The following is a 576,716-nucleotide window of genomic DNA, read 5'->3' as shown; positions in this document are numbered from 1 at the left end:
ATATGTACATACATATGTATGTATGTATGCTTGTATGTAGTGGAATAATATTGTGGAGTAATAACGCTGAAAGGGTCTCATTCAGAATGCACAAACGCTTTATGAAAGGAAACTTTAAACTCCAAACTCCTTTAGAAGAGTATTTTCAAGTAATAGATTTACTTGCGAACTTTTAGGCGAAATGTCTGCTTTCGTATGTCTTCGTTTTCTTCTTCCGTAAAAGTATTCGAGAAATGTATGCACAGGTACAAAAAATTGGTACGGCTATTAAAAATATTAAATTTGTGTTTCTCAAGTTGAATACTTTATTAAAATGCAATACAAACTTAGATTCTGCGTAAAACTTTTGGACCTTTGCACGTTGGTGACGGCGAGTACCGCAGGCGATGGAATGATGAGCTGTATGAGCTTTACGGCGACATAGACATGGTACAGTGGATAAAGATCCAGTGGCTCAGTTGGCTAGTCATGTCGCCCGAATGGATACGAACGCTCCGGCTCTGAAAGTTTTCGATGCGGTACCAGCTGGTGGAAGCAGAGGAAAAGGAATGCCTCCTCTGTATTGGAAAAATCTGGTTAAGAAGGATACAAGAAAGAAACGACTGGCGCGCTTTGTTAAACTCGGCCAAATCGCGTAAGTAGTTATCATGCTAATCAAGAAGAAGAAGAAGAAGAAGAAAAACTTAGGGGGGAAGTAAAATAGCATTCAGAGTATCTCCCGATTTACACGCAGGTACGTCTGGAAGGGAGATACTGAAACAGTCTCTTATGATGCTTCATTTGCTGCCTCCAAGAGATGCTACTAACTAAACATAGCAACGATCCGCGCCAGTGCACAGTGGGGATTTTTTGACAAATTTTGTTCAAAAATGAACAAACACATCCTTTAATAGGGGTATTTTTGTGAAAAATTCGGAAACACTTTAAAAACAAAAAATTCTAGGTATTCACATTCGGCCTGACATGTTTTTATTGTAGTTCTAATCAACGGTAATATATACCGTCAATTACGCAAATTTTCGGCCGCCCTTATGTACATATAATTGGCGCGTACACCCTTTTTGGGTTTTTGGCCGAAGCTCCTCCTCCTATTTGTGGTGTGCGTCTTGATGTTGTTCCACAAATGGAGGGACCTACTGTTTCAATCCGACTCCGAACTGCAGATATTTTTATAAGGGCTTTTTCATGGCAGAAATACACTCGGAGGTTTGCCATTGCCTGCCGAGGGGCGACCGCTATTAGAAAAATGTTTTTTTTTTTTCTTAATTTTGGTGTTTCACCGAGACTCGAAACTACGTTCTCTCCGTGAATTCCGAATGATAGTCACTCATCAACCCATTCGGCTACGGCTGCTGCCTTAAGACGTGAAATTATGCCTCAACTACCTAAAACCTTAAAAACTATTTTTTTTCAAGGACAAGCCAAGAATATTGACCGGAAAATTTTCAAAAAATTGATATACACGTTTTTGGAGTTACTGAGCCGAATTCGTTATCCATTTGTCCTCGTGGGGTCAAATTGAAGATCAGTTGAAGGTCAAACGCAGAATATTCACGCAAAACTGCTGCATATTTTGCTAAAAATAGGATATGCTTGCTTCAACTTATGCCAACTTTTGCGACGCTATGCTAGTGATTTTAGAGATCCGTACAGATGTACTTGTACAAATAAGTTTCAATGTTCCTAATAGACTACTTCGGTCTTATAATCCATTTTATGTCAGACCTAATTAGGCTAATTTCGCCTCTCTTACAAGGGACTTGAAGAGTTGAATCGGCTTCCTAGAAGTTTTGATCTTGATTTTGCGATGCCAAGGCCTCTATGTAAAACACTTACTGAGTCCTTTTATTTTTCACAATAAATTATCTAATTAATTTTAGTTCTTAAATTTTTTTATTTTTACCCTGTAAATATAGTCAGTAAGGTTGTTAAGTCAATGAAATAAAGAAAAAAAAATGAAGAAACAAAGAAATTTTAACAGTTATTACTTCTTGTTCGTCTTCCACTTCGAACACTCGCCAGCTTACCCCTAACGCAAGCAATATGTCTTCAGCTTTGCTTGCAATTTGTTTGCAACCTTAGAGTAGTGGGCTCGAATTTAATGCACGAAAAGTAACATCAGATAACTAGAACTTTGATGAAATCTGAACGCAAAGATTTACTATAAATCATTTCAATATCTGCTTATATGATCAGTACTCAGAAAAAGTGTGTGTAATATTCATTAGAATTTCTAACTGGCGAGTCAATAACACTAAATTGGATATACAAAACTGTATCGCGTAAGTCTGTAAACACCCCCACCAACTCTCAATTCATTCTCTTTATTCTCTACATACACCTAAAAGTATTCACATGCACACATACAGTAGTAAAAAAACTCGGTGTCTTCAGCATCGGCATCTCCTTCGTAGGCACTACCTGCTCCAAATCGGATGGTTTCATTGAACTCATTTTTTACGGTTACGAGTGCTGCGTTTCTGGAGGTCATCCATGCCTTGTTGTGTCTGGCAATGCCCGCATTGGAACTCAGTCGGCATTTTTAATGTTTCGTTTTGATTATTTGCTTTTCTTGCAGTGTCTCTTGTCTTCTGTGCTTTGCTGTTCCATTGTTATGGCTTTTGTGGCTTGTTGTTGTGTTCTGTCTGTCTGCACCAGCGCCAGTGTTTGCCCAACACAGTCAAGAATAAATACCGAGACGTCTGATACGATCATGAATTGACTTTCGTCGATCGTGTGCGAAATGACTTCATTGGCGCAGCAGACTGAGTTGTGATGTGTGAACTGTGGCGGTCTATTTTTGTAAATGTGCCTAAATATCGAATGCGTAGTTAGCATTCCTCTGCAGCCATTGGCGCGGAGGAGCGACATTGGAATTAAGTCAGCAGACGACAAAGCGTCGGGGTGTGCGGGAAGACGTCGCAAAGCGGTGGCAGGTTAGTATTCTCATTAATGCAACGGGTGTAAAGGAGATGTGTGCACACAGGCAAAATTAAAAGTTGTCAGACAAACCAACAAGCAGGCAGACAGCAAACATCCTGTTTACTTTCGACGCAAAAGCGATTACCAAGGATTGAATAAAAACGAAATTCAGATTAGAAATGCAAAAGTTTATTTCTGAAAGACAAACTGCCTACAGGGGGGAAAAAACTTCATACGCAAATTGAAAAAAAAAATAAATTAATGGACATGCATACACATACAAACACATGTAAATATATTATAGGTATGTATGATACATAAGCACCGCCGTAGCCAAATGGGTTCGTGCGTGACTACCAGAGAGAACGTAGGTTCGAATCTCGGTGAAACACCAAAATGAAGAAAACGTTTTTTCTAAACCTTCAAACGTCCGACTGTATTTCTGCCATGAAGAGGCTACTCATAAAAAATATCTGCCGCTCGGAGTTGGCTTGAAACTGTAGGCCCCTCCATTTGTGCAACAACATCAAGACGCACACCACAAATAGGAGGAGGAGCCAAACACCCATAAAGGGTGCATGCGCCAATTATATATAGGGTCCGCCATATAACTTTACGGAATTAAAAATGCTATAAAAAAGGAACTACTCAATATTCTTCCAAACTGTTTTTTTATTTTGAACTAATATACAATCCTTCCGGTTAATGATGGAACACAACTTCATTCATATGGCTGCCTCGGCTAGCCATGCACCATCCCTTTACGCAAAATTCGTCTCAATGATGTCTCCGAAATGTCCAATTGTTGAGAACGACGGTGAACTGATGTTCCTGGTGATTCACGAACACTCTCGGTCACAGCAGCAATATTTTCGGGTGTACGCACGGTTTTTGGTCGGTCACGCGTTGGTTTGTCAATAAGCAACCCAGTTTCTCTTACTTTTTTCACAAAGTAACGCACATACGCTTCATTCGGTGCTTTTCTTCTTCCTATTGCCGTACGTAATTTTCGTACACATTCTGCAACATTACCATGATTTTCAAAGTAATGTCGCAATATTTCCCAGCGTTCTTTTCTGTCAAATCAGATGACAGCTAAGTGTTACCATTCTTCAAATAATACCTAGTTTAAATCCGTAACGATAGATGGCGGGCCCTGTATATATGTATGTACATAAGAACTCATACGTACCAGTACATATAGCCCTGGCCAAAAGTGTTAGGCGTCCCACTAAAATACAAATAATTTGAAATGTGGCTACCAAGTGGCCGGTGCTCTTTGGAAAGTGCCCCTAGTGTGTTTAGCCTTTGAAAACAACAATAAATTGTATTATGGTAAAATCCATGGCACACTTGGAGCGTAAGGTCTAAAAAGTTGTATTTTTGAAGGCATACTTAAAATATTTTGGCATTTTAATATTGGTAGTCACTGTGTGAATAATCTTTAGTGTAAAATTATCAAGCAGATACAAACAATTTCTTTTTGTCGAAATGCATAAAAAGGTGAACTTTGTTACGACAAAACAGTGAGAATTCAAATTTTCAGTGAGGAAGGGAAGGCTCACGTTGAGATTGCCAATTTGGTGGAACGTTCGCTGTGCGCAATCAAATGTGCGAATTGCGGGGAAAAATCGCACCATAATAAATCAGAAAGTGGAATAAAACGCCTCGCTACTGTACGGGAGGATCGAAAACTTATACGCGATGCTGTTAAAGATCGTAAAAAATCTTTTCGTCCTCTTGCAGCTGTCCTGTCGGAAGAAATTTGAAAATCCGTTAGTGCTAGAATGGCTGAAAGAAGGCTTCTGGAAGCAGGTTTAAAAGGATGTAAAGTCTGAAAGTAGCCGTGGCTTTCAGAAAAAAATCGGACAAAGCTTTTCGCAGGGGTTCTCTACTATCAACAATTCACGGCGGAAGATAGGTCGAATGTTCTGAGGTCCGATGGATCGAGCTTTGAGGAAGGCTTAGCTCACATAATTTTAAAATATCAACAACCATAGCTTTTTACCCTAGTCCCAAACGTTTTTTGTTTCCTTTCCTACAGGTATTTGGGGCACCTGGTGTGGCGTTCGTGAGGCGACGGGTTGCCGAGGAATACCATCCAGGTTGCGTGGTACCCACTTTAAGCATGGGGGAGGCAGTATTATGATCGGGGGCTGTATGGCTGCGGATGGTGTCGGAGAAATAATCAATTACATTCGGACGTTTTTATCACTAATTCCTTTTCTTTGTGCGTATTTATTAATGAAAGATTATTACTTCAACTTTTAAAACGAAAAATTCAGTAATTAATAGGGAAAATAATTCTTTCGGCCGAGGTTGTAAATATATATACATACATATACAAGTGTACTCCTACCTACTTAGCTGGCATATTTTTTACCCCTATTTCTTTGCCTTTCTAGCATCTTTGCTTTAGGTGTTGGATAAATTCACCAGGCTAACAATTAGTCTCTCTTTCTCTATGCATATATGTATGTATGTGTATGTTTATGTATTTTCTTGAATTCTTGGACACAACTTTCGCTTTATTGTCCTTGATAATTTAAGCAGAAACTCGAAGATTTCATTGAACCCGTCTATCTCGACCCACACAAAGAACGGCTGCGGCAACCACAGCATACTGAAACCGCCGAAAAATCATACCGTTCAGTTTATTGCCTTGTTGTGGTCGTTAGCAATAACATTATTAGTAACCTAATCATAACCATCATCAAACAAAACAAAACCAAAAAATAAACAAACAAAAAATGGCAAGATTTCCAACAACAATATTTATAATTGCACTGAGTGTGACTGTGGCGATGGCGGTGACGGCGTCTGCGATAGCGGCCAAGATAAAAGAATCCACACAGTTGCAGTCGGGCACAGCGACGGTCAGGCAATCGGGCAGGCAGTCAGGCGTTGTTGAGAAGCAAAAAAGCTCAGGCGTTGCATATTTCGGTCCGTGAGTTTGCTTGCTTTGTTAAATTTATTTAGAATGTCATTGACCGACTGTGAATATCGCATTTAATAAACTGTTGTGAAACAAGTCGATATGTTGCAGTTGTCCCAGGGAAGGCAATAGAGAGGACAATTAAAAATAAATAAACGTCAATGTTAAAATTACTTAAATCAATTTAAACAAATATGTAAAATTGCATTCGATGCTCAAATAGCTTTGATTTTTGTGCAGTTTACTATATTTGTGGCACATTAAAAAAAAATACAATTCATTTGAAAGCATATTAAACTTTATTTATTTGAAATCAATATAATGAAGTGATTACTGTTTCATACCAACCTATCCTAGTTGGGAACGAAGTAGCGGAAGCATTATTAACAGAATCGGAGTCCTGCAGGCCATTGAAGATTCCGCATCTCTGGCACTAAATTGGAATCCGCAAAGGAGTAGAGGTCGCGGTCGGCCAAAGATTACTTGTAGAACGTCGATGTGGCGCGAGCTAGCAAATGCTGACTTCACGGCGTACAAACAACAGCTCAGAACCGTTACGACGGAAGAGCCTTGCCTTTGCTCCCGAGCAGTGTAAGTAAGGATATAAAAATGCGTACACTTATAAATTGGGTTTCATCAAAGCAGCAAGTAACAGATGGGCCAAAAGACCTACATTTTTGATAGTTTACCCATCAGTTTAGTAGACGAAATAATAAGGAAGTACTTTCTGGCAGGGTATGAAGTGGTATAGGTGTTCACACTACATCTCTTACGAAGCTTAGCTTACTTTTTCGAATGCTTAGCGGGCCCACTGATTGAATAAATTTTGTCTTCATCGAGCCTGGCTACGATGGCTAGGAGTATTTACAAAGGAGCAATACACGATTACTTTAATCCTGTATAATGGACGGTGTTGTGATTAAACTCTTACCATTTCTCTGTTCCTCTCATTTCCACTATTAAACCAAATTTAGGTGTCTGACTCTTCCTATATACATATAAGTCTTATTTTTATTATTACTATTTTCTAAATTATTTTTTAAATTGTTAGTTTCAAGTTCACATTAGCCGAGCATTACTTGAATTTGAATTTTGTAACTTCCAGCCAGTTGATGTATTAGAAAATACCAAAAAGGCTTACAAATGCAGCCTCAAATCTTAAACAAATAAAAAAGTTAACTGCAGCGCACTAAGTATTTATTTATTCATGTAGATTTGGGTGTTTATGCATACATCTGTAAGCATGTATTTATTCACTTATTTATAAGTACGTGTGTGTGCATGTAAATCCAACGGCCAAACAAGCACGCAATAAAACTAATAAAAGGCTAAAACGAGTGCTCGTACATTATCAAATGCGCGTAAGCCACACGTTTCCAAAGCCATAAATATGTGAGGAAAAAACGTCTAAACATATGTATATGTGCATATGTATGCATGTACATACTTAAGTATATGAGCACTTCTACATATTAATATGCATGTGTGTATGTATTTCATAAATATCAATACTTGTAAATTATTTGCCTGGCCGAAGTGTAGGGCCAACAAGCCACTGTTAAGTTGTTGATGTGGAATTTCTAAGTCAAATACCGGGTGTTTTTAAGAGTCTGAAAACTTAAAATGATAATAAAAACAGAAATATTGTTCGAATGATTCTTTTATTAGATGCGCAAGTAAGTTCTCGCTGTTTTCTTGATGAAAATACAACTTTATTCTGAAAAAATTGTTACAAGTGAATCATTGAAAGTATTGTCCATCGCCGGCTACTACTTTTTCCCATCTTTCTGGTAGATCTCGTACACCGTAGCAGGAAAACTGTTCACCTTTTGAGGCTATCCACGGATCAAGCCATTTTTTGATGTCTTCAGCTAGACCATGTGCCATCGAGCGGAACAGGTGATAATCGGACGGCACAATATCTGGAGAATATTGCGGGTGGGGTAGAATTTCCCATTTCAGTGTTTCCAGGTAGGTTTTAACGGGTTTGGCACCGTGAGGCCGAGCGTTGTCATACTGTAGAATCACTTTTCCATGCCTCTCCGCGTATTGCGGCCGCTTCTCCCGCAGTGCTCGGCTCAATCGCATCAATTGAAGTCGATACCGATCCCCAGTGATGGTTTCGTTTGGTTTTAACAGTTCATAATAAATAACACCAAGTTGGTTCCAACAAATACATAGCATAGCCTTCACAGCGTGAATATTCGGTCGAGGCGACGACGTAGAAGCATGACCGGGCAGTCTTTTCTTTGGATTGATGTAATGAATCCATTTTTCATCACCCGTCTCGATGCGATGAAGAAAACCCTTCTTTTTTTTGCCGCTGGAGCAGTTGTTCACAGGCGAAAAAACGACGTTCAACATCCCTTGATTTTAACTCATGAGGAACCCAAGTCTCCTGTTTCTGAATCATTCCCAAATCATGCAATCGCTTGGAAATTGATTGCCGGGTAACTCCTAATACTGAAGCAAGCTCTTCTTGCGTTTGACACTGATCCTCATTGAGCAATGCCTCCAATTCAGCGTCTTCGAAGATTTTTGGACTTCCTTCACGCGGACGGTCGTCAACATTAAAATCACCGTCTTTGATTCGACGGAACCAATCTCGGCACGTTGTTTCACTTAAAGCAGCATCTCCATAAACTTTTTGTAGCCCTCGATGCGCTTCAGCCGCCGTTTTTTTTTTCGAATGAAAGAGGAAAATCAACACTTCCTGCAAATGACGATTATTCGTCACAAAATCAGACATTTTCACAAAACCAAAAGTTTATGATATCAAAACAAAATCACTTAAGTGTCGAAGCAGTTTGTTTACCATATATCTAAGTTTGGTTTATGACGTTTAGGTTATGTTCGAATTGACTAGCACACACTGCTGGCGGCATCTACTGACGAGAACTTAGTTGCGCACCTAATATATTTTTTTTGTTATAATCTGGTAGATAACTTCGTAGCATTTTTTTAATCTGATATCCCGCATATGTCCGGCTATGAGTTCCATCATTTCGAAAGAAAGAAAGACCGATGCTGTCACTATCGCTCTGAACTGATATTTATTTTATTTATTTTTTAATTTTCAAAATAAATTTGCACAATTTGGAAAAGTTGTTCTTGGTTTAAACGATTCATGATGACTGGCCAAGCAAACAGACAAGAAATGTCATCACAGTTTACCATTCTCAGCTGTCAAAACATAGTTATCGACAGCGACAGTTCTCATGCAGCTAAAAATTATTAGACAATACTTCACTATAGGATATTTGTAAAGGCATAAATATCTGCTTATGTTGAATGTTTGTTGCAGTAAAAAATAGAATTGCTGCTGCTTCAGCCTCCAAAAATCATAGCAGTCAATAGTTAATAGTATTTTTTTTTGTACATTTCAAAAACGCTTTCACATTAGTTTCATTTCTTGCAGGGTACTTGCCTGTGTATCCGATGATGTCCATATTTGTAGATTTGATGCGCACATGTATTGGTATGCAAACGCACGCACAGCTGCAGTAAAAGTCCAATAAAATACACAAGTGAAGGAAAAATATAAATTACCGATAGTTATTCAATGGCCAGTTGTGGAAAAATTAATCATTTTTTATCCAGCAAAGCATGCGTGCCTCCATATGCACATACATACGTGCATTTGTATGCTTGAATGCTTGTCATTGGGTTTTTATGTACAAACAAACATGCATACGTACTTAAAAGCTATTGAGCATATTTTATGTGCACATATACGCATATGAGTATGTACATACATACATACAAATGTCATATCTGAAGTGAAATACGACAAATATGAACATACATACAGACACATCTATGTTTGTACAATAAATCATAAATTCATTCATAAAGTCATTGAATTAATTTCAAAAGCTTGTTTAGTCGCAGTTCGTATTAGCTCGAGGCATGGCACGTACATCACAATAACAATGCAATTATCTCTGAATTGAACTGACTAGTCGAAGGAGGAGTACTTTATTCCTTCCAATAAAAGGGTACTTACTTCTGTATTAAAGAGCTTTTCAAAAAGAGAGAAAATTAATGCGAGCATTGAAGATCGAAGTGGAAGCTAAGCCTAAGTCAGTATTCTTCATTTGTTTATTTAGCCAAATGAGCAAAAGATTCGTACTGATTAAATGTAGGACAAAACTAATTACTTGCTACTTACAAATAATCCTATAATAAGGTAAGGGCGGCTCTACAACTCAGATAGAGCTCTAGTCAAAAGAGCAAATTTAAGAATAATTGTATCTACTTTGGAATTCCTTCATAAAATATTGAGACCCGAAGCAGATTACGTATGGAAATTGTGAAAGTGAATATTTCCAAAAGTATAGGAAGGAATATTAATTGAAATATTCAGAAGGCGTACTAGAAAATACCTGCCAAGAAAGACAAATCTACTATGCGGGGGCTTTAAATTTAATGACAACGCGATTCATAAGATTGTAAAGGTTCTCAAAGCTCAACGAACGGAGAGAAAAAGTAATGAATATGTTTTGAATTCGTCTCTAAATGAAGGCGGCGTAGTTATATTAGAAAACAGATATTGATATACATAGATACAATTTTCTGATAGACTGTAACGTCGGACAAAAGCTAGCAGTGCATAAGATTTCGAAAGAAAGTAATTGATAAACGCGATGAAGCTGTCTCGTATAAAAATGTACTCCTAAATATTTAACTTCAGCGACGCTAATTAGAAAAAATCCCGAAATATGATAACTCGTAGGTAAGGTAATAAACTTGATAGTAAAAATAGCATTTGGACACTTATTCAGATTCAGAAACGGTTGCTTCAGACTACGCAAAGTCTTTAGCTCAGCTTGAAGAACAATGGAATCATGCAAATCTCTAGTTGCAGAATATATGTTGACGCCGTCTGCATGTAGAAGATATTTGGATGATGAGAAAGAGTCTACTGGCTGTTCGCAGACCTAAAGAAATTCTCGCCGGTAAGAAATTTCGCTCGAATGAAGAGGTTACCGGTGAAACTAAGACCTATTTTGAGGCAAAAGATCAATTGTTCTACAAAAATGGTATTGAATTGTTAGAGCGGCGCTGGAATGATTGCGTTGTTTTTGATGGAAATTCTCTCTTCTTAATTGGCGCGATGGAAATTACGTTGATGAATAAACCTAATTTTGAACAAAAAAAAAAACGTTTTTTCTTTGTTAAGCTCTGAACTTTTCAGCCCATGTGTTATATATGTGCAAAAATATATCGCTGAGATAATATTTAGAGGCTCTATTGAAAGCTTTCAAAAAGTCGGGATAAATTGTGTTGCAAAACAAGAGATAAAAAGAAAAAGCCACACGATAGGAAACTATTGAGCTCCCTTTGACACCACCTGTAGTTAGGTTAGGTTAGTTTGAAGTGGACACTCTGGGCTATGGGACACACTCAACCTCATAGCCCATTGTGATGACGCGTTTCGAACTAGTCCTTATCTCTCCTAAAACCAGTGTGTACTTTAAAAAAAATATTAGAAGATCTCTGATTTTCACAGTACTGAGACCTTCCAACTCATTGAAAAATTGTCTTCCTAAAACGGTAAATCTATATCTGGATAGAGCAGGACAATGTCACGGTAGCTGCGAGATTGTACATATGTAGTCCACCATTCTGTGGAGCTCCGAAACCAAGAAAGAATTTGTTGAAAGAGAGATATGAGCCAAACTACGCTAACCCTTACGTGTACGGAATTGAATTTAATCAATTTTTTTCTACATACATATGCATGTATATGTACATATGTGTAGATTTATAAGAATTAGAACTGGTATGAAGGTAGGCATAGCACATAAACACATATAAACATAAATATTGGCCTTAGTAAATTTATGATGAATGAGCTTGAAATTCTAAAACAGCTATAAACAGTGTTTGACTACGTTTGCTGCTGAGTCTACTACTGTGTATGTGTGTGTGTGCGTAATATATGTATGTTAAATATTTACAGAGGTCGCGCGCCTTATCATATGTTTCTGCCAAAATGCAGGCCCGGTGTTTGTTTGAGAGAATTGCCAGCTGTTTCCACTGACTAGTGTTGTGAGGGTAAGCAACCTAGGATCAAGAGAGGTAGATTTATAAGGTTTGCTCTTTAACTAAGAAAATTGTGAGGAAACTTCGGCTGCCTAATCATTTCACATTGTAGGGTTTTCCAATAACAGGTGTTACGAATGAATGGATTGCGCTATCGAGAGATGATTAACGATTTTTTATGGCAGGAATTGGATGAGGTGTTCACAATTGGCCACCGAGATCTTGTGATTTAACACCTTGTAACTTTTTTCTTTGGGGCCACGTGAAAGAGAAGGTCTACGCGAACCGCCCAAGGTCGATTCAAGACCTCAAAAATGGAATTCGTAAGGCTATCGAGGACATAGGGCAGCCACTTTACAATTCGGTTATGGAAAATTTCATGAAAAGGATATTGTCCTGTAAGCGTGGTTGTGGTGGTCATTTGCCTGATGTTATTTTCCACTATTAACGGCATACCTTCCTCTTAACAATGAAATAAACCTCCGATCATTTATATTAAAAAATAATATTTTTCTTTGAACATCAAAATAACACCTCTTATACGGAAACCCTTAATTCACACCTGTCCATTCAGTCGTTGTTCAGATGGCAATGAAGTAACATTGTGGGAACTGTGTAGATTTTTTCGTATATCACCAACACAATCGCGGTTTTTTTGTAAACGCATCCCAAGTAACGTCAGTCCATCAGTTGATTCTGTCAAATCCGCTCAGAGCCGTATAATGGTCGGTTATGGAGCACACCTTCTCAATTCTTTTCAGCATGACTTAGGTTAAATTTATTGGGCCTTTAGTTCGGGTATACTTGGAAATAGTCGCTGTTATGGGAAAAAGCTTCTTGATGTGAGATGAATTGCATGAAGTGCATTATTGTGCCTGGTGGCTTTGAGAAATGCAGCGATCAGTTCGGCAAATAAATTGATAAACTTTTAACAATTAGGTTGCGCTCGTTGTCTCTTTTAAGGCTGATAAAACTATTCGGCAGCAAATAAGAATGTAAATGGTAAGCATCCCGGATCTATTTATATATTTGAATTAGGCCAAAGGTGTGTTGGTTGGTTGGTTAGAGTGGTGATTCATCCAGAATCCAACTAGCGCTTCCGCACCATTTTGTTGCCACATCCTCGTTACCAAATTGTTTAACAGTTATTTGCAGCAGGACTATATCCAGTCTGTGCGGTTTAGGAACCTTATTAGGTTGTTGACGTCTACGCCAGACAGTTGCTCGAGACTCTCGAACAGCGGTTTGCCCAGGGTTAACATTCTGTCCTTCCATAGGGCAGGGCATTCACAGAGGAAATGGAAGATTGTTTCTTTTTCCTCCGGTTGTTTACAACTATGACAGTATGTGTTGTGAGGGATGCCCATTTTGGCGGCTTGTTCTCCGATAGACCAGAAGCCAGTTATGACTGCCGTAAGTCTGCAGGTGTCCCGTCGTTTCATGTTTATTAATGTCAACGATTGCTTGAGGTTGTAGGTGGGCCATAACGTTCTGCTGATTTTGCATGTCGTCTGGTCTCTCCATCTACAATCTGCAATTCGAAGGTATTTTAGAGAAATTGCATTCTTGACCGCACCTAGTGGAGTGAATACTGGTACTGCAAGAGCGCTATTCATGGCAGATCCCCCTCTTGCCAGTTCATCAGCTTTTTCGTTACCTTCTATGTTCCGGTGTCCCGGGACCCAAATCAAGGTTACTCTATGGTTTTCACTCAAGTTGGTGAGGCTATTCCTACTTTGCTCCACCACTTTAGAGGTTGTTATAGTCGCGTCCAGCGCCTGGATTGCGGCTTGGCTATCCGAAAGAATAGCGATATTGCCCTTAAAAGAGAAATCTGCGATTAGTAACCTACAGGCTTCCCCAATTGCTAGTACTTCCGCTTGGAAGACGCTGCTGGTATTGGGGAGACGCACAGATTTTTCAATTCCAAGTCTATGAGAATATATACCAGCTCCAACACCACAGTCCATTTTACTGCCGTCTGTATAGACTGTGGTATCGAAGTTGTTTAGAGAGAATCCCTTATTCCATTCTTTTTTAGATGGAAAGAGTGTGGCAAAATTCCTATTGAACGTTACCATCGGGACGATGTAGTCAGTCCTCACCGAGGTTAACTGAGTTTGTCTCAATAATAGACTAGCGTGACCATAAGTTTTTCTTTTCCAGCGACCCGCTTCATTTAACCTAAATGCACTCATGGTTGCCGTCTTCTTTATATGTAGGTCTATTGGAATAACGTGTGTCAGTGCATTGAGAGCCTCTCTAGGACATGATCTGATTGCACCGACCGTTATTCTGCCGAGTAATTTGGTATTGTACTCTCTCCCTAGAGCTTTCCACCAAACTACCGAACCATACGATAAAATGAGTCGTATAACCGCCTTATACAGCCATAATGTATGCTTAGGTTGAAGACCCCAACTTCTTCCAAGCATACGTTTGCAGGCAATTTCTGCTTCCCTTACCCGTTCTTTGACGTTTAACTTCCAGCTAAGTTTGGAGTCCAAAATTACCCCTAAGTACTTTGCACTGGTTGATAAAGCCAGAGTTTGTCCGTTGATATTTGGTAGGGTAAAAGTTGGTACCTTGTATCTGGTGGTAAAAAGCATAAGTTCTGTTTTACGCGGGTTTAAACTTAGCCCACATCCTGTGGCCCAAGAGTTAAGCTCGCCTAACGCCCTTTGGATGATCCCACTGATCGTATTTGGGCACAGTCCTGACACCATTAACACCACATCATCAGCGTACGCCACCACTTTTACCCCACCTCCGTCAAGTTTTGTTAAGATTTTGCTGATCACACATAGCCAAAGAAGTGGAGATAATACTCCCCCTTGTGGAGTGCCCCCGTGGACCTTCTTGGTTATGTTGATATTACCCATATTAGCTTTGATGATCCTCGTTTCTAGCATGGAGATGACCCAGTTACTAATGCAACTGTTCACCTCCAGGTCTATCAACGCCCGTTGGATGGCATCTGTGCTAACATTGTTAAAGGCGCCTAGAGAGCCCTCTATTGTTCCGATAACCTCGTGAAGCGCCGTCTCCGTAGATTTGCCTTTAAGGTATGCGTGTTGTGCAGTTGATATACCAGAGCTCTCCAAAGAGCTTCTGAGGTGCGTATCCAAAAGTCTTTCAAAAGTTTTTAACAGGAAAGACGAAAGACTGATTGGCCTGAAGTCTTTCGCTGATTCATGTCCTCTTCTACCTACTTTTGGTATGAAGACGACCTTGACTAGTTTCCAGCTTTCTGGAATATGGCCTAAGTTTAAACACGCTTTAAAAATTTCCTCTAGCCATGGTAGGATGCAGTCCAAGGTTTCCTGTAACATCTTTGGAATGATCCCATCTGGCCCCGGAGATTTAAAGGGCGAGAAAGATTTGATTGCCCATGCAACTTTTTCTTTGGTAATAATTTCATTTGCAAGATGCTGTGGATTATATTGGCTCCGCCTAATGTTTCCCCTCTCACTTTCGTAAGCGCTGCATCCCGGAAAATGCGTGTTTAGCAGAAGCTCTAGCGATTTTTCTGCTGTAGCAGTCCAAGTTCCATCAGGTTTCTTGACCCAAGAAGCCATAGAGTGGTCTTTGGAAAGAACCCGGCTAAGCCTAGCGGAATCCCTAGTGGATTCGATTGACGAACAAAATTCCCTCCAGCTCTCTTTTTTGGCGGCCCTGATTGCCTTCTTGTACTGTCTCCGACTTTCTCTGTACAATTCCCAATTTCCCGTCGAGTAGCTGAGGTTAAACGTTGATCTAGATTTTTCCCTTAGTTTTAAGAGCTCACTACTCCACCAAGGAGGGTGAGTTTTTTGCTAAATTTTATGGGGCAGGACGTTTTGTAGGCCCTACTAAATGCCTTTTCCAGTGTTATGACCCTACTCTCAAGGCTTTCTGTGAGAGTGATTTGAGGGATAGGAGTCCCTCCTATCCTCTTGTTTACTGCATTTTTGAACCTCTTCCAATTGGTTCTTAAAGGATTTCGATACGGTAGGGGTGGATCTACCTTAAGATCCAAATCGTAGAGGATCCAGCTATGATCAGAAAAGGACCTTTTATTGGATACCCTCCAATTATCTACCCTTACTAAGCTGTTTTCAGACAGTAGAGTAACATCAATCACTTCCTCCCATCCTCTGAAGTACTCCGTACTAGGAAAGGTGAAAGTGGGAGTGTTACCCCTGTTACATACCGATAAGTTAGTATTAATAATAAAGGTATGTACCAAATATTAAATTCATCCAAGCTTCAACAAAGGAATGATTGGAAAGCAAAAGGGGATTACAGAGGGTGATTATTGGTCGTCGAGAAGAATTTGTTAAGAAGTGTGATTCTCCGTTAGCCATTGGTATCAGTAACTACGCTTGGTCCCACTTTCTAAAAGGTTCAGTTCGGTTTGACTCTGGTCTCAAAATATCAATCCTTCATCTATGATAGCTCCTGGTGCCGCTCAAGCATGTATGTCCTGCAACTTACATGTGTGCGTGTCGGGTGACACACGAACTTGCTTCGTGTCACACATACTTGTTGTCGGCTTTTGCATGATGAAAATCAAAACTTTTAGATATTAGCTTCATACACCCGACACGCACACATATAAGCTGCAGAACATGCATGCTTGAGCGTCTCCAGGAGCTATTACAGGGAAGAGTAAACATTGGCTCTCCTTTCATGAGCAATTAACCAAATAGTTGGCATTTTTCATCAAAGCTTTAATTTTTCACTGCAGGTACTGTTACTTACTGTTACTTTGAAGATTTGAGAGTTGCGTCAATTCTCAAGTCAGCCTCAAACTTGAGCACAAACCCGAATTTTTTAGTTACATACACATAAACCAACAATAGGTATGTTTATGTTTACCTTCTTTCTTTTGCTTGTGGCATTCATGTTCCGTTCACCTTTTATACGTACATATTTACGTATGTAATTGCATGTGTATAGGTAGGGGTTCTAAATGGGGCCGTCAATTAGTTTTAGGTGCGATTAGAAAAACGCTGCTAAGAGTGCAATTACAAACAATTAAGACAAACAAAACTTTGCTGTTATTTGAACTCCCAATTCGATAGAAAGAAATCAATGAAATACGGAAAGAAACTCGAACAAAGCGAAATACACACGCAACAGGCAAAGCAAATGTAACGATAAATTTAATAACCTGTTCGTAATCAAAACAATGTTAAGTACTTACACGCGCATTCATTCAGTCATTCAAGCATCCACGCATTCACACATTCCAATATTCAATGTTTGATGACGAGACGCAAGGCCGGCGGCGACTACTCAAGTAGCTGCTGCCACTGATAAATATAGAGCAACCGCTACAATGTTTGTTTACTTGGGCGCTTGGAGCGGTGAAATGACCCTGCAGGGAAAATCCATACTGGTACGAGTATGAAGACATTTTAGTTCAGGTACTGATATTTATTTACTTATTTCAGTCTGCAGAGAGACGTCTTACAGGCATGCATACATACACTTAGTTAAATTTCACAAAAAGATTAAACTTAAATTTCGTAATACTAACATTAGTAGAGGAGCCCATACCAGTTCGCCATTGACTAGAATAATCCAGTAGTAAATTAATCTACGCCCACGGCAGCGATGAATGTCATGTTACACTTATTACCGATTGAGGCCTACAGCAAACAGCTGACGGCGAAATCGGCACTTAGGTTAAGAGAGTCTTCTAACCTACCCACCAACAGGAGGGGTCACGGGTAGACGAATACCCCTTCTTATATCAAACGACAGACTTTTGCAACTCAGTACAGCTGCATGTAAACACATTCTTTCCCACAACTTTCCCAACGAGAGAAGATGGAGAGAATGGGGTAATGGACAATAGAGGTGGAATCAGTATCTGTACTGATGGTTGCAAGCTAAATGAACAAATAGGCGAAGGCCTTCACTCTGAGGAAATGAATGCCAACATCTCATTCCGGCTACCTGATTACTGTAGTTTATTCAAGCTGAAATTCTGGCTGTCAGGGAAGGCCTGTTAGCGCTAAATAAAAGAGTTCTCACCACAAGAGATATAAATATATATTCAGATAGCCAATCGGCCCGGAAAGCTTTACAATCGCCTAATATTAACACGAAGGCAGTAAAAGAATGTATCGACGTTTTGACAGAACTATCACAGTACTGTGTAATAAACCTGCTCTGGGTGCCAGGTCACAGAGACATTGAAGGTAACTGCAAAGTAGATGAGCTAGTGAGATTGGGGACCACATTACCGATCCAACCAGACAAAGCGAACATATATATATACCTATACCCTTAGCTACTTGTAAGATGCTTATAGACAAGCACACTATAAGAGCTGCCAACAGGCTATGGACTCAGTCCCTGACCTGTGCAACAAGTAGAATGGCGTGGCCAGACTGGAACATGGGCCACACAAACCGACTGTTGAAACTGCACAGGAAGAATGTGAGAAATCTTCGTGAGGTCCTAACAGGGCATTGTCTGATTGGCAGCCATGCCAGTATACTGGAAGCACCTTATAACTTATATTGCAGAAGCTGTAACGACATTGAAGAAGAAGATACTATAGAACACTTTCTATGCGGGTGCATGGCTTTGTATAGAAGAAGGTTCAATATTTTAAGAAAAAGTTCCCTGAATAACTTGCCAGAAGTAGCCAATATCAAAATAACAAACCTTGTTAGATATATTAAAGCGACAGGTTGGTTCAATGAGGATAATGTGGAGTGAGGAGAGGGGGCAGCCCTGGTGGTATCACAATGGGCCTACAGCAGGCCTAGATGTGTCAACTGGCAACCACTATACTTACCTACCTAATCAATTTGTCTGCAAAGTTGTTGATGTTTTTTGGATAAGAAAATTTGAGACTTGTCAATCGATTGTCCAAAAAGGGCCATCGCAGAAAAATCTTCGCAGCAACCAAACACATAAAATATGAATTCGATGTGTAATTTGCGTTCATTTTATTTATTTTTAGCATTAATTTTATATTTGTTTTATAAATTAAATTCTATCTCCTAATTTTTTTTTAAATAATTGGCTTTAATTTCTTAGGATCTACTTTTAGTGTAATTTTGATCAATTTTTTAGTATCTAACCAATTACTGGTCTTGAAAGAAGTTTAATTTAATTAAAGACACAAAAAATATTCTGTATTTCTTTAAATATAAAATAGATATTATAAAATGTCGGAGCGAATGTTGTTTTATACAATTTTTTAACTCGTCTAAAACTGTTTTTTTAGAAACATATTGGGCTAGAATTTTTGTTTTAGCTGACTCGTATTTGGTGCATAGGACTTATGAGCTGATATTTTAACTGGTATTTTGCTTCACTTTCATAACCTTCTGTACATAGGTAGTTGCCAATAGAATGATTGTAATATTTACTATATCAAGCATCCCACGCTTTTAACTCTAATTTGAATTACTCTATTTGTATCTTAATTTTTGTTATAATTCTGTTCTGATGTAGTTGACTATGACTCATCGTTCGATTTGCTATTACTTCATTAAAGGTCCCTTTGTCATTAAAATTTATTTTCTACTTTTTAGTTCGATTAGCAATAAAAGCGTGTTTTTTAGTTTTTTTAAACTATTTTTTATTTTCTACTTTTTAGTTCGATTAGCAAAAAAGTGTGTTTTTTAGTTTTTTTTTAACTATTTTTTATTATGAATGAAAATTATTGTTATCATTGCAGTCAGTGAATAAATGATTCGATATATTCGTGTTATATTTAATTCCTTTCTTATCGACTGTGAGTCTAAAGCTATGCAGTTATCGGCCGTGATAAAGAAGTAATCGGGATTAAGAACTTATTCGTGGAGGGAGCCTGAGAAACTGATTTACAAGAATAAATAAAGATTTATCATTTTACAACTAAATTCACCTTGCTTTTTGCCCACAGTAAAAAAAATAAAATATTAATCCTGGCAATCCTAATAAGGATAATGGAAAACTTTTATCAAATTATTGCATTGTCATCGGTCCTTGATAGGTATGCAAAATTTCAAGTCGATCAGATTTTTAGAAGTCAGTGAAAATTAAGCTCAAAGATTCCGTTACATACATACATACATACAACCCGACCTAATAAAAGTGTGTTAAAAATATGGGGCACGAGCTGGTTGAGCTGAAAAGTTGTCAGCTGGTAGTATTCCAATTCACAACTAGTGGCAGAGTGGCAGAACGCTTATGGTAGTAGTTGTAAGTAGAGTTTTTACTCTATTATTCCTGTCACAATGGATCCGTTGCGGCAATGGATTTGACTGAGAGCAAAATAGATTGAAATTGTAAAAAGGTCGATTAATGATTCCAATTGTGGTGGGTCTATGCTGACTCCATGGATTGTGTCCTGTAATAATACCGACCATCAACGGAACATTTTAGTAGAAAGTTTGATAGTTTTCTGTTCGGACTTGTCACAAAACACTTTGCAGTTCTGCAGCGTTCTAGACCAGACCATCAGTCTTTATGTGAATTGCATACATAATCGCTGATCAAATTCATGATTTCTGCGGAACTGATTCCGATTATTGGCTGTGGTCCCTATGGGGAACCCCTGATCCACGATTGGCCAATTCATCGGCGATTTCGTTTCCTTTAACACCGGAGTTTCCTGGCTCTAGACTCTATTTCATTTTTAGACCCATCGGTAAAGAAAATATCCATCAAACCTCCCTGAATGCATTCTGGATTGCTCCATTGCTTACGCAATCTGAAATCAAATTTCCTTCCAAATGAAACGGTGGGTATCAGGCCGCCTTTAGCCGCCAGAAACAGTGGATACAGCTCAGATAGCAACTTAAAGAATTGTCTGTGTCCCGAAGTTCCGTCTTTGCGCTAGAAACCATTGCTCTTATTGCTTTCTGTTGTATCTTAAGATCCAAGAGGAGCAAATCAAGCAAAGCATTTAGAGCATCGCCGGAGGTTGTACTCATGGCACCCGTCAGCTTCTTATCCAAGATTACTCCTAGATATTTAACTTCATCGGAAAGACCAAGTGTCACACCTTTCAGTCTTGGAAGACTAAGTCCATACAATTTCCGTTTTCTCGTAAACAGGACTAGGGTGGTTTTGTTCGGTTGACGGAAAGACCTTGTCTCGTGCACCAGTCATCGATGTTGTCCAGAATCCTCTGGATTTTCGTGCAAAGCCTTCTTAGGGATTTATCTGATGTTAGCCCACAGACATCGTCCGCATACGCTTGGACTCTTGATATGGAGATCTACCGGAGTAATATGTGTCGGTGCATTAAAAGATTCCCTAGGACATGATCTGGATGCTCCGACCGCATTTGCACAGGCTGGTCTTTGTATTATGCCAAGTAATTTGATGGTGTTAACTCTCTCCGCATATAACCACATTATATATTACAACCACAAAGCATACTGAGATTGAAGACCCCATCTTCGCCCAAGCTGCATTTGCAATGTCGCATTTATGTACTATACGATTATTATTTTTGACATGAATTCTCCGAAACTTTTTAGTTTTATTTCTAAAAATAAAAATGTTGAATGTAAATATCATTTTTTTATATGTGATTAAATTGAGAAGGTGCACTAAGAATAAATGAAAACCAAGCTTTTTCCAAAGAAAATTTATTAATTGTTTTGAAAATATGTTCTAAAATTGAACGCCGTGTATGTACGAGGAAGCGTTTGATCCTCTGTATATCGAGAATGGCATACATTTTACATGCATTTTCTTAGTCACCTTTTTAGACTATTTTTCATACATACATATAATATAATATATTACAATTTTCAGGAACTTGGCACAAATGTTTATAAATTTCAAGCATTTGAAGCTCAGTTGAAATTTTTCCAAACATTTTCATAAAACAGACAATAAGTCTCGGCGCTCGCATCCACATAATGATGCTGGAAAGCAAAAGTTGCATGGGCCCTTGGACGCTCGGGAGACAATAACCCATTTCGAGCAATGGCAGCTACAGTAAATTCAGTAAATAAAGGCGTTCATTTTGCGATTTGCACAAAAAAAGAAAAACTGATTGTCGTGCACTTTTACAGAAAAACTCTATCTGGTGAACCGCTACGCTCACTTTCCTAGTTTTTGCTTCCGTACAAAAACGTATTTACATATTTCTGTATAGTACTCGCAAATGCCCTGTACACATGCATGCATACCTAAGACACTGATGTGTGTGTGTGTGTGTGTGTTTGCTTGCGCTCGTGCGTTAGTATACTTATTTACCATTAAAATAAGGACAAAAATAGCGCCAAACATGTCCTACCTCGCGTATATTTCCAGTGCGCATATCATGCACCCCGCCGAGCCCACTGCGTTGCATCATTTAGATACTTGCATGCAGTTATTGCGCATGTAGTAAATATACATATGTATGTAGGTGTACATACTGCTTTATATGGCAGCGTACATAATGCATTGCAAGTAGCGCATTGCGCGTGCCGTTCGTATTCCACGAACTTGCCAGTTCCAACTTCCAGTTTCCATTACTACGAGTGTTCACATTTTTACTACGCTTTATTGATTTTTGTGCAGTATATAGCGCGCAGTGCACATGCTCGTGTATGTACCTGTGTGCAATGCATTTGTGTGCGAGCGCCAGAAAGCAGGCAGCAGCCCGCCAAAAGGCACAGCAGGCATCAAAGACTGGGCGCGCTCACTACGACCAGTCAACTCGTGCAGCACTCATTCGACGCGGTGCACTAGAAAAGTTTTGCTTTTGTTTACATACAGCACTTTCGTGTTTTTGTGAGTGTGAGTGTGAGTGTGTGAGTGTTGCTGATGTATATGCATACTGTAGTAGTTGTGTGCACATAATGAGCTTGCGTATGCTGGCAAGTGCATATAGGGAAGTGTATATGAAGGTACATATTTCTATTTATTTAGGTACTTAAGCATATGCACACATTTTTATATGATGAATGAGTGTTAGAATGCACACATGCACATATTTATGTAAATGCCTGATGTGTGTACTATATAAACTGTAAAAGAGTTGCCGTAATGCTATGTATTTGATTTTTTATTGCAACTACATGCACATGCACACACGCAATTATATACTCATTTATGTACAATCACATATGTATCTGCATATATATATATATATATATATATATATTCGGCGCATTGCTTATATGTATGTATTAGTGCAGATTTTCTGTACTTGTAAATGCCTATGCGCTTACTGCTATCTGCTGCATACCTAGCAGCTTGGACGCTATGTAAAATGGCGCCTCAGCTTCGCAGTGCAGTTTTATTTCTAATCAAATGAACTGTACTTGAGGAAAGCCATTAAAAAATCAATTACAATTGCACAAATTTGATTACAGCCAATGCTAAGTCAAGTCAAGCGCCTCGTTGAAGATTCGGTGCAATATCTCAGTCCAATACTTTATTGTTAGTTCAAGAGCCTCGTTAGGCATCACATCGCTGCTTTTTTTTTCAAAACAAGTGCTGCACTTCTTTAAATTTTTAGAAATCTTCTTTGTATTTTAACCTCCGCGAGTCTTTGATTCAGTTTGACCCAAATTTGAATTTGAGTAACTTCCAATTCAGACAAAATGTGATCAAATCAACCTGAGATTTTAACTCCATCTGGTAAATTCTATACGAAGGTCGTTCGAAGAGCCCGTGCAAAGTCAGAGAGGTTGCACTACTGGCGCGTATCGAGGTTATGCTTAGTTCATGGCATCTCTTGGAAGAACACACACCAAGCTTCAATCAGATCGGTTTAGTTCTTTGTGTTTGGCATTCGTTTGAATCGAGGTAGTCGAGTGATTTTCTGTTTGCATCACGGCAACGCACCAGTTCATGCCTTAGCAACTGTGGTCGCAAAATTGATAGAAATAGGGTTCCAACTCGTTTCACACGCTTTCGATTTTAAAAACTTCGCTCTCTCGGATCCCACAGACTACTATTTGTTTCCGAACTTGAAGAAATGGCTGGCTGGCAAAGATTTTATTCTAACGAGGAGGTGATTGTAGAACTGAATGGCTGGTTTTTAGGATTGGACAAATACATTTACACGGAAGGGATCAACAAACTAGAACAGCGTTGGACGAAGTGTATAAGCCTAAAAGCAGACTATATATTATAGAAAAATAAAAAGGTAAACTTCAAATAATTAGGTATTTTTTTATTTTTGCACGCACTTTTCCAACGATCTTCGTACGAATTATTGATTTCTTTTTTAAATTAGTGCCGAAACATAAGTCAGTAAAGCTGTACAAAAAAAATATTAGATCTGTTCCGGTGTGTCATTTTGGCCCTGTGTATTTTTATTTGTGTTGAATGCGTTCGCGGAGTTGTTGCGTTGGTTTTGGTTTCTTCCCTTCAGTAAAATGGAATGTACGATTGAAAATACGTACTTCATGTGTCCGCAAGTTTCATAACTGTTGATGAAATGCTTTTACCAACCAGAGGTCGTTGTACTTTCCACCAAAAGCAGCTAAATACGGCATCTAAATTTGGGTCGTAAATGATGCAGCCACATTTTATGTTAATGCTCCTAATTTACAAGTTTATGTTGGCCATGACAAGGATTGTTATCGTGAAATAAATCAAGGCAAATTAAGTTACTTTTTAATAATTTTATTCACTTAACGGTTACATATAATATAACAGCACAAAGCAACCGAGATAGATATAGACACATACATAACTAAAAGTTCTGCATTATGAGACCAGTCTATATAGCTATGTCTGTCCGACCTTCCAGCTATCCGTCCGTCCTTCCGTGCGCACGATAACACCAGCAAAAATGTATGTATTTCAATGAAACTTGGTAAATATTTTACTTTGGGTTGGTAAGAAAATTATCGAAATTATCCAATAACCACGCCCACCTGATATGTAAACATAATTTTCAAATTAGGTACATTCTCCTGAGTTTGGTTCCGCTAAAGTTAAATCAAATGTTTTGGCGCTCCATTATATAGCTGGTAACACCGAAAAGAACTTTGAGTTTTAGAATAGGAATAGGAATGAATTAAGATTGCAAGATTCCATGAATGTTCAACTTTGGCTGAATAATTGTTTATAGATATTTTGACCCTAAGTTCTCATAATAGTCAATATTTGATAATATCGTAAGGTGCAAAAAAGCGCGACAGTCATCACAATACGATTAGATTAGAGATATGAGAAAAAAGGCAAAGAAGGCAAAGAAGGAGAGATAAGGTAAAGTAACGGAAAATACACTGTCACATAGTCACTGTGCAAAATTACAAGCAAAACACCCGCTTCTTTCTATTTTTTTGGTAGGCACCTAGGTGTGTGATGGTGTGAGTGCTTGGTATTTTTGCTTGAGCGTATTGGCGGGGTTGTTATGCCAAATTAAACTTTGTATGGTAACATTAAAAACAATATAATATCGACCAAAAAAAAAAAAAAAATCAATACAAAATAATATCTTTGACTTGGAAAACAAATATATTTTTAATATATTTGTTAGCTATACAAATACTTCTTACTTGAGAAATATCTAACTTTGTAGGACATTTTTTTACTATACGATTTTTGATACGATTTTCTATGAAATGCAATCTTTTTTTCATTTACATAAAAGAGCGTTTAAAAACCAGGTTATCTCAGATGTGGATTTTTTTGACGCCCAGCTAAGAGTGTTTTTACGTGCGGATCTGTACAATGAACAAAGTAAAAGGTTGTTTAGAGAATTACTGCACATTGGCAAATAAAACTCCAGGTATAACTAATATTCACCCTGAAAAATCTCAGAAGAATTGGTAGAATGGACATCAAAATTATTTACCCTAGATGTCTTTCAGGGCAGTTGAAGTTGCCTCCGTTCCATGAACCATGCAGTCTCAGGTAAAATCTTTGTGATTGGATCAGTGTGACCGAGTAGAAAGTCAGGTGTTCCCCTACTAATGGTGCCCATGAACCGAGGACCATGATGGGTAATCGTCAGGATGATGAGAGTTTCTGATAATATATTCCAATTTGAACCTCTCCATCCAACTTCAACTTGTCAAGTTAAGATAAGAAACGTTTTAGGGAATACGACTTACTACGATTACATACGTTTCGCCAGTCTATACGCCTCCAAATCCATTAGACTCTACAGCTTGGCTTTACAATAAAATTTCACTTCCCGTGAAGTAAAACACCAGGAAATCGTACATTTTTTGTATTTAATTCCTGTGTGTGAAAATACGAAGTGATAAATTACACACCTAAACAGGTTTTACACATCGTGTTTGGTATCCCAGCAAGCACACAATAAAAATTCATTGGCTTTTAGAGAAATATTTAAGCATTTAAATTTTCCAAAGCTTTCTTAGCGTTTTCTAACCTGCTTCATCTCTCAAGCCACGGGAAAATGTATGGTTTGGTCTTCAAACTTTCTCATAATCAGAATCCGCTTTTGCTCGGTTGAATGAAAAACTACTTTTTCTGTTGACGATGCTACTTGCCGAAATCAACGATTAAGATTTGAGGCCTCCATAGAACTTGAAATCAAATCCAAACATTTGTTGGGAAGTGATATGAATATTTACGTTTACCACACACTTCAATGTATTAGTGCTTTGTGGAGTTGCGGTGGCATTTCCACGTGTAGATGCAAAAAAGGTTCTACCCTTCGTCTTGCCCCCGCTAATATAAACTTACCTATACTCTGCAATCCACGTATACATAAGACGGTGTATGAGAGTCAACGGGCATTCCACGCCCTAATCACTACACCGAGATGCCCACCTCCATCCGCTTCAGCAGTGAAATGGTGAAATGGAAATAAGTAAGTAAAATTTGTTGTACAAATCGGAAGAGTGGTTAACAACGTTACATTGCGCTGGCGAACAGCAGTCGCTGGTGCAGTCGTTTATGGTGTAGTGTTTTGTAGAGCGCCAGGTTCAATTCCTGTTGACTTTTTTGCATTTGTGGCAGGTTCAAAATGCGCGCTCTCGCAATAGTGTCTTTAGATGACTGCGTTGAAATTCTTGGCATTCCACCACTCTGGAAGTGTACAGATATTTACATATGTATGTGTTTGTATATACGTAAACATACATACACACAAATGCCCTTACATGTATTTGTAATAGAAAGAATAACACGAACAAGTGTTGGTACGTAGAGTAAATGAGTGAGCTCGCAGCTAGCATGTCGTTGAGTGAGTAATAAGGTGAACGGAGATGCAGCCAATCGAATGGCAGAAAGCAGAAGCCAGCAGGCAGTGAGGGCAATGACCTCTGATATCAAATAAATTCACCTCATACACACATAAACACATGCATATATACGCATATGTACATAAACACTTGTTGTACGATTGCTGAAGTTAAGTTTGAGTTTGCGCGCACACATCAAAGATTTCTCAATCAAACTGTCACTGCCTTCAGTGCAGTGCTCGGCATAAACGACGCTATCGCATAGCATATTTGCATAGTATTAGTGCGCTCTACTGCAGCTTCTGCAAATGATGCCATTGATGATGCTTTGATTTGAAATTATGCCTGTCGTTGATGCTGTGATGCTGGCTGCTTGGCTGGGACAGTTGGTGGTTGTATTCAAATGCATTAGACGATTTGGGGTGTGGACTTAAACTTTAAATTTAAATGTTTAATTGCATATGTATGTATTTATATGTGGGCAAGTAAGTATACTGAGTGATCTGTACTACTTGTGTTTGCAGGCAACTAACAGTGAAATTTCGCCGGATTTCGAATGACAAAAATCAAGAAAGAGTGTTGCCTTGATGACCTCAATATATTATTATATAACGCATATTATATTTAAATTTAGCCGTCTCCTTGCTCTATGAAAGTGTGGTCTACGCTTTTATATGAAGCCCACCTCTCCAATGACACACAATTTTGTAGCAACGAGCTTTTCAATTTTTATCAAGCAGCTCTTCCCTTAGGTCGGCAAACAATACTGGTGTCACTTCAATAAAAAGTTCTTTATTTAAAAATTTTAAATGGCAATTATTTAGCAAAAAAGAAAAAAGGTATACACAAATTTAAAATTAAATTTAAATTAAATAAATTTTTAGTTTTCTCTTTAGTGAAATTTGCATACATGTATGCATATGATGTCGATGAAAAATGTGTTACCTTCAACGAATTTTAAGCACTGGGAACAGATTTCTTCGCCGCTCTGGCGCCCTCTCCTGGCAACTTGTGAATGTTTTCTATGGTTTGCGTCTTTACTAAACAACGAAGATACACACACATCTACGTATATGTATAAATTGCAATGTGTACAACATCTTACAAGAACACTAAAAAACTGTTATTGTAAAAACGTTTCACCAGTACCGTCAACTTATAATATTCAAAAAGCGCCAAAACTTGGAAAAAAAATAATTTTACCAAATTTTTTTAACAACTTTTTGTATTTAAGAAAACGTTTTTCGAATAGTGGTTGCCTCTCGGCAGACAATGGCAAAGTTCCAAGTATATTTCTGGCATGAAAAAGCTCCTCACAAAAAACCATTTGATTTTCGTAGCGGCATAAAACTGTAGGCCCTTCCATTTGTGAAACAACATCAGGACGCACGCCACAATAAGGAGGAGAGCTCGGCCGAACAAAATAAAGGGTGTCAGCGCTAATTATATATGTATTGTTGTACTAAAAATGCATCGAGCTGAGTGAAAAACAGCTATATGCTTAGAAGCGAGAGATACTGCATTCGAAAGAGAAAGCTTCTCGCTGCTCTTCTGTGAACTCCCAGTTAGTACGCTTATCTAGCATCAATAGCCGCTCTATGTATATTACTATTATTTTTATTATATTTACATATAAACTTATACAGACTACAATAAAGCATTTCGTATCTATTTTTCTCACAAAACTTATGAAAATATATTTACACTCTATAGGGTTTTGGCTTTTCCTGTACTTAGGCTGAAGATGAAATACAGTGATTAGAAGCCGGACATGTGCACCGCGCTCTCGTCATCACTGCTGCTGTAAGTATACAATTGAACATTTAAACCTAAGTTATAGGCTTAAAAATACTTTGTTTTGCAGTTGCTAACTTACACGTCGTCCTCGATGCGTCGTAGGAAATTTTGAATTTGCCGATTTTGACCGATCAGTGCATACAAGCCGCCGAAGCCATGAAAAGCGATGAATAAACAGACCGCATAATTAATGTGCGTCCCCTCCTTGCGATAGTAGTTGATTACAAACGAAGTGACGCAGACTAGAAACACCACGAAAGTGTAGGTGAAGAACTTCCAGAAAGATTTAAAGCTGCGCATAATAGAAAAAGTTTCGAATATTAATAAAAACGAAAAACTTTCGAATATTCTACGCACCAATTCTCCTCGAGTGACTCCGTGGGCTTGCGCATATTGTAGTCGCGCCACTCACTGATATGGATCAATGTGAGAATATAGAAAAAAATGGTCAGAACGCACGCAATGAAAATCGGCGCATAAAAATATACCATAATGGACCAATTGCTTGCTGCAAAACAAGAGGAATTACATTAAAAAGAAGGCACAAAACCAGTTTTCCATTTTTTCGTGAACGTACGATCAAACCAACAGGTATCGCCGCCGAATACTTGTTTACCGTCATAGATGTTGTTGGCGGCGAAGATCGACCAGCCGACCGTCAGCAGGGCGATCGGAAAGAAAATCAACCAAAACATTAGACGTGACAGGATAATACCATGAAAATGCATATAAAAATTGAAGCTGATGAAGCTCAGAATGTAGAAGGATAACACCAAATATAGGATAACGCAAGCGGCTGCAACGAACGGGAGAAAACGAACCAATGAATGTGCGTGATTTTAAACAATCAAAGGTGCAACTTACGTATATTGATGCAGGACAGCGTGCTGAACTTCACCGGATCTGTGAGCGTGAGGTGGGCCATCAGCGAGTAACCAATGATTATGCATAGCGAGTAGACTTTGATGGCGACGCCATAGAATGTGTTGCGCATATCATTGCAGAAGAGGTAGACGAATAGGATAATACTCATACAGATGACGGCCAGAATTAAGCCTGCAGAACAAAACATGACATTTTATTAATACATAATAAACTCACGGAATTGCATACTTATATCCAAGTTTTATTGAAATAAGAAATTATTTATATAAAAAAATTAAGCTTCTTGACTCTTTCATTGACCACCTCAAACTAACTTACACAGAGGTATTTTTATATGCGGTAAATGCATTTCTCAGAAACAGGAGCCTTTTTGGCACTTTGAGAAACCCTGAAAAATCCCATAAAATCGCCTCGAAAATTCAGTAAGACAATATTGAGCAAAACAAAGCAGTAATTTCTTCACTTCAACACTTAACACATGGGCTGAAAAGTCCCGGGCCTTACAAAGAAAGCATTCATCAAACGCAACACTACTGGAGACGAGACATGGGTTTATGAGTACGACACGCAATGCAACCATCAGGCGAGTGAGTGAAGAGCTCCGAATAAGCCAAGACCAAAAAACTACGTCATTTTCAGTGAAAAATGAAAGCGATGCTCACGGTTTTTATGGTTTACAACGGAATTGTACACCGCAAGTTTTTGTACACCACCATCGTTTACGTGAAGCAATTCGCCAAAAAAGAAGGGTTTAGTGGAAAAACGAATCATGGATTTTGCACCATGATGACCCACCGTCACACAGTGCCATCATTATTCGTTAATTTTTGACCAAGAATGAACGAATAATATCCAACAGCCATCGAACTCATCTAATATGGCTCCCAGCGACTTTTTTCTGTTTTTCGAGTCAAAAACCACCACTGGTTACGGAAAACGCGTTATAACAGTCGAATGGAAGTAATGGAAAATTCGAAGACGGCTCTGATGGCTATACCGAAAATAGAGTTCCAGAAATGTTTCGAGAGCTGAATGAAACACTGGCATAAGTGCGTGGCGGTACTTTGGGGATGGGTAGTATCATACTTTGTTATCGATAAAATCACTTTTGAGAATAAAGAAATAATCTTAAATTTTGAATTTTTTGAGTATATTCCGCGAACTTTTTGATCAAAGTGGTATTCCATTGACCTCACGTGTCGGACAGTCGTGCCAGCGTTACTTGACAAATTAGCTAACGTTTATGAGAAAATCCTCGAACGTTCGCCCATTCATTCGTAAGTTTATAAATCTCCCTAAACGGTGAATCGGCACCTCTGTCCCAACACTGTAATTACTTGATACATTGAATTATTCATGAGAAAATTACCATGAATCGTTGTTGTTTACATTGGCATACACATTCATATTTTCTTCAAAAACAAAATCAATAAATTGTGTTTACACCTAATCAGTTGGATTTTGTGGTAAATAGATTTCACTTTTTTCTTTGGTTTTGCCACATGCAAATTTGTTAAATCAACAGCAAATTAAAAAATGAAAAAAGAAACAACTGGATGTGTTCTTTCATATACACATACACACAAACGTAGTAAAAATTGGCATTAATATTTATGTATAGGTATGTACGTGCGAATTTGCAGTATCTGTCTGCAACAAAAATATTCTATTATAAATTCAAATCAGTGAGAAAATACGGCCATACAAACATTCAAGCCAGAAACGACCTAGAAATTAATTATATTTATATTCTATACATTTCTTTGCATGTATTTAATAAATTATCAAGAAAAAATGTGAGGCTATAAATAAAGCAATCAAGATGAATGAAATCGCAAAGGAATTTTGGAATTACGTGATTGATTCCGAATAAGTTAAGTCCACTAAAACATGAATAGTCAATGGGCCTCACAAGTCGTAAGCAAGAGAGGGCAAGTTAGATGGTATCTTAAAATTTGCCTTTTGCTTAAGGAGCAATAAAAACTCCTATGATTACACCCTCAATTAATACAAAGACTCTCTACTGCACTCATCCTATTAAAGTAGCCTGCGCAGCCAGCAAGACACAACCTAGTCTCGTATAAGCGACAAAATAGGAAGAGTTTTTCATCATCATTCGTAACAAAAATTCAGGAAAATATCGTCGGAACAGAAATTTATGAATCGAGCTCAAGCTGTGCACATACACGCAAAAGAAGTGGAAACAGCTTAACGGTGTACATACTTATATATTATAGGCGGATGAAACTATTACAGCCCATACAAGCCCATGGATCTTTATTCGCTGCACTATGTTCCATCTTCTACGATACTTGCAGTCACCAACGTGCAAGGGTCCAAAAATCTACCGCAGAATCTCTCTCTGAAACACTCCCAGGTACGCCTCATGGAATGTTGTCATCGTCCCAGCTTCTGCGTCATACGATACGACTTTGCATGATGGGAACCTTAGTCTAAAGTAGCATTTGTGGGCAAGAGATTATCCGTTGGATTTCAAGACTGACATTGCTATTGGTGTTAATGCTCATTCCTAAATAAACGAAGTCTCTTACAACCCCGAGATCATAACTGTCAACAGTGATGCGGGTGCCGAAACGCGAGTCTGCCGACTATTTGTTTGATGACAGGCTGAATTAGTAGCGCGGTTGTTAAGCTCGACGATGTCAATATCATCGGCATATGCCAACAATTGTACGCCTTTAGAGAGAAATATGCCTGAGCTATTAAGTTCTGTCGGTCGCACGATCTTTTCCAACATCAGGTTAAAGAAGTCAAACGACAGCGAATCACTCTGTCTGAAACCTCATTTGATATCAAACGGCTCGGGGAGGTCCTCCCCAGTTCTGACGGCGCTGCAGATGGTCAGCAACACCATTGTCTATAGCCATATTCAGATATTGCAGCATGTAGAGAACTCCTTTTCGTGTTGTCGAATGCAGTTTTAAAATCGAAAAAGTTGGTGGGTGTCAATTCTCTTTTCATGGGTATTTTCAAAGAGTTAACGTATTGTGAATATCTGGTCGATGGTGGATTTTCCATGTGTAAAGCAACACTGATAAGGTTCAATCAATTGGTTGACGGTGGGCTTCAGCTTTTCACACAATACGCTCGCTTGAACCTTATATGCGATATTTAGAAGACCAGTACACCCTTCCTTTGGATTGGACAGAGCACAGTTTAATTCCGATCGGCAGACGAGCATTCATCCAACCATATTTTGCATAGGAACTGATGCATTCACTTCACCATCTCCTCGCCGCCGTGTTTGAATAGCTCAGCCGGTAGTCCGTTGGCTCCCGCGGCTTTATTGTACTTTAGCCTAGCTATCGCTATTCTCACCTCGTCATGGCCAGGTAGCGGAACAACAGTTCCGTCGTCAACGATTGGGGTATCAGGATGTTCACATTCTCTTTGACATGCGCAGCTATCACTGTTTAGCAGGTTCGAGAAGTGTTCCCTCCCTAATTTAAGATTGCTCTGGATGTCAGTCACCAATTCGCCGTCTTTGTTCTTACAGAAAAACGCGCCGGTCTTAAAACCTTCTGTAAGCCACCGAGCTCTCTGATAGAATTTTCGAGCGCTGTTCCTATTCTCTGGTATAGTATCTTAAGCGCCTCGCACTCACGTATTTCGGCCTCTCGTTTCCTCATTCTAATAATACGCCTCTCTTCCTTTTTTAGCTGCCGATAGGGATTCCCAGTAGGAATCTACTTCAACAAAATTTTGAAATGTTATCATGTTTCATTTTCTAAGTCTAAGCATTTAATTTTTACCTCATATTTTATAAAGAACTCGCGTCTAAATGCTCTTAATGGAATTACTGATTTTGCAATGGCCAAATCATATTCTACACTTGCCCTCGTTCGGAGTTTTGTTTCCGATTTTACGGATCCATTCACTTTAAAGTCATTATTGACTTCGCGCATACGAGTCTCAACTGTAGTATGACACCTCATCTATGCGTATTCAAAAGAAATTTCTTCGTATTGCATTCAGCTCTTTAAACTTCACTGATCCGATTCACCGGTGTGCATTACTAAATTTAAAATCGCTCCGGCTTTTTTTCAGACTGTTGACTCGCCTTTACTCTTAGAGCGTATTCACTTTCACATACCTCAAAAATATCTTCGAAGTAATGATTTATTCCTTATAAAGGGGGTTAGCACGGTTTATGTCAGGTGGTTTCGAGATTGATTTGATTAGAACTTTGAATGAGTTTAACCAGATTTCAAGTTCTTTGGCTTTCGATTTATCCCTATCGAAATATAATTTTAAATTATCACTCAATGAATTTTTTAAGTAATTGCGAAATATATACAAATAACTGCTACTGTTAGTTCTATGTAGTCTGTAAGAAACCTTCTATGTCTAGATGTACTAAATGAAGGAATGAATTTCTCACTTTCGCTTTCTTTTAAAAATTTGCGACTCCCTCTTCAGCCATAGCCATTTATAACTAATTGTTATTGCCCACCTATTGACTACTTACAAATTGCATAGGTCCACTCTTTTTTGCCCAAAACGAAAAGCAACTTGTTCGGTACACAGGCCAACGGCTGCCAACTCCATGTCACATTGTCCAACTGATGCGGCGTATAACAGTAATAGTTCGGGAATACGTAGTTCTGGTTTGCAATTGTGCCATTCTGTAAAGCAATTTGGATATAAAAAAATGTATATATTTATGTATGTACATCAGCACGCGTAACACGATATCTGATTGCCGCGTGCATAACCACTTGCAGCTGTCAATGAACTTTACCTCGAACAAAGTCCAATGCACCAACTCGCTGTTTCTATATACGAAACGCATCCGTTCGCAAGGAACACCAATATGTACATTAAAATGCTGCTCTGTGTTCGCCAATTGTATGCGGCCGTCCGTTCCCAACACCGGTACCTCGTGATGGTCCAAGCCAGTCAAAGCGATGCTCTGTCGACTGCCGTTGGATATGTCGGCATCGATGACGCTCAGAATGGGCATGCATGACTTGCTAGCCGTATCATAGTAGCGCCCCTCTGCACAGCAAAAGCGTATGCATGGCTTCAGTTTGCAAATGCAAGCGCGCAGGTGACGTTCCACTTTAACGCGCACCCCATCCTTGATGACAAACTGATATTCGGCAATCAATTCGCGCGGTATGGATGTAATGCCGAGACTGTGAAGAAAGTTTGTATTGTTGTTGTCGTCATGATGGTTATTACTAACAACAGTGCTGTTGATTTTTATATTGTTGATGTTGTTGGTGTTGTTGAGTTTAGTATCCGCAGCGAAGGTAACATTAGGTTGCTCATACGCCCAGGGAGTACCGGTTACGTTGATGGTATCAATAAAGGCGCATGGGTATCTCATCTCCGGCGGTGCGCTATTTGCTGCCATGACGTTGCAACAACAACAACATGTACTGATGATGATAAAAGCAGCTATTAGCGGCCAACGCTTTTTTGCCACATCATATCGTACAGATTTAATTGCTTTCACTAATGTTGGCGCGCACATTTGGCCGCCTTTGTTGGCTTTGTTGGCTTTGTTTTGTGTTTCGCTCGAAGACATTTTTAATTGTGTTCGCATTTATTTATTCAAAATGTTTATTTTCACAGTTTGCGTTTGTTAAAATGTATCAACACTGAGTCGAGCGAACATACATCTGTTCACATGCCGTTTATGCGCGTACCTACATAAATATTTATTATACGAAGCGTTGGTACCACCCCACAATTCAACGCGTGTGAAACAAATGATTCGATATTCTCCAGAGAAATTCGCAGAACCTGTGGGCGCAGGTTCAATGTTCACAAATTCTCAAATTTACGCCCGCACAATGCTGGCAAACGAGCTATGTAGTCAAAGATGTGTGTTGCACAGATCAGTGATTGACGATGCCACCTTTCACTGTGGATAATATCCTATTGTACTTTGAGTTTCAACGATGGGCTTAACTTAATCGTTTGCATCATAATACTTATGCCCTTTGGCGGAAGGATTAGAAAGGTTTGCACTCAAAGTTTGTTGCTGACGTAGTCGACTTGAAGAAGCTCACTGGCTCGAGGTGAGGATGTTATGTGCCGCTTTGGCTTTCCTTCCGGTGATTAGTGTGCCGATTCGTTGGCTCAACTGCGATGGCAATGACTACTCGATCCGCGTGCTCGCGCTTAACTGCTGTCGAACAGTAGTCTGATGGCATGACCGCTAGGCATCGCTGGCCCACACACCTTGCGCGTTTTTAAAATACCTACGTGACCCAGTTGGGAATGCCGATGGTAGATTGCGGGTGGTGAATTTTTTTAATGGGAATGCTGCATATAATTAAAATGTGAACAAATTAGAAATATTTATAAAGGTCAGTTAGACCGACACGGGAATACAGCTCGGTAGTCTGGAAATTGTTTTCTCTTTGCTCTAAGAGATCTTCAATGGGTTTTTTTTAAATAAACGCCGTTCTCGTCATAGTCGTGGAGAAATGCGAGAGTAAATATTTATGGTTAAACTACTTACAGGACTGATATTAAGTCCATTTCTTCTGACTGGGGTCAACCTTAATGTTCCCTAAAAGCACTTGAGACCTCGTTTGAAAGCTTTGTAAAACAAATTATAAATTAATTGAACCATTTTGATATTTATACCATTATTTGAAATAATTAAAAAATCTTTCACGATGTTAAATAAGTATTTACATAGCTCTAAATTTTTATTCAGCTGATGAATTTTTTCTGTAACTGAAGGTCTAAGACTCATGATGTTTGACAAACCTTTGCCATTCATCAGTCAGCGCCCAAGCTTAATATAATCCCTACTGCGTGCGAGTTCAACTTCTAGCTTCAGGTAGGTGGGAAGAGGATAATCGGGATGAGGTTCAGCGCACTAGACAGGTACTAGTGATTCGCAGTGGGCAAAGCTTTAGACCGGTCAAACTACTGCTATTAGGACAGCCGCGAGATGCTACCTGATGTCTCTCCTCCCATAATGAGGCTGCAGGCATTTGCTAGAGTCTGCGCCACCTCCTAGATGAGTCAGTAGACATTTCTTCGACTATACCGAGAAGATGCAGAACCAAACATAACTGCAACTACTGACACGCAGATTGTGAGACCTGTGTAACTTTGCCTCAATTATGGTCTGGATATTCCAGCAGGTTAAACTCCTAATTATCCAGTATTGACTTCGACATATTCAATATATGTTCACCATGTGAAGGCTCACTGCACGGTACTAACCATCTATGTATACACATGCCCTCTTAAACCCACTCACCTCTCCCTCTGGTCGCATTCTTCGAAACAGCACGTTTTATGGGTCCACCGTTTGATGAGTTAGACGTTAGATGAGGATCGGTGACTATACCGCACTGGCAGTGCCTAGTGAATTACTAGATTAGCTATTAGATTTGCCTCTTAACTAAAATCCCTTTTAGAAATGCACCTTAAACAGTCACAGCATTGATTTCGTTAAAAACTAAGTTTCGAAGGTCACCATAGCTAGCCCAACTGTCTAAAATCCTTGAAATATAAGTAAAGGCAAATATACATCCATATGTGGGTATAAAAATTGACATTTCGTCTTGAAGGTCGAGATATGTATGTTTTTATAGTCAAAACCTCATAACATAAAATATATTTTCAAAATCGTTTTCCAACTGACATTAGCACACCACTACTTATTTGCCAGCAAAATAGTTTCATTTACTGGAAGCTGGCACACATAACGAGAGAAGTTAAGCATAAGAAAGAAGTGTCAGAGGACCCATATCGCCCATTTCAGCCTCCCTGAGTTGTTTGCATTTTTTAGGTATTTTTGGACTGTGCTAAAGCTAATCTATTTTTAGAACTTTTACTTGTATATATTTTTAGGTGAAAGTGGACAGATGCAAAAAAAACACATTTTTATATATATATTAAAAACAAAAATTTTTATTGAGATGTCCAGTATCTTAAGTAATAAATTTTATGCCCAATCTAAAAGCTTTCGCTTTCATCTCAAAATATGTAAAATGTGTTTATATTAATAACGATTTTACGAACCCAATGCGAATTTGTGTTTGCTGCAGCAATGGAAAATATTCAGACCTGAAAGTAGTTGGTTGAACTTGGAATTAAAGAAAGCCATAGCGGTCCTCAGCGAACTTAGTACTAGTAAAGTAAATATATTTCCCATAAAAGAGGGACTTACTGTAATAAAAACGAGAGTATTATCCACAAATGAAGTCTTCATATACTCAGACAGTCGAGCAGCAATAAAAGCGCTAGAATCTAAAACGCACTCGCCAAAAACAGTGATAGAATGTTTCAAACTTCTAAAGGACGTATCAAAATACTACAAAATATACCTTATTTGGGTGCCAGGTCACAGCAATATAGCAGGGAACTGCAAGGTAGATGAACTTGCTCGAATTGGTACAACGCTCAACGCTGATACCCATGCCTTTAGCCACTTGTAAGCTACTGATAGATAGGGAAACCATCAATGCGGTAAATACGGATGGTGCATGGCTAGCCGAGGCAGCAATATGAATGAAGTTGTGTTCCATTATTAACCGGAAGGATTGTACTTCAAAATAAAAAAAACAGTTTGGAAAAATATTGAGTAGTTTCTTTTTTATAGCATTTTTAATTCCGTAAAGTTATATGGCGGACCCTTTACAAGTTGGCAAAACCTCTCAACATGCGAACTAAGCAGACAGATATGGCCGAAATGGTACAGCGGTCGCTCTAAAAGCTTGTTAAGATTTAACAGAGAAACTATAAAAAAAATAATGGGGGCATTAACTGGTCCCGTACCTCGATTTCTGTAGAAGCTGTCTAAATGTCTAAATACAGAGGAAGAGGAAACAGTGAGCCAACTTTTATGTGAATGTGAAAGCTTAGCGACAAGGAGGCTCCGCACTGTTGTCATGGCATTTATAACTGATGTAGTGGGCATAGCGCATCTGAAACTAACGAAGCTTTGCTCGTTTATTAAAGCCACCGGATGGTTTGAAAAGGAACCCATAGGGTAAGGATAAGTTCCAGTGGTATCAAAATGGACCTATGAAAGGTCTAAGTGTGTCATTGCGAAAGCCACCCCACTACCTACCTACCTACTTATTTTTTTAAGAACTTTTTATTTACTTATTTAATTATTTATTTATTTATTAGAAATTATTTTCTGAATAATTATATCACATTACGGTCTATAAGTATTATTTTAGGCCAATAGTCTTAGCTATTATTGCCTTTCGAAATGTAATATTTACAAGAATTTTAACTCAAAGAGACCACGAAATAGAAGGCAATATTTGCCATTGTGCCCCCGATTTCCTGCCGTGCACACAAATGCTTAAATGTATAATTGTGTCCAGTGCGTTAGCACATAAATATCTCTGTTCAGAATATTGTTTATATGAACAAACATATAAATGTACATATTTCTGATCTCTTCTGCTCCATTGCTGTCATTCCGTTGATAGCAAACGGCAGGTAAATGCGTATGCTACACACGAGCGGAAATACAATTATATGTATGCGTGACCCGTTGAGAAATCCAACGTGCGGCGCTGCTTCGAAATATTTATACTTTCGTTAGTTCGCTTTTGATGCGCTCTACTAAACATTCATACACGGAAGTATTTTTACGGCTCTTATTCTAAACTGACAAGTGCCCTATAATTCTGCCAGGATAAGTCAAGCACTAAAACTCTTTCCGAACTCCCTACAGGGCATTTATGTGTATGTAAAGCAAAAGGTGAATATATATGTATATTGTTGTACGTTGGACTGCGTGCAACTCATTTTATTTTTAATTTTCCATAGTGCAACGATTCACTAAAGCAATAAGAATTTTACTGCCACCTTCGAAGTTCACGTTCACAAACCCACCCATCGCAAGTAATACAAATTGGCTTCACCAATGCTGTCCTTTTGTCTCAAATGCCTCAAGTAATTGTCAGCGTGTGCCTTTTCTATTTCATTTATCCCTTCATATCCATTTATTTGTCTATTTGCTGCGCCAATCGGTACTTTGCAGGTCTAGGAGTTCCATTGTTTTCCTCACAGTACTCACGGGCTGTTAGTAGCTATTGACCATCTGTTCGATGAAAAAGTTTCACTAAAGGTTGCTATAGGAAACTGCACGAAACGTTGGGTCACAACACTAAACTGCGTGGGCAGTTCAAGGCAGGAGGTAATCAAGTCCGAAGCGGGTTGGTAGTAGTGCCACTACTTTTTGAACTTGTTTTGGTATCTAAGAAGTTGGCTGTTCCCAAAGAATTCTAGCAATGTTTTTAGGGCTTATGGAATAAATATAAACTCGAGCGGTCCCGTCTAATAAAGGAAAGTGGAAACAGACATTTGTTCCTATGTTTAGTAAATAGTTCGAAAATAGTATTTCCGTGCCAGATAGTTTTTTCTATTACGCGTTCTACAAATAGTTCTAAATGAGTTGTAAAAGTTAGACGCATCCAGCCAGTTGCCCCAATGAAAGTGCAGTGCTTCGCTCGCTTCTTCTCCGTATACTTTTGATCATTCGTAGTTACATAAATTTATTGCAGGGTTGTCCATGCGTTAATGTGGATATACGATTCGACATTAATTATATAAAGTAGTGATAGGACAACTGAATGCTCAGACGGTTGCACGGGCCCCTCATATCAATTCATAAACCTCTCCAGGCATATTTCACTAATAGTCCTTCAAAAGTTGTTGGTTCGCCCGCCACCTGGTTACAAAGAGCGCGAGAGTAAGTGCCTTTATTGACGGTTAGCAGACAGTTTGTATTTTCTAGGGCAACATCTTCAGGTCTTGTACCAGATTGCATAAATCGATACCTCGTTAATATTTGTGAACATTCTTGAAGGCTCTGACTAACTGCTTCCGTATTTGCTGCCAAACGCACAGTAGGGCATCAGCCATTTCTTGCAGCATATCTAAAGCACCCAGGTTAGTGCAGAACTAGCAGGAAAATCATGACGAAATTTATGATGCGTTAATCCAGCGAAGTTGATAAAATTAGCTAAAAAGAGGTTGTCTGTAAAGTCGGTTTACTGACGATAGTTTAACGTGATAACGTCATAAGAAAATACTGATTGAATGGTTGCATTTTTCAAAAGAAAATTTTAATTTTATTTGTTTGATAGATATTTTGTGTGGATATAGAGAATGAGTTAACATTAATATAACATAATATATTTTAACATAACATAACATAACATAACATAACACAACATAACACAACACAACACAACACAACATAACATAACACAACATAACATAACATAACATAACATAACATAACATAACATAACATAACATAACATAACATAACATAACATAACATAACATAACATAACATAACATAACATAACATAACATAACATAACATAACATAACATAACATAACATAACATAACATAACATAACATAACATAACATAACATAACATAACATAACATAACATAACATAACATAACATAACATAACATAACATAACATAACATAACATAACATAACATAACATAACATAACATAACATAACATAACATAACATAACATAACATAACATAACATAACATAACATAACATAACATAACATAACATAACATAACATAACATAACATAACATAACATAACATAACATAACATAACATAACATAACATAACATAACATAACATAACATAACATAACATAACATAACATAACATAACATAACATAACATAACATAACATAACATAACATAACATAACATAACATAACATAACATAACATAACATAACATAACATAACATAACATAACATAACATAACATAACATAACATAACATAACATAACATAACATAACATAACATAACATAACATAACATAACATAACATAACATAACATAATATATATTAACATAACATAACATAACATAACATAACATAACATAACATAAAATAAAGCATTCACCAACAGCTTTCATTTGATACCCATATTGTACATACACGTTCGAAGGTTACCCGGGTCCACGTTTTGACCTATATCTCGAGACCCTATCTACCAATAGGTATTCAAAGTATACGGAAATCATCTTCAATACCTACTTAACAATGTGTGTAAGTTTGGTTTAATTCGGTTCAAAGACACGGCGGGTCCACGTTTTGGCATATATTTCGAGACCCTAGTCATCAATAGGTATGAAAATTACCCCGTATTAAAGCACTTATCAACAGCTTTCATTTGATACCCATATTGTACATACACAACCAAAGTTACCCGGGTCCACGTTTTGACATATATCTCGAGACCCCAGTCACGGAGCGGCATGACAAATACTCTGTAATAAAGCATTCACCAACAGCTTTCATTTGATACCCATATTGTACATACACGTCCGAAGGTTACCCGGGTCCACGTTTTGACCTATATCTCGAGACCCTATCTACCAATAGGTATTCAAACTATACGGAAACCATCTTCAAGACCTACTTAACAATGTGTGTAAGTTTGGTTTAATTCGGTTCAAAGACACGGTTTTGGTATATATTTCGAGACCCCAGTCATCAATAGGTATGAAAATTACCCCGTATTAAAGCACTTATCAACAGCTTTCATTTGATATCCATATTGTACAAACACATTCTAGGGTCCACGTTTTGGTCTCTATCTCGAGACCCTAGTCACGGAGCGGATGGAAATACTCTGAACTAAAGCATTCACCAACAGCTTTCATTTGATACCCATATTGTACATACACATCCGAAGGTTACCCGGGTCCACGTTTTGACCTATATCTCGAGACCCTATCTACCAATAGGTATCCAAACTATACGGAAACCATCTTCAATACCTCCTTAACAATGTGTATAAGTTTGGTTTAATTCGGTGCAAAGACACGGCGGGTCCACGTTTTGGCATATATTTCGAGACCCCAGTCATCAATAGGTATGAAAATTACCCCGTATTAAAGCACTCATCAACAGCTTTCATTTGATACCCATATTGTACATACACAACCAAAGGTTACCCGGGTCCACGTTTTGACCTATATCTCGAGACCCCAGTCACGGAGCGGCATGAAAAATACTCTGTACTAAAGCATTCACCAACAGCTTCAATTTGATATCCATATTGTACAAACACATTCTAGGGTCCACGTTTTGGTCTCTATCTCGAGACCCTAGTCACGGAGCGGCATGAAAAGTACTCTGAACTAAAGCATTCACCAACAGCTTCCATTTGATACCCATATTGTACATACACATCCGAAGGTTACCCGGGTCCACGTTTTGACCTATATCTCGAGCCCTATTTCCAAAATAAAATATAATCCATGTTACTCGTGGATGATGTAGCTTTCGAATGGTGAAAGAATTTTTAAAATCGGTCCAGTAGTTTTGAGCCTATTCATTACAAACAAACAAAGTTTTCCTCTTTATGATATTAGTATAGACAACATATCTTATAAGGTATATGGTAAATATTACCATACATTTTTTCCTTCATATATAATAAAAAAATTAATAATAATAACATTAAAACAACAGGTATTATTAACAAACTTGGTTTTATTTTAAATTCTTCAAGTGAATCAAATTAATAATAATCAATAAGAAGGCATATGCAAATACAAATACATACGTGAATTTATATATGTACATATGCGCATATACATACATATATACACTCACTTAAGTAGGAGAGAGCAAGATGTCGAACGTTGCCGTTCGTTTGCTTTGTTTGCTTTGTCGTTCGTTCCGCGCTTTCGCTTGCAGTTCATTCAATGCAATGAGCAAGGTCACTACAAATGAGCAAGGTAACGACATATGAGCAAGGTAACACTAATGAGCAAGGTAACGACATATGATCAAGGTAACACTAATGAGCAAGGTAACGACACATTTTTTCGTGCGTGCAGCCTGTTAAATCGAATTATAAGACGTTATCTCGTCAAAACAAATCAATTTTTTCACATTTAAATCAAAATCTCCGTTGGACTTTCTTCGTCGAAATAGTTCTAATTTCACAGATCCCTACACTCTGAAATTACGCTAAACATCTTTTCTTCGTCCAAAGCTTGAATATACTGCTTTCGTCTAGAGACTTCATCACAAATTTGCTATTAGCAGAATTGAGCGTATTCAAAATGTTTTCCTTAAATATGCCCTTAATTTCCTCATTCCCGTGCCTCCGTACAATTCTCGCCACCTTTTGATTAGCTTAAGAGTCTTGAAAGCAGAACGACTATTCCTTCCTTGTATTCCGTGCATTGCTTGGTAAGTGGCGTTATCGATTGCCCCTGCTGGGTTTTTGTGGTTTATATCTTAATCCTGCAAAAACACTTCGTTTTAAATTTTCTTGTTACGTCAAGGCCCTCAGTACTAATTGCGCCAGAAATGCCCCATTATTGCGTTCACTTCGAGAACTCAACGAGGTTTCAAATTCGATTTGCTGGATTTTTCTTTGCCCAAGAAAGTGTTTTTTAAATTATTAAACTCAATCTGATTTCTTTACTTAGTTCTAAGTTATCGTTTTAGTCAGTATGAACCTTTGTAGAATAGTTGATTGACTTTTTTGAAAAAAAAAAATAAAAAACCAATAATTTTTCTGTGTAGCATAAAAGTCAAAGCACTAATTATTGCTTTTTAATGTTTTTTTGCTAAAAAGGTTTTAGTGATATAATACGAGTGGTATTTTATGAATCGCGGTTGGAGTTCTTTTTGTGCTGCATTAGCCTGCATAAAAATATATTGTTGCTGGTGTTTCTATACTAGATGGTGCTGTTGTTGTCATAGTGCAAACTGAAGTGACAGTCCTTGGCCGAATATAAATCTGGGTTTCTATTTAAATTTTTTCACCAAGAGCAAAGGATGTTCGATTACAAGGTTTGACAATCATTATCGAGTCGTCACACACTCGTCCAATCAGTCGTTGCTCAGAAGGCAACGAAGTAACATGAGCGAAGGCTGTGTTAATTTTTTTCGTAACACAATCTCAGTTTTCTCCTAAACCAACTTTCCTTGAAAAATAGCTTAGAGCGGATTAACGGCCTAATGTTGGCCACACCTCTGAATTTTTTCACCATTGTCGCACTGGCTGTCGTAAATGTTATCGTAAGCCTCACTTCAATTCTTTTATAGACTACAAATTAGAATTCGAATTGTACTTGAAGTAACACTTTGAGTGAGTCGCTAAAAATCGGAAATCGAAATAAAAATTTGAAATAATTTTCTCTTCACGTCATTTCAGGGAGCTAAGAGAGAGAAGTGAGAGGAAGCTGTCAAACTAACCAACTTTTGTAAGCAACTAAGAAGACTATATGTAACAGTCATTGCGTTCAATAACACAAACATTTGTTATAATTATTCCTAGTTATTGCAGCTAGACTTTCTTTAACGCCAATAAATTATCTATTCACACACAAATTTTTTTAATGAAAAGTGAGAGTTCGGTGCAAGAGCGACATTGATTTTGTGCCGAAAAAATTTTTGTCAGCAAAAATTACTCATTACTCAAAAATTAAGAGCGGAAAAGATATAAAGCTATGGGAGACGTCCTAAAGAAATTTTAGTCCGCAAAAATTATCCATCACCAAACCATATAACATGAAAGCATATGATTGAACTTTTTGTAAACAAAAAAATTTGTTTTTGTGGAATCTGTACTTCGGAGCACTTTTGCTCTCGCTCCAGTTTTTCAATTCGCAATTTATGGCCAGAAACTGAAAAAATGGAAAATATATAATTTGAGCACATGCTTTGCAATTGTCCAGCCCTAGCTAAAATTAGAGCAGGTTGTCTAGGTAAATACTTTTTAATTCTCTTACAGAGCTGTCTGGTGTGGGGTTGGGAACAATTCTACGTTTCATAAGAGCCAAAAAATGGTTCCCCGAAGGAAGGTAAATGGGGTTCCCGGGCAGCACAGTGGTATCTCAACGGACCTGTAAGGTCTATGTGATTTGGTCGTGCAGACCGACTACCACCATAACCTAACCTAACCCAATACAACAATAAACAGCACAAATATTTGTAAACATACTCAGTTAATATATCTTCGTCCACCTGTTTTTGGAGGTGATGTCAAATTTTCCGTTCGTTAACTTTTCTGATTGGTCTTCTCTTTGGAAGAGAATTTACGCTTACGCTCTTGATTTGGATTGATGACTTCTTCTTCTTCTTAATTGGCGCGATAACCGCTTACGCGATTTTGACCGAGTTTAACAAAGCGCACCAGTCGTTTCTTTCTCGTGCTAACCGGCGCCAATTGGACACATCAAAAAATCTTCTCCAATTCACTGAGAATCGACTAGCGTTTTATGCGCGTTTCGTATTCATCTTGACTTTTATGACCAATATGAACTTGAAACTAGTGCAAATTCTATAGTCTGTTCCAAAATTATTTATAAAAAGTTCGCCCCACACGTTGACAAGTTTTCACTATGTATTTATTTACTTAATTTTTCATTTTTTTAATTTAATTTTTTTTTTATAAAAATATACTCATTCATTGTTCATTCAATAACAAAGAATATATAATTCAAGTTTTAAACTTTGTAGAGGATTTATAAAAATTATCTCCTAGTTGCTTAGCCCATTACATTTTAGTATAATAAAGTGCAAATGGTAGTCCATCCAAAGCTTTTCCAATATAAAAACAGTTTTCATAAAAATCATTTTAACCCGACGTAAATATTTATCAAATTCAGCGTAAAATGGAAGTCTTCCTCAGTGCTCAAAATTAGCTCTATTTCGTATAGCCACCTTGCTGAAGTTAGAGCAACCTCACTACTTTAAGAACTACGTACAGACCCAAAATGCATGCAATTTATTTTCTCTAAAACTAGACAATTTAGCGTTAACTTTGATGGAATGGGCAGAAGGCACAGGGCTTGGTTTAGTGTTATTTTAGAAGAGTATCGCTAAAATCGTAGTTTCATAATGCCATTGCAGGTGTGGGGTTTTTGCTGGTTTGAAGAAGTTGATATATTGCAAAAGTATTTTGTAAAGCGAACTCTCAAGCTACCATCACATTTGCCTAAATACATACTTTTTGGACCCCGGCAGTCAAGAAAATCATTTGTTCACTTTAGATCTGTTCCTTAAGTATATGCACAGAATTTTGTTTATGTACTCAGAAAATCCACTGCCACATTATCAATCCAAAATTGTTATAAAGAAAGAAGTCTTCTGGATTAAAGAACTAGTTTAGTAAAAACGATGTCATTTGGCGAATAGATAACATACAACCAGAAAGCTGGATAGAAGATGCAAAATTGCTTTTAACAAACCACAACCAGGATAGGATGATTGTGTACAAATAAAAAGCCTTAAGCAATAGTAGGATATATAAGGAATTAGATTGGTTGTTGTTGTAGCTGCATAAACATTCCCCATATTTACATACGGAGAATGCTGCTGGAGTGGCAGTCCTTGGCCGGATATAAGTCCGGGTCGTTTGGTTTGTTTAAAAAAATATAATATAGAATCAAGCATGTTGATAATGAGGGCTAGAAGTGGTATGATAATTTTAAATAACAACATACTTGGCACAGCAAATAAAACTTGCTCAATGGCCAATTTAGGCGAGCTTGAAAACATAGCACATTTCTTGGCGCGCTGCCCAATATTAAGAGAATATAGAAAAGTCTTTTTCGGAAAATTTACCTTAAATGATTTAAAACTGATTGAGATTCTTAATTGTCGATAAATTAATATAAATATTTATTTTTTTCTTAGTAAATTTCAAATTTTGTATAATATTTTACTTTTATTTGCAATAAATACTACGACGACTAATGCCATTGAGGCTTTTAAAAATGCCCCATTTGTGCTGAAGAGCAACCCGAAGCCATTCAAAAACAGCCATTACATCCATTGAAAACATCCGTTTGGTGCGAATTGCTCAGCTGAAAATAAATTAACGACGAAATTGATTCTAATAACTGTTTCAAAAATAAAAGGCCAATACTTCTGTGAGCACATAATCTCTTTACCACGCGTGTTTGTTTTTTTTTTTGTTAAATTTACTTAACGGTACAATATTTATGCTTTCTGAGATACAAAATTTCTTTAGATAATTCCTACTAATTATAATTAATATAATATTAATATTAATATAAATAATTAAAAAATCAGCTACTTAAAGTTCATTTGAATAAAATTAAGCTTCAAATTCCGACACATAATAACACTGACATTCGAACGCTATTAGCTGCTGCTACTTTCCGTTAATATCTTCATTCCGATTTTTGTTTGATTCACACTCTCGCAATAGATTGGCGAAGTATTGCGAAGGTTCTCCTTTGGCGAGTCTTTAACTTCTCACACCTTTTCACGAATGCAACGGAATCTTATTTCAAAGCCATATCTTCCTCTCTAATCTCGTCCTTATAGCCGTCTGCAAGATAAGAAAATAACTCATTTTAAAACAGTGAAATTCACTGCTGCGAATAATTATAAGCTAGTTAGGGCTAGCTCTACTTCCTAAACCAATTTCAAGTTTCGAAAGTGCTACTAAGTGCCTAGTATACACTTTAGGAATTTCTTGGTCTATAATTATTCGCATACTTATTTATAATAGAAAACATATTTTAATGGTTTGAAGTTTATACCTTTGAGTTTATCAATCCGAGCTTTCTCCGGGCGGTAAATTTGTGTCAAGTAGACACCGTTCTCAGTTCTGTCATCCGTTCTGTAAGGCAAGTAAAATGTCCTGAATAGGAATTCTTGAAGAAATTTTCGTTTCCGCATATTTTCTTCCATATTATACTTACACATTTACGTGCCACCAGGCGCGTACCAATGGATTTTTATATAGGAGGAATATTAGTCCGCAAATAGAGAGAGCGAAGACGCAAACTCCAGTTACGAAATCAATAACAAAGTATCGACCATTGAAACGGAATGTCAGATAGACGATGAACTCGCGCAGCCACACACACGAAACGCCAAAAAGATATGCGAAAAATGCATAAAAACTGTAAGAGAAGAATTAAAATATTATAAATTACTAAAAGCTCTCAAATAATTCATGATTCTCATCTATTTCTCGCGTTTAGTATCGGCGTGTCGCAGTATTTTCTACAATGGAAAAATCAGCGATTGGATTTTTATTTGTGGAAGGTTTAAAAGCAAAGGAAATTCACGAACGAATGTTCAAAGTGTATAAGGACTTTTCGCCATCAATTATTACAGTAGAAAGATGGGTTACTGAGTTTAAACGTGGTCGTACAAGCCTTGAAAATGATCCAGGTCAAGGACGTCCAAAAACAGCAGCAACTCCAGAAATCGTAGAAAAAATACAAAATATCGTATGGAAAAATCATCGAGTAACTGAAAGAGATTTGGTAAAAGCGCTAGAATCTCATTGGCAGTGTAAGCAATATTTTGACTGAAGTTGTGGGCGGCCGCCGTAGCCGAATGGCTTGGTGCGTGACTACCATTCGGAATTCTGAGAGAACGTAGGTTCGAATCTCGGTGAAACACCAAAATTAAGAAAAACTTTCTTCTAATAGCGGTCGCCCCTCGGCAGGCAATGACAAACCGCCGAGTGTATTTCTGCCATGAAAACGCCCTTATAAAAATATCTGCACTTCGGAGTCGGGTTGAAACCGTAGGTCCCTCCCTTTGTGGAACAAAATCAAGACGCCCGCCACAAATAGGAGGAGGAGCTCGGCCAAAAACCCTAAAAGGGTGTACGCGCCAATTATATATTGTATATATATATATATATTTATATATATTGGGTTTCAGAAAGCTCAATGCGTGCCTCATTGTTAACAATGACACAAAAACTCATTCGAATATTCGAATGATAATTAAGAAACTCGACACCTACAAAACTCATATCAGAGAATGGCTATCGGAGGCGCATTTTCATAAGTGTCGTCTTCTGTAGAGATTCTCCACTCGTAGAAGGTTACTTTAATGTATACAATTCGAATTCACAGATAGCTATTGTTAGACCCTATATAGGGCGAAATTTTACACTCTCCCTAGTGAGTAGAAATTTTTATACAGACTCTAAGGCTATCAACTACATTTCCGAGAAAGAAGAGGTTCTGGACATCTATGAACTCCATCTGGCATCACTATGGACCAAACTGGTCTATGCATGACTGCAAGTCAACCAGTTCCGCCTAACCTAACCTCAGCTAAAGACAACGCGCACTCGTTGCTTTTCAAAGTAATTCGAAAGGACACTCACTGCGCTTTTATCAGCTTGATATCGTAGCCGGCTAAATTAATGGTGTCTTCTGGTAAATTCCAAAGGATTAAATATGTTTTCAAGTAGAGCGTCAAGCTGAGCCCCAAACAAATGACTATGGGTATGTAATAGTACAACAATATACCCCATAAACGAACTGCAAATAGAAGAAAAAGTCACTAATTGGTATTTTCGCAATTTTAATTTTAAAGTTCAGCAGTTTACTCACCATCAAACCAACAAAAAGCATCTCCTATGCCTGGCTTCAGCTGCTGGTAAATATTAGAGTCCTGTATGAATTTTAGCAAAAACCTCAGAGCCACAGCTAAGGCGAAGGCAACCATGTAGATTAACTTTCGCTTCCAGCTGCTCAAACGGTTCGACTTGAAATTGTACCAGAAATTCCAACTTATGATTGCCAGCAAAAAGAAAGAAAACATGAGGAAGACATAGGCAATGAAGCCTGAAATATGAAAATTTATTTAAAACAACACAAATATTTAAGTATTTAACCGTTAAGTTCTAGAATGAAATTCATACCAATATTGCGGCAAGCGGTTTCTGAAAGATCCAAGCGAGACCGCAATGCCAGATACATCAGCGCTGAGAGACCAATGATTTTAGAGGCCAGATAGAATATAATCGATTCGCCATAACCAAAATTGCGCACCGCCTTTATTGATACCAGGGTCAGCAATATGAATGCATAGATAAGTATCGCCAGAAATAAACCTATGGGAAAAACACGAAGGTATGTAGAGAATGGAAATTAAGGAAAAAAGATTAACTGCAGACATATCACATAAATCCAAAGGCGAAAGCCGTGCGCCGAACGTTCGCAGGTAAGTGGCACTAAGCTCCAGACTTTCTTGTGCTCTAATGGGGTGAAACAATATTCGTCGGTGTTCCAAATTCGGCCTAGGCTAGAAAGTGAGCCATTCTGAAAGAGTGTTGCACAGATGAGTAAAAGGCAGCCAATAGAGTGGTACACTACATAAAATTTATTTTTGCTATGCTTAACAGCCTTTCAAAACGTGGTTTTACTTAGTTGAAAATTCAATTTTTGTGTTGTTTTGAACTGTGCGTACAAATAAATGACATCATACGGAAATCAAATCGATATCACGTCACTACTTTATCGATTGGCATCACTCTGATGTGCATAATTCGTAATGGAAATTAGCAACTCCCAATTTCAAGTTCTTACCGCAAAGAGGTCCCACTTCCAGAAGAGCTCATTGTCTTTATCAACGTACTTTCGGCTACAGCCTGTCTCGTAGCTTATAATGAACATGTCGCGCACGTTGATCACATTGACGCTGCCATTGGCCGCAGTCACTTCGATATGAGCGCGCTGTGCGCTCCGCTGCTGAGCGCTCAGCGTCGGCGCTTGCAGCACACAACTGTGCCTTAACTCGTCGAACACTTGTTCCGGTGGGCAGCAGAACGTGATACAAGGCCGTTGGCGGCAGGCGCAGCCGCGCATATGTAACGGCGCAGTCGACAGAATGCCGTCGACCACTTGAAAATTGTAGAGGGCTGTCATGTTTGCCGGTATGAGTAGGCCCTCATATGAATAAGAGCCATCTTTTAGCCGGAGACCCTCGGTTATATTGACAGTTTGCGTATAGAGGCAGGGGTATGTGGGGCTTACTGCCAGTATCGGGCGTACACACACATATAAATGCAGCAAAAACACGGCAAAAAGGTGAAGTAATAATCGGATAGCGGTGGATGTCATAGCGATTAATAACCACGGAAATTTCAATAGACCTATAACGGCAAACACACGCACGCACAATCACGTTAGAAGGAAAGAATTTCAAAAAATATGTTCTCACGTATGCGCATACATAGATGATGTGTGATGTGATAATAGTTATGCGCGGGGAGATTAACTATAGAATTTTTATTTTGCTAATCACTTATTTTATTTTTATCGTCACGGTGACGTCACAATTCCACACACCTATGCACATAGGTATTTTTATAATTTTTTGTTATGTGTTCGCATATTTTATTTGCACATTATCGTAGCTTATTTTGCATGCGCGTTCTTTGGCACTCGTATTCGCGTTCAACGCCGTACCAGTCAATCTGCTTCGCCCGCCGCACTCTATCGCTCTTCCACCACACAGATATTCGTCAAGAGATAGGCACGTCTGAATCGCTCCAGAAATCAAAATAAACTGGCAGCAGATGCGCTGGCGACAGATCGTTAACGTTCACAAATGCTCCTTCTAATGCCTACACAGTTGAGTAACGCGCACACATACATATATTACCACACGACACGATCGGTAGACACCTTGACCTTCAGCAGCTAGCAAAAATTGGTTAATAAACAAAAATTTGTGTTCTGTGCAAATGTTTTGAAATTTAAGCAAGAAAAGCTCACCTACGACATAGCGGAAACTTCAACCAAAAGTTGCGCAAAGCTTCAGAAGTGATTACAGTGGTGGCGAATGGGCAAATGCATATAAATGAGCTAAAATGAATAGAGGCTTCGACGCGATATCGTTGGAGTTTTTTCCAGTGAAGTTGTGTTCAGCTTACTGGCAAATAGTCGATAAATTTAAGCACTTAAACGTAGTACTGTTCATTTAATTAACTATACAGGCTTTCAAACATTGGTACAAATTATCGAATTATCTACCGTTAGCTAGGAGTAGAACAGGGTTGCCAGGAAAATACTCTTTTGATTCTCTTAGACCCCGAAAGTGTCGGCTGTTGGGATAAAACCTATCGTGCGCTTCATAAGAGCATCTAAATGGTTCCATGAGGAATAAACACTGAGGTTCCCGCGTTACACAGTGGCACCACAACGGCCCTACATGGTCTAAATGAGTTGGCTACTCTAAGCCAACTGCCACATGCCGATCGTAGGATATGCTGATGATATTGCGCTGGTAGCTGTAGACAAGCGGTTAGATCAGCTGGAGACAAACTGTAACGATGCAGCAGCGAGAGTACAGTGATGGCTCGTTAATGCGGGCTTGGAACTAGCAGCCCAGAAAACAGAGGCCGTGCTTATAAGCGCGCGGAAGCAAAAGAAGATTATGAGGATCCCCGTTGGCGGACACGAAATATTCTCACAGGAGGCGATTAAGTATCTCGGAGTCATGCTCGACACGAGGCTAAACTTCAAGCATCATCTGGCAGCAGTTAATTGTAAAGCAGCGGCTGTCAATGGCGCACTCGCGAGAGAGAGGCCCGCAAGGAGAGAGGAGACGACTCATATGTGATGGACTCTATCGTATTACATGCGGCGCCGATATGGGCTGAGGTTAAACATAGCCATATGCGAGAGGTAGTTCGCACCCACAGACGCAGCGCACTACGTACTGCATGCGCTTATAGAACGGTATCAGACGACGCAATATGCTTTATTGCTAGAAAGATACCAGTGGATATTCATGCGATGGAGTTGTATCGCCTCTATGAAGTAAAACGAGTGAAACCGACGTTAGCAAAAAAGGCGGTAGAAAAGACGCGATCGATGATCGAATGGCAAAGCAGATGGGATGAGTCAACCAAAGTCCGGTAGACTTACAAACTCATACCAAACCTTGAAGGGTGGATGAATAGGAAGCATGACGATAGTGACTACTACCTAACTCAGATACTCACCGGACACGGCTGCTTCCTTGAATATCTACACCGTTTCCAGCTGGCCAACAGCCCTTTTTGGCCGAGTTGCTCGAATACAGTCGAGAGCGCAGAACGAGCAATGCTGGCGAAGGCATTCGAACACCCGCCATCCCACGCAAAATTTGTCCAGGATATGTGCTCGACCATCACTAAATGGGACGCCGGAAAAACGTTCGCGGCTACAGTCGAGACTCAACCGCATTGACTGGGAAAGGAAATCCCAGAAACGACGCAAAAAAAATAACGCCGACTGCCACAAAAACCTAGTCCTATAGACAATTATAATTCTTAAGGGTATTTTGAATAAAAATTGTGAAATGATCTTAATTTTTGGAAGTTTCATTTTAAAACAACATCTAGGTGCGTTCTTTGAAAGACGCTTTAGTTCTGGTTATGCTTCAATACGTAGGCTGCCCTCATGAAAAAAGTTAGTGTTTAAATGGTAAATACAAGTTCGACACTGAGTGACAACTTTTCACTGGAATCGTATTCCAAATAAGTGTCAATTAAATCAAATTTCATTTACGAACTAGATTTGATAAGTTCCCCGAAAAAGGCAACAAAAGTCATACTGGCTACACATACATTTCTGCTTCCGCAAGTTCACCAATGTTTTTGTTGACAAATATTATTATTATTTTTATTTTTTGCTTAAGCGCCGATTATGTGGCGCATAATGCCACTGTTGGCAAATATGCATTTCTACACCTGAGACATAAATATCTGATAACTGACAGTTTTTTTTTGGGTTTTTGGTGCGAATGCAGAGGTTTAAAATGCCTAATGCAACATCAAAGCTGTCGCCGCAGCAATAACAATTCCCTCATTTGGCACCGTCGCCCACCCTAAAACTCCTTTCGTATTACTTCAGACTGGTGTTCCAGCTCCCTCCCTCATTGCAAGGTCTATTCAAGTGTGCCTGTGTCCAGGTGACGGAGAAATTTTTACGCGAAACCACTGATGATTTCTCACATTTCAACGCTGCTTAGCAACTTGTTGATTACGTTTTCAGTGATTATGTGACCGGCTGCATTGTCCAGCGCTCGACGTTCTTGTTCCCAACTGGCAGTTATGTCTAACAATTCGGAGCCCATTAAATGATATTATCCGATTTCAGTGTTCCTTTGGCGAGCAATTTTGAGGCTATTTTATCGTCTAGACTTTGAATAAGGAGAACCTAGCGTGAATTTTAGTTTGTTATTTGCATTAGTGATTTTTATTTTAACAAAAACTCAATAAATTAACAGTTACACTTTGCTCTTTGGTGTTTTTATTTACACTTTTATTTAAATGCAAAACAATTAACAATTCATTCTTAATTCTAAAATACATTAATTGTAATTATAGTAGAAATAATAATAAAAAAGTAGTACATAAAAAACGAAAAAAATAAATTATGATTTCTTTATATAATATTATGCGTGTAAGTATGTATGTACTTTTTATATTGTATTAGAACTACAATTTTTCAATGCATACTGAACATGTTTCAACTGAGAGCAACTTTCATGACTCCGAGGGCGCTGCATGACAACAGCTTTTCTACCAAATGCTAATCATACGACTTGGATTTACCTTTTAATTCTACTATCCTATTTTATTTTTTTCTTTTTTTGTCGTCTTCTCTCGCACACACCATCTCACTTAATATGGCTCATATATTTTGCCCTTAGCTTAGCTACGCGGTACCTCTTGCCGCACTTAATTCAGCACACAAATCATAGTTTCTAGTTTTCTTATTTTAAATGGCCTTCAACTATGTTTTTCAAGATTTCACTTAATAATGTATGAAATCTCCGTATACTCTACGCGCACTCTAAAACCTAATCTTTGTCGTCCCAACTTCCCTATTACGACTAAGGTGAAATGGTTCAAGTACCAGACTGGCACTTTCCAAGTAGCACTAAAGCGCCATCTTGATACTAAGCCGTTTACTACTAAGCAAATACAAAAAAAAAACACATTCACTTTCCCACTTCAACCACTCGCGGGTGCACGGGGGTACTATTTTTTTTATTATATACCCATTTTGTCAAAAAAGAGACTATTTTGACCAAAAAATTTAGAATATATATGGTATGTATATATGTATTTATATAAGTGCTATAAAAAGTTAATGAACATAAATACGAAACGCGTGTTTTTGGTGAGTTATCCTGCATAAATGCGAAATTTAAGCTCCTGCCCGTACTTGCTTCGCCTCTTGGGTTTCTCCTACATGAGTTCTGTAATTTTCGCAAACCCATTCTTGGAATTGCTCTTTTGAGCAGGTAAGGTCCGCCTAATACTTCTGAGCCTTTATTCCGCTGCAAAACTTTGCACTGAAAAAAGTTTTTAGCACCCAAATTTTTCATGTTTAAAATAAACCAAATGGTAATACTAGTAGAATAACGAGTTTTTTTTTTGCAGAGTTAGCACCTTAATAGAATCGTTATTATTATATTATAAGTATTTACAATTGGTAACCTTTAATGAATATTTTAGCTCAGCTCCTTCTCCTTTTTGTGGTGTGGCGTCTTGATGTTATTCCATAAATGGAGAGATCTACAGTTTTATGCCAGGTCCGAACGGCAGTTGGTTTTTATGAGGATCATTTTCATGACAAAAATAACGTTGACTCGAAGGAGGAGGAGTGACCCCTATTAGAAAAAACTTTTTCTATCATTTGGTGTTTCATGCGCATTTTTTCGGAGCTGGATAATGCCGAATGGTAGTCACGCGCCACCCCATTCAGCTATGGCGGCCGCACGAACTTAATTTGTTGAAATAATTTCGTAGGCTACAAACATTTTTAAGCAGAAAAGTCAAAAGTGCGCAAGGTGCAGGAAATGGAGTTGACTAGAAACTAACGACTGTAGGATATAATAACAGGGCAATCTTTTCTAGTATAATTCAGTGTTAATTTCACACTTGGATCTTCCATAGGATATGTTAATAAAGCTGTGTTAATTCTTAGTTAGGTCATTTCTTAGTTTGCCAACTCAGCTTGGCAACTCAGCTTGACAAATTTTGCATTCGAACTCAACTGAGTTGCTGGTTGTCATTTGAAAATGTGAAAATTGCAAGTGCCCACATGAGAATGCGGCACAGAATAAAGGAAATGGCAGATGGGAAGACGCGAGTGATGGAAAGTGTATAGGTAGATCTGGCGTAATGCGAAAAAACTGCAGCCAGTACTTTCATGGCACTCCAAGGAGCAAGGTGCTAAATCACGCACATATACGAGTATATATAAGTATGTAGTTTGTATGTGTATGTGCATGTGTGTCTTTTAATGGGCGTTTTTCTTCAAAGTGATCAGCTTATCATCTACACACATAGAATATTACTAAAATCTACTTAGCTTAATTACTTAAATACAACGGAAATATGACACTCTCACAAAATATATTTCATATGTACTTGAATATGTATCAATGTATGTGGGTGCTCTATGCACAATTTCTCAAAACCTGATTCTTTCGTTGCGTTTATTTGATTTGATTTGATTTTGCGGCTGCCAAGGCATCGCTTACAATCCACGTGTTTGAACAGTTTAAGCAAATGCCATCCATTTCAATTGGTCTCAGTTAATCCTTCGCCTTATTCAATATTCCAGGTTTCTGCTGCTACAAGTACGAGTACTTATCTCATCTCGATTCAGTTCACTTGGACTTTGCTTCGTTCAGTTTCTCAAACTAGTTGTTCGTTCTGTTGGCACCATTAGCGGCCTCTCAGCAGGACCTGCGGCCGAGAGCGTTAAATTGCCAACGCTGCTGGACGTTGTCTTCGTTGAGTATTGACTCTGACGCTGGTTGCTGCTGTCCCGTGTGGACGAATAGCTTTCGTGAAAAATACAACAAAGCACAATTAATATGCGAGGGCACAAAATAAAGAAATATTCATTTAGGCGATTAACAAGGAGTCATAAGTGTCGTATTGTTTAATGCTCTAAAGTCTTGAATGCTACACAAAAACTATAACCAAATATTTTTTAATTGTGTGAAAATTCATATTTCTTCTTCTTTAAGGTTTAAGGCGTTTAAGGTTTACGACACACAACAAATCGACACTTACGACCCCCCTTGTGAATACCCCAATTGATGAAAGAAAGCGAAAAGCAATAATAAGCAACATAAATTCACAAGCAACGCATGCAACATAAATACGCATTATACCATTAATGACTTTGTGTGCGTGGGCGTATAAGTGACACCCAAATGAGTAGAAAGTGGAATGAACTAAATAATTTATTTTTGCTAATTGATTGCCCACCAACTATTTGAATTTTGTTAGTGACTAAATAGTCTGGCCTATTAATAAGCAAAAGTATGAGCATACGTATGCACATTAGGATGGCTCAAAAAACATATTTCTTCTTTATGATAATAAATAATTAGCTGCTGTAGCGTTGTCTGGTGGACGCATGGAGCCTTCACAAGTGTTTTGGAATCTCTTCGGTTTTCAGCCTTTGCCTCGACTTGAGACCACATCGTATTAAGTTCGGGGTGCCGATTTGATCACTAAGACTGCATCTTCATGAGCCTCGGCGTCGCTCACTTCTGCGCGTACCGCTTGGATTCCATTCTACTGATTTCAGAAGCAGGTTCCCGTAGTGTATGGCCTATCCATCTTCATTTGCGCTCTCGGATTTCCAAAATAATCCATTGTTGCTTACCGCGCCTGAGCAATTCCCGGCTTGGCACCCTAGTATCTGTCCACCATACACGGTGAGTGACTCTAAGACATCGCTTGACGAATGTTTGAAGTTTTCTGGTGCTTTCCGTTGGCATATTTCTCTCCCATAAAGCAAAACCAATTTGCACCGCCGTCTTGCTGGCTTCTTAGATATAGGTCTGGTTAGGTTAGGTTGAGTGGTTGTCATCCGACACACTTAGGACTCAATAGCCCCATTGTGATACCACTGGAGCTCGTTCCTAGATATAAGAACTCGTTTAATTTTTCTACTGGTTACTCAGATATGGCGAAGCTTGAATGGTTTAGAAACATTTATTTCTAACTCAGTACTCCTTGCACAGCACGTCAGCTGCGTCAGCACGTTCATCGAGCTGCTTCTACATGCTCCCCTTGTTTTTGGACAGCATAGTCTAGATCATTCATATATTCCATCTTTTTTTTTCTTTATACTACCCATACATTTTTTCTATTGCCAAAAATATTTGACACCATTGAATTTGCATGGGAAAAAATTGACTTTTCCGCAAAATTTGGTATGAAATATTTACCGTTCAGTATTAATTAATCTTTTCACTTTAATTTCGCTTCACAATTGAAAAATAAAACCTTATGATTTATTTGAAATAAATATAATTAAAATTTTCTTAACAGAGCCATCTTAATGTACATACATACGTCCCGTTAGTATGTGTGGATGACTCAGGCGTGCGAGAGCTTTCGGATTTACCTAAATATCTAAAAATATGAAATAATTTAGTAGGCTATAATTTTCATTCACCATACACTATTTTTTATTAGGGCAAACGTTTAGTGCCTCATAAAAGTATTCGGAAATGTCTTATATTTATGACGCCATATTTATAATGTCCTTCTCTATATAAGCCCTAGGAAGGAGCTTAATATCTGATGGTAGCACGAGTTCTATTACGATTCAAGATCTAAGAAAAGAACATAAGACTGAACTTAGACTATCCCCATCAGCAGGTCTCAAAAAAGAGGTACCCTGCCAGTCAAGATTGGGAAATTGCCCCAATATCTCATTTTTTGATCCTCTGTCCCTTAAAAAATTTATAATACTGATTTATAGACCGTAAATTTACACCTATTTATAATAATTAAAGCAATATTTTTACTTAAAATGAGTTTTTCTCAAAGCAACATTTTTCAAATTCGCTACAGTTCGGATATCGAACGAAACCATTAGCTCGGTACTCTCTGGAAACTCATTCACTGCCCAACTGCTCAAATGTTTGTTCGAAATTTTCGAGCTGCAGAACAACTTGAGCCGCTAATAAAAATTGTGAATGTTATTTCTCAAAATTTCCTTAGTTTCCCAACGACGTCAGCATTTTGCACAATTCAGTTATTAAAGACTTGCTCACTTGTGGTATCCGAGTTTTGACACTCCCTTACAAAAGGTTGCATTTAAGAAGAGTGCAGAAAGTGAAAAAAATTAAGACCCGTTTGGTAAAAATGGTAGCAAAAAAGTATTTGTTTACTTAAATGGAAGAATTATATTATGCAGCTTTCTCCTTACCTAAGCAAAATAGGGTCATAATGAATTATTTCTCAGAAGAACAGATCCATCATAAATTTCGTTGCTTGCCTGTGCTTTGCCTACGTAAGTTTGACTGTTTTTCTCTTCGTTATCAGCCGCTTAAGCGGTTTTAGCTGGAGGATGGTTACATATGCACAAGTCCACGCAAGCGAGAATTTGTTCGACTGCCACTCACTTCACTGGTAACGATTATTTTGCGTGCCGTTTAAGCAGTCACTGCTTCAGACTTCACTGCTTCTTTCCTCCGCCTACCAACGGTTAGCGAGTTAAAGTGATAAGGTGAACCATATTGAGGTCACCCCAACATACGCGGCTTAATGGTGCGCACACTGACCAACGTATCGTAGTCCCTTACCGCAGCCCGTAGAGAACACAAAACTAAGCAAAACTTATCCCGTAGAAAATCAAGTTTTTTTGGACCTCTTCTAAAAGTACTGTACATGCATTTATAAAAGACAAAGATTAATTCGAATGAGGAAGTGGGCGCAAAATTAATCACTCTGTCGGAAGATTTATAATTTGTGCAATTGTGCAATGTAATACTCAAAAATAAGAAGTTTAATTAGAAAACGCATTATACGAATAACTTCAAATGATTTTTTTTTCCTTGTTCACTCCACTCGGGAGCATAGGGCCTCGACAAGACTCAGTCTTGCGTTGGTTTCGTTAATCTCTTTGATTTCTGATAGGGTAGGTGATTAGCCTACCGCTACCAGTCCTCAGTAGTGGAAATACCCATATGTCGTTGCTTAGGAACAACGCCTTCTTATTGCTTGAAGCGCCATCTGCGTGTCACATTTTTCTGGCAGAAGGATCACACAGATGGTTGAGGACTTTGCTAAACTGGGTATGTCTGCGCTATTACCGTGATTGCCCGCTTGTTCTTGCTAGCACCACTGTCACAATGTGTAACTGTGTTATTTTCTTTTTTTTTTGTTTTTTGCTTGTTTTAACAGCCACAATGCAAATAATGCGCTGACATTTTTTTTTTCCGGGAGTAAGGATTGGAAGGATAAGGTTGTTGGGGTTGAGGAATGAAATTATTGTAATACTTTTTTTTATAGAGACTAGGAAAGTGTAAGTTTGGAAAAGTGCGAGAACCGTGCTTTATGTGGGATTCGAACCCACAACCTCTGGGATGGCAGGCTAGTGCACTTACGCTAGACTACCGAGGCCGCTTCGAAGGATTACGCTGTGTTAATTCCCCAAAACTCGGCACTTGCTGTGAACTTTCAAACAATTTCAATATATATTTTATTTATACATTCTTATAGTTCACTGCAAATATTCAATGGCAAGACTTCCTCATATAAATACTTTTATGAGTCACGCATAAGTGCTGATCGAAGTTATTGTAAATTTGTGATGGGCTATGGGTAGGTTAACCACGCAATAGAACTACTTCATTTCCCATGTAGTGACTACCCAATTCCTGCAAGCCAGTCATGCAGGGCAGCTAAAACATTTGTATTTACCTCTTCGCTAGAACCTCTCATCACCCCGCAGCGTCTGCGACATTTTCACTTTCATTGCGTACTTATTTGGCGTTTGCTTGTAATCGGAGTTTGTTGAGCTGGTGGAGTTTGTGTGGCTTGTACCCGGCGGCCGGCGCTTGAGTAGGCTTTCGAGAAATCAAGCATAAATTACATATACGTTTGGAACATCTACTTATATTCGCTTTTTGGCTGATGACAACGAATAGCGAGTAGCGATAGCGATACGGTTTCTAATGGCGTTTTATACACTGAGTGCTTGTCTACCAGTACTGATTACGTTTACAGTTATAACATTTGTACATATGTATTAGATTATTATTTATTGTTGTTTAGACAATTTCTTAGGCCAATTGTGTGAGTAGCCAACTTTGCAGACGGTGAGAAATGCATGGCGGGGTAGAAGTGGCGTGCAACAGGCAGCAGCTAGCAACATTTAGCATTTGTGGAAGCAGCTGGAATGTATTGAATAGCTAACGGCATTTGCAGATGCACCACAGCATTGCTAGTGAGACGCTATGTTGATCACTGCGACCTGCTTGCTGTCGCTCTTTGTATTAGTTACTACACTCATTCTAATGGAAAACATAAAAGAGAAATTTAGAATAGAACAATAAAAATAGTGAGGGAAAAACGGCGCAATCAGAAGATAATGAGGGGGTTGTTAGTAGCTATTTACGCGTATACATACATATGTATGTGTCAGTATATTTGTACATTAGCCATTTCAAAAAAAATTCAATAAATCGCGCTCTAAGACAAAGATTACAAGCCAATGCGAAATATTATTTTTGTTAAGTGACAAAGCAAATTTGTTAAAAAAATGTAATATATAAAATATTTACAATGCTTAAAGGTTATCGCTGGCGCTAGGGAAGAGTGTTTCAATTAACCTGAAATACAAGCTTCTTTAAGAGTTGTCATCACTGGATCAAAAATTGTTTGTACAAGCAACTATGTATGTGTGTGTTAATGTATGTGAATGGGCTTATGAATTGTATACCTACAGGTTGATGTGTTTGAAGTTTAATGAGAAAATATTTGTAATCTGCCTGTTAGAATGGCGAAAAGCCTTACATTTCAATTAGCACTAGCATCGAAGCAAGCGGATTCCACAAAAAGCTCACTAATATTTATTATATATTATGCAGCGTGGGATCCACTGCAAACACAATTTTTTAGAACCTAATTTTTTTATTAATGACTGAGTGAGATCCCATGCCGGGTATTAACAGCGCCGCAATAATATGCAATAATATTTAACGAGTTTCCTCTGGTTAACCAGCTCAGGATCACAAGAAGGCATACACAATTTTTCGACAACTAATCAATTCAAATGTTTATAATTTGCCGTTGTTGTTGTCGCAATAGCATAAACTACATAACTATATAAGTCCGTGCCATTCCAATATCGTCAAAATTCTCATTGAGCATAAAATGTATCTCTATATATTTACTAGGTTGTTCAATAAGTTTGCGGCTCGATAAGAGAGGGCGCTGCACAAGCCCACATTTTTTTTGGTATGTTAGTACACTCTTCATGTGAACGTGCGTCAAGTTTAATTTCAATCTGTCAATTCATTCTTTGTTTACAAGCCATTTAATATCGACGTGTCACAGAATTTTCTACAATGGAAAAATTAAGCATCGTGCAGTAATTGGATTTTTAGTTTTGCAAGGTATAAAATCAAAGAAAATTCATGAACGGATGCTGAATTTAAACGAGGTCGTACAAGCCTTGAAGACGACTTATGTCAAGGACGACCCAAAGCAGCAACAACAATACCAGAAATCGTTGAAAAAATACAGAATATATTGGAAAATCGTCGAGTGACTGAAAGAGATTTAGTAGAAACCCTAGACATCTCATTGGGCAGTGTAAGCAATATTTTTACTGAAGTTGGGGGTTTCAAAAAGCTCTATACATAATGGGTGCCGCATTCGCCAACAATGGAACAAAAACACATTCGAATGCGACTTTCTCAGCAACACTTAGAGCATTTTCGAAAGGATAAAGTGGTGTTTGTGCGTCGATTCATCACTATAGATGAGGCTTGGGGTTATCACCATGATCTTAAATCAAAACAAGAGGCTAAGGAGTGGTTTTCATCTGGTCCTTCAGCTCAGAAACGAGCTCGTGACCAGAAATCGGCCAAGAAGGTTTTATCATCACTTTTTTGGATATGAAAGGAATTTTTTTTGAGTATTTCTTGCAAACTGGTAAAAGAATAAATTCTGAATATTATTATAGCCTTTTAGACCAGCTGAAGGAGGCAATTCGTGAAAAGACCCAGTTTGTAAAACAAAAAAAAATATTTTTATTAGGACAATGCATGGTGTCACAAGAGCATTTCGACAGTGGCTAAAATCCACGAACTAATACTCAGTTGGACACCTTTTTAGAAATTCATTAAATCCATTTCCCAAGTCGAAAAGCCAGTCTGGCCAGACCCGGCTGCTTAACGGAGGGTTAAAGTTCGAAATTTTGGAGCATCCACCGTAATCAACAGATTTGGCCCCTAGTGACTCCCATTTGTTTCCAGACCGAAAAAATTCGTGCGTGGAAAACGTTTTTCATCAAATGATGAGGTCATAACAACTGTGGAAGCGTACTTTGCAGCACTTCCAGATCCTGACTTCAAGGATGGAATTCATAAATTAGAATCTCCTTGGAAAAAGTGTACTTATGTTCAGGGAGACTAAACTGAATAATAAAGATACACCATGTAAATCAAACCATAAAATTTCGTATCGAAATGCAAAACTTATTGAAGAACCTAGTATAGGTATACTTCATTCAACTTCAAGTTTCTCTATTGAAGATGAAACATTTAAATTATGAAGGGCCTGTAAAAAATACACATTTTGAACGACACAATATTTCAACTGTTAAAAATTAATTTAGAATTTAATTTTATTTGATTTGATATTTAAAAAATTTTAAAATTAATTTTAATTTAATTTAATTAAATTTTTTTTAATTTTAATTTAAATACCAAAATTTAGATTTTTTTTTTGTAAATAATTATTATTTTTAATGTAAGTAAAAAACTTAACAAATTTTTGCAAAATACCTCAGCAGAAATTAAAGTGTTTTATATTATATTTACTTCATATACCTTCCTATTTATGTATTCATTCACTTGTCAGTGCTGCCAATTTCAAACGGCTGTGCTACCAACCTAATACCGAAAAATCAAATTAAACCAGATCTCTTTCAGGATCACATGGTTGTTGTTGCAATTGCATGGGAAATTCCATAATGGTCCCGACTATTTACCATTGGTTCACAGCAATCCTGCGCCACCTAAGCTGTGCCCAATACTGGAAGACCTCATACAATTAATAGGTCTATGGATAAGTTCGTGCGGTTTTACAACAGATGGCGTAACTTGATTATTATTCCATCGATCCACATTTCCAAACATTCATTGGAGAGCTACTGTCAGCTACTACAGCACAAACGTCAGTATAAGTTTTTTATTTGAAGCGTAAACAACAATATTTTTACCACACTTGAAAATGTCGAATTTCGTGCCAAATAATGTGTTTTTGCGGGGAATTCTTCTTCATTATTTTAATATGAAGAAAAAAGCAGCCGAAAGTCATCGTATCTTGGTGGAAGTTTATGGTGAGCATGCTCTAGCTGAGCGAACGTGCCAGAAGTGGTTTGCACGCTTTAAAAGTGGTGATTTTGGCCGCGCCGCCAAAGTTCATGGATACCGAATTGGAGGAATTGCTCGATCAAGATCCGGCTCAAACGCAAGAAGAGGTTGCAAAAACTTTGGGAGTTGATCAATCAACCATTTCCAAACGTTTAAAAGCCATGGGAATGATCCGAAATTCAAATTTCGAAAAAAACCCGCACGAACTTATTCATAGTCCATTACAATGAGGCCCAATTAATAAATTTTTGCGTTTCATTTGAAGAAAGAATTATATACCTCAAAACAAACAGTTATAATTTATATAACAAAAATTTAAGTACTTTCCGTCTAACTCCTAATCACTCTAGAAATTGAAAGCGCATATGTAGCATTATTCATGTTAATACTTATATACGTACATATGTATTGTATGTATGTATAATACATACATAACGGGAATGCACAGCATGAGGCCAAAACATACAAGCGCACTTTTAGTTCAACATATTTTTCTTCACATAGACAACATAAATTTCCCACACACACACGCACACATTTATGAACACATGCAATAGGAAACCGCTTACTAAAAAAATTGAAATTTTGCACCCAGAGCATCTTCACAAAGGTTGGAATGCTATGTTGATTCAGAGTTGGGGAACGACTATTTCCCCTCTACACCGTATGCGAGTGATGTAAAACCCTATTATTCGTATTGTTTCTGAGAGGATTGAAAGCGCTTCGTATTACAATTAATTCTCGTATATGCAGTGACACATTTTGAAAGCGTTGGCGCATCGAAATGCTACCGGCGCCAAAAGTCGTCGATTCGGTCTGGCGGTAACTGCGTATGCGCACAGTACTTTTGTTTCATAGCATTTTCATTACCATTTTGTTTTTGTATTTTGATTTTTGATTTTTAATTTGTGTCGATTTGATGATTTGATTTGATGAGCAAATTATGAAGAATTACAAATTTACAGAACAAAACATTAGAAAATTAAATAAACATTGGTCAATATTTGCGATATCACAATTTTTGTAGTTTTACATATAAATTGGATCTGGAGGTAACTTACCGGTTGGTTATTAAATGTTTGACCTTCTTCTTCATTACGAACAACATGAATATGAGGAATCCTTGGATGGCATTGCAAATGTCCGAAATGTAAAAGATCTTTGCCCAGCCTTTGTCGGCGCCCACAAAGTAAGAGAAAATCTCCATAGACCAGGTCACGCCCATGACAATGAATAAGCGTAGAAAGAGTCCGAATCTGTAGAAATAAAATACAATAAAATATTTGTTTGTCTGCCTTCTTTCACTACTCTAAGGAGCATAGGGCCAAAAATGTGTATATATGAACGTACAAGTATTGGTAATGAGGAAGGAAAAGAACTGAAAGCAGTCGAAATACATTTATTATATACACATACGAGGTGTGGCTATTAAGTAGCAAGATTTCATTCATATTTACTTATTATCAACTTCAATATAACTCCTTAGAGGACAACACTCAGTACTGAGAACCCTTCCTAACCCACACTACACTTCGAAATTAGTCGGAGTTGGCTTACAAACTGGCTAATGAAGGCTCTGCAAGCATACCACTAGGTCCTGAACCCTTTCTAGGTGTCAATTCTGCATCAATTCACCTATGGATTGACGACTTCATGAGATCTACCCATAGAAGACGTTGGTCTGAGTTGGACTACTGCAGAGTAATCGAGTGCTTTGTGGAAGAAGCAAATAGGAAATTAGCGACCTTTCTCTTTAAACTTAGTAGGAAAAACCTGACAGTGCTGGTGGGTGTAAGCACAGAGCACTATGCCCTATCATTGCACGGGAATCATTGGCGACCCAATATAATAGGACTATGGTTAAGTTCGTGCGGTTTTTTTTCGAAATTTGAAACTTTATTGACGTAAAATGGTTACAAATTTAATATTCAAAGTATTGTCCATCGCTTGCTACTACTTTTTCCCATCTTTCTGGCAATTCACGGATTCCCTTTGTGAAAAATTCGGTCGGTTTTGCCGCAATCCACGAATCGATCCATTTTTTGACTTCATCGTAATTACGGAAGTGCTGGTCAGCCAGGCCATGTTGCATCGATCGGAAGAGATAGTAATCGGATGGCGCAAGGTCTGGACTATACGGCGGGTGGGGTAGGACATCCCATTTGAGCGTTTCTAAGTATGTTTTGACCACTTGTGCAACATGTGGCCGAGCATTGTCATGTTGCAAAATAACTTTGTCGTGTCTATCGGCGTATTGCGGCCGTTTTTCTCGCAGTGCTCGGCTCAAACGCATCAATTGTCGTCGGTAGACATCCCCCGTAATCGTTTCATTCGGTTTCAGTAGCTCATAATACACAACACCCAGCTGGTCCCACCAGATACACAGCATAACCTTCAGGCCATGAATATTCTGCGCCGACGTCGATGTTGAAGCATGGCCAGGGTATCCATACGTTGCCCGACGTTTTGGATTGTCGTAATGGACCCACTTTTCATCGCCAGTCACAATTCGATGCAAAAAACCCTTTCTTTTGTGCCGTTGAAGCAGTTGTTCGCATGCCATAAAACGGCGTTCAACGTCTCTTGGATTCAATTCATACGGCACCCAATGGCCTACCTTTCGGATCATTCCCATGGCTTTTAAACGTTTGGAAATGGTTGATTGATCAACTCCCAAAGTTTTTGCAACCTCTTCTTGCGTTTGAGCCGGATCTTGATCGAGCAATTCCTCCAATTCGGTATCCATGAACTTTGGCGGCGCACCCTCGCGTTCTTCGTCTTCCAAGCCAAAATCACCACTTTTAAAGCGTGCAAACCACTTCTGGCACGTTCGCTCAGCTAGAGCATGCTCACCATAAACTTCCACCAAGATACGATGACTTTCGGCTGCTTTTTTCTTCATATTAAAAAATTCCCCGCAAAAACACATTATTTGGCACGAAATTCGACATTTTCAAGTGTGGTAAAAATATTGTTGTTTACGCTTCAAATAAAAAACTTATACTGACGTTTGTGCCTTACGACAGTAGCTCTCCAATGAATGTTTGGAAATGTGGATCGATGGAATAATAATCAAGTTACGCCATCTGTTGTAAAACCGCACGAACTTATCGATAGACCTATTACCTATCCTGTTTTGAGAATGAGGACACTGCAGAGCATTTTCTCTGTAGCTGTGCGGCGTATTCTATAAGAGGAATCAGACTTAGGCTGTTGGGTTGCGATGTACTGGATGCGGACAAGGTTCATACTCTCCCCTTCCAGATATCTTAAGATTTATCAATGAATAAAAAAGATTTGTGAAAGAGTGACCTCGACCAATTTGTCCGTCTTACCATCCATACAGTATTTATCCTGTCTCTCTATTCTTTGTACAGTAATCTATCCGGGTGTAGTACAATGGTACTCCTGACTGAGGGCTTGGACTTGTTTAACCTCTTACAAATCTAATCTATTCTAATCCAGTCAATATAAGTTGTGAGGCAAGAGTTCTGCGACTAATTTAAACTTACTCTATTACAACAACTATTAATCCGCTAACAATTTTGAAATTTCTTTCCATGGTAGTTACTTTTATTCTAAAATTATAAGAGATCACTTTCACAGAATACTCAATGGACCATTACCATTTTCTTCAATTTTTTTGCAGTTTGAACCAAACCCTGCTTATCATCCACTGGCAGACAATTAGCGGCTTCTTTAAATTAGCTTGGTGCTTCCAATTAATAGTTGCTCGTTTTCGGCATTCTAGTAATTCTTATCCATGATACGCTTGATAATTGCGCAGAAATGTTTTATTGGACGAGTGTCCAATTCAGTGTCAGTATTATGGCTTTAACTCCAAATGATCGAATAACCGACTAACTGGAGTTGAAACAGCTTTAGATGAAATGCTGATCCACATCAATACCTTTGGCTCAAAATTAGCTTTACTGCCAAACTTGACATTCGCTTCTTCTTTTTCTCAATTTCTGTCCTCTCCAGTGGGGCATAGAACCTCTACAAAACGCTTCCAACCATTACGATCTTTCGCGATGACCTTGATTTATTTAAACGATCTGCAGCCTTCAGTTCTTCTTCGAATGTTCTTTTCCAAATGCACCTAGGGCGTCCTTTTTTCTACTGCCTTGCGGGTCCATTCGAGTGCTTGGCTGCATATTTTTGTAGAATCCTTTCGAAGACCTTGGCCATTCAGCCATCCATTGCAGTTGTAAATTTTTAAAGAATTTACCTTAGACCGAGGAGTGGGAGTACTGTAAGATCCGCCTTGTGCAGAATTCACAATTCTTTGTTACTTTCGGTTGCACATTATATATATATATATATATTTGGCGCGTACACCCTTTTTGGGCGTTTGGCCGAGCTCCTCCTCTTATTTGTGGCGTGCGTCTTGATGTTGTTCCACAAATGGAGGGATCTACAGTTTCAAGCCGACTCCGAACGGCAGATGTTTTTATGAGGAGCTTTTTCATGGCAGAAATACACTCGGAGGTTTGCCATTGCCTGCCGAGTAGCGGCCGCTATTAGAAAAATGTTTTTCTTAATTTTGGTGTTTTCACCGAGACTCGAACCGACGTTCTCTCTGTGCATATTAATGTTCGACTTTAGTCTTAAAACTTTTGCAACACATTTTATAGTCCTCCTCTATCACTACAACGTTCTACGCGCGTCTTCAATACTTTACAACACTGCTGGAAATCGTTCTGAATTCGCTTTTTCACGATAAGCGTCTCGTTTTCCTTTTAATACAGATTTCGTATCAGATAGAAGTCGTACGGCGTAGGATGATTCAAATCAATGAATTATATTATAATGGGATACCGCACTTGCCTCGAAGTCCCCTACAGTTAATGCGGAATGAGCTCATGCTTTACCTTTATATAGAGCTAATAACTTGTTTTTTCACAATTCGGGTAGTATTTTCCTTATTCTTCAACGATGCTCAATAAAAACGTGAAGATAGTAGTTAAGGTTAGGTTAGGTTGAAGCGGTTGTCCAGTGAGACGCACTCAGACTCATAGCCCATTGCGATGCCGCATGTGGAACTTATCCCTATCTCTCCTAGAACCAGTGTGTCAGAAGAATTTATCAGAAGTTTTAGAATCTCCCTGGTTTCTGCAGAGCCAAGATCTTCCAATCGTGCGAGATCGTCTCTTCCTCATCTGGACAACTTCTGCAGAAGACATGTGTTTGTACACCCATCCTCTGCGCATACCTACCTATTAGACAGTGCCTCGTAATAACTGAAATCCGTGTACTAAGCCTGTGCTTAATTTGGCTTAGCAGATATTACCTGCGTTTAGCATTAGGGGTCGGCCATAATTGGCGGGCGATTCTGCAGCTGATTTCATTACGCCATCTTTCGTTCGATTTCCTCAAGCTTATGTGTCTTACATAGTTCTGGTACTTTGTACCGAGTCTCGCTAGTTCATCGGCTCTGCAGTTACCCTCAATGTCGCAATGGCCAGAAACCCATGTTACCTTTAGGTGAAATCACTCAGCCATTGCGTTAAGAGATGCGCGTCAGGTTTTCGACTGCTTTGTGAGGGAACTTATCGCCATCTGGCTATTGGTGAAAATGAAGATATCATTTCCATATCCATTCTTGAAAATAAATTATTTCTTAGACGGCACAACTATATTCATTGTATTTGGATGTGTATATATAGATGCGCTGAACAGTCTCCCTTCCACCATAAAAAAAAAAAACAAATATGTACGAGTATACAGAACCTTTGTACAAACTTACTTGTCTTTCTCGGTACGCAAATTTTTTGTGCTATCCTCGCGCGCCATTATTCGTGCCATTTCACGTTGGACTCTGTGTATCTTCAAAGCGGTCAAAACGAACATTACACTGTTCGCCATAATTATCAGGACAATAGGGCCGAAGAAATATATCATCGTAGACCAGGTGCGCACTGCAAAAGAGCGGTCAAGTAAATCGCGTGATTTGAGCCAAAACGAGTTACTTACTGTCCAGCCAGCAAAACTCTCCTCCACCAATGCCTGGCTTGAGATATTCTGGTATATCGGCAATCTCTTGTGCATACCAAGTGAACATCAGAAACGGCACGGGTATGCCCCAAGCATACAGTGAATAAATGAGAAAACGCTTCTTCTCTTGAAAGCGGTTGATGCCACGAGTGCCGCGGAAATTATGCCACAAATCGAAACTGATAACACTTAGCCAGAAGAAGGCTGCCATAAAGAAGTAATAGGCCACATAGCCCAGTGCCTTGCAAAGCACTATACTGGTGTACATTTCCAAGCGCAAAGAGCTCATTGCAAGCAGTGAGTAACCAATGATCAGTCCAATCAAGTAGCAGACCAACGACTTGCCATGTTGATTACGCAGTTCCGGTATGCTCAGGTACACAACAATGGTGAGAATCATGAATGGTATGGAAAAGAGCATAGCTGGTGAATAGATTAAAAATAAAATATTTATATAAATACTTGTCTACTACGAAACTCTACATAAAATCACTTGCGGGAGGGTGTCATACCATATGCGTTAATAGTCTTAATGGTGCTGTAATCCGAATCATAATTGCAATTAGCCGGATTGATGATGTACATAGTGTCCGTGTAATTCGCCACCGTTGGATGGAAGCAGAACTCGTTCTTGCTGAGGTACACCATATCGTATATACGTAGTAGAGTTCCATTCTGCGATAGAGTAATGAAAAAATATAAGACTCATCCATTTCCTCATATCTTCATTCAGCCACTTACCTCGAATAGCTTCCAGTCGTCAAAGGAGCCGAGCTCTGGCTGCAATGAGAACATGAATTCGCATGGCCGGAAACTCTGCACCGCGAATTGCTTGAACATATCCACCGGCTTCAACGTATCATCCGGCAATGTCAAATTCAGCAGCGGTTTTGGCCACTCATATTCCGTGTTGTTTACGCAGGCGCTCTCGTTGGCGCTATAACTGGCGCCCCATGGACAGCAAATGTTTATGCAGGCCTTCAGCTTACAGATGCAGGCGCGTGCATGCGGTTCCACTTCCACGCGCCGCACCAGGTCAGTGTAAATGTAATCATACCAGCCGACCAGTTGCGATGGTATCAGCATGCCATCGTGCAGATAAGATCCGTTAGCGAAATGAGGGTCGCCAGTGACGTTGACGGTATCGAAAAAAGTGCAAGGCACATGTATGCCGTCTCGCTGATGGAGGTGTTCGTTGTATGCGCTAGTTAGCGGTGGAAAGCATATGAGTATGGCCAAGCTGATAAGGAGGTCCACCATTCGGGACGTATATGCGCGTGGATGTGTGTGTGTATGTGACATTTTGCAGAATTTATGAAGGTGGCTGAAAATAATGAATTTAAATGAATTTTAATTCTAGGAGAATATTAACCGTAAAAGAAACTGAAGTAGGAATAAAATATTTTGCAAAGAAATCACATCATGATTTGTTTTTAATAAGTTTTCTTTGAACGAATTTTTCGATTTATTTTTGTTAGTTTGGTAATGATCTTTCCCACCAGCTGGTTTACAGCAAATTCTTTACCCACAAAAATTTATACAATTAGTTTGAAATCAATTACTAACAAGCGCTGCGGGCAAGTTACTCTGATTGAAGGCTAAAAATTTCTATACTTTAATTAATTGTATATAATTTGCTCAACAGTGCATATTTGTTTATTGGATACCACATAATTTTGACTAAACAACTTTTAGATATTTTACAATCAAGCTTCGCGCCTGTTCATCAAATGCCAATTGTCAGACAGCTGATTGTTATTTTACCAGCTGCCGTTCAAATCGCCAAGCTTGCTACAGCGACGCCTACAGTTACTAGGCGCTTTCGTTGGATTTACAAAAATAAAATATATATAAAACTGCCAAGTAACAAAGCAGCGAGCTCGGTGTGAATACCCCTAATGTAAACATTTTATAAAGTTTTCATTTTTTTCCTGCTAGAATTAGAAGTAAACTTGGCTATATTCTCAAAAAAAAATATATTATTTTTTCATAAATAGCTTAATTGAAACCATAAATAAGAACAAAAACAAAATAATTTAAATTAGAGGGGAAAAAATATTTTTAATACTTTTGCGAACCAGTTTCTTATGGTTTACCATATTATTTATAATTAGCATATATTGGGTTGGGGAAAAAGTAATGCCGTATTTTGTCAATTGAGCGCGACATTTAAGGCCAGGTTACCCTTGATTTGTGTGCTTTTTTAAATAAACTTTATTCATAGTACAAAATATATTTATTACTCAATTTTTTTACATGTGAAAAAACAAATATTAAATTGCTTAAAAAAAATTTTTTTTTTTTTTTTTCAAATGGTGGCTTTCAAAATGGCTGCTAAATTTTAGCTGATTCGTAGTTGGATGCCATCATATCTCGAAAACGAATTATCTGAAAGTAAAAAATCAAACGGTTTCATCTTCTGTATTGAATTGGTTATAGCCGCAAGCAGAATCACAAACATTTATTGTTATTTAAAAAAGTTATAAACAATTAAAAGTGAAAAAATAGTGGCAAAAAATTCAAAAGTCCGCCATTTTGTTTTTTTTATTAAAAATATTTGATTCTGCTTGCGGTCATAACCAATTCAATACAGAAGATGAAACCGTTTGATTTTTTACTTTCAGATAATTCGTTTTCGAGATATGATGGCATCCAACTACGAATCAGCTAAAATTTAGCAGCCATTTTGAAAGCCACCATTTGAAAAAAAAAAAAAAAAAAATTTTTTTTAAGCAATTTAATATTTGTTTTTTCACATGTAAAAAAATTGATTAATAAATATATTTTGTACTGTGAATAAAGTTTATTTAAAAAAGCACACAAATCAAGGGTAACCTGGCCTTAAACATCTCTTGCGTTGTACTCGTACTTATTGCATCGGGTCACACTAAACGGCGATTTGAAGACGACAATCTGTACTACAAGTGTCTCTTTGACAGTGTTGTGATCGCACGTTTCAGCCTTACGTTATAGCGCGATAAAGATGGAGTCTACCAAGCAAGAAATTTGTCATATTTTACGTTTTTACTACCTTAGAGGTAAAAATGCAACGAAGGCGGCGGCAAAAATGTGTGAAGTTTACGGGCCTGATACTGTAACGATTCGCACAGCACAGCGTTGGTTCGATCGATTTCGTTCTGGTGTAGTAGATGTCGAAGATGCACCCCGTACTGGTAGGCCAATCGTCGTAGAGATTGATAAAATCGTTGAAATTATCCAAAGAATCCGGCATGTGAGCATTTGCTCGATTAGTCACGAACTAGGTGTAGACCACAAAACCGTTTAGAACCATTTGCAGAAGATTGGATTCCAAAAAAAGCTGGATGTTTGGGTGGCACACGTGTTGACGCAAAAAAATCTCTTGGACCGAATCAACGCTTGCGATTCTCTGCTAAAACGGAACGAACTTGAACCATTTTTGAAGCGGATGGTGACTGGCGAAGAAAAGTGGATCACGTACGACAACGCCAAGAAGCGTTCGTGGTCGAGAAGCGGCGAGCCGGCCCAAATTATCGCCAAGCCCGGATTGACCGCCAAGAAGGTTTTGCTGTGTGTTTGGTGGGATTGGAAGGGAATTATCTACTATGAGCTGCTCAACTATGGCCAGATCCTTAATTCGGTCCTCTACTGTGAGCAACTTGACCGTTTGACGCAAGCGATTGACCAGAAGCGGCCAGAATTGGTCAATAGGAATGGTATTGTGTTCCACCAGGACAACGTTCGTCATCGCTCGGAGCTTTTTTATGACAGAATAAGCGGCGACCACCATTAGAATCAACTTTTTCTATAATTTAGTTTTTCTAATTCACAGTCGGCATCGAATCCGAGTGACTGCCAGAAATTACTTGCTGTTTAAAAATGAAAAGTGCACCAAGTGAAGATTTTCGAAAAAATAAATAATTTAACAACCAGCACAAAATCACAAATTAAGGAGACTTGTTATTGTTTTAACAACATAAACATTACCAATAAATGTACGGGGAATGCTGCTGAAGTGGAAAAGTCCTTGGGCGGGTATAAACTCGGGTCGTTCCGGTAACACAGAGCCGATTGCCGTAGGAACGCCTCGGAACGCTACCAAGACGTCGTAACTAATGCTGCGTTTTTATAAATTTATGTGATAAAAAAAACGCCCTTGTTAGGTGTTTGGCCGACCTCCTAAGCCGACTCCGAACAGCAGATATTTTTTATGAAGAGCTTTTTCATGGCAAAAATATACTCGAAGGTTTGGCCGTCGCCTGCCGAAGGTGACCACTATTAGAAAAAAAACGTTTTCTATATTTTGTTTTGCTGTTTAATGCACGGAAATTCGAACTCACGCAGTTCCGAACCATTCGGCTACAGCGGCCGCCATTAATTTTATAAACAGATACCGTGGATCTCGCTTAACTGAACTGACTGAATTTGTCCGCTCAAGAGAAAAATCTTTAAGGATTTGTGGTATGTACTGAAAAAAGTCTCCGCTAAGAAAGGTGTTCCTTAGGAGAGAGTGCACTGTAAATAGATAAATAAATATACCAACGTACCCTGCAAAAAACCGCTGTTTATGATTTCGCCCACAATTCGTGCGTTAGAATACGCTTTTTAATTCGATTGCAAGATGACGAATTGCCAATTGATGTCATAATTCCTTCACGAAAACACAAACTACTTAAACGCAGCCATCAATGTCGGAGTGGCAAGTCCTAAACAAGCAGTTCCGTTCGTGTGAGTGTATGTGTGCTTATTATGGAATATGGTAAATAAATATTCTTTCTTATGCTTTGATAGCAAATATTTATGAATATGAGTAAACATTGCAGTCAAACCATCTCTCAAGCGATTATTGACGATATATTTGTCTTGTAGTCCATTAATTGTACTCGTAGTCCTCAACTGCCTGTCCTCGAGCGCCTGTCAATTTATCCATATCGAATGTCATGACGATAAGCAGCCCTAATTGATTAAGAGTGTGAAACAAAAGTGGAGGCACATTAAATAAATATGCAAATTAATTGTAGTACTTAACGCTGCAGCAACCCATTGATGGCCGTTAAGGCGTTTAAGTACACAACAAGCTCAACCTCAACTCCATAACCGTGAAGTAATGGTTATTAAATTATGACCAAACGTGAGTATGTGCTCTCCTAGTGATATACACTTGTTTGTATGTAGTTGAATGCAATTTACGTTCCTGTTGCTCATAATTTTATATATCTTTAAGTGGTCAGGATTGCGTCACCATTTTATTTACAATGGGAAGGAGAGCGCTCGTAAACTTATCTATTCCTATGGGTGGTCTTTGCTATTTAGTTGACTAAATAGACATTGTATGTATTGTACGTAGGCACAGACATATGTACACTTTCCCTCTCATAATATGTATGTACAGTGGCGAGCAGAACTGGCTAAATGATTGTCACATTCATGCCATCACATTTTCAGGTTAAATGATTCATTTATTAAGAAATAAATCGTATTAAATTCAAGTCAAGCCTTACAAGGTCCAAAAGACGCATGATCTCACACCAAAGCAGCAACAAGTCAGACTTGAGAGAGCGAAGGAGTTGTTTCGCTTGGTCGAAAGCGTTTAATTTCCGAACATTGTGTTTTCTGACGAGACAGTTTTTCAAATTGAGCAATTCGCACAGTCTCAGAAAGCTCGTGTGAACCAAGAATAGTTAAAAAAAACGTCCGAACTTCAATGGCTCGCAAATTCACCAGACGCGAGTCGGATGGATTATTCTCTTATATAAACTTAACTAAATGTATGGCCTTTTTAATTTATTACACTTCGTGTTCCGGACCCTGTAATACCGGTAGCTTTGCCGAAATTTTTCAGTTGTTAAAATGTACGGCTTTTTGACCCGCGATAAGAAAAAAAACTAAAAAATTTAGTTGAATTTAACCGCTTCGTCTGGAAATTTCGAATTAAAAAAATTGTCTCCATATAATAATCTAAATGAGGATGATTGATAAAAAGGTTAAGATGAAATTGTTTACTAAAAAAGGTCGGCAAATAGCTCAACGCTTGGAAATTTGTCATCAAACTGTACTTCATATTCTCAAAGGGTTACAAATTCTCCAAAGGTTACAAAATGGCACCCCAATCTCTTTTCGGACAGGGATGCACGACCAATGGAGCGATTATTGATTCCTCAAATAGCTAAAGCACCAAAAAAACCCGCACAAAATATTAAAAAACCCGTCAGTGAGAGGGCAGCACACAGAGCGCTGAAAACAATCGGGTTGAGGGCCGCCATCAAGCCACAAAAACCAGAAAGCGAGGTTGAGATTCCGCAAAAAGTGCAAACACTGGAGTGCTGACGACTGTAGAAGAGGGATCAGATGAGATCCGTAAGAACCGTTTTCAGTCGGATGGGAAGCAGTATTACTGACACACACCTCATGATAAGCTGCAAAACTATCAAGTAAAACAAACGATAAAGCATGGCGGTAAGTAAATAGCGTCATTAAGGCTGAAGGTCTGTGGACAAATTAATTATATGAAGTTTTATGTAATACAAGTTATCGCCGAGCAAAATTGTCTAAATAGAATGTTTGTTATATTTGTAATATCTTTTTTATTTTTAAATATTTTGTAAACTTGAACTTCTAGTAAATGAAGCATAAACCCTGCAAATTTGATACCAATATTTAGAAAGTGGCTATACAGTAATCAAAAAAGAATGAATGTGGCATGATTCTGCTCGTCACTGTATACAAATACGTTTTGCAGATTATCAGTATTAATGCGCGAACACAAAGTAGTGCCCATATGGCATTGTGTGCTTGCCCACACCTGAAGCATACTCGTATAAATTTATGTGAGCATTACCATAGCCTTTCTGCCATCACTTGATTATGAAGAATTGCATTTATTCTCAGAAGAGTTGTTGAAATTAATCTAAAGCAATTACACTTTCGAATTGGAGTGCGCAAATAAGAAAATAACGGTATATCTATTAACTAGAATATACAATAAAAATACTACAAATAATATGAAATATGGTAGTCCTCTCGGTTAGGATTAATTAATAAAATTGCTAGTAAAATATTTATAGACCATTTTTCAAAATCTTTCATTCTTTGAAATGGGTAATTTAAAAGTATTTACATTGCCTCATTCGCATTATGCCTTTTGGCTCAAATAAATGGAATACCACATTTCACATCCATGGGCCTTCGACAAAACAGCTTGTCTAACAGATATGGGGTTTGCAGGCATATACAAGTACACATTTTGTCAAAGAAGTGCTTTGATATCTACTAACCTATTGAAATCCAGATCCTGCTTAAGAAAATAAGTGATTTTTTATTTGAATATTTGGTTTTATTTGGTCAATACAAATAACTCATAAGTTAATGGCAGAAAATTAAAGAAGCAAAAACAATATACACTTCAAACTCAGCTGTCAAGAAAATCTTTTTACATTTTCAGTGAATAGCATAAAGTTATATATTTTGCAAAATTAAATGTGAATCAAGACTTTGTATGACTACCCCGAGCATCTATAACATAAAACTTTGTAGTCTGTTTCTAACAGAATGAACCAATTTTTGAATATCATAGTCCTGAGGTAAATTGTGTTATTCCTCGAAAATAACGTTTTTCAGCTATACTCGATCTTCTGAGTGTCTTTTGCTACTTTTTCTTTAAATATGGCACACATTTTATATTCGGTTAAAATCCCGGCTTAGTACTCGTATGAATATCCAATAACACTTTAAAAATAAAAATAAATAGTTGGCGCGTACACTTCTGTTAGCTGATTGGCCGAGCTCCTCCTCCTGTTTGTGATGTGCGCCTTGATGTTGTCCAACAAATGGGGAGACCTACAGTCTTAAAGCGACTCCGAACAGCAAATGGTTTATTATGGGAAGCTTTTTCATGGCAGAAATAAACTCGGAGGCTGGCCATTGCCTGCCGAGGAAAAACCGCTTATAGAAAAAAAGGTTTTCTATATATCTTTTTGCTTTTTCATGCACTGAGATTCAAACTTACGTACTCTCGAATGGTAGTTACGCATCAATCCATTCGGCTATGGCGGCCGCCAACGCTTTACTGCAATTAAATAGAGGTCACATTCTGACCATTTAAGTTTTATGTTTTGGTTCAATGAAGTCAAATTTTGTTTCACTATTTGTCAAGTGGCATTGCAATAGCTTTCAACTATTGTTGTCCAATAATCTTATCTTGTACCAAATCATCCTTTCCTTTGCTGGACATGTATCCCCAACCCTTGAATGAAAGTTTGTCAAATTTCACCATCGGTATAATATTGCTTTTGCCTCAACAATCTATTGGGTCCATCGTTGCAATAGAGTGTGGGGCGCGTACACTCTTTTTGGGTGTTTGGCCGGCCTCCTCCTCCTATTTGAGGCTCGCGTCTTGATGTTGTTCAAGAAATGGAAGGACCTGCAATTTCAAGTCGACTAAGTACGGCAGATATTTTTTTATGAGGAGCTTTTTCACGGCAGAAATACACTTGGAGGTTTGCCATTGCCTGCCGAGGGGCGACCGCTATTAGAAAAAACGTTTTCTTCATTTTTATCTTTCACCATCGTTGCAATGCGCATTATTTTAGTCTCATCGCAGATTACCAAATCAAGCCAGTACCTATCTGGCACCTAGCTCAGTGCGTTCTAGCGAACAATAACCGTTTCTAAATATGGTGTGGAGAGCGCAAAAGCTTCTTTCGAGGAACTCGTGAAGCATAATTGTGGTTTGCAAAACTTGGCGGACTTTTCAAATCTGAAAGTTTGTGGCTACTTTTCGCAACAAAATGCGTTCGATGCGGTCAGATATTTTCCGTGGTCTTCCACTTGCAGATTCTGGCTCCAGCCTATTTACATTTTTTGCAGGATTTATTATGTTAGGAATAGTTTATCGGGTCAAATAAAATATTTCTGATAACTGTTGCATTGTTTTTCCTCTTGTATAATTATAATAGACCGACTGACATAATTTTGAAATCCTCTCCAAAACATTTTCTTGACTGTAACTAAACTATCAATAATCTATCACTGAATTCTAATTTTATTGAAATTGATTCATAAGATAAGGCTTTGATTGGTGATGCCTAAGTGATTTTGGCCGTGTTCGACCAGTTGTGGTCACCCCAATAGGTATTGAAGCGTTGGTATCCAGTCATATGACATGTCCAACCAGCTGAGTCGCCCCATTTTTATGACGCTGTAAAGCTTACACTCATACAGCTCATGATTCCATCATCTGCAGTATTTGCCAGCGCCAACCTGAGAAAGTACAAAAATTGGTAGCAAAATCTTTCTCGTACTCGTACACTCAACAGGCCGCATCATCGGAAGTTATCAGCGTCCGTGGTTCTGCGCCATACAATAGCATGAGCCAAATTAGAGATTTGAAAAATGTAGTTTTTGTTCATAGAGAGAGGATTTTGGTGTCAAACTGTTTACTCACTGAGTTCAAAGCAAGGCTTATTCAGCAAGGTAGAATGATTTCGACATTTCTCTCTTTTTGGTAATTCGAAAAATTATGTTTTTCATTTGCATTTCAAATTGTGAGCAGCGTGACTGATTTTAAATAATAAAATGAAAAGGACAATCAACTTTTGCGTTATTTTAAGCCTCGTAATTGTCAAATCAAGCGACGACAAAAAGCCGCGGTTTTTCATTGGGAGACTCTTGGCGTGTGTGCGAAAGTCATTTTAATGGCAGTTATATTATTTATTCCCTATGGCAGCGGAGTATTTTTAAGAGAAGCCGTTAGTAACCAGGTGCAGTAGCTTTACCACGCGATTTTTCAGTGGCCGCAGTGCCCGATGTACCTAAAACGTCGGCGGGGACGAAGTGAGCTGCTGATGCACAAACCCAAACTGAGTAAGTCTGTCATTACATAGCAAGACCGGGTCCACGTTTACACTAGACTACGAGTATGTAAACAAACGCTCCGAAACACTATGATAAAATTTATCGCTTAGTATGAACAAGAAATTACCTAATTATTTTATCAATGAATGCTTAATTTTAGTTAGTATGAATTTTCACATACACATTCAAATGAAAAAATAATAGTTACTAAATTGAAGCTGATTTTAAGATCATTTTAATTAATTTCTTGTTTGCAAATACTTTCATATCAAATGATTTCGAGCTTTGACAAAAATGGTACTTCCCTCACAAAGGGCTTAACTTGTTTTTTTTGAACTAGTCAGGTACGAGCGAGTTCGCCTGTATTGCCACTTGTTTCTTGTTAAATTTGCCTAGGTTCGATGTAGCAATTATTGGCAAGAGAGATTCTGAGTAGGATTTCAAAGCTGCCGTTGTTATCGGTGTTTATCCCCAGTAACGGTGCTGATTCCCCAGTAAACGAAGTCCTCTAAAGCAGGGTTCGAATTGCTGACTGAACTTCAACTATGGCATTTTCAATGCATAGTCGTTTTTTGCGCAATAACCGTGACTATCGCTTTAGCTATGAAATAGCTGCATGTTAAATGGAAATGAAACATGCAAACACTCAAATGAACCGAACTGCTTAACTGACGACTATGAACGACGAACAAGTCTAAGCCGACAGCCACAGTTCTTCGTGTAGCAGTTAACTATAACTATAACTATAACTATAACTATAACTATAACTATAACTATAACTATAACTATAACTATAACTATAACTATAACTATAACTATAACAGTTAACTAAAAGAACTATAGTTGTTTGAATGCATCATTGTAATAACTGCGACAATAGCTTGGATAGCGATGATCGATACATATCCCATATTTAGTTAATATATGTACATATGCGTATACCTGAATGCTGGGTTTTTTAAGTATGTAAACTTTGTAAATATGCGTATACGAGAATACTGTGGTTTTTTAAATATGTATACATTGTACCTGAATTTTGCAATAATAAAAGAACTACTACATCTTGTGACAAATATCTAAACAACCAATAAGAAATAAATATTAATCGACTTGAAGCCTCGCTTTCTCAATATGCATACAGCAAAACTAAAGATAGTGTTTCCTCAGGACCAATCCGCTATTTTGGCTTCCTCAAGGAACTGCTCACTAATTTTAAAAGCAGCTCATACACAGGCGGGGACATCCTTGTATGTGAAAACAATTTATCAGGCTCCAATGTTTTCATTCGGCGGAACACTTGGATTTGATAACAACTTGTGCCCCAACTCCTATTTAATAGCCGAACTTTATACCTTCTGCACTTTTTTTGGTCCTTGTATTTTTTATATAAAATATACATATAGTTGAAATAAATTAAGAAATAAGTCGCAAATTTCGATGTCTTCTTCATCCATTTTGTCACCGATGTATTTTGTAAATATTTTTTGTATGTATGTAACCAACTAAAACAGCTGTTATCTACGGGAAATAGTTTTGCTCAGTTTTGTGCACGGTAAGGGCATGCGGTAAGGAAATTCCGTGCTGGCTTCCCTGTTTTCAGCATAAGCAATTGTCGCAGTTATTACAATGATGCATTCAAACAACTATAGTTCTTTTAGTTAACTGATATAGTTATAGTTATAGTTAACTGTTACACGAAGAACTGTGGCTGTCGGCTTACACTTATTCGTCGTTCATAGTCGTCAGTTAAGCAGTTCGGTTCATTTGAGTGTTTGCATGTTTCATTTCCATTTAACATGCAGCTATTTCATAGCTAAAGCGATAGTCACGGTTATTGCGCAAAAAACGACTATGCATTGAAAATGAAATAGTCAAATTACTATTGCTGTTGCTATTTGACAGTCAGCAATGCAAACCCTGCTCTAAAGTACATATGATTATGCAAACTACACACATTCATACCCATGCAAGGACAGTTGTGAAAAACTAAAATCACTAACTTACATTTCTTGCTAAATAATGAATGCATCTTTTTAAAAAATTGAATTTTTTTTTCAATTTTTATAGTAAAAAAAATGTAAAAGGTAAAAACCATTCATTAATTTTTTTTTTCTGGCAAAAAATAATTATGTAACTGTATTCGTGTGTATTTAATAATACACAAAATGATGGGTGAAACATGTGGTAACGTGCGCGTAGCACGATAATTGGTGGTTTTCACATATAATATTTCAAAAGACGCGCATAAATGTTGTATAAAATAAAATATGCAAAAATTTAGATCCTTTCAGGTTTCACTATTCTTATTAAAAAAAATGTTCTTAAAAATGATATTAAAAAATGGCAAAATTTTTAAGGACCCTCTCACACATTACGGCATTTAGTTCACCAAATATCGATCCGAATTTTGTGTTTCAGTTCTGAAATCGTTGTTGACTGATTCAAATAGGCTTTACTTTTCAAAATACGCACAAAAAGTAGTTTAGTGGAGTTAGGTCGTATCATCACGATGCATGGTTTATGTCACCATTACGTGAAATTAGTCGACCGAGAAATTCAGATCGCAATAATGCAATGTTTTCCCGTACTGTGAGACTTACGGCTCCATCCTGTTGAAAATAAAGATCGTCTATGTCTATTTCTTCCAGCTCAGGCCACAAAAAATACTCAATCAGTTGTTTATAGAGATGCCCATTGACACTAACCCACTGTTAGGTTAAATGGCTGTCCTAGTTTAGGGCACACTTGGACAAATATTGAAAATCCGTCCGTTGCGATGCCATACATGGGAGCGGAGAAAGGAGAAGGGAAAGAAGAAGGAGCCTTGGGATTAAAGACGATGATGACCATGCATTTTACGACGACGCCGACGGTGGCTGATTTGCATTCGTAGTTAGTCGCAACAAGCTACTGATGAACTTCACCAAATTTATGATATACTAGCAAACCAGGCCCCCTTCGCTGGGCACACTAAAATAGAATAGATATGGTTTAGAACAGAAAATATATGGTTTTCATATTATTTATTTCTTTATTCTTTATTCAAGCGCTTTGGCATAACAATATTTTTTGTTTTTCTATTTGTTTTTGAGTAAATATAAAATATAAATTGAATATCAGGAAAAAAGAAGGTTGTTTTTAAATTTCAAATCAACGCATATGAATAAACAATCGTCTTTTTTCCTGATCATCCATGAATTTTTCGTTTCAATTTATATGTTTTATTAAGCACTGGAGCTTTTTTAAACATTATCCATTTATATTTTTCAAAAAAAAAAACGAAAAAAGTTGTTTTTTCCACGAACACATAATTTCATTCGGATTTCACATTAAATTCTCAAATTTCGTAAGAAATTATTCACTGTTCCAAAAACCACTCCAAAAAAATTCACAAACAATTTTTACATGTTGCACTTACGTTTTTTTCTTATGGCATCCAAATCAGAAAGAAATATTGACACATTGTAACTTACACTGTCAATTTGACAGTTCAGTTCCGCCCCAAGCGTTAAAAAAGTAAGCGACATTATGGCTGGTTCAAAAGAACGCTGTACCCGTTGCCAGTGCTCCGAATTACAACCAAACTTTACGAAACCCATTTTCAATACTTACTTAACAATGTGCGTAAGTTTGGTTTAATTCGGCGCAAAGACACGGCGGGTCCTCGTTTTGGCATATATTTCGAGACCCTACTCATCAATAGGTATGAAAATTACCCCGTATTAAAGCACTTATCAACAGCTTTCATTTGATACCCATATTGTACATACACAACCAAAAGTTACCCGGGTCCACGTTTTGACCTATATCTCGAGACCCCAGTCACGTAGCGGCATGAAAAATACTCTGTACTAAGGCATTCACCAACAGCTTCAATTTGATATCCATATTGTACAAATACATTCTAGGCTCCACGTTTTGGTCTCTATCTCGAGACCCTAGTCACGGAGCGGCATGAAAAATACTCTGAACTAAAGCACTCACCAACAGCTTCCATTTGATACCCATATTGTACATACACATCCGAAGGTTACCCGGGTCCACGTTTTGACCTATATCTCGAGACCCTATCTACCAATAGGTATCCAAACTATACGGAAACCATCTTCAATACCTCCTTAACAATGTGTGTAAGTTTGGTTTAATTGGGTGCAAAGACACGGCGGGTCCACGTTTTGGCATATATTTCCAGACCCTAGTCATCAATAGGTATGAAAATTACCCCGTATTAAAGCACTTATCAACAGCTTTCATTTGACATCCATATTGTACAAACTCATTCTAGGGTCCACGTTTTGGTCTCTATCTCGAGACCCTAGTCACGGAGCGGATGGAAATACTCTGAACTAAAGCATTCACCAACAGCTTCCATTTGATACCCATATTGTACATACACATCCGAAGGTTACCCGGGTCCACGTTTTGACCTATATCTCGAGACCCTATCTACCAATAGGTATCCAAACTATACGGAAACCATCTTCAATACCTCCTTAACAATGTGTATAAGTTTGGTTTAATTGGGTGCAAAGACACGGCGGGTCCACGTTTTGGCATATATTTCCAGACCCTAGTCATCAATAGGTATGAAAATTACCCCGTATTAAAGCACTTATCAACAGCTTTCATTTGATACCCATATTGTACATACACAACCAAAGGTTACCCGGGTCCACGTTTTGACCTATATCTCGAGACCCCAGTCACGGAGCGGCATGAAAAATACTCTGTACTAAAGCATTCACCAACAGCTTCAATTTGATACCCATATTGATATATATATCCGAAGGTTACCCGGGTCCACGTTTTGACCTATATCTCGAGCCCTATCCACCAATAGGTATCCAAACTATACGGAAACTATCTTCAATACCTTCTTAACAATGTGTGTAAGTTTGGTTTAATTCGGTGCAGACACGGCCGGTTAGCGAACACACACAAAAAGTTGACTTTATTTTATGTATAAAATTTTTTTCAGTTTGTGTCCGAAAAATCCAAATATCTTACGGAACCCTATTTTTTTCCAAAATAAAATGTAATCCATGTTACTCGTGGATAATGTAGTTTTCGAATGGTGAAAGAAGTTTTAAAATCGGTCCAGTAGTTTTTGAGCCTATTCGTTACAAACAAACAAACAAACAAACAAACAAAGTTTTCCTCTTTATAATATTAGTATAGATAGACCCGCTATATTCGCAGCCGCAGCGAAAAAATGAGAGCCCAGATGTCTAAATCTTTACCAGACGAGAGCAGGGCAGCTGAGAAGAAAGTGATGAGATGATTCCACCTCGGCCTCAAGACAGCTTCTGCAGAACGGACTTGAGGCGATGCCAAGTCTCACCGCATGAACACCTAATAGACAGTGTCCGGTAAGCATACCCACCAAATTCGAGAGCTGGGTCTTTGTTAGCCTTAGGAGTTGCCTTGAGCGTCCCTGATCTACCCGTGGCCAGAAGGATCTCGCGACCTTGCACGTTTGCGCACTATCCCAGCGCTCGCTGAGTTTACTCGAGGCCCATCATTCCAGGAGCAGACCACAGGTTCTTAAGGGAACCTCAATTATCTCATTTCGCGACGAAACCGTATCCAAAGTTCCCTGTCTAGCCAGCTCACCAGCCCAGCAGTTTCCCTCTATGCCGCTGTGACAGGGAACACAAATGAGCCTGATCTCAAAGTATTCGGATGCAATCGAGAGAGAAGCCAGACACTCTCCGACCAATCTCGAACGCACAAACAACGAGCGCAAGACCCTAATTGCCGCTTGGCTATCGGAGTAAAAGTTTACTTCCTTAATGGTAATTACCGAGGTAAGCAACCAGTCCATTGCTTCCTTAATTGCGAATACCTCCGCTTGGAAAACGCTACAGTGGTCCGCAAGCCTGAATTTAAGTTTTATGAGAAGTTCCTTACAGAATACTCCCCCACCAACCCTTCCGTCCAACTTCGAGCCATCCGTGAACATGTTTGCCATGCCTTGCCGCCAAATGTTGCACCCCGCCCACTCATCCCTTGAGGAAATATGAGTAGAAAACGGGCGCTCGGAAATAGCGTGGGCGCACAGTGATCCAGCACCATGGGGATTGACAGTAACAGCTCTTTAATTTTCATCATCGAGGAAAAATTATTCCACCAGCCCAAAAACCCCACCAAACAGTACATTTTAATAGATATACTAATTTTTTAATTACTCGGGGGCTTTCTTCTACCCAGATTCGGCAATTTTGTTTGTTGGCAAATCCATCGACTCATTTGGACCATTATTTCAATAAGTTTTAATAATTTTAACGCGTTGTTCTATCGTGTACAATTTTTCTTCTTTCCCTTTATTCTTCTTTCCATGATATAAAATTAGTATTTTCTGGGTATTAAAATTCTGTATATTAATTTGTTAGGGGATATAAATCTATATTTTTTAAAGAACTGTAAGAAAATGCTTTTTATATTTTCGATAAAAAAATTAGCATTTTCTATATGCAAAAACAAGTGAGGCTCCTGTAATTGCCTTCATTATTATAAGTCAAAGTACTGTCACTTACGAGTATATTGCATTGCTGTGCCACGACTCTAAGACATGCCTATCGAGCTGGCAATGTTTCTACTTATAATTTCGAGTTTCGGGCTCGGGGTTTTGAACCTTAAAATGCAAGAGAAATTAATATGGAATTCAATGTTTAACAATTTGAATCATTTCGGCAGTAAGGACTCGTTATTATTATAAAATATAACTTTTCGTATTAAAAATTTCGAGAACCGTACGGATAATTCCGCACCGCACTTATTCTCATTATGCGCACGGTTGACAGAGTTTTTATTAGAGAAATTTGCATTGAAGAATTTTGAAAAATATCATTTGGAATAAGGAATTTTATCAAGTACATAGAATTTTACAATACAATGTTTTAAACGCCTGAATTTTGATTAAAAAATATTGCACCTTAAAAATGTATGCCTCACCCTCTACAAATCATATGGCATCATTTCGGAGCTCGATCATTTAACAGGAAACAAAAAAGTAGCAACTCACGGAATCCTCTATTTCTCTTCCTGCTCTTCAAAGTACCGATCCTTGTTTTCAAAAAAATGGCTGCCTAAGCCACGAGTCCACGCTCTGTATGTGTTTCACTTTATCATAAATTCGAAATAGTTTCGATATAAGTAGAAGGGAACTAGTGCTCTATGTAAGAGACTCTTCCATTTTGTATTCCAGCATACATACTTATACATTTGTACGTATGTATGTATGTATGTGCTTGAATTATACATATACGATACAAACAGAGCTGGCCCATCGCTTAGCTCACCGCTCGACCATAATTCATGTAATTTCTCTACAAAGCAAACGAATTCCCATCAACGCCATTTGACGTCCTCCTGCCAATCGAGATTAATTTGTTTATATTGATGTTCATAATTCATTCAATTAAGTGCGTTAATTGTGGATGCGTTTTCACATGTTCATATGTATAAATGTATGTATTTTGAAAGCATTATAGAATATCAGATTCTAATCAGAATAAACGCAAACTTTGATTTGTCGAATTTTTTATATCGAAAAAGGAAGTCAAAAGCCATACATGCCGCGGTGTTGCTAGATGTGTAAGCACACACGTACATATGTACATATATGTATGTACTGCGCTTTTCGCTTAAATTTATTTTATTTATTGATTAGACTTTACAAATACCCAAAATTTCTTTATTTTATTCCAAATTTTTTTCATACTTCTAAGTGTAGATTTGTTGTTGCTAAAATAGCATGCCTTTATAAATTTAATTTTATAGCGAAAAACTGTTTTTATTAAATAATGTTGTCGGCATTTCGGCGATTAAGCCAATCATTTGAGGAAAGTTATACAATTTGGTGTAAACAATTCTGTCCAAATAGCACAAATTACACAAAGTAGCGCAGATGCGAAGTATGGATGAGTGTCTAACTGTGGGATTACATACATACATACATACATATGTGCATGAACGCTCTCCAGTTCAAACCAAATTTTATTATTGTATTACTTAAAATAAACTTTTTGGTGCGCCTCGCCGCCCAACTATGAGAATTTATTTGTACGTTCACGCATACTTATTCTGGCTATAAACAAATAATTATTGGGTATGCTTGCGTTGATTACCGAGAAAACCACGAGAAAACTTTGCGTCTATTTTGCTGCGGTTTTTATTTGTACAGGGTTTTAAGTGTTTAACATTCTTAAATTGACGAGTTCACTGGCAACGTGATTTCGCTAATAATCATTCACAACCCCAATTGTTTTTTTTTCTTGTTGTTTTCTTTCCGCTTCAATGGAACGCTAATCCTGTACTTGTAAAGGGGTTTTAAAAAGAAGCGTCTAGATGTTGTTTAAAAAAAAATATGTAAAAATGTATATTCCTTCGTTATTTTTATTCAAAATATGGCTCCTAATAATTACATGTGAAAAATGGCGTCATTTAAATATCGACCACCAGGTAAAATCCGCCAAACAGTAGATTGATGATTGCCTAATTGTTGATGATATTCTCAAAAGAACTTCCAGTTTTTGGTCTGCCAGTATTTTTTCTATCCCCGACAGAACCAATTTCTTTAAGTTGTTCACCCAGCTTTGAATTGTTGACTCTTTCGGGCAATTATTTCCACCATAAACATTACGATTTTTGCGATTTGTTGTCCTTCGATCAACAACTTTCATAATAAGTTTCAATAATTCCCCTTAAAAAGCAGAAAATCCTGTCTATAGAAATAATATATCGACCAGAACCATGTCAAGACTAATTATAAATGATCTTCACATAAACGCCTTCCATCGCTTAACTGGTCATCTTTTGACAACGCGATTAAAGAAAATTAGACTAGACAGATGCAAGCAGCTTCTTCGGTAGCACGCAGTCAGCGGCCATGAAAATATTCTTTTCACAGATGAGAAAATTTTCACTCTTGAAGAAGTTTTTAATAAGCAAAACGACAAAATCTATACTAAAACGTCTAAACACTCAAAAAAATTTGTTCCAAAGGTTCAGCGTGGCCACGATCACGTCTCTGTAATGGTTTGGTGGGGAGTGTCTTGTAAAGACAAAAGTGCACCAGTAATGTCTTAGGCGTGGGGAAGCAGTTGAGCAGTGCACTCTTCAATGGAGAGCGTTGGATCTTTCATAGCCGCAGAAGATTGGCCGTCTGGAAGTCCAGATCTGAATCTATTGAACTACAGATTGTGAGCAGAATTTGAGAACATGGCCTGTCGAAGACCTTGCAAAAATTTGGAGAGTCTCAAACAATCTTTACTTCGAGCAGTGTCGTCAATACCCATGGAAGCCGTGCGTGCTGCAATTTTACATGATTTTTGAAAATATTCACTGAAAAATTAGGCGGAAGGTATATTAAAAAAAAATATTGTTTGACTGCCAAGCCTGTGTGCTGAAAAAGAATGTCATTGCTCCCGGGCACGCTTTGTATTTTCGCAGTATGATCATTAGACAAGTGTCATTTAAATGATAGTTGTTATAATCCATATGTACAGATGTATGTATGTATAGTATGTGGACCTTAAACTACCACTATGTAAATACCTATATATACTCCATGGAAAAGAGAACCACCGTGAACTAGTTATGGTTCCACATTCATATCAATGCCACCAGTTTGAAACTAGTAGCTTTTCTGCAGGGATATTCCAAATATATGAAAATATTTATAAATATCACTTCAGCTAAATTAAATTATAGATAAAGTGGAATCTAATCTAATAATTGTGCTCGCTGATAATTGAAGTTCGGAGGGGTTTCATAGTTTCCCAAAATCGAGTCAAGTGAAGGTATGGCAAAACATACTCGTACGGCTAATTTCGTATTCATCCCTATTACTGCTAAAATGTGCGCGAGTATATGAAGTTAGGTCCAAACCGAATTTAGCACTTATTATTTGCTTTCATTTGAGTTTCAGTTGGGTGTTCATTGTACCAAATTACAAAAATTTTCACACCATTTGGATCTGCCACTAGCCAATCAAAGAGCATTGAGAACCATTAAGTTAAACTAAACTTATCCTGCCATTTGGTCAACGTTCGTTATTTTTATTTCAGTATGATTCAAATTTAATAAATTTAAAAATTATTATTTTTATATTGTATAAAAGAGCTTGCTTTTACAAACCTGTTTTTTTAATGCAAAATTAACCTTTGATGCATAAAATTCTTTAATACATAACATTCATTCCTTTGATATATCAAATTATTTACATAACTAGCATTACCCAGTGGGCTTCGCACATCATACATAAAATATTTTTTTTTATATCGTAAGAAATTTTTCATATTAAGTTTTCTTTATAGAACTCGTAAAATGTTTAAACAGTTGAATTAGTTGATTTTTTTCAACATACTTTCTAAAGATGTCACAATAGCCTTTTCTGTACTTTTTTAAAATTTGATTGTGGTGGTCACCTATATACAGGTAAGGTGAAAGAGCCGATAAAAACTTGTAATTAAACTTTGATTCTTTAATTTCCATTTCAATTTTTTACGCTAAATAAATTATGCTAAAATAAATAAAGTTAAAAATGTTTTTCCAGTTTCTTCTGGAACATTCAATTTTTTATTACATTTTCGTCCAAAATGACTTGCAATTCGATATTGCAATGCATCATAACAGCGATGGAGTTGTGAAATACGTTGTAATTTCTCATTTCTACGATACAAAACAATATCTCGTGGCCGAAACTGTTCACCAACCACAACAATGGCTACTTCATTAATCGTTGGTACATTGAATCGTCTGGCGTGCTCCCCAATTGGTATTTTATCGGCTTTTATTATGATTTTGTGGCTATCGGTGGGTATCAGATCGAGTGCCACTTTGAACAATTTCACCAATTCATTGTGTTGATGGAACATTGTTTGCAATTCATTCACGATTGATCTTCTCGTATTCGTCGAAATTGCACAGCGCTGATCTAATTCACGATTATCATCACCAATAAAATATATTTGCAAAAATTGATGGTCACCATCTGGGAATGGTAGCAAAGACCCAGCTCTATGGTATATTTGACCTTGAATCTGTAAAGTTCGAGAAATATGTGTAGATAACGGATCTGAATTTAACATAATACACTTACAACCACAACAGTACAAAAGAAACGCTCAAAAGCGGCTGTGTATTTGTTGTTGTTTTCCCCATACAGGCATTTCGTATGAGAGGAAACCATTACTCATATAAAATGTCATAACTCAGGAACGGCTGCACCGATTTCAATCAAACTTCACACAAACCACCTCCTCAAAGATAGAAAAGAACTCTAAAATTTTTGTGTCAATCGGTTTGGCGGTTCTTGAGTTATAACATTACCAAGGAAATGTAACTTCTTTTTATATATATAGATTAAGCTAAATTTCCTCACACAATTTTGTTTTATTTGAATTCGACCACAGGGCTGGTTTTTGATTTATCTGCTATCTGAGGGTCGACATCTTGAAAGGATTTCTATTAGTATATATGTAATACTTAATAAAAGGTCATTGAAAGATAAATGCAAATATTGATTTAAAATAATGCAATGCACGATTTGCATCCGCGACGGTGAACGACTGCTGTGTATGATAACATTCTCTGGTGTAACGGCCACCACTGCCCCTACTCTTGACTACTGCTGTTAACTACTGATGGCTACTGTTAACTACCGCTGACTACTGTTAAGCCGCTACTCTTACATCACCCTTCCACAGCACTAGCATGACATAAACATAGATGAGGTTTTCTTTTAAACAGGTGGGATATATCGTCAGAGTCAAAGTAAAGTGTTCACCACATATTCATAAGTTTTGACTATTTATATTATATATTTTTTTTTATAAGTTCAATAATTTTTTTATAAGTTCAATAATTTTTTTAAATATACATATTACAACAAAAATCATATAAAACAAAATTTCAAACTTTTTACTCAGAATTTTTAGAAAATTTTCGGTTATGTAGGTAAAGACTACACTGTGCACACATGTAAGTGCTTATAATTTTCTTCGAAAAACCCATAACTTATTATCTATTTATAAATAATATTTCGCAACCAACTAATTCTACCTGCTAGCCGGTAATTAGCAAAATCAGACTTAAAGGTGCACCCACTGCTTATAGGAACTCGTTTGAAATTATTTTAAACACTGCTTTAACAAATATGTACGAGTACACAAAGGTGTACTTACATACATACATATGTTCATATGCATATGCATACGTAAATATTTAGAAATGTGCTTATAAGTGTAGACAAATTGAATGAAATGAAACGGGTATTGTGTGCGCAAGTATTAATTATTGGCAAAGCATTTGCCTCTCACTAATTCTGCGCTTCGATGTTAAAAGTCAACTTTAACCGGCAACCCGCATAACAACAAAATGCCAACAAAACAACTGTCAGTTGAGCCGCACAAATCGTTCGCAGCGTAATTAATATCATTGCCGCCTCAGCACGCTTGTTCATATGTATATGTATGTAAGCGCTTCATAACCCGATCGACTTGGCGAAGGACTCACATTGCGTTGGCAGTCGCTTCGTGCGCTAAAGGAATTTCAAAGTCTTCCATTTTAAAATATGCATATGTGTGCACGCGTCATGTCTGCAGCCGGCGGTACGTAAGGCTTTAGGAGTTGCTGGCGCATGCTTCCGCAAATGACGCACCTTTTTATATTCCACTCAAACCACCCAACACACGCTCCAAGTATTGAAAACATTAAATTATTTTTTATTTGATTTCGATCTGCATACGTATGTATGTATGTATGTATATGTGCTTGCGTAGTAAAAACTAACCATCAATGTCCGTAAATCACAGAGCGCCCACTTTCAGCGAAAACGAAACTAAAACAAGTAAAAAAAAAATTACTTGCAAATGCGCAAATTAATATTCGTCAGTCGCCATTGCAATTACATCTAAAACCAAAAAAGCCAAGTAATGACGAGAATATCGAAAACTATATTATTTCGAGTCAAAACGCTGGGTGGCATCAAATAATCATTAACTCAAAAACAAAAACAAAAGAAAACAAGTACATACAGTGACGATAATAATCGCAATTATAAGCGCGAAAAAAGCGCCACAGGGAACTAACGCAACAGCATTGCCTACATGTTAATGTAGATATGTATGTATGTGTGTATATGGAAAATAAGCATCACTTAATGTCAATAGTTAAATAATAATAGTATAATATTTTTATTGCTTTATTTCGTAATAATTACAATTTTATTAATGAGATAAGAATGAAATGACAGTTTCATCTTAATTATAGTTAGCGGCCGCCGTAACCAAATGAGTATTTACGTAACTACCATCCAGTAGTACTGAGTTCGGTGCAAACTGTGAACATGAAGAAACTTTTTTAACTCAGCAGTCAATGGCAAACAGTCGAATAAATGTTTGATACAGAAAAGCATCCCATAAAAACCATTTGCCATATGAGGACGGCGTAAATCTACAGGTCCCCCACTTGTAGCACAACACCAAAACGCACGCTGCAAACTGGAAGAAAAGTTGCGCCAAATATCTAATAAAGAATAAATGTACATATGCGCGAATTATACATATATATATGTTTATACTTCTATAATAGTAATCTGACACTAAACAGAAATATTCCTAGCATAGACAAGAAACCTACAAGACACAGTATTTGCCCGATTTTGTTGATGAAAATCTTATTCAGTACTTCAATACGTCTCCTAATATAATAAAATCTCCTTATAGTTATAACAAAATCTGACCAAAACTCCTGTAACTGGCAGACATTTAAGTTACATTTTACATAGGAAAACAAAACACATTATCAGCCGAAATAACCCTTTTGTCATATACGAGTATGTATGTACCCTATGTAACTGTATCGCTTACAGTCGTATCGGCTCACATGCAACTTTGCAAATTTTACATAGAAAAGCAAGCTCATAGATTTTGTAAAAAATATTTGATCTTAATCAACAATCTTCAGTCATGGTGTGAGATAAATCGCTTATCGTCTGTCGTAATAAATGCTGTAATATCAGCTATAGCAAACATTTCAAAATCTTATCATTTTTCCAACACCTAATATATCAAAATCTGTTAATTAGAAAAAAAAAGACTTAGAGGTAATATTTGATAGTACTTTGCACGGTATGCACATAGAATGTACGGCAATAAATTTAAAATTCTTTTAGATAAGGAGCGGTTCATCCGCTTTTGATATTATCCCCCTCCTTCCTTGAACGTAATTAGGTATTTTTGCCATTAAGATTTTTACGTCGCCATAAATCTTTACATTTGTGATCCGTAAAAACAGTTTAGGCCTTAAATGCCACAAGGGCTTTTACAGACTTTAATCGCATTCGCAACTTTAAGTACATTTTTGAATTTGCGTTTTTCTGCCGTAGATGAATTGTTTAAATTTCTTTATTAATCTGTAAGAATAGTTTATGTATTGATAAACTAAATTACACAAATAAACAAATCAAAAAGTATTTATACTTCTGTTTATATACGAAACCAATCATGCAGTTTGGTTTTTGAACAAATTTTTTACTAAATAAGAAAATAGTAAACCAGAAAAAAATGATGAGTTATGGAAATTTTTTTTTTTTGACCTTTGCGCGCTCCTTTGCTTGTTTGTCTGTATACTTCACAAGTATCAAAATTATAAATCTTTCAATAGGATGATTCATTTTGCGCCACCTTGTATTTACTTTTGGCGTACATATGACACGTTTAATTATTAAAAACGTAAGTAAAAATGTGTTCCTTTAAAAATTTTAATTTAACTGCTAATTACATATAAAGGGTGGTTAAATTTCAAGGGTCGATGTGGAATGTGAACCACACCTAAATGTCAAGTTTTTTTCTGCATTTCATTTGACATTTTTCAATTTCAGACTAACTCAATTTGAACTGTGGAAAGATACACAATCGAGCAACGCGTTAAAGTTATTCAGGCTTATTATGAAAACGGGCGTTCAAATCAAAATGCATATCGCGCACTTCGTGATTTTTTCGGTCAATTTAATCGTCCAAATGTGCGTACAATCGGAAAAATTGTGCAAAAGTTTAAGCAAACCGGGTCTATAGGAGATGTGCAAACACCAGTGCATGCTCGTACAGCTCGTACTGCAGAAAATATTGCTGCTTTTGCGCGAAAAATTTGATGGCCGAATAATTTTACGTCGCGGCGATGTCAATTGGCCGCCAAGATCATGTGATTTGACACCGTTGGACTTCTTTCTTTGAAGTTATTTGAAAGAAAAGGTGTACGTCGATAAGCCAGCAACAATTCAAGAGCTAAAGGGTGAGATAATTCGGCACATTAACGGCATAGAACCTCAATTATGCCTCAGCGTCATCGAAAATTTGGACCATCGGATGGAGGTGTGCAGCAGAGGCCGCAGAGGCCATTTGGCCAATATTTTGCTCTATACGTAATTGAACTATACCATTGTTATCATAATAAAAAGAAATGACAATAATTTCTTAAAAAAAATTGTATTTTATTCAAAATCAATACCGGCCCTTGAAACTTAACCACCCTTTATAAAAACTGTCAATTAAATTTGGAAGGTAGGAAAATAAAATATAATTATTAAGCTAGTAGTCTGCAAAGAAAATATTTATATTAATTAGAAGATAATAATTTATTTTAGCTTAACATTTTTTATAGAGAGTTCATTCACTTTATTATCAAAAACTAATTCAGATTCGACTACTTTCGAAGTGTTTCTAAAAATTTCAGTTTTGTTTAAAAGATAATTTAACATAAATCACTTTTATTAAATATTCTGTTTTACTGCATAATTTGCCATAAAAGGCTAGATTTGGTTAATGCAGGTTCAACACCCATTACGGACATGATACACCAAATAATAGTGAAAGCTGTTTCGAATAGTGGTCACCGGTAGTGTCTGTATTTCTGCCATAAAAATGGTTTCACAAAGGGTAGGCGATATAAAACTATACTCGTAGGTCTCTCAATTCCTTGCACAACATCAAGACACACACAACAAATTAGAGCAGAACTTCTACCTAGCAAAAGATGTGATACATGATTATATAATGAATTTCTATAAACTATTTATTTATTTATTTTTTTAAGTCTCTTTTAACAATAGTTCGATTACAGGCTATGGACGATTTTATGCTTAAAATACGGGAATGAATGTAGTACTAAAATTATTCTTCCGTAGTTTAAAAGGATAAATATTTTGAATGTATTGAAGGTATTTGATTCGAATTGAACTATACCATTGTTATCATAATAAAAAGAAATGACAATAATTTCTTAAAAAAAATTGTATTTTATTCAAAATCAATACCGGCCCTTGAAACTTAACCACCCTTTATAAAAACTGTCAATTAAATTTGGAAGGTAGGAAAATAAAATATAATTATTAAGCTAGTAGTCTGCAAAGAAAATATTTATATTAATTAGAAGATAATAATTTATTTTAGCTTAACATTTTTTATAGAGAGTTCATTCACTTTATTATCAAAAACTAATTCAGATTCGACTACTTTCGAAGTGTTTCTAAAAATTTCAGTTTTGTTTAAAAGATAATTTAACATAAATCACTTTTATTAAATATTCTGTTTTACTGCATAATTTGCCATAAAAGGCTAGATTTGGTTAATGCAGGTTCAACACCCATTACGGACATGATACACCAAATAATAGTGAAAGCTGTTTCGAATAGTGGTCACCGGTAGTGTCTGTATTTCTGCCATAAAAATGGTTTCACAAAGGGTAGGCGATATAAAACTATACTCGTAGGTCTCTCAATTCCTTGCACAACATCAAGACACACACAACAAATTAGAGCAGAACTTCTACCTAGCAAAAGATGTGATACATGATTATATAATGAATTTCTATAAACTATTTATTTATTTATTTTTTTAAGTCTCTTTTAACAATAGTTCGATTACAGGCTATGGACGATTTTATGCTTAAAATACGGGAATGAATGTAGTACTAAAATTATTCTTCCGTAGTTTAAAAGGATAAATATTTTGAATGTATTGAAGGTATTTGATTCGAATTGACTGTACAATTTGTTTAAAAATATTATAAATTTAGACTCTGATGAAAGTAAATCAAAGGCTAAACAGTTTGGGAAGGAATTTCGTTATTTTAAGAATCTATAAATTGGTGAACTTATGACGAAACTACTTCTAAATTTTTTCATGAGAAAAAGTTCAAAATGAAGAGGCAATAAATTAGCCCATTAATAATACCCAAGACAAATGAGAGGTTTTATGATTTTAATTTGGCACTATACAACGGGAAGGAGTCAGGAGAACTCGAAGATCATGGAAACATGTACTTATATTATATTAAGTTGTAGACAATTTTTTTGACAGCACACAGTAACGTTATTCATATCAGTTTGAAGCTTCATCGAATCGCACGGACTACGAATGATAGAATAAATTTTATAAGTCCTCCGCATATAAAAAATAATTTGATTACGTAGGCAATAATCACAAATGTCATTAATCACAAACATCAAATGCCCCAAAATACTACCTTGGGGAATACCAGACGAAGCAAGAAAAGAATATGAGAAAATAATAACGAAATCACCAGCACAGTTACGACGGGAGAGATACGTAATTAATTAATTTCTTGCAGCACTGGCTAACTTGCCACAAAGCGGATGCCAGCTACAAGGAATTCCCATACACTGAAAGTCCACGTTTTTAATTGTAGCCGAAAAAAACTGAAAAGAGTAAACGATTTACTTTTACGTAGTCGGTGAGCAATGAAAAATCTAGCAAAACAGAAATTATTTTGTTTGAATGACGAAGAGAAATTTATTGCTAAGTATTTTTCTATCACTTCCTAGTGGGTTTGAAACATTTTTAAACAAACTGCAGCAATTAAATGTTAAAGGAGGAAAATTTGAAATCTTTTGAACATTTTGACTATCTAAATTTAGTTAGCGAAAAAAATAGATAAACATGCCAATCTTAAATTATTGCACATATTTGCTTTATTTTTCTAATATAAAGGTTTTTCTTTATAGCGAACAATTTTTTGTATATACGAAAAAGTATCTTCTAAGTGGCGTCCATATCTGAAAACACACGCATTCGAATAGCAATTCACAATTCTAAAATTACCACCGATTATGTGTTTCAATTCCGGAAAGTGGAAGAGAATACGTGTAGAATACGCATTTTTTTCTCGACTTCGTATCAAACAAGGAAAGTACACCGGGCCAAGAAAAATTCAACAAAGTAGTAGTGATTTTGATATTTCTCTCATTTGAGCACCGACTATAATTTCAAATATGAATACATTTTATCTCTTTTCAAGTTGGCATTTTCTATTTTTCAATAAAACTTCTATTGCGTGATGGGTGATAGTTTTGAAATGCCATTTTTTTTTGGTTTTTTGGCCACATTCAGGCAAGAGGCAAGACGTTGAAGTGATGCGACATTTTGCGAAGTTTCATAAAAAATTCCCATATTTTATTAGGAGTGTAGTTTCTTAATTAATTTTTGAAATTTTTTTTTTTTTTGCATACGATGTTGAGGACTTTCTTCCGCACTTCAGAAGAAATTATATTCAAACATTAAACCCAAACCAGAAGAACGTAGACAAGTTTTTAAATTAAGCTGTTACTGCCAATATTAGTAGTACACAAAAAGAGGCGTCGTATTCTGTGTGCTGGGGCAATTTTATAAAAATTTAATATAAATTGTTTTTAAAATAGTTTTGTTGCTGTTAGGTTCGGTAAAGTTGTGCTATGTGTATTAGAAGTGAAATGCAGGGCGAATTTGGGCAAATAAAATGTACCTATATGCAAGAAGAGCCTGAAGCGCACAGAAGTTATACAATAAATGAAATAAATAGTCGATTTGAGAAACAGTCGCACTTGGAAAAACCAACACGAATAATGATAATGATAATAAAACAATGACGGCAGTTGCAGTGCGTTTAGAATCTGCGCTAACGGAGCAGTACTGCTCTGCTACCGCGTCGTTGTGTTTTTGCCTTTCATGCCGTACGATTATCAGTTAAATGAAACCAAATTCGCAGGTATTACAATTTTTTATGTTTTTTTTGCAATTTAAGCTGCTCCGACTCTCAAAAAGCTAACCTTACATATTTTCGACTGGGTGATTTGGATCCGTAACAGTTTCCGCTTTTTTTTAATTTATTTTTATTTTTTTATTTTATATCTTCATATTTTTTAATTAGCAAAAATAAAATCTGTGTTTATATAAATTTAACGATAGAGAATCCTTTTTTATATGACCTTTTTCGTGTGAAAAATTTCCCCATTTGGGTCTGTTCTGTTTATAGAAAATCTTTGCTTAAGGTTTTCTGTGAGAATAAAAAAAAACAACATGAATATTATTAACAATATTTAAAAAAAAATTATAAAAATAAAACAAATCAAGAGTGGAGTTTCCACATTGCCATTGGATTATTTAAACACGTCATTAATTAACATATCGAAAATAAATATACTCGTATAATTTATATTTGAATGTAATTCCAATGCCAAACAACAATTTATTATAAATTTATGTATATCACGGCCCGTAGCGGTGCGACTTACTGCAGCTCATTCCTACGTAGTCAACTCATAAGGCTGCTGTCACCACCTTGTGCCATCCGGGGATATATGTATGTATGTATTTGTGTGCGTGTGCACCACTTGCACCAAAAAACGTACGTGAAGTGCGTCGTACATTAATTGGCAACAAATGGACGCTGATAACGAATAGCTGTCTCATTAGACCGATTAGTTATTACTCGCTTGTGGCGTCATCACTTACGCATTTAGTTATGTACGTGGATGCATACATCCATTACCTCCATGTGTTGGTATGATTTTGTGCACAGGCGCCAATCCCAGGCGGCTAATATCACAAGTGATATCATTCCGCTTGTGCTACGTGTAGGTATGTGTGTATGTGTGTATAGCATATTTTACTAAGTGATTACTATACACTCGTATAAGTACGTATGGACGGGCACATACTTATACATACACGTTTGCTCCTATATTTGTTTGGGTATTTTATGTGTGAAAAGCTTCATTTGCAGTGCAAGAAATACAAAAAGCGGTTAATGAGCTCATCTTAAGACAAATGATGAATAATCCTCTGTAACGCAAATATTGTACATATGTATACTCATGGGCATATGTGTTGATGCAAAGGGTGTGGCAACGGATGTTTACTTTTTAACACAAATTTCACATGCTTATTTTTGTTGCAATTAAAATACTGCATTCTTGTAGCAGTTGGGCAAATTTGTGTTACAAGTAAACTTAATAAAGCAAACCGTATTCAAAAATCTTACAATCTTACAAAATTTGCAGATTAAACTTTCGCGCTCGGCTCCACCAACTAAAATATATTTATTACTATCATCGATATTATGTGATGCACATTTTAATCAGTACTGGAAAGAGTAAAATAAAAGTAGAACAATAAGCGCAAATTAACTATTAGGCCCTCATAGAGTTGGCAGAGGACTTGAACATTGCCTATGGATCCATTCAGAGTATTGTATTTAATAATTTTGAGTTTGCGCTGTATTGCTGCAAAGTTGGTCCCAAAAGACCTGAATTTCATGCAAAACAAGGACCGCGTTGAAAGGCATAATATTTTATTCGAAGGGAATAATCTTTCAATCCACTTTTCAGCTCCTTAATCATTTGAATTTGTCATTGCAAGCTCGCATTCTAAGCTTGCCTTCATTCGGCGTTTTGCATCCGATTTTACGGATCCATGCACATTAAAGTCACTATTTACTTCGATCATACGGTCAAAGCTAGAGTATATCGTCTTTAATTGAAAGTCATGTCATCAGTACCACATCCATAGACTTGAATGAATTTAAACTTCTCTGATCCAATTCACCGTTACAAAGTAGAAGAAGTACACTTTCACTCAACTTTGTTTTCATTTACTCTTAGAGGGCATTTATTTTCACATACCTCAAAAATATCTTCAGAGTAATAATTTATTCTTCCTAGTGAGGATTAGCACTGTATATGCCTTGAAAGCACCTTTTTTTAGAACATTGAATAAGTTTAACCAGATTTCAAGTTCTTGGCTTTTGATTTATCGCTTTCTAAATATAATTTCAAATTATCACTCAATGAATTTTTTAAATAGTTACGAAATATTTACTTATACATATAATTTTTAATGTTAGTTCATGTAGTCCGTAAGAAACCTTGTAAATACAATATTTCTAGATTTACATTTGAATAACTGAGTAAAAAGAAAATTGGATTTGTTAGGATCAGAATTGCAGTAAACAATCCGGGTTACCGGAGCTTTCCGTTAAAATGATTACTTTATACAATTAATCGAAAGATTTTCCCCTTTTATTCAAGCTGAAATCATTGGAAAAAATGTAGTATTTCTATAGAATTTTTAAAAATAAATCAGCCTGTAGCCCACGTATGTAGGATTTGTGTACGTTCCTATGTCGATCTCTTGTGCTGCATTAAAAGAAACTTCAACCAGCGAATTTTATAGTGGATACTATAGAATGTATGTATGTACGTACTATGTACGTAACGTACGTACGTATGTATGCAGGTACGTTCTGTTGAGCCTCACAGCCTCCTTCTTCCAATAATCAGAGAGTTTGCTTTGATTTGAGTTTGTATTGCTTGTTTACCAGTTTTATTCATTTAGTAAATCAAAGCATGCTAATTTTTTTTCAGACTACATAGAACTAACAGTAAGCCCCTTATAAATATATATTTCGCAATTACCCGGGGACCCGGTGGTTTAGAAATTTCAAAAAATCGATTTTTTGTTTTTCTATATTTTTCATGCGGAAATTCCCAATATTACAGCTGCTACAGCCAATTAACTAGATAGAGAGTCAAAATGGACAACACCGTCCAGATCCAATTTTTTGGAAAGGTCAACTTCAACGCCATTTTTGGAATTATTAAATTAAAAATTTGTTATTTAATTTTTTGAATGTAAAAGAAGTTAAAAAAATCCTACAAAATTTAAATATCGTTTTTCATTTTTTTAAAAATGCCTGAAAATACCCTAATTTTTCGAGCTCTAGACCACCGGCACACCTTAAAAGCATGCAAACAAATATCAAAAACCAAAGAACTTGAAATCTGGTTAAACTCGTTCAAAGTTCTAAACAAAGGTGCTTTCGAGGCATAAACAGTTCTAACCCACTTTATAAGGAATAAATCATTACTCCGAAGATAGTGAATACGCTCTAAGAGTTAAGATTTATAATATCGAAAACAATGTCGAGTGAAAGTACACTTCTTCAACTTTGTGATGATTTTAAATTTAGTAATGCACAGCTTGCATTGTAGGAAGGCATCGGATCGGTGAAGTTTAAAGATCTGAAGAAGAAAAATTTATCGAAATAGTTTTTTCTAATAGCGGTCGCCCCTCGGCAGGCAATGGCAAACCTCCGAGTGTATTCTGCCATGAAGAAGCTTCTCATAAAAAATATCTGCCGTTCGGACTCGGCTTAAAGCTGTGGGTCCCTCCATTTGTAAAACAACAGCAAGACGCATGGCACAAACAGGAGGAGGAGCTCGGTCAAAAACCTTTAAAGCGTGTAAGCACCAAGTTTATATACAGATATATGTATATATATAGAAATTGCAGCCAGAATGATAACCGACGAGAGTTGTCCATTGTCAGCAAGCGCCTCGTACAAATTATCTGGACTGGCCGGTGAATTAAGGTAGCACAGGCGTAAAAATTGGAGTTTCCATCTACCCAAACGCAAAACTGAGGCAGGAGTGAGTAAATGTATGATTCATCGATCATCAATACTGACGCCGAAAAGCTACTACAGCGCCACCTCCACTGGACACCTGTTTTCTGGTAATCTCGGTATTTCCGGTATACATTAAAAAGACACGAATCAAAAAACTAATTTTCGCCAAGTTCAGCATTTTACCAAGTCTCAATAAGTTTCAGATGTCTTAGTCCAAGTGAGCACTCAAGTCAAATGGAGACTTGGACTCACTTCTGAGTACGGAAATATTTTGGAAATAAGTCCTTAAAGATTTGGAAAGAGAAGGCTATTCGCAGAAATAGATGCTCTTGTTTTCTAATATGTATTTATACCATTTTTTAGTCTGCTATTTTGGAGAGTTGTTGTACATTAACGAAAATGAGGTAATTCAAAGCAAACAAGAAAATTGTTTCATTAATTCTACCATTTGGCCCAATCCTATCTTGTAAGTTCATACATTTGTGCCTATGTATGTACGAGTACACCAACGACTGCACTGGAATGTGTTTGTTTAATTTTCGACACACCGAAATACTTTCGAAAAAGTGTGTTAAGTGTAAACAAATCAATTATGGTATTCGCACAACGAAATTTTCAGTTTTGAGCTCTAGTATCTGCTACCTCATCTGAAGAGTCAAGCGTTCCGGCAGGCTGTCAAACTTCTGCGGCTTGTGCACCAAATGGCTGTATTAGTGAAACCAAATGGTCAGCTTCACAAAGCATAAGTGATGATCGATGATCGGTAATCATTGGCCACAGCCGCGTATGTGAATACAATCAATGGTGGCGTTGAAGTGTTCGGTGCAGGGCGATCACAGGTGGAACATTCCGTTTGGCCGTCGGCCACACTTACCGTCAAGCCAGCTCGTTGACCAGGCGTATTCGACTTCACTACCAGCACTTACGGATATGTAAAACGACTAATGAGACACTTCGCATATTCGTACAATTTGCAGATTCAAATGTTTTCTTTTACCATTTTTTGTGTGATAAACTGTCGGGTTTTTCATTTTTGCTTATTACTATTCAATGGTGCGGCGCAACGATACGAATGTGAATGTGTGTGTGTGTATGGAAGTACATTGTAAAGCAAATTAATGAAGCACAAGCGAGCATTTTGGGGGCGTTGCGTTGCCATTGCCTTTATTTGGTTAAATGGGCATTTGAAAAAAATAAAAGAAAATCTGGGTAGGAACGTCTTTGGCTGTGGTGAAGTTATGACTAAATAATTTAAAAAATTTAAAAACTCTTAAAGCAGTGTGTTTTAACTAATTAAGCAAAACAACAACTTATAGATGAGAGATAGGGAAAAAGTGATTAAAATAGGTGCGCTGCCTTTATCTATCGATTTCCTTGTGCTCGGAAAAAATTAAAGCTATTATTGAAAATTCGTTTTTTTACAAATGGCATCACTGCTTTGTTGTTAATTTAAAAGTATTATGTTGGTATAGCGGCCGCAGTAGCCGAATGGGTTGGTGCGTGACTACCAATCGGAGTTCAGAGAGAACTCTTGCCGGCATCGAGTGTACAACATGAATCTACCAGGCAGAATAGCTCGTAGAGTTCCTCTGTTGAAACAAGCAAATTGAAGGAAGAGGAAAGCCATGGTGTGGACTAGAAGATATAGAAAAATGGTATAACATAGTATTTTGTTATATTAATTTATTTGGCAGTGATACTGGGCGAAATGTCAGACGTCATAAAAGACAAGAGTTCTCGACACGATTCAAAACAATAATGATTTGGGGATGCTGTTCTTTGTATGGAGTAGGACCTATTTAGCTCATAACCAATAAAATTGTCAAATTTATTTACAAAGACATACTTCAAAAAGTGATGCTACCATTTGCTACGGACAAAATTTCACTACCGTTGCTTTTTATGCAACATAATGACCCAAAACACTCATCAATGTTAGTACGTGACAGGTTTTTACAAAATAATGTTAAAGTTATAGACAGAAAGTCAAACAGTTAATAACGAATAGCATTTGAGCCTTATGTAAAGCAATTCGCCATAAAGGATCGATTTGTCTGAAATAAACTCGTGAGTTTTGCAAAATGATAATGCACCCAGGCATATTGCCATCATTAACCGTGAATTTTTGACGAAGAATGAAAGCAATACCATCCACTACGGGCAACGCGTTATAACAGCCGAAAGGAAGAAATGGGAAAATCGAAGACGGAAGATATATTATATTATATATAAAAGAAGCCAACAGATATTATGAAAACAGAGTTCCAGAAATGTTTCGAGGCTAGATCAAAGGCTGGCAAAAGTACGTTCCAGTTGATGGGGATTACTTTGAAGGCGGTAATATCACTTTTAACCAGTTAACTGTGGCGCTCCCATTTAAAAGTGCGCACAGTTTTGTGTCGCCAGAATTGAGCTATGACGAGTATATTCGTCAATCACAGAGTAAGTTGCGCTGGTAAGATATTGGATAAAAAAGATGAGTTAATTTTATAAAATTAAAAATTTTATTTTCTTTGCTTCTTTGGTTAACATAAGCATATATTACATACATATTAAACTAAAAACGCAATAAATTCAATTATATATTATACATATAAAAGTAAGAATTCAAATTCTTGCTGTGGAGTGATACTCAGCGAAACAGGGTATTATACATAATGGGACTTTGCAACTCGGGATTCCTTCCTGATTTTTGACTTTTGCCTTGCCCCTTTTAGGTTAACATCTAAAAAACGTTATCATCGCACATAAATAAATTCATTATGCGAACTGGTGAACTTTTTCAACCAGTGCATACGGCGAAGCATAACATCATCTCAAACTGTTTATATTTTCTATTTGTTTTTTTTATTCCGGCATAGCCTCAAAATATTCTAAACATCTTGAAATTTGAGAATATGTGTTGTTTTTCTCAAAAATTGTAATTTAAATAGCCAATGGTCACTAATTTATACGCATGACGAGTATACTCGTCAATACACAAAATTTTGCCACTTATCCATGACGAGGAATAGAGTAGATTTCAATTTTCGAAATGTGTTCGGAACTTTCTGATCAAGGTGATATATAAGCATAGATAAATCAAAAAGAAGCTAAAATGCATTTCAATTTGGTTCAGTGATGCAACAGCAAGTGACTTGCAAAACCACAACCTTTTCATATTTAAGTGTTAGGGGTATACACAAATTCACACCCGTCTACACACTGCTATGCATATCCAACGCAATTGTAAGAAACCACAGCTGAATTAGTTTCCCAAAAAAAGCGCCAACTATTATTGCTGCTTATTTGTGCTTTCACCTTGAAATGTGTGATATGTATGCACATATGTGTATACAAATAAATGGATGTATGTGTGTATGTACAGGCTAATTGGTTATTGAAAGATTCATGGCAAAATCAACGATACACCGCAGATAAATACATAAGCGAACATGCTGGAAATTTAGCTTTTGACACTCTATTTAGGTGCAATTAAACAGAAGAGGTCTCATTTATAGGAATTCTATTTACTTAATAGAAACGCAACAACAATAAAGAATGCAACAACGGTGTAAGGGTAGTGTTAACTTTACAGCCGTGAAATTTCGCCAGCAACATTGATTGTCAGATGAGAAGAAACGTCAAATTTATGAGCGTCGCCCCAAAAGCAGTTGGCAAATTTTGATAACAAGTGTTTTTACATAAATTAACACATATTGCAAAGATGTTTCGCTTAAAAATGTCATGTCTTCGCAGTATTCGAACACAGGCACTTCACTCGCAAACGAGCTTTTCGCTCAATTTTAAATGACAGGTGCATTTGAAATGGATGTGAAAAAATGTTGCTGGCCTCACGTTGCGCGATGTTTTCACGGCGTGAACTGAGTACTACTTTGCCGTGAGATACGTACGATATTTCCCGCATATTTCATGGCAGCGCAATTTGTCGGATTTTGATAGTCATTTCACGTGAAGCGCGAACTGAACACTATGCTTTAGACAAATATTGCTTTCGATGAGAATTTAATTTTGGTGTTCAAATCGAAACTAATTCACACACTAGTCCGCAAGCCTAAATTTTCGTTCTAATTGGAAAAATAAAAGGTGTACCAACAAAAATTTTAGTGGGGAAGTTGAACAGAAAATAATTTAATTTAGTGACTTCTGCATATTTATTTTACTATATAATCCCATTAAGGGCAAAATTTTTCAAAGTAATGCATCAATGTGTTAAGTGGCAAAAAATGTTTCATGTTAAAAAACTTGCTATTATAGAAAAGCTACATTTTGAAGCATTTTGGGTAGGAAGGCTCTTGAACTGATTTGAAATCAAATAACTTAAAAATTATAACCTTCTAAGGGTGGAGTTTTCGCTTTTACAATGTAGGTGACCCCCTCTACTCGCCGCTATAACTCCTTCGCCCTGTTAACACTTCACTTGCATCGTGTCAAACTAACTGACAAACTGTCATGTTTCGAGAGGTGATTTATGCTTGCAAAAAGTGAAGAGCATTTCGGTAAAAGCTCAGCAAAAAAGTTCTCCTTTCCTAAATCCCCAAATTTGCCTGACCTACACCTCTATGTCTTCTGGCTATCTCCTTAGCTCAAGAGGTTGCTCCGGTATAATGTTTGCGGGAAAACCTAAAAACAACAATGCCCGAGTTGTAGTTTGAATTTCAGTTTAAATTTAAAAATTCACCTTACCTTATGGCCATTGTAATTAGTAGCAGTATTTTCTACTACTAAATATTGGAAAAGGAAGGAAAGGAAATTTATCAGGTGCATAATTTTCACTACTGGAAAATCGCCTTTGAAATGAATGCCATATGAAAATATATATATTAACTCGAGCAAAAACTGTTGAATTAACTTCGAAATTTTACTATTTTTAGTCAATAAGTATTTATGGAGAAAAACACTCACACATCAAACAAAAATCGCACTCCAACAGCCTTTCTTTACGCCCGTCGCTTAACTTATATGACGCGACTAATGCCAGGCATAGATAAGAAGGCATTCAAGAGAACAATTCTGCATAATATGGGTCTGCACGCGTAGGCGACTGGAACCTAAGAACAAGGAATGAAGAGCTGTACTGCGTTATAATGATATGCACATTTTGAAATGCAAGAAATACGACTCTATGGGTTTGCCATGCCGATATCACGATCGATAATATAATAGTAAAAATGTCCTGCTATTCAGCCGCGTTGGATGTGGCGAAAAACAAAGCCGCCTTTGAAGACAATGAACCGCGAACACAATTACATGATCATAAGGAGTTCTCGTTTCGCAAGGTATTAATAAAAGCACAACTTCTCAACGGCCGATGTTGCGCATTCTCTCTATATAACAAAAGCGGGGCATTTAGAAAAAATTACAAAAAATCAACTAGGTTTTTAGTAAGTTCAAGCTTGCACTTTATTAAACTAAAATTTGTTAAGCTACATACCAAAAAATTTTCCAGAGATTCTTATTAAAAACCATGAAATTATGATACAAAGTTTGTGAAATTTTTCGAATTGTTGTGGAAAATTTTAAAATGGTTTTTATAATTTTTTTTATATAAGGTGATAAATATGCTATATTTTTATAACAAAATTAGGAATGTTAAAAAACAAAAACAGAAAAATATACAAAACTGGGCAAATTATTAATGAGCGACTAAATTTTTTCTAATAAGAAAATTGTGTAAAAAATTATATATTACAACTCAAGTTCAAATATAATATAGAAAATTTTCTGTTAATTTCCGTTCAAATATATCCCGGGCCATTTTGGACAAATAGTAATTCTAAAATACCCTGTATGTAAAGGGTGGTTAAATTTTAAGGGCCGATGTTGAATGTGAACCACACCTAAACGTCAACGACACCGTTGGACTTCTTTCTTTGGGGTTATTTGAAAGAAAAGGTGTACGTCGATAAGCCAGCAACAATTGAAGAGCTAAAGGATGAGATAATTTGGCACATTAATGGCATAGAACCTCAATTATGTCTCAGCGTCATGGAAAATTTGGACCATCGGATGGAGGTGTGCCGCCGAGGCCCCGGCGGCCATTTGGCCGATATTTTGTTCCATACGTAATTGAGCCATACCAATATTATCATAATAAAGAGAAATTATAATAATTCCTAAAAAAATTGTATTTATCAACACCGGCCCTTGAAACTTAACCACCCTTTATTAGCGAAGAAATCATAAATTTTAACAATTTTTTTTTAGAGAGAGAAAGAGAGTTTAAGGTACTTGTGAATTCAAATTGTATTAATTTCTTCTAGAAGTCATTTTTTGAATACCGGTGGACGCAGTGTCGAAATTGGTCGAAAGTTGAAACATTTCAATTTTATAGGCTTTTGAAAATTGCAACGTATTTTTTGCTTGTGAATATTTAAAACGAACAAATGCATTTATTTTTTTAAGCAGCTGCTTTCCATTCACCAACAACCCAGCGAGTAGTGCATACAACAAACAAATTCTCTTGAATCCAACATGGCGTATGATATGGCAGCACTGCATTCTTTTACCAAACTTTTATGTAATTCAATTGCTTTCCAAAGCATGGCGCCTGCTTATGCTTGAAGGCACTGACCTAAGCATGTCGCCTGTGAGATAATCAGTTAAAAGCAAAGACGCTTGAACATCGCTAAACTGTTGTTGTTTTCATATAAATTTTCATTTCCATCCTTCGCTTAGTAAACAACTGAATTCGCTAGCAAACAGAGAACTTGTGAATCGAAAGCGCCTAGCATTTCTCGAAAAGCTGCAACTATTACCACAAATTTTTTTGTATATACAGACTGGCGGCCGAATGGAAATTATAATTCTTCATAGCAATGAATTTATTATAGAAAGTTTGAGATATTTATTTTTGAACTAAACGAATGCATTTGGGAAAGATGATGCTACACCCGTTTTCCAAAATTTGTATTTAAACGCTTTTTTATTATTTTCATTCACCATACAAATTTTGTGCATTTCTTATATGGGGAAAATGTGCAGCACTGCAAAGGAAAAAATATATAAAAAATCAACGAGATTTTTTAGCATCTTCAAACTTGCATTTTAACTTAATTTGCTATAAAACTGCATGCACAAATTTTTCTGGACATTCTATTTATTCTAATTCTAATTCTAAAGAGCGTGAAATGGTGATGAAAAGTGTGTGGAGTTTTTCTAATTTTTTTACAAAATTTAAAATATAAATTTGCAGGGGTTTTTTTTATATAAAATACCTATGTGTGTATGCGCTTACATCCGCTGTTGCTTGTTTGGCCGAGCTCTTCCTCCAAAAATAAAAAACAAGGATATCTCATAAAAACAACCTGTCCCTCTGAGAAGGCGAAAAACTGTAGATCGTGCCATTTGTGAAACCACACCAACATATTGGAGGAGGAGCTTGGCTATGCTTTTAGAAAAAAAATAAACATTCACAGAAAAAAAGGAAAAAAGCGGCTGGTCAAAATCTTGAGGTGCTACCTATTTGACGCGTACTGTATGTATGTACGCACTTACATACATATAAAAACCAATATGCAAACGAAATCATTGTAATAATACACCTCACCGGTTGAGTTCTCTCGGCTCACAGGTTCTAGGGAAAAACATTAATCAATTTGAATAAAAAATTATAACGAGATATAGTAGAGCTCGGATTTGCGTGACTATATTAAAAAAAATTAACACGAAGATCCATCAACCATGTATATGTGTGTGAGTATGTACTCATAGCTAAAAACGCAAACGCCAGAGTTCCCTATTGAAAGAATAGGAAAAATTTAGATGGAAAGCACGTCCGCCAACGTCTGTAGTAATTTTAATATTCAATGCATTATCAACAGCAACAACTTAAATAGTTGCGAATTCGAGTGCTGTGACAGAATAATAAAACAAAAACTTTGAAAGTGTAAACAAGAACTTTTTTAAATACATACATACGCGTATAAGTAGATATACATATACATATGTATGTACGTATACTAGGATGACCAAAAACCAGTTTTTTTTTAATTTTATTTTATTGGCCCCCTAAATTTGTTCTAAGGCCAAAAAAATGAGTCACATAATTAATTTTTGTAATTTAATTATTTTGGGGAAAAATAAATCCATTATTTTCTTGGTAGATGGCTGTAGTGGGCGATATCTCATAGTATCGATCAAACAATTTGAAGTTTGTGGTTGTTGTCGAGGTGACATTTCACTTTAAAAAAATATTTTGCTGTTTTTTTTTTTTGTTCCTTTCAGTTGTGAGTTACAGGGTGTTAACAATGGAAGTCAACAAAGAGAAAATTCGCAAGCCAGGCCGCTGAAATTGTGAATGGTGTTTATGGTGCCGATACTGTAACAGCTTATTACGTACAATTTTGGTTTCGTCGATTCTGTTGAAGCATTTTTGATGTTAAAGAAAATGCCGATAATGTCGAAAATGTCAATAAAATCACAAGAAATCGAAGGCGTGTCAGTACTCGTAGCATCGGCTAGGAGCTAAACTCGACTATAAAACTGTTTTAAGCTATTTCTATTATTCTTCTTCTTTTGTGGTATAATTTTAAAACATTTATGAAAAGAAATTAAAACAGGATTTTAAATCACCTCGATCTGTAAGCATTTTATAGCAAATTTGCGGAGAAGCGCATTTTTTCTAGGGGAATTTTCTATGGTAATTTTCAAAGGCGGTGTAGGCAAATATTAAATAAAAATAATAATAAAAGTATGGAAGACTATTTTTTGGGCTATAGAATAAATTTCGGGACTATCGAACAAAATCCGGCGGCTATTCGGAAGTGCCTTAGTTCCAGTATCCGTGCATGAAACACCAACCTGAAGAAAAAGTTTCCCCTCGGGAGGCATTGACAAACCTCCGAACCTTTCGGAGGCGTCGTACAATTGTCGGTTTTTTTCAATTGTGCAAATGCATCAAGGGGCAAACCACAAATTGGAGGAGGAGCTCGGCCAAATACCAAATAAAGGGTGTAAGCGCCAATTATAAATATATAAATACAATTTTTTTTTTGTACCATTCTAATATACATACATATGTGTATGCAAGAGTATCTACGAGTATACATACATACATATGTACATCTTCACGTAATTTTAATACGTTCTTAATTTTGATTCAAAAAGTTGTATTCGAATCAACTTCATTCTCAAGTTGAACAGTCAGTTGTTTGGTTAATTACTCATGATTTTTTAAGTAATTGATGAAAAAATTATTATTTCACAAAAGGTTATTTTATTTAATATTTTATTTTACTTGTGCAAATTCTGATGGGAGCTCGACGTTCTTTTTCTTTTTAAGCATTACTTTGTCTCTAAAGTAGAGACATTTTTTATACTTCTTTTTCATATAACATACCAACATACACCGGTCCTTTGAGGCTGCTTAAGTACATTTGTAAAACACTTTCTTAAATTTATTAAACGCATGCGAGTCTAATCTTATTATCAAAAGAAAATCCGAGCGTAAATATGTATGGTTCTGCGCTTTGAATATTTCATTCTTCAAATGCAGGTGCACATTTTTATTGCTGGCTTGGAAGTGCATACACACATACATATGTATCTCCTGTTACGTTTCGTTGGCTGAACGGTTCAAGGCCTCTGCGCGTGCGATAGATGCTGGAATAGATAGCTCAGAAAGGGCAATTACGAGTAAATTAAAAATAAAAACAAGCTTCCCTCTAATTCGTTACACCATGCACACATATTTTCGCTAGAAAAATTCAAATTCAAATGAATTCATAGAAATGTCAAAGTATTTTTAAAATTTCTAACTTTAGCAGTAAAACTGGTGAGTTTTCATATTTAAATATTTCAGCTGGTTGAAAAGGCTCAATTTATTTGCCTTTGTAAATTGTATGTATGTATGCACGTATGTATTTTATGTAAGAAATTTCTGAAAAATATGCTGAAAAGAAATAGAAAAAGGTTACACCAAAGCCAACCGAAGTGAGTTTATCAAAAATCTCCATTCATAGACGTTTGAAAACGTTGCCAATTTAGGGAACTTTCTTTATAGGGCGTAAATATGGTACTTTGGAAATTTGGTTGAAAAACTCAGCATTTTCCCAAAAACATTCTACACCTTATTAGGTGTATTGCTAAGTCTCTACAAAAAAGTCTGAGCTCCCGAAATAAATTTCTGCCTTTTTTTTTTTTTTTTGTCGGAACAACTAGCAAGTACAGCACTCATACATTATTTAAGTCCATTGTACTACACCTTGATTCCCATTTAATTTTCTTTAAATCTACCCGAACTCCGAAGAAATGTGAGAAGATCTTGTGGTGCCAAGGAGCCAAGATGATCGCTTCTTAACACATCAGTGCCAAAGACCTCAAACCTGAATCGAGCGAAGGCGGGGCAGACACGCAGGAAGTGGTCCGCCGTCTCACCCTCCTCTTCACCAGCTGAGCAGAGTACACTGTCTGAGATGCCCAACCATTCCATGTGCTTCGCCCACAGAAAGTGGCCCGTCATCAGTCCAACCAGCCGTCTGCACTCCCCTCTGTTTAATGACAGAAGGGTTTGCGACAGTCGATCGGACATGACAGGTAACATCAGTTTAGTCCATCTGCAGCCTCTCTCAGCCTACCAAGCTGGCTTGTGGGTGGTAGTTACCCATTTGCTAACCGTGGCTGTGATGGCCGCAGAAGGGAGTGGTAAAACGGGCTCTGGACCAAAGAAGTTAGCCTCAGAGCCCATCTTAGCTAAGGAGTCAGAGGTCTCGTTACCCGCGATACCCACGTGTCCCAGGACCCAAGTTAGCATCAGGCTATTATGTCTACCGACATAGTTCAGCCCGGATTTACAGGACTTGACTACCCCTGATGTGGTTTGGGGGCTGTCTAAGGCCATAAGCGCAGCTTGGCTGTCGCTGCAGACACATATAGATCTGCCTCTCCATCGGTTTTCCGCAACAAAGTTCATCGCTTCTTGAACTGCATACACCTCCGCTTGAAACACAGATGAATGCATTCCAAGAGCAAAGTGCAGTTTTGTCCCACTGGATTCCACGTAGACCCCAGAGCCGGAGCCATGCTCGGTCCTGGAGCCATCCGTAAAAATGCGAAAACAGTGTTTTCCGGGCTCATTTTCTGAGTCGTCCCACAACTGAGCCTCTGGTAGCACTACACTGTATCTCTGATTAATATTTACTGCGATTTACGTAAAACTGCACTTGTCCTTATCCATTGAAAATAAGCAAAAAAATAATAAATAAAACATTGAAATAATTCAAATTGAGACTAAAAATTAATATATGTACATAAACATACATAAATCACAAAGTTTCAAAGGGGCACAAAAAGACCCAAGAAGTTAAGAAAATAAAAATTAAATAAATTTATAAACGAAGCTTTTTTATTTGCTTACTAAAAATTAAAAATTAAATATAAAAAAATTATTTACTAAAAAAAATTTAAATAAATTCTTATAAATAAATAAATTTATTATTTATTAAAAAAATATATATATTATATATATAAATATTCATCTCTCCATCAAACTGGAAGATTGTGGAGAGAAAACTCCAGTTGGGATACCTGGACGTTCTGAAGCAGAACCCAGGGCCTCCTCCTTTCTGCTCTGACGCGGGATGGTTCCAGGCAAGGGTCAAGTTGATCGCGTGCTCGGATCAACGTTCGGTCAGCCTGTATGGCAAGGCCCTCGACCGACTCGGCGAGGTATGGCCCGGAGCGAATCTCCAACTTATCAAAAAGAGCGATATCCCCAACAAACCCCGCGGCAGAGCAAGAATTCCTGTAGAGCCATCCGATCCGGAAACCATCCTGGAGCTACTGAAGATCGGAAACCCGAACCTACCCACCGAAAACTGGAGGGTAGTTAAGGTGGAAGAGCCTTCAGGAAACTCCAGACATGTCACGCTGCTCCTGGACCAGGAAAGCGTTCAAGCACTGGACGACCGCAAGGGGATTGTGGCATTCGGGTTCACTACCATTACCATTTGGACCTATCAGCCGAAAAATCTCCTCGCACCCAGCGAAGAGAGTACGGCGGCCCCCGAGATGGATGTCGATAAGCCTCTCTCACAAGTTTCGACGATTGAGTCCGATTCGGAATCAAACAGCGAACTTGTGGGAAACTTATTCAACATTCAACTCGAGGACGAGGATAGTCTCTTAGATAGCGGTGATGACGCGAACGCCACAGTCATCAAATGCCCGTCTAAAAGTGCTGCAGATTAATCTGCACCACTCTAAGGCTGCCTCGGCAGCCCTCATTCTTCGTCTCTCTGACCTCAGAGAAGACATCATTCTCATCCAAGAACCTTGGATATCAAACAACAAGATATGCGGCCTGAAAGATAGGCACTACACCTTGTTTCAAGGTGAGGCTAACGTCAGATCGCGCTCTTGTATTCTCATTCGAAAACATATTAATGCTTTTCTTCTTCCCTTTAGCAATGCTGACACCACTGCCATAGAGGTTGAAGCAGTCCACGGCCCGATTTGGATTGTGGCGGCTTACATGCCTTACGACGCAGCGGAGGCGCCTCCTCCTGAAGCAGTGAGGAGGCTCGTCAATACGGCGCATCTGAACCAGAAACGCATCATCATTGGAGCAGACGCTAATGCACATCACATTGTTTGGGGCAGTACAAACAACAACACACGAGGTGAGCAACTTTTTGATTATATTCTAGCGAATAAGCTTGATATATGTAATAGAGGTGATGTCCCTACGTTTCTTAACTCGTCTAGAAGAGAGGTACTCGATATTACTCTTGCTAGCGAATCATGTACACAACTGGTGCAGGACTGGAGCGTTGATAAACAGCACTCTTTTTCCGACCACCAATATATAACATTCACCTTAAAAGCTGAAACGGCAAAACCCATGAAGTACCTTAACAAAAAACGTATGAATTGGATCAAATATAAAGAACATCTTGCCAATGGACTTCCTGATATCAGGCAGTTTGAAATGGCAAATAAAAACGATATCGAAAACGCTGTCAACATGATAACGAAGACGTGTCAAAGCGCAGCACGACAATCTTGTCCCCTGACAAAAACAGGAGGTAAGCATAAACCTTTTTGGTGGACTCCAGAAATCTCAGAACTTCGCAATCGAACTCGGAAACTCTTTAACCAATCTAAAATTACAGACGAATGGGAAGAATATCGACAATGTCTCAAAGACTTTAAGAAAGCTGTCAGAAGTGCAAAACGCACATCCTGGCGATCATACACTCAAGAATTAGAGAACACCTCAGAAGTAAGCAGACTACGCAAGATTCTTGCATCAAACCCAGTCTCTCCCAGTTTTATCATGACTCAAGATGGAACTTGGACTACTTCAACTGACCACACTCTTAGAATACTTCTAGAATCTCACTTTCCAGGCTGTGTTGCCAACCTACCTGCACTTCCCAGCACTCCTCAGAGTAATTATGGGAATAGATCAGATCTAATCAGCTCTAATAGTATCTCTACAGCAATACTAAGCTTTAAAAAATTTAAATCACCAGGTCCTGACAACATCATTCCAGCAGAACTTCAAGAAGGACTGGAAATTCTACTGCCTTGGTTAACAAGGATCTTTAACAAGTGTTTAAATCTCTCTTACCTTCCGACAACTTGGAAGAAATCGAAGGTAGTATTCATTCCGAAAACGGGGAAACCTTCACACTGCAAAGCAAACGACTTCAGGCCCATTAGCCTAACCTCTTTTTGCTTAAAGGCTTTTGAAAAAGTCTTAGATGAGCAAATCAAAACCCAACTTGATACTAAGTTGATCTCTGAGGCACAACATGCCTACACTAAAGGGAAATCGACTGAAACGGCACTTCATTCACTGGTGCAAACAGTGGAAACTTCCCTTCACAATAAGGAGTACTCTCTTGTCGCATTTATGGACATAGAAGGTGCTTTTAATAATATTGAACCCAACGCTATTTTATCTGAAATTGCCAAATTGGGTATTAATTACTCCATCCGAAAGATGATCGAACAAATGCTCCAAAATAGAATAATCACTTCAGAGCTTGGGCTAAGCCGCATGAGAATGTACGCCGTCAAAGGCACCCCTCAAGGCGGAGTACTTTCACCCCTTCTCTGGAATCTCGCTGTAAACAGTTTGCTTCGAAATCTCGAAAAAGCAGGCTGCAAGGTTGTAGCCTATGCAGATGATATTGCTCTCTGCGTGTCAGGCAAACACCTGAATACCCTCACTGAGCTCATGCAACGCTCAATCAATATTCTGTCAAAATGGTGCACCGAATGCGGACTAAATGCGAATCCAGCAAAGACAGATCTTGTTCTCTTCAATAGGAAACAACAATCTCCTCCACTGCAAACAATAACTTTAAAAGGGGAATCATTACTCCTATCTGACTCAGCTAAATATCTAGGAGTTATTCTAGATAGGAAGTTGAGTTGGAAATTGAACATCGAAAACAGATGTAAAAAAGCTTTCATAGCTCTCTATACTTGTAAGAAAGCTATAGGCAAAACCTGGGGTTTTTCACCTCGGATCATTTATTGGATATATACCTCGATCATCAAACCGATACTCTTCTACGGTGTGGTTGTATGGTGGACAGCACTCGAAAAACGGTGCAGAGTAGCCACAATTGATCGAGTTCAAAGAACAGCCTGCCTCCTGATAACAGGATGCTTAAGTACAACACCTACTAAGGCTTTAAATACGTTGCTTCACTTGTTCCCTATCGATCTGGCTGGCAAAGCGATTGCAGCGAAAGCAGCGACACGCATGAATGCTATATCGAAATGGAATAAGTATCTTGGCCATTCGGCCATACTGAACAGGAACACTGTTATCTCTTCCGACATAGACTATCATGTAAGTCTTCCATCACCACCCTTGCTATTCTCCTGTTCACTCCCAACTAGGGAAGAATGGAAGACAAATCTAACCGAAATCGATGGCCCACTGATTATATATACAGATGGTTCAAAACAAGACGGTAAAGTGGGATTTGGAATCTTTTCCAAATCCCCTCACATCAATCTATCATTTAGATTACCCGACTACTGTAGCGTATTCCAAGCGGAAGTATGCGCTATCTGGTATGCTGCGAAAACTCTCTTAGAAAATAGAATATCACTAGAGGATATCCGCTTTTTCACCGACAGTCAAGCGGCCGTTCGAGCACTCAGCTCCTCTTATACCCACTCAGATGTGGTTCGATCCTGTCTCTTATCTCTTAACGAGATAAGTGTTCAGAATTCTGTCCAAGTTATCTGGATACCGGGTCACAGTGGATTCGAAGGTAACTGCAAAGCTGATGAGCTCGCAAGAGCTGGAGCTGCGCAATCAAATGTTAGTAACTTACCCACAATCCACATTCCGCTCTCAACATGTAAATTACTCATTGATCGAGAATTTCACAGCATTGCTGATCGGAGGTGGCGAGTGGAAACTACTTGCGTTACGACCAGACAAATCTGGCCATCCTACAATCTGAAACAGACAAAAACCCTTATAAGTCTTTCGAAACACGAACTAAGGCATATAATATCTCTTATCACCGGCCACTGCCTGTTGGGCACTCACGCACGTCGGCTCGGGGTTCCTCAAAACGACCTGTGCAGATACTGTGAGGACGAAGATGAGGAAGTATCGAGCAGACATTTGCTGTGCAGTTGTCCCGGTCTAGCCAGAAGTCGCCTCGCTCTTCTTGGCTCTCCAACAATTGACAATCTTTCAGTACTCTCGAACCTGAAAATCGAATCTCTCATCAAATTCTCGAAACGAATTAATATCTTTGACCAAAATCCACAATAAAAATCTCGGTTAGGTGGGGAAATCATGTAACATAATGAGCTCCAGGGCAACACAACGGACCCAACTTGCGGTCTATGTGGCACTCCGATGCGGGGTCACCCTTAAACCAACCAACCAACCAACCATATATATAAATATATTTATATAAATTATGTTTAAAATGAAAGTTAAATAAATAAATTTATAAATGAACCTTTTTATTTTTGTATTAAAAATTAAATATATATTAAGAATTAAAATATGAAAATTATATTTAATATAAAAAGTAATAAATAAATTTGTAAACGAAACTTTTTTATTTTTTTAATAAACATTTAAAATAAAATATAAAATATACATTTAATAAAAGAATTTAATAAATAAATTTTTAAATGAACCTTTTTTCTTTGTTTATTAAGAATTAAAAATTAGATTTAAAATTATATTATATATAAAAATATAAAATATTTATGAATGAATTTTTTCATTAAAACTTAAATATTGAATTTAATAAATAAATAAAATAAATTTATAAATGAACCTTTTTTTCTTTGTTTATAAAATATAAAAAAAAAATATAAAAATTATCTTTAATATAAAAATTAAATAAATAAATTTATTAACGAACCTTTTTTATTTATTTAATGATCTTTTATGTGTATTTTAATATTTTTGCGTGGTTTCATTACTTTTTAAACTGCAACTAATAGGTTGACGGCAACTTGAAGCCGTTGCAAAAGGTGATTATAATCAGATAGAAGAAAACAAGCATTTGAACCCTTTCCCGTAATCAGGGAAGATACAATAAACCCGGTCATTCACGTAAATGCATACATACACACATATTTTTCTTTATCAGAACCACTTCTTTACTTCGCCAAAACATATTTCTGAACCTTCGCACTTACCTGTGCTAACCCTCAGTTGGGCTATGTGTTCCGGTCAAACGTTTTGAAGCTTAATTGTTTTTTGTTTTATTTAAACTTCTCCACTTCTCATTCTTTCTCTTTTTAACCACTTGATTGTTATCTTAAGTACGGGTATTTTCTTTATCTCTTCCTTTAGTTCTCTTTTTTGCCGTTTCTTATTGTGACACTTTAATTTTACTTATTTCAGCTTCAAACTGGCTGTCAAGTGCATTAACAACCGAAAGCACTAATATAACCAACAACAACAACAACAAGAGCAAAACAATCAAATCGAGTGTGTCATCCAGATATTTATATACAATAATATTACATAGGTATTTTATGTACACATATATATGTATATGTATGTATGTAGGTACATAAGCACATAAGTTTGTATTACAAAAACACCAAAACCAATTGTTGCCCAAGCAGGGTATGGAGAGTGGGAATCCACAATTAAAAGGTGTCAACCGCACACATGCATACACATGTACGTATGTATGTATTTAAGCATTTACGTATGTTCGTACATATGTCGACGATTATGATACGGATCAATTTCTTTTTATTTTTCCGACTCCACGGTTTCAGTTTTGTAAGAAGCAAAAGACATTGAATTTTGTCAACCCACAATCGTTTAAATTCGATTTGGCATACAAATTGCACAATTCACTTGAATACATACATATGTACCTACATATATGTACAAAATATATTTTTTTTATATTTATAAACACACTCCCGAGTAGTCATAAAAAATACTTAGCAAGTTGTTGTCATTACAAATGGATTTCCCCACTTCGACAGTTTTTGTTTTCTTTTTTTTTTTGAACCAACTTTAAACTCGCTTCCTTCTTTCTCGCGCGTCTTCACTAGTTTCACGAGGGTGTCAGAAAAGCCGGTATTTAAAACCAAAAAATGTACTGAATATCTTTCGTAATTAAATAATTAGTTTTGCTCGCGCGCGTATTCAACCGGTTCCTCGCGCAGATTAGTCGTCGTTTCACTATGATTATATTTGCATTCCTTTTTGTCAGCCGCGCCAACAACCCCAACAACCGCGCACAACTACGTATTATACTGAACTGAAACGTTAAGGAAAGTCACTAGCTAATGATGCCCCCTAAATATCCAGCACTGGATCCGTCGTGGTGGGGCTGCGATACGTTGCTGTAAGCGTCCACGCTCTACGTTTGCTTACTGTTTTGAATTTCTCGCTTAGCTTTTGCCCGTCGGTGGGTTAATTGTGTTATTGTAAATAAATCGCCACAACTATGGTGAGTTTTAGGCAATGGTGGAAAGCAACACATGCGAATTAGCTTCTACGATAATCTATCAGAAACCCGAAATTCAATGATAAGAAGCAGTTAAATAACAAAGATGACCACAGTTGTCGCCATACAAATATCTACACACATACACACGCATATACATATCGCGTATCATGCCACATAGCAGTGATAGCATATCATATTCAAAGATATAAGAGGGGTTATGGTTAAGTTCATTTTATAAGTTAAACAAAGAAACAGTGATAAAGAAATTTTAATTTTTTCGCAGTAGCGCTTCCTGTCAATTCAATTATTGAAGGCCTTGTTAGCAGTTTTTGAGTCTGTCCCATGTGCGGTTCTGACGATATAAATTTATATATAATTGAGGGTTTTCATCTTCATATATGTATTGTACATTGGTAAAAATGGGATCGACTATTTCGACAAAGGCCTTTGAAGATGAACCTCATCCGGATTACCCAGCGAGGGCAGTGCCAAATGAAAATGTCTAAAAAGTGAAAAAATTGGAATCAAGTTGTGGTCGATAGCAAAAGAAGAGCAGATTAGTAAATAATGAATTTTAGAGATTTTATACGAACATTTGCTCATGAGAACCAGTAAATGAGGCTGAATTCTATCTGGATCGAACATTATAAAACCGGGCAGATTTTAGAAAAAATTAATTTGGACTGACTGCCAATTTTTTTCTATTCAAACAAACTCATAGACAATGAGAATTATTGCTTGTAACATCGGACAGATGCACGGACGGAAATTTAGTCTTACCATATAAAAGGTGTGTAAAAGTATATCGAAATGAGGTAGAGAGAAATACGAGTACCTCGTTTTCGACATACGAGGTGTGTTCAAAAAGTATCGCAAATTTAGAATTTTCGCAGGTTACGTATTCGGAATTCGATTTTTTTGTGACGATATGTTGGTACTCATGTCTCTCACTCATACCGACGAGTTCGGCTATTTTGAATGTTCAGTTGATTGTTGACAGTTGCTTTGCTTACACGTGTTTCGGCTCGTCTTCGATTTTTACCTATTCAAACAGATGGATCAAAGAACCTGTATCAAATTTTGTGTGAAAAACGAAATTAAGTGCGCAGATACATTTCGAATGTTAACTGTGTCATACGGGGAAGCTACTTTCGACCAAAGCAACATTTATCGGTGGTACAAAATGTTCTCAGACAAAAGCGTGCCGGACGCCCGAGCACTTCAACGACAGACGAAAAAATGTATGAAGTGAAGAAAATTTTATTGGCCAATCATCGAATCACCGTTAGAGAAGTTGCTGAGGATTGATTAGCTCGTGCCATTCGATTTTTTTCAATGATTTGCCTAATACCGAAAAAAGCGCGCCAAGTTCGGCCGAATGTAAAAGTTTTGCTTACCGTTTTCTTCGCTTGCAGAGGCGTTGTGCATAATGAGTTCTTGCCACAGGGTAAAACGGTCAATAAGGAATATTACCTGCAAGTTATGCGCAATTTGCGTGAAGCAATCCGCCAGAAACGCCCGGATTTGTGGAAGAACAAAAAATGGCTCTTGCATCACCATAACGCCCCTGCTCACACATCGTTGCTTGTGCGCGACTTTTTGGCCAAAAGCAACTGCCTTCATTTCACGTGGGGTAGGCTCCCACAAACTTGACGACTTAAAGTTTCTTTCTTCTTTCAAATCGATGCACCCGATTATGCACCATGAAGAATCAGAACCTCGATTGCAATCAAAAGTAGACTCAGTATACTTACAGGCGACGATTAATAAAGGTAAGTAAAAAGAGAGAAATATTTTGTTTCAGTGCATACCGATGATTCTAACGGACTTATCATTGCAGAATAAACGACTTCAACTCTCCGCTTACTACGACCTTGAACAAATTACAAGATCAATGCTTGGAAGCTTTCGGGACTAACTTGGTGGTTCAGCGAACCATCATCTTTTTTTTGTTTTTATTTGCGAACTCGAGAACAGAACGAAAATCGAAATTTATCATAGAGCGTTGTTTTGCATTTTGACCGTATTCCCTTCCCTTCCCATATAAAAATTGAGTTGTAATTCAAAATTGAGTTGATATTAATTTATTGAGTTGTAAGATTTATTGGCATTTATACTCGCTTATGAAGACTTACATTCAAATAAAATTCAATAGGCTGCTAGTGGTCACATGAAATAAAAAGTTAACAACACATAGTGAGAAGCATAAAATAGCAAATTGGCTCTAATTGGTTGTCCACGACTGTATTATAATATATTATGATCATATTGTTTTTCTTCATGATTTACATAAATAATAAAAGGTTATGTAAATTTTGACAACTGGTTTCGGATGCAATTTGGAAGTAAGGGCAAAGGGGCCATAAGTTTATCCAACATCTGAAGCGGTACTAAAAAATTGCAAAAGACCGATGAGAACTACAGAATAATTTTATGCTACTTTATGAATGCTACTGAATTGTTTATATTATTTTTCGCTTAGCCATTTCCTTGGATTTGACACATAAATATTGCTTCATGGTTTTTCTTAATTATTTTACTTTGAATGAAAAAAAAACAGTTGTTTGAGCCTGTATTTAAAACTTTTTTTTTTGTAATATAACTTGAGCTAACTTAATAGTAATTCACTCTAAAACGCTAATCTTGCGCCTATACATAGATGAAGGAGAACTGTCCAAAGTTAAAGTGGTTTTTTTGAAATATTTTTCACAAAGTGTCAGTTGAAATATTTCATTCTATCTTTAAGAATTTAATTGTAAATAAACGAATGTTATGAACAGAAATATTCAAAGCGGGAAAATAGCTTGCGATCGAATAACACTTTAAGTAACTGGATACATTTTTATTCTATAAAAATTGGCTTATATGTAAATATCTAACCATTTGATTATTCCATTGAGTTATCCGGTTTATCGAGCTTCATCTTCAGCCATTGGATTTTTTTACGCAAATAGCAAAGTATTCTGTAATATAAGAAAGTTTTTTAAATGATATATCTTAAATAAGAATTTAATTAATTAAAGAAAAAGTCTAAATTTGAGTAGAAATTAACACGACAACAACAATTTAACTGGTGGTTTAAGATTCTAAGTTTAAGGGGACAGATACCTGTAAAATTTAAAAAAAAAATTTTTTCATAAAATGTTAATATAATCCTTTAAGAATAAGTCAAAAAAATTTTAGAACGTAAATTTAAGTATTTCTTATATTACAGATCGTCAAACGTGACGACTTTATTCTTTGCATTCAAGCGCTGCGAGAGGTATAGTTGCGTTGTATTCAAGCTTTAGACGCGTTTTTCTCAAAACTATATTTTTCGAAATGGCGTACACGATAACTCGAAAAGTTATTGACCGATCTCCCTGAAATTTTGCACACATCTTTTTTATGATATTACTTTCTATGTGAATTTACAATTCGAAAATTTTTCGAAAAAATAATTTTTTTGAAGCAAAAATAGTAGAAAAATTCCCCCCAAAATTCATTTTTTTTAAGCATTTTATTCCGCGAATTTTTTTTTTAATTCATATAGAAATTATGACATTAATAAACAAAAAAATTTTTGGGTTTTTGTATTCAGGCAACTGACGCCGATACTACAATGCCCGCCGATTGAGAAGCCCCACTACGACCTTCCTGGAAGAATTGAGTGTACACCCGCCATTTTAAAAGATTAAAATAAATAAAAAATTATATTATTTTAATGTATAAATAAACTGTATGCCAATTTTGAAAAAAAAAAACATATAGACTTTTTCATTTTAAATAATTTTAATGAAAATCAGGGAAAATATGGCCGTTTACAGGTATGTGTCCCCTTAAATGTATAGTTTAAGTATATTAAAATATAAGTATTTATTTTCCAGCTGGGTTGGCATATTCTGTCAAATAAGCCCCAGGAAATGATCATTTCAAATGAATATTTGTCAAAAATTAAAAAAAAACCAATGACGAAAACAATCACGAAAAAATCCGGACGTTATTCAGCGTTTGCAAGCCCAATTCATTTTAATGATTTGATTATTTGTTGACGTAAACTACAATAACTATTTCAGAGATTTTAACCAACAATAAATTCAAATACAGCATAAATATTTTTTGTTTTATTCATCGATTGCCGGTACTTTTTTGTCAGAATCTGAGTTTTTGGGTTTATTTGCATTTACCTGGTTTTTATTAGAACGATTACATTCTTCTTCACAACAAACAGTAAGAATATAATTAGTCCTTGCGATGCGTTGAAAATATCTGCTATTGCCAAAATAATATTGCATCTATTTCCAAAAAGATAGCCGATGATTTCCCATATCCAGCTGACACCCATAACGATGGACAAACGAAAGAATAGCCACGCACTAAAATTCTCATTAGATTTATTTTTCTATTTCAATTCATTTTCATAAATAAAGGTCTGATTAGGAATACGTCGCGCAACTTCGCACAACTTCACTCAACTTTAAATCTTTAACTTACGGCTTTTAAGCCTTGTCAATCTTTTGAAAACCTAATAGAGTGATTCACGGTTCGCGATGGGTTTCTAACACAAAAACAGCTGATCTTTGCTTTCGTTGGGTATGAAACAGATTTGTTAGCAGAAAACTATATTTTAATGTCCATGGATTTTAATGTTTAATGTAATATAATATTTTAAAAATTAAATAAAATAAACGTAGCACTGAAACTAATTTTTGACAAATATAATTGGCGTTGTTGATAAAAAAATTAGACAAATATGTGAAGCACATTTTGTACTGCAGATGAGGCTGTATAGTAGAAAGAAAGGGGCGTGACAGCTTCTGCTCATCGAAATTTAAAATTTGCAAATTACTCCTCTACATTACTTGCATACGAAGTATGTTCAAAAAGTAACATGACTTTTTGTGCTTCTCGAAACACATTTATTTATTCAGTAATTTCTATTTTGTCTCCTATAAAATAATCTGCTTCAGAAGCAATACAATTGTGCTAGCGCTTTTTCCATGCCTAAAAATACGTTTGTTCTAAGACAATCAAGAAACTACGAACGAGGTTTGCTTAAGAAATAAAGCGGCTTTTTATGCCTCACAAAAATATTTATTTATTAGCTAACCTCTATTTTTACTCCCCTTTTATCTCATGCGACGAAGTTTGTGAATCGATATTCTTTGATCCACTTTTTTCTATAGCAAAAATTCGACGTGTCTACACAGCGAAAAAATCAAAAATCGAAAGTACGTAGCTCGCGCTATTTGCCCCGAATCTTGCTACAAAATTGTAAACCCTGCTGTTTTAGCTTTTGCATTTTATTATTGCATGTATTACAGTTATTTTTCTTTTTCAGTTTTCCTAGGATACAATACATATTTACAATATTAGAATTGATCAGATTGCATAGAGAAAGTCGTGAATCCCTCTAAAATGCTTTCCATGCAAATCTGTACAAATATTGCTATTGGCGCCACTGCAATTGAAATATAACTTAGGAAAACATAAAGCAAAATCTAAATTTATTCTAAATTCTAAATTTAAGTTGCGCTAATTTCTGGGTAATCTGACGCATGTAGGTGAGTGAAATGGTTGAGGTACCACTAGTGCCTGAGTGCCCCAAGTGCTCCCACTTTGAGCAGCGATGGAAATAATGCAAAATGACAATCAGCGCAGCACTGTGAAAATTTCTACATGCATCGGTGATGCCAATGTACGCAGTCCTTTCCACGCTCCCCAGTTTAGTGATATAGCTGCCCGCCACACCAGGCATCCATATGTCAAAACTGGCAGAACCACTACGTTGTACATCCAAAGAACAACCTGCGGCTTGATTCCCCTTTTTTTTGCTTTGTCAGAGTTGACTCTGGTGGCTAAGTGCAGCTTTTTGACCTTTTCAAAATCTCAGCCATGACTGAGGGAAACATTCCTTATACGAATAGAACCAAGTCATCGACGTATACTACTACCTTAGGCCCGCCCTCATTTAACATTGTCTGAATTTCGTCAATAGAGAGTAAACAAAGGAGAGGCGAAGGGATACCACCCTTAGTCCCTCCTGCCACCGTATACAAAAGTATTTAGCAAATGTGTATCTGACAGTTTAAAATGTTTGCGAGGCTCTGCGATGTAATCAGACCTTATGGTTCACCTAGGTTTTTGCGAACGTAGATGTTGGGCGCTCTCTTCACCAGATGTAAACTCCTGCAGATCCTTCCGGACGCTGTAAATCTTTCTAACAGTCAGGTAGAATATGACAATGTTGAAAATAATTAGCAATAAACCGGGTCCATAGAAGTAAATCATGGCAGACCAGTCATCGTCTGTAAGCGAATTTAGTAATAAAATAATTAAGTCAGAAAAACTAATAAAAACAATAAACTTTCATTGAATATATATTTTCTATACGCGTATGCTCGATTTACTTGCCTTTCAACCAGCAATGTGATTTTCCTATGCCCGACTTCAGTTCATCTGGTAAATTGGAATGCTGCAACGCAATGGTCACGGTAGCCATAAGGGATGGCACTCCCCACCCGTAGAATAAGTAGAAGTAAGACATTTTTTGTGACATCAAATTAGGAACGTTAGAAGTCTTGCGCCAAATATCGTAGCAAATGACGTTGAGCCAGAAGAAAACGGCAATGAAGAAGAAATAGGCGACATAACCTATTTGTAGTACCAGACACATAAAATAATAATAATACTTACATAATACTTAGTAATAGAGTAGTTAAAAAAACTCACCTATGATCTCGCAGGTAACATTATCATAATCTGATGTTCGCAGGTTCACCGCAACTATCATTGTCGTGCCGATGGCCAAAGAGAACAGGTAGCACATGAAGCACTTGCCGTGGGTGTTGCACAGCTCCGGCAAACTCCAGTAAACCAAAATTGTTGCAAATAAGAAGGGGACAGAAATCAGCATTCCTAATAAAAACAAAGGGAAGGGAAGTCGTCCTTTGAAAAGCTGAATATAGATGTACACATAAATAAATATTGGATACTAAGATCCCGTTTTTTCAGGACCCGGAAATCCCTGCAAATTCCTCAATATCCGATTGAGCAAAGTAAAAACTTCTTTATTATCAAATGTGAAATAAATTTGTAAATTGTTTTAAATTGAAAACTGCATAATTTTTATAAATATTTTTTTCTTAATATTTACAAATAAATCAACTCATTCAGTCGTACTGGGAAAGCTTTTGTTGTTTGAAAATTTGTACAAATTAGGCCCAAGCAAAGCATTTATTAGCGCATAAGCCGTGAGTTTAACCATTTAAATTATTTATAACCATAAATTACTTTGGCAGTGCCTGTTCTTTTCTGCTGGAAGTCTTGGCAGAAAGTAGGTATCACATCTCCGCGGAAAGAAATGAATAATTTTATTCTGGGACAACGTTGGGAAATATTATTGGAAAGATGTCAAAATCATCTTGGAGGGATACTTGAGTCCAAATTCCATTGAAAATCGGGTAAAGTAAACCAGTACAGAGTTCTACTCCTGCAATTGTGTGTTCGGCAAAAAATGGGGGCCCTAGCGACAGATCGTTCTTTGGGCGCACGACGTAGTGGTTCTGCCAATTTTAACGTATGGATGCCGAGTTTGGTGAGAAAATCTTCGGAAGGGCAACAATATCACTAATATCACTGTTATTTTCATCGCAATTCAAAGTGCAATCAGGTTAAATGCGCTTGGACTCAGGAGGCAATCTCTGAAGACTCTATTGCAAGGTAACATTTTTAGGCAGTTAACGCCGTATTTCTCTGAACTTCGTACAGATCTCTCTTTACGCAAACTGGAGTTTGAGAGTCGTGCCAGAGCAATCTTTCTAAGTAGGCAGGATTAGAACGAGGAGGCAAGTTGTACCGAGGATTGTATCTCTGTCTCCACTGACGGCACCAAGATGGAATCGGGAGTCGGAGCAGTTTTCTCTATCAGCCAAATTATCTAGATCTTGCAGGCATGCAAAATGCTTAGGGAACGTAGGAGCGAGGGAGATACTATCATTTTTTTCCAATAGTCAAGCCGTCATCAAGGCTGATCTGGCTTTCAGGCCATAGAAATATATAGGGAAGAGGTAGACTAAATTGGTCCCAGAGATATCCCACCCGGTCATTGCCATCCCTCTGACTATTTTTGAAGGTGAGCTTTGAAGATATATATATTTCTTAAGGTGCTATTTCGAAAACCTTTTGGTCGCAGTACAATAGATGGAGGACTCAGAAAGTCCAGGGGACGCCACGCCATTCAAAAACCAAACTCCTAGCAGTGTTTACCGGTAATTGAACGATAGGCAGGCACGCAGAAAAGCTAGGTCTACCATTTAGTCCTAATTGCAGAAGCTGCGGAGACTTTTCAGAGAATGAAACTGTTCAATGCTTTCTCTGTAAATGTCTAAGCTTGAAAGATAGACGATCAAGGTCACTGGATGCTCCTTTCTTCCACAGCTCTGGGGCAGTACTCCAACTTAAATCCCACAAATCTTCTCCATTACATCAACAGCCCTGGCTGACTATACTTTAGATATCTGCCCGTTGAAGGTCTCATAACGGTATCAAACTGCACCTTAGTGCTACTTGGGGAGTGCCAGAGTGGTACTTCAAACAATTCACCTACTTACCTACCATCTTTTCTGGCGAAGTGCATCATTAGCACACTTTTCTTCGAAAATACTTCGGGAAACGCCATTTCGATCAACGGTGAGCGCTACAGATACAAGATAAACTATATTTGTGGCCGGAAATGGAAGGCGGGACTGGGAGAATATTTGGTTTCAACAGGATGGTGCGCCACGTCACACAAGCCATGCCACAATCGATCTTTATATATAATATCTACATATATATTTACATATCTAGTTATTGCATATTTTAGTCCACTTTTCAACCCAATGCGACCCCTGATTTACTGCTTCATTAGCCAAGATGCTAGGGAGTCTGTTTGCCGGTAGCCTAAGATAAAACTGCGGTAATAACCCTGTTTTTAGATGGAGCATATAGTTTAGCGTATTTAGAGGTAGAAACACTAACTTTTTTTTGAAAGAATCGGATAAGTTTCTCTACGGGCTCATATCTTTTCATATATGAATAGTACATATTTTTATAGTTACCTCACAAGCGTTAATGAATCGGCTTGCTTTGTTCCAAGGCTAATATTTACTCGAATATAAAATTCCCCTTTTTGCCCTGCCAAAACTACGAGTAGGCAGCATTGTCAGCTTAAGAACATAGGACATTTTTTTTAATATGGCTTCATGTAATTAGAGTAAATATGTTTCGGATTCTGTTTTTTTTTTTTTGTATATTTTTTTTAATTTTATTTAATCCTGTTTTTTAAATAATTATAACTCTCGTATTTGCATTTTTATTTACAACATATGGGTTCCTAAATCATATGATTTTTTAAATATTTACAATTTAAAAAAATGTATTGCTTTAAGATTTACGATGATACCATGATCAAAATTTCCCGTTATATTTGGCAACCCTAATACATGTATATGATTAATATATCTTACCGATAGTGTTTGCCATGAGTTTTGGGGGCTCCTTGTGATGAGTCAAGCAGTTCAGTGGATGCAGTTCATATCGACCATTTACCTCATAGGCATAAAGGCAATAATCCCGTCTCGAAAGGAACGTCTGATCAAACGTGCGTAATAGAGTACCATTCTGTAATATTAAATTTATATGTACGAGTAAACGATCTCCTTCGTAAATATATATATATATAATATATAAAAAAAAAAAAAAAAATATATATATATATATTAGATATAAATCCACACCGCTCCCTACCTTAAACAATTTCCATTTGTCCTTTTCGTTTACATGCGGCACAAGCATATACCCTTCATTGCATGGAAGCCCTTGCTGCAGCAAAAATTCATCCAGCACATTCGTCAAGACTTGGCTGCTGTCCGGCATAGTAATATTTACATATGGCAAGTAATTGAAGTCTTTACTTGGCGCGCTATCGCAATCTATTGAAGAAGTATCTCCAGTGCGATACATTTCCGCCCTTGGATGGCAGCAAAATTTGACGCATTGCTTGAGATGACAAACACAACCCCGAATATGTTTCGTCACCTGTTGGCGCTCTCCTTCGTACAGCTCAACATAATCGTAGTGGCCGGTCAATGCAGGAGGCACCAATACGCCCTCATAGAGGTAGGAGCCGTTGTTAAATTTTTTGCTGGAGGTTAGGTTAACGGTATCTTCAAAGGCACAATTCGGTATTTCCGACAAAGTGCAGCGGCAAGGAACAATCGCGTTCCAAAACCAAATCACGATGCACAAAACCAAAATGATGACGTTCATGGCGCTCAACTAAGTCCTTTACAGACACACAAACCTTAAAAAAGAATTGAATTGATCATATCCATATGAGTGAATGTACATGAATGCGAGTATTTGATATTCGAAAATCTATAACTTCACTTTCATATAAAGGGTAACCAGAAAGCGATGATAATTTTACAAATTGTTATGCTTCAGTAGCAAATGCCGTGCTTGCCGTACGATTGGAAACATTCTAAAGAAGTACCGTTCAAATTCTTGTTGCGTTGTTAATCCGGAGATCCAAAAACTCAAATATTTTATGGTGATGACTTCGAAGAAGACTCTGAGGAAGTCGACGTGGCCATTCAACTGTACCAAAAGAATTTATAAGTGACGCCTCGATGTCAGTAGTGAATTGAATGAATGAATGAATTCCTAGGTGGTACCCATTTTTATGTCATCTGATGTATAATTTTGCACGATAAAATAAGGCATTAAAATAACTGAAACTTATTAGAAAATGGTCGATTTTGAGAACAAAATATCGCGAAATTGGTGATTTTTTATGGAAATAATCATCCGAAAGAGTCGACAATTCAAAGGTTGGTGAAAAAATTTATAGAAACGGATTCTGACGTGAACCTTCAACATCGATATGTATGTAGCTGTGGGGCTGTGCTAAGCAAACAGATAATGGAAAAATTAAAGGATTTCAAAAAAAGTTTATAAAAAACACAATAAACTCGTCATGGCATGAGAGAAACAGTGACTTGCGTCGTGACCTCAAGACTACGTCGATACCTGAAGTTGTCAAACACAATGCTGCAGTTCATACCAAAAGGCTTGAAAAACATACCAACCAAAGGAGACTCAAACGGATAAAGCCTAATTATCAGTAAGAATTAATAGGAATATTTAAAGTTAAAAATGCTAAAAACGCAAAAAATTCCCGCTTATTTTACTGAAATATAAACACCGAAAATTAACTATTAATAATATAAAAGAAATTGAAGCACTTCAAGCGTTTTTACTAAATAATACTTCGCATTTTATTAAAATTGTATTATTGTAAATGCTATTTGATTTTAAAAACAAAGCGCCTTGCGTCCGTTTCTCCAGGCAATCAAGCTACATCTATACAAGTGATGAACCCAAAAAGTAAATACGATTACAAAGAAATTGTGTAAAAAGTCTAAATTTCCGTCCGTTCATCTACTGTTACGATCCATAACTCTCATTGCCTACGAGTTTGCTTTGAGTCCACAAACAACAGCCAGCCCAACTTGAGCCGAACTCAGCACATCCTTAATTGTTTTAATTTGATTTGTTATCGCTAAGATTTCCAGCCAAGATCTTGAATGAACTTTCGTTCAAATTACATATTTTTTACTTTCGCACAGAACATACTTTTATGTGAGTATTTGACACCCATCAATTGTGAACTTACTCTTAGTGGCGCACTTTGTTAAAACGTCCTCAGTTTCAGTAATTTGTAAGGAATAATAGTAGAAATAAATTTAATAAATAAAATATTTCTGCTTCACATAGAAAATAGTAAGGACGAAGCAAAACGGCGATGCTAACAATCACGAATATCAAAAATGACTGCGGCAAAACTTTTATCGCCAAAGTCTGAATCGCCAATCGGCTTTGGTTAGCACCGCAAAAGCTGAAGAATTTGTACATTCATACTTACAATCGCAACTTAAATTTCATTTTCATTTTATTAGTCATTTTAGCGATAAATTTTAGAATGCTGTTTTTTGGAAGAAACATCTCATTGAAATCACAAAACAGTCTGAAGCAATTTTTCATCCACTTCTCCGAATCGTCATACAAGGATTGCTATTTGCTGGTATATTTCTGGCTTTTGGCACTTCCAATGCAAAGAAATCATTGACTTTATATTTACTGCGCCTCACTTAAACATAGACATCGAGAGAGTTTTTTTTTTCATTATTTAAATTTAAAAAAAGAAATCGGTTGGGGCCACATACAGTCTGTGTCAGAAAAAAGAACCGTGATTATTCATGAAGTATAAAAGATATATATTTACAATTTTTTTACTTGAAAGTATGTACCTAACTACGAGTCGCAATTACTCAATAAGCCGTGTAGTCTTCATCGTTGTCTAGTGTTGCCTGGCATCTTCTGCATGCTTTGAACCAGCTTTTCTGCGTAGCTCGTCGACAAACAGGACTAGATTTCGCGAACTTGATGCACGAGTTGCTTTAATTCATGGACTGGCCTTCCGGCAAGAAGCGTTTTCATAGTTTCCCCACACATTTTCAATGGGTTTGGCGTCTAAGAACTGGGAAGGCCAGTCCAATACTGTGACATTTTCTTGTTTTGTTGTTTCTCAATATGTTTTTCTGAGAGTAGTGGTTTTGACGATGTGGGACGGTAGGATATGTTCACCTCCTTCGCCTTGACGTTCGATGGTGTTGATACTCACATCCATTCCCTTTTCAGTAAGAACTTATCGTGCTTGGCGTAGTCACAAAGAAGGGTCCCGCTTCAAAAGTTGGACGATCACTTTATTAGATATGTATGAACTGGATATTTTTTTTGTAGCCTATAAGAAATCTTGTATTTCTAGATTTAGTACGAATAAATACATAAAATTTAAACTACCACTGCACGTGTCGCAATCAGACTGGGAGGCTCGGGCAGCAGACTTGGCCTAACTTACGAGTATTCATGACCGAGCAGGACATTCTCCACTTACATTTCGCCAAGGGAAGAGTGGGCGGGATGCCGCATTTGGAGACTAGGCCTGCTCAACGTGTTCACAGATGGCTCGGGGTTGTATGGGAGGATTACCAGAGGGGTATTCTGCAAAAGGGGTATTCAGACCCAAGTACAGGCCACCGGATCACTGCACTGTATTTCAAGCAGAGGTAGCCGCAATTAAAAAATCAGCTTATTGGCTGCTCACTGCTCATGGAAATAAATATCTACTCCGACAGTAAAGCGGCACTGGTTTGGGAATACCTGGTTGTATTTTCAATCGCATTCGAATTCTTTGATATTAGGTTCATCTGGGTATTTGGCCACTGTGTCATTAACAACCATTGATTACCCGTGGTATGCTTCTGGAAAGGTGGGCTTTGTGTTAACTCACCTGTGTTTATACTCCCCTTGACAATTGCAAAGTGAATATTTGTAAAAAAGTGTGGAGACAGATTTACTTGCATTTGGGTATAAATTTATATTATATAAGTTTATTATGAGCATCAATCTGGAAGGGGAAATGTAGCCCAGCCCCTGCGGCTCACAACGGACCCATTTTGTAGTCTAAGTGGCATCGCTGTTCCTATGTGCAATGCGGCTGTCAAACCTACCTGTTATAAGCACCAGCCCTTTAGTAAAATACAATAGAAATAAAGATTTTGACCAACCTATTGTATGTAGTTTCTCTCTTTATTTATTAAATATTTCCGTATGTCATATTGAGAAATACTTCCATATCTTATATAAGAGACTGATATTCAATTTTCTCGATATGATACTCAAATTTCCTGATCCACAGCTTTGTGGTTATACATATTTATGTAGAACTGATTTCTCGATTTTTTTTTCATGTCATAATTACCCCGTAGGGGAAAGCCAAAGCTCAGCAAACAATCTGTTGTTCATGGACTGATATTTGGGGGAAGAAGTCGTATTACTTGTAGTTCGAAATACAACTCTAGTATCTACCTATATCAAAATGAAAAGCCCCAGGCCTAACAAAGAAAATATGTTTTTTTTTGTTCAAAATTATTTTTTTTTTGTTCAAAATTATTTTTTTTATCAACGTAATTTCCATCAAGAACAACGCAATCAGTCCAGCCCCACTCTAACATTCCAATACCGCTTTTGTAGAAAGACTTTTGCCTCAAAATAGGCCTTAGTTTCAGCGATAGCCTCTTCAATCGAGTGAAATTTTTTACCGGCGAGCATTTTTTTAGGTCTGCGAACAGCCGGTAGTCGCTTGGAGCCAAATCTGGCAAATACGGGGAGAGCAATTCGAAGTTCAATTCAAGTAGTTTTGGCATTGTTTTGATTAACTTGTGATTTACTTGTTTTTGATCAACAGCGAACAAAATTGGGTGTCGCGCTGCTTCGAACAGAGCTTTCTCATAGTCAAATGCTCATGCAATGTAAAGCCAACACGTTCTTTTGATATCTTTACGATGTCAGCTAACTCACGCAAATTCACTTTTCTAACATTCAAAACGACTTTGCAGATTTGATGTTTTCTGGGGTTACCTCCTTATTTGGACGTCCACTGCGTTGTGCATCATCGGTTGAAGTCAACAAACCATCGTTTTATTGTTGTTTCGGATAGAGCGGAGTCCCCCATAGCTTCGCTTGAACGGCATTTTTCCCCATCAGGAGGTAAAGTAAACTTAAAACACGAAATTCTTTTTGACGTGATAACGTCTTATAATTCGATTTAACAGGCTGCACGCACGAAAAAATGTGTCGTTACCTTGCTCATTGCCGTTACCTTGCTCATTTGTCGTTACCTTGCTCATTGCATTGAATGAACTGAAAGCGAAAGCACGGAACGAACGACAAAGCAAACAAAGCAAACGAACGGGAACGTTCGACATCTTGCTTTCTCCTACTTAAGTGAGCGTATTCAGCAAATTCACTTTTCTAACATTCAAAACGACTTTTAGTGGAGTGTCTGGAGCGTTAAAAACGTTAAAACCTAGGATGTCTCATTTAGACAGCTGTCGTCGTTGCACTGTAAGCATGCTACACTGCAGTATAATCCACTTTTTCGGCATCCGCATGCAGCTCCACATCCTTTTTTGCAATTGCAAAATAACATTTTTAATAAATTTTCCGGAGCAGGTAATTGATTCGTAAATATTGGATGATAGGTATTATTGGAATAGTTCCATCCCCAATTTTCGATGATTAAATCATTCCCTAACCACATCTGAATTTGTAGGTAAACCCGTTTAAAGTGTTCAAATGCTGCATCAGATGTGGGAAGTAACGAAGATAAAAGAACACTTGTGTCTTTGGCAGTTGCTTTGATGAAATAATTGAACCTGAATGTATTCAAATCTGTAATTTTTGCCGAACCACCATACAGTCCCAAAATACATGTAATACCAGCTTGAAATATATTATTTGCATCTTCATGTACATTTTTAAATACTGCTGCTGAGTCATGTAGATCATTCCGCTTCTCAAAATTTTTGATAAACTTAATTTTTCCTTTATTGTAAAACGCAGAAGTAGTATCACAGCCCGTGAAAGCATGTAAAAATAGAACATGTTCTTTAGATGCTGGTAGAGATTTTTCTAAACTTTTCAATGAAAATATTTGTTGGTTAACTTTGCCTCGGGATGGTTTTAAAAAATATATTTCACGATCAGTAGGCGCCAATAACGTTAACACAACCAAGACGTCAATGTCTTCAGAAATTACAACAATATTTTGAGATTCTAAACTAATTGCTGTATCAACATTTATTTTATCTGCATCGCTTTCCGCTTGGCATGTAAAAATATTGTTATCAGCTAATTTTATACTTAACATTTCGATTAAGCGAGATTTATGTTTTTTATTCGTTAGAAATTTATCTTGAGCGATTTTTAACGGCATATTTTCATCAAATTCAATATCTGTACTTATATTTTTTAGTGCGCGACGATTCCTTTCAGCAGATTTAATACCGTGCTTCTTATATCCATCAAATACTACGTATGCGTTATTATAATTATTCCTCAAATATCTTACGTAATGTTCGCATATCATTTTGAATGTTTCATTTAATTGCCATTTGCAACGATATAACAACATGCCTCCATCAATAACATAATGAACATTTTCTAAGCTTTTCAAATTAATCTGAATTTCTGGGAATAATTCGTAGAAAGTTGACTTTTTTGTTTTTCGCAGTTGGCCATCTTCAAACAGAGCAAGTGGATATGGTGCCAGTTCATAATTCATATAAGTTTTTAGTTCATAATCTGTTTTTTTCAACACACAAATACGTTGAAACAGCAACAATGGATCAACGGGAATAACATTGTCATGAATTTTTATTTTATTATTTTTAGCCAATAGAGAATTTATTTTATCTTTCCTTAATAACTTCAATTCGCGTACATTTTTCCCTTCGATTTTCTTCATAACTTTTAAACCTTCTTCAAAAGCATTGTAACAATTTATACTTTTATTACCGGTAATTCCAGTGGCAATTGACATAATTGCATCTGTATCAGGAAAAGGACTGTGTTCTTTGAAAAAGTCTACCAATCTTTTTACATCGATACCATCCCTTTCAATTCTAGCATCTGTAGAATCACTGCGTTGATGACTTTTATTGAAAGATATGTCACAAAAATTTTCTATGCTTTCAATAATATCTTTTCTATAAATAACTCCTCTGATCCATTTATAAACTACACTTTCAGTGGCACCTCGTTCAAAAGGACCCCCTTCGACGCTTATTCCTTTCATTAAAGTCTGATCACTTGCAATACCAGAAAAAAAATATCTGATCGCCTAGATGTGAAATATCCTGTTGTATATTTTTCGAACTCTGCTGGATCCATTTTACACTGTAATTCCTTCATATCTTGCAGATAAATTTGTGCAGCCTTCGCATAGGGAAAATGTCCTGATGCGTCGAATAGTGGAATCATCAGCTCAGTACTATGTAGGTGTAAATTCCAATCCCCCATAAGGTCGGCAGCAATGAAGTCTTTCAATATTGTTACCATTCGAAAATACGTAATACATAGTTTTGATGTTTTATCTTTATTTTCAAGCTCAACTAACTTATCTTCAAAAATTCTACTCAGCATTTGAAATCCTTGATTTTCTGTAATTTCATTGTAATTGAACATTTCAAAAATCATCGATATTTATTCGTCATTCAATACATTTAAAAAATCCGCATTATTTTCCTTAAGATCTTCAAAAATTAATTGTGATAAAGCCTGCTGCAATAAGGTATGAGCACGTATTGCTCTAGCATAGGCACGTCCTGACGTTATGTGATCAATCGTATTTTCTGCATAAATGGTAGAAAGAACTTCTTTTATCCCACTTCCAGCCATAATATAACCAATAATATATAACGTTGGGAAGATGTATTTCTTTATCTATTTAAGTAAAATTTAACGTAGAACTAAAAAAAATTATTTCCAACTAAATATTATATTATGCTCCAATATATTAATTTTTCATATTTTTTTGTTTAAACAATGAAAAAATTAATTGCACAATATAATATTGGTAGAAGTTACAATTTAGAGCATACAAAAGAAAATCCTGATGGTTACATGGCAATTCATTCAGTCCCTCAGAGATCCGAGGTCAAAACCCCCGGGCACTCCACTATTCTCATAAAACGAAATTTATGTATATGTTTGCAGTCAATTGTATAGTCGATGATTTTAGGTATCAAGATCAAAATTGTTTTCTTCCTTTCAAGTAATGCGTTGTCTACTTGCCTTATTTTAGGCCATTTGGCTTCATCCTCTTTCAAATATGATGGTCCTTCCTTCCATACTGTAGCTGCATCAAGTTCCTTGGGAGAGGCCCCTTTTGATAAGATATCTGCTGGATTGAGTTCGGTTGGCACATGCCTCCACGACATACCTTGAGTTAGTTCTTGAAAGTTGCTTATCCGATTGGCGACAAATACATTAAAATTAGCGGCAACACTACTTACCCACGATAGGGTAATAGTGGAGTCTGACCAGCAGAAGAATTCACCCTTAAAAGGACCTAAAGTTTGGATAGAATTTAGCAACTCGGCTAACAACATTGCAGCGCACAGCTCTAATTTTGGAATTGAGAGTGTTTTCAATGGTGCAACGCGAGATTTGGAGCAGAGCAAAGATGTGCGAACTTCGCCGCCAATTTGTGATCGAACGTAAGCGCAGGCTCCATAGGCTGCCATACTGGCGTCGCAAAATCCGTGTATTTGAATTTTGTCTGCATCCAGCCCAACGAAACGAGGGAAGCTCATTTTTTCCACAAAATTCAAATTCGCACAGAGTTGAATCCAAGCAAAGTGTAATGACTGAGGAATGCTTTCGTCCCAATCTAGCTTCTCTTTCCACAAACTTTGTAAAAAAATCTTAGCCTTTAGCACAGCGGGACCAATGAGGCCAAGTGGATCGTAAAATCTAGCAATTACTGATAAGACGTTTCGTTTCGTTGCTCGTGCCGGTTCAGGAAGTGGATCCCAGAGGAAAAGAAAATGATAGCGTTTAGGGTCCCATGCCAGCCCTAAGGCTTTAGTGATATCAATGCCATCCCCGAACTTTAAAAATTTCTCACGATGTGCTGGGTCAATTTTTCGCAAAATGTTTAGAGCACCATTTTCTTAGTATGAAGTTACCCCTTTTTAAAAGCTGCTCCGTCTGTGTCATTATTTGCAACACTTGTTTCTCAGACGCTCCGCCTGATATTAAATCATCGACATAGAAGTCGCGCAAGACGATTTCTGAACCAAGGGGATAGTTCCTTGCTTCCTCAATTGCGAGCTGCTGCATTGCCCGAATGGCCAGAAATGCAGCGGGCTTGGTACCATAAGTGACTGTATCTAGCTTATATATCTTGAACTCCTGGTTGGGTTTATCGCGCCATAATATGCACTGCAAAAAACTATCAGATTTGGATATCTTGACGGCCCGATACATTTTGCAAATGTCGGCTGTCAAAGCGAATTTGTGCGATCGAAATCTTAACAACGTGTCAATTAATCTGGATTGTATTGTTGGACCTGACATCAACAGGTCGGTCAACGAAAATCCAGAACTGGTGGGAGCGGACGCATCAAATACTACGCGCAATTTAGTGGTGGTGCTGTCTGCCTTTATCACGCAGTGATGAGGTAGGAAGTTTGTGTGAATACCCGTGGGAATGACTCCTACCGGTGACATATGTTTAAGTTGAGCATATTCAGTTATGAACTTAGAATATTGTTCCTTTAACTCGGAGTTGTGTGTGAATCTTTTCTCGAGATTTTGAAAACGACGTACTGCTTGCGAATAAGAATCGCCTAATTGCGAAATACTTGATTTAAAAGGCAAACTAACTAAGTATTCTCCTGAATTTAATCGACAATAATTGTTGATAAAGTGTTCTTCACAGGCCAAATCTTCCTTAGAACGCTTCACATTTTGCATAGTGTGTCCCTCTACCTCCCAAAATTTTTTGACTAACTCATTAAGGTCGCAATCCATTCGATCAGATGTGCATTCCCTAATAGCAACGGAGTGTACAAATTTAGTTGAGGAGCAATCGAAATTTCCTGACACGACCCAACCTAACTTTGTTTTTTGCAGTACCGGTAGGCCTTTGCTTATGCGAATTTGTCCTACGCATAGCAGCTCAAAAAACAGACTAGCTCCGATCAAAAGATCAATTTTCTGGGATTTGAAAAAAGATGGATCCGCTAACGAGATATTGGATGGAATCTTCCATTCGACGTTCGAGATGTTTGCTTCAGGTTGATATGTGGTTATTGTTGGCACAACAACGGCCGAAATAGGTGTTGAATATGTACGATCTACCGATTGTTATAGCGTAGTTGCATACTCGCTCGAGGTTATGTCTGATTGACCGATTCCCGAAATATGTGTAGTAGCCTTTGACTTCTTAATTTGCAACTGATTAGCCATATTTGCTGTTATGCAATGAAGTTGAGAAGCGGAATCAAGTAGGGCTCTGCATAATATGAAAGTACCTTGACGACTTTTTAGCATCACAATGGCAGTGGCTAGCATTACTACACCTTTAGGAGATGGGTGAAAGGTCTGCTCGGGATGCCCTACGACAAGGGATGTCTTGGCACTAGGAGGTGCACCTGTGTCTTGCGAAATTGTTTGCGGAGATTGCGAAAAATGAAGAAGTGTATTATGCTTAGCTGAGCAATGCTTGCAGCTGCTTGACTTACAATTTTTGACGACATGTCCCTTTTTTAGACAATTAATGCAAAGTTGATACTTTTTAACTTCTTGAAAGCGTAACGAAGGTGAAAGGTTTAAAAATAGAGAACAAGTGAAGATTGTATGTTGAGTTGCATTGCAAAATACACAATTTTTGATGGCGCTAGTGGTAACAAACGATTGACTACGATTATTTTTTCTACTTGTCGCCTGTTTTGTGGGGGCTGCAGTAATTGTATTGACGCTTTCCAATATGCGAACTCTCCTTTCCAAAAAATTGGCAACAAGATCCCACGAAGGCAAATTTTGAGTTGGTGCTTCTTCTTCCCATTTCGCTTGAGTACCAATGTCTGCCTTGCTGATGACTAAATGCGTGAGTAAACCATCCAGCAACTCCTCATTTGTGGCGATGGTTTGTAATGCACGCAGATGACTAGTGACCTTGTCGCTGAGCTCCCGTAAGCAAACTGCTGAACCATCGGGCACTTTATCCAGCCCGAAAATATCTTTGATGTGTGCCTGAAATTGAACTCTCTTAATGTCAAATCTTGCCTTTAATAATTTTACCGCTTTTTCGTAATTCGCATCATTTATTTCAAAGGAACGGACTACATCCAATGCGATGCCGCTTAGGCATGACCTCAAGTGCTGGAACTTTTCGATGTTGGTCAGTGTCGATTCTTGACCTACGATAACATGAAGCATGGCCCAAAAATCCGGCCATTCTGTAACCATTCCGTTAAATCGGGGCAGCTGTAAAGCCGGCAAACTCGATTTATTTGGACGCGATGATGTGTGCCCACCTAGTTCGTCCACCATAGAGTAGTTGCGCGTAGATGATGTAGCATATGATATTGAACGCGAGCTAAGTACCTTGGTAATGTTCGCTTTGAAGGACACATATGCCTCCGAAAATATCACCCTTGCTTCGCCTTCAATTTCCGCGATGTCTTCCCTCTCAAGTTGAGACTGCGTTTCTTCGAATTGAGTCTGTAGTCTGTCAAGTTGCTCCAACTTCACTGCCAGTGTTGAATCATCAAGGCCTTGAAAGTTATTCTCGTCCGCTTCGACCTTCAATGTGCGGATTTGTTTGAGGAACCATAAGCTCTTTCGTCTTAAGAACATATCGCTCGAGTTTCCTACTGGGACGCTTGTATCACGCTGTTCGTGTGTTTTTGGCATTTTACTGTATGCAGGCTTCAAGTTCCGCTGTCCACCGTTCGTATGTTTGTGCGCCGCAGCGTAAAGAAAATTTTACGAATAGATCCACCAACAAAAAAACTGTTCCCTGCGATATGCTTCGACTGCCTGGTGCCTAAAAGCGATATAGCGATGACAACAATCAAAGTACTCCTGTTAATTGTGCCGATGTAGAAACCTTCCTGCGCTTCCGAAAATACGATGAAATGTTAGCTATAATGATTGTGCTGCTGCCAAATGTGCAAATGCGCAGCCCGGTACGATATCCGAAGAAAAATACATTGTTGCTACTGACGCTTGCGCCTTCCATGTACAACGCACCAGCAAGATCTTCACAGCTTGGCTCACGATTTGAAGGTCAAGCGAGACTTCCAATGAACGCCCAATAATATAGCTGTGCCAGTTGCGCCTTCAAATGACGAAAAATGTTGATTTGATAGCGATAAATAAAATGCGATTCCAATAACGACAAATTAAATGGTTCGATATAACTGATGCTAATTTACTGTTCGAATAACAGGTAAATGATGCTTTATGCGACGATGTACTAAAACGTGAAATTAATCACGTCGGGGTCACCAAATGTTTGAAGATGGCAAGCTTTTTTGCCACCTGTTAATCTCGATGTATAATAAAAACGAAGCCGCGACTGCTCGCCTTTACTCTAATATTTCAAGTGCCGTATTTATTCAAGCATAACTGAATTTATACAATATGTGTACATACAATTCCAATAAACTCTCTTTAGTTCTTAGAACTTTACATGTTAGTTAGTTGTTGTTACATATTTGTCGCATATCGGTTTGCTTACACCCCATTTACACACGGAGACATCTGGAAGGGAGACACTGGAAATTCTCTTTTCATGTCTCATTCGCGGACACACGGGCAAAAATGTTTTCGGCAACAATCGTTAGCATATTTTGACGTTTCTCTCATTCGTATAGCCGTGATTTGTTTGAATTTTATATTGTGAAGAAATATATTAGTTTATTGCGCTTAAATATGGATTACGAAGAAAAATGTGAACTGATTAAAAGCATATGGCAATGCATTGGTGAGGCTGAGGAATTAGACTCTGACAGCGATAAAGAAGAAATACTTTTAGGTAAGCATCTACATGCTTGTAAAATGTGCGCATTAAATTGTTAAAGTATACTCCAATTAGGATTAGCAAATTTGGACGAAAAAGTTTCATTGTTGCCTATCAAGAGGTCCAAGCGGCAATGGATAAAAGAATGGCGAAAAAACAGATGCGATCACGGCTCATTCGCTTTTTTAAACAAAGAGTTGCTGGTGCACGATGAGCAGAGCTATAAGAATTATCTACGGATGTCAAATGGACAATTTCATTACTTGCTATCGCTAATTGCAGATGATATTCAACGTTCTGATACTTCAATGAGAAACGCGATTCCCGCAGCAGAAAAATTGGCAATGACGCTGCGGTTTCTCAGCACTGGTGAGTTAAAGAGATGGTGATATATGTAGTATTGTTATAAGAAGTTATTTATTTTCAGGGGAGTCTTACGCCAGTTTGGATTACCAGACGCGAATATCCAAATCCTCAATTTGCAAGATAGTTCCCGAGGTATGCAGTGCTTTGTTTAACAAATTAAAATCGTCATATTTAAAGGTATGGATACATTTTATAATATAATAAATATTTCGCAATTAATACCAAATTTTTTCGCAGTTTCCGAGCAGCAAATCCGAATGGGAGGCTATAGCAACAGAATTCGCGGTTAAGTGGCAATTCCCCAATTGCATTGGCGCATTAGATGGAAAACATATAACTTTCCGTCCCTCACGCGCTGACGGAGCTTTTTATTATAATTACAAAGGCACTAACAGCATAATTTTATTAGCCCTGGTGGATGCTAATTGTAAATTTATTTTCGTTGACGTGGGTTGCAACGGTCGCAGTAATGATGCTGGAGTTTTTCTACAAAGCAAATTAAGTACTGTTCTTCAAGATGAGAAAGAAATACCAAAAGCAGCTGTAATTGGAAACAATCGAAGCGTTCCGTATGTTGTAGTCGGAGACGATGCATTTCCTCTGCAGGTGCATTTAATGAAGCCATATCCTTACCACACGCAATGTCAAGAAAAACAAATGTTCAATCGAAGACTCTCCCGGGCAAGGCATGTAGTGGAACATGCATTTGGAATTTTGTCGAACCGATTTCGCGTTTTTCTTGCTCCTATAAATCTAAATGTGGCCACTGTAGAGAAAATTGTACTAACGTGCTGTACTTTACATAATTATCTAATTGAAAATGGCGAAACATACACTGATGGTAACGGAAATGTAGAAACTGTAAACAATAACTGCCCAACTGGATCGAATATATTATATAATCCGAGAAAAGGTGAAGCGGAGAATGTTCGTCAAAAATTTCTTAAATATTTCAATGAAGAAGGCAAACTGGATTGGTTAAATAATATAATAAATAATTTCTTTTATTTTTATTAACGTAAATGTATATAGGCAAACTGGATTGGTTAAATAATAAATAATTTCTTTTTTTTTTATTAACGTAAATGTATATAGGTATATAAGCTTTTGTACTTCATTAAAAAAAAAAATTAAATAAAATATACTTCATGTATAACTAATTTACTTAAACTACATAAGAATTATGGCTTATAACACAGTCTCATATTTTTTTTAAATTCATTTGGATTTTAAATTTTTTTAAATGTATATAAGTATATCAGATTTTGTACTTCATTAAAAAAAAAAATTAAATAAAATATACTCCATGTATAACTAATTTACTTAAACTACATAAGAATTATGGCTTATAACACAGTCTCATATTTTTTTTAAATTCATTTGGATTTTAAATTTTTTTAAATGTATATAAGTATATCAGATTTTGTACTTCATTATAAAAAAAATTAAATAAAATATACTCCATGTATAACTAATTTACTTAAACTACATAAGAATTATGGCTTATAACACGGTCTCATATTTTTTTTTAAATTCATTTGGATTTTAAAATTTTTTAAATGTATATAAGTATATCAGATTTTGTACTTCATTAAAAAAAATTAAATAAAATATACTTCATGTATAACTAATTTACTTAAACTAAATAAGAATTATGGCTTATAACACAGTCTCATATTTTTTTTTAAATTCATTTGGATTTTAAATTTTTTTAAATGTATATAAGTATATTAATATATATTATATCAGATTTTGTACTTCATTAAAAAAAAATTAAATAAAATATACTTCATGTATAACTAATTTACTTAAACTACATAAGAATTATGGCTTATAACACAGTCTCATATTTTTTTTAAATTCATTTGGATTTTAAATTTTTTTAAATGTATATAAGTATATCAGATTTTGTACTTCATTAAAAAAAAATTAAATAAAATATACTTCATGTATAACTAATTTACTTAAACTACATAAGAATTATGGCTTATAACACAGTCTCATATTTTTTTTTAAATTCATTTGGATTTTAAATTTTTTAAAATGTATATAAGTATATTATATCAGATTTTGTACTTCATTAAAAAAAAATTAAATAAAATATACTCCATGTATAACTAATTTACTTAAACTACATAAGAATTATGGCTTATAACACAGTCTCATATTTTTTTTTAAATTCATTTGGATTTTAAATTTTTTTAAATGTATATAAGTATATCAGATTTTGTACTTCATTAAAAAAAAATTAAATAAAATATACTTCATGTATAACTAAAATTACTTAAAATATTAATTAAATCCTTTCGTCTTAACTTAAATATATTACACAGTCTCTTATATACAAAAGGCACTTAGGTTTCCATATTTGGTGGCTTTTAATCCAGTATCAGTTTTTTGGCGTTCAAGTATCTAGAAACGGAAAAAAGTGGAAGTTAACATAAACATGTCTCATAGGTTTTATGAATTATACCTACTTTGCTAGCAAAAATCATCTTAGTCAAAAACTCCCTCCATAGACAGCTGCAACAAGTCCTTGCCTGATGATGATGCAGTTGGTAATGATGAATGAGTGCGCTGATTGGATTCATCAATATATCTTTTCAAAACTGTCTGGATTTCCCAAGCAGCGCTCTGTTGTTTGTCGTTGTCTATCTCCTCCATTTGACTTACAACCAAAGTGCCCAACCAGGCGTATTTTCGGGAGCTTTTCTTTTTATGCATCATCTCTTTAAATTGAGAGAACTCCTGATGCATTTGATTATACTGCTTACTTTTCTATTAAAAAAAAAAAAACAATTATATGATATATTTTTTTATTAATCGTAATGTTATGTACCTTTTTTGGTTTTTTCGATGGCTCGACGTTAACGCTCGAGCTACTATTTTCTGCACCCGTATACGTTGAGGTAGTCGAAGAAGAAGGCATCTGAAAAAAAAAAAAATTGTGACGTATGTTAATTATTCTTTCATATCAGTCATATAGTATACGTCTGACGATACCGCAATTTGTATTTTCTTAAAATTTGTAACACATTGCATTTTAATATTACCTCAATATTGTCTTGGCTCTGTCTAGTGGCTACATGGCCTTCTAAAAATGAGAGCTGATCGAAACACCAAAGCTTTGTTTGGTACACCTCATTGATGCCGCTTCCATTTTTCTTCGAGTTTTTTATCAACCGTAGCTCCCTCATATATTGGCTACGGAGGTTTTTCCATTTATTTTGGATGTCGTTTTGTGTAACTCCAACCATTTCTATTGCCATTTTTTATGGATTTCCGCAAATGCCATAGCTTTTTTGGCTCGGTTCATATAGTCAGTACATCTTATGCTGTATAAACAAGCATTTTCTTGTATAAGTTATATGTATTCAACTTCCCTCTGGAGCAGTATTGATGCCTTGGTCCAGCGGCGGGTGTTGCTGACACGTCTCAGCCACTTCTTAATTCAATTAGCTTTAGGATGTTTATGTTGGGAGACTTGACTTCGTCCCCTTGTTGGACTATTGGCCTTGTGGCTCAACAGTGTAAATTAATAGATCAAATATTAACGGCGGCGTGCCGGAGTAAAGCCAATCGTTCTTTATTGAACAATTGTCTGGACAAAACTGATTATAAGAAAGGAGTGAATAAAAGACTAAAGCTAAGTACATAAATGGAAACATGAATCTAAACCTAAATACATAATAAGTACATAAAGATCATGCCATGGGTTTGTGTGTGGTCTGTAAAACCGACTCAGCATATTTCGATCAGAATTCCAACGCTTGCGACATAACGGAAACGGCTGGCCGTTGCTCCGACTCACATTACTTTGTTTATGTTGCATATGTGGTCGGGTTCAACGACATTGTTTGCGCGCGAGTTACGGCCGCTACCGCAACCTCAACAACAACACCAACTCGACAACCACCAGAAAAGCCACCAAGGGCAAGAACCCAGCAGTCATCAACACCGGAAATGCGGACGTAGCAGTAATTGTTTAAAATTAAGAAATTTAATACGTATTGCAATAATATAGTTTATTAAGCAATTATTGCAATAAGATAGCTTATTAATCATTTATTGTAATAATATAGCTTATTAATCATTTATTGTAATAATATAGCTTATTAATCATTTACTGTAACAATATTTCTGTAGAATTTAGGTTATATGCAATAAATTGCGTATTAAGCAAATTTAACATTGTAATACTTATCAATAAGCATAAAATGTATAAATAGTAGTTAAGAATCAATTAATAAACACTTGTCATATTGCTGTCGAAGAATTAACTCGTTGTTTTTTTTAACACTATCGTGGGGTGATAACATAAATGGCGCAGTCGGCTGCCCAGTGAACGGTTCGGAAGTGCTAAAGAAAAGTTGAAAAATCCCTAAGTGACCTCTGAGAGCATATCAGAGCAGGCTGAAGGAAATCAACGTATTTAAAGTGGTTCCAGTTGAAAAATTCCGAAGGCATATCGGAAAGACCAACGAATCCAAAGTGGTTCCAGCTGCAAAAAATTCCGAGGGCATATCGGAAGAAAGCAACCCAGAAGCACAACCGGACTGGAGTAGTTTCAACTACCTAACACTGGAGAACCTGAAAATGCGATGCACACTCTTGCTGGCCTTATGGTAAGTCAAAAACTGATTATAATAAGAAAAATAATATAAATATAAATTAATTACCGCTTGCACATCTGTATGCACGCCAAACGTAAATTAAAATACTATATAATAACATATGAGGCTTGTACATCCTCTAAAAACATACAAAAATCGACTTTTATTCCTATCTTGGAGTAAAGTCATTATAATTTAACTCAAATCTGCGATTCCGTAGCCCATAAAGCCGGACCCTCCAGGTTATAAGAGCGATAACAAATAGTGGGAACAAGAATAAAAAAAAAAAAAAAAAAAAAAAAAAAAAAAAAAACACACACAAAAGTTTATATGAATATACATACAAGAATGAAGCATTAAGCAAAAACAAACAAAAAAGATTTTAAGATATGTAAAACGAAATAAAGAATTGTTGAATTATTAAAAAGAATATACAATATATATACAATATATCTGCCTGGCATATCCATCCTTCCTTCTGGACAGTGAGGGAATATCACTGATCTATAGAACAGGAGTGCCGAGTGAATATCGCCACAGAGATCCCTACAGGACAGATATAAAACAAAAAAAAAAAAAAAAGAACAATAAAAGAACAAAATTTTTTTTTTTTTCAAAAAACAAGCGAAATTATATATATCCTTCTTGTATATCCATCCACGTTTTTAACAGTGAGGGCATATCACTGACTCAAAAACAGGAGTGCCGAGGGAATATCGTCACAGTGATCCCTACAAGATTGATATAAAAAATTAAAATACTATATACTATTTAGCATTTACTATACTATCATATACCATTTATATCCAATACGTATATAAATAAACACTAACATTTAAAATATATTTTCCCATTGATGTAATACACCTTTCGCATTTAAAAGATTAGACAGTTTAAATTTCCCCTTGTCCATACAAATGTACAAAAAGAGTACAATAGGGAAACGTTTTCAATTCAAACCATATCCAAGCTCAATAGGAAAACTATTCAAGAGCAGAAGCTTAAGCTCAATCCCAGAGATCAACGAATTTGAAAGTACCTTACTACCAAACCAAATAAACAAAATGACAAACCCTAACGAAGAACAACCAAGTTTTTCCAGGAGTCTCCCTACAGGTTGCTTCTCTTTCGAAACTCTTCGAATTCCAGATGCAATAAAGGATTTACCTGCATATGATGGAAATCCTCGTCTGTTGCACGAATTTATTAATAATGTGGAAGAGATTCTACTCCACATTAGAAATTGTGACGCAACTCCACAGGGACAAATACTACTACGCGCGATTCGAAATAAAATTATTGGGCAGGCCAACGAAGTACTAAACATGTACGGAACTTCCCTCAATTGGGATGAAATAAAACAAAACCTGACTCTTCACTATTCAGATAAAAGATCTGAAACTTCTTTAATTAGAGACCTACATAGTCTCCGCCAGAAATTCAATAACGTTGAAAAATTCTATAGCGAGATAATAGAATTACAAGCATCTCTCCTCAGTAACGTACAGATTCACGAGCATGACGAAAAAATAATCAAAGCAAAGAAAGATTTGTATGCTGAAATGTGTCTTAACAGTTTTCTTATTGGGTTGAGAGAACCCCTAGGGTCAACAATAAGAGCATCTAAACCAGAATCTCTCGCAGAAGCATTCTCTTTATGCATAAAAGAGCAAAACATATTTTACATGAAATCAGAACCGAGCAGATTTCAGCATAATTGGCAACCAAAAACCAACAACTACTTTAGGAATAACAACAATTTCCATAGATACACACCTGCTCAACGTACATATTCTCAACACCGAAATCAAATTCCAAGCTACAATACCCAGCCATTATTCCAACGACAAAATAATTACCAAAATAGTTCCGTAAATCAAAACCCATACTTCCCAAACCAATACAATGCCCAAAATCCATTCCGAAATCACAACAATTATAATCAGTATAGCAAACCAGAACCCATGGACACAAGTTCCACGCACATAAAAACCCAAGCCCCTACCCAAAGATCCTTTAGAACAGACCAAACTATGCGAAGACCCGAGTTCCAAAAGAACGAACTATTTAACTTCCAACATTCCAATCCATTAGAACCCCTACCACCAAACAATGGCTATAAACAAAACCTGGACGAATACCAAGATCCACGTGGAATCTTAGTAAACATTGAAGATAACCAAAATTTTCGCCACCCAGCCTCGAACCACCAACAGGATACCTAGACATTAACAAACACGGTTCCGAACTAGGTTACATCAATATTTCATCTCCCTTCGGCAGACCGCTCAAGTTTTTAATCGACACAGGAGCATCCGCATCATTCATAAGTCCAAAATTTGTTAACCCTTCAGACCTTACTAACTGCAAACCAATAACTATAACAACAATTCTTAATAAATATAAATTAGACAGAGAAGTGACGCTTCCAAACTTTATTGAATTTAAACAACCAGGAAAACAAAGATTCTTAGTATTTGATTTCCACAACTATTTTGATGGTCTAATTGGCATCGATATCCTGACTCAGTTAGAAGCTAAAATAGATCTGCAAAAGCAACATGTCCAAACGAAAAACGCAGTAATTCCGTTAAATTTCAAACCAAACTTTTCCTCTGGCAAACATATCATTCCTCGCAACTCAAAAGTAATTCTAAAAATCCCTGTAGACATCCAAGATGGAAATATCTTCATAAATATGACTTATATCAACGAAACGCTTTACATACCAGAAGGAATATATTACGCGCAAAACTGGTATAGTCTCGTGGAAGTAATAAATATTTCAGACGATCAACAACTGCTACTCATCGAACAACCCATAAAAGTAGAAAAATATAATGACGACGAATTCATCGAAACTTTTAATTTTGATGCAAACCTATCAAATGGTGAAAATATCGACCTTCTCCCATTAATCCGAACAGAACATTTGAATATAGAAGAAAAACAAAAACTTCTAAAATTATGCCAAAACTACACCGACATATTTTTTAAAGAAAATGAAAATTTAACATTCACAAACAAAATTAAGCACAAGATAACTACGACAGACGATATTCCTATACATACGAAATCTTATCGCTACCCTCATGTACACAAAACAGAAGTCCAACGCCAAATCGCAGACATGCTTAAACAAGGAATCATCCGCCCAAGCTATTCCCCTTGGAGTGCTCCAGTATGGATTGTATCCAAAAAACCAGACGCAAGCGGCAATCAGAAATGGCGGTTAGTAATTGATTACAGAAAACTAAATGAAAAAACTGTTTCAGACAGGTATCCTCTTCCAAATATTAATGAGATTTTAGATAAATTAGGAAAATGCTTGTACTTTACCACGCTTGATTTAGCAAGTGGTTTCCACCAAATTGAAATGGATGAAAAGGATATTCCTAAAACTGCATTCACAGTAGAAGGTGGTCATTACGAATACGTACGAATGCCTTTCGGCTTAAAAAATGCATCTTCAACTTTCCAACGAGTAATGGACAATGTTCTAGGCGATCTTGTAGGCAAGATATGTCTTGTCTACCTTGATGACATTATCATATACTCCACTTCCCTTCAAGAACACATCCACAGCCTACAATTGGTATTCGACAAATTGCGATCCTCCAATTTTAAAATTCAGCCAGATAAATCGGAATTCCTCCACAAAGAAACCACTTTCCTCGGACATATTATTTCCACAGATGGCATTAAGCCAAATCCCGCAAAAATAAGCGCTATAAAAAACTTTCCAATACCCAAAACCCGAAAACAAATCCAAAGTTTTATAGGTCTTGTAGGATACTACTGGAAATTTATAAAGGATTTCTCAAAACTCACCAAACCCCTAACTGAATGCCTGAAAAAAGAAAAAATAATTGAACTAAATGACCGCTATGTAAACGCCTTCAATACATGTAAATATATTCTAACTAACGACCCCTTACTACAATATCCTGACTTTACAAAACCACTCATATTAACAACAGACGCTAGCAATTTTGCACTAGGCGCAGTTCTATCCCAAGGACACATAGGGAGCGACAAACCAATCTGTTATGCTAGTCGCACACTCAGTGATTCAGAATGCAATTATTCGACAATAGAGAAGGAACTATTAGCCATAGTATGGGCTACTAAATATTTCCGTCCTTACCTCTTTGGGCGCAAATTCTTCATTATAACAGATCACAGACCCCTAACACGGTTGATGAGTTTAAAAGAACCCAATTCAAAACTGGTCAGATGGCGACTCAAACTAGAAGAATTTGATTATGAAATAATCTACAAAAAAGGGAAATTAAACACAAACGCAGATGCACTTAGCCGAATCAAAATAGACCCACCAACCGAAGTAGACGTAAATATAAACGACACACTCTCCAATCAAGGCACCTCAGGTAGCACTGTACATTCAGCAGAAGAAAACCTCAATGACGGTATATATATTTCAGAAAAACCTTTAAATGATTTTAATCTTCAATATATATTCGAGAAAAATCCAAACGGTTCAGAAACATTAACACAAATGCCTTTCAAAAATAAACAACGGCGTATATTCAGAAAACCGGTATTCACTGAAGAAGTAATAACAGAAATTTTCAAAAAATTTCTTAATCCAAACCGAGTATCAGCTATATTTGCGGACGATGACACCTTCCGAATAATACAGACAGTGTATTCAAAATTTTTCTCGAACAGTAAGCTTTTCAAGCTATTGCGCTGCAAAGATTTACTAGATGACATAACAAACTCTGACGAGCAGGAAGAGGTAATAAGAGAGTATCATCAGAACAATAACCATCGGGGTATAAACGAAACCCATCTCCACCTTAAAAGAAAATTATATTTCCCATTTATGAAAAATAAAATTACTCAAACAATAAATAACTGCGACAAATGCCAAACTCTCAAATACGACAGAAATCCCCCGAAACCTGTTTACCAAAAACCAGAAACTCCCGAAAAACCCCTAGATATCCTTCACATGGACATTTATAGCGTAAATAACCAACAAATTCTTACAATAATTGACAAATTTTCAAAATTTGCCGCAGGATATACTCTACCATCCCGAAATAGTATTTGCATACTAAAATCTCTAAAAAACTTCATTAACCTATATGGCATACCACGAAAAATAGTTGCAGATCAAGGATCAGAATTTACTGCAAACATTTTTAAAGATTTTTGTCGTCAATTTCAAATTCTATTGCACATTACTTCATTTCAACAGAGCACAAGTAATGCTCCAGTTGAGAGACTTCACTCCACTCTTACTGAAATATATAGAATTGTGGCGACAACTAGAAAGGAAAACAATCTAAGTGAAAGCCATGATGACATATTAACTGAAACTTTCATAACATATAACAATTCAATACACTCCGCAACTAAATTAACTCCCTTCGAATTATTTTTTGGTAGAACCTTCAAATTTAATAATACAGTCAAATTTAATAACGAACATGAATACCTCAAAAAACTCAATGAATTTCTGAATACCCTATATCCTCTAATTAAAGAAAAAATGAAACGAGATACCAACCTAGTAATAGACAAATTGAACAAAGATCGATCTGAACCGGAAAATTTAGAAGACAAAATAATCTTCCGAAAAGAGTCAAGGCGTAACAAAATAACGCCAAGATTCTCAAAACATAAAGTAAAACACAATAATAGACTGACAATAATTACTACAAAAAACAAAAAATTTCATAAATCAAAACTTAAAAGAATACACAAACCACAAAAAACTAACAACTAAAATAATCCCTTTATCCTTAGGCTACCGCACATATTTCCCCAACAAATTGACATCCGAGACATAAACGCCCGACAGAAAATAGTGAAATTTGAGCTTGGACCTGCAAGAATAATTACTAACTATAATAATCTTATACACATTATTAACCTTGAAGAATACATAAACAACACAAACAAAATACACACTACCATAAACACCTTCAATAAACTTCACGGGACCACTACACTTACAACAGTAACCAAACTAAAACTCACCGAACTCGAAAACAAAATACACACACTATCACCACTCAACAGATCTAAACGTGGTCTTATTAATGGGTTAGGCACTGCAATCAAATTTATAACAGGCAATATGGATACTAACGATGCAATTTCCATTAACAAACAAATTGAAACCATCCAATCAAACACACACCAAATTGAAAGCACTCTAGAATATCAGCATAAATTTAACACAGCTTTGCAAAATAGACTACTCAATGTTACTAATCAGATTAACACAGAACAGGATAAAATTGAGCTATACCTTAACAAACTAATGAATAGTATATCAAAAGAAGATAATAGATTTTTAGAGCTCCAATATATTAACCAAATTAATTACAACATAGATCTTTTAAATAATCACTTAGCCAATATCGCTGAATCAATTATATTAGCAAAACTAAAAATAATACCGAAATTTATATTAAGTACTGAAGAAATAGACGAAATATATGAACAAATGAAAAATCAATCATTAAAAATCATATCAAAAGAACAAATATATGAGCTGCTTCAATTACAAGCTTACTACAACAATTCAAATATTATTTTCAATATTCAAATACCAAATATATCGAAAGAAACATATAAACTTTACCATATTGTTCCCCTACCCATAAATGAAACCAAACAAATTAAAATAAAACCATATATAATATATAATAAAAACAACATTCAGTTTTTTGACACAAATTGCCCAAAGATAGAAGGTCAGTACTACTGCAAGTCGTCGCAATACTCCCAACACACCACGAACTCAACATGTATCGCCCCACTAATAAACAACAGAGACGCAATATGTGACCTGGAAGATAACGGCGAGATAAGCTCCATCACCCAACCAGAGCCGAACTACATCCTATTCATCAACGTTAACAAAACCCTGATCAAATCAAGCTGCAATGAAGAGCCATACGATATAAACGGCACAGCTCTTCTACACTATATTAACTGCACAATTTACGTTAACGATGAAGTCTTCAAAGACACCCTTCTACAGTACAAGGAAGAAATTTTCATACCACCAGCTAATTATGCGAAAATAACACCGAGGGTCATAAAAGAAAAATTAAGTCTGAAAAAATTAAGGAAATACCAAATAGAGAACTACGAGGCATCATCAAAGAAGAACAAAGGGATTTTAATAGTAATATTCACCTTTGGGATTGCCGTCATCCTCATCATCGCATATACCACCAAAAAAACGAAGGTAAAATATTTGCCGAACCATATTTTCAACGCTCCTGCCCCAAAGACATCTTTGTGGCCTTCGCTTTACTTTATGGGGGGAGGAGTTACGGCCGCTACCGCAACCTCAACAACAACACCAACTCGACAACCACCAGAAAAGCCACCAAGGGCAAGAACCCAGCAGTCATCAACACCGGAAATGCGGACGTAGCAGTAATTGTTTAAAATTAAGAAATTTAATACGTATTGCAATAATATAGTTTATTAAGCAATTATTGCAATAAGATAGCTTATTAATCATTTATTGTAATAATATAGCTTATTAATCATTTATTGTAATAATATAGCTTATTAATCATTTACTGTAACAATATTTCTGTAGAATTTAGGTTATATGCAATAAATTGCGTATTAAGCAAATTTAACATTGTAATACTTATCAATAAGCATAAAATGTATAAATAGTAGTTAAGAATCAATTAATAAACACTTGTCATATTGCTGTCGAAGAATTAACTCGTTGTTTTTTTTAACACTATCGTGGGGTGATAACATAAATCGCGGGTTGCTCGGTGAATTCATTGCGAGGGAAGTTCGATGACTTGGCTGTTAACTAGCCCCCCTTTAAGATTGTTGCCGTCCTCGGTGACACTTAACTCCTTTACCAGTTCTTGCAATTTGATGGAAGATCTTCTCCGGTACCAACATTGATAGATGATGCCAATACAGCCAAAGGCAAGGCTGAGTGTTACACCAACCATGAACCAGACTCTGGGAGTCCCTCCGGAAAACATATCGTCTCTTAACTTCTGAATTATATGCAGATTGTGCTCATTCATCCTTTGTAACATTGGTAGGCTGAGCACTTGGTCGTGTCCTGTAATATTCAGCAATGGTGACGCCACGATGCCTGGACTCTTGTTTACAACACCATTGTAGTTAATGCATGTGGTCTCGTTTATAGTCGCAATACGTTCAAATGTGATGAGATGCGTGCCTTCAATTGTCATCACTGGGCCGTCATCTACTCTTACTCTTGCTGATAGTTTGTTGACAACGATTATTCCTTCGTCTAATAGGGTAATCGGTTCCAAGTGGCTTGGCTGTGTGTGGCATAACGCTGAGCCTCCAGAATGTAATCCGCTGGCGCATGTGTCGTAAGCAGATTTCTTCCAGAACGTCGCAAAGTTGGTTGTAGCGCATTCTGTCACAGCTAGGACTCCATCGTCGCATTCAGCTACTATGTCATCATGTACTTGCAGAATGGTGTTATTGTGGGCAACAGGATATATCATAACCTTCTTACAAATAGTCTTAACATTAGGATATTCAATTATTATGTGGATTACTCTATTTGATTGAAATATTTTTATATTTGATACTGCCATTAAACTAACTATTGAGACCTCTGCGAGCTGTTCGGTAAAAATTGATTTTAAATCTTCGTGGTCGAGAATTGCGGGGTTTATGATGTTAATATAGATTTGGCGAGCGTTATAGTGAGCATAAGGTTTTGGATTTCAGTGGTTAACATTCTTTTTCGTGCAAGTAAAGTTTCATACAAATGAGGAGAGTCTACGAACTCGCCTTTTTTTCTTTAATTAATTTATTTACTGCATCAGTTAAAAGTTTAATTTGTTTCTGTGCTTCAGTGATTACTATTACTTGTCTGTTGTTTGATTCTATGAGCTCGGCTTCGGTAAGTTTAATCTTTTCTAAGTCTGATGCATCAGGCGTACCTGCAACGATTTTTAAAGCTGTTCCTAGAAAGTCTAAACTTCTGGCCATTCTATGGTGTACCGTTAAGCTAGATAAAATATTCTGAATATGGTCGATATCTACATCTAACAATTTTCGCATGTGTGACTGAGGGAAAAGTTTTGATAATTTAATTGTATCATCTATAATGCTCACGAAATTAGATAAATTTGTAGAATGTCTCACGTAACTATGTTGTTCCCATACAAAAACGTTTCCGTCCAATATCGGAATGTAGCTTGCGTGCGAGAAATCGGTGATGCGTGCGGGAGTTGTGGATAAGAGTATGAGGGTCACTCCGATGAACCTGTATGAAATGATTAAACTGAATTGTAGTAATCTTATGCGTTAGAATCTGTAAGAATCTTATGCGTTATGACCTATGTTTACCTCACATTGTCCTTATGGACCACCCTCCCCTTAACAAGTATAGACGTTCCCAGGTCTGCTTGTACGGCGCCCTCTGTGCACAAGGGAGATAGTTTGTTACCTAATCTTTTGTTATTTTTGAGGTAAACTTTTTCTCCTACATCAAACATCCTGTTCTGTCTGTTCGGGTTGCATCTAGCTAATTGATCTTGCTGAGCTTTTATTAGCCGATCTTTGATTTTTTGCTTAATTTCGTCCGGTATAGAGTGAATTACATCAAGTGGTTTTTGTTCTGTTACTGAATGTATGGTTTTATTATATTCTATTGTTGCTCTCATGATAGCCTGAACTGTATCGCTAACTTTTTTATCCAACTTGAAACACCTTGCGATTTCTATTAATGTACTGTGGAAACGTTCCGCTTGCCCATTGGAACAGCTATGTAATGGGGGGGGCGTTTACAACGTCAATGTTAAACTGATTTTTTAACAATGAAGTGATCGTTTCGGAATTAAACGCTGGCTCATTGTCGCAATAAACGGTTTTTGTGTTTGGAAATGTATTAATTATAAGTAAAATGGGGTTAACAATATCGACTATTGATCTAGAAGGTAAGGGCTGGACGACGGTGAATTTGGAAAATTTATCGATGCAAGTCAGGAAAAGTTTCTGATCGGTAGAAAATATGTCAATGTGTAACATTTCTCCGACAAATGAGGGAATTGGCGTCTTCCCGAGTTCTTGTTTTTTGGGGTGTCGGTCGTACTTGGCGATAGCGCAAACTTTGCAATTTAGTACAACCTCGTTAGCCAATTTAGTCATTTTTGGGAAGTAGTAGTCCCGAAGTATCTGTTTTACGTTTTCTTGTGCCGCTCTGTGCGCACGATTATGTTCGGTGTTGACTATTTCTACCTGTTCGTCTTTGTTAGTGATGTCTGACACTATTCTTTTGCAATGCCAGAATTTGGTTGCAGGGAAAATTGAAACCAGCTCATGTTGAAATGCAGCTAAAGTTGTGAGTTCGCAATAAAACGCGTTTACAACATCGGGGTTCACAGCAAGTTTTAATGTTTCTATGAGATTAATTTTATCTGTAAATTGAATTAAGTGACGGGTTTTTTTGCTAAATAGAATAAGTCTTCGATGCAACGAATAACGTGATTCTTCCAAAGTTATCTGATTTCTATAACAATTTAGGGGATTATCAGTTGTTTGTATAGTGTATGTAAGGGATACCTCACTGTGAATAGTGGCTATGTCTGATCGCGTTTCGTCTTGGAGAGCGTTAGGCTCTTGCCTAGATAAGGCATCTGCGACAAAGTTTTCTTTCCCTGGCTTGTAATGCAATTGGGCGTTATGTTGTTCAATAAACGCCTTCCACCTCTTGATTTTCGCATTCGTATTTTTCTCAGACACTGCGAACGTGAGAGGTTGATGATCTGTAAATATATGTAGCTCTCTTGTACCGTAAAGGTAATTCTGCAGTTTGCCGAGGGCCCATACAATCGCCAACAACTCTCTTTCGTTGGTAGCATAGTGAGTTTCGCACGTTTTTAGCATTCGGGAGATCATGGTGATGGGTCTACCGCCTTGAGATAATACTGCTCCAATGCCATTTGCAGAAGCATCTGTAGTCAAGTCAAAAGGTCTTTTGAAATCAGGGTACATGAGCATAACATCTTCTGATGCTAGTATGTTTCTCAATCGGTTAAAAGCGTCGCGTTGAGATTCGTCAAATTGGACTGCTATTTTCCTAGACATGTGTTTGCTTACAGTGCCGTTTTCGCCTTTTAGTATATTAGTCAAGGGTCTTGCTATGGCTGCAAAGTCTTTGATAAACACCCTATAGTAGCTGGCTAGGCCTAGAAAAGATCTCAGAGAGTATAAATTTTTTGGTTCAATGTACTCTTGGATCGACTTGACTTTTTCTGGGTCTGTTTTTGCTCCCTCGCTAGTAACAATGAAGCCTAGATACTCGACACTTTCTTTAAAAAATTTCGACTTTTCCTTGGAGATTCTCATGTTAGCATCGCAAAGTTGCTGAAGTATTATATCGATATGGCGGACGTGGTCTGCGGCATTTTCAGAGAAGATAATTACGTCATCCACATAGACATAACATATCTTTCCGATCTGTTCTCGCAAGATATCGTCGATTGCTCTTTGAAAAATGCTTCCCGCATTTTTTAGACCAAAGGGCAAACGACAGAATTCGTATTTTCCGCCATTTATCGAGAAGGATGTCTTTCACGATCGTCCTCCGCTAGGTAAATCTGGTGGTATCCGGATTTAAGATCCAGTGTGGTAAAAAACTTAGCCTTTCCGAGGTTAGCTAAGATTACCTGGATACTCGGCATCGGATATCGGTCGGCGATGGTCTTCTCATTTAGTTTTCTAAAGTCAATGACCAGCCGTTTATTCTTATTTCCGTTGGAATCTATTCCTTTCTTATCAACAACCCAGACTGGGCTATTATACGCAGATCTTGATGGCCTTATGATGCCATCTTTCAACAACTGTGCGACTTCGTTGTTTACAAAATCTGACACACCTACTGGGTATGGATAGGGCTTTGAATATACCTCCTTATTGTCTACAGTCCGGATCCTGGCGACGACTGAAGTATTGTAAGGCAGTGCCTCGTTAGAGGTCGCGAATGCACTAATTCTCTTCAGTATCATTTTCTTGAATTCGCCTTTTACGGAATTTGGGACTACGATATCATCGACACGTGTAAAGTTCACGTTATCGCACGGATGGTGATTGAGTATTTCCGAAGTATTACCGTAGTTTATGCTGTTTTCCATCAGGTCAATAGTTACCCCCGCCTGCGTGAGCAGATCGAAGCCTATTATAGCATCAAAGGTGTCAAGGGTATCTAATATGAAAAACGTGGCAACTTTCCCAAAAATTACTATTGAACATTTCTTTTGAATTTTACTGGACCCGTGAATGGAGTTCACAGTAAAAGGGGTGTCGACCGGTGTTACGTTTTTTAACTCCTTTACGGGTTTAATGTAACTTTTTGCCGCCCCGGTGTCGATAAGGATCTTTAATGTTTTGCCAGCCAATTGACGCTCGACGAACAGCAATCGGGAACGATCTCTAAAAAATTCAATAAATCGTTGTCCTCGGGTTCGCCACTTTCGTCATCTATTTCAGCACGCGCAGTTTCGGCCATTTCTTCGTATTCTTTCTCGTCTTCGGTAGGCGCTCGTTGCGTAATATTGTTAATCTTTTGGCGCCTATAGCCTGACGTGCGTTCTGAAGTGTTATGCCTTTTGCGAGCCCCGTCTTGTGTAGAATAGCCCTGTGGCTTTCCCCAATTGGTCTGTTGTCTTAACTTGGACATCGAAGGATCAACGTCCATGGGTTGAGCCTGATACTTTGATTGTGGCTCTTTGTCATTCGCTAGCGTTTTAGGGTCAGCTTGCTGTGCCCTGCTTTGGCCTTGATTTCCCACAAAATGTGGATTTCTTTCCTGGCCCCTGCCTTGTCTAGCTTGGTTACCATTGCCAAATCTAGTATTATCGCCGCTATGGTTTCTTTCTTCAATTACTTTAGCATAAGATGCAGCAAATGCGCTTCTTTCGATGCTATTTTCAGCCTCACGGGCCACTGCTAATGCAGATGGCAAATCCTTGGGCTTCGCTGGGATTACTAAAGATTTTAGGGGCCTCCTAAGTCCTGCCATGAAAGCGTGTAGTGCATCGTCATCAAAGAATGGACGCAGCTTGCTCGTCATGAGTCATTACTATTTTATTTGTGACCAGAGTGAGCTTCTTTTCTACCTCATCGTAATATTCCATTAAGTTTAGGTCACCCTGCCTAACCAGTTCTGGTGCTGCCTAAGTACGCGCAAGGATGTTTTGTCTGCGTACGAGCAGTCGAACCTAGCGATAATGGCGTCAAAATTAAGCACTGTACTGTGCGACGTAAGGATGGCACGAGCTGGACCAGTTACTTTGTTTTTTAAAATGGCCACAGCCTCGTAATGCGCCTCGCTGCCTACGTACCTTTTGAAAATCTCATATGCGTCTATAGCCGCCTGTCGCCACGACACGTATTCCTCATGATTTCCATTGAAGTTAGGCACTGATTTTACAATGTCTAACTTCACCTCACATCCCACACTAGGGTCAATTGTTACTCTCTGGTATGTTTCAACTTGTGGGGTCTCTATTTTTAACGCATTAACCTGACCTCTAACTGTTTCAAGTTCCGCTCGGAACTCGTCTTTTAGTCTCCTCTCTTGTTCGAGGAGTGCACTGTTTACCGCACCTTCTATTAACACTTTTAGTAATGCCGGCTCCATTCCTAATTGACCGTTTCTTCCTGGCCTAAATCCTATTTCTTGCTCTTCGTCACTGTCGTACTCTATCTTTATATTTCTATAAGCCCAAGTCATGAGCAGCCAATGAAGCGAAAATATCAACTTGTTTCTCTTTTTTTTTTTTTGTTTTTTTTTAACAAAAAAAACTGCACTTGCACGTCAATAATTTCGCGACTATACCGTAATGCTCACTTTCGCATTGCCAATTTATTCACAATTCTTTTTTATTTAAAATAGTTTTTCGTAAATACTTTTTCTAATTTTTACCGAACATTCACTTACATGTTCTTGTTTAGGGCCATGGTGTTCCTAACTTAATAGATATCGTAAGATTATCTAATTCCAGTTTTAACTCTGTTGGGCGCCTGTTATATGTATTCAACTTCCCTCTGGAGCAGTATTCATGCCTTGGTCCAGCGGCGGGTGTTGCTGACACGTCTCAAGTTATATGTATTCAACTTCCCTCTGGAGCAGTATTGATGCCTTGGTCCAGCGGCGGGTGTTGCTGACACGTCTCAGCCACTTCTTAATTCAATTAGCTTTAGGATGTTTATGTTGGGAGACTTGACTTCGTCCCCTTGTTGGACTATTGGCCTTGTGGCTCAACAGTGTAAATTAATAGACCAAATATTAACGGCGGCGTGCCGGAGTAAAGCCAATCGTTCTTTATTGAACAATTGTCTGGACAAAACTGATTATAAGAAAGGAGTGAATAAAAGACTAAAGCTAAGTACATAAATGGAAACATGAATCTAAACCTAAATACATAATAAGTACATAAAGATCATGCCATGGGTTTGTGTGTGGTCTGTAAAACCGACTCAGCATATTTCGATCAGAATTCCAACGCTTGCGACATAACGGAAACGGCTGGCCGTTGCTCCGACTCACATTACTTTGTTTATGTTGCATATGTGGTCGGGTTCAACGACATTGTTTGCGCGCGGGTTGCTCGGTGAATTCATTGCGAGGGAAGTTCGATGACTTGGCTGTTAACTTATATACACTATTAACTTTTCTATGTTTACACGGTTCCACTTGCACTCCATTTTCAAAATAGGTTTATATTAAAGTACTTTCTACCACAAAACAAGAAAACGAATGAAGCAACTGTCAAAAATTGTTTTGCAGCCAACTTCACAATTGGAAATACGAATAAGAAGCACAAAGCGTGTCGCCAGTACAGGAGACAAATTCCCTTCTCTCTTCCGCGGCCGTCCTTCACCCCCGAACAAAATGTTTCCCTTCCAGTGGAGACATCGTGTAAATGGGCACTTAGTAAGTAGGTAAAACTAATTTCAATACATGAGTGAGCGAGAAAAGTAATGGGAAAAAATTGAGCGAAATGAGTAAATTTGCAAGAACGTTATGCAAAGGCAAATTCCAATGTGCAGACATAGACCCGATTTACACGAGGAGACATCTGGAAGGGAAACATTTTGTTCGGTGGCGAAGGACGGTCGGGGAAGAGAGAAGGGATTTTGTCTCCTGCACTCGGCGACACGCTTTGCTCTTCTTATTCGTATTTCCAATCTTTCCAATTTTTGACAGTTGCTTCATTCGTATTCTTCTTTTTTGGGAGAAGGTTCTGAGTTATGTGTTGGTTTTCAATCAAACGGAAGATAACAACGATGACAAACATCCGAACGCTGCTTGGGAAATGCACGATTATTTTTGCTAGTAAAGTAGGTATAATTTAAAATATATTATGGGGCATGTTTATGTTGAATTCTAATTTTCCTCGCATTTCTAGTTACTCAAGTTAATTTTAAGTTAATTATTTACATATGAAGTGTTTTTAATTTAATTTTTTTTATTCAAGTATAAGAATTTATAAATATATTTCAATAAAAAAACAACAAATTATTTATTACTAGCAAACCCGGCCCGCTTCGCTGGGCAAAGACATGGTGGGTCCACGTTTTGGCATATATTTCGAGACCCTAGTCATCAATAGGTATGAAAATTACCCCACATTAAAGCACTTATCGACAGCTTTCATTTGATGCCCATATTGCACATCCACAACCAAAGGTTACCCGGGCCCACGTTTTGACCTATATCTCGAGACCCCAGTCACGGAGCGGCATGAGAAATACTCTGTACTAAAGCATTCACCAACAGCTTTCAATTGATATCCATATTGTACAAACACATTCTAGGGTCCACGTGTTGGTCTCTATCTCGGGACCCTAGTCACGGAGCGGCATGAAAAATACTCTGAACTAAAGCATTCACCAACAGCTTTCATTTGATACCCATATTGTACAAACACATTCTAGGGTCCACGTGTTGGTCTCTATCTCGGGACCCTAGTCACGGAGCGGCATGAAAAATACTCTGAACTAAAGCATTCACCAACAGCTTCCATTTGATACCCATATTGTACAAACACATTCTAGGGTCCACGTGTTGGTCTCTATCTCGGGACCCTAGTCACGGAGCCGCATGAAAAATACTCTGAACTAAAGCATCCCCCAACAGCTTCCATTTGATACCCATATTGTATATACACATCCGAAGGTTACCCGGGTCCACATTTTGACCTATATCTCGAGACCCCAGTCACGGAGCGGCATGAGAAATACTCTGTACTAAAGCATTCACCAACAGCTTCCAATTGATATCCATATTGTACAAACACATTCTAGGGTCCACGTGTTGGTCTCTATCTCGGGACCCTAGTCACGGAGCGGAGCATTCACCAACAGCTTCCATTTGATACCCATATTGTATATACACATCCGAAGGTTACCCGGGCCCACGTTTTGACCTATATCTCGAGACCCCAGTCTCGGAGCGGCATGAAAAATACTCTGTACTAAAGCATTCACCAACAGCTTCAACTTGATATTCATATTGTACAAACACATTCTAGGATCCACGTTTTGGTCTCTATCTCGAGACCCTAGTCACGGAGCGGCATGAAAAATACTCTGAACTAAAGCATTCACCAACAGCTTTCATTTGATACCCATATTGTATATACACATCCGAAGGTTACCCGGGTCCACGTTTTGACCATTTTCCCGGCAATTATTCGAATTTTTCTTACCTTTAAAACCTTCCCTAGACCTCCACGAATAATTCAAGACCAAGATAAGATAAATCCGTTCAGCCATTCTCGAGTTATAAGCGAACATAGGGACAGATTTTCACATTTATATATATAGATAGATTTAACCAGTTTGCATTTTTCATTCATATATTTAAGAAACTGTTGTCGAACGCTCTCTGCTTTACATGTAAGCGCGTGCTAGAATACATCCGAACCAGACGATGCTAAAGTGTTAAATGTCAAAATGTCGCGGAAACATTTTTGCCCGTGTGAACGCGAATGAAACTTCAAAAGAGAATTTCCAGTGTCTCCCTTCCAGATGTCTCCTCGTGTAAATCGGGTCATAGCGGTCACCTTCAACCTTTATGTGAACGTATGCGTTAACCCTTGGACAGTAAGTAAAAAGAGAGAAATATTTTGTTTCAGTGCATACCGATGATTCTAACGGACTTATCATTGCAGAATAAACGACTTCAACTCTCCGCTTACTACGACCTTGAACAAATTACAAGATCAATGGTTGGAAGCTTTCGGGACTAACTTGGTGGTTCAGCGAACCATCATCTTTTTTTGTTTTTATTTGCGAACTCGAAAACAGAACGAAAATCGAAATTTATCATAGAGCGTTGTTTTGCATTTTGACCGTATTCCCTTCCCTTCCCATATAAAAATTGAGTTGATATTATAATAATTTATTGAGTTGTAAGATTTATTGGCATTTATACTCGCTTATGAAGACTTACATTCAAATAAAATTCAATAGGCTGCTAGTGGTCACATGAAATAAAAAGTTAACAACACATAGTGAGAAGCATAAAATAGCAAATTGGCTCTAATTGGTTGTCCACGACTGTATATAATCATATTGATTTTCTTCATGATTTACATAAATAATAAAAGGTTATGTAAATTTTGACAACTGGTTTCGGATGCAATTTGGAAGTAAGGGCAAAGGGGCCATAAGTTTATCCAACATCTGAAGCGGTACTAAAAAATTGCAAAAGACCGATGAGAACTACAGAATAATTTTATGCTACTTTATGAATGCTACTGAATTGTTTATATTATTTTTCGCTTAGCCATTTCCTTGGATTTGACACATAAATATTGCTTCATGGTTTTTCTTAATTATTTTACTTTGAATGAAAAAAACAGTTGTTTGAGCCTGTATTTAAAACTTTTTTTTTTGTAACTTGAGCTAACTTAATAGTAATTCACTCTAAAACGCTAATCTTGCGCCTATACATAGATGAAGGAGAACTGTCCAAAGTTAAAGTGGTTTTTTTGAAATATTTTTCACAAAGTGTCAGTTGAAATATTTCATTCTATCTTTAAGAATTTAATAGTAAATAAACGAATGTTATGAACAGAAATATTCAAAGCGGGAAAATAGCTTGCGATCGAATGACACTTTAAGTAACTGGATACATTTTTATTCTATAAAAATTGGCTTATATGTAAATATCTAACGATTTGATTATTCCATTGAGTTATCCGGTTTATCGAGCTTCATCTTCAGCCATTGGATTTTTTTACGCAAATAGCAAAGTATTCTGTAATATAAGAAAGTTTTTTAAATGATATATCTTAAATAAGAATTTAATTAATTAAAGAAAAAGTCTAAATTTGAGTAGAAATTAACACGACAACAACAATTTAACTGGTGGTTTAAGATTCTAAGTTTAAGGGGACAGATACCTGTAAAATTAAAAAAAAAAATTTTTTTTCATAAAATGTTAATATAATCCTTTAAGAATAAGTCAAAAAAATTTTAGAACGTAAATTTAAGTATTTCTTATATTACAGATTCTCAAACGTGACGACTTTATTCTTTGCGTTCAAGCGCTGCGAGAGGTATAGTTGCCTTGTATTCAAGCTTTAGACGCGTTTTTCTCAAAACTATATTTTTCGAAATGGCGTACACGATAACTCGAAAAGTTATTGACCGATCTCCCTGAAATTTTGCACACATCTTTTTATGATATTACTTTCTATGTGAATTTACAATTCGAAAATTTTTCGAAAAAATAATTTTTTCGAAGCAAAAATAGTAGAAAAATTCGCCCCAATTCGCCATTTTAAAAGATTAAAATAAATAAAAAATTATATTATTTTAATGTATAAATAAACTGTATGCCAATTTTGAAAAAAAAAACATATAGACTTTTTCATTTTAAATAATTTTAATGAAAATCAGGGAAAATATGGCCGTTTACAGGTATGTGTCCCCTTAAATGTATAGTTTAAGTATATTAAAATATAAATATTTATTTTCCAGCTGGGTTGGCATATTCTGTCAAATAAGCCCCAGGAAATGATCATTTCAAATGAATATTTGTCGAAAATTAAAAAAGAACCAATGACGAAAACAATCACGAAAAAATCCGGACGTTATTCGGCGTTTGCAAGCCCAATTCATTTTAATGATTTGATTATTTGTTGACGTAAACTAATTATTTCAGAGATTTTAACCAACAATAAATTCAAATACAGCATAAATATTTTTTGTTTTATTCATCGATTGCCGGTACTTTTTTGTCAGAATCTGAGTTTTTGGGTTTATTTGCATTTACCTGGTTTTTATTAGAACGATTACATTCTTCTTCACAACAAACAGTAAGAATATAATTAGTCCTTGCGATGCGTTGAAAATATCTGCTATTGCCAAAATAATATTGCTTGTATTTCCAAAAAGATAGCCGATGATTTCCAATATCCAGCTGACACCCATAATGATGGACAAACGAAAGAATAGCCACGCACTAAAATTCTCATTACATTTATTTTTCTATTTCAATTCATTTTCAGAAATAAAGGTCTGATTAGGAATACGTCGCGCAACTTCGCACAACTTCACTCAACTTTAAATCTTTAACTTACGGCTTTTAAGCCTTGTCAATCTTTTGAAAACCTAATAGAGTGATTCACGGTTCGCGATGGGTTTCTAACACAAAAACAGCTGATCTTTGCTTTCGTTGGGTATGAAACAGATTTGTTAGCAGAAAACTATATTTTAATGTCCATGGATTTTAATGTTTAATGTAATATAATATTTTAAAAATTAAATAAAATAAACGTAGCACTGAAACTAATTTTTGACAAATATAATTGGCGTTGTTGATAAAAAAATTAGACAAATATGTGAAGCACATTTTGTACTGCAGATGAGGCTGTATAGTAGAAAGAAAGGGGCGTGACAGCTTCTGCTCATCGAAATTTAAAATTTGCAAATTACTCCTCTACATTACTTGCATACGAAGTATGTTCAAAAAGTAACATGACCTTTTGTGCTTCTCGAAACACATTTATTTATTCAGTAATTTCTATTTTGTCTCCTATAAAATAATCTGCTTCAGAAGCAATACAATTGTGCTAGCGCTTTTTCCATGCCTAAAAATACGTTTGTTCTAAGACAATCAAGAAACTACGAACGAGGTTTGCTTAAGAAATAAAGCGGCTTTTTATGCCTCACAAAAATATTTATTTATTAGCTAACCTCTATTTTTACTCCCCTTTTATCTCATGCGACGAAGTTTGTGAATCGATATTCTTTGATCCACTTTTTTCTATAGCAAAAGTTCGACGTGTCTACACAGCGAAAAAATCAAAAATCGAAAGTACGTAGCTCGCGCTATTTGCCCCGAATCTTGCTACAAAATTGTAAACCCTGCTGTTTTAGCTTTTGCATTTTATTATTGCATGTATTACAGTTATTTTTCTTTTTCAGTTTTCCTAGGATACAATACATATTTACAATATTAGAATTGATCAGATTGCATAGAGAAAGTCGTGAATCACTCTAAAATGCTTTCCATGCAAATCTGTACAAATATTGCGATTGGCGCCACTGCAATTGAAATATGACTTAGGAAAACATAAAGCAAAATCTAAATTTAATACGCCACTAATTTTTATAAGTTGCGCTAATTTCTGGGTAATCTGACGCATGTAGGTGAGTGAAATGGTTGAGGTACCATTAGTGCCTGAGTGCCCCAAGTGCTCCCACTTTGAGCAGCGATGGAAATAATGCAAAATGACAATCAGCGCAGCACTGTGAAAATTTCTACAATGCACACAGTCCTTTCCACGCTCCCCAGTTTAGTGATATAGCTGCCCACCACACCAGGCATCCATATGTTAAAACTGGCAGAACCACTACGTTGTACATCCAAAGAACAACCTGCGGCTTGATTCCCCCTTTTTTTGCTTTGTCAAAGTTGACTCTGGCGGCTAAGTGCAGCTTTTTGACCTTTTCAAAATCTCAGCCATGACTGAGGGAAACATTCCTTATACGAATAGAACCAAGTCATCGACGTATACTACTACCTTATGCCCGCCCTCATTTAACATTGTCTGAATTTCGTCAATAGAGAGTAAACAAAGGAGAGGCGAAGGGATACCACCCTTAGTCCCTCCTGCCACCGTATACAAAAGTATTAAGCAAATGTATATCTGACAGTTTAAAATGTTTGCGAGGCTCTGCGATGTAATCAGACCTTAAGGTTCACCTAGTTTTTTGCGAACGTAGATTTTGGGCGCTCTCTTCACCAGATGTAAACACCTGCAGATCCTTCCGGACGCTGTAGATCTTTCTAACAGTCAGGTAGAATATGACAATGTTGAAAATAATTAGCAATAAACCGGGTCCATAGAAGTAAATCATGGCAGACCAGTCATCGTCTGTAAGGGAATTTAGTATTAAAATAATTAAGTCAGAAAAACTAATAAAAACAATAAACTTTCATTGAATATATATTTTCTATACGCGTATGCTCGATTTACTTGCCTTTCAACCAGCAATGTGATTTTCCTATGCCCGACTTCAGTTCATCTGGTAAATTGGAATGCTGCAACGCAATGGTCACGGTAGCCATAAGCGATGGCACTCCCCACCCGTAGAATAAGTAGAAGTAAGACATTTTTTGTGACATCAAATTGTGAACGTTAGAAGTCTTGCGCCAAATATCGTAGCAAATGACGTTGAGCCAGAAGAAAGCGGCAATGAAGAAGAGATAGGCGACATAACCTATTTGTAGTACCAGACACATAAAATAATAATAATACTTACATAATACTTAGTAATAGAGTAGTTAAAAAAACTCACCTATGATCTCGCAGGTAACATTATCATAATCTGATGTTCGCAGGTTCACCGCAACTATCATTGTCGTGCCGATGGCCAAAGAGAACAGGTAGCACATGAAGCACTTGCCGTGGGTGTTGCGCAGCTCCGGCAAACACCAGTAAACCAAAATTGTTGCAAATAAGAAGGGGGCAGAAATCAGCATTACTAATAAAAACAAAGGGAAGGGAAGTCGTCCTTTGAATAGCGGAATATAGATGTACACATAAATAAATATTGGATACTAAGATCCCGTTTTTTCAGGACCCGGAAATCCCTGCAAATTCCTCAATATCCGATTGAGCAAAGTAAAAACTTCTTTATTATCAAATGTGAAATAAATTTGTAAATTGTTTTAAATTGAAAACTGCATAATTTTTATAAATATTTTTTTCTTAATATTTACAAATAAATCAACTCATTCAGTCGTACTGGGAAAGCTTTTGTTGTTTGAAAATTTGTACAAATTAGGCCCAAGCAAAGCATTTATTAGCGCATAAGCCGTGAGTTTCTCTTCTTCTTAATTGGCGCGATAACCGCTTTCGCGATTTTGGCCGAGCTTAACAAAGCGCGCCAGTCGTTTCTTTCTCGTGCTAACCGGCGCCAATTGGACACACCAAGTGAAGCCAAGTCCTTCTCCACCTGATCTTTCCAACGCAGAGGAGGCCTTCCTCTTCCTCTGCTACCACCAGCTGGTACCGCATCGAATACTTTCAAAGCCGGAGCGTTTGTATCCATTCGGACGACATGACCCAGCCAACGAAGCCGCTGGATCTTTATTCGCTGCGCTATGTCTATGTCGTCGTAAAGCTCATACAGCTCATCGTTCCATCGTCTGCGATATTCGCCGTTGCCAACGTGCAAAGGTCCAAAAATCTTACGCAGAATCTTTCTCTCGAACACTCCAAGCGTCGCTTCATCGGATGTTGTCATCGTCCAAGCTTCTGCGCCATACGTCAGGACGGGCATGATGAGAGTCTTGTAGAGTGTTAGTTTTGTTCGTCGAGAGAGGGCTTTACTGCTCAGTTGCCTACTTAGTCCAAAGTAGCACTTGTTGGCAAGAGAGATTCTACGTTGGATTTCAAGGCTGACATTGTTATAGGTGTTAATGCTGGTTCCCAAATACACGAAGTCTTTTACAACCTCAAAATTATAACTGTCTACAGTGACGTGGGTGCCGATACGCGAATGCGCCGACAGTTTGTTTGAAGACAGGAGGTACTTCGTTTTGTCCTCGTTCACCACCAGACCCATTCGCTTTGCCTCTTTATCCAGTTTGGAGAAGGCAGAACTAACAGCGCGGTTGTTAAGGCCGATGATATCGATATCATCGGCATACGCCAACAATTGTACGCTCTTATAAAATATTGTGCCTGAGCGATTAAGTTCTGCGGCTCGTACGATGCTCTCCAACATCAGGTTAAAGAAGTCACACGACAGTGAGTCACCCTGTCTGAAACCTCGTTTGGTATCAAACGGCTCGGAGAGGTCCTTCCCAATTCTGTCGGCGCTGCTGGTGTTGAGCAACGTCATCTTACATAGCCGTATTCGTTTTGCGGGGATACCAAATTCAGACATAGCGGCATACAGGTAACTCCTTTCTGTACTGTCGAATGCAGCTTTGAAGTCGACGAAAAGATGGTGTGTGTCGATTCTCCTTTCGTGGGTCTTTTCCAAGATTTGGCGTATTGTGAATATTTGGTCGATGGTAGACTTTCCAGGTCTGAAGCCACACTGATAAGGTCCAATCAGTTGGTTGACGGTGGGCTTCAGCCTTTCACACAATACGCTCGCTAGAACCTTATAGGCGATATTTAGAAGACTAATCCCGCGGTAATTGGCACAAATTGCAGGATCGCCTTTCTTATGGATTGGGCAGAGCACACTTAAATTCCAATCGGCAGGCATGCTTTCATCCGACCATATTTTGCATAGGAGCTGATGCATGCACCTTACCAGCTCCTCGCCGCCATGTTTGAATAGCTCAGCCGGCAGTCCGTCGGCGCCCGCGGCTTTGTTGTTCTTTAGGCGCGTTATCGCTATTCTCACCTCGTCATGATCGGGTAACGGAACTACAATTCCGTCGTCATCGATTGGGGTATCAGGATGTTCACATTCTCTTTGACATGCGCAGCTGTCACTGTTTAACAGGTTCGAGAAGTGTTCCCTCCATAATTTAAGATTGCTCTGTACGTCAGTCACCAGATCGCCGTCTTTGTTCTTACAGGAAAACGCTCGGTCTTAAAACCTTCTGTAAGCCGCCGAACTTTCTGGTAGAATTTTCGGGCGTTGTTCCTATTGGCCAGCATCTCAAGCTCCTCGCACTCACGTATTTCGGCCTCTCGTTTCTTCTGTCGGATAATACGTCTCTATTCCTTTTTCAGCTCTCTGTAGCGATCCCACATGGCTCGCGTTGCGCCCGATCGCAGCGTGGCTCTATAGGCGGCATCTTTTCTTTCTGCGGCAGCATGACATTCCTCGTCGTACCAATTGTTTTTTCGGGCTCGCCGGAATCCGATTTCTTCTTCGGCGGCGGTACGTAGGGAACGAGAAATGTTGCTCCATTGCTCGCGTATGCCGATTTGTTGGGCAGTGCTTTCGGAGAGCAGGAGTGAGAGTCGAGTGGCGAATCTTCGGGCTGTCTGTTGTGATTGCAGCTTTTCGATGTCGAACATTCTTTGCGTAGGTAGATGCACGTTTTTTGCTGCACAGAGGCGGGTGCGCAGTTTGGCTGCTACAAGGTAATGATCCGAGTCGATGTTGGGTCCTCGGATCGTACGTACATCTAATACACTAGAAGCGTGTCTTCCATCTATCACAACATGATCGATCTGGTTTCGCGTTTTTCGATCAGGAGACAGCCAGGTAGCTTGGTGTATTTTCTTATGCTGGAATCTGGTGCTGCAGACTACCATGTTTCGGGCCCCGGCGAAGTCGATCAGCCTCTGTCCGTTACCGGATGTTTCGTTGTGCAGGCTGAATTTTCCGACTGTGGGACCAAAAATTCCCTCCTTGCCCACCCTGGCGTTGAAGTCGCCAAGCACGATTTTTATGTCGTGGCGGGGGCAGCGCTCATAGGAACGTTCCAGGCGCTCATAGAAGGAATCTTTGGTCGCATCGTCCTTCTCTTCCGTCGGGGCGTGGGCGCAAATTAGCGATATGTTGAAAAATCTGGCTTTGATGCGGATTGTTGCGAGACGCTCGTCCACCGGAGTGAACGACAGTACTTGGCGACGAAGTCTCTCTCCCACAACAAATCCGACACCGAATTTGCGCTCCTTTACATGGCAGCTGTAGTAGACGTCGCAAGGTCCTATGGTTTTCTTTCCTTGCCCCGTCCATCGCATCTCTTGGATGGCAGTGATGTCAGCCTTTATTCTCACGAGGACATCAACCAGCCGGGCAGAGGCACCTTCCCCATTAAGGGACCGGACATTCCAGGTGCAAGCCCTCAAATCATATTCCTTATTTCGTTTGCAGGGGTCGTCATCAGTAAAGGCAGTTCTCATCCGAGGCTTTTTTAATCTTTTCATTGGGGGGATTTTTAAGTGGCGGGTCCCAAACCCAGCGCACAACCAGCTATCCTGGAATGTTTCGCCTTCTCACGTTAGCTCACTCCCGAACGGGTGTTCGGAAGCTAACCAGAGGATACGTGGGCTAATCCCGGACGTTGTGAGCTGCTTGAACCATACATAGAAGAATCGTCCTGGACACTCCCAAGTGAATGGCGATCAGTAACTTTCCCCACTTGCGTGGACTTCTACACATGGAACCATCCTCCAGCCGTGAGTTTAACCATTTAAATTATTTATAACCATAAATTACTTTGGCAGTGACTGTTCTTTTCTGCTGGAAGTCTTGGCAGAAAGTAGGTATCACATCTCCGCGGAAAGAAATGAATAATTTTATTCTGGGACAACGTTGGGAAATATTATTGGAAAGATGTCAAAATCATCTTGGAGGGATACTTGAGTCCAAATTCCATTGAAAATCGGGTAAAGTAAACCAGTACAGAGTTCTACTCCTGCAATTGTGTGTTCGGCAAAAAATGGGGGCCCTAGCGACAGATCGTTCTTTGGGCGCACGACGTAGTGGTTCTGCCAATTTTAACGTATGGATGCCGAGTTTGGTGAGAAAATCTTTGGAAGGGCAACAATATTACTAAAATGGGGAGGGTACAATCTGTAAAGCATGTAGAACTTGTCTCAGTGCTGAATGTCTTCTGGCACTTACTTTCCATCGAGCTTAATGTTATTTTCATCGCAATTCAAAGTGCAATCAGGTTAAATGCGCTTGGACTCAGGAGGCAATCTCTGAAGACTCTATTGCAAGGTAACATTTTTAGGCAGTTAACGCCGTATTTCTCTGAACTTCGTACAGATCTCTCTTTACGCAAACTGGAGTTTGAGAGTCGTGCCAGAGCAATCTTTCTAAGTAGGCAGGATTAGAACGAGGAGGCAAGTTGTACCGAGGATTGTATCTCTGTCTCCACTGACGGCTCCAAGATGGAATCGGGAGTCGGAGCAGTTTTCTCTATCAGCCAAATTATCTAGATCTTGCAGGCATGCAAAATGCTTAGGGAATGTAGGAGCGAGGGAGATACTATCATTTTTTTCCAATAGTCAAGCCGTCATCAAGGCTGATCTGGCTTTCAGGCCATAGAAATATATAGGGAAGAGGTAGACTAAATTGGTCCCAGAGATATCCCACCCGGTCATTGCCATCCCTCTGACTATTTTTGAAGGTGAGCTTTGAAGATATATATATTTCTTAAGGTGCTATTTCGAAAACCTTTTGGTCGCAGTACAATAGATGCAGGACTCAGAAAGTCCAGGGGACGCCACGCCATTCAAAAACCAAACTCCTAGCAGTGTTTACCGGTAATTGAACGATAGGCAGGCACGCAGAAAAGCTAGGTCTACCATTTAGTCCTAATTGCAGAAGCTGGGGAGACTTTTCAGAGAATGAAACTGTTCAATGCTTTCTCTGTAAATGTCTAAGCTTGAAAGATAGACGATCAAGGTCACTGGATGCTCCTTTCTTCCACAGCTCTGGGGCAGTACTCCAACTTAAGTCCCACAAATCTTCTCCATTACATCAACAGCCCTGGCTGACTATACTTTAGATATCTGCCCGTTGAAGGTCTCATAACGGTATCAAACTGCGCCTCAGTGCTACTTGGGGAGTGCCAGAGTGGTACTTCAACCAATTCACCTACTTACCTACCATCTTTTCTGGCGAAGTGCATCATTAGCACATTTTTCTTCGAAAATACTTCAGGAAACGCCATTTCGATCAACGGTGAGCGCTACAGATACAAGATAAACTATCTTTTAGTCCACTTTTCAACCCAATGCGACCCCTGATTTACTGCTTCATTAGCCAAGATGCTTGGGCGTCTGTTTGCCGGTAGCCTAAGATAAAACTGCGGTAATAACCCTGTTTCTAGATGGAGCATATAGTTTAGCGTATTTAGAGGTAGAAACACTAACTTTTTTTGAAAGAATCGGATAAGTTTCTCTACGGGCTCATATCTTTTCATATATGAATAGTACATATTTTTATAGTTACCTCACAAGCGTTAATGAATCGGCTTGCTTTGTTCCAAGGCTAATATTTACTCGAATATAAAATTCCCCTTTTTGCCCTGCCAAAAACTACGAGTAGGCAGCATTGTCAGCTTAAGAACATAGGACATTTTTTTTTAATATGGCTTCATGTAATTAGAGTAAATATGTTTCGGATTCTGGTTTTTTTTTTTTTTGTATATTTTTTTAAATTTTATTTAATCCTGTTTTTTAAATAATTATAACTCTCGTATTTGCATTTTTATTTACAATGTATGGGTTCCTAAATCATATGATTTTTTAAATATTTACAATTTAAAAAAATGTATTGCTTTAAGATTTACGATGATACCATGATCAAAATTTCCCGTTATATTTGGCAACCCTAATACATGTATATGATTAATATATCTTACCGATAGTGTTTGCCATGAGTGTTGGGGGCTCCTTGTGATGAGTCAAGCAGTTCAGTGGATGCAGTTCATATCGACCATTTACCTCATAGGCATAAAGGCAATAATCCCGTCTCGAAAGGAACGTCTGATACAACGTACGTAATAGAGTACCATTCTGTAATATTAAATTTATATGTACGAGTAAACGCTCTCCTTCGTAAATATATATATATATATATACAGTAGGTTCTGTTTTTATGCGGCTTTTTTTTATGCGGTTTTGAAATAGTGCGGTTTTTTTTTAAATTACAAAATGCATGTCGACCTATCGGGAATTGTACATATAAACAAGATTTTAAACCAGCTAAGCAAAAACTCATCACAGATTACATCAGAAATGCTAACCTCACAAGTATGGAACCGCCTGCATCACCATCCAGATCAGACGTGTACATTTCCTAAAGTGACGAAAGTGATTTTACGCCCAATCCTAAACGAACGCGCAACATGTGGGTATTGTCTGATTCTATTTCTGACTTAAATTTATTTTTCGATTCTGACGTTTCTTAAATAAAGATATAATTTTCAAAAATACAGTATTTTGTTTATGCGATTTTATTTAATTATTTCAGATTCACGCGGTCTATGGAACGTATCTATAGTTATAATATGGGACTAGTGCCCTTTTTTATGCGATTTTATTACATTATTTCAGATTTATGCGGTTTTAGCATTTGAAACGTATCTATAGTTTTACTATAGAACTGGTAGCTTTTTTTATGCTGTTTTTTTTTATGCTGTTTCTTGCGGAACGTATCTACCGCATAAAAACAGAACCTACTGTATATTAGATATAAATCCACACCGCTCCCTACCTTAAACAATTTCCATTTGTGCATTTCGTTTACATGCGGCACAAGCATATACCCATCATTGCATGGAAGCCCTTGCTGCAGCAAAAATTCATCCAGCACATTCGTCAAGACTTGGCTGCTGTCCGGCATAGTAATATTTACATATGGCAAGTAATTGAAGTCTTTACTTGGCGCGCTATCGCAATCTATTGAAGTAGTATTTTCAATGCGATACATTTCCGCCCTTGGATGGCAGCAAAATTTGACGCATTGCTTGAGATGACAAACACAACCCCGAATATGTTTCGTCACCTGTTGGCGCTCTCCTTCGTACAGCTCAACATAATCGTAGTGGCCGGTCAATGCAGGAGGCACCAATACGCCCTCATAGAGGTAGGAGCCGTTGTTAAATTTTTTGCTGGAGGTTAGGTTAACGGTATCTTCAAAGGCACAATTCGGTATTTCCGACAAAGTGCAGCGGCAGGGAACAATCGCGTTCCAAAACCAAATCACGATGCACAAAACCAAAATGATGACGTTCATGGCGCTCAACTAAGTCCTTTACAGACACACAAACCTTAAAAAAGAATTTAATTGATCATATCCATATGAGTGAATGTACATGAATGCGAGTATTTGATATTCGAAAATATATAACTTCACTTTCATATAAAGGGTAGCCAGAAAGCGATGATAATTTTACAAAATGTTATGCTTCAGTAGCAAATGCCGTGCTTGCCGTACGATTGGAAACATTCTAAAGAAGTACCGTTCAAATTCTTGTTGCGTTGTTAATCCGGAGATCCAAAAACTCAAATATTTTATGGTGATGACTTTGAAGAAGATTTTGAGGAAGTCGACGTGGCCATTCAACTGTACCAAAAGAATTTATAAGTGACGCCTCGATGTCAGTAGTGAATAATTCCTAGGTGGTACCCATTTTTATGTCATCTAATGTATAATTTTGCACGATAAAATAAGGCATTAAAATAACTGAAACTTATTAGAAAATGGTCGATTTTGAGAACAAAATATCGCGAAATTGGTGATTTTTTATGGAAATAATCATCCGAAAGAGTCGACAATTCAAAGGTTGGTGAAAAAATTTCAAGAAACGGATTCTGACGTGGATGGGAAAATGACTGGCAGACCAAAACGTTGCGCAAATGGTTGCTGAAGAACCTTCAACATCGATATGTATGTAGCTGTGGGGCTGTGCTAAGCAAACAGATAATGGAAAAATTAAAGGATTTCAAAAAAAGTTTATAAAAAACACAATGAACTCGTTATGGCATGAGAGAAACAGTGACTTGCGTCGTGACCTCAAGACTACGTCGATACCTGAAGTTGTCAAACACAATGCTGCAGTTCATACCAAAAGGCTTGAAAAACATACCAACCAAAGGAGACTCAAAAGGATAAAGCCTAATTATCAGTAAGAATTAATAGGAATATTTAACGTTAAAAATGCTAAAAATGCAAAAAATTCCCGCTTATTTTACTGAAATATAAACACCGAAAATTAACTATTAATAATAAAAGAAATTGAAGCACTTCAAGCGTTTTTACTAAATAATACTTCGCATTTTATTAAAATTGTATTATTGTTTCTCCAGGCAATCAAGCTACATCTATACAAGTGATGAACCCAAAAAGTAAATACGATTACAAAGAAATTGTGTAAAAAGTCTAAATTTCCGTCCGTTCATCTACTGTTACGATCCATAACTCTCATTGCCTACAAGTTTGCTTTGAGTCCACAAACAACAGCCAGCCCAACTTGAGCCGAACTCAGCACATCCTTAATTGTTTTAGTTTGATTTGTTATCCCTAAGATTTCCAGCCAAGATCTTGAATGAACTTTCGTTCAAATTACATATTTTTTACTTTCGCACAGAACATACTTTTATGTGAGTATTTGACACCCATCAATTGTGAACTTACTCTTAGTGGCGCACTTTGTTAAAACGTCCTGAGTTTCAGTAATTTGTAAGGAATAATAGTAGAAATAAATTTAATAAATAAAATATTTCTGCTTCACATAGAAAATAGTAAGGACGAACCAAAACGGCGATGCTAACAATCACGAATATCAAAAATGACTGCGGCAAAACTTTTATCGCCAAAGTCTGAATCGCCAATCGGCTTCGGTTAGCACCGCAAAAGCTGAAGAATTTGTACATTCATACTTACAATCGCAACTTAAATTTCATTTTCATTTTATTAGTCATTTTAGCGATAAATTTTAGAATGCTGTTTTTTTGGAAGAAATATCTCATTGAAATCACAAAACAGTCTGAAGCAATTTTTCATCCACTCCTCCGAATCGTCATACAAGGATTGCTATTTGCTGGTATATTTCTGGCTTTTGGCACTTCCAATGCAAAGAAATCATTGACTTTATATTTACTGCGCCTCACTTAAACATAGACATCGAGAGAGTTTTTTTTTCATTATTTAAATTTAAAAAAAGAAATCGGTTGGGGCCACATACAGTCTGTGTCAGAAAAAAGAACCGTGATTATTCATGAAGTATAAAATATATATATTTACAATTTTTTTACTTGAAAGTATGTCTGTAGTCTTCATCGTTGTCTAGTGTAGCCTGGCATCTTCTGCATGCTTTGAACCAGCTTTTCTGCGTAGCTCGTCGACAAACAGGACTAGATTTCGCGAACTTGATGCACGAGTTGCTTTAATTCATGGACTGGCCTTCCAGCAAGAAGCGTTTTCATAGTTTCCCACACATTTTCAATGGGTTTGGCGTCTAAGAACTGGGAAGGCCAGTCCAATACTGTGACGCCATTTTCTTGTTTTGTTGTTTCTCAATATGCTTTTCTGAGAGCAGTGGTTTTGACGATGTGGGACGGTAGGATATGTTCACCTCCTTCGCCTTGACGTTCGATGGTGTTGATACTCACATCCATTCCCTTTTCAGTAAGAACTTATCGTGCTTGGCGTAGTCACAAAGAAGGGTCCCGCTTCAAAAGTTGGACGATCACTTTATTAGATATGTATGAACTGGATATTTTTGTTGTAGCCTATAAGAAATCTTGTATTTCTAGATTTAGTACGAATAAATACATAAAATTTAAACTACCACTGCACGTGTCGCAATGAGACTGGGAGGCTCGGGCAGCAGACTTGGCCTAACTTACGAGTATTCATGTATCCTGAGAAACTTTGAGTTGATCCCCCTGGTGACAATGTACACCCTAGCTTAGACCGAGCGGGACATTCCCCACTTACATTTCGCCAAGGGAAGAGTGGGCGGGATGCCGCATTTGGAGACTAGGCCTGCTCAACGTGTTCACAGATGGCTCGGGGTTGTATGGGAGGATTAGCAGAGGGGTATTCTGCAAAAGGGGTATTCAGACCCAAGTACAGGCCACCGGATCACTGCACTGTATTTCAAGCAGAGGTAGCCGCAATCAAAAAATCACTGCTCATGGAAATAAATATCTACTCCTACACTGTGTCATTAACCACCATTGATTACCCGTGGTATGCTTCTGGAAAGGTGGGCTTTGTGTTAACTCACCTGTGTTTATACTCACCTTGACAATTGCAAAGTTAATATTTGTAAAAAAGTGTGGGGACAGATTTACTTGCATTTGGGTATAAATTTATATTATATAAGTTTATTATGAGCATCAATCTGGAAGGGGAAATGTAGCCCAGCCCCTGCGGCTCACAACGGACCCATTTTGTAGTCTAAGTGGCATCGCTGTTCCTATGTGCAATGCGGCTGTCAAACCTACCTGTTATAAGCACCAGCCCTTTAGTAAAATACAATAGAAATAAAGATTTTGACCAACCTATTGTATGTAGTTTCTCTCTTTATTTATTAAATATTTCCGTATGTCATATTGAGAAATACTTCCATATCTTATATAATACATATAAGAGACTGATATTCAATTTTCTCGATATGATACTCAAATTTCCTGATCCACAGCTTTGTGGTTATACATATTTATGTAGAACTGATTTCTCGATTTTTTTTTTCATGTCATAATTACCCCGTAGGGGAAAGCCAAAGCTCAGCAAACAATCTGTTGTTCATGGACTGGTATTTGGGGGAAGAAGTCGTATTACTTGTAGTTCGAAATACAACTCTAGTATCTACCTATATCAAAATGAAAAGCCCCAGGCCTAACAAAGAAAATATGTTTTTTTTTTGTTCAAAATTATTTTTTTTGTTCAAAATTATTTTTTTTATCAACGTAATTTCCATCAAGAACAACGCAATCAGTCCAGCCCCACTCTAACATTCCAATACCGCTTTTGTAGAAAGACTTTTGCCTCAAAATAGGCCTTAGTTTCAGCGATAGCCTCTTCAATCGAGTGAAATTTTTTACCGGCGAGCATTTTTTTGGTCCGCGAACAACCGGTAGTCGCTTGGAGCCAAATCTGGCAAATACGGGGAGAGCAATTCGAAGTTCAATTCAAGTAGTTTTGCCATTGTTTTGATTGACTTGTGATTTACTTGTTTTTGATCAACAGTGAACACAATTGGGTGCCGCTTCTTTGAACAGAACTTTCTCATAGTCAAATGCTCATGCAATGTAAAGCCAACACGTTCTTTTGATATCTTTACGATGTCAGCTAACTCACGCAAATTCACTTTTCTAACATTCAAAACGACTTTGCAGATTTGATGTTTTCTGGGGTTACTTCCTTATTTGGACGTCCACTGCGTTGTGCATCATCGGTTGAAGTCAACAAACCATCGTTTTATTGTTGTTTCGGATGGAGCGGAGTCCCCCATAGCTTCGCTTGAACGGCATCAAGAGGTAAAGTAAACTTAAAATACGAAATTCTTTTTTATCCATTGTTTTGAAAATAAGAAAAGTGGCGTCACTCTTACCAGAATAACTCACGAACTAATAAATAGAAGTTCATGAAATTTTAACAGCTGTCCTTTTAAGATTAGTACTAACTGAAAAAGAGGAGAATGCAATAAAACTAGTGCCACTCGTGTGTTAAGCCCGGAACTTTCCAGCCCATGTGTTAATATGCTCTGTTTAACAATTCTATCAATTTTCGCCCCTTTATTTATTTTTATTTTATTTTGTTTTCCATTCTTTCGCATCAAGTACATTTGGCCCATTTGAAGCTACCCAAAATAATATTTAATTTTTTTTTTGTTTTAATCGGTTTTAATAAAAATGGCCTGAACACTTTAATTTTCAATTCAAATAAGAGTTTTCACTCCACATTACTAATGTAAACAACGAAATATGTAAACAAAATACACATTTTTGACGTAAGTGCCCAAGGCGAATTAATCAGCTGCTTACACCTGGTCCTCGTGACGATACAGAACAGAAGCTAATTTCACTTAACATTTTTTAATATGTAGATACAGCAGTTTTAAAGTTTCATAATTTGTTCCTGTTGCTAGTAGCGTTACCACATTACCCATATTGCCACATATTAATAGTTAAAAATAAATTATGGTATTTCGAAATTTACGAAATTTTTTTCGAAACTGTATACTGACTTCCTTACATTGCTTTCTTCTATTTTGGCAGCTTTTAAATGCGCACATAATTTTTTTTTCTTTTTATTATTTTATAAATTTGAATTGAAGACAGTAAAAAAAAATTATTACAGTTCTCAGTCTGGCAACTATATTTCAATGAAGATGTCGTAGCACCAGCAAAAGGAAAATTTCTAACATGGCATTTTTATATTCTAATTCACGCTACTTAAAGCTGCTAAAAACGCAGAACTCAACTGTTTCGACGTTCGAAACTCCTACTCGCAATATTTTGGTAAACATTTTGTCGAAAAAAAATAAGTCCACGATAATACAACTCTCCGAAAACTGTTATGAATATGCTGATGATATATGTATAGGCAATGGGCGTCGGACCTAGAACTATTTTTTTTCAAAAATTTACCAACATTAAAAAAGCTGTATGATAGCTGATATATTTTATTAAAACTGGAAATTTTAGAATACATATATTCTTTCCATACACAGTTATATGTATCTACATTTGTATATGTGTATGTTATATTTATACTTATTTATTTGGTGTCGACATGCAAAGTGATTTTAAAAACTTAATCTCATATTTAGACATAAAATATTATAATATTTTATGAAAGTACAAATATTTTTGTTAGAATTTCTAATTTATCACAAAATAGAAGAAACGTACACAAATTTTCTTAACTTATGAGTATACAAGTGTTTCGAGGTTTATGTGTCCAAGGGTGTCGTTATTCAGTTTGGTCACTAGAAAATTTTTGTCTGTTTCATTATTAAAAATTAAGCCAGACATTATCGAAGTATGCAAGCAGTTCAGATCAAATTTTTGAACTGTTTTATATATTGCAATTTGCGCTAAATTTGTCCCGCTCTGACGTCATACGCAGCAAGAGAGGTAGTTTTTGTAATCCGCATTGCGAGGCCTTTTATATGGATTATGCATCTTACAGATGTAGAGAATGCAGCAGGTGACGAAAACCGAAAACCGAAAACTGCTACTTTATTTTTGGCAAATTTGACAACTGACGTCACAGTGCGTAAAATAAACAAACCTTTGTGTGCAAATTTAAGCATGTGAAGATTTTTATATGTGTATGATTTCTATACTCTGGTCTTTCCACTCACTTTCGCTTACTCTTCCTTTTCTTTTTCTTTGTTTATCTTATTTAGTCCTGAGCACATAAAAGCTTGCGTATTGAATAAATTCACTTGTGGGATAATGGTGAATATTTTTACTGTAAATACCCTGCAGAAAAATCCTGTTCTATTATTAATACTATTTCGGCAATTCCGAACCACTTTGCTTACAACACAAGTCCCAATTGTTTTCTACGAAAAGCAGAAAATGCCCTTCTCGCATATTACGATCTTGGGTAGTCCGAGTAGATGTGGAGAGAAGATAAGGTTTTTCGAATGTAATAAATATGCGCGAACACTTTTATTAAATGAAAAATGTTATGCTTTAAGTCATAAAACTATTCGAGACAAATTTTGTAAAAATGAAAATAACCCAAGTGATATCTTCTCATGGACCAAATGCATGCATAGTGTTACCAGCAACATTTAAAATCATCCTTAAAGGGGAGTAAAGATATTGCGGCCCCTTGGCGGACTGAAGTAGTATTTTCAGTCCTTTGCTGGTCACCTATGCCCAAGAAGCGAGGCGCCTATTTACATTCTTTTTTAGATTGGACAAGCTTCTCCCAAGGCGAATTGAGTACTGAAGGTGGCGTCTTCCCAAACAGCTACTTTATTTTTCGCGATGTTGGCAAGTCTGATGTTAGTTCCAAAAAGTTGGAACAAATTAAACAAAAGGAGGAAAAATTATATGAATGGCTTGGTAATATTGTGATTTTTGATATTTAAACTAATCAAACTAATGGAAACGAAGCGTGGTATGTTAAATTTTGAAAGCACAAATGAATATAAAGCCTCCAATAATTTCTTGTGTTTGGTTGTTTCCATTGCTTTCTCCTACTCTTTCTCTTCACAAACTCTTCATGGACTCTGGACCTGCAACCTTGTATTCTATCCTCCTTGAGCTTCTTCTTCAAAGGAAGATATCAACAGTTCAATGCCGTATTTGAACATAAGATGTAGTGCCGATAACCATATAATATAAGTTTATAAGGGCGTACACAAGATTTTTCTAACAGATACAAAGCCCAAGCTTTACTTTATCGACCGTTGAGCCAGCGACACCAGTGTTAGCTAGATCACTGTTTTATTTATTTTGTTTTGTGATGCTAAATATAACTTGCAGAATTTACCACTTATTTGTTGAATTTAGTACTATTTCCGCACTACTCCAGTTGGAAAAATACATGAAACGAGGGTATATTTGATTAGGATTCGCCAGCTTATTATGTGCGCCATGGTACTTAATTCACTAGAACTATACCAATTTCGAATTAGTAGATTTTTCTGCAGGGTTATTTATATGCATTAGATTTTTAAAAAATATTTATGGGAATTATTTATTGAATTTATTTCTCTTAACAGTGGCACGATTTACATCTGTCTGGACTGACATTTTTTTAAGTGCCCGTAAAATGGGGAGAAATTACCACCAGCTCATATTCGATTATTATTATTACTATATCGTATGGTCCAGGGTGGAAAGGCCACAGCTCTTATTTTATGGTGTATGAAAAAAGGATGGATTTTTTGTTCGTTTTTGGCTTATGACGTCCTTCCAGCAAATGCTCCTTATTTCTCGACATGGACAGCACCGCTCATATTCTTATTACATAAAACGCCTTTGAAGTTCAGATATAATAGAGGTTTCTTGAAACTTAAGCATTTGTATAATTTTGTTGGTGTGTTTAAAACTTTTTATTCCTCAGTTCTGCAGTTTCCATCGAGATTCAACATTCGCTAAAAATACAGTAAATAAAGAATAGAAACAAAAGAAAAATGAGTATGTATACATACACACACAAGTAAATGTAAATAAAAAGTAAGAAAGTAAGTGGCTAAGTTCGGTCCGGTCCGAACTTTATATACCCGCGTACATTTCAGTAAAAGTTAATTTCGCTGGCTGTTAATTTTGGAATATAACAAACTCAAAGACAATGAGAGTTGTAGCTACATAGCAGTGTCAAACTTATGCGAAGTTCGGTGATCGTGTCTAATGGCCTTCTCGGAGCTGCGGTTTGACGTCGTTATGCGAATAATCCATGAGCAATCCATAACGACGTCCACCGTAGCCAAATTTTTCGGTGCGTGACTACTATTCGGAAGTGCGTGGGTTAGAATTTCCATGCATGAAACACCTCATAAAAAAATATCTGCTGTTAGGAGTCGGCATAAAACTGTAAGTCCCTCCAGATGTTAAACAACGTCAAGACGTACACCACAAATATCCAAAAAGGGCGTAAACGTCAAATTCACATACATACTCAACCCATTAACGATTTATTCCGTTAAGACGACTACTAAGCAGGCCAGTCGCGAGATAGAGCCAGAAACCATCACCACCTACGTTTTGGATATTGTTGCAGGTTAAACTCCTACTTATCCAGAATCGACCCCGACATACTAAACATATGTCCAGCATGTGAAGGCACCCCGCTCGACCTAACCTAACCACCTTTTCAAATGCCCTATTAAACCCACTCATCTAACACCCCTCTAGCTAGTTTCCTGGGCCTTCCGTTAGATGAGCTAGACGAAGACGAGCAGTACAAAGGTACTGCTACAACAACAACAACAACAAACCATCACCAAAGTCACATCAATTTTGTTAAAGGGATGCGCTACTGTGAAGCCGAGGCAACTACATGAATGAAATCGTGGTCACTAAAAAACGGGAATATTTGCTCTTTTTAATAAACCAATAGAACAAAAATACTAATTTTAAAATTTTAATTCTTTTTTTTTTTTACTTTTAAAAAGAAACCACTGTATGAACCACCCAATGCACACATATAAGTATGTATTTATAGTATATATTTTTACAGTTGGGCTATTCCACGCTAAAATTTACTCGAACATAAAATTTCCCCATTTTCCCTTCTAAAAACTATGAACTTTAAGATTTGTTTGCATTAAAATTATGTGATTTTTAAAATCAGTTCATTTTAAATTTTAAATAGCTTTATTTCATAGTAGTCATGTCATAAGGTGAATCCTGGAACAAATCCCGATATCCCATGATAACTTTAAAAATATTCCGAAATACCGTGATCAAAATTTGCCGTTATATATGGCAACCCTAATACATGTATGTGATTAATACAGCTTACCGATAGTGTTTGCCATGAGTGTTGGGGGCTCCTTGCGATCAGTGAAGCAGTTCAGTGGATGCAGTTCATATCGACCATTTACCTCATAGGCATAAAGGCAATAATCCCGTCTCGAAAGGAATGTCTGATGCAACGTACGTAATAGAGTACCATTCTGTAATATTAAATTTATATGTACGAGTAAACGCTCTCCTTCGTAAATATATATATATATATATTAGATATAAATCCACACCGCTCCCTACCTTAAACAATTTCCATTTGTGCTTTTCGTTTACATGCGGCACAAGCATATACCCTTGATTGCATGGAAGCCCTTGCTGCAGCAAAAATTCATCCAGCACATTCGTCAAGACTTGGCTGCTGTCCGGCATAGTAATATTTACATATGGCAAGTAATTGAAGTCTTTACTTGGCGCGCTATCGCAATCTATTGAAGAAGTATTTCCAATGCGATACATTTCCGCCCTTGGATGGCAGCAAAATTTGACGCATTGCTTGAGATGACAAACACAACCCCGAATATGTTTCGTCACCTGTTGGCGCTCTCCTTCGTACAGCTCAACATAATCGTAGTGGCCGGTCAATGCAGGAGGCACCAATACGCCCTCATAGAGGTAGGAGCCGTTGTTAAATTTTTTGCTGGAGGTTAGGTTAACGGTATCTTCAAAGGCACAATTCGGTATTTCCGACAAAGTGCAGCGGCAAGGAACAATCGCGTTCCAAAACCAAATCACGATGCACAAAACCAAAATGATGACGTTCATGGCGCTCAACTAAGTCCTTTACAGACACACAAACCTTAAAAAAGAATTGAATTGATCATATCCATATGAGTGAATGTACATGAATGCGAGTATTTGATATTCGAAAATCTATAACTTCACTTTCATATAAAGGGTGACCCGAAAGCGATGATAATTTTACAAATTGTTCTGTTTCAGCAGCAATAGTATATTCCGCGCTTGCCGAACGTTTGCAAATATTCTAAAGAAATAACGTCGAAAAAACTTGTTGCGTTGTTAATCCGGAGATCCAAAAACTCAAATATTTTATGGTGATGACTTTGAAGAAGATTTTGAGGAAGTCGACGTGGCCATTCAACTGTACCAAAAGAATTTATAAGTGACGCCTCGATGTCAGTAGTGAATAATTCCTAGGCGGTACCCATTTTTATGTCATCTAATGTATAATTTTGCACGATAAAATAAGGCATTAAAATAACTGAAACTTATTAGAAAATGGTCGATTTTGAGAACAAAATATCGCGAAATTGGTGATTTTTTATGGAAATAATCATCCGAAAGAGTCGACAATTCAAAGGTTGGTGAAAAAATTTATAGAAACGGATTCTGACGTGGATGGGAAAATGACTGGCAGACCAAAACGTTGCGCAAATGGTTGCTGAAGAACCTTCAACATCGATATGTATGTAGCTGTGGGGCTGTGCTAAGCAAACAGATAATGGAAAAATTAAAGGATTTCAAAAAAAGTTTATAAAAAACACAATAAACTCGTCAAGGCATGAGAGAAACAGTGACTTGCGTCGTGACCTCAAGACTACGTCGATACCTGAAGTTGTCAAACACAATGCTGCAATTCATACCAAAAGGCTTGAAAAACATACCAACCAAAGGAGACTCAAACGGATAAAGCCAATTATCAGTAAGAATTAATAGGAATATTTAACGTTAAAAATGCTAAAAATGCAAAAAATTCCCGCTTATTTTACTGAAATATAAACACCGGCAAAGCGCCTTGCGTCCGTTTCTCCAGGCAATCAAGCTACATCTATACAAGTGATGAACCCAAAAAGTAAATACGATTACAAAGAAATTGTGTAAAAAGTCTAAATTCAGTCAATAAATCCGTTCATCTACTGTTACGATCCATAACTCTCATTGCCTACGAGTTTGCTTTGAGTCCACAAACAACAGCCAGCCCAACTTGAGCCGAACTCAGCACATCCTTAATTGTTTTAGTTTGATTTGTTATCCCTAATATTTCCAGCCAAGATCTTGAATGAACTTTCGTTCAAATTACATATTTTTTACTTTCGCACAGAACATACTTTTATGTGAGTATTTGACACTCATTCAATTGTGAACTTATTCTTAGTGGCGCACTTTGTTAAAACGTCCTCAGTTTCAGTAATTTGTAAGGAATAATAGTAGAAATAAATTTAATAAATAAAATATTTCTGCTTCACATAGAAAATAGTAAGGACGAACCAAAACGGCGATGCTAACAATCACGAATATCAAAAATGACTGCGGCAAAACTTTTATCGCCAAAGTCTGAATCGCCAATCGGCTTCGGTTAGCACCGCAAAAGCTGAAGAATTTGTACATTCATACTTACAATCGCAACTTAAATTTTATTTTCATTTTATTAGTCATTTTAGCGATAAATTTTAGAATGCTGTTTTGTGGGAAGAAACGTCTCATTGAAATCACAAAACAGTCTGAAGCAATTTTTCATCCACTTCTCCGAATCGTCATACAAAGATTGCTATTTACTGGTATATTTCTGGCTTTTGGCACTTCCAATGCAAAGAAATCATTGATTTTGTATTTACTTCGCCTCACTTAAACATAGACATCGAGAGAGTTTTTTTTTTTCATTATTTAAACGTAAAAAAAGAAATCGGTTGGGGCCACATACAGTCTGTGTCAGAAAAAAGAACCGTGATTATTCATGAAGTATAAAAGATATATATTTACAATTTTTTTACTTGAAAGTATGTACCTAACTACAAGTCGCAATTACTCAATAAGCCATGTAGTCTTCATCGTTGTCGAGTGTTGCCTGGCATCTTCTGCATGCTTTGAACCAGCTTTTCTGCGTAGCTCGTCGACAAACAGGACTAGATTTCGCGAACTTGATGCACGAGTTGCTTTAATTCATGGACTGGCCCTCCGGCAAGAAGCGTTTTCATAGTTTCCCACACATTTTCAATGGGTTTGACGTCTAAGAACTGGGAAGGCCAGTCCAATACTGTGACATTTTCTTGTTTTGTTGTTTCTCAATATGTTTTTCTGAGAGCAGTGGTTTTGACGATGTGGGACGGTAGGATATGTTCACCTCCTTCGCCTTGACGTTCGATGGTGTTGATACTCAAATCCATTCCCTTTTCAGCAAGAACTTATCGTGCTTGGCGTAGTCACAAAGAAGGGTCCCGCTTCAAAAGTTGGACGATCACTTTATTAGATATGTATGAAGTGGATATTTTTTTTGTAGCCTATAAGAAATCTTGTATTTCTAGATTTAAAAATAAAAGAAAGAGGTTGTCTGTAAAGTCGGTTTACTGACGATAGTTTAACGTGATAATTTCATAAGAAAATAATGATTAAATGGTTGCATTTTTCAAAAGAAAATTTTAATTTTATTTGTTTGATAGATATTTTGTATGGATATAGAGAATGAGTTAAAATTAACATAACATAACATAACATAACATAACATAACATAACATAACATAACATAACATAACATAACATAACATAACATAACATAACATAACATAACATAACATAACATAACATAACATAACATAACATAACATAACATAACATAACATAACATAACATAACATAACATAACATAACATAACATAACATAACATAACATAACATAACATAACATAACATAACATAACATAACATAACATAACATAACATAACATAACATAACATAACATAACATAACATAACATAACATAACATAACATAACATAACATAACATAACATAACATAACATAACATAACATAACATAACATAACATAACATAACATAACATAACATAACATAACATAACATAACATAACATAACATAACATAACATAACATAACATAACATAACATAACATAACATAACATAACATAACATAACATAACATAACATAACATAACATAACATAATATAACATAACATAACATAACATAACATAACATAACATAACATAACATAACATAACATAACATAACATAACATAACATCACATAACATAACATAACATAACATAACATAACATAACATAACATAACATAACATAACATAACATAACATAACATAACATAACATAACATAACATAACATAACATAACATAACATAACATAACATAACATAACATAACATAACATAACATAACATAACATAACATAACATAACATAACATCACATAACATAACATAACATAACATAACATAACATAACATAACATAACATAACATAACATAACATAACATAACATAACATAACATAACATAACATAACATAACATAACATAACATAACATAACATAACATAACATAACATATCATAAAGCATTCACCAACAGCTTTCATTTGATACCCATATTGTACATACACGTCCGAAGGTTACCCGGGTCCACGTTTTGACCTATATCTCGAGACCCTATCTACCAATAGGTGTTCAAACTATACGGAAATCATCTTCAATACCTACACCTACAATGTGTGTAAGTTTGGTTTAATTCGGTTCAAAGACACGGCGAGTCCACGTTTTGGCATATATTTCGAGACCCTAGTCATCAATAGGTATGAAAATTACCCCGTATTAAAGCACTTATCAACAGCTTTCATTTGATATACATATTGTACAAACACATCCGAAGGTTACCCGGGTCCACGTTTTGACCTATATCTTGAGACCATATCTACCAATAGGTACCCAAACTATAAGGAAATCATCTTCAATACCTACACCTACAATGTGTGTAAGTTTGGTTTAATTCGGTTCAAAGACACGGCGAGTCCACGTTTTGGCATATATTTCGAGACCCTAGTCATCAATAGGTATGAAAATTACCCCGTATTAAAGCACTTATCAACAGCTTTCATTTGATATACATATTGTACAAACACATTCTAGGGTCCACGTTTTGGTCTCTATCTCGAGACCCTAGTCACGGAGCGGATGGAAATACTCTGAACTAAAGCATTCACCAACAGCTTCCATTTGATACCCATATTGTACATACACATCCGAAGGTTACCCGGGTCCACGTTTTGACCTATATCTCGAGACCATATCTACCAATAGGTGTTCAAACTATACGGAAACCATCTTCAATACCTCCTTAACAATGTGTGTAAGTTTGGTTTAATTCGGTGCAAAGACGCGGCGGGTCCACGTTTTGGCATATATTTCCAGACCCTAGTCATCAATAGGTATGAAAATTACCCCATATTAAAGCACTTATCAACAGCTTTCATTTTATACCCATATCGTACATACACATCCGAAGGTTACCCGGGTCCACGTTTTGACCTATATCTTGAGACCATATCTACCAATAGGTACCCAAACTATAAGGAAACCATCTTCAATACCTCCTTAACAATGTGTGTAAGTTTGGTTTAATTCGGTGCAAAGACGCGGCGGGTCCACGTTTTGGCATATATTTCCAGACCCTAGTCATCAATAGGTATGAAAATTACCCCGTATTAAAGCACTTATCAACAGCTTTCATTTGATATACATATTGTACAAACACATTCTAGGGTCCACGTTTTGGTCTCTATCTCGAGACCCTAGTCACGGAGCGGATGGAAATACTCTGAACTAAAGCATTCACCAACAGCTTCCATTTGATACCCATATTGTACATACACATCCGAAGGTTACCCGGGTCCACGTTTTGACCTATATCTCGAGACCATATCTACCAATAGGTGTTCAAACTATACGGAAACCATCTTCAATACCTCCTTAACGATGTGTGTAAGTTTGGTTTAATTCGGTGCAAAGACGCGGCGGGTCCACGTTTTGGCATATATTTCGAGACCCTAGTCATCAATAGGTATGAAAATTACCCCGTATTAAAGCACTTATCAACAGCTTTCATTTGATATACATATTGTACAAACACATTCTAGGGTCCACGTTTTGGTCTCTATCTCGAGACCCTAGTCACGGAGCGGATGGAAATACTCTGAACTAAAGCATTCACCAACAACTTCCATTTGATACCCATATCGTACATACACATCCGAAGGTTACCCGGGTCCACGTTTTGACCTATATCTCGAGCCCTATTTCCAAAATAAAATATAATCCATGTTACTCGTGATGTAGCTTTCGAATGGTGAAAGAATTTTTAAAATCGGTCCAGTAGTTTATGAGCCTATTCATTACAACCAAACAAACAAAGTTTTCCTCTTTATAATATTAGTATAGACAACATATCTTATAAGGTATATGGTAAATATTACCATACATTTTTTCCTTCATATATAATAAAAAAATTAATAATAATAACATTAAAACAACAGGTATTATTAACAAACTTGGTTTTATTTTAAATTCTTCAAGTAAATCAAATTAATAATAATCAATAAGAAGGCATATGCCAATACAAATACGTGAATTTATATATGTACATTTGCGCATATACATACATATGTACGCTCAATTAATATAAATAGGAGAGAGCAAGATGTCGAACGTTGCCGTTCGTTTGCTTTGTCGTTCGTTCCGCGCTTTCGCTTGCAGTTCATTCAATGCAATGAGCAAGGTAACGACAAATGAGCAAGGTAACGGCATTGAGCAAGGTAACGACATATGAGCAAGGTAACACTAATGAGCAAGGTAACATAATGAGCAAGGTAACGACAAATTTTTTCGTGCGTGCAGCCTGTTAAATCGAATTATAAGACGTTATCACGTCAAAAATAAATAATTGGCGCGTACACTTCTGTTAGGTGTTTGGCCGAGCTCCTCCTCCTATTTGTGGTGTGCGTCTTGATGTTGTTCCACAAATGGAGGGACCTACAGTTTCAAGCCGATTCCGAACGGCAGATATTTTTATGAGGAGCTTTTTCATGGCAGAAATACACTCGGAGGTTTGCCATTGCCTGCCGAGGGGCGACCGCTATTAGAAAAATGTTTTTCTTTTTCTTTTAATTTTGGGTTTCACCGAGATTCGAACCAACGACCTCTATGTGAATTCCGAATGGTAATCACGCTACGGCGTACGAATAAATACATAAAATTTAAACTACCACTGCACGTGTCGTAATCAGACTGGGAGGCTCGGGCAGCAGACTTGGCCTCACTTACGAGTATTCATGACCGAGCAGGACATTCTCCACTTACATTTCGCCAAAGGAAGAGTGGGCGGGATGCCGCATTTGGAGACTAGGCCTGCTCAACGTGTTCACAGATGGCTCGGGGTTGTATGGGAGGATTAGCAGAGGGGTATTCTGCAAAAGGGGTATTCAGACCCAAGTACAGGCCACCGGATCACTGCACTGTATTTCAAGCAGAGGTAGCCGCAATCAAAAAATCAGCTTATTGGCTGCTCACTGCTCATGGAAATAAACATCTACTCCTACAGTAAAGCGGCACTGGTTTGGGAATACCTGGTTGTATTTTCAATCGCATTCGAATTCTTTGATATTAGGTTCATCTGGGTATTTGGTCACTGTGTCATTAACAACCATTGATTACCCGTGGTATGCTTCTGGAAAGGTGGGCTTTGTGTTAACTCACCTGTGTTTATACTCACCTTGACAATTGCAAAGTTAATATTTGTAAAAAAGTGTGGGGACAGATTTACTTGCATTTGGGTATAAATTTATATTATATAAGTTTATTATGAGCATCAATCTGGAAGGGGAAATGTAGCCCAGCCCCTGCGGCTCACAACGGACCCATTTTGTAGTCTAAGTGGCATCGCTGTTCCTATGTGCAATGCGGCTGTCAAACCTACCTGTTATAAGCACCAGCCCTTTAGTAAAATACAATAGAAATAAAGATTTTGACCAACCTATTGTATGTAGTTTCTCTCTTTATTTATTAAATATTTCCGTATGTCATATTGAGAAATACTTCCATATCTTATATAATACATATAAGAGACTGATATTCAATTTTCTCGATATGATACTCAAATTTCCTGATCCACAGCTTTGTGGTTATACATATTTATGTAGAACTGATTTCTCGATTTTTTTTTCATGTCATAATTACCCCGTAGGGGAAAGCCAAAGCTCAGCAAACAATCTGTTGTTCATGGACTGGTATTTGGGGGAAGAAGTCGTATTACTTGTAGTTCGAAATACAACTCTAGTATCTACCTATATCAAAATGAAAAGCTCCAGGCCTGACAAAGAAAATATGTTTTTTTTTTGTTCAAAATTATTTTTTTTTTGTTCAAAATTATTTTTTTTATCAATCGAGTGAAATTTTTTACCGGCGAGCATTTCTTTGGTCCGCGAACAGCCAGTAGTCGCCAGGAGCCAAATCTGGCAAATACGGTGAGAGCAATTCGAAGTTCAATTCATGTAGTTTTGCCATTGTTTTGATTGACTTGTGATTTACTTGTTTTTGATCAACAGTGAACACAATTGGGTGCCGCCTCTTTGAACAGAGCTTTCTCATAGTCAAATGCTCATGCAATGTAAAGCCAACACGTTCTTTTGATATCTTTACGATGTCAGCTAACTCACGCAACTTCACTTTTCTAACATTCAAAACGATTTTGCAGATTTGATGTTTTCTGGGGTTACTTCCTTATTTGGACGTCCACTGCGTTGTGCATCATCGGTTGAAGTCAACAAACCATCGTTTTATTGTTGTTTCGGATGGAGCGGAGTCCCCCATAGCTTCGCTTGAACGGCATCAAGAGGTAAAGTAAACTTAAAATACGAAATTCTTTTTTATCCATTGTTTTGAAAATAAGAAAAGTGGCGTCACTCTTACCAGAATAACTCACGAACTAATAAATAGAAGTTCATGAAATTTTAACAGCTGTCCTTTTAAGATTAGTACTAACTGAAAAAGAGGAGAATGCAATAAAACTAGTGCCACTCGTGTGTTAAGCCCGGAACTTTCCAGCCCATGTGTTAATATGCTCTGTTTAACAATTCTATCAATTTTCGCCCCTTTATTTATTTTTATTTTATTTTGTTTTCCATTCTTTCGCATCAAGTACATTTGGCCCATTTGAAGCTACCCAAAATAATATTTAATTTTTTTTTTGTTTTAATCGGTTTTAATAAAAATGGCCTGAACACTTTAATTTTCAATTCAAATAAGAGTTTTCACTCCACATTACTAATGTAAACAACGAAATATGTAAACAAAATACACATTTTTGACGTAAGTGCCCAAGGCGAATTAATCAGCTGCTTACACCTGGTCCTCGTGACGATACAGAACAGAAGCTAATTTCACTTAACATTTTTTAATATGTAGATACAGCAGTTTTAAAGTTTCATAATTTGTTCCTGTTGCTAGTAGCGTTACCACATTACCCATATTGCCACATATTAATAGTTAAAAATAAATTATGGTATTTCGAAATTTACGAAATTTTTTTCGAAACTGTATACTGACTTCCTTACATTGCTTTCTTCTATTTTGGCAGCTTTTAAATGCGCACATAATTTTTTTTTCTTTTTATTATTTTATAAATTTGAATTGAAGACAGTAAAAAAAAATTATTACAGTTCTCAGTCTGGCAACTATATTTCAATGAAGATGTCGTAGCACCAGCAAAAGGAAAATTTCTAACATGGCATTTTTATATTCTAATTCACGCTACTTAAAGCTGCTAAAAACGCAGAACTCAACTGTTTCGACGTTCGAAACTCCTACTCGCAATATTTTGGTAAACATTTTGTCGAAAAAAAATAAGTCCACGATAATACAACTCTCCGAAAACTGTTATGAATATGCTGATGATATATGTATAGGCAATGGGCGTCGGACCTAGAACTATTTTTTTTCAAAAATTTACCAACATTAAAAAAGCTGTATGATAGCTGATATATTTTATTAAAACTGGAAATTTTAGAATACATATATTCTTTCCATACACAGTTATATGTATCTACATTTGTATATGTGTATGTTATATTTATACTTATTTATTTGGTGTCGACATGCAAAGTGATTTTAAAAACTTAATCTCATATTTAGACATAAAATATTATAATATTTTATGAAAGTACAAATATTTTTGTTAGAATTTCTAATTTATCACAAAATAGAAGAAACGTACACAAATTTTCTTAACTTATGAGTATACAAGTGTTTCGAGGTTTATGTGTCCAAGGGTGTCGTTATTCAGTTTGGTCACTAGAAAATTTTTGTCTGTTTCATTATTAAAAATTAAGCCAGACATTATCGAAGTATGCAAGCAGTTCAGATCAAATTTTTGAACTGTTTTATATATTGCAATTTGCGCTAAATTTGTCCCGCTCTGACGTCATACGCAGCAAGAGAGGTAGTTTTTGTAATCCGCATTGCGAGGCCTTTTATATGGATTATGCATCTTACAGATGTAGAGAATGCAGCAGGTGACGAAAACCGAAAACCGAAAACTGCTACTTTATTTTTGGCAAATTTGACAACTGACGTCACAGTGCGTAAAATAAACAAACCTTTGTGTGCAAATTTAAGCATGTGAAGATTTTTATATGTGTATGATTTCTATACTCTGGTCTTTCCACTCACTTTCGCTTACTCTTCCTTTTCTTTTTCTTTGTTTATCTTATTTAGTCCTGAGCACATAAAAGCTTGCGTATTGAATAAATTCACTTGTGGGATAATGGTGAATATTTTTACTGTAAATACCCTGCAGAAAAATCCTGTTCTATTATTAATACTATTTCGGCAATTCCGAACCACTTTGCTTACAACACAAGTCCCAATTGTTTTCTACGAAAAGCAGAAAATGCCCTTCTCGCATATTACGATCTTGGGTAGTCCGAGTAGATGTGGAGAGAAGATAAGGTTTTTCGAATGTAATAAATATGCGCGAACACTTTTATTAAATGAAAAATGTTATGCTTTAAGTCATAAAACTATTCGAGACAAATTTTGTAAAAATGAAAATAACCCAAGTGATATCTTCTCATGGACCAATGCATGCATAGTGTTACCAGCAACATTTAAAATCATCCTTAAAGGGGAGTAAAGATATTGCGGCCCCTTGGCGGACTGAAGTAGTATTTTCAGTCCTTTGCTGGTCACCTATGCCCAAGAAGCGAGGCGCCTATTTACATTCTTTTTTAGATTGGACAAGCTTCTCCCAAGGCGAATTGAGTACTGAAGGTGGCGTCTTCCCAAACAGCTACTTTATTTTTCGCGATGTTGGCAAGTCTGATGTTAGTTCCAAAAAGTTGGAACAAATTAAACAAAAGGAGGAAAAATTATATGAATGGCTTGGTAATATTGTGATTTTTGATATTTAAACTAATCAAACTAATGGAAACGAAGCGTGGTATGTTAAATTTTGAAAGCACAAATGAATATAAAGCCTCCAATAATTTCTTGTGTTTGGTTGTTTCCATTGCTTTCTCCTACTCTTTCTCTTCACAAACTCTTCATGGACTCTGGACCTGCAACCTTGTATTCTATCCTCCTTGAGCTTCTTCTTCAAAGGAAGATATCAACAGTTCAATGCCGTATTTGAACATAAGATGTAGTGCCGATAACCATATAATATAAGTTTATAAGGGCGTACACAAGATTTTTCTAACAGATACAAAGCCCAAGCTTTACTTTATCGACCGTTGAGCCAGCGACACCAGTGTTAGCTAGATCACTGTTTTATTTATTTTGTTTTGTGATGCTAAATATAACTTGCAGAATTTACCACTTATTTGTTGAATTTAGTACTATTTCCGCACTACTCCAGTTGGAAAAATACATGAAACGAGGGTATATTTGATTAGGATTCGCCAGCTTATTATGTGCGCCATGGTACTTAATTCACTAGAACTATACCAATTTCGAATTAGTAGATTTTTCTGCAGGGTTATTTATATGCATTAGATTTTTAAAAAATATTTATGGGAATTATTTATTGAATTTATTTCTCTTAACAGTGGCACGATTTACATCTGTCTGGACTGACATTTTTTTAAGTGCCCGTAAAATGGGGAGAAATTACCACCAGCTCATATTCGATTATTATTATTACTATATCGTATGGTCCAGGGTGGAAAGGCCACAGCTCTTATTTTATGGTGTATGAAAAAAGGATGGATTTTTTGTTCGTTTTTGGCTTATGACGTCCTTCCAGCAAATGCTCCTTATTTCTCGACATGGACAGCACCGCTCATATTCTTATTACATAAAACGCCTTTGAAGTTCAGATATAATAGAGGTTTCTTGAAACTTAAGCATTTGTATAATTTTGTTGGTGTGTTTAAAACTTTTTATTCCTCAGTTCTGCAGTTTCCATCGAGATTCAACATTCGCTAAAAATACAGTAAATAAAGAATAGAAACAAAAGAAAAATGAGTATGTATACATACACACACAAGTAAATGTAAATAAAAAGTAAGAAAGTAAGTGGCTAAGTTCGGTCCGGTCCGAACTTTATATACCCGCGTACATTTCAGTAAAAGTTAATTTCGCTGGCTGTTAATTTTGGAATATAACAAACTCAAAGACAATGAGAGTTGTAGCTACATAGCAGTGTCAAACTTATGCGAAGTTCGGTGATCGTGTCTAATGGCCTTCTCGGAGCTGCGGTTTGACGTCGTTATGCGAATAATCCATGAGCAATCCATAACGACGTCCACCGTAGCCAAATTTTTCGGTGCGTGACTACTATTCGGAAGTGCGTGGGTTAGAATTTCCATGCATGAAACACCTCATAAAAAAATATCTGCTGTTAGGAGTCGGCATAAAACTGTAAGTCCCTCCAGATGTTAAACAACGTCAAGACGTACACCACAAATATCCAAAAAGGGCGTAAACGTCAAATTCACATACATACTCAACCCATTAACGATTTATTCCGTTAAGACGACTACTAAGCAGGCCAGTCGCGAGATAGAGCCAGAAACCATCACCACCTACGTTTTGGATATTGTTGCAGGTTAAACTCCTACTTATCCAGAATCGACCCCGACATACTAAACATATGTCCAGCATGTGAAGGCACCCCGCTCGACCTAACCTAACCACCTTTTCAAATGCCCTATTAAACCCACTCATCTAACACCCCTCTAGCTAGTTTCCTGGGCCTTCCGTTAGATGAGCTAGACGAAGACGAGCAGTAGGGGAGATCGGGGGGTCGTGAGACACGGGGGGTCATGAGACACGCTCACAGCCCTGAACTGAAGAGCGCGGCATCTGTCTGGTATCTGCGTAACTTCTTGCTAGCTTTCAATCATAATATTTACATGACAAATATTTTGTTCATGCAGGTTATTTGTGTGTCCTCATACCGCGACTCCACTTGTGTGATTGAAAGTTTTGCTGATAATCGTTTTTGTTGTTTCTTACACTTTGTTGAACAAGCTAATTATAAAAGTGCATGCATCAAAACCTTCCTTGGTGAGTAGCCTTTTGACCCACAACAAGAGTTTTGCGTAAATATTAAATGCATCCATAAAACAGTGGCCACATTGAAAATAAAGCAATTGGGGGGTCGTGAGACAGCGTATTCGGGGGGTCATGAGACATGCTATTTCCGTAATCTAGGAACATTTAATAGTATTCTACAGCCGTATCTCGCATTTCTGTATTATCTGCAAAGGTGTAATGCCCAAAAAATTAAACCGAAACAATTCGATTCACTGTAATACTTGCGATAGACCTGTTCACTTGAAATGTGCAAATTTAACAGCCGGCTATTACACCTGCATCCATTGTGAATCTGATTAATCTAATATTTTCTCTTTCGGATATTCATTGACTTGATTGATTAGGTATATTATTCATATTGTTCATATCAATTATATTGTAGAAGCCAATATATGCCTTTTTAACGATTGAAATAAAAAATTTTTATAAAATCAGGCCGTTTTCTTTCTGATGAAATTTGTGTCTCACAACCCCCCGAACATGCGAAAATCCGAAAAAAATGATTTTTGAGCAGGCAGGCAAAACTTAGAGATTTTTCTATAATTTTAAGAAATTAATCTTTTGTCAAAGTGTTGTTATACTTAATCACAATTAAAAAATTTTAATGTGCAGAAAAATGGATAGGTTATATTATGTTTATGGTCAAAAAACAAAACCCGTCTCATAACCCCCCGATCTCCCCTACAAAGGTACTGCTACAACAACAACAACAACAAACCATCACCAAAGTCACATCAATTTTGTTAAAGGGATGCGCTACTGTGAAGCCGAGGCAACTACATGAATGAAATCGTGGTCACTAAAAAACGGGAATATTTGCTCTTTTTAATAAACCAATAGAACAAAAATACTAATTTTAAAATTTTAATTCTTTTTTTTTTTTACTTTTAAAAAGAAACCACTGTATGAACCACCCAATGCACACATATAAGTATGTATTTATAGTATATATTTTTACAGTTGGGCTATTCCACGCTAAAATTTACTCGAACATAAAATTTCCCCATTTTCCCTTCTAAAAACTATGAACTTTAAGATTTGTTTGCATTAAAATTATGTGATTTTTAAAATCAGTTCATTTTAAATTTTAAATAGCTTTATTTCATAGTAGTCATGTCATAAGGTGAATCCTGGAACAAATCCCGATATCCCATGATAACTTTAAAAATATTCCGAAATACCGTGATCAAAATTTGCCGTTATATATGGCAACCCTAATACATGTATGTGATTAATACAGCTTACCGATAGTGTTTGCCATGAGTGTTGGGGGCTCCTTGCGATCAGTGAAGCAGTTCAGTGGATGCAGTTCATATCGACCATTTACCTCATAGGCATAAAGGCAATAATCCCGTCTCGAAAGGAATGTCTGATGCAACGTACGTAATAGAGTACCATTCTGTAATATTAAATTTATATGTACGAGTAAACGCTCTCCTTCGTAAATATATATATATATATATTAGATATAAATCCACACCGCTCCCTACCTTAAACAATTTCCATTTGTGCTTTTCGTTTACATGCGGCACAAGCATATACCCTTGATTGCATGGAAGCCCTTGCTGCAGCAAAAATTCATCCAGCACATTCGTCAACACTTGGCTGCTGTCCGGCATAGTAATATTTACATATGGCAAGTAATTGAAGTCTTTACTTGGCGCGCTATCGCAATCTATTGAAGAAGTATTTCCAATGCGATACATTTCCGCCCTTGGATGGCAGCAAAATTTGACGCATTGCTTGAGATGACAAACACAACCCCGAATATGTTTCGTCACCTGTTGGCGCTCTCCTTCGTACAGCTCAACATAATCGTAGTGGCCGGTCAATGCAGGAGGCACCAATACGCCCTCATAGAGGTAGGAGCCGTTGTTAAATTTTTTGCTGGAGGTTAGGTTAACGGTATCTTCAAAGGCACAATTCGGTATTTCCGACAAAGTGCAGCGGCAAGGAACAATCGCGTTCCAAAACCAAATCACGATGCACAAAACCAAAATGATGACGTTCATGGCGCTCAACTAAGTCCTTTACAGACACACAAACCTTAAAAAAGAATTGAATTGATCATATCCATATGAGTGAATGTACATGAATGCGAGTATTTGATATTCGAAAATCTATAACTTCACTTTCATATAAAGGGTGACCCGAAAGCGATGATAATTTTACAAATTGTTCTGTTTCAGCAGCAATAGTATATTCCGCGCTTGCCGAACGTTTGCAAATATTCTAAAGAAATAACGTCGAAAAAACTTGTTGCGTTGTTAATCCGGAGATCCAAAAACTCAAATATTTTATGGTGATGACTTTGAAGAAGATTTTGAGGAAGTCGACGTGGCCATTCAACTGTACCAAAAGAATTTATAAGTGACGCCTCGATGTCAGTAGTGAATAATTCCTAGGCGGTACCCATTTTTATGTCATCTAATGTATAATTTTGCACGATAAAATAAGGCATTAAAATAACTGAAACTTATTAGAAAATGGTCGATTTTGAGAACAAAATATCGCGAAATTGGTGATTTTTTATGGAAATAATCATCCGAAAGAGTCGACAATTCAAAGGTTGGTGAAAAAATTTATAGAAACGGATTCTGACGTGGATGGGAAAATGACTGGCAGACCAAAACGTTGCGCAAATGGTTGCTGAAGAACCTTCAACATCGATATGTATGTAGCTGTGGGGCTGTGCTAAGCAAACAGATAATGGAAAAATTAAAGGATTTCAAAAAAAGTTTATAAAAAACACAATAAACTCGTCAAGGCATGAGAGAAACAGTGACTTGCGTCGTGACCTCAAGACTACGTCGATACCTGAAGTTGTCAAACACAATGCTGCAATTCATACCAAAAGGCTTGAAAAACATACCAACCAAAGGAGACTCAAACGGATAAAGCCAATTATCAGTAAGAATTAATAGGAATATTTAACGTTAAAAATGCTAAAAATGCAAAAAATTCCCGCTTATTTTACTGAAATATAAACACCGGCAAAGCGCCTTGCGTCCGTTTCTCCAGGCAATCAAGCTACATCTATACAAGTGATGAACCCAAAAAGTAAATACGATTACAAAGAAATTGTGTAAAAAGTCTAAATTCAGTCAATAAATCCGTTCATCTACTGTTACGATCCATAACTCTCATTGCCTACGAGTTTGCTTTGAGTCCACAAACAACAGCCAGCCCAACTTGAGCCGAACTCAGCACATCCTTAATTGTTTTAGTTTGATTTGTTATCCCTAATATTTCCAGCCAAGATCTTGAATGAACTTTCGTTCAAATTACATATTTTTTACTTTCGCACAGAACATACTTTTATGTGAGTATTTGACACTCATTCAATTGTGAACTTATTCTTAGTGGCGCACTTTGTTAAAACGTCCTCAGTTTCAGTAATTTGTAAGGAATAATAGTAGAAATAAATTTAATAAATAAAATATTTCTGCTTCACATAGAAAATAGTAAGGACGAACCAAAACGGCGATGCTAACAATCACGAATATCAAAAATGACTGCGGCAAAACTTTTATCGCCAAAGTCTGAATCGCCAATCGGCTTCGGTTAGCACCGCAAAAGCTGAAGAATTTGTACATTCATACTTACAATCGCAACTTAAATTTTATTTTCATTTTATTAGTCATTTTAGCGATAAGAAGTCATTTTGTGGGAAGAAACGTCTCATTGAAATCACAAAACAGTCTGAAGCAATTTTTCATCCACTTCTCCGAATCGTCATACAAAGATTGCTATTTACTGGTATATTTCTGGCTTTTGGCACTTCCAATGCAAAGAAATCATTGATTTTGTATTTACTTCGCCTCACTTAAACATAGACATCGAGAGAGTTTTTTTTTTCATTATTTAAACGTAAAAAAAGAAATCGGTTGGGGCCACATACAGTCTGTGTCAGAAAAAAGAACCGTGATTATTCATGAAGTATAAAAGATATATATTTACAATTTTTTTACTTGAAAGTATGTACCTAACTACAAGTCGCAATTACTCAATAAGCCATGTAGTCTTCATCGTTGTCGAGTGTTGCCTGGCATCTTCTGCATGCTTTGAACCAGCTTTTCTGCGTAGCTCGTCGACAAACAGGACTAGATTTCGCGAACTTGATGCACGAGTTGCTTTAATTCATGGACTGGCCCTCCGGCAAGAAGCGTTTTCATAGTTTCCCACACATTTTCAATGGGTTTGACGTCTAAGAACTGGGAAGGCCAGTCCAATACTGTGACATTTTCTTGTTTTGTTGTTTCTCAATATGTTTTTCTGAGAGCAGTGGTTTTGACGATGTGGGACGGTAGGATATGTTCACCTCCTTCGCCTTGACGTTCGATGGTGTTGATACTCAAATCCATTCCCTTTTCAGCAAGAACTTATCGTGCTTGGCGTAGTCACAAAGAAGGGTCCCGCTTCAAAAGTTGGACGATCACTTTATTAGATATGTATGAAGTGGATATTTTTTTTGTAGCCTATAAGAAATCTTGTATTTCTAGATTTAAAAATAAAAGAAAGAGGTTGTCTGTAAAGTCGGTTTACTGACGATAGTTTAACGTGATAATTTCATAAGAAAATAATGATTAAATGGTTGCATTTTTCAAAAGAAAATTTTAATTTTATTTGTTTGATAGATATTTTGTATGGATATAGAGAATGAGTTAAAATTAACATAACATAACATAACATAACATAACATAACATAACATAACATAACATAACATAACATAACATAACATAACATAACATAACATAACATAACATAACATAACATAACATAACATAACATAACATAACATAACATAACATAACATAACATAACATAACATAACATAACATAACATAACATAACATAACATAACATAACATAACATAACATAACATAACATAACATAACATAACATAACATAACATAACATAACATAACATAACATAACATAACATAACATAACATAACATAACATAACATAACATAACATAACATAACATAACATAACATAACATAACATAACATAACATAACATAACATAACATAACATAACATAACATAACATAACATAACATAACATAACATAACATAACATAACATAACATAACATAACATAACATAACATAACATAACATAACATAACATAACATAACATAACATAACATAACATAACATAACATAACATAACATAACATAACATAACATAACATAACATAACATAACATAACATAACATAACATAATATAACATAACATAACATAACATAACATAACATAACATAACATAACATAACATAACATAACATCACATAACATAACATAACATAACATAACATAACATAACATAACATAACATAACATAACATAACATAACATAACATAACATAACATAACATAACATAACATAACATAACATAACATAACATAACATAACATAACATAACATAACATAACATAACATAACATAACATAACATAACATAACATAACATCACATAACATAACATAACATAACATAACATAACATAACATAACATAACATAACATAACATAACATAACATAACATAACATAACATAACATAACATAACATAACATAACATAACATAACATAACATAACATATCATAAAGCATTCACCAACAGCTTTCATTTGATACCCATATTGTACATACACGTCCGAAGGTTACCCGGGTCCACGTTTTGACCTATATCTCGAGACCCTATCTACCAATAGGTGTTCAAACTATACGGAAATCATCTTCAATACCTACACCTACAATGTGTGTAAGTTTGGTTTAATTCGGTTCAAAGACACGGCGAGTCCACGTTTTGGCATATATTTCGAGACCCTAGTCATCAATAGGTATGAAAATTACCCCGTATTAAAGCACTTATCAACAGCTTTCATTTGATATACATATTGTACAAACACATCCGAAGGTTACCCGGGTCCACGTTTTGACCTATATCTTGAGACCATATCTACCAATAGGTACCCAAACTATAAGGAAATCATCTTCAATACCTACACCTACAATGTGTGTAAGTTTGGTTTAATTCGGTTCAAAGACACGGCGAGTCCACGTTTTGGCATATATTTCGAGACCCTAGTCATCAATAGGTATGAAAATTACCCCGTATTAAAGCACTTATCAACAGCTTTCATTTGATATACATATTGTACAAACACATTCTAGGGTCCACGTTTTGGTCTCTATCTCGAGACCCTAGTCACGGAGCGGATGGAAATACTCTGAACTAAAGCATTCACCAACAGCTTCCATTTGATACCCATATTGTACATACACATCCGAAGGTTACCCGGGTCCACGTTTTGACCTATATCTCGAGACCATATCTACCAATAGGTGTTCAAACTATACGGAAACCATCTTCAATACCTCCTTAACAATGTGTGTAAGTTTGGTTTAATTCGGTGCAAAGACGCGGCGGGTCCACGTTTTGGCATATATTTCCAGACCCTAGTCATCAATAGGTATGAAAATTACCCCATATTAAAGCACTTATCAACAGCTTTCATTTTATACCCATATCGTACATACACATCCGAAGGTTACCCGGGTCCACGTTTTGACCTATATCTTGAGACCATATCTACCAATAGGTACCCAAACTATAAGGAAACCATCTTCAATACCTCCTTAACAATGTGTGTAAGTTTGGTTTAATTCGGTGCAAAGACGCGGCGGGTCCACGTTTTGGCATATATTTCCAGACCCTAGTCATCAATAGGTATGAAAATTACCCCGTATTAAAGCACTTATCAACAGCTTTCATTTGATATACATATTGTACAAACACATTCTAGGGTCCACGTTTTGGTCTCTATCTCGAGACCCTAGTCACGGAGCGGATGGAAATACTCTGAACTAAAGCATTCACCAACAGCTTCCATTTGATACCCATATTGTACATACACATCCGAAGGTTACCCGGGTCCACGTTTTGACCTATATCTCGAGACCATATCTACCAATAGGTGTTCAAACTATACGGAAACCATCTTCAATACCTCCTTAACGATGTGTGTAAGTTTGGTTTAATTCGGTGCAAAGACGCGGCGGGTCCACGTTTTGGCATATATTTCGAGACCCTAGTCATCAATAGGTATGAAAATTACCCCGTATTAAAGCACTTATCAACAGCTTTCATTTGATATACATATTGTACAAACACATTCTAGGGTCCACGTTTTGGTCTCTATCTCGAGACCCTAGTCACGGAGCGGATGGAAATACTCTGAACTAAAGCATTCACCAACAACTTCCATTTGATACCCATATCGTACATACACATCCGAAGGTTACCCGGGTCCACGTTTTGACCTATATCTCGAGCCCTATTTCCAAAATAAAATATAATCCATGTTACTCGTGATGTAGCTTTCGAATGGTGAAAGAATTTTTAAAATCGGTCCAGTAGTTTATGAGCCTATTCATTACAACCAAACAAACAAAGTTTTCCTCTTTATAATATTAGTATAGACAACATATCTTATAAGGTATATGGTAAATATTACCATACATTTTTTCCTTCATATATAATAAAAAAATTAATAATAATAACATTAAAACAACAGGTATTATTAACAAACTTGGTTTTATTTTAAATTCTTCAAGTAAATCAAATTAATAATAATCAATAAGAAGGCATATGCCAATACAAATACGTGAATTTATATATGTACATTTGCGCATATACATACATATGTACGCTCAATTAATATAAATAGGAGAGAGCAAGATGTCGAACGTTGCCGTTCGTTTGCTTTGTCGTTCGTTCCGCGCTTTCGCTTGCAGTTCATTCAATGCAATGAGCAAGGTAACGACAAATGAGCAATGTAACGGCATTGAGCAAGGTAACGACATATGAGCAAGGTAACACTAATGAGCAAGGTAACATAATGAGCAAGGTAACGACAAGCAAGGCGACCGCTATTAGAAAAATGTTTTTCTTTTTCTTTTAATTTTGGGTTTCACCGAGATTCGAACCAACGACCTCTATGTGAATTCCGAATGGTAATCACGCTACGGCGTACGAATAAATACATAAAATTTAAACTACCACTGCACGTGTCGTAATCAGACTGGGAGGCTCGGGCAGCAGACTTGGCCTCACTTACGAGTATTCATGACCGAGCAGGACATTCTCCACTTACATTTCGCCAAAGGAAGAGTGGGCGGGATGCCGCATTTGGAGACTAGGCCTGCTCAACGTGTTCACAGATGGCTCGGGGTTGTATGGGAGGATTAGCAGAGGGGTATTCTGCAAAAGGGGTATTCAGACCCAAGTACAGGCCACCGGATCACTGCACTGTATTTCAAGCAGAGGTAGCCGCAATCAAAAAATCAGCTTATTGGCTGCTCACTGCTCATGGAAATAAACATCTACTCCTACAGTAAAGCGGCACTGGTTTGGGAATACCTGGTTGTATTTTCAATCGCATTCGAATTCTTTGATATTAGGTTCATCTGGGTATTTGGTCACTGTGTCATTAACAACCATTGATTACCCGTGGTATGCTTCTGGAAAGGTGGGCTTTGTGTTAACTCACCTGTGTTTATACTCACCTTGACAATTGCAAAGTTAATATTTGTAAAAAAGTGTGGGGACAGATTTACTTGCATTTGGGTATAAATTTATATTATATAAGTTTATTATGAGCATCAATCTGGAAGGGGAAATGTAGCCCAGCCCCTGCGGCTCACAACGGACCCATTTTGTAGTCTAAGTGGCATCGCTGTTCCTATGTGCAATGCGGCTGTCAAACCTACCTGTTATAAGCACCAGCCCTTTAGTAAAATACAATAGAAATAAAGATTTTGACCAACCTATTGTATGTAGTTTCTCTCTTTATTTATTAAATATTTCCGTATGTCATATTGAGAAATACTTCCATATCTTATATAATACATATAAGAGACTGATATTCAATTTTCTCGATATGATACTCAAATTTCCTGATCCACAGCTTTGTGGTTATACATATTTATGTAGAACTGATTTCTCGATTTTTTTTTCATGTCATAATTACCCCGTAGGGGAAAGCCAAAGCTCAGCAAACAATCTGTTGTTCATGGACTGGTATTTGGGGGAAGAAGTCGTATTACTTGTAGTTCGAAATACAACTCTAGTATCTACCTATATCAAAATGAAAAGCTCCAGGCCTGACAAAGAAAATATGTTTTTTTTTTGTTCAAAATTATTTTTTTTTTGTTCAAAATTATTTTTTTTATCAATCGAGTGAAATTTTTTACCGGCGAGCATTTCTTTGGTCCGCGAACAGCCAGTAGTCGCCAGGAGCCAAATCTGGCAAATACGGTGAGAGCAATTCGAAGTTCAATTCATGTAGTTTTGCCATTGTTTTGATTGACTTGTGATTTACTTGTTTTTGATCAACAGTGAACACAATTGGGTGCCGCCTCTTTGAACAGAGCTTTCTCATAGTCAAATGCTCATGCAATGTAAAGCCAACACGTTCTTTTGATATCTTTACGATGTCAGCTAACTCACGCAACTTCACTTTTCTAACATTCAAAACGATTTTGCAGATTTGATGTTTTCTGGGGTTACTTCCTTATTTGGACGTCCACTGCGTTGTGCATCATCGGTTGAAGTCAACAAACCATCGTTTTATTGTTGTTTCGAATGGAGCGGAGTCCCCCATAGCTTCGCTTGAACGGCATTTTTCCCCATCAAGAGGTAAAGTAAACTTAAAATACGAAATTCTTTTTTATCCATTGTTTTGAAAATAAGAAAAGTGGCGTCACTCTTACCAGAATAACTCACGAACTAATAAATAGAAGTTCATGAAATTTTAAGAGCTGTCCTTTTAAGATTAGTACTAACTGAAAAAGAGGAGAATGCAATAAAACTAGTGCCACTCGTGTGTTAAGCCCGGATCTTTCCAGCCCATGTGTTAATATGCTCTGTTTAACAATTCTATCAATTTTCGCCCCTTTATTTATTTTTATTTTATTTTGTTTTCCATTCTTTCGCATCAAGTACATTTGGCCCATTTGAAGCTACCCAAAATAATATTTAAATTTTTTTTGTTTTAATCGGATTTAATAAAAATGGCCTGAACACTTTAATTTTCAATTCAAATAAGAGTTTTCACTTCACATTACTAATGTAAACAACGAAATATGTAAACAAAATACACATTTTTGACGTAAGTGCCCAAGGCGAATTAATCAGCTGCTTACACCTGGTCCTCGTGACGATACAGAACAGAAGCTAATTTCACTTAACATTTTTTAATATGTAGATACAGCGGTTTTAAAGTTTCATAATTTGTTCCTGTTGCTAGTAGCGTTACCACATTACCCATATTGCCACATATTAATAGTTAAAAATAAATTATGGTATTTCGAAATTTACGAAATTTTTTTCGAAACTGTATACTGACTTCCTTACATTGCTATCTTCTATTTTGGCAGCTTTTAAATGCGCACATAATTTTTTTTCTTTTTATTATTTTATAAATTTGAATTGAAGACAGTAAAAAAAATTATTACAGTTCTCAGTCTGGCAACTATATTCCAATGAAGATGTCGTAGCACCAGCAAAACGAGAATTTCTAAGATGGCATTTTTATATGCTAATTCACGCTACTTAAAGCTGCTAAAAACGCAGAACTCAACTGTTTCGACGTTCAAAACTCCTACTCGCAATATTTTGGTAAACATTTTGTCGAAAAAAAATAAGTCCACGATAATACAACTCTCCGAAAACTGTTATGAATATGCTGATGATATATAGGCAATGGGCGTCGGACCTAGAACTATTTTTTTTCAAAAATTTACCAACATTAAAAAAACTGTATGATAGCTGATATATTTTATTAAAACTGGAAATTTTAGAATACATATATTCTTTCCATACACAGTTATATGTATCTACATTTGTATATGTGTATGTTATATTTATACTTATTTATTTGGTGTCGGCATGCAAAGTGATTTTAAAAACTTAATCTTATATTTAGACATAAAATAATATTTTATGAAAGTACAAATATTTTTGTTAGAATTTCTAATTTATCACAAAATAGAAGAAACGTACACAAATTTTCTTAACTTATGAGTATACAAGTGTTTCGAGGTTTATGTGTCCAAGGGTGTCGTTATTCAGTTTGGTCACTAGTAGAATTTTTATCTGTTTCATTATTAAAAATGAAGTCAGACATTATCGAAGTATGCAAGCAGTTCAGATCAAATTTTTGAACTGTTTTATATATTGCAATTTGCTCTAAATTTGTCGCGCTGTGACGTCATACGCAGCAAGAGAGGTAGTTTTTGTAATCCGCATTGCGTGGCCTTTTATATGGATTATGGATCTTACAGATGTAGAGAATGCAGCAGGTGACCTTCCGAAAACTGCTACTTTATTTTTGGCAAATTTGACAACTGACGTCACAGTGCATAAAATAAACAAACCTTTGTGTGCAAATTTAAGCATGTGAAGATTTTTATATGTGTATGATTTCTATACTCTGGTCTTTCCACTCACTTTCGCTTACTCTTCCTTTTCTTTTTCTTTGTTTATCTTATTTAGTCCTGAGCACATAAAAGCTTGCGTATTGAATAAATTCACTTGTGGGATAATGGTGAATATTTTTACTGTAAATACCCTGCAGAAAAATCCTGTTCTATTATTAATACTATTTCGGCAATTCCGAACCACTTTGCTTACAACACAAGTCCCAATTGTTTTCTACGAAAAGCAGAAAATGCCCTTCTCGCATATTACGATCTTGGGTAGTCCGAGTAGATGTGGAGAGAAGATAAGGTTTTTCGAATGTAATAAATATGCGCGAACACTTTTATTAAATGAAAAATGTTATGCTTTAAGTCATAAAACTATTCGAGACAAATTTTGTAAAAATGAAAATAACCCAAGTGATATCTTCTCATGGACCAAATGCATGCATAGTGTTACCAGCAACATTTAAGATCATCCTTAAAGGGGAGTAAAGATATTGCGGCCCCTTGGCGGACTGAAGTAGTATTTTCAGTCCTTTGCTGGTCACCGATGCCCAAGAAGCGAGGCGCCTATTTACATTCTTTGTTAGATTGGACAAGCTTCTCCCAAGGCGAATTGAGTACTGAAGGTGGCGTCTTCCCAAACAGCTACTTTATTTTTCGCGATGTTGGCAAGTCTGACGTTAGTTCCAAAAAGTTGGAACAAATTAAACAAAAGGAGGAAAAATTATATGAATGCTTGGTAATATTGTGATTTTTGATATCTAAACTAATCAAACTAATGGAAACGAAGCGTCGTATGTTAAATTTTGAAAGCACAAATGAATATAAAGCCTCCAATAATTTCTTTCTTTCTCTTCATGGACTCTGGACTCGCAACCTCGTATTCTATCCTCCTTGAGCTTCTTCTTCAAAGGAAGATATCAACAGTTCAATGCCGTATTTGAACATAAGATGTAGTGCCGATAACCATATAATATAAGTTTATAAGGGCGTACACAAGATTTTTCTAACAGATACAAAGCCCAAGCTTTACTTTATCGACCGTTGAGCCAGCGACACCAGTGTTAGCTAGATCACTGTTTTATTTATTTTGTTTTGTGATGCTAAATATAACTTGCAGAATTTACCACTTATTTGTTAAATTTAGTACTATTTCCGCACTACTCCAGTTGGAAAAATACATGAAACGAGGGTATATGTGATTAGGATTCGCCAGCTTATTATGTGCGCCATGGTACTTAATTCACTAGAACTATACCAATTTCGAATTAGTAGATTTTTCTGCAGGGTTATTTATGTGCATTAGATTTTTAAAACATATTTATGGGAATTACTAATTGAATATATTTCTCTTAACAGTGGCACGATTTACATCTGTCTGGACTGACATTTTTTTAAGTGCCCATAAGATGGGGAGAAATTACCACCAGCTCATATTCGATTATTATTATTAGTATATCGTATGGTCCAGGGTGGAAGGGCCACAGCTCTTATTTTATGGTGTATGAAAAAAGGATGGATTTTTTGTTCGTTTTTGGCTTATGACGTCCTTCCAGCAAATGCTCCTTATTTCTCGACATGGACAGCACCGCTCATATTCTTATTACATAAAACGCCTTTGAAGTTCAGATATAATAGGGGTTTCTTGAAACTTAAGCATTTGTATAATTTTGTTGGTGTGTTTAAAACTTTTTATTCCTCAGTTCTGCAGTTTCCATCGAGATTCAACATTCGCTAAAAATACAGTAAATAAAGAATAGAAAGAAAAGAAAAAATAGTATGTATACATACACACACAAGTAAATGTAAATAAAAAGTAAGAAAGTAAGTGGCTAAGTTCGGTCCGGTCCGAACTTTATATACCCGCGCACATTTCAGTAAAAGTTAATTTCGCTGGCTGTTAATTTTGGAATATAACAAACTCAAAGGCAATAATGAGAGTTGTAGCTAGCAGTGTCAAACTTACGGACGAAAATGTAGTGTTAAGATGCTACCTTGATCAAAAAATTCCTGAAGCAACCGCCAGGTAACGCAGAGCTCCGAAAGAACCAGACCAAAAAACCACGTCGTTTTCAGTCAAAAAAGAAACCGAGTCACGATTTTTATAGGTTACAATGGTATTGTACACCACGAATTTTTATCAAAAGATCAAACCGTTGGTAAGACTATTATTTGGATATTATGAGTCGTTTTCGTGAAACAATTCGCACCGTTACACAGTGCCATCTTTATCGGTGAATTTTTGACCAAAGAATACCATTAACAGCCATCAAATTCACCTGATATGGTTCCGTGCGACTCTCTTCTGTTTGATTGAGTCAAAAAACGACTACGGGATACGGGGGATGCACGTTTATAGCTGAAATGAAATAATGGAAAAATCGAAGACAACTCCGATGGTTATACCGAAAATAAAGTTCCAGTTATTTCCAGTTATTCTGGTAAGAGTGACGCTACTTTTGTTATTTTCAAAACAATGGATAAAAAAGAATTTCGTGTTTTAATTTTACTCTGCTTCTTGATGGGGAAAAATACCGTTCAAATGAAGCAATGGCTTGACAATTGTTATGGGGTCGCCGCTCCATCCGAAACAACAATAAAACGATGGTTTGTTGACTTCAACCGATGATGAACAAAGCAGTGGACGTCCAAATAAGGAGGTAACCCCAGAAAACATCAAATCTGCAAAATCGTGTGAGTTAGCTGACATAGTAAGATATCAAAAGAATGAGTTGGCTTTATATTGCATGAGCATTTGACTATGAGAAAGCTCTATTCGAAGCAGCGCGACACCCAATTGTGTTCACTGTTGATCAAAAACAAGTAAATCACAAGTCAATCAAAACAATGGCAAAACTACATGAATTCAACTTCGAATTGCTCTCACCGTATTTGCCAGATTTGGCTCCCAGCGACTACCGGCTGTTCGCAGACTTAAAAAAATGCTCGCCGGTAAAAAATTTCACTCGATTGAAGAGGCTATCGCTGAAACTAAGGCCTATTTTGAGGCAAAAAATAAATCGTTCTACAAAATTGCGTTGTTCTTGATGGAGATTATGTTGATGAATAAAGTTAATTTTTAACAAAAAAAAGTATTTTCCCTGTTGGGCCCGGGACTTTTCAGCCCATGTGTTACATTGAATTTTCAGAATATATTCCGGAAACTTTTTGATCAAGGTGCTATAGTGTCTCTTACATCGACATTGAGAGACGTTTTAACACATTCGTATATACTTAAATATATTAATCATTTTCCAACTAAAATTTTTCTTCACTTACTCAATTCCATGGTTGAAGCGCTAGACTTGGGTGTTCGCCTAAATGACGAGTACAATGCATTATCCGATTTCGATATTCTAAAAAAAGTATCTGAGTTAGTTTACAGACATTGAAAAGCAAAATAAATTAAAAATATTAGGTACATAAGAAAAACATATGCCCACGTATGTATGTACTTATAGAATGAAACATGCTGTAATTATTGAATGTAAATATTGTATTAGTTTTCCTTTTTTCAGAACAAATGAACCCCATTGCAAATAAACAAGACAAAGTTAGTGTTATTGCCTAAGAGGATTGTTATTTCAAGCAAAACCAAGACCCACACGACGGGGAGCACCATTAGTAACACCATAACCAAAATACGGAACTCGAATTCCTTTTTTACCTATTCAATCACTTCAAAATCGGCGGAATTCCTTTTGTAATATTTTGTAACGCGATCTCTTCTTCAGAGCACTGCGATTCGGTTGAGTCTGTGGGTTCAGGCCCCTCAATGCACAAAATTCTTTACGAACCATTCATTATTTATTATTTGAAATTAATATTTGCAAGTAAAATTAATATGTATTTGTTAAATTGTACCTTCTCTTTATGAGCAGCAACACCTTCTTCTTCATAACCAATAGCACAAATATAATCAATCCCTGCGAGGCGTTGTATATGTCTGCGAGTGCGAATATAATGGCGTAATCACTCCTATCGCCAACTATGTAGCCGATTATCTCCAACAACCAGCCGATGCCCATTACAATGAACATCCGGAAGAACAGCCAGACACTGAAATAATTCATCAAATTGATTCTTAATTTTTATAAACATTTGCACATACCACGTTTATGTATGTATGTACTCATATCAAGCACAGTTTTAAACAGAAACTCACTCGTTTTGTTGCGAGCGCAAATGGCGTCTGCTCTCTTCGCCCTGAGCGAATTTCTGCAGTTCTTTTCGTATGCTGTAGATCTTCTTGGCGGTTACGAAGAAAATCGTAATATTGAAAATAATCAACAATAAGCAGGGTCCGTGAAAATATATCATGGCGGACCAATCGTCCACTTCATTTTAAATTGTTAAATTGTTTTTAGAATAAGCGTTAGTTATGTATGGAGAGTGTGTGTATGTATGTACATCAACTTACCTTTCAACCAACAGTGTGAATGTCCTATGCCGGACTTCAGTTTATTTGGCAGGTCCGAGTACTGCAGAGCGATTGTTAGAATAGTCATGAGCGCTGGCACGCCCCAAGCATAGAGTGCATAGTAGAGAAAACGTTTTCGCTGAGTCAGATTCTGAATGTTGCCCTTAGTGCCGCGGAAGTTGTGCCAAAGATCGAAACAGATAACGTTCAGCCAGAAAAAGGCAGCCGATAGGAAATAGTACGTCACAAACCCTATCGAAATCGAGAAAATATAAGATCGGATACGAAAATGCAAGCGAAATCGGGTGTTATTTGTAGTTACTAGGAAAAAAATTTTAGTCTAATAATTTTTTTTGCATATTATCTAAGGTTTAGAAACGCTTTTATATCGGGTGCTTCTTAAGACCTTGAGAACATAAAATGATAATACAAAACAGAAATATTGTTGCAATGAATTTTTTTTATTAATCTGGTAGATAGTTTTATGGACTAAGTAGGCATTTGAGTAGTAAAGTTCTCCCTCGACGAATAAAACTAACACTTTGTAAAGCTTTCATCATGTCCTTTCTATCGTATTCATGGACGTTGACAACATCCTATAAGGCCACCCTTTGACTGTTTGAGAGAAAGATTTTGCGGCAGATTTTTTAGACCTTGCACGTCGGCGATGCCGAGAGCTATTTGTGCTTTACGCTTCTCCGTTGCCTGGGTCATGTCGTTCGACTGGATACAAACGTTCTGGCTCTGAAAGTATTCGATGCGGTACCAGCTGGTGATAGCAGAGTAAGAGGAAGACCCAAGAAGGACTTGGCTTCACTTAGTGTGCCCAACTGGCGCCGGTTAGAACGAGAAAGAAACTCGGTAAAAACGGCTTAAGGGGCTATTGTACCCTTTAAGAAGAAGAAAATTTCATCGCATATATTTTAAGAAAATGATATCCGGCATATATCCGCCGTGGCTGCGAGTTGCATGGATCATTCGATCAATGCAATTTTTGACTACTTTTTCTAGTAAATCTGAATAATAAATCTAAATGAGCCCAATCAGCAAAAAAGTGACACAAACGATGATCCCTTGACTTCAATTCTTGCAAGAGATACATTTTATAGGCACTTAAGCCAAGATCCTTACGTAAAATGTTCCACGTATACGAAGGATAAAGGCCAACAAATTGAGAATGACAACGAACAGATATTTGGGCGTCTGCTCCAACACTTCACTCTATGAATTTCGCGAACAGAATTATTTTTTTTTTCTTTTCAAAGCAAATTTACACAATTTTCAAGCGTTGTCCTGGCGTTAAACGATTCATGATGACTTGCCAAGCCTTACAGATCAGAAAAGTCAACACAATTTGTACTCTCAACTGTCAACCCATAGTTATCGATATCGATAATTCTCAACAGTTAAAAAAACACCCGATATATGTGCATGTGGACACTTGTCAGATCTCCCTACACTTGGCATATCTCCTTTCACCTGTGAGTCAACCCACCTATAGTAGCGCAAATAACATTCACGTAGTCGGAATTCAATATGTTGATCATTGCTATCATCGTAGTACCAATAGCCAGCGACGAGAGATAGCAAATTAAGCATTTGGTGTGTAAGTTCCATAGTTCTGGGATAAGCGAGTAGATCAGGATAGTGGCATACAAAAAAGGCGCCGATATCATCATCACTGAAAAGTCACAAAAAAAAATTACTTAGTTTCCAACGATCATAAATAGTTTCTCTCTTACCGATTGTGTTCAGCATGAGGGTTGAAGGCTCATCATAGGTAACTGGACAGTTCATTGGATTCATGACATATTTTCCGTCCGCTTCATATGCTTGCAGGCAATAATCGCGTCTCGTGAAGACCATCTCATCGGCTAAACGCAGTAGTGTACCATTCTGTGAAATGAGTATATTTATTCATATTTATGAACATCTATATTTATTGCTTACCTCAAACAATTCCCATTGGTCTTCTTCATATTGATGCGGCATCAGCATATACCCTCCACCGCATGGAATGCCTTGCTGCACAACAAATTCGTCCAAGACATGCATCAAGACCTGACTGCTGTTACGCAAAGTCACATTTACATACGGCGAGTAGGTTAGTTCCTCACTTAGTTTCTCATCACATTGGGCGTCGGAGTTCTCGCTGGTTCGATACATTCCCGCCATTGGATGACAGCAAAATTTGACGCATTGCTTGAGATGACACACACAACCTCGAATGTGTTTCGTCACCTGTTGGCGTTCTCCTCCGTACAGCTCAATATAATCGTAGTGGCCGGTCAATGCAGGAGGCACCAATACGCCCTCATAGAGGTAAGAGCCATTGCTGAATTTTTTGCTGGAGGTTAAGTTAACGGTATCTTCAAAGGCACAATTCGGTATCTCCGCCAAGGCACCAATGCAACAGAAGAAAGAACTCACTCCGAAAAATAGTACGAAAATTTTAGCTTCCATTTCATTCACTTATGAGCTCGATAACGGTGGATAGTTCTAAAAATAAAAATAAATATGTATTAGAAAATGTAAATGAGAAACAAAATTGGGTGTTTTTATTGTATGGACGTTGTTTGAATATTAAAAAAGATTTCATCACCAACTATTTAACAAAATCAAAAATATGAATCAATAGAAAGTTGTAGAAGTCAAAAGGGTTTACGTTCCCATTTGTCCTCTTTATTGTTTAATTATACGCCCTCTTCCGCCAAAAAAAGAGCGTGAACCTGATCTATATGCGTTTACATAGGCAAAAAGAGGCGTGAGTGAATTTTTATATATTATATTGGATACCTAAAAATGAATTTTTTCTAAATATTTCGGCCTGCAGTGTCACCTAAAGGTGGCACAAAATTAATCATCTAATGTTTACTAAATAAAAAAAACTATTTTGAGTGATGGAAATCTTTATTGTGACCTTTACACGCTAGAGGGAAATGAAATGGCTGATAAGCTTGCCAGCAAAAGGCAGACTGAATTGGTCTCAGAGACTTCTTACTCGGACATCAGCATCCCCTGATTGTTGTTAAAGGGGAATTGCACAACTCTATTCCTCAGGAAACCACAGGAGAGATGGAGATATATTTTTTCATGTGCTATTTCATGTGCTTTTGGCCCCGGTACAATAGACGCAGGACTCAGAAAGTCCTGGGGAACTTCATGCCATTCAATTTCCAAACTCGCAGCAGTGCTTACCTGTAATTGGAAGATCGGCACGCACGCGGAAAAGCTAGGTTTACTATTTAATCCGAATTGCAGAAGCTATTGGAACCTTTCACAGAAAGGGACTGTCGAACACTTTCTTAGTAAATGTCCGGGTTTGGCAGCTAATCGATTGAGGTCACTGGGTGCTCCTTTCTTCGACTGCCTGGGGCAGTGCGTCAATCTAAATTTCATCAATCCTGTCCATTACACCAGAAGCTCTGACTGGTTGCAGATATCTGCCTGTTGCAGGTCTCGTAATGGTATCGAAACGGCACTTTAGTGTTTGCCTGTGTTTTTCAATGATCAGTTCATTAAACTCTAAGAGCATAGGAGATGCTGTGCGAGAAATGATTGAACAAGATCGTCAGGTCACACACCGTGATATAGTCCTGCTTATATAATGGATCTAACTTGTAAAAGAAATTATGGCAGGACTATGTATATATACAGCAAAAAGTTACAAGTCTAAGCAGAGATGGGTTGATGCTATAAATGTAATGATACAAAAAGAATATGGCCCAAATGGGACGCCCGGCCCTCAAAGACGTTTCTTAAACGATCAAGGAAAAACGTCTCTTTCTTGGTTGCTTTGATCACAGGCCACTGGCTCCTAGGCCGACTTGCTCAAAGATTGGACGTACCTCATTTCGACTATTGCAGAAGCTGTACGAATGAGGAGGAGGAAGAGTCTGTCAGACATCTTCTCCATCAGTGTCCTGTGTGACATGCCACTAGGTTTAGATACTTTGGTCCATCGTTCTGCTCATCCTTAGGGGTTTAAGTGTCAGCCAGATCAATGGGTTTGAACTTAAAACAAAATGGTTTAACGAGGAGTATCAGGTAAACCGGTACTGTAGTAACACAATGGATCGGAAACGGTCTAAGTCAATACAGGTATATGCCGACGAAGTAGATTCATTGGTTCATGAAGCACGAAAATGTGAAATGAGAGCGCAATTGTTGTACTTGAAATGTGGTCATGCAGTTCATTTGCGTTCATTTGTGGTGATGCATTATTTTTGTGTAAAATTTTTGCGTAAAATTTTTGCGCAAATAGTTTAAACCTGTCTTATGATCGATCTTTAGCTCCTCCGACTACTGACATTCCGATCAACTTCGATTATTTCTGTGATTTTATCGACATTTAGATGTTCTTTCTTTCAAAAGGACTCTACTCTAGAGGCGATGCAATAAATTTGAATGAACAATAAATATTTCGTGTTTTAATGATTCCGTTACATTTTTCACAGAATGTGAATACTAAAAAGCATTTTTTGAATTATTGTGTCATCTGTATATGGGAATTCGCATGAATGTTTTTTACTATAACGCGATGAGTCACCATCTCGGCTTCATAAAAGCTGGATTTTATCATCATGCAAGTATGTATGTATGTATGTGGGCAAATTTCCAATGTATACTCCTACGATATAAAAGCAAACATTGGTGGAATTCTTATCTAAAACTTTACTTCCAGCCGTCAACGCTCGAAGCCCGCTAATCAGTGTTTACTCACGTTTACTTGAGGGTTGTAGATGTGGATGTTTGCGTCGGATTTTTTATACTTTCCCCTCACACCATAAAATTAATTTATAAATGGAAGTGGAAAAGATTATGCTATGTTGCGCGTATGTGTGTACACGTATACGTACGTACAGACTGAATCACGACAGGCTGCAGATTTTGCAAAAAGAAAAATTGTTTAAAAAATGTCTTTTATTAAGCGAGTGTTAATTTTTATTGAGGTTGATAGCCTTTACTGATAGTTGACTATCTTTGGAAAATAATTATATGCAATGTATTTTATATATTGTACATATATTTAATATGTATACATCTTTTAATTTAATACATTAGTTGGTGTTAAGCCAGATTCTGGCAAACTAATAATATAATATAAATTAAATAATATTGAATTTAAAAATTGAAATTGTATTAAAGCCTAATATTAAGTTATTTTATATTGTTTAAAAATTGAAATTGTATTAAAGCTTAATATTAAGTTATTTATATTGTTTATTTATAAGTAGGTATGTAGTATACTTTACTGTTTCTCGCTGTCGCTATTTCTTTACCTGTTTCTATTTACTTCCGAGCATTGACTCTATTTTTCCAGCTATACCTACTTTCCGTTCTTCCTATTTCTATTTACTAACTGCAAACTCTCTCTAACTCTCCACTTACTGTTCTTCCATTTCCGCTATTTCTCGTATCTTAGTTTAGGGCCTAATATAAGGACAGTACATGTGTAATAAACTCCACTATTGAATTTGTAATCGGACGTGCACGGTGTTTTCTTTTTCAATTCGCGGCGTTACAGGCAAAATCATTTTAGTTCGCGCTTCTACCCTTATTAACCTTTTTTAAATAAGTTAAATATTTTCACAAAATAGTGAAGATTTTTCATGGCGCCCGAGCAGGGACAGTAGTGCTTGAAGAGGCTCGTGATTCCTACAAATCAGAGATTGTGTTTGAATTAAAAGGCGATACTAAGCTGGATGCTGAACAAAGTCTAAAAACGATTAAAAATTGGTACAAAGCTTGGAAGCGAAAGTAACAAACACAAAGTGATAGTGACAAAAGACCACAAGTTGGCAAGTTGTGCGCGCAAAATATTTAATAATTAAGAATTAAATTAAATAACCAACTAAATTAGTAAAAAAATATTGCCTGCGCGGTCCGTTGCAAAACAAAAGTCGTCTCGCAAACAAAAAACCAAAGAAAAATAACAAAACAGACAAACAGACAGCGAAACCAATATATGTACATACATATGTATATGCATGTTAACATGGCAAATGTTAACTTTTCACACGCCGATCAGCAACATGAGTACAGCGGATGCACAGCGCTTACATAGCGCTTCCCACAGTAATTCCAGACGCACCGTCAGCAGAAAAGCCAACGGCAGCAACACCCCAACTGAATTAGGCCGGATGTAATGCACGCGCAACCCAAGTCAGCGATTCCCCGAAATTGCGCACGCCACCACAGGTAGCTCGGTGCATTTTAAGTTTAGGTTTTAGATTAAGAAATTTTGTAATTTCTGTTTTAAGTTGTACTCAATAAAGAGCGGTCGTTCCGCTATCTTTTTTAAAAAGATATTTCAATTCGAAAATCTTTAACTGGCGCCCAACGTGGGGCCAATTCGTTAACATAACGCGGGTGTGAACAAAAAAAAAAAAAAGGAGCCGTCTCCAGTAATAGTGTCCTAAAAATAGAAGAAGCCGCCTCCAAGTGTTCCGTTCGCGAAGTGGTACCTGAATTGGCCCCCGAACCTGGTGGACATAAAGGGCTTTTCAAGCCGTGCCACCAACAGCTAAGAACGTGGACTATCAACAATCCGCCGCATCATAGCAACCAAGAGTGACGGAAAAGAGGCCCCCTAGTAGCGAAAGCAAACGGGAGACGCGAGCCGTCAGCCGCCGCACCGAATCAGCGCAAGACACGCAAGTAAACTTCATGGAAGGAAAAGGTCAACAGTAAAAATGTTCCTTCACACCTTTATGTAAGTTACATACAAGTCTATAAATTTAAGTTTAAATATGCATACATTTGTAAAATCTTAAAAATATTAAATATAAAAATATTAAGAAATACAAAATTGTGGATGTAAAATCATGAAAATATTAAATATAAAATTGTGAATGTAGAATCATGAAAATATTAAATACAAAATTGTGAAAAAAAAAAACAATTTTAAAATTAACCATTATTTTTATGTACATGGCCACATACTTAAAGTATAAATGCTTATATTTCTTGAAATCGCAAAAGTAATGCGAAAGTGTTAAAAAATAAATATATTGCGAAAGGAAAAATAATTAATTCATGATAAACTCTATAAATAAAGGCTTGTGCAGCCAATAATAAATTAAAAATAAAAAAACTCTATAATATTGCTTAACTCTGCGATTCCTAAGGGACCCTCCAGAGTAGGAAAGCCCTCCTTCCTAGAAGGAGTAAAACAAATATAAAGCTTGATAAAGGACGGCTCGTACAGCCAATAACTTAATAAAATTTAAACCTAATAACATAGCTTAATTCTGCGATTCCCAACACCAGGGACCCTCCAGGATAAGAAAGCTCTCCTTCCAAGAAGGAGTAAAACAAAAATAATAATTATAAAATTCATAAAGAACGGCTCGTACAGCCAGTAACTCAATAAATTGCAAATTAATAATATAGCTTAATTCTGCGATTCCCAACACCAGGGACCCTCCAGGATAAGAAAGCTCTCCTTCCAAGAAGGAGTAAAACAAATACAACAATTATAAATTCATAAAGAACGGCTCGTACAGCCAGTAACTCAATAAATTGCAAATTGTTAATATAGCTTAACTCTGCGATTCCCAACACCAGGGACCCTCCAGAGTACGAAAGCCCTCCTTCCAAGAAGGAGTAACCACATATTACACACAAAAGCTGCGATTCACCACCTTCGGGGGGACCCTCCAGCTTTATCAATAATAATAAAAAAATAAATAAAAATTAAAAAATCAAAAATTTAAATAAAAAAATAAATTATAAAAATCAAGGGAAAAAGAGGAAAACTATCATGTCTAATCCAAATAACTTGGTAAGACCTCCTGTGCTAAGCGCTCCTCCTCCACAATCTGTCCCTTCCTCCTCGAATGCAAATGCATTCAACATGGAGCAATTGACGAACGTTATAGCAGGAGTCGTAAGTAACATACTTAAACAAGAGGGACGAAACTTAGTTCAAGCTGCCCTCAACCCTAATGCGAACTTTACGGACATTTCGGACGTGACTATCGATTCTAGCCTACCGAACAATATTACAGAGTTAGACAAAATTCCAGATGTAGTGAGATGTTTGCGTGAATTTTCGGGAAACCCAGGGGAATTCAATTCCTGGAAAAAGAGCGTAGATCGCATTTTGCAGATCTACGAACCGCAAAAAGGAACGCCTAAATACTACGGAATCCTCAACGTCATACGTAACAAGATTGTGGGCAATGCCGACATTGCCCTGGAATCGTATAACACGCCTCTGGACTGGAAAGCGATTTCCAGATGCCTCACTTTACATTACGCGGACAAACGCGACATCGGTACCCTTGAGTACCAAATGACCTCCTTAGTGCAGGGCAACCTGACGGTCCAAGAGTTTTATCAGCGCGTCTATTCCCACCTGTCACTTATCCTTAACAAAATCGGAAGCATGGAAGTTAGTCAAGAAGCCATGCATCTAATCACGCGTACCTATCGGGATAAGGCCCTTGACACCTTTATTCGAGGACTTAGAGGCGATCTGCCAAGACTCCTCGGAATGAGAGAACCAGCGGATCTTCCACAGGCTCTTCATTTATGCCTGAAGCTGGAAAACCAGAGTTTTCGTTCTTACTACGCACTGAAAAGCACTGACCAGAACAGGAAACCTCACAACTTTCGTCCACCCCTTCCACCAAGAAGGTCCAACAATGAGTTCTATCCTGAATTGGCATATTTGCCCCAGTCGCGACCAAACCCGGCTATCCCCAATAGAGGACATAGGCCATATTTTCAACGGTATTATCAGCCCAACATATCCCAGCAACCAAACAACCTAACACCGCGTCCGCAACCGTTTCCGTTTCCGAAACCTCAACCACGACCGGAACCAATGGACATAGATCCATCATTACGTACACGCCATGTTAATTACATGAACAGACCACGCGCTAACGACTTTTTCAGTAAAAGACCTCCGATCGATAACCCGCCGGTTCCGAATAAAGTGCAAAGGAATTTCCATATAGATTCCGACCAAAATTATGGTCAAGAGCAATCTATAGCAGAACATACAAATGACTATATAGACCAGTACGATGAATTACAGGACAACCATCTGACTGACATAACAGATATACATTTTTTAGGTTAACTCACTCTTCACTGCCTTATTTTGAATGCAGACTGGAGAGTGGAAAAATAGTGAAATTTCTAATTGACACGGGATCAACGAAAAACTATATTCAACCTTCTATCGTCCCTAATCCAATTAAAAATGAATCAAACTTTTTCGCAAAATCAATAGCAGGGGACATAGAAATAAAGGAACATACTTTCCTAAAGCTTTTTAATACAGAGTCAAAATTAAAATTTTTCCTTCTCCCAACGCTACGTTCATTCCATGGTATCCTTGGAAACGATAGCCTTAAAATTCTCGAAGCTGTTATCCACATCAAAGACAATTTTATGTCAATCAAGGGTAACACCAAAATTAAAATAAAGCAACTCGAATCCAATTCAGCGAACGCAATTAACATTACAGAAGGTCATATGACATCTACCCAACGAAGCAGAATCAACAATTTAGTGAACAACTTTTCTAAACTCTTTGCAGAGCCTAACGACAAACTTACTTACACTACGAAAGTTATAGGCGAAATTAGGACAAATAAAGATACCCCAGTTTACACAAGATATTACCCCTACCCAATGGCATTAAAAGGTGAGGTAGAATCCCAAATTAAAACAATGTTAGACGACGGCATTATTCGACCGTCAAGGTCACCATATAATTCACCCGTTTGGGTTGTAGCAAAAAAACCGGACTCTCAAGGCAATAAACAGTACAGAATAGTAATCGACTATCGCAAACTCAATGCGATAACCATAGCGGATCGTTATCCAATACCCCAAATTAATGAGGTACTGTCCCAATTAGGGAAAAATCAATATTTCTCAGTCCTAGATTTAAAAAGCGGATTTCATCAAATCCCATTAAAAGAATCTGATATCGAGAAAACCGCTTTCTCAATTAATAACGGCAAATATGAGTTCACGAGGTTACCATTTGGACTCAAAAACGCTCCTTCAATTTTTCAGCGCGCGCTTGATGACATTCTTCGCCATCACATTGGCAAAATTTGTTACGTTTATATCGACGACATTGTCGTATTTAGTAAATCCGAATCAGAGCATTCCCTCCACTTACAACAAATTTTTAAGACGCTTGAAGATGCTAACATGAAAATACAGCTGGACAAATGTCATTTCTTTAGAGACTCAGTAGAATTCCTGGGATTCATAATTTCATCCAAAGGGATAACGAAAAACCCTGCAAAGGTGGAAGCAATAGCGAAGATACCATATCCAAAAACTATTAAACAACTCCGTTCATTTCTAGGCCTTTCAGGCTATTATCGCCGTTTCATAAAAGATTATGCTATGCTAACTAAACCTCTAACTTCACTCTTAAGAGGGGAAGAGGGACGTATTTCAAAAACTAAATCAGCCAAGATAAATATTGTATTGAACAGCGAAGCAAAAGATGCCTTCAACAAAGTCAAGAACTCTCTTATGTCCGATGACGTTATACTGGCATACCCCGATTTTAGTAAAGAATTTCATCTAACAACCGATGCTTCCAATTATGCCATCGGTGCAGTCCTCGCACAAGATAAGAAACCCATAGCTTTTATATCCAGAACACTTACTAAGACGGAAGAATCCTATGCGACAAACGAAAAAGAATTTCTCGCCATAATATGGGCACTAAACAATTTCAGAAACTACCTTTATGGCTCAGCCAAAGTCAATATATTTACGGACCACCAACCCTTGACCCAAGCACTAAGCAACAAAAACAATAATGCAAAAATGAAACGCTGGAAAGCTATCTTGGAGGAATACAATCATGAACTCCATTATAAACCAGGTACGACAAACGTTGTGGCCGATGCCCTTTCAAGAACGATAACCGAGCCAATAAACGCTCTGTCCACAACCCAACACAGTGACGAAAGTTCATCCGATAATCTAATCCCGCACGTAGAAACTCCGATAAACGTTTTCAAAAATCAAATATTTTTAAACACTGGGTTAACTTCAACATATCAATTTAAAATAATATTTCCCACTTATCACAGACACATTTTAGAGGAACCAGTTTACAATTCAGCAAATCTAATAAGCCTCCTTAAGAGATATCTAAATCCCTCCGTAGTTAATTGCATTAAGACAGAAGAACGCATTATGGGAAAAATTCAGGAAATATACCCAATACATTTTAGCAACTATAAAATTCGATTTACTCAACTTCAAGTACAGGACGTTACAAATGAACAAGAACAGGAAGAAATTGTAATTACGACCCATAAAAGAGCACACAGAAACCACCGAGAAAATAAATCTCAAATCCTTGAAAAATACTACTTCCCATCAATGACGAAAAAAATAAAAGCAGTAATTCAGCAATGCTCGATATGCAAGGAAAATAAATACGACCGACACCCCAGTAAACCAGAACTAGGCGAAACGCCCATACCGCAATACCCTGGACAGATTTTGCATATTGATATTTACATCACCAACAGAAATATAGTATTGACAGCAATAGACAAATTCTCAAAATATGCACAAACAAAGATAATTAAATCAAGAGCAATAGAACACGTAAAAGAACCTCTGCGAGAATTGCTTTTCCAATTTGGTGTACCCGAATCAGTGGTTATAGACAACGAAACTTCCCTTAATTCTGCAACTATAAAATTTCTGCTCGAAGACACTCTCAACATCAAAATTTTCAAAACACCGCCTTATACCAGTTCAGTTAATGGCCAAGTAGAACGATTTCATTCTACCTTAACAGAAATAATGCGCTGCTTAAAAGCAGAACGGAATTTTACTTCATTTGCTGAACTCCTTGATAACTCAGTCTATGAATATAATTATACCATCCACTCAACAACAAAAAAGAAACCAATAGAGATATTTTTCGGGAGAAGAGTCTCCACAGACCCAAGCCAGTTCGAAAAGGCAAGGGAGGACAACATCTTAGAATTAAAAAATAAACAAGCAAAAGACCTTTGTTTTCACAACAAAAAAAGGGAAACCATAAAAATTTATCATCCAGGCGAAACTATCTACGTAAAAATAAACAAAAGGCTAGGCACAAAAATTACCCCAAAATTCAAAAAAGAAATAGTAAAGGAGAATAAACACTCAACCATAGTAACAGAATCGGGAAAAATAGTTCACAAAAGCAATATAAAAAACTAGAATAAAACTGTCTAACCTTCTTTTCAGAACTCTCTTTATTTCGACCACCGCAACAATAGACATTTATGACTACTCTACTGCTCAACTGGTTACAATCAATGACGGGACAGCAAAAATTCAAAACGGAGCCTTTAGGCTAATACATATAATCGACCTTAACAAATACGAACAATTTCTAACGGACATTTACGAATACATTTCTTCAGACATTCCTAAGGATAGCATTTTACTACCTATCCTAAAGCACGAATTAGTCCAATCTCTCCAAATCCTTGATACCCTTAAACCAGCAAACTTACGACAAAAAAGATCAATAAATATTCTAGGTACTGCCTGGAAATTTATAGCCGGATCCCCCGATCATGAGGATCTAGAAGCAATATCAAATAATTTAAACCAGCTTAACAGCAATAATGATAAACAAGTTCTAATAAACGAAATTTTTAATGAAAAAATTAATAACGTTACACAAATTGTGAATAAACTTTTTAATAATATACGGAAAGATATGAGTATAGTAAATGAAATAATTATTAATTTACAAAATAGAATTAGATTAATAAAAGAGGAATTAATAAATATTAAATATGCCGTACAATGGGCAAAGAGAGATATATTAAACTCATTATTGTTAAACAAGAACGAAATTGAAATTGCACTTGAAAAATTAGAAAATGATGAAATTCCATTTAAAAATGCGGAACAGGCATTAGAAATATCAGAAGTTAATGTTATTAGCAAAAATTTTACAATTTTTTATATGGTGAAAATACCATTAACAATTAAAGAAAATTTTCAAAAAATTATTATAAGACCTGTAATAAAGGCAAATAACACTATAATTAATGTCGAATATAGTGAAATATTAAAAGGAAACAATCAAGTTTACGGAATAAAAACTCATTGTAATAACTATAAGATAATTGAAATTTGTAAACAAAAACAAATAGTTAATATAACTAATAGTAATTGTATACCTAGAATAATTAATAGCTTTAATTCAACTTGCACCATAAGCAACGGGCACCATATTCCACATATTGAAGAAATAAAATCAGGCATTTTACTACTTAATGGCTTTATGGGAAAAATAGATGCTGACGCAACAACCCAGAACTTGACGGGAACTCATGTTATCAACTTCCATAACTCTACATTGAAAGTTAATAATCAAATATTCATCAACTATGAGGCAATTCCTCCTCCAGCTATCCCAGCTGTCCTACAACCAGCACCAATCGAAAACGAACGGATTGAATTGCTTTCACTAAAATCTCTGCAAGAACTGCATATAAATAATACCCGAAAAATAAATCTTCTAAAGACAGTAACAATATCAACTGGCACACTTTCACTTGGATCAATTGCAGCTATTACTTGCATAGCACTAATATTTTTCAAATTTTGGAGGAAAACTCAAAACAAAATAATCATCGCACAAAGCTTAGACAGCAACCAGATGCCTCCAGCAAGCCTCAACTTGGGTCAACTCAAAGATCTGCCAATAGATCAATCAAGATATGTAAGTTTCAATAACTTACCCTATTTCTAACAACGCTCGAGGACGAACGTTTTTAAGAGGGGAAGTGTTAACATGGCAAATGTTAACTTTTCACACGCCGATCAGCAACATGAGTACAGCGGATGCACAGCGCTTACATAGCGCTTCCCACAGTAATTCCAGACGCACCGTCAGCAGAAAAGCCAACGGCAGCAACACCCCAACTGAATTAGGCCGGATGTAATGCACGCGCAACCCAAGTCAGCGATTCCCCGAAATTGCGCACGCCACCACAGGTAGCTCGGTGCATTTTAAGTTTAGGTTTTAGATTAAGAAATTTTGTAATTTCTGTTTTAAGTTGTACTCAATAAAGAGCGGTCGTTCCGCTATCTTTTTTAAAAAGATATTTCAATTCGAAAATCTTTAACTTGCATATACGAAAACAAGTGCAGTGACGTGGAAAAAGTGCAGTGACAGTGAGGCCCCAAAAAACAAAACAAAAAAAAAAAAAGAGAGAAAAATTAAATATCTATCAAAAACGGCTGAAATTATTTGAAAAAAAAAAAAAAAAAAAATTGTTTAAAATATAAAAAAAAAAAAAAAATAATAAAATAATTATAGCCAAAAAAGTTAAAAAAAAAAAAAAAACATAGAGAACATATAGAACATCGCCAACGAAGGGGAGTGAAACTACAGCTGCAATATTCATCAGTCACCAATATCCACCGGCCACCTTATATATATACATATCTATCCACCGTTACACCGTTAACATCGAGGGAGGAATGACCTGCAACTGCGTGGCCTGCAAAAGGGAAGTTCAAGCTGGAAACAAACCAGTCCACGATAAACAGGTATTGAGTGCGAAGAATTGAAGCTAGAAATTGGCTTTGTGATTGACCGAATTATTACAGTTGCTAATAATCGTCTCACAGTATAAGGGCTTCAATTGTTGGCATCTCTTGTATCCACTTTTATATGCAAATAAACTTCTATCCGTATATATATACATATCTATATACATATCTATATACATATACATATACTGCCTATGAAGTGAAGGATACAGTGGGACCCGAGGTAGAGGAACTTGTTTGTCGCCAAATAATTTGCGAGTACTATTTTTCGGTTTATTTTCGGGATTTTTTCAAAAAACCAAACGAAATTGCGGTTTGTTAATCAACCACAATATTTTCAAAAAAAAAAAAAAATTTTTTTTTTTCGACAATACAAATTTTGTTTGAGCAAAGACTCAATTGTTCGCTGCTTATTTTCGTCTCGTTTTCGTTGGTTCTGGTCAAGTTTGAGCTATTATATAATATATTTCAGTATTATCGCTTTCGTTTTCGTTTTCGTGCTGACAAACTTCCAGAACCGTTTTCATTTTACAAAAGCCACAGGCTAAAGCAGCGAACTTTAATCTCAACATGAGTAAACCAAAGACGGCTATTTCAAGTCTCTCTCCAAGTAAGGAGATGATTGACTTAAAGTCTTTAAAGCGCCAGAGAACTGTTGCAAAAACCAGCATAGTGCGCATAAAAACGGGTCTCCTTGAAAAGACCATGTCGCTAGATCCAATCGAATTGGAGTGCCGACTCGACATATTGAACTCCCATAGTGAAAAACTCATGAAATGTCAGTCGAAAATTGAGGAAATCGACGAAGAAGACATTGCCCGTGGAGAGTTAGAGGACTTAATTGTAGAAACAAAGTCCATTATAAAGTCCATTCTGGCGAGAAATAAATCGTCAATTGCCGACACATCTTTTACTGCACCTCACAGCTCGCGACTACCAAAAATGTCGTTACCTACGTTCAAAGGAGAATATTCCGAGTTTAAAAACTTTATGAGTCTGTTTGAGAGTTTCGTGCATAATGATCCCACAATCCCGGATATTGAAAAATTTAATCATTTAGTATCATGTCTATCCGGTGAAGCCTTAGGCACAGTGAAGTCCTTCCAAATGTCGGAAGAAAATTATCCAAAGGCGTTGGCAAGTTTGAGAAAAGTTTATGACAATAAATGCCTGATATTTTTTAATACAGTGTCTAAACTTTTTGAATTGTCAAAAATCCAAAGGCCTTCTGCGTCGTCTTTGCGATCAATGATTGATACAGTGTCTGCAGTATATGACTCCCTTTTATCGCTGGGTGACGATAAGCTTATTTCAAATGCGATGTTGATTCACATAGTCATGTCGAAGGTTGATTCCACTACTCGGTCAAAGTGGGAGGAGCAACTTGACTATGATAAGCTGCCGCTTTGGGCTGAGTGTGAAGCTATGCTAAACAAGAGATACCAGCATTTATCAGCTGAAGAAGCTTCCTCATCCCAACAAAGGCCAAATAATGAAGATACGCGGCAGAAAACAAAAAATCAACAACTGCGACACTCAAATACAACATTTATCGCGACGAATTCCAAACTGCCAACTTGCCTTCACTGTGGTTCCAAGGACCATTATTTGACAGCTTGTCCAAAATTCCAAGCGCTTACTGCACTTAAAAGATTTGAATTAGCAAAATCGATTTCCCTGTGCATAAATTGCTTGCGCAAGGGACATACGGTCTCAAAGTGCAAGGCAAATCGCTGTGGTGTATGCAACCGTTCGCATCACACCATGTTGCATCAATATCCGATCTCCTTTGAGACCGAGCCGCAACCTTCGACGTCACAGGCCATGCATATTAGCGGCCTGCCTGACCGAGTCATGTTAGCTACAGCCGTAGTTAATGTAAAGGCCAGCTCCGGTGTTTACGTGCAAGCGCGAGCTCTACTTGACTCCGGTTCTCAAGTAAACTTTATGACCGAAGAGCTTATGCAGAAATTGCGAATCCGTAAAGAAAAATTCGCTCTAAATATAGTTGGAATTGGCAATTCAAATAAAAAGGTCCAAGGCAAGCTTAAAACTTATGTAAAATCGAGGATCAACAATTTTGAATTTTCGGCGGACTTTTGGGTAATGCGTTCGATATCAGTCAATCATCCAGATCGGACTGTTAACACAAATGGCTGGAAAATCCCACAAAATATTGAACTAGCTGACCCAAGTTTCTACAAGTGTCAGAAAATAGACATACTTTTAGGAGCTGAAATATTCTTTGATCTGTTATCGGTGGGTCAGATCAGAACCAGCCCAAGGCAGCCAACGCTGCAAAAAACTGTGTTAGGCTGGATAATTTCAGGCAAGTATGCCACAAATGATAGCTCCAGTGCCCAAGTAAGTAGCACATTATGTCAATTTGAAGAAAGCGTTGCTAGTATTGATACCACAATCCGAAAATTCTGGGAATTGGAAGAAATACCTGCACAAATAAATTCCACACGACTGACTCCAGAGCAGGCAAAATGTGAGGAATTTTTTTCGAAAACCACACAGGTTTTACCATGTGGAAGGCTTCAAGTCAGACTGCCTTTCAAAACCGACCGTAAATTACTCGGTCATTCGTATGAAACCGCAGCTCGGCGGTTTCAGGCGCTGGAGAGAAGGACGCTGAAAGATCCAGTACTTCGTAAAATGTACCTGGACTTCATGCAAGAGTATCTCGAATTGGGGCATATGAGTCCAACAAATAATCGACTCCCGAGTGAGCCGCACTATTTCATTCCGCACCAGTGTGTGTTAAGACCGCAGAGCACAACTACCAAGTTGCGCGTAGTTTTTGATGCTTCGAGTCGCACATCAACACAAGTTGCGTTGAATGAAACCTTGATGGTCGGACCGATCGTTCAAGAGGAGCTTTTTTCGACCCTCCTTCGCTTCCGATTGCACAAATATGCCATGACTGCTGACATCACGAAGATGTATCGTCAAATATTGGTGCACGAAGACGACAGGAACTTCCAGCTCATAGTGTGGAGACAGGATCCATCGGAGCATTTGCAAATTTTTCGACTAAACACCGTAACATACGGCACAGCGCCTGCACCATTTCTCGCCACACGGTGTCTGCAAATGCTAAGCGACAAAAATAAAGCCAAATATCCACTCGGTTCCAAAGTCATTCGGAATGACTTTTACGTCGACGACCTATTAACAGGATCCGATAGTATAGAAAGCCTCACCCAGATACAACGGGAAGTAAATATAATTTTAGAATCGGCAGGCCTGAAATTAGCAAAGTGGTTTTCCAATCATACAAGCTCATCGAATAGTGAGAGTCTCCAAAAATTATTGCAGCTCAGCGATACCGACTCCACCAAAACGCTGGGAATCCACTGGCAGCCGAAAGATGACATTTTTCGCTTCATTCTGGAAGATAATTTTAGCGAGCTGCGAGCAACTAAACGTAATATTTTATCCGTTTCCGCTCGCCTCTTTGACCCTCTTGGTTTATTAGCCCCGCTAGTTACCAAAGCTAAAATCTTATTACAAGAGCTTTGGATTCAAAAGCTAGACTGGGATGAGTCGATTCCATTGCGGCTTGACACTAGCTGGCAAAACTTTAAAGCCAATTTGTTGCAGCTTTCATCAATTAGCATTCCTCGGTATGTAAATACAGAGTCGAGTGCCAGCTGCCAAATTCATGGCTTTTCCGACGCTTCAATAAGAGCGTATGGCTGCTGCGTATATATACGTAGCCAATCCGCTAGTGGTACGAAATGCACGCTGCTTACTTCAAAGTCTAGAGTAGCTCCGCTGAAGACTAAATCTCTTCCGCGTTTAGAGCTCTCGGCAGCCCATCTTCTTGCCAAATTATGGTCAAGAATTTCACCAATGTTGAGTCGACCAATAGAACAAACAATTTTCTGGACAGACTCCGAAATAGTTCTGCATTGGATTAAAACGCATCCATCGTCGTTGCAAACTTTCGTCGCAAATAGAGTGTCCGAGATCCAAGAGTGGACCCAGAATGTGTCGTGGCGTCATGTGCCCACAAAACAAAATCCAGCGGATCAAGTGTCTCGGGGTTGTAACGTGGACGAATTGGGTAATTCAATATGGTTTAGTGGTCCACAGTTCCTCCTAGAAGACCCTGCTACATGGCCAAAAAATGTCAACTTCAGTCTCTCTCCAGAACAAGAAGCACTCGAGAAGAAGAAGAACGCAATTACGTTAACCGCAATCAATGCCACAACAAATCCACTTCTCGAAATAATTGATAGGTTCTCATCTCCCAGAAAAGTGCTTCGGATTTTCGCTTATATACTCAGATGGCTTCGAAAAATACGAGAGCGAAAAGCAGAATCTGAAATAATACCCACGGCAAAGGAATTACAATTGAGTTTCCTTAAAATTGTCGAAATAATTCAACATTTTGAATTTAGCGATGAAATAAATAAATTATCGAAAAATAACGTACTTCCCTCAAGTTTGCAGAAATTAACTCCATTTCTGCATGAACACTCGGAATCATCATTATCGTTTAAATTGATTCGAGTAGGTGGCCGTTTATTAAACGCGCCAATCCCCTATGATGCTAAGTTCCCTTTGCTATTACGCAAAGACTCGCACTTTGTGAAAGCATACATCCGGTTCCTACATTTTCGTAATCACCATGCCGGTCCAAAGGCATTGGTAGCGCTTCTGCGAGAAAAAATATGGCTGGTAAATGCTCGAGAAGCCTGTAGTCGAACTGTAAGAGAATGTATTCACTGTTTTCGTTATAAGCCAAAATTACAAGGTCAGATCATGGGCAATCTACCCGCCGATCGATTACGCGCCCAACGGCCCTTCACAATATGTGGGGTAGATTACTGTGGGCCCATTCAAATAACCTTAAAAATTCGCGGTCGCCCTCCCGTGAAAATGTATATTGCCATTTTCGTGTGTTTCGCTTCAAAGGCAGTTCATCTAGAACTTGTAACTGATTTAACTGCTGATAAATTTATTTTCGCTCTCAAAAGGTTCATTGGGCGCCGAGGGATGCCAGCCAAAATATACTGCGACAACGCGACGAACTTCGTGGGAGCAGAGAGGAAGCTGAGGGAGCTCCGGGAAGCCTTTCTGGCACAGAAAGAGGAGATTCTCCAATACGCCGCCGACGAAGGATTCATCTTCGCCTTCATACCTCCGAGGGCACCCCACTTCGGCGGCCTGTGGGAAGCAGCAGTGAAGTCGGCCAAACATCTGCTGGTGCGCGCCGTAGGCAACGCGCTGTTAACCGCCGAAGAAAGCGCAACGCTTCTCGTCGAAGTAGAAGCGGTACTGAATTCCCGACCGCTCGCACCACTCAGCAACGACCCCAACGACGGCGAGGCGCTAACGCCGGCGCATCTACTAATCGGTTGCCCCTTGCGAGCTTTGCCACCGGAGAAGGTACCCGTCAACCTCAGCCGCTGCTTAGAGAGATGGCAGCTTGTTTGCTCTCTCAAGCAACAATTTTGGCGCGCGTGGTCGAAGAGCTACCTTCTGGAGCTTCAGCAGCGCAACAAATGGGTGCACCCGCAGCGCAACGTCCAACCAGGCCAACTCGTCGTCGTCCACGAAGACAACGTACCAGCGCAGCATTGGGTGCTCGGTCGAGTAACCGCAACCATTCCCGGAGCGGACGGCAAAATTCGAGTCGCAGACATCACCACTAGGTCGGGTGAAGTACGACGCCCTATTCACAAACTCGCCGTGCTGCCAGTGGAAAACAAGAATTGAAGGCTGTTGGATTCCTTCAAGGTGGCCGGTGTTAAGCCAGATTCTGGCAAACTAATAATATAATATAAATTAAATAATATTGAATTTAAAAATTGAAATTGTATTAAAGCCTAATATTAAGTTATTTTATATTGTTTAAAAATTGAAATTGTATTAAAGCTTAATATTAAGTTATTTATATTGTTTATTTATAAGTAGGTATGTAGTATACTTTACTGTTTCTCGCTGTCGCTATTTCTTTACCTGTTTCTATTTACTTCCGAGCATTGACTCTATTTTTCCAGCTATACCTACTTTCCGTTCTTCCTATTTCTATTTACTAACTGCAAACTCTCTCTAACTCTCCACTTACTGTTCTTCCATTTCCGCTATTTCTCGTATCTTAGTTTAGGGCCTAATATAAGGACAGTACATGTGTAATAAACTCCACTATTGAATTTGTAATCGGACGTGCACGGTGTTTTCTTTTTCAATTCGCGGCGTTACAGGCAAAATCATTTTAGTTCGCGCTTCTACCCTTATTAACCTTTTTTAAATAAGTTAAATATTTTCACAAAATAGTGAAGATTTTTCAGTTGGGTTTATAATCATATTTCATGCAAATAAATAAATAAGTTATAAAAATAAATAATTTTATTCGGTTATTCAAATTAGAGTTAAAAGCGTGGGATGCTTGATATAGTAAATATTATATTACAATCATTCTATTGGCAACTACCTATGTACAGAGGGTTATGAAAGTGAAGCAAAATGCATCCCACGCTTTTAACTCTAATTTGAATTATTCTATTTGTATCTTAATTTTTGTTATAATTCTGTTCTGATGTATATTAGTTGACTATGACTGATCGTTCGATTTGCTATTACTTCATTATAGGTCTCTTTGTCATTTATTTATTTTCTACTTTTTAGTTCGATTAGCAATAAAAGCGTGTTTTTTTAGTTTTTTTTTAAACTATTTTTTTATTATGAATGAAAATTATTGTTATCATTGCAGTCAGTGAATTAATGATTCGATATATTCGTGTTATATTTAATTCCTTTCTTATCGACTGTGAGTCTAAAGCTATGCAGGTATCGGCCGTGGGCAAAAAGTAAGGTGTTTGTCAAAGTTCGCGGGATTAAAATTTCGCTCTAGTTATTTTTTCATGAGTTGGCAGCACTGTTAATAACATCTGGACCAACTTTCATGTGAATGTCATTATCAGTAATATATTTACGCTTGTGTTTACCAAACGACCAAGAGTGCATTTTTCGATTTTTACAATGTCTGATTTGATTGAGCAGAGAAGTGCCATCAAATTTTGTTTGCGGAATGAAGTTTCGGCTGCGGAAACGATTAGCATGCAGAAGGCATTTAGTGATTCGACCATGTCGCAGAAAAATGTTTATAAGTGGTACAAAGACTTCAAAGAGGGTCGAGAACGTGTTGATGACTTGGAGCGCTCCGGACGACCATCGACGACAACAGATGACCAACACGTCAATAAAGTGAAGGAGTTAGTGCTCAAAAATCGTTGGTTGACTGTTAAAGATCTTACCGATATGATCGAAATATCAGAAGGATCTGTGAAAACCATTTTGAAAGACTATTTGGGCCTACGAAAAGTCAAATCTCGTTTGGTACCGAAAACTCTCAATTTCTTGGAAAAAAGTCGTCGCGTTGATGTGTGTGAAACAATGCTTTCAGACTATCAGGACAAGCTCAAATGCATCATTACGGGAGATGAGACTTGGATTTATGCTTACGACCCTGAAACAACCGACCAATCAAGCGAATATCGTGCTAAAGGCGAGGCCAGACCGAAAAAAGCACGTCAAAGTCGTTCAAAAAGAAAGGTCATGATGACAGTTTTTCGATTTTCGTGGTGTGGTGCACTATGAATTCCTTCCACCTGGCCAAACTGTTAAAGCTGAATCGAAGAAGGTGCTGATGGCTATACTGGAAATGGACTATTTGGCATGTTTCGGGGATTGGAAAAATCGTTGGCATAAGTGTATTTCATCGAGAGGGGATTATTTTGAAGGGGATGAAATTGATTTACAAGAATAAATAAAGATTTTTCATTTTACAACCAAATTCACCTTACTTTTTGCCCACAGTAAAAAAAAAAAGAAAATATTGATCCTGGCAATCCTAATAAGGATAATGGAAAACTTTTTTCCAAATTATTGCATTGTCATCGGTCCTTGATAGGTGTGCAAAATTCCAAGTCGATCAGATTTTTAGAAGCCAGTGAAAATTAAACTCAAAGATTCCGTTACATACATACAACCCGAGCTAATAAAAGTGTGTTAAAAAAGAGCGCACCACTTCCTCTGATCTTCTCACTATTCGCCCGATTTCTCGATTTGAATAGCCCTCTATATGGTACAGGCTGATTTGGACCTTTTCAGAATTATTAATATACTATCCCTTTGGCATTTTGATAAAAATCTTAAAAAGCGCATTATCAAAATAATTTTGCACTTGGATTGTTAAAAAATATTACCAATTATCAATTTAACGCAAAAAAAATATTTTTATTACCCCTTATTCAGGTGTGTATAAGCAAATACCTTTTTATTTTAAGCGTGATATTTAATATACAAAGCAACGATTTAAGTATATAGGTATAACAAAGAATCTGGAATTTTATACGCAATCTAAATTTCCGTCAGTTTGACAAGCAATATGAGTTAGAAGTTGTTGTGAGCAATGCATTGAGAAAATAGAGAGAAGGTAGTAAAACCAAAATTAAGAGTAGGTTTATAGGAATATATGGAACTGCATTTACATACATAATTTCTGCAAATAGCGCTCCACAATAAGTGTGGGTCGTAATGAAATAAAACAAACGGCATGTGAGGTATGCTTCGCCTTTACAAGATGGCGCGAATCCGAGAGGTCAAATTTTTAACGAGTATAATTGAGCTAAGACCTGGGTTAACTTGACTTTGAAGGTATCGGCAGCTTGTGGCCTATTTGCATGAAAGAAAAAGAAAATTTCACAAGCAAAAGGCTAGGGGTCAAATCTCATGACCTTTATAGTATAGCAACACGGCCCAAACCCCAATCATTAACTAACGGGTTTTCCAATAACAGGTGTTATTTTTAATAGCCCGCTATTTCGGTAGATGTCACTTTTGAAGCTGTCAGTTTTTGATATTTGACAAGTAGAAACTTCACCATTAATAAAAATGGAATGTTACACGCTTAAGCAACGCACTGAAATTATTAAAATTCACCAGAAAAATCGTAAAAATTTGGCAGAGACGGGTCCTAAAACTCGAACATTTTTGGGTCATCGTGCAGCACCTTTTCGGACCGCAACACAGAAATTGGTGAAAAAATGCGAACTATTGGGACAAGTTAGTGATGTGAAGAATAAAACCCGTGCACGTTGCTAAAGAACAGCCGAAAATATTGCTGTTGTAGCCAAAAGGGTTGAAGAAAACCCAGGCTTGTCCATTCCTCATCGTTCTTTGGAATTAGACATTGCACAAACGTCATTACACCGTATTTTGCATAAAGATTTGGGTCTTAAGGCTTATAAAGTCCAGTTAACACAAGAACTCAAGCCGGCCGATCATCAACAACGTCGTGTCCTTGCTGATTGGGTCGTTGAAATGCATGAAAATAGTCCGCAATTCAATCTAAAAATCATCTTGAGTGATGAGGCCCATTTCCACCTCGGTGGCGGTTTGGTGCGGTTTATGGTCCGGCGGAGTCATTGGATCTTACTTTTTCGAAAATGAAGCTGGAGCAACAGTTACGGTTAATGGATGAATTCACCGGAATTTTAAACACAAATGTAGCAACCTAACAAAAAACCAGAGTCAGATCAGTTGACTTAGAGCGTCTACTGGCGGTTGTTCCGGGAACTTATTGATAAAAGTGATATGTGAACTACTCCTCATCCTTGACTTTGGAAATTGTAGAGAAATTTAACTAAATATAAGGTTGGCAAAAAAGTCTTGCGGTATTTCCGCAAGCTTGTCTTTGCAAGCGCGTAGTTCTAGTTGTATTCGTCGCATCGGTTCGCGCTAGTGCTTTTTGGAAAGCCCTTTTCACGTGCTAACACGTGTTTGATTAATTGTTGTTTGCTTTTAGTCGTTCGTGAGTTATAGCGTCGCAAACATGGAGCAAAATAAAGAGAAAATACGGCATATTTTACAGTACTACTACGATAAAGGCAAAAATGCATCTCATGCTGCCAATAAAATTTGTGTAGTTTATGGACCCGATACAGTTTCCATTTCCACCGCACAACGATGGTTTCAACGTTTTCGTTCTGGTGCAGAGGTGATCGAAGATGCGCCACGGTCCGGAAGACCTGTCGTCGAAAATTGCGATAAAATCGCTGAATTGATCGAAAGAGACCGGCATAGTAGCAGCCGTAGCATCGGCCAAGAGCTGGGCATGAGTCATCAAACCGTTATAAACCATTTGAAGCTTGGATTCAAAAAGAAGCTCGATGTATGGGTGCCACACGACTTGACGCAGAAAAACATTTTTGCCGGATGGATGCATGCGAATCGCTTCTGAATCGCAACAAAATCGGCCCGTTTTTGAAGCGGATGGTGACTGGCGATGAAAAGTGGGTCACTTACGATAACGTGAAGCGCAAACGGTCGTGGTCGAAAAGCGGTGAAACTGCCCAGACGGTGGCCAAGCCTGGATTGACGGCCAGGAAGGTTCTTCTGTGTGTTTGGTGGGATTGGCAGGGAATCATCCACTATGAGCTGCTCCCCTATGGCCAAACGCTCAATTCGGACCTGTACTGCCAACAACTGGACCGCTTGAATGCAGCACTCATGCAGAAGAGGCCATCTTTGATCAACAGAGGCCGAATTGTCTTCCATCAGGACAACGCCAGGCCACACACATCTTTGGTGACGCGCCAGAAGCTCCGGGAGCTCGGATGGGAGGTTCTTTTGCATCCACCGTATAGTCCGGATCTCGCACCAAGTGATTACCACCTATTTCTGTCCATGGCGAACGAGCTTGGTAGTCGGAAGTTGTCCACAAGAGAGTCCTGTGAAAATTGGCTCTCCGAGTTTTTTGACAATAGGGAAGCGAGCTTCTATAAGAGGGGCATTATGAAGTTGGCATCTCGTTGGGAACTCGTCATCGAACAAAACGGCGCATATTTGACTTAAATCGCATTATTATAACCAATTTTATGAACAATTGAAAATTCAATAAAAATACCGCAAGACTTTTTTGACAACCTTATACAATGGCGCACAATCATAGTCCTGACTTAGAGCACATTTTAGTTAGAGTAGTACTAAATTTTTAGATAAGTCGATTTTATTTTTAAGTATATCACAGTCAGTTTGGTGCCATACTACACGCTGAACTAACTTTGCGGAAACTGCCATTACTCTGCAAAAAATCGATTGCTCAAAACTGTCAAACACGCGTTTTTGCGCTTATGTTTACTCGAACGTATGTACTTGTGGTTTGTTTGGTGGATAGTGAATAAGCGGCATTTGCTGATGGCAGGGCAGTTAAAGGCGCAAATTGCTCATGGGCGCGAATGCAAAAGTGTGCTGAAGAGGACTCCGAGTAGTTGCATGCCTTGCTGGTAAAACTTTTTTTGTTGCAAATTCAAAAAGGGAATTCAACTAAAATCACCTAACTGTAGATATATGTATATTGTACATATGTACACATATAAGTGCATATAAAACTTTTAATAAGACTGAACTATTTTTGTTCAGTGACTTTGTCTAGCATACTTCTTCCTCTAAATCGAATGGATCAAATCGATGCGTGTTCTTATCCTATTTTGGTCATTCATTATGAATCATTTATAATATCAAAATAATTTACAAAATAGTACAAATGCATTTTTTTATACAAATCACAGTTTAAACGCTGCGAACACCCACAGGCATTGCAATTTCGTGCAATTGACTCGCTTGGCAAAACTTTCCTCACTAATTGCGAGAACTTACAAAGAGCATTAGTGGATGTGGATCCATGTAGGCGAAACAGCAATTTACAGATTGACAGGTCGTGACTGAACTACTCATTTCCCATCATTTGAAATTAGATGCCTTGCGAATTGAAGCCAAGAGTTGTCTAACGATGTTGATAATTCAAAGCAAAAAAAAATAAAACAAATAACTCATGGAGCCCGAAGGTATGCACGAATATGGAAGGAAAATTAAAAAATGCATTCGTTGACTCAGGAGCTGGCTGCGCAGCATTTCCATTTCGGAGAAAACATAAAATATTACGTCGTTCAAAGGGGAAGGAGTTTTTTAGACGCGGTAGCCGTATTTCACCAGAAACCTCGGTAATATTTTCGAGAATGTTCAATAATGTTCATTGAAAGTATTGCCCATCGCTGGCTACTACTTTTTTCAATCTTTCTGGTAGATCTCGTATACCGTCGCGGTACAACTGTTCATCTTTTGAGGCTATCCACGGATCAAGCCATTTTTTGATGTGTTCATATGAATGGAACTGCTGGTCAGCTAGGCCATGTGCCATCGATCGGAACAGGTGATAATCGGACGGCGCAATATCTGGAAAATATGGCGGGTGGGGTAGAATTTCCCATTTCAGTGTTTCCAGGTAGGTTTTAACGGGTTTGGCAACGTGAGGCCGAGCGTTGCCATGCTGTAGAATCACTTTTTCATGCCTCTCCGCGTATTGCGGCCGTTTCTCGCGCAGTGTTCGGCTCAATCGCATCAACTGAAGTCGATATCGATTCCCAGTGATGGTTTCGCCGACGTAGAAGCATGACCTGGCTTTCTTTTCTTTGGATTGCTGTAATTAATCCATTTTTCATCACCCGTCACGATGCGATGAAGAGAGCCCTTCCTTTTTTGCTGCTGGAGCAGTTGTTCACAGGCGAAAAAACGACGTTCAACATCCCATTTTTTTAGCTCATAAGGAACCCAAGTCCCCTGTTTCTCAATCATTCTCAAATCATGCAATCCCTTGGCAATGGATTGGCGGATAACTCCTAATACTGAAGCAAGCTCTTCTTGCGTTTGTCACGGATCCTCATTGAGCAATGCCTACAATTCAGCGTCTTCGAAGGTTTTTGACCTTCCTTCACGCGGACGGTCGTCAACATTAAAATCACCGTATTTGAAGCGACGGAACCAATCTCGGCACGTTGTTTCACTTAAAGCAGCATCTTCATACATTTTTTGTAGCTCTCGATGCGCTTCAGCCACCGTTTTTTCGAATAAAATCAGACATTTTCACAAAACCAAAAGTATATGATACCAAAACAAAATCACAAATGTATCGAAGCAGTTTGTTTACCATATGTCTAGACTTGGTTTATGACGTTTAGGTTATGTTAGAATCGTCTAACACACAGCGCTGGCGGCATCTACTGACAAACAGCGGGAACTTAGTTGCGCACCTAAAATTTTTTTAAACGATAGCTTACAATCTAGTTCTTAACCCTTTCATGTTCAAATCAAAATCACTTCCTAGTTTGTTCTAAACTCGTATATGCATCTTTGATTTGGAAACCAATTTATACCTCTCATTGAAATAGAATTGAAAGGGCCGTAGCCGTGAGTTGATGTGTGAATACCTACGCACAGTTCGAATCTCCGTGCATGAAATAGCAAAATAATAGAAGTTTTTTTCTAATAGCGGTCGCCCCAGACGATGGCAAGCCTCCAAGTATATTTCTGCTATGAAAAAGCTCCTCATAAAAAATACCTGCCGTTCGGAGTCGGCTTGAAACTGTAGGTCCCTCCATTTGCGGAAGACGTAATTGTATTCATAGACTTAAATAAATGAAATAAAATTGCAAGATTCAAATATTGCTTAAGGCTCATGGTAGACGTATATCTATCAATATCTATTGTGATATTTAGACCGCGAGCCATGTTTATGGATTTTAAAATATTCATGGATGGCGAGTGTGCTACACGCTCAATATTTATTGACGGTATTTACAAGATTGTGATACTACCAAAAGTGAGCCATTAAAAGTTTGGTCGCAAAATACACAAATATAAATTAAATCCTTTTAATTTGTGTTATTTTGTTTTTATTTCACCAAGTACAGATCTCTCGGATATTGAAGGATCGTGAGTGTATAATTATTCACGTTCACACGTTCAATAATTATTAACAGTTTGCGATCCGTACTAATGGATTTCTTTTGCGATATGGATCACGATCCGTCAATATGCCACGCTACACGCTCCATAAATATTGTGATCCAAAAATATTGTCAGCAGATGTTGAACCTCTGGCACGTGCCTCTTACTTCCGGTGTACCGTTATAATTTTCGACGTTGTAAGTGTTCACTTGTATGTATGCACATGCGTAACATCCTCTTAACTGGTTAAAAGCGTTTTACACAAATTTTATGACTACAGTTTTTTATTTTATTTTTAATAATATCAATACACTGCCGGTTATGTGACAATTACTCTGCATCTTTGACCGCAAGGAAAAATCTCATTACCGCAACACATGTGGAGCTTCGTCGGTTAAAAATAAATACACATTTTTACATACATACGTACATACATAAAAAGAAAACAGTTTTCTGAAGAAAATATGACTGTGTCACTTTTACCAGCATAATAATGTAACTATCATAAGCGATAATAGAAGCGATGTTGACGGGATTAATGATCAAATTAGAAATATTGTGATTGCTGTTTGTTTTTGTGCAAGTCTTTAAGCCCATAGATTTTTTCCAATTCAAAAATATACAATATTGACCAAAATAAAACACCACCCTTACTAAATTTCTAATAATGCCAAATAATTCAATAAAAACCATGTGAAATATTCCATTTTTTGTACCATGTTTCTCGTATTAATTCGGTGTAAACATAGTAAAAATTATTCAATACTTTTAATATATCATAAAAACTAAAATTGGTAGTTACCACACAACTTTAGATTGCTTTAAATCTTTCTTTTAATTAAGGAGTCATTGTGACTTGAAGTTTTTTGTGGCCTTCCCACTTTATGCGTTGTAGAAGCACAACCCGTTCGTTGAAATTAAAAAAACAATCGCGAAATTACACTGCTATTTATCGGATAAATTTCACAAATTTTGTGTCGTGATAATCTGCTTCTGCAAACACTTATAATTTTTTTTTTAATTCATTGGATAATATATTTCTCGCCTCATTTATTGAGTTACCCTTATGCACCGTTCTACGAGTACTAAATTGTCAAATTCGTAAAAAAATTACAGCTACTCACACCCAGGTTTATGTACCGTCAGTAAGAGAATTCAAGCAACACTCAGCGCTGTCATAACAAAAAAAAAATTGGGGGAATGCTATGGATAATTTCAATTTTAATACTTCTTATCAAAAATTTTGAATAATTTTTGTCCTATTTCATTAATACAGAATTAATAAGAAAAATATGGTACACAAAATGTAATACTTCACGTGGTTTTTATTGAATTATTTCGCATTATTAGAAATCCTGTAAGGGTGGTGCTTTAGTTGTGGCCAATACTGTACATTTTTGAATTGGAAACAATCTATGGGATATAAACACTTACACACACTTAAACACAAAAGTAAATTGAAAGAAATTAATAAATTTTTCGTTAACTCAATGTCTCAATTTAATTTAAAAATTCAGTTTGATGCTATTTTTATCACTTCGATGACTCCGGTTAAAAACTGAGACAAAATTTCAGGATTCATTCGCTGTATGCACTTTACACGTTGAGCGCTACATTTGTACATTTGTATGTATGTATGTATACACCATCACATATTTTAAATGCTTTTTATTGAGAAAACACTGTCGATTTCGATAAAAACCAATTTGCAGTAAAAACAACTAAAAACCGACACTTTTTTATAGGTTTACACTTTTAATGATCCTGCGACGTTGTTTTACTATAAATTCAACACATTTTGCAATCGTTCGCCATCCGGTGTACACTTATGCACTTGTAAGTTTGTGAGCGCCTACAAATACAACGCATACTTTTTGTTTTATAAGAGATACAAATTTACATACTCGTCCATGTCTACTTTTAAGAGACACCAACTCTCTTGAGCGCCATGCTTCGTGCAGCTTTTGCCAACACTAATGCATGTCGCCCACCGCACTGCTTGCTTATTCAAACTTACATACATATGTATGTGTTCATGTATATACATACATCTGTACTTATCTAAAATATCACAATAAAAGTTGTTTACCTTTTAAACGAATCGAAATAATTAAACAAAATTCAATGTGTACGTGTTTGCTATAAATTTGGTAATCCAGTCGGCATTTTATATATACGTTCCATTTATATGTATTTACTAAATTAAAAAAACGAAAATGAATTAAACAATAAAGCACCAAATCTGATTCGCACCATTCGCGCTGTTAACTAGCCAAGTGATCACTCGCAACTGTTCGAACGTTCCTTCGCAGTGGAAGAACAAAGGCCAAATAAAAATTCGCACATGCACACAAACGTATTGCGCCATATGCGCATATATGTATGTATGTGAGTGCGAACGTAATGGAATGTGTCGGGATCATGCTTTTTAGAGTCTGAATCGAAACTTTTTAAATGTATAACTGTATGTATCATGATCGCTTATACGAGTATGTACCTACATACATATGTGTGGTTGCTTATACGCAAGCCTTCTACAATTAAATTCAACTTGGCAGGAAGGCACATATGTGCCTACATATGCATGCATGTATGTATGCATGTTTGAATGGGAAAGTAGCACAAGTTCACGCCAAACGCGCCTGCTCAATTTGTGCAATGCCCTAATATTAGTATCCATTCAAAAGAAAGGCTTACCTACATACATATTTAAGTGTGAGTCCATTCATACATATTATATATACATACATACATGTGTAAGTATATAGCATGATATATATGTGTGTATATGTGCACTAAGAGATTACATTCAACCGGGTACGAGACGCTTTTAGGCCAAAACAATGTTTAACGTCGAAGTCCAGCCATGTCCATGGATATCCATATTTATATTAAATAATATTTGTATTTGGAGGTACTTTTTCCAATAGGATTTTTTTGACAGATCACGCGTAACTACTGTCAAACTAAATACATATGTTTTTCAGTACTCATTGAGGTTTCATCGTGTAAGGACTTACGCCTCAACAACGTTTACAAATCGTACAATTCTTTTGCGAAAATCGACATTATGTGAAAAGTACTCATCGCGGCCCACTTAAGGTGTTTAGCGATGAGGCCCATTTTGGCTTAATGGCTATGTCAAGACAGCCCGTGAAACAATGGATTTACTGCGTCGTCGTTTCGGTGAGCAATTTATCTCTCGACTCGAACCAGTGGAACCAAGGTCGTGTGATATCACACATTTCGACTTTTATTTTTGTGGGTATGTAAAGTCTAAATGCTTTGTGGATAAACCAGCTTCGATTGCGGCATAAGAATCAACATTACTCAAATTATTCACGAGATACCGACCGAAGTCCTCCAGTGAGTCATTGAAAATTGATGCTTACGGATGGCCGAAATACAGCGCAGTTGTGGCCAACATTTGAAAGGGATTATCTATAAAAAATAAATGGTATGAATGGTTCTACACAAAAATAATAAAGATTGTCCAATCAATTTGAATTTTCGTTGTTTTATTTCAATTTAAAACCCGACACCTCTAAATTGATCACCCTTCATGTATCACTTGCATATTTAAATATAATATGTATGTACAATACTCTACTATGTGCACTTAGTAAAATACTGTATGGTATCTGACATTTTCATAACTGCTGTCTTTGGAAACCGTAAAACAAAAGCCCATTGTCAATTAAGAGTACATACATACATACACATGCATCGGATGTTTTGGTCTTACAAACAAAACGAGTGAAATCATAGGCTTATCAAAAAACTTGTGAAAGGGAAACAAAAGCTACAAAGAAATGCAGAAAATAATTGACTGTTGAGTGAAGAATGTGTCCAATGTTTTAAAATTGAGAAATCATCCCGAAACCAGCAGCAAACCAACAAAATAATTAATTTAGTCAGACGGTAGCCAAGATTAGGAAAATGTTAAGGCTTAGTGTGAATGCAGTGACAGTGCGTAGACGTTTGGACAAAATGGCACCTAAATAAGAGACTAAACCTCACTTCCAGTGGCCGCTTTCAAAATTTTGAATATTTCTGGTCGGACGACAGTAAAGTGGTTCTTTCTAACTCAAAAGGTCGGCGTCAGCACGCAAGAAGGCCACAACACACCGTCAAGAGCGTTAAAGATGGGGGAGGTTAAATCATGTTATGGAGTTGCTTATTCTATCACAGTACAGGCCCGATCATATATCAAGTGCACAACACGCATACCTTAAAGGCAAATCTACGGAGACAGCGCTTCACGAGGTAATCGGAACAATAGAGGGCTCTCTAGAGCGCAAACATTATACCATGGCGGCATTCTTGGATATCGAAGGCGCCTTTAACAATGTTAGCACAGATGCCATCCAACGGGCGTTGATAGACCTGGAGGTGGACAGTTGCATCAGTAACTGGGTCATCTCCATGCTAGAAACCAGGATCATCAAAGCTAATATGGGTAATATCAACATAACCAAGAAGATCCACGGGGGCACTCCACAAGGGGGGGTATTATCTCCACTTCTTTGGCTAAGTGTGATTAGCAAAATCTTAATAAAACTTGACGGAGGTGGGGTAAAGGTGGTGGCGTACGCTGATGATGTGGTGTTAATGGTGTCAGGACTGTGTCCAAAAACGATCAGTGGGATCATCCAAAGGGCGTTAGGCGAGCTTAACTCTTGGGCCACAGGATGTGGGCTAAGTTTAAACCCGCGTAAAACAGAACTTATGCTTTTTACCACCAGATATAAGGTACCAACTTTTACCCTACCAAACATCAACGGACAAACTCTGTCTTTATCTACCAGTGCAAAGTACTTAGGGGTAATTTTGGACTCCAAACTTAGCTGGAAGTTAAACGTCGAAGAACGGGTAAGGAAAGCAGAAATTGCTTTATATGCCTGCAAGCGTATGCTTGGAAGAAGATGGGGTCTTCAACCTAAGCATACATTATGGCTGTATAAGGCGGTTATACGACCCATTTTATCGTATGGTTCGGTAATTTGGTGGAAAGCTCTAGGGAGAGAGTACAATACCAAATTACTCGGCAGAATACAAAGATCAGCCTGTGCAATAACGGTCCTCGCAATCAGATCATGTCCTAGAGAGGTTCTCAATGCACTGACACACGTTATTCCAATAGACCTACATATAAAGAAGACGGCAACCATGAGTGCATTTAGGTTAAATGAAGCGGGTCGCTGGAAAGGAAAAACTTATGGTCACGCTAGTCTATTATTGCGACAAACTCAGTTAACCTCGGTGAGGACTGACTACATCGTCCCGATGGTAACGTTCAATAGGAATTTTGCCACACTCTTTCCATCTAAAAAAGAATGGAACAAGGGATTCTCTCTAAACAACTTCGATACCACAGTCTATACAGATGGCAGTAAAATGGATTGTGGTGTTGGAGCTGGTATATATTCTCATAGACTTGGAATTGAAAAATCTGTGCGTCTCCCTAATACCAGCAGCGTCTTCCAAGCGGAAGTACTAGCAATTGGGGAAGCCTGTTGGTTACTAATCGCAGATTTCTCTTTTAAGGGCAATATCGCTATTCTTTCGGATAGCCAAGCCGCAATCCAGGCGCTGGACGCGACTATAACAACCTCTAAAGTGGTGGAGCAAAGTAGGAATAGCCTCACCAACTTGAGTGAAAACCATAGAGTAACCTTAATTTGGGTCCCGAGACACCGGAACATAGAAGGTAACGAAAAAGCTGATGAACTGGCAAGAGGGGGATCTGCCATGAATAGCGCTCTTGCAGTACCAGTATTCACTCCACTAGGTGCGGTCAAGAACGCAATTTCCCTAAAATACCTTCGAATTGCAGATTGTAGATGGAGAGACCAGACGACACGCAAAATCAGCAGAACGTTATGGCCCACCTACAACCTCAAGCAATCGTCGACATTAATAAACATGAAACGACGGGACACCTGTAGACTTACGGCAGTCATAACTGGCTTCTGGTCTATCGGAGAACAAGCCGCCAAAATGGGCATCCCTCACAACACATACTGTCACAGTTGTAAACAACCGGAGAAAAAATAAACAATCTTCCATTTCCTCTGTGAATGCCCTGCCCTATGGAAGGACAGAATGTTAACCCTGGGCAAACCGCTGTTCGAGAGTCTCGAGCAACTATCTGGCTTAGACGTCAACGACCTAATAAGGTTCCTAAACCGCACAGACTGGATATAATCCTGCTGCAAATAACTGTTAAACAGTTTGGTAACGAGGATGTGGCAACAAAATGGTGCGGAAGCGCTAGTTGGATTCTGGCTGAATCACCACTCTAACCAACCAACCAACAGGCCCGATACAAAGCATTGATGATATGGTCTTCCAACGCGATGATGTAATACATACATCAAAGTAATGGAGTGACCAGAGCGATTTATTGTATCATTCATCAATACACTTATGCCGACGAATAATCCAGTCATCATGTTCAGAATGGACTTCAGTGTTCGTGGGAAATTCACTTTCATGACTTCTATCAGCTGAAAACGGATGCCTCGAAGTGCTATTATTAAATTCGTTCACTACAATAGCCTTGTGAGACGGTGCCTTGTCGTGATGCAAAATCCATGCGTGTTTTTCGACGAAATTGCTCTCTCAAGCATCGCACAAAATCCAGATAATATTTCGTATTTGCCCTACGACCTATCTATCTGTTTGTATTCAAAGGTGCCAGAACGAGTCCATTCAAGCTTTGGGGAAAAAGCAGCGCGCGTGCTGAAGAAACTGACTGCAAAATACTTACACGACTGCTTCACTGAAAGCAAAATTGGCATGGGCGTTATGGGAATTGAGGAGCAGTGTAAATGTATGAAAATCTAAAAATTCTATAAAAATCTGAATTTTTTATTGTTTGCGATTTAGAATTATATGCAATTTTTATTCCTAACAACAATACTACTTATATTATCTTGGGTGCTCGTCTTTGCCGATTTAGAAAGAAATGGCCAGTCTACACATTTTCACAAACGATCGTTCGGAAATTAATGAACGCGCATACATATGTGTGAAGTATATAGGTAGGTACATTGCAAGACAGCCGAGTATCAACTAAGTGTTTATATTTCATTATAATTCATTAAAAATACACTTACCAAACGACTCATCTTTGTTCAAGACTCGAGAAAAAATTGAGTACTTTCTCCTTGAGATATTTATCTATTTATTAATCTACAGTAAAAAATTTGCTACAAACTAGACAAAACTTAATGCAAAAATCCTATATTAAAATATGCCAGAGCAGAATACTCCCACTGCGCTCCGCAAAGTTACAATAAAATTATAGCATTAGACAACTGGCAGAGGGTCGCATTGTCACGCTACAATTCACAGCCCAAAAGTATGCATTGAATGCGCTATTGCAAACTTTGTAAGTGTTGCAAATATCTTTTCGCTTGCATTTTGTTGTTGTCTCTTCGCATGGGATACACGACTTTGCAATTGGTACCACGGTTTTGCAAGAAGAAACTCAGGGTGTAAAGTGCTCAGCAGTACCTTGCAGGGTATGTTTCTGGATATTCAACGTGCATATGTATGTGTGCATGTGCAGATAATATGTGCAAGCATCCATCAGTCACCAGCAAGGCAAATTTCTTAAAAGCTATTTTCTGTCTGCGATGAGAGCAGAAGAAATTCTACTGACGGAGGTGTCTACTTTCTGCATTAATGTTTACAAAATAAAGCAAAAATTTGAAAGTGCCCCAATTTATTTTAAGTAAATAATATACATGTTTGTAACGGGTGTTTTTTGAATCTTTTTTATTGTAATCTGGTAGGAATATATTTTTTTAATATGATATCCGGCATATATCCGCCGCGGCTACGAGTTACATGATCCACTCGGAGAGTACAACTTTTGACTACTTTTTCCCATAAATCTGAGCGTATGGCGTCAATGGTGGCTTAAATATTGCCATAAATCGATTGTTAAGTGCGCTAAATGCCCAATGTCGTCCATGTTTAGCTGATTAATTTTTGGAAATAAAAATTCAGTCAGCATAGCTTGATAGCGCTCGCCATATACCGCAACGGCAGCTCCTTCCTCATTTCGAAAGAAATAAGTGCCAATGATATCGCCAGTGCTCTATAAACTTCGCGGACAGATTTTTTTTTTTTTTTCAAAGTAAATTTCTACAATTTGGAAGCGTTTTTGTGGTATTAAAGAACACAGAAATGTCAACACAGTTTGTCCATAGTTATCGATATCGATAGTTCTCATGCAGCTAAAAAACACCCGACCCATTTTGGAAATTATAGGAAACAAGGTTTTTTCTTGCGACTTCCGAAATCTTTAATCGTAATAATACCAAAACGAACCGTGTCCTGGCAACGAAAGTGTTTTTTTCTACAAAGCAGAAAGCCAATATTTCGATTTGTATGTGCATATGTTTCGATCTGCTCTTTCAAACCAGTAAAGACTTGTTCAAAAACCTTAAGAAGTATTTTTAAAACCTTACAAAAATTATTTTTATTTTCCAACAACAGATTTATTTTAAAATTTTTTACACACTTCATTTCAGAAATTGCCTTTTCTACATTAACAAAAAACAGATAAAGGTATAAAAATCTGGCCAACAGATGCACAACTCATAGGCCTCTGGAATCGTATCCAACGAATTTAACGAATTAAACCTCAACAGGATTTTGTGCAACATGAGCGCTCCACTGATAAGCAAACGCCAGTCTAATAATAACTTGAATGGCGGCGACAAAGCCACTCTCGCCGTCTACAAAAGCCAAATGCCGTTGCCAAATGTTGAGCTCGTGTGAACCGATTTGCCCTGTGTCAGCGTCGGATGGGAAAATTCACAAGGCCAGAAAGAAGTGCTTCAGTCAGTTTGCTACTTTCCGCTCTAAGCGGACAGTCGATTCTAAGTTTCAACAAACATTCGGACTCTTGCATATGTAATCAATTACGATTGTTAGCTAAATATAATTGTGAAGGTGTTATGGTGTTAACGAGCCGAAATTGCATAATTGCGTAATTGAAAGGATACAATGCCACACCTGGCCTATGGAAATGACCTAACAATTAGCATCAAATTGCCTTTGAAAAATCATTTCCGATATTCGTCCATAATTTATAAATTGTTTAGATACGCAACGCTGAAAAGTCCCGGGTCTAACACATAGATGGTACTAGTTTTATTGCATTCACCTCTTTTTTATTCTATTCTATTCATTATTTCGTGAATTTTTGTGCTAAGAGTGGCGCTACTTTTGTTATTCTAAAACCAATGGATCCAATTAATTAATTGCTTCTTGATGTGAAAATAAAGGGTTTTCCAATAACAGGCGCTATCGAGAGATGATTAACGATTTTTTATGGCCGGAATTGGATGGTATTGATCTGGACAATGTTTATTTTCAACAAGACGGCGCTACGTGCCACACAAGCAACGAAACCATAGATCTTTTACGGGAAAAGTTTCCGGACCGTGTTATCTCTCGAAGAGGTGGTCGCAATTCAGCCCAGAGTTGATTCAAGACCTCAAAGATGGAATTCGTGAGGCTATCGAGGACATATGGAAAACGGTTATAGAAAATTTCATGAAAAGGATATTGTCTTGTAAGCGTGGTCGTGGTGGTCATCTCTTTATAATGAAATAAACATCCGATCATTTATATTAAAAAATAGCGCTTTTCTTAGAATATCAAAATAACACCTCTTATTGGAAAACTCTTTATACCGTACGAGCGAAGCAATGGCTTGAAAAGTGTTATGAGGACTGCGCTCCATCGGAAACAACAATAAAACGATGGTTTTTTGACTTCAACGCAGTGGACGTCTAAATAAGACGGTAATACCAGAAAACATCAAAAAAGTCCGCAAAATCGTTTTGAATGATCGAAAAATGAAGTTAGGTGAGATAGCTGTCATTCGTAAAGATATCAAAGAACGTGTTGCCTGAGCATTTGACTATGAGAAAGCTCTGTTCAAAGTGTGTGCCGCATTTCCTCACTATTTTGTTGCAACGCACTCTGTCACAAGTCAATCAAAACAGTGGCAAAACTACGAGAATTGCAATTCGAATTGTTCCCACATCCACCGTATTCGCCAGATTTGGCTCCCAGGGATTACTGGCTGTTCAAAAATGCTCGCCAGTACAAAATTTCGCTCGAATGAAGAGGATATCGCTGAAACCGAGGCCTATTTTGAGATGAAAGATAAATGGTATTGAAATGTTAGAGCGACGCTGGAAAGATTGTGTTGCTCTTGATGGAAATTACGTTGATGAATAAAGCTAAGTTTGAACAAAAAAACATATTTTCTTTGTTAGGCCCGGGACTTTTCAGCCCATGTGCTATGCTATGAATAAAATGATTGAAAAAAAAACATTTGTGATTCCACATGAGTTTGGTAAAATGTGTGCCACACATGACTATAATAACAATAATTTGTATTTTGATAATTTTCAGACTTTGCGGAGGGATGCTTTGTTTACTGAAAAGAAAAAGAAAGAAAAGAAACTTTTCTTTAATTTTGAGCACAGTTTGGAAGACATAAAGGGAATTCAGAATTGCAGAGATCACCACTTACTTGTCATGTGCTGGTAGAGATAATTTTTTATAATAGATAATTAAGTTCTGGAGAAGTCAGAAAAAACAGTTTATATCCTGAACTCAAAGAATTTTCTTTTAAGATATCACTTTTTCCTTCCACATACTTTTGCGAATACATTTTTCTGATTTAAAATTGATTTGTTCCAAGCAAAGAAATATATTAAATAGAAATCATTTAAAAAATATATTTCTAACCAGAAACTGTGCCAAAAGTATCATATAAATATTAATATGGAATAAACTACCTTTTGAAGGATATGGTGTCCTTATCGTCAATTCAATTTCTTTCCTTTCTGCAAAATAAATGGTATGGAGTGGTTCAATTGCTTAATTTTTTATTGAAGTTTCTTTCAGAATCGATATTTCTTATGTTATTATACCTTCTACTCAAATATGAACGAGACGTTATCAATAAAACGGTCCGCGGATGAAATATGCCAAAAAAAATTTTTTTGTTTTTTGGTAGGACTGTTATAAGCTTACATGGCAAATTTCAGCGTGATATGTCACATAGTTTGTATTCTGTGCTACTGTAAACAAGTCAAGCTCGAGTGTGTTCTTCGAATTTAACGGTGGAAATTCAAGTTGAACAAAGAATTCGTTTGAAATTTTGTTATTCCAACAATACGCCTTAAAAATGTTGCAGACAACCTATGGGGACTCTGCTCTATCGCGTGCACGTGTTTTCCAGTGGTACAAATCGTTCAAAGAGGGCCGTACATCAACCCAAAAAACCACGCCAAAGTCGCTCAAAAATTAAGGTTATGCTGACTGTTTTTTTTCGATTACGAAGGTGTGGTGCACTCGGAGTTTCTTCCGCAAGGCCGATCGGTTAACGCTGAATATTATTTAGACGTTTTAAAGCGTTTGCGCGAGAACATTCGTCTTAAAAGGAAGGAATTGTGGGACAACAAGTCATGGTTCTTGCATCACCATAATGCACCAGCTCACACATCACGTCTTGTTCGCGATTATTTGAACAAAAATAATGTTAATATCGTTCCGCAAGCACCGTATTCGCCTGATATGGCTCCATGTGACTTTTTCCTGTTTCCCAAGCTCAAGTTGCCGCTCCGTGGAAACATTTTGAAACAATTGAAGTCATAAAAGAGAATTCGAAGAACACACTCGAGCTTGACTTGTTTACAGTAGCACAGAAAACAAACTATGTGACATATCACGCTGAAATTTGTCATGCAAGCTTATAACAGTCCTACCAAAAAACAAAAAATTTATTTTTGCCATATGTCATCCGCGGACCGTTTTATTGATAACGTCTCGTTCATATTTGAGCAGAAGCTACATACATATATAATATATAAATTTTAATTTTAGGCGTATATATACCATAGTGAAGTGGAACAGTATTAATTGTTCATTGTTAGTACATTTGGTCTTTAAATTTTACTCTTTTCACCATTGTGCAGTTCGATTACGCTGTGCTCCCCAACACACTCGCAAGCTCAATTTTGCCGACCTGTGATTTAATGTCACGATCCCGTGAAATAAGTGTATGTATATAAATGGTCGTGGCTGGCCCAGCTCCTCCTCTGATTTGTGCCTCGCATCTTAGCGTCCATATACCTGTCGCAAAAATGCAATAAAGCTATACGACTTGCTTAAAATTCCCGAAAAACTGGGCAAGGAAAGGGACATGAAACCGCCGGCCGTGAATACGAAAGGTTCTTGCGACTGAGAAAGAAAAAGCAAGAGCGAGTTTTTGAAACGCTGGTCGAACTCATACCAAGGCGAACCATAGCCGCTTGTGGCCAATGTCTTGCTCTGAAAATAATGTTTATAAAAAATACAAATTTAAAGAATTTTCAGTCGGAAAATATTAAAAGTTCACCTGTTCTGAAACTTCATTGCCAAACCAACAGTAAAAAAATAGCTCACAAAATATACAGCCACAATAACAGTAGATGAGAGAAGCGCCGTCTGGATCTTCCGCCTTGACATTGGCTTGAAATCCCGTCATGGCGAATATCACGAGTGACGTGAAAAATTGTATGAGAAGTGGCATTCGAAAAATATCTTCAACCTCATTTCGCAACCTTTAAAATTAAAAACAATTCGAAATGTATGTAAGTAATTATTTGGGTTAATTGTAGTCCACTGCCTCAACATAACGCACTCAATTAGCAGGCAGTGATGCTCAATTATAGCTCGTAACTTATTTTCAGGATTGATTTCCCTAGAGTCCATAGTTCCCTCTTCTGCTTCAAATCCCAGCTTGAACTCATCGAAAGCCAAATTCAGTATATTCAGCTGGCATCGAATCTGATTAATCATAGTAACATTCAGATAGTCGACTGCGACGATTTGCAGTGCAACAACCAGCACACTGAGGCCCATATAGACCAGTTGCATACCAAATGGCATCCAATCAGGCAATTTGACACGATATGGAAATATTCGGCCAGCTACTTCTTTAGGATCTGTTCGGATGTTGATTTAGAAATGCAATAAGTTATTGGCTCATGATAAATTTTCCATGTAAAAAAGACTTACTGTAAAACAAATAGATAATGCCTAAAACAGCAGTAAACCCGACCAGCGAGGCATAAATTGTTAATGGGATCTTGTTCTTAAATTCATCACGAAGAAATGCCTTTAACTATAAAAGTATTCATGAATTAGGAATTTCGATATGAATTTTGACGAGTCGCTTAACCTGATTCTTCGAAATTACATAAGTCTTTGCCGCATACTCTATCTTTCGCACCACAATTGCGATATCGTCGAGGCGATAAATAATATTAACAACCTAAAATATTTGCGATTAATATTTGTTTATTAAATTTGTTTCATATTCACCTTTATTGCTCCAGCCACGTGGGTCAATGACAAACAGATATTTTGCGTAAGGCTATCCAGATTGGGCCAGCATAAAATCAGATCGTATATCTCGAACCCCGTGTAAAGGAATGTCACCACTAAAGTAGCTAGGAATCCATACACTACAAGTGCGGCCCTCATTGGAGGTGACTCCGCTTTCAAGCCCACAATAGGAACGCCAAATAACTGTGCTAGCCACACATTATACTGCAAGGATCCAATTTGACCGATTGCTGGATCAGAGGGAAATATACGAAATGACAATTCCTCCAATCTATTCATTGTGTAATCTTCTCAAGTTATCGTGGGCAACTAGAAGAATTTCGTTTCGAAACCATGTTTTTGTATAGGGCATATGCATATATGTATGTATGTATGTAATGCAAACTATTTAGAAATTCAGCAGTGCGAAATTAATTAAATGATTGTAACCTTGTTTTGCATTCTGAATGCACTTTGCATTTAAATGTATATCCATAATTATTATAAACTTATTAAATATTAAAATTACTGCCAGTCTCTGGAAAATGAAAACATGTTGGTTGAATCATAGAAGTTCCAGAACATTGTTTTTTTTTTTTTGGTTTTAACCCTAGAGTACGAAACATATTTTACGTACGTTGTAACGAATGATCGTCGAATCGACGACGTATTTTTTTAATTGACTACAGCTATAGCTTAAAACCAAACATACTCTGTTAATAAATGATTTTAATTATTTTGACATCCGATTAATCTATATAAACTACAAATTCAATTTTTATTCATAGGAAACGGATTTATTAATTTTTGTACTAACTCATTTCATGTTGTACAAAATTTTGAGATCATAAAAAAAGCAACTAAATATTATTGTAAAACAAAAATAAAAAAATAAAAGCAGTAAAAACTTAAAAATTACACATTCTTAGCTTGAAAAAAAGTTAAAGAAAAATTCAAAAAACATTCACATTGAACAAGAGTCACACAGTTCAACTTTGTGCTCTCCACATATAGGTTTTTCGCATTTATCACATTTTGACTTCGTCATTCGTCGTTTTTGGTACGGACATACTTCTTTTATTTTCTTTTTTATCCTTTTTGGTTAACTCCCCGTTTTTTTTACTGCAATTCGGAGTAACAATATTTTCAATATTTGCTCTTGTCTTGCTAAGTACCTTTGGCATTTCCAGTCTTTCTTTTTGCCATGGTTCAACAAGACTCTTGTGGAGCTCTTTCATGAATTGTCTGCGGTTGAGAGGTTTTAATGCTTTTTGTAAGTTCCTTCACATAATATTCTCCAATCGGTATATTTCCTCTACTTGAATCCTTTCCCAAATATGGTATAGCATTAACCATATACTTAGTGCCGCTGTCACACATCATAATAAGTTTTAAGCCATACTTAGCTGGCTTGTTGGGTATGTACATGCGAAAAGACGATCTACCTCTAAATACCAGGAGTTGTTCATCTATTGTTACATAATTACCTGGAATATAGTTTTCAATACACTTTTGTATAAAAGAATCCCAAACGTTTTTAATTGGAGCAAATTTGTCAGAGATTCTTTGGATACGTTGCGATTTGTCATCAAATCTTAAACGTGTTTGAAGAAACAAAAAACGGTCTTTACTCATGGTTGCCACATATCGTGATCCATAATGAGTACTATCAAAGAGCTCTCTAGCGGCGGGATGATTATCTTTTCTTGCAGCTGAGAGGACTAATACTCCAAGCAGAGCTTTTATTTCCTTTGCGATTGTTAATCTATTTGTGGCTGTAGCAGGTTTAGAATTATTGTGTCTTAAATTTATTTCGGCATTTGTCCATTGCACAATTTCGTTTAATATTTCCTCACTTATAAACATTTCAAAACATTTAAGGGGATTAACGATATTTTTGCAGTTGCGAGTAGGTCCACGAGTTTTGTGCACTATGTTACATGCTATATGATGAAATTTAGGCTTAACGGTTGACCATTTGTGGAGGTTTTTTCCACGTAATATATTTTTCGAAAATGTTATGATGTGTGAATTCGGTCTTAATCCCAAGTTTTGTGAACTAGTCACTTCTTCAGTTTCATTTGATATTTCAATATCACTGTCTGAGTTTCTAGAAACAAACGGGGAAACATTGTCTTCTTCTGATTCAGAAGAAGTTTTTGAAAAGCTGTCGTCACTTAACACCACGTCGCTTTCGTCTGCATCGCTTTCAATTACATCCTCATTTTCAGAATAATCACAACTCTCAAAAAACTTTTCAATTTCATTATCGGTTAATGTGTTTTTATTATAAGCCATTTTGTTTTTCAACTAAAGTAAAAAAGGACAAAGTAAATAATTCCGCAATATAAAAATACAAATAAGCAATGATATTAATCCAGACATAAAAGTCACGCTAGTACTAACCTTCGACGATTCGACGAGCACAAAACAAAAATAAGTAATGTTCTAGCAACGCGATTTAAAAAACACGACTGCTTGCAACAAGAGTCAATGACCTACTAACACCATGCAAAATTTGAGAGTATTAGACACACACATTTAAAAGCAATTTAGTAAAAAAAAAACGATGCTCGTCGAATCGTCGATCATTCGTACTCCAGGGTTAAGCAATACGAAAAAACATTATTTTTATCTTATTCGATTAGTTCACGTCTGCAACGCTTAGCAGGATTTTTAAAACACTGAAAACGGCTGTTATTATTGTAACTCATGGATCTTCCTTGCCCCATTCCCACGATAGGGCTTTCCCTTCAATTCTTCTCAAGCTTATAGATTTTAATTCTCTGTTCGATCCCTCATCTCTGGTACTCAACCACACCAGCACACTAACAGTCAGTAGGACCATTCTGGACATGCTTAAAATATTTTTAAAGAAATCGCCAACATTTTTTCATCAATTTTTTTTCACTAATTCTCTTGCCTTGAACTGCTGTAGTTGAGTTCCACACCGTTTGTCTTAAATCCCTTGAACATGTTTTTGAAAAATATAGCTGCAAAATGGAGCGTGAAAACTGCTGAAAACAAATTATGCTGTTTCTTTTTCTCCAGATTCTGGCTTTGACATGTGTTTGTGTTCAACTAACCACCCTTACACGTTTTGTTTGTAAAAAGACCGGCAGCTGGAAATATAAGTCGCAGAAATGTATTTAAATTGTTAAGGCACTGTTTAAGGGACGCAAAGGAGGGATGGGGCTTACCGGATGGTAGCCACTTATATTCAACAGAAAAATGGCCAGAGCAGCTAAGCGAAACTATAATTGTGCTCTTTCCATATCAGCCCGAGTCTATTGTTACCATCTCCTTTCAAAACAATGCTAACGTCCTAAAAGGGACCGTAGAGGAAGTCGTACACATTAGCCAAGATTTTGGAGACAACAAAGCTTCAGGCCCGAACCAAGTGCCAAACAAAGTACTAAACATAGATATCAGGGAAAAAACGCAGATGTTTGCGCACACCATAAATAAGTGTCTGGAACAAGGTATATTTTTCAAGGCATGGGAAACTCCGAAGTCAAGAAAGCCACCCGCAATGTCAGACTCATATCGCCCATCTGCCTCTTAGACACTAGAGGGAAAGTGGAAAAATTTATCTCGTAAGGTTAGCTGCTTTCAATCAACGCTGTACGCGCTAAATAAGGTGGCTTCAACAGCACAATAATCGATAAAAACGAAAAGATGGATAAGAAATACCAAGCAAAAATCATTATTACGCTGGGCATTAGGAAGGCTTTCAACACTTCCAACTGGAAACAAATAATGCGAGGTCTTAGTCTAACATGTTCATATAGGCTTAACGGGGTGATTAAGGCGATTTTAAGACTTTCTTCCTCTGCTACTGGGATGTGGTGAAACGCTCGACGAAGACGTGGAGTTGTGGTAAAGATCCACTTGCCCTCCAGCGCTGCTGAATAGTCTTGTAGGATATCAGTCTGGTATAGTTTGGTCATTGAGTCTTCGGTAAACCCAGTATGATCTCCAGTCACCAACTTTATTTGTGGCCATATATAACGAGCGAGTGGGCGCTCTGATGCTCTGACTTGGCAGAGTTCGACCACCAGCTAGAACTAAAATTTGTCCGTTTGCAAACGTACAGAACACAATTGAAGGTCGCGCTATGCTCACGGTGGTTCAGTGGTCGGAATGTGGTGTCTAGCTGAGTGTATGGCTCACATACGGTTTGACAAATTACTTAGTAGTTCAGGAAAAGCCTTCAAGAAGTGAGTGAATTTATTCACTTCATTGACGGCGCACACACGGCAAAATGAGGACTTTAGGAGGTCAAAAAGCGATTTATCAACTTGAAGATAAAGTCTAAATTAGTTTATATTTTTCGAGTCTGATAGTCGTTCCATCACAAAGCGAATAATTCACCTTTAATATGTTTACAATAAAGGAGTGGGAGGGCCCGGCAGATAAGCGAAATGATTGTACGTTTAATTTGCTTTCTACCGTCGAATGAACAATACGCATTGTTTCCTTCGCCTCGTGTTTAAATATCAACAGTAGTCAATAACATGGAATCTACAGGTATGTACATTTTATTAATACAGTAAAATTAAAAATAATGTAATCGTAAGTATTTAAATAATATATTATATTGCATGTCTAGTTAAATTTCCTTTTATAATTCATGTTTACTTAGACTTACAAAAAAAGTTCCGCTAAGTACCGTTTTCTGTCTTCGATATTTTCAGTTAACAGTTAGTTGGCCGTTATTATTGTGAATTTTGAGAACTCAAACGAACTCATTGTGACACTATCCTCTTTTATTTACAGGTAGCCGGAGTGATCAAAGTCACTCGAAAATACATGTTGGAAAAATGGATCTGATTTTAGTGCTACAAAATGAAAACTTTTATAAATTATCATCGTCTAAGTATGTGGAACGATTAACTAGTTACATATTGGACAATCATAGTATTTATAAACAATCAGAAGACAGTGCGTTACGAATAAAATGTGTTCTCAAAGTGTTTGTTTCGAAACTTTTGAAAAAATGGAAGAACTCGAATTGGAAGATTCAGAGATTCACCAAGTACAATTCAGCATGGTTAAAAAACGACTTGGAGTTACCAGCAGTGAAAACTGTGAGCAACGTTTCAAACCTAAAAAGTGTTAAAGGCAGACCATCAAAATCTTTCGAAGAGGGCTCTGTACGAACAAAAAGAAGACGTGTTCAACCAATTGTTGCTAAAATAACTCCAGAGGTATTGTGTGCTGCCGCTGAAGCTAGTCTAACAAAATCTACAAATACAAACGCATAAAACAAATTCATGATACACCAAAGACTTCTGGTATCACACCCTATTCCCCTGAGGAGGCTTTAGCGTTCATCATTGACTCTGATATGGGTAAAGAAGATTACATTGACATGCAAAGAGGGGCGAAATCTCGGGGTGCCAATATATATCCTGCATACAATGTTATAGCGCAGACAAAGAAACAGTGCTACCCTGACAATATAAAAATATCAGAAACAGAAGTCCAAATCCCCGTCCAAGATGTTCTTGACCACACGGTACGCAGACTTGCAGATGTACAGCACGATGTACTTCTTACACACCACGATCACGAAGAGAACGCACCCATTAAAGTGGTGTACAAATGGGGTATTGACGGGAGTGGCGGCCATTCCACATACAAACAATGTTTTGTAAACAACTCATTATATGGTGACACTAACATTATTTTGTGTACTATTGTGCCATTACAAATGTCAGAGAACACAACAAGGAATGGAAAACAGATTATATGGCAAAACCCTAGTCCTTCCTCCTCAAGATATAGCCGCATTATTCGATTGCAAATTGAGAAAGAGACAAAAGAATCTGTGAAGCTGCATTACGACGAAATTGAAGAGCAAATATCGAGGTTAAAGGTTACGAAAGTAACTTTTAACGACAAAACATATACTTTCAAACATTATCCTGTATGTACAATGATGGATGGCAAGACTTGCAACGTTTTAACTGACACATCATCAACGCAAGCTTGCAACATATGTAAAGCATCACCCAATGAGCTAAACAACATAGATTTGCTTTTGAGAAAACAATATTCCAAGGCTCCGTTCAAGTTTGGTATATCTGTGCTCCATTCGTACTTAAGGTGTTACGAGTATCTACTCCACATCTCGTATAAAATAGAGTTGCAGCAATGGCAAGCCAGGGGCACAGCAGCCAAAGAGAATATTAAAAAAAGAAAAAACGAGATAACTGAAAAGTTCTACAAAGAAATGGGATTGGTGGTGGATCAACCGAAACAAGGAGGGGGGAATTCCAATGACGGAAATACGGCCAGGAAATTTTTTGCTGAGCCTACCAAATCGTCTAATATAACAGGTATAGATACGGAAATCATCAAAAGATTCGCCAACACCCTAAGCGTATTATCATGCGGATTCAACGTAAATCACGAAAAATTCAAAAATTACAGTATTGAAACTGCAAAACTTTGCATTGATAGGTATGGCTGGTACAAAATGAGTGCTTCTGTCCACAAACTCCTGATACATGGAGCAGATATTATTAAGGAGCTGCCACTACCTGTAGGTTTATTCTCCGAAGATGTATTGGAGACCAGCCAAAAGGAATTTAAAAGCGTACGGCTTTTCCATACTAGAAAGACCTCCAGGATCGACACCAATACCGACATTGCGCACTGGATGCTTATAGCTTCCGATCCTATAATTGCATCGAAGAGGAGGAGCCACTATAAAAGAAGGAAACCATTTGCTAAGGAGGTTTTAGAAATGTTGGAAAATCCTTCAATAGAAAACGTCATCAATAAAGATGATGATGACGAAAACGAAGATGATGGCCAAGAACATGAAGATGATGATGAAGCATCCTAATTATTAATCATTATAAACTATAGATATACCTAAATAAGGACCCAACCTATATAGTATTGTATCATGTATAGGTATTGAAATATACTTACTTTTTTTCCTTTCCTAAATAAATATTTTTTATTTCTGTTAACTGTTTTACTCCTATCACTTTTCCTTTTTAGTTATGTAGGTAAGTTTGTATAGGTTAGAAGTTAGGAGGTACTTACAAGTATTTTTAAGTTCAAATACAATTAAGAAAATGTAGTAGTTAATGTACATAAATAATACGACACACACACCAACAACGTGCAAAAACAACATAATAGAAGTGCTTTGGGTAATAGGTACAGGCTTCCCGAGTACCCATTCATTCTTGTTTATCATTATTTTTCATAACGTATTGGTTAGGAACCCTAAAAAGTGCAAATGAATAATTTTTTTCAAATTTGTAGTTTTTGACCTCCTAAACTCCTCATTTTGCCGTGTGTGCGGCGGTAATAGAAATAATTGAGGCGGTGACGTAAGAGCATACGCTGCGGAAACAGGTGCTGGGGTCTGAAATGCATTCATGTCTGAGTGCCACTATGATCCCACAATGGTGTGGTATGCTCCAATTAGTGAATATAGTATTGTAGCTGTACAGAATGTCCAACGGATTGGTCGACGGAGTCCAACGTTTAGTGCGAGTAATTGACTTAGTTTGCAAGAGAAGTGTCGACAGATATTATGTGCCTGGTCAAAGATGTACAGACAACTGGGGGCTGCTGGTGTTTCCCAAATTCTGTGGCGAATGTGCAAGGGCGTGTGCACTCGTTAATCTACATGTCCCATCTGATGTGATGGTGGCAGGTTGTGGGTGGGTCCGGGTGTAGGTGCTGTGTTGCGGGGCATTTGGCACCTCGATAATTTCATTTGCCAGTAGGAGAAGTTGGCATTGCCACATAGCGGCAGTCAAATTTTTTTTGTTTGCAAATGTCACCGTATAGCCATCTTTAAATCCTTAAATATTTTGAAAGCGAAAGCGACAAGCAAAACAGAGAGTGGCTAGCACTTGTATTTGATAAGAAGAAATTAAATATGAGTGATCAGGAACTTGTTATCAATTTTACACCACAATTGCTAAAATTGCACAGATAACAAGCTCAGCTTATGAAGCGACGGCATTTCTCCCAACAAGACTTCATCTATCTTCAGGGGCATCGACCGTCTGAAAATGAAAAAGAAGCACTGGCCCGTGCTCCCATCCAACAACCAACTACCACTTAGGCTGATATTAAACAACGATCAATTAGAAAGGTAAATATGCTCATCTCATTGGCAAAAACCTGCACTGTGGACTCTATCGAGCAAAAAAAGAGGAAATTGGCTGTAGTGTAGATACGCCTTGTGTTTATGGATATCGTTTCATCACAAAGATGATAGATTTACAAGGTTTGGTCTTTAACTCTAATGAAAAAGAAAATTGTGAGAAGAACTTCGGCTGCCGTGTCTCTCAAGTGACGTCACAGCCGAATTGTGCACGATCATCTAACATATATTCACACACTTATTCCATCAGTCGTTGTTCAGATGGTAACGAAGTGTATCAGCAGCACAATCTCTTTTTTTTTTTTGTAAGCACATTCGAAGTGACGTCCCCCATCAGCTGATTCTGCCAAATTCGCTCGTTATTTATGATTCGCTCAGAGCTGAATAACGGTTTGTTAAAAAGCACACCTCTAAAAATCGTTTCTCCATGTTGTGATCCCACAAATAGTAAACAAACCTCAGCTGATGTACACTTTTTGTGCATTCACAATAGGTTTTTTAAATTGCTTTCAAAAATATTCACAGTGATCGATGTAAACGTTCACATATGCATATAAATCCATCAAATTAATTTATCCGTTCACATATGGCAGATTACCTGCAAAATTGACAATAAGCTGTCAATACTACTTTGAGAGGTTTTTCTTCATAGAAATTATTTTGGTGGAATATTTCGGTGTTTTTGGTTTCTTTAATTATTATTAACGATATCAAAAATATACAAGGAGAAGGAATAGCTAATTTAATTGCGCAGTTAGCTGCTAATAATAAACAGTTGGAGGAAATCCGTCTGCGACGTTTCTTCCTCTTAATTGGCGCGATAACTGCTTACGCGATTTTGGCTGAGTTTAACAAAGCGCGCCAGTCGTTTCTTTCTTGTGCTAACCGGCGCCAATTGGACACACCAAGTGAAGCCAAGTCCTTCTCCACTTGATCTTTCCAACGCAGAGGAGGTCTTCCTTTTCCTCTGCTACCACCAGCTGGTATCGAATACTTTCAAAGCCGAAGCGTTTGTATCCATTCGGACGACATGACCCAGCCAACGAAGCCGCCGGATCTTTATTCGCTGCGCTATGTCTATGTCGTCGTAAAGCTCATACAGCTCATCGTTCCATCGTCTGCGATATTCGCCGTTGCCAACGTGCAAAGGTCCAAAAATCTTACGCAGAATCTTTCTCTCGAGCACTCCAAGCGTCGCTTCATCGGATGTTGCGCCATACGTTAGGACGGGCATGATGGGAGCCTTGTAGAGTGTTAGTTTTGTTCGTCGAGAGAGGACTTTACTTCTCAGCTGCCTACTTAGTCCAAAGTTGCACTTGTTGGTAAGAGAGATTCTACGTTGGATTTCCGCGCTGACATTATTATCGGTATTAATGCTGGTTCCTAAATAAACGAAGTCTTTTACAACCTCGAAATTATAACTGTCAACAGTGACGTGGATGCCGATACGCGAGTGCGCCGACTGTTTGTTTGAAGACAGGAGGTACTTCGTTTTGTCCTCGTTCACCACCAGACCCATTCGCTTTGCCTCTTTATCCAGTTTGGGGAAGGCAGAACTAACAGCGCGGTTGTTAAGGTCGATGATGTCAATATCATCGGCATACGCCAACAATTGTACGCTCTTATAAAATATTGTGCCTGAGCGATTAAGTTCTGCGACATTTACTGAGGTTGAAAAAATTATGGTAGCAAAGCGCATGGGATATTCTATTATTTATTACATTTTATAGTAAGTAATAAGAGGACAAAGCGTTCGTACACTCGGAGGTTTGCCATTGCCTGCCAAGGGGCGACTGCTAGTAGAAAACACTTTTTCTTCATTTTGGTATTTCATCGAGATTCGAACATACGTCCTCTCTGTGAATTCCGAATGGTAGTCACGCGCCTACGCATTCGGCTACAGAGGCCGAGGACTTTTCTGTTGAGAATATTGCAAACAGCAAAGTGTTGTTGAACAATCTTCAACATGAATATTTCGACATTCTCAACAATTAGACATTCATGAATTGACTGTTTGGCTGATTTAACCTGTAAACGTGCTCATGGTGGACATTGAATAAAAATAGTGAAGCCTGATATAATCTAAATTTGTATATGTTTTGTTCTAGAAAAAATTGAAGAGTGTATTTTGAAAAACTTTCCATTATTATATTACCCCTTCAGAAATTGCTGCATTTTTTTTTTTTTTTTGTAATTTGCAAAATACAATTTTGTTAATTTATCTTCAAATAAAACACAAAAACAATTGTAAACAACGCATCACGCACCTGTTTAGCAATTTTTTTTTTTTTAACTAGGGCTAAAAACCAACTTAAAGTTGCAAAAACTCTACCTTATCTCAGGGGTACAGGTTTCCTCGATTACCCTGTACTTTTCCTCTCCTTCGACCCGTTTTGCTATTCTCCTTTTGATTATAAATCTGAAATAATTTGAGATATTCCAAGAACTTAGAAGAAATTGAGTGTAAAATGCGATATCTCTATATTTGCTGCGCTCACTCAAGTGGCTTTTCTTACGAATGCAAGAGTGGTACAAGATTGCTCTTTCTCAAATGCTGTAACTTCAGTACAGAAAATAAAAATAAGAGGAAGTGGAAGAGAAAGAATAAGCGAAAGTGGGTGGAAAGTCGAGGATATAGAATAAATCTTGTGCACATATATCTGCACATCCATCTATTTGCACACAAATTCAATTACAAAAATAACTTATAAGCAAACGTTTGTTTAAATCCAGTACTAACATCGGCTGTCAAAATCGAGAGAATAAATAAGCACTTTTGAGAAGGCACCACCTTCTATATTCTGTCCACCGTGGCCACTTTCTCTATTCTCTAAATTGTGGTGAGAATGTTCATATAAATTGGTGAATACGAAGTGCAACGAAGAAGAAGAGATGTGCCATATTAAAGTGAACAAATCATGTAAAAGAAGCAGCATTGCGGAAATTGTATTTGTTGACTCGTGAATAAAAACATAGTTGTGCTTGTTAAACGGATTTTATTAATTTCTACGCATATTCTAAACCCGAAATTATGGATCCAGCTCTGCTGAGAGAACGCGAGGCGTTCAAAAAACGGGCCATGGCCACTCCCACGTTAGTATATCAATATACATACCTACTACAATATCCGATTAACAAAGATTTTTAAAACCAGAGTGGAGAAGAAGCCAAAAGCTGAGGCCCCACCAGCCCTACCTAAAGATGACGCTAAAAGGAAAATGCGCCCGCCCAGTGCACCTAAATTGGATTCGAGCACGTAAGTCATATAGCACCAATATTTGTTTGGTCTAGTTTTATAGTGCACATATAAATACTTTAAATACTTCAGGTATAAAACCATGTCGGGAAGTTCGCAATATCGGTTTGGAGTACTAGCAAAAATTGTAAAACACATGCGCACACGGCACCAAGACGGAGATGATCATCCTCTGACCATTGAGGAAATTTTGGATGAAACGAATCAATTGGATATTGGACAATCTGTAAAAAATGTACGCAGCTAAAATCGGCTACTAAATTTGAGAATGATATTTAGTCTTTTAATTATAGTGGCTAGCCTCCGAAGCACTCACAAACAATCCAAAAATCGAGGCGACGCCGGATGGCCAACGTTTCAGTTTCAAACCTGTGTACAAAATTAAGGATGGCAAAAGTTTACTGCGGCTTCTCAAGCAGCACGATCTGAAGGGCTTAGGTGGAGTACTGCTAGACGATGTACAGGAATCTTTGCCTCACTGTGAAAAAGTACTCAAAAATCGTGCTTCGGAAATAATATTCATAGTTCGACCGCTCGACAAAAAAAAGATACTATTTTACAACGATAGGACAGCGAACTTCATGGTACTTTTTAATTGAAATCCTCATTTATGCAAATTAAATTACAGATTATCTTCACAGGTGGATGAAGAATTTCAAAAGCTGTGGCGTTCGGCGACTGTAGACGCCATGGATGACGCAAAAATTGATGAGTATCTTGAAAAACAAGGTGACTTCCTATCTAAAGTATGTTGTTGTTATTATATCTATAAAATTTTGATTGCAGGTATTCGTTCAATGCAAGACCATGGACCAAAGAAACCAGTGCCAAAAAGAAAGAAAGCCACAAACAAGAAACGGCAATTCAAGAAGCCCAGAGATAATGAGCATTTGGCTGACGTTTTGGAAACTTACGAAGATAACACTTTAACTCAAAAAGGTGTTAATCCTACGTAAACCAATAACCTAGTTTAGTTTATTCAGAGATGTTTTGATATATGAATATAAGAACACTAGCATCCCCGTATGCGACGTTATATGCATTTTCTTTCAAAATATTTATTATTAAAAAGCCGAAAAAAATATTTTTTATTTTACTTCATTTTTTTATTTTTTGTACACAAGAATTGGATGATGATTTAAAAAATAAATAAATAATAATACACTTCTATTAGGTATTTGGCCGAGCTCCTCCTCCTATTTGTGGCGTACGTCTTGATGTGGTTCCACAAATGCAGGGACCTACAGTTTTAAGCCGACTCCGAACGGCACATATTTTTTTTTATGAGGAGCTCTTTCATGGCAGAAATACAATCGGAGGTTTGCCATTGCCTGCCGAGGGGGACCGCTATTAGGAAAAACTTTCTCATTTTTTTGTTTCACGCAGAGATTGGAACCTATTCCCTGTCTTCTGCATTTTACTGTATGCCGTCGGCCATTCGCCAATTTTTTTTCTACAGAAGCAAAAAACTGTCCAGTGCCAATATATCATGCTAAGGAGAGAATTCACTGTAATCAGCTCTGTTAAAAGTTTCACCATACCACGGCGGCGGTTACACTTCATTTTTGACAATTCACACTATTCGTAGCCCGTGAGACTTCTCTATACATTAACGTTCTCTGCCTATTGAAACTTTTACTGCAACATTTTTTGTTTTGCTCTTTTCAGAGAGAATAAGGCTCGGGGAAGGACCGCCGATGTCATCCTGGTAATGAAATTTTTTGAATTTAATCAGCTGAGTGAATTTAGGGGAAGTACCGTCTAATTTATTTGCTGACGAAGTGAAAGTTTTCCTTTAAGTGGTCTCAAAAAGGCAAACAGAAAAGTAACGCCGCTTAGAATAAAAGAAAAAACTGGCATTCTGAACAAAGTAAATGCTTAAATTTCCATTAATGCAGTAGCTAATACCTTCCACGTACATAGAGCAAAAATAACTCGTATTAAAACGAAATAAACAGTCCATAAGAAAGTTTGTTAAGCGATCTGAATCCGGTCTAGGTAGAAGGAAAAGTCATAATATTTCTGAGTTTCCAAAAATGGAAAACTTTCGTTCTGGATACTGTAGCAATATGTCCAGCATGTGAAGGCACTCCGCACGACACTAATCACCTCTTCACATATCCCATCAAACCCACTCATCTAATACCACTCTCCCTATGGACCCAACCTGTCGAAATAGCTAGACGAAAACGACCGGTAATCTACACTACACTGATAGGCTAAAGTATACTGATACAACAACAACAATTGGTTTTCGGATCAAAGGACCAAAATCTTAAGAATTACAAGTGATATTGTAAAAGAGAAAGCCACGTTTTTACATGCCAAAATTCAGGAAAAACCTGGAGTCTTTCACTCTTGCTATGGTTGGGTTGCAAACTTTAAAAAGAGGCATGGAATATGATGGATAAAATTTGCAGAGAAACATTATCAAATAAAGGTGACTGGATCCAACCATTTTTAAACAGATTTAACAAATGAATTGTGGATTGAAGTTTGACAAAAGAGCAGATATAAGATGCCGATGAGTCTTTCGGAGCGCTTACCCGATAAAACTTTTGTGCGCTCAAAAGAAACCTCGGTTCGCCGGCATACAATCAGTAAGGAGAGAAAAACTTTCCTGGCTTGTACAAAAACTGCTGGAAACTATAGAGTGAAAATAATGGTTATTGGGAAACGGGAAATCCGCGTTCATTAAAAAGATTTACAAAGGAAATAAAAGTGCTTGGATGACCTCAGCTTTATTTGAATAATGGTTTCACAGAACATTTGTTCGAGAGGTATCTTCATTTTTGTCAAAGCAGAGAATCCTGCTTTGATCAAAAATTGCTTAAATAAGCAGGTAAAAGAGTTCCTTCCTCTTCTTGTTGATAATGCTCCATTCCATCCCAAAGAAGACGAGTGAGGCTCTAATACAGCCCATGGACCAAAACGTTATTAAGCTTACTAAATTAAACTACAAAAATCCCTCTTAATTCCCATTGTGGCGTCGTGAAGGAAGAGTTACAAATATAGGACCCTATTATGAGCAACATTCGATCTTCGACTGTGGTCGAAAGTGCTGATCGAACGAATTTTCATTTGGTATTATGGTGCGCATTCGTTGAAGAATAGGACTATTGTGAATTTCGATCGCTCGACGCATTTATAATAGATAATTTTTTCTCAGCTGATACAGCATATCAAAATAAAAGAAAAACCGATTGTGTTGAAATTCTTTGCTAACAACATTTTTAAAAGTTAAAAAAAGTATTTTTTGTGAAAATGAGTACAACGGAGTTGTGGTGCGACGATTCATCGGACGATGAAAGATTAGTGGAACTAGCTAGAAGTAGAAAACAGTTGAGGGGCGCATCCAACCCCCTAGAAATGGCTTCCACTGAATAAGTTTAGAATTTTCAAAATGTGTTGACGTACTTAATATTACAGAAATTTTCTTACAGATTTTTAAAGAACTTTAGATTATCTAAAAAGGCATTTATGAACCTACTGTCCAGTACAGAAAACCAGTTCCAGCAGTGCACCCGAGAAAAATCCAAGCGAGAAGGAGTCCTGAAAAATCGATTTAGATCTTTGTTGCAGGCAAGAGCTCTTTACTATTCTCCAAAAAAAGCAACACAAATTATTAATGTGTGTGCAGCTTTGCACAACATTTGCTTGTTTTATAATGTTCAACTTCCGGATGAAGAGTTATCCGATGAGACCCTCAACGATGATGCTGAAGATATTGAAGTGGAGTCAAATAACGGAGAAGCAGAAAACATAAGAAATGAAATTCTTAGAATATTATAGAAAAATCTAAAAAGTATTAAATAGAAACCTTTACGCCACAGTTTCTGTTTTATTTTTGTTTTAAATTTTTTTTATTCAATTATTCGTCATTCGAAAAAAAGAGGTTGTCTGTAAAATCGGTTTACTGACGATAGTTTAACGTGATAACGTCATAAGAAAATACTGATTGAATGGTTGCATTTTTCAAAAGAAAATTTTAATTTTATTTGTTTGATAGATATTTTGTATGGATATAGAGAATGAGTTAACATTAACATAACATAATATAACATAACATAACACAACACAACACAACACAACACAACATAACATAACATAACATAACATAACATAACATAACATAACATAACATATCATAAAGCATTCACCAACAGCTTTCATTTGATACCCATATTGTACATACACGTCCGAAGGTTACCCGGGTCCACGTTTTGACCTATATCTCGAGACCCTATCTACCAATAGGTATTCAAACTATACGGAAATCATCTTCAATATCTACTTAACAATGTGTGTAAGTTTGGTTTAATTCGGTTCAAAGACACGGCGGGTCCACGTTTTGGCATATATTTCGAGACCCTAGTCATCAATAGGTATGAAAATTACCCCGTATTAAAGCACTTATCAACAGCTTTCATTTGATATCCATATTGTATAAACACATTCTAGGGTCCACGTTTTGGTCTCTATCTCGAGACCCTAGTCACGGAACGGATGGAAATACTCTGAACTAAAGCATTCACCAACAGCTTCCATTTGACACCCATATTGTACATACACATCCGAAGGTTACCCGGGTCCACGTTTTGACCTATATCTCGAGACCATATCTACCAATATGTACCCAAACTATACGGAAACTATCTTCAATACCTCCTTAACAATGTGTGGAAGTTTGGTTTAATTCGGTGCAAAGACACGGCGGGTTCACGTTTTGGCATATATTTCCAGACCCTAGTCATCAATAGGTATGAAAATTACCCCGTATTAAAGCACTTATCAACAGCTTTCATTTGATACCCATATTGTACATACACATCCGAAGGTTACCCGGGTCCACGTTTTGACCTATATCTCGAGCCCTATTTCCAAAATAAAATATAATCCATGTTACTCGTGATGTAGCTTTCGAATGGTGAAAGAATTTTTAAAATCGGTCCAGTAGTTTTTGAGCCTATTCATTACAACCAAACAAACAAAGTTTTCCTCTTTATAATATTAGTATAGATATGGTAAATATTACCATACATATTTTCCTTCATATATAATAAAAAAATTAATAATAATAACCTTAAAACAACAGGTATTATTAACAAACTTGGTTTTATTTTAAATTCTTCAAGTGAATCAAATTAATAATAATCAATAAGAAGGCATATGCAAATACAAATACGTGAATTTATATATGTACATATGCGCATATACATACATATATACGCTCACTTAAGTAGGGGAGAGCAAGATGTCGAACGTTGCCGTTCGTGTGCTTTGTTTGCTTTGTCGTTCCTTCCGCGCTTTCGCTTGCAGTTCATTCAATGCAATGAGCAAGGTAACACTAATATGAGCAAGGTAACACTAATGAGCAAGGTAACTACATATGAACAAGGTAACACTAATATGAGCAAGGTAACTACATATGGGCAAGGTAACACTAATATGAGCAAGGTAACACTAATGAGCAAGGTAACACTAAAGAGCAAGGTAACACTAATGAGCAAGGTAACTACATATGAACAAGGTAACACTAATATGAGCAAGGTAACTACATATGGGCAAGGTAACACTAATATGAGAAAGGTAACACTAATGAGCAAGGTAACGACACATTTTTTCGTGCGTGCAGCCTGTTAAATCGAATTATAAGACGTTATCACGTCAATATGTATTTCAGTTCCTCTACGTATTTCAACCCATACCTGCCAAGGGAAAATAAAAATGTATTTCTATAAACATCACAAAAAACAAAAACATTATTAACCTTAATCCATTTTGCTGCCGTTCTAACTGGTGGTAAATTCCTCCCATTTTTTTCCTGCTTGTACTTTGGTGGAAATCCCTTTTGCGAATTGTGGATTCTCTTCCATGAATGCAACTAGCCTTTCTAATTGCTGTTTGGTACTCACGACTTTCGACCTGCATAAGATTAACAAAATTAGTATATATTTATTATTTGGTTACTATAAAACAATAAATAATCGCAAACAACGTACATTTTAACAAGTTTTCCCACAATACGCTACACAATCGAAAGCAAAATTGCATTCCACTCTAAATTCGGTATACAACGGAAATTTCGACTGCGTTGCACCGCTCATAATACCAAATTGACATTCGATTTTCGATCTTCGACAACCAACGAATATCGAAGATCGAATGCAACTCATAATAGGGGCCATAGATTATTAAGTTAAAATAAAGATCATGAGAGCAGAGAGAGGAAGGCGCTCTTATGAGTTTGTTCAAAAATTATTAATTGCAAGGTTTGGTCATCCGAAGCCCGTCTCAGGGCAGCTGGCAGCAGAATTCTGCCCGCTTATTTCACATGTTTTCGTACACTCGTCCAATCCACGGACCGTGGACCACGGTATACGAAACAATATTGACATTCTCGAACCAGTTTTTGTGGTGATTAATTGAAAGTATTACAAATAAAATATTATCATGAGGTACGAGTAAGAATAGGTTCAACCAACGCCAATGCATGACCCGAAGCTCATGGCCACATACGTTTTTTGTTATAACTATATTACTTAACGGTGCAGAATTAGTACGGAGTATTTAGAAATACGCAATAACTATATTTCCTTTTTTAAGATCATAAACAATTCATGCCAATTCGTGACCGTGCCGTTAAAATTTTGATTGTTTACGTGAACTTTCAAATGGTGTGGTTTGCGATACACCCACTAAAAATAGTGGCAGTAAAAATGTAATACCTCTTTTTGTAGGCTTATATTTATAAATAAATCTTTGAACTGTGAGATTAGTTCTACTACTGAGATCTTGCAGTATATGAACATGCATATGTATGTAAATATATGTAAATATTCACATATTTACTAAGCCGACCTCTATGTTTAATAACATATAATGTTTTGGTAAATAAAAATTACTAAAAAATACTGAGATTTAAAAACCCTGGATAATGGGTTTTTAATTTTTAGCTTTATATGACTAGAAGCAATATATTTAAAGAATCAGGAAGAAAATACCAGGTGTAAGGTATTTGATTTTCTTCAAGGAGCCATGCACTATTTATTTAAAACGGTATACAAGCAATACAGTTACAAGTATGAAAAACAGTACAAACAAGAGCACCCAAATAAGTATTACACGGACGTTCACAATTTGTCGTCGTAAGCATCGATCGGGCACTGGTTTTCGTTTTGTAAACACCATTCCGGCTGCATCGCTGACGCCCCAATTCCGCGCTCTGTTAAAAGTTGGCGATGATATAACATTCGCGCTTCTGCCTGCCGCCACGATTCCTTCGGATTCGACCACACACGTTCGGCTAGTGCACTAGCACGTGGCCAGAAACGCGAATCCAACGTGAAATCATCAATTTCCTCTGACCAAATAGCTGCTTCAGCGCCCATTACTTGAGACTTGTACTCACCAGCAATTTTATCCAAATCATTGTCATAAACCTTCTGCCAGCCAATATAGGGTGAACACCAATTATTGCCATCGCTAACCCAACTAGGGCCGCCGCAATCAAAGTACAGAGCATCGTAGTTAGATATTATAATCCGAAATCCACGTTTTAATATGTCTTTTATTATCGTATCGGACCCTGTGGTCCATATTTGTATGTTATAGCGGTCCTTATCTAAGTATTCATCGATGTAAGGCTCTTCAGTGAGCCCGCTGGTCCACAGCGTAATTGGCCGCTGCTGATTTTGAGTAATCGTATCTACACGGTTTAAAGCTTCGGTTTGAAAATTACCCCAAAGTCGCATAAAATCAGTTTCATTTAAGCCCCACCCCTTTTCTAGCATCCAATTTTGTATGCTTTTACTACTATTCCAACAATTAACTGACACTTCATCTCCGCCCATATGGAAAACGTCGGGATCGAAAAGCTCAAACATTTCCCGATATATATTTTCCAATACTGGATACAATTCTTTAACGGTGGGATCCAGCTGACCACAAGGCGGCTCTGCGCAATAATTTATCCATGGCTGTGCATTAAAACACGTCACCATATTCTTGTGTTGCCAACCTTCCCCAACATGAGCCGGAGCATCAAACTCGGGCATTACACGAATACCCCGCACGCGTCCATGTTCCACTATATCGACAATATCCTCATGGCTGTAAATCTTACGTTGGGAATAAGCCCCTAATTTATACAGTTCCGGTTGAGATTTCACTTGGAATGGGAAACTTGGAGCATCAGTTATATGCCAGTGAAAAGTATTCAGTTTCACCATGGCCATTGCATCTATAAGTAAATAACAACATTAAATGGAATTTATACATTACGTTAGGAAAAATTATAAGATTACCCAGGGTTCGCTTAATTGATTTCACACTGAAGTAATTGCGCGACGTATCTAAGAGTAAACCACGCCATTTGAAGGCCGGGCTGTCTTCGATATCGGCCTTAGCCAAAATCTGTATCTCGCGTCTAATATCATCGTATACCAATAACTGAGATAATGTCTCCATGCCATGACGGGCGCCAAAATAGTTGTTTGCGGAAATCATTGCAGTTGCTGTGCTGCTATTCGCTGAAGTAATATGCAGAGTATAGCTCTCATCAGTGTCTAAAGTTAGCCTAGGCACCACATCATCTAAAGTCGATTTCAATTTCACTAACACAATTAGTTGACGACCGCCTTTCTTGAGAACGTTTTTATTCGGTACGCCTGAGTAGAGGAGTTGCATAAAACGATCTTTGATCGCTTCCCAAAGATGTGCCTGCTTGCTTAAGGTGGGGAATCGAAATTCAATATTTTCTGTGTTCACCGCTAACATAGAGCTTTGAAAAGAAACCGGACCACTTGGACGTGGCCATACTGTGCCGGGGACATTGGTGCCACAGGACATGTGGCATACTGGTAAACTGACTGCCTTCTCAAAGTTCTGCGCGTCCAACTCCACTTTGACACATAAATTATTTCGGCATTCGTAACCATAAATTAGGCTAAAAATAAAGTATAGTAGTCATTTGTAATATCAATTTAAAGCCGTTTGCCTTTCGAAGTGCGTGCGATCGGCTCGCCACTTGTGCTCAGCTTTAAATTGGTAGTGGAAGTAATTAAAAAAAGAAAAAAACAACTCACTCTTGGCCGGATGCGCAAGGCCCTAGCACACCCAGAACAAGTGCAACGAGTAGCGGTATTAGAACCTTCATGTTCTTCGTACGATCAGTATTCAGTCAGATAACTTTGACGGTTATTCGTGAAATGACTACAAATGAGCCGGCCAATTTGAATATAAATTAGTCGTGCCAGTTTTCAGTACCACACAGGGACATACTGTCATACTGATGCGGCAAAACACACATGCACACATACAAAACAAGATATGTACAATTGTATAAATATTATATAAATATATTTACTTTGCTTTGCTGTGTAAATACTGTGGTTTGTTAAGTTGGGCATTTGCAAAACGTCTATCGATGGTTGATTTGAACAATGAACATATAAAAACTCCAAATGGTTTAAATTTTAAAGAACTTGTAGCTCTAGTTCATTTAATTTACGGTACATTATTTGTTATAAGCTACATATATGACTTAATTAAAACATACAGTTAGTTAATTAATTATTTAAATAATTGTTCTTATGATTATTTAATTTTTGATTGAGCAGTTCATAGCACTGTCCAAATAAAATTCAATCAACCAAAGTGAAATATAATTAATATGCATTTAAAGTTCTACCCCACATTGACAAAAAATGGTAATCAGTTTTATTTAAATCAGGCTGTAACCGCGAGTTTCACGAGGCAGCTGCAACAGGTAATAATTGGTTCTCGACTACGGCATTCATAGGACAAGAGTTGGTGAAGGTGATGATTATCTGTCGATGAATGTCGTCCAAGGCTTTCTGGATCTGGTCAGTCAGATGTCTTCTAACTAACAGATTAGACAGTTCAATTTAGGTTCGCACGACAGTCGGTTCTAAGTTACCGGAACGACCCGGATTTATATCCGGCTAAGGACTGTCTTTTCAGCAGCATTATGTATGGGGAATGTTTATGCTGCTACAACAACAACAACAACAACAACAACAGCTCAATTTAGGTTGCAAGGAACGCTCAAAAATAATTTAAATTGTTTCTATTCTCTGATTACAGGCCCTTTCCAGGGATTTAGGAACATTCTCTATTTATTTATAACAAATCAGATGAACTCGCACTTAGGCATAGAATGGGAGTAACCATAAAAAGGTGCTAAGTTATTTTCTGCTTTGCTTCACTCTCTAATGATTTCTACTTTAAGAGGAGCTTTTTTCTCTTGGCAGAAATATAGGGTGATCAATCATGAGGTGCTTTTTTCAATACTTAAAAAAAAAATGTAAATTATGTTCAAAACCTTTATTTATCATTTGAAAGGACATTCTTTATTTACTTTTTGTATAGGACTTCATTCAAATGTTGGCCGCAACTACGCTTAAGGTAGTCCATTCTGAAGGTCCAATTTTCAATCACTCGTTCGAGCATTTCGACTGGTATATCGTGAATAACATGCGTAATGTTGGCTTCCAGAGCTTCAATCGTAGCTGGTTTATCAGCATAGACCTTGGACTTCACGAATCCCCAAAGAAAAAAGTCCAAAGGTGTGATATCACAAGATCTTGGTGGCCAACTCACAGGTCCTAAACGTGAAATCAGCTGCTCTCCGAAATGACTTCTCAATAAAGTCATTGTTTCACGAGCTGTATGGCAAGTGGCTTGTCACAGAACGCTGATTTTCATAATACAGTTGAACAATTTGTAGACGTTGTTGCGCTGTGAGTCTTTCCATGATGAAATGCAAAACGCTGTTCAACAAATCCACGATGACAGTTTGCCACAACTCGCGCGCGATCTGTAAAAAAAACGCAAATGAAAAAAACTCCTCTTAATTGATCACCCTATATAATCAGACGCGATTAAAAAAATCTTTTTCTATCATTTTAGTAATACCGCAGAAGAATCCAATTTTGGACACTACCGAATGGTAGCCACGAACAAATCCATTTTATTACGGCGGACCCATTCGTAATTCTATTACATTTATCAAAAAATATTTTTTTGAACTATTTTCATACTTTTCCAAGACCAAACTTTTTCTATCTAAAATATTTTTCCCTGCAGGGTAGATTTAAAGAGGTGTTTTCTTCAGATATGCACATATTTAGGTAGAAAAAATAGAAACAACGAAGGAATATGTTTATACAACATTAATTTGTGGGTGGTACTACTAAATAAACAGTGAAGAAATACAGTACAAACAATTTTCCATAATGTGTATTAAAACACTTGTTTCAGTATAAGTTCAGCTAAGCTAACAAATGATGAACTAAAAACTTGCTCGGGTATAACTTGATAGTCGTTCCCGTTATTTTGCCTTTGCGAAACTGTCGCACAGGAGATTTAAACCTTGAAGGGGTTTTTTTTACACATCTTTTGAACTGTATTATTATTTTAAATGTTGCGTCATCATGATATACTACGTTCCTGTCCGAGTTCACTCCATTTTACGTTTCTAGATTTACTGATTCAATGTCTTCATAACTAACCGCAGAAATGGAATACATATTTGATAATATAAGGAGCATTAAATTCTCGAGTTACATTCTCCATTTAAAATTCTCCATTTTTCACCGCCTTTTTTCTTTTATTAATGCGTCACCCCAAAATCCTTTTCCAATGAAAACACAAACAAAGCCTCGGATAAGAATTTCTTACTCTGATGGCGACCACGGCAAACAAATTAAGGACTAGGCGCCACGCGCCTGGATTGCCCGGTCCCTTTTGGAGATGGTGCCTCTGCCCGGCAGTTTGATGTCCTCGTAAGAGTAAATGCTGACATCACCGCCATTTATGGAAGCGATGTACGGGACAAAGCAAGATGACCATTTGACTTTGCGATGTCTATTACAAGTGCCATGTAAAGGAGCGCAAATTCAGCGCTGGAGTTGTAGTTTTAGAGAGACTTCGCTCCCTAGTACTTTCGAGCGTCTCGCAATAACCCACACCAAACCAAGATTCTTCAAGATCTCGCTTATTTGTGCCTACGCCCAATGGAAGAGAACAAAGTGACAAAAATAAACTGCTCGCATAAGCGCCTGGAGCGTTCCTATATGTAAGCGCTGCAAAAAATTCCGTCTACACAACGAAACATCCGCTAACGGACTGAGGCTGTTCGACTTCGCCAGAGCCTGAAACATGGTACTCTGCAGCACTACAAAAGAATTGGTCTTTCCCATGCCCTTAATGACTTTGGTGACAATTTAGAAGCATAATGCGGCCTTCGGCTACGGTGGTTGGTGCGTGACTACCATTCGGAATTCAGAGAGAACGCAGATTCGAATCTAGGTGAAAGACCAAAATGAATAAAAAGTTTTGGGAAAGCTATGCTTAAGGCTTATACCTAGAGAAATGTCAAAAATCTGCTTTATAATCGGAAAATAGTTACAATGAAACTACTGGATGAACATCCAGATCTAACAAAGGTCTGCTAATAAATAGGCGTACCAAAGGATTTATGATTTATTGAGGCCTTTGTGAGTTGAAAATTCTGATACTAGGTTAAGTTAGGTTGTAGCCGCTGTCCACTATGAGATACACTGTGGCTCAAAGTTCACTGTAATGCCGCATTGCACAGTGGTCCCGCCGCGTAGGAAGAGCGGTCATAAGAACTTTTGGCGTGATAAATGACTTTTTAGTACGTTTTTAAGTTGAGAAATGTTTTTATTAAAAAAAAAAAGCATTAAGACGTATAAAAAGTAATATATAGGTATATAATAAGAATATATTATATATAAGATATAATAATAATAATATTGTATATAATAAAGTAATATATAATTAATATAAAAAGTCAAAGGAAAATTAGGTACACACATTTTTTATATATAAAATTTATATATATATAAAATTTTCTTGTTTCGTTTAAAGTTTTGCTTAAATCTTAAATTATAAACAATAATAGAAAAAAAACATTAAATTCCGAAAGGATGAGCAGAAAGTATATTTTGATGCCAGTTAACTTATTCTTATTTATGAAAACAATAAAATATTCACTTCCAAAAAAGTCAATGTACTTGGCAGATGATTCTGTAACGCCAATTCTTGTTGGGCAACACCGTTTTTTTGCGTCAAGAACTTTTTTATAAGATTAGCGTTAGGCAATTTTGAATGAATAAAGTCTCTTATTACAAATACTGATGTTTGGTGAGTTTTGCCTCATTAAATAGAGTCAAAACTTCGTCCGTATTGAATTCTAAAGAATTTGAATTTGATTGCTTTGAATAACTTAGTATTGCATGAATAACGGAACTATCAACATTAGCTAGATCGGATAACCTGCGACGCTTTGTCCTCTTGCTGCAATCCTCAAAATCCTTTCTGTGTCTCTGCCTGTGTTCGCTCGGAGAAGGATTCGTAGAGTTTATCACCTCGCCCGACTCCCGCTTTTTCAACACACATAATTCGGTTTCAGTTAACCAATTACTGTACTTGGCAAACAGCCTTGTTTTTGATCTTTGCACTTTTTTCCAGTATCGAGAAATCCGTGAACAGATCCAAGAAACACGATTTTCAACGTCTTCTAAGGTTAAACTCTCAGAGTTTGGTAAAGCTTGAATTATGTTCTTCAGTACGTGGCGCCATCTATCAACATCATTTTTAATGCTATTGTAACATAATGGACACGTCCAGAATATGCATGCGCGTAAATGAACACTTCAGATTTACACCTAAAACAAAAAAAAAATCTTTATTAGCAATCTTGGTAGAATCACATTTTTCAAAATCCTGTACATAGGTACAGATTAGACCCTGTATCAAGCGCAATCGCAGGTCATCGCAGCTGGAAATTATTTTTCCTTAAAGAGGACATATGTAAGAATATTTGAATGTATGTTTCATTTGTGCAGATTCGTGCGAACTTAGTTAAAACTTTACAAACTTCTTAAAAAAAAAATAAACGGCAAATTTTAAAGTACGTATTTCGTACGGTCTGAAAACCTATTAAATAATAATTAAAAGAGATAACAAAACGTTTAACATGTCGTACATACCTTCAACTTGAATTTCCATTCTACAACAGGTCATAAACACAGTAATGCTTAGAAAAATAACACTTCCCGAAACTGCGTAAGTACGGAGCGGAGACCACGCTAACTATCACTTTTCAAATTCTCTTACTTTGGAGGCACAATTATAAGTCAATTGTTTGTGCAGTTGAAATTTCTTTTGTACTCTAAGTTACTATGACTAATGAACTAACATTTAGCTAAATATTGTTGCATAATTTTAACATGACTATTTTCATCCAATGTCCTATGGCGGAACCACTGTGCATTGGGAACACATCCTAATGAACTTTTCAAAATTTTGGAATATCCTTGATTTCTAGTGCTGATATCTTCTTGCTCATTAAAAATTGTCTACCTAATGGCGGGCCAGTGGCACGGAAGGGCAAGATCGTTTCTTCCTATTCTTCATTTAGACAACTTCTGCAAAAGTCATGTGTCTGCTCGAATAGCCTCTAAGCATATCTGCCTTACCGTCTTTTTCCGAAAATAAGACACTGTCTCACTTTCTTTTTTTGATCAAAAATACGCGTTGGGGCTTATTTTCGGGGAGAGCAAAAATTATTAATATTAATTATTTAATATTTATTTTACACAGAATACAGAAATTTAAATTTATTCAATTACAGCCATGTCATTTTCTTCTGGAACATCGTCATAAATAAAATTCTGAATTATATTCTGATTTTCTTCCAAATCGATTTCCTGTTGAATCATTGGTCCGAATCTCTCATGTCTTGCGATATAGCTATCGTTAAATGAATACTTCTTGTCTAAGTAGCCTGTTCGTAGTGCATTGGAAACATCACTATCAGTTATTTCTCCCCATGAATTTTTTACCCAATTGACAACTTCTTGTAAACCTGGTTTTACAAAATTACCTCGATGATTTCTCACCATTCTGTTTTCAATATATTCATTAATTTCCATCCACAAATGATCCTTGAATGGCTTGTTTATAGTAATGTCAAGTGTCTGGAGGTAATCAGTAATTCCTGCCGGAATCATTCTTTAATCAATCTTCCTCTCAGCAAGAAAGTTTTTCATGTCTTTAGCGCGGTGAGTACTGGCTGAATCACAAACTAGTAAACCTCTATTCTGACCCCTCAACATTAGTGGCAGCAAATCAACGCACTTTCTTATAACTGCTTGGGTGCACCAGGCTCTTTCACTTTCAATGACATAAATTCTTGAAACACGTTGAATCTGGTCTTTTTTACCTTTAGTGATTAAAAATGGCGCTACTTTCTTGCCATCTTGCCGGGTCGTTTCGGTAACGTAGAACCGACTGTCGTCGTGGAAATGAATATCTGTTCGTGTTTTCCTTAGCTAATTTTCTTTTCTATGCTGATGATCTAAAAGTGTATGCTGAAATACAAATTCTAGTGATTCAGACGTCCTACAGTCCGAGTTGAATAATTTATTTTCCTGGTGCCTTATGAGTCGTCTATTTCTTAATATTGAAAAATGTCATAAAATCACATATTCTAAGCTTCAAAACACCCTTAATACCTCTTATCATATTAATTATAGGGAGCGTGTCATTATTCTGTATTACAAAATTCTGGGTGACAAAATTCTGTAAATTGCAAAAAAATTCTGCTTTTTGAAATTCTGCTTTCCAAAATTCTGCTTTTTAAAATTCTGCTTTCCAAAATTCTGCTTTTTCAAAATTCTGCAAGTTCAATGCAAAAAATTCTGCTTTATTCAAGTTTTGTGATTTTCGTCATACAAGAAGTAACAAAATAAACATTTATTCCATAAATATACATATTATGTTTAAGCGATAACAATATTTTAGTTTAGCCAATTACAATATTTTTTGGAATTCTTTTTAAATATGTAGTGTGACTTAATTCATTTCTTTTCTTAATAATTCTTCGCAGCTGTTCGTTTTTTTTAGAAGAGTTCTACGCAAAAATACTGTGGATTGCGTAGCCGGAGTTGGACTGATGAGGGTGTTTTTTTTTTTGAGGAGGAGTTCTACGCGAAAAGGAGTTCTACGCAAAAATACTGTGGATTCTTTCGAAACTGAAGAAAAAATTATTATTATTATTATTTTTTATTTAATATCTCGAATAATAATAAAAAATAATGATAATAATAAGTTAAATAATTACATTACCTCTTTAACATTGTTAACATTATATTTTAATACAGAATTTTGAAAGCAGAATTTTAGAAAGCAGAATTTTAAAAAAGCAGAATTTTAAAAAAGCAGAATTTTAAAAAAGCAGAATTTTAAAAAGCAGAATTTTGTTTTTAGAATTTTGTACATACAGAATTTCGACACCAACCCTTAATTATACATATCTTGCTTCGTCCGATGTGATTAATTTTATCGCGCATTTAAATTATGCCGTTTCCAATTCACTTGCTATGCTCGCTTTTGTTCGACGTCACTCAGAGCACTTCACTGACCCATATACTATTATGATATTATACTCTGCGTTTGTTGTGTCCAAATTAGATTACGCTGCTTTTATTTGGAGACCTTATCATGCAGTCCATATGAATCGAGTGGAGAGAGTTCAAAAAATTTGTGTGCGTTTCGCACTACATTCACTCAATTTCTCATACCCGAAACCATCATACGAATCCCGCTGTCGTTTGATTAGTCTCTTTCCATTAGGTAACAAAGGTACTTTTCAGGCAGCATCATTTACCTTTGATCTCATTAATGGCGAAATTGACTGCGCGGTCCTTCTAAAAAGAATACAGTTTAATGTTCCATGCAGAAATTTTCGCCATTGCACTCTTTAATATTAAATATTGCAAGTTTGTATTTATTCTGAATTTATATCTTAAATGTCTTTTCTGAATTTTGTTGGACATTAATGAATAAATAGATAAAACTGCAATGTATTATAGTGCATACTTACAGTCACTGTAGTTTATTAGTTTAAAAATTATTTATATTATAATTTAAAAATAATATTAAAAAATAAAATTATTGGCAGCTAACGGTTATATTTTTTGTATATGTGAAAAATTTTACTAGCCGTAGGCTATCTATTGACAAATAGTCGTGTTTCCTATGATATATCTCAAGAAATGAAAGTCAACATTCGCTAAATTCAATTAGCTAATGGCAAAATAAGATATCCAAACATTGCATACCTAACATGAACGAAAAATCTAATAAAAGCGCAATCATAGATTCTATTACTCAAAGTAAGTAAAGTTCTCTGCGTTCGTCTTTATTTTATATGCTGTTTTTTTCTGTTAGATAAAAAATAATAAATCAAATTGAGTTTATGTTTTTTTTATGTTCTGTGACGCGTAAAACTATACCCACAGTTAAATTAATAAATAAAATAAAAAAATGTTGTGGCTCTTTTTGGCCTCACCGCTGCACAGTGGTCCGGCGGCCGGACAAAATTAAATTTTTCAACATTTTTGAAATAAAAATTTGATAATACAGATGTTTTCTTAAATATTCAAGGCAGATTTCCTGCAGATATTACTTAATTTAACAAATTTTTCATCGTAGTTTTTTGACTTTAAACATGAAATTGTATGCAAATTGCACTTCATACAAGAGTTTCATTTTCATGTCTGCAAATAAATATTACCATTTGATTGTTAACCAAATATTGAGAAAACAAAAGATAATTGAATATATTAACGGAAACAGTAATAATTCTCTTAAGTTGTGGTACAAAATCCAATTTTTTTTTTTAATTTCAAAATTTTTCGAAATTTTTTTTCAAAGATCATTTTTTCGAGTGGTCCACACCGGTCCACTTGAAATCGACATGAGTGATGTAGCCACATATTTCAGCTATGATTTCAAACAGAAACCTGTTGCGCAAAGTTGCGCAAATTAAAAATAATGTAGCTTTTGTGCATTTACCCACAGGCAGAAAACAGCTCATCAGAAACCGAGGATTCTGAATCATAAAAAAAAAATTAAAAATGAAAAACAAAAAAACAACTAAATATCCAAAAAAAAATTAAAAACTAAAACAAAAAAAAAATTAAAAATTAAAAATTAAAAAAAATTTAAAAATTAAAAAAAAAAATTAAAAAAAAATAAAAAATAAAAAAAGTCTAAACACAAACAAAAAAAAAATGAGGAGAGAATAACCTTACCGTAAACCTCCACGTGGTACTCTCTGGGGTCGTGAAAAAATGTAAAAATGAAATCAACAGCTAATTACGGAAGTAAAAATGTATTTATATATTAGTATTCAATGAATTTAAAATTTGCTAAAACTAAGGTCAGATTCGTCATCACTGATTCTTAAAACCCCTAAATATATATTTTCAGCTTAATTAAATGAGTTTTTGAATTTTGTCCGCCAACGCCTTCTGGTCGGACCACTGTGCGCTGCTATATGTATATATCTGCACAACATAGTAATTTTTGTTATTCAAATCAATTATCAATAAACGTGTTGGAAATGTTCAATGTTAAAAACCGATAAGCGCCTGCGCTACACAGAACAAAAATCGAATGCATCAGCGACATATAACCAACCGTCCAAGCAAACTAATTACATATTCGTGCCTTTTTAATCTGTTTTGTTGTTACGTCTTACTGTCCACGTGTGGTCATATTTTCGTGTTTTCTTTCGCTATGTTGTTCTCTTGTTTGTGCTGACAACGGGTACAAAATCGGTTGGCTCTTTTGTGGCCATTCCAGTAACAGCCACCACCGTGAGATAACTGAATGCTACTACGTTGCAAATTATTACAAGGCGAACAAAGAACATGAAGGTGTTAATACCATTGCTGGCTATATTTGTTTTGGGAGTGCAGCAGTCCTGCGCTTCAGGCGATGAGTGAGTTGACTTTTTTTAATTATTTTAATTTTAATATAAGAAAAGCTGGTCGAACGCATTTCGAAAGGCAAACAGCCACATTCCGCTAATTAATTGCAAATGCCAATATTTTATTTTCAGCTTGATTTATGGTTATGAATGCCAAAGAAATATATGTGTCAAAGCTGAGTTGGACGCGCAGAACTTTGAGAAGGCAATTAGCTTGCCAGTATGCCGCCTGTTCTGTGGCAACGACGTCCCCGGCACAGTGTGGCCACGTCCAAGTGGGCTTGTTAAATTTGAAAGCTATATGTTGGCGGTCGACACAGAAAATATTGAATTTCGATTCCCCACCTTGAGCAAGCAGGCACATCTTTGGGAAGCGATCAAAGATCGTTTTATGCAACTCCTCTACTCAGGCGTACCGAATAAAAACGTTCTCAAGAAAGGCGGTCGTCAACTAATTGTGTTAGTGAAATTGAAATCGGCTTTAGATGATGTGGTGCCTAGGCTAACTTTAGACACTGATGAGAGCTATACTCTGCATATTACTTCAGCGGATAGCAGCACAGCAACTGCAATGATTTCAGCCAACAGTTATTTTGGCGCCCGTCATGGCATGGAAACGTTATCTCAGTTATTGGTATACGATGATATTAGACGCGAGATACAGATTTTGGCTAAGGCCGATATCGAAGACAGCCCGGCCTTCAAATGGCGTGGTTTACTCTTAGATACGTCGCGCAATTACTTCAGTGTGAACTCAATTAAGCGAACCCTGGGTAATCTTATAATTTTTCTAACGTAATGTATAAATTCCATTTAATGTTGTTATTTACTTATAGATGCAATGGCTATGGTGAAACTGAATACTTTTCACTGGCATATAACTGATTCTCACAGCTTCCCATTCGAAGTGAAATCTCAACCGGAACTGTATAAATTAGGGGCTTATTCACAACGTAAGATTTACAGCCATGAGGATATTGTCGATATAGTGGAATATGGACGCGTGCGAGGTATTCGTGTAATGCCCGAGTTTGATGCCCCGGCTCATGTTGGGGAAGGTTGGCAACACAAGAATATGGTGACGTGTTTTAATGCACAGCCATGGAAAAATTATTGCGTAGAGCCTCCTTGTGGTCAGCTGGATCCCACCGTTAAAGAATTGTATCCAGTATTGGAAAATATATATCGGGAAATGTTTGAGCTTTTCGATCCCGACGTTTTCCATATGGGCGGAGATGAAGTGTCAGTTAATTGTTGGAATAGTAGTAAAAGCATACAAAATTGGATGCTAGAAAAGGGGTGGGGCTTAAGTGAGCCTGATTTTATCCGTCTTTGGAATCATTTTCAAAGTGAAGCTTTAAACCGAGTAGATACAGTAACTCACAATCAGCAACCGTCCATTACGTTGTGGACCAGCAGGCTCACTGAAGAGCCTTACATCGATGAATATTTAGATAAGGACCGCTATAACATACAAATATGGACAACAGGGGCTGATACAAAAATAAACAACATATTAAAACGTGGATTTCGGATTATAATATCAAACTACGATGCTTTATACTTTGATTGCGGTGGTCCTGGTTGGGTTAACGATGGCAGCAATTGGTGTTCACCCTATATTGGCTGGCAGAAGGTTTATGATAATGACTTGGATAGAATTGCTGGAGAGTACAAGTCTCAAGTAATGGGCGCTGAAGCAGCTATTTGGTCAGAGCAAATCGATGAATTCACGCTAGATTCGCGTTTCTGGCCACGAGCTAGCGCATTAGCCGAACGTCTATGGTCGAACCCAAAGGAATCGTGGCGGCAAGCAGAAGCGCGAATGTTATATCATCGGCAACTTTTGACGGAACGCGGAATTGGGGCGGAATCGATGCAGCCGGAATGGTGTTTACAAAACGAAAACCAGTGCCCGATCAATGCTTACGACGAAAAATTTTGAAACTCCGTTCAATACTTATTTTCGTTGTGCTTGCTCTTGTAATTGCAATAGTAATCGTTCTTTTCCCTGTACTTATAACTGTATTATACCTTTTTAAAATGTTAAAAAAACCGAATTTGAAAAAGGATGACAGATTTAAAGACAAATGAAACGATATAAATATTTTTCCTAAATAAGATTAAACCTTTATTTGAGGACACAAAAATCACGGTTTGTATGCGGTATACACAGACGCATTTTATGAGATATATATATGAAAGCAGTATAGATACATCAGTATACTGCAACTGTTGTTTATAACGAAAAAGTAAGCCTACTATTTAACTTAATGTAAAATGAATATGGTGAAACACTCCTTTTACACGTGGATAGTTTGTCTCATTTACTCATTCCAGTCCTCCTCGTTTCGGCCAAATTTGTAAACAAGGCTTCCAATAAGAATAAGAACATTCTGCATGAGAAGCGCTACACCTGGCCAATTATCTTTTTTGGCTGAAAAAGAAAAATAATAACTTAGAATACCGAAAGTTTTCATCATATTTTAATGGGATAGGAAATCTTTACTTCAATTGAGTACTGAAAGTTAATGGCAATAATTTGGCATAAAAATCCCGCAATACAACATTGCCAAGGCAATTTTTAAAAAGGATACTCAAAGAGGCCTAGAGTAGGATTGTAGTTTATATAGAATTTGAAAATCTTTGTTTACAGTTTACTTACTATTATTGATAAAGTCGTCTATCATAACCCACACTGCTGCAATTATCGAAGCGAATCCCATTACGAAACCAATGAGCAGCCAAATTTTTGCAATACGTGCCCCTGACTCCGATGTATTCTCTTCGGAAATCTATTCAGCAAAATTAAAAAATGCTTGAGAAGTTTACTAGAGAAAAACGTCCAAAAATTTTACTTACATGAGAATTCTTCACAGTGTTCACCATGAAAAAACTAATTGTACCGAAAACCCCTATAAAAACATGGCCAGTAGTTATCTGATGGGAGTTATCTACAGCCATAGCATCGATCAGAACCCACCAGCCAGCAAAAAACTGAAACAAACCGAACCAAACATATGTAAGTGCTTTTGTAAACAAAACGAATATGATTTTCCATCGCCTATTTGCTCTCACCACAAATCCAGCTATTAAAGACGAATTTTTATTACGGGCTGTCTCCGAGGTGAACCATTCGCGTACGTTTTCCAATAAAGTCATCTTTATTATTTCAAAGATATATTTTCTTCAATTTTTACCAAATTTACGTTTTTCGTCTAAATAAATTTGTTGACTAATGCGACCAAGTGAGGGTACTGCAGTCAAAATTGAGCAGGGTTGCTATCTTCCAGACAATAAGGCTAATGCTTTGTTCCCACGACACGTAATTCGCTCTCTCATTAGTAATTCACTTTTAAATTATGTAATTTGAAGTACAAAATTTTGAGAGCAAGTAATCCATTCTGAAATACCTTGCGAATTACAAACAAATCGTTGACTGCCCTTATTTTTAGCGGAAATCTATCAAAATTAGCGGCAAACCAAAACGAAAGAGTAAACCAAAACAAAATTAACAAACGTTGAATAATATCCAGAAAAAGTTCGATTCTAATAATGGAAGCCAAAAATGATATTGTCAATAAGGTAGTATGCCGAGGTTTCGGGGCACTTCAAGAATTATGGAGGAGACTCGAAAGTCGGTGCTTGCTCATTAATCGCAAAACACTAGATACTAGAAGGCCTATTTTCTTCCTCACTTTCATATTCGATTTGACAAATGGGGCGATTAACTCCCCATTGCTACTCAAGAAAATTACGTTCAATATTCCTCAGGGAAGCTCACAAAATTGTGATATTTTCTGTTTAGGGATGGTTAGAACTATCAATGCTTTAAAAAATCCGATTTCTAGAACTTTGAGGAAATTTAATTTTCTTTCAAATCATATTGCCCTAGATTTTTCTTCCGCTTGAAATTATTACTAAATGAATGGTTTACCCAAATTCTCAGTATTCTCTAATACTCTTTCTCTGTAAATTATAAGAAATGTTACATTTTCTTTCATTCATTACAATGAAAGAAGTAAATTATAAGTTTAATTTATTTTGATTGAATAATTTAGCATTCCAAGGCCCATGACGTCAGTGCAGAAGATAAACAGAAAATAAAAAAACAAACAAATAATGTAAGTCGATATAAGAAAAGGAGTATATTCATTTTTGATATTGTTTACTTTAGTTTCAAAATAGCTAAACGTAAACAAATTACCACCAAAATATACACAACCTGGTCGTTGTTCACCTGATATTTATTTATCTGTGCACACATGCACACAAGTCCCCCGGAATAGTTGTACGAAAACTTGAATAGATGTCGATCTATTTCAATATGTTCATAATTTTCAGGGCATATTTTTCGTCAATATTTGCATATTGGTGGTGAGGAGATTTTTTTCGCGAAGAAAAAACTCGACAAAATGTTGTTCAAAAGATTATTGGAAGTCTCTCCACTCCGTTTATAGCTATCGATTAGTAACCGGAAAACTCCACGCACTTAAAAAATTACAAACACAAGAAGATTTTCCACTTTCTATACGCATAACAATTCATTTAAATTTAAAACACAACCAAAATTTACAGACCTTTCAAAAAGTAGTTTACATGTTATATACATATTTTATCACATATTTGGCATACCTTACACCAATGTTGTTGTTGTTATTGTTGTAGCAGCATAAACATTCCCCATAAATGTACGGGGAAATGCTGTTAATCCTTACACAAATCCTATCTTTTGCTGAAAATTTAAAATTTTTACATGCGTTTTTTATGGTGTATGTGTGCCGAATAAAAAGTTTGCAGAGTGTGCTCGTAGAATAGCGCCTTACTGATTCTGATACTGAGTACTCGGCCGATGGTTGGTAGAATTTTTAGTGTAGTCGGCTGCGATTAAGTTGGTGTGGTGTGAGCACCTTCGTATCTCTTCGTGTTATTCAAGAGAAGCAATTTAAACAATCGGTCGATAAAGTATACAGTGTGCGAAGCACTAATGGTAATTTTCCGATAAATCAATAGCAGAACTAACAAAAGATCGGCATAAAACAAAATAATAACACGTGCGTTTACGAATGCAACTGCTTTCATTTTTACTTAGTTCTTATATGTACGCAATTTAAATAATGACATCGTCTGAAAGTGAACAATCTGATAGTCAGCTGGAATCGCATGAGGAGGAGGAGCCGGATTTAGATGCCAGTGACACCGATTCTGATGAAGATGATGAGAATATGGATAATGAACTGGCCATGTCAAAATCACTCGAGGACAAAGTTGCTGACCAGCTGACTAAAAAGTATTCAGAACGACAGGGGAAACAATTGTATATCCGCTTCCCACATAAACTCCCAGAAGATGATGCCGAGTTTCAGAAGGAGGCCAAGTCCCTGTCTCCTTTAATTGTGAAAGCACATAAACCACGACAAAAACACGCACGTTTTTGTCTTGTAGATTTTAATTCACGTGAAGATCGTGATACCGCCTTTAAAGCCATAAAATTATTAGCAAAAGGTGAGAAAAGAATAGTTGTGTCGATTCCACGTACGGAGAGCTCTGACTTTCTTGAGGAGCTTGTTCAGCGCAAAGTGAATTCTTTAGAAAAGAAAAAAGCAAAGGCGCGTTTGAGGCGTGCGAGCAAATTAGCATTGCGTGCTAAGAATTTCACATCATCGATTGTTATAACAAATCTACCTCAAAGTGCCTCTGTATCGGAAGTGCGTAGATTATTCCCAACGGCGGTAGATGTACAAATAAAGCCCGGCAAAGGTAGATTAACCGCTTCAAGTATAGCGGCAATAACCTTGCCCACTACAATGGAAGCTCGTGCTGCAGTCAAAAAGAAACATTCACTGGGTGGAACTGCGTTAAAAGTATCTTTCAATACCCAGCAACTTAAAGGCGGAAAAAAATTGAAGAAAACTAGCAAACAGAAGAAATCAATGAATGTGGGGCCAGCAACAAAAACAAAAAACAAAAGAAGAGAACTGTAAAAGGTGATAAAAAGAATTAAATCGTAAAATAAGCCTGTTAGTTTACTTTGTTAAGTTATAAATTTCCCAACAGATTTTATATTTAATATACATATTACATAAGTTGATCACTAAAGATGAAAATAAGAAATGTAATAAATAGAAAAACATTGATATGCATCATTTCATTAGTAATTCCGCTGCTGCGGTGTTTCAATCATTGCAGGTTGGTTCAGTAGGATTAACTACTTTTTGGATTGAACGTACAATTTCCCACTGATGGTGAAGAGCCAGTAATCTTCTTGTTATCATCTTCATCTTTTGTAGTTTCTCTTTAATGAACACTGAGTTAGTATTAGTATTTATCAAAATCAGATTTTTCAGGTTGCCCACTTGCAAGGTTTTCTGCTACAGTTTTTATTGCTGCCCAAGTACGAGTATAAGGTTTTTGTTTTTTTTTTTTGAAAATTTATATTAAATGGTTATGCTTTAGGGCATCCCGTTACTACTTTGAAAAGTATAGTACTTTGTTAATGTAAATATATATGAACCTGCAGTATTATGCACAACAATCAAAATCTTTCCTATAACTAAACATTACCCTTTATCTTTGTATTGTTCAATGTATTATGATTACCTTTTTAAATTAAAGGCAAATGAGGCCGTGCCATTTTCACCGTGAATTTTACGCATTTCTTACAATTATAATTTTTGTTATTAAATAGGATTCAAAATGGTCCTTTCAACCTTTCTGTTGTGTTTGTGAAACCTTATGGAAATGATTTAACTGAGTGTTTCGTCCCAATTTTAATATACACCAACTTTAACACAGAACAAATTAAACACCCATTTCTGAATATATAGCAAGAAAATCAAAGCAATTAATTGCATGTTATATTTGGAGATTTATTCAAACCATAAAGTAAACTATATGCGAATAAGAAGTAAATACATTCAAACAGGTGTTTGTCGCACCTATGAACAAAGTATTAGTTGACTTGCATACATCTAAGCAGGTGGTAGTAAATTAATGCATATTACATCCATATGTATATTCAATATGACATGCATGTATGCTTTTCTTCTAAATATTTATAAGATTTTATTTTATTAAAACAAATATCTACACTTCTCACTTAAATTACCAAAAATTATGTGTTTTGTGATAAGCAAAACACCGCCAATACATTATTTTATTTCACATTAGGAAACTTTATTTATGAATGTGACATAAAATATATATCTTTCAAGAGCGACTCCATGTCAAGTGATCCTACTATTTTATTTACGCCCGGTTGCAAATCGATTGCCGAAACGACCCAGATGTATTCCTAGCCAGGGACTGTCACTCCAGCAGCATTTCCAAAATATGTGTGAGGAATGTTTATACTGCTACAAGAACAACAACACTTTTTTTCGTATTTGAATATAAATCGAAAAATTATGGGAATCCCCTTATAAAACTGGTGTACTGAGTATAGTCTCAGCTATAAATAGATAACAAAACCAAAAAATCAGTAGCAATGTTTCTCAAAAACGCAAAAAAAAAGTTTTAAAACAAAAAAAAAACATAATTTCTTTCCCAAAAAAATTTATTTCTAAATATTTTATCTTAAAAATTATACAAATGTTAAAAAAGACCGAAGATATTTAACTTTATATTAGTATATATCAAAATATTCAACATTGAGAAAATTTCAAAATTTTTTCCGTTTATTTCTTATACTCAGCCTACAAATAAACCAACTTTTAGAAGAATTGAAGACAAAGTCCAAATTACTTGCGTCTCTTGACATAGAATCGCTAATAAGTCCGGCACCCACTAAGAAACCAAATTGCATGTTTATCGCTCTCATCGTTACGTTAGTTTAAAGAACTGTAGACATTTTTTTATGAAGCGTGTTCGATAGCGCTAACATTCAGATTTTATCAGACATCATTCTAATGAAGCAGTCTCAAATATGTTATAATTATTTAAACTTTTTTGTTTTTTGTATTTCTTAGTCAAAAGTCTTTAATAATGCACCGTAAATATAGTATAAATAATTATATTCAATTAACACGTAAAAACAAGCAGTTAATCGGCTAATGTTCAGCATATAGCAATTTTTTTCCTCTCAACCTTCAATATACTATCTTTAGGGCATTAGCAGAGAAAACACGAGAATCTATTTGTTTGTTCTAAAGTATCGTCTAACTACGCGTTTGTAGTTTGGTTTTACATAGAGTGCAGAAAAAGTTATTAATTACTGCTGTTGCTTATGCATACACACATAGCTTGTTATTAGGAAAGGAAAGAAATTACAATACATTACATATGTATTCATAGTTTACTTTAATTGCATCTGAATATTATCAGTTTTTAATAATTATGTTTGCAGCAACCGTTGTCGAATGGATGGTGACGAAGGTGGAGCTGCGCCGGCGGACTCTGCCGATGGAGGGGGTGGGGGTGGTGATCGTAACGGAAACGAGGGCTGTACGAAACGGACACGTTCTACGTCTATGTTTGAGTTGGACGGCGCTGTGTCGGCTGCTGCATTGAATGCCGACGTAAACGCAGTGGCGGCTCAAAGGGTGTGGTAGTTGCGCTCATTGCGTGCCTTGTAGAATTTGTAGGCGACCAAACTAATGGCCAAAATGCCCAGAGTCAATACAATGCCCCCAATGAAGGAAGGAAAATCAAAGTGATTACATGGTGGCCGGGGGGTTGGCGGTGCAGCCGTTGTGGTGGTAGTTGTAGTCGTGGTTGTAGTTGTGCTGTTGTCCGGGACAGGGGTTGTTGTGGTGGAGCTAGTGCTGCTGGTTGTTGGAGTAGTAGTATTCGGTGCCGGGGTGGTAGTGGTAATATTAGGTAGAATTGTAGTTGTAGTGGTAGGTAAAGTTGTAGTTGTATTGGTAGGTGGTTCGGTTGTTGTTGTAGAAGTAGATGTTATATTTTGATCAGGTGCTGGTGTTGCATTCGTCGTAATATTTTGATTTGGGGTCGCTGAAGTTGTTATGTTTGCCGGTACCTCTGTTGTAGTTGCTTCGCTCAAAGTTGTTGCGCTCTCTGTACCGCTGTTGGTCGGGACAACCGTTGATTTATTGGCAACATTTGCTGAAAATGTTTTAAAATTATAAATATATTTGTATACATACCCATATAAATTAATATAAATAATAATATTTAAGCTGTTACAATAATTTAATGCAAACATTTATTTAGTGGCAGCAGCACACTCCTCAACTCTAGAGCACTAATCAAACTTTTTAATGACTTTACAATTTCTGCAAGAATGTGGCAACCCTTAAAATATGGGTAAACCCTGCTTAAGATTGTGTTGTTTTGAGGCGTAGCCAATGATCAATCAATAGTATTGCTGCTACAACAACATCAATAATAATTTTGATTATTTCATATATGCCGATGATCTGAAAATGTTACGTCAAATCATTTCGAGTGTTTGTTTCTTGTTTACTACAGAAGATTTATTTAATCTTGAAGCATAGATCCAAAAAATGTTTCCAGGTGACCTTTGCTAAACCATCTACAATTTTTCAAACTGTCATATTTTATATGAAGAGCTCGCCTAAATGATTTGGCATGCGAAAGACCTCAAAATTCTTATCTCCCTTGTCCGTTCAAAGTTAAAGTAGACTAAGTTGTGGAATCCATTTTATAATTGCCAAGAACTTTATATAGAACGCGTCTAGCGGAAATTTATGTGGTTTGCCCTCCAGCCGCTTCGTTTTCAGGCCCTATTTCATCCTATACAGCTCTTTATAAACTTTTAGATTTAAATTCCCTCGAATGTAAACAATGTATTCATAGGTTGCCCCGGAATTACTCGAGCGTATCGGTTTCAATGTACCTGACACAGTCTAACGCTTCTTTTCACTGCTTTATAATACTTCTAAAACTAATTATTGAGGTCAATCTTCGATACGGAGGGCTCTTACTGAATTTAATAGATCCTCACAAATGTTAAATATTGATTTTTCTATCAAGAGGCAGTCATTTAAGAGTTTAATTATATATGAGTATTCCTATTGTTATTTTTTTCTTTTCCCCTTATTAACTTTATTCTAGACCCAATATAATCTCTGTATGTAATCATGCACTCAATAAACACAAATGATTTGAACTGAATGTTCAAATTGGTGCACTCATTGACGCACAACAAGCTAAGAAAAAAAAGAGATAAAATACTAAGCCCAACCCTTTAGTTTCTACATTATTAAATTAAATTATTCAACCAGCTCTGAATAATCACCCGTAAATCCCGAAGCTTTCTTTCTTCTCTCTTTACAAGTATAAGCTTTATCTCCAATGGGTCTTCATAAGTACGTATCATTCCTAAATTTTTTTATGCGTAAACACATATAGTAGCTGAGACTTTTATTTGTTTTTCATTGATATCTGTGATATATGTAGCATAAGACCTATTTTATTGACTGTTCTAATATATATTAATTATATTACTTGTACTACTGAGTAATATTATTAGCATACGATCGTGTTTAAAATTTTTTTGAATATTCAGTTTCATAAATATATATATATTAAAAATGCATACTATGTATAAAAATCTATGCATGACGTACCTTGACAACAACCCGACGAAAAAAGCCCTGCCAAAAGGCAGCACAAAAGGAATCCTCGCAGCGATGATTTCATGTTTGATCTGAACTTTTATTTACTACTGCTTTGTTTGTTGTTCACTTAACTGTAGGTTTGTTTCGGCTTAGGTTACTCCAAATAATTTACTCAAGATCAGGCAGAATGCACAATTCACGTCAATTTTTTAGTATGTGGAGGTACCTACGTCAATTTTGCAATGAAATTTGCTGCAACGACACAACAAAAGAAAGGCGATTAAATATGCTTACATCAAAGGCGGGGGAATCTAAGCAACAGAGAACTTCACCACCCTCACATTTTATATTTTTCATACCAAGAGGGTGTTTGAAGCGACTTTTATCAGCAATAATAAATTTCATTTCATTTTATTTACTTATTTACTGACCACTTTAATTCTCCCAACCACAAATATGTGTTCGGAAAAATAACCAAAACTTTATCTACTTTTCTAAAAAGATTAGCTGACTGGCCGATTCATGGAATTTGAGCGCAGGGCTGCACTAAAACAGAAAACAGATTTTAATAGAGTTACCGAGCGACATAAATATTTTTAGAGTCCCAAGCAATCAAATACATATGTATGTTAGTTACAAGGATGATCGAATACAAGGTTGTGTCATCCGAATTCGCCTTGTCGTCAGAGCCCAAGAATGATAGAGAAACAGATTGCGCCTTCCGAATTCGCCGTGTCGTAAGAGCCCATGAATAAACAAGCAAAAGGAAGGGGAATTACTAGTTTACCAAGATGTAGAGTAGTCGAAAGCAATGGAAACAACCAAACACAAGAAATTATATACACACATACTTTCCTGCCATGGCGTCTTACGCATAAAAACGCAAACAAACTGCTATTGGAGGCACTTCGTTTTCATTAGTTTCAATTAGTTTAAATCTCACAAATAACAAAACTACCAAGCCATTCACTGAATTTTCACAAACATGTAATTTTTCCTACTTTTCTTGGTTTTGTTCGAACAAAACTGTTTTTAATGGAGTACTCAATTCGCCTTGTTTTGGCTGTTTCTATTTTTCTCCTCATTTTCTTAATGCTCACGTGCATCAATTGATTTATAACAATTTTATTATATACATTCAAGTAAGAACTAAAAATGCGGATATGTAACGAGAAAGAAAAAAATATTAATCAATTGATAATTGAAAATGATAAGTGAAAATGATAAGTGCTGCAGAGCAAATTACTTTAATTGAAGGTAAGTAAATTTGTATGTTTCAATTAATCGCATAATCACCTAACAGTATATACATAATTTCTATTCAATCTCCCAGAATTTTGAACACAAACATTATTTACTGTCTGTTCTTGTCCTTCACATTTTTAAATTTTGAACTAAAATTTCGCGTCTAACCATTAAAGGTCAATTGTCAAACAGGTGACTGTTATTTTAGCATCTACCGGCAAGTGGCGAGATGAAGCAACTGGTATAAATCAACATATAGTGGCAGCGTGGGAATAGAGCTGCCTTAATTTACATGTGTTTGTATGACAGTGAGTAATACCAGTCTAATGAGCTATAGCCATACCCCCTAGCAGTGAGTCCTACTGGATAACTTTGTTGTTGCTTTCGCATGCAAATTTTTCGTCAAGTTAATCGAGAGAGATAGCAAGTGGGAAAGTGGCAAAAAGAAAAGGCTTAAAGCAAACTGGAAAACAAATAATTAATTCGTATTGGTTCATTCTGGGCTGACAGCCACATGGACACGGCGAAAGAAAAAACAAAAACAAATCAGCTGATTTACCGATACCATTCACCCAAGGTGGATTTATTAAGGTGACAGCATTCACCCAGCTGAATTTTTCACTGTAGGTATGGCTTACGTCAAAATGATATGCTTTGTTTGTATGTATTGGTATGTTTACATTTGCTTGCTGATTTTGACGTAATGGTTGGACCAACCGCAACAACAAATACATGTAGGGTTTTACTTATATGTGTTTGCTGTCACCCAAGGGGAATTTATTACAGGTGACAGCAAACACATGTAAGTAAAACCCTACATGTATTTGTTGTTGCGTTTTGTCCAAGCATCACGTCAAAATCAGTAATCAAATGTAAACATACGAATGTAAGCATACCAATACATACAAACAAAGCATATCATTTTGACGTAAGCCATACCTACAGTGAAAAATTCAGCTGGGTGAATGCTGTCACCTTAATAAATCCATCTTGCTGTCACCTGTAATAAATTCGCCTTGCATTCACCTAACATTTCTGTTTTAACAGAGTAATCTCTATAAGGTGTAGAAGGGATTAGGTACAAAAACCAAATGTACGTAAAACTGTCAAGTGACGAAGCAACGAGCTCAGTGTAAAGGCCTCTATTTGGTAGTTTCCCTTCTTCTTAGGAATTGTGTTATGGTGGTACCATTTCGTTAAAAAAAATCTGCCTTTTTTATGTTGGAAAAACAAAACAAAGGGGAGTCAAACCATGATACAAAAAATAAAGTAATTTCAGAAGATATGGTTCAGGAACAGCCTTTATAACTCCCAATTATTGCAGAAATAATAGTTTTGTAATTATTTACCTTCGAAGCGCATTCGTGAACTTCATTATAGTTTGGCACATTATAATATATATTTTTCTAAACTTCAATTAAATTCACAAAATATACACTCACATGTGTGTTTTTACTTATTTTTATGCTTGTATTCGAAATATTTCAATGAAAATTAAGCGCAAATGCATTTACCAATATCATTGGAATTGACAACAATATAGTGTTGCCGGATGCTTGCAAATTAAATGAAAAATATGAACAAAAATGAAGTATTTAAGTTCTGTGTTGTTGATGGGGATGGGGGATGAAGGCACAATATCATACTACACACACGCATATGACGTTTTAATTTTTGGTTTAATGGTTTTAACGCGGAAAGGAGTGCTATGCAAAAATACTGTGGATGGCGTAGCCGGAGTTGGACTGACCCACGCGGAAAAAATTATATACGAGAATTCTAGAAATTTACAAAAACCCTTCTAGTCGCCGCTCCTGTAAAACTTGATTTTATATTTCCATATTTTAAAAATGTTTCCCAACTCTAAATTACAGCAAAAAATACTGCAGATTTACAAACCACCTCCCAGTGAACGTCTCTCTTCGTTCTTATTTGAGGTGTTGAACACCAACTTTTCGCTAAATTACACAACTTTACCTAGATACCTGGTTGTTTTGGCCTAAGATAATGTAACTTGGAAAAGTCAGAGCCTTCACTGCTGCCTGACTATCAGTAAGGATAGCTATGCTTCTGTTCTTATAGTTGCGTTTGACTTAGTGTGAGCGAATCCTTATATTACGTAGACTTCCGCTTCCTAGTATTTTTCCCACAGCCCGGTGTACCACGTTGTCATATTCTGGGTTATATTGCAGATTTTAAATAATCCTTCCTAAGTCTTTTTATTGTCCAGTCCAGTCTTGAAGCGTTGGACAAAAACTGAACACTGGTAGCATCACGGCCCAAGACATTGAAATCTCTGGATATATTTCAGCAAAAATTTCAAACTCCATTTTTTAATGAATGCTTGAGCCAATGGTATTTTTGGTTGTTTCTTAGAAGAACCTCCTCGCTTGGGATTGGATATGAATGTGAAGAGGTGTGAGTTCTGATCAGAGACCTGCATGGCTCACTGTTTTCTTGAGTTGTTCATACGCTAAATTTCTTGCTCACATTCAGTCAATTGCACCAAAATATTTGGTCAAGTGCAGTCAGCTCATGCAGGCGAACGCGTAGTTCAGTTCAGTCAACACGTATGATCTAATGTCTTCGGCTCAAATCTAATCATTGAACAAAAAGCAGCATTGAATGAAATTAGCATCGGCCTTTGCGTTCAAACGATCAAACTTGTTCAAAGAAGTAATTGTCATTATTGTAAATAGCACATGTTCGAGCAAACGAGCGTTGGCGTACAATGTACGCTGTAAATTGCGTTTCGTATTTGAAAGGATTAGTTGGTTTCAGCAATGTTTCCTTATTTACATTATTTTCTTTCGTGTTTTATTATAAGTTTTAAGAAAAAAAACAAATATGAAAATATAGTGTTTTTGCTTTAAAATTTTGCTTTTACTTTGCTATCGTTAGTTACAAGCAAAAACTCATGTGGGATCATACGTGTTCAAACCGGCTCATTTGGCTCTATAGCCCTTTTATTCTTGCTCAAAAAAATGAATGTATAGCCGAACGAGCAAATACCCGAAACGGCTGCTATGAAGACGATTGGTGATAACATCGGAGAGCTAAAACGCAGCACATGATTTGATTGAGCTGAAATAAACAATGACAATAACTTATTTGAACAAGTTCGATCGTTTGAACGCAAAGGCCTGTTTTTTTGTTCAAGCGAAGCGTATGAATGTTTTACACTGTGCCGGTGCAGTTCTCTGGTTCTGATGCATTTTCCATTATCTTTTCTTTAATTTCAAATGTAAATGACGTAAGACAAATTGGCTTTCTTCATATTTTTGGTTCTAGAAGCAGGTCTGTGCTTTTTTGGAGTAATACCAGGAAGATGCCATCAACACCAGATGATTTTAGTAGCTCGAAGCTAGTTATCGTCCTCTTCAATCTTGATGTTGTTCATATTTCATTGGCAATAATCCATATATTCCTATTATATTTCCTGTTGTCTACTTTTTTGAGGTTGGTCGAGGATATATTACTCCTTAGCAAATACTTTACAGAGTCTATAAACTTCTTTGACAAAATCTTCTGAAACTGTACGTTTTGCTTTCCAATATCCCCATGAGAAGGTGCTAGAGCTTCACTTTCATCTACTCACTAATAGTGATACCCGTCGGAGATTCGTATGCCGAGTTGCCTCAACATCTCAAGTCCGCTGTCAACGTCGCCGATTGCCTCACTTTCGCGAAATTACAGCGAGGTGTTCACAATCTTTCTTTAGTTCAACCTTCAGCCCTTCTGGGGTTTTTAGCCTCAATCTAGCTTCAGTCACAACTCTCTATCACCGCGTCCTTTGTGTAAGTGGACGGGAATCGTACCGAATCTATAGGATATCTGATTGTTGCTCTTCCTGATTGCATTTGTTGACTGGTCGCCGATGCCTATTGTTAATAGTTCCCCACTTTTCAGCTCCTTGCTGCAGGGTACTATCCACAGGTATGTGCACAGATGCTTGTTCTGGGCGATGATGAAAACTTCTTTCTTTCAACACCAGCTGCTCGTGGTACGTACACAATCATTAAGAGTACACACGGTTTATTGTCCCCGTCACATGCCTCTAACTTTGGATCTTCCAAACCATTTGGCAGCTTCCTCGGTTACAGAATGGACTAGTATGAAGTCTGGCCGAAAGTGTCTACCTGCGAATTTAAGTTTGCTTTTGCGTCCCTTATACATTTGATCTACGAGGAACTCCTCAGCCTTTCCCTTTTACTCTGAAAGTATTTGTGCAGAGGAATATTTTGGTAGAACAGCCAGTCTTAAACCTTTAGCGATGGTGGCGTAACTAACAAAAGGTTTCCAGCAGTTCGAATTGGTTTTCTCCGCAGCTTTTGGGGCAGAACTTATTGCACTCGAAGCTTCAGGTACTTTATCCTTGCTTGCAGCTCGTGTCCACCTTTTTTTGCTAAAGTTACAGCACCACGTTTCCTCGCCTCTGGAGTACATTGTGCGCGGTCTAGCATCTTCTACTTCGCGCCCTTTGACGCTAACCATTCTTTGAGGTAGTGTGGGTAGCATTTATATCTGTGCCAATCAGACCAACCATTTGACTGGCCTACCCGAGGGAAAGGGAGGGAATCCCGGAGTCTGTCACTACGAGTCATAGTTTCCATCAGGGTCGATTCAAAATTACCAGATACTTTGGTATCTTTTCCCTTCGTTAGTCTTGTTGCATTCTGCTTAGAAGTTGGTAAATGGCGCTCCTGGGTACCTAGCTCTTCTAGATCCGCTAATTGAGATGCTGTTTACGAAACCGCCAGCTTTAGTTTTTTTTGTTTGGTCCCGAATTCAATTCCACGCGTGTGGAAGAAAGCATGTGAAGGTACTCCACACGACACTAACCACTTATTCATGTGCTTCCTTCAACCCACTCATAAAACACCCCTTCCCCTGTGGATCTATCCGGTCGAAGCACGTTCCTCGGGCCTGCCGTAAGCAAATAAAAATTTTAAATTATTTTCCTTTACATGTAAACTTTATTTATTTACTTTAAGGGACATGCAGAAAAATACGAAGTTAAATGTTCCAGATCGACAACTTCAGCAGCTGTTTTTTTACAAATAGCTTTTAAATTAAGTTTAATTGAATAACTCAACTATGTCACGATTTTGAGATGGCAACGACTCTGAACTAACGTTTTACTTGTACATCTCGCTGTATTATTATTTTTTGTAGCAAATTCACTTTAATTGCAAACAAGTTTCTAGTAAAATGGGCAAAAATTCATTGATACATATTTTCGTGTAGCTGGATTTTAATTTTAATTATGATAAAAATTAAATTATTTTTCTTTATATGTCCGGCTCGTATTTGACCAGTTCCATTGTTAAGTGGTTGTTTACATTTCGACCAAAACCCCCAAGTATACCTTTACTTTCTTGTGCCAATTTTATGTTTCTGATATAATTGAAGGAGTCCCTTCGAATTTTATTCATATGAATTATAATCTTATTATTTGCGGTAGGTAGCATATACATATATGTAGATAAGTTAAGTGTAGCAAATAAGAATAAAATTAACGCAATATAACAAGTAGTTTAGGACATTTATCATTGAATATAGATTTTGCTTAGCAATACTTCAATGGCTTCATGGGGAATTCTATGCCGCGACAACTGTTTAAAAAAGTTGTAGCTGTTGTTGAACAATCAGAATTTTTTAAATTTTCGCCAAGTGCTTGGGTGCCATGGTATTGCTGCTGAAAATTGAGCAAATTCAAATTCATGCATTTCCTTTAAAAGCTAATGTAGCAATTTCATATTCGAATGCTGCAAAAAGATATATTTAGTGAGTGAGTGAGCGTTGTTATTTATTATGAACAGGAATTTTTTGTTTAAATCGCTGTGGTTACGTTTTAAATTTATCGTTCATTTCTCTTATTCGTACTTGTTTCAAAACTAGCTACTGGCCGTATTTTTAGCACGCTTTTCGTTTTGAACTACTCCCAAAAATTTTATATCTAGGCCAGTCTAACTAATTGCTGAAGAAAATGGGCAAACTCTTCAAAGTCCGTACGGTTTAAGTCCATTCCAAATCGACACCATATCTATATCAAAATTACAACTTGGGTTCATTTGTTTTCTTTTTATCTGTAAATATCTTCCGAGTGAGAAAAAACAAAAACGATGTCTAGTCTTTGTAAACAGAAGTATCCATTGGGCTGGCTGGCTGTGCAAATGAAGTTGACGAGTTTGTGTTTGTTGGATTAAATGCAGAAAGCGATGAATTATTGGTATTCATGTTATTCGGCAAATTGTTGGACGAATTGTTGATGCTTATATTCATTGGATTGGAAGCCTGCTGAGACGTTCCCGAGTTGCTACTTATAGGAGGGGCTCCGATGCCCAACCCACTCAAAACAGTTCCCCCACTTGCTACACCACCAATACTTAAACGTTCAGCGTTTAAATTCTGTAAGAAGCAACTGGGCCCTCCACTAGCGCCTCCATATAGGGAGGACGAGTTCAAAGCAGTATTCGATAAGCCGGGGTTTCCACTACCACCCGCGGCGCTACCGACAGACCCCAAAAGTGGATTACCAGTGAGAACATTAGGAGCCGACGTATTAAGACCCAACATGGGTGTTGGCAATGCCGGTTTAATGAAACGTTCACTGGCACGGCGATTCTGGAAAATACAAGTTAAGAAAATTGCTGTACTGAGTATGAGTGTGTATATATGTGTAAGATATAATTACTACAATTTGTCCACAGGCGTAACAACGATTCTGCTGAGCTGTTCCAGGACTAAGTGGACGACTATTCGATGGACTGTGTGATACTGGGCTACTAATAGTTCGTTGACGAGTATTCACAGCAGCGTTGCCCAAGCCGCCAGCGGTCCCTAACAGGTTTTCATTGTAGAATCGCTCCTCGTCCATTTCTAGCGACGATTCCGATTCCGATAGATGACGGCAGAGTGCTTCACGTCGTTCCACTTCAAGTTTTAATTTACGCTGCAGGCGCGCATTTTCTTCGCGTATACTTTTTTCTTCTTGTGCGAATTGTTGCAATTTCTTTGTTGCCTCCTTTTGTGCAGCAGCAAGATTGGAACGCAATCGAAGCACCTCGGAGCGCAATGTTTGTATATGAGCGCTTAAATTAGAGGCAGTGTCACCATTGGCATTGGTTATATCACGTGGAGTAGTTGGGTCGGATACTGGCTGGTCCAGTTTAATCTGCAACAAACGCTTTTCCGTCTCGAGCTTGTCCATGCGTTTCCAAAGCTTATTTACTAACGCTTCCTGTTCTTGCTCCAATGTATTTTCTAATTCCACCATTTCTCTACGCAATTGCTCTAAGTTGGTTTGTTTGTTATCGGTTTCGGCTTGTAGTTTTTCAATTTTTCGCATTAGCTTATTGACAAGGCATTCTTGTTCTTGCTCGAGTGTTTGCTCCAGCTTGCACTTTTCTTGTCTTAGCTGTGGTAACCATGAATAGATGGGAGTTTAGTCATAGTCAAAGTTTAACATCTTGTCACATCTTTAATTAAAGTCATAAAAAATATACCTGGTCCAATTTACGTGACAAGTCGTTCGTCAAGCACTCCTCTTCACGTTCGTAATGATGTGCCAAAGTCTCTTTCTCTTTTTTTAAGGCTTGAATTTTCTTTAGAAGTGTATTCGATATGTACTCCTCTTCCTGTTCTGCTTTCGCTTGCTGTGTATAAATAAAATGTATTTAATAACTGACAATATACAAAAATGTAAATATTTTAGTTAATTAATCCTTACGATTATAACTGATGCCTGCTTAAGTGTACGATTTTCTTCTTGCACAACTTTGCACTTAATCTTAAATGTATCTAGTTCAGCCTTGAGTACTCTGAAAAATATAATCATTAATCAAAATGTTCGTCTGGCGTCATTCAGAATATTTTTAATGTTCATACTTATTTTGTTGCGTCAACGATTCAATGCGCTTTTGCAACTGTTCTCGAGACACTGGACTGGGTGGAAGCATAGTACCTCCATCTAGGGAACTTTCGGATTCGCAAGGACTCTCCATACCTGTAATCAAATCAAAAAAATTAAGACATTTTTTGTACACAGAACAGCCAGCCTAGGAGTCTCGACCGCTACAGTTAATTCTGACAGTTTGTAGTTTCTGCATTGGAAAGATTTTAAAACACAACAACTTTTTATTTAACATGAACAGATGACAGAATTAAATAATCAGCATTGATTAAAAGGTAAATGACCCTAAATTATGTAAAAGGTGAAAGCAAATTGCGTCGTTTTACAATAGCTTGAATAAAAAGAACCAACCAAAAACCACACCAACAGTGTAAAAATACTTATTTAAAAAATGCAGTAATTATCTTTTTTTTGAATTGTTGTATGTTCACGAAAATGCTTGTTTTCAAATAATTGTCTTCATTATAAATAAGTATGTAGCGTTGAATATTTACATACGTATAGTTTTATTATTTACTGCAGTTTTATTTTATTTATATTTGCTTTTTTGTTGTTTTTGTGTTTGAGGTTACTCTAGTTCCCTATCGGTAATTGAGTCGGTTACTCTTAATAGTATATCAAAAACTGAAAAACTAACTCATAGAATTACATATGTACGCATTTGTATATACATATATCCATAGAAACGTAAGTATCAGTCGTCGTTGTTTCTTTATCATTCCTTGCATCTACATGAAGAGAACAAAGGCATCCCGGTCGAATGCGGTGACTGTCATGCCTAAGCCATATCATATATATGTATATGTATTTACCATTTATCATGTACCATGTACATACATACATGTATAGCTATTTACTATTCACATTTTATCAGCTGTAACGTTCTAACATTGTTAACACTCGATTTTTTTAGAAACTCGCATTTTCATACTGTTGGCATGGTGCTGCTACATCTCCAACATCTCCATGCCCTTCTCCCCTTTTGCAGTTCTTCTACCAAACCGCACATACCCAACCAGCTTGTCGAGTTCACGCCCATATATTCCATGGTCACATCATAAAGGATCCACTCAAGATCATGATACAATTTTCTTGCTGAAGTTTTTCTATTCTTATTCCAATATAGTTAATTGACTCACCTAAATTTCACTTTTTATGACCAAACAGAAAAATTGCGGCACTGAAAAATTTTGCTTTTCCTTTTTGATCTCTTTCACTTGCTTTTCTGTTCGACTTTTCGAATTTAATCAAAGGTTACTTTTAACAATGTATGGTTTTTGCAGAGAATATTGAGAAAATAGTGGCAGAACGATTTTTTCGTTGCCATCAAAAGCTACCAGCTCCTAATCGACTCCAATACCAATCTGCTTTGCAAATTTTCTGGTTATTTACAGTTTCCTTTTTTACGAATGAATGTTGACAGCAAATGTGTAATAGTCGAGTTAGTCACCGATGTCAATAAGTATATCGCCAGAATAATAGAATCCAAGGTTGCCAAGTGCCATGACGTCAGAACAGAAAATAAACTCAGAGAACATTGATGAATAGAGAAGTCTTAATGACAGGAAAGTGTTCATTTTCGAGGGGTACTCGTCTCGCGAAGACAATTTCACCACAGACACATTTTTCACCAATAGTTAACAGCGTAAAAGGCAATTCGGAAAATTTAACAGCAAGTGAGTATTATTAACAGCAATTAGCAATGTAAGATATTATTAGAAAAGTTTGTGTGAGGGGCGTTATGTATTTGACATTACAGGTGCTTTTTTTTGTGATTTATTTCGCCCTTTGGAGTTTGGAAAATTGCGCCAGAATAATAAATGTCAATCGCAAAAAGTTAACGGGATTTCAGTTTTGTGAAATTTCAAAGGCGACTTGCAAATTCCAAAGGGCGGACCTTTATTCGGGCGTTAAAAGCGTGTATTTCGGTATTCGAGTGTTTTAAGTGCGGTTCAAAAGCATTTTTTTAAAAGCGCCGTGTGTATTTCGGTATTCGAGTGTTTTAAGTGTTTCTTTTATTTATTTTAAATTTCAAAGTTTTATACTATCTATAAAATGCATACATATATTATTCCATGTAATAAATCTAAATTGAAAAAAAATTCGTTTGCAAAGGAACAAATGAATGCATATGCATATGCAATGTAAATATGATAAGGTGGGGCGTCAAGAGATAGGCCATTGTTGCTCCAGTGCGTGTGCACGTATGTACCAAACTCTAAAAGAATTGAAGATGCAATTGAACTTTTGCACAAACACTAACATATATTGATATACATACATATACATCAATATACCATACACTTGTATGCTCTATGAATTCTTGTCTAATATTAATTTCGACTCGAAAAATTATAAAAAACTAGCATTTCCCAGTGGGCTTCGCACCACCATACATAAAATGTTTTTTTATATCGCAAGAAATTTTTCATATTAAGTTTTCTTTATAGAACTCGTAAAATGTTTAAACAGTTGAATTAGTTGATTTTTTCCAACATACTTTCTAAAGATGTCACAATAGCCTTTTCTGTACTTTTTTAAAATTTGATTGTGGTGGTCACCTATATACAGGTTAAGTGAAAGAGCCGATAAAAACTTGTCATTAAACTTTGATTCTTTAATTTCCATTTCAATTTTTTACGCTAAATAAATTCTGCTATATTAAAATAAATAAAGTTAAAAATGTTTTTTCAGTTCCTTGAATGCTCCAGTTTTTATTATATTTTCGTCCAAAATTAATATTAACATAATACACTTACAACCACAACAGTACAACAGAAACGCTCATAAGCGGCTGTGTATTTGTTGTTGTTTTTCCCATACAGGCATTTCGTATGAGAGGAAACCTTTACTCACATAAAATGTCATAACTCAGGAACGGCTGCACCAATTTCAATCAAACACAAACCACCTCCTCAAAGATAGAAAAGAACTCTAAAATTTTTGTGTCAATCGGTTCGGCGGTTCTTGAGTTATAAGATTACCAAGGAAATGTAACTTCTTTTTATATACATATATAGATTTTCATAAAATTTTTATGAAGTTTTCAATTTACAATTGTTTAAATTCTTCTTTTTAGATTAAATCAACAAACAAAAAGTGATGAATGTTGGCGCATAATTTCATAATTGTATTTGTTTGAAAATATAAAGTGAATAAAATTACGTTTCTCAAGGGAACATAGAAATGCACAAGCAAATTCTTTGCAAAATGCCGCCGGCATTCGTCAGCTTGATTTCATACAGAAACCAAAGAGTGAGCGGAGCCAATGTACTTGTACATAATTCACTGTAATCAGCTCTGTTAAGAATTTCCCCGCCTTCGAGTTGAGCGAGGTGAAACAGTGTTCGCCGTTTCACTTCATTTTTGACAACTCACACTATTCGTAGCTCGTGAGACTTCTCTATTCATCAATGTTCTCTGATAAACTATCGCAAATAATAGGAAGAATAAATGAAAGTATGTAGAAAGCAAGAATAATAGAATATATCGCGCATGCATACATTGCACACAAAGTTTAGTTTATTTTCTATTTTTATTGAAGTCACTAAATTGTCAGAATAATTGGTGAGAGCAAAGTAGCAACTGCAGATGACGCTAGCTTTATAATGTCTACATCGTGGACAAAACCTTTATTATCATATCACCATTAAAACGACACACAAATTAACACACCAAGATAATTTCTCTGTAGTAAGTGCAGAAAATTACTTAAAATTATCCATAAAATAATGATTCACACATAACAGGAGACGCAACGCGCGATATGTAAATTGCCTCTTCCTTGGCGTTTACACAGTAGAGTTTTGCAAAGGCAATAGCAATTCACACTTTTTTAGTAATACATTCACAATTCCGTCAGTGCCTTCTTCACTACTTATGATTTTTCAAAGAAAGTAAATTTGGCAAATGACTTAACGCAACTGACCCATTCGACAAAGTAAATCCTAGTCACAGTAGAGCACGCAATTTGTAGAAATCTAATTTGGAAATTAATATAATCTACGCTTCATTCAAATGTAAATCCAAACAAATGATACAATTTTCTTGAATTAGGTACTTTGTAAGAAACGACACTAACAGCGGTTGTTTAAAAGTGAATCGTTATTATAACTGTTTGGATACCTAGGTTATGAAAACAATTTTTCTTTGTAGAAATAATTCTAATAACATTGTTAGATACTCATAATTGTGCATCCATATTACAGAAAAAAGTGTGTGCTAGATGTTGCTTAGTATAGAATGTATAACCGAAAATCTCTTGCGTATTCTTGCCATAAATATTCGCTGCCTCAGCAAACAACGTTTACGGATTTCCTCCAACTGCCTATTACTAGCAGAAAATTGTGCAAAAAAACTAACTAATGCTTTTCTTTGCCTTGTCTTCATATCGTAAATAATCATTAAACAAACCAAAAACAATAAAATATGCCTCCAAACCAATTTCGATAGAGAAAAACCTTTGAAACAGTCAAAAGTCAGAGCAACTCATTGTCAGTTTTGCTGCTAAACTGCCATATGTGAATGGGTAGATTAATTTTTGTGGATTTATTGCTAATCACAGCATATGGCCTTTGTATCGTACAGCATGAAATCGCCTTGTACCGTATCGCTTCGGCTTGCGAAGGCCTGTATCTGGCGATATAAAATTTACATATCGAAATTTGTTCGATAGATCATTACTTTGAAAAAAAAAATCGATCAATGGTTTGCTTTTCTAGTAGTAGCCGATAACCAAAACAACATTGACGTCTTCAATATACACGTGTGTTTGCAAATATTCATACATTTTTATTGTTTTATCTAAAGACTTTTTATATTAAACCGATATGCCAGAGGATGATGGAATGGATAAAAAGAAATCTCATCGCGCTCGACAGGCTGGCGTGAAGGCAGAAAAGAAAAAGCTTAAGGCTAAGAAGGATTCAGGAAGTGCCAAAGATGCGAATTTGAGTGCGCGTCAAAGAAATCCCAAGGCATTTGCCATCAACTCTGCCCAACGTGCTGAGCGCAACTTTCGGCGCAAAGAGGACTTGACTGCTAAAAAGCAACATATCCCAGTTGTAGACCAGACACCCGATGAACCTCCTCCCGTTCTTATAGCAGTTGTGGGTCCTCCAAAAGTAGGCAAAACAACACTAATAAATAACTTGATAAAGAATTTTACACGTACGAATGTGACTGATGTTCGGGGCCCCATCACAATTGTCACATCGAAAAAGCGACGAATCACTCTTTTGGAATGCAATAATGATATCAATTCGATGATTGATGTTGCCAAATGCGCAGATTTAGTATTACTTTTGTGCGATGCTAGTTACGGGTTTGAAATGGAGATTTTCGAATTCTTGAACATTTGTCAAGTCCACGGAATGCCAAAAATTATGGGTGTGCTAACTCATTTAGATATGATTAAGAATCCAAAGCAATTGAGAAAAAGGAAAAAGGAATTGAAACATCGATTTTGGACTGAAGTGTATGATGGCGCAAAGTTATTCTATCTGTCGGGATTGTTACATGGTGAATATTTGAGGAACGAAGTAAAAAATTTAGGCCGCTTCATCTCGGTAATGAAGTTTCGGCCACTGTCATGGCGAGGAGCTCATAGTTATTTGCTTGTGGATCGTGTTGAGGATGTCACTAACACCGACTTGATTCGTCGTAATCCGAAATGCGACAGGGACGTAGTTTTATATGGATATGTACGAGGTGTCCCCATGAAGCAAGAGAATTCTGTTCACATTGCTGGTTTAGGGGATGCCAGAATTGAAGAGCTGAGCTCAATACCGGACCCATGTCCCTTGCCTGGCACTGAGAAAAAGCGTAGTCTTTTGGAGAAGGAAAGGTTACTGTATGCGCCTATGTCGGGAGTTGGAGGCATTGTTTACGATAAAGATGCAGTATATATAGAGCTGCAAGGTTCACACAGCCACAAAGAAAAGACGGCAGACGCCGCTGAGCAGGAGCAATTGGTTGGCAAGCTTATAGATAAAAAACAAACTGTAGATGTGCAAATTGAAGAGCAAGAATTCAAACTCTTCTCTGATGGGTCTGCTATAAAGTCAAAGGACTACAAAGATGACAGCGACATAGATGAGGAGCCAGATGAGTTTGGAGAAGTAGGAATATTAAATTTGCAATATTGTGTTAGATGTATAATATTTTTATTTCAGGATGATTCTGGAGTAGATGACGATGATGACGCAAGTGTTATCAGTGAAGATGAATTCGACGATGGCGACTGGCGTGGTGAAGACAGTGAAGAAGAACAGCCTGAAAGTGACAATAACACATCTGATGATGAGGAATATCAACTCGTAGATGAATTAAAATCAAAAAACAATAATTGTGATGTTGAAGATAGTGAGAGAATGGAGGAGCAATCAAACAGCGACGAAGAAGCAGAGAAAATTCTTGCCAACAGTATGAGTTGGAAAGAAAATTTAGCACAAAAAGCCCGCCAATCCTTCCTGCAGCATCACTCAGAAGCAAAGAATATTATGCGGCTAGTCTACGGATGCTATTCGCAAAGCGAAAACAAGGTAATTGAGAACTTGCCTTTAATTTTAAATAATGTATTTTACAATGTCGTAAATATTTTTTAGAAAACTGAAAACCTCAATAACAAAGATGATGATTCAGACTCGGAAGGTGAATTGGGAGGCATCTTCAAATTAGCAGCTAAAAAGCAAACTGACTTGCAAAAAGAAAAAGACATTAAGAATAAAATGGAACACTGCTTTTTTGAGGATTTTTCTGGCGGTACTCGCGATTGGTTAGAGGAGGAAAATAAAGCAGCCTTAAAAAATTGTTTTGTCACTGGCAAATGGAAGGCATCAGAAGATGCTGAAACTTTGTTGCGTTTGGATGATTTAAGTGATGCTGAAAGTGAAGTATTTGGTGATTTCGAAGATCTCGAAACTGGTCAAAAGCACAGCGGTGCCGACCAAATTCAAGAGTCTGACTCAAAAGAAACTATGGTTGATATGACCTCGGATGGAAAGCTGGAAGAAAATGTTCGCAAACGTCGATTGACTAGAGTGGAGGAGGAAAATCTAACAAAATCAGAATTAATGGCCAAAAAATTAAAGCTAAAGGCTAAATTTGATGCAGAATATGATAATAATGATATTTCAAAAGAAGATGATGGCCGCATTAAAGGCGACCATGCTTATTACGAGAGTTTAAAAGCAGATGCTCAAAAGCAATCAGAATTGAATAAAAGTGAATTTGCGAATCTAGACCCAGAGCTGCGCATTCAAATTGAGGGATTTCGACCCGGTCTTTACGTTCGTTTGGGTAAGTGAATTACATATCTCCTGCTTATACAAATTCCAAGTTAATTTTCAATGTATTATCTTAGGTTTTCGTGATATACCTGCGGAGTTTATAGACAATTTTGATCCCAGTTATCCTGTGTTAGTTGGGGGATTAAATATGACTGAAGAGAATATCGGCTATGTTAATTGCAAAGTAAAAAAGCACCGATGGTACAAGAAAATACTAAAGACCGGCGACCCGCTGATTATATCTTTGGGTTGGCGTCGCTTTCAGACCGTGCCAATATATGCGAAAGTAGAGGATAATTTCCGACATAGGTATCTTAAGTATACTCCCAATCATGTAACGTGTAGCATGACCTTTTGGGGTCCAATCACGCCACAAAATACCGGTTTTTTGGCATTGCAAACAGTTCGTTATGATCTAGAGGAAATGAAACGACTTGGTTTTCGAATTGCCGCTACAGGTAGTGTCAGCGAAATGGATAAATCGGCTCAGATAATGAAAAAGTTGAAGCTGGTGGGCCACCCTTTCAAAATATTTAAGAATTCCGCATTCATCAAAGGAATGTTTAATACCGGACTTGAAGTGGCCAAATTCGAAGGAGCTAAAATAAAAACTGTTTCCGGCATTCGCGGTCAAATCAAGAAGGTACATCACGATCCAGAGGGTTCATTCCGTGCAACATTCGAGGATAAGATTCTTTTGAGTGATATTGTTTTCTGTAGGACCTGGTTCCGAGTCGAGGTGCCCCGCTTCTATGCACCTATAACATCGCTTCTATTGCCTGCCGATCAAAAGTCACAGTGGCAAGGTATGAAGACTTTGGGCCAGCTGAAGCGCGAACGTAATATTCATAATCAAGCGCAACGCGATAGCCAGTATACGGAAATAAAACGTGAGCCGAAAATATTTAAACCAGTGGCGATACCCAAAGCCTTACAGCGCGCTTTACCATATAAGGACAAGCCGAAACTGGGGCCATTAACGGACAAAAAGGCGCAGGAATCAGAACGTATAGCTGTAATAAGATCGCCTTATGAACAAAAAGTGGCCAAAATGATGAAGATGGTTCAAACCAATTTCAAGGAAAAAAAGAAAAATGATAAGATGGAAACCAAGGTCCGCCAGAAGCAGTTCCGTGCGGAAAAACGTTTCGAGGAAATGAGGAAAATGAAACGTCAAAAAGAGGTCAGAAAAAAAGTGTCCCGAGCTATAAGTAAAATGCGTAAAAAGCAAGAAGCCTAAAATATGTGAACATAAATTAATGTAAGTGTTTTGGCCAGGGAGAATAAATAAACAACATATTATTAAAATATTTATATTTTGTATTCGCATAGTATGAAAACAACACCGCGAATGCCAATAAGTTCAGGTTAGCCGTTTGAGAAGCATCAAATGTACGCAAGCTGTTCAGTCCTGACTTTTATTATCGTCGATGGCTTTGAGCGCAGCAAGTAATTTGTTTTTACGGCTGCTTGGCAGATTGTGGCCCAAGTTGTTACTTCGTGTTGTTGACTTCTCATCTAGTAGAACGCCGCTATTCGCTTGACGGCAAAACGTATCCAGGAAGGCCTCTCGTTCCTTGTAGTCATGGGAGATTTGTTTGCGTATACTGGAGATCTCTTCTTTCATGTGTGACATTTTCTTGGCTGTATTGCAAGCCTGTTAATATGAAATTCAAAGAAAGGGACAAAAATAATTGAAATATTAATAAAAAATATATTCTTCCGTTAGTTAAAACTGTAGTTTGGTCACGTTTCTATACTACAACTATGAGTAGTTATAATCAAGAAATCCACTACTCCCTAAACCCTCGTTCGACAGGCTCTTCAAGACTTGCATCCCGTCAAGAAGAGAATGGCAAACTCAAAGACCATGGAGAAAAGGGAAAGTAATTTCTACACGGATGGATCCAAGCTAGAAAATAAAGTAGGCTATGAGAATTAGGATTAGAATTATCTGTCCGACTTCCGGACAACTGTAGCGTCTACCAGGCAGAAGTCTTAGCCATAAAGGAGGTAACTGTATACCTTAACACACTAACACACACGCCGTAACAAAAACTACGATAAATATCTTCTTGGACAGCCAGGCGGCCATCAAATCAATGGAGGCAGTTATACTGAGATCTAAGGTTGCTCAGGAATGCCTGACAGCTCTAAACGATATTAGGCACCGTCTTCTAGGTCAGCCTTATATGGGTTCCGGGACATGAGGTATTGGAGGAAAGTGCAAGGCCGTTGAGCTAGCCAGAAAGGTTCCCAATCTTCCACTGCTTGAAAACACAGGCAATATTGGAATTCCTGTGGCAACTTGCAAATTAAAAGAAAATACTTGTTTTACCTGTGTTGTGTGGTTAATTTGGCCGCAATTAGATAAGAAAAGATCAGGAGAATTGCTCTACCTCTCAAGAGAGAGCATCTTGAAGGTCGTGGCTTGTGTCACCGGTCGTTGGCTGTCAGGTAGGCACTCTTCTAGACTAGGAGTATTTTCGCATGAATACTGCAGAAGTTTTAGAGACGAGGAAGAAGAAGAAACAGTAGAACACTTCCTCTGTAATTGTCCAGCCTTAGCTAGGAGTACGCTTTACAAGAGAGCCTAACTGTCCCATGAAACATAAACAATAAGGTTCCCTTGTTACACAGTGGCACCACAACCGACCTACATGGGCTAAGTGAGTTCGCTACTCTAAACCGACCGCCACAAAAACCTAACCTAACTTAGTTAAAACTTAGAAATCTCCGATACCTCCTCTATGGAGGTATTTTATGTGGATGAAAAATTAGGCCAAAATTTTATATTGCACCCAAAGAAAATTTGAGACCCGGACCACATTAGGAACTGATTCCAAACCTAAGCAAAGAGAGTAGACAAAATGAGTAGATCGAATGCTTTGCGAAAACATCTGGTACGCATGCAGATAGAACGGCCTGGGTTTATATACGGCGAAGTAATGCCACTCCACAACGATTCCCGAAAGAAATGCATGGTACTAAGCCAATAGGTGTTCGAAGTAACGGATGAGCAAGACTGAAGTGGAGGCACGAGGTAGGGGAAGGCCTTATGAAAATGGGGAACATAAACTGGTAGAGCAGAACAAGTGACAGACAGGCCTGGAAACAAATCGTCTCCAGGTCAAGGCTCAACAGGAGCTGAATTGCCAAATGATGATATCAACATCAACCACAAGGGACCATATAAATATCTGATCTGTCAACTAAATAAAATTTGTCTTGTCTTTTAAAAAAGATGACAGTTTGTCTGCAAGGACCTGCGGCATGTGCCTACATTTATCCTAATTCTATCCTCTTATTTTGTATTATTCTTCACTAATACTTACAACATCCTGTTCATCATCATCATCGCCGTTCTCGTCATTCAAGCTCTCTAGTTCTTGTTCATCCTCTTCTAAATACTCTGCATTGTAGGTGCTGTGTGATGCCATTTCGTCATCTGTTTTTCGGCTAGAATCATCGTTTACGCTATTTTCCTCCTCTCTTTTCACATCTCCGTTCTCGTCAGCGAATTCATCGTCATCGTCGCCAGTACTAACATATTTGTGTCCGCTACGATTGCTTTGGTGTCGTGCGCTTACTTCCTGGAACTCGTCACGTTCGTTTCCATAATCATCTTCGTAAGCTGTTATTACGGCAAGACGTTCATGCGCCTCATCTTCTTTTTGTTGCGGCTTTCTTTGGTGTCGCTGTTGTGATTGGTGCTGTTTGATGACGGGCTTCAAGCCACCGCCTTCTGGTCGCTGCTTTCGCGGCTTTCCTATTGCCACAGTAGACGAAGCTGTTTTCCGACTACCAAAACCCACAGGTGTTTCAGTTTTTGAATTAATGTGACACTTTGTCGAACGATGATTGCCCGAATCGAAGTCCGTTTCTATATATTTCTCTTCTTCTAATACCTCATCAGCCAAGATGCGTTCCAAATCTTTTTCCAATTTTGATTCCTCAATTGGGTTCATTGTACGTCGACCTATGGTGAGTGGGGGGAACTTTTCCTGCAAAAATAAATTCAAATACGAAGATAAGCATCCACATACACAAACGCAAGAAAGAAATGAACAAAATCCGGGCTTACACCTAACTCGTCCAATTTTCGGTATCCCGACAGCTCCAATCGTGCCTTTTCCAGTTTAAGCAGGGCTTCCTTGGTGCGCTTCTGTTCTGCCAATATTTGTTGCTTGAAATTTTTCGTTTCGATTTGTACTCGACGTGCCAGTAGTTTCATGTCATTATCCTTCTCCTGCAAACGAGTTTCCAGTTTCTCTAATTTCTCTGATAAGCGTTGTCGCTCCTCCAGATTTCTTCAAGCGTAAATATTAAAAAAGAAAAACGAAAATGAAATAGAAAATTTAGTTAATAAAAATGTGTGCGTGGTAGAGATATTGGGAGTTCATAAAAATGGATAGCAATAAGTTGCGAAGGAGAAGAGAGAGTGTGAAGAGAATTAAGATGTTAGCCACCAGACATACAAAAGGTTTCAAGAACAGATAAATAAAAATAAGATTGACGTCGCGGCTAATGATGCCAAGGACATGCTTGCGTACTTCCCCACTGAGCTGATTTGGTACTAAAAGCCAAAGGTAAGAGAAGAATCCGAAGAGCGAATAACAATACCAGGGAAAGCCGTGAGACGTGTGTCGACGATATCGACTTATCGCCTTGACCAACCACGTCTTATGTTCTCTTTTCAATAAACTTTTTAGGAGGTTCATATCCACCTGGTTTCACTAATCAATTATAAATTTATCAGACTGTTAAAATAGCAAAATTTCCTATTGAAATTGTACAAATTTAAATTTCAACCCCTTGATAAATTTGAAAACTGATTGATGAAATGGGGCATCAGAGTAGTGGGAATTTTGTAGTAATGGCTTTAATAGTTTAAGCATAAGCAGCTTACCTGTCCTTATTTAATTGACTATAGTATTTGTTTTGATCGCTGAGTGTGAGAATGATGGATTCTTTTGCTTTTAGTTTATGCTCCAGCTCCTTGTTGATCTGTTGTAGGTTGCGATACTTAGCCTGCCAGACGCGCAATTCCTCAGCATGCGAGTGCAGCAATTTCGGCAACTCAGCATTAGTAGATTCGTATTTGGCCAAAGCGGAGTCCTGACGCTTATGTAGCGTACGCAGTATGCGGTTTTCATGAGCGAGATCCTGCGAACGACATGTTTAAAGATATATGTACGTAGGTATACTATATTATTTAATATTTTTCAAATTTGAATACCGCAATTGTTTGTTGTGCATCGGCCAACTGGTTCTGGTATGTTTTCATTCGAAGGCGGCGAGCGGATAGCACCCGTTGGCGCACCTCTGTTGTGGCAGGTATTAGTGTAGCGTGGCGGCTCATATTTGCACCTGCACCGGCATTGCCGTTAGTATGTTTGCGCCGAAATAAGTTATTGCTTGAACTCTTCGAACTGGACGTATTCGAGTAAAGACTTTCACAGCTCTTCGTGGACACCCTTTACATTTATGATAAATTTGTAAGTTAAATATACAGCGAATGACGTTTGACTTACGGTAGTAATTTGCCACGCTCCTCCGGTATGAGGCTAAGTGCAGAAGTGGACTTTCTAGGTGAGACCATTTAAGTTACGTATACGACCGGTGCTGTAATCGGTTAATTGGGCAATACTTTGGAATACTCGCAAATACGTACATACATATATGGAGTCCACTAGCAAATATATATCTTTTGTGTTTATATGAAAGCTATAAAATTATATGATTGAAATATTTTGTATTGTATTTTTCTTTGGAAATAACTCAAACAGCTGAAGACACTAGAAGCTATGTTATTTGAGAAACGATTTTTTAACCCCTACGCCGTTGTTATTGTTTATTATTGCTACTAGTCATAGGACGAAGAGGCTTTTCACGCTTGCATTCTTCCTATTAATGAAGCTATGGAGTTTCCTAGGTTACCAAACAATTCGTATCGTCGCTGTGCCGACCATTTCGATGGGCATGGCATTGAGGTTAGGTAACATGATTCGCTTCAGGCTCAGTCTAGCTGGAGTTGGTTTGAGTTGTTCTTTTTAAAAGCCAATTTTCGAATTCTTCAACCAGTGAATTGAATCTTCAAGTAGTGAGGCTTGGAAAAATGTATTCCCATAAACCATACTTGTAATAATGCGTGTACAAATGTATGTACAGTTGAATCTCTCAAAGGGCAATTATCCAGTAAACGCAACCGCTTCGTAGAGATAATGTATTACTCCAAAAAAAACAACTTTTTGGTATCGTTTTCAGAACGGCTTAAATTTGGGTTCGTTTAAAAAGCATGCACAGTAGCAATGCATTTTAATGAACTTCTTTGTTCAGTGCATTTTCTGCGTACAAGTAAAGCTTGCGGGGCTTCGCGGTATTTTGTCGTTTGTTCTGAATATTTTTATTTCGTGATAAAAGGCCGATTCATATTAATCCCAAGCCAAATCAAATCAGATTGAATTTTGAATATAATCTAAATCGAAATGTAATTTTAAATGAAATAAGCATGTTTTTGTTTATGAAGTTGTCCAACTTCCAATATAAAATAGTCTTCTTTGTCAATAAAATGTGATTGCACTAAATAATTGATGTTTTTTAAATCCGCTCCGTAAATGCAACATTTCGTTATTTGCAATCAGCCCCCGAAACAGTTCGGTTGATAGTTTGAACTGCATATACAATCATTACACCCACTTATTAAATGTTTGTGAATTTTATGGAAACTGGGATGGATGGACGCGTGACTACTCTTTGGGAGTGCGTAGGTTCGAATCTACATGAACCGTGCATGAAACAGCAAACGTTTTTTCTAATAGCGGTCGCTCAGTGTAAAAATACCGGTTTCTTATAACTTAAGTCAAAAAGGAATAACGAATCTAAACTGGGATTCTTCAAAAATTTGGGTTTTTGAGTTACGAAGTATTGCAGTAAACAAGCGATTTGTATGATTTGATATTGTATGTAGTAGTTAATCAGACCAAGTAGAGACATACATATGTACATACATATTAAATAAGATATACAGTACAAATTTTTAGGTGCAGATAGTCAACTGCATTTTTTGCATTATATTTTAACTTTTAACTTATTTTTAATTTTTTAATTTCCTAAGTATTATATGAAAGCATGTAAGCATATACATACATATTTAGTACTGCGGTAAGATACATTTATGAAAAAAAATTGTATAAAAAAATGTATCGCAATAATTTTTTAAGCGCAGCCTGTGTCTATTAGTTTTCCTACATCGCCCTTTTTCATAACAAACCAGCGACATGTGTCAAATGCAGCTTTCCTTCAACTTCAGTCGCCTCCCCATTCACGTGCGCACTGGAGCAAAACAAAAGATGAATTCGCCGCAAAAAGCTCATACAAACAGCTCGTACAAAAGTATCCACTGTGTATGTGCGTGGAGCACACATTCCGATGGAGTGCCTAGCTTCCACAGCAGAAGCTGTTGACTGGCGCTAACAGTCTCAGCACAAACGCGACGCGTGTATGGTTGATCACGGATTCGGGTAATGAGCGGTGCAAGTGGGTAGTAGTAAAAACGATAGAAAAATACGCACATATGTATATACATACTCGTACTATAATATAATACATGTATGTATACGTATACAGATTGTGCCATAGTAAAAGTATCATAGAAGCTTACTGTGCACGCATCACTATCAGCAGCGACGACATTAAATTACCAAATATATGGCTTAAAAATTTAGGCACACATAAATACATATACTTACGTACATATATCAAATAAGAGTGAACAATCACCAGAGCACGGGCCAACCGAAGAACCGCATGCATTAGTGACGAGGGAGAAGACAACAAGAACGTTGACGTTGACGGCGATGGCTACAGCGACTGCGATAGTGACAGTGACGGTGACGTTGATGCTTCTGGCTATGATGCGAGCGTAGACACTTGCTGTTCAAAGCGAATTGAAGAAAATTTGAGAAAAACATAATTGGGGAAAATTGCTTGTCAAATACAGTTTTAAATAATTCTCGAAATTCACCGTGAAAAACTCGTTACCTTTATCTTCTTTATATTAAAAAGTAAAAATACAAAATTCAAATTTTTCATGAATATTTGCAAAATCTGTTTCAACGAAGGAAAATAGTGGAAAGTGCTGAATGGTGAATGGTGAATGGCGCTCAATGCCTTTGAATGCGGTGAAAGAAAAATTGAAAAGCAAATCGAAGTAGTGCAAAAAATCGATGAGGTTGTTAAAATAAGAGATTGTTCATAAAAACTAAATGAAAAACTGTTGAATAACAAAAAAGAAAAACGAAACAAATTACGATACTTGATTAGATAAAAAGTTTCGGGTTGGAAGCTAAGTGATTAGTGGTGTCTGTCAGATACGCGCTGCTGATGTTGATGTTGCTGCTGCACTTCTATAAATCTACGTAAACATACATACATGCATACATGCGCAATATACTGTAGTTGTATATTACCCTTTAGGGAAATTCACTCTGTGCTTATTGACATGTTTCCTATGAATTGTGAGGCCTTTACTAAGTTTATTTTACACCTGTGGCTAGACAATTTAATAAAAAAATTAGAATTTTTCTGAAGCTCACCGCTGATCGCATGATAAAAAAGAAAATTTCGATTCCAGCCGAAAGCCTCTGTAGCTAGTTAGTTTTATTAATATTTAGTTTTAATTTAATAGTTAAGTAAGCTTTTATAAAATAAAATAAATTAAATACAAAAAATTGATTTGAGAGAGTAAATGAAATATATGGATTACAAATTACAAATATATACACGTATGTGTGAATGTATGCATTCCCAGATGGCAGTTTTAGTTACAATAATCAGTGCAAAGCTATGACAACAAATGTCCAATGCCGAATTATTGCAAGTTGGCATGTGGGCGGTATTAAAAAATCATGGGAGGAAGCAGAAGTAGAAGTAGAAGACGAAGGCGAACAAAAGCCGATTTTTATGAAAATCGTCAAGAGTTAATATTTTATTGCAAATATAAAAAATTAAGTAGTACTTAGTACGCCCATACATACATATGTACGTACACATGAACATACATATATGTGCATACTTATGGAATCACTCAATTTCGAAAACGCTTACGGGGAAAGAGTTTCGCAGCAAGAGGATGGGCGGGTGTGTAAGTCAGTGTTTTGCTGCAACAGTTGCAGCAGAGTGGCACTTTGTGCAGTTGCAAGTTACAAAATAAATGCGTTAATATGTATTGCATGTATGTATGTTTGTTTGAGAAAGTGCGGCAAATAATACCGAAATGCCTATCATGGTTTTGCAACAAGCAAACGTTACGCCAAAACCTGTTGGTATTTTTCAATAAATTACTTTTGTACATTTAACTTGTGTAATTGGGCTTAGCCTCTTAACGCTTGCGAAACACAGTCACAACACACAAATTAATTGGAAGTGAACTGACTGAGTGAAGTGACTTTTTTATTTCTTTTGCCACAGCAATAAAAGAACGGGAAACAAGAGATACGAAATATATAAATTCAAATATTTATAAAAGAAACCCCAAGCAGTGCTAACTTCAAAACAAATTACAATGACACGCCTCACTGAGGAAATGGTCATTGCCCGCTCCAAGCAATCCGATTTGGGGTCTATCAAGAAACTCAATTGCTGGTAAGTAAATTTAAGTACATATTTACGTATGTATGCATGAATGTACATATGTGCTTATGTATGTACATAACTATTTATGCTTAAATAAAAATGTAGGTTTGTTACATTTTATGCGCTTCAAAAAGTAGGGTGACTTTTCAAATTTCGCGGCCAACACACGTTTTATTTTATTTTATTTTTGTTTGTTGTGTTAAGAACATGTGTATGTACATACATATATATTTGACATGCATATTTAGGTTGTTTTTGATAAACACAGATACAATGGTTCGACGTGTTTTGGTTTGCACGGCTATTTTCTGCCATTGAAAAATTAATCAAAAAATCTATTGTATATTATTTGACCAAGAATGTTCGAATGGGTAGGTGTGTGAATACCATTCGGAAGTGCGTACGTTCGAATCTCCGTGCATGAAACACCAACCGAGTAGAACAAGTTTTGTCTAATAGCAGTCGCCCCGCGATAGGCAATGGCAAACCTCCGAGTGTATTTCTGCCATGTAAAAGCTCCTCATAAAAAATATCTGCCGTTTGGAGTCGGCTTAAAACTGTAGGTCCCTCCATTTGTGGAAGAACATCAAGATGCACACCTCAAATAGGAGGAGAAGCTCGGCCAAAAACCCAAAAAGGTGTAAGAGCCAATTGGATATATACATTTATAATTGGATATATACAGTTATAATTGTTTCCTTGGGACTTTTTCTTGTTCTTAAAACAGAAAATACCTATGAAGAGATGGAAATTTGACACAATTATGGAGCTAAAGTCTGTATTTTTGGTAGAGCTCAGGTCATACCACGGTACCTTCTGATCAGAGTTGGGTCGAGAGTTAGAATAAGCGTTGGTTAAAGCGTGTTATATTTGAGGGGGACAAAATGGATATTTATGAATAAACATTTTTCGAGAAAAATGAAAAATTACCTTAATTTTTGAATACACCTCACATGTATAATGTACAGGGTCTTGCAACAGGAACTTTGTTTTTCAATAGGACAAAGTTTTATATCATGACAGCTTTGACATTAGATTTTTTCATATGTACGCAGTAAAAGCTTTGGCAATTGGTACATTGAATCCAAATTTGCGCAAAAATTGCATTAAAATAATAAGAAGCCATTATGCAACTGGTGCATATGTCGCAGCTACATTTTAAAATTAGTGATATTTTTGGTCAAGATATCTATATATATAAAAAGAAGTTACATTTCCTTGGTAATCTTATAACTCAAGAACCGCCGAACTGATTGACACAAAAATTTTAGAGTTCTTTTCTATCTTTGAGGAGGTGGTTTGTGTGAAGTTTGATTGAAATCGGTGCAGCCGTTCCTGAGTTATGACATTTTATGTGAGTAATGGTTTCCTCTCATACGAAATGCCTGTATGGGAAAAACAACAACAAATACACAGCCGCTTATGAGTGTTTCTGTTGTACTGTTGTGGTTGTAAGTGTATTATGTTAATATTAATTTTGGACGAAAATATAATAAAAACTGGAGCATTCAAGGAACTGGAAAAACATTTTTAACTTTATTTATTGTATTTTAGCATAATTTATTTAGCGTAAAAAATTGAAATGGAATTTAAAGAATCAAAGTTTAATTACAAGTTTTTATCGGCTCTTTCACCTTACCTGTATATAGGTGAACAACCACAATCAAATTTTTAAAAACTACAGAAAAGGCTATTGTGACATCTTTAGAAAGTATGTTGAATGAAAAAAATCAACTAATTCAACTGTTTAAACATTTTACGAGTTCTATAAAGAAAACTTAATATGAAAAATTTCTTGCGATATAAAAAAAAACATTTTATGTATGGTGGTGCGAAGCCCACTGGGAAATGCTAGTTATATTATAAATTTGAGTCGACAGGGTCAGTACATAAGGTGTCAGCACCAAACGGGCCCGTGGAGTGGAAATATCGGATGTAGCTGGAGACGTACTTGGGCATTTCATTTTGCTATCGAGAGATGTTAACAACAATATAACGTATACTTTCTCGAAATTCAACTGTTAATTGGCCGCCCCGATCATGCGAGTTTTGTAGGGCTATGTTAAAGACATATTCTATACGGAGATAATCGAATCGTTTGCGGCCTTAAAATTCAAATTCCGTGGCTTGATTAATGAAATACTTGTAGATCCACCATTTCGCCAAAAAGTGTTTGAAAATTTTAATGAAAGAATCAACACCTGTAACCCAGGTCGTGATGGATATATGGTCAATATAATTTTTCATTCATAATTGCCAAGCCTTACTCTTTCTAATACAATGAAAATCTGAATTATTTTCATTAAAATTCTTTGTTTTATTTTCTCTTGAAATATAAAATTCTGGTTGCAAAACACTGTACATATGCACTTATAGTAAATAAATTTGAATGCATTCTTATATACTTACATACTTATGTATGAGTACATTGAATCATTGTTTGTTCTTGTTTCTGTCACGGCTGATTCAATTGCATTATCATCAACGTCGTTATGGGTTTTGTTGTCGTCTATGTATTGTCGGCATCGCTGACGGTGACGGTGTCATTGCCTTCTTTCCCAGCGGAATCGTTGTCAACTCTGTCGCTTTTACAAATGCCCACACTACTTTCTGTTACATTGGCCATTGTCCACCGAAGCGGCAATTGCATTCCTAGTGTTTGTTGTTGTATGTGGTGTATTTAATTACTATGGACTTTCCCGATATCCACACTTACATATGAACTGACAAAATTCGCTTGTAGCAAAAAATGAGGGGATGGAGTAAATGAAATGAGGAGCAAGAAATGAGAATAATACTATTCATATCATGAGAGTATCCGAACCAGTGCTAGTACAAAACTGATGCAGAATGGAACGGTCAATGCTCGGTTTTCGACAAGCAGTGGCAGCAAGGCGAATTTATTATTTATTTTTTTTTTTTATTTGAAAATTGGAAAAGTAATGAATTACAATCACAATGAATTAAAAAGCATTAGCGACTAGGCCATCAGCTTTACGAAACATAAGTATTTATATAATAATATTCGTGTATAATTTAGATTTCAAAATACAAATTAATTTTGTATAAAACTTTTAATTTACAATTATTTATGATATTATTATTTATGATAAATCCGCCTCGGGTGCTAGCTTGTATGTTGTATAGTAGTAACGGTGGCAGGATCCGTATTGAGTGTGAGTATCGAGCGAGAACCAGTACCCTATCTCTCGCTCTCCGTTTGTTCTAGTTCTAAATTATGTACATACTTAGATTTAAAACAGGGTGCATTTGATCTATACTGTGTCATTCCTGGACCTATTATTCTTATTACATTGAACTCCAAAAACTCCCCTTGGTGGCGCACATGCTTACCTGCATACATATATACTTATTTAGTTACTATAAGTGTGTCGTTTTATAGAAGTCATGCTTGGCCGATTCCTACGAATGGCGTCGCCCTCGAACTAAAAACTTACTTACATATTAGACCGGAGTGAAATACGTAAATTTTTTCAAATCATATCGTAATAGCAGGGAAAAGTTGCTACATATCAATACAAATTCAGGAAAAAAAAGAAATTTCAAATCGGTTAATATCTTCCGTTCGCGCATTGCATTTAAAATTTACAAATTTTATCCCAAATCTAGCTGATTTACGAAAACTTGTAGAAGTGGTAAATGATTAAAGATCGAGCTCCCTTTTTATACATAGCACTTTCAGCATTGAGTAGTAGATTTTTAATTTACTAATCTATCCATTTCTGTGGTTCTGAGCGATTAACTTTTACCAATTTTACACCAAATCTACTAAGGAAGCCTATGCCAAATGAGGCTTGCGTGAAAGCGGCTTACGGCTACTACAACACGTCTGTGCTTTAGATCGTCTTCCACTTGGTTACTTGTATTCCATCGTCTTCCTTTTCATTTTGCTTTTGATTCTGGCATACCGATAAACGAAGTGCACGGAAGAGCTAGTACTCTCTGGTCATTACCAGTTCTGCTTTCACTCTTGTCGAACAGCGCTGTTTGGTCAAAAAAAATTCTATTCGATGTTCTTTTGAATTACATAGTTTACACAATTACTTAACATTAAATCTCTTGAAACATTTTATTCATGTCTCTTACTCGTAAGGACATACACTGCCCATTTTTTGGTGCACCTAAACCACTGCTGTCATCGGTCCTTCCCACTAATACCGACATTATACAATGTTGGCAAGAAGTGAGGTACAAAATGTCAGTAGAATCTTCTGCTGCCAGTTCTGGTCAGAAGTTAAGCTTCACAGTTGTAGCAGATACTGTAGCTCATCAGACTGAGTCCCTTTATTCCAAGGCTTCGATTCCAATAGTTTCCCACACAAGAGTTGTACAAAAGATTAAACATCTACATGATCGATACTACACTCTTCGTAAATCTTATTCAAGGGACAAAGACACACCTGAGAAACAAAAGAAGTACAATGATTTTATTGAACAATCTTCAAGTACATTATTTGACATTTCGTCCTGCAAGTGCGAGATGACACTCAATTGCTTTTGTCAAAGAAGCTTTGACAAGTGTATTTGTCCCAGGCCGGTAACTATCAACTGCACATGCCCTAAAGATAGAAAGATACCGCCATTAGAAATCAAATTTCTATATGCTCAAAGATATCTCGGACAAGGAAAGATTGGGACAGTAGATACCAAAGAAACTCAAAAGCTTACATTAAAATTGCAGAGAAAAGCTCGTCACTTAAGTCAGACCAACTTACCTGGACCTTCTTGTAGTAGTATTGATTCTGAAACAGAGATAACTCCTGAAGTTGACAATGATAAGAATGATCCCGATTTTCAGACCCCACGCTCTATTTCCTCTCAGTCAGCAAGTTCCAAAAATGCACAGATGCGCTTATCACTTCCAGCAACGGCCTTAACAAGTGATCGTTTTGGAGTATCTGATAGAGCAGCAGCAGCTATTGTGTCTAGTGCATTTAAAGACGTTGGTCTTATAACGGACAAAGATACTTCTTTTGTTGTTGATCGAAGCAAAATGAGAAGAGAAAAAGAAAAATGTAGACTAAAACTTATCGAATCGGGGAATGCAATAGAGCAATTAAACGATCCGATGTGTGTGTATTTTGATGGCAGGATGGATGACACTTTAGTTTTAGTTGAAAAAGGAAACAAACGTTATCAATCTATAAAAAAAGAAGAGCACATTTCAGTAATAGCAGAACCAGGCTCAAAGTACCTTTGTCATTTAGTACCTACTCCAAAAAGTGGAAAGGACACAGCATACAGCATTGTAAATTATTTTGAAGAAAATGGTATAAATAAATCTAATGTTGTAGTGATTGGATGTGATGGTACGTCAACAAATACTGGGTGGAAGAATGGTGCAATAAAATTCATTGAAACGCGTTTAAAAAGACCAGTACAATGGGCTATCTGTCTCCTCCATTTTAATGAATTACCTATGACGCATCTTCTGAAGATATCTTGCAATTAATTTCTGATAAAGAAAAACCTAAATTAACCATAGATTTAACAAATATTCCATGCCATACGCAAGCTGTGGAGCGTTGCGTAAAACTAGTAACTCAAGCGTCCTCAAAAATGTATGGGAACGAGAGACGTGATGGGTTTATAAGAGCAGCACTCACTTCTCGTACAGTGATGCCTCAATTTGACACTAAAGCAGACTTTGCCACTCCCGAATAAATAATTTTTCATCTTTGGTTGGTTGGTTGGGAAGGGAGTGGGTGGAACTCGTCGTACAGTCACCTTCACGCGGTGAGTTCTGAGTCGTCCAAAAAGGGCGGGCCAAGAGCTGTACAAAACTTCTTTAAGATAGTGTGGTCAGTGGGCGCGCTAAGAGGGGAATAATTTATTCTACTTATATACTCAAGAAGACTTATACAAAAATTAAAATAGAGAAACTAACCACCCGCAATTACGTAAATTTATACAAAAAATGACATTTTCCACTTCTTTTCAGGGGCTGTAGGGGCTTTGATAGAGCGGTAGACGTTTTTCTTTTCAAACTATACCTGATGTTGTAATAGTCTACAAAAAATGAACTTTATCTAACATCATTTCCACCTCTTACAATTTTTCGAATATTTGTTCAATTTATTATAAAATTTGTAAATTTTAAATGCAATGCGCGAACGGAAGATATTAACCGATTTGAAATTTCTTTTTTTTCCTGAATTTGTATTGATATGTAGCAACTTTTCCCTGCTATTACGATATGATTTGAAAAAATTTACGTATTTCACTCCGGTCTATTACATATGTGTTCGAATGGTATAGGGGGGCTCGCAATAATAAATCAGCGACATTTTGCAAATATTCGATTTATTTTATTTTTGTTATAGTTTGTACAATTTAAACTATTAACAATAAAAACCATATAACTCAAAATTTTACACTATGTACAAAATTAAAAAAAATCCAACAAGTTCCCATCAACATTTCAAACTTTTTCAAAAAATTCTGGGTATGTAGTTTTTTAAATTAATAAAATTTTAGTATAATAAAGCGTAACTACGGGTATTGATTTTTGATATTTTTTGCTGACAATATTACGCAATTTTTTCCATAGATCAAGATTTCGATCATTCCTTATATGGAAGCAAATGCATAATACGTCAATAAAAAATTTCAAAAATCGTATAGGCTTTTCACGCTAGAGCCAAAATTTCAAGTTAATTCGAATGAAAATATAATACTAAAAGTATATGCAGTTCTTTTTGAGAATTGTGTCACATTGACACCAACAATGCTTGAAGGTTAAGAAATCTCTGAGCGTATTTTCACTGCAAATACATTTTTTCACCTTTTTTGCCTTTGTTTCAAATTTGGCGATGTTTTTAAGCATTATTTTCTAAAGAAACTAAACTAGTTCTTATATGAGGCAAGCATGTTTAATAACAAAATGAATACTTGTTTTCAAAAATGGGTTATACTATGACTGAGTTATTTAACTTTACATGAAAACAAAATTATCCAATACAACTTTTGGCTACACAACTCCAAAAAAAAAAAAACCGATATTTTTATATATAAAAGGGGGGAAAATGCATTTGGAGTATTTATATTAATTTGTGCTTTCACAATTTAGCACGTGACGCTTCGTTTTCATTAGTTAGTTTAGTTTAAATCTCACAAATGACCTTTTTAACAAGCTACTCACGAAATTTTCACAAACATGTAATTTCGCCTCCTTTTGTTTGTCTTGTTTTGCAAAGGAGCTTGACATCAGACCAGACTTGACAACCCGTCAAAATCGTGAAAAAAAGAAATGTTTTGGATAGACGCCACCTTTAGTATTCAATTCGCTTTGGGTTACGTCATCCAATCAGCTGCTTCTTTCGAATTCGCTGAGAGCCTGTTAACGGTCTGATATTGGTCATACCTTTCTTATTGGAAGAGCGTAAGAATGCGCGTGAAATGTTCGGGCACAATTGTGCTGTCAAATCCCCTATGACGTAGCAGCCAAAGTTACTCTCACAATTTTGCTTCGTATGACCAAATTTTGTAATCTTCCATTATTTTGATTGCTCAGTGGTTGGTGTTGTCGTTTATTTTGAGAAGCTCGGTCAAACACCTAACAAAGGGGATGCACCTGCATAGCAATTCAATCTCCAAGCGTTCACGTACGCGATAATTTGTAACAATTGTTACAAACTGTCACGTTTTGGTGCTTTCGTGACCAACAAGCTTACAAGGAGGGAGGAACGGCGATCACAAAGGGGAATTTCATGTTTACCGTAGTTGCAAGTCATTAATTTGGCAGTCAATAAAGAAGATGTTTACAATCTTATACTAGACCATTGCCAATAAGAAACTAAGTTTAAAAAAAACTACCGAAATCGGTTCTTGGAGTTGCGGTTCTGTGAAAGGGTATTTTAACGCACGATTAACCTTAAATTTGTTCGCAAAATAGTTAAAATACTATGAGTGCGCGTATATATGTACATAAATGCATAAAATCCATATATGTATGTAGACAGAAGTATTCGATTATTACAATGCAAAAGTAAAGTCGTGCAGTCGATTAGTGCTTTAATTACGGCTTTAAAGTCTACGGCCAAATTCGACTCAACAAATTCCAAACCAGAAAGCCAGAGTGCTTTTTGTTGTCAAGTACACATGCACTTGTATATATAGGTACATACACGTAAGCACATATGTATGTATGTATGTATGTATGTATATATGAAGGTTCAAGTGTATGCCTCCATCAAACTCTTTCTCCCAACTTTCTCCTCAGCTTGAATGAGGTCTTATGGTGGAAATCTAAGATTTAACATTATTTTCCTTTTTGCTGAGATGACTCTTTTTATGGGAGTTGCTTGTTATCGCGATGCATGAAGTATGCACTTAAACTAATCATTGCTTCTATACTCGTACATACATATGTACATGTGTATGTACATACAAGTGCCTTAGCAGGGTGCTGTAGGCCATGAGGCATGGGCAATTGCATGGCTTTTCTTAAATGTAAATATTTTTTATACTTAATTTAAGTTCTGGAAGCATTTAAGCGCTGAATATAATCAAAAATAGGAATTTGGCTTCCACAAAGAATTACCCGCGTATAAAATGGATAGAAAAAATCCAGTGGTAAAAATTAATAATATTGAAATTAATACGTATGCGTGGCATTTATCATTTAATGAAATACAGTGAATCAGAAAATAACTGTATATCAAAGGGCTTAGTTTTTGATCTTCTGTAACTCTAAATCCATTCATACTTTAAAAATTGTAAATTGTTAAAAACTTCTAAAACCAGTGTACAGTAAAGCTCCTATAAGCGGGCATTTATGGTCACCTACTTTTTGTACGCTTATGAGCGATGCTCGCCTATTGTAATGCCATAAAAAATAGCATTGAAATTCAAATTAAAAAGTGGGCATTTACATAAGTAAATGAAGTGTTGTGTCGCTTGAGCTATTTTTGCAATCACTCATCAGACGCCGTTTTAGTTGTTTAGCGATTTCTATTGCTTTAGACTTGGCTAATGGATCAGGTATTGGAATGTTTCGGTTTCTTGCCTTATGGAGCCATTCCAAACACAACTGACCACTGCCACTTTGCTACTGAGGTTTGATATTTTCTTTATTTCTTATAATCAACGCTGATTGCTTTTCGCCGATATTGAACTGTTTTGCTAAAGTTCACCCAGAAACTTGTTCGCTGTCAAGTGCGTTTGTTATTGCTATTTTTCGTTCAATGTTAATAAAACTTCTTTAATCGATGCTTGCAAGAGTCAAGACCAACAACATTGTATTTGTAAAACATTTCAATGCCTTACTCATAAACTACAGCAAACTTTGTCACTTATTATTTTAATATGTCATTACAGGGGAGGGCGCAAAAAAAAAAGAGTAAATGAGTAAAGAGAAATAAAATCGTTGAACTGTCGAAAAGCACTCAAATATGCAAGAAAAATGAATAGCATATTAAAAAAAGACAGAATTGCCCACTTATTAGAGGTTCGCGTTCGAAAAAATATAAAAAGTGTTCGTTGCCCAAGAATTTGTCTGCTTATAGGAGGTGCCCGCTAATTAGAGCGTCCCCCTAACATGGGGCAGTACAATTTTGTTTAGCAAAATCCATTTGGAACAAGACATTTCGCAAACTTTGGCAAACTTTGAGAATTTTTTTAAAGCTCTAAACTACTTGATTTTCGCTATGCGGTGGTATATAGACTATGCGGAGAAAACTTGACGTCGCGAAAAAAGCGGCGCGTGCGCTGGTCGAACTTAAGTTGGTTGAAATCGCTTAGGCAGTCAAAGCGCCATTTAGAAAGATCAGATTTTTAAGGCTGCAGATAAGTGATTTTTATTCCATTACAAAAAATCTATCTAATAATTATTATTATTATTATAATTATTCATGAGTAAGTAAATCATAAATAGCTTAGTTGAAATAATAAAAATATATATCCTAGAATCACATCGTTTTGAAGGCATCTGATTTCTCTTCAGTGCACACCTTTTTTATTTTTTAGCGCTTATGCAGTTTCTAGTTCAAGTGATTTTCCCATCTTTATGTTTTTTTTCATGCACTCAGAGTTCGCGTCAGTGAACAAGCGCTTTCCACTTAACCCGCTGCCGGTTTTCCTAGCGTGACACACTCATTTAACCTACGTATGCACATACACTCACGTATTCATAAGCATTTATATGTGTATAAATTACTACACGTACACATGCACTTATGTAGTATGTGCGTACATGTGTAGAAAACTGGATTGTCGACAATTCCGCGCAGAATGCAGTTCCCGGTGTGGCCATAGTAGACCAATTTGAATTATTCTCATGCGTGGCTATGCGCTTGCGTCTGCTCTGGTTTCGCTTCTCTTATGTTGCATAAAAGTAAAGTTTTTTGTAATAACGACTTCTAAAGGGGACTGCAGGGTGTTTTTTATTGTAATCGGTAAAAAATTCAAAAAAAAATTATCAAAGCACAGCCCCTAAGGTTTTCCAAAGTTGTCATAGAAAACCTCAAAGACTGTGAAAAGGTTTCCCATATCTAGATTTATTATTGGGCCATAATGCCTTGCGACCTCTGTGTGCTTGACCGCCCGCAAAAACCTTAGTTTCCTTGAAGGATATCAGAAACTTCCGCATAGAGTAGCCAGTGTGAATTCACTGCTTTGATAACTTCCTTTATGTGGGCTTTGGTGAGCCAAGAAAAGGCAATTTTGAAGTAGCACCTAATTTCGTTAGGTAGTCCACCTGTTCGTACTCTGGTATCCAGTCCAACAAAACGGCGTTCTTTTCTGTCAAGGTATTAAGGATAGTGAAACATTTCTCAATAAGTTTGGATGTTGTTCTGTGAAGCTACACTTCACAAAAGCCTGCCTGACTGTCGGAGAAAATGCAGATGCGCTTTTGAGTTGTGCTTCTTTGAAGGCATTCTGCTACAAATTTCTATGCTACGGATCTTCGCTTGAAAGACTGTAGGATAACCGCCGATGCGTATCGATCGTTTAAAATTCAACTTGAAGATATCTGCATCAGCCGTACCATCCACAAGCTTCGACCTATTTGTGTTTCCGAGATTTCCGAGTCAGGTTCAATGTATGGGTACCTGTCTCCCAGAGAGTCGATATAAAATAGTTATGTATCTTCAAATCCCATGCTTAACTTTAAAATTGAAATTTGCTTTCACCTCAAGTATAAAAAATTTCACCAAAATGACAGCGTCCCTTCCAGGCATACAACTCTCCTACTTTTACGCACCTTAAATTCGACATATCCGATGATTGGTCACTTATTCTGTTAATCGCCTGCTGGCTCAGCAGCACTTACACAATTTCTTAACTGCTAAATGATTTCTTTAATGTGACGCCTTTAATTCGCCATAGAAAAACTATATGAAAAGAATTTAATAATAATAAATAAGTGGAATGCAACTTCAAATTATATATCCAATCAAGAATTCATATTTATGTACCTTCAACTGGTTTACCTTAACGTCCACATACACAAATAAAGGGTGCTTTTTAAAGAGCTATAGGAAAGCTTTTCAAAAAAACACACGTAAAATTCAGAAAAATGCGTGAAATTTTTATTTAATTCGATAGTACAGTCCATATAATTTAATCTTTGAAGATTATTTTATGCAAATGTTGAAGGCGACTGCGCTTCAAATGGTCCATCCGCTTAGTCCAATTTTGGCATACTCTTTCCAATGTTTCGGCCGGTATCTCACATATAAATGCTTTAATGTTGTCTTCCAAACAAATAATCTAAAGGCGTTATATCGCACGATCTGGGTGGCCAATTGACAGGTCCCGAACGTGAAATAAAATGTTCACCGAACTCGCCTCTCAACAAGTCCATTGTTACGCGTGCTGTGTGGCATGTGGCACCATCTTGCTGAAACCACATGCCATGCAAGTCAAGCTCTTGTATTTTGGGCAAAAAAGTTGGATATCATTTCACAGTAGCGCCCACCATTCACAGTTACGTTACGATTCGCAGCATCTTTGAAGAAGTACGGTCCAATGATACCTGCAGCCCATAAACCACACCAAACTGTGACCTTTTCTGGATACATTGGTAGCTCTTGCAATTCTTCTGGCTGATCTTCACTCCAAAATCGACAATTCTGCTTATTTACGTAGCCATCGATCCAAAAATGAGCTTCGTCGCTGAACACAATTTTCCGATAAAAAAGTGGATCTTCGGCCAACTTTTCAAGAGCCCATTCACTAAAAATTCTGCGTTGCGGTAGGTCGTTCGGCTTCAATTCTTGCCCCAACTGTATTTTGAAAGGCTTCACACCTAAATCCTTTCGCAAAATTTTCCGCGTTGTTGAGTAACAGAGGCTCAATTGCTGCGAACGGCGACGAATCGATAATTGATGGTCATCATTAATACTGGCCGATACAGCTGCCATTTTTTCTTCAGCTCGCAGTCTACGTAAGTGGCTTGGTGGTCTGATGTCTAATAATGTAAATTTGGTTCTAAATTTATTCTCAATAGCTCGAATAACCGCTTCAGTGGGTCGATTAAACCGACCATAAAATGGAAGAAGCGCGCGATAAACTTTCTTAACAGAACACGCATTTTTATAATAAAATTCAATGATTTGCAATCGTTGTTCGTTTGTAAGACGATTTATGGTTAAATTATAGACCAAACTGAAGATGTTTGACAGTGAAACAAAACACGAAACGTGCGTCAGCTGTTTAAACTAACTGTTTAAAAAGATAATAGCTAAAAAATCACCCCTTACTTATATAATATAATTTCCAATTCAACGCTTATAGAGTAGTGCTTGTAAACTTGTAAAACGAACGAACTTTTGTCCATTAACCTTAAGGTATGCAGTAAAGCTGTGATTACCGGTTTTGTGTTTACAAAATGATATAATAAGTAATAGTATTAATAAAAATAATAGCGTGGCGCAGCAACCTTGGCAGAGGTTGGCACATAAGAAGCCACCTTATATTTTTGTCACCTCTGAACGGCGAATAGTTTTTATAAGAAGTCTTTCAAGAAAAATCGATTGTTTACTGATTTATTTCTGAATATAAAACTCAAATAAGAATCTCGCTCATAGATAATCTCATTCATAACAAGTTTGAATTAAAAACTTCGGGTTTTGTTTTGTTTTCTATTTTCAGGGGAAGTGATCTCAGCGATGTCTCCATAATTAAAAGAATGCGTGGTGTGGAAGTTTTGGCGCTAAGGTAAGAAACCGCAACAAAAAAAGAAAAAATAATAATAAATAAATAAAAACGAATGTAGAGAATATCGAAATATGTATGAATAATTCATGGCATGCAAAAATATGTGTTTATAATAAAACACTCAGGTGGCTCTCTACAATTTTCAAAGATGCGGGGCAGAGAGTGGTTGAGCAAAAGTTATTGAGAACTACTTATATGTACATAAATGTTTACAGGCAGCGCTCGCATAGCGTGGCGTTCGAATTGCAGCCGTGAATATTGCTGAAGTTGTACACAAAATATGATAATTTTCATATCATAGGAAATTTTACTGGTTTCTAATTTCCCAAAGCACGAAATAAAGATTTTAGTTGAAGGTTCATGAGATTTCTTAGTTAGTTTATTTTGCAGTTATTGAACATTTTTGTTACCGTTAAGGTTTGATAATGTTACTATGAAAAAGTACTCTAGAAAAGACACGTGTAGTTGAATACACAAAAAAAAAAATAAATTTGAAAAGTAAAAATGAGTGAAAATATTTGGAAGTCCCACTTTTGGTTAAAAAAAAATAATAAAAATACAAAAAACATTTGAATTTGAATTGATTTAATGTTCTTTTTATGAAATGAAAATTGTGTATGTATTGTAATATGAATGTAAGGGATGCCAATATTAGCGACAATTATCAATTACGGGATTTCGGGAAATTTTTTTTATTTAGATTCATTTCCTACCAACTAATCGTGTGGTTTTCGTAAAAAATAGGACGGAAAATATAGATAAGTTGGGAAATTACGGAAAATATAGAAAATAAAATGCATTCTGGATTGGTAATAGTTTATACAAGGGTTGCCGCTTATATTTTTTTTATTATAATAGGACTATGAATAAGTTCGTGCGGTTTTTTTTGAAATTTGAAACTTTATTGACGTAAAATGGTTACAAATTTAATATTCAAAGTATTGTCCATCGCTTACTACTACTTTTTCCCATCTTTCTGGCAATTCACGGATTCCCTTTGTGAAAAATTCGGTCGGTTTTGCCGCAATCCACGAATCGATCCATTTTTTGACTTCATCGTAATTACGGAAGTGCTGGTCAGCCAGGCCATGTTGCATCGATCGGAAGAGATAGTAATCGGATGGCGCAAGGTCTGGACTATACGGCGGGTGGGGTAGGACATCCCATTTGAGCGTTTCTAAGTATGTTTTGACCACTTGTGCAACATGTGGCCGAGCATTGTCATGTTGCAAAATAACTTTGTCGTGTCTATCGGCGTATTGCGGCCGTTTTTCTCGCAGTGCTCGGCTCAAACGCATCAATTGTCGTCGGTAGACATCCCCCGTAATCGTTTCATTCGGTTTCAGTAGCTCATAATACACAACACCCAGCTGGTCCCACCAGATACACAGCATAACCTTCAGGCCATGAATATTCTGCGCCGACGTCGATGTTGAAGCATGGCCAGGGTATCCATACGTTGCCCGACGTTTTGGATTGTCGTAATGGACCCACTTTTCATCGCCAGTCACAATTCGATGCAAAAAACCCTTTCTTTTGTGCCGTTGAAGCAGTTGTTCGCATGCCATAAAACGGCGTTCAACGTCTCTTGGCTTCAATTCATACGGTACCCAATGGCCTACCTTTCGGATCATTCCCATGGCTTTTAAACGTTTGGAAATGGTTGATTGATCAACTCCCAAAGTTTTTGTAACCTCTTCTTGCGTTTGAGCCGGATCTTGATCGAGCAATTCCTCCAATTCGGTATCCATGAACTTTGGCGGCGCACCCTCGCGTTCTTCGTCTTCCAAGCCAAAATCACCACTTTTAAAGCGTGCAAACCACTTCTGGCACGTTCGCTCAGCTAGAGCATGCTCACCATAAACTTCCACCAAGATACGATGACTTTCGGCTGCTTTTTTCTTCATATTAAAATAATGAAGAAGAATTCCCCGCAAAAACACATTATTTGGCACGAAATTCGACATTTTCAAGTGTGGTAAAAATATTGTTGTTTACGCTTCAAATAAAAAACTTATACTGACGTTTGTGCCTTACGACAGTAGCTCTCCAATGAATGTTTGGAAATGTGGATCGATGGAATAATAATCAAGTTACGCCATCTGTTGTAAAACCGCACGAACTTATTCATAGTCCTATTATATATATGTATGAGTTTATATTTATATTTATATTTATATTTATATTTATATTTATATTTATATTTATATTTATATTTATATTTATATTTATATTTATATTTATATTTATATTTATATTTATATTTATATTTATATTTATATTTATATTTATATTTATATTTATATTTATATTTATATTACAACAGTAAAATAATAAGATATTCGGTTTATTGTTTTCAAAACATCCTCTTCTGCATTCTCTTGAACCAATTTTCAAAACCCTTTTGCCACTTAGAAGTGGATACCTCCAAAGCGAGCTGTTTAAAAGCTTCAACAGTTGCATCAGGCGTTGAAAAACGTTGACGCCGTAATTTATGTTGGGGAACCCAAAAAATCATTAGATGCCAAATGAGGGCGCTAAGGCGGATGATATATTAAATCTATCTTTTGAGTGCTCAATAACTCTCTTCTGCGTGCCGATTCTTGAAAGTTGATTCTCCATAATGCCCCGAAAAGTTCCTGCAAACAATTGGTTAGAATTAGTAGCCCCAAGTTTCTTTAGTGGTACCATTTCGATCAGATTTTCCGAAAAAACAGACGACCATTTGTTTTGTTGGATTATGCTCGAATCTTGGAAAACCCACACTGCCCATTGCTGTTTTGTTGCAGGCTCATATGCATAAAACCAAGATTCGTCACTTATTACGATGCCATAGACGTGTTTTAAATTCCCGCGGCTGAATTTCCTCACAATTTTTTCAAATTTTTAAAATTTCCAATTTTGTTAAATTTTTTGGGAACCAACCAACCAAATGCTCGAGCAATATTTGATATACAGATCCCACTGATGTTCAAGAATACCTCTATCTCGCGATAAGTTTCATGCCAATCTTGCGTTATCAATTGACGCACAACATCGATGGTTTCTAGCGCACCAACCGTTTTTGGATGTCCTTCACGCAATTTACCCTGAAAGGTTCCATGACCGCATTAGAGCTTATTGAACCAGCGTTCCACCGCCTCTTAGTCAAAAAAATACAGCTCATTACTCGTAGTGTTGCAAAAACCTAAAATATAAAAGGTAACCCTCGCCATATGTAATACAGTGCAATCCTCGCGGAGTGAACTAATTTGGTTCAAAGCGCTAGAAAATTATAAATTGAAGCTGACTTTTACTTTTATAAAGATAACAACCATAGGCACTAGACACAAATAATACAAACATGGTTAATATACTTATATAAATCCCCCACATTTTTACACTCTTGCACAATCACTGGACTTGAACGCCATCGAGATGCGTGGTCGGTTTTGAAGACAAAAATATATGAAAATATGGCTTCCATAACAAATCTGATCTTAAAAAGGCGATACTTGAAGAGTGGATCCAAATTAATCCAGAATAAATTTAAAGCAATATAAATAAGATGTCTGCATACTCGGGTTTTCCATTTTCGCAAAATATTATGAAATATAGAACACTTTACAAAAATATCGCATCTGTATCAAATAAGCTCTGAGTGACTGTAAATAATATATTACTATATATTATAAAACAAAAACAAAAAATTATTAAAAAATTATTAAGAGAATTCGTGTTTTCTTCGGCCTACTCAACAGCCTTGTCAAGGCTGCATTAGCTTTGACGTCATCATAACACATTTTTCTCTCGATTTCTAATGTTTGCTCATTGCATCAAGTACAAAAGTTCGAGGAGTTCAGCTAATTCGGCGTTCATTCAACCCTGACTCCAAGTTTAAGCACTTAACTAAGTTTGTACACATACATACATGATCTTAAAAAGTTTGACGAACATTTGTGACTCGCACATTTGTGACTCGCAAATTGAATGATCTCACAATTTCCTACTATCGGCAACCACCACATGGTCGAGTAAGTGGGGCACACATGCCCTGGCACTCGAGCACCCACTTAAGAATGCCTGAGATTATTTCCTTTTGAGCTGATTTCCTGTGTCGCATTACTATAAAAGGGCAGCGGCGTCGTCAACGTTGAGTGGAGGCAAAGTGTTAAAATGTAGAAAATCAATTTGATTGTCAAGGCCACTTTTGCGAGTAGCTTTCCGAGTGAACACTTAATGTCAATTTACGTACTCACGCTTATACTCGTATACATATGCATGCATGTATGTGTGTTTGTGAATTTGTCTGACGTAAGACAGATGAAGGAGATGTGCTAACAAATATGGCTTAGCATTTTATAAAAAAATATCTGAAATAATTATTGTACAAAACACGGGCTTAAGACGATAGATGCATATCCACGTATGTACCTTACACCTTCTATGTATGTATGTAAAGTATAAAAGTATAACTACATATATGCACTCGTTTGCATTTGTGTTTGGAGGTAATTCTCAGCAACTGCCACGCCTTGCCACAGTTCATTACATCGCCTAAATCACTTTGTTTTCTACGGCCAGAACGTGATTACGAAAACCCACGCACATATGCACATGCACATACGTAGTAATTCTTACACATACCACGGTGCTCATATGTATTTATGCATAATTGTGGAAAAAAGGCAATTGAGCGAAATCAAAATCTGTTCACAATCGAATAAAGAAAAACGCCAACAATAGCTGGGTGGCGTGAAAACTGAAGTCGGGCTGTGTCTCGCGAACTCTACTAAACACATGGGCAAATATGGTCAAAACGCTTTTGACGCATGTGCTCGTACTCGCAAATGTACGTAGTTACGTTATATTTGAGTAGAGCTAACAAATGTGTAGGCGCGCAACAAGTTTTCTAAGCCAGCTCTCGATTTGCTAAAAACATTTGATCGCTTTTTACAGTCAACTAGTAAGGTCTGGTGGGTTAAAACTTCGCCACAGATGTTGAAGATTATTATTTAAAAGAATATAAAGGGTGTATTTTTAGAGCATGATAGCTTAACTCTTTGCTGCACCAGTTAATATAGCTTTGAAAAAAAAAAATTGCTTCACTGTGGAAATAGCTTAATTTTATTATCAGTAAGAGATATAAAAAAAAATTATGAAACAGTTTAATATTTTAGTTATTTTCACGGAACCGTATATAAAAACTAGTTGTAAAGTTCTACATATACAGTTGAAAAGCGGAAAATTATTATCCGTCGAGAGAAAGACGAGGGTATCGACTTCATGAGAATATTTTCTTTAGGTTCTTACGTTTTACTCTGTTATCGTTTTTTGAAAATTCAATTCTGCTTGTTCACCCACTTGCACAAAAGTGCGGTTATTTTGTAATGTCATAAAATCAAAGAACTTTTTTTTATTATTGCTTAATATATATTTGATGGAATAAAATAGTTTGAATTATTTTATAATATTTAATATGGAAAAAATTGTTGGAATATACTTCTTTTATGATAATCTGGTAGATAATTTTATGGGATTTATTTTTGAATTTTAATACTCAGTTTAATACTCAGCATACTCGTAGTCAGAGCATGAGTTAATGGTCTATTCGATAAGTTCAAGTTTTGACTACCTTTTCCACTAAATCTGAATAATAAAGCCAAATAAGCTCAATCAGCAAAAATGTGACGCAAACGATGGCCATTTGATTTCAATTCTTGTACGAGCTGTATTTAATGGGCACGTAAGCCAATATCCTTACGTAAAATTTTCCAAGTAGTCGTAGGACAAAGGCTAACAAGTTATACCTATCCGAGGCTATGTTACAGCTCCCGTGACAAGTATATTTTGTTTTGTAAAAGATTGCCAACCTCGTGCCGAAACTGTTCGGGAATTCAAATATCTTGGTGTCAAAATCGACAATCGTCATCGTCATCAAATAGCAATTACGGCTCAAGGCGAGCTTTAGCTTCGTCCACAATCCTCTTCCAATCTGCATGGTTCATAGCAATAGACTTCCAGCTCCTAACTCTTAGCTTTTTCAGCTCGGCTATGATTTGGTCAGGCCGGGTTAACCTTGAACACCTTCTTGCCTGGGTCGTTAGAGAGTTTGTTGTTAAAAACCATCAAGGTCTTTGGAATTTAATGTGTTTAACGACATCTTCTCTCCGGCATAAGCTCAGCAACTCGTCGTTGCAACGTATGGGACCAAATACACTTCGGAGCACTTTACGCTCGAACATTCTTAAGCTTCTTTCTTAACTTGAATTTGATCAAAAGCCCGTACATATTTCTAAATCTTTTTTCTAACTCCTTCGTTTTTCTTGTTAACGTAAGCATTCCATCTAAGCTTGGTATCTAGTGTTATACCTAGATGTTTGCTTTTTTTTATCCGAAGGGGGAATCTTACATAGATACCATCAACATAGACGGCATGTACGAATCATACTGTTCGCTAAAGTTACACCTAAGGGCCCATGCACAGTCAGTATTATTTTACTAAACTGGACTTGCGAAACAGTACACCTACCTACTAAACCCTAACTCCGACCTATGTAGCTGTTTAGCGCCGTTTATGTGTATTGGTAGATATTTGATCTTCTTCAAGTTTTTTGATTGAATCACTCCGATAAGATGTTCAGCACTTTGCTCTGTGGGACCCTAGCTTTTTTTATCCTAAAGTTCAGAATATGTATCCTCGTATTTTATTCGGAACAGCGATCCTTTACGTGCGATTTTAGAATATTAGACTATTGTGTTGGATTTAAAATATAGGAATATTGCATTTATTTTGTTGAGAAGGCCACCGTGGCAAACTTTGGCTTTAGACGGGTCCAGAAAGACAGCAGAGTACATCTTTTTTTTCTCAAAGGCGTTTTCAGTGATGCGAGCAATTCTGTGGTAATTTTGATCAGTGGTATAGTGTTTTGTGCGAAAACCAAAATGATGAGCTGGTACATTATTTCTTCGCTCAATAATTATGCAAATATTTATATGTGACGAATCCAAATCGACTTCTTTTCAATATTTTACTACCTTTTCAGAAAGGGGATAAACTTATGCCCCATTTTCTCTTGCTTCCAAATAGCGTCAATGGATTAAGTAGCAGCGAAATCAGTTGCCAAACATTACACACCCTTTATTATTGAACCATAGTATCATTTTTATGAGGAATTTAGTGTTAAACAAATTTGATTGAATATTCGTTGTTTTGTTTTTTTTTTCCTAAATGATTTTAATGACATTTTGTTTTATTGTTCTTCTCATTAAACAGACTTCACAGGGTTGCATAGAGAATCTGACAATCAATTAATCAATTAACATTTTTTGTAAGGTAAATAGGTTTAAGATTAAGGCTTAAATTGTCGAACTGTTCTAAGTTGCGAAGAAAGGGCCTGAATATGTTTGAAAATGGTCTTACGGATGTCGATTATTTTGGTGAATAGCAATTATATTGACATATATTGCAAAGCTTCAATTGGTTTATTAGATAAACTTTATCCTTGAAATAGCCCCGCAGAAAATGTTTCAAATCGTCCAAATAGTTGTAGAATATCGTGAAATTACTCATTTCAAAAAAGGACACATTCGAACTGCTGTTAAAACAAAACAGTGTCAAAAAATAAACTCAGCAATGAAAGACCCTTAACAAGTGCATAGTATATGGATGTGTATGTTTTACAGTTATGCACGTGGAATGCACGACCCATGATATTTCTGAATCACGCTTCGACGGTAGAGAAAGATGACGTGGCCAAAAGAAGAACGAATTACGAATTCTATCCACAGTTTTATTGCATTTTTTTCTAACTTTTGTACTAATCAATTTTAGTATGCAAGGAAATATCGTAAATTTGAATAGAGTTAAATAACAACAATAGCTATAAAAAATGTGTAACTAAACCATTCGATGATTGGTCACTTATGCTGTTGATCGCCTGCTGGCCCAGCAGCACTTACACAATTTCTGAACTGATTAATGATTTTTTAATGTGCTGATAAACGTTTTCAATTGGCCATAGAAATGCTGAATGAACGCATTGAAGAATCGAAAACTAAAATAGAATTGGAATTTAACTTCAAAGTATGTATCTACCCAATTTAAGACTAATTAAGAATTTCGACGATATGCATGCGCTGCGTGCACACGCATACATACGTAGAGGCAGACACACATTCTTTCAGCTCTATTTATAGGTGTAGATAGGAAGCATTGGAACAAAAGCTGCACGTTTTTGTTGCTCGCACAATTCGACAGAATTCCCATATTGCATTTCCCTTAATTTCTTAACTTAATCTTACGTTAACTTATTTTTGCTTGAAATTAAAAAAGGTATGGACATTTATAGAATTGTTGAAGCAATACGTCTGGACGACAGCAGCCACCTGTGCCCACTATTTAGCATACCCGTTTGGCAATATCATTTGTGTAAATGGCTGTGGGTCTCCACATGCGGCTATCATCTTCCGCTAAGAAAACGGTTAACGCGTGTACATAATATACTTTCCAGGAATCTCCATGATTTCGAAAGTTTCGTGTCTATTGGAAATAGGTCCGTGTGACAAATGTTAATAACTTCCATGCTCGATTATTTGTGTCATTGAGATATATGGTACATTATTGGTTTTTTACATTTTTTCGCCCAAATTTCTGGTTTGCCAACTCAGAGTATTGAGCTCGCGCCTATTTGATGTTGAGTGGCAAAGGTTAACGAAGCTATTTCGAACAACTCAAATGTAAAGACGAAACACTAGATAACGCAAGTATGTATATGTAACGGGTGTGATTTTGGATGTGTAGAAAAAAATTGTTCTATCATTTGTGTTTCATCGCTGGAGATTTCAACCCGGGCACTTCTGAAGGTTAGTCACGCACCAACCCATTCGGCTACGACACAAAAAATTAATAAAATGAAATATAGAAATGCCCCACATACCATTTTTTTCTGTATAACCAGGCTAGATAAAAACTTAGCGAGTAGTCCAAAGGAGTCAAAATACAGGGTGGCTGATGAAAGCCGCTACCAAAAAAAAATTGAATAACTTTTTTTCTTTTTAAGTTATCTGTTCCATTTTTGTTTTAATTTGCAGATTGATCTTTAAAATTTATTAAAATGGATAACTGGGACACGCAAACAAGAATTTGGATAGTCCGCCGCTATCACGCACTGGAGTCCGTAGTTTTGGTACAGAGAGAGTACATGCGGATGTTTGGCGGCGATCCCCCGAGCAGATGGACCATAATGAGACTGGTGAATAATTTTGCTGAGCAAGGAACAGTCGCAAGAAGGCCTTATCATCGAAACCCACCAGTTCGGACGGAGGAAACGATCGCTGCTGTAGCTGCAGCTATACAAAGCAATCCAAGGGTTTCAACAAGAAGCTTATCTGCTCAACTTGGTGTCAGCCGACAGTCTTTGCAAACAATAATGCACAAAGATTTAGACTTATTTCCCTACAAAATTCAAATGGTTAACAAACTGAATGCAGCAGACTTGCCGATTCGCTTGGAATTTTGCCAGAAGATCCTGCAAATGGTGGAAGAAGACCAAAACATGTTAAACTGCCTTTTCATGTCTGATGAGGCCCATTTCGATTTAAACGGCAATGTGAACAAACAAAATTGTCGAATATGGAGTACTTCTAACCCACAGATACTCCACGAGACGGAATTGCATCCTCTTCGCGTGACAGTGTGGTGTGCGGTTTCTTCACGCTGTATTGTCGGGCCTTATTTTTTTGAAGAAAATGGTCACACCGTTACGGTTACTGGAGACCGTTATTTGAAAATGCTGAAAGAATTTTTCTATCCAGAACTACGCCGAAAGAGAATTCCTTTCAACTCTGTGTGGTTTCAACAAGATGGGGCAACGTCTCACATAGCCCAGACTGTTATGACAGAGTTGCGACGAAAATTTTCCAATAAACTGATTTCAAGAAACTCCGAATTTCGTTGGCCCCCCAGGTCGCCTGACCTTACTGCACCTGACTTTTTCTTGTGGGGTTTATGTAAACAAGAAGTTTATAAAACAAAGCCAATAAATTTGGATGAACTAAAACAATCCATTCGGGCAACAATTGCGGCTATTCCTGCCGCAACTCTCAAAGCAGCAATGAACAACTTTTTACTAAGATACCGCACTTGTATCAACGAGCATGGGGGGCATTTAAATTCAATTATTTTTAAAACTAGTTAAACTACATTTTATAAAATTTAATGACCTTCAACTTGAAAAAAAAATAAATGAATTCCATACTCTAAAAAAAAAAGTTATTTGAGTTTCTTAATGTAGCAAAATTCATCAGCCACCCTGTACATGATCTCAGCGATCAGAAGATATGATTCGGTCGGTAAAAGTTCGTCCCAATAAAGTGATATCCTCACATGTTGTGTCACTTGTTTCTCTGTCTCGCTGAAACTATTCAGCACTTCATTACTGATGAGGGGATCAAAAAGTTTATGGGGAACGATCGGGCAGGGATGACAGATTACCAGGCTTGGACGTCCGCTGTGGTGAAGAACAAAATTACGCGAGCAACTTCGTCTGCCACATCACCGGGTACTCGGCAGCAGAATTCAGTCGTTCAGACGGCAACGAACATGAGTGTTAACTGTGTAGATTTCTTTCCTATATCAACAACAAAATCTTATTTTTTTTGCAAACACATTCCCTGTTTCGACAGCCTATCAGCTGATTCTTTCAAATGCGCTGACAGCCGGTTAATAGTCTGATGTTGGCCAAACTTCTGAAATCTTTTCACCTTGCGACCGGGCGTTTTCTGAAATGCATCGTTAATTGCTGAGTCGCCTGTAGATCAGTGTCACTCCAAATGTGATAAGTTCCCTATTCACATAGTCTTAAGGCGGGAATTAGGTTTGGTTTTTTCCAAATGCTCCATACTCGGGCAGCTGGTTGTACAGATATCTCCATCTCAAGCTCTAATAAGTTAAAAAACACCCGTTATATGTACGTATGTATTTGTGTATGTGTAAATAACGATGACTCTGAAAAATACTTCATTTATATGAACGTAAATATTTGGTTAACTGCGGCAGGTGGCCACATTAGGTGTACATTGTTGTAAATGTACTTATACAAGCATACACACATAGACTGGCTCTAACGGCGCTTTGTAAACACTTATAACAGCAATTAAGAGAAGCTGGTTTGTTCGCCAGCTGATTCGTTCGTGAGTTCTCTTTTGATTTCTTTTCTTTTAAATATTTCCCTGTTCCATTTAGTAGTTTTTTATGGCAGTAAAACAAGCGGGTATTATGATTTAAATGAATTTTGAAGGCATCACCAGTGATGATATCAGCGCAACGATTTTAGCTCGCTGATGACAAAGCCGAAATATTGAATTAAAAACAAAATTGACATGAGGAATAAGAGAGCACAAGTCTTAAAGTTATTTCGTTTAGTGATTAGTCATCATTAAAAGCGGAAGAATTATTTGTTGTTACATTTTTTCCCTAGAATAGCCCTCAATTAGTCTAAAAATAAATCACTTTAAAAGTTACAGCTAATTTAGCAGTACATTCAAGCAGCTATAGGGCACACAATTCTTAAAAGTTTTTTACGAAAAATGTAAACATTTATCAAATTCAGTCAACTTGTTTAAAACTCGCCATTTTCTTAACTAACATCGAACAATGCAGCTCATTTCATCACGCCGATAAACACATTTTCATACTTGCAAAAGCGGGACCTCCTGCATTCTTTAACACATATTGAGTTGATGCGCGCGGAGGCCAGTGTCTTGGTCGCTGTTTGACTGTCAAAAAAAATGGTAAGGTTTGCCGGAGGTAAGTCCATCAGGCTAATCGTTTTTGCTGCTTTGTCTATAGCGTAGATCTCAGCTTGGAAGACGCTACACCGGTTTTGGAGTCTAAAGGAGCAATTTAAGGATAATTGTTCCGAGTACACTCCTGATCCAGTGCCATTGTCCATCTTTGAGTCGTCGGTATAAATATGGTGACCACTATCATCTGATTTCACTTTGGTCTTCCAGTCTTTTCTGTCGCGTATTCGTACTTTTTAATCTCTGTTCAGATCTATCTTGGGAACCAGATAGTCTGCTTTTGATGCGTCTTGCAAATGTTCTACAGATGGTAGAACTGATGCATACGCGTGAGTTTTCTTTTAGCAACTTCCTGTTTTAATCCTAGAAGCAGATTTGGCGCTATCCCTTTAATATACCAGGTGTGTTCAAAAAGTATCGCGAATTTTGAATTTTCGCGGGTTACGTATATTCGAATTTCGATTTTTTTGTAGCGATATGTTGGTACTCATGTCTCTTACTCGTGCCGACGAGTTCGGCCATTTTGAATGTTCAGCTAATTGTTGACAGCTGCTTTGCTTGCACGTGTTTCCGCCCGTCTTCGATTTTTACCTATTCAAAAAGATGGATCAAAGAACCTGTATCAAATTTTGTGTGAAAAACGAAATTAAGTGCGCGGATGCATTCCGAATGTTGACTGTGTCATACGGAGAAGCTACTTTGGACGAAAGCAACCTTTATCGGCCGTACAAAATGTTGTCAGAAGGCCGATGTGAAGATGTGATCGACGAAAAGCGTGCCGGACGCCCGAGCACTTCAACAACAGACGAAAAAATTGATGAAGTGAAGAAAATGGTATTGGCCAATCGTCGAAGCACCGTTAGCGAAATTTCTGAGGACCTAGATATTTCGATTGGCTCGTGCCATTCGATTTTTTTCAATGATTTGCCGCACGAACTAATACCGAAAAAAGCGCGCCAAGTTCGGTCGAATGTAAAAGTTTTGCTTACCGTTTTCTTCGATTTCAGGGGCGTTGTGCATAATGAGTTCTTGCTACAGGGTAAAACGGTCAATGAGAAATATTACCTGCAAGTTATGCGCAATTTGCGCGAAGTCATCCGCCACAAACGCCAAAAATAACACACTAATGACGCCACAGCCACCTTATTCCTCAGATCTGGCCCCCTGACACTTTTTCTTGTTCCCGAAACTGAAGAGGCCCATAAAAGGACGACGCTACGCTACGATTGACGAGATAAAGGCGGCATCGAAGGAAGTGCTGAACAAGATAAAAAAAAAAATGATTTTTTGAAGTGCTTTGAAGATTCGAAAAAATGTTGGCACAAGTGCATAATATCTCATGGGGACTACTTTGAAGGGGACAAAATAGATATTAATGAACAAATAAATAATTTTTGAAAAAACACAAAATTCGCGATACTTTTTGAATACACCTCGTATAAATCAATGGGTGAAATATGTAGGATCACTTTCAGCGCCACCTAAGACGTCAATCGGAGCGTACCTGTTATTCCTACACAAACCAATCCTTGGAATTTTATGGGGTTCTTTAGGTAGGATTGTGTCTGCATCGCCTCTCACCACACGAAAGCTCCATCAGTCAAAATGGATCTGATATGGTCGCTTATAATAAAACTATCCCAGATATTTAGGGATAGTTTTATTATAAAGCGCGACACCGGGTCCCAAAATGTTAGAATAGTTGACATTTGTTAAACCTTGCTCTATGTATGTATGTGCGCTTAAAAAGTGTTTATTAAGTTTTCCATTCTTTTTTCAATCAAACCTATTTATTGACTATGAATTTGTTGTCTTTCGGTTCCAGTGTCAATAAAATAACCACATTGCAACCATTCGAAGACTGCCACAAACTCCAAGAATTATATTTGCGTAGAAACAACATCCAAGATATTAATGAAATCGCTTACCTGCAGAATTTGCCAGCACTCAAGTATCTGTGGCTGGAGGAGAACCCGTGCTGTGAGCGGGTTGGACCTAGGTAAGATTTCCAAGAATGATTTTAGGCACAGCAAATTAGATTTTTCTTTATTCCAGTTATCGTCAAACAGTGCTTCGCGCCTTGCCAAATCTGAAGAAGTTGGATAATGTTGAGGTGACACAGGAAGAGGTCGATGAGGCTTTACGTGGGGGTGGCAGTGGTAGTGGTTCTGGTGGGACGCGAGAAGAGGAGGAGGTGTATGAGGATAGCTATGCGCAAAATCAGCAGCCGCAACGTTATGAACAGCCATCTCCTCCGCAGCAGCAGCAGCAGCAACAACAGCAACAACAACATGAACAAAATCACTACCCGCCACAACATAGACAACAACAACAAACGCCACAGTACCAACAAAATTCATCACCGCAACAGTATCAGCAGCGTCGCAGTTCTAGCCCAATGAAAGAGGTAATTTTATGCTGACTCAGACTATGAGGTGGAGGTATTGGTTTGACTGCCATCGCCACCACGGTAGTAGTACTCGTACCATCACCATTTCTGCACAAATCTTCTCACAACACTTGTTTCATATTCAACTTATTTGTCACCTAATAGAGAGTATTGAATGTAGTGGAAATGTAGTTTGGTTCCACTTAAGTGCCCGCTAACATATACATATGTACATACGTAGTTTTGTATATACTGATGGAGTAGAAATTTTGTTTGAACAGAAAAATGCTGCACTTCGTATAGAAAAGCGGGTGTGGAAAATGATTAAAAAATATGTAGGATATAATTTACCTTCTGAATGCTTCTTCCAAGAAACTGAGAAAACAGCGCATTCTCTGCGAGAATAGTACAAATTTTTACCTGATTTCATTTCTTCAGCGTACCATAAAAAGTGAATGAACAATTCATTTCCATTTTAGCTGAGCATTTTGGTACAATAATGGTCAATTAATTGGAACCTCTTTATATAAGAAGAAGTATTGAGTCTTCACAATTAAAGTTGACTAATGTAAACTAGTAAAGAACAAAATACAGGATGCTTACGATATCTGAGGACAACTTCTGAGTAAAACTAATTAGCTTTTATTTTGGACAAAATTTAATGAAACTTCACGATTTTTTTACACAACATTCACTTTTTATATCAATAAAAACATTCAATAAAATTTTCATTACCAGCAATAACCTTCTCGATCCGGGTCTAGAAACGATTGCATGCCCGAATCAAATGCCTTAAGACCATAACAGTGGTTGGAAGCTTATTTTACATGACAACAGGAACCTCTGTAGTACTGGAACGTAGCCATCTGTCATTTCTGCTTTGGTACAATTTTTTTTTTTCGTCAGGCACTTCAGGGTGATTAATTTTGTTTGTAGGCATTTTGATCGCATAATTTGTTCTCGTGTTTGCTCCGACACAAACTGTCTTCTGTGCGCATAACTTAGGATTTATACCGGAGATCTTCATTGGCAATTCGACGGGTGAGACCCTCAAAAACATTAAGCTCCCTCACAAGGGAGGAATTCCGACGCACTTGTTGAACAAATTCTGCAGACCAGACAGTGTCAGACGCTCCTTGTTTTGTTTTTGCGTTTTGCAACAGGTTTTGCATTGTCGCCTCATGCTTCCAATTCACGGCGCACTTTAGAGATTTCTAAATCGGTGTGATTTGCCCATATGGCGGCGATAACTGCATGTCTCTTCATTTCTTGAGTTAAGTTGGGGAATACACGTCTTATCTGGAAAAGAGCAAACAGATAAAAAAATATGGTTTCGGAAAGTTATAGCTACATATATAAATGCACGCCCTCAAATACTGAAATAAATTTTCAACACATTCAATTTATATTTTACCCGAAATTCAATATTCTTTGATATTCGATATGTGTTGCGCTATGAATTTGTTCCGGAAAGAGAATCGAACAAAATCGGTTGTGTTATACGGCGCCTGCGTGAGCTACAGTGTTCACAACAAAGACATTTAAAAAAAGGTACAAATGACGAACAAAATATTGGAATATTGTCCATCAGTAGTAAAGCACTTTAAGGATCCAAAATTTAATTTTTTTTATAGAATTATAGAAACTTTCAGATCGAAATAAATCCGTTTATTTCACTAACAAATTGCAAGTAGAGGTTTAACTACATTTATTTCATGTTTATGTTTCTAATTATGCGACCACTACTGTAATAATAAATGGTGCAGCTGATTTCTCACAATTCCAAACACATATCGGATGAGGCAAACTTAAATTAGAGCTACAAAATTTTATAATTGGCTGTGAATTCCTTTAGAACTATGAAAATATCATTACCATACCTCTTCATTTTTTTTAGAATAGAAACAAATAAATCAAATTCAAAAGTATTCTAAATTCTCTCCAAGCTAACTGATAATTAATTCTAATTCCCATTTATGCGTACAACACGGACTTCGCTATCCGAAACTCCCAATACTAACCAACAACCTAAAAAACGAAATACTAAAAATAAAATAAATGCCTAATAACCAAAGTCTTCACAACAAATTAGTCCGGCACATACCGAGGAAAGCGCCAGCGAGCCAAGCAAAAGCAGCGAGGTTTCGAAGCCAGCCTCACCAGCACAGGTATTTCGCGCTCCCTCCCACAAGCATTTATGTATTGTTTCTGCTTTCGTAAAAAAGTTGTAGTTATTTTTTAATTTAAAATGCCGTAAAATTTTTGCTTTCAAAATGTTTGCAAAAATACATTTTCGTTACGTTTCGTTTCGTTTTGTTCGAAATTTCGTCGTACTAATGCTTGTCTAATATCCAACAATACATCAAATTCATTCAGAAAAACAGCAAAACATCTCATTAAAATTTTACTTACATACTCGTACTAATTACTTTTCATTTTGCAATTTGCGTCCTTTTTTATTCTGACACCACCACCATCGCACAGGAGCCAGTCGTGCATACACCTTCACCGAAATGTAATTCATACACGAACGTAAATCGGTTGTCTTATCATCAATATGATGTAAGAGCATTGCAAATTTTTGTTATTTATAAACTAAAGATTACGAAAAGCTTCGATCAATTGACTGCGAGCTCTGCATAATTGAATGGGATTTCATATTTTCAGAACCTTTTTCCGTGGCCGGGGATAGTTTCGGTGGATACGTAAAAAATCTCTTTCCCTTTAATGAAAAATATAATAGCTGTATTCACATTGAACTTAAAATTTGATGGTTCGTTATCTTGTGAATGTTGTGAATGCTTTTCGGTATTCCCGGCTCGCCAAGCTGAAATTGATGTTTTAGAACAGCTGATTGTAAAACGTGCGACTAACAAGGTACGAGTTGTTTATGAATGCGACTGAAAATTGAGAAAACAAAGAAAATGTTTTTAATTATAGATGAATTAAGGATATAAGTGATGAAATACGATTCAGAAAGCAATTAAAGTGTGCTATGCTAGAGCGTAAAATTTGGGCCACTTTTTTAAGCATTTGCTTTCCAAGGCGACAATAAGAGTTATTGACATGTTCGCGCTGGCAGGCTATTTTCAATAGCCTTAAATAGCTTTAAAAAAAAAGTTGTCCAGAAGCGTCCAAACACACGATTTCTTTAGCCAGTATCTGCCAAGCTCCATTAATGGAGATAATCTTAACACCAACAGATTTCTTCAGCAAATCGATGGTTTAGCGAGCAGTACGACTTGTGGCACTTTCCTACTGAAATCGGAGGATTTCCAGGTCTTGTTGATAAATGGTATTTTTGGGAACAAAAATTCGTAGAGCATTGCTCTATACCAGTCGTATTGACGGTAGTAGCTCTATTTTCTAAATTATTCAAAAAGTATGGCCGGATTATGTGTTAAGCAAACAGACAGCACCGAACTGTATATTTCACGTTTTAATGGGAGCACCACCACTCTCATCCCTCCAAATGTTATTTCGATTTATGGGTTATGCAAAGCGGTCGTACATACCTACAAAGCATACCGTATAAGTCACGCGAATCTTTGAGTTGCTTTTTCCACAAACCATGCGTTGATATGCAACAAAGAATTATACTTCGAACAAATTTGAATAGGTGTATATACTTACTATTAGAGTGTAATACGTATGTATGTATGTATGTGCACAACTTGAATTACGTAAGCTGACGAAGTTGGCGACATTACGATATTCAAAAAGTCCTTCTCCATCCCTCCTCCGGCATAGCTTGGAATACGCAAATATGGGCAGGGCAATGACAAATTACGTATGACCGCACATAATAACTTCGTATTATCAAAGGCCAGCTATGGTTGGTCATTGTGCTCGCAGTCAAAGGGTCTCAGCTTTTAACTTGTTTTACGCATTTCGTGGCACCCATTAACTAAACTAACTGGAACTTATTTATTATGTAAATTTTTGCACTAAAACACCGAATATGTAACACTACCAAAACACCAACGAACGTTCGTTCAAACGCGTGGCTACTTGTGGTACGAAATTGTGTTTTTCTAACGAATTGAAAATTTTGGTAATAGCAGCGCTCTCCAGGCTCGGACCAGGATAGTCCGCATGTTGGGTACCGAGAACGTGCGCCCATCCCACCCAGCATATCTACACAATCGATGAAGGTAAGTGGAGGTTGTGGAAATACTAATATCTCACCTGAGTTCCGTTTCTTGCATTTCTTTCCAAATCTTATAATTTTCTTGGTGAGCAAATATTTTTAGTTAATACAAATTTATAATCATTTTATGTATGTATGTATTTATATAAATGTGCTGTGCTTGCAAATACGTTGCTATTTTATGCTGCCTTTTTTATTTGGCAGGAATACTACCAGTCTGACCGTCCGTCATATCCTGCCCATTACCGTCACAGCCAAACCGATCTGACCGAATGGGAAGAACATCAGCAGCACAATCAATTCGGCAGCACTGCTGCATTGCATCACCCAAGTGGGGGCCCGCGTCGAAATGAAGTTAGTGACCGTTATGCGTATCGAAATGGTAGCGCGCGGGAAAATGGCGGCGATTGGGAGGAGCCGGAGCGACCGCGGCCCAGGTAACACCGTTATTTAGGAAATTCTTTCTTATAAGTATGATAGTAACAAATAATTGTTTATGCAAATAGGCGGCCCGATGGACGTTACAGTGACTCAGCTAGCACCGTTTCAACAGCTGTACTTAATCATTATTCCGGATATCATAGACGACCCATAAATCGGGTAAGTGTGTGGAAATGGTAAACACGGGAAAAATACTTAAAAGTAAAAAATCGATATTCTCTTCCAAACTTTGTTTGAGTATAGGCCAGAGTATGACTTGTTTCAAACTTTTTGAGAAAGTGGTCAAGGACAAGCAATTTGCTATCAAAGGATTAATTGATCTTTGTCAGCATGGGTTTGTTGGTGGACGATCTACTGTTACAAATTTAGCTTTTTTTCTCAGTTTTGTGTCTCAAGTTAACACCGATTTTTCAAAAGCATTTGACACGGTCTCGCACAAAATTTTCCTGTGGAAACTTGAAAATCTTTGTTTCCACTCGGCTTTCGTTTAATGGCTGAAATCCTACCTGTCAAATAGAATCTTATTTGTTGAAATTGGGAATACTAAACCTCATATATTTGTGTCAACTTCTGGAGCACCACAACGTGAATGCTACGTTATGCTACGATAATGCTTGGTCCTATCCTGTTTATACAGGGTGGGCCATATGGTGTTTGTTTTTTGAACCACCTATTTTTTTGAGAATGGTAACACAAATGACGTGTAAAATGTGTTCATAATTTACGTAAAGGTTCGACATTTACGAAATGAGACGCTATACGCTTGAACAAAATTGGGAAATATTGAAAGCCTACTTCCAAAGTGGTGAGTCTTCTTCTTGTTTTCTGATTTTCACATCGGTCGCTACGTCAATAAGCAAAATTGTCGGATTTGGGACTCAAAAAATTCACACGTTACTGTAGAGAAGCAAATGCATAAAGGAGTCACTGTTTGGTGCGGTTTTTGGTCTGGCGGCATCATCGGGCCATTTTTTTCGAAAATGACCGAGGAGCCGCGGTTACAGTAAATGACGAGCGTTACCGTGACATGCTCAACGAGTTGTTTCCAAAAATTGAAGAGGATGACATGGACGACATTTGGCTTCAACAGGACGGTGCAACTTGTCACACTGCCAAAGTTACACTCGAACTTTTGGCTACCGTTCTTGAAAACGGAATAATCAGCCGAAATTCCGATTTCAATTGGCCGCCTCGGAGCTGTGATTTAAGCCCGGTGGACTATTTTTTGTGGAGAGCCGTTAAGGACAAATGCTATGCGAACCATCCAGAGACGATTGATGCTTTAAAACACGAAATCGAAGTGGCCATTCATGAAATTCGAGCTCAAACAATTGAAAATGTGCTTAAAAATTGGGTTGATCGAATGGCCTTCTGTAAAGCCAGTCGTGGCAATCATTTGAACGATATTATTTTTCATTCATAAAGGACAATGTTCAATCTTCAAAATAAAAAAAAAGTTTGAAAAAATATTGATTAGTTTTTTTTTTTATAGCCGATTCAAAAAGCAAAATTTACATGGCACACCCTATACTAATCATTAATGAAGTTGGTGTTGTTTTAAGCATTCGAAATATTTACTCTATGCAAATGACGCTTTATGAAACTTTTTCGCAGAATCTTCACTGTTACTCTGTTACTATAGGAAGATTTGAATGCTCTGAATGAGTGGGCGCTGCAAAGCAAACTATGTCTCACTACTAGTAAGTGCTATCACATGACGTTTTCCAAGTCCATGACCTACTTTCCTCAACGTATTATGTTTCAAATGTAACCCTTGTTTCAGTCAATGAAATTCGTGATCTTGGTGTTATTTTTGATTCGTATTCTACGTTGATTATCCATATTAACCCTATTATTCCGAAGGCATATGCCAAATTAGGTTTTTTGTGACTCTACATATGCTAATAAGTATGCCTTCGTCATCTGGAATCCGATGTATTTCTCACATTCTCTTAGAATTGAAAGACTTCAAAGCAAATTTGTGCGTTTTGCTCTTCAACTTTTAAACTTTGATAGTCCCTTGCCATCCGTGAAAATGGTATTTTCTTGGTAACCTTGTTCTACTGCAAGCTAAGGCTGGACAATTACAGAGGAAGTGTCCAACTGTTTCTTCCTCTTCCTCTTCCTGTTCCTCGTCTCTATAACGTTTGCACTATTCCTAGCCTAGAAGAATGCCTAGCTAACAGCCTATGACCGGTGATACAAGCCACGACCTTCAAGTTGTTTTCTCTTGAGAGGTTGAGCAATTTCTTATCTATTTGTGGCCAAATTAGCCACATAACATAGGTAAAACAATTATTTCCTTTAATTTGCAAGTTGCCATAGTTGCCAATATTGCCTCTGTTTTCAAACAGTGGAAGGTAAATCCCCCTCCTGGCTAGCTCATCGGCCTTGCAATTTCCTTCAATACCTCTATGTCCCGGAACCCATATGAGGCTGACCTAGAAGACGGTGCCTAATATCGTTTAGAGCTGCCAGACATTCCTTATATCTTATCCGATCTTAGTATAACTGCCTCCATTGATTTGATGGCCGCCTGGCTGTTCGAGAAGATATTACGTAGTTTTTGTTACGGCGTGTGTGTTAGTGTGTTACGGTATACAGTTACCTCCTTTATGGCTAAGACTTCTGCCTGGTAGACGTTACAGTTGTCGGGAATTCGAACAGATAGTTCTAGTCCTGATTCTTTTGAAAGAACTCCATAGCTTACTTTATTTTCTAGCTTGGCTTGGTTCCATCTGTGTAGAAATTTATTTCGCTTACTGGTCTCTTCTTGACGGGGTGCTAATCTTGAAGCGCCTGTGCAAGGTGGGTTCAGGGAAAGAGTAGTGGATTTCTTGGTTATAACGATTTCTTGATTATTTCATTTGATTTTTAAAAATGTTGATTATCTAATATTAACGGACCAACAGCAACTTAAAATTATTGAGAAGTAATTCAATTAAATTCTTGAAAATTTCAGAGCTCAAACTTACTGTCAGCAACTTTGTGTCTTGTCAAAGAGCTGGACTATCCCAGTTTGGAGGTGGTGGAGCATGCCGTGCGTTGTCGAATCGATGAATTGACGGCCGACTGATGATGAATGTGCCGCGTGCCGTCCTGTTGAGGGATGCGGCGGCAACAGTGAGACGACCCGCTGATCAGTTTTGGATGCCAGTGGTGGGACCAGACACAAAATACAACAAAAAGAAAAGCTGAAAGAACTGAGGTGCGATGACTATGCTGAGCCATTGATAATTAACTCCCTCTGTATACTCACAAGCACTTGGTGGGGTGTACCCCCGAATTGGCTACGAATATTAATTTTACGTAACAAATTTCTTGCTATTAACTATACTTTGTAATATGACTACATTTTTGGTTTGATGTTTGTTCTTTTTTTAACTTATAAACGAAGCATTTGAAGGAATTTATTAATTTTTAACAAACTGGCTGATTTTTAGCTAAGGTGCAATGAAAAAGATGAAGTAAAGAGAGAATTGGGTAAAAAACTGCTGCCGAAAAAAGATGTACAATTTGAGATGAAAAGAAGTGAAGTTTTAGATTCCATATAAAAAAAAAAAACAAAAAAAATGCATGTAACAGACTTGCCAACCGTACACACAGACATACAAATAAACTTATATAGAATAACTTTTATATAAATTTAAATGTTACTTAAACTACAAAAAAATAAAAAGATTTGCCAATGGAATTCAACGAAATTCAGCAACCAACAATAAAATGAATGGCAGGAAAGTGAACGAGTAAAAAGTTACTTAGTTATGTTAAATAGTAAATGTGTATGTATGTATGCTAACCGAGAAATTAATGAAAAAACGTGTGTATTTTGATATTATACAATATAAGCAAAATTATTTACATGCATATGTATTTATAACCAAGAAGCTGCATTTCGAAATAAAAAAAGGAGTTAAAAATGTAAATTATTAAGATGCAGTAATTTTCTTGTATGTTGCTTGAATAGCTTAAAGCTTATTGTACAAAAGACATTTAGACTATCGCTTTGCTGTATTTTTCTGTACTTAAACAAATCATTGTTCAAACGCACAAAACACAAATTTCATGATCCCAAAAGCGAAGATATTCGGTATAGTTTTCCAAGTATGTTTTTTATGCGAAATTGAGAAACCTCTGTTTTACTATAATAGTTTTTTATTTAACAAAAGACACTACTAAATTATATAAATATACGATTTAATTTTAATGTAACGCAAACGACCTCTTGCTAACGTCCTTTTATGTTTAGATACAACTAAGCTACTTTTGTTTTTAACTAAATGCGTCCGAGGAGATGTGAAAACGTAAAACAATAAATACAATTTATTAACATAATGAAGGTGTTGGTCTTATTTATTTCTTATTATTGTTACATTACGCACTTGAAGGCTGGCTAAATCCCTGCTATTTTGACAACACTCGTTCTTTCGCAGATACTTAAGTTGAGTTAGGACAAATGGCTGCTCAAGCAGGGCCTACTTGGACAAAAAATCTAATTAAAACAGGAACCGCACCATAAAAGAGGAAAAACAGGTCAGCGGGACTTTGGATTGGAGGATAGCGACAAACCGTGGCTAATTACTTTGCGTTAACCGCTTTATGCTGCTGATGAAATTCACCAGGTGTAGCAAAAACGCGAAAACTCAGATGTCTGAGTCTTAGCCCGACGAGAGCAGGGTAGCTGAGGAGAAGGTGCTGAGATGATTCCACCTCACCCTTCAGAAAGCTTCGGGAGAAGGACTTGAAGCAATCCCAAGTTTTACCGCATTGATACCTAACGAACCATTCACGGTAAGAACGTTCAGCAAACACGAGAGTTGCGGCTTTGTTAGCGTCAGAAGTTACCTCGAGCGCCCTTCATCTACCCATGGACAGAAGGATCTCGCGGCTTTGTACGCTAAGTTGACGCGAGTTTCAGCTTTTCAGCAGCAGACCGCAGTATCCCAAGGGAACCATAATAACTTTATTTCAAGGCCAAACCGTCGCGCAGGCCCTCTGTCTTGTCAGCTTATCAGCCCAGCAGTTTCCCGCTATGCCACTGAGACCGGGGGTTCAAATGAATCTAGTATCGCAGTATTCGGATGCAGTCGAGATTCAATACTTAACCAACGCAGCTTACGTTCTTTGTAGCTCTTGGCTAGGTTCTCTGGTATGACACTTGCCTTTAAATTCGTATCTAACTTTAATAAAACTTAATAAATAAAAGTTTAATCTATTAACAACTGTGAAAAAAATGGTGATATATTTAAAAATGGTGAATTTTTGCTGTGGTATAAAATTTCCGAGTATGAATTTGATTTAGGCGGCCGCCGTAGCCGAATGGGTTGGTGCGTGACTACGTAGGTTCGAATCTCGGTGAAACACCAAAATTAAGAAAAACATGTTCCTAATAGTGGTCGCATCTCGGCAGGCAATGGCAAACCTCCGAGTGTATTTCAGCCATTAAAAAGCTCCTCATAAAAATATCTGCCGTTCGGAGTCGGCTTGAAACTGTAGGCCCCTCCATTTGTGGAACAACATCAAGACGCACGCCCCAAATAGGAGGAGGAGCTCGGCCAAACATCCAAAAAGGGTGTACGCGCCAATTATATATATACACATATATATATGAATTTGAATTCGGCGTACCAAAATCTACCAACACCAGCTAACATCGTTTTGGTGTAAAACGTAATGTTGCATAGTGTAATTTGTACTTGGAAAAATTACTCAGGTAATGTTAACTTCTATTTAGTGCATAATGTTTGTGTATTCCTACGAAATCTGGAAACTAATTCCACCATATAATTCTAGGTTCATTTATTTGGGGGAAAATTATTGATTAGGGCATGTTTTTATTTGATCTCTTTTCAAGGATACCCTTTTTTTCTTGCAAAGTTTATTAACCTCAAGTACCCATCTTGAGTTTAGATAGAATGCGAGCTATGCGTTATTCATAGGTGGCCGTCATGGCGGCTTCGCTCTCGAGGCAAACACATCGACAAATTATCCTGTAAAATTCGACTGAAAAACCAAAATCAAACAAAATTTTTTTTTTTTCGAAATAGGCTTGCAAAAATATTTTAGACTCATGGGTGTACGCCAAACTTTTTGTTTTCTTGTATGGTGACGACAAATTAATCTCCCAGTTGGAAGATTTATAATTTTTGCAAATGACCTCCTACGTCCATCACACTACTTGACCCTAGTGAACTAGACAGCTGTGGTTTACAAACAGACAAGCAATAGAGCGAGTAAAGCTCAAAATTAAGATTTCCATCATTCAAAATCATTTGTTTGAATTTAGTAAAAACGTTATTCAAAACCCGCCACCTTGTACATACCGCTTTGCACAAATATTAGCTTTTCGCTTGGAAGAAACATTTTATTTTTGTGTTTCTTACTATCATTCATTCAGAACTTTTCATTTCATTCAGCTCACTCTGTGCTTTCAATATTTCCATTATTATGGGAGCTTTTAAAGTAGTGACGTAAGAAGGCGGTTTTGTTTATGCACCCGGTACTTTATGCAAACAGTGGTTCGTATTCTTTAAATTTAATTCAGGAACGAGTAAACGAAAAATACAAGATTGGGACTATCGAATTCGCTGTGACGTCAACGCTATGAATATACATATAAAAGGGAGAGAAATTACTTGTTTGTGAAGCGGAAGCAGAGAAGTCTCAATGACAGGAACGTATGGAGTTTTGAGGGGTACTCGTTTCGCGAGGACTAATCACCACACATACATTTTTCACCAAAAGTTAACAGTAAGGGACTGAATTATGTAAATTTAGCAGCAGTCGATTAGAATTTGTTGATGATTAGAAGCAAAGAATGTTAAGTCGTTTTTAATATGACTATGTAATATATTTAAATTTTTTCCAAATCATTCAAAAATATATATGTATATCAATATACCAAAACACTGGTATGCTCTATGAATTCTGGTCTTAAATTAGTTTCGACTCGAAAAATTAGTAAAAATTTTCATCAAATTTGTATGAAGTTTTAAATTTACTAAAACGCACACTACAAAATGTGAGGTCGTTTTATAATATATTTTGTTTAAATTCTTCTTTTTAAATTAAATCAACAAACATAAAGTTACTTTGATTTTAAATGTTGGCGCATAATTCAAACTTTCTCATCTAAGTTTGTTTGAAAACGGCAACTTAGAACATGTAATCGGATGCCATGGAACCAGAAGAATGATTGACTATCGTGAGCTTTTCACGGATTTATTCTAGGAATAATCTGGTAATTGGAGGCACCATCTTCCCTCATAAACGCATTTAAAAGGCTACATGGGAAATGTTTAGCTGCATGAGAACTATCGATATCGATAACTATGATTAACATTTGATATCGATAACTATGATATGTGTTAACATTTCTGTTCAATAAGGTTTGGCAAGTTGTCAAGGGTCGTTTAATGCCAGAATATCGTTTCCAAAGTCTGGAAATTTACCTTACGATCGCTCATCCAACAACACAACACCACAACTTTTTGGGTCCCCGATTGCTCTGGACTGGAAGGAGATAAAAGAGTGGATGAGTTCGCACGGAAAGGCTCTGAGCGAGTGGTAGTGGATATAAGCATTCCTCTAAACGAATTATATACTACGATTGACTTGAGCGTAATCGCGGAAACCAATAGAAGGTGGTCTCTGACTACTAACTGCAGGGTCTCCGAAGCGCCCTGGCCAACATTGAATACTAAAAGGACAAAACGTCTACTTGGATTCAACAGATCAACTACCAGCGTCCTCACCCGTGTTTTAACGGGTCACCGCACTATTGGCAACCTAGCCAGTAGAATGGGTGACTTCTGCAAGAACTGTGGAGATTATGAAGAAATTGAGTTGGCAAACTGGCTAACCAACCTAACCTAACCTAACATTGAAAACAAATTTTTTTTTCTACTTTCGCATTTATATATGTGAAGACCTTCAATAAAACACAATTAAATATGTTTTATATTTACTTATATTATATTTATATATGCATTTATTTGTTTATAATATTCGACAACATTTTAATTTCAATTCAATTAATTCAAAAAATTTTGTTACCAATACTTTTTGTTTTTGTTTTACGGCGTTACACACTGTGGGAGTTAACACATACATACAAGAACGTTAGTGAATAATATTCAATTTGGTAATATTATATATTTTTACAACAAAAAATAAAAGTAAATATGTCGAATGAGTGACAATTTTTGGCGTGTAATTATGTAAGAGTATGATTTGCGACTATTTTCTAGCGATTCTTTCTGAATCATTAGTTTGCCGAGCAACACACAAAGCGCTCCAATAAATATGTAAAAAAACTAAATATTTATAATATTTGGGAAGCAAACCAATAAGATGCGCCACAATAGGTTTTCCTAAATTCATCCAATTTAACTGACTCATTTTTTTCTCACAATTTCTATAACATCCGACGTACTTCTTGCTTGCATATCGCCATTAAATTATATTTATAACTTATTCGTTTGTATTTTGTATTTATGTATTTGTTTGTTTCTATTTTCTTGTTTTCTTAACATTAAACCCCATCAGCAAAACATCTTTAACATGAATATATTTTATTTTATCTCTACTAAAAACCAAAAATCAAATTGATTATTTAGCATCATCAATGATTAAAGTAAGAGGTTTTGAAAATTAATGTGAAATGCCTTTCTAAACATTTCCGTGGCCTAATTGACACATTTTAGTGTGTTTTTTATTTCTAGAGAAACTCTAAATTCTATGCAGTACATCTTTTAACTAACTTCTATTCTTTGACGTGCTTAAGTTAAATTAAAAACAAAATGGCTATAAAATTTAATTTGAAATTAAAAAATTGTTTTTGTACTTTTTTTAAAAATCAATGCATGTAACAAGCACAGGTAACTGTAATATTTTTTTTATATGTAGGTACGTGACGTTTTTCATAAATATATATTTTTTTGTTGTAATTTTATACTCCTTCGGCCTTACTACACAATAAAATTAGCTTAAAATAATAAACACAATTAGGTTAGGTTGAAGCGGTTGTCCACTGTGAGAGACACCTAGGTTCATAACCCAATGTGATAGTAAACTAAATTATTAAATAAATGAAGTTAAATTAATTTTATCAAATAAAATTGAATAAACTCTGAATGTGCAAAAATAATGCGATTTCACTCTAAACCCGATTAATGCATTTTCAATCAACTTACTGCAATTTTCCAATTAGTTGCTTGCATACAGTTGTATGTGTATACAGTGAACTCAAGTAGAGCTGAACTTAGCACAATATGAACACACAGCGTGGGTCAACTTCACTGTTTTTGACCATTCTGTTGTGTGAGTATTTGAAGAGCTGTATTTTGCAATCATTAGAATTGAAGATTAGGATAAGATTTCACTGATAGCCAGGCGGTGATAAAATCCTCCATAAAGCAGTCGATAACCTTCAAGTTAGATATGCAATGCCGCACATGGAAGTTAAGTGCATTGCTGATGAAGTAGCGAGACTTGGCACTAAGTTGAGTGATGAGTTCACAGATATGGACATAGGCATACGATATCAGATCTGTAAGCAACATATTTTTGAGAAAATTTTAAGAGTAGCGAATGGAAGATTGCGTAATGAAACCACCTGCAGAATCATTCGACTCTCAATGCTAAATGTACGCAATGCAAAATAAACACAACCTTAGCACATTGATTTCAGTTACAATGGGGCACTGCCCAAAGGATGGGCTTGCAAGCACGAGACGAAACAGGACGAACTGACAAGAGGGGGATCTGCCATGAAAAACGCTCTCGCAGAATCGGTATTCACACCACTGAACGTCAATACTGACAAGAATGAAACGAAGGGGTGCCTGTCGACTCAGGACGGTGATAACTGGCTTCAGGTTCATCGATTTTCCATTTGCTCTATGACTGCCCTGCCTTATGGGTGCCACTTCACCCAACCAACCAACCAGTTTAATCATTTAACTTTTATAAAAAATTTATCAATGTAAAAATCGAGAATAATATTGTACCTTAAATATTATATAAATAACTAAATATAATAACTTAGAATTAGGAACTTAGTGATCACAAATTAAAAAAAAATACTTTCAATAAATTTTTATAAAGCTAATCATATATCTTGAGTGATGGGGAAAGAACTATTTGCAGAAATGAGATATTGAAATCACAGCAATTATAATTTCCATGTAAACAAAATTATAAAACTTAAACCATTCGTGGATCAAACAAGTTGTTGATTAGAAATTTGAAATTTAAAGTAGTTCCGAATTCTTATTTTCTTAATATGCCACGAGCAACGAAAAAAAAGGCTGATTTAGAAATCAGCGACTTATTAAAATTTATAATTTTTAAATATTCAAATACATATATGGGTGCAATTTGGCGATTTGCTGTTTGCTTTAATGGACGAAATACTTGATTCGCACGAATCATGCAAATACCTGTGGCTGTAATTGTGTAAGAATGTACTTTATGTATAAATGTGAGCAAGCATATGCATGTGTGAGTGTGCCCCGTAACCAAGCATATTATTACACAAATTTGTACTCATCCAAAAGATATTAATGCGGGAATAAAGTCAGGCTAAATATCCGATCCGAAAACATACGCGATTTGCTATGGAAAATCTCTGAAAATGTGCTTGTGTAGGCAAACATATATGTATGTATGTACATATGCACATATGCATACTCTAGTTCCTATGCTGCAAAGCGCTCGGCTCCAGTTCCTTAGCTCTCTAGCTCCCTCGCAGTGGCAGGGGTTGCAAGTGGCGCAAGTGGTAGAGGTGGTGGGTGTTTATGGTGTATCTTTGGTGGTGGTGTTATTGCATTTGGTTTGCACTGACTCATTTATTATTTAATTATCATAAATTATGCTATATATATATATATATATAAGTATGCATGCATGTATATGTAAACCTTTTGTTTTTCTTTGTTAAATAACAGTCCAAAGCGTATTCGCTAAAATATTACAACTTTTTCATCTTCTGATTGCGCTCAGTGTAACTATTTTCGGCCAGAATCACAAGCAGATTTCAACATTTCTAATGTTCGTTCCTATATTTTTTATTGCAATAAGTTCAAAATTTACACATTTTTTCATGGCTGTCACATTTTAATGAAATATACATTCATAGGTAATTCTATATAAACAGCTTTTTGATATATCATTAAGTTAAATAACTTTCTATTCTTGTCCGGTTCGCTCAACCTACAGATCTCACACGAACAAACGCACGCACAACCAACCAAACATATGTACCTAAGTAGGCGCATATGTACACGTGCATATACATATACATACATGCAAGTGAGTATGAATGCATTTGGCTTCGTGAGAGAAAGCTCTGCGTAGAGTGTGCACCGTTTAACTAGATGTAATTGACAACGAGGTCGGGGATTTATAGTTGCTCCTTCGAGATTCTCTTCTCTTTATCTCTTCCTAATATTCAGCATACATATTTAATTATGTGTAAATATATTAGTATTTATATGCAAGTTTATTTATATATGTATATGTATAGTCTGTATAGGTTTTTGTGTTTAGCATACTAACAAAACGATGATTAAAGTCTCAGGCATACAATAACAACAACAGTTGAAACAGTTAATTATGTAAAATGAATTCGTTAATACTTAACAATGTTTACAACAGCACATAAGTATGTAGTACTTGCAGAAGTGCATGAGTATATATATATATATTTGTGTATATATGTATAGTGCTTAGAATAATAACAACTAATTACATACATACATACAGTAAGTGTAGAATGAAAATGTATGCGCTGCTTGAACGCGAACAACATTCCTTTGATATGCTTTTACCTTAAAGATAGTTCTTGGTTGGTATAGATTTTTGCTAAATAATAATTTCTAGTTTTTTCTAATGCTCTTTTTTTATTTTTTTTATTAATTGAACTATTTATTTTCACCTCCGACGCATTGCCTACAGCTCTGTGATGAATTGAACTGCAAGTGGCGCCATTTATCTGCTTAATTGCAATTGTGATCCATCGGGTTCAGAGACCTTGTTCGCTTACAAATCATCACCTAACCGATGCATTTCGTCCAACATAAAGTCAACATCTTGCTCGGTCACTGCGGCAGACGAGATGATCGAGCGGAAGAAATTTGGCCGGCGATCGTCCGGCTGATAGCCAACCATCAATGTGCCCTTCTGCATCATGCGTCCCTTAATGATGGGGCAGATCTGCAAAGTGAAGAGGTTAACATGAATACTCGTATATGTATTTTATTACTATGCCGAAATTTTTATATTGCAGCTGTAAGAAGTCTTATGAATACCATAGATAGTCCTGATATATGTTCTCACTTTACATTTTGAATTATTGTTGATTGATAATATTTAATTTCTGTAGTTCATTCAACAAAATACATATTTTTTAGACATGAGGTAAATTATTTTTGTCATTAATGTAACTAATTCTGAAATCTAGAAAGATTTACCGTTAAAAGTTATTGTGTTTAAAAATGTTCTGAAAATATGGGGGCATTCTTTGTGGAAACAGAGAAATTTCCAAACAAAACAAAGCAAAAAAAAAAAAAATAACCAAAGACAGCACCAGGACATCCAGTTCGAACTAAACATCTCAAGGTTATATTATTAGCTAATTTGGAAAACTTTGCAGCAAAATTTCTGAAAACAATTAAATTTTAGTTAAATTTCAATTGGTTGGTAATTTTTCTGGTGTGGCCATTGCAAAATTCTTTATAATTCATAAATATACCGTACTCTTCAAGCCGCTTTGCGGCAACGGTTTTATACGAGGCTGTTTCCAGTAAGAACAAACATGGCGATCTGGCAGCTGACGAGTGCCACAAAGAGTGTGAAAATCCCGATCTCTTAATCGTTGACGATGGGACAGTCGTTTCACCACCCGACCATGATGGGGTGCGAATAGCGATAACGCGGATAAGAACAACAAAGCCGCGGGGGGCGATAGACTGCCGGCTGAGCTATTCAAGCCAGCCATCAACAAACTTTATCAGTGCAACTTTAGACCTGAAAAATCCATAATTGACCAGATATTTATAATATGCCACGTCTTGGAAAAGGCTCATGTCCGTCCTTTTGAACGATGGCAACACCCGAGGCGTCCTTTGGTGTGTTTGGGGAAAGATTCTGCGGAAGATTTCTGGACCTCTGAACTTTGTCGATTGTATAACCTATATGAACTTTACGACGATATAGACGATACAGACGAATATAGCGAATAGAGATCCAGCGGCTCCACTAGCTAGGTTATATCGCCCAAATGGAGGTAGCAGATGAAGAGGAAGGCCTTCTTTTCGTTTTTGACATTACGTGTATGCGATGAAGTATCTTGGTATCGACCCAAGCTCCTTGTTTGTAAATATAAATACTTATACATATATACTACAGACATTTTTTCGAATAATTTTGCCGAATAATCAACTATTATTTAACAATCGGTATTATTTGCCACTGTCCGTAAAAGTAGGATTCCGTCACATGGATGACATTTTTGGAATCACATATCTGAATTCTAAAGCGTATCTTAACATACTTTTACCCTCGACGTATTCTATAGATTTCCTATTACTCATATTTTTTTAACTTACCTTTGCCAATTCCACTTCCTTTTTCTTGTCGTGTGGCACGCCGCGCAAGCGTTTTGGTATGTACCAGAAAGAAACGTTGACCAACTCTGGCTCGAGTATCAAATAGAAGCGGTCGGGCTGCTCCTTGATACGTCTTACTTGGTACTCTGCGAGTTGCATCAAACGGTCCTGTTGACGTTCGAATCCCTCATTACCTTTCGAGCGCCACTGCAGCCACAATTTGAAGATGTCGTTGTGGCGGCCGCACTGGATGACCTTGTCGCCTGTGTCGTAGCTGATGTCGTACTGCTTGTCGGTCATGAAAAGATACTCAGCCGACATCTGATTACAGCTAATCAGTAGACCCTGCGAGTGTGAAAGAGCGGAAATGTTGAGGAGTAAGCAATGAGTGTGGTGTCAAGTGAAATTACTGTAGAGGGGAAAGTGCTGGCGCGTGATGGCCGTGTGGGAGAAAGTGTACGGACAATAATACTGAGTTTGAATGTTTGCTAAAATTACTGAGTGCTTTGCACAAAGCTTCGCAGCAGATTTAGTTCTCACGCATTTAATGCGCTTTTCATGTTTACTCGATGCGTGTAGTTGTAATTGTAATTCCTCTCAAGGCTGTCAGACTATTTGCTTGGGGGATTAGGAAAAGTGTTTGCTGGAAGCTGTATTGGACTACAAATATATGCATGTAAGTAGTAAAGATTTTAAAAGATCCGAACAAGAATGATTCTAAAAATGCGAAAAATTAATGCTTTCTTTTTTCACTTATACAGTTAGTTACATATGTATGTGTTGCCTATGTACCATATGTATAACTCTATGTCTGCCATGAGGCTTTCCAGCTCAAATTTGGCAATATGTCAAGTTAAAATTTTAATTAAAATTCCTGAACTGACAGTTTGACTTTGCCACGGCTGGCATTTGCTTTCATCAGCAACTGTGACCAACGCGAACATATTGTATGAATGACTTTTGTTGTAAATGTAGCTGATGTTGCACATTGCCGAGTTATAAGTTGGTGAACGATTTTGGGGATGATTTTGTATTGCCCTTGGGTTGTACATTATTGAAATTTCCAATATGAGGAAACACAAGTCATGCCGCAGACCAGACTGAGAGTTGGTCTGCACGAGAGGTAAATGCTAAGCGTTATTTCGCGGTGCGAACTTTCAACGAAATTCAACGATTAGTTGAGTTTTACGTAAAATTTTCACTCACGAATACATTTTTACTAAATCAATTACTATAGAAATGTCTGGTGTTTTTTAGCTGCATGCGAACTATCGATATCGATAACTATGGTTTGATGCTGATAACGGCAAACTGTGTTGACATTTCTTTTCAGTAGGGTTTGGTACGTCATCATGAATCATTTAACGTCAGAACAACGCTTACAAATTGTGGAAATTTACTTTGAAAAAAAAAAAAAAATAAATCTGTTCGTGAAGTTCAAAACCGAAGTGTTGAAGAAGTCGCCAAAATATCGATTCGTCGTCATTCTTGTTGGCCTTTATCCTTCGACTACGCGGAAAATTTTACGTAAGGACCTTTAAGTTTACGTACTCATTAAATACAGTTCGTGCAAGTATTGAAGCCAAATGCCCAACGTTTACGTCGAATTTTCGCTGATTGAGCTCATTTAGATTTATTATTCAGATTTAGTGGAAAAAGTAGCCAAAAATTGGACTCCGGATATCATATTCAAAAATTAAATGTTACAAATTTTATCTACCAGATTGTGATAAAAATAAAAAAAAATCATTCCGAAAATATTTTTGTTTTGTATTATAAATCTCAAGCTCTTAAAAAAACATCCTTTTCATTAAAATATGTAGGTAAAAAAAAAAACCAAAATACCAAGAAAAAATGACTCCAATGTTTTCAATTCACTATGCCTCCCTACAGATTGGTCCTTAGTGACAGTCAGGTTGCACTAAAGGCCCTAGAGACGCGAAGCAAACCTCAAAGATTGTTCAAGAATGTCAGAAGAAACTTAATTATGTTGCAAGACGGAATAAATTTGCACTTATATTGGTTCCGAGACACCGCGGTCTTGAAAAAATTAAATTGCCGATGAATTGGCCAACTATGGATCAGTGGTTATCACACAGGGACCAAAGCCAATAATCGGAATTAGCTCTGCAGGAATAACGAATTGAATCCGTGATTATGTATGCAATTTACATAAAGAACAATGGTCGAGTCTAGAACTGCAAAGTGTTTTGTGACAAGTCCGAACAGAAAGTGTCGAACTTTCTTCCATAACTTGAAGAAAAGACGGTATTATTGCAGGGTACAGCGCAAGGAGTCAGCATATGACCACCATTAGAATCGTTGAGGACCCGATTTGCCTGTCTTAGCTAGAGGAGGCGCATAGTACTAAGAATTTTCTCTGTGAGTGTCCTGTCTTTGCTAGAGCAAGGTTACGAATTTTAGGTTCCGATGTCCTGAGAATGAGTAATATGCGTCCTCTCAAACTGGAAGATATTTTCACATTTGCCAAAGAATCTGCAAAATTCTCACAAGATTAGCTATCTTTGTCTCTGTCTCTGTCTCTATTCTATCCTATCTCTTTCTTTCTGCTACTTCTCTCCTTGCCTCCTTGACTATCTACCCTTTCTTTCCAGAGCTTTGAATACAATGGGCTCTCGGTGCTTCTTCGCCCGCTTTTTTCAAATTTCAATTTCAATTGCATGCGCCACTAAGTAAAAGATAACAGACATTTTTATCTGTTGATTCATTGTTAATAGATACCGCCATGAATTTTTTATTAGAGTTCGAGCCAAAAAACAAGTTTTAATTATCTTCAGGCCCCTAGCCACGGTGAAATCAGCTTACGATTTTGTTCAAATATTTTTTATCTGTGTTAGTAAAATTTTGTGTACATGTTAAGAGTCTTCCAATAGACGCGCCTAGATTTTGTTTTTAAATAAAATATGGATAATGCAAGTTATTTCAGGCTTCACTTTTTCTTTCAAAATACGGCTTTTAGCAATTATATGTGCAAAATGACATCATTTAAATGCCCACCATTAGCACGTCTACAGACTCTCGAGAATTCAAGTTTTCAAGGACTCCCTCCCAAAACATCGTTTTGAGTTCAGCAATCCGAATGCTGTGTTTCCGCTCTGGAACTACTGTTGGCTTATTCACAGAGACTTTAATTTTCAAAAAACTCGTCGACGGACCCAGTTTAGTGATATTTGTTCACCAACTTTTGAAGTGTCGACTTATGCGAACGATTATTTCCTTAAAAAAATCCACGAATTTGGTGATATGCAGTTCTTAAAGATCGAAAATTTTCATAATAAGGAAGGAAATCGTTTGTAAGTTGTGGATCTCATTTCGTTAACAAGAAACCAAAATATCTAAGCACTAAATTCGTTTAAGCCACTGCATTTCTTATCTTTTAAAATAACCGACGACTTAAATAAATTTAATTTTCACTTAAAAAGTATGGAATAGTCGTAAAGTTTAATAAACACAATTTGCGTTGAGTTAGTTTTCCGCAAACGTTCTCAGTTCTTTCAAAAAATGTATCTTAAAAGCTTATCAATAAATGGAAAAGTAAAAATATTAAAAGCTCTACTTACATCCTCCTTAAAGTGTATTGTGGAGCATTGCAATAAGGCGCCCATTAATTTATGTGGATTCCAGGTGACCGAGTCAACTCTAAAATGGGTATAAATTTACAAAAATGAAAAATATAAATGAATTATTGCATAATTGGCCACAACTGCGAATGCATAATTATTAAGTAAATAAATTTAATAAATTTCTTTTGCCACAATTAAATGCCATTCAGTAACAAATTATAAGCAATTAACGCCAGCAGCCTGACTTACAGGTAGTCCGAGAAGCAGGCTAGCAGTCAGGGGTAAGAACAACCCTCGCAATGGGTGTGCATAGCTCAGTCTCCTTGATACTATATATGCACATGCATACACACATACACCTATATATTTACACTCTAGCTATGGTTGTTGAACGGCCGCAGCATTTAATTCAATTCAAACAACACTACAGGGGGAAGTGGGCGAAATGTCACTCACTAGGGGTGCGCCTGCTAAACATCCCTCTGGGAGCTATTTACGGTTTCCCACACAGATGCTGCCAACGATGCCGTTGCTTGTACTTTTCAATGTGTGCGGAAACAATGTCTATACTGCGGCGGCTGTAGTTGTGCTTCAGCGGGGAGAGTAGGTCGTTGGCGGCATGCAGTCTGCTACACAAGGCCGTGATGTTATCTTATTTGTTCGGCAGTACGTAAACACTCCAATGACATTTGCCAGATTTCAATTGCATCGTTTATACAGAATACACAACTCTATACATACACACCACATGCATGTTTGTATGCGTTCAAGCAGATTGCGACTATTTGTTGTGTTCTTGTTGAGGCGTTTGTTGGTTTTTGCGTGTACGTTTGGGTGTAAGTGGCATATGAGTGCTCTTCATCAGGCTCATCAATAAAAGTTTTTGCATGAGGCACTGCTGCTATCCACAGAGGGAATTGATAGTGAATTGTGAGCAGCATCTCACTTGTGGGACATATCGCTACCTTTTTTATTAACACTTGCCAAATATTGGTATTTGGGCGGTTTAAGAAAGATTAATCGTATTTCGATAAAGATTTGATAAATAACTAAGTAATAATAAAGAGAACTTTTTATGAAATATATTTCACCATCATAGACCATTTGAAGTACTAAGCAACCACTCTTAAGTACTAAAAAAATGCAAGTGGATATATGGGAGTTCGGCCTGAAGAAAGTTTCATATAACGTTTCCATCGCAGCTTACTTCACCAACATCTATTTGATAACGTGGACAAGCTCCAACTTGTAAAATAAATAAATAATTGGCGCGACTTCTACTCGTATTAGGTGTTTGGCCGAGTTCCTCCTCTTATTTGTGGCGTGCGTCTTGATGTTGCTCCACAAATGGAGGGACCTCTAAATGGCAGCTTGTACTCTCAGAGGTTTGCCATTGCATGCCGAGGAGTGACCGTTATTAGAAAAATCCTTTTATCATCTGTGGGTTTATAACCCGGACCTTATGGTACGGTAGTCACGCACAAACCCATTCATCTAAGGCATGCGTTAATTTGGCCAACGTGTTCTTATAACAAGAATAGAAAGTGTGAATGAACCCCTTTTTGGATTAGATTCAGTAACACTGCTTCATATTTTCAGAGATGGACCCCTCACAGGACATGATTGCTTTATATCATACCTTTATAGATTTAAGCATGAGGACGATCTGTGCGAAAACAAGTTATGGATGAAGATGAACACTACTTTTTTTCTGTCCACGCCTTGCGAAGAGGTTGGTGAAAACATTTTTAGAGGTGTGGCTAAGATCAAATGGTTAATCGGCTCTTAGCGAATTCGAAAGAAGCAGCTCCTTGGTTGACTTAAACGAGGTCATAACAACGGTTTGTGTACAAAAAAATTGAGATTGTCCTGGTGATATACGAAAGAAATCGACACAGTTTCCGTTCCCTTCTGAAAAGCGACTGATTGGACAAGTGTGCGAAGTGAGCGGGCCGAATTGTGCTGCTCTGTCCCTGTCCTCTGTAACGTGGGAGTCGAGGTAACTCTCAGAGTTTTGGTTTTCACCATAGCTGACGGCCAAACATGGTAATCTCTAATAATAATGATTTTCTATCTTTAGTGTGCTTCGACCTAAAAGATCTTTGTGTGAATGGAACTGCTACCTTAAGGGGTAACGCCAGTGTGAAAATTCAAAAAAATCGATTTTTTTTACGTAAATTGTTAGTATAACTACTCAAGAAAATGTGATAAAAATTCGCTTTATTCCCGATTCTATGTGCACTTAAGTGAGCGACCGTCGGTACGGTTTTTCTCGAAATGGCGCGCCGCGGCGTTTTTCTGGCAACGATTTCTCGAAGACTAATTAACATATTTAAATTTTACTTTTTCAAAATTTTTGTTGTCGCTTGGCTATCGTTTAAAAATTTTGAAAATAACTAATATTTTTTTGGGCTTGTTGAAAATCACAAAAATGGTGAAAAACGCACATCGAAAATCAAATCCCCACCATTTTGCCAAAATAAAAAAAACAAAAAAACAAAAAAACAAAAAAAAAAAAAAAAAAAAAAAAAAAAAAAAAAAAAACGGCTAGCCAGTAAAACGATAGCCACTATTGTGTAGATTAATAAAATTTTTGGTTTTTTGATTTCAGATGATTATTCATTACTGTATCGCTGCCACCAGATGACGTCATTTTAACTCATAACTCGTTACGTTTATTTACATAAAGTTGTCAATTTTTAATATTTTTAAATAAAAATTTACATCAACATAGTATTTTAATTGGCCGTTAAGCCATCAGTGAGTTAAGGGGAATAACATGCTTTTTTGGAGCGTGCCGTAATTGACTCTCTGATGGAAGCCTGAGCTATCACCTCCACGCGGTAACGGCTGGAAACTTCTGTGTATTTGCTGGTTGTCGTAGTTTGTTATTTTGTTAACAAATGCTTTAATCGACAAATACGCAGAAGGCTAAGATAGACAGACTCCTAATCCAAGGCGGAACAGCATATGCCGAGGGATGCGTGGCTAAGAGGGTGCTTAGTCGTGAATATGCGAACTCCGGATACCTGGTGACCTCCGGTTTTAATCAAATGCCTTCCCGCGGTACAAGGGCTCTGCCGTGGGTGACCTCACTTCCCTAACACTCGTGGGAATCACATGGAAAAACTAAAAGAAAAAACAAAAACCAAACACGACGAATCTGCTGCTGGGCAATCGTCGTCGGTCAACTCGACCGAATCAGCCATCGGGCTGAATAACCCTCTTTCGGCTGCGCGCAGCGTTGTTGGACATGCGCCTAGTCAACCTTCAACAGCATCTACTTTGGCAGGTGCTGTTGAAAAGAAAATCCCCGTATCAACATCCACACAATCTAAGGAAGACCGACCTCTCCTGGCTCCTAGGCCAACGTCGGAACTTTCAGAATCCGGTCATGAGTCAATGGACTCCTCTGATACCGACACCCTGTGTGGAGACAACAATAGTGTTGTCTCAGAAAAATCTGGATGCATAGTCATTGGTTCAGACCTTGGTAAACTGAACCTAACATCTGGCTTCGTCAAAATGAAGTCAGCTGAGAAAAGGCGTTTCAAGCAAGCGATGGCAAGTGGTCACTCTAGAGAGAAGGCTCTGGAGATAGCGAGAAACGCCTCCACGGCGAAAAGAGTGCGCTCGGAAGAGTCAGCCAAAGAAACGCCAGGTGGCAAAAAACCCAAAACGTCTTCGCACGTGGGTAGGCCAACTTTTAGCCAAGTGGCTAGCATTGTTCGGCTGGGTATTGTCCCTTCTGATCTAGCTAAGTCACCTTTTAACAAAGAACAATTGGTTCTTATCCAAGAAACGGTTATTGACGTAATGATCGAGGTCGACGACAATAACAAGCCAGTATTTGAGGGTGCAATACACAGGAACGGCTGGTTGCTGTTTCTTTGCTCCAATAATGACACGGCCAAATGGATGCGAAGCAATTTCGATCTGATTAAGAAGAAATGTGGGCTAGAAATGATGCTCGTGGAGGAAAATGATTTTCCTAAAGCGTTCATCGTGAGGGGTCTCTTCCCACAGAGTATTGAACTCTCTAACGAGAAAATTCTTGCGACCATTGGGGTCCAGAACAATCTAGCAGCCAAACACTGGAAAGTGATTCAAAGGTCGACCGAAGGTGCCATACTTCACCTTATCATGGCGGTTGACGACGAATCGCTGAGTAGGCTAACAGAGCTGAAAGGCAAGATTGCATATCGCTTCGGCCATGTGCGCCTTATCCTCAAAAGCAATAAAGCGGGGGTAAAGGCAGAGGAAAGCGTTGGTACAGCAGGGCCACTGGGCGCGCAAGTAGTACCTGCCGCAACATCCGTAAGTAGTGCTGCTGGGCATACTGATGAAACGACACCCAAAGAGGAAGAAGAGGAGAAACCCTCAACAAGCAAAGCGGCGTTAGAGCGACAAAACGCGATAAAGGTCGTGAAAAAGGCTACCGCTGCAGCTCGGCACACACAGGTGCCAAAGCAAGCAAAACCACGGCCGGTGGGGGGTCATAAGGACCACAAAAACAAGGGACCTCGGGGCGCAAGGCTCCAGCACCTTGTGGCAGAAAATAGCCACAAATGAGCACATTGAAGGTGCTACAGGCGAACTTGCACCATGCCACAGGGGCATCAGCCACCATGTGCAAGAGATTCGCCGAGGAAAAAATATCCATAGCTCTACTACAAGAGCCGTGGGTATTTGGTGGTCAAGTTAAAGGACTATCTAGCAAGGAATGTAAGTTGGTTTACTATCACTGCCCGCGTCCAAGGGCTGCGATAATGATAGACAATAACACTAACTACTTTCCACTTTCAGAGTTTGCCAGCCAGGATCTGGCAGCTATCCAAATAGAAATCGCAACGGAAAAGGGGACACAGGAAATTGTTTGTGCGTCTGCCTACTTCCCGGGCGATTCCAACGATATACCTCCTGTAGAGGTGCAGGCGCTTATTGAGCACTGTCACTCACGGAACATACAGTTCGTGATCGGATGCGATGCAAACGCGCATCACTGTATCTGGGGCAGCTCGGATGTCAACAATAGAGGTGAGTCTCTCTTAAATTATCTGTTAAGCAAAAACGTAAACATTAGTAATAAAGGTACTAAACCCACGTTTATTAACGCTATTAGAGAGGAGGTACTAGACCTTACTCTAACAAGCCCATACATTGCTAACTTTGTGAGAAATTGGCATGTGTCTGACGAAGCCTCTTTGTCAGACCACCTACACATAAGGTTTGATCTACCAGGCAGAAGGGATCTCAGAAATGAGGTCTTCGATCCTAAAAGAACAAATTGGAAACGATATCAGGAATTACTAGAATCAAAGGTTGATTCACTGCCTATCAACATAAGTTCTGTTGGTGAACTAGATGAGGCAGCGTTTCAACTAAGGGATACAATAATTTCAGCATACCACGAAAGCAACGTAGTCAAAACACGTAATGTAACTAGAAAGGTCCCATGGTGGAATGATAAGCTTGCCAAAATGCGTAAAGAAACAAGACAACTTTTCAATCGTTGTAAACATACAAAGGTATGGGACGACTACAGGGTTGCTCTAACAAATTACAACAAAGAATTGAGAAAGTCTAAACGCGAGTCATGGAGAAGATACTGTGAAAGTATTATCGAAGCGCCAGAGGGCGCCAGGCTCCTTAAAGCTTTGTGCAAGGAACACTCAAACGGTGTTACAACTTTAAAAAGACCAGATGGGTCGTATACAAAAAATCGGAAAGATACTTTGGAATATATGCTTCAAGTACACTTCCCGGGATCTATAGATACGTCATCGACAGTGGGGGAGGATCAGTTAACACCAGACCAAGGGGTCGTGGCTAACAAAAAATCCTGGAGTCTGTCAGGACGTATCTTTACCCCAAACAAAGTACGATGGGCCGTTGGGTCCTTCCAATCATTTAAGGCACCAGGGGTAGACGGTATTTTTCCAGCCCTACTCTTACGAGGGATAGAAATACTAATAAAACCACTTGTTGCCATTTTTAGGAATAGCTTTAGTATGGAATACATACCAAACGTTTGGCGTAAGGTCAACGTGATATTTATTCCAAAAACGGGCAAGAGGTCCAGTGAACTTCCAAAGTCATACAGACCTATTAGTTTAACTTCGTTTCTCCTAAAAACAATGGAAAGATTGGTGGACCTTCACATTAGAGAAAATCTAGGAAAGAACACACCTTTGCATAAATCGCAATACGCATATAATAAAGGGAAATCTACAGAAGAAGCTCTTCACTTTCTCGTATCAAGGATAGAGAAAGCTCATTTCTCTAAGGAAATCGCCTTATGCGCATTTTTAGATATCGAGGGTGCATTTGATAATACAGATTATCGCTCGATTGATAGAGCATTACAAAATAAAAACATTGACAAGCCGACCATAGGGTGGGTAAAGGCAATGCTGGAAAGCAGAGAAATCAGCTCATCTCTAGGAGATGTATCAGTCTCAGTCAAAGCATTAAAAGGATGCCCCCAGGGTGGTGTTTTGTCACCTTTATTATGGTCCCTGGTTATTGACGACCTCCTAGTCAAACTAAGTGAGTTAGGCTTGGAGGTAATTGGCTATGCTGACGATATTGCAGTGATTATTCATGGCAAATTCGACAGAACAATATCCAGTATTATGAATCAAACATTAAATTTCATTCTAAACTGGTGTCGTGCAGAAGGACTTTCTATAAATCCCAGCAAGACTATTATTGTACCCTTCACAAACAGATATAAGTTGGACCTTGGTTCAATTACTGTCGAAGGAACAAATATAAACTATTCCAATGAGGTCAAATATTTAGGAGTTGTTCTGGATAAAAGATTAAATTGGAACTCTCACCTTAAATCGGTGATAGATAAAGCCACCAGAGCCATGTGGGCATGTCGCAGTCTCCTGGGGAGAACATGGGGTATTGACTCCAAAATGATTCATTGGATGTATACAATGATGATTCGACCAATCATCACCTATGCGTCCCTTGTTTGGTGGCCCAAAACCACACAAGAAACAGCCAAGAAATTACTGGCAAGTCTTCAAAGGCAGGCCTGTTTGTCTATAACAGGTGCCATGCGAAACTGTCCCACAACTGCAATTGAAGCGATAGTAGGACTATCCCCACTGCATATATTCATATGGAAATGTGCAGCCAGAAATGCACTAAAAATGCAAATCTTGTCAAATAAGGAATACAGTGACTTTGGTCATATGAGTATTCTAAGAAAAATACCGGATAAGGATATTAGCTGTTCAGTAACAGACTACATGATTCCGAAACGGGTCTTCAATAGAAATTATGAGATAATTATCTCAGACCGTGATGAATGGGAAATTGGAGGACCTTGGGTTAACCCAAAAAGTCTAATATGGTTCACTGATGGTTCAAAAACAAATACTGGAGTTGGTGCCGGGATCTTTGGACCCAACACAAAAATTTCAGAACCCATGGGCAAATGGCCCAGTGTCTTCCAGGCCGAAATCCAAGCGATTTCGATCTGTGCACTGACAAATCTAAAAAGGGGTATCAAAGGGGCCCACATAACTATATATTCGGACAGCCAAGCGGCACTGAAAGCACTAATGTCTCATTCTTTGGAGTCGAGACTAGTGGAAGAATGTGTAAACAATCTTCAAAAATTAAGTACAAAAAATACGGTTGTACTTTGCTGGGTTCCAGGTCACTCTGGAATCGAGGGTAACGAAATTGCTGATGAACTGGCAAGGGCTGGATCGACATCAGACCTTATAGGACCAGAACCATATTGTGGTATCAACTGGGCGGCAGCTAAATCCAGGGTAGACCAGTGGGAACATACTCTCAGAATAGCTTACTGGGAAAATAATCTGAAACTTCGTCAAGCCAAGAGGTTGGTTAGACCCTTTACCTACAAAAAGGAACTGATTAACTTACGAAAAGTAGATATCAGGAAAATAGTAGGCTTTCTTACGGGCCACTACTATCTAAACTATCATCTTAACAGAATTCAACTCCTCAGGGACACTGAGTGTAGACTCTGTCTTGAAGATGATGAAACAACGGAGCACTTATTGTGCGAGTGCGTTGCACTGGCTAGAACCAGAATGCAAATTTTCCACCGTGATCAACTGGATCCGGAAGAAATAAAGAAAGCTCCTATTACAGATATACTAAGGTTTATACGTATAGCAGAAAAATTGTTGGAAGAACATGGCTTTCAACCAACTCCTTTCCAAAGGCAGAGAACAACTAGGCAAACTAGAACCTGATGTAGTGGTCGGGCAACTTTCGCGGATGATCAGAAGGATCATCCATATTAAATTAGGTAGCTTGACACAAAAGATCTTTTAGGTCGCAGTGTCGGTCATTGGACCACCTACTAGGATAAATTAAGTAGTATTTTAATACATATATAATAAATTGCCTTTTGTCCGATCCTCGAATAATCATTCCTACTTACATCAGGTTCTATTTAACCTACTATAGATATTCCTTGCCTTAGGTTGGGAATTGGTTGAAAGCTGAATTCTTTCAGTATAATCAGCCTTGTGATAGATTACCACTGACGAAGAAAGCCAAAATAATTTTATTCTGCAGATTTGTAAAGATGAGGAAGTGGTTAAATTTATTCGGCACTTTCTATGCGAATGTCCGACTCTTCACTTCAAATTTCTGAGGAATCACTTCTTCGGGATCTAGACAGTTTGGATACAGACTTGCTAAAAAAGCTGATTGGATTTATCAAAAGATTGCGAAGCTGTATGAACATGTAGGAAAAGATAGGAATGAAAAAAGTTGGCTGTGCACCACAATAGACTTCTGCGGCCATATAACTATTAACGAGAGAATTTATCGTAGTACGCCGTGCGTAGTGTAGTGACCTTACCTCAACGGGATTACCTATGATAAAGATGTCGGGCTTAGAGGTTTCGGGCGTTTTCTACCCCTAACCGGGTCTAAGAAAGTGAGCACAATCATTCTGAAGCACATTCTGCTACGAACATCAATTTTGAATCAATTCTCTCTCCTTAAACTTATTTTATAGGGAGCGTAGCTTCTTTGAAGTGCCGAATGATAAGGTACATGGTATGAGAAGATATGCAGGTATGCACGATATTCATATTGATTTTACTTGTGGATTACATTGAAGTGTGGGAATTTGATTTTAAGATTCCGATTGCGCATTTCGCCAGGTGCACCGGCCGCTCCGGCTCATTGCAAGTAGCTACAACGCCAATAAAAACAACACAATAATACAGCAAAGGAGTGATTTTTTCAGTTGTTGTAATCCTTTTGTTCCAATTTGATGTTTGCTGACATTCTTAATGCTAAAATGCACAACAAGAAAGAAGATTGAGCGCAAAGTGCGGGTCGCATGAGGTGGGGTGAACAGACCCACATACGTATGGTGTATTTTCAACGCCTACCCACTGTCAGCGGCAGAGTGAAGGCAACAACGGAAAGTACAAAATAAAGGGAATGAAGCCGCCGGGATGAGAAAGGCGATTGAGGAGTGAGTGGTGATGTAATTGATGGCGGCGGTGGTGGTGATGGAAATTGCGCTGGGTTTATGTAAAATAAGGCCAACACTTCGCATCAATTACGCACACATTCTTGCGTCACAAAACACTGTATCGAAACCAATTCATCAGGGTTTAAAGGGAGTTTGAGGAATTTTCGATTAAAAAGTTTAATTCGTTGTAGAAATACAGTTGATGCTGTTGCAGTGAAGCGTTGCGTTCCTAGAATAACTCCGAGCTGGAATGTTAAATTCGTGCACGGTGGAATGCAATAAAAACAATGTGTGCATTACTCCTTTGCTATTTCTGTAGATATAATGCATTTTTCCCCATTCCATCCAGCTAAAGCACTGTCAGCTTAACTTAAGCCCACTTCGTTAAAGAAGCTGCCATTCCCAAAAAATGTATGTAACTCGAGTAAGAACTCGTTTGAGATGGAGGCATGGGCTGCCTTGCCTGCCTGTCTGTTGTTGTTGTTGTTGAAGTTTGAAAGCTTGCGGTGGCACTGCGGCAACGCTAATCCTTAAATGGCCTAAGTACTCGCAAATTGATTACCATATCCATCAACGCCCGTTGGGCGCCTAATGCCATGCTTTTATTTTTCCAACTCTTAGAATAAAGTAACCCAAGTACGACATTGCAGTATTTCGTTGAGAGTAACCACTAATCTGGCGGCATTTATGCGCCTTCTGCTGCTCGAGTTCAATTATGTTAAGTTGTGGTTATGCAAGTTGGTCGTCGTTCATAGCGGTTCGTGTGTGTGTGCTATGCATCTACTTTGGTTGTAGCTATGTTTTAATTGAGGCTTTCAAAGCAAAGCGTTCGAATTGTATCATTAATTGAAGGAACTTGACAAGCATCAGGCCCCAACTCATTTTTGTAGCTGCGAAAATTGCATGACATTTGATTAATGGCTGTTTGGTGACAGTGAAAAGCGCCGACTGCTTTTGAAGCGATTTGGTGCACGGTTAAGTGTTGAGCTTCTTTAAATTTAATCGATTTAAATATATTTGTTTTACTTAATTTCCTAAAAGATTCAGTTCGAATATATTTGTAAAAAAATTAATTAAAATAGTCGCCCTTTCTTCCACCGCCATAGACGAAATTGTTCGAATTTCTCTTATGGAAAATCTTCTCAAGGAAATCATTCGCAAATTGCATAAAATTAAAAAGCCTCGCGTATCACAAATCGGGGGAGAAGCACCTGAGCAGAATGTTGGTGCCCTGTTGTTATTACTGGGTGCACAAATAAGTTTTAATGGTTTTGTATTTATGACTTGGAAAATTTGCTCTGAAAAAATGGTGCACTCTGTTTTATTCAGAGAATAACCCTATGACCTTTCCCATCTTTCATGCACCCGGCTGAAGGGCCACCAAAGTTTCCATTAGGACATTTTCAATATGTAGCCGAGTATTGCTGTGCAGAAATATTGATTTGGCACATCTTTTAGCAAATGGATGCAATTGCATCCGTCGTTGAAACCTTAAAATTAGCGGCTGCAAACTTTACTAGGCTCTTTTTGAGTTCTTTATCGCTGTGGTAAAAATGGTATCTTGAAAAACCATTAGCATATCTTCGTTGATGAAGTGGTTTCCTCATTTGCTTCACACAACAATCGATCTATTAGCTGCCTTTGCTTCAAATTTTGTTGGTTCAAAGATTGGCATTAGTTACGCCATCATTTGTAAATCCATCATAACTTCAGCATCGTAATTTTGAAAATACTCCCGCGTTATCGCCTATCTGCTCAGCTATAGTAAAGCCAATATTACTCTACGGTGCTCTAGTGTGGTAGACCGCGTTAAGAAAAAAGGCATATGAAATCCCTATGGACAGTATTCAACGTTGAAAGCGCTTGAACGTTGAAAGAGCACTCAACCTGCCACCGAGTGACATAGTAGCAGAATTGTATAGCCTCCCTGACCACAGCAGGGAAGCCATAGATCGATTGGCCGCAGACAGATGGTTGCACATCTATAACCGGATAACCGGACATAAAGGCATTTCAGGAAAGGAAATTGTAGATGAGATTGCGAAAAGCGCTGTTTACATAGAATTTGAAGAAGAAAATGACATACTGAAGTCTTTAAATACGATATACAATGGCATCGTAGCGGACATGAAAATACGGATAGACAGGAGGTTGAGCAATCCAGCCACTTGCAAAACCACGAAAATCATGTGTGCACATTATTTAGAGAAATATGGCAGGTTCGTACTAGCTTTGTTTAGAAAGGAAAGCAAAAATATCGTAGGTATACTGGCAAGCCACAATTTGCTAGCGTCACATACAGGATAGAAATCACAAGCAAGGATAACTGCATTTCTTTGCAATGAACTGGAAAAGAGGAAAACTCTAAAACACCTCTTGTGCTGCATTGCTGGAACCCGAATGAAATGCTTAGGAGCTCTAACATACAATATGAGAAGTTAGAATGCCTCTCAGGGTTTGAGCTTCAGGGCTTCCTTAGATTTGAAGAAGTCTACTACAAAGAAACGTAAAAGTGTATGTGATGGCTTTCAGCCAGTGAGGACAACCTAACCTAATCTAATCTATCGCTGAAATTTGCACTCTTATTAACACTTTGGTGACCGGTGACGAGTTAACTCGTCTTTTCATGCCCAAACGTTGTTGACCGGTGACGAGTTAACTCGTCATTGCACTTGCATTATCTATTTCACTTTTTGACACCCAGGGCGATATAGAATATTGCAAACACTTGGCGTATCGGGTTTAGTCGTGTCCGCTCTATAACAAAAAAATTACTTTTCTTAGTATTTCGATTTCTATCACAATTTGAGTAAAATTTCAAGAATTTCAACCATGACGGAACGTATCGGCGAAGAACTTTTTTAATGAATTATACGCGGTAGTTTATCTGATTGTCCGAGTGATTTCGAAATAAATTGTAGTGATTCCGAAAGTGATGAATCTGACATTATACCACCAAAACGACAAAAAAGAAATGCTATAGAATCCGATAGTGAAAGAATGTTTTACTTTCATATTCAATTACAAAAAAATAGGCGGTGACATGGCATAGTTTCTGCGTAAAATTACCGGTCAGCAAAGTGTTAACATAAGTAAGGACTAAACTCTGATGAGGATGCCGACATTACGAAAGTGGACTAGGAATAGAAGTAAGTGAACACAAAGAGGCTGGTGATACTTGAACAAATGCGCTTGACCATGAGCGGCCTGAAATGCTCTCACTTTCATTTATAAATATCGGTCAGTCCACAAGTTCGTGCGTATTTTACTCATAATTTCACTTTTGTACGATTTTTGCATACAAAAAATTATTCGCGGAATATAACGGAACTATTTATAATATATTTTCTTTGATATATTGTGCATTGAACAAGTGATTTTGATCGCGGAAACTTCGAACGCGTATAAGAGGCATATTTTGCATTTTTTTTATCAAATTTGACAGTCGGTATGATAGCTCAGAGGTTAAATTCATCGCATCGAACAGTTCAAAGGCAACTGGTTCGGTTGGGAAAGGTTTCAAAGCTGGGAAAATGGGTTTCGCATAGACTTTCCGTCACCAACCGTCAGCAGATAGTGAATGTGTGTTCTCAGCTGCTGCAACGGCTTGAAAATGCAAGTTTTTTGAACCGTATCGTTCCTGGTGATGAAAAAAGGGTCCTTTACAATAACCCTGTTTGCAAACGCCAATGGTTAGATAAAGATGAAACACCAGAACCGACCCCTAGAGATGACCTTCACCCCAAGAAGATTCTCCTGTCTATTTGGTGGGATATGGCCGGTATTGTTTATTATGAACTTCTGGAACCAAACCAGAGGATAATTACTGATTACTATTCCCATCAGCTATCAAACCTGAATGAGGCATTTAACAAAAATCGGCCGTCTTTAGTGAATAGACGCAAAGTTTTGTTTCACCACGACAACGCATCCACCATACTATCCGTATATTGCATCTTGTGATTATCACCTCCTCTTTCAACAAGAACTACTCCTCAGAAGAAGCTATAAAAAGGGATATCGAAGCGTATTTTGGCTCCAAGGACAAAAAATTTTTTGAGCAGGGAATTAAAAATTTGCCTAAACGTTGGGAAGACATGGTAAATAATGAAGGAAAATATTGATTAATAAATACTTTAAACATCTTTCTTATTAATCTTAAAACCACCTTTAAAAAACGCACGAACTTATGGACTGACCTGATAATTAGGAAAACTATCCTTCGTGCGTTCAAAATAAATCATTTGACAAAGTGACTTGTCATATACAAGAGGGAGAAGAGTAAAAGTTTGTTTCAAATCAAAGGTAAAATCTGAGTGTCATGGCAATGACCCGAGGCCATGTGGTTGTGCATTTATAATCAATCAAGCTTACCTCTATGACTTTGCTTTTGGCTTCAGCCCATACACACTGAGATGAAACTCTCATTTGTATTATAACTACTTACATAAATATAAACATGGGTTTATCCTTTCATTAAAATACGTACCGCTCAATGCCAGAAAGTCGAGGATGACGATATTTGCGCGACAAGAGCAGACCACCGCCCCATGCAGCCTAAAAAGAAATGTAGACAAGAAAGGAAATACAATAAGTGAAAACAAATATTTGCAAATCTCTTTTGATACATTTCTTCTTTCTTTTTTTTCACTTTTCTCAGTTACTCACATCCACGTGCAACCAGCAGTTGTACTTCTGGCAAATATCTGCTATCTCGTTGATGTTGTCAAAGGCACCCAATACTGTGGTGCCGGCGGTGGCATTCACGAAGAAGGGAATGTGCCCCTTGGCCTTTCGCTCCAATATCAAACGCTCCAACTCCGACGTGATCATTTTGCCGCGCTCATCAGAGGGCACCATAACGCAATGATCCGTGCCTAGGCCACATACGGCAGCGCATGATTTCACCGAGTAGTGACACTGATCAGAGGTGAACATGACCAATTGTCCGGGCAGACCAGCGGCTCCGTGTTCCTTGTAGTTGGGGAACATTTTGTGGCGTGCAGCCAAGAATGCATACAAGTTGGAGATCGAGCCACCGGGTGCCAGAATAGAGTCTCCACCATCCCAGCCAATGATTTGGCGCATTTTCGAAAGAACCACATTCTCCATTAATATGAAAACGGGAGCAATCTCGTATGTGAACATGTTGGTATTGGCAGTTGCAGTCAACCACTCGCCAGCCATGGAGATGATGTCCAGTCCACATGAAAGCTGATTGAAGAAGTGTGGATGTCCTGTGAATGATGAAGAAAGGCGAATACATTCCTAAATGGTTAGAAAGTAATATAATAGAAGAATCGAACTGTGTACACACATACTTGTACGAGTATACACAAGCATGAACATTTGCTACAATAACATACAAATGTTTTTATATTCAAAGTTAGTGAGAGCGGAATGGACACAGAAAACTATTTCCACGCTCAGAATGTGCCCAAAAGCAGCAGTTGGAGTTGTTCTATTGAAAATTAATGATGCTGAATAATTTTGTTAGGGAGTGAAATTAAATTTGAAATTTTGCTTTCTTCTAACACTTCAGCGACGAATTGGATCTTTAAGAAAACTGCGCGTTTTGTGTAATTTTTGGTTTTTTTGTCGCCCACAAAAAGGTGGAAAGGCATAGAGCCTTTGGTTTTGGATAGCTGAGACCACTAAACGCTAAGACCAAATGCCGTCAGCTGCTTGTACAGGAAGCTCCTCCATAGTTTAATTAGCGATTTTCTGAGCTGTTACCAGAAATGTTTTTTTTTCACTGGCCAGCTGCAAGAGAAAATGTGCATGTCACATATGTTTTAATGCCGTTTCACGGCACCTCCGAATGGCAGATGTTTTTTTATGAGGCACTTTTTCATGGCTGAAATACACTCGGAGGTTTGCTTTTATCTGTCGAGGATCTCTTGCTAAAAATAAAACAATTTTTATAATTTGGTGTTTCAGTGGGTCTCGAACCCGGGCCTTATCGAATGGTAGTTACGCAAAACGCCATTTTCCTATGGCGGCTGTCATAGTACTAAATACTAAAAATAATTCAAGCCGCCAAAACCTGTCTGACTTATAGAGCCGAGAACTATAAAATAAGTTTCCGAGCGTTCTTTCTTTCTCAGTGAATTTACCGTACGAACTCACCTACTTCTACTTAGGTTTTTTGTGGGCACTTTATACGAATCTAACACCGAAAAATCAGTAGAGGATTAAATAAAGATTTTCACAAATTAAAATGGATTTAGGAGAGGACTAATGGTGATACATAACCTCAAATATATATCACTAATGATCGAAATTTTTGTACTTCTAAACCGTAGTATGCGATCACTGCACGGCGATCACGATTGGTGATCAATAGGGTTCGGATTCGAAATTCCGGGCATGAAACACCAAATGATAAAAAGTGTTTTTCCTAGTAACTTAGTAGCTCACAGCATATAATGGCAAAGCCGTCTTCAAAAAATCCCCATAAAAAACCATCTGCCATTCGGATTAAAACTGTAGGCCCTTCAATTTGGCGCCTCCAACAGGAAAAGTTCGCCAAAATATCCAAAAAAGGTGTAAGCGGCCGTTATGTATATATATACTTAGTTTTGCCATAAGTTCTGTTAGAAGTTAAGTCTGTTTTATTATAATACTTTTTTAATGAAATTAATTTTATTTAATCATGTAATTAATAATAAACAAATTTTAATTTTCCATTCGAAATGGTCATCATTTGCTTTTACACAAGCCTTTAACCGATTAGGCCATTCAGTTAATGCAGCACGCGCGCTTTTCATGGGTATTGACGTCGCTGGTTCAATCAAAGATTGTTTGAGACTTTCCAAATTTCTGTGATGTCTTCGACAGGCGCTGTTCTCCAATTCTGACCACAAACCGTAGTCCAATGGATTCAGATCTGCACTTATTGAAAACTTCTTCAACAGTGAACATTTTTTCATCTCTTGCTCAGTTGAGCGACGGAAGGCTTACATGGGGAGATCATCTTTAATTAGTCTTGGCATGGATCTGGTCGATACATTCATTTCTCTGGACATGATTTTCTGCTTTCGAAGGGGATTCCTGCGAATTCTTTCTCGAATGGCTTTTATGGCTGCACTGGTTCGAACCACGCGAGGACGACCACTTCTTATTCTGTTTGTCACTTCAGACGTTTGGGAAAAACGATTGGTCGTGCGGTAAGCAAACATTCTCAAAATATTCAGTTTTTTTAGCAATTCGTAAATTTCACTTGCATTTTTACCACTCTTTTGTAATGCAATCACTGCAATGTGATTTTCTTAGCTCCCAACTCCATTGTTAAGAAGCGAAATTTGCCTCGAAACTGAGTATAATTTATGAGTAGACAATGCATACTAACAAAATCAAAATTAACGGAACTTTTTTCTGCGAATTTATTCTCGCCGTATGCAATGTAAAATTTGTCATGGAATTTATGGCAAGACTAAGGATCTTACTTATATATGAACCAAAATATTTCGAAAACTCTGACGTGCTTTGAGCTTAGGTTCGGATTCAGCTTATGAAAACCTTTCGAAAAAGTATATTTTAGAACTTGGTTGAAAATTTGTGCCGATTAGCGAATTGAGCCGTTTGAGTAAAACAAAAAAAAAAAAACGCACGACTCATGACGCGCACGTATTCCACAGCAGAGGCTGGTGATGCCTAGAAATACGCCATGGGGTATTTCGTCCCCTTAGTATAACAATAGCCTATGTGCTCATAGGCTATTATTTTTTTATTGAATTTTTGGATTCTTCGTCGTCGATTTTATATGTGGTCAAAATTTTGTCAAATTCTAGTTCCACAAAGTGAGTCAAAACGTCAGTCAAAAAATAATAAATATTTACAGACATAACGAGATTTGAGTGAGAGCTACTTTCGACAAAAAGTTTGAAATTCATTTTCTCAAAACATCAAAAAATTTATAGGCTATTTTAATACTAAGGGGACGATTTGATGAATTGAAAATGCATACTGTGAACCCGATATACCTCAAATGTCAATCTTCCGACTGAGTAAATATGAAATATTTTACCATGAGTATTAAACGTCAGGAGTTTAAAAACATTTTTGGTAATGAACCCCTCTAACGCCATTTATATATATTGCCAGATTAATCAATAGTACTTAGCTAAAGCGTGCCTCAGATTACTTAAAAATTTATTTCACTGATGTTGTACGCAGTAATGTAGGGTTAACGCAGTGCTCACTTTCAACTTACTGCTTCATAAGCCAATTTTCTAAGCGACTGAAATGATAAACAAAAAGCGCAATTTACTGCATACTTAAAGGCGAGTAGAATACCAAATTAATCCTAAATTCGTTTAAACAAAGAAAACGCTCTCATAAAGTCTGTCGAACTGAAGATATTCTGAAATAGTTGCCATATCAGTCATACTATACACATACATACACAAAATACTTTTGAAAAAAAAAACAAAGATATTATTTCCCAAAAAAAAATTTCTGAATAGACTTTTCGACTACTCATACTGCGTTAGCCTCTACTTTCCCAAAGTTCTTTTAAGAAAATGATTTCATTCATGTTTCTGGCTCGGCTGGACTTTGCAGTAGCGCATGCTGTCAACCCAGTTTCCCAATTTTCTGACTCTATCTCACGAAAGGCTCGTCTTAATGGCCGGATTGGATTTATTGCATAATATCGGTCCGTCACGTTACCCCACAAAAAAGTATAACGGCGTCAAATCGCAGCCCCATGGCTGATAACGCGATTACCGAACTTGGCGAGCAAAAGATCAATTGCGGCATGGTACGCCATTTTGCTAAAATCAAGTCCAAGCTCGTGCTTTCAATTTCCGTTAAACGGGTATCTGCAGTACTCACTATTTACCGAAATGGGGTTTCCAGCAGCATTTGCAAAAATTCACACCAAACTGTCAATATATGAGCATGCATTTACTTCTTGATGATTGCGTGCAAGGTTTCTGATCTGAGTTTAGCTCGTTCAAATAGCCGCCGAGATAAAAATCAGAAAAAATGATTTCTCGAGTAAAATTGTTGTCAATACGAGCTGCTCTAAGACCAAAGCTGCGAAGCGATAACGAAGCGCATGGTAGTGTGCCTTCAATTGCTGATTCATTTGGAATATTTTGCAATATTTCCCAACGTTGTTTATGCGTAAAGTGATGCATTTCGTTCCTCTGAGATATTTTCCTGGCTTTTTGCCAACGAAAAAAGCTGTCACTGCCAAAATCACATATGAAAAAAAAAACACCATTTGGAAATGGAAATACTTTCTTATACTAAATATTTCCAGAGGCATCAACTTAAAGAGGCCTTTCCATTATTAGCGCCTGTCTGTCACAACGTCACCCAGCGTAATTATTTGGAGCGGCAGGTTCTTTGCGCCTTGAACGGCATGAGAGAGGCGATAGAGGAGTGACGATGAGTCTTAACGTGGCAGCAGATGTGCTTGGCAGCTACGTGGCAATTTACCCTCTCCAAGGCGAGTCTTTTTTGAATGAAACGGCTTTCTACTGTCAAATAGAAAATTGCAATTTTTATTTCTATTCCATTCTCAGCAAAACGTTAAATGCAATCAAGAAGCGGAAATAATGCCTACCACGTTTAACTGAGACAATAAAGCGTCCAGGCATCGACCGATGAAAATGAGTACTCATATTTTTATTGTATGGCTTTTGTGGAGCGTCGGGAAACACGCATGAGCGCAGTTCAATGCAGCTATACATATTCGAGGCCGAGGCCGCCCTAACAAGGTCGGCCAACAGTCGCCAGACTCCGGCGCATCTGGCGTTTCCGCTTAGGTCTGATTATTTCGAGTGTAAAATCGATACAGTTTATATGCATGTATGTGTGTATGTATAAGTATATGGAAAATGCGAAAAGAAAATTATGAGGCAACTGAGTGCATGTGAAAGTGACAGTAAGCATTCAATATTTTAAATATAGTGCTCTAAATCCCATTGTGTTGCATAAGACTCATTCCACATTTCAGTAGTGCTAGTGGGTTCATAAATTGCTCATTTATTGTGGCTAATTGCGAATTACTGCACCACAGCAACCAACTGGGTAGCAGGCGAAATCCCCAACAGCGCACTGAATGAATTCGCAAACAAACAAGAAACAAATCTAAAAGTAAACAAAAATACAAACAGCAAACAAAGCACAACACTCGGCTTTGTAAATGGTACATGAACCCAGTTAGATTGAATGAACAACGACAAAGAGGAAGAGAAAAGAGTGAACTTCACAAGGGGATGATGAGCGAACCCTTCGTCTTAAGTCTGTCTCTTTAAATGCCGGGTGCCATAAGTCGTGTGATTAAAAACCCATTGCCTCAAGCCTTGAAAGCGTCATTCATGTCAAGCAAGCAGCGGACCAGCTGCGTCCAACTAGCAGCATTTCCAAATGGAGTGAACCATTTGTCTTGACGGGATCTGTATGATTTAACGAAAGCAAACATTTCAATTTGCACGGTGTGTCGTCGGCAGTGGCACAGTTGGCCAAATGCACAGCTACACTTCCGTTCACCCTCTCCACACCGCACAGCTATTGCTACTGCAAACGTCCTCTGTACTCTCTGCCAGTCATTCATTCGTCCATTCAACCATTCATTCGCATCAAAGGATCAGCGTGCAGCGAGTCAGAAAATAACAACGGATTTTGATTAAAGCTCTCTTCTCCGGCACAGTCGAAGATATGGACATGTCGACATACATAGAAGTACAACTCCAACGTATTGTCATACTGACATGTGCGCCCGCTTGATGCCAACTATGGAGAGGGAAATTGTGTGAGCAGTTGGGTTGAGAGTCTTTGGTGAGTGTGGGTGTGTATGTGTGTAAAAGAGGGTTGGCAGCAGCATATTATGTTGCCAATATGGAGTGCGGGGGATTACGTGGGATTATGGATCATAAATGGGATTTTTATCGCAGTTACGAAATAATAGCAAGAGAATTTGTGTGCCTGCCGGAGAAGTTTTGAGAGGATAGGTGAGATTTGATGGCGCGCACATTAAAGTTAAACGTAAAAGTCATTGAAAAAAGACAAGTCAATGTTTGTGGATTACCTTTTTGTGCAAGACAGCATCATTTGTACTTTAAAAACTGATGGGAGTGCAAAATTGCGTAGGTTTAGTAAAATGAAAGTATCAAATTATAAAACAAAAGTATTTTATTAATTCTTAAACCTCGGTTTTAGACCGTTGTTTTACAGGGCAACATCACTCTTTCTTAATCAAGATAAAAAAAACAAAACCATACCAGAGGCTTGTAGGGTACTATCATCCCAGTATTCAAAAGGTGACAAAAAAGAACCAAATAATTAGGGAGGCATCACTACTTACCTTGCTCAATGTCAAACCTCTTCACAAAAATAATTGCAGCGGAAATACCAAAACACCGTTTGTATAAAGAGCAACAAGGCTCCTGGAAAAACATATTGACTTTAGACGCCATATTCATAATGAAATAAATTGTAGAAAATCGTTGGCATTGAACAAACCAGTTCAATGTTTTTGTTTTTTGTCGGCACAACTAGCAAGCGCAGCACACACACAACATTAAGTCCATTGTACGGTACAACATTAAGTCTATTGTACTGCACTCGGGTTCCCTTTGAAATTTTCTTGAAATCTACCCGACCTCCGAAGAAATCTTAGTAGATTTTATGGTACCAAGGAGCCAAGGTGGTCGTTTTGTAACACATCAGTGCCAAAGACAGGGTAGACCTACAAAAATTGGCCTGCCGTCTTACCTTCTTCTCCATATGCTGAGCAGAGGCGCTGTCTGAAATGTCCACCCTTTCCATAGAAAGTGGTCCAATCAACTGCCTACAGTCCCTTCTGCTTAATGACAGGAGGATCTGCGACATTCGGTCGGAGATCAGTTTTGATCATCTGCAGATCTTACTGAAACTTTCGACAGGGTCAGACTGAAAGGCGTTGTGACTAAAAGAAATGTTGCGAGAAGTATGATGCCACTCTCTTTCCATCTAAGGAGGAGTGGAATAGGGGATTCTCTCTAAACAACTTCGACACTATAGTCTATACGGATGGCAGTAAAATGGGTTGCGGTGTTGGAGCTGATATATATTCTCACAGACTTAAAATTGAGAAATCTGTGCGTCTTCCTAAACCAGCAGTGTCTTCCAGGCGGAACTACTGGCAATTGGGGAATACTGTAGGCTACTAATCGCAGATTTCTCTTTTAAGGGCAATTTCGCTATTTTTTCGGATAGCCAAGCTGCAATCCAGGCACTGGGTTCGGCTACTACAACCTCTAAAGTGGTGGAACAAAGCAGGAATAGCGTCACCATCTTGAGTGAAAAGCATAAAGTTACCTTAATCTGGATCCCGGGACATCGGAATATTGAAGGTAACGAAAAAGCAGATGAACTGACAAGAGGGGGATCTGCCATGAATAACACTATTGCAGAATCGGTATTCACACCATTAGGCGCAGTCAAGAGTACAATTTTCCAAAATTACCTCCGAATCGCGGATTGTAGGTGGAAAGACCAGACGAAATGCAAAAGCAGCAGAACGTTATGGCCCACCTACAACCTCAAGCAATCGTCGGCATTAATTAGAATGAATCGACGGGACGCCTGGAGACTAACGGCAGCCTTTTGGTCTATCGGAGAACAAGCAGCCAAAATGGGTATCCCTCACAATACATACTGTCACAGTTGTAAACAACCGGAGAAAAAAGAAACAATCTTCCATTTCCTCTGTGAATGCCCTGCCCTATGGAAAGACAGAATGTTAACCCTGGCCCAACTGCTGTTCGAGAATCTCGAACATCTGTCTGGCTTAGACGTCAACAACCTAATAAGGTTCTTAAACTGCACAGACTGGATGCTGTAAATAACCGCTAAAGAAGTTGGTAACGAGGATGTAGCAACAAAATGGTGTGGAAGAGCTAGTTGGATTCTGGAAGAATTACCACTTTAACCAACCAACCAACCAACCATGGTGGAAATAAGCAGCGATTTAAATAAGAACAACAAAACAGTCACAAAAGTAAAATCAAAGTTCGAAATCAGGAATTGGCAAGATGACAGCCTGAGCCTAGGATTATAATAGACGAAATAATAGGCCAAATCAAAATGACCTCTCCTGGATTCTGAATGACAACCGGCGAATTTAAGATCATGAGTTACGCACAAAATTTAGTACAGAGACTTCTCCTCACATTTGAGCAAGTTACCGAGGTGCCCAGATTGCAAATATTTCCGGATAAAATCAAATGCTTGGTTGCATCCAAAGATGCAAATCGGCAGTCAGCAACAAGCCGAAAAAGCAGGTTCTTGAATTAACCCATCTCGGATCAAGAATTAGCAGGAATAGAGATCTAAGAATAGAAGAAAAGCAAGAGGCGAATAAAGCAGCATCACTGTCTGGCTGCCTGAGAATGGCTGTAAGGAGGAACAAGCACATGAGGACCGAAATCAAAGTAAGAATCTACAAAACAAGCATTCGGCCAATTCTCACGTATGCTGTGGAAATATGGGCGGACACGGCTGTAACGCAAAAGACATGGGGACAGTTGAAATGAAAACACCATGTGGATATGCCGTGTGCAGCCGAGAGCCAAACTAAGAAATAAAAAGCGAACAAAGGCTTGGGGAGACCACGTCCTAAGAATACCTCATGGACGCTTGGCAAAGATAGCATTAGACGGCAAAGTTAATCGACGTAGACCACCCGGAAGACCGCCAAACGCTGATATGAGTGCTGGACATCGGGATCAGCTATACGCCAAAACTAAATACACAATATAATAAAATATGCATGTACCATATACATTGTATATAAAAAAACCTATAACTGTGTTGTCAACAAGATCAAACCTAAATAAACGATGAAGAAGAAAACCTGATGCCTAAATTTCCGAACATTTCTCGCCAGTAAGGAAATCTCGTACTGGTAAACTTCATCAAGAGTATATTTGTTACGGAGGAAACTCGTACAAAATATGCTGAAATGTAAACGCTGTGAGAGGGAGGGAGTCGGTGCTTTGTTACCGGAAAGGCCCAGATGTATATAAGACATAAGACTACCGGTTCTTCGCGTTCCCTAAACATTTGTGTGGAATGTTTAAGCTTTTATGACAACAACAGATATAATGAACATTAGAAAAAAATTGGTGAACTCGTGTTTTCTTGAGAGTCTGTTTCCTAGTCCGGTTGCGCACAGTCTAAGACCTTTTTTTTTGCATGCCTTGGCAGATGTTTAGGCAGAGGAGCTTCCTATCCAGCTGTAATGTGCTTCTTGATTTGAGTCTCAAGATTTGATGGCACAAGATCTTTCAGCATTGGAAGGAATTATGGCGGTGAATCATTGATAGTGCCAACATTAGTTCAGGTGGTCGTAGATGTAGCGATGGACTGTTAGGAAAGTACATATTTTATTAATGTCGATGTGTTTGTTTATATAAAAAAGAGTCAAATGCCGCTGCTTTGAATAATTGAATTTATTAAGCGAACAGCCTTAGAACTTATCTCGGTGAGAAATGTTTGCACAGGCGGACAAAAACCGACTTATTTACATTCGTGGCGGCGGTTCGTGTGCCAATCACCCGTTGCTCAGAGACAACAGGTTTAGCACTCGTTCAAAATCAAATTTGTCTTTGCATAATATTTGAATAATAATTACCCGCTATTGGCAACAGGCGCTAGGTAGCATATGCTCTCGTGCCAGCACTCGCCCTGCACGGCATGGTGCCTTTTTCAAGTGACATTCGAGACGTGCTTGGCTGAGTTGTGGTCGCATTAGGGTAGTTCGCCATACAATATGGGAACAATGGACAGATAACCAGATCAGCGCACTGATGCCATTTTACGGCCCATTGAATCCAGACTCTACAATTTACACCTTTCACTTGCAGACCTGGCATATACACATGCACATACAAATTTACTTAAATAGCGGCAGAGGGTGAGTGCTTGTATGCATGTATTCTACTAATACTTGAAAAGCGAGTATCTCTTATTTTTCTCGACAAATATTGTGGCTGGAATAAGTGCCAAATCAATCAAAATCTCATACCGTCAAAGGATTGAAAGCCAAAAGTCGTGTGACACCAACCAAACTCACCAAACTCAGCACTTTTGCGTCATGAATGCCACACTGATTCCATTGTGAAGGAGTGGTGTTGCCCGCCCCTTCGAGCGCTTCCTAATCGAATTTGCCACGTGACCGCAATTGTGTTTGAAGTAGCGATAATAAGCGTATTTATGGCACTTCGAAGACGAGACGTGCCACACAACTACGTGGCGTTTGGCGCAGGAGAGATACTCAAACCCAACGGCACACCATCAACCGGATTCGGTTGCCTTGCTGCGGAAGTGCTAGCGATGACGGTGGCTTCCTGCATGTCACGCTGCTATTGGCTGCTGCTTTTATTGTTTGTGTGATTAAAAGTTTTTAATAAATTCAATTTTGCTTCATTTGTTTGGTTTTTGAATTTCGAAATTAAATTAACACCAAACAAAATACATACATACGAGTACACAGGCAAACACAATTTAGGCGAGGGAATTCGCGCACTTTCACAACGAGGCAGCAGTCAATATGTGTCAGCCGACGGCAACGAGTAAATGCCATTGCTGCCATCAACTAACAGTTTCTTAATTAATATGATAGCTAATTCGGATTTTCCTTAATACTTGTATTCGATACTTAATTTCGAGTTTTACGCCTCCCGCGCACTTACCAGTTTTCACTTGATATTTCAGTGTCGTGGCACAGTCTTCAATCAGTTGCTGCAACGTCACACCTCGATCAGGTAAGTCCAAGTTTATGAGCGTCTTCATTTCCTCTGGATGATGGAATTCGAGCACCTTCTCATTGCGATCGTTAGTCGCCTTCACGAAGTCCAATAGTACATCAATGACCTTTTGAAGGAACTCTCGCGTCTCAGCGGTAGCACTGACTGTTGTCGGCAAAAGATCTGGAAAAGAAAACGAAGGATGTAAGGTTTTTCTATTAAACATCCAGTTAAGACTAAATCTTTTTTCTTAGTTTCTGTTTGGCTCAGTTTTCGTTTCAGGCACTACTATTACGAGGGCTGCTCTTTATATTTTGCAGCACTGCGTGTGATAAGCTATAATTCGATACTTTGAAGGAAACATTTGGTATTTTTTAGCATAAACTTACATATAACGTTTTCACTAACGAGTTTTATTTGTTCTTTTTTGTGTGCGTCAATTGATAACGCAAGATTGCCATGTAACATATCGCGAGATAAAGGCATCTTTGGGCATTCGTTAAATATTGCATCAACATTTGGTAGTCAAGAATACAATATTTGTGCTCGTTGAGTACTGTATCAATTGGGAATTGTCCAAAAAAGAATTAGTGGCGATTGATGCAAAGAAATTTTATGAAATTCTGCCACATCTATGACATCGTAATAGGGGACGAACTTCGGATCTATACATACGAGCTCATGCAGGAGAGACTCGTCCTCATCAATACAAGATCGCATTCAGGCAGCTAACATAACATATTTGGACATATCAAACTTAAGAAATCTTCCTTTAAATCAAAGAAATAAAAATTTCAGATTTACAAAACTATCGTAAGACCAGTTTTAACCTACGGTTGTGAAATATGGATCCTTAAAACTAATTAAGGTAGTAGTCTGGTAACTTATTTTGAAAATTTCGAATTTCGGTTTTTTACATATTTTGAAAGTGCGATATATTGGTAATATACTGGGCAAATTTTAGGCCGAAATTCGGAATATTGACGAAATTATAGCACATACATGAGAGCGGCTCGTACTTGCGCAGCTCAATTGCTAAAACTTTAAACGCGTTTTTCTCAAAACAACTTTTTTCCGGATGGCCGTCGTGAAAACAAATTTTCTATCCAACGGATTGAGCTGAAATTTAGATATGTTTTTCTACACATCAATAGTTCTGGCGGGTAGTAGATTTAATTTATTTCGTCCCTAACTTTCCATTTTTTAGTTCGATTTCCACTTTAAAAAAAGGCAATTTTCTTACGAAGTCCGCCATTTTGTAATTTTTTGTCAAAATCATTTGATCTTACTACCCGCCAGAACGACAAGCACACTGATTAATAAGCAATTTATTTTTTCTGTTTCAGATGACCACAAGTGACGAAATCACGCCGGCCACCTTCTGATACCTTTAATAACATATCAGAAAATCAAACCGATTGAATTTTATTTTCCCTTCCAAAAAATGCCCCAAACATGGCCTCCTTTAGGAAAATATTCGGTCCCTTTCGATTAGAAGATATGGTATAACCACGAACTATGTGTTTTAATTGCGGGGCGAAATGTAACACGGCTTATAAAGCCGCAAATATTTAGTAGGTATGGACACGTCCTAAGAATGAGTAGCAAAAGAACGACCAGAAAGAGCGACCGCCTCGATGATGGTTGCAAGACGAAAGATGAGAAATGCGCAACAGGCCCTATGCTCCCGAGAGGAGTGAACAGGGGGAAAAAAGTGATAGAGGAGACAATGGTGCCGGAGCCGGAAACAAAACAGCAATCGACGGTATGGGTATTCCAAGGGAAGCTTAATCCACGGAAATTTTTCGTGGAGGAAGCACCTCAAAGTAAATGTTCGTTTTTTTTTTAAATCTGATCATGTCACAACTGTACCACTAAAAAATATTGAAACAATCAATTCTGAGTGGCATACAACCATTTCTTTGCCAGAAGTCGAAGACGAATCACCCTTCACCAACATAATGTCAGCTCTCAGCTCACAAAAGAAAATGTTTGAGCACTCAAAAGATCGATTTTATTACAACCCTGATTTATCACCTAATGATTTTTTTTGTTCCTCAAAAAAACAATGCCAACGTTTTTCAACACTTGAAGCAGCTGTTGAAGTTTTTAAACAGCTCGTTTTTGAGTTATGCACTTCTGAGTAGCAAAGGTGCTTTGAAAATTGGTAAAAGCAAATGCAGAAGTAAATTGACTTCCATTGGGCGCAAAATATAAAGAGCAACCCTCGTATTAAAGAGCAAGAGATCTTTACTGGACACTCCTGGAATACGATTAAGACTTGTTCTACCCCACACCATTTTCTGAGAAATAAATATATATGAATATTGCATATCTTTCCCATTATGTGTGGCTGATCCGCTTGTTTTTTTATTTCGTGGCCATAAAAATCAGATTGTATTTTAAAGCTTTTCTTTCCTACCGAACTATGATAATCAAAAGCACTCGGCAAAGCATAAAAGATGAAAATAAGGTTAGTTTGCTGGAGGAAATTGCGGCTACCGTGCACTGATTGAAAATCTCCCCCTTCATGATTGGTCGTCTGTCGGCTGCTACAACGAAGTGCCATAAACAACGGGATAACAATAACAAGGCGAGTGCTGTGTGTGTGAGGGCATGGAATGTGTTGGTGGTGGTGGATTGAATGGAACGAAGTGGCCGATGAGTTTGGGCGATGAGTGTGCCAATATGGCAATCGACCCTTACAAGGTCGCGCAGCTGGCGCCCAGATTCAGGAATGGGAACATCATTCATCAACTTTGAATCTCATATTAAAAATTAATTTTTTTTTGATTTTGCTGCTCAGTTGGTGAAGTTATTTGAAGAATTTGAGGTTCGATGCAACAGAAGAGCTGAACGGCCGCCTCCGTGCATTCCACTAAAAATAACAATTGTGCTTTAAGAATTTTGGTTTTCATTTTGCATTTAGAAACGTTCGCAGAGCAGTTTTGTATTTTGTTAGGCCACTCTAGGATTTTCAAAATATCGACATTTTTTTGTTTTGCTTAAAAGATGCTTTAAACCCTTTAGAATATAAAACAAAAAGTCCTATGCGTGAAAAAAATGTTTATCTCTAATATTTCGCACTTTTGCGCGAGCGCCTCTGACGTCTCTGACACGACTATTCAAATTTAAACCGTGTTTATCTCAAAACGTGATTTTTCAAAACTGCACGCAGCATAACACAAACAATTTTTAATATTTTCACTTGTAATTGTACAAGGATCTTTAGAACATTATTCCGCACTGAAATACGTACGGATTTTTTTATTAATTAATTAGAAAAATTTTTATAAACAATTAACGGTTCCATTTTAGATGAAAAATTCTACTTTTGACTTCAAACATCTGCAAAATACACAAATTTCAATATTTCTAAAATCCCGTACGTATTTCTACAGCTATACTCACGTCGATTGAGAAGAATTTTTTTAATTTGGTTTAGGTGGACATTTACGTCAGTTGTACTGCGTGCCGTGAAGTGCCTTTTTCGCAGGGCGCGTTCAGAGATTCACTCCAAAGGCGCCATTTTGTAATATTTTTCAATAAAAATATTTGTGATTACACTTAAATACATGCTTAATAATATACTTAAAAAGTTTTTTCCTAGCACCTTTCTTTCAATGTAAAAAAAATCCTTAAAAAACTGCTTTTTTTACAGTAGCTAGAGTGGCGTAACCCCTTAAGAAATATTTTCCTAGTAGACGAATTATAATGTTAATATAATCCACATTATAATTTTTTATTTAATAAAGAGAATTTTAGTACAAACAAGAAAAACTAAATTCAAAAACACATTTTTTATCGAATCCCAACATAATTTTCAATGCCAACAAAAGAACTTTTAACGCAGTTTACTTTTATTCAAATACTCATCATGTTTTAAAAACTGTAATAAAAAAACTTTTGAGTGAGGTTTTTTACCTTTAGTGAAATCTATATTTATTCTGATAGCTCAGCGGCCATTAAATCTCTTGGTGAGGTTGTCACCAAGTTTATAGTTTTGGTTACATTAATAAAATTTTTTACATATATAAGAAGGCAAAACCCCCCCTCCCACTACTAAAACTGTAGATAATAAAAAAAGTCCCAACGATTTCTTACCCTTTTGTACGAATGAGAGCAAAATTCTCTTTCGGCAAATAAAATTTCACGATCCATTGGCATAAAACTTAATTGCCAAAAATTTCCATTTAAATTCCCCAAGTGAAGTCACGCACGAAATTAAAATTTCTTTTCATTAATCAATTGTAGTGGTGTATGAATTAAAGAAGATCCACTCGCTCGAAATTATATGTTAAACACCAACCATTCCGATGGTTTCTTCTCTCTTAAATTATCAACGGTATCTGGCTCCTCCTACTCTTAAAATTCTAGCGGATTTTTGCCAAAGCATTTATTTGTTTTCACTGCTCCTCAAATTCAATTTAAAACACGTTGATAGTCGCTTAGCCACGCCACACATCTCCATACATACACACGTACACGGCAGATAAACATCGAACGGTTTGCAAAAGGAAGAGGAAGACTGCGCTCACACACACGTCATAGATAGACCGATTGACTGATAAGGCTGTTTGGATCCAAAGATGTTCATCGAGTTAAAGTGGAATAACGTACCTACTAACATTTTGACAAACCTACCACCGTCTAACTCCCACCAATAAATAAGCGGAATTCCAGTGACATGTAAACGAACGTAATATCCTGTGACTAAACGGTTTATGTTTGCCGTGTATTGAATTTCAGCGGCACGCACACGCGGCCGCAAAGGGGATGACTTTGACTTCTTGCCGCTGCTGCTGAAGGCTCACGTACACACACACACACACGCAACCGCGTCAAATCTGTTACATCGCTAGCATACGTCCGCAGGAGAATCGCAAAGGAGGAGTAATGCGAGGCGCAGTGTGTGCGTCGCAAGGCAATTTATCACCTCAGTGGACGAGTGTGTCCGACACCGGCAGCTTCTGGTACACAAAAGTATATTTTTTTGTTATAGGTCTTGTATTCCTTGTATATTTTGTATTTCTTGTTGGTAAATTAAATAAGTAAACTGAATTGGGCCTTTAGCAAACTCCAGTCTATGTATTGTAATTCTGGTGAGGTTGTTGTTGCGGCACTAGATTTTCGGTTGTTTGCACGATTAGTTGAATCACAAATCGCAAATAGTATGTCATTTGCCAAATGTGGGCGCAACTGAAGTATTTAACCAGTGCTTGAAAATGTTAACAACACGCGCTTTTACATTGAGCTCTCGAGCGATTGTGTGTGTAAGTACAATATGTAAGTGTATACGTATGATGGAAGAGATGGAAGAAGAAAGTAGCATAACCGTTGCATATAGGTATATAAAATATGAGTGAACTAAAGGAGTTGCTTCAGCTCCAATGATCTGAAACCATTTCCAATCTATATTATAAATATACGCCTTTTATTACAAAAAAAATCAATCCAAAAAGTTTCCGGAACAGCCACCAGGTGACGCCTTAAGGGGACCCGGTGGTCTAGAAATTAAAAAAAAAAACGATTTTTTTCCGATATTTAAAGTTTAGTATCTTAAGAATATACTATGAAATTTTCATGCGGAAACTCCCAATATTATAGCTTCTACAGCCCATTAACTAAAGGGTTATTCAATAGGTGCGCTTCAACTTTTCCGATAGGGAGGGCGAACGACGTAAGATTTTTTATTTTTCGCTTGTCATTTGTAAACTTCATTAGTATACATTTCATCATGGAACGCTACACACTTGAGCAACGATTGCAAATCGAGCAAATTTTTTATGAAAATAATCGTTCTGTTGCTGCTACTTTAAGAGCATTACGGCCATTTTACGGTCCATTTAACGAGCCGTCCCGTTTTGGGGTTATGTGAAGTCATTGGTCTACAGTAACAAGCCGGCGACGATTTGTGAGCTCAGAGCCAATATTGAACGCGAAATTGCTGGAATTTCGGCCGATTTATGCAAAATAGTGGTCGAAAATTGGGTTCAACGATTGGACTTCGTAAAACGTGCACGCGGAGGTCATGCAAAAGAAATCGAATTTCATACTTAAATGTATATGTTCAAACTCGATAATAAAAAAAAAATTAGTTAAAAAAGTCAAACTGTTTGTGTTTTATTCAAAAAAGTTCAAAAGTTGAAGCGCTCTTACTGAAAAACCCTATAGGTAGAGAGCGGTCCGCGCGTTCTCGTACCTCAAACTTTAAAGTCATTTATCTCCAAATTACTTTTTTCGGCCTGGTGTTGTCAAAAAAAAAAAGCACTATTCAACCGAATCGTCTGAAATTTTAATATATTCTTCACAATATCAATGGCTATCGCCCGCACTAGGATCATATTATTATTTCAATTACTTGTTTTTTTTTTTTTTTAACTGAAAAAAACCCCGATTTTTAGAGTGTGAAAGTCAAAACCGTGCCATTTTGTCAATTTTTTTATTCTAGTACGGGACATAGCTACAGTCATAAGGAATAATATTTTTTTGGTTATTGGGTTTCAGATAAATAAAAGAGCCAAAATGGACAACACTGTTCAGGTCCAAATATTTTTTTTTTTTTCATTTTTGTGGGTAAAAAAGAAGTTAAATAAAAAGCCTAAAAAATTTAATTATCGTTTTTCATTTATTCCAAAAAAAAATTCCTCGATCTCTAGACTACCAGGGGTTCCGGTAAGTAAACTGATTCTCTGTGATTAACATTTCTACCAATTTTATCACTATTGTTGAATTTGAATGAGCTTGTATTACATTTGCGTTAAAACTGGATTTAATGCAAATGCGCAGCGTGCGACAAAGTTTTGAACTGCGGCAAGCCTCATTTGCAGAAGCACGCCGAAACAAAAATGCACCAAAAAATATTAAGACAATAAAAAATACACCTAAAATAAACAGTTTTTTTAAGAAAAAGGCGAGTAAACCAAATGGTTTCGAAATAAGACTTAGCATGTTCTTCGCTGAGCATAATGTCGTGCTGCAAGTGGTGGACAGCTTAATTCCTCTCTTGAAAGAAATAAGAAGAAATAATAAAAAACTCTGAGCTTGGAAGAAATAAGTGCACCAGCATAATAAAAATGTATTGGCAAAAGAGAAAAAGACAATTTAGTACAAAAATTAAATAATAATGATCGATAAGAGCACAGACATCGGGCTCAATCAAAATAAGTGTGAGAGATTTTTCGACGAGGAACGCGAGCGAGTTGTGGTTAAGCTGCCCAATAAGAACTGATTGCACTGCAGAAGCTCTGTACGGAATTTTTAAAGAATCCATTTTATCTCTTGGAATTCCATTCCAAAACATAATTGGTAATTAAAGTACATTTATTTTATTACATTTAAGATATGTGCAGCGATGGTGCCAGTGTAATCATCGGGCACTCCTTTGCATGAAGATTAATTAATGACATACCAAATGCCATAGTTGTAAAGTGCATATGTCATTCTGCAGCAATTATTGCAAGTAAGGCTTGTTTAACGCTACCCATAGGAGCTGAGGATCTTTTGCGGCAAATCGGTTCGTACGTTTCGAGAAGTTCCAAAAGATGCGCGCAATTAGAAGCTCTGTAGGAAATGCTAAACGAGAAGAAAAAGAAAATCCTTCGGACTTGTGCAACCAGGTGGCTCTCTCATCACAAATGCGTCGAAAGTGTATTACAAAACTGGGATGTGTTATTGGCATTTTTCAACCAAGCTGTCACGCAACACAAATTGAAATCAACAGAGGCGATTTTATTTGAACTCAACAAACAGCACAATAAGATTTATTGAAGTGAAACTTCTTTAGCGGCGGTCTGATATTTGAGAGTGAATTGGAAAAAATGTAACGTTGAGAGATTTCGTTACGCGAGAGAGAAAAAAAGATACATCGTAGAGAGAAGGAGAAAGAGAGCTATACATTTTCTATACCTAAGACATAGGCTTCGTTGTAAGACAGAGTATACAGATATGTAAAATAGAGAGAAAGAGAAGGAGAGCTATACATCATAATGTTACGCGACAGAAAAAAAAGTTGCTGGTCATGTTGCAGCGCATAATTAACAAGAACAAAACGATTAACGCTAAACGATCACATTTACCATTAGTTTGTGCTTGTGCGACGACCATTCACAAGTCTCAGGGAAGCACGTATTCTGAAGTTGTTTATGAATATGATAAAAAACATTCGCAATCATTAGTTTACGTTGCTTTATCACGAGTCACTTGTATTGAAGGCTCGTGGATTATAACGAACGGAAATGATTTTAGATTCTACTATGGTCAACGAGCATCAGTCAGTATGTCTCATTTACAAGATGAATTCCGGAGACTATCGTTAAATAGACTGGAAACTGTGGATAAACAAATAATCGATTTCATGACTCAGAGAAGAGGGCTATCTGTATATACTCTTAATTGTCAGAGCCTACGAGCACATTCCGCAGATTTAACAGACTCTGTCATCCGCAAATCGAGTATAGTACTTTTGTCCGAAACTTGGTTAAACGATAACGAGGATGTTAGTATACCAAATTTCAATTGCGTCATCAAATATAAGCGACTAAATGTTAGAGCTGGCGGTGTGGCAATCCACCAAAATCAAGATGATAGCGTAAATATCGTCACACCAAACATGGAAATGACTGCAAGGCAGTCTCAGTCATATTCATCAACAGTCACACCAGTTGGCGATGTTTGCATTGCAGAATGTCAAACGTTGAATGGAAAAACTATTGTCATAGCCGCCATATATTTCTCACCGAACCAAAATATTGATGACATATTATATTTCATTCACCGCTCACTACTGGTTTACAGCCACGCAGGTGCAAATGCACTTGGAAGAGGCGAAGACAAAATTCCATTGATTCTCGGGGGAGATTTCAACGTAATTTTCGGATCCAATGATTCTTTGCCGTTGATTCAATTTCTTCGAGAAACATTCGGTTTGGAGATAAACAATAACCCTAAAGAATCAACAACAAAATCCGGAACTACACTAGATGCAATTTTCACACGTTATCTAGAAAATATTGAATCACGTACATATATTTCATATTTCAGCTATCACAAACCAATTATACCAGTATTACCAATTGAACCACCAACAGACGATGGCATAATGCATATATAGTTAATAAAATCGAATTTTGGTTACACAAATTTTATACTGTTGTATTTCTTTTGAAATTATCCCTGTCTCCTTCTCTTCCTCTCTCGCTCTTTCTCTCTCTCTCTCTCTTATTCACACACAGAAGTTTCACTTCTACCACGTGTACGATGCTGCACATGATTTTTTTTATTTTTCCTCAAGTATGTACTCAATTACTTCAATACTCTAAACGCACTTTTTCAGTCGAAAGCACCTTTAATACAGGTACTCGAACGAGAATCGATCAAAATATTTTTAGGTTTAGATCAAAATTTTATTAAAAAGGTTGAGCCTAACATTACATCGGCTGTTATATCGCCACATATTTCTCTACCGCTTGAGAAGTCGTGCAAAGTACTCATTCATATTCCATTTTTTAAAACATATTATATAACCAAAAACTATTCAATTCAAATTTAAACAGATTTTCATGGCAGATGTGTTTGGAGTGTATATTGTTTTTGCTTTTTGTTTCTGTGTATTTCGTAAATTATTTTTATTAGCCAAATAGGTAAAACCATACATGGGGAAAAACCACGAAAAAATTCATATTTCTAGCAATATTTCTGAATTTCGCTGGATTAATAGATGTCGAAACACTTGCTTGACAAACTGTATATGCCTTGGATACATTTTTTTTGATACCAATTTCCTAACCTTTAATTAAATTTCACTATCAATTAATTTTTGTTTAATTAGAGGATTACCACATTTAAAAATATTATTGGATTGATATATTGGCAACTCTAAAAAAAGAGTTTTTTCTCATGCCGTCTTTTACCAGCCTTTATAACCAAATTAGGGCAAATATTTACCATTGAATTCAACTTACCATGCGCCGTGAGTCGTGCCGTTTTATCGGACAATTTATACCCGTGTGGATTGATCGACATCTTCTCCTCTGAAATTAGAAATGCAAAGGAAGAGAATACTATAAGTACAACAACTAAGAAGTAATGATATTACCATTGCAAATAATTAATATAAAATAAGTGTACAAAAGCCTAGGGTGAGGCCCAATCGACGTATGTTTTAATAAAATATTAGTAGGATTGAGCCACATACGAATAAAATTTTTAGTTCATTTTATTATCTACAAAAGTTATATACAATTCTCCATCTTTTGCCGTAATAATTATCTTTTTTTGTTATATTTAAAATATCGAATATAATGGCGTGGCCATTACTCTGGGATACTCTATTTTTCAAATCGCGACTAAATGAAAAAAGTAGTTAATATTCGTTTGTTTGATAAACAGCTTTTTTCTAATAAAGTTAACTCTCATCTTGTAAGATTAGCAGTAATTATCCGATTGGTTCAAAAACGGACTATCCTACTATCAATTTTTCCCTTCATAAGACATGCTCAAACAAAAGGGAATAGTTTATTTTATATATATATCAATCGTGGTATTAGCAGCGGCATTAGTTCTTTTGCGCCTGATGCCGGCATAACCGAATTTTTTGCAGGGAATCTTGAGCAGTTTCAGAGAAACTTAGCCACTGGGGAAATGGCTGTGCAAAATGACGCTGAGCAATATCAGTAGCCCCGTCAGATTTGGGAAGGACCTCTCCGAAACTATTTGAAACCAATTGCGGAAATATGCTGTTTCGACGGGTTGAGTCCAAATGGAGAGAGGTGTTAGGGGAGTGGGTTGGAGGGTGCATGTGAAAAGGTAGTTGCATCGTGGGATTACCTTCAAATGCCGAACACGGAAAAGGCTATGTGAGGATCAGAAAGATGCAGGAGAGATATTGCTCTGGTGAGCTCCGAGGAAAATGGAACCTCTATTGTAGTGCTCTATGAATGCACCATTTCATTATGCGAAATAGAAGTCATGGAGGTTACGTGCGTTAGACAGCGAGAGCAACATGTGACCACAAACCGTGTGGACTATTCCCAAGTCTTAAGGCTCAAGCAGGTCTTAAGATGGCACTACATTGATTACATTTATCCGAAGTAGAGTTTGGTTAGAGCCGTCTTTGGCAAATGCAGCAGAAATAATCTTTGGGTCCAGAGCTAGGCTCAATGCTAACCCGAAGTATTGGGAGTAGCCTTGGTCGGGAAAAACCCGACTCACTCCGGTTTCTAGAATTGGCTGCCATGGGAAACAAGCAATCGACATGCTCGCGTATCCACACCCACGTCACTGTTAGGTGGATAGTTTAGGGTCTTGAAGTAGTAAGAGACTACGTTTATCTAGGAAACAGTATTAACACCGATAATAATGGCAGCCTTGAAGTCCAACGAAAAATCTCTCTTGCACACAAGTGCTACTTTGAACTAAGTAGGAAATTGAGTAATAAAGTCATCTCTCGACGAACAAAATTAACACTTAATAAGGGTCTCTCACATCCTATCGTATTGCGCAGAAGCTTGGATGATGACAACATCCGATAAGACGTCCCTCGGAGTGTCTGAGAGAAATATTCTGCTGGAAATTTTTGGACCTTTGCATGTTGGTGACGGCAAGTATAGCAGGCGATGGAACGATGAGCTGTATGAGATTTACGACGACATGGACTTAGCGCAGCGAATAAAGATCCAGCGGCTTCGTAGGTTGGGCCATGCCCTCCGAATGGATACAATCGCTCCAGTACCGAAAGGGTTCGATGCGGTACCAGCTGGTGGTAGCAGGGGAAGAGGAAGGCCTCCTTTGCGTTGGAATCAGGTGGAGAAGAACTTTGCTTCACTTCGTGTGTCCAACTAGCGCTGGTTAGTATGAGAAAGAAACGACTGACGCGCTTGGCTAAACTCGTTTAAACTCGCTTAAGCGGTTATCGCGCCAATTAAGAAGAAGAAGGACTACTTGAGATCAAATTTGAATAAATTTTCTTTAGTAGCTATAGAAATATTGAGTTTATGAAAATTACTGTTATATGAAAAGTGAAGTGTAAGACAGATGGACATCATTATGCTAAATATTTGGGAATGTATTTGTATCGATATCATTTAGCTATTGCAAACTAACGCTTTTTGTACAAAGATATGTTGCCCGAGAACATATTTCGACTTTGTTTTTGGAATATATAGGAATTAATAAAAACATTTTTCTAATAGCGGTCGCCCTCCGCAGGCAATGGCAAACCTCCGAGTGTATTTCTGCCATGAAAAAGCTCCTCATAAAAATATCTGCCGTTCGGAGTCGGCTTGAAACTGTAGGTCCCTCCATTTGTGGAACAACACCAAGACGCACACCACAAATAGGAGGAGGAGCTCGGCCAAACACCTAACAGAAGTGTACGCGCCAATTTTTTATTTTTATATTTTATTTTTTTTGGAATAGAATGAGAGTATAAAAAAATTCGTACACATTTATTATATTTCTCTAATTTATTTGATTGAGAATTAAAAATCTTATTAACGGGAACTTATTGAGGAATTATTTTGTTTAGTTTGATTATCAATATGCACTGTGAATCCCTCAAAGTGCATAAAAAGAAGCTCCAAACTTGCAGATACTTCCACAAAGAATATTTTGAGATTTTTTAAGATGAAAGTAAACTTTTATTTATTCAAAAAGTATTTTCTAATAACAAAATATTTAATAAAAAAAAAAAAACAAAAAAAAAATGAATTCGCTTAATTTGAATTTATTATTGTGAAAGGTATTCAGTTTCGAACGCCACATTAAGGATCGCGGTGATTTCATACCACCGTACGCAATTATTCTTACGTAAAAGGAAATATTTGATAAAAAAATCTCAAAAAAAGCACTAAATAGATATTCTTTGCTTTAACTTAAGCTACCATTACATAAATTTCGAGCCTTATCCAACTTGTATGTTTCCCCAATATTCCGAAAAAATACCACACGAATGAACAGATGAATTCGATATAAATGCTATGACACTTTGAAGGACAAATGAAGGACAGAATGTGAATAGATGAGTAGAAAAAAAACAAAAAAAAAGTCTTTCGTAAAATGGAGTGAGATGGCAAGAGTGCTTTTGAGAAGTAAAACTTTACGTAATGGCAATGATTTGGTTGCTTATATGGAGAAAACCGAAGTATATGGGTGTGTATGAGTGTGTGTGTGTGTGTGTGTGTGTGTGTGTGTGTGTAGTATTGGAGGTGTTTAATGAAATGACGCTTCGCAACTGCGCGTGGCAAGTTGCGCCAAGGCTCTGCCAAAAGCAACTCCCGAATTTTCAAGGTGGTGCCACGAAGGGCGTTCGAACGTTTATGTAATCGACATTTTCCTTAAATTGAGGAATAAGATTTTATAAATTTTACACCTTATTTTGCGGAAAAAAATTATGTAGTGATAATGCGTGCATACGTATGTATGTGTGTTCTAATAATTATTGGGAGTTCACTTTACAATTTTGTGTGTTGATCAGCACATTTAGGTGTCTATTGGTGAAGCCTGCTTACCAATAATCTTGCGGAGATCTTCGATGTATTGCTTTAGGAGAATCACTTTGACTGTTTGGATTTAAATGATTGTGATGAAGAAAGTGACTGACTGGTGACTGTTGGGATATCGAAATGCGGTGGTTTTGATGATGGCACGATAACTATTTAAGCTTAACTACATCAATTTGATGAGGGCAGAGCGTGGCCTTGGTATGTATGAAGGTGTGCTGCCAACTACAGGGAAACACTTTCTCTTTTGATTAGATCTCGTATTTGCTTTTACTACTTGTAGTTCTGCGTGCGCTTTCTACATTTGTTTTGTGCCTTACAACGTTTTCGATATGGATACTTCAGCAGCGATGTCTTGGTACACTAATCGTTTTCAACCGTTTCACTACTTTCGTTCGAGAGACAGGCCTCAGGCTCACACAAACTAATTCTACCGAATTTGCAGCACTTTGAGATTTTTTCACACTTAGTTCTTTCAGTTGGAACTGGCTGAGTTCTGATAGCAAGGAGAAACTACGTTTGACCAGGACGGACAGAACGCGAATGCAGCTTTACTGTTTGACGATCTGCGGCGCAGTGTGCCAAAGCATCCATTCGAATCATCTAAGAAGCCAATTTTTCAAAATGGCTGCGATTACGCTACGCTTTGTATGTATGTGTGTGCACTGTACACACTTCGTGGCGACATCGTCGACCAAACGAACACAATGAAATTATCGATTCTGTTTTTTCAACGCAGCAAAGTGGCCCCACCACCCACCAGCATCGGCTCGTATGCTGCGATTTGGGGAGCATCAACGTGACATAAATTTTCATGAATGACGTCATTGTTGCCATTTTTGTTGCGTAGGCGGAGCTAAAATGCTGAAACGTATTTGGGGGACTTGCGGGAGATGGCGAAAAGCGAGGCGGTGGGCCATATGGTTTTGAGCTGGAATGGAGCTACTGCTAAACACGCCTTTTCGTGTTACGTCTTTCTCAGGGAAAGAGTTGGTGCTAATGGATGCATTTAGTTGGCATTGCGTAACTAATGGCCTTTCGAAAGCAAAAAATATGAGCTTTAAGTGAGAATTTAAAACTTTAAATAAACTGCGGAACTTTATTATATTTTGTGTAAGGAAATTTCAATGAAAACAACTCAGAAGTAATTACATCGAATGTATCAAAAACTGTGAGGAAATAAATAATTTAGTGTAATATTACCATACTTGTCTTTTGGGTTGTCAGATTTTCTTTGACCTCAATCGAAATTTATATAATACACGCAAGAAGGAAGAAATAAATCACGAAGTTGAAAAAATACACATACATATGCATAAGTGCATCTATGTTGTCTTTTTGCTATTTTTTCTCTACCAAACCAGGTCATTCATTCAATTTGTCCAGAACACATTTGTTGTTGTTTTCTTTTGTCAGAGAATATGGAGGGCGCAAGAAATGTAATAACTTTTTCTCTTTTGCCTTGTTGCCACAAACAAAATTTACAGTATCAATGTTGCTTTTACATATTTTGGCCAGCAGTGAAAGCAAAGCAAGAAACGACAAGGGACAAGTGGAAAAGTACAGAATTCCTTAGTTATAGTCAAAGTCATCCATTACATGAGATCATTGGAAATGTGGTGACGTAAATGCACCATGCGATGGAAAGTATTTCTTATAGCACATTCTTAACATTCTTTTTTTTTAGAGATTCTCATCTTCAACATTTAAAGCACTACAGCTCGTTGTGAGTCTTAGCTGCCTCCACAATTATTCTCCAGGCACCTCGGTCCATAGCCATAGTTCTTTCTTCCGTTTTTCAATCCCTCGTGGGGCATAGGGTATCAATAGTTGGGCGCTCCTATACTTCTTAGATCGTCCTCAACGTCGTCTAACCATCGCTTCCGCGGATGCTCCCTTCGCTGTACCTCAAGCATACGCGCATATTGAACTTTGCGAGGTATTCTTTCATCTGGAATTCTGCAACGTGCCCTAGCCATTGGATGCGCTGCGATTTGATTTTGTAATTTTTGATATGTGTAAAATTTCATATATGTAAATATCTGTTCTCATTAAAGACTCTGCTCTATACCGATTTTATACAACTATTCTTCACTAGTTGATGAATTTAATTTAGTTTACAAAAATGGGTATAGTTATTACCCAATTTTGCTCAGTAAAACATCGAAACTACTTCTGACAAACGTAGATAAGCACCCCAGTTTCACTCAAATGTGTAAATTATCACTTGGATTATTAATTACAAAGGCGGTCGGACGAACGGAAGAAAACACTTTGCTACTTTATATTCGTACATTTTATCAACAAAGCAGCGGGATCGTTTATAAAACCTTTTAAAAGGGTCTGCCAGTAATTTCGATTAAAAATTCAAGACAAACAGGCGTCTTGATGTTGTTCCACAAATGGAGGCACCTATAGTTTTAAGCCTACTCCGAAGGGCAGATATTTTTTATGAGCAGCCTTTTCATGGCAGAAATACTCGCTAAGGTTAGCCATTGCCTGCCAAGGGGCGACAGCTATTAGAAAAAACTTTTTCTTCATTTTGGTGTTTAACCTACATTTTCCGAATGTAGGTAGGTAGGTAGGTAGGGTGGTTGTCGTAAGACACACTTAGACCTTCGGCAGGTCCATTGTGATACCACTGGAGCTTATCCTTACTCTACGTGTTCCCTTTCAAACCATCCGGTTGCTTTAATAAACGAGCAGAGCTTCGTTAGTTTTAGATGGGCTATATCCGCTACATCGGTTAGAAATGCTGTATCGAGGGTGCGCAGCCTTCTCCTAGCTAGTCTTTCACACTCACATAAAAGGTGTCTGACTGTTTCCTCTTCTTCTGTATTTAGACAGCTTCTACAGAAATCGAAGTAAGGTAGTCCTAACCTTCTAGCGTGGCTGCCTATTAAACAATGGCCTGTTAATACACCTATCATTTTTCTTATAGATTCCCTGTTGAATCTTAGCAAGATCTTCGATCGACCGCTGTTCCAGTTGGGCCATGTCTGTCTGCTTAGTTCGCATGTTGTGAGGTTTTGGCAGATTGTATTTACCTTTTTGATGGTTTCCCTGTCTATAAGTAATTTACAAGTGGCTATAGGCATGGGTATCAGCGCCTTATCCGGTTCGAGATCAAGCGTTGTACCGGCTCTTGCAAGTTCATCCGCCTTACAATTTCCTGGAATGTCCCTGTGGCCTGGTACCCAGATAAGGTGCACCTTGTAGCACTTAGATACGTCATCTAGTAGTTTAAAACATTCTAGAACTGTTTTTGACGAGTGTGTTTTTGATTCCAGCGCTTTTATTGCTGCTTGACTGTCCGAGTAAATGAAGACTTCATTTGTGGATAATACTCTCGTTTTTATTTCTTTAAGCCCCTCTTTTATGGCAGTGACTTCCGCCTGAAATACACTGCAATGATCAGGTAAGCGGAATGATTGGCATACTCCGAGTTTGTCGGAGTAGACCCCTCCACCTACTTTGTTATCCAGTTTTGAGCCATCTGTGTAGATGTTTACTTCATTTATCTTAACAATGAGCCCGTTATCCCATTCCTCTTTGGAAGGAAATACTGTGACGAAGGATTTATACAAATTGATGTCCTTGGTCCTACAGAAATCCGTTGTGTTGGGAATGCAGGGGAATTGTTCTAAAATTGAGGAGTGTCCTCTTTGGTTCGTTCTGAGTAGGCCGATTTCTCTTAGTCTGAGAGTTGCTTTGGCAGCTGTTTGCTTACCGTACTGCTCTATTGGTAAAATGTAAAGCATGATATTTAGTGCATCTGTGGGTGTGGTTCTGAGGGCCCCGCAGATGCAAAGACTGGCCATTCTTTGTACGTGTGCCATGGTTCTTTTAATGTACAATTTATCTAAAGCTGGCCACCATACTAATATGCCGTATGTTAGGATAGGTCTGACAATTGCCGTATAAAGCCAGTATACGATAGATGGGGAGAGACCCCAACTTAGTCCTATCAGCTGTTTACAAGAGTATAGTGCTATTGTCGCCCTTTTTACTCTATCTTCGACATTTGCCTTCCATGTTAGCTTTCGGTCTAGTATTAGACCTAAGTAGCGGGCCTCATCACTAAATGACAGTTTCCGAATGTTAGTCACGCACCAACCGAAGACACTGCTATATCATATAAGGTATCAACACCATGTATTTTTTGCATAAAATATTTATCTGAAAAAATTTGTTTGGTATTCATGGTATTCACCTGATATGGCGCCGGCTGATTTATTCTCACCTTCGAGGAATCCGTTTTCAGAAAACAAAAAAGAGAATTCGTGTCATTAAGTGAAGTAGAATCCGGATAATGAGTTTAACAAATATTTTTGTGCTTGGATTATTGTATCTGTATTATTTTGAAAGGCATACGACACATTTATTTATTTATTTCACTCTATGAACAATATTTTTTACAGACTAGTGGAGTCATAGTTCTAGTTATTCAAGCTAATACGAGTACAGTAGTCTATTACAGTAGTAGTGGGAAGAAGATTTAATAATGATTTGATTTGTAATAGAGAAATCGATGACGATAGTTTCGCATCAAAAATTAATTTCTCGCATTTTAACTATTGCTAAATGAAATAGATCAGATACTCATACTCAAATATTGCTCTGGGAACATTGGAGCTCAACATTTAAAAAAATGGGCAATCAACGACATCTTAAATAACATTTTAATGTAAAGTTAACGATAAGGTTGCTCCACAGCTTGTCAAAGATCATAAATTTATCAGCTTGGAATGATGAACTTGTTAGCTGTTGTTAAAAGAAAGTTTCCAGTCAAACATAGTTCATTGATCTCTAATTTCTAGGCATAAAAACGATTGAAACACTTTCTCAATTCGGTTTCATTGAATAAACTAAATTATTGGACTAGTGTTCTAGAACAAGAAACTCTACTTGAACCCTAAAATATTTTCAATCCGAATAGATAATCGAAAACTTTGAGGAAACTAAACTGAGGTTGTTTAATACCTTTAATTGAATCAAGTTCGTTTCCCCAACCTTGCGACAAGTTGTCTGTAGTCTAACGACACAAATGAATTTTTAATTTAAATGCTTTTATTGACAGATAAGATAATATTATAATATATAATAACAATTAGGAAAAAGACGTTTAACCATACCCTGATTTTCTGGTCAGCCACAAGAAAAATGTGCTAAAGATTAGCTTTCGCATTACATTTGTATTATTTCTCGGAATCGTGTAAAAAATCAACGGGGTTTTTGAGCAACTTCAAATTTGCATACCCAAACATTTTATAAACATTTCGATTAGAAAGTTGAAAATTTTCATTACAATTCTTGGAATTTGTTAAATTTTTGTGAATTTTATAAAAAACTTTGGCTTATAATGTTTTTGGCATGATGGAAAGAATAATGAGATGGCGCCTGTCGTGGTCCCGTTACTTTGCTCTCAGCGAATTTGACAACGAGTTACATGATTTTAGCTTTTTGTATGGCCAGATTACCATTTTCGTAACTTGATTTAGCATTTTTTTTTGTTATTTAGTCTCGGAGTTTAAGTTCTTTCTTCATGACATTTTTCTAGCCTGTTCTAATTAAAATGTAATGTTTATAATTTTGCAAAATATACATTTTTTAATAATTAGTTAAATAATTCACTCAGATTTATTTAGCTTTACTTTTTTTTAACATCTGGTGGCATTGCCCGCGATTACAGATGTTGTTGGTGTTCTTCTGCTTTCGGCAGTCAAATCTCTCTCTCGCTACTGCAGTGTTGCCTAGCTTTGGATATAAAAACGCACTAAAATGCCTCCGCATTCAGTAAATTCAAACGCCTTTTAAAATGTGTAAAAAGGTTTTCAATCTTAAGAAGAGTTGAGATAGGGACATTTAATATTGTTGCATAACCTTAAAAGGTGCAAAAAATTAAATTTACACTTTCAAAATATCAAATTTTATAAGAACCAACTAATTTTCATTAGTACTAAAATCTTCTCAGAGTGACCTTTTTTAACCTTCTTTTGTATAATAATACAGCTTTTTTTTTAACTTAAAGTTTCGGTAGCTTTAAATTAAAAAACAAACACGAAACTTCAAAATTTTCGCATTTTGGGAATAAAAAAGCACAAAATTTATTGCGAAGGGCAAATGGTTGGCAATACTGCACAACTCGAAAAAACGTGACGTCACACACTCTCTGATGGGCGCAATCTTCTTTCTATCATTCTTGTGTTTTTGGTATACAATTAACTACATTTTTATAAAAATTAAAATGAAAAGTGGTTTAATTATGTGAGCAAAGTTGCATGTAGCTCAATTAAATAATTATGTATGTGTTATTACATAGATAGATTGAATAGATTTGAGGTTTCCACTTCGATCTTTTGTCTTTTATGGTCTTTTGTGATCTCCACTCATCACAGTACCGGATCCGAACCCAGTTCCCTTATGATAAGCTGGGTTAAGATAGAGCTGGGTTAGGCAGGGCATATATGCTTTTCTTCTGGCTGTAATTGGTCGAGATATCTCATTCTCCGCACTATAGTGCCGCATTCAAGGATAAGATGTGTTGGAATCTCCGGGGGACTGGTCACAGAAACGACAGGAGTCAGTGGCTCATATTCTCATATCTGAGAATGCTCATGAACGTTCTCAGCTTATTTTTAGGGAGGGTAACGATTTTCCTAAACTACTTTTGATTGTACCTCCAGTAAGGATTTCGCCTGGCATAGCCTCATAATTTAGTGCCAGCTGACCTCCTGTGCAAGATTTTTGGACCTTTGCACGTTGGCAACGGCGAATATCGCAGACGATGGAACGATGAGCTGTATGAGCTTTACGATGACATAGACATAGCCCAGCGAATAAAGATCCAGCGGCTACGTTGGCTGGGTCATGTCGTCCGATGGATACAAACGCTCGATGTGGTACCAGCTGGTGGTAGCAGAGGAAGAGGAAGGCCTCCTCTGCGTTGGAAAGATCAGGTGGAGAAGGACTTGGCTTCACTTGGTGTGTCCAACTGGCGCCGGTTAGCACGAGAAAGAAACGACTGGCGCGCTTTGTTAAACTCGGCCAAAATCGCGTAAGCGGTTATAGCGCCAATTAAGAAGATGAACCTCCTTTAGCCTTTGCTCTGCACTCCTAGGCTTATCCTTGACGGTATTTTATTCTATAGTAAGCCCCTCTAGCCTATGTGTCCTAAATGAGCCGGATGCAATTTTGCGCTTCTACCAAATTCAGTTTCTCGATAGGACAGGATTGCAAAGATGAGTGAGGACTTAAACGCACAGATGGCAGTGCCTTGAGTGGCAGACTGCCGCTCAGAATGGAGATTCGCTTATTCCAGAGATTCCTTGATCTTTGCCCATGGACAGATCGCATAGATATATGAAAGAACCTAAAATTCAATTTTTTTAATATTTTATAGAATTATTCTGTGGAGTTCGCGATTGCATCTCCATACATAATCGATGGGAGTAAGGTCCGTCCTTAGAACAGACCACTAAAGCAACTCAATTTTTTGGGAGAAAAAAAACCCTTGCTTTCTTAGACACAAGAATCAGTGCATTAATTATCACCAAAATCAAGAAGTTCGCTTTCTAACAAGTCTGTGAGCATTGCTGCATTTATTTTGCCTGGCACAAAACATATTTTTGACTTGCTTCCTGATGAAAATGCTGTTCATCCGTGAGTGTCTTACATCCATCCAATATTTGTGGCGACAATCTGGTCCATCTAAATAACTTTTTTTCATCTTGCACCTTTGCTTATGCCTACACTCACTTGAGAGTCGTATTCTCCACTTTGTGTGGTGGCAGCCGTCCGAAGACAAATAATTCATTTTGCAGATATAAATATTTTATACGGGGTTTTCGCCTAATTTAATTAGAAATAACAGTACTATGAATACGGTGCAAATGAGATAAAGCCATAAAGCAATCGAAACAAAATATGTGCTTATATACCAAAAATTACTACTGTACCATTAACACCTGTAACATGAATCAATTTTACGCATATAATTATTGGCCTGGGGTATATACAAATGTATATACAAATATATAAGTACATAGACATGTACGAGTATGCAAAATATGTGCTCGATAGTTCAGGCCCTCTGACGCACCTGTTTATCTAGATCGTAAATGGAGTATATTTCATGCATTCAAGTTCGAAAAATCGATTTGCTTAATATAATCGACACCGCTTATCAATCCGTTGAAAGGTACTTCTGATGGTGCCGATGGCTTCTTCAAATTCGATGGGCAAAAATCACAGCTATCTCTTAACAACCAATAATATTTAATATTATTTACAAAATAAATGTTATCGCTGGTGTGATAAAGCAGCTACCAAATGTGATTAACTGGGTTTTACGTTCACCCTTTGCTGTGTGGGGTGTTGTACTAACAAAATATCTATGCATACAGGGTAATTATTCATTCGATATACTCTTTGTGAGGAGCTCCAATGTGGAGTGTTGCGTAACTCGGATCCATTACGAGCCAGATCTGCAGCTTAACGCGTCTATGTGGTGTTGATTAATCATTTTAACCTCACCTGATCCATGGCTTATTTGCAGTATATATGATTTGATGTAATATACAGAATAGGTTTTGCACATAGGTACGTATTTCTAAATAGAGAAGTATGAATACGGCCCCCAAATTCAGGACGATCAAAAAAGAGTTACAAAAACTGTTTTTATGTTTAAAATAAAACTTGTTGTAAAAAGAAATTTATTGTTTTCATGGAACATCTCGACAATCACTGATTTTAACCACTATTTGTTCGGAAGTATGTTAAAATAACCCCATTATTAGAATGCTTTAAGAAGGCATTCGACACAATCAGACGAGATTCAACATGTGCTCAGAACGGGCAGTGCTTCACAACGGCAACGTCAGCGACCCATTCACCACCAACGCAGGCGTAAGACAAGGAGGATATTTTGAGGACATGTGCTTCGCTGATGAAATTTTCCTTCTCTCTCACAAACTCACTGACATGAAAGCGAAGGTGGAGAGTCTAGTCACGCTTGCACGCACTGTCGGACTGGAGGCCAACATCGCCAAGACAAAGGCTATGAGAGTCAGCCACAATAATGCAATATCTATAACGGTTGATATTTTTGACTTGCTTCCTGATGAAAATGCTGTTCATCCGTGAGTGTCTTACATCCATCCAATATTTGTGGCGACAATCTGGTCCATCTAAATAACTTTTTTTCATCTTGCACCTTTGCTTATGCCTACACTCACTTGAGAGTCGTATTCTCCACTTTGTGTGGTGGCAGCCGTCCGAAGACAAATAATTCATTTTGCAGATATAAATATTTTATACGGGGTTTTCGCCTAATTTAATTAGAAATAACAGTACTATGAATACGGTGCAAATGAGATAAAGCCATAAAGCAATCGAAACAAAATATGTGCTTATATACCAAAAATTACTACTGTACCATTAACACCTGTAACATGAATCAATTTTACGCATATAATTATTGGCCTGGGGTATATACAAATGTATATACAAATATATAAGTACATAGACATGTACGAGTATGCAAAATATGTGCTCGATAGTTCAGGCCCTCTGACGCACCTGTTTATCTAGATCGTAAATGGAGTATATTTCATGCATTCAAGTTCGAAAAATCGATTTGCTTAATATAATCGACACCGCTTATCAATCCGTTGAAAGGTACTTCTGATGGTGCCGATGGCTTCTTCAAATTCGATGGGCAAAAATCACAGCTATCTCTTAACAACCAATAATATTTAATATTATTTACAAAATAAATGTTATCGCTGGTGTGATAAAGCAGCTACCAAATGTGATTAACTGGGTTTTACGTTCACCCTTTGCTGTGTGGGGTGTTGTACTAACAAAATATCTATGCATACAGGGTAATTATTCATTCGATATACTCTTTGTGAGGAGCTCCAATGTGGAGTGTTGCGTAACTCGGATCCATTACGAGCCAGATCTGCAGCTTAACGCGTCTATGTGGTGTTGATTAATCATTTTAACCTCACCTGATCCATGGCTTATTTGCAGTATATATGATTTGATGTAATATACAGAATAGGTTTTGCACATAGGTACGTATTTCTAAATAGAGAAGTATGAATACGGCCCCCAAATTCAGGACGATCAAAAAAGAGTTACAAAAACTGTTTTTATGTTTAAAATAAAACTTGTTGTAAAAAGAAATTTATTGTTTTCATGGAACATCTCGACAATCACTGATTTTAACCACTATTTGTTCGGAAGTATGTTAAAATAACCCCATTATTAGAATGCTTTAAGAAGGCATTCGACACAATCAGACGAGATTCAACATGTGCTCAGAACGGGCAGTGCTTCACAACGGCAACGTCAGCGACCCATTCACCACCAACGCAGGCGTAAGACAAGGAGGATATTTTGAGGACATGTGCTTCGCTGATGAAATTTTCCTTCTCTCTCACAAACTCACTGACATGAAAGCGAAGGTGGAGAGTCTAGTCACGCTTGCACGCACTGTCGGACTGGAGGCCAACATCGCCAAGACAAAGGCTATGAGAGTCAGCCACAATAATGCAATATCTATAACGGTTGACTGGTGTCCGATGGAATTTGTCAAAAGCTTCTGCCACCACGACAGATGGCGGAGTAGATGAAGATATCAACTGCAGGCTAAACAAATCAAGGACGGCGTTCGGACGAATGCCAAGGAGCACCAGGAAATTTCGTGGTTCCTAAAACACTCAGGCTAAAAAGCGCATTGTATTTAAAGCTCTGGAAAGAGGGTAGATAGTCAAGGACGGAAGGAGAAAAGTATTGTGAGAATTTTCCAGACTCTTTGGCAAATCTGTAAATATCCTCCAGTTTTAGAGAGCGAATATTACTCATTCTCACGACATCGGAACCCATCGTAGGCGTGCTCTAGCAAAGGCAGGACACTCGCAGAGAAAGTGCTCTGTGCTATGCGCTCCTCCAAGCACGACAGGCCCATCTCCATTCGTACTAAACTGCGAAGGTTCAGCTCATGTGTGAAGCCAGTATTGTTGTACGGAAGTGAAACATTGCTGGTCTCCAACACCATCACACAGAGGCTACAAATCTTTCGTCAACAAATGCCCTCGTATCATCTGTAAAACATTCTGGCCGAACACCATCAACAACGACGCGCTGTGTAGATCAACGAATGAGAAGCCCATCCTATAGCAGAAAGTAGCGATGGATAGATTATATGCTTAGAAAACCACGAGACAGCATCACGAGAATGGCTCTGGATTGGAACCCGCAAGAGAGCAGAGGTCACGGTCGGCCAAAGATCACATAGCGATGTTGCGCGAGCTAGCAGATGCCGAGATCACATAGGATGGCGTAACAACAACAGCCCAGAACCCCTAACGATATAACAGTTTTTGGGTGTTTGGTCTCTTTAGCCTGTTCTTTTGTTTCAGGATCATGATGATAGACCCAGGACTTAGCCTTGATGATGAATCGATAAACACACTTCACTTTATACTTTCGAAAACCCTCTAAATGTTGCTGAGAAACTCGAACTCGAACTCGAATTTGTTTTTGTTCCATTGTTAGCTAATGCGGTACCCATTGCCTCACAGCTTTCTGAAACCCAGTACTTTACAATATTGATTACACTGCCCAATGAAATGCTTAGGTCTTCTGCCAAATCTCTTTTAGTCACTTGACGATTTTCAGTAGAATTCCCTGCATTTTTTCTATGAAATCTCCTTTGCTTTTAAACCTTCCAAAATAAAAAATCAATCACTGCACGATACTCGATTTTCTGTGAAAATACTGTGACACGTCCAGACTAAATTATAACAGAGAATACGTCTTCAAAGAAAGGGTCTTTCAATAGACGCGTCTAGATGTTATTTTAAAACAAAACTAGTAAAAGTTTAACTTTTTTCAGGTTTTACTAATTGTATTCAAAACACGGCTCCTAACAATTATATGAGAAAAATTACCTCCTTTAAATGTCGAGTGGGGAATTTAGATCGCAATAATGCAATATTATCTATGTCTATTTCTTCCAGTTCAGTCCACAAAAAATCTCCAATCAATTGTGTATAGCGATGCCCATTGACTGCAACAGCTCTTTAGTTTTCATCTTCGAAGAAAAACCAGCTAATTATTCCACCAGCCCAAAAACCACCCCACACAGTACATTGTAGCGGATATAATGATTTTTCTGGAACTGACCCCTCCCTTGTTGACAAACCAATGAAATGAGCTCCATCATTAAAGATGGTTTTGGGTGAAAAACCAGAATCATCATCAAAAAACCCAGTCACGTAATTTCTGACTCAATAATGGTCTGTTGCTTCAATTCTTGTGTTAATTGAAATTTGCAAGGAGGCAAATGGAAGTCCTTATGTATTATAGAATCCGCCAAACATTCGATTCGTGAATGCCTAATTGTTGCGAACGTCGAAATATCGATGTTGAGAATTGTTCAGTAACACTTTGCGCTGCAACAAAAATATTCTCAACAGAACGTCCAGTTTTTGGTCTGCCTGACCTTATTCTATACTCCATAGTGCCAGTTTTTTGAAATTTTTTACCAACCTTTGAAATATCAACTCATTCGGATGATTATTTCCACCAAAAATTACGAATTTCACAATGTTCTTAAAGATCGATCATTTTCATAATAAGTTTTAACAATTTTAAGGCGTTGTTATATCGTGCAAAATTGTACATTTGTCAATTGTGATCTTGTCAAATGCCAAAGATGACATAAAAAAGGTGCTGTCTAAGAATTCTTCGCTACTGACATCTATGCGTCACTATTGAAAGACCCTTTATTTATGACAAGCAGACTGTAGTTGGTCAAAAATTTGTTTGGCTCATCGGGGTATAATTTTTTCCGATAGATATGCTAAACGAGCAGTTTCCTAATTTGATGATTCAGTCTCGCATGTATGTTTGTCAAATCAGAATTATTTGTTATGTTCCCATAAATGGGACGTTATGCTTAACAGTTATCAGAAATTCGTGCGCTTGAGCACTCATTAAAAAGTTTAAGTTTTTAACAGCTTGAAGAGCGCTAACTTTCCCATGCAAAAACAAGCAAATTTAAAAATTTGGTAGACAGCTGGTTGCACTGCCACATGAGAATGACATAGTAAAAGTTAAACAAATGGGTATCGAACCGACTGATAAAGCTGTTCACTTGAGAATGCGTAGCCAATATTTGATACGCCGGCAATATGGTACGCTTAATAGGGAGAGCAAACAAAAACCTTGCAGTTGTATGTATGCACATCCAAAACGCAATAAACTGGTAGAGTAGCGCACATTTCACCGATAATATTTAGCTAAAATAAAAACAACTGCAAAAAGCTATTGTTTAAGCGCGCAAATAACGGTGAATCTAGTAAATAAAAGCTATTAATAAGAAAAACTGGTAGTTGATGTTTCATTAATAAAGCAGAAATTAATATTTAGATTTTGCTGCTGTGTTTTTTTCTCTTTGGTGAAACTTTCGGACTGATAAGATTTTCCAGTATGCGGCTGAGCATTGATACTTAAATATCCGCACCCACACAGCAAGTGGATCAGTTGAAAGAGAAAATTTTTGGGAAGCGTTTCGGTCGCAGTTAAAACAGAATAAAAACTTGCAGTAAGTAGACAAGTAAATACCAAAAAGTTAGATTGTACTTACATTTTTTGCAATAAAAAATGTGTAGAAAAAAAGTGTGTGGACCATTCGAGTTTTCATCGCTGAGTTTCGGGATGATCTTTGATTGGAATAACTCTTGCAAAATAGGAAAGTTGGAAAGTGCCTGCTATTTAAATATTCGGGCTTTCGTAGAAAATATGTAGTTAAAATACTGAGAATAAATGAAATTTGAGTTTGAATAAGACAGGATTTTTTACTTCAAAAGTATTAAGTGGTACTGCTTTAATCCCATGATTTCATAGTAAACGTTCTTATAATTAAATATATTCGCATACTAAAAATTTAAACAAATTCAAGCTAAGAAATTCAAAAAATTTAAGAATCTATTAATTTTTTCAGTTTAAAGTTCAAAAAAAAATGTAACTGTATGCATTGTCTAGTTTTTACATAACAACTATGTATTCAAGGTCAGCTTTATTTGGGTTCCGGGCCACAGGAACATTGGGGAACTTGTAAAGCGGATGAGTTAGCCAGGAAAAGTATTACTCTTTAACTGCTTAGTGATACCATTTGGAATACCTATGGCCGCGATCGAGCTAATCATCAAAAACAACATTATCCAAGAGATCAATAGGTTATGGAGAGATGGAGGCATGTGTGTAATAGCTAGGCTACGGTGGCCGCAAATAAATAGGAAAAAGACAAAGGAAACGTTTTTAATTTTTGCTGTGTGCGGTTGTGCTTATATTAGTGCCCTGAAGTTTCTTAGTAATAAATAATTAGTGCATGCCTGCCAATTGGAATTTAAGTGTGCTCTGCCCAATCTACAAGAAGGGTGATACTGTAACCTGTGTCAATTACTACAGGATTAGTCTTCTAAATATCGCCTATAAGGTTCTAGAGAGCGTAATATGTGAAAGGCTGAAGCCCACCATCAACCTATTGATTGGACCTTATTAGGCTTTAGACCTGGAAAGTCCACCACCAACCAGACATTCACAATACACCAAGTCTTGGAAAAGATCCATGAAAGAGGAATCGACACACACCATCTCTCTGTTGATTTCAAAGCTGCAGTCGATAGTACGAAATAGAGTTGCCTATATACGGAATTGTCCGAATTTGAAAAAACAAATTTGCAAAATGACGTTGCTCACTACCAACAGCGCCATCAGAATAGGGAAGGGCCTCTCCCAGCCGTTTGATACCAAACGAGGTTTCAGACGGGCTGACTCGCTGTCGTGTGACTTCTTTAACCTGATGTTGGAAAAAATCGTGCGAGCTGTAGAACTTAATCGCTCAGGCTCAGGAGAAGGACTTGACTTCACTTGGTGTGAACAACAGGCGCCAGTTAGCACTAGAATGAAACGACTGGTCCGCTTTGTTAAACTCGGCCAAAATCTCGTAAGCGGTTATCGCGTCAATCAAAAGAGAGAAGACGAATTCATAATTGAGACGCAGTCTCGTAAATATTTTGCAGCTATTATAATTTCTCGAAATGCCGTGCCTGTATGGTCACAAAGGTGAACGATCGTCGCCTAAGATTCAATGTGCAAAGTACAACTCTATCACCTGAGCTGTGTAAACATTTTGCCTTTTGATGTGGAGGTTTTGCTCTCCTCGGGTGAAGAGTTTCTGTGCAAAAAGTGCTCTACCGTTCGTCGAAAGTTTTTGCGTTCACCACCGCTATCTGTTGCTTTGGATATAACATAATATTACTACCGTCTGCTCTAAAGCTTGACTATTCTGAAGAGCCAAGCACAGGTTCAATTTCAAGAATGATAGAAAGAAGATTGCGCCCATCAGAGAGTGCGTGACGTCACGTTTTTCCGAGTTGTGCAGTATTGCCAACCATTTGCTCTTCGCAATAAATTTAGTACTTTTTTATACTCAAAATGCAAAAATTTTGAAGTTTCGTGTTTGTTTCTTTTTTTAAATTTAAAGCTTCTGAAACCTTAAGTAAAAAAAAACTGTATTATTATCCAAAATAAGGTTAAAAAATGCCACTCTGAGAAGATTTTAGTGCTATTGAAAATTAATTGGTTCTTATAAAATTTGATATTTTGAAAGTGTGAATTTAATTTTTTGCACCTTTTAAGGTTATGCAACAATATTAAATGTCCCTCTCTCAACTCTTCTTAAGATTGAACACCTTTTTACACATTTTAAAAGGCGTTTGAATTTACTGAATGCGGATTAAAACCATAGAGGTGTAATCGTTTCTTCCGGCCATCAATCCTTAGTGGGACATAGGGCATCAAGATGTGTATTCATTGTAAAAATAAGCCACAAAATACCTGAAAATACTAAAGAAACCATACTGACATTTTAGAAAAAAGAGCACCTTATCTAGTTATATAACCTCAAATATAGCAAATAAGTCGTTCCCTTAACAAAAGAGTTTTTCTCAACAAAAAACTTATAAATGAAAATCTACATAGGCATAACACATTTATTAAAAAAAACGCACATTTTAAAGAAGATTTGTCACGCATACAAAGTTCTCTAAGTGATTCAACAAACATTTGGTGTTTTATTTTCTTTGAATGGGCATTTTAGTGCGTTTTTATATCCAAAGCTAGGCAACACTGCAGTAGCGAGAGAGAGATTTGACTGCCGAAAGCAGAAGAACACCAACAACATCTGCAAACGCGGGCAATGCCACCAGATGTTAAAAAAAAGTAAAGCTAAATAAAACTGAGTGAATTATTTAACTAATTATTAAAAAATGTATATTTTGCAAAGTTATAAACATTACATTTTAATTAGAACAGGCTAGAAAAATGTCATGAAGAAAGAACTAAAACTCCGAGACTAAATAACACAAAAAAAAAAATGCTAAAGCAAGTTACGAAAATGGTAATCTAGCCATACTGGAGCTAAAATCACGTAACTCATTGTCAAATTCGCTGAGAGCAAAGTAACGGGACCACGATAGGCGCCATCTCATTATTCTTTTCATCATAAAATTCAATTTGAGTAATTCGTCAGTGCATCCAACAACAATATATAATTCTGATTCTCCGTCTCAGAAATAATTAATTGAAAACGGACATATGGATACTGTTAACATTCGCGACCAATGAACGTTGTGGTCTGCATTAGCTGAAATTGCCGCACTCAGAGCTGAGAATAGCCGCATTGCTGTTATTGTTAATGAGTTGCGAGGCGATAATATACAGCTCTTAACCAATACGAAGGCAAGGCAAGCTGAGAAGCGGCGAAATGGCTTCAGCTTTATGTGCGCTCACTGCTGAAATTAGAGCACTACGCGAAAGACCCTGTATTATACTTGTTCATAATACGAATGTTAGCAAAAACAAAAATGAAACAAAGCAAAAAAACTTTCCTCTATGCTGAGCATCATCTCCCCGTGTTATTGCTGATTTTCCTACTGTAGGAGTCAGTGCCAACTCCTCTCATCGGTTACCTGATGCGCCCCTCACTCTTTCGCCGCTGCCGCTGTTACTTCTGTAACTGATAAAGTTTCTGGTGACTATGCTGCATCCTATACTGTGGGAGTTAACGTTAACTCCTCTCATTTTTGCCAATGCCAACTCTCGATCATTCACTGCTGCTGCTGTAAACAAGACAAAGTACAGGTAGTGTTGGGGAAAATACTGCTACGCAGCCTCCTGCACAGTGGTCTACTGCAACTGGTAAAAGGGTTGAAAGCAAAACAAGTCATTGGATACGGTGTTAACTGGCGCACTCAACTTGATGTTATAGCAATGAAGGAATGAATTCATACCTGTATATCCTATTTTAAGACTACAGTTTCTGGTGAAGATATTATTGGCTATGTTGTTAAAAGCTCAAAAATTGATAAGTCACTTATTTCCTTATTAAGAAAGATTCAGATGTTAGTGCCATCTGCTTTTGAGCAAGTTTTAAAAGCCACGATTTGGCCAGCTTATGTGAAGGTTCCCGTGTCGCATAGTAGGACAGATCGACTACCACCATATTGCACATTTTGAATTATGGAAACAATGGTTTTTATACCAATCCCAAAGCTTTTTGGAGTTTCATAAAATCTAAAAAAAACCCTGCTTTAGCTTTCCATCTGCCCTATTTTTCGTTGGTTTTTTTAAGTCCAATTTCATTCCTCCGCCTTATAGTGATTGTAACTTTGAGTATAATGCGACTTCGTCTGTTGACATTGTCTCTATTTTTTTATCTTCGGATGATGTCGCCCAAGTTATTGCTAAACTACAGAATTTTTCACAGAGAGAGTTTGATGGTCCTTCGACCGTTCTGCTTAAAAATTATTTTATACCAACCTCATTAAATTTTTGTGTAGTAAAGTGCAATTTTCGTAGGTTCGAATCTCGGTGAAACATGAAGAAAAATTTTTTTCCCATAGCGGTCGCCCCTCGGCCGGCAATGGCAAACTTTCGAGTGTATTTCTGCCATGAAAAACCTCCTCATAAAAAATATCTGCCGTTCGGAATCGGCTTGAAACTGTAGGTCCCTCTATAAGACGCACGCTAGAAATAGGAGGAGGAGCTCGGTCAAACACAGGGTGTAGGCGCGAATCATATACATATACTCGTATATAAAGGGCAATTTTCAAGTAGGTAAAAAATCACACTGATTTTTTAGAATTTTTTTCGGTCGCAGTCTTGCGCATTTTCTCCATTTAACGCCTACACAACATTTTTTTTATATGGAAGAAAACCAGCAGAAAAAATTGTCGAAAATCAATGCGATTTTTGAAGATTTAAAATCAAATGAGCTTTAAAACTGCATACCCGAAAAGATCTGAGTAAAAAGTTTGCGACTTTTTTCCAGTTCGTCATCCTAAGTTTCTCGATGTCGTCCTCTAGTTCGTCGGTCCATCTTGTTCTCGGCCTTCCTCTTGCTCTAGTGTTGGACGCTCTGGCTCCCACGATTTTCTTCTGCGCCCTCGTACCGTCCATTTTTGTAATGTGACCCAACCATCTTAACCGCTGCGCTTTGATGAAACGTATAACATTTTCGCCCTTTATCAGTTGATCTAGCTCGTCGTTCCATCTTATCCGCCACTCGCCGTGATCTTTGGTTGTTCCGAAAATTCTTCTGAGTACTTTTCGTTCGAAGATTTGCTGTTTTGTTTTGTCTGCTTCGATTAGTAACCACGATTCATGATGGTTTTATACAGAGTCAATACGATCTGTTCGCTGCTAGAATTCTCTCATCGATGGTGAGGCTCATTGAATTGTCTCTACTCAGTTTGAAGCCTAAATAGGTAAGGGATTCAACGATTTCAAAAGAAAAATCGCCAATTTTCAGTTTGCCTGATGATGGTTTATTTTGTCTGGACATCATCATATATTTCGTCTTATCTTCGTTGATTTTAAGACCAATTTTACTAGCAGCGATTACTATTAAAGCCTTTCAAAATATGGATGAAGCAAAAAGTTCTGACTATTCCTCACCAAATGCCTTTATGAACTTTGTTTCACGATGTATACCTTGTAGGGTTCATACTATTCGGAGATTTAAAGGTTCTAGTACGCTTTAAGAAAGATTTGTGATAATTTTGTGATTGGTGAAATCAACGCTCCAAATTGGAGTTAAAGAAGAGCAAATTCGAAACATTCTTCAGTACCACTGAAAAGTCGGAGCAGTCGGCCGAAAAGATTTATAAAAATTTGGCCGTCAAATGTGGGACACGCTCTGGTAAATTAAATCAATCGATTAAATCAATGGAATTATTAGTTAGATTAGTTGGTTTTGAGCCATCAGACTGGCCTCAATAAGAAGTTCGATGAGTGGATACCAAACAAATTGACGCAAAATAATCTTTTGGATTGAATTAAAAAAGTGGAATAAAATTTAATATTCATTAAAAAGAGATCTTTTACATAATTGCGTAAATATATAGGGGGCGTGGCATTCGACATATAGACCAAAATATGAAAACCGATATATGTATCTCTAAAACGAGTTAAGCTAGAGACCTGAAACTTGATACGAATGCATAAATTCACATTTGACATTAAAAAACTGACATTTCCAATTCATTTTTCTCTGGAAAAACAAAAGCTAAGATGATGAAATTGTATACAGTTTCACTGATTGCCACCAGGTACCTTTTGGTGAAAAGCGGGCATATCACCTCCACTACAAACTTAAATCTCATTTCCTGTGCACAAAATAAATGAAACTACAAAAATCTCAAAATTTTAAAACTATTTCATGAATCACTACCAGGATTTGGGAAAAGAGTTTACATGTTTTATCCCATTGTACAGTCCAATTGAACTTGGATGAAACCTACTACTTACAGTGATATTAGTTTCTGGTCCAATTTTCGATCACGGGCGATTACTATTAAACTACATATGGGTTGTGGTATTTTATAGCCCAAAAAACAATGCTGTATTTCATACCACAGAGAATCAGCTTTAGAATAGTTTCTAGAAGAGAAGCTTTAGAAAACCGCTTTTCAGGTATTGCGGATTGACGTTTAGCTATCTGCTAGCTTGAGCCTCTAAAACCATTTTGAATCACTTTTTTTTTAATTAAATACTGAAATACGGATGACTGGGGGCTATGGGGAATATATTTTGGATAAAGTTTCAAATTATGCTGGATTTAATTTTGTGTGATTTGTGCAGTTTTACAAAGCAACCATAATTTGATAAATATTATATGTTTTGAATTAGATCTATTGGTTTGGGGAAAAAGAAATCTATTTTTTTCTCGGTAAGTGGATGCAGTGATCGATCTGGTAAAGTATCGATCAAACAATTTAAAGAAAAGTCCGTATATTTTAAAGTTTTTCTTTGATTAAGGCGAAAATGCAAACCAGGAATGATGTTTATGGGGCCGATACTGTAACAGCTAATTCTGGATTGGTCGATTCCGTTTAGGCAGTTTTGATGACAAAGAAAACGTTATAAAATCGCAGAAATAATCGAAGTTGGGCGGCATTTACTAGTTGCGTCATCGCCCAGGAGCTAAAGATCGACCATAAAACAGGTTTAAACCATTTGGGCAAACATTTTACACCAAAAAAATGTATGTCTTTTTCCTTGAACTAATAATGACAGACATAATTTTTAGCGTAGCAAATGTTCATAATATTTCTTTACGTATGTATGTATACTAACTGTATAAATATAGGCACATTTTTACTCAAGAATTATTTATCTACCAATTATTTCTTTGTAAATTTTTACCTCGGTCTGGACTCAGATAGCGCAGGTAGGCTTTGTATCCCAGATAGGCGAAAATAGTTGCAAGCTTTGTGGCAAGCGGCAAGCGGCTTTATGCCCAGTAACTGTGTATGTTAGTATGTAGAGCAGCAAGAAAATTTTTTCAAAATTTGTTGTTTTAATCACCACACTCTCACTAACACGAGCGATTTTTTCAACAAAAACAATTATAACACCAACAACTGCAACAACGAGTAGTGAGTATTCACGCCAACAGAAGTTCTACTCAATAACTACAATAAACATTTATCACAAAATTTACACTAAAACCACTAAGTGCTTGTGTGTGTACTTATGCTACTTAAATATAGCAACAATGACTGCAACAAATTACTGTAAGAGCTGTAAGCGTTATTCATCAAAGTGCTTTCGACTGCCGCCTTCACAGATGCTGCTGCTGCTGTTGTAGCTGTTGGCTTAACGAATGTGGCGGATATGGCGCTAACAACGAGTCGGTCCTGAACTTATGTACTGCTGGTAGTGCCACTGCAGCCGCATACCCTGCTGCGCTGCCCACTCGATGTTAACAAGAAGTGGGAATTCGTGTAAAACACACACGAATTTTGGCAAAGGGAGTGTGACTCTGGATACAATTGGCACCCCATGTATGTGAGACATTTGTGGTGGTAGTGGTGTTCAGGCAAAAAGCAATGCCAACAAAAGTGGGTTTAGCTGTATTTAAATACATTTCCTGGGATTTACAACTTTTCGTAGATTAACTTTATTTACCACTTTTATGTCTTTAGACTATACCTGAGCTCTAAGGCTTACATAAATTATGGCTTACAAAATTTGTTAAGAAAATTTTCGTTACTTTTTGTTGAAGGGGAAAAGTCGATCGCATTGGGTTGAATTGAAATTTTTGCCAATCAATCAAAAAATCAATCAAAAAATCTACCAAAATTATAATATTTGTGGTCGGAAAAGTCGGGGTGAATTTGGAGTATTAGTTTCAAAAAATTATTAACTTGAATGTAAAAACAGCACAAAAAATCAACTTTTCAACTTACTTGCATTAAGTTATCTTATTTACCCCAGCTTCTACAGAACATTAATTTTACTCCTCAATCGCTCAATAATAATATTGGTTTATAGTCTGCCGCAGAAACTTTTTCTAAACCTCTCCAAGTGCCGCTCAATCGTACGTTGGCATTATGAGAAACTAATAAGGAGTGATTATTGTTCATCGGAGGAGAAATTTACAGTTCAATTGCTTACTCAGTCTACTTGATGAAAGTGAGATTCTTATTGTGATTGTAGTAGGACGAACATTCCAAATACAGCTTCGGGAAATGTTGCTGGAGTGACAGTGCTTGGCCGGATATAAATCCGGGTCATTCCGGTAACGTAGAATCGACTGCCATAGGAAATCTTCTACTACTTCAAAATTGCTAACAATGAAATGGGTGCCGAGACACGCCATGAACAATAACCAATTTGCGCGATATGGCTTCAAATGGCTTAATGAGGTACAAGTTCAGATATGGCGGCATATAACCAGACCTTCTCTAAATGTCGAAAGCTCATGTTAAGTCAAGAAAGAGAGGGTGCAAGCCAATTCATCTTTTTTCGTCTGTCGGCGTATCATGAAGCAACTCAAAGGTGGCTTTGCGAGGTCTGAGACCGCACTAATCATTTAATGATAGGTTGTAGTCTTTTACATAATACTTATACACTCGGAATACTCCGTTGGTGCATGACTACCATTCGCAAGGGCATAAGTTCGAATCTCCTTGCATGAACCACCAAAATGATAGAAACATGTTTTTCTAATAGCGGATACCCCTTGGCAGGCAATGGCAAACCTCTGCGTGTATTTCTGCCATGAAAAAGGTTAAAACTGTAGTCCGTTTATGGAACAAGGTCAATGCGCATGCCACACATAGGAGGAGGAATTCGGCCAAACACCGTCGAGTTACGTGAGCTCGAATCAATTTGGCGAGAACGCTAATCTTCTGATAGATCTTGCTTGCCTTCCAACAGACTTCTGCTACTTCTGAATTCTTGTGAACTCTATCAGCCTCAGTCTGTTATCGAAAGTTTCGTAGTGGAAGCTGAATTTTTTGACTGTGTGACCAAATATATCTTCCCTGCCCACCTTGTTGCTTATAGAATCGGTATTTCGTGGCAATTTTGATTGATATGGTTTCATGTGGCGGGTGCCATGCCCAGGGCATAACTAGACTAGAGCCCCGCTTTGGTTTGCTTCCTAATTTTATGAGCGTGTTACTACTTGGCCTCAATAGGATTTATAATTAAAACTAACGTACTCGGAAAGCGGCTACGTACGAAAACTCTAATTTCAACATGCCCGTTTTTCCATTTTATTATTAATGTGAGATAGGCTGACGTGCTTAGTAGAAGGAATCGGCCAATAATCATGCTGAGTTGTTATATAACGGTAGTTTTCGTAGCTAAATTTGCTTAAAATGGATACAGGGGTTGACCGTAAATAGAGATATATATTTGCATGAATTTCTTGGAAATTAGGCTTGGTGCCTGCCACTTTTGAGGGAGTAAACCTCTTGATATATAAAATGTTGTCATTACTTTCTGACCACCCAGTATTTCAATTTCAGCCACTGTGTCCTATGAAACTGCAGTACTTTGTATACCCTTTTTTTTGCTAAATGCAGGAGAGCTCCGATGCAGTCGCGTTCGGCTGTGGGATGCTCCTGCTGCTCGTTATTTGGGGCTGACTGTGTTTGCAGCGGCAGTGGGGGGGTCTGGGATAATGAAAAGTTGTGCACGTTAGCAGTAAGTGCCACCTTTGAAATGCAGCCTTCTTGCCTTATTTACAAATTTCGCCAACAAATTCATTGACTAAAACCACTTGATGTAAAATTCCCACTGCGGCTTATACTGAAAAAAAAAGAATTAGAATGGTTGCTAAACTTGCACTGCACACTGTGCATTTTATCAACATAATACAATATTTCCTGCGGTCTTCAGTATAAGTGTTCTACAAGAGGAAGATTTTTACAAAAAAATCTTTATAAAAGGGTAAAATTTGTTTTAGTTTATTCGATTTGGTAGATCCTAAATATTTGGGTACTTGTTTGTGGAATCAGATGGTGTGTAGTTAATATCAGCCGTTTGCTAACATTGAGCCAACTCATTATACACTCAGCCTACAAAAGCGTGACCGGCAAAATCCAAACCGTTATAAAAAAACCGTTAAGTACTGCTAAATAGATGTATACTTTCCGCAATACGCGTTGTGCAATTTGTTAGTTTTGTGAGAAATTTAGAATGCGTACGTTGTTTTTAGAAAATGAGTTTCGTGCATGAAAAACGTGCACACCCTATAGGTCCAAAAATGTCACGTTTATCTGCAGCAAAATATTTGCAGAAGTCGAAGACGTTGATTTGTTTAAGACAAAGCCGAACTTATCTTGGGTAAAGCTGAATCAGTTTTATGGAAAAGTGGTGTTAATGTATCCAAAAACGCGATTCGACGATATTTACGTCCAGAAGGCCTTGAATTCCGGAGCGCATTGAAAAAGCCGTTACGCTCATTATCTCACAATGAAAAAAGACTTGCATAGGCTAAGGCAAATTCAGAAGGGAATTAGGCAAACGTAATACTTACGGATGAATATTCATTTCGGGTGAGTAATTGCATAAGTCGGTCCTGGTGTACTGCTGTTAATCGACAACTTCAACGAACTCTTAAGCATCCAGTTAAAGTTCATGTTTGGGGCTGCCTCTCCGATAAAGGATTTGTACATTTATTTGTGTTTACCATCAATTTGAATGCAGTTTTGATGAATAAATATTACCAAAAGGCTTCATTGCCTTCAGCTGCGAAGATGTATGGAAGTATAAGCCAACCTCGGATTTTACAAGAAAACAACGAACCCAAACATCGAAGCCGAAGGTGTGCAGAGTGGAAACAACAAAATGAGATTAAAATGTTGGATTGGCCCTTAGAGACGTCTGATCCAACCCTATTGAAAATGTTTAGGGAATAGTTAAGTAAACAATCGAAAGAAAATAAATATGGAAGGTAAATAATTATCAAGGCAAGTTTAATTGATTTGGAGTCGATTACTTCCACAACATGCGCAGAAAATAACACAAAGTTTGACTAAATTTGGCCGCCTAATGGGTGGTGCGTGACTGCCATTCGCAAGGGCGTGAGTTCGAATCTCCCTGCATGAAACACCAAAATGATAGACAAATGTTTTTCTAATAGCGGCCACCCCTCGGTAGGCAATGGCAAACCTTAGCGAGTATTTCTGCCATGAAAAGGCTGCTCAAAATAAAATATCTGCCGCTCGAAGTCGGCTTAAAACTGAGTCTACAGTCCATTTGTAGGACAACATCAATATGCACACCACATATAGGAGGAGGAGCTGGGTGTAAGTGCCAGTTATATATGTATATATGACTAAAAGATGTGCAGCCATTATGGTTAATCGTGATGGCTGTACATTTTATTGAATACTATATATTGCGTATAATAAAAATGATAAGCCCATGCAATGCAGTGTGTTTGAATCGAATTGGTCAAATGATTTCCAACTTATGGCGGTCACGCTGTTAGACAGACTGTAAATTATGCAATTTAAAGAAGTGCAATAAAATACAATTTAAGAAATGCTTCGCATTTCTAAATCTTGTATGGCTTTCTGAATAGAAAAAAAAACTGCTCCCTGAGTGGGTAACGAAAAAGGTTTTTAACCACGAATTTGGATTTGTTCACATTTTAAAAGGGAAATTGCAGTGAGTAGTTTCATTTACGATCGTTATTAATATAACTGCTGCATCTTTTGCTACCGACTTGCAGCGGGAAAAAATCCATTACTTTCTCGGCAGGTGGATGTAGTGATCGATATCCCGATCAACCAAAGTATCGATTAAATAATTTAAAGTTAATGCTCGTTGTCAAGGTCGTCATTTCACACTAAAAAAATCGTTTGCTGTTTTTAATTTGTTCCATTCAGTTGTGAGTTACAGGATGCAAAGAGCAAATTCGGTACATTTTTCTTAGATAAAGGCGAATATGCAAGCCAGGCAGCTGAAATTATGAATGGTGTTTATGGTGCCGATACTGTAACAGCTAATTACGTGCGATTATGGTTTCGTTAATTCCGTTCCGGCATTTTTGATATCAAAGAAAATGTCAATATCCTTGAAAATATTGGTAAAATGATAGAAATAACCGAAGTTGACCGGCGTGTTAGTAGTTATAGCAACACCCAGGAGCTAAAGATCGACCATAAAACAGTTTTAAACCATTTGCGCAAAAATGTTTAATAATGGATTTGTTTCCCCCAAAACTAATATTACGATGTAAAATGTGGATGTATATTTGTGAGTACATACATACAAAGTAGATAAATTAAAAGCTGGAGATCTGCAAAAAAATCTAACATTTTTTCATCAATTGGCGAATTACTTTAGAAAACTTTTGAAAACAACAGTGAGTAGTCGACTACAATGAACTTTAAACGTAGTGTTAAATTCACCAAATGACGAATTAGTTGTAATTTTTCAATACCATTCGTTTTCTGAGTGCGTTGAAGCACGTTCAAGTAAATGCATCAAAGTACGTACGTAATTTCGCAAATATCGATTGCTTGAAGGATTTAAATTCATAAATCCTCAATATATAATATAAAAGCGCGTTTTGCAGTTTATCTATCCATACACACATATGCCGATTTGTGAACATAAGACATACGTATTTATTGCTAAGCAGCAAAGCGCCCATTCTGCCGCGGGGAAAAGCGTTGAAGTGAAATAATGCCAATGGCCAAGAACCTACACCCACATGCGCCTACTTATGCACACAAAGCGCAAATAGTTTCCCACACACAATATGGCAATGTTGCGCAACAGTGGCTCCGCACAATGGCGTCAATTGGATGGCGCCACAAAGCATCGCCGCCATTTGCATGCAGTACCGCTCAATAATTGCATTTGATCGCCAATTACGCACAAACACATACACATCAACTGCTGTGAATACCTATACACACACATAGGATATGCCTTATACATACAGGCATTTTTCTCCAGCAGCATGTTTTTCACACACACACATTTGCAGTTGTTATAACGCGCAATTAATGTAACTCATACCACCCGTATTACCAACGCACACATACATAAGCACACACATTTATACGCAGGCAACTGAGGCTGCTGATGCCCCCTACCGCATACCCAGTTCCGCTTCCGCTGGCGGCCATATTGCTCGGCGCAATATATTCACCCATTTCTAACTTCCCTTCTCCACCCCCGCCTCTAAAAACATTTGAAGCATATGAACGCCCTTATTTGTTGGCGTCGCATCCTGCACACTAAACTAATTTACTCCACCGTTTGCTTTGCTCCACAGTTCGGTGATGCCATCTCTCTTCCGCACGTTGCTATTGGCTGTTGCCTCGATTGGAATAACGCAAACGCGCCATGTGTACGCCACAGAATTGGTAAAGCCTCGAGTGACGTCATTAATGTCAACGGGGGTTGCTCGCAATGAAAGCATCTATAGTTACAACAATTCCACCAGCCTTGCCGAAGAGGGCGCAAACGCCGTTTCATCGCAGCAGCAGCAGCAGGCAGCACTTGCGGTTACAAGGCAAGAGTATTTGAGCCTTGAGGACCACGGCAACGACGAAACTTCCACTGTCTACATCAATTCACCGACGAGTGTAGTTCAGGACTGGAGTTTGGTGTGTCAGCAGCTCTGCGGGTAGGTCACAGTTGAAATGATTCTGTGCAAAAGCAGGAAATGTCGCCGAAAAGTCAACCAAAGTAAAGTAATTTGTGAATTTTCTTTCGTGTCTGTGTGTGTGCATGCAACAACATACGAGTGGACTTGTGTGATGATTTAAATTACAAGTGGATAAAAGTGAAAGTATTGGGACAAGGCAAAACTACGCAGAAAGTGATAAAATCTTTGCAAAAGCTAATAGAAAATTATCTCAAAGTGCATTCGCCAAACATTTTTAAGCAATTATGATCTATGAATACCAGCACACATGCATTAACTCGCATACATACACAAGTGTGTTATTACGTAAACAATTAAGTGAACTTCGAATTTAAAGTTTCAGCAGAAAATAAGCTTTAATAAATTTAATAAACAAAAGGTGGCATTTGCAGAAAGTTACTAATATATTTATTGGTATTTTTTTTTTTTTAAATTCCAGAGCTGGCCTAGGTGGCGCGCCGTGCGCTTCCTACTGCCACAGCAGCGAGACGCCGTCGCTCCTACCAGCATTTGACGCTAGCAAAGAAGAGATTTGTGAAGATCTTTGTAGGCTGCAGCTCGGTAAGTGGATCAATGATTTTGAAATATGTACTTTTTATTAAGATGAAAATTTGTCAAAATAGAAAATGAGGAAAATGCATAATTTATATATATAGATAAGTATATAAGAATACATGTGTTCAAAGATCATGGAAGGTGTTTTCATAACAACCTTTATGTGACTCATTGATATAGAAAAAATCTTAATCATACCTGCTTCAACAAAAAGTTCGCGGAATATTTTCCGAAAATTCTAAATACAAGTTCGATCAGATACTGATTGTCGTGTGTTTCACCCGGAAAAAATTCCTTCCGACGTAAGGAACGACTTTTGAAACTGGATAAATTCAAACCCAACATTAGTCAAATTCGTTGAGAGGGACAGATAGAAATGTTGGAAGATCCAACCAAAACAGTTCATAGGGATTGAGCCGATATGGCACAGCCCATATCCGAAATTCGTACAACTACTTATAGTTTTTAAGATATAGGCTGTGCGAGTTTTGTGAAGCGTGGCAAAAATTGCAAAAGTTGTTAAAATATAACAATTAATTTGGAAATACTAAGTTAAGTTGATTTTATTTCTGTATGGTTTTGGTTATTGCAATTGCTTGTCAAAGTAAGAGCTTTTGGATTTTGGACATTCATATCTCTAAAACCTGATCAAAATTATAGCAAATTTTGGAAACACTACCAATGAAAGCTTTACCAACAAAAATAACATGAAATATGGTATATGACGAACTCGATAACTAGGCACTACGCATATGACGCCAATAAATGCATTGCCAATATTTATGTGGCAAATCAAAAGGACTGGTTAAGTTAAAAATATAAATAATTCGTACCATTCGTAAAATAACATATTATATAATTTTTCTATGTTTTACATCGACCTTTTTTCAATTGTTTACTACCTTTTCAGAGGGGCATTGTTTATGCCCCTTTTTCCTATCGCATCATTGGATTTAGTGGCACCCGAAATCAGTTATCAAACTTTTTTTAATGAATAATGAAGATAACTGTTACGAGAACCAGAAATCGTTTCCGTCATAATAAGACTTTTATGTCTGGTTGAAAAACATAAAACAAACAAATCGAAAAATAACACCGTAGAACGAATTTTGTTTTATGAGTTGAAAACAATTCATTTTCTGCAAATTTTTGGTAAAAAGTTTGATAATAACTATTGAAAAATATTTTTGTTCACAAGTCATACTCGTCATAGACTTATTTATTTAGTGATTCTGTCCTAAGACAGCAAGGATAAACCTAATAATTATCGGTGCTAGTCACAATAGGTTACCATTTTCATGGTAAAATTTACAAAGATATTTTATGTTTCCAACAAGAACAAATCAAGTTAACATTACCTATGAATTATTGTACTTATGAATAAAAATGATCTCTCTTAGTGCTAATATATCTCTGAAGTTCGCATCTAAATAGTTTCATGCTGCTTATATATGTATATGTAGACGCTAAATTTTAGGGAATATAATTGCAAAGTCGAGTCGCATGCACCAGAAAAAGTCTTCCTGACGTTAGTGTTTTGTGTCTAGCAGCGAGAAGTTTACACTCTCTCACTGATTTCGAGGCAGTTATTCTGGAAGCAGAAAAGTGTTATCTTGCCTTGATCCCGAACACATAACGAGTAATATTATTAAACAGTGCATTAAGCTTGTGTTTGCACGCATAACCGCAATTTACAAAGATTTCACAACCATAGAATAACGATGTCATAACATATGTCTTAACAATTAGAATGCGAATGCCTGGAGGAGTCAAGTGTTGCGTAGTTCAGAGCGCACGAAGCAGTCCGTACAACTTGCCTACGACTAAATTTATGTGACTGAAGTTAATCTGTGGTTGAAAAGGATTTCGAGATTTTTAGCCGTATCCACATAATTAATAGCAATGCCGTCAAGTAAGATTTTTGGAAAAGTTGAAGTGTCGAGGGTCTCTCTCGAGATAATAAGCACGTGAGACTTCTTAGGGTTAAGAGTTAGTATAGAGTTTTCCAATAAGAGGTGTTATTTTGATATTCAAAGAAAAATGCTATTTTTTAATATAAATGATCGCATGTTTATTTCATTATAAACAGGAAGGTATGCCGTTAATAGTGGAAAATAACATCAGACAAATGACTACCACGACCACGCATACAGGACAATATCCTTTTCATGAAATTTTCCATAACCGAATGGCAAAGTGGTTACCCTATGTCCTCAATAGCTTCACGAATTCCATCTTTGAGGTCTTGAATCGACCCTGGACTGTTGGCGTAGACCTTCTCTTTCACGTGGTCCCAAAGAAAAAAGTTAAAAGGTGTTAAATCACAAGATGTCGGTGGCCAATAGTGATCACCTCTTCGAGAGGTAACACGGCCCGGAAACTTTTCCCGTAAAAGATCAATGGAATCGTTGCTTGTGTGGCACGTAGCGCCATCTTGTTGAAAATAAACGTTGTCTAGTCATCTCTCGATAGCGCAATCCAATTCAAAATAACACCTGTTATCGGAAAACCCTTTACATTGTCGGATGACCATTTGTTAATGCGGCATTAATTTTGGTTGATTTTAAGAATGCAGTCATCTATGTCCCTGAAACAAGCCGAATAAATATGATTGGGTGTTGAAGTGTTCAGATGTTCGTCAAAACATCTCTTTCAAAAGCCTCATACAGACACATCGAAGGCATATCCGATCATAGGCAAAAGTTTAATGTCTCAGTGCTCTCACGTAATCTGATGTCCAGTATAAAAGAAGTTCGCTGTGTTTGCCAATTTACTTAGTTTTAAAGCAATTAGAGGCTCGACCAATGACTTAAGCACAGCTTAGCTAGCAATGCAGACATAAATTCTTCTCCCTTCGGTTGCTACACTTATCAGCAAAATTGTGTCATGTGGCCATAACTCACTCCCCACAATAACAGTATATAGCATTTTGCAACTATGCATTGCATTTGACGTCAGCGAAAGTTAAATTTAGCTTTCCCTTGCATACCTCCTTTCTTAACACATTCTCGTATTTCATCACACGCTTATCTCTTCCCCAACTCTTGTCAATAGGTGACGTTAGTTGCAGCTGCTCGGCTGATGGGGCGTCACAAACGGCTTCCGAAAACAATTGGGGCGATGATGTGTGCAGCAGCTTTTGTGACCATAGCGCGGCGACATTGGATGGCTGTAGCCCCTGCATGGACGATCAGGAAGTAACATTTGAAAAAGCTGTGGTCGAAACTACAACGCCAGACTGGACAAAGTTGTGTGCCGCTCTCTGTAAAACTGGCGATGGCGGGTCTTTGTGCAATTGTGATTTGGTGCCATTTCTTTATAGGATCTAGCAGAGCGACGAATTGGCATGCAACATTCACCATGGAAATACCAACAAACAGGACTCGGGCTCAAATCGATAGGTCATTGGTCTAAAATTTCCTGAAATTGTACCTGGGACGTGAAATGTTGTTAACTTTTTTCCAACTCTGTGCAATCTCTTAATTCAAATTTATTTCGACGACGACAACAACTGCTTCAACTTATTGGTATATAAAATGTTTACTGGCTTGACATACACACAGTCATGCATAGCCATAAAGACCACTAAACTATGCTACATTAATGAAAGCATCCATATTTGAGTTTATGTTCTATTTTTATGAAAACATTAATTGTCTTTAACTTTAATAAATTAAAAGGCGCTTTGTTGTTCACTTAAGTGGCTCAGCGGCAGCCTTTTTGTTCTGTTTCGCTTTTGCACTAAAGCACGGCTATGAGGAGAGGCGTTGAGAGTAAGGAAAAAAAGGAAATGCAAAAATAAATAAAAAGTGAAAAAAAAACCAAAACTAATCCCTATGCGAATCAATTAATTTGTAATTAATTTGAATTATAGTTAAAGAAAAAGAAACAGAAAGCGTTAAAATGACGAAGAATCATTACAAAAACAATTATAGGCATAATGATACAGTAAATAGCAAATGCACTTACGCGGAGATGTAGGCGAATATATACATATATAAACACATGCATACCTATGTATACATCTAGAAAAGCTTAAGTGTAACTACATGCAATTCATGCATAAATATTCCATATACATACACATACAGTTGCTTGCACAGATACAAGCACATATACTCAATAGTTATCAGCTTTCTGTTCAAGTTCGTGTTGCACAATTTTCGAAGGAAATTACCGAAGAAAATAGGAACAACAAAATCACCAAAGGGCTTCCAGGATGCCAGCATGGAACTTGCGACTTATGCTACGCGAAAGTGGAAGTCAATGTCCAGCTGGCATACAAATCTCAGAGTGTAGAATAAAAGTAGGTTAAAAAAAAATTTTTAAAGCGCAGCAATTCGAGATTTTGTGCAACGGTTAGAAAACAATTCATTATTCGGTTTTTTCCGCCTGTGTTTAATGGAAAAGGTTTTTTGTTTATTCTATTTTTGTGTTTAAAAAAGTGGCGAAACAATTCAATTTGGCCCGTTATAATAATTTGGCCTAAAATCAAAAAAATTATGTGTTATGTGTAAGGATTATTTTCAAAATTTGCTCACTTAATTGAATACAAACTATTGCCCGCGTTTTAACGAAATTCTGCACCCAAAATAAATCCGAAAAAAGTAATAAACGAAAAATAGGTCTATTATTTTAGTTAACAAATTGAACTAAGCATAAAAACGATGAATATAAACTTTTTTGTAGTAATATTAAGAGACTTTGGAAGATAAACATACATATAAATAGAAATTTAAAGAAAAAAACTCAGAAAAACGTTTTGGAAGACATTTTTCATTTCTGCGAAAAGTAAACTTTTCGAAAAGTCCGTGCATTTGAAACCATGACGGGATTTTAACTTTTGGAAGACAAAGCTGTACACTTTAAATATTTGAGTAAATGACCCATGCAAATGTAAAAGTTATATATTAATACACTTATATATATATATAAATACATATGTATATGAACATGCCTATAAATGAAATGGTTAATATTCAAAAAATACTTAAGGGGGATTACACAAAATATTACCTTTACTTAGCCAAATTATTAAAAATATTAAACAAATACGTATATGAATGTAATAATACACACACAAATATGCACAGTTAATGTACGTGTTTAGGCCGAAATTAAAGTTATTATTTGATTTTGGTGATAGCTCCAACCAAGAAGCACAGCTTTCCAAATACTGCAATCACATCCGCGGTTAGAAGGGGCAGATGTGCCATTTTGGCTGAAATCCACGCTGTGACTGACAATAAAGGCAAATTCTTCGGGCACAACAGACTCCAGTGGCTAGCTAAAGCCCGGAGCTGTTTCCGAGAGTTTCCATCACAACATAGCGCTAAGTAAAATATAAATACATACGTATATAACAACAACAATCGCGTAAATTCAATTAAATCAACACACTAATAAATGTTAGTTGTCTAAAACTACATAAATGAGTAAAATAAATGCACATCTATGAATGTAATAAGTTTGTAAAAATTATATAAATAGCACACAAAGGGCAAAACCAGCAGAAGACATAATGTAAAATAGAAAAAAAAAAATACAAATACAAATAGAAAATACTAATTTTCGGTTTTTCAGATGTTTGTCCATTGGTACATATGTATTTATGTGCCATATACATACATATGTAGAAGCAAATTTTCAGACCACAGCCAAAGATATTCGAGAAACAAGTTTTGACGTCGATAATATTTTGAACGGTAAAGTGAATGATCCACAGTACGCTTAGCACCACTTTTAAATGCACACGCACCAAAAATTATTAAATATCATAAAACTGAATAATTGTATCAAAATAATTTCAAATGCACTTAAAAATCCCAATTGCACGCACCCAATGTCCCCGTATCAAAAATAAAATAAATATAAATATACAAATAAAAAAATTATTTTCTCTTTAATTAAATTACTTGTCTGTTAAATAATTGTATGTATTGAACTTGTTGTAATTGTAATTGCATTATAATCTAGAAGTTAACTGCCATTCGACTTTGTTTTTCTCTCGAAAGCAACCGTTTAGTCATCTTGATTGTTATCTGCGATAAGCTACGTAAAAAATTCAAATTATCTTCAAATGAATTAGTATCCTTAACGAAAATCAAACACAAAAAAGAACTTTATAAGTGTGTAGCTGATATGTAATAAAATAAAATAAATTGTCCTTTTGTGACTACACAACACAAAACTCAACAGAAGACGAGGAGTGTCTCAAATATTTGTTCGCTTATTAAATCATATAAATCACATAAATATTTCAAAGATGCTCCAAATACAACAAATATAAGTAAAAGTTAATAAACAATTATATAGTTGAATGTTGTGAAGTCAAATCCGAATGCATTTTTTTCTTATAAGTCTAACGGTAAGTACAGGGTGGCTGATGAATTTTGCTACATTAAGAAACTCAAATAACTTTTTTTTTAGTGTATGGAACTCATTTATTTTTTTTTCAAGTTGAAGGTCATTAAATTTTATTAATTGTAGCTTAACTAGTTTTAAAAATAATTGAATTTAAATGCCCCCATGCTCGTTGACACAAGTGCGGCATCTTAGTAAAAAGTTGTTCATTGCTGCTTTGAGAGTTGCGACAGGAATAGCCGCAATTGTTGCCCGAATGGATTGTTTTAGTTCATCCAAATTTGTTGGCTTTGTTTTATAAACTTCTTGTTTACATAAACCCCACAAGAAAAAGTCAGGTGCAGTAAGGTCAGCGACCTGGGGGGCCAACGAAATTCGGAGTTTCTTGAAATCAGTTTATTGGGAAATTTTCGTCGCAACTCTGTCATAACAGTCTGGGCTATGCGAGACGTTGCCCCAACTTGTTGAAACCACAGAGAGTTGAAAGGAATTCTCTTTCGGCGTAGTTCTGGATAGAAAAATTCTTTCAGCATTTTCAAATAACGGAAATAATAACCGTAACGGTGTGACCATTTTCTTCAAAAAAATAAGGCCCGACAATACAGCGTGAAGAAACCGCACACCACACCGTCACGCGAAGAGGATGCAATTCCGTCTCATGAAGTATCTGTGGGTTAGAAGTACTCCATATTCGACAATTTTGTTTGTTCACATTGCCGTTTAAATCGAAATGGGCCTCATCAGACATGAAAAGGCAGTTTAACATGTTTTGGTCTTCTTCCACCATTTGCAGGATCTTCTGGCAAAATTCCAAGCGAATCAGCAAGTCTGCTGCATTCAGTTTGTTAACCATTTGAATTTTGTAGGGAAGTAAGTCTAAATCTTTGTGCATTATTGTTTGCAAAGACTGTCGGCTGACACCAAGTTGAGCAGATAAGCTTCTTGTTGAAACCCTTGGATTGCTTTGTATAGCTGCAGCTACAGCAGCGATCGTTTCCCCCGTCCGAACTGGTGGGTTTCGATGATAAGGCCTTCTTGCGACTGTTCCTTGCTCAGCAAAATTATTCACCAGTCTCATTATAGTCCATCTGCTCGGGGGATCGCCGCCAAACATCCGCCTGTACTCTCTCTGTACCAAAACTACGGACTCCAGTGCGTGATAGCGGCGGACTATCCAAATTCTTGTTTGCGTGTCCCAGTTAAAAAGAAAAAAAGTTGTTCAATTTTTTTTTGGTAGCGGCTTTCATCAGCCACCCTGTATTTGCACATGCACAGAAGTTTCTCTTTGAATCACTCGTTGCTTTGACACCGACAGCTGCTTACAGTTTTAGGCTTGTTCCTGAAAAACCATTCGATTAGCGGAATAATAAACTCATATTTGTATTCCTGGAATCGATGCAATAAGCACATTTTAGAACTAGCCAAGTCCAACTGGAACGCGCATTAAAATTTCAACCAGACCTTGGGTCTTGCGTAGTTGGATATCAGAAATTTTATAAGCAACTGGGGGGGAAAAAAACAGTCACCAATAGCAGACTTTGTAACAACGGAAAGGCCAACAGAAGTCGTTAATAATGAATCAGCCCAGCGCGATCATATTTCATATCTTTAGTATCTGACATTAGGGTATATCTGACATTACAAGTTAATGGTAAATTTCTTTTTTTGGTAATATCTTTCGGCACCCCTCCAAAATGGGCAAATACGCTAAAAAATGGAATTTATAAAGTTTCAGCTCAATCCGATAATGTTAACCCTTGCCTTATATTCGGTGAAGAGCAAGCAGTGCTGGAGAAACCGTTCGAATATTTCCGTGTCACACAAGATTTGTCCTGGATATGTGCTCATTCATCGCTAAATGGGGCGCCGTAAAACCTTTCGCGGTTACAGTCGTGATAAGGCTCAACCCAGTTGACTGGGAGAGAAAAGCCAGGAAACGAAAGCAACAGTTGCAACTTCAGCTGCAACAACAACGGCCGTAGCATTAGAAGCAGAAATATATTCGGATTAAGTATTTCTTAAACTCGTCTCGTTTGATATCATTTTCTTATAACTATATTTAATTTAGTTTTGTAATTAATCAATACTTTTTAATCAAAAATTAGGTGGCAATCACTGCCAAAATATTTTTTATTGAAGTTCTTTTGGGCATATTTCGCTTGATACCTTGTTACTTACTTTAAATTTAGCTATATCATAATTCGATATTTTTGAAAAAATATTATACATATATGCATATTTTTTTAAGTGTCCTAAGCACGTTTTAGGCAACCGACGACAGATATAGACGTTTGAGTCAAACACTCACAGTAACAAACAGCAGACAAGACGACAAATTGTAAGTATGGGATTGCATATTTTCCGATGTTTCATTTCCTCCACAGCCGCGTATAAACGCAGTGGGAGGAGTGGATACTATCGATGGCGCAAAGTCTCCAGAAGCCCACAGGAGTGGAACGTGGACGCTGGAACCTATTGCGTGAATAGAAGAAATTATAACGCGGTTCCAGGGTGGAAATCAGTCGAAGAGGAGGAGTGCTATAGCTTAGTGGGAGTATGCCCCACATGCTATACACATTTTTCGATTAGGTTTAGCAAGATCTAAAGAAATATGGATCTACCACCAACTTTCAAATTATCAACTAGTATGAGGAGTGCAGGAATATACATTTTTTTAATAATTTGCTACATGTCTCATCAAATAACTGACAATAAATTACCATCCAATTGGCAAGTCTTACGTAGTTTATTTTATAATGTGCGCCAAGTTAAATAAACCAATAGAGAAGCTGGTGGACTTACAATGAAGGGGGCTCTTCTTTTTTTTGGAGAAAGCAAAGATACCAACCAAAGAAAATTAACCCTCCGTGGCAAAGTAACAAAACTCTATGATGAGTGGGGTAAAAAATAAAAAAAAATAAATAATTGGCGCGTACACTTCTGTTAGGTGTTTGGCCTATTTGTGGTGTGCGTCTTGATGTTGTTCCACAAATGGAGCAAATGAGTGGGGTAAGCCGCTACAAAATCTCTATGCGCTTTTCAAAATCAAAAAGTGGAATATTCCTAGTCAACCCATGAAAACGTCAAGCTCATCAGGAGGCACTCAGCACTAAGATCGCGGAAGAAGGCAGACAGTTTGTGTGTCCTCTTTTGGACGTCGTGGCTGTATGGGAGGCATCGACAACGATTAGAACCGAGGAAAGTAGTTGAGATGACAAAAATTGAAAAATTAAGAAAAAATATGTACGTGAGTTCGTGTTTGCCCCAAATTGTTTATTATTTAAATATTAACGTTATTAACTAACACTTATTTTTCATTTTTAGAATGTGAAAAATATGTAGAATTGGAATCTACACCAATCATTAGCAGCATATCAAAGGGAGAGGAGCCGATTCTAGAATAGTGTAATTTTCCACACAGAGAAGATGCGGAACCGTAAATGAAGGTGAGGTGATTAGTCAGACGTGACATTTCTAATAGAGATTCGGTGCAAATTATAGCAGCCATTGCGGATTAGGCCATGACCTGCAGAACTTCGTTGTAAGTAGAAGTGCCATACGACACCGCAGACAAGAATTTTGGGCGACAAAAACCAATCTGCCGAAAATGAGAGATATTTGAAGTATTTTTTCTTCGACTAGTACAGTGAAGTTGTCATTTGATAGGTCTACAATGTATGATACTTATAGTATAACTCGTTAGGCTCGGTCGGTGAGATTGACGTATGTAGTATCTTTATTAATCAACATTTAGTCCTCATTATCCTGTTTCAAGTTTCACAAAATATCGTAAGCTAATGACTGCACTAATATATTTAGTTTTAGCGTAAAAATTATTTGAGTTTAATGCTAGTATCTTAACTGGAAAAAGTAATGAATAAATATAATTCTATTCCAGTTCAACTGGCTTCCCATAAATGTGAATGCAGAATTTCTCAACACCACTAACACAAAATAAGATTTTATACTTAATACTTACATGTCTCGAACCTCATTTGCATGAAATTATTTAGAAACTCGTTTTACCATAGTATCGGGGCCCGCCTGGTGCTCTCCTAACCTTTACTAATGCGTAGCAACAGGTTGACTTCAAATAGAGAAAGAAGCAGACTACTACTGGAAGTTTGTAAGTACCTATATTTTTTTAGCTTTTTTAATTTAATCAGACCCCAAAAGTTTTGTTTGTTTACTTCAACTAATTTGCTTAAAAATAAATGGGCACGAGCTCAGCTAAGAGGAATTTGTTCTGTTTAACCAAAAGCTTAAGAATTTAAACCAACACCACTAATACCACCTTAATATACTTCGGTATAACAGAATATACACTTATACATATATATATATTATAATTTATACTTATATATTCATATACACTTTGTTTTGTGCTCTTTTAACCATGATTTGAAAATCAATAAAATCGGGGAGCAACTAAAATACGCTCACTTGATAAACAATAGAAATTTTGAAGGAAATAGCAAATTTGGTACTTCTACCGCTTTCAGGCCTCATAAGAAGCCATGTGCCCTTCGAATGCTGTCAGACTACGGAGAAAGTTCAAGCTTAACAGCTGCCAAGTATTTATAGTATGAGAAAATCTGTTATTCGGCGGCCTACAAAGTTTGGCAACAAAGTGCCCATAGACAGTATTAAACTAGAATACGTTTTGTAATTTGAAAAGTGATATTCTGAAGATTGGACTTGTATAATAGAAATTATTAATAACTAATTAGAAATTATATTATGAAAAGTTATTTGCATTTGAACATTAGTGAAATGATTTACAATTTGCATCACATTTTGCCTTTAAAATAATATTATAACTGCGAGATGCTTCCAGGATACTTATAGAGCGGTGTTTAGAAACACATCGAGTTCAGTTGTCTCGAAAGCTCGGAGGCGGTACGCTGATAGAATAATTGTTATGTTCATTGGGTAATCGTAATGGTAATGGTTGTACTGGTTAGGCTAAGGCCCTTGCCCAGTGCTTAATTTTAGTCATTTATTATTGCGAGGAATATAACCAGCTCCTTAAAAGGGAGCATTTGTAAGTCTTCATCCACTTGTAGATAAGAACCAAGTATTTTACTTTTTCGAACCCTCTTTCGAATACGATTTCCATTATGGCGAAGAACTCCGTTCGGAAAATTGCAGTATCTGTACTCAGTGTTAAAGATTTGTCTGCTCTAGGCCCTACAATTCCTGCTCCTACACACCGTGCGCTGTATTCGTATTCTGTGTGATCTGTATACCATTTTTGCGGGTGCCGATGTAGCCATGTTGAGCTTGTGTTCCACTCGTCCTGACGCGAAGACATCCTTGTATCTCGTAGTGCAATGGGTAAGGTCGAACCACCACGATTTTTTATTCTAAAATTTAAAGGAGGTACATATGGTTAAGTACATATGGGTTGGTGCGTGACTACCATTCGGAATTCAGAGAGCACGTAGGTTCGAATCTCAGTGAAACACCAAAATGAAGAAAACGTTTTTTTCAAATAGCGGTCGACCCTCGGCAGGCAATGGCAAACTTCCGAGTGTATTTCTGCCATGAAAAAGCTGCTCATAAAAAATATTTGCCGTTCGGAGTCGGCTTGAAACTGTAGGTCCCTCCATTTGTGGAACAACATCAAGACGCACGCCACAAATAGGAGGAGAAGCTCGGCCAAACACCCAGAAAGGGTGTAGCGCCAATTATATATATACATATTGTTAAATTTAATCAAAAATATTTGGATTTAAGCCAACCGCAGAGTGGACGCTGAAAGGCGGCCCGAGCATAAAGCTAATACCGTTCGGCGCTGAGTAAGATTAAGTGTCGCATTACGAATGCAAGAACCAGCACTGAATCTGGCGCTTTCTTGTAATTTGATGTGTGCTTATGCAAGTCTCATAAGATGAAGAATATTTTGGATTAAGCTCTGTATTAGTTTGGATAACAACCAATAATTTCACTTCCAAAGGTTTTCAACCAAAACTTGATTGTGATAGCATTTATTTGCAGGCCGAAGCAGAGCGAGAAAAACTTCACTAATCAAAACATGAACATTCATTATTTTGTTTAAAACAACAAATAAATCAATTCCAAGCATTAATCAACTTTATTCTCTCTCTGACGCGATTTAGTATGAAACTCTATGCTTCCAAATTTAGGCACGCATTTACCATTTTTATGTTCGGCTCGGCTTTCAGCGCTTGATTTGTGGGTGCTCTTGATGTGTTGGGTATACGAAAGTTACCTAAACTTAAATGTTTATATATGTATGTATGTATATATTAGGGTAGCTCGTTTTTTTGGGCTGAATTAAATGATATGTCAAGTTCGAAAATACATATATATACAATAAAATTTTAATTCTAGGAGAAATGGTAACGAATTTTGATTGAAAAATTTCCATTTCACAAAATTATTTTGTTTTTAATTAGAGATACTCGATTTCAATACTTTGGCGGTTTGTTTGTTGGCAGTTCGGCAAATGTCTTTTGCTGTGAACAACCTATTTGACTTATTTCTATATGCTTTTTTAATGATATTTCGCACCAGCTCAATCGCGTATTAGTTTCATTTCCTCCACTCGAAGCAAATTTCGTTGAAATATTAAGTTTTTGGCTGTTAAAATAACTTACTTTCTCTTTTTGTCTTGCCTTTTTGATATTGTAAATTTAAACTTGGACAAACAGTTGATTGTTATTTTGCCAACTACCGACCAAAGTGCCGAGCTGGCCACCGCGATACTTTGTTACTTGGCGCTTAGGCGCTTTCGTTGGATTGTATTGGAACAAAATTACGCAAAACTGCCAGTTAACGCAGGAACGAACTCGGTGTGCGAACGCGCATTGGCTCTTTATATCACAAAAGCTTACGTCCCACGGCATTTCAATGTATTTCAGTATGCTTTCGTGGCTTATGGTGTTGTATTGTTATCGAAATTTATTCGCGATTCAAAGTATTTAGATAAACTTACGAGATATTATAAACACCGTTGGGAAAGATAAGAAATGTTTGCCCAAGGCATGTTACTCGACGATGTGATGTAATATTTATATATCTACACTTATGACGAATACCTGGTATGTCTAAAAAAAACTTACATTTTCAAGATGAACTATGAACTATACGATCTAAACTTTCTAAAAGTGTATAAAAGCCGTTATTAACTACAACTGGGCTGATTACGTAGATATCTTCCACGCAAAATATCCTCACGTGGATTTGGCGAATACATTTTAAAATTGGCTTATATTTGAAAAAATATAATATTGAGGAAAGATAAGCATTTTTCTTTTACACTGGGCAGGCGAGCGCCTCATTTCCAATTTATGTTTTCCTCTACCCTTTCTCCTAGAATTACCTATAGAAACCGAAAGTACCATATGAGTTGCGAAGCATTTTTTCCGACCAATTTGACCCACACTAATAAACTTATACATATATACAAGTAATTGTACTTACATACATAATTATCATATTATGCATACGTACTCACGACGCGCTTATGTTTTTCTACAATTCTGTTCATGCTGAGCGGAATTTTATATCGAGGTTATTAAATAAGTCCAAAGTAAAGAGAATCTCTATCTGCCTGTGAGCTCGTACTGAAATATTTGTGAAACAGCACATGCATTGTACAACTAGTAAACAAACGAACAACTAATAAAGTCAAGTACTAGGTTTCTCAATAAGTTTTGCGGTTCGATGAGAAAAACACAATTTTATGGTTTGAAATATACTTTATTATTCGGTGTAGTCTCCCAGAACATCAATTCACATGTTTCAACGAGATTGCAATTTATGATTTTCATTCCTGAAGTGAGAATTTAGAAGGGCTGCAAAATACGCGTCCATAGCTGTAGTTGACGCTTTCCACGCATGAATTTGTTAAGGTCTGGAAACAGATGGAAGAGTCTAGTGGCAGAATCTGATGAATACCGTGGATGCTTCAACAAAGCGAACTCTAAATCATGGATTTTAGCCATTGTCAAAATGCTCTTGTGGCACGGTGCATTGTCCTGGTGAAAAATAATTATTTTCTTTTGCAAAATTTTTGTTCACGAATTTTTTCTTCAGCTGGTCTAAAAAAAAATAAAAAAAAAAATAAATAATTGGCGCGTATACTTCTGTTAGGTGTTTGGCCGAGCTCCTCCTCCTATTTGTGGTGTGCGTCTTGATGTTGTTTCACAAAATGGAGGGACCAACAGTTTTAAGCCGACTCCGAACGGCAGATATTTTTTTTTTTGTTTTTTATGAGGAGCTTTTTCATGGCAGAAATACATTCGGAGGTTTGCCATTGCCTGCCGAGGGGCGACCGCTATTAAAAAAATGGTTTTATTAATTTTTGCTTTCACCAAGATTCGAACCGACGACCTCTCTGTGAATTCCGAATGGTAATCGCGCACCAACCCATTCGGCTACGGCGGCCGCCAGCTGGTCTAAAAGGTTACAATAATATTCAGAATGTTTGTTCTACCTGTTGGCCCAAAAAACTGATGCTGATGCTTCTTGGCCGATATCTGGACTCGAAACTCTTTAGCCTCTTCTTTTGTTTTAGGATCATGATGATAGGCCCAGGTCTTAGCCTTGGTGATGAATCGATAAACACACTTCACTTTATACTTTCGAAACCCCTCTAAATGTTGCTGAGGAACTCGAATTCGAATTTGTTTTTGTTCCATTGTTAGCTAATGCGGTACCCATTGCCTCACAGCTTTCTGAAACCCAGTACTTTACAATATTGATTACACTGCTCAATGAGATGCTTAGGGCTTCTGCCAAATTTCTTTTAGTCACTTGACGATTTTCAATAGGACATCCTGTATTTTTTCTACGATTTCAGGTGTTGTTGCAGTTGCTGTTTTTGGACGTCGTTGACGTAGATCGTTTTCAAGGATGTACGACCCCGTTCAGATTCAGCAACCGGTCTTTCTTCTGTACGATTTGATTCATTTGTTCATTGAAACATTTGTTCATGAATTTTCTCTCCTTTTAAACCTTCGAAACATAAAAATTCACTCATTGCACGATACTTGATTTTTTCCATTCTAGAAAATACTGTGACACGTTGATATCAAATTGCTTCTAAACAAAAATGATCAACAGATTTAAATTAAACTTCACCTACGTTCATATTAAGAGTGTACCAATATAACAAAAACCAATTATGATAGTAGCAAAGCCCTCTCTTATCGAACCGCAAAACTTATTGAACAACCTGGTACCCATACAAAACAAACTTTCTTACGAGCAGTGTTATATACTTTAAACTAGCAGAGAGTAAATAATTCATCGGCAAGTTCCACCTCGTGAGATAAGCTGAGTCTACATGTCTGCCTTCCAAACCGTTGCGCTGTTAGTGGTTGCTGAACTGGCGATCGAACAAGTTGGTTATTTTTCTCTTGCCGGCACTTTTTTTATTCTGACTTTCTGCTTCCATATAAAGTTGGTGAAGGATTCGGGTAAGCAGATCGGAGTGAGCCAGAGCGAAAGAATGACAAGCTTCGTAAATATACCAGAGGGAAGTGATTTTCCACTCGAAAATCTGCCATATGGCGTATTCTCAACAAAGTCGAATGTAAGTGACGCTTATAAATGGATTTGCAGTTCAAAATATAGAGGGAAATCCAAATTTGTATTTGCGCTATGGAAGTGTTCGTATTTGTCCTGTTCGCAACTCAGAAAAATTTTATTCTAGTTCAACAAGTTTCCCAATTAAGTGGAAATTTCACAAATACAAAATACGACTTTATATAAAAAAAATTGAATTTGATTTGCATGAAATTAATGTGAAACACGTTTGACCAGCGAATAGTCGACCCACCTGGCACGCCTGTGACCAGTGGTTTTGCGTCTTTGTGATGACTTGTGACAAGCTTTGATACTAAAACCTTCTCTAATTCTTTTTTGTTTCTTTATTCAAGTGAATTGATATTATTTTCATCTCATTACAGCTCCGCAAACGCATTGGTGTAGCCATCGGTCAACATGTGCTCGATCTTGCCGGCGTAGCGCAATTTTATCCACCTAATGTGCAGGTAACAAACAGTGCGAAATTCAAGAAGATTCTTCACCAAAAAAATGTATATTTATTTTTATTTACTTATTTCATTTAATTAAGGACGCACTCAACTCGGATTCGTTGAATTTGTTGATGAGTCTAGGCCACTCAGCATGGAATGCAGTGCGTACGCGCACCCGCGAATTGTTGCTTAAGGGTTCCGTGTTGGAGGAAAATGCAGTACTTGCACAAAAGTATACGCGATTTGCTTTATTTTCTGGTAGTTTAAAATAATTAAGAACAAGTTTCTACTCTTTTATAGCGTCGTCATTCCGCAAGCGGAGTGCGAACTGCATTTACCCGCCAATATCGGAGACTACACTGATTTCTATTCATCCATTCACCATGCCACCAATGTGGGCATAATGTTCCGTGGCAAGGAAAACGCATTGATGCCGAATTGGCGTTACCTTCCGGTTGGTTACCATGGGCGAGCCAGCTCTGTCGTAGTGTCCGGTACACCGATTCGACGACCATTAGGACAAACTGTACCTGTAGATGGCCAACCACCTGTGTTCGGTGCCTGCAAACTCTTGGACTTTGAGTTGGAAGTAGCCTTCTTTATAGGTGGGCCAGGCAATCAACTGGGCGAAAGAATTTCAGCAGAAAGTGCTTGGAAGAATGTGTTTGGTTTTACGTTAATGAATGATTGGAGTGCGCGCGACATACAGAAATGGGAATACGTGCCATTGGGTCCGTTCACAGCCAAAAACTTAGGTACCACAATATCGCCATGGGTTGTGCCTGTCGCTGCACTGGAACCCTTTTTGGTAGATAACTTTCCGCAAGAACCAGAAGTTCTTCCTTATCTGAAGCATGAGCGTCCCTTCAACTTTGACATAAATTTAGAGGTTTCATTGAAACGTAAGGCTCTTGTGGACTATTTAAGTACTTTACGCTATTAAAAAGTTCATACTCTCGTCTTTTTGTTTCTTTGCAGCCGAAGGCGCTGCTGAGACGGTGATCAGCAAATCGAACTACAAATATTTGTACTGGACAGCGTTACAACAGATTGCGCACCACACCGTCACTGGTTGTAATGTGCGTCCGGGCGACTTGATGGCATCTGGTACAATAAGCGGTGAGACAGAGGACTCATACGGATCGATGTTGGAGCTAAGTTGGCGCGGCTCGAAGACAATTAGTTTGAATGGTGGCGCCACACGAAAATTTCTGCAAGACGGAGACGAGCTCATTATTCGCGGCCACTGCGAACGAAATGGTGTAAGGATTGGATTTGGTGAATGCGCTGGAAAAGTCTTACCCGCCACTCCACTTTAAAGAGTAAAGCTTGTCTATAATTAATGCTGTGCCTTAATTAATAGTAAATAATTTTTAAATATTACTTTAAACAATCTTTTTTATTATTTTTTAAAAATTTATCTAAGATAATGTAAAAAATTCTAACCATTTTTTGTAAGATGTCGTTAGAGAGCCACATCTCACGATAAATTAAAAGTTGGTATTACGCTCTAAAAAAATCATCTGGGAGTTTAGTGCTTGTGAACCCAATTGTTTGCTGCAACGTTTGAAGATGCACGAGGAAAAAATATTAAAATTCAAAACCGGGGGCAAAAAAATGTATATTGTTTATAGACCGAGCGAATTCTCTGTCGCGTAGCGAGGTTGAGTTTAACTAGTAACGTCTCTTGAAAGAACATACACCAAGTTTCTGCCAGGCTGGCCTATCTCTTTGTGTTGGGCATTCGTTCGAATTGAGGAAGTGTGGTGATTTTCCTTTTCCAACACGACAACGCAACAGCTCACGCCTCAACAGCTGTGGTCGCAAAATTAATGGAAATTGGGTTTCCCCCTATTCTCCACACTTGGCTCGTTCGGATCCCTCGGTATACTACTTGTTCCTCAGTTTGAAGAAATGGCTGGCGGGAGAAATATTTGATTCAAAGGACGAGCTGGTTGCTGGAATGAATGGCTATTTTTCAGACTCGGATAAATCCTATTATTTTGAAGGAATGAACAAACTAGAATAGCGTCGGACGAAGTGTATAAGTCTGAAAGCAGACCACGTCGAAAAATAGAAAGGTTTACCACAAACATTTAACTTTTTTTTCACGGACTTTTCAAATGACTCTCGTAGTATGGAATGCGACAGCAAAGTGATGGTTCTAATTATGCGGGCAATCAAGGGGAGTTAAAAGCTTAACCCATTATGTTTGATACCACATAGCAAATTTCTTTCCAATATGATAGTGCCTTATAAGTACGAGTATAATTGGAAACTGAAAAACCCGCATGATATTCTGCAAACGATTTCACACCTACTGGCAAGGGTGTGAACTTCTAGCAGTCAAAAATCTTTTTATCCACTACTAGTCATTTTATTTGGGAAAACAAAATTGTCCCTGTAGTACTAGTTGACACTCGTACTACTCAGAAATAGCAAGAGCATTAAAAAGAATTAAAAAAGATGTTAGGCGAGTGCTCAGATTTTAGCAAAATATTTGGTTGGAATAGTAGGTGACTACGGAGCAAATATTAAATATCATGTTTTGCTCACACTTTCAAATAATGCGTTGTTGGTGTTCCTTTTAATAAAATAACGTATTTCAATCAGCAGAAAAACTAAAAAAAAAAAATACAAAAATTGCATGAAACGTGATTTTTCTACTACATGGAATTCTGCCCTTTTCCTGATGGGATGTATAGAAAGGGTTTTCCAATAAGAGGTATTATTTTGATATTCTATTTTTTAATATAAATGATCGTATGTTTATTTCATTATAAAGAGGGAGGCATGTCGTTAGTAGTGGAACAATATACTTTTCATGAAATTTTCCATAACCAAATTGCAAAGAAGCTGCCCTATGTCCTCGATAACCTTACGAATTCCATATTTGAGGTCTTGAATCGACACTGGGTCTTCCCTTTCACGTGGCCCCAAAGGAAAAAGTCATAATGTATTAAATCGCAAGATCTCGGTGGCCAATTGTAATCACCTCTTCGAGAGATAACATGGTCCGGAAACTTTTCAATGGTTTCGTTGCTTGTGTGGCACGTAGCGCCGTCTTGTTGAAAATAAACGTTGTCCAGATCAAAACCATCCAATTCCAGCCATAAAAAATCGTTAATCATCTCTCGATAGCCTTTTATATATTTAAATAACATCTGTTATTGGAAAACGCTTTATATCGGATAAAGGAACTACTCTCGGTTGTAATAATTCATTTATTTAGTGTAATACAACAACCCAATGCTCCGAAGTTTCTGCATGCATAGAAATGAGAAGGATCTCGAGATTCTATCAATGTTGTGAATCCAACAAAACGAAACCCATAGTCAGGGAACTTCAATAATCAATAAGATCTCAAGAAACGAAATCTGCGGAGGGAGAAACCTTTATAAACCAATACTGGCATCTTAAACTGGTTTCATTCCACCATCAAAAAATGGCCCTAAAATTGTTGCACAATGTAAAAGTATGAGTGCAAAACTGCAACATTTGTGTTCCTTTAACGTTTAACCCTTTATCGCATTTGAGCTCATATATGGTATTGCACTTTTGATTCAATTTTATTGCCAAATTAAGTGTTGTAGAATAATTCAAACTATTCTAATCCATCAAATATATATTTACCAATAATAGAACGCAACAAAGATGTCTATGATTTTATGACATTTCGAAATAAACGAACTTTTGTGCAAGTGGGTGAAAAAGTAGAATGGAACTGCGAGTGATTCATTTTCAAAAAACGTTAATAGAGTAAAACGTATTATAAGTACTTTTTGACAAAAATTAAATTCCTGGAGTCGATATACTCATCTTTTTCGACTGATAATAATTTTTCCTTCTTTTCTTTCCTAATTTTCCTTGCCTCTGCATTCTTTATGAAGTTTGACCTTCGAGCACATGGTCTTTTGTGCCCTGTTTTTTTTTTATTGGTTTGTTGACTCCAAACTGATTTGAGGGAGAGAGGGGGCGCGTAAAAGTTTATCAAACAGATAGATAGATAGAATAGATCTTGATGAAGTTAACGACTGTTGAAATGAAGAAGTGTTACACCGTGGCATAGTTTTCAATTCAGTGTAATTATTATTGCAATTATGAACGCGGGTTGGCTTCATCTACATACAAATATGGAATTCACGTATTCAATTGGATTCGTGTTTACCTAGTAATCGGTTCATCTCTGCCTTCATTTCGCATATCTAATGACAAGGTAGCTTTAAGCTTTTTCACATTTTACTGAGGACAGGGTGACTACAGGGCATAATTTACCACACCAGTATCTGGTACAAGCGTTAGTTACTTGGCACCCTTTGTATCTGAGAAAGCGCTAATATCTGTTAGATGCTTTGAGAGGGGGCTTCAATTTTAAGAGCGAACGGCGTCAAAATACAGAGCGCACCACGTACTGCGCCTGCTCTCAGCACACCCCTCACCGTCCAGCCAATCATTTATTTGAGTTCGCTTAGCCAAACAACGAGCGAATTCCTCTGGCTATTCAACTCCAGCATGAAATCGCTAGCACCACAAACAGTTGAAGGCGAACAACGTTAACGAACGCAGGCGAGCAAGTTTTAAAAATCACTGGTGCCGGGTAATTGTTGTGCCCAACTGAAAAACCAAAAGCCAAACCACAATGCACATACAAATGTATGAATATGTGTCCCAAAAGCAAAAAAACAATTAAACCAGTGAAAACAGTGAAATAATAGCACAAAATAATCAGAAGATTTCGCATAAATAAATGTAAATAATTAAGACACAGTCGAAAGCAACAAATTTGTATGCAAAACGCGAGGCAAACGCAAATAAACAGTAAAAGTGAGTTCAGATTAAGGCAAAGAAAAATTATAAATAAATTATTTTGCATATGCAAATTTATTATCTGCGGTTTGTTATACAAACTCGGCGAGTATACACTCCACCAGCATTATAAAAAAACTTAAAATTTCCTCTAAGCATGAAATATAAAAAATTTGTTGAGGCGCTGGAAAAATCAATTCTTTCTTACTTCATTCGGTTGCCGACGTTGTCGTCGCTGTTGTTGCTGGCGTCGCAGTCGCAGTGTCTGACGTTGTTAGTACCGCTAAGGCTGACACCACCGTAGCCATAAATGCCTCGCTGTCGCAACATCGCATTGGGTCGTATATTGTGTGGCAAACCGCCACCGGCAGACTGCAAACACCCACCCACCCAACCGTTTACGCGGCGTTTAGATAGTCCCCGCATGCCCCCATATACAGATTCGCGTACACGCGAAGAAGCCGTGAACGAAACAGAATGAAGTGAAAAAAGCGTGATGAAGTAGAATTAAAAGGAAATTCCTCTCGCAAAGAGGGCTTACAAGCCAACGTCGATGGTTGCAATCTGGCTTTGCACTAAGTGCACTGTCAAGTGTGTAGTCGCTGCCCAGTAGCTAGGCACTTGAGACGAAGTCTGCTGCGGACGACTTGACTGACTGAGTGGCTGTCGTAAATACGTATGAGTGTATTGTGAATTTGTCACGGCGGGGAGACGGCAGGGCTGGGAAGTAAACAGCAATGTAAAATAATGTGCAATACGAAGCGGTGTAAAGAAAATGCTGCAAAATTCATTTCGCTACGAGGACGCACCTCACAGTGACGTTTTAAGGTGTTGTTTTTGTTTTCTTTTGTTTTGCAATATTACATGCAGTCTCTAGTTGGTGTAATAGGCAGAGAGATAAACAAAAACCGAGACATACCATTTGGATTGGGTATAAAATGAGCCATCGCCGATAGAGGTAATTAGGCAACGGCGCCAGAAGAAATTCTACTTGCAAATGTGGGCGCTAGTGAAACGTGTGAGGGAAGGGGTGGGTTAACATTTGCAAACCAGTTTTTAAACAAAGCTATCGTATTACTTTTGCTGTGCACTTCATCGGCGCGCTCATCTGTACCTCTGATATTTATACACATGCATACATACGTGTGTGCACCCTCCCTCTGCCAATAGCTGCGGCTGTGTGCACTTTTTTGCATTCGCTTTATCATCATTCTACCCCATGGACAGTGATCACAATTTGTAGTAATGGCTTGGGATTTGTCACTAAATTCAACCTAAATTGATTCGGTCTGTGCAAATCGAGTGCTCAACGGACACAACCATTTTGGAAGTAACAACTGTAGTAACAACAGAAAGAAATAAAAAGGGTGATGGAGAAACATACGAGCGAAGAGTGATCGGTAAACATACGTACGTATATATATGTACGTACGTGTAGAAAAAGTATCCCAGCAATCAGTAAACAAAGAAAAATGTAGTGGATTTTTGTTTTAAATGAGTTTTTTTTAGCAAATATTTAACTCTCTTTTCCATTTTCATTGTTAGTGAAAAAAGCTCTTTCAATGGCCTGCTGGGAGTTTGAAGTGCATAAATTGGGCAAACTGTCGTCACGCGAGTGCCGGCCCCGCAACGAAATTGTGCAGTGGCGGGAAAATAGTAACAAAAAGTTTGCAATAAAAAAATGTTGAAATCTACCAAAATGCAAATGGCTACTTAACTATAGTTTTTGTTACAATATCGCAAAAGCCAAAGGAGTGAGACGCGCTCGTCTATTGCACACACACTCGCACTTATCAAGAAGTGATTCCAACTTATCAACAATTGGCGCTCGCAAAAACAAAAAACAAAACAAAAAAATAATTCATAAACTCGTTGATAAGTGGGCTGGCAGATATTTTGTTTTTACTAAAAAATAGTGAATATGTGTAAAAATATGCGCGTAAATACTTTATATCTCATAGAAAAAACTCTTTTTAAGTTGATGAAATTGACGGTTGTGTCGAATTTCATGCCCGTATCTACTTTGTTTTCATAGTTACGTTTGTGGTTTTTGAATTAATTAACTGAAAATGAGTTTGGCGATTTTTAGTTACAATGATTCTTCGGGGGCATATCGATAATAGTTGGCCGATTCCGAATAGAGGAATTAATAGGATCAAATTAAATAATTTCCATGTGTATTTTAATGTAATGAGTGGAGGGTATACTACGTGGTGTATATATGTAGTGGGTGTTTTTTTAACTGCATGAGAACTACCTATATCGATAACTATAGTTAGACAGCTGAGAATGGCAAACTGTGTTGACATTGCTGTTCATTAAGGCTTGACACGTCATCATGGATCATTTAACGTCAGAACAACGCTTCCAAATTGTGAAAATTTACTTAAAAAAAAATGAAATAAATGTTTTCGCGAAGTTCATAGAGCACTGGCGGCATCAACGCTCCTTATTTCTTTCGAAAAGAAATTCATTCCAACAATATTTCTGTTTTGTATTATCATTTAAGTTCGCAAGCTCTTAAAAAACACCCGATACATATGTATGCCAAATGTATTAGCTCTTCTGTTAAATATTATTATTCCCTGCTGTGTGATCCCTGGGTTTGTGTTGTTGTGCGTGTTTATTTGGTGCTTGTTAGCGGACTGACAATGTTTGTAAACTAAAAACTTTTGCCGGGAATTTTGCGCGGTGATTCACTCCTACATTGGCCTTTTCTCGTTTTTCAGTGATGTATTTATTCGAATAAACACATTAAATATTTTTTGAGAAATAAATTTTATGTTGTAGGATGTTTTGGCAATTTAAAAATTTCAGAGAAAGAATTGAAAAATATGGTTTCTAACCGGCCAAAAGCATCAAATGATGAGCCACACATAAAAAAATAAAGGTTGTTCCTCAGAACTCGATGATTGACCATTTGATACTTTGTCGCATCTGCAGAATAGATTTTCATTTGCGCTTACGACCTCGAACCAGGCGACTAATCGAGCGAATATCATACCGAAGGTGAAAAAAGGGCGCAAAATCTCGCTAAAGCCGCTCAAAAATCACGATTATTATTATTAAAAATTTTCTCCGTTTATCGTAGTGTGAGGAACTCTTATTTCTTTTCATCTGGCCAAAATGTACGTACGCGTCAAATATATACAATACTTACTTTTATTTATTATGTAAGAACACGACAAAATAATGTAGAATTATATTATAATATTCTGGGTTTAGAAATTCTGTGCGCACTTTTATTTTCGGCCATAATTCTGTATTTTTGAAGTACTCTAAAGAAAAAAAGTAAAGTAAATACTCTAAAAAAATAAATTAAGCTTTTAGTTATTTAATTTCAATGAAGAAATGAACTTTTTTTTATGGCTTACAGAGCAAGAATATTAGAGAATACTTAAAATCTAGTTAAGCAATTCATTTAGCAACACTTTGAAGTAGTACTTTGTGGAATACTCATTAAATATCGATATTAAAATGTATAAATATTTCCAGTGGTGAATTACAAACTGTACAGCTGCTCTGCAGAAATTCAAGTTTACCCTTTCTGAAATTATCACTAATTATTTTAATAATATTACGCATTTCTTCTCATAACTCGTACCATTCTCAGAATATAACAATATTTTACAGCACAGAATTTTTCCAACACAAAATTTTAACAGCTAGAATTTTCAATACAGAATATTGTGCCATAAGTATCTCGCACCTATCCCGTTATACTAAGTCCATTTTGTCAGAGAAAGAGAGAGTTTACTCTAAAGGAATTTTGAAATAAATTTGGAAAAAATAAGTAATGATGTAAAATTTTTGAACAGAGCTAATTTTAAATTTTGCTCGAATCGTAATTATATGAAAAAAGTTACCATCAAATTTGCCCGAAGACACTTTGAAAGGATAGATCAGACTTTAGAAGAATAATTAGATTAGTCATAGCAAACATTTGCACATTTAGCTTATTTCGGCTAATCCACTTCGTTAGTTTCGTATGTATGAAAAGAGAAAAACAAATAATAATCTGGTTTTCAGACTTTTTTATACTTTTTCTTATTTGTAAATTCCTCGTTTGCATTCGATTGTAGCGTCGTCAATAGAAGTATTTTGGTAAACATATATGTATGGGGGATTCATAAGGGTGCCATAAGTTTCCTATTATGGATATTCAGGCAGTTAAAAATAGCCGATTTTCAATCCCTCTAAACATTTAAACTTTACGACATAAAATAATGCGACATTTATGGCACTTTGTGAACTACGCAATTTTATTTAGGGTTGAAAATTTTGATTGATTGTTTGACCTCAGGGTTCATTTAGATATGTATATGTTCAACATTTTTTATATATATATATAAATTTTTATATGATGAATAGATGAAGCAACTGGCGTAAATGAACATATATTGGCTGCACTGGAAATGAGCTGCTAAAAATTACATTTGTTTGGAAGCATTTAACAAGTATTAGTAAGACCGCGTCCATGCAAAGCAACTTTTGCAGCTTCAATTTGTTACTTGTGATGCTCGTGCTTTGCCAACACGCTTTGTGTTCTCGTAGACTAAAAACTAAATAATTGTAAGCAAGGAAGTTGCCGTTAGAGAGCATAGCGGGAACGTTAAACAAGAATTCGCAAAGTTGAATCAACAAAAGTTTCCCTGTATGAACGTTTGTATTGACAGCATTTTTGACGTGATAACGTCTTATAATTCGATTTAACAGGCTGCACGCACGAAAAAATGTGTCGTTACCTTGCTCATTAGTGTTACCTTGCTCATTGCCGTTACCTTGCTCATATGTCGTTACCTTTGCTCATTGCCGTTACCTTGAATGAACTGCAAGCGAAAGCGCGAACGAACGACAAAGCAAACAAAGCAAACGAACGGCAACGTTCGACATCTTGCTCTCTCCTACTTAAGTGAGCGTATATGTGTATATATATGCGCATATGTACATATATAAATTGACGTATTTGTATTTGCATATGCCTTCTTATTGATTATTATTAATTTGATTTACTTGAAGAATTTAAAATAAAACCAAGTTTGTTAATAATACCTGTTGTTTTAATGTTATTATTATTTTTTGACGTGATTATGTTATGTTATGATATGTTATGTTATGTCATGTTATGTTATGTTATGTTATGTTCTGTTCTGTTATGTTATGTTATGTTATGTTATGTTATGTTATGTTATGTTATGTTATGTTATGTTATGTTATGTTATGTTATGTTATGTTATGTTATGTTATGTTATGTTATGTTATGTTATGTTATGTTATGTTATGTTATGGTATGTTATGTTATGTTATGTTATGTTATGTTATGTTATGTTATGTTATGTTATGTTATGTTATGTTATGTTATGTTATGTTATGTTATGTTATGTTATGTTATGTTATGTTATGTTATGTTATGTTATGTTATGTTATGTTATGTTATGTTATGTTATGTTATGTTATGTTATGTTATGTTATGTTATGTTATGTTATGTTATGTTATGTTATGTTATGTTATGTTATGTTATGTTATGTTATGTTATGTTATGTTATGTTATGTTATGTTATGTTATGTTATGTTATGTTATGTTATGTTATGTTATGTTATGTTATGTTATGTTATGTTATGTTATGTTATGTTATGTTATGTTATGTTATGTTATGTTATGTTATGTTATGTTATGTTATGTTATGTTATGTTAATGTTAACTCATTCTCTATATCCATACAAAATATGTATCAAACAAATAAAATTTAAATTTTCTTTTGAAAAATACAACCATTCAATTAGTATTTTCTTATGACGTTATCACGTTAAACTATCGTCAGTAAACCGACTTTACAGACAACCTCTTTTTTTGTTATTAGTTTCATATGCAAATTTTTCATCAAGCGAGCAGAGCCCAAACATAGCGAGCAGAGAAGAGGCAAATCGAAGGCGCCTATAGTCAGCGTCAACAGCATGGGTTTGGGTGGAAATTTAAAGTTACTTCTAAAGTTATTACTAAGCGAAGGTACCATGTACAGGTGAAAGGTTGCTGTATTCTATAAAACCGTCTCAAAATTCCATGTTGTTTCAATCTGCAACTTACTCAGTACCAAATACCTCATCCAACATTTACTTAATCCTTTTTTACCCATTTATCGAAAGTTCTTACGACTCTTTAAGGTTTTCAAAGAGAAAAGAATATTCTTACAGATGTAAAAGAAAAAGTATTCGAAATAATATAAGAGGAAGTCGATGTCATACTTGAGGTTCTCGAAACTATTACAATCAAATCGATTTCACTGTTCGACTGTAGTCCGTACATCTCGGAAAACGTTTATGATTGGATATGAGTTCGTTTAGTACTCCGCGAGACATGTACTTTGTCCAACCATCGCTGCAATTATTGGTATATAAAAGATATTCTAGGCACGTATCGTTGAAGAGATCCCCAAGAAGATCCATAAACCAACAATTTTTACAAACTAATTGATGCATATTTATATATGCAGACTTACAATTTGAATTCAAATAAAGTAATAAAGAATATTTAACATCAAAAGATGGTGGATAGGAAATTTACAAAAGGTAAAGGCAAATCTATTGTAATATTTTGGGAAATTATATAGAATTCTCACATTGCCTTGAATAAGGCAGCATTGAATGCAAACTTGGATGAGTCTGTGCCCAATAGCAGGGATAAGAGAATCATAGACTGCGTTTCGGAACATTACAACTAATCTTTTCTAGGAGATAAGGGCAGTCCATTATTTCTGGATTACCTTTACTCACAAAGGTTATTGATAAAGTATGTAGACCTACGGTTTTCGAAAGTTTTCAGCTTTATTAATCTGGCACACAAAAATCAGGAAACGAAGAAAAACTTAAAAAATGTTTCTGTATCTGCTCTATTCTTGCTTTAGCGAGTTGATTGTAATGTCTCCAAACAAGTATGCCATATTCTAGACATGAGCGGATGAAACTCTACTAACTAAATATTTAACGTGTGGGTATCAGTAAAGTCGGGCAGTGTTACGATGCACCAAACCTAGAACAAAGTAAGACTTCACAATGACGAAATTCTTTATTAGAGTAGAAATAAAAGAGCGTGAGTTTTTAAATCAAATTACTATTTTTATTCAGTATAGTCTGTCTCAACTTCGATGCACTTAAAATAATGATTCTTCAATAATTTTACACCTCTTTGTAATAATTTTCGAAAGTTATGTAAAATACTGTTTCACTGCTTTTTGTCGAATTATTAACGAATACGACACTGACTTTTCTAACTTTTCTGACCCATATTTATAACCGGCCAAGGAATTGTGACTCTGACATCATTCCCCGTCCATGTATGGAGAATGTGTATGCTGCTACCACAACAAGAACAGTCTTTCTATATGTAATTGTTTATGGTAAATATGGAGCACTCGCTCGTCTGAGATGCCTATAAAAAAGGTGTTAGGGTTTGGCTGGGCTCCTGCTCCTATTTGTGGTGTGCGGCGTGCGTCAAATGGGTCCCTCCAGTGTTAATCCAACTCTGAACAGCAGATATTTTTAAAAGGACCTTTTTTATGGCAGAAACACACTCGAAGGTTTGCCATTGTCTGCCGAGGGGCGACCGCTTTTTCTATTTCTTCTATTTCTTTCTTTTCATGCACGGAGATTCGAACCTACGCACTCCCATATGGTAGTCACGCACCAACCAGCTACGGCTGCGATGGCCACGAGATGCCTATAGTATCAAAAAATTCACGTTTAGTCAAACAGATAACTTCCCACTGTTTTCACTAAGTGGTTGCCCTTCAACGCTTGTACGACCCTTTTTAAACTCTAAAACACGTTGATTCACCGTTAGAAATGAGAGAGCAAATTCCTTTAACACTTTCACCATTTTTTATGAATTCTTGATGCTGATAAATCTTCCAAAGCAAAGAAATCTATCACTGCTTGTTATTCTGTTCTTTCCATTGTAAAAAATGCTTCGAAGGCGGACAAAGAATGAATTCACAGATCGGAATAAAGTTGTGCATGTATTTACATGAAAGGTGAAATATTAAAACGGCATATACATTTTGCATTCTTCTACTGGTTAATAGGTGTCAACCAACATGCATAATCGCTCTGTAGTGACTCAGGGGCTATAAATATGTAGGTATGTACTTATATGTATGTATCACCGAAGGTCTCGGCGTGTTCCGTTCGCAAAAATATTCTATTTATGTATGAATGTTTGTATGGTGATAGGGTTATCATCTTGCATCATCTGCTTGTGAAAAAAATTAAACATCAGTTTTACAAAAACTACGTAAAGAAGCTTTCTAAGAATTTCACAGAAATGTGAGGACAGACGTACGCAAACCAATATTTTGTATGAGAATTTGGTGTGACTGTGTTTCGCTAATTCTTCGATTCTTCTAAGATGAAACTGGATGCAAGCGAGGCTTATGTGTACTCAATTTGAGCGAATCAATACTTTTTATTCAATTTTTCTTCAGTTTTAAACGAAATATACATTTTTTTAAGTTTTGGTTCGATTTTTCCACCTTCAAAACCTGCCTCTCTTAGACCTAGGATATACATACATATGTCCTTATACAATATGTAAAGAGTTTCGTTGAGATATTTCGATTATCACATATTTACATACACTTTAAACTCGATTCCTTCCGTTATTCTGAACAGTTTTGGTATTCGCGTCCCCAGTATGTGTGCCTATCAGTATGTTGATTACGGTTATACTGGGTACCAAAAACACAAATAAGAATGATCATTTAATTTTTCGACTCATAAGCCACTCAAGACATCCATTCGTTTCTATTCTATTCTTAGGAGCACAAAAACTATCAGCGATGATTTATTAATACAACTCAATCGGACCCAACAACATAGTGAACTTATAAGATGAACACTCTAAGATTGGTCTGCTGTTTGGTACTGTTTGCCTGGGTTCAAGCAAGTACCCGTAAGTTCAAACTCAATTATTCGTAGTTTATATAAAACAAAATTAATACGTTTTACTTCTAGCTGAGCATTCGTTCGCCTGCATGAGTTTCATGGAAGACGAAAAGTTTATTCAGGATGATGATGACTTTGAGGAGTATTCATCGAACGGTGTGCAGATGCAATACAGTGCGGAAAGTCTGAATCCGCAGGATGTCGAACCAGCACCGACCGAACAGGCAGTGTCACATCGTCGCATTTGCCAAACCGACTATACATTTTGTTTCGCGCTCTGGCGTCAAACCCAGAATGGCACGCGAATCGAAAAGCAAGGTAAGCTACGAAACTCTTTCTTCCCGTGTTGGATCCAGTTTTTGACTATTACTGATTTAGGTTGTTGGAAGGAGAGCACTGAGCGCAACGCCACTTGCAGCCAGACGGAGTGCACTAGTTCGGCGCCCACATCGCGCAACAATTCCCTATATTATTGCTGCTGCTCGGGTGATTCTTGCAACAAGAATGTCTCCGTGGTTGAGCCGGCGCCTCTACAGGTATGCTTTTCGTTAATCAACAAACTTCTTTCTTGTTGATAAGTAATCAAAATTGCTCTTTGTATTTTGGTTTTTGTAGCTTTCGAAGCCCATTTATACTATAGGCAAAAATATGCCAAACAAAATTGCCGATGCTGGCTTGGGCGTTATTGTAATGGCGATTTTTGTATTGATTTTGTGCTTGTCGGTGAGCGGATTTGCCGCCTATTGTTATGTGCATAAAATAAAGGACAAGTCAATGCCTGAAGAAGCTCCACTGGCACCTTCTGGTCCCGGTTACAGTTCAAACCTTCGAAATGTGGACAATATCAACTTAATTTGCATGCTCGGCAACGGCAAATACGGTACTGTAATGAAGGGTTTATTGCATGATCAGGAGGTGGCTGTAAAAATATTTCCCGAAAGCCATTACCCATACTACATAAACGAACGCAACATCTATTCGCTACCGATGATGGACAGCCCCTCGCTTCTGACTTATTTTGGTAAGCGTGTGAATTGCCTATTGACTTCATTTATTAATTTTGGGTTCCACCGTTTTTTCCTAAGGTTATGATGAGCGTCATACGATGGATGGTAAAATCGAGTACCAACTGGTACTGTCTCTTGCGCCTCTCGGATGCTTACAAGATTGGTTGATTGCCAATACCCTGGGATTCGAAACATTTTGCGGCATGGCTAAATCGATCACACGTGGTTTGTCTCATTTGCATACGGAAATAAGCCGAGGCGACGCATACAAGCCATGCGTTGCCCATCGCGACTTCAATTCGCGCAATGTGCTAGTCAAGGCTGATCAAACATGCTGCATTGGCGACTTTGGTTTCGCTTTGAAAGTGTTCGGCTCAAAGTATGAATACCGTGGCGAAGTGGCTGTGGCAGAAACGAAAAGCATTAATGAAGTGGGCACACTGCGTTACATGGCTCCCGAGCTTTTGGAAGGTGCTGTAAATTTGCGCGATTGTGAAACTTCGCTTAAGCAAATGGATGTGTATGCCTTAGGGTTGGTATTGTGGGAAGTGGCTACACGATGTTCGGACTTTTATCCGCCTGCGCAAGTGACGCCATCCTACAAGGCGCCTTATGAACAGGAAGTTGGAACACACCCCACCTTCGATCAGATGCAGGCGTTGGTGGTGCGGCACAAGGCAAGACCACTCTTTCCCGCAGGTTGGGGCGGTGGCCCTGCGGCCAAGTTAATAAAGGATACATGTGAAGATTGCTGGGATCACGACGCCGAAGCACGTCTGACATCCCTCTGTGCTGAAGAACGTATGCAAGAAGCAGCTGGTTTACGGCCTCGCTACTCACATGCACAGTCGCCTAGTCCTTTATTGAGCGCAAATAATTTATTAGTTTCTGATCAAGCAGATTCAGGTGTGCGAATATCTATGGAAACGTGCCATTCGGAAACCGCAATGATGCTGCAACCACCACCAAATCAAAAAATATTACCGCGAGCCCGAAGCGTGGGCAGCGAGTTGAGCATCGCACCACACACAGAGAAAAATCATCTGATGCATACGCAACAGCAACTACAGCCATATCAGGGGCGTAATCCATGTCTGGAGCGCAATCTGGCACCGGTTTCAACTCGGCCGCCCCAAATCTTGGTTGAGAAAAGCAAAAAGCACAGCTTTCAGACCGGGCAAGAGAATAGTTTTTCTTGTTTAGAAGATGACGTCTCGGTCGAAGATTTAATTTCGGGTGGCAATTCGAAAAAAATGAGCAATTTTATGACGGATAATGCATCGAGTATGGGAGAAGGTTTCCCCAAGCAACACAATACCGATCGGAAACTGAGAGGATGGCATGGTGTCCGGGCGCTAATTCAGAAGAAACTTTTCCGTAAAAGCGACGCTGCCACTGACGTTTTCCAGCAGCAGTTCGGATTCGGAGACGAAAGGTCTAACTTAGTAGACAATCGGTATGCGGCAGTTATTAAAGGACTCGATAACAATGGCACTGAACGACTAGCAAAGGCAGCAACAGTTAGTTTTATTGATGACCGGCAAAGCAACAATAATGGCGTGGCCACAACAAAAACCACAATGCTCACTGATATATACCCGCAAACGAGACGACCCAATAATCTTGATTTGAGCCCCTTAAATGGATCAGCCGTTGTACTAGGAGAGTCTAGCGCTCCGCCATATGCTGCACCTTACAACAAATCAAACCTAATTCAAAGCATAGCGGAGGAAAGTAACGACAACGGAGCTAAAGTGCATCTCCAGCAACTGGATACACGCACCAGCACCCCCTGCCATGTAGTGCCACGTTCGCTCTCTACCAGCCTGATAAAACATGTAAATCATAATAACAATATTTTGAGTAAAGCAGAACTGAGAGCATCGCATCCTTCACGGGACCAAAAGGAAGCCACACCCGCTCCTGTCTCTAACTCTACCGGTCATCTCACAGCGCCGAACACTGACGATATCTTATTTAGGCGGCAGCGGAGCCTTGAAATATTCCGAGAGGTGTTCAGTGGGCGAGGCAGTACAGAGAAATTACGAGATCCAAGTCAGCGTGTAAAAACACCGGGGGACGTGCCGCCCTCAGTACGGAAGGTGCGAGCCTCAAAGACGCTTAGCCTATATGACGACCGGATGATGGACTCATCAACGCTGAATATACTCTAGCATGAGGAGGTTCTGCTACTGGAATTGTAAGCAGTTGAGTCCACGCGGCCATACAGCTTAAAGTGACAGTAGACAGAACACGGGAAAATAGATGAGGTCAAAAGTAACGGAGAATAAAAATACTCGCGCGTTTCCCGAAATCAATCGACAGGGTGAGCTTTTAAACGCAACGGCGTTAAACCTGCTACACATAAGTTGGTCCTCGAACCGTACATATAAGACCCACGTGTGTAAAACAACCAAAGTCCTTATAGTGTAATTTTTGAATGTGTTTTTGTACGAAGTTAATGTATCTATAAAAAGTCGTCTGTAAGCTAGTCGTAAATGTGTATAGCGTAGTTAACGTATAAGCTGAGCTGTGGCTGGTGGTTGCAGCAAACCGCAAGGATCAAAAACAGGAGCAGTAGAGAAGTGTCAGCCAGTGCTTGCAATTGCAGGCAAAATAGCGTAGAAAAGATATTTATTTTTTATTCCACTTATTAGTAGGACATGAATACAATTGTACATCTCTAGGGAATTTTCACAACAATTACGATAGTATATAAATGCATATATATGTGTAAGTGATGACGAGATATATACAGCTAATGCTTTAATTTTGTAATTCGTTTTCTTTTTTGCTTTACTCGGCTGTATTCTATTATTTTCAGTTGAAATTAATTTTATTATTTGGTCAGTTAGGCGCATTTTTACCTACGAAATAAGACATACATAAATGTATTGTATATATTGATATTCACAAGCACGTGTGCAAATTTCATTGAATTAAACTTAGACTGTTGATGTGATGATTTTAAAGCTGAAAGAATTTGAAAAATGCCTTGTATTTCACTCAAAATTCGTAGAGATTTGCGAATTGAAAATAGAGATTTATGCACCGCATTTCAAACAGTTATAAGAAAATTGTGGTGATGATATGCTGGCATACCGTAGTAATGACCAAAATGTATTGAAAATTATTCAAAACAGGTTAGGGTGTCACGCGTACTCCTTTAGAAATTACGTAGAACAAGAAAATCATGAATTTGTGTACCAAAAGTGAGCAACTGTACACACCATTAGTAGAGTTTTATATGAATTCTGCCGATCAGTATGTATGTACTTGTATTTAACTAAATTCCATATATTAAAAATGTACTACAACAAGAAATAGGCTTAACGCAAATAAATGCATCGAAAATTGTTTGTGCTTTGTCATTTTGGGAGACTGTCTGCGTTTTTGGAAACAGTACTGTTAATAATCCATATACTCCTACTCGTACAGTTTGTCACGAAAATGTTTTGACATTTTGTATGTCAAGTCATTTAACTAAAATCATCGCTTCTTATTGAATTTGGAGCGCCTTTCACAACTATTTCGTTTGCTTACAAACTTACCAGTAAGTCGTAACGGTGCGCTTTTTGAATCCACCAAAGCAAGCAAAAACAAAAATGCAGGGCCAAAACAAATGTTTCAATCAGCTGTCAAGAAAGTGTGTTTACATATCTATTTTCAGCAGCATGTGCTAAAGCTGGCCACAAACAGGGCACAATTCCCAGCGATAATGCAGTTCGGAGAAAACTCATCGTGCTTGGCACAGTGCCGGCACAAATCCCAAGTAGTTGAAAATTTTCATTTACCTGGGATTTGTTGTTAGTTTATGGCGCAGTTTTTCATTTTTTTTACTGACCGTCGTCGAGATAAAAGTAAGCGGAAAAATTACAAGTGTTAATACAAATTTTTGAAAAGAATTTATTGTGTTTCAAAAATGAGCCATTATTATGGAAAATAAAATTGCACATGTAAATAACTGCAAGAGCAGTCACGTCATCCGCTTTTTGGTTTCGCATGTTAACCGCACGATGATCGCAACGAAATGATGGTTTATGGATTTCTGTACGGGCTAGACACAAATCGCTGGGGTTTGTGCCCTCTCTATGACCAGCTTAAGACGATTTGATATACTATACCGTTATCTCACTGAGCCTTTACACATGCGTTAGTCATCTATCATTCATAAAATGATCGTAAGAGTGATTTGTTGAACAAAATATCAAATCGCACGCAAATTATAAAAGTTGCAAGTATGTCGGGAGAACGGAAACGTTCGAGGAGACTCAGTCGGTCTATTATAATTATGGAAGGGAAAAAGTGTGTCAGAGGTCTCGTTACCCGCGATACCCACGTGTCCACGGACCCATCTTAGCATCAGGATGTTATGACTACCGACATAGTTCAGCCTGGGTTTACAAGACTCAAGTGAAGTTGAAATGGTGAGAGGGTCATGGTCTAAGGTCATGACAGCTTGCTGTCGTTGCAGGCACATCCAGATTTGGCTCTCCTTCGGTTTTCCACAACAAAGTTCATCGCTTCTTGAACTGCATACACCTCCACTTGAAATACAGATGCATGCATTTGTCAACCGTGAAAATTCGAAAACAGTGTTTCCGCGCTCATTTTCAGAGTTTGATCACAACTGAGACTCTGGCAGCACGACACTGTACCTCTTTTCAAGTACGACTCTTGGTGGCATCAAGGGGCATGGAGACAATCGTTGGATCGAAGTCCATGCCTTCTCTGTTTTCCAATGCTGGACAGGTGCCGTACCAGTTCCTATTGTGTTTCAGCCTAAGGATGACCTTCAAGGCCTCTCCTTGGATGAAAGCATCAAGTGGTGGTAAACCAATCAGAGCATCTAATGCCGGGCCTGAAGTAGTCGGGAAAGCTCCGGTGAAACAAATGGACACAGTGCGTTGTAGTCTCGATAAGGTCCTCCTGACTCCCCCGAGAGAGAGTCTACTCATCCAGACTACTGATGCGTAGGTGATCATAGGTCTTATCATAGTCGTGTAGATCCATAGGATCTCCACATTTTCCCGAAGACACCTTTGCACTGCCAGAAAGCTGTCAGTGCTTTGGATGTATTTGTTTCAACGTGTGACTTCCAAAGAAGTTTACTATCTAGGATTACTCCAAGATATTTGATTTCTTTGGATAGCTAAATTGTGACTAATTTTAGCTTAGGCTGGACAAGTCCATCAAGCTTGCTCCTTCTGGCAAAGAGGACAATACCAATTTTGGTGGGGTTTGCCGACAGCCCATTCGCAGAGCAGCAAGTGTCAATCATATCCAGAGTTTTCTGTACTTTTCTGCAGATGTTCAGACAGGCAACGTCGTCCGCATATGCTTGCGTGTAGACTCCAGCATCGTTTAAGGTGGTGAGTAGATGATCGATCACCATGCACTAGAACAATGGAGACAGCACGCCACCTTGGGGGCAGGCTCTATTAACCCCAGACGAAAGAAGCTCCCCCGCCCGCCTCGGCAAGCTAGTCTTGCCAGAAATGAAAATAGGCGAGAGACAAAATCTGCTAGTGGAAGACTAGGGAAAATATCTGACCGTCGAATGTTTTTTGCTGCGAAAAGTAGCTGCAACCACGCAGATTTTAACATTAAAAAGCAATTATCTTTCGCTAGAATGTACTTACCTCAGCCAAATAGCTACCGGGTGATATTCTGCGATGAGAGTAAAATTATACTAATTACAACAATCGACCCGATAGAGTGTGGAGACAGCCACGGAAAAGGCAAGCACTGGAGAAGTGAAATATTATAAGTCCAGTTGATGCCCGGTATTATTACAAGAGAAAACTCGCGGAGTCAGGATTTGACCACCATTGGAATCATTGAGCACTGAGCATCTTCTCTGCCTGCCCTGCCTTTATTAGAGCTGCGAATTTTGGGCTCCGATGTCGTGAGAATTAGTAATATTCGTTCTCTAAAACGGGAGGATATTTTCGCATTTGCCAAATAAACTGCAAAATTCTCACAATACTAGCTATCTCTGTCTCTGTCTTTATTCTACCCTTTCTTTCTGCTACTTCTCTCCTTTCCTCCTTGACTACCTACCCTTTTTTCCAGAGCTTTGAATACAATAAGATTTTTAGCCTGAGTGTTTTAAGAGCTACCATTTCTCGGTGCTTCTTGGCTAGCATTTTTCAGATTTCAATTTTCAAAGAATTTCGTTAGATTAGTAGATGTTAAAAAACTTCCTTGACAAACTGTATGCAAGTATAATATTTCCGGGTAATGCTTTTTTTTACTACATACATATATAATAATTCCCGTAAGGTCCCAGAGAGGAACAGCCGCTAACTGCTAGCATTTTTAAGTTTTATACTCAAAATAATTTTTAGGTTCAAAGGAAAATTTTGTTTCTTCTTCTTCTGGATAGACGCAGTGCCCGCTTAAAGGTTTATGGCCAAGTATCGCCAAACGAGTATAAATACGAACTGACGCCAATCCATTCTCCACTTGGTCGTTTCAACGCAGAGAAAGTATGCTTCGTCGTACATCCAAACTCTAACTCTAATAAAATATGCAAAGTATTTCCCTTAAAATCATATTACGCTCGTGACACCTTTTTGGGTGTTTGGCCCAGCGCCTCCTATTTGGGCGTGCGCATTGATGCTGTTCCACAATATAAGACATGAAGATAGTAAAATATTTTTATTTCATACCCATATTTATTAAAGAAAATAGCTGGCAGTCACAAAGTTTTTTCTAAAACAATATACCAACAATGGAAATTCTTTATCAAACTTTCAAGTTCACATGGGCCCACACTCCTACAATACAACGGACTACGTGTCCAACTCTGTGGGTGGTATCCAAATAAGCTGCATATAAAATTTCATTTTATTTAGATGTGCGTTTGTGCTATGCTACTTTAGGAACTTGTCGTCGACCAGCCAGTGGCCCGAGCGATTTTGCATATAAATCGATCAAAATGAAACTCCCAAATAAATTTTATTTACATTTCTAAGTACTATACATACATATATACACGCGTGAATATTTTAAGTCACATAACACATGTACATATGCATAAACAGTAAACAGTTTCTTTGTTATATGAACTGGCTTTTCATTTCACACAAAAATCTAAAATACGAACTTAAGCAAGCTAAATATGTATGCACATCACTTAACTGAATCAGCCATCGGTTTCCGTTGATCCATTTCCTCCCTCAATTTCAGTTGAATGCTAACCGGCCTGCTGGGCTTGTTGATGAGCAGTGTGCGCACACCCACCTTTGCTTCACCGCCCATCCAAGTAACTTCGAAATTTCGCATCATCTATGTATCGTCGAATTAACCACGGTATTCAAATCGTATTCAAATTAAAATCGAATAATACGAATATGCAGATTGATGTTAAAAGACATCATTTTTAAATTTATCTCAGTACTTACGCGTAACAGAAAAACGATGATGTTCTGTTCTGCCATGCGACGCGCGATGCAAGCGCGCATGCCGTGACCGAAGGGCAGCACCAAGTACGGATGAACTGCTTGCTTGCGGTGCAGCCAGCGCTCGGGTTTGAACTGCAATGGTTCCGCAAAGTACTTCTCCAATCGACAGGCAATCATGTTTTGCGTTACCACCACTGTCTAGAATCAAGGGAGAGTAAAGTATTTGAACTGTCATTGTTTTACACAAATTCTTACTCCTTTGGGCACATGATATCCGCTCAGCACCAGATCTTTATTGAGTATGCGCCCCACACCAACTGAAATTGGATTTAAGCGGAATACCTCTTTTAGTACCGCTCGGGCATATGGCACTTCCGCGCGCAACGCTTCTGGCGTCAAGAGTGTTTTTCGCGAGTGCAGCACACGGCAGGCCTCCTCCTTAAGTTTCTGCTGTACTTCAGCGTTTTGGGCGATATGATACACTGCGAAAGCGGTGGTATATGAGGTAGTGTCAATGCCGGCTAGTAGCAAATCCGCTGCCATACCGACGACATCGCATAAGTCCAGGTTGGGATTCTTTAGATATTCTTCAATTAGCGAACTGCGCAACATGGTGCCATCTTGATTGCTACTATCACTGGCCTTACTCTCTTTGAAGTACGCCAGCTTTTGTGACACCAAATCGATGGCCACGCTCTCCATATACTCCTGTGCTTTGCGCAGTCGCCGATAGGTGGGCGTTTCAAAGTAGCGCCATAATGGCAGCCCTTGATCGGTGGGCAAGATGCTGCTGTTTGTCGTCTCTGCAGCTCGCATTAGCTTGGTTGACCGAGAGGTGGGCAACTGTTCGTCGGGTGAGAAGGCATTGAGGCGCTCGTCGAAAGTCATCAGGCAAGTAACTGCGTTAAAACAGGCGCTCAATGGGAAGTAATCAAGGGCTTATTGCACAAACAAACTGACTTACGTTCCACATTTAAGCGAGCTAATTTTGGTAGAATATCAAAGCTGCGATTCAACGGAAGATGTTCAAGAAACTCTTGTGTTACCAAGTCCAAATCAGTAAGGAAGCTGCGTACGCTCTTTGGTGCACTGATTTCCTTTTGCAATTCCGAGCGGAGATGCCACCATTCCGCTCCGTTGCTGTAACAAAAAGTAATAGCAAGTGATGGTTCAGTAAAGTACGCATTTATGCATATATGTATGTATGTGTTTGTGTTTATACTAACGTCGGCAGTAACCCCGCCGATCGGTAAATGTGCGGACGATCTTTGCGATACTTCTCCAATGCCAGATGACTGCGCCGTTGTGGAAAATCCCTTTCGTTGAGCAACGTTGCAATATCATTTGGATCATACAGCCAGACAATGTCTTCACCCGGAATCACTGTTTCGCGCACAATCGGGCCGTACCGTTCATATTTAACCCGTCCCGCCTTGTGCAGTTTCAGCCACGAATAGCGGCCGATTAGCGGCAAGTATTGGTACAGAATGCCAAGGCCGAAGGGACCGCGCGGACCGGGTATATCCTTAAAAGGCTTTGCGAACACATTTGCATCAGGGCGATCTGTAGCTAACGAGAAACATCTCTTCTTCAATGTGTTGTTTATAATTGCAGCCATGCTTGCATGGAGATACGCTACCAAATCAATTGTAAGTCACAGCTCGCCGCCGATCAAGACAATTTAACTCCTCAACGAACCACAGCATATGATTTTTGGCTATCGAAAACATCGAAGCACAGGCCACTTTTCATTTTTTACTTCTAAGCAGAATATTTTGGTGTACATACATTTGAGTGAATATAAAATAGTCTGCGCTGGCAAAGGTAATACAAACTAAGCAGAACTGCTTGGGAAACAAAAGAATTTACAAATCTGAAAAATATAAAATACAGAGAGGGAGTGTGAGAGTGAGAGAGAGATTGGACAGCTTCAGCTTCCACAATAAGCCTCTATTAAATATTTGCGTAGCTCAATGTGTGCTTAGGCTGAGCTTAACATCCACTTTAGTAAACAACTGTGACAGCTGGCTAAATGTTTATATGTGAATGTATGTAGAACTACGAGTGCACACACAGAGTTTGTTTTTATTTTGTCGAAAAATTAATGAAAACCGAAAAAAATCCAAGAATTTTATATAATGTATTTAATAGAAAAATATTGTAAACTATGTAAAATTCCTTTATAATAAAGCTCCTTACAAAAATACATCACTGTGGTACTACCAATTGGAAAAGAGGAGGAGCTGTGGAATAATGAATCACTTGCTGTTTTAACGCCACATATTTTTTATCCAGAGTATTGAAGTAGTAGAGCATTGAATAACGGTCGCCCCTCGGCAGGCAATGGCGAACTTCCGAGTAGGTCCCTCCATTTGTGGAACAACATCGAGACGCGCGCCACAAATTGAAGGATGAGCTCGGCCAAACATCCAAAAAGAGTGATAGCGCCAATTATTAATTTGTTATCTTTATTGAAGTGTTCCTAAATGTCTTCAAGAGTAAATAATAAAATTTCAAGGCGTGTATGTTTATGCAACATTTTAACCCGTTTCGTTTAGTAAAGGTCTGCTCATCCAAAAATCGTGTACGATAACGGATAAAAGTCTACCATTACTTTATTACTGGAAGTCAAAATCGATGGTACACCAATTCCGACGTTAAATAACACGAAGTTACTGATGTCACTTTCAATAGAGCGCATGCAACCGCGAACGCCAGTGAGATTCAAAACGCCAACAAGTCCGTCCGCCGCCAACTTCATGAACTCCCTATGACTGAATGTCCAATCACCACCCATTACACACGAAGAGCTTCAGCTGCCTTGTGAGGCCAACGTTATGTGGCACAATTACGTTTCGGATGCTGTAGTAAGATAAACTCCATAGTAAGACACTAACAAACTTTTTGCGTTAGACGCATTAATCTAAAGGGAGTCCCCTCCGTCTCTTAGCTCCCCATCGAAGCAGCTTGTTTCCTGAATCTACCGTACAATAAGAACTGCTACTATCATATAAATAATGATTTATGTTCGACCAGCAAGTGCTTAACCATTCAATACTATTCGGCTGAAAGTGGGACTACGTAGTTAGCCAAATGATTCTTCGTAGGAGTTTGAGTATGTAATTGTGGCTGGTATGAATGTTGGTTCTCAAGTGAAATAAATCATCCACCAATATTATGTCCAAATTTCACCATCATATCCATTCATCCTGCATATAATTTAGGGGAAATTGAGTAAAAAGCGTGTCTGAGCAGGCCGAGGATATCGTTTCGAAGGCCAGGAGTTTTACACTTGTTAATGCTAAAAGCTGCCTTAGCCGAAAAAGTTGGTGCGTGACTACCATTCGGGAGTACACAGGCTCGAATCTTCGTGCATGAAACACCTACTGATTGAAAAAGCTTTTACTAACAGCGGTTGTCCCTAGGCAGGCAATGGCAAACCTCGAATGTCTCTTTGAGGCCTTTCAAAATTGTGGCGGTATTTCTAACCAGCATCTTAAGGGGGGAGCCTGGTTTATGAGGTCTAAAAATTGCATCTCTTTGCGATTTTTTTTAAGGAAAAAATTGATTTAGCACTGCAAAGTTTTTTCTATCTTTTAATGAACATTTAAAAAGTATAAAAAAATTTTGTACTGGTTAAAATAAGTTGAAAAAATGTTTAACATAGAAATTTGTAGAGCGCTGCAACGCTGGAGTTTCCAACTGGCGTACAAGATACAGCTCGTACTCGTAATTATTATCTAAAGCAAAAAATTCAAATGGATTTATAATTATCATGATTTTTTATTCTAGATGAACTAAGAAAACTGAGAGAAATTCCAAAATTTCACCTTTTTGGAGGTTTTAAAGAAAAAAATGCCTTTCTATAAAAAAAAATTCACTTCAACTTGGTATAAAAATCTTGAAAAATTTTTTTTATCTATTTTGTTAGTTCAATTAGAAGAGAATTTAATACTGAAGGGAACAAGCTATGATTCATTTCAAAAGGTTCATTTGTAAAAATGAAAAGTCGAGAAAAGAAGATAAAGTTTGTACTATAGCTGCGTAACTACCTAACGCTCGCCTACCTTTGGCTTTGTATCTACGGAAATATTGAGAATTAGGCTGTGTAACTTTGTGTGAATATTCTGAAATATATTAGGAATCGCTTACAACGAAAAAAAAATTGATTTTTTTGACCTTATAAACCAGGCTCCCCCCTTAAATAGTGAAACTCGATTATACATAGCGATACACAGCCATATTCTTTTCGTACAAAGGAAAATTGTTCTAAAATTTAAAAAATCTACTTTTCAGTCTGGATTGTAGTCGGGCGTGGTAAATGAGCCTTACTCTTTAGGGAAGTAACAATAACAGTGCAATTTTTTGTAGGCCGATAGGCTTAGCTAGTAGGACCTTTCGTAATGTAATACAATTATTCATAATTATATTATAATCTAATAAAAAATAAATGAATAAATGAATTTTACTAAATAATTATAGGAAACTTCTGCGAAAGGTCCACTGCACAACATGTTTTAATTAAAATTATTTTTCAAGTTCAATGAAATATGTATTATAGGCTCGAAAGTTAAACGGGAACTCGAAAGGAATAGGTCGAGCTAGGATCCCACTTAGAAATTTTAAAAAATTACATCTTTAAGTGTGAAAATGCATTTATTCTATGGAATAGCCGATTTCACTGACTTTTCTTCTTATTACTATTTGACTTTTTCAATTTTCGCTTTGAATTTTCGTTTTTCGCTTCGATTTCATGCTGCCCCTTGGTATTCCAATATTCAATTAGATGCTTCAACACAAAATAGCAATTAACAAAGAACATCGCCAACATAAAAACTAACACAGATATAGCGTCCAGGGAATGCATCACAAAGTAGCTTGTATCGGCTGATGCCCGAGAGAAGAGATAGTCACTCTCAACGGGGTGCGACAAGACATACTCAATCCACCACATTGCTTCATCCAGAGGATCACGAGGCCGATTACGAAAAGCAGCTTGCCGGGATTTTGCATTCTCTTTAAACTTCGGCTCCAAGTATATAGTATTGATGGCACTATAAAGCTTTTGAGGGTCTGAACTAAGATCCACTCTTATTCCGAAACCCAACGCCTGCGCACGTTGAGCAGCCTACATTCAAGAAAATATCATAAAAATTTCAAAACTTTAAAATTAGCTAACTAAAAATGGATCTTACATTTGGCTGATATAATTCACCAGGTATTCCAATAATAGGCACTCCATAGTAGACAGCTGATTGGACATCCATATGACTGCCTCCACTAATGAAACCTTTCACCTTACGTTGCGCTACGTCGGAAATTTGGTACTGATTATTTAATAATATACAATATATACATATTTCTTATGAGAAATTTGAGTTTCAACGAGAGTTGAAGACGAAAATTGTAATAATCAAGTGCACTTACTTACCGAATATATTACTTTTCTTCAACCATTTACCCACAAAAAGATTCGGTCTGCTTTCAGTGGGTATTGGAAGCTTATCCACCCCCCATATGAAATCATACTCGGGTAAACTATCGATTGTATTCAGTATAACTTCGATGACGTCGTGCTTCAGCTCGTTTATGTTGCCTTGGCTGCCAAGCGTTATAATAAAGACACCCTCCTCTGAGTTGTCAATGAACCCTTGCATTTCGACTGATAATGGGCGATTCACATTATCAAACTGCAACCCACCAACTTCGATTACATTTGCCGGCAACGCATGTACGTAGTCGGTTGCCGGATGACTGTTGACAAGCACCACCTTAATGCGATCAATTATTTTTCCCAACTGGGGTTTTATATGCGCTTCCTGCAACTCCTCGCTTTTGGCCAACAATGCCTCGTGAACGCTTTCCACGGTGAATTGACGAAAGCTATAAGAACGAAAGATAGTGAGAACAAAATGTAAGGTTCAAAGCCTATTTGCGCATGTGGGCATGAAAATATGAATGTGGGCATGTACTACTCTAACTCACAAGCTGGCCATTGCATATACAATAGTGTTGTGCAGACGCTCTAAAAAGTTCATGTGCTCGTTGTGGACGGTGGTGAAATGTGGTATTGTGGCAGGTTGTATATGCGTGCCACGGGCAACTTTTAGCAGATCTGGTGTGATGTACGAAGTACTCACTGCCACGATCGGTATATTCTCGAAAAGCTGCGCCAATGCTAGTAAACACGATGGCCCATATGTTGCATCATAGATGATCAAATCAAACGGCTCCGCCTGCCTAGATAGCACGATGAACTCCTGAAGCCCGCTTGAGGAAAGAACAGCTTTGCAGATTTTCATCTGTCTGTCGTACCAGTGAATAACTCGCTCAAAGGGACTCAGCCATGGATTCGTAAAGAGTTTGGGCGGCTTATTGGTGTCTAATATTGCCTTCACATCCTCCAAGTGAATTTGTACAACCCCTGGAGGTTTTGAGGTCAACCTGCTGCCACTTACTATCGTAAGTTTATGGCCTCTACTTAGGAGTCCTCTGTAGACCGCATCATGCCTAGTAAAAAGTAGTGCAATATAAATTATTATTATATTATAGCTGCCATGCATTGCGTGCTCAATTATAAGTACCAAAGTTGTTGCTCCGGCGTTAACACCTCGACTAAACTAAGTATATTCGCAGTATTTGCGGGAATAAGTAAATCGCAGAGCGTCACCACTATGACGAATTGTATATTTGTGGATTTCATTGCAAGTACATTTGATGCGCGTAATCGTCTGCTAAATATGCACTTTGTGGGACCTGGCTAACAACTGAATTGTTTATGAGTGGCGCTGCTCCATAGACCGGCATGAAAATGCAGAAAGACCGTTGTGTATATAAGGCGAAAGTGGAGAATGGTAAAGAGAACATATCTTATCTATTTATGGACAGTTGAATAAGTCTGTGCTGATAAGAAGACGGGCTGTTGTTGAATACAACTATAAAAGAGGGAGAGAGAGAGAGAGAGAGAGAGAGATTGCATTGCTGAAGTAACGAAGTTATTTAGAAAGAATGTGACAGTGAAATGAAAAGTGGGATAGGGAAAGCAAATTTGGCTTAAGAAACGTATGAATTGTAAGGTATAAGTAATAAACTTGTTCAGTTATGTTCCCCGTAGGAAAAAACTCAACTGGTAACACAAATTTTTGTTCAGAACTAACAAACCTCTTCATATCGTGCGAATAGTGACAGAGTGCGTGCTTCAAATCGGTCAATATTCACAGCCACCTGGTAACTTAAAAAAAAATTATATAAATGAAGCGAATTTATCCAAAATGTGATAAAAATGATAAAAGATGAATGCAAAACTTTGAAAAATGGGTAATGCCGCAATCAGTTTTGGGTCTACACTTTCCACCCAGGCTGTTTATTGTTTTTCAACTTTTCCCGAAGGTTTTCAAGTCGACTGTGTTTATACCAAGTCGAATTGAGTTATGATGGTGGCGCCTTCCCATACCAGTTACTTTATTTGTCTGCCGTCAGGTCCCTTGCCAATGCAAAACAAAGAAACGAAACTAACAAAAAGAGAAGAAATTACATGTTTATGAATATGAACGGCTTAGCAATATAGAGATTTAAGAGATTTTAACTAAACAAACTAATGAAAACAATGTGACACACATCTTCAATTGTGAAAGCACAAATGCAGTGTTTTTGTGTTTTTATACGTATGACGCCTTTGTATAACTTCTTGTGTTTGGTAGTTTCTATTGCTTTTGGCTATTCTTCCTCTTAATAAAAAAATAATTTTCCATTCCTTTTGTTCGTTTATTCATGAGCTCTGATAACACTGCGAATTCGGAAGGCGCAACCTTGTATTCTATTGGCCTTGGGCTTACACGGACTTTTCTAAAGCATTTGATAGAGTTTTCCTAAATTCTAATACGTAAATTAGCCTCGCTTGGTTTTCAATTTATTTTCTTTCAATGGTGAAAATATTATGTATCTGATAGACGAAGTGTGTCAATGATTGAGGATGAGTTCATTCTATATTCAGGGGTGTCAGAAGACAGTATTTCGTTTTGGACGTCTTTTTCGTTCGCCAATTTTCTTCTAAATGCCGATGATTTGAAATTATTTTCTGCGATTTTCTACGCCGCCGCCGTAGCCGAATGGGTTGGTGCGTGACTACCATTCGGAATTCAGAGAGAGAGCGTTGGTTCTAATCTCGGTGAAACCCCCAAATTAAGAAAACAAAAAGTAGTTTCTAATAGCGGTCGCCCCTCTGCAGGCAATAGCAAACTTCTGAGTGTATTTCTGCCAAGAAAAAGCTCCTCATAAAAATGTCTGCCGTTCGGAGTCGTCTTGAAACTGTAGGTCTCTCCTTTCGTGGAACAACATCAAGACGCATGCCACAATTAGGAGGAGGAGCTCGGCCAAACACCCAGAAGGGGTGTACGTGCCAATTATATATATAGATTAGAAAAACTTAAGATGTTTCTATGTTGCAATCGGAAATTATCAAGTGTAGTAACTCTGGCATCACTCTAAATATGAAGACATGTTTTCATGGTACTTTTGCCAAAAATTCATAATGTTTTTCATCTTATATTAGTATTGTTAATACTTTACTTCAATCTGTTCGTTCGATTTAGGTGTGATCTTTGACTCCTATTTTTCATTCAATAGTTACATTATTTTTGTTGTATCCACTTCTTACTCAATCTTAGGTTTCATACGGCGTAATAGCTCGAAGTTCTTCGACCCTTACACTCTCAAATTACTTTTTAACCATCGATCCACATTTCCAAACATTCATTGGAGAGCTACTGTCGTAAGGCACAAACGTCAGTATAAGTTTTTTATTTGAAGCGTAAACAACAATATTTTTACCACACTTGAAAATGTCGAATTTCGTGCCAAATAATGTGTTTTTGCGGGGAATTCTTCTTCATTATTTTAATATGAAGAAAAAAGCAGCCGAAAGTCATCGTATCTTGGTGGAAGTTTATGGTGAGCATGCTCTAGCTGAGCGAACGTGCCAGAAGTGGTTTGCACGCTTTAAAAGTGGTGATTTTGGCTTGGAAGACGAAGAACGCGAGGGTGCGCCGCCAAAGTTCATGGATACCGAATTGGAGGAATTGCTCGATCAAGATCCGGCTCAAACGCAAGAAGAGGTTGCAAAACTTTGGGAGTTGATCAATCAACCATTTCCAAACGTTTAAAAGCCATGGGAATGATCCGAAATTCAAATTTCGAAAAAAAAACCGCACGAACTTATTCATAGACCTATTACTTAAGTTGTTCACTCTAGATTCTAATAGGCAACATTTATCTGAAAGCATTACTACCAATTCGCAATTGAGAGAATTTAAAGTGTACAGAAGGGGATCCTTAAATATGCCCTCACGTCGTTAAAATTCTCAAATCCTAAACCTTCCATACAGTCTCTAAAGAGTAGAAGATCTATATTCTCACTCTCTTTTTTAGTGTAGTTAAAGGACAAATTGATTTTTCATCCCTATTACAGAGCATTCACTTGCATATCCCTACTAGATCTCTACGCAAAACTTTCCCATGTTATCTTAAATTGCTGAACACGAATTATGCACTAATATAATGCAATGACACCTCGAGTTCTATTCCGCTTGACTTTTCGGTGTCAAAGAATGAATTTTATGAATTTCTAATAACTCTTTTTTTAAATTGACTTATTTAACCATCTGTAGTAATTTAGGCTCATATTAGCTCTAAGTGATCTGTAAAACATATTATTATATTTTGGGTTTGAAATAATCGAAATAAATACGTGTACCCCGATAAGAACTTAACAAACCTCTCCAGACTTATATTAGTATTCATATTGCTCTCCACCTCATTTCAAATAAACTTAAATACTCGTATTATATGTTAAGACTATTTATATGTTAAGACCGAATTTCCGTCCGTCTGATGTTAAAAGCCATAACTCTCATCGTGCATGAGTTTGTTGGATTCCAAAAATTAACAGTGAAAGGGTGAAAAATTGCTTTCATTTGAGTTTTTGCTTAACTCTTGAATAAACATTTTCAATAGGGTTGGCATCAGACGACTGTGAACTTTCAATCCCATTTTGTTGTTTCCACTCTACAGACGTTCCGTTTCGATGCTTGGGATCGTTGTCCCTTTGTAAAATCTAAGGTTGACTAATTCTTCCAAAGACACTCTTTGGCAAATTTTATTCATAAAAACTGCGTTCAAATTGACGATAAGCACTAATAAATGGCCAAATTGGAGAAGCAGCCCCAAATAGAAGCCTTAACTGGATGCTTAATAATTCCTTGACGTTGTCGATTATCAGTAGTATATACATACAACAGGACCGTCGACTGCAACTGTTGGCCCATGAAAGTCCTTTTTCAATGTGTGATAATGGCAGCAGGGGTTTTTTCAATATTCTCCGGAATTTGAAGTCTTCTGCACGTAAGCGTCCTCGAATCGTGTCTTTGGACACTTTAACACCCCTTTTCCTTCAAACTGTTTCAGTTTCACGCAACGATAAATTTCAGTTTTATCACCAACAAATCAGTACAGCATTTTAATTTTTTGTATAATACGTTTGAATTTCACCGGTCACGCTTCCATTAGACAGACTGTGTATGCCGTTTTTATATTGTATATTATATACAAGCTGGGGAATTTTTGAAACGAAAGTCGTACAGTTTCTGTTTTTAGTTGACATTTTATTTATTTTAAAGTATGTGTCCATAATTTTATATTTATTGAACACAAAATGTTTAATTTTGTTATCTGTAGCGTAAAGGTATAAGACGAAAATGATAAATGATAAATAATGGTGCAGATGAATTAAGTATTAGGAAATCGAAAAAGGTTTTCATATTTTATATTCAATTATGTTATTAAAATTATATTTTTCTTTAAAATTATATGGCAAATCCATTTAAAAATATTATGTGATTTGGCTAAATCTATCTTTGCCTTTTCATTGATAGGTAAACATTTTTTACAAATAATTTTGTTTATGGTTGGTTGGTTGGTTAGAGTGGTGATTCATCCAGAATCCAACTAGCGCTTCCGCACCATTTTGTTGCCACATCCTCGTTACCAAATTGTTTAACAGTTATTTGCAGCAGGACTATATCCAGTCTGTGCGGTTTAGGAACCTTATTAGGTTGCTGACGTCTACGCCAGACAGTTGCTCGAGACTATCGAACAGCGGTTTGCCCAGGGTTAACATTCTGTCCTTCCATAGGGCAGGGTATTCACAGAGGAAATGGAAGATTGTTTCTTTTTCCTCCGGTTGTTTACAACTATGACAGTATGTATTGTGAGGGATACCCATTTTGGCTGCTTGTTCTCCGATAGACCAAAAGGCTGCCGTTAGTCTCCAGGCATCCCGTCGTTTCATTCTCATTAATGCCGACGATTGCTTGAGGTTGTAGGTGGGCCATAACGTTCTGCTGATTTTGCATTTCGTCTGGTCTCTCCATCTACAATCTGCAATTCGAAGGTATTTTAGGGAAATTGCATTCTTGACCGCACCTAGTGGAGTGAATACTGGTACTGCAAGAGCGCTATTCATGGCAGATCCCCCTCTTGCCAGTTCATCAGCTTTTTCGTTACCTTCTATGTTCCGGTGTCCCGGGACCCAAATCAAGGTTACTCTATGGTTTTCACTCAAGTTGGTGAGGCTATTCCTACTTTGCTCCACCACTTTAGAGGTTGTTATAGTCGCGTCCAGCGCCTGGATTGCGGCTTGGCTATCCGAAAGAATAGCGATATTGCCCTTAAAAGAAAAATCTGCGATTAGTAACCTACAGGCTTCCCCAATTGCTAGTACTTCCGCTTGGAAGACGCTGCTGGTATTAGGGAGACGCACAGATTTTTCAATTCCAATTCACACCACAATCCATTTTACTGCCATCTGTATAGACTGTGGTATCGAAGTTGTTTAGAGAGAATCCCTTATTCCATTCTTTTTTAGATGGAAAGAGTGTGGCAAAATTCCTATTGAACGTTACCATCGGGACGATGTAGTCAGTCCTCACCGAGGTTAACTGAGTTTGTCGCAATAATAGACTAGCGTGACCATAAGTTTTTTCTTTTCAGCGACCCGCTTCATTTAACCTAAATGCACTCATGGTTGCCGTCTTCTTTATATGTAGGTCTATTGGAATAACGTGTGTCAGAGCATTGAGAGCCTCTCTAGGACATGATCTGATTGCACCGACCGTTATTGCACAGGCTGATCTTTGTATTCTGCCGAGTAATTTGGTATTGTACTCTCTCCCTAGAGCTTTCCACCAAACTACCGAACCATACGATAGAATGGGTCGTATAACCGCCTTATACAGCCATAATGTATGCCTCGGTTGAAGACCCCATCTTCTTCCAAGCATACGCTTGCAGGCATATAAAGCAATTTCTGCTTTCCTTACCCGTTCTTCGACGTTTAACTTCCAGCTAAGTTTGGAGTCCAGAATTACTCCTAAGTACTTTGCACTGGTAGATAAAGACAGAGTTTGTCCGTTGATATTTGGTAGGGTGAAAGTTGGTACCTTGTATCTGGTGGTAAAAAGCATAAGTTCTGTTTTACGCGGGTTTAAACTTAGCCCACATCCTGTGGCCCAAGAGTTAAGCTCGCCTAACGCCCTTTGGATGATCCCACTGATCGTATTTGGGCACAGTCCTGACACCATTAACACCACATCATCAGCGTACGCCACCACTTTTACCCCACCTCCGTCAAGTTTTGTTAAGATTTTGCTGATCACACATAGCCAAAGAAGTGGAGATAATACTCCCCCTTGTGGAGTGCCCCCGTGGAACTTCTTGGTTATGTTGATATTACCCATATTAGCTTTGATGATCCTCGTTTCTAGCATGGAGATGACCCAGTTACTAATGCAACTGTCCACCTCCAGGTCTATCAACGCCCGTTGGATGGCATCTGTGCTAACATTGTTAAAGGCGCCTTCGATATCCAAGAATGCCGCCATGGTATAATGTTTGCTCTCTAGAGAGCCCTCTATTGTTCCGATAACCTTGTTTATGGTACATTTCGTAATTGAGAAAAAAATAGTTGACTTAAAATATTTTTGGGCTAAAGCTCGTGTCGACTGGAGAAGGAAAACAGCGACCGGTTTATTTTCATCTTCAAACTTTTATTCAAATATTTTTGCGTTGAAATATGCACAATTCAAATGTTCATTCAAAAAAAATACAATTTTATTTATCGGTTCACTTACGCTTGTGCTAGCGCTCGCCGGTTATGCGATCTTCTACGTCAGCATTCGCACCTAACCGCAAAGGCAAATGGAGTTTAGCAAAGACAAACACCATAACACTGCATGCACGATTCACAATCTAAAACCTGTAAGTTAAGCTGCGTGCGTTGATACCTGCCATATATTTGAATATTGAAATAAAATTTGTGATAAGTTATTATTTTTGCAATAAAATTTAGTAGCCAATACTAACAAAAAAAACTTTTGCAGAAGAGATTTTGCTTGAAAATACGTGAATGAATGCGACGAAATTTTCTATTTTTTTCTGATTTTTTTCTATTTTGTTCGCGATTTTTCAAAAAAATCGATTTTTTTGTTGGCATTTTTTTGAAGTAGATATATTCAAAAATATGTAAAAAAATTGTAACTTAAGGGGTTAGGTGGGTTTGAAAATTTCAAAAAATCGATTTTTTTTTGTCTTATTAAATAGTATAATATGTTTAAAATATTCTCTTAAAATTTCAAATCGATCCGAGTAAAATTCTACGAGATAGACCCTTCAGAAGTTCCGCCCATCAGGCCATGTCAGTGCAGCGTTTCGCAGGTATACGCGTTTATCTCAAAACTCGATTTTTTAAGTCGGTGGACACGATTTCTCGAAAAGTTATGAAGCGATTTTGTTCAAATTTTGCACACATCTTTGGAATAACATTATCAAGTTATTGAATGAAGGATTTTTTTTATTTTTATTACAACTAATTTTTTCGAGCCAACACATGACGAAAATTTGACCAAAAAATGTGTTTTTTTGTTTAAAGTCTGTCAAAAATTCAAATTAAATGTTTTTTTTTCCTTCGTCCAGTAACGAGATTTATCCATGTACTAACGAAATATTTTTGGTTTTTTGATTTTAAATGAACCAATAATGAGTTATGCTGTCCACGGCAAGAGCATTTTTTTGTGAGACGTTAAGGGAGATGAGGTACCAACGGCTGAGTTTTCGGAATTTTTAAATAAAAATTTCACAAAATACTGTTTAAATATGTATCTTTGATATGCTGAATTGTTTAAATAAAATATATGATTGTATATATTAAAAAAAAATAGTAAAAATACCCTTTTTTTGAACCTCTGTAACCCACCTAACCCCTTAAAATCTTGAAAATTGACGAAGTTATACTTCACATATCATTTCAATTATCGCTACTTAATACTGAGCGCAGTATGCTCTCACTGAGCGCCGCCAATGAAAACTTTAAACGCGTTTTTCTCAAAACGACTTTTCTGAAAACGGTGGACTCGATTTCTCGAAGGCTTATGAACCGATTTTAATTTTTCTTTTTTTTAATTTTTTTACATGTATTGGCTACCGCCACATACGACGATAGCCATTGATGTATAGATTAAGCATTTTTTTGGTTTTTTGCTTTCAGATGATTTTTCACCGCTGTATCATGGCCACCAGGGGCATCAGTTTTTTATGGCGTCATTGCATTAATATTAATAACAATTGTAATTTTTAATATTTAAAAAAAAAAAATTGTGTTAGTATAGTTGAATATATGTTAAATAAATTCTAATCTGTCCGATCTTCAAATAATCATCTCTACTTATAAAAAAAAATTCATGAAAATCATTTACTTTTCATGCGTTCACAGTGGTGTTCCCCCTTAATTGGCCGCCGCGGTTATGCGACTTGAGAGCCTTGATTTTTTTCTTTAAATAAAGTCGAACTTATGGAACTGAGTCATCAAAAATTGGGCACTGGCAGCGAATCCTAGGCAGCCATTTGAATGATGTGCCGATCTATAAGTAGACAGAGGTAAAAGCATGAATGTGGTAAAACCAGAATCAATTTAATATCTCCCATCTGTCTGTAGTGTGATTCACTAACATATCTTAACAATATTCGAATTATTATCTTTCCTTAACCAATATTTTTACATTTTTTGGCTTATAATTTACCCATTGGGGAGAAGGTCGTGAGCCCTCAATCTGTTGATCGACGTTTGCTCCGGGATGTGGGAAATCCTTTCCATTTGGCTGCAGGGGAGTTTCAAAACCTGTTCTGGTTAGCTCCAGACTTGATTGAAGACCTAATTTCTCATCGTAATAGTCAACTTAGAGGTTCCAAAATAACAGCGATTTCGATCTAAAAAACAGGTAAATCTTCTATCTTCTAACTTTTCAATTCTAAATTCTGCTTTATGTCAGTAGATTCAAGAAGCTATGGGGAATATCTATCAGGCAGTCGTCAGTTAGCCATACCATACGTCGTATAACATATGCAATCAGCCGCTCCATGTTTTGCGCAAAGGTAAGGCTTCCTATGTCTCAAGAGGAGCGGCAAAATAAATGTGTGATTGAGTTGCTCGGTTATGGAGCGGATGGCGTGGCTTCTTTTCGGAGCTGTCGATGAGATATTAAGTAAATCTTAATTTCAAATAAACAGTTACTTTATTTTACTTACTTTGTGCAAATAAAATTGAAACAAAAAATTCGATATTGGATTTAACAGCTTTAACTGCTAGTTTGTCTCTTTGCTATTTCTCTTTGCGTTATACTCTCATTTTGATATTTAATTTGGCCGAGATGCCTCTCGCTATCAGTATGAATAAATAGAAGAAGACAACTATTTAGTGCTAGTTAAGACAAGTTTTTGAATAGCACAACCGTTAGTGCAAACACCAAATACCGTAGACAAAAAATAAAATTGGCGAATCGTCTAAAGCTAGTGAATTGCACCCTTTTCAATGTTATAGTGTTGTTTCTCGTAGTTATAATTTTTTCGAATTTAGCACTGGTTCGAATTAAAGAGTACGCGAAGACTACTGCAACTGAGCCAGGGATTTTATTAGTAATACTGAACTCTCAAAAGCACCGAATACCAAATAAAAAAAGTGAAGTAATTCGAACCAATCATAGTTCTAAAATCGGCAGAATTGCCCCAGTTCGGTATCAGTATATTTGGAAAACATTGAATAACTTTGAAAAAAAAAAACAGGTGATTTGTATAAGTGAGGTATTTTTATTTGGTTTGGTTATTTACAATTTATTAAAACTACACTGAATACAATATCAATCAAGTGGCCACCTTTATTAACACTCACAAACTGCGATCTTTTTTCTGCGTTTGTCATCACCTTGTCAAGCATTTCGGGTATTATAGCGTCGATTTCAGTTGTTTCGGTGTAAAGCGATCCATGATGGAAATTTTACTGAATTGACGTATCGAAAACATGTATGTTGAAGTCGATCGATTGGTAAATGACAAAGTTATTCAGCGTTTAAAAATATGGCGCCTGTATACAAATACAACGGATACGACTCTCACCCAAGTCCGGGAAATTATTTAGACTGATGAGGCGAGTGGTATACTAAAAGTGCAGCTGTTCGTAACTTTGGTGGGTTACTGCTGTTCCTAGCAAAAGTATCTTACCTTGGGCCTCTTAAAGCTCATTAACAGGATAATAAAAAGAGGCAATAAAATTCAAATGAAGTTTACTGTTTTTTAATCCAGTCTACACCGGCTTGGCTTCAATCAAGAGTCAGTGTCTGCTCACAAATGTTAGGGATCAAAGGCCGGAAGATTTTTAGTTTCAATAGGACCTCAACGCACCAACCGCGTCAAATGCCCATAAATAGTGGTAAAGGTAAAAACACAATAATGGTACATAATGCCCCCTAAATTCACTTTCCATTACAAATGTCTTGAACGATGTGTTTGATGAATGTTGGAGCGGATTCAGCCTTGAAAATCATGTCTTTGGAGATATCGACACGGCCCATTTTTTGCCTGATGTTCAGGCCCTTTGGGACCAACTTTGCAAACACAAATCACTAATTACAATGTCATGAATGGACCCATAAGCAATATTCAAGTCCTCTGCCAGCTCTCTTGCAGTTATTTGTCAACTTTTCTTTCACTTTGTTGATCTTTTCATCAGTTTCGATGTCGACGGCCTGCCACACCGTTCGTTATCCTCGATGGAATCACGATCTCTTCTGAATCGTTCATGGCATTCGAAAACGGTTGTTTTCTTTGGAGTATCATTACCGAAAGAGTTCATCAACACGTCTTAGGTTTTCGCGCCATTGAATCCGATTTTAACACACAATTGTAACACAAACTCATTGTTGCAAATTCAAATCCATTTTTAAAACTTTAAAAATCGAAAACATGTGCAGAGGTAGATTTACTCAACACGGCGTAACCTTTATAAATGCCAAACAATGGTGACAAAATTGATAGGAATGTTAGTCACAGATGTGGCAGCCTAACAACACAAAACATAACTCAAATCAGTTGACTTAGAGCGTCCCTTGCTGATTATTCCGGGCACTTTTTGGCCAAGGTGGTATTTTTAGTGAACTTACTTTTTTTGAGAACTCGGAAAATTTAAATTCAGCGATATACCGAAAACATTGTAAATTAGTTTTACCTTATTATAGTTTTTAGCAAGCAAACAAACAAAGAAAGAAAAGCAAGAAAAAACACAACTTTACTATGTTTAATTACACAATATTTATTATAGCATTGAACTTCTAACATTTTCTCGACATAATCGATGTTTCCCGGCAACGGTTGTCTATTACATCACATGCACACATATGCGTGTGCATACATACAAATAATTCATAGTTGATTAGTTTATTATTGAGTGAAGCTAATGGCTAAATTACAATAAACATCTATTGGCCAGGAAGTGAGTGGAGAAAATGTTTACTCGATATTTTGTTTAGTATTTTGCGAAAATACGCAAATGCATATTGTCACTCGATTTTCTAACGTCGTCAATCAACAGCATCCTCAGGTTAATAAGCACGAAGTTATACATTTAATATATACATATAAATAAAAATATAAATTAATTACATATTACGATTAGTTTACAACTACAATGTAAGAGTATAAATTATTTCAGCTAAGCTTCGATTCGTAATTTAATTGCTCTATCTGCTAAATATATTTTAATATGAATTTTATGTATATATTTATATTTCTTAAATACATACATATGTTATTTGCTTTGTTTTTATCTTTGTTTTTGTTAATATGGCAAGATTAATACATGAAAGTGATTTTGTTAGCTACTTAAGCTCGTTCGTTCGGCGCCATCTTACTCAGTTACACAGCTCAGAGCCGTTGCATTTTGTTACGTAATACAATAATTATTTTTTAATTAAATCAAACTAACACAGACACATACGCATAATTTACACATACTCATACAGATACATTTACATATGCTCAAAATGCGAACAATGCATCGTACATTCCTGTATACCCCTCAAATGCAGGCAATAATTGGCCGAACTCGTCTCCAATCTCCATCGTTTTTGTATCTCTGGCAATTCGCCGGCGCATTTGCCTTCAACTAATTATAATTCTAATTACTATTTGTAAGTTGCTAAGCCATTACTCCAATGTCTCTTCTTTGGCTAGTTGATTGCTGCTTTGGGCTAATTGGTTCCTGGGTTTGTTCGCTGCCAGACGAAGTCGGTGTTGTGTTAAAAAGTAGATTTGCAGTTTGAGAGCCCGCTTGGTACTTAGTTGTTTAGCAAGTGCAGGGTATTGTTCGACTTTCTTTCACATTAGACAGCGGCATCGTATGGTGCTGCTCCTAGGCCCACGTACCGGTTGTTATTCCTATGCACGAATCCCCGTCCGGGCGACGCGTTGTAGTATACAACTCGACGAATACCAAATGGATCTACGTAGCCAAAGCTGCCTGCTCGTTTGTCGCCTTCAAATCGTTCTTCCTCATGGTATTGGCGTGGTAAGAAGTAACGGAATCCATTGGCTGTCACTCCAACACCATCATACTCGCCGGGCTCACCAACACTGTTGACTGCTGGCGGACGATGGCGACGACTTGTCGGCGGTGGCAATGGTGGCAGCAGTCCACCTTCAAGTTGATTGATCGCCAGAGGATTTGCTGCGGCGTTTGTATATGAAGGTGCCGTTGGAGAATGTTGGTAATAATATCCATTCGTGCTGAGTACACTTTCGGTGGTCGCTGGCGCAAATGGAGTGGGAGTAGAATACTCGTAACCGCTAGCTTCTTCATTGCTTGAAATGGGTGCGGGCTTTGTATCATATACGGCAATTGGCCGTATCCGTTGGCGAGCCCGACCATTGTTTATTAAGGGTGGTTGCATTTCCAGCGTTGGTACTTTTGGCACTACGGCGGTATTAGTGCTTTGTGCGTGTGATGAGTCTGGATTATATTCCGTGATTGAATTGGTTGGTGGTGTGTCGTAAGATTCAACTTGACGCCCATTGGAAGCTTGGAGTTGAACATTCCGTTGTCCACCTTGCAGTAGTCGTGGTAGCTCATCAGGGTAGTGATCGAAACCAAGATTACCTGAGGGCTCAATATTGGCAGCATCGGCTGGGGAGAGATAATTCAATTTGCCATCGTAAGCCTCTGAAGCGGGATCATGCACAACGACCGGCGCACTAATCTTAGACGGCGTGGGTGAGTATGCATTAAGGTTTTGCTTTGATTTTTCAACATCGCTAACACTATTTGCATATCCAGAACGGCCATTGACAAGAACGCCTGATTGGGCTGGAGCTGATTTTGCAGATTTAATGGCATCCTGGAACGTAGCAAATCAAAAGTTTGGATATTTTTAATAATGTGCAACATGGAGTCAAGCTATTATTATTACCTCAATGTGTCTGCCATTGCCAACAAAAACTGTCTTCGACTTTAATATGCGATAACCATCTTTATCAGCGATATAGTCTTTTTGACGTAGAAAGCCAGCAGCGTCTATCCAAGCCTCGGTACCTGAATGAGAATTGATGCCATTAGTTTGGTTCTCAGAAGCATAAATATATTATATTACAGTACAGGCTTACCTACAACTGTACCGTCTTGGAGACGTCGCTCCTTACGGAACTGTCCATTGTCCGTTTGAAAACGAAAATAGCGCTCCGGTCCTTCATCTGTTTGTATGTGATACTGACCATCACCCGGTGAACCCCATGAGCTTTCTACCACAGCAATCAGAGAAATCTGAAAGGAAATTTTTGTTATTCAAAATTTGTAATGCAAAAAGCAGCTCAGTGGTAGTAGCAAAAATTCTTTTCTAGAGTTGGAAAATAATGGTGGAATAAGAAGTGCTTTATATAAGCTTTATATATAACTCCCTGTCGGTGGCTAAACAGAAATGTCAGATAATCAAACTGCAATAAAAACTATGTATGTATATATGTATATGATATTAGTGTGTGCGCAGACTAGGCAGTAGAGTTATACAGTGATCCTTTTCATTCCGTCTTATTAAAAATTGAAGAAGTAAGCATTCAAACCTTATGTAAATTTCCTTCATTAACTTAGTTCCAAAAAGCTCTGAAAGTCAATATTTCTAACATTTTCTATTTTAAAATTTTGAATTCAAAGATGAAAACAAGATAAATTATTGAAACTTATTACGAAAATGGTCGATCTTTAAGAACAACTCATGGGGAAATTCGTAATTTTTTGGTGGGAATAATCGTCCGAATGAGTTGTTAATTCAAAGGTGAAAAATTTCAAGGAACTGGTTCTGATTCCGGAGCTGAAACACAACATTCGGATCGAGATTGCTGAGCTCAATGCGGTAATGTGTGAGAGAGTCTTTGAAAATTTTAATTCTCATATGACAGCCTGTAGACGTGCTTATGGTACGCATTTAAATGATGTCATGTTTGACATATACATAATTGTTAAGAGCCGTATTTTAAATAAAAACAGTGAAACCTGAACAAATCTAAATGTTAACGTATTTTATTTTAAAACAGCATCTGGCGCGAGCAAACAGCAAGACCCTTTACTTTTCATTAAAAAAAATCGCTAACTTTTCAAACCAACACTGTGTATTAAATTTTTTGTGTCTAAAATAGGCGGTCTTAATAAAGTATCCGTACTTATAAAAGTAAAAAACATGAAAATCAGTGAAATCGAAATTTTTGAAGGTGCTAAGAAATATGTTAACAAATTTCTAATGTTTTCCACACCGAATGTAATTCTTCTACAGTCTGGTTCTGAAATTCACTTCCGAGTAAATTTTATTTATTCACTCTCACTATTCCGTCGCTATTTGGTTTTTTCTAAAATGAGTTTGGGTGTTCTAAGAAACGAATTCACAAGGAAACTGTCGGTTGTTATTCAGATCAATTTAGATTTTTGAATTTCATGCATTCGGACTAAATTACGATTTTGGTGAATAAATTTTAAATTATATATAATATATGAGGTGTATTAATACTAACACTAACAACAATAAAAGTAAAAATACACTTTTCTGTTATAAAAAGTATTGTGATCTTCATATGATTTTGTTACTTTTATAACGCTAAGAAAATGATGTTTTCATTTATTTATTTATTTAATTAATTAATAGTCTTAAAAATACAGTATTTCTTATTGACTATGAAAACAGATTAATGCTAAATAAATTAATCAAAGTAAAATTAAACTTACAGACCATAAGTAACTAGTTTCAATTATAATGAGTGAAAGAAAAAAAAGCATTTCTTATAATTTACAGAGGAAGATTATTAGATAATAACGGGTGATCAATCATGAGGTGATTTTTTCAATAGTTAAAAAAAAAACAAAAATGTAAATTATGTTCAAAACCTTTATTTATCATTTGAAAGGACATTCTTTGACATTTACTTTTTGAATATGACTTCATTCAAATGTTGGCCGCAACTACGCTTAAGGTGGTCCATTCTGAAGGTCCAATTTTCAATCACTCGTTCCAGCATTCCGACTGGTTTGTCGTGAATAACACGCGTAATGTTGCCTTCCAGAGCTTCAATCGTAGCTGGTTTATCAGCATAGACCTTGGACTTCACGAATCCCCAAAGAAAAAAGTCCAAAGGTGTGATATCACAAGATCTTGGTAGCCAACTCACAGGTCCTAAACGTGAAATCAGCTACTCTCCGAAATGACTTCTCAATAAAGTCATTGTTTCACGAGCTGTATGGCAAGTGGCTTGTCACAGAACGCTGATTTTCATAATACAGTTGAACAATTTGTAGACGTTGTTGCGGTGTGAGTCTTTCCATGATGAAATGCCAAACGCTGTTCAACAAATCCACGATGACAGTTTGCCACAACTCGCGCGCGATCTGTAAAAAAAAGCAAATGAAAAAAACTCCTCTTAATTGATCACCCGTTACTAAGAACTTAGTTCAACAATTCATTTAGAACTAATTTGAACTATCAATTCTTTGTGGAAGAAAAATCCAGGCCAGTATGATTTGAAAGCGAATTAGGCTAGGTTAGGTTCGTATGGTTGCCCAGGAAGTGGGCACACTTGGACGAAGAGAGATTCGTCCTTTGTGATACCATTGTCAAGGAAGTGAGGAGAGGGGAAGGACCGATGAGGTGCAGGGAGAGGGCGGGGAGAGGTGGTGATGGGAAGGTTAGGAGCGTGCGGATTATGAACGATAACTATGTTTGCGTCAACCGCTTAATGCTGCTGATGAAACTCATCAGATTTTTAATGTCAGCGCCAGCTATCTCAGCAGGCGTGGCAAAGAAGTAAGAGCCAAGATGCCTGAATCTTAGCCCCGCCAGGGCAGGGCAGCTAAGGAGAAGGTGCTGAGATGATTCCACCTCATCCTCCATACATCCAGCACAGAAAGGACTCGAGATGATTCCAAGTCTCACAGCATGCATTCCTCGCGCATTGTGTCCTGTGAGAGAACCCACTAGATTGGAGAGCTGATATTTTGTCAGCCTCAGAAGCTCACCCGAGCGCCTTCGGTCCACACGTGGCCAGAAGGATTTCGCGACTTTGCATGTTTGTGCATTTTCCCAGCGCTCGCTGAGTTTACGCGATGCCCATCTTTCCAGGAGCAGACCGCAGGTAGTCAGGGGTATTCCAATTTTCTCCCTCCGCGGGGAAATCACCTCACATGTCCCTTGTCTAGCCAGCTCATCCGCCTCACAGTTTCCCGCAATGTCGCTGTGACCGGGAACCCAGATGAGGCTGATGTCAAAGAATTCGGACGCAGTCGAAAGTGAGGTCAAGCATTCCTTGACCAATTGCGAATGCACCGTCATAGACCCGAGGGCCCTTATTGCCACTTGGCTATCTGAGTAAATATTTACCTTCTTGACTGTTAGTACACATTTGAGCAGCCAATCAGCTGCCTCCTTGATTGCGGCTACCTCTGCCTGGAACACACTGCAGTGGTCCGGTAACCTGAATTTTAGTCTGATGGGGAGCCCTTCGCAAAAGACTCCTCCGCCAACCTTTCCTTCCAACTTCGATCCATCCGTGAACAAGTTCACCAGGCCCTGCCCCCAAGTGTAGCCCCCCGTCAACTCTTCCCTTGACGGGATGTGAGTGGTGAATGTTCCGGTTGGACTAAATGAGGGTATACACTGGTCTGTTGACAGAGGGATGAACTCAAAGTTTCTAAGGATGCTTGAGTGCCCATAAGGGAGATTGAGCTTATAGCTCCAGCCCCTCAGTCTGATTGCGGTACGTGTAGCGGCAGTTCTGCCTGCGATATCTACGGGTACCACATTTAACATTGCGTTGAGCGCCAGAGTAAGAGTCGTTCGAAGCGCCCCACTGATTCCAATGAGTGCCGACCTCTGAACTCTTTCCAGCTTCTTCACCAATGTCGTCTTCTCTAGTGAGTTCCACCAGACTATGACTCCATATAACAAGATAGGCTTTACAATGGTATTATACAGCCAGAAAACAACTCGAGGCGAGAGGCCCCATCTTTTGCCAATTGCCCCCTTGCACCCATACAAGGCGATTGTTGCCTTCCTCATCCTTTCCTCAATATTGGGCTTCCATGTAAGCTTGCTGTCAAGAATAATACCAAGGTACTTCACCTTGTCAGAAAGCATCAGTGGAGCGCCCCCTAGTGAGGGAAGTTGAGCTCTGGGTATTTTATATTTCCTCGTAAATAGGACGAGCTCCGTCTTAAGAGGATTCACCGACAGGTCACAATCCGTTGCCCATCTAACAACTGCATTCAGATATCCCTGCATCAAGTTGTACAGAGTATCCAAAAATTTTCCTCTAACAATTAGTGCCACGTCAGTGAAAGCGAATTAAAATCACCCAGAATTCTCGAAATCGAAGCATTACCATCCCTAACCAGAAAAAATCATGATTCCGTAAACTTCGCTGAGGAATATTGAAATTGATTTTCTCGAGTAGCGATGGGGAGTCAATAACCCCATTTATCAAATTGGAAAGGAAAGTAATAGAGAGAATATTCCTTCTAATAACTAGTAATTTTAGATTTATGAGCAAGCACCGACTTTTATGGGATGGAATTGGATCAGTGAAATTTAAAGAACGCAAAGCATAACGCACAAAGGCTTTCTGGACACGTTTAAGCCTACTAATATGACAAGCATAAACTAAAACGTCGAATAAACGCAAGTACGGTAGGTCTTACTCCGTCTTTCTTAACTCTACCCATCAGCAAATATATTTTTTCTACAATAATTAGTTTGCGTACAATAACTTCTGCAACTGTACTACCATTGCAATATAATAAACTATCTTCTCCTGCAGCCCTTTGCAAGCCATCTTCCTTCAAAAATCTCAGGTGGTCGCCAGTTGAAGTTGAAAGTGAATGGATATTACTTTTAAATGGGTAACCGCTTTTGTTAACCATAGTTGGATACGAACTTAATCAACTTTTTTTTAATTTTGGCAATAATTGTGAGCACCGAAGTACATACGTAAGTCCTTCACCAATTCCGAACTTCGACAGGATTGAAATAAACGCACAAAATCTTTCTGTTAAAGACTTCTATTGCAAATGACCCACTTTATATTAAAATAACCGAATAAGTAGTAAATGCACAATTTTTTTCATATTTAATTCAAAAAGTAATTTTTTGCTGTAAAGCTAATTTTTAGGCTGAATCGAAATCGAATTCAAGAATGAACAAATAATTCGTTTTCCAGAGGACCAATACTAAATTTACGGGAATTTAGTTTCCTGTTCATGTTCACTTTCACCCGGTTTCTTAGTGACTATTGAGTTATTGAGCCTCATAAAAGCGTATCAATTGGTTACTTACAGGAAATTTACTAGTACGCGTATTATTAGGCTTTTTCTGTTACAACAGCAGACAAGTTTTAGCTGGGTTATTTGTACATTGCTAAGTAACGAATGTTTTTTCTCAACAGACAAACAAACAAACAAAACAATGCTGAGCGAACCTTTGATATAACAAACTTCAGTTAAAAGCCAATAACGAAATTTTCTAGAAAAGAAAATAAATTTCTATATTTTTAAGTTTTATAAATACGTTACTTTAGCAAATAACCAGTCCAAATGTCGTCTTTTGGGCCTGGTGAATCTGTAAATTCATACAAATTGGCACGCTTTAGCCGCCCCATCCGATATAACGACCCCATTGTCCATGGGAAGCAGGAGCAGTGGTACTCCATCCGTAAACCATTGGTCGATTACATTCGCGATGATTTACACGACCAATCACGTCGTTTGTTCTATCAACGGGTTTTCATTGTCGCCAAGAACAATATGAAAGTGGAGCCACCAACTCCACCTCCGTTGCAGGCAGGGCGATCATCCCAATCCATTCCATCGATGCGCATGGAGCCGGCCGACTTTAAGATGTTTTTCCAACTGGAATTGCAACGAATTCTCACGCGCTATGCCGAAGAAAATGTTTTGGGTGTTAAACCTACAGGCTTCTTCTTATACATGGGCGAATATAGTTTGCTATTCATCGAGTGCGCTGAGGACTCCGTCGGCAGTTTCTGTGCTCATTTAAGTGCACTGGCTGACAGATATTTTCTTGCAAACAAAGTTTTTCTCACCGAAGATCGCACAGCAGAGGTTAGTTTCGCCGAATACCAACACACCAAATGTGTAGAATATTTACGTATTTTATAGACTTATTTTCAGACGTTCCATTGCCGTCGGGCAGCATCAATTAACATCAATGAGAAGTTTCCGGCTCACACAACTACCGACGTTGAGCTCATGAGTCAACAACACTTGACGATCAAGCAGAAATTGTACGCGTTGTGTGAAGCTCTAGATGAAAAAGTGAAGAGGGAGCTTGAAACTGCTAGCCTAAAAGGATCGGTTAATGCAAAAGTAGCACTTAGCTTGGTGAAACCCACTATAGATACGGAAGAACTTTTGCCAGCAGCCATATTCAATAAACTCCTGCCTGAGGTGCAGCGCATCGAACTCGTCCTGTCGTGCAACCGATTCTACTGTAACGTACAGCGTCGTGCGCTCATGTACAAATCCATACCAGCCGAGTTGGAAGCCAATTTGCTAACTTGGCCCATACCATATAATTACACGCCGTTGGGCGTGTTCCGACATTCACCATACGACGTCAACTTAACTTTTACTGACCATGGCAAAAAAGAAGAGAATGATAAGGAAAAAGGTAGCGACTCAGAGGGAAGTGAGCAGAAAGGCTGAAAGATGTTTGAATAACTTTAAATATCAACTGCCAACGAGTGTTGTAGTTTTGGGAATTCATTATTTACTTGTAATTTGAATTGTTCGTGCCTTTCAAGACACATTGAGCAGCTAGTGACGGTAGAACAAAAACAAGAAGACCATTTTGTTTTTCCCCTTAGGTCGTTTTCGGTCCCTAAAATGTCAAAATCTATAAACATAGATTGAACTTTTAGAAAAATCTAAACAAAATTTGGCAATGTAGAGACCAAATAAATATAGGTAAATCCATTCGACTGCTTCACTGCTGCAATCTATGATAAAAATATAATAAGCCAGCATCGGTCTCTCAATTCGTCGGCCGTAATTTTTTGAAGTTTTCTGCAAGGTCTGCAAGTCCAACCTATTAAAGGTGACAACGGTAGAATATCTGATTTGTTATTTGTTTTTTTCGCCGGGCATATGAGGATGCCACCATAAAATGAAATGACGAAAAGTCGGCTGTTTACCGTCGTTCGTCCTTTTCTGTTTCTTTTCGGTTTCCTTTTAACGTGACATTTCTAATGTACAAAAATGGCTTAGTACCACCACCATTAATGAATGTGCCTTGCATGCGCCTAACTGGCGAAAGTGCCTCTCAGCGATTCTCCCTTATTATGTTCTTATCATTGCAAGTATCTGTTCAATGTGCCTTGGTACTCGTGAAAAGGAACAATTGTTAGATAAATTCGTTTACTAAAAACAATCGCACACAATAAAGAAGCAACGCAGTTGAGTGTGTTTTCCCCCAATATGTAACGAACGCCCTAATTTGTTTCTAGGAATAGAGAATTCGAGCATTATAAGAAAAACGATCGATATAAGGAAAAGGTTAAACTATTTTTAGATATTTCATGCATGGGTCAAGCCACTAGGCATATATATATACTCGCAAATACTAAAACTTGCGCTCATTTAATGGCTTTTCATTTTGCCCTATATTTTCATTTGCCCTATTTGTGCAACTTTTTTAGTTCCGCTTCAGTTGGTGATTTGTGTAAGCTATTAGGAACATGAATGATTGCATATATAATATTTACTTTTTTCTTGTTCTACTACCATTGCGTAGCAAATTTGAATACGATTATTCACTTACACCCTGAACCCGCTAATTGCTTTGGTTCACTAATTGCTTACGTCTCATTTACGAGGGGTGCCTTTTATATTTCGGGATTACAGAACAAAAACAACTTTTAACCATCGAAAATCACATTATTGTTTTTCAAAATATTCTCCATGAAGATCTATACACTTTTGCATGCGTTTGAACCAATTGTCGAAGCACTTTTGCCACTCTGAATGAAGTACCTAGAAAACATGCATTCTGAATGCCGCAACCGCTTCTTCAGGTGTCGAAAAACGTTGACCTCTCAGTTTGTTTTTTACGTACGGGAATACAAAAAAGTCATTCGGTGCCAAGTCAGGACTATACGGTTTTAATTCCATTTTTGGACCGAGATGAATCTTTTAAGTTACTGTAAACAACACAAATAGCGCTGGTATTTCAAAACGTTCTGAGTACGTAAAAGCGAAAAAATGTCAAACTTTGCGATACAACTGTCAGTTGCCAGATTGCAACACCAGGGTTGCCAAATCCCGAAATATAAAAGGCACCCCTCGTACCTGCATACATACATCAGAAAATGTCTAAAGGCTTCAGTTATCAGCTCTTATTTATTATAATATTTATTCATTCGTAATATTACAGACCTATAAATTTTAATATTCTTATGTTGTTGCTTAACAATCGCCATATGCCATTCAAGTGCCACTCGATACTCGTTCGCCCACCGCAATGGATAAAATTTATTGTTAATTATCTACCTACTACTGGTACATGCAGCTACTAAGAGTGGAGATCTGTAGAAAACACACCAAGTATTTTCAATTCATTTCGTAACTATGAAAATTTGTGAACAGTTTTATAGCTGACTGTCAACGGACAAGTTATAAAATTTGATATCACACGTAAATTACTTGAATTTGTGTATGTATGTAGATATTAGTGATGCCAGTCCCAGAATCTTGGAATGCCGGTTTTATTTTAAAACCCAAGACACTTTTTTAAATGAAGCTGATGGAATGATTTCAAATATAAATTTATTGAAGATAATCAAACCACAAATTTGTTTCTTTCAGTCGGGCAAAAAACCAATATATGCAACATTTCCACTCACTGGATGCTTACGAACAGGTTTTACCATAAATATAATAAATAAAATATAAATTCAGATATTTTAAACTTATATTAATATTTTTAACCAAAGAAGAAGTTTAGAAAAATAAGAGAAAAGTTTCTGTCCACTTTTCAGCCATAATCGATTATTGATTTAATAGAAAAGATTAATGAAAACTTTCCGTAAAGTTAGTTTTTTTTCTTTTTTCTTTTTTTTATCTCGTTTGTTTTTGCAAGGTTTGTGTACTTTTTTACCACTATTCAGGTTAGTAAAGCAACAACTGTTTCACGATCGCACCTAACAGACTCAGAATAAAGAAGTAAGTAAAAATGCCTACAATAGCTCTCTGATTTATTATAGAAATCTTTAATTTTCTTCGGGGCTGCCGTTCATTCTTTCATAAGGTTCACCGTGAATTGGAAGCATCGGGGACTTTTTACCCCGGGCCCGGAGTTTTCAGAGGGGCCCGGATTCGAGAGTAATTCGAATTATAGGAACTAGACATAATTGGAAAGGGCCCGCATTTGCAATTTTCCCCCGGGGCCCGGATATACTCTCTACGGCCCTGTATATATCCGTCGAGCTCTCCATTAAGATCTCCGGTATAAATCTTACGTTATGCGCAGGAAACAATTTTTGTCGAATCAATCACGAGAACAGCGAGTTTTCCGATCTAAACGAAATTAAACACCTTGAAGCGCCTTAAATTTCATGTTTTTTCTGAGAAAAAATGTGACCAAGACGAAAAGGCCAACCCAGAAATGGCAGATGGATATGTTCCACTTCTACAGAGTCTGCTGTTGTAATGCACACGAAGTTTTTAGCCATTTTTATTGTTTTAGGTGTTGTGAGCAATAAACCACACTTTCTTACTAAAGGATTTCGAGTGAATTTTGCTGCTTATATCGAGATTCTGCCGAGACAGTAGTGAAACCCTGGATTAATAGTGCACGCGGGGGCAGTTCATATATTTTTCAGCAATACTCTGCTTCTAGCCCATGAAACGATGAAGACACAAAATTGGATAGCTGAAAATTTCCATGACCACATAACACTTAACTTATGGCCGCATAGCTCCCTAAACCCTAATGCCCTGGATTACTAAAATTCAATTACGTAAAATCCTTATAGTTCATAAAATTTTTGCGCAATTTAGGAAAATTGTATTCCAAAACTTGTCGCGCGATCCGTGATTACAAAAAAATTTATCGAAACCCAGGAATTAACAATTATCACTCATATTGGCAGCTCTAGTTCGTATGTATGTATGCACGGTTTGCAAATACACAAACAAATGAATGCGCCAGTCCAATGCCAAATCGCTCATACGACGTGTATTCCACCGTTACTCAAGTTGCGATAACTCACTGCAAAATTATTTCCACATATTTTTGAAATATCGAAACATACTCAGTCGGCTATTAACTCACCATTTAGACTCTCATCTCATCATTTATCCACTCAGCCAATTTATTGTCAATTGGGCATTCATTCACAAAAATTAACGACTTCTTTTTCTTTTGCTTGTGTTTTACCATATGAGTTTTTATTACGCTGATAGTGTGACGTCAACAAGTGGACAAGCTACTATTGAAGATGCAGCCAACAACAACAACCATCACAGGGTCGAGATCAGTCACAATGTTTCAACGACCGAAAATGTAAACAAATAAAAACCGGCAGCACAACAAAAACCACAAAAAACATCAACAAACCAACAAAAGATGAGCGCGAAGAAGCAACGCCAAGGTGCGCTTGGCAGCACACAGAGGTAGGAGAAGAGGCGGCACTTACCAGTGTAAACAAAAAACTTGCAGACTTTATGGCTTTGCTAAAGCGAGTGATTTTATTTGTTTGTCGTTTTCTTCGGCCGTTGTGACTTTGTGGCGCCTGTACTAGAAAACAAAAAATGCTCGACAGAGCGCACGAGTGCGCCAAAAATCAAACCAGTTGCTGCGCTTCTGCGGTTGCTGATTGGTGAGTTTGCGTAGTTTTATTTTATATTTTTCATTGCATTAAATCATTTCCGTTTGTTATGAAGATCAACGGCAACGATTGCGTTGGCATCTTGCGGCAGAGTGTAAAATTGTGAAAACTACAAAATCAAAAAAGAGTGAACGAGTTGAGTGCAGCGCAAAATTATGCAATAGGAGGGATAATAAAAGATCAAAAGATAAAAACAACAAATAACAAGTAACAAACAAATACAATTGGAGACAACAACACCAAAAGTGACAGTGGCAATGACAATAAATCGCTACTAACGATGGCACTAACAACAATAAATCAAGTTTGTTGAGTAAAATTAAGTGTCAATGTTTTTTTATTGTGAGTTTCTTTATATTACATGTGTTTGTTCATCAATTACCTGTGAAATTTATTGACTTTAGAAATATTAGAGCGAATCCAATTTTTTTCTTAAAAATGGGTTATAACTTCAAAACCTTATAATTCCCAATTCGTGCTTTCGAAGTTTTTTTATTGTTAACGATAAGGCTTAAGACCGACAGCATCAATATGCTTGAAATAGATATATTATATCTCCAACGAATTAAAACTTCTTGAGCCCACATGTGCCACATTTAAGCAGCAACAAAATTTGTTTTACCAGCTACTAAAAACATTTCCGACGCTTTTTCTGCGGTGTGCAAATTTTGTAGGAAGGATTCAGTAGACTCAAAACGGATGCCCCGAAACGATCATTTCAGTTTTGGTAGAAAAAAAGGAATGCCATATGTATTCAAATATGAAAACGCGGTGGCTGATCGATAATATTTGAGGAAAATTTTTTCTTTATATCCCTTCAAAATATTTGGTTGCGCAAATTCACAAATTCATTTTCTACAATTCCGGCAGCTTTATGCGACTGCTCTCAGGAAAATGACTTAATGATAAAGCATAGCGGAAACATTGGAGAATATCTAAGTCTGGGAAAATATGATATTAGGCCGTCTAATGGAAAACATTTGATTGCTATAAAATCCTTTCTTAGTTCTGACCATTTGTATCTACAAATTGAGGATTTTGGCATACAACAAAAGGAGAAAAAATATTTTTTTACTTTTTGAATCCATTGTAAAAAGGGCATAATATAATTAATATTAATTTTTATTATTCGGCCACGAAAAGAACAGTTCGACAATACACATTTAGTCAATATCCGTCATTGGCTCGACAGCTTCAAATGATAACATAAGACAGAAATATTGTTGGCATGAACTTTTTTTATTATAATCTGGGAGATAATTGCATGGCATTTACACTTAAGGTAAAGTAGCAATAAAAAAACGAGTTATTTATCGATGTTCGATCCTTATTTTCATGCGTTTGATGACCTGTACGATTATAACTTATTTAGCACCTTTTATGCCACGCCATGACCTGGCGAATTTCTCTTAATGCCATATGTCTGTAGCTTTGTTGCTTTCCGCCATTTATTAACAGCACTTTAAAGTAAATGCTCCATTATTCACGGTGTGGCATTCAGTGTGGCATTTAATGTAAGCGATCATAAATCATGAGCGTCAACTTGGTGAATGTGGAAAATGTTATTTTACTTAAGAGACTTTCACTAGGACTTTCCATCTCAATTTACTTTCTACGCACTATTCAATCAAAATATGTGAATACTCTCATGCCTCGCTCAACGGCACAGATAGGTTCCGGAAAACTTGTCTGTAAAGTGAAAATTCGATTAGCAAATCATTTGCTTTCATAAAAATTGAAACAAACTAAATCAGATCTGTTGTAATATCAGCTCGGAGTTAAGTGTTAAGTTCTATTTGAATGCTTACTTAAAAATAAAACAGCACAACAAAGAAGAATACGAAAAATAAACCCATTTCACAGTTACAAAAAAAGTATTAAATGATATGATGATAAATCAGATGAAATAGATTCCTGGGTAAGGAAGACTGATTCTCACCAAGTCTTCGTTCGCTTACTTACTGCATCAGTAGTGCAATTCATTAACTTTTAACGATTTGACTATTGTTATTTTTGTCTACAGTATTTGTTGTTTGCACTGACGATTGTAATATTCACAAATTTATGTTAACTAACTACTAAACAGCTGTCTTCTATTTATTCAAACTGAGAGTGCCATCTTTGTGAAGTTAAATATCAAAATGAGAGAATAACACAAAGAAGAATAGCAAAGAGACAAACTAACCCAGCTGTTAAATTCAATTTGGAGTGGCTTTCCAATTATATTTACACAAAGAAGGTAACATAAAATAATTTTTTTTAATTAATATTTCCTTAATAATCTTTGAAAATATTGTATATTTGCTTTAGGATATCATCCTAAAAGAAGCTGCGCCACAACCGAGCAAGATTTTTTTTGCCGCTTCTCTTGGGTCTTGGAAAACCTCCCAAAAACCTCGCTTATGTTATATGACGGGTGCTAGGGCTAACGGACGACTAGCTTATGGATCCTCATTGCTCACCTACGGATCGTTGGTAACATCAAATTGCATCAAAGACACAATTTAGAATTTAATTATCTTGAAAGTTCTTGTAACTTGTTTACCCGTTTTTCGGTCGAAATCGCTGTTATTTTGGAACCCCTAAGACGCCTGTGAAGCTGAGAAAATAGGTCCTCAGTCAAGCCTGGAGTTAACTAAAATAATTCTTGGAACTCTACTGCAGCCAAATGAAAAGGATTTCCCACATCCCGGAGCAAACGTCGATCCCCCGCTTGAGGGTTCACTATCTCCACGCGATAATTCATAAGCCAAATACTCAAAGAGCATATTCGTGTTTTTTAATAAGATTTTATCAATGTAATTCCAAAATTTTAATTTAAACTACTAACCCTTGTTTTCTAGTTTAATTTAACCACACCAAAATTGTTGTCGTTAGTTTGCGATAGTAGATATTTTAACCAAGCAGCTGCTTTTGTCTTATCAATTTTCATTATGAGATGGGTTAGAGAATAGCGAAATCGTTAAAATTTTGGTTAAGGAAAAATAAAAATGCGAATATTGTCAAAATATGCTACTGAATTCCACTGCAGCTCCCCATTTAGAAGAGATTCTGCGTAAATCGAGAAAGTGTCGTAATCCAAAAAGGCCGTTAAATCGAAATGTCGTATAAAGATCGGGCACATAGCGGGTAAACATATGTATGTAAGATTGTATATCATTTCGGAACTCAAGTAGCTTTCAGTTGCTGTAAGTTATTTTACCTAAATAGGACATTCATTTTACCCCAAAAGATATGGATAAGAAAGTGGTTGCCATATTTAAGTCATAAAAAGAGAAAGAAATTTTTTCTAAGTTCGTATTGGTTTTATAGCCTTATCTCCATATAATTAAAATAAAATTACAAAAACTTTTTTTTTTTTGATATTTTTATTTCGGCTGGCATTTTATGCATTTTATAGCTGTAATTTCCTTATTTTCCCGTTTACGATTTTTTTCCTCATTGCCAAATTTGCTGATTTTTGGCTTACCACTTTCGAGTTTTGCCATTTGCCATTAAAACCAGCACATTGTTGGGCTCCATTTATTTTGAGCTGGCAATTTGTGTCATTGCTTTTATTGGTCGCTTGCACAAACAGATCAAATTTATGAGGTCATCAACGTTGAACAATTTTTAAACCGTCTGATTTGGCATGTTCGGCATGTTCGGCTTACACGATCTGTTTTGTTCTAAAATAGAGTTGTTGACAACAATGTTTGGGTCAACAATGGGCTACTGACAAAGCTAAAGGGAGCAGAAAAACACAATACCAGAAAACCAAACAAATAATTGAATGATTGATCGAAAATTGCGCAGAATTACGAATATTTTGGAAGGTGCCATTGAGTAGCAGTTAAATATGTGCACATGCAGCATTGCTTACGTAATCGAAAATCACGCAAAAGAAAAATTCAAATTATAGCACATTTTGCAACAACACTCAAAGCCAGATACCAGATAATCTGTATCGCAATTTTTCTCAATTTTTTCTTGCTTTTTGTTTTGTTTTGTTGTTCAGGATGTATGGTAGCAAATTAAAAAATTAAAGCAGTGCTGAAAGCAGCAAAAAGTGCACTGGCCAAACGGGCTTTTCTACTCTACGCACGCCAAGTGGGCAACGGTCAGCGAAATCGTCGGAAGCAGTTGGCAGCCATTGGAGTGTGTTTGGGTGTATGCGCACGTATGTGTTTTGCTCCAAAACCTCATGTAATATTTTAAAATGATTGCAGGTGTGTTTGCAGGCAAGCCGATTGGCGACGTAATGCCCACGCTGCCAAAAGGCATACACGCTCGCATACATGCATAGATGCCTATGTAGGCGCAAATGCACACATATTTACATGCACATGTATGAATACGGGCACCTACGAGCGAATGGGAGCCACAAGAATTGCAGTCAATGCAAACATATGCGGTGCAACAACATGCGCCAACAAGCTGGGAAATACGAGCACAGATATGCGAAAATATTTCGCCAATTAGTTTTTATCAAAATCGAAGCTATGTAAAAAAGTTCCAAGGCTCGACAGATGGCATTTTTTCAAACCGAAAACCTGAAATATAAGAGTTGATTCGACAGCAAGAATCACCTGTCATCACTTTGAGTGAAGTTTCGGACCTGGTTGTAATGTTTTATTGAAAATTCCTTTTTCTGAGTCATTTAAATTATGTAATTTGTAATTCATATTCTACATATATTCCGATAGTCAGACAGTCCTAAAATCGCTTCAATCATGGAAACACTCTTTGAAAACATTGATGGAGTGTTATGAACAATAAATACATAGTACTCACTCAGTTTTCCTCTATGACTCCTCTCTACTACCGGGCCACATTGACATTGTGGGTAACTGTAAGGCGGATGAGTTAGCTTGACTGGGCTCTACGCTCCAAATTACTCAAGACAAAGTTGATATACCCTTATATGCCCTTAGCAACATATAAGCTTCAACCAGATAGATGCACCTTAAGTATTGCCAACAGCCGATGGAGACAGTTAAATATAATACATGAAGCATTAGTAGGCAGACATTCCCACAATGGAATATGGGTCGCACTATCAGTTCACTTAAATTTAATAGAAAAGTCTTAAGAATATTAGTAGGAATCCTTTCTGGGCACTGTCTTACAGGAAGGCATGCCAGTAGGGTTGGGGATGCAGACGAGAAAGAGACAGTTGAACAGTTATATACGGGTGCATGACTCTGTGTAGAAAAAGGTTTAATTTGCTCGGAATCGCTTTCTGGACAGCATAACGGATGTTGCATATACAAAATTAGCTAGACTAACTAGATTTATAAAATCCAAGTGAAGACCAATTGGAGTAAGGATGGGCTGGAACTGTGGTATCACAAGGGGTTTCTATTTAGCCTAAGTACGTCGCAAGACTGCCACTTGACCTAACCTAACCTAGCCTAAGTCTTATTCTACACTTCCGCTTATCCGGTCTTATCCACACACTCTGCAATTGCTATTTACCTATCCATATTAATAGACGCAACGAGTTCGTTTTGCCTCTAGATTGCTTAATTTTGCTGATGCAGTTCCATCGCACGAAGACTTTACAAAGAAATGTATATTTTACATAATTAAAAGAGGTCGGTAAGAAAGATGTAAGACTCTGCGGCTAGAGAACTAAAAAACGATAAATCAAGTTACAAGTTAGCTGATATTGCGAAATTCGCTGAGAGCAAAGCAACTGTACGACGATAAGCACCATCTTATTATTCTCTCCAACGTGCATTTAGAGCGTAGTGCTTTAAAGTAATGTTTTTAAGATCCTTTGTAATATTTGAAATAATGCAACACCAAATTTCTTTGTTTAGAAATTTCTTGCACGGTGAAAAAGGCTACTAATACCGTCTTGTTCCTAAAGCTTCTGTAGCCACTCTCGCACTCAAATTTCCACCTATCAATGCAGGAATTTTTACAGGTCAAAGTTGCCTAATGCTTCTTCAGAGTTTTCCCAAAACTATTTTTGACCATATTTGTACATTTATTTCTGAATGCAAGGAGAGAGTTGTCATGTGCTCTATCCAAATCTTATTTTAGGCAATATTTGCGCTTTTATCCGTTCAACGCGAGTTTTTTTAAAAACTGTCCACTTTCTAAACCAGCAAGCCACAAATGAGGGTGTGGGACTATGCAATAATCAATTCCTTTAATACATAGTTGTGTATGCAAAATTATATAAACCGAAAATTGTGCTGAAAGCACCTATCTCGTATGATATTGTCCTGAAAATATCACTCATTAATATTATTGTTTTTATGAACTACGCGATACACTGTTTTTTTAATAGTCTCATATCGACATACGAATTCCTAAATTTCACAGAGCATTTAAAAGTGTAATAAAACTTTAATTGAATGCGACAGTAAACTTTATATTTTTCCGGTAGCACCATTTACATTCCATTCGCACTGCACTTATTCGCATTGCATAATTGCCAACTGACTTGCAAAATCTTTAGAGGTACTCTCCATGCACACATACAAACATACAACATGTGCGTAAGTACGTATAACCCATAACGTATACATAAATAAAATCCGGCTGACCGAAATCTGTTCGCATATGCCCAACACATTAACCCGGTTAGCTTGCACATTTATTTAGTTGAAAGCAATAAAATATAAATACATAAGCAATAAAAATAAAAGCATGTAAGTAAGTCATTTGAAGTTTAAATTAGACTAAGGCGAATGTGCGTACAAACACAATAGAAGTTGTTTAAGTGCAAAAGAAAGCGGCAGCGGGCAGCGGGCAGCTGGCAGTTGGCAACTAAACAATGCAGTTCGCCCACGTTCGCTCTTCACAGTTTGTTGTGTGTTGTTCGCTGTCAAAACGAAAGACTAAAGCTGTGAACGTGCTGAGAGTGGCACTCATTTTAACACAGGTGCTTCTGCCCTATGCACCGACGACGACGACACACGAATGCAAATGCACCAGACCGCCTTTCATGCGATCGTTGAAAACGACGATTACCATTATTAACATTTAACGCCTGCCACGCCAAAAATACAAAACATCTTGGTGCTACACAATAAATGATAGTTTCTCACCTTTGTGTATGCGCCATCAACACAATAGACCGCAAAAACTCAACGAATTGGAGGCAATGCTGCGCTTCAGCGGTAGTGTAGCTAAGTGTTTTTGGAACCTCCACATACACACCTACCTGCAGCGCACAAACGTCATAAAACAACAAGTTCATTTGCTTGGCGCTCACGCATTAATCGTCCACTGCCATTGCCGCTACTACCGACACCGACACCGACACTAGCACCACCACCTTCACCTTAGCCGGTAGAGCCATTTATTATGCCCGTATTTTTTTTGGTTTTTGTGCAGCTACACTCACCTACAGCACACGGCTAACAACAATTACGATGATTAATTTCGTATTAGCAGCACTACCGAGGCCTAAACTGCATCAATTATGAAACAATCTGTTGCATTTTAATGGCGTTCCAATCACGCAAATCACAATGCAAATGAAAACGCAATAAAAGCGCCCAAGTAAGTCATAGGAATATTGCTTAGCTTACAACTAAAACAAGTGAGGCAATATGAGATATATATTTATTTTATTTATAATTTTTTTTTTTTTTTTGAAGAGGCTAAATTTCTTGGCTTACGAAAACTCTTGAGAAAGCAGAATGTCAGCACCGGATTGCTGTCGTTGCGGTAAGGGTTTAGTAAAAATTGTTTCCTAAAACTTGATAAACCCAAGCCAACTGAATGGAAGTCATGCACTCACTCAGGAACGGCGGCAGGCAAAGGTGAATAGGTACAAATACAAATACAAAATACATAACACATGGGCTGAAATTTTTTTCTTCAAAATTAGCTTTATTCATTTACGCAATATCCATCAAGAATAACGCAATCATTCCAGCGTCACTCTCAGATTTTAATGCCACTTTTGTAGAACGTTTTATCAAAATGGCCCTCAGTTTCAGAGACAGCCTCTTCATTCGAGGGAAGGATTCGCTCGGGGCCAAATCTGGCGAATACGGTGGATGTGCCTACACGTGTCAGCTAACTCACGCAACTTCACTTTTCAACCAGTCAAAAGGATTTTGTGGGTTTTTTTGATGTTTTCTGGTGTTACTGCCTCATTTTGGCGCCCTGCATCATTGATGTCTCTACGACCACAATAAAACGATGGTTTCTGATGGAGCGGAGTTCTCTTAACGCTTTTCAAACCATTACTTTGCTTGAAAGGAATTTTTCCCGCCAAGAAGCAGTGTAAAATAAAAACACGAAATTCTTTTTGATCCATTGTTTTGAAAATAACAGTGAAGTATCGTCCCTCTGAGTAGAATAACTCAGGAACTAATGAATAGAATATCATGAAATTATAACAGCTGTCTTTTTAAGGTTAGCACTAACTGAAAAAGAGGTGAATGCAACAAAACTAGTGCCATCTATGTGTTAGGTCCGGAACTTTTCAGCCCATGTATTATATGGTATGTATTGGCCAATTTATCACGCATCACCCCAACAGTTTCATTTACGATACTACTTTCAGGAATCATTGTTTCAATTATTTGAAAAGATACCTGTTGTATATTTTTGCACTTGAAATCGAGGCTTTCGAAAAATTTGTCTTTGTTTCGGGTGCCTTATGTGGATTTTTCATATTCTGGCAAGTAAATGCGATGTATAACCAATATGTTATATCAGATTTCCTTCCATGAGAGTTTCCACATAGAAATTTCTTACGGTTTTTTCGTACTTTTTCATTTTCTCACTGAAAAATTAAGATTCTTTCTTTCAATTTGGTAGAATAAATGTTCTCAAAGATGTAAATGCAATTCTTTTAAAATTCTTTCTTTAATTTTACGTAAATCTGTATATCTCTGAAACTTCTTTACCAAACTTGCATTTGATCTTGTTAATCGAAATATGAAAATCTCATAAAATATCTGGAACGGATAATTTGAGTAAAAGTCGAAATATCTGAACGGAGGTGGGAAAAATGCCCTTAAAATAGAACACTTGAAAAAACGAGTGTAAATTTGGGCGAAACCTTTAAAATAAATAAAAGCAAACAATAGGCTGAAATGGTAAGTGAGTGAAATCGCTCAATAAATCTGATCAAATTCTCTATAAAGATGTCTTAAAAAAGAAACATTTCATACATTTTGTGTTCCAATATTAATTCAAGGTGTCTTAAAAAGTATTTTTAACAAGATCATTAAACACCTATTTGCAGATTTTAGATAAGTAGTTAAAGTTTTCTTATAATCGTTCGGCGAACAGCAACTAGCGAAATGAAGGTCGGTAATTTGCGAGTTTCTGAAATTAACACTAAATTACTCAAGCCATTAGCGCCTCTGTGCGGCATTTCGCCGTACGTTTCTGACTGCGAATAGTTCACTACTATTTTTGCATTGCTTTATTTTCTAGCAAAGAGCACACAAGTACAGACAAACATACTAATATTCGCTTGCCTTTTTGTTCATTAACTTTTGCGATTTATAGTGTTGTTGGTGGTAGATTGCGGTTGTTGCGGTTTGGTACATTGCAACATATCGCATGCGTACATGCAATTTGGCCGATGAGAACTGCACCGCAATGTACCGATAATGCGCACCTAAGTTGGGCAAATAGAAAAAAGGAATAAAAAAGATGTGGCTAAGGAAAATCACAAAACTTTTAAATAACGAAAAGAAAAAATTCAAAAGCACCAACACTAAGATCATAATTACAATACATCGATTGTGTAGTTGTTTCTGCACTTTCACTCTTTTCGGTCTCTCATTCCCCGCTGGCTAATTACAAGTTTAACTGCCACCTTCGCCTTCACACACCAGCTTGGCCGGCTTATTTTCTTGCCACGGACTACATTTTTCAAACAACACATGTACAATCGTTTTTTTTTTTTTTTTTTCTTCTAACAAAACTACTTCAGCAAAGCTAAACTATGTGAGGCTAGAAAACAATGGAAATTGTCGGTGCTGCAATTAGCAGTGCAGCTCGTTGCAACCTCAAGTCACCAATGCAAAGTAGACAACCGACAGGGAGTTGTGTAGCAGGGAGTATGTGTGGGTTTGCCGGTGGGGGCTTGGGTTGCCTGGCAGTCAAAATGTGTCACTCTTCGGTTTTGTTTATATTCGCTGAGCATTGCTTATTTATGTGTTGACGCCATTGCCACAATTCACGTTTTGTTCGCATTGTGAAATGCCGATAGCCCACTGAAATGTAAACAATCACAGCAACAAAATAGCAATATGGACGAAGAATGCGGTGGCAACAAAAATTAATGACGAATTCAAATTGTTGGCAATGAGTTGTAGTCGTCGAGTTGAATGTTTGGCTCTCAGCTGCTGCTGTTGTTGCTCGTGTGCAGCTGAAAAGGGGCAGCAAATGCTCCGACCAAATATGGGCTTGAGACAAACATTTATTGTTGAATATCAATACAAGTAGGTAAAAAAATAAATAAATGAGTGCCAAAATTGGGGGAAACTTTAAATGTTTTTGCAGATGCGCCGAATTTCAAACCAAAAATGTTTAATAAAAAAATCATCAATTTTAATTCTATTTATTTTTTATTGCTACGTTAGCCCACAACTAATCACTTCAGTTACGTTTTGAGCAAAATATGCATAGAATAATGACAGTTGCCTTAAATTACTGCCTTTCAAACCTTTTGACAGCTGTAAATCAACTTTCAGGTATAAACGGCCAATTAATTTTATGTTCGCAGCCGTAAACTTGTGTTTTTGTATGAAGACATTTCAAGGTCAATATAATAATTTTGGCACATGTGGCAACGTAGAAAAATTAGTTTTGAGTAATATATGGATTACTCCTCAAGTATATATTCCGTTTAGTCATATAAATTAGTCTATACAAATTCAAGTTTCTTACAGGCTATGGGCATATAAAAAGTTTATTACTAAAGGCACTGAAAATTAGTTACAAAAACTTAGTTGAAAGTATTATATTAACAAATTCGTATTTCCCTAAAGTAAAATGAAATGCTATAGCACCAGTCGGACATTACGTGGTGCGTACTCAGTTTTCCAATTAGCAACATAAAAAGTGATTTTTGACGGAATTTCAAAATTGATTCGATGTAATAAGGAAGTACAATCGAAAGAGCGACCAACAACATCAAACATGAGGAACAGTGAGAGTACATTTCTCCGGTCTTAAGGCTTATTAGAAGCAAGCGAGAGTTAAGAAGGCGGTAGGTTGACAAAAATTCAAATAAGAATGAACAATTAATAGAATTCCTGTGGTATGGTCTCCAAATTGGAGCATACAAAAGTCGATAATAGCAGCGTCGCATCGAAGAACTGTGCACTGTTCCGCCTAACAAAGCCTAACTGAAGCCTAATGTTGAATAAGATTTCCTTAAAATAGATATGGTCAATGTGACTATTAAATGTAAAATTCGATTAAAAAAATGCGTAATTTTTGTTCCATCAACGGTTTCTAAAGAAAGAGTCAACAAACCATTATGAATTTTTGCAAAACTGATTTTGAATTCACAGAAAAGAGATTCTTAGTACACCAGAGCTGCAAATTACCAAATTGAAGTTTATGCTTGTCATTCAGGTCCTTTATGAAATAAAAAGAACTGTCTGCATCGTTAATGAACAGAACAATTGTAAGGGACCCCCTGAGGATGAGGTGGTGGTAGTGGAGGTGTTGTCTGAGTAACACAGCTCAGCCCAATTAGCACAAAAGATGCCATTTTGTTACACCACTTGTAGAACCACTGCTTTTTATTAGTCGAACTATCTGGATTTTACTATGAATCTGCCTATGTCGTCTATGTTCTTTTCCGCAATTTATTTCAAATTAACCGTCGAGAATTCCCCCAGCATTCTAACGCATTCACCTCATTTTCAGTTAGTACAAACCTTAAAAGGACAGCTGTTAAAATTGTACGATAATATATTCATTAGTTCGTGAGTTATTGTGCTCAGATGGACAATACTTCGCTGTTAATTTCAAAACAATGGATAAAAAAGAATTTCGTATTTAATTTTACACCGCTTCTTGACCGAAAAAAACGAAGCATCGGCTTGAAAAGTGTTATAAGCACTCCGCTCCTTCAGAAAAAACTATAAAACGATGATTGGCCGACTTCAAACGTGGTCGTAGAAACACCGATGATGCACAACGCAGTGGACGTCCAAATGAGGCGACAACACCAAAAAGCTGGCATCACAAAGATATCAAGAGAACGTGTAGGCACATCCACCGTATTCGCCAGATTTGGCGCCCAGCGACTACTTGCTCTTCATAGGCCGATAAAAAATTTCGCTCGAATGAAGAGTTTATCGCTGAAACTGAGGGTCATTTTGAGACAAAAGATAAATCGTTCTACAAAAGTGGTATTGAAATGTTAGCGCAGCGCTGGAATGATTACGTTGCTCTTGATGGAAATTACGTTGATGAATAAAGCTAATTTTGAACAAAAAAACGTATTTTCTTTGTTAGTCCCATGACTTTTCAGCCCATGTGTTATATAATATACTGAGACATTTTTATGGGAACAAAATTTGTTACAAAATATTGGTACTAGGAAGACTGGACATACGTAGAAAATTGTTTTTCGCCTTATAAATCGTACTTGGCAGAAATGGCAGAAATGACAATGAAGGAAAACCCGGAAGACTATGCGGATACCACATATCTTGATTGCCACGAAATTCAAGGCAAGAAGAAACGTTTATTAAAAACAGGAAAATGAAAATTGAGATTTGAAAAGGTCGAGCCAAGGAGCACCAGGAGATTTGGTGGCTCCTAAAACACTCAGGCTAAAAAGCCCATTGTATTTAAAGCTCTGGAAACGGGGTAGATAGTCAAGGAGGGAAGAGAAAAGTATCAGAGAAAGAGATAGGAAAGAATAGAGACAGAGATAGAGGTAGTTAGTCCTGTGAGAATTTTCCAGATTCTTAGGCAAATCTGTAAATATCCTCCAGTTTTAGAGAACGAATATTTCTCATGACATTAGAACCCAAAACTCGTAGCCGTGCTCTAGCAAAGGCAGGACACTCACTCCTCCAAGCATGACAGGCACACTGGGTCCTCAATGATTCCAATGGTGGTCATGTGCTGACCCCATGGGTTGTGTCCTGTAATGATACCGACCATCAACCGAATGTCTTTCCTTCTACGTTTTCTAGACCGGACCATCGCTCTTTATATAGATTGCCTACATAATCGCTGATCCAATTCATGATTCCTGCGGAACTGTCACTGAAGACTTCAATCTGTTTCCCGCTCCATCTCCTCTCGATCATCCATTCGGCTACTTTGAGAATGGCAAAAACTTCTGTTTGGAAAACAGTTGTCATTTCCTCCATAGCATAGTGATACTTATTACTATCGTTTAAGTACCATCCGGCTCCAGACCCTATTTCATTCTTGGACCCATCGGTAAAGAAAATATCTGTCAAACCTCCGTGCATGCATTCAGGATTGCTCCATTGTTAAAAAAACAGGAAGCATTTATTATCGATTCTCGATCTAAATTATAAACCATTATTGATAAAAGGAATATCACACTTACTAAATTTATTTGATGAAATAGTCATAAAACTATTAAAAAAATTTATGAATTATATTACAATCTGCAACCACTTTCGAAATGGAAGATCACCTAATAATTGACATGATTTATTTCAGATTGAACACATTTTATTCTGTATGTTATATTGGAAATAGACACTGCGACAAATTGGAAATAGACTGGAAATAGACCTTCATGACAAATTTACGTAGTCGGCTCTCAAACTATCAATAATATTTCAAACTTATTCTATTACTTTTGGACATTTAGCAATTTTATATATCTAATCAACCGAAACACTTTGCATACCAGCACCAACACATTCCGACCTCATCATATTTTCCCATTCGAGCTCAATGCATGCGTTGCAGTATTTTTTATTTTTGTTCTGTTAGCTAACTAACACATAGGGCGAGTGTAATATTCCCAGATAATTTAATATCTTCACATATTAAGCACTCCATATCATATGGCACACTCATATGTACATGTATACCATAGATGCACACGAGTACCCATAATCTCAAACTATTTGCACGCTTTGCGAGATGACGCAATTCGCCAGTTGCCGCCCATCGGCTACCGCTGAATCAGATTTTTTTGTATTTGTAACACGAACACCGTCTACCCAGATCTCAGTTCACTCGATGCTTTGTAGAATTTCGTAATTGATATGTGCGAGCAAATAAGTGAGAGCTAGCGTTGGTGTATTTTTAGAAATTACAATGTGGGTTACTAAGGCGTATGAGCAATTGCAGGCACCACCCTCCTCCAATGTTTTACGCAACGAAGCGGCAAGGCAGTGCAGGCAGCGCATCTTACACCTGTCGAGCTTAGTACGACAAAGCGCTGCATCGTCAATTACGGCTCTTTGTCGCTTTGGTGATAATTAAGACTTGCCAATTATCGTCAGTGAGGTGAACAATTTCGCCAACGTGGGCCGCGAATGTGGCAGAGTGTGGGCGGTTTGGATTTTTTTAACAATAAATGGAGTTAAATGATGCAACATAAGAAGCATTCATGAACAATTTCGGAAGAATGAAAAATGTCTACATAATATTTGTCCGTAGACGGATTTTCCTAAAGCCAGTGTAGGAAGATTTGACAACACAAACTTCTAAGTTATTAAATCACTTAAGACACTCAGTTCAATTAATTGCGCATAGAATTACCGCACACAAACAACGGCACACAAATGCGTACGGCGACAAGGAAGTAGAATCTGAGCCGAAAATCATTTAGAAAAGTAAACGCAATAACAACAGCCAGCAACCGCTCAGCGTATTGGAATTAACCAATACAAAAAACTGTGAGCTGAAATCAAACTGCGCCTTCTATATCGAATTCCACTGACAGCTGTTGTCAAAAGTGTAACATTAGAGCGCAATCAAAATTTGATTGCGAAATCAACGAGTTGGCTCATGTTAACCGCATTAGTGGCGCCGCAAGTGCGCACTCATTGAGCCAACTCTAACAAGCAGTGCGCGCAGATCATAAGAACTTCGAGTCGGCGTGGGCGGTAGCTCAGCCGAAAATCCTCTTAACACTTTATAACCCGGAGTGCTGGCATGGCATGTGATCTTAAGTCTAATTTGTGTGGGCATGAATGGACTTAAAATGAAGCGGAGTAGGAACAATCATTTTCTCTTTACGTGCTTCTTATGTGCACACATACATATTTAAGCCAATCAAATAATTTTGCAAGCATTCTTGGAACATAAAATATACACACGTACGCACACGTACATATGTATGCTTGTATATTGATTGCGTGTCTTATTATTATTGATTATTGTCAATGTTTATTTTTCTGAATGTTTTACAATCAACATTTTATTGAAGTAACTGAATGAGACTTGTGATTGGGTTAGTACTTTTTTATTTTAATTAATTGCAATTGGCAATTATGGTGGAAAGGAATTTGATTTTATGGCGCAATGAATCATTAAAGCTCACCTTAAAGGGAAACTAATCACAATACGATAATTCGAAAAAGAAAATGAAGAAACAAATAAATCACGATATGATGATATTCGATGCCAGTAATTTTTTAAATGCCTTGAAGTGGAAAATTAATGCCAACAAGTATTGTAAAATTTCACATAATGCAACAAATTAAACCTCATGCAACACAAATTGGTGTGTGCGTATCGAAGTGGGAGATATGTGAGGAAAAATGTCTAAGAATTAGGCAAATAAATACGAGCTGTGTTCAAAAAGTATCGCGAATTTTGAATTTTCGCAGGTTACGTATATTCGAATTTCGATTTTTCTGAGGCGATATGTTGGTACTCGTGTCTCTCACTCATGCCGACGAGTTCGACCACTTTGAATGTTCAGCTGCTTTGCTTGCACGTGTTTCGGCTCGTCTTCGATTTTTACCTATTCAAAAAGATGGATCAAAGAACCTGTATCAAATTTTGTGTGAAAAGCAAAACTAAGTGCGCAGATGTATTCCGAATATTGACAGCGTCATACGGAGAAGCTACTTTGGAGCAAATCAACGTTTATCGGTGGTACAAAATGTTCTGAGAAGGCAGAGAAGATGTGAACGACGAAAAGCGTGCCGGACGCCCAAACACTTCAACAATAGACAAAAAATTGATGAAGTGAAGAAAATTGTATTGGCCAATCGTCAAATCACCGTCAGAGAAGTTGCTGAGGACCTGCGCATATCGATTGGCTCGTACAATTCGATTTTTTTCATTGATTTGGGCATGAAACTGGTCGCCGCAAAATTCGTACCAAAACTGCTCAATTTCGACCAAAAGCATCATCGCATGAACATTGCTAATGAGATGTTGGACTCTGTCTGCAACGACCCAAATTTGCTCCAGAGGGTCATAACTGGTGACGAATCGTGGGTTTATGGTTATGACGTGGAAACCAAAGCTCAATGGAAACGGCCGCACGAACCAAGACCGAAAAAAGCGCGCCAAGTTCGGTCGAATTTAAAAGTTTTGCTTACCGTTTTCTTCGATTGCAGAGGCGTTGTGCATCATGAGTTCTTGCCATGGGGTAAAACGGTCAATAAGGAATACTACCTGCAAGTTATGCGCAATTTGCGCGAAGCAATCCGCCAGAAACGCCCGGATTTGTGGAAGAACAAAAATTGGCTGTCGCATCACGATAACGCCCCTGCTCACACATCGTTACTTGTGCGCGACTTTTTGGCCAAGAATAACACACTCATGATGCCACAGCCACCGTACTCCCCAGATCTGGCCCTCTGTGACTTTTTCTTGTTCCCGAAACTGAGAAGGCTCATGAAAGGACGACGCTACGCTACGATTGACGAGCTAAAGACGGCATCGAAGGAGGAGCTGAACAAGATAAAAAAATGATTTTTTGAAGTGCTTCAAAGATTGAAAAAAACGTTGACACAAGTGCATAATATCTCATGGGGATTACTTTGAAGGAGACAAAATAGATATTAATGAATAAATAAATATTTTTTGAAAAAACACAAAATTCGCAACAGGTACAAATTTAGATACCGCAAAGAAGCTTCCTTCTAATATCGACCACTTAGCGGGAAGTTATGGTTTGAGCAAAACAACCGAATTTAACGGTGGAAATTTTCCCTACTTTTCTGTGCTTTATACGAGGCTTACATATAGCTGGAATACCTACTTTCTCGAGCTTAACTAACAATTCGCAATTAAAGGCGAGATTACCCATACAAATATTCTCTCCGAAATCCGTGATTATAAAATAATCTTAGATTTTAAAGATGCTTTTTTCCGCACAACCCTGTGTTTTGTGTGTTGTAGAGTTAAAAGCAAAAATTCAAGTCGAGATAGACATATTTATTTATATAAGTGCATACTTAAAGCATAGCTCCTCATAAAAATTATGCTTGGCAATAGGAAGTACGCTTGTAAGCATTAAACGAAGTTGAGCGCAATGGAAAAACTAGTTCAAAGTATTTCCTGTCTAAAAACATACGAAATGCACCAATTCAAAAACTTGTTACACAAAGCTATTTTTTCAGAAAACAATAATTTACTAGTGTGAAAACAGACGGATGTTATGGCTACGAGTATGGGTGGATTGCACCATTGCCACTGAGTTAGCAAACATTTGTTAACATATGTTAGCTACGGATATGTCTTGCACAGCTAGACACAACTACATGAAAATTTAACGCCACTATAAATGTAAAAAAACAGCAGCAACAACACCAATAATAATGGTTAGCACACATTTTATCGGATATCTTGATCAATTTTGGCCCTATGCACTAACAAATGTACATAGAAAATGCTTAACTGTGCATTTGTGCTTACATAACACAATCAAGAAAAAAAAAGATCTACGTATAGAAATATGCTTGGCGACTACATTGAAGGTGTTGCATGCAAATCAGTTGATGTTTGAGAGAATTGGATTTTTTTCTCGACAAACTGAACTGCTTCGCGGAGTCACTGGTAAATTGGCGCTAATGAGGAAATTCTCTACAAGAACAAATTTCTTTTATTCGTTTAAGCAAATCAAACAATAATACACATTTTTCTATTCTAGAGTATACAAAAGTATTGCCTCAGTCATGCGGTAACCACGAAAGCAAATGATGCACCTCCCTAAGATCCCAATCACCCAAATTTCAACTCTAATTACACATACCTGCATACATAACGCATGGAACAGAATAAAATGTGAGGTTTGCACTTTGACCTCGTTGACTTTTTTGCTCTCTACAAATATACCTAAATACATACATATACACTTACTCACTTACTTCCTTCCTTCTTTATTATGTCATTAGCTAAAAAGTAGAAATTAAGTAGCAAAACCTTTCATTAACGACTAAGTACGATGGTGAGGCCCAGGGCCACCGCTGGCACGTACCAAATAAACCCATAAGCACTGGGTTGCAAGCTCGACACACGATCACGTCAGGTGGTGAATTGAGGGCCGGCCACGCGTACATGCGTGACGAAAAGTGTTTAACACTTTCGCTTTTAACTACGAAATTTTGTTCGGTAATGCACACCGCGACGACAGCAATCAAATATATTTTATTAATTATGTAATAAAGTCGTAAAAAATACAAAAAAGGCGCTATTGCTGTGCATCTGCAGAATATGATGGACTTAAGCGATTAGAAACAAGAGGTGACGGTATGCTTGAGCGAGAACGCGTTGCATGGTTGATGGTGCAGTAAGGCGTGAAGATGGCGCAACCTTAACCGATTTGCAGCAAACCAATGTGAAGGAGTCCAAAGTATGGAGCAGAGTGCTATATTCAGCTATCCAAGTAGGCAGTGCCTTGTCATCCGCAAGTTGCTACTTTGTGTGTACGTATGTATGTATGCCCCTATTTAGAAAATGCCCTACATGAGCGTTAGCTTAGCAGCAGATGCGCGTAGTGCAAAAGCGCCAAATTAAGAAGTGCAAATGCGTGAAGGGCATACAGCTCATAACCGGAGCAGTGAAGAGAAGATTTTAGGCAAGTCTCTAAATACTTTAAATTAAACATTCCTTGGAAGTTGTGTTGAAAAGAAAACAAAAAATTAATCTACTCGCATACGAAGCGAATTATTAACTGGTTTTTGCATTCAGGGCCACTTGTGTACCAGAAACCCACTGTGGCGAGTTTGGCTAAAAGTTTTCTCATGCGTTGTAGGCATGTAAATGTAAAATTATTGCAGCTAAAATTTATAACTTAAATATAGATATCAATTCAAATACAAGAGGGAACACAATTGGCAATCTCTTGCATCAAACTGTGTTGACTTAAGCTTCAAAGTCATTGCGTGAACAAATTTTTGATTCTTTGAAAGTGATAAGCAACACCGGTTTACTGTGTCTAAAGGTATTCGAAGCTTTTCTTTAGTGCTTGCTGAAAGTTCTTATCCAAAGAAACGAAAATAGGGGTTTCCAACGTTTCCAGTTGTCTAAACTTTGTTATATCTGTTCACAGAGTAAGTTAGACCTTCTCAGAATGAGGTCAGCCCAGCGTAGTCCTTCGATGCTGCTCAGTATTAAGAGTGTAAAATATTCATACATCTTCTGATGGTGGCACAAGTGGCAAACAAATCTGCTATATTTACCACGCCCCGCTGGCTTGCGTTTCAGAAATATTTGTGAAACCGTAAAGGCAGGGTAATACTGAGCAGTGTACGCAAATCTTTTATTTTCGTATAATAAATTTCGAAAAATTAAATATCGTTTTATCTATTTATTCTGTGTAGATATGATGTATATGGTAATTATTTACTGTTAAATTCCAAGACATAAAATTCGGGGTTTTTCCGCCGAGACATTTTATTCATTCATAGCTTTACTCTTACTTTTCCCAATGCATCAATGCAACACTAAAAATGGAAACATTAAAAATGCAAGCAGCAAAATAAAAGACTTAAGCAACGAACTTGTTTCTCGTAGCAAACATCACAATGTGATTGTGCTTAGAGAAAAGTTGCTCAAGTATGCGGCAATCTCGTTTTACAATTCCCTATTGTATTTATACGTTTATGAAATACGTTTTACTGTTTCAAATGATGCTAATGACACACATTGTACGTATTCCTGAAATTTATGCACCAAAATGCTATCACCTCAAACAACAGAAAATAAAACTATTTTTTACTTCTAAATTATACTATGTATAATTCGGAGGTTTGCCATTGCCTGCCGAAGGGTGACCGCTATTAGACAACATTTTTTCTTCATTTTGATGTTTCACGGACATTCGAACTTACGTTCTCCGAATTCCGAATGGAAATTACTTTATATTTGTGAAAAATACAATAAAATTGCGCTTGTCTCTTTGCAGCACAATTATGGTTCAAATGATCTGATCCTCATCGATACCACCTTTATAACGATACCTTTACTCACTCTGATATGGAAAAAATAGTATCGAGTGCCGAATATATTTCACAACGAAGCCAACCCGACACCGAACTTAAATTTTGTGGCCGATACTGAGGCCGGTCCGAGGTTCGATCGTTCCCTATGTATGAATTTGCGGTAACATAGCGGATATTTCTTTGATTGCGCTTAACATTAAAAAAAATAAATAATTGGCGCGTACACTTCTGTTAGGTGTTTGGCCGAGCTCCTCCTTCTATTTGTGGTGTGCGTCTTGATGTTGTTCCACAAATGGAGGGACCTACAATTTCAAGCCGACTCCGAACGGCAGATATATTTATGCGGAGCTTTTTCATGGCAGAAATACACTCGGAGGTTTGCCATTGCCTGTCGAGGGGCGACCGCTATTAGAAAAATGTTTTTATTAATTTTGCTTTCGCCGAGATTCGAACCAACGACCTCTCTGTGAATTCCGAATGGTGATCACGCACCAACCCATTCGGCTACGGCGGCCGCTTAACATTAAATCCCCAAAATATGTGATAATAAGTGAGAATAAGAGATCGGGATTTGGAAAATTGCTTGTGAAAGAATTTTTATTAATTAGAGTGAATTAAATTAAAATAAAAGTGTGAATACAACGTAAGATTAACTTGTTTTGATACTAAAATTGAAAGATTGACTTTATCAAAAGCTTTAAAAAAGTCGGTGAACTCGATTACTATGGACAGGCTTCAGAAAAACCGCGAGACTCGTTACGGTAGGGCTACCTGTCATAAAGTATCATACATCTTTCCCTTAGCTATAATATCGAAAAACTTTTAGAGGGTTGAAAGTTTAGAAATCGGTCGGTAGATGGCATTGCAGCATCAATGACTTTATTGCATTCAAATGGTTTATTAATGATTAATAGGATTGGGTAAGCAGTCACAGAAGAATTCTTAAATATGCAATAACGGTAACCATCCACATCACTTGAGAATGAGGATTTGACTTCTAAACTGTCGTCAATCACATCATCAAGCGAGCTCCCCAAAATTGATAGGTGAATCATAATTATACCCAGGAGTAATAAAAAGGGTATAAAAAAGGTACATAAAATTTACATATAAGAACCAAGCGACAAAGGGGTCCATTAACTCCTTGATAGTGCGCTCGAAATAAGGCAGAAAAGGGCATTACTTTCCTCTTTCATCCTGTACTCATTCTCATTTTATTCTTCCCTACCTTTGCTATTATTACTATTGCAATTTTAGTTCAATTTATATTTAAGTCAATTATTGTTAACATTTTATCGCATGAAAAAGTTTATATAAGTTGAAGTACTTCTAAAAGACTATAGTCATACTTTGTACTACATGAATATGTAAACAAATATCTGAATTTCTTCTCGGTCGTATTCGAATACTTTGATTTCCAGCTCATATAGGCACCTGATCATAGAGACAATGTAGAAAACTTATTGACTGATCAGCTGGTCTAGCAACCTGGCTAACCTGGCTAACCGAACCTAACGCATTGTTTCACTGTGTCAAATTATAGGTCTGTCTATTTGACAAGTGTCAAAGTTGGCATAAAAAAGGTGCCGTCTAGAGATTATTTACTACTGACATCCGGGCTTCACTTTTGAAAGATCTTTTATTTACTATAAAACAATGTCACCAGCATTTGTAGCGAACTTATAGAGCCGAATAAAACATTAATACAATAAATATGGAATAAGCGCATTGTGTTGCTTTGTGTTTTTTTTTTTTGGTTTTTTTTTAAGTATGTAATATGAAAACAAACTCAGACTGAACTAGTTTAAAGTGCAGTGTAAAAACGCAAAAAAATGCTCATAATTGCGAGATTCATATCACACAAAATAATAAAGTTACAGAATAAAAAAATGTTCGCAATTATAAAAAATTATTTAATTTTTTTAATTAATAATTGGAATGACTGCGTGAAGGTGAGCGAATGAATGTGAGCAAAGTGCGGCGGCGCGGCTATTGATGCCTTTGTATGAAGTTGTGTGCCAAACCGCAGAAAAAGAAATTACGCACAAAATGGCCTTGAAAAGCGGTCGCAATCACCAACTATTGAGGCAGAGCACATTAAATCGTTTTTGCCGTTATGAAGTTCCACAACTTCCTCGCATCGGGGTGTTGCCGAGCTAAAATGTTACCCTTTTCCATAGTGTTGTTGTTGTTGGATACGTACTTGACTCGATGGCGATCGCTCGCCATTTAATTGGGTTTGCTCTGATTTCGCGAAAACGAAAGTTATTTTTATGTTTACCTGCATTGAAGTCATTTAGGCACACTTTACATTGTCGAAAATTTGACAGCTGTTAGCTTTGGGTTATTAAGAGCCGTAAGATAACTTGGCAATTAGCGATTTCATTTCGCGAACAATTCGCATTTCATTCGCATAAATGCACTGCGCTACCTGTCGTTTGTTGGTTGCTCAATTCATGTCTGAAGGTAAACGTAAATGGGCCAGTGATTCGTAGATAAGTGGCTAGTCAGTTTACCAGACATTGCGGCTAGCACTGGAACGAAGTAAGTGACACGAACTTGAGATGTTAATGATATGCATGGCGGCTACTAAACGGCCATTAGACGAGGTAAAACAATGTTTTTGAGGGAGTGGTTCAATCTTGTCTATCAAGTGTTTCTTTACGTTCGATTGCGAATCTGCGAACAACTGAAAGTCGGCCAGCTCGTATTGATCACAGCCATCATTAGCATCCATCGACATAATCATGCATACATTACCTGGTGTGCTGGGGCTTAAGTTTGTGGTATTCACATCGCTGTCACCCCACCAATTACACTCCACTATTACACACCTCGACCAACTACCATTTCTTCATCTATAATCCATAACTCATTGAGTCTGCATATTTTTGCATATTACTTTCTGAGACTCGCCTCAAATTGCAAAATAAATCGAAAATGAATTAACGCATTTTTCGTGGCAGCAAAAAAATGAAGTAGTATTCAAAGACAAGCAACACTTTTAAGCCGGTATGCGAACAAACTATTGGCCATTTTTGGTTGATTTTCAGCGATCTGATACTCGCCGTTTGCTGAAATTAACCATTATTGTGCGATGGCTCCGTCCAGCGGCGTTAACCCAAATTCGCTGATGTATTGAAAAATTATTTAGTTATTTTCGGATGAGCGACGTAAGCCTTGTGCTGTTTTATGGCTACTTCCTCCTCCCGATGTATACAAAAATTTCAAATTTTATACTTTGCTCTTTTTGCCATCTTTTGATTTCTGTTTTTTGACTTGTCATTCCATTTGTGTGTCAAAAAAATAAAATAAAAGATTAACAAAATACATTTTTAGGGGCCTTTTCATTGCTGTTATTGATTTCTCCATTGAAATTTGTTCGACTTGTAATTAATGCAAAATTCATAAATTTAAGTAATTGATGACAGGCGGGTGGTCGTCAAAATCGAAAACAAAAAGCAAAAATTTCGTAAAGAAAATAGCAAAAATGGGAATGCAAAATAAACAAAAAATAGCTACGCAGTTCGTTTAAGCATTGAAAAGTTCTGAGGCGCAATACAACGGCCTGAAAATAACACTGATTGCCTAGGTTTTTGCCACACGGATTCCGTACGCTAATTATTACTTTACTATGTATCGGGTGTTTTAGCTGCAAAAGAAGTATCGGTATCGAAAACTGTGGTTTGATTGCCGATAATGGCAAACTGTGTTGAAATTTGTGTTCAGTAAGACTTGGCAAGTCATCATGCATCATTTAATACCAGAACAATGTTTCCGAGCTGTGGAAATTTACTTCCGCGAAGTTCATAGAGTGAAGTGTTGAAGAAGATGCTGAGATGGCGACTCGTCATCGTTCTCAACTTATTGGCCTTTATCCTTCGACTACGTGGAAAATTCTACTTAAGGGTCTTGGCTTACTTTGCAATAAAATAGAACTCGGGCAAGAATTGAGAGCCAAATGGCCACGTTTGAGTCACTCATTTGAATTTATGCTTCAAATTTATTGGAAAAGGTAGTCATAAATTGGGCTGATCGAAAAGATCATGTAACTCATTTAGCCAAGGCGGATATATCCCGGATCTTTTATTCAAAAAAATAAATGCCAAGAAATTATCTAGCAGATTTTAATAAAAAATCATTTCAACAATATTTCTGTTTTTTGTTATCATTTCAAGCTCTTGAAAAAACACCCTTTACAACTATCTTATTATTTTTAATTTATAATATTTCTAATTATTTATTTTCTGTTACATTTTATTGTGTTTTCCGCTAACATTACTATCCACAGTGTTGCACCACAACAAGTTTTCCTCCAAAAAAGTTTCAAATTGTGAGTTTAGCTAATTGTTGTTAGTTTTTCAACATGTGAAGGAAGTGCATCAATCATCCTCATTTTTGTTACGTCTTCAATTGACTTTCAAAAGTCAGCGACGAGATTTCACTGAACGGGTGAACTCGTCGTGTTGTGTTTAGTTTTTCTGTGACCCATCTAGATAAAGATTGGGCACCTCCTATACGATGTACCACATGCGTAAAGAATCGTACAGGTTGGGCAAAAGGAACAGCTTTCGGAACACCCTTGATTTGAAAAGAGCCTGTAGAGCAAGTCTCTAATTGCTACTTTTGCTTGACTAAATAAATATTGGGAAATGGGGCCAAAAGATGTTAGGAAATATGCAAATAAATATTCTATAACTAGACCACTTGCGCATAGCCCTGATTTAACTATACCTGGTGCAACATCAGACGAATAGCGCAAGAAATAAAACCACCGATTTGTCTACATGTAGTTCTATTCAAGATGACGTTCATGATTAGCGATGGGATATTTTTGTTGGTCGCTTGCAGTCTTACAACAAATAAACCAGAAAAGCATAATTTTTATATATTATATATATAATATATTTTATTTATCCACACATTTAGGCGATTTATGTAAAGAAAATGTATCATCACAGATTCCCCTTTTTATATTTTATGCAAATGCAATAATCAACAAAAGTTACAAAACCAAATTTTATTTTGTAAGTTCTTTTTTATGTAAACTTTATGTTTTATTCTGTGTATAATGCGTGGAAAGCATTTTACAAATATTTCAAATCATTTAAAAAGTGTATTTCTTGTGAAATATCTTTTCTAGTAAATAAATATCACATTCTATAGGAAGCCCTTAGTTGAGCTGGGTCGGTGGTTTCCTTTTCAACGTTAAAAAGAGACGCAATGGTGACATGAGAGTAGAGGTCAGTTCATTTGGGTGCGATTGTAGACGATCCCGGCATTTGCTGGTTCAGTTTTTATTTTCTGTTTCATTAAAACATTTTTTAAGTCCCGATGAATTTGGGCATTCGTCACGTACCCCGGAGCTTTTACCAGGGTTCGTAGGGTCTTCGAGTGGAAACGTTGCTGAATTGCCAAATTTGACAAATAAGTAATATTTAAATATTAAAAAAAAATTAAATACAACTAAATTTGATTTTGAAATTTAGACATGATTAAATTTAATTTCGTCATTTTGCGGAAAAACTATTAATACTATTTTATAAAATATACAAAAACGAAGATTTCGTATGGCATAAAAGTGACTTTTAATGTTTATTTAAAAATTTTAGAGAATTCTTGAAAATATTATTGACGGCCAGAAATAAGATAAATAATATTAATAATTCAAAATAATTACGGAAGTGAGAAATACAGATTCGTGGAGATTATTTTACAGCCATATATGCGGCTCTTATTTGGCGCGTTGGTGGTAATGCCGCTGATGTTGTTGAGTTTGTTTCCAATTACAATTTGGAATTTCCAAACTATTAACTTCCTTACCGTTCAATTTGATGCACATTGCCTTGCGTATTTTCGCTTAAAAATTTCATAAATGCTAAATAATTTTTGCTAGGTTCGTTGCCGAAGTCTTTTGTTTTTGCAGGCTGTAGCTAAATGCCTAATCACGTAGCTACATTTCGACGATTTAACCTTGCCCATCGATTGCAATAGCGGACATAATTGCCAAGCAATGGCCTATTTAGAGAAAACTAACGTCGTCAAACCTCTACACATTTTTTATTTTGTTACCTTTTTTTTAAGTTTCTCGTTTTATTCGCGTGCCTATGATTACGCGGATTGCCATTGTATTACATTGTGTAAAGAGCTAAAGATATAACAACAATGCAAACAATCGCAGCAAGCAGCAGAAGTAACATAAAACACAATTATGTGATATCAAATAACGCAAACAAAGGCACATGTCTACAAGCCGACTTCAGCCCAGCGCCTAAAGCGCACTTCAGCTTGCGCTTACATCCACAGCATGCCAAGCATTGTTGTAGTCGGCGCCAAATACCCAACTCTTCACGAGTTCATTTGACGCGCACTCGACACACTCACACCCAAACATGCATGCGCACATATGTATTGTGTGCTGAAGCCACTGAACTTTGGCATTGTTTTTGAAAATGCAAATCGTTCGTGTTCATCATTTCATCATAAGCTCATCCCGTCTTTCCCACCATTGTTGTCGCTGCAGATGCGCTCACGCTCACATAATTTGACATAGACACTCTAGCGTGGATTCCTCAGATGCCGAACGATACAAATACCAAAATTAATTACCGTTAAAATATGTTCAGTTATTTTCTCTCGTTTGATCATTTGTCGAAATCGCACGATTTTCGATGTAACAAATTCACAGCTAAACCAACAATAAAATGTAGCATAAGAAAGAATAGTTTTAATTACTTTGACGGCAGGCGGTAAAGCTCAACAATGTATACCCGCCGTCTTTGGTCCAAATAGTGAAGGTGGTTTCTTAAGTTGAAATTCCAACAGCTCAAAAGAATTTGCAAAAATGCTATTAGAAAAGAAAAATACAAACAAAGCAGCAGGCATAGCTCTGAAAGTAACCGATTGCTCTATTCGCCATTTGTGTGAGTCACCAAGCAAAATCTGCCAAAGAAGTCTCGGCGATTTCGCCAAAACAGCCACCTAATATGGGTCAAATATTACTATCTCTTTCTTGCTTTGTTATTTCAGTGATCGTCTGTTATACACAAATACACTGAATAATATTTACACGCACCAACATTGAAAGGCCTATAGTGAACATTATGCGAATCGGAATGAATTCTAATAACGCTCATCCGTACACACTACTACATGTGTATGTTTGTATGTTCGTATGTTCGTACGCAAATGGTAGTAAACCAAATGAATTATTCAGCAAATACAACATTTGTTTTTGTGTTTATTCGATGATTATTAATGAGTGCCAATTTTGTCGCTGACACCCCAAATGGCCAGCAACAACAAATGTCCAGAGTCAAAAAATATGACACACATATTTTTGTACTAAATAAGATTTTTTAATGCGATTCCCCTATTTCCTGTTTAAATGCGAAATCAGAGCGCCCCATTGCCTTTGCTCTTGGTTCCCGTGAGAGCGGGTGCATACCTACACATAATTGCACTTTATTTAACCCACAGATAAACGAAAAGTTCCAACAAATTAGTTGCGCTTAGTAAAAAGCGAAAAGTGGCGATACGAACAGAATTAATATTAATTAGAAATAAATGGCGTAAAGAAAATATTTAGTACCAAATCGTAATTAGTTTCACGTACTCGTGTGTAGATATGTGTGATTTCCTGTGGAGATGAGCGTGTTTGCTAACGTCTAGGGTCGAGCGGTGGCAACCGTAGGGAGATGAGCAAAAAAGGCGAGTTCCATCCACTAAGTTGTTTGTTTATTTGTTTATGTTTATTGCATTTGCATATGTGTGTGTTTGCATCTATGCATTGAATAATTATACGCTTGAAAATCAATACTGAAATATGCATGGAAGACAAAGCGGAATTAGTTGCCTTTGACGGCCGCTGCTATTGAAATATAATTTGTTCTGTTGTAATGAGATTTGCTCAAAATTAATAAATAATTGCTACTTTGTATGGAACTGCTTGATAATCCACGTGAAGCGATAAAATGATGTGAACAGTCAATTTCAATCATTTTTATCACTTATCAATTTATTCTTGGCATGACGTTATTTAATTTACGACGATAATTTTTTTTTTTTTTTTTTTAATTAAAGAAAACTTATAAGGTTTTGGAAAATGGCATTAGCAATGATACTCAGGCAATTATTTATAATCACGTTCATGAAAATGGAATCATATCTGCTGTGCGTGCTCTTTAGACTGCAAAGTAACTATTCTAAAATTCAAAGGATAAGTTTGTATTGGCAAGTGGCGAAATTTTTTGTCCTGTCCGACGGCTTTGTATACGAAATAGGAAAAATTTTTTAAAAGTTGCATAAAAATATAAAAATAATACGTATACGCCTGTTAGGTGTTTGGTCGAGCTCCTGCTCCTATTTGTGGCGGGCGTCTTGATGTTGTTCCACGATTGGAGGAACCTACAGTTTTAAGCCGACTCCCAACGGCATATATTTTTTATGAAAAGCTTTTTCATGGGAGAAATACACTCGGAGGTTTGCCATTGCCTGACGAGACGCGACCACTGGTTGGTTGGTTGGTAGAGGGGCTGTATGAGTGGCACATCCCAGACTCAATTAGCACAAAAGGTACCATTTTGGTACACCACTAAGGTATCATTTGGAACCACTGCCGTTATTTAATCAATCCATCTTTATTTGACTATAAATCTGTCTTTGCCATCTATTTTATTTTCTACAATCTCTACCAAGTTGTTCATTGAAATTTCCCCTAGTATTCTATGTCATAGAGCTCCCAGATTTGCGCACTCACACAGATAGTGGAATACTGTCTCCCTGGAATCTTCTTGATTGCAGCTTGTACATCTCTCTTTATACGGCCACCCCATTTTTCTAGCATGCTCTACGATAAGCCAATGGAAGGTTATTGTTGACGAAATTCTGAAGCTGTCTGTTACTGGCTTTCTTAACCGCTCGTTAGTTCTGGGCTTGTTGTAATGTGGCCACGTTTTCTTTCCTATTTTGCAGGTATCGGTGTTGGTCCATTTGTCAACAACCTGCTTCTGGAATTGCAAGAAACTCTCTCTTTTGTAGACGCTTCGGGAACAATCCTGCGACCACATCGGATACTCTAGAAGAAGCCAGCTGTCTTGCCAGCTGTTCAGCTTTTCCATGCTCTTCTATATTCTTATGGCCAGATACCCAGATGAGAGGGATGTCAGTCCTGTGTGCCAAGGCATTTAATTCTTCTTTGCATTATCTGATGGTTTTAAATTGGTTGTTTGTGACTTTATAGCTAAGATAGCTGCTTGACTAGCTGAAAAAATACGTGCTTCCGATAGATGTTATTGATGATTTCCGATTGTCCTATAAGCGTCCCTTATCCCGAGAAACTCTGCTTGAGAGATACTATTCCAATTCCCCAGGCAAAAGGAAAGCGCGACCGCTATTAGAAAAAATTAGAATTTGGTGTTCATGCACGGAAATTCGAACCTACGCACATCGGATTGGTAGTCATGCACCAACATTCGGCTACTGCGGCCACCAAAAGTTGCAATTTAAAAGTTGCATATATGCTCTAATTCGGTGCACATTCATATGACTTAGCAAAAAATAAATGTTTTGGCCATTAAACGTGTATCGGGTACGGGTTGCGGCGAAGTCGAGATACGAGGATTGGTCATGAAGTAATCAAACTGACACTGTAAGCATTTTATTTTCATTTCATACATAATTTAACATAAAATAAAAATATTTAACTATTATCACCGTCAATACGTTTCGCTTATCCATCATACAACGCTCTATGTGAATTTTCCACTGTGGAAAACAGTGCGAGAAATATCCTTTTGTCAGCTCTTTCAGAACGCACGCAGCTTTCTCTTTCAAAAATTTAGCGCCCAAAGATCTTGATAATTTCTCCTTAGAAAACAGAGAAAATTGCACGGCGTATGATCTAGCGCAGTGAATGATCTACTTCTGGGATGCTGTATTTGGCGAGAAACCTTTTGACAGCCATTGTGGAATTAGAATAATCTCCCAAGCTATTGTGAGTGGGTTTAAAAAACAAGTAGACCTTCTTTTGCTTGGTATTGCAAAGTCAGACATTGTATCGTATTTCGCCAAACTATCTTTATGACGTCAAAAAGTTTATAGATCCTACTATTCGTGCAGTGAATAATTCGACCCATTCGCGCTAGATGGCGTTGATATCGGGAAATTTTAAAACATCTTATTTATGGCCCGATTTGATTCGTATTTGGAATTAAAATTGCTTGAGAAAAAAAAAGGTTTGCGTAAACGATATATTTCGTATTTATGATCCAATTTTGTTTATATTTTGTTACATAAAAAAATAATAACTCGAAAAAATGAAAAAAATATAACAGGCAATAAGTGCAGTAAAAGTGGTAGGAAAGAAGCCTTGAGAGGTACGCTTCCCATTAATACTTAAGCATAAATAATAATAATAATAAAGGTAAAAGGCAGACCAAAGGAATAAAAATAATTTTTCAAATTTTGGATGAAATTTAGTAAGAGTTAAGAGTTTTTCGGGCTGCCTAGATTAGGGCGGAAAGTCGGTTTTGTACTTGACCTTTAATGTAATATCAGAGCACGTTAACAAAGGGTGTGAACAGAGGAAGCCCAAGCGGAGGCATGGAGAAAGCACCAAACCTTAGCTTAACGGTTTAATTTCAAAACTTCCTTGAATATTTACAAAAACCTTTCGGCATCGATCGCTAGACAATACTTGCTGATACTCGTATAACAATCCTAAACGGTACCTTTTTTTGTCATCTTTGACATTTGTTAACTAGACAGATGAACAATTTTACACGATAGAACGATGCGTTCAAATTATTTAAACGTATTATGAAAATGGTCGACCTTTAACCTTCGGTAGACACACTGGGGCTTGAGACACTCCACAAACTGTTTGATGAGTATTCTAACATCTGCAAATATGCCATTATTTTAGCAACGCCTATTTTACTCGTCGAATGAAGTAAGTCCTCAGTAGTTGGTACGCACCGTATTTATGCAGATCTAAAAAAGTGATTGTGTGAAATTTACCCCAGTTTGAAGTAAGAGTATTTTTTTGCATATACAGTCATCGTCAAAAAAAGTATACACCATATACTGACAAGTCTAGAAGACTATCATCGTCATTAAAATCAAATAAAAATATTCCACCTCACTTTCTTTTAGAGGCGGACTTCTAGACCACTCCTTATAGAAATGGAATTAATGTAAAAAAGATAAAAGTTCACCTTCGACGGGACTAAGCTGAATATCATATATGTACGTAATAGGTATACTGTCAGCATCAAGGAAAAGTGTACACCGCATATTGATAATTTTTGACTATTTATTTATTTTTTATTTGTAATTAATTTTTTACAAAAACATGGTTCATACTACTACAAAAACTATATATAATAATGGACAACTAATAATTCACTAACTGAATATTATGAATTTGCTAATTTCGTATTTTATTTTCAGTTTCCATAGTTTTCTGAAGTCCAAAATAGTTTTCCGATATATTTAGTTATTTATAAGTATTTCCGATATATTTTCTTTAGAATGCAAAGCCTATTTCTGAAAAAAATTTTCTTCATGGGAATAAAACCCAAGAATAAATAAATATATTATCTGATATTTTTAAATAAATTAAATTAAACAATTCATTTTGAATATATTTTATCTAAATACTTACAAAAATATATAAATAATTCTTTAACTCTGTTTGTGGAAAAAGTTTATGAATTGGGGTGAAGCTGTTGTTGTTGTTGTTGTTGTGGGGTGAAGCTTACCCCAGTGTGGCGTTTACGTCAAAAAAAAAAATAGGCGCGTTTACCGAAGGTTAAAAACAACACATCGCAAATTCGACAATTCAAAGATTGGTGAAAAAATGTCTGGTTCTGTCGAGGATATAAAGAAGACTGGCACACCAAAAACTGGACTTTTATGGCGCCAATTGGTGAAGTCTTTCTTAAGACTAAACAATCACCAACGCACCAATAATTTTATATAGAAGCGTAATAAAGAAATGTAAAAATATAATCGTAGTGCACTTTAAAAATATTTTTAATTTTGCTCTTAAGGAACATCGTATAAATAGTTTTCAAATTAAACTCTAATACTCACTGCCCAAGCCATAAGCATCCAACAATTCAGCCACATTTTAAACTATTTAATGTAATTTCTCTCTTTTTTTACTTCAAGCGCAACACTGTTTATATCTTCCGTGTCTTTTATGTAAGGAAAATTAAAATTTTTACTTTCAATTTATTTATTTTTCTTTTTTGCTATTTTAATTTTTTTAACATTTTCTTGCTTCGGGCATTAGTTTTCGCTTTGGGAATTTTCCGATTAAAAGCTATTTTCAAGCACGGCGGAAATAGCGAAAAGCTAAACCAATTGCAGCAATAAAATGATGAAAATCAAAAACAAAAACAAAAACAATGACGGCGCTGCATAAACTGCTTCTTGCACGCAACTTGCAACACCAGTCGCGAGGCAAACACTTAATTGTTCGGCTCACATGAAAAGTGAAAAAAGCAAAAGAAAAACCAGCGATCTAAGTTATTTTAGCAAATTGATAGTTTTAAAACTTTCTCAGTATAGGAAAATTCGGCTGTTATGCTTGCGTTTATGCGCCATTAACCCGTTAAACGTCAGCAACGAATTCAATGTAATTTCTTATTTTCACAATATTTGCCTGTTAATCAATCACTTTTGCTTATTGGGCCTTTCAAAATGGCACTACTAGAACTAAAACAATAGTTCAAAATTTGAGCAACTTTAACATAGTTCGGTGTTACACCGGCGCGCTTGTTCGCCTCACTGTGGTTGTTGGCAAAACGCTCATGCGCTCAACACTCGCTTAGTGTAATCACCCGTGGGCTGGTTCGCTCTTTCGCTCGTTCGCACGTTCGCGGTTTCACTCACTGCACCAGGCACCAACACTCAAGCATTTGTGTAACTTTGACTGCCACAAAACGCGTCTGATCGATATACGCGCGGTTTGGTAACGTTTTCTACAAAGCGGAGCCGCTTATTGCATTCACACGTCCGTCAACGAAGCTGGCTGAAATGCCACTAAAAGTTGAGCTAAACAATATTGAGTTTAAAACTGAAAATTTGCCAGCAGTGGACTGATCGAGCAGCAGCGAAACGTCACACTAAGCAACTAAGCGTCTCAGACGCAGCAGAAACCAAATCTGATACTCCAGATTATCGCATCGATACAAGATTGTGGGAGTTTTTAGTGTCCAATTCCAGGCAAGCTGCTATTGCTGCTTGCTCATCTATGCGCTTTTGGTTATTTACACAAAGTTACACAAATAAATATGTATATATTTTTCCATGATATTTAGGCCCTTTTTCAAATAATCTCATGTCATAGTACCTCTTTTTCGGAAAAGATCTGTAAAGCCAGGCAATTCATTTTGCTGAAAGCGAAGCAAAATCTAAAGTCTCCCAAAAATGCGAGTGTGGTGCATGCGGTAACCCATCCAAACATTATGAAGGTTGTAACGGGTATTTTTATATGCATATAACTTTCGTTACGATTACCTGGCAGGTCAGGCTTCCATAAAAGCTCATGTTTTAAACATTTTTTCTCAGCATATTCTGACAAATTACCATACAAAGACTTACACAAATTAGTATTTTCTGTGCGCCAAACCTATTGAGCAACTCGTCTGTAAATTAAATAAAGATTTCTGTATTTGAAATGAGAACAATCCTCACGAAACATTTTGATATTTTGGTTTAACACGCCAATACCAAAATACACACACCAATCGTCCATTTGCTATATGGTGCCAGCGAGATGGTTCACATTTTATCGGAACGAATTTTTGATGAACAAATGACTTGGTATTGCTTAACTCCTTTGGACTACCTTTTGTAGGGTTACGTCAAGTCACTAAGTCATGAGCCACAATTGGTGATGAAAGAGAGCATTCGGCGCGAACGAGATTAAGTTGGTTATACTGGAAAAGGGGCACAAAATATAACCGAACGGACGGGTTTCATAAGACGCATGAAATTATTTATAAACTCTAAAAGCATTCTTTAGGCAACGGACACTATTAAAAAACTAAATTAGTTAATAAAAATCAATTATCTTACAGACCAATAGAGATGTGTTAACAAAAAATACATATAATAATAATCTTAATCTGGAAAAGCATAGAAGGAAATTAAATTGCCCAGAGACTTCCTTCCTCTCTCGGGCTGTAGTTCAAGGGGAATTGCACAACAGGGCAGAAAAGATGAAGCTCCATTTCTTCATGTGCGATTTGGAAAACTCTCTGGCCCCGGTACAATAGAAGGAGAACCCAAAAAATCATGGGGAACCCACGACATTCAATTTCCAAACTCGTAGCTGTATTTACCGTTCATTGGACTTAAGTAAAATTAAAAAAAAAATTAGTAATTGTAAAAGTTATCGCTGTTTGTGTGAAGACCGTTTCTCCAGAAGTCCCTTGCGGTGATCATCACAAGTCCTTGGAGATTCATCTAAAGTAAATCGGACAAGAGAAATTCGTTTTATTAGAAATTATTATTATTATCTATTAGATAATCTTGTGCCTGATCGAAGCTTTTTTTTCAAAATTAACAATATGGCGGCCTCAGGAAATATTTTTCAGATTTTCGAGAAAAAAACCGAGAGGTAAAAAATCGAACTTAAAAAAAAAATTCATCGGTCAATCACGAGTTTCTTATGTTTTTCAAAAGCAGTATACATTTTATTGAAATCTACCAAACGGTTTTTAAGTTACAGTGATCACCAGTTCAAAAAACATAGTTTTGAGAAAAATGCTATTTGTTAAACGTTAATTGTTGAATACCTCGAAAAGTATTTGTCGGATTCACTTCAAATTTTCACACAATAGCTTTAAAATATTATACTTTAAGAAAGTTTAAAAAAAATCAATTTTTTGAAATTTCTGACTACCCCTAACCCCTTAAAAAAATTGATTTTTTTTTATGCCAAGGTATTTTATATTGCGCCTTTATATTCAGAGGAATATCAGCGATATCAATGTCAGTGCCTTTAATGATTCTCTAGTAACTCTTAGCCACTATCGCAGTTACTGGCAGCTCTCTTAATCCGAGGTATAAATATTTTCAACCAAACATAAATGTGAAAAAAGTTACTACATACATTTTTTTTTTTTTTTTTCAAATATGCCGGATGAAAGGATAAGGGCTTTTTAGTTGAAAAGTAATATTTTGAAACATCATCAAGACGCACACCGCTAATAGGAGGAGGAGCTCGGCCAAACACCCAATATATATATAATGATCTAACCCTCGTAATCGAGACTGCTGACTGAATTCCGACACAAAGGCTATGAAATATTTTAAGCTCATAAAAATGAAATATAGGCCATTTTATTGTTTTCCTGCGTTTATTTGGAAAAAGGTGTATAATTCAACACCAAGACTAAATATCTCATGATTATCGTTGCAATTTTACTCTCAATTGCAGTGATCATTTTTTTGGTAGGTCCTGACAGTTTTCGCCTACGCATAATCACTTTGCCTTATGGAAATATTTTCCGCAACACAAGACTACAATCCAAAACCTGCCTATGACCGCTAAAAGGGTGTTGCTTTATGTTACGGAGGGGTTGAAGTTGGTGAAGTTTCCATATTAATGTAGAACCGCTTTACACTAAGCGAAAAATCCACTACCATTTCACAGTTCAATTGATTAGAAACAGTATTCACTGTGCATTGTCTCTTGCACCGATACGTCTGTGTAGGCGTCTCTGCGTATCCATCTCTAATTCCGAAACATTTTTTCATCATGAATGCATAGATTTATACGGTTACGGTTGCAGCAGCTGTTTTGTTGATGCTCGCTGCTGTTTACTCAGCCTTGAAATTGTGCGCAGACTTGCTTTGGCGCCAAAACTTCGCTTTATAAAATAAATATATTTTTCCACCAGATCAATCGATTCATTTTTTCTACTGTTAACTTTGCTGTTAAAAATTGTTAGTGGATAAAACAAATTTTATCAGACACGCATTGCTCCATTCCAATGTGCCGCATGGCGTACAATGGAGCTAGTCGCTGTATACAAGTACTTGTTGCTTGGTTCGTTGCGCGTAGCTATGTATCGTTGAATTTGTAACTAAGACCTTTGCCCGCCGCCAAATGAGTGTGTGGGCGTGTTTTGTGCGCAAATACCTTTGACTGCCGCTATGCCGAAAATATAATTACAACTAGAGATTGCTGTCGGTGATACTGAAACTAGCGGACGTAGCTTAGCACAGCGTTATGCCCTGCGGCACCTTATTGGCTGCTTTCAATTGGGGGGGAAATTAGCTAAACAAATACTTGTTAAGCAATCGAAATTTGAATTGAAAGTGCAGCGGATTAAGAGCAAGAAATGGGCGATGTCAAGGTTACAGGCCAAGTGGTAAACATCGACAGCTGTGAGTAAGTATATATGTATTCACATACACACATACTCATGCACACACCTCAATATACTCAATACGTTAATGACTACCTTTAATTTTGTTAATTTTGATGGGAATTTAATTTGTATAATTGCCCAGATATCGATTTAAGTATTAAAATTTTTGCGCAATTCCTAACAGGTCCCTCTTTACTTATTTATCCGTTGATTAATTGAATGCTCAATATTTTAAAACTCAGTCTAAAGTTAAAAGATTTGACAATTAGCAGCGAGTACCACATACATACGAGTACGTACATATATTTACATCGGCGAAGCCACTGCCGTGCTACCGGTGTAGGCTGCCGTTCCAGCCGCGCATGGCTTGTGGGTGACCATTTGCTTGGCTTGTGCTAATTTTCTATATGAAAATATGGTGCGGTATTTGTCACTCCTTCAGTTATATGCCTTAGTATGCAAATTCAGTGCAAAATTTATGTTTTCGAAGTCAACTTCAGTTTGATTTACTTAAACTTTTATAAGCACATTTTTTCTTCATAATTTTATAAGTAGCTTTTTATGGTAAAAGTTGTGTAGGCCGCATGTCTAAGAAAATAAAATGTGATTAATCATAGTGAGGTGGAGAAAAAGTTATGCATAAACGGGTGTGTAAAAGCAGCAGCGTATGTGTTTTACTTCTAGTGTAAAAAATACTTGATTACTTACATGAAAGCTTAGGCTCAAAAGTTTTTACCCTACCTCATAAAATACTAATTTCAATACTAGTAACTATTTCAGATATAATATGGAGATATCTGATTTTAAATAATAAAATTCTTTAAATTTTTTGAAAACCGCTCGTTAACTGAAAAATCTGGCATCGCTAAGTCATATCATAACATGGCTACACCGTGACCAAAAAGTTCCCGAACAAACTCCATATGAGGCTCTAAGTCAACTTACTTCCGTTCTTCTTGTTCTGTTGTTTTTTTTTTTTTGTTAATTAGGTTGTCATATGTTTTCGATTTTTACAGTTTTAAGAAAGGCTTTGAATTTGCAATAACCAGTTTGTATCAAATTTTGCGTTAAAAATGGATTCAATGGTGCGAAACCCCTAGAAATGCTGGGAAACTGAAATTCATGCAAGAAATGGACCATGTTGATATCGCCAAATGCATGAACACCAAGGCTTGATCCGACCCAACATTCATCAAACGCATCATTACAGAAGACAAGACGTGGGATTATGAGTACTACCCGTAATTTAGGCATCAGGCGAGTAAGTGAGAGCTCCTAATGAACCAAGACCAAAAAAAAACGACGTCGTTTTCAATCAAAAAAGAAAACGATGCTCACGGTTTTTGTGAATTCCCACGGTATTGCAAGTCACGAATTTTTGACAGTAGGTCACACAGTAATTAAATACTATTATTTGGGCGTAAGGAGATGTTCACGTGAGGCAATTCGCTAAAAACAAAAGAATTTCTGGGAAAAGAACATATTTTTTGTACCTTGATGACGCAACGTCGCCCAGTGACATCATTATTCATGAATTTTTGACCGAGAGCGAAAGCAATACCGTCAAAAACTATTGAACTCATTTTATATAGCTCCCTGCGATTTTTTTCTGCTTGATCGAGTCAAAACACCATTACGGAGAACACGTTTTTTAACAGCTGAAAGGAGGTAATGGAAAAATCGAAGACGGCTCCGATGGCTATACCGAAAATAGAGTTGCGGAAATGTTTTGAGAGCTGGACAAAACGCTGACATAAGCGCGTGTTGCAGTTGATGAAGGTATCACTTTTGAGGAATGAACTAGTATTTTGAATTTCTGAATATATTTGCGGAACTTTTTGATCAATGTGGTATAGTCCTGTCGAAATCAAAGAAGCCATACATTTTAGCTGACGATGGTAGTAGTGAGCGCTACATTTAAAAAAACTTACTAATGTGCAAACTTCATCAGACCTCGATTTCCTCCTTATTTTCCACCTTTAAGTATAGAAAGTTTTTTTATTATATCCTACTTTATTTTCTTAAAACCCACTAAAATTACAAGTTTGAAGTCAATACAAAATATACCCTTACCCAATGTGATGTCTAATTCGAGCTCATATGAGTGCAAAACTCAAGGACGCAAATTTTTTATCTTCAAGAGCGAAGTAAATCGGACCATTCTAGCAAATAGTACGAGATTTTTTTAACAGATTTATTGAGGTTGGTGCGCGAAGTTTTAAGTCGACGTTCCGGTGTTTAATTTCATATTGCGGTCACAGCAGCCCCATTTTCTTTGCATCGACCCGCACAGCAGCGAGCCTTGCAAGTCAATCTAAAGATATTTTTGCACGAATTTTCAAAATTTGTTGCCAATAAACATTGAGTTTAGGTAACAGAAGGCGCACTTTGGAAATAAATTTGCCAACATCGTTCAAATGTAAAGCGAAGCAAACCAAAAGCCTCCCCTACCAATGAGTTTCTATATTTTGCACTGTTGGCGTGCGTTTTATTTTATTTTTTTTTTTAATTAAAAACTTTGTATAAAGTAAACATATAATGTATATAGACTTATAATTAAAACAAAATGTGCGATCACCCCGAGCAATAAAGAAATTTGCATTGCGTCGAAATTATTTCGTCTATTCGAATTTAAAATTCATTACAACGCACCGACCGCCGAAAATTGGCCGAACGCGGAAATATTTATTTTATCGAATGATGTAAAACATTTTATTCCAGATTTTTATTCAAGTCAAATTCAAAGTATATAATTACAATTGTGTGTGAGTCAAATGTAAATAAAAAAATAAAATAAAAATAAAATGTGTGCACGCATTTAATATATTGCCAAAACAAAATATGTATATATTGTGGAAATAATTACATACACACTTGTGCATATATACATATGTGACTCCATAAGTACCTTTGGCACGTACGATTAGTGACTCAAATTCAAATTTCAAAATAAGTCTAAAATGTCGAACACTAGTAAAATGCGCAAACATGCACAGATACACATCAACATGCACAAAGAAAAAAAAACAATTATGTACCCGCGAAAACTTTAATTCGGTTGATGTATTTAAAACAAAATGCGAGCGAAAAAAGTGTTGAGCGTAGAATTGTGTAATCGAAAGAAATTGTGCTGGCGAGTGACGCGATGGTCTCAGACAAGCCGGCAGGCACAATTACCGCGCAACACAGCCAAAAGAGGGCCAATTGAATAAGCGGCTACCAAAATGCGCAAATAATGATATGGCTGTGGCGCTAGCGCTGGCGCTTCTGCTTGTGCGTCGTCGCTGAGAATCCAATTGTGGCGCGATTGTAACGACAGCGCTGATACCGGCTTGCATATTTCGCCAGCCCGTCCGTCTCGATCGTCGGCGTGGAACCGCCACCATCGGTTGGCACTTAGAGTTGGCTTACTTTATATTTGCGATTAATTTATGTCCAACATTTTCATTATTTACTATTTTGCTTTCTTTGCATCTTTGTTGACAACGGCGCACAACAATAACTTGTTGCAATGGTCATATTTGGCAAAGGCATACCAAGTGACTTACACTTGCTTGTGTCTAAGCATGTACGTATGTGTAGGTAAGTAAATGTTTTGTTGTATTTGTACGTGCAATGCAAGCTGATGCACTGAATTGATCTGAGATTATTAGAGTAAATTGTGGGAAGTGGGTTACGGGCGAACTTTGTAGCTTTTGGCACATCTTTATTTCGGGGTAAAAACCCCGTCGCAGTAAGTATTAGAAATTATTTAAGATTCATGGAAAAATGCAGAGATGTCAAGAAGCAATTTTGACTTTTATGAGATAAATAACCAAACCTCTTGCACTAATTTGCAAACATAAATAAACTTCAAGTGACTGTTGTGAATTTAATATTAACTTTTTATGCAGTTATTTGCACGTATCGGAGAATTTATAAAAATTTAAGTACAGAGATGTAATCAGACATTTTTAGAATTTTCCACTATCTCCCTTTGACGGATTGAGACTGGATATTTGAGCAACTTAAACGCTTGGCAGAGAAAAAACATCATACTACGTTGTGTTATGTATCAAACGTGCGTCTGAAAAATAAACGCGCGCATTAGTTTTTAATGGCTACAAATCTTTATATTCTCTTTTACAGTTTCACGATATTTTTTACACCGCTCGGCATTTGAAAATGTTGCCCTTTTATTATTATAATTGCTAAGTGTTCTAACGCTCCATTTCTACACATTTTGAAAATCCGCGTTCCAAAATTCTGCATGACCAAGCAAAAAATAAAAATGTATATAATTGCATTTATCCAGCTTTAGTGTTTGGTATGCTTACATATTTTACTTGAGTGACAGTTTTTATGGCGTGTCGTTTTTGCATATTTTCGAGCGCTTAACCATTTTCAATGATATAATAGTGGCGCAGTCATTACTTTGCAATGGACACCCGTTATTATAAAAAATCGTAGGGGTACAAATTAATAGATATTAGGGCAACTATGAGTTAAATTTTAAATAAAAACATTACTAAAGCCATCCACTTTGTACTGCGCTTGTGTGATACCGAGTTTCTAAGCTCACAATAGCTGCAAATTTCAAAGTAGCTTTTGATTTGAAAATAATTCAACCGATAACCAACTTTTAATAAATACAAGGTAGGGCTATTAAATGAAGAGACTGACAGTATTATAGCGTTGAAAATGGTATTTTACTTTTCATTCAGAAACGAAGAGCCAACTTGCGCATAAATCAAAACTCAAATCAATTATTATTGTTTTTTTAATTCATAGAATTTTCCTACTTAACTCGGTTTCTGAAGATCAGATTACTGAGCAACATTACTGCGTTCTTGTTGACGACCCGAATTGTAGTGAAGCCGCCATTGCCTTCAGGAGATTTTCTGGCCAACTGTTGAACCATCGCATTAATTGTCGGATTTAGATTAGTTCGACTTATTTGTGCTTTCCAAGATGAAGCTGCGTTAAAAAGAGCAAGGCTGGAGTTCTTTGTTGCAATGAAAGAGAAAACGATATGTCTCCTGGATGAAGAATATCTCCAGAACTGCTCCCAATAATGGAAGAAGAGGGGTGCATAATGAAGTTTGAATGTACATATTATTATTATGAGAGGATTTAGCACTGCGTGCTGGAAGATTTATTTCATCCCTTGCGAATGTAGGAAGCAAAATTAATTTCCTTACGTCAGTCTCGTTACATCATAGCACCACCTCGTATGTGCCTGCATATTTGCGTAAATCCGAAAAAAAAAACATTTTTTGGAGCCATGGAATGATAATTATGTAAAATATTACCTGCGTGAATTGCATAAAAGGAGAAGTGATTGAGTAAAATGCTTCCGCCTGTAACAAAACGCAAAATCAAGGTCGCTCAGCATGAAGCGTTTGAAACGAAAACAAGAAAACTGCAGTCAAACCAACTAATTCGAGTGTCAAAAAAAGTTAATTTATTCTGATTTTTCAGTGTCAAACTCAAACTATTAGTTGTATGCAAATTTTTACAGTTTTTACTAAAACAACAGCATTTTATATACCGCGAATTTACTGCATCAGATAATTGGTAGCCGCGACATTCTGGCTATTCAACTTGAGGAGAACTGAGAAAAGGGTAGACGAATTCTTTGGATTTCAATATGAAATAACGATTTTTGTTGCTCTGCAGTCTACATATTTTCTACGGTGATTTTATTTAGTTTAAATTCAGATTGTTTTTGTAAATAGCTTAAAATGGATATGGGAGAAAGTTTGATGACTTGCTAGGCAACAACAAATGAGCACGCCGAAATGCGCATACTCCTACTTCACCTTCTTGGTAATAACTAATTATAGTTGGTGACACTAACATTGTTAACGGCAAATAGAGAGATTTGAAGAGTAGGAAGCTGGTGGCATTTCTATCGCAACTTCACCTATAATTATACATGGAGGTATGTACGAGTATTATACGTGCATTTGGCCTCGTGCCTATGTATTGATGTCATTGCGTACTACGTCAGATCGTTTTCGGGCAACAAGCACCATTTCTCTCTTCTACGTTCTAACATTGCAATATTTTCTTTAATGAATAGAAAATATATTTTTGTTTAATCGCTTCTTTTGTCATTTTGTGTCTAATTCCATGCAGAGTAGAATATCTTTTGCTACAAAAATTTTAATTTCAATTTGAATGCCTTTTTGAGAATTATGTGACTTTTTTTCGGTTCCAACTAATGGATGGTGCATTCCGTGGCTTCTTTTCACCAGCTGCTATTTAGCTTTTGTCTTTCAGGTGCTTTTTATTTTTTATTCATTTCATTATTTTGCTAATAAGTTCTTATTATTATAAATCTTTAATTGGTTATTTTTGTTTTTCTTTCTTGAAGTTCAGCGAACTTTTGTTATGATGTTGCCATTTCTAAAATTAGAGATTCCCATAATTTTGTTTACTTTTTGTCAATATTTGTATTTTTCCAACAACTGTTCTCTTGTTGATTTGCTGCTGATTTCTTGTTTTAAACGTTTGCCCAAATTTGTTAAGACTAATTTATTAGCGTAGGTCAAGTGAAAACACTTTGAATTGAGTGATTTTTTCAAATACTCGTACAATACTTAATGTTTCGAAGATGTGCTTAACACGCACATTGCCGTGTGGTCATTGTACAACAACAGCAGCGTGGGCTCTGGCCTCTTACCCATGTGTAAACCTACAGTATGTAGGTATGTATGTGTTTTCTATGCACTCTAAGGTATACATATTTTGTATGGAGTAAAATTATATACAGGGTGACCAAAACGCATATTTTCAAATGTGAAAAAAAGAAACTATTAGAAAAGTTCTTCTGTATTCCTAGTAACAGAGAGCGAAAGTACAGGGACATTCTCATTTGCAATAACCGCGCTCTAGATATTCTCGCTCAGTTGACGCGAGACCCATCTTTGCAGTAGTAGACCACAGGTTATCAAGGGAACCCAGGTCCTCTCATCGTGATGAAACCGTTACCAGGGTCCCCTGAAATTGTTTTAGGGGATATACGCAACTTTTCGGTGATTAAATTGTCCTTCAAAAAGAAGAAGCTTTAAGGTCTTTAGCCATTCTATATAGAAATTTGAGAGCTACATTTGAGTCAGGTTTCAAAATTCTTTATTATGGTTTAAGCTGAAAATATAAGCAAATAAATTTGCAGCTATTTTTCAGGAATTCTTCTTCTAGGTCTCGATTGACGGGATAACCGCCTAAGCAATTTTGGGCTAATTCAGCAAAACGGGCTATTCATTTCTCTGTCTGTTTCTCAATCAATTGGACACACAAACTCAAACCAAGTCCTTCTTCAACTGATCTTTCAACGCATTCCTTTAAGGTCTTCCTCTTCCTCCCACTAGCAACTGGTACCGCATCAAATACTTTTAGAGCTGAAACGTTTGTGCCCGTTCAGACGACATAATCTACCCATCAGAGCCGCTGGATTATTCTCTGCACTATGTCAATGTCATAAAGCTTATAAATCTTAAGGGGTCTATACATCTTCTTCTTGCGGAGAATTTATTAAACAAAAAAATTCGCAAAAATATGTTTAGATATGGTGAAGAAAAGTAATTTTTTTTTAATTTACTAAGACAGCCAGCGGGTTGGTGTGTAATTACCATTCGGGAGTGCGTAGGTTAAAATCTCCGTGCATGAAACACAAAATGATAAAAAAGAGATTTTTTCTAATAGTGGTCGCCCATCGGCAGGCAATGGCAAGCTTCCGAGTGTCGTCTTAAAACTGTAGGTCGCTCCATTTGTGGAGCAACATCAAGAGAGTGTACGCGCCAATGTTTTTTAAGACACACCCGAAATCGATAAATAAAAATATGTTAGCACTTCGTTTGTACAAGGGCGTGAATGATTCAAAATATGATATTTGCTTAGAGGTTTAATACTCGTCTTTTTAGTTTTCGTCATCTACAGATTCGAATATAGAGATTTTAGAAAGCGACCGAAATTCAATACATATGTAGCGATGTGCTAGATAATTAAAAAATGGGAATAAGCATAAATAATGCACCAAAATGGGGCAAAAACAAAGGCAATGTAATCTAGGGATTTAATGCCAATCCAACATTTGTGTCGCATTTTTAACGTACTCGTACATACATACATATGTACAGACATACACATGGTTGTGTGTGGATGTGCAGATTACCACTTATGGAAAGCAAAATATATTTGCAAGGCGCTGTAGAAGTAAATTTTGTGATTGTGTGAAGGCGTAGGAACACTTTATGACCTCAGAATATTTTTTGCAGCCAAACTTTTTCAAACACATTCTCTATATGAATGGACAAATATTCTGCATATGTGTGGGTGTATGTGTATGCACGTGTATTACAAACATGCGTGCACACTTACATACAAATCTATATACATATGCGCATATGCAGCAGCTTCTTACATGGCAGAGAAGTGAATGAACGCGTCAACCTTAATTTCAGAACTGTTGCTTTATTTTTTACAGATTTTCCATGCAATCATGAATTTCGTGCCGCCAATCAATTCATCGAATAAAAGTGAGGACAAACAAATAAACGCAGCTTGCATGTTAATTAGCCAACTTATGCTACTCCAAAATAAATTTCAATTGAATTTGGTCAATGTCCGAACAAATCTTAGCACGACTTCATAAATTAACAAAACAGCTCAGGAAGAAAATGAGTGCTGAATCCATAACCTTGAACTCTAAAAAAATTTAGGTGTGTAACCCCACGAACAAAGACGCAATGTGAAAGAGAGTTAATAAACGGGTTAAATTGAAAGCTCACACACGTCAAATAAACAATGCAATGATACGCATTTAACCCAAAGTGAGGATAATTGAACGAAGACACCTAACGGCGCGACGGTGGGTGGCATTTTATGTGCCAGACTAACGCGCGGGCTGAGTAAATCTTTCGCTTTGAAGCGCTGAGTGATTTAGTGATTTATAGATGGGCCGATGAGCTGATGCTAATAAAATGGCGTAGGTTAAAAGCCATTCACTCCACATGTCATCTTCTGTGGAATATTCAGCTAGGGATAGCGGCGAAAGCGTGCCGCCAATGTGTAATCAAAGTGCTAAAAAATTGTTATTTTTATATGAGTATATATTATATAAGTTAACGCATATGTATATGTATATGTATATGTAAATATATAGTTCTGTATTTATATTTGTATATGCTGGTATGTAGGTATACTCATGAATGTAAATTATCTGCAGCGGCGCGTAGGCATTATTTTTATTTAACTATTCATTTTGGTTATATTTCCTCCGCAACTCGTTCAAGATCAAATCGGCGTTCGAAAAGCGCTTAAGAAGCGGCGCCCTGCTTTGCCTAGCATTGGTGCGCCCACACACCTCACACAACCAACAACTTGATTGCTAATTCTTTTTCATTTCCGATACCATTGAACCTTTTACTGTTGTTCTGAAAGCGTGTTAATAAACCGATAAGTATTTTTTAGCTTTTAATCGTGCTATTTTTCATTTTGTTGCAAGTTTTTTTTTTCAACTATATCACTAAAATCCCGGACTTGTGTTTGTTGGACTGCTAGAAAGCGTCCAGTGAAACTTCAGCTTCGGCGCTGTGTTGGCGTAATCTGCTGGACATGAATGTTCTTACCTTCGTAAATACATGTGCATATAGTAATGATAGTTGCCCAGCAGGAAAATATCAACCCTTTATGTGCATACTTCTTCTTCTTCTTAACTGGCGCTATAACCGCTTACGCGATTTTGGCCGAGTTTAACAAAGCGTGCCAGTCGTTTCTTTCTCGTGCTAAACGGCGCCAGTTGGACACACCAAGTGAAGCCAAGTCCTTCTCCACCTGATATTTCCAACGCAGAGGAGGCCTTCCTCTTCCTCTGCTACCACCAGCTGGTACCGCATCGAATACTTTCAGAGCCCGAGCGTTTGTATCCATTCGGACAGCATGACCCAGCCAGCGTAGCCGCTGGATCTTTATTCGCTGCGCTTGTCTATGTCTTCTCATCGTTCCATCGCCTGCGATATTCGCCTGCGATATTCAAGCGTCGCTTCATCGTATGTTGTCATCGTCCAAGCTTCTGCGCCATACGCTAGGACGGGCATGATGAGAGCCTTGTAAAGTGTTAGTTTTGTTCGTCGAGAGAGGACTTTACAGCTCAGTTGCCTACTTAGTCCAAAGTAGCACTTGTTGGCAAGAGAGATTCTGCGTTGGATTTCAAGGCTGACATTGTTATCGGTGTTAATGCTGATTCCTCAATACACGAGGTCTTTTACAACCTTAAAATTATAACTGTCAACAGTGACGTGGGTGCCGATACGCGAGTGCGCCGACTGTTTGTTGGAAGACAGGAGGTATTTCGTTTTGTCCTCGTTTACCACCAGACCCATTCGCTTTGCCTCTTTATCCAGTTTGGACAAGGCAGAACTAACAGCGCGATTGTTAAGACCGATAATGTCAATATCATCGGCATGCGCCAACAATTGTACGCTCTTATAAAATATTGTGCCTGAGCGATTCAGTTCTGCGGCTCGTACGATACACTCCAACATCAGGTTAAAGAAGTCACACGACAGCGAGTCACCCTGTCTGAAACCTCGTTTGGTATCAAACGGCTCGGAGAGGTCCTTCCCAATTCTGACGGCGCTGCTGGTGTTGAGCAACGTCATTTTGCATAACCGTATTAGTTTTGGGGGATACCAAATTCAGGCATCGCGGCATACAGGTAACTCCTTTCCGTACTATCGAATGCAGCTTTGCAGTCGACGAAAAGATGGTGGGTGTCGATTCTCCTTCCATGGGTCTTTTCCAAGATTTGGCGTATTGTGAATATTTGGTCGATGGTAGACTTTTCTGGTCTGAAGCCACACTGATAAGGTCCAATCAGTTGGTTGACGGTGGGCTTCAGCCTTTCACACAATACGCTCGCTAGAACCTTATAGGCGATATTTAGAAGACTAATCCCGCGGTAATTGGCACAAATTGCAGGATCGCCCTTCTTATGGCTTGGGCAGAGCACACTTAAATTCCAATCGGCAGGCATGCTTTCATCTGACCATATTTTGCATAGGAGCTGATGCATGCACCTTACCAGCTCCTCGCCGCCATTTCTGAATAGCTCAGCCAGCAGTCCGTCGGCGCCCGCGGCTTTGTTGTTCTTTAGCCGCGTTATCGTTATTCTCACCTCGTCATGGTCGGGTAGCGGAACGACAATTCCGTCGTCAACGATTGGGGTATCGGGATCTTCACATTCTCGGTGACATGCGCAGCTGTCACTGTTTAATAGGTTCGACAAGTATTCCCTCCATAATTTAAGATTGTTCTGTACGTCAGTCACCAGATCGCCGTCTTTGCTCTTACATGTGCATACTACGATGAATAAATTAGTAAAACCTAAATTCGGCCCGGACCGATCTAATATAGCCACGACCATTTTAATAAATAATTAATATTTAATCGAGATTCTTCTGACCACGGAAATAACTACATATATGAAGCGGTGCTCGTTCGAGAACTACCCCCAGTGATGCACACACATGCCAACTACTGAAGCTGAGTCAGACATGTCCGTACTATCGTTAGGGCAGCCCCACGCAAGCGCTCATATTTTGTCGTAAGGCTAATTATGATAGTGTACATCCATTTCAAGATCTTTTGGCTACAACCACAGAATTCGCCTGCACACAATGAGAGTCTTAGTTGCTTTGATCGCATCACCATGTTCAATTTAAATTCTGAAAAAATTCGAATTTCTTCTAATAAGTTTTATCGCTTACTTACACTTGCTCCGCTTTCTTCTTTTTCAATTTTCTTTGGAATTGGAAACTTTTTAAGTGCTTCCCTAAACCATTCGCAATAGCTTTATTCCTAAATTTGGCAGCACCTGATACCAACTCGCATAGCGCTATATGAGCTGTGTTTTTGCTTTAAATACAAGTCGGCATTAAAACGAGTTATATTTTTTATTGAAAAGAGAATATATCTATATATATATTGACGGTGTTCAATTCAAATCATTTACATCAACTCGACCACTTCATTTTGCCTCATATAATTCTGTAAATTAAAAAAAATATAATAATAATAATATTATATGGAGTACCAAGTAACGAGAAAATTAAAAGGCAAAGGGTGAAAAACAGTTTAGAAATATTTCCATAGTAAATTAATTTCTTTATCGGATAGTATATTCTTGTTATTTTTAGTTCAATATTTGAAGATAAATTAAAGGATTCCTTAAATGCGTTTCTCTATTGCAACCACGAATTTGGTAGAAATATTTGTTTGTGAATAAAATTTGCCAAAAAGAACTATAGCCGGCCATTCTATCCCAATCATAAAGCTAGATATACACGATGCAACCGTTGAAGCAACGGGTTGCAGCAACGTGTTGCCATTGTTTAAGAAACACGTTGCGGCCGTTGCTTCAATCTCAGTATTGTGTATAACTGTGGTGCAGGAAAGGTACAAGCGGAAGATACGTAAAATTAAATTTTTTAAATGATCGACGAAATACGTAAAATTACTTCTCTTATTATAATTGACGAACTTTTGTACGAAAATGAGGAAGAAGAGATGCAACAAAAGAAGAGAAAGAAAATTTGGTCCAAAAATTTGCTTTTAAAAACAATCGAATTTTCGAACGAGAAGCTGCTGAAAGAACTGAAGGAAAATGAGCCAGCGGACTATAAAAATTACATGAGGATAGACGAAGCCCTGTTTAGAAAATTGTTGGACTTCGTAAAGGCCAAAATAACGAAACAAGATACTATAATGAGAGAGGCAATATCAGCAGAAATTAGACTGGCAATAACTTTGCGGTATCTTGCAACAGGAAACGCTTTTGCGGACTTAAAATTTTTATCAATTTTATTGTATTCATTTTTTAATTGTTCGTATGCTTTTTTTCTAAAATTTTTATTTTAATATTTTTCACTACTTATATCCCACAGCTCTCTCAAATTTTTATATTCGTTAATAAAATTATTATAACATAATTTTCATTATTCTCAATTGCCATTTTTTTCCTTTTTCACTTTATTTTACTCCGCACAAACCTTCTTCTTCGCTTGTTTTCAACGAAGTGAACGAGTAAAAGCAGTAAACAATGATACACACGAAGCAACGGTTGCAGCAACCTATCCCAAAAAATCAAATTTATTTGATATTTCAGGCAACGGTTGCAGCAACACGAAAATCAATTGGCAACACAGCTACACACGAGGCAACGTTTGCTTCAACATGGCCGTGTTGCTGCAACGGTTGCCTGGTGTGTATTTAGCTTAAAGCTTTCACTAACAGTGAATACCACTCTGCAGCATAATTGAGATTTCACAGCCAAGATTGAGACTTGAAATGTGGTAGCCACAAATTTAAAATTATGAAGGAAAAGGCTTTTTTACAGAATTGGTAAGAATGAATAAATTTTGTGGTTATGACCTATATGGCATTATTATTTTTTACTTTTCTAAGATACAAACCGTTATAAAAGTAGTCCCTGATTTAAAATAAAGCGTGTGCTTTTAAAGCGGTATAAAGCTTTTTGCAAGTTTTGTGCCTTTTGAAATTCAGAGGTTGGCAGCACTGTAAGAAATAGCGAACGAACTGAAATGAAAGAATTGTCAAAACCGGTCGTTATTTATATGTTGGTGACTTTACTGCGGTTAGTTAGTGAATTAATGATTCACTAGAAATTCGCATCATCTCTTACTTAAAAGAAATTGCAACGCGTGTATTTCAATTAAAAAGGACAATGAGTGGAGGCAGACATTTGGCTAAAGGTAATTTAAAGCAGGAGTCATTTTGATATTTTCGGAAGGTTGTAGAATGTTTAGTCATGCATTTCCTGCATACTCGCAGTATGCAGCGATCGATTGGGTACAAATTAAACTCAGCATGACCTTCAACTTATGTCTCGTCATACTTAGATAGCATCAAATTAATTTGCACGTACCTAAAATTCATTACATTGTTATCAGAGTTATAATAGGTATAGAATTCACTTAGTGGATTTATGCAGTCCATTTGGCTGGCATACAAGTACCGCCGAGATATCGTACGCATTGATTAATCGTGCTTTCAATACTTATGTACATATGTATGTGCATGTGCGCTATAGAAAACTGCACACATCGGATTTTCAATACTTTTGTACATATGCGCTATAGGAAACTATACACTATATTTCTATAAATCTTTACATATATCTAAATTAAGATTACAAAATATTTTAATAATTACCAATCTTACAATATTTACCAATTAGGATCGCAGAAACCTGAGCTACCAGACGATGGAGTTATACGGTTGTATTCCATGCGGTTCTGTCCCTATGCCCATAGGGCGCATTTAGTTCTAAACGCCAAAGGCATTCCATATCATACCATATTTATCAACCTTACTGAAAAACCTGAATGGCTGACCGAATTCAGCCCATTGGGAAAGGTGCCAGCAATACAATTACCAAAAGAAGAGGGCAACCCAACTTTGATTGAGTCTCTCATAATTGCTGAATACCTTGATGAGAAGTACACCGAAGTTCCTCTTTTCCCTAAAGACCCTATAAAGAAAGCACTGGACAAGGTACTCATTGAGAGATTCAACTCTGTGGTGAGCTCCATGTACAAGGTATTTTTGGGTGGAAGCGAAGCGGCACCAGGTGCATTAACTGACATCTCGAAGGGACTAGATGTGTTCGAAAAGGAGCTGAGCTCGCGTGGAACACCTTACTTCGGTGGCGAAAAACCTGGCATGCTAGACTACATGATTTGGCCATGGTGTGAGCGTTCTGCAATGTTAAAATATTTGCTACCGGACAAGTATGAAATGGATAAAGATCGCTTTGGAAAACTAGTAAGATACACTTTAGCACAAGCAGTTTATAAACATTTCAGTAAAATAACTAATTGACATATTCTTATTATAGATCCAATGGCGAGACTTGATGATAAACGATCCTGCAGTAAAAGGGTTCTATTTAGATGGCGAAACGCATGCAAAGTTTATGAAAGCACGTCGTGAAAACGTTCATAACTATGATATGCTCGTGTAAGACTTTCTTGGTTGCATTCCACGTGCGTCATAACATAGTGTTAACTATTAAGTATGATGTAATGTAACTAACGCGCTGTGCGATATTGCTACAATTATGAAAAACGATGTGCTCCTACTTATACATATGTACATATAAGATATCATAATCTTTTTATTTTGTCTTTGTATACTTGTTTCGATTCTGATTAAAATTTTGGCTATCAATCACTGATTATTTTTGTCTGATTTCATTTTCAGGAGTGACGCTAAACGACAAAGAACTTGTTGAGGATTGAAAGCTTTTTAGTTTGACATTGGAATATTTGAAGTAAACATCATTCACTTTTCTTGATTTCCAATCGTCTATAAAATCAATCGGAAACCATCGCGCCATGCTTTACATATCCTTGTAATTGTCTAAAATCATTATGTGTATATACATCTCATATTTTTTGTAGATACCTACAATTTACTGAAAGAACTCAAATACAGCACATTTGTTTTGTAATAAACTGTTATGACCTATTCGTGATTTCTGTAAATGTTTAAAGGGTTTGATGTCACGCATATTTCTATTCACTTAATATACTTGGCTTTGCACTGTTGGTATTATTTAAATGCATACGCATCGTATTGATACACCAAATAATTAAGCAATGGATTTTTTAACAAAATTCCCCACTATACTGTACGGTTTCTCAGACAGATTCCACGGCTTGAGAAAAAAAAATACGTTATGACATTAGAGAAAAATACTTTATTTAAAACTGCTTTGCCGCATAAATTGCTTAAATAGCTAAATACAATATAATATATTTCCAATTTTTCTGTTTTCATTTCATCAAATACGTAAAATCACGATAAATGTAAATATCATTTGTGGTTTGGAATGTTTTTTCAATTATTTTTATCAACTACACATAGAGAGAGAGAAAATCGAAAAAAGTTGCATTTTGCATACCAACTGAGATGTTCATACATACATGCATGTACTGGGGCATGCCTAAATATGTATGGACACAACTATCTATAGTAGGTATTGAATAAAGTTATCCACCGAATCAGATAATTTGTTTCAAGTTTATGAGTAACAAATGTTTCGTACTTTGAATAAAAGATTCAATGGTGTTCATATTATCTTAAAGTTTAAAACTTTTTCGTTTACAATGTGTGTGTATGTATGTAAATCCATATGAGCCTTTGTAAGTAGGTATAATTCACAAAAATATTTTATTTAGTTTGTATGCAAGTAGTCATTGTTACATTTGGTGTTTAGCAAATTGAGCTTAATCTCAAGTGGTTTCGTTTACTGGAAAGAATATACGTTCATGACTATATTTATCTTCGGAAGTTCTTACGTGCTTCATCAATCAAACTCACAAATATACATGACTATCTCTTCGTTGAAACATTACTTGAAAGTTTTTATTTAAAACGTACTAACTGTTTTCTTGATTTGTTTTTCATTGTAAAAATTTTGATTAAAATAGTGTGGTTGGTATGATTTTATCATTAGTTAGATTTGGAACGACTTATGTAACGATCTCACTCCACTTGCAATCTCTGGCAATGCGTTGCCTTGTTCAAGCGTTTTGTGCATCTGTTCTAAATCGACGACTACATCAAGCCTCAGACGATGTGCTTATTTGTTCTGTAAGACAAATTCACTTATATTTTTATTGTATTTATTATACAGTAATCGTAAGTGGGGCAAGTTCTGTGCTTGTTCAATTCTCATCTGTGCTTAAATGTGTTATTTTTTACTTACCATTCGGTAAGCTGCTAGCCATACTACTAATTACGCTAACATCGGTGCCTGATGGCAGCGACGATGCTGCTACACTTGTGCTTACACTGACGCTGATTCCATTGAGTGCGTTATGGCTGCGTTTGTGCGCCGAAACAGTACTGTGCGTGGAAAACTTTTTGCCACAAGCTTCGGAGCGCTCCGAAAAACTTGACGTTGATGGTGCCGCAGAGGTCACTGCAGTTGGCTGTGTTTCGTTGGCGGGTTGGTCATATGTTGAACGATGGGTAAATCGTTTTAGATGCACCTGCTGAATATTTTGTTGGTTACTGTTGTTGGAGCTGTAATGAAGAAAATTCTATTTGGAGTTGCCTATTTTTGTAAGCCTAAATACAGCCTCTAACCCTTTTGAAATTTTTTACAAACTACAACTAATTCTCTTTTTACTCGATAGATGCGTTCCCAAAATTTTGGTGTAAAGGGAGAATTAGGTGAAAACAATATTTAAAAATTCTTAAGAATTTATTTCGTGCTTACACATTTTAATTCATTAAATATACCGAGTCCCAGAGACTTTTCTGATACCAATTTAAACGCTTCGTGCATGCGTCGAAAAATCTCAATCGATTTGCTCTATTATATTCAAGAAAAATTAATTATGGTAACCGTGTTAAAACAAAAAAATTCGTGTGAAACTTTTTTGTTTGCTCTTTAACTCGTGTTAAATCAAACTCGTATAAAAAGAGAATCAGGTGTACTTGCTTCAATAACTTTGTGCTATATATTTGCGTTTACCTTTTTTGTTTATTATCTTTTTTGCTGTTGAACATGGCCAGCTCTATTTCGGTGTGTTCGTTATTTAAGTGCCGCACCCAGTCTGCCGGAGTCTCAAAGGATCTATGGAAAAAAATGCGTTATTCAGATCTGCATTCAGAATCTCGTGTGAGCTATGTAAGTATTTACATTGAGCATAAGTCACAGCAAAGTGTAACATGGCCTGTGCTATTCTCCTGCTGCTGCCAAAAACATTAAAAACTATTCAGTAAATTGTGAATTGTTCATTCGTTTATTTCGACTCACCGACACCCTCCTGCGTTTCTTGGGCACGTACGCCTTAACTAGCGCATCCCCTCCATTGGTCATAGCGGTGGCAGTATTTCCGCCACTGCTGCTCGTTATACCGGATGCCATATTCATAGATTCCGAATCTGTTGTTGTTGTATTGACAGCATGTGACTCCAAATGGCGTACCCACGATTTAGGCTCATCAAATGACTGTTTACACGTTTCGCACGCTAGCCGGGTATCGTAGTCACTTGAATCTTGCGCGGCTGTTTCCTGTTCGCTTTGGGGACTGTGTGGTTGGGCGCTTACCTCAAGCTTAACACTGGGACCACCAGGCGGCATTTTAAAATCCAAGGGTTGTTTGGGGGAATTCAACGCGGTCTTAGATCGTCTGGATAAATCTGGGAGCGCATTGTCTGTGCCGGAAGTGGGTGTGGTCCAGTCGGCTGGTTCTTGCTTTATTGCGATAAAATTTTGTGGATGGGACAAAGGTGATGTGTTTGCCAGTCTACCGCCGACTTGCTCTGAGAAGTGATTATTACTTTTCGCGGGCGTTGAGTTTGTGTGTTCGTAAGAATCCGATAGGAAGTAATCACGAACTGAATATAGTGGAAAACGGAAGTTAAGGAAATCATTATTCAACTCTGTGCTGAACTCACTTAATAGGAATATACGTGTATAGCACGAATATGGAAATAGATGTTTGTATGAAGAGAAAATTTAATATTTACAAGGTATACCAATCCTCATTTATACATACGCACGCATATTCACAAGCTAAGGTATTGAAATTTAAATGTTTAATATTTGTTCTGACAGTAGATTGATGCCCTTCTAGCTTAGATGATCTAGAGTTTATCACAACCCTGGCTATACAGGCTTTGACATATTTAGGATCTAGGGCACGAAATAACGCCATAAGAAACTATATACCCTATAACGTTTTAATTTTTCATATTCAACACAACGGAAAGAAAGAAGGGGTTAAGTTGATGCCGTTTTCAATTCAATAGTATCTTTTCTTTCCTAAAATTGCCAAATTTTGAGTTTTTTTTTTGGAAATTATTTTCAACTTGTAACTCAAAACAAACTTACCAAAACTTAACATTTCTAATACGTACTTCGATCGCTAGCGCTGACCCCACTGCCGCGATGCACATGCCTATCATAACTGGCCATATCAATATCCTCACGTTGCTCTTGTTCATCGGGTGGCCGACGAGATCGATCAGAGTACTCCCTCTCTAATCGCTGCTCACCCACGGTTGTACGAATGGATTCGTCGTTTTGACTTCGTTGTCGGCGTCTTAATTGATTATCTTCGATTGGCATAGTGCAGCCACCTGAACAGCCCATTTCGTTGCACAAAGAGTTCGTCACTTGCAACTGATTTAATTGATAGCAACACTTTTCGTCAGGATCTATAGCAACCTCTTTGTTTACTGATATACCGCCGCACATATGGTGCTTACTACTTGACGTTGCGGCAGAAAGTAGACCAAGTTGAGATAATTTCGGTGACTTCACAATAACTGGACTATCCTTGGGTAAGACGGAAGCACCTAAACCACGAAACTGGTTGTGAGTTGGATGCATTTGCTGCGCGTGTGATTGCTGGATGTGCTGTGCAGACGATGACTGCTGCGACGACAGCTGTTGTAAATGTTCCATGGTGTAGCGCGTTCCACAGTTACCGTTCACACCTGTTGGGCATTTGTTGACGACATACATATCACTTGTATGAGCGCTAGGAATATGTGCATGTGAAATAGATGTTAATGGTGGTTGGCGATTGGCGGCGTTTTGAATGTAGTGTGAATCACTGCCATTAACCATTAGTGGTTCAGCTCTTGTTTGTGGATTGTGCGAATTAGATGATGTAGAAGAGGTGCGGCATAAACCACGAATTTTCAATATCTCGCCGCCTCTCAACACTTCACTAAGTATATCGTTGGCAACTGTGGCTTCGCCGCTATACATGTACTGAACTAAAATTTGTATGGCGCGGTGGCTTAGATCCGGAGGAAGCACTACGTAAAGTATACCATTCGGCGAAGAAATCGGAGCTGTTTCAAACATCGTTGCGAAAAACTGGACCAATACAAAAATTTAAGATAAAACTATTTTGGAATTGCTGTTTTTTGAGTGCACATACCTGACTGCAGGAGCTAAGTATAAATTTGTGCGCTGAAATACCCACAGTTGGTATACCATTCTCCGAATTATTCCCACTGGCACAGCTGCTGCTGGAACTGTACAGTACTACATCGGCAAACTTTTCATTTCTAAACAAAAAACAAATCGTAATTCATATGATGGAACGGCTTTTCATTGTATGAAGTGCGTGCATATCACTCACTTGTAAAGTGTGGCAACAGAGGAGTTCAAGTAGGACAAATGAGAGTCCCATTTCAAATGATAGTTTTCTGCTGCCATATTTTTGTGATGCAAACTTATCCACTGGATGTAAGCTTTTCTCTTCAACGTGCCGCTTCGTATCACTACCTTTCCACCAATAACTAAAGTTTACTGCATCATGATGAACCATTTAAAAGTCCTAACATTTAAAGGTAATGGTGACGCCTTAAAATTGTAAATGATTTCCGATTATGTTTCCATCATCAACGCGCCATTGTCAAAAAAGCACAAACGCTAGTAAACTAAATGACGTAAATCGATAAATCAATAATTTGTCTGCAATTTTGAGCAACGACACAAGCAACACCCTCGCACTAGCGTACATATTATTAAGTGTGTGTGTATGTATCACTGTTGTTTATATCCGTCCAAGCACTGTCACCTCCCCACAATGTATACGTCCCGCATGATTTTAAAACAACTATAACCGGAAAAGCGAACGAGTTACATGACTGAATTACATATCCAATAAAAAGGCGGATTATAAGTAGAAGTTTTGAGTAAAGCGCGTAATCTTATCGTGCACAATTTCTTTTATTTCTTCTATTCACGAGCTCCTAAGACTATCTTGAGAATTATATCTGTTAGGTTTACTCAACCGTGCAGGATATTACCAAGTGCTCATTTCCGCTTTTTAAGCCAACCGATACGGCAGCGCCATTGAACGACACTAACAGCCAGTGTTGCCGCGACCGCAAGATATATTGTAGAAAAACAATGCTTTTCAATGCATTTACTAATCACAGATTATCACTTGATTTGATTATCAAATAATGTAATTCATTTCATGTTTAACTGGTCAAATAAATTGTTGTACTCATAAAAAATATATAACTCTTTTGGCTTGATAACTTTTTTGTAAAAAAACTTGGGGACTTGAGAATAAATGAATAGATGCACAGCTGCACGTTGCCCACTTCAATTTATATTCTCCATTCAGAAAGTTGTAGCCGGATTCAGTATTATTTTACTACTTCCTCAGATGAATCTTTCATTTGAGACTTGGACTCAAATGATTATTCGACAAAGGAATAATTATCTAATATTATAAATATAAAATATAATGAAAAGTAGTGCTCAAACGCCTTCCCAATCTCTACCCTAAAATGCCAAACCGCGTTTAAATGGTTCCGCATTCCATTTACCAAAATCAAAAACAAAATACATTGCAATAATTTGATTTCTTTTTAAATCTTTTCGCCTTTCAATAATTGTAATAATAACATTTTTGGGCAATATTTTATCGAGCAACCGGTAGACGCCAAAATTTCCAAATTATTCGACAACAATCTAGAGATGCCATATATGAATGGAAACCTTAATTATATAGCAGTACGAATGTAATCAAGTAGTGTATAGTGTGCTCTTAAGCTCATTTCAATATACATATACACAATATTATCGATGTACTCGATATTTGCATACAATTTTGAAATGAAAAAGAAATCATATGAAAGTGAACTTTTTGTGCTTTGAAAGGTATCAAAATTTATACCACGGGAAAAAAATATTTCGTAAATTTGTAAAAAACGTACCACAAAACGGCAGCACTGCTGAAAACAATGGTACAGTGACACTGACGTTTATCTTTCAATGTTGTGCTGTGTTGTGTTTGCCTTTTATCTGTAATTCATTGTGTTTAGGTGTTTATTTCATTTATGTGCGAGACATTTTGCTGTTAATTAAAATAAAACTCAATACGGAATCGAAAGTACCTTAAACCACAAAAACAAAAATAAAGTTTAATTAGAGCAACAACATGACATCCAGATTGGATTTCGATACAAAACTAGTTGATTTGGTACGAGCAAATCCATTGCTTTATGAAAAGGAAGTACGTAGTTCGCCATACAATCTCATGAAAAAGAAAGCAGAACTTTGGCGAAGTATTGCCTCATCTTTAGGTGTTGAAAGTAAGCGTAAGGTGTTTAAAAATATGCGTATGTAGATATGTAAGCAAATACTTATTGTATTTTCAGCAAAGTACTGCGTGATTCGATGGAAAAATCTTCGAGACAAATTTCGCCGCGAATTGCAGAGGTTACAGGAGATGGACCGCAAAGCAGGCGGCGTGAAGACCCCCAAAGGATCTACATGGCATTTGTTAAACAAAATGAGTTTCCTTGAAAGCCATATACGCCTACACTGGTGAGAAGTTTTAATATATCGGATCGCTTGAGTACCAAAATAATAATTACAACAAATACATGTATTCATAAATAGTTCACACAGTACGAAATGTCCCGCTAACAATATACGATCCAGCTGGATTGAAATGGATGCAGAGCAGCTTATTGAACAAGTAACAAACGAAGATGATCCTTTACAAGAAGCTATGGATGAGCAAACCGTCACTTTTGATACAAAAAAGTCGGATAATGTGGTGAATTCGCCTCCAGTCACGTCTTTTATGAAACGCATCGAGAGCTTACTTGAAGGTATGGATGTTGTTAATCGAACTAAGGCTGAAAAACGCATTGTAGCGTATCTTTGTAAATGCCAACTCAAATCGCTGGAGAATGAGAGCATTGACGACGTAGTAATATAAAGAAGATTACATTTCAAACATTTTCCACTTTTACTCCTATCTCGGTTTTATACATACATCCAATATAAATTAATTATAAAGTACGTTTAAGAACTAGTCAAAACTTAAGGAAAATAAAATAAATCATAAATTAGCTTTATGATTTGATAGAAGTAAGGTGTAAAAAGTTAATTTTATTTGAGCACAAGCAATAAACCAAACAATAAAACTGATTAAAGGTGGTTTTTCCCTAAATGGTTTTTTGCTGGTATTGCTACAGTCAGTTTCTAGGCATTTGCAATGATAGTTTCAAAAACAATCAGATATGACATCTTCCAAGTACATAATGCGCCCTACTATTAGTGTGTCCTTCCTTTTCTGGATGTATCCTTAAAAACCGATATCGATTTCTTCAGATATGATTCACACTTGAACTCGTTGCTTCCGCCCTTCAATTGTAACCGCCGTCTGTGCTGGAGCGGGAAAATGATTTGCAAGTTGAAACATACATACGCACATATATTCCACCCCACATTTGCTTGACTTCAATGCATAATAGATAATATTCTAAAGAAGTCAAACTGCAAAGAAAGTGGGAGGTTTGGAATGGAATGAAAATTACAGTTAATTAGGCTTGCGCGCAAATTTGTTTAAACACTTGTATACTAATTTTATATGTAGAAGTATGCATTTGTATGTATATATATATATGATTGTTTATTTCTCCAATCAGCATTGTTGTTACTTTACAGATGGAGTAGTACTAATGTGGCAGTCGGTAGTATTGATTGATTTGCTTCTCAAAAAATCAATATATGAAAAATTTCAAAGTACTCGCACATTATTGCTTATAGCTAAGCCATTTAAGAATGTTACAAACCGTGCTAGTTTGAATTTCTCATTATTTTACTTTTATTTCAAGTTTCCACAAAGGCGCCAGGTTTCAACACTTCTCTCCATTAAATTTGTTTACTCGCATAAATACTCAAAAAACAAATCGCGATTAAACTTATTATTGAACTGTCTACTCTATTATCACTGAGGGGACACTAACTTTTTTGCCATTTCAAAATAAATTATTGCCCGCACTTTGATTTCTTTTTTTTAATAAATTTTTTAAAGATACCAAAATTTTGCGTCACTACTGATGTTCGCTTCGTACTGTAATCCGTGTAAAAGTAACTGATTTGCGCCTACCGTCAATCCTATTGTCTGTATATGCGCACTACGCCATTTGTTGGTATATACATACATACACATCACGGCATACGTATTGTGATTTGAGTTTCTTTCGGGTAACGATTTAAAGAGAGCTGCAGCGACTCAACTAAGCCACTAAATATGTATATACTAGCGCGCATTGAACCTTCAACTTGATTATTGGCCATTACGGCGACGTAAACAAACTTTTATTGCATGGCAGGCCAAAATAGATTAAACTTTCCATTAAGCGAACACCTCAATTCGCCGATACGGCGAAGAGTGCTATTGGCAAATAAGAATAATGCAATGCTCCGAGCAATTCGTTCCTCAGCGCTCTGTTGCTTTTAAGGTTTTTATTTTTGTTTTCCCACTGAAGTGCCCACAAAAAGTACACAATGCGACTTGTTGGTCGTTGTTTGCAACCATTAACATTTTTAGTCAATGAATTTTGTGTGTCCGTTCACAGGGTTTATGCACAGTACTTTTATACGGGGAATTTTATTTGAAGCACGATACACGCCATGACACTCCTCATTGAAATATGAAATACTTCGTTATAAATGCACCTTACCAGCATACGGTCTCGATTGTCAGGTCTGTAATGAATCATGTCAAGCATATCTAGCTGCAAATAAAAAACTGAATAGTATGTAACGGGGGGGATAAGAGAAACGGGAAAATAATAAATAAGTATTTAATTAAAAACATCATAAAATTATTAATACGGCTTTTAAATAAAAATTATACACTTTTTTTCTTACTAAATGCTGAAAATCGTGGAGTAAATTTATTCAGGGACATATATTTATGAAGATCTAAACTTTTCTTTATGAAAATTAAAGTAGGGTCATGCATCTTCATAATTCTACGTTATTGTTTTAGATAGTTTTGTTATGTTTTTATTATAAAAACTGTATAATATTTTTTATAAATACACAAAAATTGTTTCATTTTTTAGTGGGTCATACTACTACAAGCAAACATTGCACTTCATTTACCCATCTATTTTAGATTTTTTCACTTCGACTTCTTCGGAAACATCAGACTCAAACTTTCGCTTTTCGACTGCTGGATCCGATTCATTGTCGTGTTTATCACAGCTCATTTGTTCCTTGTCTTCATTTTGGCTAGATTTTGATTGATTGCTATTATTTGCTTTATTCATTTCATTGTATTCCATTTCTATTTGATGCATAGCAGAGGTGTCCATTTTTAATAGCTCCCTCACTAACATCGTGGCATACACTGATTGTGGCAAGCAGAAATCTAACAGCAAAGCCTTTAATTTACCTTCTTCACCACCCTTTTCGATACCATCCCCTTTACCAGTAATATAGTCCCAATCGGATGCTATTAGTGTTTCCTCTGCAGAAGCGTATTTTCGAAATTTCCATGTTAATTCTCTAGGCCTGATTAATAATTTTCGGTAAGTTCCAGCCATGGCATACGTTTTCACATTGTGACGTAATTTGTCCGATGATAGTCCATATTCTTCCAGAATTTCCTCATACCATGTCCCAACTTCATTGTTCGGATACGTTATATCATAGCCAGGTAAAGGCAACACTACATCAAAAAGTGTGTAATTACCGCTAGAAATATCTTCTATGCTCAGTGCTTTGACTTTCCTCTTGAAAATAGAATCGCTTGCTTCATTCGCAACTGTGCAATTTTGCGAATTAGTACTTTCTGTTGAGGGGGCAACCTCTTCCTTGGCCTCATTGCCTTCTTTACTATCTTCGACAATAGCCTCTATTGAGGTTTCTTCAATGACACCATCAACTTCTTCTTTATTGCGATATACCAAATCGCCTGATATCAGCTTCAATCCAAATTTGTGTACCCGACGTGATGCAATACGATTAAACACTAGACTTTGAAATGCATGAGGATAGAGCAGTAACATGTTCCGAGGTATCTATTATTCAAAAGCGCCCGAGAAAACATTAATAAATATTTGTTATAATCCAGCCATTATTCAGATGCCCCACCTTTCGTAATGCCGCAGAATAATCATTTTCGCCATATTTCGCCAAACCATCTAGCAGTTTTTTTTCGATACAATCATTCGATTTAAACATTGCGGCCGCAGCGGCAGAGTCACGATCTGTCCACCATTTATTCCGTATTTTATCCATAAAAAAAACATCATTTGCGCGAGGTTTTAAGATCAATTCAGCAACCTATAAAATATATGATTAATTACTCAACCTATTGCGACTAATGGGAGTTAATACTAAAGTAACTATAGATTTAACTATTTACCGTTTTATAATCAGATTTTAAAAGTGCTACGCCAACTTCATAAGTGGGTATATCCGGATGATTACCAAATCGTTGCAAACCGAAATAATTTAGAAAACCGTTGTCACGCAAATTCTGCAGTGCTTCCTCGATTTTGTCTTCATCTCCATTGACATGGCGTAGAGCGATTCTGAATTGATTTCCCTTTAAATCACCCAACTTTAACACATCGTTACTAAACTCAAAATTTCCTATGCGAACTTTGGACATTTGTGCAGCGCTCAGGATATGTGAGGGCTCGCGGCGTTTTATACAAAACTTCTGTGTCGTCTTTGCGCGCTTATCTTTCGTACCGCAGTAATTTACTTGTGAGGGGTGCAAACTGAGAGGTTAAATACCAATTTTTAAAACTGATACAAACGCTAAAAACTTGAAGAGCAACATACCACATACGTGAAGCTAATCTTGATGCTGCCTCGCTTGTTTCCATATTTTCCTTATATAGTAAGAAGTGTACATATTCTCCAGGGAAGGTCCATTGTTTTCTGTTCTCACCTAAATTTTAGCATGTGTATATATATTTAGCACAATTATTCGACGTACACAATCCAATGTAAGTATACCTGGTTTACCCTTGGGCTTCGATATCCTTACGAACCGCTCTTCTTTAGAATCCTTTGTTTCATTAATTGTCGAACTTACTAACTTTTGCCCATATAATTGTTTCAATATATTATGTATTTGTGTGCGCTTTTCCTTGTCTAAGTTACTAACGTTTATATCAATGGGGTGAGCTGCTGGATCTTTTGCTTTCATTGCGGCCAATGCACTAATTTTCTCCCATATATCTGCTGTTATAATTCCACCGAACTGGTCGCGTGAAGTAGCCAATTCTTCTTCGTTGAGAGCTGTAAGAATAATAAGGTGTTTACTATGTACAAAACCCTACGTCGAACTAAGCACACATACTCTCGACCGGCGCTTTCGGAACTGACAAATCATTTAAATGCAAGACTTTTCCATTTGGATCAATTTCATTTACGTGAAAATCGGAGAACCGTGACTTCACAATTCCAGTGAACCCAGCACTTTCATTAACAAACTCAGTTATGCCAACTTGATCCTCACGCAAACTCAGCCTGGTATTCACACCGTATCTGTAACCAACCCGTACACATTTCATCAATGAGCATGGAGGACTATAAGCATGTGTGACTTACTCGCGCTTATGCATGCTTGCATGCTTATTTTCCCTTTTACCATAGCAACCATCTTTGCTGGACGCTGATGGATAATTAGTACGCTTCGGTGGACGCCAACCGCTTTGTTTCTTAAAAGGCTTTCGATCTTTCCCCATAACTAGAGGAATTTACTTCATATACGAAAGCAAAGGTTTGTAAAATAAGACCGCGTTGTGAGCTGATATCAAAATGTTTAGTTTTATATCGATACTTTTAGTCGATATACCGATACCTTTCTTTTTGATAACAATAATAAAGGCCGCTTCAAAGTGATGCGGTACTAACAGCGTGGCATAAGATCGTGTTTAATACCGTAACGATAAAAACAAAAGTCCTCAAACTAAAGAGGAATGGTATTGCCCAATTAATGCTGCAGGGTCACAAGTAAAATTGTTGCATATATTATTATTATTATTTTTAGGGGATATATACAATATAACCCTCACTTAACAAGCACACTGACTACTAGGGCCTTCGCTGAAGTTGTATATACGAAATTTTAGCTTTAGCTCGCACTATTACATGAACGTACCCTCGAGAAATATTTACATCGTTTGTTGTATTGCTGAAATAGTCTCTTGTCACGAATTCGGGAAAAATTCCATCTGTAATCCTGCCCTTTCCAAGTTTAGTTATAACAACGAGTTATAACAATACCTCTAAAGCACTTTTTGCTATTTATGGCGATGGCACCGTGGCAAGAGATATATAACTTCTTATGTTTGACAATTCTCCCTTGTTTTCGCTTACTCTTCCTTTTTTTTTTTGTTGTTTATTCACTGTATTGACGTTACGGGAATTGGAATAACGCAAGCTTGTATTCTCTCATTCTCGGGTTTATTCATATTAAAGCAGTAAAATAAGCAAAACTGGCTTGTAAGCGCAAATAGCAAGAATGATAGATTATAATATTGCGAGGATCGTGAAAGTAATTCTGGTTGGGACGTAACAGCAAATTTGCAAGAAAAAGAAGAGAAATTAGCTTGTGGGTACCAATAAAAATTAAAAACAATACAATAATAAATCTAATGCCACAATTGTTGATAATTGTTGAAAAGCGAATAAACTGAAGAAGCTACTTTTATTGTCATTGCCATTGTTAAACATTGTAGAAAAAGCAAAAAAAGTGTGTGTAGCGTAGTTCACATAACAGAAGTGAAACTTTGAAGGCAGAAAAAGAAAGAGAGAGAAACTCGAGAGAGAATGAGAGAGAGAGACAAAGAATATAGGTATATCTAAATAAATTCACAACATTTACATAGAATACAAATAGACAAAATTTACATAAAACGGAGAAGGGACGACCGGTATAGGTACACGCCGGACACAAACCGTGGCAAAAACGCGTACTAGTCCGAGCGTTTATCATCCGCACAAACGCAGCGATTCCAGGACCGCAGCAACGGCTCAAATTACCGCAAGACAATACTAATGAATCCGTCGGCGGAATGGGTAGCACTTTATAGTATGCACAAGTACTAGCTAGGAAACAGAAATAAGCGCCAAAAAGTAGGCACAAAAAATATATTTCCTACAAGTTTTCACCATCAAACAAGCGCCAAAAAGTAGGCAGTGTTATTTGTCACTAGAATTTAGCAACAACAAGGAAAAACTCAGGAAAAATAGCTTAAAGTGTATGTATCCGTTTCCTCTACGTTATGTCTTTTTTCTCTCTCGCGGAACGACAATGCCCAAGACGTTGGGTCTTGAAATTTTTCTCTCCATTCTCGCTCGTCCATCGACGCCTAAGAAGTTTCACTTCAAAATATATAAATCATAAATTATTAACCAAAATTTTCAATTGAAATTCATATATCAAAAGTTGTTTGTACGCGAAGAATGAAAATAAGATTCTTAAGTTACACCATTATAGTCACAGACCGGGTGCACGAGGTGTCTTGGCTACAGCAGCTGATTTGTTTTCCTGTTTTTCTTGCTCCAATTCATTTATTCCATCACAATGCTATATTCACAAGTCTGCAGTTTTGTTCAATACCACAGAACCTGTATCACTATAAAGATATTTATGCCCTCTCCTTTTCGTCAAG

At 37.2% G+C, this 576,716-nt stretch overlaps 31 protein-coding genes across 69 annotated transcripts; 13 read left to right on the top strand and 18 right to left on the bottom strand.

Moving 5' to 3' along the window:
• Positions 1–28,671: 28,671 nt before the first annotated feature.
• On the bottom strand, positions 28,672–35,509 carry LOC129240991 (probable G-protein coupled receptor Mth-like 8). 2 transcript variants are annotated; one of them, XM_054877100.1, is made up of 7 exons: positions 34,463–35,509; positions 34,190–34,346; positions 29,680–29,871; positions 29,393–29,611; positions 29,173–29,323; positions 28,895–29,107; positions 28,672–28,819 (listed from the first exon to the last, which is right to left on the bottom strand). In XM_054877100.1, exons 1-7 carry the CDS (start codon positions 35,270–35,272, stop codon positions 28,777–28,779), a joined length of 1,785 nt encoding a protein of 594 aa, XP_054733075.1. In that variant the 5' UTR covers positions 35,273–35,509; the 3' UTR covers positions 28,672–28,776. The 2 variants fall into 2 exon arrangements, with proteins under 2 accessions (XP_054733075.1, XP_054733076.1); XM_054877101.1 differs by having other exon boundaries at positions 28,672–28,816.
• Positions 35,510–47,776: 12,267 nt separating this feature from the next.
• Positions 47,777–52,189, bottom strand: LOC129241872 (probable G-protein coupled receptor Mth-like 9). Of its 2 annotated transcripts, none has more exons than XM_054878417.1 (8): positions 51,062–52,189; positions 50,650–50,794; positions 50,395–50,586; positions 50,084–50,317; positions 49,855–50,011; positions 48,422–48,625; positions 48,260–48,360; positions 47,777–48,045 (listed from the first exon to the last, which is right to left on the bottom strand). In XM_054878417.1, exons 1-8 carry the CDS (start codon positions 51,593–51,595, stop codon positions 47,999–48,001), a joined length of 1,614 nt encoding a protein of 537 aa, XP_054734392.1. In that variant the 5' UTR covers positions 51,596–52,189; the 3' UTR covers positions 47,777–47,998. The 2 variants fall into 2 exon arrangements, with proteins under 2 accessions (XP_054734392.1, XP_054734393.1); XM_054878418.1 differs by having other exon boundaries at positions 48,260–48,339; positions 51,062–52,188.
• A 2,721-nt stretch (positions 52,190–54,910) lies between these two features.
• Positions 54,911–121,238, bottom strand: LOC129240191 (G-protein coupled receptor Mth2-like). 10 transcript variants are annotated; one of them, XM_054875811.1, is made up of 9 exons: positions 120,900–121,236; positions 120,114–120,360; positions 71,637–72,219; positions 71,408–71,570; positions 70,875–71,318; positions 70,648–70,819; positions 65,960–66,154; positions 61,216–61,361; positions 57,219–57,326 (listed from the first exon to the last, which is right to left on the bottom strand). In XM_054875811.1, the coding sequence occupies exons 3-8, from the start codon at positions 72,195–72,197 to the stop codon at positions 61,223–61,225; spliced, it is 1,674 nt and encodes a 557-aa protein (XP_054731786.1). In that variant the 5' UTR covers positions 72,198–72,219; positions 120,114–120,360; positions 120,900–121,236; the 3' UTR covers positions 57,219–57,326; positions 61,216–61,222. The 10 variants fall into 10 exon arrangements, 9 of the variants coding, with proteins under 9 accessions (XP_054731785.1, XP_054731786.1, XP_054731788.1 ...); XR_008582036.1 differs by lacking the exon at positions 57,219–57,326 and adding an exon at positions 65,468–65,742 and having other exon boundaries at positions 61,345–61,361; positions 120,900–121,238; XM_054875810.1 differs by lacking the exon at positions 61,216–61,361 and having other exon boundaries at positions 54,911–57,326; positions 120,900–121,234.
• Positions 121,239–124,280: 3,042 nt separating this feature from the next.
• LOC129240480 (G-protein coupled receptor Mth2-like) lies at positions 124,281–133,070 on the bottom strand. Its single transcript, XM_054876306.1, has 8 exons — positions 133,052–133,070; positions 131,162–131,717; positions 130,882–131,035; positions 128,105–128,290; positions 127,787–128,026; positions 127,509–127,680; positions 125,560–125,748; positions 124,281–124,356 (listed from the first exon to the last, which is right to left on the bottom strand). Exons 2-8 carry the CDS (start codon positions 131,681–131,683, stop codon positions 124,281–124,283), a joined length of 1,539 nt encoding a protein of 512 aa, XP_054732281.1. The 5' UTR covers positions 131,684–131,717; positions 133,052–133,070.
• Positions 133,071–143,767: 10,697 nt separating this feature from the next.
• On the top strand, positions 143,768–145,271 carry LOC129240478 (uncharacterized). The gene is made up of 5 exons (XM_054876304.1): positions 143,768–143,870; positions 143,931–144,224; positions 144,283–144,398; positions 144,459–145,148; positions 145,254–145,271. Exons 1-5 carry the CDS (start codon positions 143,768–143,770, stop codon positions 145,269–145,271), a joined length of 1,221 nt encoding a protein of 406 aa, XP_054732279.1.
• Positions 145,272–161,990: 16,719 nt separating this feature from the next.
• Positions 161,991–189,493, bottom strand: LOC129240476 (uncharacterized). Its single transcript, XM_054876297.1, has 11 exons — positions 189,327–189,493; positions 187,501–188,056; positions 187,256–187,409; positions 183,957–184,060; positions 177,527–178,057; positions 176,673–176,826; positions 170,672–170,857; positions 170,354–170,593; positions 170,076–170,247; positions 168,164–168,329; positions 161,991–162,485 (listed from the first exon to the last, which is right to left on the bottom strand). The coding sequence occupies exons 2-11, from the start codon at positions 188,020–188,022 to the stop codon at positions 161,991–161,993; spliced, it is 2,724 nt and encodes a 907-aa protein (XP_054732272.1). The 5' UTR covers positions 188,023–188,056; positions 189,327–189,493.
• Positions 189,494–212,971: 23,478 nt separating this feature from the next.
• Positions 212,972–247,190, bottom strand: LOC129240068 (G-protein coupled receptor Mth2-like). 6 transcript variants are annotated; one of them, XM_054875536.1, is made up of 10 exons: positions 247,166–247,184; positions 247,002–247,109; positions 218,483–219,031; positions 218,275–218,428; positions 218,028–218,213; positions 216,533–216,784; positions 216,278–216,449; positions 215,977–216,195; positions 215,392–215,468; positions 212,972–213,846 (listed from the first exon to the last, which is right to left on the bottom strand). In XM_054875536.1, the coding sequence occupies exons 3-10, from the start codon at positions 218,993–218,995 to the stop codon at positions 213,812–213,814; spliced, it is 1,608 nt and encodes a 535-aa protein (XP_054731511.1). In that variant the 5' UTR covers positions 218,996–219,031; positions 247,002–247,109; positions 247,166–247,184; the 3' UTR covers positions 212,972–213,811. The 6 variants fall into 6 exon arrangements, 4 of the variants coding, with proteins under 4 accessions (XP_054731511.1, XP_054731513.1, XP_054731512.1 ...); XR_008582027.1 differs by adding an exon at positions 215,780–215,899 and having other exon boundaries at positions 213,810–213,846; positions 247,002–247,190; XR_008582028.1 differs by adding an exon at positions 215,780–215,899 and having other exon boundaries at positions 213,817–213,846; positions 215,977–216,171; positions 247,002–247,190.
• On the top strand, positions 230,914–236,775 carry LOC129240474 (uncharacterized). The gene is made up of 2 exons (XM_054876295.1): positions 230,914–231,103; positions 236,098–236,775. The coding sequence occupies exons 1-2, from the start codon at positions 231,035–231,037 to the stop codon at positions 236,773–236,775; spliced, it is 747 nt and encodes a 248-aa protein (XP_054732270.1). The 5' UTR covers positions 230,914–231,034.
• A 9,881-nt stretch (positions 247,191–257,071) lies between the features above and the next one.
• LOC129240067 (odorant receptor 4-like) lies at positions 257,072–258,622 on the bottom strand. The gene is made up of 6 exons (XM_054875535.1): positions 258,320–258,622; positions 258,177–258,269; positions 258,014–258,119; positions 257,637–257,940; positions 257,352–257,556; positions 257,072–257,284 (listed from the first exon to the last, which is right to left on the bottom strand). Exons 1-6 carry the CDS (start codon positions 258,620–258,622, stop codon positions 257,072–257,074), a joined length of 1,224 nt encoding a protein of 407 aa, XP_054731510.1.
• A 10,767-nt stretch (positions 258,623–269,389) lies between these two features.
• On the top strand, positions 269,390–270,822 carry LOC129240956 (general transcription factor IIE subunit 2). The gene is made up of 6 exons (XM_054877037.1): positions 269,390–269,558; positions 269,620–269,721; positions 269,794–269,956; positions 270,015–270,305; positions 270,363–270,450; positions 270,508–270,822. The coding sequence occupies exons 1-6, from the start codon at positions 269,497–269,499 to the stop codon at positions 270,675–270,677; spliced, it is 876 nt and encodes a 291-aa protein (XP_054733012.1). The 5' UTR covers positions 269,390–269,496; the 3' UTR covers positions 270,678–270,822.
• A 5,916-nt stretch (positions 270,823–276,738) lies between these two features.
• LOC129242720 (chitooligosaccharidolytic beta-N-acetylglucosaminidase-like) lies at positions 276,739–278,920 on the bottom strand. Its single transcript, XM_054879517.1, has 3 exons — positions 278,808–278,920; positions 278,028–278,668; positions 276,739–277,963 (listed from the first exon to the last, which is right to left on the bottom strand). The coding sequence occupies exons 1-3, from the start codon at positions 278,876–278,878 to the stop codon at positions 276,855–276,857; spliced, it is 1,821 nt and encodes a 606-aa protein (XP_054735492.1). The 5' UTR covers positions 278,879–278,920; the 3' UTR covers positions 276,739–276,854.
• Positions 278,921–288,166: 9,246 nt separating this feature from the next.
• LOC129241177 (chitooligosaccharidolytic beta-N-acetylglucosaminidase) lies at positions 288,167–290,646 on the top strand. Its single transcript, XM_054877379.1, has 3 exons — positions 288,167–288,562; positions 288,683–289,323; positions 289,387–290,646. The coding sequence occupies exons 1-3, from the start codon at positions 288,492–288,494 to the stop codon at positions 290,493–290,495; spliced, it is 1,821 nt and encodes a 606-aa protein (XP_054733354.1). The 5' UTR covers positions 288,167–288,491; the 3' UTR covers positions 290,496–290,646.
• A 9-nt stretch (positions 290,647–290,655) lies between these two features.
• Positions 290,656–291,821, bottom strand: LOC129241178 (transmembrane protein 50B). Its single transcript, XM_054877380.1, has 4 exons — positions 291,629–291,821; positions 291,413–291,547; positions 291,216–291,345; positions 290,656–290,987 (listed from the first exon to the last, which is right to left on the bottom strand). The coding sequence occupies exons 1-4, from the start codon at positions 291,710–291,712 to the stop codon at positions 290,878–290,880; spliced, it is 459 nt and encodes a 152-aa protein (XP_054733355.1). The 5' UTR covers positions 291,713–291,821; the 3' UTR covers positions 290,656–290,877.
• Positions 291,822–293,558: 1,737 nt separating this feature from the next.
• On the top strand, positions 293,559–294,926 carry LOC129240921 (uncharacterized). Its single transcript, XM_054876993.1, has 2 exons — positions 293,559–294,537; positions 294,706–294,926. The coding sequence occupies exon 1, from the start codon at positions 293,668–293,670 to the stop codon at positions 294,532–294,534; it is 867 nt and encodes a 288-aa protein (XP_054732968.1). The 5' UTR covers positions 293,559–293,667; the 3' UTR covers positions 294,535–294,537; positions 294,706–294,926.
• A 472-nt stretch (positions 294,927–295,398) lies between these two features.
• On the bottom strand, positions 295,399–304,830 carry LOC129240473 (integumentary mucin C.1-like). Its single transcript, XM_054876294.1, has 2 exons — positions 304,752–304,830; positions 295,399–297,613 (listed from the first exon to the last, which is right to left on the bottom strand). Exons 1-2 carry the CDS (start codon positions 304,828–304,830, stop codon positions 297,084–297,086), a joined length of 609 nt encoding a protein of 202 aa, XP_054732269.1. The 3' UTR covers positions 295,399–297,083.
• A 1,268-nt stretch (positions 304,831–306,098) lies between these two features.
• LOC129241350 (coiled-coil domain-containing protein 6) lies at positions 306,099–309,666 on the bottom strand. Of its 2 annotated transcripts, none has more exons than XM_054877610.1 (6): positions 309,391–309,666; positions 308,227–308,344; positions 308,069–308,159; positions 307,845–307,994; positions 307,037–307,756; positions 306,099–306,963 (listed from the first exon to the last, which is right to left on the bottom strand). In XM_054877610.1, exons 2-6 carry the CDS (start codon positions 308,340–308,342, stop codon positions 306,466–306,468), a joined length of 1,575 nt encoding a protein of 524 aa, XP_054733585.1. In that variant the 5' UTR covers positions 308,343–308,344; positions 309,391–309,666; the 3' UTR covers positions 306,099–306,465. The 2 variants fall into 2 exon arrangements, with proteins under 2 accessions (XP_054733585.1, XP_054733584.1); XM_054877609.1 differs by having other exon boundaries at positions 307,034–307,756; positions 309,391–309,665.
• Positions 309,667–312,990: 3,324 nt separating this feature from the next.
• LOC129240624 (ribosome biogenesis protein BMS1 homolog) lies at positions 312,991–316,876 on the top strand. The gene is made up of 4 exons (XM_054876542.1): positions 312,991–314,370; positions 314,425–314,793; positions 314,857–315,550; positions 315,615–316,876. Exons 1-4 carry the CDS (start codon positions 313,081–313,083, stop codon positions 316,778–316,780), a joined length of 3,519 nt encoding a protein of 1,172 aa, XP_054732517.1. The 5' UTR covers positions 312,991–313,080; the 3' UTR covers positions 316,781–316,876.
• On the bottom strand, positions 316,840–321,334 carry LOC129240625 (lebercilin). Its single transcript, XM_054876544.1, has 6 exons — positions 321,075–321,334; positions 320,780–321,017; positions 320,450–320,706; positions 319,625–319,850; positions 318,876–319,544; positions 316,840–317,197 (listed from the first exon to the last, which is right to left on the bottom strand). The coding sequence occupies exons 1-6, from the start codon at positions 321,140–321,142 to the stop codon at positions 316,946–316,948; spliced, it is 1,710 nt and encodes a 569-aa protein (XP_054732519.1). The 5' UTR covers positions 321,143–321,334; the 3' UTR covers positions 316,840–316,945.
• Positions 321,335–322,958: 1,624 nt separating this feature from the next.
• LOC129240883 (centrosomal and chromosomal factor) lies at positions 322,959–361,461 on the top strand. 10 transcript variants are annotated; one of them, XM_054876937.1, is made up of 11 exons: positions 322,959–323,063; positions 325,012–325,185; positions 338,293–338,358; positions 351,968–352,141; positions 352,198–352,549; positions 354,607–354,699; positions 355,016–355,093; positions 356,593–356,685; positions 356,886–357,118; positions 357,188–357,281; positions 360,085–361,461. In XM_054876937.1, the coding sequence occupies exons 2-11, from the start codon at positions 325,106–325,108 to the stop codon at positions 360,196–360,198; spliced, it is 1,377 nt and encodes a 458-aa protein (XP_054732912.1). In that variant the 5' UTR covers positions 322,959–323,063; positions 325,012–325,105; the 3' UTR covers positions 360,199–361,461. The 10 variants fall into 10 exon arrangements, with proteins under 10 accessions (XP_054732912.1, XP_054732913.1, XP_054732915.1 ...); XM_054876938.1 differs by having other exon boundaries at positions 323,049–323,079; XM_054876939.1 differs by lacking the exon at positions 322,959–323,063 and adding an exon at positions 323,222–323,773 and having other exon boundaries at positions 356,596–356,685.
• Positions 361,462–367,137: 5,676 nt separating this feature from the next.
• Positions 367,138–434,280, bottom strand: LOC129240783 (glutamate decarboxylase). 3 transcript variants are annotated; one of them, XM_054876765.1, is made up of 8 exons: positions 433,836–434,280; positions 409,515–409,583; positions 399,499–399,735; positions 388,475–389,043; positions 388,296–388,363; positions 374,314–374,392; positions 370,733–371,077; positions 367,138–369,338 (listed from the first exon to the last, which is right to left on the bottom strand). In XM_054876765.1, exons 2-8 carry the CDS (start codon positions 409,573–409,575, stop codon positions 369,165–369,167), a joined length of 1,533 nt encoding a protein of 510 aa, XP_054732740.1. In that variant the 5' UTR covers positions 409,576–409,583; positions 433,836–434,280; the 3' UTR covers positions 367,138–369,164. The 3 variants fall into 3 exon arrangements, with proteins under 3 accessions (XP_054732740.1, XP_054732739.1, XP_054732741.1); XM_054876764.1 differs by lacking the exon at positions 433,836–434,280 and adding an exon at positions 413,372–413,616; XM_054876766.1 differs by lacking the exon at positions 433,836–434,280 and adding an exon at positions 413,061–413,355.
• Positions 422,034–447,485, top strand: LOC129240472 (uncharacterized). The gene is made up of 4 exons (XM_054876293.1): positions 422,034–422,191; positions 440,221–440,574; positions 441,035–441,156; positions 444,205–447,485. Exons 1-4 carry the CDS (start codon positions 422,034–422,036, stop codon positions 444,477–444,479), a joined length of 909 nt encoding a protein of 302 aa, XP_054732268.1. The 3' UTR covers positions 444,480–447,485.
• A 9,379-nt stretch (positions 447,486–456,864) lies between these two features.
• Positions 456,865–458,900, top strand: LOC129242729 (fumarylacetoacetase). The gene is made up of 5 exons (XM_054879531.1): positions 456,865–457,078; positions 457,455–457,538; positions 457,622–457,755; positions 457,824–458,425; positions 458,502–458,900. Exons 1-5 carry the CDS (start codon positions 456,995–456,997, stop codon positions 458,840–458,842), a joined length of 1,245 nt encoding a protein of 414 aa, XP_054735506.1. The 5' UTR covers positions 456,865–456,994; the 3' UTR covers positions 458,843–458,900.
• Positions 458,901–462,074: 3,174 nt separating this feature from the next.
• Positions 462,075–475,631, top strand: LOC129240387 (uncharacterized). Its single transcript, XM_054876156.1, has 6 exons — positions 462,075–462,347; positions 471,142–471,274; positions 471,337–471,585; positions 471,646–471,803; positions 471,883–472,288; positions 472,353–475,631. Exons 2-6 carry the CDS (start codon positions 471,214–471,216, stop codon positions 474,446–474,448), a joined length of 2,970 nt encoding a protein of 989 aa, XP_054732131.1. The 5' UTR covers positions 462,075–462,347; positions 471,142–471,213; the 3' UTR covers positions 474,449–475,631.
• Positions 475,632–479,218: 3,587 nt separating this feature from the next.
• Positions 479,219–481,519, bottom strand: LOC129241681 (cytochrome P450 302a1, mitochondrial). The gene is made up of 5 exons (XM_054878144.1): positions 480,910–481,519; positions 480,648–480,823; positions 479,939–480,582; positions 479,684–479,881; positions 479,219–479,567 (listed from the first exon to the last, which is right to left on the bottom strand). The coding sequence occupies exons 1-5, from the start codon at positions 481,299–481,301 to the stop codon at positions 479,412–479,414; spliced, it is 1,566 nt and encodes a 521-aa protein (XP_054734119.1). The 5' UTR covers positions 481,302–481,519; the 3' UTR covers positions 479,219–479,411.
• A 2,156-nt stretch (positions 481,520–483,675) lies between these two features.
• Positions 483,676–486,468, bottom strand: LOC129242453 (UDP-glucosyltransferase 2). Its single transcript, XM_054879096.1, has 5 exons — positions 486,268–486,468; positions 485,669–486,193; positions 485,115–485,566; positions 484,879–484,991; positions 483,676–484,811 (listed from the first exon to the last, which is right to left on the bottom strand). The coding sequence occupies exons 1-5, from the start codon at positions 486,384–486,386 to the stop codon at positions 484,362–484,364; spliced, it is 1,659 nt and encodes a 552-aa protein (XP_054735071.1). The 5' UTR covers positions 486,387–486,468; the 3' UTR covers positions 483,676–484,361.
• Positions 486,469–497,347: 10,879 nt separating this feature from the next.
• LOC129240834 (uncharacterized) lies at positions 497,348–543,859 on the bottom strand. 6 transcript variants are annotated; one of them, XM_054876852.1, is made up of 5 exons: positions 543,317–543,859; positions 542,920–543,023; positions 499,718–499,874; positions 499,525–499,646; positions 497,348–499,452 (listed from the first exon to the last, which is right to left on the bottom strand). In XM_054876852.1, exons 2-5 carry the CDS (start codon positions 542,953–542,955, stop codon positions 498,442–498,444), a joined length of 1,326 nt encoding a protein of 441 aa, XP_054732827.1. In that variant the 5' UTR covers positions 542,956–543,023; positions 543,317–543,859; the 3' UTR covers positions 497,348–498,441. The 6 variants fall into 6 exon arrangements, with proteins under 6 accessions (XP_054732827.1, XP_054732828.1, XP_054732830.1 ...); XM_054876853.1 differs by having other exon boundaries at positions 543,494–543,859; XM_054876855.1 differs by having other exon boundaries at positions 543,509–543,859.
• Positions 505,079–506,852, top strand: LOC129240836 (uncharacterized). Of its 2 annotated transcripts, none has more exons than XM_054876859.1 (2): positions 505,079–505,703; positions 505,773–506,852. In XM_054876859.1, the coding sequence occupies exons 1-2, from the start codon at positions 505,176–505,178 to the stop codon at positions 506,304–506,306; spliced, it is 1,062 nt and encodes a 353-aa protein (XP_054732834.1). In that variant the 5' UTR covers positions 505,079–505,175; the 3' UTR covers positions 506,307–506,852. The 2 variants fall into 2 exon arrangements, with proteins under 2 accessions (XP_054732834.1, XP_054732833.1); XM_054876858.1 differs by having other exon boundaries at positions 505,761–506,852.
• Positions 543,860–560,813: 16,954 nt separating the features above from the next.
• On the top strand, positions 560,814–562,735 carry LOC129240452 (pyrimidodiazepine synthase-like). Of its 3 annotated transcripts, none has more exons than XR_008582072.1 (4): positions 560,814–560,971; positions 561,457–562,043; positions 562,117–562,370; positions 562,482–562,735. XR_008582072.1 is itself a non-coding variant. In XM_054876245.1 (4 exons), exons 1-4 carry the CDS (start codon positions 560,944–560,946, stop codon positions 562,510–562,512), a joined length of 768 nt encoding a protein of 255 aa, XP_054732220.1. In that variant the 5' UTR covers positions 560,814–560,943; the 3' UTR covers positions 562,513–562,735. The 3 variants fall into 3 exon arrangements, 2 of the variants coding, with proteins under 2 accessions (XP_054732220.1, XP_054732221.1); XM_054876245.1 differs by having other exon boundaries at positions 562,117–562,238; XM_054876246.1 differs by having other exon boundaries at positions 562,117–562,264.
• Positions 562,736–562,947: 212 nt separating this feature from the next.
• Positions 562,948–567,760, bottom strand: LOC129240451 (uncharacterized). Of its 2 annotated transcripts, none has more exons than XM_054876243.1 (8): positions 567,395–567,760; positions 567,191–567,320; positions 566,157–567,126; positions 565,051–565,634; positions 564,934–564,986; positions 564,766–564,867; positions 563,992–564,311; positions 562,948–563,874 (listed from the first exon to the last, which is right to left on the bottom strand). In XM_054876243.1, the coding sequence occupies exons 1-8, from the start codon at positions 567,469–567,471 to the stop codon at positions 563,846–563,848; spliced, it is 2,265 nt and encodes a 754-aa protein (XP_054732218.1). In that variant the 5' UTR covers positions 567,472–567,760; the 3' UTR covers positions 562,948–563,845. The 2 variants fall into 2 exon arrangements, with proteins under 2 accessions (XP_054732218.1, XP_054732219.1); XM_054876244.1 differs by having other exon boundaries at positions 562,949–563,874; positions 564,934–564,983.
• A 1,306-nt stretch (positions 567,761–569,066) lies between these two features.
• LOC129241210 (uncharacterized) lies at positions 569,067–571,057 on the top strand. 2 transcript variants are annotated; one of them, XM_054877430.1, is made up of 3 exons: positions 569,067–569,366; positions 569,433–569,601; positions 569,677–571,057. In XM_054877430.1, the coding sequence occupies exons 1-3, from the start codon at positions 569,213–569,215 to the stop codon at positions 569,999–570,001; spliced, it is 648 nt and encodes a 215-aa protein (XP_054733405.1). In that variant the 5' UTR covers positions 569,067–569,212; the 3' UTR covers positions 570,002–571,057. The 2 variants fall into 2 exon arrangements, with proteins under 2 accessions (XP_054733405.1, XP_054733404.1); XM_054877429.1 differs by having other exon boundaries at positions 569,067–569,372.
• Positions 571,058–572,053: 996 nt separating this feature from the next.
• Positions 572,054–574,875, bottom strand: LOC129241208 (pseudouridylate synthase 7 homolog). Its single transcript, XM_054877428.1, has 7 exons — positions 574,648–574,875; positions 574,397–574,584; positions 574,051–574,335; positions 573,874–573,982; positions 573,449–573,809; positions 573,175–573,366; positions 572,054–573,101 (listed from the first exon to the last, which is right to left on the bottom strand). The coding sequence occupies exons 1-7, from the start codon at positions 574,782–574,784 to the stop codon at positions 572,178–572,180; spliced, it is 2,196 nt and encodes a 731-aa protein (XP_054733403.1). The 5' UTR covers positions 574,785–574,875; the 3' UTR covers positions 572,054–572,177.
• Positions 574,876–576,716: the final 1,841 nt, after the last annotated feature.

Source organism: Anastrepha obliqua, chromosome 3 (assembly GCF_027943255.1).
Source record: "Anastrepha obliqua isolate idAnaObli1 chromosome 3, idAnaObli1_1.0, whole genome shotgun sequence".
Lineage (NCBI taxonomy): Eukaryota > Metazoa > Arthropoda > Insecta > Diptera > Tephritidae > Anastrepha > Anastrepha obliqua.
Note: the sequence above shows the minus strand (reverse complement) of the source record. Positions and strands in the feature narration are given on the sequence as shown.

What these genes read in the sequence shown, in the direction of transcription:
- LOC129240991 (XM_054877100.1), bottom strand. Translation starts at nt 35,272, where the DNA reads ATGCGAACACAATTAAAAATGTCTTCGAGCGAAACACAAAACAAAGCC. An exon ending in CGATACCTGTTGGTTTGATC is followed by an intron (nt 29,324 to 29,392) that starts GTACGTTCACGA and finishes CTTGTTTTGCAG; the next exon opens with CAAGCAATTGGTCCATTATG. An exon ending in GAGTCACTCGAGGAGAATTG is followed by an intron (nt 29,108 to 29,172) that starts GTGCGTAGAATA and finishes TATTATGCGCAG; the next exon opens with CTTTAAATCTTTCTGGAAGT.
- LOC129241872 (XM_054878417.1), bottom strand. Translation starts at nt 51,595, where the DNA reads ATGACATCCACCGCTATCCGATTATTACTTCACCTTTTTGCCGTGTTT. An exon ending in CCTTTGGATTTATGTGATAT is followed by an intron (nt 50,587 to 50,649) that starts GTCTGCAGTTAA and finishes TTTTTCCCATAG; the next exon opens with GTTTATTTCTGGCGATACTT. An exon ending in TCGGATTGATAAACTCAAAG is followed by an intron (nt 48,046 to 48,259) that starts GTATAAACTTCA and finishes CTTATCTTGCAG; the next exon opens with ACGGCTATAAGGACGAGATT.
- LOC129240191 (XM_054875806.1), bottom strand. Translation starts at nt 72,197, where the DNA reads ATGTCACATACACACACACATCCACGCGCATATACGTCCCGAATGGTG. An exon ending in TAAGACTATTAACGCATATG is followed by an intron (nt 71,319 to 71,407) that starts GTATGACACCCT and finishes TCTATTCACCAG; the next exon opens with CTATGCTCTTTTCCATACCA. An exon ending in TTGCGTACCGAGAAAGACAA is followed by an intron (nt 66,155 to 70,647) that starts GTAAGTTTGTAC and finishes TTATTTCTACAG; the next exon opens with ATTCGGACTCTTTCTACGCT.
- LOC129240480 (XM_054876306.1), bottom strand. Translation starts at nt 131,683, where the DNA reads ATGAACGTCATCATTTTGGTTTTGTGCATCGTGATTTGGTTTTGGAAC. An exon ending in ACAAATGGAAATTGTTTAAG is followed by an intron (nt 131,036 to 131,161) that starts GTAGGGAGCGGT and finishes TTAATATTACAG; the next exon opens with AATGGTACTCTATTACGCAC. An exon ending in ATCACATTGCTGGTTGAAAG is followed by an intron (nt 127,681 to 127,786) that starts GCAAGTAAATCG and finishes ATTCGCTTACAG; the next exon opens with ACGATGACTGGTCTGCCATG.
- LOC129240478 (XM_054876304.1), top strand. Translation starts at nt 143,768, where the DNA reads ATGGATTACGAAGAAAAATGTGAACTGATTAAAAGCATATGGCAATGC. An exon ending in TAAAGAAGAAATACTTTTAG is followed by an intron (nt 143,871 to 143,930) that starts GTAAGCATCTAC and finishes TACTCCAATTAG; the next exon opens with GATTAGCAAATTTGGACGAA. An exon ending in TAAAATCGTCATATTTAAAG is followed by an intron (nt 144,399 to 144,458) that starts GTATGGATACAT and finishes ATTTTTTCGCAG; the next exon opens with TTTCCGAGCAGCAAATCCGA.
- LOC129240476 (XM_054876297.1), bottom strand. Translation starts at nt 188,022, where the DNA reads ATGAACGTCATCATTTTGGTTTTGTGCATCGTGATTTGGTTTTGGAAC. An exon ending in ACTCATGGCAAACACTATCG is followed by an intron (nt 184,061 to 187,255) that starts GTAAGCTGTATT and finishes TTGCACACAAAG; the next exon opens with GTTTGTTTATTTTACGCACT. An exon ending in ATCACATTGCTGGTTGAAAG is followed by an intron (nt 170,248 to 170,353) that starts GCAAGTAAATCG and finishes ATTCCCTTACAG; the next exon opens with ACGATGACTGGTCTGCCATG.
- LOC129240068 (XM_054875536.1), bottom strand. Translation starts at nt 218,995, where the DNA reads ATGGAAGCTAAAATTTTCGTACTATTTTTCGGAGTGAGTTCTTTCTTC. An exon ending in ACCAATGGGAATTGTTTGAG is followed by an intron (nt 218,429 to 218,482) that starts GTAAGCAATAAA and finishes CTCATTTCACAG; the next exon opens with AATGGTACACTACTGCGTTT. An exon ending in TTCACACTGTTGGTTGAAAG is followed by an intron (nt 216,450 to 216,532) that starts GTAAGTTGATGT and finishes TTTAAAATGAAG; the next exon opens with TGGACGATTGGTCCGCCATG.
- LOC129240474 (XM_054876295.1), top strand. Translation starts at nt 231,035, where the DNA reads ATGACCTGCAACTGCGTGGCCTGCAAAAGGGAAGTTCAAGCTGGAAAC. An exon ending in AACCAGTCCACGATAAACAG is followed by an intron (nt 231,104 to 236,097) that starts GTATTGAGTGCG and finishes CGCTCTCAAAAG; the next exon opens with GTTCATTGGGCGCCGAGGGA.
- LOC129240067 (XM_054875535.1), bottom strand. Translation starts at nt 258,622, where the DNA reads ATGAATAGATTGGAGGAATTGTCATTTCGTATATTTCCCTCTGATCCA. An exon ending in ATGTAATTTCGAAGAATCAG is followed by an intron (nt 258,120 to 258,176) that starts GTTAAGCGACTC and finishes ATACTTTTATAG; the next exon opens with TTAAAGGCATTTCTTCGTGA. An exon ending in CATTATCTATTTGTTTTACA is followed by an intron (nt 257,941 to 258,013) that starts GTAAGTCTTTTT and finishes ACATCCGAACAG; the next exon opens with ATCCTAAAGAAGTAGCTGGC.
- LOC129240956 (XM_054877037.1), top strand. Translation starts at nt 269,497, where the DNA reads ATGGATCCAGCTCTGCTGAGAGAACGCGAGGCGTTCAAAAAACGGGCC. An exon ending in CCTAAATTGGATTCGAGCAC is followed by an intron (nt 269,722 to 269,793) that starts GTAAGTCATATA and finishes TAAATACTTCAG; the next exon opens with GTATAAAACCATGTCGGGAA. An exon ending in TTGGACAATCTGTAAAAAAT is followed by an intron (nt 269,957 to 270,014) that starts GTACGCAGCTAA and finishes TTTTAATTATAG; the next exon opens with TGGCTAGCCTCCGAAGCACT.
- LOC129242720 (XM_054879517.1), bottom strand. Translation starts at nt 278,878, where the DNA reads ATGAAGGTTCTAATACCGCTACTCGTTGCACTTGTTCTGGGTGTGCTA. An exon ending in CCTTGCGCATCCGGCCAAGA is followed by an intron (nt 278,669 to 278,807) that starts GTGAGTTGTTTT and finishes CTTTATTTTTAG; the next exon opens with CCTAATTTATGGTTACGAAT. An exon ending in ATCAATTAAGCGAACCCTGG is followed by an intron (nt 277,964 to 278,027) that starts GTAATCTTATAA and finishes ATTTACTTATAG; the next exon opens with ATGCAATGGCCATGGTGAAA.
- LOC129241177 (XM_054877379.1), top strand. Translation starts at nt 288,492, where the DNA reads ATGAAGGTGTTAATACCATTGCTGGCTATATTTGTTTTGGGAGTGCAG. An exon ending in TCCTGCGCTTCAGGCGATGA is followed by an intron (nt 288,563 to 288,682) that starts GTGAGTTGACTT and finishes TTTTATTTTCAG; the next exon opens with CTTGATTTATGGTTATGAAT. An exon ending in CTCAATTAAGCGAACCCTGG is followed by an intron (nt 289,324 to 289,386) that starts GTAATCTTATAA and finishes ATTTACTTATAG; the next exon opens with ATGCAATGGCTATGGTGAAA.
- LOC129241178 (XM_054877380.1), bottom strand. Translation starts at nt 291,712, where the DNA reads ATGACTTTATTGGAAAACGTACGCGAATGGTTCACCTCGGAGACAGCC. An exon ending in CTTTAATAGCTGGATTTGTG is followed by an intron (nt 291,548 to 291,628) that starts GTGAGAGCAAAT and finishes GGTTTGTTTCAG; the next exon opens with TTTTTTGCTGGCTGGTGGGT. An exon ending in AGACGACTTTATCAATAATA is followed by an intron (nt 290,988 to 291,215) that starts GTAAGTAAACTG and finishes TTTCTTTTTCAG; the next exon opens with CCAAAAAAGATAATTGGCCA.
- LOC129240921 (XM_054876993.1), top strand. Translation starts at nt 293,668, where the DNA reads ATGACATCGTCTGAAAGTGAACAATCTGATAGTCAGCTGGAATCGCAT.
- LOC129240473 (XM_054876294.1), bottom strand. Translation starts at nt 304,830, where the DNA reads ATGGTTAGCGTCAAAGGGCGCGAAGTAGAAGATGCTAGACCGCGCACA. An exon ending in AGGCGAGGAAACGTGGTGCT is followed by an intron (nt 297,614 to 304,751) that starts GTAACTTTAGCA and finishes AAACATTTTCAG; the next exon opens with CAAATGTTGCCAATAAATCA.
- LOC129241350 (XM_054877609.1), bottom strand. Translation starts at nt 308,342, where the DNA reads ATGGAGAGTCCTTGCGAATCCGAAAGTTCCCTAGATGGAGGTACTATG. An exon ending in TCGTTGACGCAACAAAATAA is followed by an intron (nt 308,160 to 308,226) that starts GTATGAACATTA and finishes TATATTTTTCAG; the next exon opens with AGTACTCAAGGCTGAACTAG. An exon ending in ACGCCTGTGGACAAATTGTA is followed by an intron (nt 306,964 to 307,033) that starts GTAATTATATCT and finishes TGTATTTTCCAG; the next exon opens with AATCGCCGTGCCAGTGAACG.
- LOC129240624 (XM_054876542.1), top strand. Translation starts at nt 313,081, where the DNA reads ATGCCAGAGGATGATGGAATGGATAAAAAGAAATCTCATCGCGCTCGA. An exon ending in ATTCGCAAAGCGAAAACAAG is followed by an intron (nt 314,794 to 314,856) that starts GTAATTGAGAAC and finishes AATATTTTTTAG; the next exon opens with AAAACTGAAAACCTCAATAA. An exon ending in CGGTCTTTACGTTCGTTTGG is followed by an intron (nt 315,551 to 315,614) that starts GTAAGTGAATTA and finishes GTATTATCTTAG; the next exon opens with GTTTTCGTGATATACCTGCG.
- LOC129240625 (XM_054876544.1), bottom strand. Translation starts at nt 321,142, where the DNA reads ATGGTCTCACCTAGAAAGTCCACTTCTGCACTTAGCCTCATACCGGAG. An exon ending in GAGCGTGGCAAATTACTACC is followed by an intron (nt 321,018 to 321,074) that starts GTAAGTCAAACG and finishes ATAAATGTAAAG; the next exon opens with GGTGTCCACGAAGAGCTGTG. An exon ending in GAAAATTGGACGAGTTAGGT is followed by an intron (nt 319,545 to 319,624) that starts GTAAGCCCGGAT and finishes TTATTTTTGCAG; the next exon opens with GAAAAGTTCCCCCCACTCAC.
- LOC129240883 (XM_054876937.1), top strand. Translation starts at nt 325,106, where the DNA reads ATGACACGCCTCACTGAGGAAATGGTCATTGCCCGCTCCAAGCAATCC. An exon ending in AGCCAGCCTCACCAGCACAG is followed by an intron (nt 354,700 to 355,015) that starts GTATTTCGCGCT and finishes ACCATCGCACAG; the next exon opens with GAGCCAGTCGTGCATACACC. An exon ending in ATAGACGACCCATAAATCGG is followed by an intron (nt 357,282 to 360,084) that starts GTAAGTGTGTGG and finishes TGAAAATTTCAG; the next exon opens with AGCTCAAACTTACTGTCAGC.
- LOC129240783 (XM_054876765.1), bottom strand. Translation starts at nt 409,575, where the DNA reads ATGTCGATCAATCCACACGGGTATAAATTGTCCGATAAAACGGCACGA. An exon ending in ACTGCTGGTTGCACGTGGAT is followed by an intron (nt 388,364 to 388,474) that starts GTGAGTAACTGA and finishes ATTTCTTTTTAG; the next exon opens with GCTGCATGGGGCGGTGGTCT. An exon ending in AGGAAGTGGAATTGGCAAAG is followed by an intron (nt 369,339 to 370,732) that starts GTAAGTTAAAAA and finishes TTCACTTTGCAG; the next exon opens with ATCTGCCCCATCATTAAGGG.
- LOC129240472 (XM_054876293.1), top strand. Translation starts at nt 422,034, where the DNA reads ATGAAAGCGAAGGTGGAGAGTCTAGTCACGCTTGCACGCACTGTCGGA. An exon ending in GATGAAAATGCTGTTCATCC is followed by an intron (nt 422,192 to 440,220) that starts GTGAGTGTCTTA and finishes TTTGCTCCACAG; the next exon opens with TTCGGTGATGCCATCTCTCT. An exon ending in GTGTGTCAGCAGCTCTGCGG is followed by an intron (nt 440,575 to 441,034) that starts GTAGGTCACAGT and finishes TTTAAATTCCAG; the next exon opens with AGCTGGCCTAGGTGGCGCGC.
- LOC129242729 (XM_054879531.1), top strand. Translation starts at nt 456,995, where the DNA reads ATGACAAGCTTCGTAAATATACCAGAGGGAAGTGATTTTCCACTCGAA. An exon ending in TTTATCCACCTAATGTGCAG is followed by an intron (nt 457,539 to 457,621) that starts GTAACAAACAGT and finishes CATTTAATTAAG; the next exon opens with GACGCACTCAACTCGGATTC. An exon ending in AATGCAGTACTTGCACAAAA is followed by an intron (nt 457,756 to 457,823) that starts GTATACGCGATT and finishes ACTCTTTTATAG; the next exon opens with CGTCGTCATTCCGCAAGCGG.
- LOC129240387 (XM_054876156.1), top strand. Translation starts at nt 471,214, where the DNA reads ATGAACACTCTAAGATTGGTCTGCTGTTTGGTACTGTTTGCCTGGGTT. An exon ending in CTGGGTTCAAGCAAGTACCC is followed by an intron (nt 471,275 to 471,336) that starts GTAAGTTCAAAC and finishes TTTTACTTCTAG; the next exon opens with CTGAGCATTCGTTCGCCTGC. An exon ending in TTGAGCCGGCGCCTCTACAG is followed by an intron (nt 471,804 to 471,882) that starts GTATGCTTTTCG and finishes TGGTTTTTGTAG; the next exon opens with CTTTCGAAGCCCATTTATAC.
- LOC129241681 (XM_054878144.1), bottom strand. Translation starts at nt 481,301, where the DNA reads ATGGCTGCAATTATAAACAACACATTGAAGAAGAGATGTTTCTCGTTA. An exon ending in GATATCATGTGCCCAAAGGA is followed by an intron (nt 479,882 to 479,938) that starts GTAAGAATTTGT and finishes CCTTGATTCTAG; the next exon opens with ACAGTGGTGGTAACGCAAAA. An exon ending in TCATCGTTTTTCTGTTACGC is followed by an intron (nt 479,568 to 479,683) that starts GTAAGTACTGAG and finishes GACGATACATAG; the next exon opens with ATGATGCGAAATTTCGAAGT.
- LOC129242453 (XM_054879096.1), bottom strand. Translation starts at nt 486,386, where the DNA reads ATGAAATCCACAAATATACAATTCGTCATAGTGGTGACGCTCTGCGAT. An exon ending in GTATATGCAATGGCCAGCTT is followed by an intron (nt 485,567 to 485,668) that starts GTGAGTTAGAGT and finishes TCGTTCTTATAG; the next exon opens with CTTTCGTCAATTCACCGTGG. An exon ending in GTGAATTATATCAGCCAAAT is followed by an intron (nt 484,812 to 484,878) that starts GTAAGATCCATT and finishes TCTTGAATGTAG; the next exon opens with GCTGCTCAACGTGCGCAGGC.
- LOC129240836 (XM_054876858.1), top strand. Translation starts at nt 505,176, where the DNA reads ATGTCGTCTTTTGGGCCTGGTGAATCTGTAAATTCATACAAATTGGCA. An exon ending in CCGAAGATCGCACAGCAGAG is followed by an intron (nt 505,704 to 505,760) that starts GTTAGTTTCGCC and finishes CGTATTTTATAG; the next exon opens with ACTTATTTTCAGACGTTCCA.
- LOC129240834 (XM_054876852.1), bottom strand. Translation starts at nt 542,955, where the DNA reads ATGTGGCTGAATTGTTGGATGCTTATGGCTTGGGCA. An exon ending in GGATGCTTATGGCTTGGGCA is followed by an intron (nt 499,875 to 542,919) that starts GTGAGTATTAGA and finishes ATTTCCTTTCAG; the next exon opens with ATTTCTCTGATTGCTGTGGT. An exon ending in GCAATGGCAGACACATTGAG is followed by an intron (nt 499,453 to 499,524) that starts GTAATAATAATA and finishes GCTACGTTCCAG; the next exon opens with GATGCCATTAAATCTGCAAA.
- LOC129240452 (XM_054876245.1), top strand. Translation starts at nt 560,944, where the DNA reads ATGAGTGGAGGCAGACATTTGGCTAAAG. An exon ending in AGGCAGACATTTGGCTAAAG is followed by an intron (nt 560,972 to 561,456) that starts GTAATTTAAAGC and finishes TTTACCAATTAG; the next exon opens with GATCGCAGAAACCTGAGCTA. An exon ending in CATAACTATGATATGCTCGT is followed by an intron (nt 562,239 to 562,481) that starts GTAAGACTTTCT and finishes TTTCATTTTCAG; the next exon opens with GAGTGACGCTAAACGACAAA.
- LOC129240451 (XM_054876243.1), bottom strand. Translation starts at nt 567,471, where the DNA reads ATGGCAGCAGAAAACTATCATTTGAAATGGGACTCTCATTTGTCCTAC. An exon ending in TACTTAGCTCCTGCAGTCAG is followed by an intron (nt 567,127 to 567,190) that starts GTATGTGCACTC and finishes GTATTGGTCCAG; the next exon opens with TTTTTCGCAACGATGTTTGA. An exon ending in AGAAACGCAGGAGGGTGTCG is followed by an intron (nt 564,987 to 565,050) that starts GTGAGTCGAAAT and finishes TGTTTTTGGCAG; the next exon opens with CAGCAGGAGAATAGCACAGG.
- LOC129241210 (XM_054877429.1), top strand. Translation starts at nt 569,213, where the DNA reads ATGACATCCAGATTGGATTTCGATACAAAACTAGTTGATTTGGTACGA. An exon ending in TTTAGGTGTTGAAAGTAAGC is followed by an intron (nt 569,373 to 569,432) that starts GTAAGGTGTTTA and finishes TTGTATTTTCAG; the next exon opens with CAAAGTACTGCGTGATTCGA. An exon ending in AGCCATATACGCCTACACTG is followed by an intron (nt 569,602 to 569,676) that starts GTGAGAAGTTTT and finishes ATTCATAAATAG; the next exon opens with TTCACACAGTACGAAATGTC.
- LOC129241208 (XM_054877428.1), bottom strand. Translation starts at nt 574,784, where the DNA reads ATGGGGAAAGATCGAAAGCCTTTTAAGAAACAAAGCGGTTGGCGTCCA. An exon ending in TCCGAAAGCGCCGGTCGAGA is followed by an intron (nt 574,336 to 574,396) that starts GTATGTGTGCTT and finishes TTATTCTTACAG; the next exon opens with CTCTCAACGAAGAAGAATTG. An exon ending in TAAAATCTGATTATAAAACG is followed by an intron (nt 573,367 to 573,448) that starts GTAAATAGTTAA and finishes TATATTTTATAG; the next exon opens with GTTGCTGAATTGATCTTAAA.